The 444,251-nt window shown below is 34.7% G+C and overlaps 12 protein-coding genes and 1 long non-coding RNA gene across 19 annotated transcripts; 7 read left to right on the forward strand and 6 right to left on the reverse strand.

Moving 5' to 3' along the window:
* Window positions 1–5,066: 5,066 nt before the first annotated feature.
* Window positions 5,067–6,587, reverse strand: LOC140745645 (uncharacterized). Its single transcript, XM_073077584.1, has 4 exons — window positions 6,351–6,587; window positions 5,862–5,978; window positions 5,395–5,499; window positions 5,067–5,291 (listed from the first exon to the last, which is right to left on the reverse strand). Exons 1-4 carry the CDS (start codon window positions 6,585–6,587, stop codon window positions 5,067–5,069), a joined length of 684 nt encoding a protein of 227 aa, XP_072933685.1.
* A 631-nt stretch (window positions 6,588–7,218) lies between these two features.
* Gas8 (Growth arrest specific protein 8) lies at window positions 7,219–49,026 on the forward strand. Of its 2 annotated transcripts, XM_073077460.1 has the most exons (8): window positions 7,219–7,358; window positions 7,438–7,477; window positions 7,682–8,374; window positions 8,703–8,890; window positions 9,418–9,648; window positions 10,675–10,817; window positions 11,323–11,409; window positions 48,836–49,026. In XM_073077460.1, the coding sequence occupies exons 1-7, from the start codon at window positions 7,356–7,358 to the stop codon at window positions 11,405–11,407; spliced, it is 1,383 nt and encodes a 460-aa protein (XP_072933561.1). In that variant the 5' UTR covers window positions 7,219–7,355; the 3' UTR covers window positions 11,408–11,409; window positions 48,836–49,026. The 2 variants fall into 2 exon arrangements, with proteins under 2 accessions (XP_072933561.1, XP_072933560.1); XM_073077459.1 differs by lacking the exon at window positions 48,836–49,026 and having other exon boundaries at window positions 7,220–7,358; window positions 11,323–11,503.
* On the reverse strand, window positions 18,297–41,364 carry tipE (temperature-induced paralytic E). Of its 2 annotated transcripts, XM_073077457.1 has the most exons (4): window positions 41,237–41,364; window positions 23,451–24,503; window positions 20,795–20,836; window positions 18,297–18,984 (listed from the first exon to the last, which is right to left on the reverse strand). In XM_073077457.1, the coding sequence occupies exons 2-3, from the start codon at window positions 24,413–24,415 to the stop codon at window positions 20,809–20,811; spliced, it is 993 nt and encodes a 330-aa protein (XP_072933558.1). In that variant the 5' UTR covers window positions 24,416–24,503; window positions 41,237–41,364; the 3' UTR covers window positions 18,297–18,984; window positions 20,795–20,808. The 2 variants fall into 2 exon arrangements, with proteins under 2 accessions (XP_072933558.1, XP_072933559.1); XM_073077458.1 differs by lacking the exon at window positions 20,795–20,836.
* Window positions 49,027–50,408: 1,382 nt separating the features above from the next.
* On the reverse strand, window positions 50,409–55,930 carry Teh2 (tipE homolog 2 phospholipid transfer protein). The gene is made up of 2 exons (XM_073077462.1): window positions 55,164–55,930; window positions 50,409–53,839 (listed from the first exon to the last, which is right to left on the reverse strand). The coding sequence occupies exons 1-2, from the start codon at window positions 55,928–55,930 to the stop codon at window positions 53,788–53,790; spliced, it is 819 nt and encodes a 272-aa protein (XP_072933563.1). The 3' UTR covers window positions 50,409–53,787.
* Window positions 55,931–56,689: 759 nt separating this feature from the next.
* Window positions 56,690–58,358, reverse strand: Teh3 (tipE homolog 3 phospholipid transfer protein). Its single transcript, XM_073077461.1, has one exon. The coding sequence runs from the start codon at window positions 57,992–57,994 to the stop codon at window positions 56,690–56,692; it is 1,305 nt and encodes a 434-aa protein (XP_072933562.1). The 5' UTR covers window positions 57,995–58,358.
* A 14,499-nt stretch (window positions 58,359–72,857) lies between these two features.
* On the forward strand, window positions 72,858–76,151 carry LOC140745544 (B2 protein). Its single transcript, XM_073077463.1, has 4 exons — window positions 72,858–73,018; window positions 73,827–73,937; window positions 75,074–75,188; window positions 75,570–76,151. Exons 1-4 carry the CDS (start codon window positions 72,974–72,976, stop codon window positions 75,698–75,700), a joined length of 402 nt encoding a protein of 133 aa, XP_072933564.1. The 5' UTR covers window positions 72,858–72,973; the 3' UTR covers window positions 75,701–76,151.
* Window positions 76,152–76,766: 615 nt separating this feature from the next.
* LOC140745224 (uncharacterized) lies at window positions 76,767–81,006 on the forward strand. Its single transcript, XM_073076960.1, has 4 exons — window positions 76,767–76,954; window positions 77,948–78,091; window positions 79,145–79,262; window positions 80,516–81,006. Exons 1-4 carry the CDS (start codon window positions 76,892–76,894, stop codon window positions 80,638–80,640), a joined length of 450 nt encoding a protein of 149 aa, XP_072933061.1. The 5' UTR covers window positions 76,767–76,891; the 3' UTR covers window positions 80,641–81,006.
* Window positions 81,007–144,319: 63,313 nt separating this feature from the next.
* Window positions 144,320–289,300, forward strand: ss (aryl hydrocarbon receptor spineless). Of its 2 annotated transcripts, none has more exons than XM_073077466.1 (9): window positions 144,320–144,529; window positions 228,314–228,504; window positions 273,634–273,728; window positions 276,274–276,363; window positions 283,155–283,364; window positions 283,658–283,845; window positions 284,916–285,022; window positions 285,239–285,380; window positions 285,671–289,300. In XM_073077466.1, the coding sequence occupies exons 3-9, from the start codon at window positions 273,639–273,641 to the stop codon at window positions 286,449–286,451; spliced, it is 1,608 nt and encodes a 535-aa protein (XP_072933567.1). In that variant the 5' UTR covers window positions 144,320–144,529; window positions 228,314–228,504; window positions 273,634–273,638; the 3' UTR covers window positions 286,452–289,300. The 2 variants fall into 2 exon arrangements, with proteins under 2 accessions (XP_072933567.1, XP_072933566.1); XM_073077465.1 differs by lacking the exon at window positions 144,320–144,529 and having other exon boundaries at window positions 228,369–228,504; window positions 285,671–286,400; window positions 287,835–289,300.
* Window positions 289,301–292,694: 3,394 nt separating this feature from the next.
* LOC140745546 (uncharacterized) lies at window positions 292,695–304,643 on the forward strand. Its single transcript, XM_073077467.1, has 2 exons — window positions 292,695–292,917; window positions 303,160–304,643. Exons 1-2 carry the CDS (start codon window positions 292,879–292,881, stop codon window positions 304,297–304,299), a joined length of 1,179 nt encoding a protein of 392 aa, XP_072933568.1. The 5' UTR covers window positions 292,695–292,878; the 3' UTR covers window positions 304,300–304,643.
* Window positions 304,644–304,993: 350 nt separating this feature from the next.
* Window positions 304,994–307,965, reverse strand: LOC140745547 (uncharacterized). The gene is made up of 3 exons (XM_073077468.1): window positions 307,564–307,965; window positions 306,100–306,303; window positions 304,994–305,334 (listed from the first exon to the last, which is right to left on the reverse strand). Exons 1-3 carry the CDS (start codon window positions 307,792–307,794, stop codon window positions 305,035–305,037), a joined length of 735 nt encoding a protein of 244 aa, XP_072933569.1. The 5' UTR covers window positions 307,795–307,965; the 3' UTR covers window positions 304,994–305,034.
* Window positions 307,966–308,865: 900 nt separating this feature from the next.
* Window positions 308,866–311,729, forward strand: LOC140745549 (uncharacterized). Its single transcript, XR_012102669.1, has 3 exons — window positions 308,866–309,045; window positions 309,436–310,503; window positions 311,165–311,729. It is a non-coding gene; the product is annotated as an uncharacterized LOC140745549 (long non-coding RNA).
* A 156-nt stretch (window positions 311,730–311,885) lies between these two features.
* Window positions 311,886–376,784, reverse strand: mtg (mind the gap). Of its 4 annotated transcripts, none has more exons than XM_073077470.1 (8): window positions 376,628–376,784; window positions 376,363–376,482; window positions 317,545–317,667; window positions 315,796–315,935; window positions 314,517–315,511; window positions 313,796–313,970; window positions 313,208–313,433; window positions 311,886–313,015 (listed from the first exon to the last, which is right to left on the reverse strand). In XM_073077470.1, the coding sequence occupies exons 2-8, from the start codon at window positions 376,418–376,420 to the stop codon at window positions 312,099–312,101; spliced, it is 2,634 nt and encodes an 877-aa protein (XP_072933571.1). In that variant the 5' UTR covers window positions 376,421–376,482; window positions 376,628–376,784; the 3' UTR covers window positions 311,886–312,098. The 4 variants fall into 4 exon arrangements, with proteins under 4 accessions (XP_072933571.1, XP_072933572.1, XP_072933574.1 ...); XM_073077471.1 differs by having other exon boundaries at window positions 376,623–376,719; XM_073077473.1 differs by having other exon boundaries at window positions 314,517–314,871; window positions 315,178–315,511; window positions 376,363–376,709.
* Window positions 376,785–381,843: 5,059 nt separating this feature from the next.
* LOC140745550 (uncharacterized) lies at window positions 381,844–435,898 on the forward strand. Its single transcript, XM_073077474.1, has 18 exons — window positions 381,844–382,058; window positions 404,253–404,437; window positions 412,758–412,960; window positions 414,704–414,742; window positions 419,546–419,640; window positions 422,395–422,583; window positions 425,547–425,690; window positions 426,785–426,979; window positions 428,502–428,575; window positions 429,161–429,220; window positions 430,566–430,697; window positions 430,969–431,227; window positions 431,643–431,757; window positions 432,060–432,198; window positions 432,651–432,860; window positions 433,561–433,713; window positions 434,482–434,613; window positions 435,092–435,898. The coding sequence occupies exons 1-18, from the start codon at window positions 382,013–382,015 to the stop codon at window positions 435,377–435,379; spliced, it is 2,658 nt and encodes an 885-aa protein (XP_072933575.1). The 5' UTR covers window positions 381,844–382,012; the 3' UTR covers window positions 435,380–435,898.
* The last annotated feature ends 8,353 nt before the right edge of the window (window positions 435,899–444,251 follow it).

Below are 444,251 nucleotides of genomic sequence, written 5' to 3' on the forward strand. Positions count from 1 at the left end.
TAACGTCATCAGACCCCTATCTATTTCAAATCCAATCTTATCAAACAATGCCCAATTAACGTATAATCGGACCACTAATGACCGTATTTAAGAATTCATTCCGTACCAACGCTTTTGATTTTCTATATAGTCACGTGACCAGCACGTGACCTCGGCCGCCATATTGTGCAATACCCAACCTAAGCTAAACTGTACTTTAGCACAGTTTATATAGGAAACTAGGCCAGTGTTATTCGGAAGAGTCAGCCATTATAATAAACGGTTGAATTTTGAATTTGTTAACCAATTTTTGTCCTTCGGGTCTACATACATTTATAAACCTTACTACTTTGGCAATATAGATGCTGTCAGGTGCAATATTAAAAGTGTAAATTTACAAGTAAGTGGGCAATATGAAAGAAGTTGATTTACTTGCGTGGAATGAAACTCGATATAAGTTTGAATATTGTGGGTGGTTATTCGGTGTAATTTCTGTAATTTGTCCATTATTTGGTTAGGAGGCGATTCTTCCGGTATTTATCGGGTGTTGGTGACACGTTTCTGTTTGTATAACTAGCAAATAGGGGAAATAATTACAGGGTTTGGATCTAACGAGTTAAACATTGAAGTAGCAGGAATATATAATTATTGTGTATAATAATCGGTGCACGGGAAATCATAACCTAAGTCATTTTGAAGAGATAACGTAATATGGTTATCGGCCTCCCATTTTGGAGGTCTAAGGTTGAAATACCAGGCTCAGAAATAAATTATAAAAGATTAACCGGTATAGGAAAATAACACAGTTAACCACTGTGATGAGCTATACCATAAGGCTTTCTCAAATGAACAGTAATAAATTGGTGACCATATTGATGTACTTCTACTTATTACAAAAAAAATCAGTACATTAATTGAGCTCGCACTAAGGATTAGTGCGAGCTCAATTAATATACCTATTGATTTTCATCACCAATTATTTTATTTTAAATTTTAATTTTATCAAAAAATAATTAACTTTAAACATTTGAATGTATTATAAGTATTTCAATGACTAAGCAAATGCGTCGGAAAAATAAAATGTTAAAAAAATCAAACGATGAAAGGTTACGATTGAAACGATACAATCCTTTAAAGGTAGAAAAAAACGGATAGACGGACTGCGCGTGTTTACTTCTTTATGTAATACCTAAAAAATAGAGCAATAAAAAACCACAAAACAAGTTAAAACTCGTCGTCAAATATCAATTCATCCCTTCAGTGTAATTTCGGTCCGCAAAAATCATAATCACCGTAACAGCATCCAGACGTGTTAAAAAATAAAAAAGTCAATGACAAGATGGGTCTTGGCGTGTCCAAATTGTTCTGACCCATCAGAATGAACCAATTGCCTCTGGCAATCTTGGCTTTTAAAGAATCAGGGAGGATGGGAAGGTCTTCATAAATTGGGGGAGTAGTATTAATGGTCCTGAAGCGACCGCGACGCGAAATTTAATCTTCCACACAAAAAGTATTGAATCGGATGGACAAAAAGACTTGAGTGATAAATGGTATGGGTCATCCAGGGTGCCTAGGTCTTGATTGTAACTGATTTCTTGCTAGGTATCAGGTTTATTAGGGTAAAGATGAAGTAAATCCTAATAGTAGATATTGTTAGACTTACTGCCGCTTATTATAAAACCGTTGAGTATCTTAGTAAACAAGGATCGTACTTTTGTATACAAGCAAAATTAAAAATAAATAAGTAAAATAGAAGAGATTTACCTACAATTAATTAATATCATCATCATCAAACTATTATTATCATCCCACTGCTGGGCACGGCTTTCCTCTCAGAATGAGAAGGATTAGGCCATAGTCTACCGCGCTGGCCAAGTGCGTATTGGTAAACTTCACATACCTTTGAGATTTTTTTGTATGAATCTCTCAGGTATGCAGGTGATAATTAATTTCTAATACGCACATAATTCTGAAAAATCAGAGGTGCCTGAGATATGCACCTCAGACCCCTCGATCGAGAAGCCGAGTTTCTTAACCACTAGACTATCACGAATTAATTTAATAAATATAATAAGATTCGATTAATTCTTGGGCCTTCAGGCAAACGTTTTGAAGCAGCAGCTGAAGGAATTATAGTTTACTATAAATGTTAATTTAAAATAAGAAGTTCTAATAATCCTGAATTTCGCGTCATGTCTGTAGCGTCTGGAAGAATGATTAACGATAAACCTGACAACAGTGTCAATGGCGGCGAAGTTGTCTAATGAATTCTGTCGAACGGAAACTAGATAAGATTGAAGTATTTTGGCAGCAGTGTTGAAGAAAATAAGAAAACATGAAGCGAAAAAAGAAGTTTAGGTCTTAAATAAAATCTTAAATATTTTTTTAATCATAATAGACATAAATGGCTGCTTTTATATTTCCATCTAAAATTGTAATTACCTATACGAATAACAGAATAATTTTTGAAACGTATGTACTTAATTCTTGAGCACTGATGGAACACAAGGAAATTTAAAACCTACGAAGTAATGTAAATTTTCCATAACGAAGAAAAGACGGAAATACCTATTGGATAAAGTAGAAACAGAGAAGGTTTAGACAATAACTAAATTAGAAAGAATTAATACATAAAACAGTGTGAGTCCGATGAAACTAATCTTGACGAAGTTCTACATGCGCAATAGAATATAACAACAAAAGCGGTGTAAAGATAAAAAACAGAGGGTAACCAACCCTAATAATCTCCACAAAACTCGAAGGCGTGCCATCCATCACAAGTTGAAGCTACACCATAATTACTTGGTGTTCATACCAAGACACGTGACCATTGTTTGGGGCCAAATTATGGGCTTATACCAGTGGTTGGGCTTCAGTCAGTTGGATGCGTATTGATTTTGGGTAACCACGGTTTGACCATGTTTATGTAGTAGGTATGTAAATGATATGTTGTTTTTATAATGACGATTTTATGTATTTTTACATATTTCATGGAAGTGGGTCGAAGTACCGGCAAAAATAAATTTAAATCGTGTATCGGCTAAAAATTTACAATGCACATTTAGTGACGTCATTATACACAATGTAGCAGATGGTCCAATATGGCCAACCAATTTTTTATTCACCTAATTGATATGGATATCAAATAAAAGGATTTCAAAAACAAAATGACATTTCTAAGACTTGTTTTTTTAAATATTTATTGGTCTACTTATCTGTACATACATATGTGTATTTGTGTGTGTGAATTTGGCATCCAAACAAGGATTCTCGTGTAGAGTTGTAATAGATGATTTTTTGTCAAAACTAGTGTAAATTGTACCTAATATATTATCAGGAGGCACGGCAGTGCCTCCGCCATTTCCCTATTTCCCTCGCTACAAATCTGAACTCATTATTCCTGCCTGTCACTTCCCGGGGATTACGGGTCCTTTCATGGGATTATTACGCGTAGCGCTTATTACTATAGCATTACGGATTATTTATGCGCCGCTTACCGCTAATAAGCTGGCCAAATTATTTGTCATCGGTTATTGGTTTGTTTTGCTGTTTTATTAAACAAAGTTTTGAACTACAAATTTGTATGTTAAGTTTATTTCCGAAATGAATAGACAAACCATTTGTAAGTAATTAGTAAATTGACTAAAATTACCGTAGACTTATATCTTTGTTTTGTGTACATTTATTGATAAATTTTACAAGTAGGTACGTTTATATTGTGTCACAATAAAATTATATTTAAAAAAAAAATTCTCACAGTTCGGCACGGGTCTTTTACGCAACTAAAGGACTTCTGAAGCGTGCCCCATGATGGAAGCCGGGTTCAATCTTATTAAATTGAAGTAAACATTTAAGACTTACTCATAAGATTTCCAACTGCTATGCTATGACAAGTACCAGGTACATATGCGGGTACATAAGCACAGAAGTGGGCATATTCCACGACTAATGGTAACCCATCCAATTCCAAACCTTGTCACACACTGTTTAACTTTGCAGATCCTTTACGACCACAATTCTTAAGGCCTTTGCATCATTTAAAAGTTATTACCTGTAAATGCCATGTCACCATCCTGAATACTAAATTTTTAATTACAACGCATCTTATTTGGCACCCTGCTGACACTACTTCAAAGCAAAATATTACCCCATTTTTAATGCAACCCTCAAAAACCATACATCGCATTTGACACCTTATTCCGTTCATCTAAGTATAGATATTGGTAAAAAGATTTTTGTCAAACGAAAAGTTACTGTGGTGTAAGTTGGGGTATTAAATTAATATCCCTCGGATTTGAGCCGCTTATTATGGGCATTTGACACTCAAAGTGAGATATGGAAGAACCTTTGTAGGATTATCAGTCTCCTTAGTGGTGGTATTAGCAAAAATAGAAGTTGGGAAAAATAATTGCAAACATGAAGATTGGTAGGTATACCGGTTTTTGTACTACGTGTTAGAGCGGTCACCATAATGGTCTGACGCACACGGTTCCGGGTTTGACCCCGGTCAAACACATGATCTGAAAGATGAATTTAGATGTATTCTGGGTCTTGGGTTTGTAACGCCGCGGAGTTTTGAGTCGGTAAAAGTCCGAAACACCTTCTCATATCCATAGATCCGCTCCCAAAAAGGGAGCAGATCTATGGGGATTTCTTCGTTATAAAAAGTATGTTATTTTGCCAGTATGCTAGATAAGTAACAATGATTGATTTATGTTCATAAAGCCTTTTGTTTGTAATAAAAATAGAGACATACTAGATACAATAATTTGAAGATAAAATAATGAAGAAACGTAAAATTCATTTATTATAAACCTAACATATTCAGACAAATTACATAACATTTCAGCACAATTTTCAAAACTTCACCGAAATTCTGGACGTAACAACATTTCACATTACGGCACAAAATAATTTTGTAAATTTTATATTTTCAACATTTTCTGTCAAAATTTTTGAACAAAAATCTATTTCTTCATTTATTTATGTACAACTATGTTCAGACTAAAAAAATATTGCTCTTATATCTTTCCAGACCAGTATAGTAGAGCCATTTACATTCAGCGCAGCAGATTTTTCTAATTGTGTTAATCTTCCAAATTACTGACATCTTCTTCAATAACATCCCAAAGATACCGAGATCCAAATTCGACACCCTTTGGATCTTCGAGTTTCTCCTCACTAGGCGGTTCTGTCAGCGATTCCAGTTCATCATCAAGAAGTGACGTCACTGAGAGTAGCGTGGAGTCTGTGATGTTGACGGAGTCTCCTGCATCGCCTCGTTCTGGTTGAGATCTTGTTGTACCCATTGTCTATAAAATAAATAATAAGAAATGTTGGAGAAGTATTATTATAATACTAGGTCTTGTAGCCAATAGATACTTATAAGGCAATAGAATTACAGATGTGACTCACATCAATAATAGCCATGTGTAATATAGGCACTTCGAGCTTTAGAGGTTCTATTTTCTGAGGTTCATCATCTAAATAAGAGTACTCGATGGGCGCTTGGTAATTTAGCTGAAAGAAACAACTTACAATTTTATGAATGAATTTTTAATTCTGCGTTTAGGAAAAACGACCTTGCAGACCCCTGATGTTAAATATTTCTATACGTAGAAACATATAACGGACGCTACATAGAACAGAGTATAAACAACAACAACAAAGTTAAATACAAATGTGATGGTAATTGTTAATCATTACATACTAAGCTTATGAATTTAGTTACGCCTAATGAGTAATGACTACATTGGAACATATCTTGGAAGTGTATCTGCTTTGTGACTCCTCTCAAACAAAAACAATCCTTTAACACTGCTATTATAGAGCAGAATAAGATGATAACTACCCCTTATTTATCTTTGGTAAATGGTATTTACCCGTCTAAGCCGCCACTTTTCGAGGAACTCATTGGTTTGTCGCAACGCTTCCCTGCTTTCTTGTAGGAGATCGTCAATTCTATCTTTAACGCGGACCTGTTTGTATTTTTGTAGAAGCTGTAAAAATAAATTTAGCATTAATAATAACAATTTTTGGATGAAACTTTTATCATAGTGTATGTATCCGTCAGCAGAGTAATGGAATAATTGTGTAGGATATATTTCAGGAAGAAGCATTGGTTAATCCAAGCAAAGATAAATTACCAACCACTCCCTTCACTATAACTACGAGTAGGAATAAGTACGAAATACGAAGACTGTTATCCATTTAACATTATTACGAGCGATGTGTGAACATACGAGTAGCTTTGAAGCACGACGACTTACTAACTACTGACATCCTGCGCACAGCCAAATGATGCTTAACTTTGTCGATCATGACAAAATCCGGGACAATATCCACAGCATGTAACAAATTAATATACTCACTAAAATAGTCAAACCAAGGAACAGTATCTCACTAAAGAGCACCGACATACTGATAGTATTTTCCACTGTGTGCAACTGTTTCGCCTCTTCCCTTATCGTTTTTCTGACAAAACACACGAATTTACAAAAGACCTTCTGAAACATATCGACCAATCCATTGCCTAAGGCGTAGTCGATTATAAACAGGCTGGAGAACAATAATCCGTACATGGCTGCGTTGAATAATTCTGTCAGCATCGTGGTAACACTTACACTTACAATTACAGGAATTTACAGGCAATGGATTAGATTTTACAATAAACTTTACATTGTTGTCATGTACGAAAGAATTTTGATATAAACTATTAACTGAATGCTCTTGATGCGACTGTCTTGCGTCTGTCAGAAGATTGACATCTTTTAATTATCTAAGTTCCTATGGACAGTATTTTCTAAATATTAAGGCCCCATTCATACTAGGTCTGCCTGACAGTTTTACCGTTCGCCGTCTGACTGTTGCTGTTTACCCCAAGCGACAAGACTAGATTTTGATCACATTAAGTCAGACTCTCAAGTTGATTATCATTATAATATAAACGTCAAAATCCGTTAATTCGTTAACGGTAAAATTGACGTGCTGATCTTATTTGAACAGGCCCTAACATTGGTCAATATTGTTTTCGGTAGGAATGACAATTTATCGTAATAATTATCTTTTTTCCATTTGAAAATTTCATAGGTTAGAAAAGCTACATTAGTATAATTCCATTTCCTTATACTTCTCCTGACTATTACAAATCATGATTTTTTGTGTTGTGTGAAAATAGCTAAAGGTGTTTCTTGACGTTTTTTTCGCTAATGGTAAATCCTGGGAAAATCCCCTGTAATCTACGTTACCATGACAACGTTAACATCACGTAGTCGTTACCCATGACAACATTATCAACACTATTGATTTTTACTCCACAACAGTACTTTCAGAAAACAATTTTTGGGTTTTGAAGATATAAAACAGTATTCTTGGAAATGGTGAGAATCGTTTTATGCTGTTGCGTTCATAAATATGATTTTTGGATTAAAATTATATTTTGTAACTTATCGCTTGCAGGCTCCCAAAGGTGGCAAGGGTGGTGGAAAGAAGGCTCCAGGTATGATTAATCATTTATTTTAGTGCTTAGGAATATTAATTATTAAAAAGCCAGTAAGTGAGGAATTTGTATGCAATGCTAAATAATTCATTTTGTGTACATTTCATAAAAAATATTATATTGTTAGCTGTATGTCAATATTCGAGTTTAATACATTACTTATTCTCTTATCTTTACTTACTTCATTTCTTATTTTACTTACAGCCATTGTCATAGATGGTGTGGACACTTCAGAGATGACTCGAGAGAAACTCGAGCAGTTTACACTCAGAGTCAAAGAAGAACTAGACAAGGAAAGAGAAGAACGAAATTACTTTCAGTTAGAAAGAGACAAAATCAGAACATTTTGGGAAATAACTAGACAACAGCTTGAAGAAGCTAAAGCTGAGCTGAGAAACAGAGAAAGAGCCACTGAAGAAGCACAAGAAGAGAATGAAGCGCTTTTAGAAACAGAAAAACAAAAGATAAAGCATTTAAAGTATGAACAGCAAGCAGCTGCAGCCGCTTTAAGAGCTGAAAACTTAGTTGCTTTGAAAGCAGCTAAGGAAGAACACACGGAACAAGAATTAGAACTGCTCAACGATAAACGTATGTTAAGACAGGAAATGAGAGAAAAAGTAATAGCAGCCCAAGATGAATTGAGACGAGCAAAGTTAATTCACGCTGAAGAATTATCAAAAGCAAGGGATGAATATGAGGAGAAGGCTAGACAAATTGAAGATAAAGCTGAAAAAAAACTTCACGAAACTAAAATTGAGCTAACAGTGAAACACAGAACTGAAATTTCAGAGGTCGAAGAGAGGAAAAATAAACAGCTGTCCGAATTGATTTCTCATCATGAACGAGCATTTTCTGATTTGAAGAACTATTACAATGACATAACATTGAATAATTTGGGTAAGATTTTTTTAACTTAGCACTTTATTTCAGGAATAATTTGGTATAAATAATGATTATACTAACCACTATGTAGATGAGTGAAGGATTAAAATTATAACTGAGAACTCTTCTCCAAAAAGAGATAGTTTTTGAAGACAACCATGCATTGGTCCTAGTAGTAAACTAGAAGTTTCAAAAAAGTGGCGAAAAAAAAATCACTATTTTAAGTGACTACTAATTTGTACTAAAAGTAATGAATTTGGTCTAAAATAATGAATTTGGTATTCATTATTGATTTACTTAGAATGTTAAAAAAAATTATAAATATTTTATTTTTTTCTTCCAGGTCTAATAAGTAGTTTGAAGCAACAGATGGAAGATATGCAGAAAGTCAAAGAAAGAGCGGAGAAGATATCCCGGGATGCTGTCGCTGAGACAAAGAGCCTCCGTGAACCTTTAGAAGCAGCGATAATTGATAATAAGGAGTTAAAACGACAGATGTCTAATTATGATCGAGATAAGGCTGCTTTAGCGGTTTGTACATTAAAACTAATTAATGTTTATTTACATAAAGTCTCTAAAGTAAGAGTTGCCAGAAAGTAACAGTTGAACTGGTAAAAAGGTACAACGACTTTTTAAAGTGCGGTTCGTGTCGTATTTGAAAATGACGCAACAGGCTGATAGTTCAATACGACAAAAAATAGATATGTTTATTCTATGGGCGGGTTGCTACTTTAAAAATATTCAGAAGTTGTTGTGACCGCGTGTTCATTGTGAAATGTAATATTTAGCCATGTTGAATAGAAAGGACGATTAATAGTACTCAGCAACTCTTCTTCAAAGCCGCCTTCGTTTTAACTTTAAAATGTTCTGAGGTGTAGTAACCTCTTACCGGCAGGTGACTTAGATCTTCTTTGCTTAACTACCACTAAAACTTTTTATAATGCCTAAATTTGTATATTATGTTTTCATTGATCTCACCAAGGAACACTGCCCCAATAATTCGCACACCTAACAAAACATAAAAAATAGCAGTTATAATGAATAACATAACATTTCAGGCCAAAACAAAACAACTAGCCTCTCTCGAAAAGCAGTTCGAAGTACTCAAATGGGAGTATGAGGTCTTGCAAGTGCGTTTTGACCGGATTCTGGTGGAACGGGACGATTTGAAGGCACGTTTCTCGAGAGCTGTGTTGGAGGTGCAACAGAGGGCAGCACTGAAGGCGGCGCTGCTAGAAGCCAAGTTGAAGAATATGGAGGGTAGAGATATGGGTCCGAGAGAGATACATGTAAGTATAGCAATCTGAAGGTTGTAGAACCCTACTTAGCTCGATTCTCTACCTACCACCACCACTCCTGTTTCTAGAGATAAACGGTATGACATAGATGTTAATTACACAACAAAACAGCAGTATGAAGCACGGCTGTATTCTAATTTGAAGCGTGTGATAAGGGAATATTACTTATCTTGTTTGCCGTGTACTCTTCAGGGAAAGCATGTGAGGTCTGAATTCTGAATGTGTATGGGCAGCACTGACCACTTACATCGGGTTAACTGCATTTCAACTCGTTTGCTAATTCCATATCATAAAAAAACTATATCGATTGCTTTGTATGGTATTATTCCCCTTATTACTATATGGGATTATTAGTACCCTTAGTATGGGATTTATCGTTTTTACAAAAATGACAGTTTGGTATTTCTTTCCGTATTTGTCCATACAATTCCAATCAGCGCCCCTAGCGGATGGTATTAGAACTGATTGGAATAGTATGGGAAATACGTAAACAAAAACAAAAACAGTAATTTTTGTAAAAACTTAAAAACTCATAATAAGGGTACTGAAAGGCAAAACTTACTAAGCGACATTGTGTAAACTTTACGGCTTATACCCGAAATATTAAGAAAAATTAAATGATTTTAACATATTATTTAAACAATATTTTGAATCCAACAATAATCTGAACAGTTAATTGTACTCGTATCAGGCGTTAGTTTGGGGAATCCATGCTAATAAGTTAAGATTAAAACTACTTCGCAAGAATCCGCTACAAATATGATGTACATACATATTGCATGGTTTAAAATATATACCGTCATACATATTTGTAGCGGATTGTTGCGAAGTACTTAGTTTTAATCTTAAATAACACTCTGAATGTATTTATTTCCTTTTTTTTTGGAAATACTTGAAGTTCTAATCACGCTTCTGTAATTTGATAGCAGCGAAACAACCGTTGATTTATAAAATACTCCTTAGTTTGTAGTCACGTAGTAACTTGATATTCTTGTTACTTTATTTTCAAAACTATAGGAACTACTGAAGCTGAAAGACACACAAGTAGAAGACCTTCGTTACGAAGCGGCCCGCTTACGGAAAGCTCATGACGACCTTCTTGCCACTTACGAGGCTAAATTGGCGAAGCTCGGGGTACCGCCCGAAGAACTTGGCTTCAAGTAAGTAACAATTGGTTTTAGCGCCATCTATTGTGTAGTTAAGAAACTACAAAGAACTTGATAGTAACGCCATCTATTAGCTGTTCATGGGACTTTCACTATATGAAGCATGACCAGTAGCTAACAGCGCCATCTGTTTTACACAATGCGAACTATAATGTGTTGTAGTGAACGAAATAGTTGTAATTTTTGCCACCAGAATTTTTCAAATCTAACGCGTTTTACTCGCTAGATGGCGACATAATGGCCATGTAATATGATTCTTAAAATATGAAATGTTTTCCCGTATTTTTTTACTTCGTGAAATTGGTAACTTTTTAATTCAAGTGCAAATACTTAAATCTTAAAATTTCAAATAAATAAAAATAAAATAAATAAAATAAATAAATAATAATAAATAAAATTTAAAATGTCAATTTCTTAAAAGTGTATGAGAAAATTATGCATAATAATATTATAATACATTTCTTATGAAGTTATTATCTTATTATTATTTCTGTTTCAGACCTTTAAAAGCCGTAGCTGTAGCAGGGTTGACCCCCGTTGTTGGACAAGGACCGGCAGGATTAGTTGCCAAAGAACAAATCTGAGTGTGAGCATCTTTTAATATTGTATTTACCTGCCTACATACATACGTATATTCGCCGTTTTATTTCATATAACTTTATAAATAACGAGGGAGAAAATGTGGATAATAGTTACTTTTTATTCGTTTAATAAATATAATTCTGTAAAAATGGTGATTTTTTTTGCATTTGTGTATCTTTTGAAGGAATTAGTTTCATGAGTACTATTTTATAGAGTAGTTTAGATTATGTATGCTAGTAGTTTCATAGTAAAGAGACTGATTCAGAATTAATGTGCGACAATTGACACGCTACCACTTCTGAGGACTGTGGTTGTTTCGTATACCTAAGAAAGCCGGCACCGCCAACCTTACACCCCAACGCAAGAACTGTTTCCCCCCAGAAATAGGTATGTTTATTACATCAGTAATCAATACTAAATAGAATGGGAATTCAGGCTGAGGTCGGCCGGTGTTACTGTTATTAGTGAGAAGTAGAAAAAACTTTTTTTTTTTATAATATAGGAATAGCAGTCGAGTAGGTATGCCTGATGGTAAGTGGCTACTGCTGCCCATGGACATCTGTAATCAACCCCGGATAGGATTAGATATTTCTACCAGAGATCGGGCACATATGCGCGGGTAGTCCTGAGGATTAAGCTGAAACACTGCACTTAACACTGCTTTTATGAGGCAGAAATAGGTGTGGCGGTGATGCCGGCGGAGTCCACCCACAAAGGGTTCTACTATCTTCGAACTTATTGTAAATTTAATACTTTTATGTTATGGTCAGGTTAGAAATAAATACACAGGACATCGAAGCCAATAAATTTATTATATTACTACCTACTAACCTTTTCCGTTATATCTTTATATACAAAACGATCATAAGGCAACAGGTTAAATGAATGAAAATGCTTTTAAGATGAATTCAGAAATTAATAATACTGCATAATTAAATTTATTTGCTTTAAAATATACATTTTAAATGCAAAATAAAATGCCGTAAAATATTTTATTATTGAAAATACTTTAATTTGAATAAAATGTGTATTTGAAATATTAAATAGATTAATAATTTAAAATCAGATTGGTAACTATTACTATAATAAGAGCAATAAATAATTAATTATGAACTAAAACATAATATATATTTTTAAATATACATATTTACCCATTGATGTAACCCAATGTAACCGGAATGAGTGTAATAATAATAATTGCATATTTTATTTTCTCTCTGCACGAAAATAAAACTTATTTTTTACAAAATACTTCTAAGTGGACTTCATTATAATATAATACTATTTTCGAATGTCGTATCTAATTTTAATGCGTTTAATTTATCGGCTTTATTTAACAATTAATGTGAATTATAATAATATATTATTAGGTAGTACGGTTGTTATTAACGTGCTTAACACACAAATTTTGTGTTTTCAGTCAAACGGTATAACAAAAAATTATAATATTTTGTGTCTAAATAAATGTGAGACTAAAGCGTCCATTGAAAAATTAAAATAGATTTATCAAAGCTTAATAATAAGGTAGGTTTTATTTAAAATATAAACTTTAAAGTAGCATAGAATAAATGCCTAGACTGAGCAAAATAAACACTAAAAATAAATGCGTAGAAACAGAAATTTACATATTATGACTACTTTTTGTTAGTATTTCATTTCGTTAAAGTAACAGCGTGTTTCAGCACTCTTCGCAGTTTGAGTTACATTTAATTTACTCTACAGAGTAAAATAGCAATTTATACCATTATGTTTGTAAGACCTTTAATAGCTATAGTTAAAAGTAAACAAAGATACCTCAACACGCATAATATTACCACCAAAAACCTTTGTAAAATTGCTTGTGCCCTTCTACCATCTATATACACTTTATATTTATTACATCCATGAAATTGGTGTTGAAACACTAGGCACGTATCGCAAAGGTGGTGTATCTTAAAATAATTGGCTTGACAATACAGAAAAATAAATCATCAAACAAATCAACTGCAATTATAATAATAAAAATGCATTGATTTTTGATATAAAATCGACAACTATTCATCGCTGAGAAGTAAGTTGAAACGCCTCGTACATTTTACTCCCAATCCCATAATCAGAAAATAGCAACGCTTAAAATTACTATATTATGACGGATAAACTTTATTAGGTATATTATTAATGTGAAACGAGTATGATTAAAAGCCAGTAGGCACTCCCTTAAATCAAAAATACGCAAAATATACATTAAATGGGATAGTGCCTAATTAATAAATAATTAATAATATTTTCAACTGCCTAGTTAATACCCTTACTAATATTTTGGTATCCCCTTACTCAGTACGACATAACCAGATAATTGAATTAATAGGTATTAATAATTGCAGTTGATTTATTTACAAATATTATGAAACATTATGATTAATAAGAGAGCGTTAATATTTAACGATATCAATCATGATTATCGTATAAATAATTGTGGCGGACATTACACAAATATTGGAAAGATTCTTGCTATATATTTAAAATTGTGTTGTGGATAGTCACTGGACAGAGGATTAAAGCGTTGAATACATTATTTTAGGTAAAAGAGTAAATAAATATTAAATACATATGGCAGTGACGTGTGGCAATAATTATGGATAATATTTAAAATGTGACAAAATATAATTATATTTATATTTGTTATACACAATTATTTTAGTGGCGTTTTTCTAAGTCAAAAATAATTTATTATACAATTTTGTTACATTAAAATCTATAATCCAAATATTATTTGCATTTTGGACAAATATCTATAATAATTGGAAATTAATTAACAAAAGAGATAGGTTACACATTGCTGTCGAACAAAACAGTAAAAAATTAAAAACTACCAAAAATATTTTACACAATTTATAAAGTATCTACTTACTCTTTTATCTATATTAGGTAAATGCCTATATTATTTACAATATTATCGTAGCAATTATCACAATTAAGCATATATTAAAATTATTGTTATTAAAATTAAAAATAACCGTACATTAGAAAATAACTTTAAAATGTTATATACAATATAACGAAGCAAAACTTTAATCATAACGGAATTCTAGAAGTAATTTAAGAAGTTTGCTGTATTAGCTAATCTAATTTTAACTTAGCTAAATAAAATGCTGATTACACAACCGAAACTTAGCATTTATAAAAAGAAATTAGTAAAATCATCTAAAATTAATTTGACATGAATTACTATGTGATATTGACCAATTGCTTTTCGTAATTAATCTATATTACATGTTTAATTACCTCAGTGCAGCAAATGCATGATTATTTTGTGCATTTTATTTACGTAACAAACTTTATTAGACAGTTAATTAATATATAAGCAAGGTATAAAAACATTTATTTCTTCACACGACTCAAGCTTTTTCAGCCATATTAAACAATATAGAACGTACTTTGAAATTAGCAAAATATATTTGAAATATACATTCAACACACAACAACGACATTGCGAAGTCTTGTTCAAAAATATTTAATGACACTATAATTATTGAATAATTATTAATATAACGAATTATTATGAAATGACACTCTTATTAAATATTAATCCTCCAAATATTATTTCTACATAAATGTGTGCGTGGGTTATCTTGCCATATCTAATTTCTTAATTTTTCACAGTCTAAGCGATCTTAATTTAATTTTTTATTGAATAAATACATAATTCACCTCTAAGAATCAACATGATTATTATTTAGAATAATTATAACTGTTGTAAATAAAGTTCCGTATAGAAATGATTCAATTAAATAATCTGAAAATAGAAAAAATACAAATATATTTTTTACTTGATTTTTAATAAAGGTTTTCAAAATTTTTATTGCTTTACTAAAGATTTCCATAGATTTTGGATAATTCTACAACTTTTAGGTTGCGAATGATGGTTTTCAAGTAAACGCATATTCATCATGAAATAATTATTTCTTTTTATAATACGATTATTCACTTGTTGATAATATCTTATATATTTTTCTTTTTTGAAATACTATTATAATTTGTATTTATTTAAGAAAAGAGCATTATAAACATTTAAAATAAATTTGAATCGGAAATGAATAGAAAATTGAAGTTATGTTTTTTCGCAGTGCCTCTCATTTTAAATCTAAAGTAGCAATATTCACAAGCCTTCATTGTTAATAATATATATTAGCACGTAAAAAAAAGAAATGTTTAATTTTATCGAACAAACTTTAGTTATATTTCGTTTTTCTTTCACCACAATTAACAAAAAAAACGATATTGCTTTAATTATTTTAATGTTCTCGCACGAATAGAAATGAATAGAAATTATTTTAAAAATGTTGATTTGAAACTTTCATCACGTCATTATTGCCTAATTGGGTTAAGGTTTGTAAATTGTAATTTGCTGTTTTTTTTTAATAATTCTAGCTGTTCATCTCATTGTAATCGACTGACCGAAATAGTTTAGATAATAGGTAGGTACTTGGACTAAGTTTTACCTATCAGTTTAAATTGTAATGATTGTTCTAGACAGACACTAGGAATTAGACCCAATTGTGTCTAAATAGGATATTTCCGTCAAAAAATACTACTCTTTCGGTCACGAGTGTTGAATTTAAAAGTGGGATAGTTTATGTATGTGACATCTTATTAAAGTCTATTTGTTGAAGCTTGTCTCAGTCACCAAGAAATTTTATTAAACTCTTTTGCAATTGTGCGTTGACTATCCCACCCCTGTTTATTACGTAATCTTTTGGTATTCCCTTATTTTAAGATTACATCTTACTTTTAACGTGTTACAATGTGTAATTAATTAATTATAGAAACATAATCAATAGATACTTAATTAATAATTATTTAGTGCTTCAGAAAATGGCGTGAAGGTACGAAATATTCAGATAGACACTAAGTCACTTGTCATGAAAATATCAAATCAGCAATGTATTAAAATCATTATTGTAATTTTAATTAAATGAAGTTTGTACTTTATAAGTGTATGAAAAATAACCAACGCTGCCCAATAATGCCTTTAGAAGTCGTTCTATTTTGATGCTTGCTACTTCGTCTATCATAATTCCTATTGTATCAGGCACTGACGTATAAATCGATGTCGACTGCACACTACAATGCATGACCAACTTTTAGTATTCCATAGACCAGAACACACGTGCTACATTCGGATCAAGGTCGTATTTTATGTATCAATCAATCAATCAATCATCAATCATAATACAAATTCTGTCTCATAACAGTAATGCTTGCGCTATAAGGTGTGGCTTCTCATATTAAGGAGTTATCAGATATACTGCAAAATCAGCTTATATAAAACAGTAACAGTTGTATCGATTACATGTTAGCGTATTTAGTTAGGAAAGTTTTTGAATAAGTCAAGAAATAAGCAACGCAAATATCTTAAATTTAAATTTCACAATCTTAAGAACAAAAATTGTACTTAAGAAACATTACAATTATTTAACATTGTTAAAATTATTTGTCTTTTAAAGTTACGCAATTTCAATTACTTGTATTCGTGTTTCGCAATGTTACGAGTATTACAGATTAAAATTTTGATGAGCATTCGACTTTTAAATTAAATTCGAATCTTTCAATATTGGGAATATTTGAAATATTAAAAAAATGTAAATTTTCAAATTAGAAAATTGCGATTAAAAGTAGCAAGTCTGTTCTGCTCCTAAAAGTTGAGTCACCTGAATATATTCGACTATTTGATGATATCAGTTAGAAAGGAACATTTATTATGATTCACTGACTGCAATGATAAAGTAGCAAATCTGTTCTGATCTTAATATCTGAAAGTCGATTAGATTAATATCATTATGTATATCGAACGTGTACTATTCTGGTTTGCTAGTGATGTCTATTCCAACGCAACGGTTATTGAGTATCGATGAATTTTTAAAAAGTTTAGGCACGGGACGGAAAATCGATACCGACTACAACGGTAAGGCAGGGACGATTTGTTTCAATGTGATTCCGATGCTTGCGTAGTCTAATAGCCTTAATAGTAGATGGACTTAGAGTCAATATACTCGTGATAAATTACCGATTTATCTAACTTGCCTCCATGATATCAGTAATAGACAAATTTTCCAATTCTTTTGCGACACAATATTTATGGGTAATGATTTTCTCATTTTTAAAGCTGCTACATTCAAATAACAGGTTGTTAGAGACTCCATTGTAACCATATATTTCCTCGACAATCTCATAGCTTAGTAAATCCCTTTGATATTTTCAACGTACCATATCACAATTTTCAACGAGTTATAATTCAAAAACGTCATATAATTTATCAAAATATTTGTCAACATATTGTACAGATTGATTAACATCACTGTATTCTCCAAATATACTGGTACTATTTTTGACTCCTTGTAATATAACGGCTCTAATATATTGCTATATTTTTGACTTTGCAATAATCACCAACTCATATAAATCAACTACTCTTACTAATTGAAATGATATCATGACTTGTACTGATGAAGAATTCGCTTTATTTATTTCATTATATTTACTTGACGCACCTAAATATTTTTGTTAATATACTTGTTCATCTAAATTATTTTCCCTATTTCCAAAGGCGATTATAAACTATTGCTTTTTAGCTACACAATAAATAATTTATTCTTTATAATTATTGTAAACAGCTTGCGTTTGCGCTTATACAGTTTACGATATTATAATAGGTATTTAGCGCGTGCAACTTTGATACCATTAGCAAACGAGCGTATTAAAATCTTATGTACCTATACAAGTACGATAGGAGATAAAATTTCTTTCGTTATATCTAGCAGTAGTAGACGTTTCTCGTGACAACATTCTCTATTACAAATATCGTTAAAATCCGCAGATTTGAGCAATATTTTCAACAATTTTAACAAGTTAGGTGCGTTTGAAAAGTCAACATTCGATTTCAAAATATTTCTTTGAACACACGAGCACACACAGATGCATTCAATTGGATGGACGTTTTAAAATATTTAATTTTATATCAATATTCACACAGGAAAATATAGAGTGGACAAGACTTATATACCAAATGATACCGTCTATTAATAATTATTAAAAAATAAATAGTTATAAAAGTAATTATGTTACAGGTAATTTGAAAAAGTTAATTTAAAATATTTTAAATAATGGCTTATAAGCAGGTATCTAACCTGTTTTGTCTATAAGAATAAAATAATTGGAGGCATGTCAATTATAGATTATAATAAACAAAATTATAAAAGGATTCTAAATACAAAACGATACATAATTATTAGTAACTCATTACGCCTACCGAGCAAGGAATCATATTCGTCACTCTACAACATTTAGAAATAGAAAAAATATGTTGTCACGACAAAACTTGCAATATCATTTTTTATTTCACAACACATTATAAAAACATTTCGCTCCTCGAGCCTTGCTTCTCGCCGATTTCTCATTATTCTATAGCTTAATCTATATTTTCACGACCATTTTAAAGCAAAAAGCTTCATAATCAAAATTCCTCTTAAAGGTTCATTTCGTATTTCACCTCATTTCGTGGTGCACTTTGTAACCGACGCCTCTTCAGGAGCCCTGTCATCTGAAAAAGAAAGGACCAATCATTTCGTATCATTATATATTATTAACTTTATCGATTGATATCATAATTATATCACCTATTACACTATCTTGCAAAAAAAACTGAATTAATATTAATATATTTTACGTACCAATATCATAATCGTTAATGTAAAATAATATTTAAAAAATATTTTGGAATAACTTTTTCATAAAAATTGTAATATTATAAATATTACAATAATTTATTAACTATTTATTATAATAACGTAGTGATAAAATGAAATTTTAACATGATAAAATAAAATATTTTTTCTAAAATTTAATTATTTTATGTATGATATTCCCATTACTGTATAAATTACTTAAAAGTAAATAATAGTCTATACATAATATTATATACATAATATTATTTATAGTATATATATAAATAATATCTATACTCATATTATACGTATTTGTTCTTAATTAGGTGCATTAAAGCAAGATTAGTGTGGTGTATTCTACAACTATTAAATATATTTAAGGTAAATAGTGGCGCAAATAGCTTGAAAGCATTACTGTGAGAGGCAGTGAATAATGGCTCTTAGTATTTAGTAGACAAAATGTAAGTGCTTGTATAACCAGAAAAGGATTTATATTTGCAGTGTCAGAAATAAAATCACTTCTCGTAAATAATTAATGAATCTACTCGTACATTAGTAAAATTATTTTCTGATAAACCAACATGTTAATATTTTTATTTATTCGGCACTGTAATGTAATACCTATAATGGTTAGGCTACGTTGTTTTTACGCTTCTAGTTTAATTGGCACCTAATCAAATAAATGTAATACTATAATAAAATAAATGTATAAAGCTGTAATTATTTCCGCTTAAAGGATACCAGCTGTATATTATAATAAAGTTTAAATCAAATCAAATAAGTTATTTTGCTCGATATAGGTAAATACAGCTGTTATTTCCTCAAAATTGTCCTCTATATTCCACCTCTTAGAGGTATGCAAAATTGTAATTAATACCAAATACTAATTATACAGTTTTACCAATTGTCATTAAATAAAATTATAGAAACATAGCATTATTAATAAATTAAATTACTTAATCATGTATATTATATACGTACTTATAATTGTCTTCTTAAAATGTTTTAACTGAACAGAAAAGTCGTAGCACAACTTTTCCAAGAAATTATTGCAGGGATTTAAGCTGGCAATTAGTGTAAGCTGGTAAAAGTACTCGCTCAAGGTAAATAAGGCGATTGTAAGCAATACGGAGTACTTGGAGTATTAGTTATGACACCACATTATTCAAACCTACGCAGCAAATAAAAAAAAAATATTAATTTACATCAATAATTATTCAATAATTTTATCAATATTAAATATTTCAGCTAAACTATTTAATACAATTTTAAATGTATTTAATTTTTAAAATAATAGCAGACACGAAGTAATTTAAAAATAAAAATATATAAGTGATGGTACATAATAAGTTACTATTTAAATGATATAAAATTAAAATTAGAACATAGAAAAATCCTACAAAATAAATCTTAAAATTATAAATAGCAGAATTTAAATATAATTTTCCATGTTATTAAAATGCCTTTCCTGCCAATTTTAAGTTGTAAATAATTTAAAATTTATTTTGTCAATCCGATTCTCACAATAATTTAATTATTTTCATATAACAAAATAAAATTGCCATCAATTTACAAAAATTGTTAATCCAATGTTCATCTTCTTGACAATTATGTTGTGCAAAATATAATTGCACTGCAAAAAGTGTCTTAAGCGCATGGAGAAGCTCAAGCGATTTGCCCACGTACCTCTGCAAGTTTCATTAGGCGTTCACGAAAGATGACTTGGTCCTGTCGAGTTGAAAATGTTTATATAGAATACTAACAACTATATGAGTATATATAATGAGATTGACACTACTGTAGTCGCCATATAGTTCTGCAATGAATTCTGGATATAATTCAAGGATTCTCGTTTCGGGTTCGGGTGTTTGTGTGCTTGACTATATGTGTTTGTGTGTGTACCTACCATCTATAATATAAGAATCCCTGTGTAATGAGAGAATAGAAAAATAAACGAACTTTTATTTGGTGCTACGTAATGTAAGAAACTATTCTAATAAATGGCCCAGTTATTTATATACTACTTACGCCAATATTTTATAATGCTATTTGTGTTATAATTAAATATTAGATAACTTAACATTCATTAACATTTAATTCACTCACAAACTATGTAAATGGACTAAGTCCAGTTTAACTAATAAAGCTAATCAGTAATCACCTATTAATTATGTTATAGTGAATTTGGGCATTCTTGTTAATACATGCTTACCTAAGTCAATATTAAGTGGTTACTATTTCTGGGGAAAATTTCTAAGGGCCTTTTTTCTATTACGAGGGTTTGCGTCCGCGTATCTTATCACATACGAGCGATTTTTTTTTTTTATTTTAACATAATTATATATTTTTCACCTAACTTCTGATAATTCTTTGGCACGTCCTGCAACCCAAATGGCTTTAAGGATTTTAATATATAAGGTTTGTTATGATTTAATTAATTTGGGATGTGATGCAGGCATGGCAGTGACTTTTAAATTATATAATACTTTTCCCGTCACACATGAAACACAAACGCAGGATGCGGAGAGACTGAACAGTTACCTCACACATCTCACCTGCATATATGATTTAACTGACACGCATGTGGACAAAGGTCCTTGCCAATAAAAATCCCTTACTATTAAAATACTACAATATAATTTAATTTAAACTATTTTACATAATATGCCAAGTAGACAACTCTCTGTTAGACATGTATAACTTATAAGAAATGTTAACATTACTTGTTCTAGATTTGCGGGTTGCCATAAAGTTGCCAAAAACATTCTGTTTGCCATAAACTCACTGAGTCAGTTTCAAATCGTTGCCAAGTTTCAAAAGTATGGCTGAATTTACGATATTTTGCATTTTATGTAAAAATCCTTTTTGCATTATGCATTAAATAATTTAAGGTTAGACAGAAGAGACGTAGGACGAGGATATAATAGAAGTTGTAAAGAAAAAAAAGAAAATCAACTGTGGTCTTTGGAATATCATAATGGAGGACTTATACCTATGCTTTTAAAAAAATATTGTAATTTTGCACATCATTTTTATCGATGCCTCAAACTATATGTACCTCGTAATAAACCAAATGAACTGCCTGAATTTAGGCACACTTGCTACACTGGAGGGCCTCCAATATCGTCGGGTTAAAAAAGAGATCTTTTTGCACCTTTTTTGAAAAGCTACATCATAAAAGATCGTGCCACTACATTGCTTAACTTCGTAGATTAAGAAGTTAGTGGCTACTGCCGCCCATGGACATCTGTAATCAACTGGTAGGATGAGAGTACTACCTGAGAACTAAGCCAGTCAAAGATGTAATTACCTTTGAAGATTAAATTGAACACCTTGTGTGCCTAAATTTCGCTTAGTTCCCTTCTTTTGTCAGTACCTTTACTTTTGTTGTAATAAGACATAATTAATGTAACGAATACGTAATAGAGAAGCCTTTGAAATATACTTATTTTTCCGGAAGTTTTCGTACGGGGCTAAGTTCACGGTTATTTAATAATTATACGTTGTAATTGGATCTTAATCCAATAAGTTATGCTAAGTAGATTTTGAGCGTTAACATACTAAATAAGTAATTTGTCCATGTCAATTAGAAAGGTCTCAAATAGATAACTAGAGTAAATAAAAATCGAAATAACGATAAGGTCAAATTTTTAACATTAAATAACCAATTAACCATATTTGATATAGCAGTGATAGCTTAGTGGCTAAGAAACTCCGGGGTCCGAGGAATCCCAGGCACGCACCTCTGATTTTTCAAAGTAATGTGCTTATTATAAATTAATTATCACTTGCTAAACGGTGAAGGAAAACATCGTGAGGAAACCTGCATACCTGAGAGATATATAAAAAAAAAACTCAAAAGTATGTGAAGTCTACCAATACGAACTTGGCCAGCGCGGTGGACTATGGCCTAATCCTTGTCATTATGAGAGGAGACCCGTGCCCAGCAGTGAGACAGTAATGATGATGATGATGATATGATATATTATGTCCTTTAGAAGGAATAGGTCCTTGAATTTACTGTCCATACCGAAGAAACTTTGACTGACATATACCCTCAACAAATTTTAACCGACATAATGACAAACGCTTATGAACCAAAGTTTGTATGTAATGTATGACGCAAATATTATGGGAATAAAGTCACTTTTCGAACATAAAAAAAAAGAATAAGAGTATTCCTATATATATACCTTTGACGTCGGTGATATGTTTGGTGTACCTAAATATTATACTTCCGTTTCATGTAGGTTAGATATAGGTATTACAGATATAGGTCGGTAGGTTAGTGTTCAAGAATAATGTATATTGAAATTAACTAAATTAAATGAGCATTACTTACCCGGACAAAGAAGCAGAATTTGAAATTGGAGGGCTGTTAGACTCGAAACCTTCCTTAGGCTTCTCGTTGGCAAGCTGCATCTTGAGCTGGTGGCCGAAGCACGCCAGGTCTTCTCTGAACGTGTCCGACCCTGGCGTCGTGGGCTTCCCATCGTCTCCAGTGGCCATCGCCTCTGCATCACTCTGCAGCGGAGCCTGCTCGGACTCCTCCTCAGTATTATAAATCTTAAAGTACGCAAATGTCAGATATATGACGGAAATTATAAACGAGGGGATCGGAATCGCCATAGCATAGACCAAGTTGAGCGTGTTCTGCCACATATCCAGATCCGTGATCACCAAGCCAGGGTCCACCCGGCTGTAGTAGCAAGTGTAGTTGGTGCCCAACTCCCTGTACTTTCCGTAGAAGATGGTGCAGTTTAAAATGGGCGGGTAGCCGCAGCCCTTTACGTTCGGGAACAACCTCGCCCCAGTAAAGTACCACTCGGAGTCGTTGCCCTGTAAACCAGTGGGTAGCACGTCTTCTAACTCCTGTTCCTCCATCTCTGGGTCGATTTTGTCGACAGGCGCTTCGTAGTTCTCGTAATCGTAGTCTTTCCGCAGAGACCGCTCCGCCCGGACGAGCGTTTCGTACTCAGTGGCGGTTATATTCGGCAGGTAACCCAGTTTGTAGTTCACACGAATCTGTGTGCATTCGTACAGATCCTTCGTGCAGCCTTCCCTACAGGATGCCCACGTGCAGTTGCTAGCGCCGACCAAGTGCTTCACCTGGGCGGTGACGCATATCGCCCCAACTGGATCGAATTGCATGAATATTGTAGTGAACGCTGGCTCGATGACAAATGGCACTAAGAAGAGGAACGCGAACAGACTGAAGATGGCGAGGAGTACGAACGAAGCTGTTGTATAGAATAGGACTTTCTCGAGAAATGTTGGGGGGATCGGCGGTTTCTCTTCGTCGGCCATGTTGGCAAGCTCTCGCTAGAAGCGACCATATCGCTCGTTTCAGCTCGGCTGGCTCATTTCAAGCTGTTAAGTCTTGCTCTGGCCGGATCTGTGGTCGATTGATGGATTTAATTTGGGGAGTTATTTACATTGTTACCTGCAAATAATACTTCGTGTAAGGCTGGTTTTTGATACTACAACTGCATATATTTTTCTACAGGATTAAATCATGACTATTTCAACGTTTGTCCATCATTTTAAAGCCAAAATTAAACAACAAAACTTATCAGCAACTGGAATGATGATTATTATCAAATTGTAAAACATTATTATTTTGATTAGTAAATCACATTAACGGTTTAATTAAAAAAATATTAATTATTATAGGTATTGATATAATCTTATAAATTTGACAATAAACATTGCAAAAAAGAAATTACAAGGAAGTAAAACAAAACGAAACTTAACCAAAAAAATAAAGATCAAAGATAAAAGGGCCAAAAAAAAAGTTTCCTGACAAAGCACAATTACCTAACAGCTAAAATTCTTTCCGAATCAAAAGATTCTTTGAAACAGCAAGTCACTAACGACCGCTGTGATACATAATGTTAGCCACAAAGTATTTGGCGAAGATCAGAAACTTAATGAATCATATCAGCATAATTTCGAAGATGGATGCTTCATGAGTCAAAAGGACGATGGTCACACTTTTGCCATAGCTTTTTTGGTTTTACAATTGAAGTAGAAAACGAGCATCAACCAGTGGGTACTAACGCCCATGGGTATCTTTAACTTGTGACAAGATTAGAGCCCCATCTGAGGTTAGGCACAAAATATGCGTTTCTACCCGTTAGAAGGTACCTATTGGTTACTGGCCAATGCATATCTGATCTTTTCAAACCGTAAGGCCTTCTACAAGGAATCCTCCGGTTTCCGATGACAAAATCATAACCGTTGAGTTAACATGCTAAATTACATCTTCATCATCATCATCCATCTTTAGCGAATTATCATCGGTCACCCATCCAACTTTCGTGATTGAAAGTACCGGATGTTGCTTTATTTTGCAGATCGCTTGAGATCTACAAAAGCCAAGCCAAAAAAACGCGGTTCAAAAAATCATTTCAAACTATTTATTTACTTAAAATGTCGTAACATTTTCTCCATGATACATCGTTCGAGGTCCTATGCCGATAGCTTTGTATTAAACATGGGAAAATCAATGGCGGTTTACCATATTCATGGCCTCCTATTCCGATGCATGAATAAATGGATTTTGTATTGTCTAAAGGTCTATTTTTATATTTCCTTATCGATGTATAGGATTCAATTATCATGTTGTTGTTTTTTATTAAGGATCAGCTTACCCGGCGAACTTCATTTCGCCTAACTATGAATGTGCAGATGTAGGATTTTAAAATTAATACAAATTATTCACTTATTTTGTTTATTAAATTACAGAAAACAAAAACTTAAAAGTCTATTTGAACTTTAATACCATACCATAAAGTTTAAGTATTAGTAGTGGTTCCAGGAAGGCAAAACAATTGATAGACCCGTGAAGCGCGACATTCGAATAATAATGGTGCTGTTTTGTTTTACGATGTTGGATCTCGCGCGAACAGTGGCTAAAATTATAGACATGAGGAATGTCTTCCCAGTTCTACCGGCATCAAAAGAATAAAAACCACCATTTCCATCATCAACTGCTTTCGTCATTTCAATGCCTTACAATATTGGAAAACTGAGTTCATACGAGTAGGTCCGGTAGCAAGACAGTTGTAGGCTAAACGGATTCAGGATTCATTTTTATATTATAGAAAAAAGATAGCCCTTACATTTACAAGTTCATCTAAGGTGTCACGAAAAATGCACAAAAAATCGTATTGCTACAATAATAATACCATCTCAAATGATCAGGGTACCGTAGAAATGTTTTCGGTCACAACATTAAAACCACCTTGTCATAATACGGCACTGTTCGTGTGGTTTATTTAATGAAAACACACAGATCGAAATACGGTCGTGCATGTGTTTTTAGACGAGAGAACTACCTAACGGAATATTGTGCGCGTTTGAAAACAGATCGACATACAAACGAACAAAAATAGAGACAGATAGACACAGGCTTAAATGCTTTATCATATTATTGTCTTATGTAATAATTATGAGCTTAAAAATGGCAGTTATTTTATAAGCCCATATTAATTTATTCGTATCTTTGGAGATTAATATTTTGGCAGATATAAATTGTTTTGGTCGAGGTTGTTATCCAATTTACTTATTGTGCCAAATTTTAATCCGATCCATTGAAAGCAATATCTAGCAATACTTATATAAAAGTATTATAAACTGCATTCCTAATATTTTATTTCTAAAACAAGTATAACTTAAAAAAATAGGTTATACTTTTTTTGGAGTGCTTGGGAAAAAATATGTTTTTTTTTCTAAAACTGAGAGATAAACATCTCTTATAAGGTTTAATTTTGAAATCATAATTTTCATTCGTAATTGTATTATTTAAAAAGAAAAGTTTATATATGAACAATACTCCAGAAAAAGTGATGTAATTAAGCACGACTAATGACCTCACAATTGAGCGGAAACCATTGAATTAAGATGTATGACAAGTTGGCTACTAGTTGGCATACGTTATGTGTTGCTTTGGACGAAGCTTTATTTGGGTGAAAGCCAAAGGCGTTATCGATTGTTCTCGAAATGTTTTCTTAGTAACCCACTGTTGGGCACGGACCAAAATGAGAATATTATATTTAGATCGTTTAAGTAAGATACGTGAAAAAAAATTTTTTTCTATATACTCGTAATATAGGAGTAGCAGACGAGCATGCAGTCCACCTGATGGTAAATACCTACTGCCGCTCATGCACATCTGTAATCAACAACTCCTGAGGACTAAGCTAAAACGCCTCGGTAAAGTACCTCCCTTATCACAAATGTCTTCCCTTCAAATCAGAACACATCAGCGCTTAACACTGCAGCTGGTATTAGGCAGAAATAGGCGCGAAGGTGGTGTTGCCGGATTCCAAACACAAAAGGTTCTACCACCTTCAAACTTAAATGTCTTACAAGATTCCATTAATAACAGACATTTGCATAGGTAGAAGAAAATAAAAGCTTATAATTACATGTGTGTGTACTATGTTGGTTTAAACAAAGCTTTATTTGTAAGCCAAATACATCGTTTATCTTCAAAATATATTTTTTTCTAATCTACTATTGGATAAAAGGTTTATTTCAGAATTTAAATATTTATATCGTTTAAGATGCATGACAAGATTGTTGACGAAATATGACCATGCGTTGTTTTGAACAAAGCTTTATTTGGGTGAAAGCCAAAGGAATTATCGATTGTCCTAAAAATATTTTCTTGCTAACCCATAACTGGGCATGGAGATCATAACACGATGACAATTTGTATTAATGTACCACTGGACCCATGTTTGGTACATTGGTACTATTAATCACGATTATGTACGCGCTGACCATAATCGAAATGAACCTATTGTCCAATATTCATGTCTCTAATTTAAGTAGTTTAGACTCTGCGATGATTATTGAGTAAATGAATATTTAGCAGCTGATACGGATAGCCAAGAGTCCTAGGTTCAACAAGTAACAACATGTGTATTATACATTAATTATCACTTGCTTTAACGGTAAAGGAAAAGGCCCTGAAACTTCTAACCAATCTACTTGGGCAACGCGGTAGACTATGGCTTAATCCTTCTCATTCTGAGAAGAGACTCGTTCTCAGCTACGGAACAGTTATAGGTTGTTAATGATGATTATGATGATAATGAGTAAATAGTTTTATAAATAGGAGTTTTACATGTACACATAGAATAGGCAGGAAAAAAAAACACGTTAATAAAAACGCTTGGTAAAAGCGTACAAGTAAATGAATTGAACGATAAAAACGTGGGCTCTGAAATAACTCGAACACTTCCTCCATTAACGTATTACTTTATAAAATATTTTTAAAGGGAAATATGTATGTGTTACAGGGATTCTATTTTTAATTTTATACAAATATATTATCAGCTTACGAAGCAGTGGTAACTTATTGACATTAAAAACACAGTTCGCAACGTGGGTCGCGAGTCATTCAGCTCGTTCAGATCAAAAAGATCAAACAATCCATTGAACTGATCTGTGATCCGGTTCATAACTCCGGTTCAACCTTATGACTCCCGACCTGATCTGCAGTTCGCGCGATCTGTTTGAGTTACGAGAATATATATTGTGTAAAGAAACGACGAAAAAGTTAAAGAGAACGAAATAAATAGAAAAGTAAGAGGTATTTGTAAATAAATATTTTCATGTATATATAAATATATATAAATTATCATGATCAATCATCATATTTTCAAAATAAAATTATTGGAAATCAGATAGCAATGGATCGAATTATTAGAAACCAAATAGCAATGGGTGCTGGACGTGCGTTGCTTTGAACAAAGCTTTATTTGGGTGTAAGCCAAAGGAATTATTGATTGTCCTTGAAATGTTTAGTTTCATACGTATATGGTCATGTTCCTATATTTTGTACCGAAAGGTGAAAGTTTCATAAACTTTGCGCTTCGGAAACTTTCAAGCTTCGCTCAGTCAACAATCATTTGTTTAACTTCGAAAAGCGAGGAAGCTTTTTGATGTGATAAGTTTTTACTCTGATCTTGTTTTCGATTTTTTTGTCGTATAAATTAGGGTAATTTATAGGAATAATTTATTATTTGAGTTCCTATCATTAATTGATTAGACGGACACAAATAGTCGTATTTTAGTTATTAGTAAAATTCAAAAAGGTTTTTTATTCCATAACCGCTCTCTTCTTTCACTATATGATGATAGGTCAAGTGGTATTTTGGGTGTTTAAAAGTTTTTAAAGGTATCCGTCTTTATTATTCAAATTACATTCTGTGCAGTAATCTTAATTTTATTTGCTAGTGGTAGAGGAGACATACTTTTCCGTGGCATTCTAGCTTATTTCTCGAGGATAGCGGCGCATTTTTGACCTCAAGTAGGAATCGATTCTTATCACCACCATCAGGTGGATTACAAGCATTGATAGCCTAGTGGTTAAGAAACTCAGCCTCTCGATCGAGGGGTCCGAGTTTCAAATCCCAAGCACCTCTGATTTTTTCAAAGTTATGAGCGTATTAAAAATTAATTATCACTTCCTAAACGGAGAAGGAAAACATCGTGAGGAAACCTGCATACCTGAGAGATTTATAAAAAAAAATCTCAAAGGTATGTGTAGTCTACCAATACGCACTTGGCCAGCGCGGTGGAGTACGGCCTAATCCTACTCATTATGAGAGGAGTCCTGTGCCCAGCAGTGGGACAGTAATGGGTTGTTGATGATGACATGCTCGGCTGCTACTCCTTTATTATAAAATAAACTTATGGTTCTTATCTAAGAACCATAAGTTAACCATAAGTAACGCGATGTGGCTACCTCAGATACTATTCTAAAACGAATATAATGAAACCTTACACGTTAAAGTAAAAAAGCTTATTAAGCCACTTTGATGCCAAAAAAATAAATATAAAACAAATGAATATACAAACAAAATCGGTAATTTTCACACTTCGTCTGTCACAGTGGCATAAAAAGGAGAATCATATAGCCAGTAGAACATTAGTGTTAAAAACAAAAGAATTCTCTGACACAGATTTGCTTCCGAACTACATAGAAATGGGCTACCCGTTTGACGGCAAAGGCTATTTTAATCTGGGTGTTAGCCAAAAGTAATATTCTAAAGCTGCAAAAACTGTGAAGTATAACTGTCCTCGAATTGGTATTGGTATTTCACGGCTTTATTAGAAAACTGTGCCAATGCGTATATTACTTTGTACTGCATGTGCTATGGTACGTAAGGCATGTATTTTGCCAAAGGTCGTTTTTACAGTAGGTACAATTAAAAATATACATAAACACATTTGGCACACATGTGATTTAAAATAACACAATTTGATAATTACATTTGTATGAATGAAACAATTCAGTTTATAAATATTTTCATCCTTAAAATATAGTCAACATTGGCTTTGTTAATCGATAAATTAAAAACTAAAGAAATTGGGATAATAAATTTGCACATTAAGAGACAGATACATATAATATTTTTTTTTATTATTTTTATGTATTTAAAAATAAAATTATGGACAATATATTTACTACTAGTTTATATTAAGAAACAACAATAAACAAGCTATTTTTTCAGCCGCTCAGCTCTCTGGATAATTAAGAGCTCCTTTGTAGCAATTTGGTATTCCATGACGGATATTTTTATAATATAGAGGTAACAGGCGAGCATACAATCCACATGATTACTGCCGCTCATGGAATTATGTAATCAACCCCAGCTAAGATTAGACTCCTAGCTGATATAGACCACAGACACCCCGCTACCCCTGAGGGCTAAGCTCGAATGCCTCGGAAAAGTATCCCTTAAAACGCGACACACCTTTCATACCAGAACACAACTGCGCTTAACAATATTATTATTAGGTACAAGTAGATATAGATAGGTACAGCGATGGTGCCGCTGGACTCGAACACAGTGAGTTCTACCACCTTAGTCTGGAATCGAATCTAGAACCCTATTATCATCATATTTATTCGAGACCCACACATTATACTTTGCTAACCACTATTCAACCGATCACTCAAAGCAGATAATCGGATAGACACCTAATCATGTTATTTTCAACTTAAGCTTAGATAACGGCTCTTGAGCTAAAGCCCCGGGGCTACTTACGAACAATGCCGCTCAGCTCTCGTGCTAATTAAGAGCTTCTTTGTAACGAGTATCTTTGTATTTTGTTTACACGATACTGGGCATAGTTAACGAGCTGGTAAAAATAGCTTAAGAGTTTAAATTGTCAAAAACATTGGGAGTAGACACCTTATTTCTTTTTGTTGACAAGGGGGAAACCTTAAAAAGGTACCCGGTGCCGTGGGAGCGACATAGGCTTACCCCACAAAATCCCCCCCGATGGCCATCCTCAGAGTTACTAAGAGGATTCCGGGATCTCCTACGGAACGCCAGCCCTATTCCGGTCCCGGAGCTACAGGGACAGGGAATATACACCTGCGTTCAAAGTAGGTCGTTGGGTGAATTGAGTGAAAATAAATAATTTATTGTCTTGTTTTATTGTCGTGTTTAGACAAGTAGTAATTCAAAAGTTTATGACATAATTAAAATAAAACCAATTTATTATTTAAACCTGAAGCAACGATATATCTTAGAAAATGTTATTTTACTATGTAACATAGAACGTCGATTGACATTCTAAAGTTATTGTGATTTTTAAAATTAGAAATAATTATTTTTAAAGAAATCCGTTAAATTGTTCTAAATTCATCTCTCAAATATTTTTATCAACTTTACCAGGTACAAAATGATAATAATTTAATTATATCCTGTTTTAACGATTTCAGAAAACATCGAGTGATCTTGAAAGTTTAAAAAAAACTTGTATGAAGATCATAGATAAGTATAGATATCTCACCGCCTTGTAATTGAAGGAATCCTTTAAATGAATTAAACGGCTAACAATTCTGTGAGCCATTTAATGGCTGTCATGGTGTAATTTACGTGGAACAATGCCGACTTGAGCAGTTAAGACACGAAATCGAAGAAAAAGTGCGGAGAAATATTGTTACATTCGTAAATGATCTGAAAACTACATGTTTTAAATATTTTTCAAACACGAAAATAGATGGCAGTGACAATTGTCAAAAGGTTGCATTTTCTTGTTAGGAGCGAGTAATCTTTACTAATCTATGATGGAGATGCGTGATGTCTGTCTATCCGGACTTGATGGACATAACCTAAACGGACCAGAGACTAGAGAGAAGACTCTCAACGACAAGACCCATGCCCAGCAGAGGGACAGTAATAGATCGACGACGATTCTATAACTTAAACCTCGCGCCACAACCCGTCAATTAACTATTTCGAGGCAACTTATCGATAAAATCATTAGTAATACCTATTTCTATTTCCGTCCGATCAATTATTCAGTGCGCTGATCGACATTGATAAGATAAAGGGATTTTATTTATAAGTCATTTTATATAAGCACTGCTTAATGTAGGCTTTGTATAAACCCATTACATAATACCATTGTATTATGTATGTGTATTAAATGAATTGTATTGTAAAAGTTTGAAGATGACGTAAATAGATACGTCACAGATACTTTTTTCAGAATTCGGAGGGTAATGTTTTTTCGAGCGTATCTAACTTTTTTTTTTTTTATAATATAAGAATAACAGACGAGCATGCAGTCCACCTGATGTGGCTACTGCCGCCCATGGACATCTGTAATCAACCCCAGATAGGATTAGATATTCCTACCTGAGGTCGGCCACAGATGCGCCGCTACCCCTGAGGACTAAGCTGGAACGCCTCGGAAAAGTCTGTCTCCCTTACCACACCCTTCAAACCGGAACACAGCAGCGCCTAACACTGCTGTTATTAGGTAGAAATAGGTGTGGCGGTGGTGCCGCCGGAGTCGAACCACAAAGGGTTCTACCACCTTTATCTGTCTATTTATCAGCCTTTAAATTCCAATGCTGGACATAGAACTCCCCTAGTCTGCGCCACTCCGAGCGGTCTTGAGCCATCTGCATCCAGCGGTTACCCGACGTCCGCTTCAGGTCATCAGTCCACCTGGTCGGGGTGCGTCCTGTACTCCTTTTGCCGAGACGTGGTCTCCATTCGAGGACCTTCCTGCCCCACCGATGATCGGTCCTACGAACTACGTGGCCAGCCCATTGCCATTCGAGCGTATGTTTGTATGTATTTATCTCATTCTTTGGCGAGATCTACAGCTCGAACGGCGTGCCGAATTTTCTCATATAAGATGTCGTTTGATTCGTCTAAATTTTGGGAGTGACATAGCCCATATTTTTAGGCAGTCGCATGCAGTCCATCTAATGATAACTGGTGAAAGTGTTGTTTGAGGTTAGCCACAAATGTGTTGCTACCTGACTAAGATAACACATCCCTCTCACATAAAATTAAATGAAAAAAAACGACACTGCATGTTTTCGCAAATCAAATCGCTTCCCGCTATCAAACGCACCACACCCCAATTCCCGACGCCAGTCCGTCTGCCTGGAATTCAGACTATCGATTCAGTCTAGAATTAGCTCTGTGAATAACTTAGACTGCTATGCGAGCTTTTGTTGAAGATGAATATATTCTGAATCTAACCCTATTTTATCTAAGTTACATTTTTTAATCAAGAATATTTTATGTCTAGATTTTTTTTAAAGTTCTTTTTTATGTTTTATTAAAATTGCTGACAAAGTTAGCTCTTTCTAAGATTAGCAAATGTGAAAACACAAACGAAATGAAAGTTAAATTAAAAAAAAATTTTTTTACTTTGATGAAATGAATATGAATGTAAAATAAAATGCACATACAAATTGGGAATAAAATTAATTAAAATGCACATAGAGACGGACGAATAAACATATAAGAACTTATAAGGATTCAAAAAAGTTATGAGCGCTTAATTTTTTTCTTTACATACCTACAGAAATGTAAAATGGTGGATATTTTCACACAATATATATAATTACAAATGAAATGGAAATGCTGCCAGCATCTTGGGTACCTTGCCCAAGGACAGCGATGGTGATATTTTTTTATGGTAGTTTTTATGTTTTTATATTTTTGTATTTCTTTTTTTTGTATATATGTATATTTTGTAAATAAGTTTCTATTAGTGTATAATTTGATATTTTTTTTAGTTTAATTAGTATTTAATTTTATTGTTTTAAATATACTATTATTATAAAAAAAAACACTAAACTTAATGATAATGATGTCCAGTGACTATTTGATGGTGTAATAATACGTGATGCTTTTAATTTTAAGAATACGCGATCGATTGCCGTGATTAGATGTTTAAAAAAAATATAATGCACTTTTAATTTTCATCAAAATTAGTTCTGTCAGCAAATCCTTATAGTTTACCGATACACACATTTGAAAAATTTACCCCGCATACAATGTGAAAAAACAATTTTATTTTACAAATAGTTGCTGCAAGTTCTGCCTACTTCTCTACATCGGTCTTATTTTCAGAACTCTGACAACTTAAGTAACCGAGAGTTCAGCTCTTTAAAAGCAAAGAGAAAAACTTGAAAGGGCTAAAAAGTTGGGAGCAAAGAATGTGTTTCATTGTCGTGTCGTTTGCGAGAAATTGGCTGCAGCTGTATTTTTTATATATATTTTTTAAGAGAAAACTTCTTTAGCGGCATTGTTTACTGTTTGTGATGGGTAAAAATGTTAAACTCGCGCCAGGACACGTCGCCTGATCGAAAATTCGTAAGACGGCAAAGCAAACTGCAAAAGTCAAGATGTCATCCAGTGTTAGCATAGAAAAAATATGTCAAAGGGTGTCAGTTTCATTATTTATTTATTATATTTTATTATTCAGGTAAGGTTTCGAATGTTTTCTGGATTGCAAACCCGTTAATTATTTTGTTTATTTTTTTTATTATTAGTTTTTTCTGAGATTTTCCTCTAGTTTTGAGTCCGAGATAGAGCTATGGTATCCCCTGTCTGTGGCAATAGCGACAAAAAGGGCGCTTTCGTGGTTGCGGACAGCAGAGTAGGAGTTCGAACCGCTCAGCCCCCGGAAACCGTTCCACCTCGGGAAGAACGACGGTATTTTATACGGCCGCATATCGTCGTAAGCTTCTTGAGATAATAGGGAGTTTAAGTTTTTCCCGAACAGAGCCCAAGATCTATTTCAGGATGAAAACGGTGTAAAAATATATGTAGTCCTTTACCAGAAATACTGATTGACAGAATTTACACCAATAATAATTTTTTAAGAACTCTCAGATATGCATGTCTACTTCTTCATATTTTTCATAAAAAATGTGAAAAATGGTATTATAAAAAATATCTAATATACTTAAAAATGAGATTCCCCTAATTTGAATTCCTGACTATTCACGTGAAACATCAGAACTTATTAGACTATCTCTACTATTAAACAAGAAAAATGTTCACGGCGTACATTTTTCCGTCCGTGGTGAGACAAACGCGGGGCTTAATGAGACCCTTAAGCCTAACACTAGCCTTTATACCCCCAGTTTCAAATACAGTAATGTGGTATAAAGCATGTAGTTACGAAAGTAGGTTATATGTTAGCTGTAGGTAAGTTAGAAGTATAATAGTTAAGAATTAATGTGTTTATATAAACAATCTGTTACCTTGTATTAGTGGGTGCTTGAAACAGTCGAAGAATTCGTTATTTTTTAACAAAACAGTACGTTTCGTCGATTTCGAAAAATACTACTCCTCAGTGTTTTTACATACATAATTATATATTTTATACTATACTTCTAATGGGAATGGGAACAGAATAGTTATCTATTAGTTGCAATAATTATTGTAAAGTGGTAAAAACCAGTATCTTTGGATCGGGGAAATGCCACCGCCACACCTATTTCTAGCGTGAAGCAGTTCTGCGTTTAGGTGGAAGGGTAGATGCCGGCTGACTTACATTTTTTTTATTATATAGGAGTAGCAGACGAGAATGCGGTCCACCTGATGGTAAGTGGCTACTGCTACCCATGGACATCTGTAATCAACCTGTACCTGAGGTCGGTCACACGTGCGCCGCTACCCCTGAGGACTAACCTGAAACGCCTCGGAAAAGTATGTCTCCCTTACCACACCCTTCAAACCAGAACACAGCAGCGCTTAACACTGTTGTTATAAGGCAGAAATAGGTGTGGCGGTGGTGTCGCTGGAGTCGAACCACAAAGGGTTCTACCACCTTAACTACCACCTTACATGTTAGGCGATCGTCTTAACCCCCAAGTATGGGAACGCCTCTGTGACCGTTGTGGATAAAACTTGTTATATATGGAACTAGTCATAGATGTTCCTACGACAGTGACCATTTCTATTCAAGTCTTATCAAAAAATTAGAAGTCGCAGCTTACATCGTATATGCGTTTAATATAATATTGTTAACAAATGATTCTTATTAAAACTAAATGAAATGAACTAAACAAATGATTCTTATTAAACATAAATAAATCAAAGTAAAATTAAAATATTTTTTATCTTTCTACGGTCAACACTCTGTTAAGTACTTAACAAAAACATTAATTATCTTTTAAGCTCTGTTTATTTTGGGCGCCTCTGGAAACACACGATATCAATGTTTTGGATTATTTCCTTTGTTCGAGTAAAGTAAAATGTAGACGGATTTTATTTTGTGTGCGAAATTATAAATATTTTCATATTTGTATACCAATCCCAGAACTTTATTAAATGAAAAATATTTACAATTCTAATTAAACTTATAGACAATTAAATATAATAAGATAAACTATAAGTAAATATAAAACAGCTTATTTACAAAATTTACATATATACAAAAATGAAAAACAAAAACACTACCATAAAAAATTGTCACCATCACTGTCTTTGGGCAAGGTTCCCAAGACGCTGGCAGCATTTCCTCTCTGAATTGCTATACCAATTCTTTGAGCAAAATGCATGCTTATTAAATTCTTTATATTTGTTATTTTTTTAATTTTAAGCGCGTTCTGTCAAAATGATAAGAAAAGGGGTGTGTACACACGATGCAATAAAAATTGGCAAGTTGCTTGGGCTCGAATATATGAGTGAAAGTTGACTACGACCGTCGTCTATGGTTGCAGACTGTCTCCAGCGATCGCCGGCGATCGTGTTATCGTCGGCAACTATTGTTAACTATTATTAGCGACAAAACAAATATTAATTGAAAATATTGACTTTACAAAATGTACTTATAACAACAAGTCCGTCTTTTTATTCTTTTTAAAATCATTAAATTAAAGTTATATTTTAATTACATCAGAGATGTATAAACGCTAACGGGCACATATTACTACATGAATATTTTTGTGTTAAGAGTAACCTGTATGAATCGAGACTCTCTGAATTCTCTGAGCGAAAAAATAAATTGCTTTCAAGTAATTTTTACGGTCAAAAAATCCGCAAAATTGTACGAATAATTCATAAAATAATTTTGAATAAAATTTTATTTTATCGCACGTACCTATTGAATTCTTTAAATCAAATAAATTATTTGAATTGAGAACGAAAAAGTAGGTCTCGAGTCTGTAACGCTATTTACTCGCATATGTAATTAAATGTAAGAGGTCACTTGATTTATACTAAATTATAGGGCAGCGGAGGACATTTAATTAGATCGGTTTATGCGGTATTTTTATAAATGTTTTAAATATTAATATTGTCTAAGTATAAATAATTAAATTTAAATGTCTTTCTGTTTGTATGACTAATGATATAGCAACAGCGCATGTATCTTTGTCAGAACTTTCAGGAATTTATAGAAATTTTAAAGAAGTTTTTTTATAGTTAATCTATGTAGAATTGTAGCTTTGAAAAACAGATTTTTAGACAATCTATGTAATCAAAATCATCAGACTTTTTGTGAACATTTTTTAATATTTCAGACTTTCGCGTACATGTATCTCCGTTTATTAAAAAAAAAAACCCTATGTAATATTTATACGGTGATATCCATCTGAGTTAAGGTCTTAATTTAATCTATACTAATATTATAAAGAGGATAACTTTGTTTGTTTGTTTGATTGTAATTAATAGGCTCAAAAACTACTAGACCGATTTTAAAAATTCTTTCACCATTCGAAAGCTACATTATCCACGAGTGACATAGGCTATATTTCATATGAAATATATTTGATCAATAGATTTTGAGGCGGTACAAAATTTGCCGGGTCAGTGCAAGTAATGATCACCGTAATTTTACGCCATTTATTAATTAAATCTATCCATTACTTTGTCTACCAAACATCGAAACAAAATAGTTTCTAGTAGGAAGAAGTCAAATTCCGATTATAAGTACTTGGTTATATTAGTGTATAAGTGTTAGACTATTATAGAACTTTAGTACAAGGTATTTTACTTATATTCGATATTTAATGTATTGTCATTTATTTTCTCTAATTTATCATAGACGCGTTGCTAACTTGTCATCCCTTTGAATTAAAACGCTGTATATAAATAGACCTTCAAGATAAGAAAACACTATGAATATTATGTATGCATTCAAACTACAAAGATTTCCACTTCAACCATAAGAAGTTCTAATTAGGCCAATAAGTAGAGAAATAACACGTTTGCCGCTCGTGAGGAAGTCTATTGTTCACAGCATTGAGACGAGTTGCGAATAGAGTATCTAGAGCGTGTCGTAGAGAGCTTCAACTGCCTGACTTTGAGATGTTTGAAATTGAAATGTGAGATGTGTTAAGGAAATTGTGTTTGAAAGGACTAATTTTAATTAAATTTTAACTTAAAACACACTTAGTTTATATGATATTTCTAACAAATACGTATTTATGTCCTATAAGACGCTTATAAGCTTTATATTAGGAATATAACGAGATAGTTTGAAGGTGGTAGAACCCTTTGTGGTTCGACTCCAGCGGCACCACCGCTACACCTATTTCTGCGTAATAACAGCAGTGTTAGGCGCTGCTGTGTTCCGTTTTGGAGGGTGTGGTAAGGGAGACATACTTTTCCGAGGCGTTCCAGCGCATCTGTGGCCGAGCTCAGGTAGGAATATCTAATCCTATCTATATTGATTACAGATGTCCATGGGCGGCAGTAGCTACTTACCATCAGGTTGACTGCATGCTCGTCTGCTACTCGTATATTATATAACAAAAAAAAACAAAGAAAATATATATAAATAGGACGTACGGTATAAAAATCATCGAATAGTACTATTATGTAGCCAAATAGCCGCGTAGAGCTGCCATATCAATTAAACACACGGGAGTTCCGAGTTCGATCCCAAGCAGACATCTAGATGTCTTTACATTTTTATGGATCTGGGTGTTTATGTACTCTTTGTTTGCTTGTTTTTAACTGCGACACAATAATACGTATTCTGAGGCTTTATAACGTAATAATATTATAAATAATGATTTTAATAATTTATACCTACTCGTTACAATAAATATGTTCAAAAATTAAAAATATATATATTCATAAATAAGCGAAATGACTTATAATTAATAAGCAAAGGCTGAAAAATTGGCCAAACAGTAATTTAATATTTTGTTTAATAGTGAAATGGTTTACAATTGTATTATTTATCGGTCTTATATAGTTACCTACTGTATTACATTGCACGTGCACGATAATGAGAAATAAATACGATAATACTGTCAATAACCGATATTGTTTTAAACTGTTTAGTATACGGGAGTATACAAATGGTAGAAAATGTACATAGAGTATAAATATTATGAAATAGTACAATCTTTAATATATGAATACATATTATATATTTACCTTTACACATATCATATTGTCTCGAAATGATAAGCTATTTTCGTAATTAGAATAAGTTTGAAAGTTAAAAAAATAAGTTTCCATGCACTACTATAAAAACTATTATTTAAATTTAAAATATATATCTTCTTCCTGTTTTTAAATGACATTTTCTTATTGATACACATCTCTAGGAGATTTTTTGTACTTAGCTCGATGTTCGAATCATGAATTAAGTTCATTCAGTTACATAGTATGAAACTGCATTACAGCCGCTACAGAGAAACATCTTATATATAAAATTCTCGTGTCACAATGTTAGTTACCGTACTCCTCCGAAATGGCTTTAACGATTTTCACCAAATTTTATATACATATTCAGTAGGTCTGAGAATCAGCTACTATCTATTTTTCATACCCCTAAGTGATAAGTGTTGTTCACCCTCAACATTTTTTTTTATTTATTATATATGGCAACACTACGTTTGCGGGGTTAGATAGTATTATATTAAGATATAGTGATATACAAGTGCTATGATTTTGTTAATCGACGAACTTCAAGTTATTTGCAACAGATGGCGCATATATCGTTACAGCGCCACACACTAAATGGCTGAGACACAACGTTAAGTTATTTTAAAATAAATCTTATTAATAAGATTTAAACTTAAACAAGCAAAAATCAACCAGTTACGAAACGTATACAAATTATAATGGTCTCTATTAACAAGAATAACACGTAAGAACTACGTTTGTATGATTTGTAAACGAAAAACTTACACTAAGTATTTTAATATCGGATATTATAACGTTTTACCAAATAATTTTGTATTCCACGTTCATTTACTTTGTACACAACAAATACAAAGAGTTTTTAATTCAAAACATTGATAAGTTAAATAAAAATTAAAATATTCTACAAATAAAATTGGACAGGCGTTAATTCAGTGAAAATATGGACAGAGGGAAATATTGAAAAAGCGAAACTAATACCGTCCCATAGCGTTACAATATAACACTATTACATAACCTAACCTCAGTACGAGAACATAGTGACGTCACAGATTAAAAACACCATCGGTAACACCGTATTTGTTCAAAAACATAATGTCAGAAATAGTTATACAATTATACAGACGAGGCAAAAAATAGACAAGCAAACAAAAACAAAAATGTTTATGTAACAACTATTTTTTATGTTATATTATAAAAAATCCATATTTAAAACCAAACAAAGCTTTAATCAACGATTAATCGACTTACGCATTTTGACATAATGCAGTCATGACTTAATATGTGTGACTGGCCCTCAAAAGTTTCGTGTGAAAAATATTCTTAAAATAATTATGCAGTTGTACGTTAAATGGGCTGTTCTAGTGTAGTGTGGACCAGAAATAGACTTTAGTTAAGTTAACCAGCCTTAACGAAGCTTCACAGGTATTTCTATGTAACAATGAAAACACACCGAAACGAAACGTGAATTCCTATACACTTGTGATTGAACACTAGATCATTGTTCTTAACGAAAACGTAAAATTGTTCTTTTGTTCGAACGCCTTTTTTGATGGCACGTCGGCGCGGATTCGCGGCTCAGACACAACTGGGCGCCGTGCGTAGTCGGTCATATTGGCATAGCATTTATGACAATAGCATACAACTTTGATATTAAAGCAATTAAATTGTTCTACAATCCCCAATCTCCCCAATTTAATTTAATTATTGTGCGACTTTAACAGAATTAAATTTGACGCAATTTAGGTTATTTTAACGACATTTTTAATGAGTTCCAAATTCAAATTATTGGAATTAGATTTGATATTTTTTTTTGTTGACGAGTAGGGATGTAAATTAAGTTATTTCGAGAAGGAATATTTTCGAAAATAGTTATTTAAGGCCAACATTAGCACATTTGAGTGCGCGCGTCGGTACGGCCGGTCGATACAGGTCGTGTTGTGTGCCGACGTACTATGGCGACAGACAGTCTTTCTTGTTTTACAATTCTAAGGCCCTACGCCACTCTTTCGGGTTATTTTCCCTTGCATATAATATAACATGTCTACGAGAATGCTACGCCGTAGTCGCCTACGATTTCAACGTAGCATCACTAGTGCTTATGACCATTTTAACTAATGCGTTACCTACGAAATTATTTTTACAATTAATTATGATTATTAATGAGTTGGAAAAAGGCGAAGGTTTTCGAACGATATTTGTAAGTTAAAGTTTAAATTGAATTTTTTCAGTTGGACTGCAGCCAAGGTTACAAAGTTCTGGAAATTCTCACTTATGTAACGTAGCTATCATATTCCATTTTTTCTTTCTTTATGTAAATTGGTAGAATAGTTATCAAAACAAAATTGTAATATAATTTGGGATGGTCCCAGTTTCATAAGTTTATAAATATTTAAGGGCTTACTCATTAAAAAGCGATAATTAATTTCTAGGTACATGTTTTCCTTCGGAGTTCAAAATCATACCATAGCCAGTAGATGGCACTGTTTAACTATTACTGTACGTAATAAATCATTCAGATACCGAAATAGATTTGGACAAGTGCCCCGCGTAAACCTTTTCCGGTCAAACAAGGTTAAAATTTGAAATTGTATATGGAGACAATGAACTCATAAAAGATCAAAAAAATCTAGACATTGTAAAATTTTAAAAAGTTTTCCCCACTATATTATTAGGAAATATGTGATACAACATTGTGCAAATCATAAAATGTATGTTCCTTTTAAGTAATTTATATGGATTTATTATGAATTACCTCAAAATTATACAGTCAGAGCCTCCAGCTGTCACTTTACGATGGTTTTATGTTTATTTTTTGCAGTATGTCTCTTTGTTTTGATAAATTACGTGATATAACTATGTATTTTTTGCATATACTCGTAAATAATATCTAAAGAAGTTGAAGAATTATAAAAAGAAGATCATTATAAATAACTTATAATGTAGCTCAACTTATATTCCATTTTCACGTGGGCCATTAGGTTAATTTTATCACTGTCCCTGTAGTACAGGAACCAGAATTGGGCTACGGTATCCCCTGCCTGTCGTAATAGGCGAGTAAAAGGGGCTTTCGGGGTTGTGGGCGGCAAGAGTGGGAGCTTAAACCGTCAAGCAAGCGACCCCGGAAAGGACAGCGGTTTGTGTGGTCGCATATTGCTGTAATCACCAGGGGATGTGAGAGGAGCGTAAATTGCTCCCCCCAGGGCAGAGCCCAATAGAAGGGCATCGCGTTAGTAGGACTCCGGTTGTGTTGCGTTGGAGATCCCAGAGTTCTCCACCAAATGCCGGGGACGGCCACCGGGGGGGTTTAGTGCGGTAAAAGTCCCACATAACCCGGCGTCACTGCCATGGCGTCGGGTACCTTTTGAAGGTTTCCCCCTCGTCATCAATTTTATCATTATAGATAACATTAACATTATTATTATTTAAAAGATGCATGTTGTAGAGTTTCTTTCGCCGCTTCTTCTCCATAAGGACATCTTGCGATAGATATCATTAAATTGACGGTCAAAAAGGTCTGCAAGGAATCTTCATCATCATCATCATCAACCCATTACGGTCCCACTGCTGGGCACGGGTCTCCTCTCAGAATGAGAAGGATTAGGCCATAGTCCATCGCGCTGGCCAAGTGCGTATTGGTAGACTTCACATACCTTTAAGATTTTTTATAAATCTCTCAGGTATGCAGGTTTCCTCACGATGTTTTCCTTCACCGTTTAAGCAAGTGATAATTAATTTCTAATACGCACATAATTTTGAAAATCAGAGGTGCGTGCCTGGGATTTGAACCTCGGACCCCTCGATCGAGAGGCCGCGTTTCTTAACCACTAGGCTATCACTGCTATTAGCAGGCAAGACAGGCATGCAAGGAATCTAGTTTGAATAAAATATTTTTGAATTACAATTTGAATAATACTACGTTACATTATCATGACGTTGGATAACTTTAATATCATTATTAAAATGACATTAATCTAATAATATAAGTGTAAAATGATTTTCGGACAGCAAAAAGCTTTTACATAGAAAAGACAGAATAGACACGGAGAAGACTTCATTTAAAAAAAACTTATTGTATAAAAAACTCATACTTTTAACATAGCATTTCATTACACTTATTATACAAACATACAGATAAATATATCATGTCCTGATCTAACATAATTTCAACGTGAGTTTATAGCCAAGGGAATGTCGCGAGAGTGGTGTCAATGTACTGTAATCGTATCATAGAGCGACTGGCTTTCAGCTAAACACACTTTAGTGATGGCTCTAATGTATTCCTAATGTATTGTGTCTCACTGTATAGTATGAAACTTCAGTTTGAGTATATACCACAAAGCTTTCCCACCACGTATAGTCATGGTATTTTTAGATTGTCTAAGAAGGTAGGATTTTAGTCCTTAAGATACTAACATCTGTATTTATATTCATAGTAAAAAATATTCCATAAAAATATAATTCATAGTGAAGATTTGACGTATACAAAATATGAAGAATATTTAAAAACTATAAATTGATTTGATTTCCTTCCCCAAGAATAGCAACACACTTTTGTCAATTTGATTAAAATCTTTAAGGATAGTAACACGTTTTTATTGATTTGTTTAGAATCGTCACTTTTATTGATTTGATAAGAATCGTCACGGATAGCAACTTAATTTTATTGATTTGATTGCAATTGTCAAGGATAACAACTAATTTTTATTGATTTGATAAGAGTCGTCAAAAATAGCAACAAATTTTATTTTTTTAATTTTACTCCTCACGGATAGCAACATTAATTTTATTTTGTTTGCAAACACATTTGTGATATTTTAGGATCTTTTAAAGCTTATAATGAAAACTTACAGTAAAAACTTAACATTAGGCGGACTGCTAGAACGTAAAAACTGCATACACTAATTACTTGTCGCAGGCGGTGTTTAGACGGCAATTATTGCCTGACCTATTTACCTATTTTTACAAAATTGTTTTTGATTACCTTTTGAAACTGGTATTAAATGAAGTAAACTGGTATTATACGAGTATATGTTGTTTCAAAATTTTGTGTTTATATTATTCATTCTTCATACAGTTCATATTGTATTTTTTGTTTAATTGTTATAATACTACAAGTATTATTTGTATTAACTAAAAAGTCATAATTGTACTATCTATCATAAATAAAAATAATACAGTTACAATAATTCTTTGTAACAGTAGATAGTGACCGTACTCAAATAAAAACAAAATTTAGGGGTTGAACGACATTGGAGACTACGGAGGAAGCATTAACCATAAGGTGGCCCGTATTCTTTTTGACAAGAAAAACTTGTGTATCAAAAAAAATCTAAACGAACATTCTATAAAAAAATTACTTAAATGTAACTGAAATTATACCCCAGTCGTAAAGCCTTGTCGAAGGTCGGTAGAAACTTCCTATAATTACGCCAGTTGCTATCAATTCGACTTCAATTTACTCGAAGTATTTATTTACTTAAGTATAATTTACATAAAGTAGCGTAGTAAAGTTTATTTATATCACTGACCATGAGGCCACTTTACATCTATTACAACAGTTAATGTAAAGTAATCGTATATTTGCGTAGTAAATGTCATTTATTCAATGCTCGTTTGCATGCAGTCCAACTGATATTAGTTAGTGGTTGAGATATTTGTAATCAACTCCAAAATTATATACTTATATTGTTATCTGAATGGCTACAGATGCGTGGCTACCTCTGATGATTAAGTTGAAAAGCCTCCGATAACTACGTACTACGAGTACTACCTTATCACAAGATTCAAAGCGAAACACAGCAAAACTTAACATTACTGTTATGCCGCAGAAATAGGCGATGATGTCGAACCACAAAGCGTTCTACCAAACCTAGTCTGTCTAATTTCAATGGTGATCTTACATATCATGGAACAATCAAGAGTAAAAGCAAAATTCTGATATACCTCGAAGTTGCTCGGCCTCGAAGGTGGTAGAAATCTTTTCTGTTTGACTCCGGCGGCACCACCGCCATGCCTATTTCTACCTCATAATAGCAGTGTTAAGCGTTGCTGTGTTCTGTTTTGAAGGGTGTGATAATGGAGACATACTTGTCCGAAGCGTTCCAGCTTACTTCTCGGGGGTAGCGGCGCATCTATGACTGACCTCAGGTTGATTCCGGATGTCCATGAGCGGCACTAGCCACTTACCATTAGGTGGACTGCGTGCCCGTCTGCTACTCCTATATTTAAAAAAACCTGCTCGCTGGACAATGAAAACATAAACTTGTTTAAGACTTATAAATTGTTCGTAGTGCCTTTGCATTCGAACCATAAAGGGTCGTACCTTAAAAAGTAGAAGACATAAAAGTAAATTTAGGTCCCAAGAGGGCGGGATAGTACCCATTACACAGAAGGCGTTGTTACTAATTTATACGGCAATGCAGTAGAACGCAATATTCCGTGTAGCGGCCGGTCGTTCAACCCTTTTAAACATTGAGGCATTTGGCTGGGGATATGGTTATAGGCTGAGCGGGTAGCGGAGCGCTACGTACTATTTTGTTAAACAACAAAGGTTGTTTGTTGTTTACTGTTGTAAAGCCCCATTGTTTTCTACAGAAAAATTATATATCAGATTCGGGCAGTGTTAGATAGATAATACTTTTTTTTAAACATTTATTTATTTAACTTCATAAGGTGTGTTACATTAGTAAGTGGCTAGAGCCTCCTTTTGTTCCAGTGCCTATATTAGGAGCCTCCGCTCTTCCGAGAACAATATAAACTTATGAAATACAGTACAAAGATTATTTTAAGCTAATTTATCTAATTTTACAGTAATTAATAACGTAAGTATGTATTCTTCCCTAGTATTGTGAGTGTATGAGTGTGTGTGTGTGTGTGTGTGTGTGTATGTGTGTGTGCGTATGTGTGAGTGTGTTTTATTAATTTTATTATATAATTGAGCTACACGTTTTTTGTATTGCATGCTAGCAAATAAAGTGTTCGTTTGAGGGACTGGGGCAATAACATATTTTCTTCTTCTTTGCAAGTTAGAAGGATCATATGACAGTGTTTTATGTTGTTTTAGTACTATTTGTAGTAGATATGGCTTTCTAACTGTTAGTGAATTGCTAATAGAGTAGAGGTTTTCTGTAGAATACCTTCTTCTTTTAAAATACATAGTTTTAATTAACCCGCATTGTGCACGTTCCAACTGAATGAGTTTCGTTTTAGTTGCACCTCCGTAGATCGATATACAATATGTATGTATACTTCCATCCAATGTGAATTAACATATGAGGCCTCAGACGTATTTATTATTTTGTTAATGTCACTCGATATCTGACAGGGGACACGTCCGCCATTTGTAATGTCTGGAATACATAGAGCTTACAATTATATCTATCAGTGTGACACGCAGAATGCCTGTAGATGTAAATTAAACTTAAGTTATAATATAAGGTTATATAATCTTAAGCACTAATGAACTATTTATTTTTATTTTTATTTTAGATAGGTATTTATTATGTATTATTTAGTATCTTCATTAATAGATGAGCATTTGCCAAAGGGATATCTCCCGCCGGGCTAGGTGATCCTGCCCGGGGAGCGGCCGTGCTCCGACAGTCTCAGTTCGGAGCTTGTACAGATACAAGATGTTTAGAAAATTTCGATAGCGTTATTCAGCGGCGCCATCTCTAGACGAGTAGAGGGAAGTCGCTACAAGCAAATCGAAATTCCAAAAATGTATTTTTGAAACCTTAATCTATTCATCTACTTTTGGAGCTGGCTGTACATGGTGGTTTTGTTCGCGATGTTATGATTAATTAATATCATATTAAATATAGATTACGCTCCGCTTATGACCATCAAACACCTAAAAAGCCCACAATAATTTTATTGCACAGGTAATTACTGTACAAGTATACGCTATTGATTCTATGTATTATAGATGCATATTATTGATATAATGATGTACTTGTAAAATAATGTTATAACAGACATTTGAAGATGGTAGAACCCTTTGTGGTTCGACTCCGGCAGCACCACCGCCACACCTATTTCTGCCTAATAACAGCAGTGTTAGGCGCTGCTGTGTTCCGTTTTGAAGGGTATGATAAGGGAGACAGACTTTTCCGAGGCGTTCCAGGTTAATCCTTACGTGTAGCGGCGCGTTTGTGGCCATATCTAATCCTATCCTATATTCATGGGCGGCAGTAGCAACTTACCATCAGGTGGACTGAATGCTACTCTTATATTATTAAAAAAAAGATTTTTTTAATTACTCTCAGGTATGCAGGTTTCCTCACGATGTTTTCCTTCTCCGTTTTCAGTAAGTGATAATTAATGTCTAATACGCACATAAATTCGAAAAATCGGAGATGCGTGCTCGATCAAGAGGCCGAGTTTCCTAACCACTAGGCTATCACTGACTGACAATCTCAGTCAGTCAGTCACAATTACGACTTATCAAGTAGAATGCATGCTCGGTTGCTACTATTACAAAATAAACAAGACTACAATATTTATCAGATCTTTATAAACTTAAGAGGACAGTCGATCTTGCCTCTTAGCTCAACACAATCGCTTGTTAGCTCCGACGCCTCTTGACAGCTCAACTCAATAGCTCTTAAAGAGTGGCGTTCAACAATGACTTATCTTGAAATCAAAGAGATTAGGGTTAATAAAGTTTTTATTAAATACTCAACGAGCCTATTGAAGCCTTTTATGAAACTAACGTAATGGAGCAGTCAACCTGATGATAAATCTGTCACTTATCGGTACTAATCTACCCTAAATAGGGTCCAAGTTCTGTGTTAGTTCGGCCACAGATACCTCGCTACCTCTGAGGACTTTTGAAGATGATAGGACCCTTTGTAGTTCGACTCCGGCGGCACCACCGCCACACCTATTTCTGCCTCATAACAGCAGTGTTAGGCGCTGCTGTGTTTTGAAGGGTGTGGTAAGGGAGACAGACTTTTCCGAGGCGTTCCAGCTTAGTCCTCAAGGGTAGCGGCGCATCTGAGGCCGACCTCAAGTAGGAATATCTAATCCTATCTGGTGTTGATTACACGTGTCCATGGGCGGGAGTACCCACTTACCATCAAGTGGACTGCATGCTGGTCTGCTACTCCTATATTATAAAAAAAAACTAAGTTGGATTGCCTCGCGTATTGGAAACTACATTAGGAAGAGATCCTTCCTACACTCCATGTAAAAATACGGCAGTTGTTATTTTTCCTTGTTAGTACCACTACATGCCTAGCTAGTACTAATATTGATTAATATTATGTCAATGCGAATTGTAAAATTATTAATAATTTCATTCGAACTCATTTTTTGACCTAGAATTCTTTAGTACAAAATCTGCTTCTGTAGAAATGATTCGTATACTATTGTGAAAAATATATATAAGATTTTTTAAAAGAATTAATTTAAAATATTTAAACGACGACTACTCTTATATTTTTTATATTGTGGAGCTTAGAAATGCAAATGTGGAAAACGCAATAATTAGATTCGATTTGCAGTCAATCAGATATTTAAGACATTTAACTGATGTAGGGGTAGACTTCAGCTCGGTTTTGATGTGATTTGTTCATTGGTTAATATGTTGTTAAAACCGAAAATAGTAGCGTCGTCTCTACAAAGCTTACGTTATGCTACGTTGAATTAGTTAGAGGGTGTGCACATAGATGGCGCTGAATTTAATTTACCTCTAAACTTGCTTTAACGTCCTACGTACCTTTGCAATGAACTTGCCGATAAAATAATTATTTTATTATTTACGGCTGCCTTCTATAAAATACTGCTAAATGCGTTACATGGGTACAAGTTAGCAACGAACAGTTGTTATATATTTTAGTTAAAGTTTTTTCTTATTTTCTCATGTAAGTGAGTTGTGTCTTTCTGAGAATAAATGTCTATAAACTGAAAAGTTGATGACGCTTGATCCAGAATTACGCTTTTAAAATACTCTCCTCCTAAATCCTATTGTTTTCACACCAGCTCGGAATTTAGACTACTAAAGCACAACTCCACAAGCATATAAGCTTACCTAGCAGATATTCCTGGTCAAAACTCATCAAATCCTGGACACTCATCAGATTGTTTTTATAGTATAGCAGGAGCGAATGAGCATACAGTCCACTATATACACGTGTGGTAAGTGATACGTACTTATCCAAGGCATTCCAGGTTAGGCCTCAGGGGCAACAACGCATCTTTAGACGACCTTAGGTAGGAATCTAATCTTAGGCTGCTCTGATTACCATGGGCGGCAGTAGCCATTTATTATCAGGTAGACTGCATGCTCGGCTGCTCATCAGCTGATAATTAGTCCCAACTGAGATCGATTACAATCGTCACTGGCCTTGAGGAATATGTTGGAACACCAAGTTTTAGTATTTCTCCCATACCGCACCCTCCAAACTAAAACGCAGCAGCACTTAACCCTGCTATCATAGGATAGAAATAGATATCGCGGTGGTGTCTGCGGAGTCTAACCAAAGTGGCTTCTGTAACCTATAATTCCATTGTCACCTTAATTCATTCAAAATCAGTACTAGTAGTTACCATTATTAATTCATATTACTAGTTTCAGTCACCTATTCATCATATTATTATTATTATTAAATAAAACATGATTTACAAATAAAAGCTTTATTTTCCATAACGCTGTGTTATTGCCGAAAATGCTTTTAATAATATTTCTCCATATTCGATAATTTAAACTAATTTAAAACATATTATTACATTAAATTCACAGCGATTGATAAAAATATAATAACGATATAATTTCCATTATAATAAATATTTACAAACAAAATTTTAGGCAATACCGCTTCATAAATTATTTTATTGAAAGATAACGAATTATTTTTTTTAGAATATATCGCACTAATATTCGAAATATCTAATATTTGTGTTTCTAGCTCAAACTGTGTTATTTTTATTAGCATGCAAAAAAGAAAATTAAATATATTTTGATTATATAAATACATATTAATAAGTATAATTTTATTACAATATTAAATCTATTGTCCATATTATTTTGTAGTAGGAGTAGCAAACGGGCATGCAGTGGCTACTGCGAACCTGTAACACAGATGCTTTGCTACTCCTAAGCGAGATTATACACAGCGACTTTTTACAGCGATTATGTAATATTTCAATCGCAAAAATATCGGAAAACAATCGCGATGCTATCGTGTCCCTCCACACCACCTGACGTCGCCCGAAACGGTCGTGCGTTAGTAGCGATACAAACGCATTCACAAAACGTGCTATTGAATTGCTTTAAAAAGTCCCCATGTGTAGCCGCAAGGACCAAAGTATGCCTTAAAAGTACCACGCCCTTTAAACCAGAACACAGTAGCGCGAACACTGCTATTATAAGGTAGATACAGGCAGTGGTGACGCTGCAGTCTAACCATCAAGATTTTTCCCTTACCTAAAAGTACTACCTAGACTGTGACAAAACTGTAAGTATTTTCTAATAATTACAAGCTATTCAAATAACATTGGTCTTAAGCTTTAATATTTAATGATATAACGAATATTTTTAACCATTATAAATATAGCTGCTATATATCGGAAACGTAACTAACGTTAAATTGTAACATAAATGGGCTATGCCCAGGACTTGACCCATAATAAACTTATATCTCTTTTTGAATCACATATCCAAGTACCGTATATAATATTGCTTTTCTGTTCTGAATTTGGTGTTCCACCGCTTAAAATAATAACTGTTTCTAGTTTCGTTATTGTTAAGAAATTTGAGGGACTCCGTAAAAATAACTGCGAAGTCTTACATTGCTATTTAAACCCATTCATTCATGGAGAGGGACCCGTATTCAATAATTTGTTTTGTAGCTTTAATGAAACTATATTATTTCAATCGATATTCGTTATATCACTAGCAGTAGTTATAACTAAATTATATTTATCAACTTTAACAGTTTTAGTAACAAAAAATAGCATTCATTCGTTAATATAATTATTAATAGTAAACAGTAAAATACAATAAGCTTTATTATCACAAAATTATGGCAGACGTTGTCCAATACATTTGTTACTTTGAAGGCAAGTTTTAAGATATAAGAACATTTATTATTAATTCTAAGTGAAAAGGTGCGTTTATAAATATGCTGAATGCTTAGCTAACTCACAGGCTTTATTTATACACACACCTATTTCAAGCGATTTTTAGATTGAAAGGTAGCACTTATCTATTTGAAAAGGGAGAAATGAAATGTATTCTAAAAATCTAGTTTTGAGTATTAGGCTTTTTGTGCAGAATTATCCTATTGTTTTCATTATAGTAATAATGTCTTATTGTCGAAATGATATTAACATTTTTTCTTTACAATAAACCATACATGTTACGTATGACTTAAACAATAAACACTTATTTCTATTATTGTTCACAAAAACGGTGCAATATAAAAGTAAATATAGGTAATGATTAATATTATGAATACGTCATAATATAATTATGAGTAGGGAAGAGCCATTGCAATAAAAATCTGTCCTTAGATAATAAAACCTAGATATCAGCTATTTGTTGATAAAAATTTATGAAATCCAAAACTTGGCAAAAATTCATGATAAAAGATGGCGCCACTTGTATATGAAAACTGTAACAATATTGTAACTGTAACGACTGTTACGTTACAAAAGACAAGAGAACTTGGAGACATTTATTTAAAAGCACTTCATAAGTAAAATGAAGTGGAGTATTCTAGTCTAATTTATTAAAATAACGCATAAAGCAGATATGAGAGTCTATATGACGAAATACAATACTAGAAGAATCTGAAACTACAAATATTTCCTATAATAACATCGAATAATAGATTTGTCTTGAGAGTATTTGAGAAGTAAAATACAGCTTACAAAGCTTCTATAGTAGCAAATTATTGTAGTATGGGAAATTGAAATTTGAGATATGCATGAGTTTATTAAAATTGGTCTATTTATTTAATTTGATTAGCACCCGTTAGTAAAATTCAATCTACCAAAATTTTGTCTACTAAAGACCTAAATTTGTCAATTTCTAGTATGAAGTAATTTTCGGATGTTAATGTATGATAGGCAAAACATTGGATAGATTGATTTTTAGTAACGGCCATTATACCTAAACAACTTGAACGTGAACAACTATTATACTTATTTAAATACTATCTGTCCATTACATCGTCAGCGTTGAAAAACTGCATCAAAATCGGTTCAAAAGAGCTTAAGTATATCTACTACAAATGTCTTTGTACTTATTTTGAAGTAGTCTTAACACTTAGCATTTACATTACCTCGTTTTAGGAGTGTCGTTCACAGTTAAATAACCTATTCCGATCTTTTTCAAAAATATCTTCTATGTACAGACAGCTCAATTAATTGTACAATTATTATCTTCAAATCTTTACCTATCTATAACTTACGACTAAAAACAAAAAATTACACGCATTCCGTAATTAACATTTTAAAATAAAATCTTAAAAATATCCGGCCTAGCCCCACATTCGCTTAAGAGACGTAGTAATTTGAATCAATTTTGATTTTGTTTCGCAAAGCTATGCACGTCATCCGTTGAAGTTTATAACAACCCACTACACTCATCCCTCGTAATTTGAATATCAATTAGATTTTTATTCTGATTATCTATTAAAATGTCTTTTTATTCAATATTGTACTTATTTATAAATAGTTTAAATCACAGAGATCCTACATGCTCGTTTGTTCCAACTTAACCTTACCAATCACTTAGTTCGGCCTCACTCATTTCACTTATGATTTAAACGATGTATAAACTTTGATTTATATGAAGCGTTCGATACTTAGCGCAAGCATGCAGAACAAACTCTGTACAGCGATTGTTCAGTCACATCATTGCAATCACTTTACAGTTCTTGTTAGCGTTAGTGTTATCACCGCTTAAACAGCAGTGATAGGGATTTCGGTTCAGAGTTGCGTGTATCCTTCGGTGCGAGGGGACGCGCGTCGGCGGGCTGTGGACGCTCGGCGTCAGAATACGTCATCGCTCGGGTCATCGTCCAACTCGCAGAGGAGTTTGCTGCTGTAATTGGGAAAAATAACGTTATCATTATAACGTTTGAAATAATGAAAAAAGCAATAACGTTATCGTTAGAAATAACGTTACTATACGTTTAATTGTCCATAATCTAGCAGCATCTGGCAGTTAACCATTTGTGGTTATTGATTTTAAAAGTTTTAAAAATCCGATTTACGGGATTAGTAAGATTGACAAAATCTATTTTATTTTTACTAACACAGTTTCATTGAGTTTGGCTAAAATATACTTTTACATTATTATTAATACTTTTACAATTTATATAAATAAAGCAAGCAACCCTTAAGTAAATTTTAGTTTATATTAGTTTTTCGAATATTAAATAGCTTAATAATAGAGACGATTTTATGAACTACGCATTAATTAAGAAGCGCAAAATTTTCTCTTTGCAGAAATAGAACAAAGCCTATGTTTATATTATTATTTTAATTAATACCTTACTATAGTGAAAGCTGAAAATGAAATGAGAGTAAAACATTTCGGTAGTAAAGTGCCTATCTATATACAGTACGAAATATTAAAAAGTTCTAAAATAAGAGACTAAGATATCAGTCTTTATTAGGAAACTGTGCATAGAATTACTATTAAATATGCCAGTGCAACTCAGTGGTCGATTAAGATACTACATTGATCCCGTTTTTTCACATTACAAAAGTCCACAGCATTGACAAATTTCTTAAAAATATATTTGGTTAATATTCGAGTATACTAATAGAAGTATCAGGCGTTGTTTTCCGAAAATCCTTAATGCTTTATTGCCTTGAATAGACTGCTACAAATATTTTATAAAACTACTTTGCACCGCCCTCTCAGGACAAAAAACAAAAGATAAGTTGCCACACGAAATAAAAAAATAATCATCAGGGTAACGTTACTATGCTGGTTATAACGTTTTCGTAGCTTTCAATGTGAAGAAAAGGGATCAATATCTAAGAAATCTTCAGTTATAGCTAAGGTTAGTTCGTACACTCTGCACTGTGCAAATGACCACATAAAACGTACTTGACATTCAAGTCTACTTCCAATACAACTATAGTAGGTACTACAGTGTTCCACCACCAAACTTGATATCGCTACTAGCCCTGCAAGTCCAGTATATAAGAACACAAATGTTACTAAAAACAAAATATAGCTAAATATTACATCTACTTTTACTATCCATGAATATAATAGAAACTATGAATATAATAGTAGAAATTTTTTAAAATATGATAGAAGTTAAGTTTCAAAAAATTAGGTTGCTAAAACGGAATGAATAAATAATTCACTAACACTCTAAGATAAAGAAGATGATTAAGTAAATACTTACTCCTCCTTGCTTGTGTACGATTCGGCGTGCACTCGCCTATTGCAGGCTCTCTCGCAACAGCGGCAGTGCCAATAGGCAAGCACACTTAAACTGAAGACGAATACTGTGGTCGGCAGCACCAGCGCCAAGATCAGACCCCGGATTGTTGAGTCCCATGAGTACCTCGCCACAACAAGGTCTGGTCGTGTCGTACTGTAGTAGCATGGGAAGGTCTTAGGTGCTTTTGGTCCGGCGTAGTCATTGGCGAATACAGAGCAATTTACTCTTGGAGGGTATCCACAACCTTCGGGATTTATGAGGAAACGTAAATCAGTTTCGTCCCATTCGGTGGGCACTGGTGCATTTTCGACGAACGGTCTTCTGGCTAAATTGACTCTGATTTTGTGGCATTTTGTGTGCGCTGTCGTGCAACCCTCTCGACATGAAGCCCAAGTACAATTCGTCAATGTTTCAGCGTGAACGTGTTCCGACACAGAGCATATCCCCGCTACAGGTACGAATTCCGCCAAGATTGTCTGTATCGCTGGTTCCACCACGAACGGGATGAGGAAGAGGAAAGCGAAGACGGCGAGAATAGCAGACGTGCCAAGGCAGAGCGATGTGTAGAACTTGAATCGTTCGTAAAATTGATTCAACAGCTCCTCCCTTGTCGGCTCTAGAGGTTTAAATTCTGGGCTTCCAGGTTCCGCAGATGCGCCCATTGGTAGTGTGGACCTCTCGGATGCTGCTGGTGAGAGGCTCGTACGAGATCTGCTCATAGTCGACATTAAGGGAGCTTTATGCAAAAAGCATCAGAAGCAATTACCAATTAGTCGTCTCTTAGCGAGCTAGCCGGACCCTCGCAGAGGAGGGGAACGCCTGAAATTTGAAAAGAAAATATGTTATTTAAAATATTGACAATAAAAAATTAAAACCGCGTATCATAAGTACCCGGAAGGGTTTAATTTATTTCTACTTTACGATTATTTTATTTTCGAATCCAAGGCCAATAAGGTTAACGCAATTTAGGAAAAGTAAAAAAGAGCAAAAAGGGTTTAATTTAACTACTTATTTAATATATTGTGATATTAAAAAGGTGGTAGAGTTATATAATTGTTATATACAGGTATAAGTAAATCAATACAACCTAACGACCAGTGATAAAAATCGATTCCTAAAAGTAGCCTATAAATTAATAAAGTTAACAATAACGTGTATTTACGGCTTTCAGAACATCATGACTACATTCGTTTTCGTGCCGCTGAAATCAAATATTCACGTCGCTGAAACACACTACAGTCACGACAACCATGTCAAGGTCTAACATTAGACTTTCATTCTTGCTTAAATAAAGAGTCGACGGTATAAAACGGCATTGCGTAATATTCCGCAATTGACGGAAAAGCTCACTTATTCTATTATGAGATGATTCAATAACAAGGTAAATGAATATGACGAATTTAAAAATCATAAAAACGTTCTTTTGTCTAGACAAGTAGAAAATTAAGTACATTACGCTTAAAACAAAATATCTCACGTGACTGGTCTCAGAGGGGAGAAACAGGATCGTTCGGATGCCGTTGCAGCTCAGCCTGACCAGCACCGCAGCCCTTAAACCTCATCTTCGCATCATCACCAACTTCAATAGTCTTTTGACAACACATAAGTGTTATGCAAGATACTACAACAAGAACTGTTGGAATCACTAGCGCCACCAAAAACTGACGGTATGTAGCATCCAAATCGAACCTTGCTACAACTGTGTCAGGGCTGTTCTCCATGTAGAAGCAAGGGAACCTCGCTTTAGCGTTATGATCTGTGCCATCACGACCGTAATCTTTAAGAAACTCCTTGCACTCATCTGCGAGAGTATTGACACAACCTTCCAAATTGATCATTAAACGGCTGTCATTTGCTAATGTTAATTCTACTTCAGATGGCGCGATCAATCGATTACGTGAAGCTCTAGAGGTATATAAATACTGAAGGTATGTGAAATTTGTTAGGTCAGCGATTTCAGTGCGAGGTAACAGAGCAGCGTTAATACAATCGACCGCGACAACTCCCGATGTACCGTTATGTACAGCGTGACAAGATAACATAAGCACTTCTTCCCCAGAGTCAGTCCAAACAACGTCACCACCGTCCTCTTGAGCTAACTTCGAACACCGAGCTAAGAACACTCTGTCCCCACTCAACACAATGACGTTCTTATTACGAGTAGGAATATCAACACACCGCCGATCACAGTTATACGGGGTTCTTATTTTTCTACAAGTACCTCTATTACAAGAAAATAGTCCGTGAACGTCTATACATGTTATTTTCCCTCTTCTACCTGAACACTTTAATGGTGGATCTGTATCTCTGAAAGCACATTCGAAGGCGTCTGTTATATTGATACATTTCCCTTCTGTGCAATTGAACGTGCCGGTTAAGTTCCTGCACTCATCTCGGATGCAGTGGTACTTCTTAGCGTTTTCTTGATCGATGCCGTAACAAGTCTTGTTGGCGGCGCTCCCACATTCTGACAGAAGCAAGGACGATCCGTTCTTCCTAACGTTGACGTAGATCTGAATGCAGGCACCGGAGGTCTTGCTCAAACACCACTCGCCGCAGGATCCCCAGTCACAGTTCTCTTTATTCACGGCCCTTGTTGTTGTACACATAATGGGGGTTGGGTCGATCCCTGAGGCGATTGCGCGAGTGTAAGGCATGTAAATGGCTACCGTGAGGTAGACGATGGCGACCGAACTGAGCACTGCTGTCATTTGACACACACATATAGTCCCACATATTTTTTGGTCCTGTGGTGGGATTATCAGGTCCTCGACAGGCGTCGGCTTAGGCATGACGTAGTGTGGCTTCTACCCGCGCTGGTGGCCCACTGAGGTATGGCGGGGTGAGGGCGCGTGCGCGGTGCCACGATCGATTGAGCGCAGTGCAGGCAACCCTAAGTGTGCTATTTTTTTAATTGATGTCAACGTCCGAGTGAAAGCGATGACATAGACAATTTTATATTTATAGCATATGGTATGGATTTGATCCATTATGAGCATTCGTGTTTATTATCTATGCAAATTTGTATCGCTTTGGCTGATTAAAATTTAATTGGACTTAAGTAGTATGACATTGTTTATTATATAAATGTACAGTGGAAAGTACTTTACAAAATTAGTTTCGGGGGACACTTAAGGTTTTAGTAATTACAGTAAAGTAAATAAGAACAGTTATTGTGTAATTCCTTATAGTTGTAAAGGAAATAAATAACAGACACATGAATTAATTATATAGAATAAAAAAATGTTTATTAATACCTAATATTACCAAATTTGATCTGACTACAATTTTCTTATTGCCTTTATTTTTCTTTCGACAAACACAATCAAAATTTATTTCGTGTCTTTTAAATGTTTTAATCGATTACGCTTTATTTTTAAAAACATGGAAATATAAAGAATTTCGTTTAAGAATATTAAGTCGTGTATCTTTTAAGAACATTCAGTAAGTCTATTAATAACTTCTAGAAGGAAAGAAATCACTTTCGTTACATATGAGGTCATCAAAACAAGATTAATGTTGCTAATGTTCACAGAATAAAACTACTTACGCAATTTTCTTTTCCTCGTTTTAAATTCCTTTTCCTTTCCTTTTTCTTTCCTATTTCTGGTTCACAATGAAAACACTTTTATGATTTACGTTTAAGGTTTTTGGTTTCTCGTTTCAGCAGTGTTTTGCTTGGTACGGAGTGAAGTTGGCGCGGTTGCGCATTGCGGTGTTGCGTACCAGTGTGAAGTTGCTCTACTGCATAAGGGCTGGGTGCGACTGGGGTGGTTGGGATTATGAGAATACCGGTTTATTGGTCAGGTGGGATAAAGTTGATTTCACATTTTTATTACATATTTTTTCAGAGTGAACTCAATTTTATCTCTTATGCGTATCATGTCTTTTTTCAGTATGAGAAAACAAAAAAATATTTTAATTTAATTTCTTGTTAAACTTTTCTACTTAAACTTATTGTTTTATATGTACTTCCACATGACTGTTATACCCATGTAGCACTCGCCACAAAAATAATCTAAGAATATCTGTGTAAGATCGAAAGATAATTGTTGCATATTGTAGACTTTAATTATGTTGTAGTATTAAAGTGGGATTGACTAATTTATATGCTTATTATTTTCCTAGACTTCAAAATTCACTCGGATCCATAATTTTATTCACTCATGTTTTTGAGAAAACAACTTTATTTTATCCATCATATCCACAGTATGCATATGCCACATGTGTGTGATACATAATATTATGACGGTGATGTCATGTGTAACATATCCGTACTACGCACGTCTCACCATAGAATCGGTTAAATATGGAAGGTAGAGCCGGTATGGCTAAACGGGGAGGTACCACCACTACACTCATTCTAGCTTCATATAGTTCAGAATTCGGGAGAAGTGTGTTGATGCCGGGTCACTTACAAAATGAGGAAAGAACCTTAGTCTTCAGTACTGATAATTCATGTGATCGGCTATGATGATTTGATCACAATGGTCACAGATGTTCACGGGCGACGACTATGAGGTGATTAGGCGACTTACTATTACGTGAACCGCTAGCTCATTCGTTACTCCAATCTCATAATTGTGCCTTTATAACATCCACGGTCATTTACATCAACATATTATTCAAAAGTATAAACATACCTGACACCAATCGCAGGTAGTACTGACAGAAAGTGATTTTTCTTTGACGCTAGCTACAGTCACACTTTCACACAGAATTCCCTTCTTACGATACTTCAATTTCATAAATATTAAAACCCTTAACATTAAAGACAACACAAAGAAGGAAAACTATAGAATCAACCTATTTCTCCATAATCTTCTCAGGGATTCGTAAAGTTTTTTAAGTTAACAACCAATCCACAATAACATTAATATAAATTACCACAATAACAATACTTAACCAAAGTGGCCTTAACCCTTAGCAATATTCTATACATTAAGTCAGCATCGAGCTATCTATATTCGTTTACAGCAGATTAAATAAGTAAAAAATACACAGAGCTCATTTAATTCTGCGTAGAGTTGTATGCTTAAACTCATTACAGCATTGCACCAATAGTGTTATCCAAATATAGTAAAGATATCACTTGTACAATAAAGGTTAGCTTTGAAATTACAATAAATTTATTTTTAGAATAATGTTATAAATAGCATTAACTTTTTAAAATTTGAAAAAAGTGTATTTTAACTTTCAATAAAATATTACGAGAATAAAAACTTTTAATGCTAAAATTAAATACATTTAAAATTGACATTTACATTTTTAATAACGTATAAATTTTAACAAAACATTTCTAAAGATAAAAATTGTGAAAAAAACAATTAATAAAAAAATGCTTACCAATTATTTAATCCGAAGCGCATTTTATTTCTAAATTCTAACTCCACTTTGTTATGTTTATCGTCTCTCCTTGTTTAGGGAGGTTTGTTTACATCTCCCTTCTTGCCACACGTGTCTTTTGAAAATATTCTCCTTCTTGTATTTACGTGTGGATGGGAGGTTGTACGCATGCGGGCATCATTGCCAACGTTACGAAATATATAAAAAATTAGGATCTGTCTGTCATGTAGAACTGTTTCTCCTTTGTAATTTTCGACGACCCGCGTGGCGGAGCGGTCACCATACCGGTCTGGCGCGTAAAGGTTTGCGGGTTCGATCCTCGGCCAGACATATTTGAATGAGGAATTAAAATATCTGTTCTGGCTCTGTGTGTTTGTGTATTCGTCTTTGTGTGTGTCCATGGCATTACGATACAGGGAATCCTAATTGAAGGGATGTAACTATAGAAAGTGTAGTAGACCAAATGGTCGTTTCTGTCATGTTTTGTTTCGTTGTGTATCGAAAATATTTGAAACTAGTTTTTTCCCGCGGCTTCGCCCGCGTTTTAAAGAAAATAATAATAAGTAATATGACATAGTAACATACATAAAACTGAAAATTCGTACCTTCATTGGAACGATTGTGGCACCATCTGGCGAAAATTGGTCGTACCAACTCTGGAACCTTCGTGGGCTCATGGACAACAACTTTTCTAAAGATCATCACTTAATCAAATGCATACTTTACGATTCAATCCTTACTAATATCGATTAAAATAATAGATTTTTTTGATCCAAAAGCTCGATTCTCCGATTAATCGATGATCGACGTCATCGGAATCGTCATCCCTAGTTCCCGTGGGAGATCCGGGATAAAAGCTATCCTATGTCCTTTCTCGGGTTTTAGACTATCTTTGTACAAAATTTCATTACAATCGGTTCAGTGGTTTATGCGTGAAGAAGAGACAACCAGACAGACAGACAGACAGAGTTACTTTCGGATTTATAACATTAGTAAGGAAGTAAGGATAAGGATGAATTTAAGGTCGCTTTAACGAGGTTAAAAATTATATTTACAAGAAAGAAAATATTTTGCCAAAAATGTATTTCTACTTACATTTCTAGGGTTTATTTTATTTTGGCGTTTATTATTAAACCTTTTTCTTTTGCAATTTTCACTCGAAAACTTTTTCTCTAGAGTTATTGTCCAACCCCATCGCTTACAGTACTTTTTATCCTAAACGATTGCAGATCCTTCTAAAATAGCCCATCTATTGCCACTTCAACCTGCCTATTCTGTGGGTTCTGTCTGTGGGTCTGTGGATTCTGTAGTAATAAAAGTGGGGATTTAAATATAGCATGCGAGTAGAACCGCAGGTAAAAGCACGTCCCAGTATTTACCGCCATTTGCAACGTTTTCATCGACCTTTGTGTTCTCTTTTGAGGTTCAAGTTGGCATGAGATAGCTCAGGTTTTGGTTATTTTTAAATGATGGAAACTGAATTCATTTAAAAAATAATAAATGTCTTTATCTTTTCAAGTATATTTTTTATATTCTTAAAAATATCTTCTTTTAATATTTATTATTTAAAATTATTCTATTTTATAAATTCTAATTTTAAAACTTAACATTTATTTTCATCTTTTTATTTACAAATATATTTTTTTTATTACAAGAACACAAGAAGCAGTTAATAAACATTAAACAGTTTTAAAATACCAGTATTATTTTATAGTTAATTCGTCCTTGTAACAATAACGCAAGTTGATTTAACATTTTATAAATCCTGTTTCTGAAAGTGATCTCGATGGATCTATTTTTGTAAATACGAGTGCATATACATAAACATTTAAATTATCTGATACCTCGATCTTTAAACGCATATTTTTAATTAATATGAATAAATATAACTTCATTTTATCAAAGGTTACATTGACACACTGACACACTCATTCTGGCTTATGACAGCAGTATTAAGAGCTGCTGTGTTCTGATTTTAAGCGTAGTAAGGTAAGTTGTACGGGAGGCGATCTGATTTAGTTTTCTAAAGAATAAAGTACCTGTAAACAATATATCTAGGACTACATTATTATTTATTTTGTAGGATGTAGTCCATATGCTGGTCCACTGACGCCCACGGATCAAAATCAAGTAAGATTTCAGTCCTACTTGAGGTTAGCTACAGATGCATTGTTACCTCTGACGATATAGGAGTCCCTTACCACAATTTTATTTTATGTTACTGAAATGAACGGATAATCTTACATCACCCGGAAAACTTACCATCAGATTTTCTATATGCTACTGCATTTTTATAAAAAGCGTGCATAAATAAACAACAAACGAACCGTTTTATTGCTCGAATGTTTTTCAAGCGTGTGTATGTATTTGTATGTAAATTTTAGCGCGTTTTACTATTTAAGCGGTTTGATTTTAACGGATAAAACTAGATTCGCCTTTTTAGCACGAGGAAACTGGGTAAATCCAAATTTCAAAATACATAAAAACGCGCAATTCCGCATACTTGCGCAGTCGAATTCCAAGTTTTTGAACACATAATAATGACTTGTTTATGTTTTTTATCTTCTACAAATAAGAGATTACATCGTGGGCATATTCCCACGCGAAAGGGAATTCCTTTACTGTTCAGGAATATGTTCAACAGCGGGACATAAATATAGTTGAAGCAAAAATATATTAAATATAATAAAGCCGTATATAAAATTACTTAGTTATTTTTCTTATGTAAATCTACAAAAATGATACATTCAAACTTACAGACTAATTGAACACAATATAGGAGTTATGTAATTACCAATTTCGAATTCAACTACGTAACAACTGCATCCTGCTCAAAATATTATGTGTCTCGATAAAAAAAGTACCTACTTACTTACTTTATCACATACTATAATTATTTATATATACGTAGTATCTTTAGGTAATAGACAACGAATAATAAACGAAATAAATTGGTGACGGAGTTTTTAAGGTGGTAGAACTCTTTATTCGACTCCGTCACCACCACTATTACAACTATTTCTGCCTAATGACAGCAGTATTAAGCGCTGCTGTGCTCTGGTTTGAAGGGCAAGCCAGCAAGGGAGCAAGATGCTCAGTAAAGGAGACATACTTTTCCAAGGTGGTCCAGCTTAGTCCTCAGGGGTAGTGACGCATTTGTGGTCGACCTCAGATAAGTCTAATCTTATTCGGGGGCAGTAGCCACTTACCATAAGGTGGACTGCATGCTCGTCTGCATCATATATTGTTAAAAAAAAGTTATCTTTATAATAATACCTTTGCCGTTCAAACATTTTTGAACAAGTATACGTCTGAACGATTAATTCAGCTAATTATATATGTGCCCTAAAGTACGAGTACATAGTGTATAGATGCAGAGATCCTTCTCATTCTGAGAAGAGGTCTGTGCCCATTACTGGAACAATAATGGGTTGATGATGATGATGATGATGACGATATCGTAAAAATTGAAACGATCATGCAGTCCACCTGCTCACCTACTCGTGTACGATTGTGTAGATTAGACATTAGAATGAAGAAAAGGTTTTATGATATTTTTCGATTCAGCGGCTGACGATTTGAAAAAAAAATGTATGAGAATGTATGAAGAATAATGTATTTTCCTAAAAATGAGCCTTTTCCTTTAGTTTGTGATGCATCATGACTTCCCAGGGATTCATGCTAATAAGTGAACTATCAGATAACATAATAATACAGGATGTTTTTTTTTTCAAAATGACTTCACTACTTCGACGTAAGGTAATTGGCAGTTTATGTTTCCCGTTTTCTAGCATTATTTCTTTTATATTAAAAATAAAATTTACCACGCTCGAGCATGTCCTGTGATCGATTTTTTTGATTCTGCAAACTCCCTGACATAGAAAGTAGGATACTCTACAGGGTGTAAGGTATCTCCCATATCTTACGAGTAGTCTGACGCGCTCGAGACACTTCCAAAATCCCCTCTTGGGCTCCCCAACTATAGCATCTACGATGATTTCTACGAGAGACCAGAAACAGGTAGTAAATACTTATCATCCGTACTTGAGCATTTAGCTCAAAGGACTGATAATACCAGTTTTAATCGAAGGTAAGGTAACCAGAATTATTCCCTTTGAACCAGTATAACGAACCTTGGAATAATAAGGTCAATCTATATTGGAGTAGGTGGACTCTATACAATTGACGTTGATGAAGGAATTTGTCCTGAGAAGATTGTCCCTTATTAGGTGGATTAGCTTCTATGATGCTTGAGGATAAACTGCAAGAGTAACCTTATTATTAAAATCATACTTAAGTTACTGGCCTTCTGGGTTGGAAATTTTAGTATTATCAGCTCAACTATCTAAAGTAGGCTCCGCTTCCCTGTAGAATCGCTATCGTCCCACTGCTGGGCTAGGCTGACCTCTAAAAGTGAGAGGGATTTGGACAATAGTCTACTACATGAACCAAAATACTATTTTCTAATTGGTAGACTTGATATATTTTAAAAAAAATATGCGTGTTTGGCAAAGGGAGATCTTCCGCCGGGCTAGGTGATCATGCCCGGGGAGCGGCCGTGCTCCAACAGGCTCAGTTCGGAACTTGTATATATGCAGGATGTTTAGAAAACTTCGATAGCGTGATTCAGAATACTCGTGGCGCCATCTCTTGACGTGTAGGTTTTTTTACATATATTCCTTTACCATTATAGAAAGTGTGAATTAATTTCTAATAGATCTTAATTTTTAACATACTTGCGTAAGTTCTGAAACATTAGGGATTGATCCTGGGTTTCGAACCTCGGACTCCCCGAATCAATTGCAGGTCATTTGATGGCAACTAATCAATTGTTCTAGTAAACTATCATATAAAAAATTGAAGTCCTACCTGAGGTCCGTTACAGATGCTACTACTGCGGACTAAGCTGGAACGCATGAAATGTTACTTCATTACACCCTTCAAATCGGAACTCAGGGCTGAAATGCTGCAACTAGCCCATGCACTACATACTTTAAGTGCGTTTTACGAAAAATAATTTGGAATGCCTCATAATTATTTTAATTGTTTACTTTGGTACCTTCAAACCAGAACGCAGCAGTGCTACATACTCCTGCAGAAATTGGGTTCTAAACTCAAACCTCGAATAGTTCTACCTTTCCAATCTCTCCATCTGTTTGATACTCTTTTTCTCGTCTTATTTATTTGCATTTCTTTTTCTAGCCATAGCCCAGTGGTTGAATCTGGACATCTCAATCGAGGGGTTCGAGGGTAAAATCCCAGGCACCTCTGATTTTTCAAAGTTATGTGCATATTAAAAAAATAAGTATCAATTGCTTTTACGGTGAAAGAAAATTGTGAGGAAACCTGCATATCTGAGTGATCTTAAAAAAAAATATTCTCGGAGGTGTGTGAAGTCTACCAATACGCACTTGGCCAACGCGGTGGACTATGGCCTAATCCTTTTCATTTTGAGAGGAGATCCGTGCCCTGCAGTGGAACAGTGATGAGTGGACGACTTCTTCTCTGAGTCTTCACTCCCAAAAAAAAAAAATTTTGTTTTCGATTTCGTTTCAGGATGAGTTGCACCTTAAATCTGCTTGACAATTTTCTACCTCTATCGATTTTTTTCTCATGAAACTTTTCCCTTTGTTATCGTTCTTTGTAAGGTAGGTTAGGCAAAGGACGCAGGGGTCAACGTACAAGAATAAATCAATGATGCGAAGTGGCCGCCAGTTATTGTGTTATGTCGTTAGCGACTGTCGGCAATTTATCAGTTAGGACGTGGTGCGAAACACACTAGGTGATTTCATAAAATAAAAAAAATGATTTATTGATTTACGATTGTGGTTACAAATAGTTGTTAGGGCCCCTATACTGGATATACTATAACTGGATAAAAAGACACCTACAATCACAGCCCTACACTAACATTGCTTGTGCCGGTATCAAGAACACATGCACGAATACACAAACACCCAGACCCAGAACAGAAATCTAAACACATCATTTAGATATATGTATTATTATGCATTGTATATCTTGCCGGAAATCGAATCTGGAACCCTCTACGTACTACGTAACACGTCAGACCGGTTACCACTCCGCCAAGAGGGTCGTCTTAGTTATCGTTAAGTTTTGCCCGATTGCGGAGGTTAATATTTTTCTAGCGTAAATGTATGTATGTCGAATTCTTTGGCGTACTCTGCAGCCTCAACAGCTTGAAGAATTTCATGAGGTGTCTTTGAATGCGTATTTTATATTTTTTTATAATATATAAGTAAGAGTTACTGTGCTCAATCCGGTTCAAAAGGTGTAAGGGATCATCGTCCATGGGCGGTAGCCACTTATTATCTGGTGGACTGCATACTCTTCAAACTAGAACACAGCAGAGCTATACTGCTGGCTATAAAGCAGAAATAGGTGTGATGATGGAGCCTAAAGTCGAACCACAAAGGGCCACTGTTAGCTTTACACTTTTAATATTAATGATTTTCATCGATCGTAAATGAATTCGACGAACAAAACTTTATGGAAACTACTAAATTATAATATTAATCATGTTCTAAAATTATCTTAAGCCTTGTTCGTACTAAATGTTGTGTCGTGCGCATGGTAACACAACTTGGGGATTCAAAAAAGAAACAGGAAAGATAAGATAGTCTGAAGTTCGAAGTGATATCCTAAAAATATATTTTTATCTTTTTGCATTTTTTGGATGCTTACATGTCTGCTTAGTCGAATCTAAGAACTCCAAACAGGAGTCGTCAACATTTGGTAGATAGTTTTTGAAACTGTTAATAGTTTTGTTGAATAGTTTTGAACTGAAAAGGTCATTAACCCTTAATAAGCCATAGGACTATTATTTCCCACCTCAAAGTTGCCCACAAACTTATTTTTCTTTTTTTTATTTCTACAGATATAATTAAATAAATCGAACGTATATTAAGATCGAGAGATAAGTTTTTCTAAGCTTTTTTCTAGCAACACTTCTTTCTAAACGTCAGCTGTCAATGTCAATGGTCATTCAAAGTGAAAAGTTCATTTTAACCATAGATATATTATCCTACTGACGTAGGGTAGATTGGCAATATGAAACGTCAAGCGAGACTAAAAACTGATTGTTTATGTGTGTGTGAAATGCCAAAGTGTGCATCGCTAGTGTTACTGCTAATAATGTATCGATATCGATTAAATAAAGATATCAATAACAAATTTGTTTATTAGTTTGTTCAGTCAGTGACTTAAAAAGGATACAATCGCTAAAGATTATTTATACTGGTGAAGACCTCCAATAAATAAAATAAATAAAAACATCAATGTGCGCATATATGTAGCTATGAAACAAATTACAGTAGTTACTTGCTACCTGTATAATAAATTTTGGCAGGTGTAAGGGGGTTAAAAAACTATGAACGTTACTCATAATATTTTTGAACTTTTTGTTCAATCATAATAAAATATAGCCTATAGCACTTCTGAATAGTGTAACTTTCTGACTGTGAAAGAATTTTCATGATCGGTTCAGTATTTCCGAAAATTAGCCCTAAGAAACAAAAAAAAAATACAAACTTAGGTAAGGTCGTATAAGATTTTATATAAGTTGCACGCAACCTATTTAAACTATATAATTAGAAATATTATTGAATTAGAAATATCGATAATTTTTTATCGATATTGTCAATACGCAACACCAAAAATTTGATAAGAAATAGCAACTATTCACGTATTTATTAATTTTTTTACTTGTATTTCTGTGCATTTCTAGTGGTTATGTGATAAAATTCGAAGATTTTTCCTATCTTTTGGTATATAACACTTTCGTAATAAGTGTAAAATATTGCATTTAAACAGCTAAACAATTAATGTAGTACTTACATGTGAAATGAGTATTTTGTGGGTTTTCTTTCTTGGATGTGTTACATCCAGGTACAGCACACGTAACTATGGCCAAACATTCTTACTAAGCACTGTTTTAACTATTTTTGATTAGAAATCTTTAAAAATAAGCGAGTTTATTTTTACGGTAATAAACGTCAGACTGATACAGGCTGATAGCCTATACGTGAATGGTCTCGCCTGTCTATCTCGCTCTAACACACACATATACTATGCTCTGACTCTTTCGGATTGCCAATCTATTAGTATAATATATCTATGATTTTAACGGTCATTTTCTCCCAAAATTTGAAATAGTTTTTGAAACTACGCCTAGAATAATTCCTCTAAGTATGCAATTGTGTTTATTTCGTAAAGAAGAACATGTATTTTATCTATTACTATAAAGATAACGTACGAAATAAGTTACGTTGGTATATTTTTTCTCATTCGAAAATAGTGGGAATTTATTTACCTATAGCCGTGTATGAAATCTTCAAGTGGGAAATTGTTTCCCTATAACCTATATTAAGGATTACGAAATGTTTTGATTATTTTTAGAATCATAAGTAAATAATACAAAAGAGTTGATTAATTATATTTGTTTAATATTATAATAAATAATTCATTTAATGTTGCATTGTCTATTTTTTCTTAAAAATCGACGAGTAAAGACGCTGACAAAAGTTAGTCAAGTGGTAAATTATCATGTTCATGGCTATAGGGAAATAATTTCCCACAAAATATAACTGTTATAGGTTATAGGGAAATAATTTCCCACTGTAAAAAAAAAACTACTTGTTACCTACTAATTTTTTTTTTAGTATTCAAGTCTTTAATCTCAATATAACCTCGTACTGGTATATTAACCTCCTGGGACCCAGGAAAAAAGTTGTTAGGAATTTAAATTAAATTTATCCTGACCAATACAATAGGTAATAGAATTACAGAAAAAAATGTAATAAAAATTGTAAGTCGGAAAATATGGTTTTTCTCAATGTCATATATATAACACGTGAGTTCCCAATTACAACTGTTATTTGTGTCATAAATATATGATTACATTAATATTATAAATTATGTTTAAGTGTTGTATTAGTTATGCCAGGCTGCTCTGCAAGCCCTTGCTGTAATGTCTATTAGTACATTGATACTATTTATATCATTGGATATAAGTGCAAAAACTATCATTACTTAGAACCTAATAGTAAAAAGTGATAACAGAGTAATTACTCGTAAAACTCTGCCTCTAGTTCCAAGGATCGAATCCTGCGCAAACATCGCTGTTCTGTTTTAAATTATATGGGTATTATTATTATTTAAAAATTAATGATCACCTGCTATCACGGGGAAGGAAACATCGTAAGAAAACATAAACGCATAAAGTTCTGAAAGGTATGTGAATTCTACCAATTTGCTCGTGGCCAGCGCGGTAGACTATCTCACTCGTCTCATTCTGAATGGAAACCCTTATGCTGCAGTGGGACTAAAATGGATTGACGACGATGAGAGTCCATGCTGAGATCTCCAGTTTTCAAAATTGTCTATTGCCAAAAAAATTAACCAAGTGTACAATGTATATGTGGTATTTGTGTGCAGGACCACCACCACCACACCTGCTTCTGCCTTAAGTGCTCGTTTAATCACCTTTTTATTATGTTAAAATAGAAATAGATACGGTAGCAATGCCGACAGACTCAAAGTATTCGACCACCTTCAAATGACTACTTGACATTTAAAGCGGTCTGAAAACTAGTTTGCAACTTTTATTATTAACTTGTGAATACATATTTAATATTTATATACTTTAGCGCTGCCGTCATCAATTGTTATTGTAGTTTAAAGTTTTTTAATAACAAATTGAATAGGAACTTGGGAATAAAACAACATGTATGTATAGTTAACTTTCCTTTTATTGACCATATAAACACTATAAATAGAAGCGTTTCAATATTACAGGGCAATTTTTAAACTTTATTAAAAACATCCAAAGCGTCTCCTACTCTGGCAACACTGCCTTATACAACACTTAAACATAATTTATTATGTTTAATTTATAGCACATTAATCTTATATGTTTATGTAAAAATTTGGTAGTATAAGAAATATATTGTATAAAAACACTGTCTGTATTGTGTACAATGATATCTTAATCTATAATTTTAAACAGTCACACTCAGTTTAAAAAAATAGATTCTCACAATCACATTCAGCAGTAAACTTATCTGTCTGTTGTCTTATATATTTTTTCTAACATATATCACATGCATCAAATAAACTTTAAAACATGTTGTGTGATAGAGTCACAGTAAACAGATTACGAGTATATAAATATTTTTTAGAGTAAAATTATATTTTTAATATTTTTTTTGTAGGTTTTTGTTATGACACAATTGATAACTGAACACAAAATATGGTTACAAAAAGTATAAATTGGTGATAAAGAAAAAAAAAATTTGGTGAATTGTAAGAAAAAAATATGTTTTCTTGAAGTATATATCGCATTTAATACAATTTGCTGTTGTAGTTGCTGTGCATTTTGGTTTTCTGCATATATTTGGAACGTTGGAGTAATGGACTAAATTATGTACTTTATGTTAACGGAAACTTTCGGTTGGCATGAGTTTTATTTTAGCCTTCTATTATATCGTCTTGGTCTTCGAAATTACTGCTAGATTCAGTGTAACCACAGATTCTAGTGTGTTTGTTGTCCAACCACCATGTAAAAACTATTTTTCCTAGCTAATGATTCCGATATAACCGTCGCGTTTTTTCATTAGAAAATTCGCAGGACTTAGCAATTCTGTATTAGTTGAATAGTTATCGTTATATGAAAACCTCCTTTCAAAAAGTCTTCAAATTTTGTATTGATGAAATAATGAACACAATAAAAATGTTGACCTGATATAAGTATTTCGCAAATTTTGCGGACTGCTGAATCACCCAAAGTAAATCCCTAAGGCCCTAGGATGCCCCCTTCCAGTAGTTATAATTGAGGACCCGATACAAATATCAAAACCTCGACAACTTTCTACTTCAATATCCGAAGAATTCTAAGAACCAGAATACGAGTGATTGTTGCCGTCATGACATTGTAATGGTACGTCTTTTAGGTCATCTTCATCAGTTAAGTCTAGCTTTGAGTAGTCTAGCATAGTCTAGGATATTTCGTTATCGTGTAAACTCGTAATAACAAACAAAAATAACATTAAAATATTAAGTCCGAGAAGGAAAAATGTTTATGTCATATAAGTATTACACTGGGACTCTTCCATACACAGTAGTATTTGGGAACTCATTGGGTTTATTATAAACAATAAAAATACATATTTTTTCTTAAAACATCGATATTGGAACAAAAATCTCAAAATTACTACGTGTTTTCGACCAATGCCATAAAATAGTATCATCCAGTCAGCCAATCACAGTTTAAAATGGCGAACCAACATCCTATCTATTGAATAAAAGTAAAAGATCTCGCAAATATCAACAGATGGTACTGTTACATTTTTTTCTTTTCTATGTAATATATATATGACAAATGATCCCAGGAGGTTAAAATCAACTTGTTTGAAGCCATGGCCGATTAAGGTTAAAGTTTTTTATTTAATATTTTTTTTTGTTTTTAAATATTTTTATTGCATAGTAATAAATTTAAGTATTTTAATTGGTATATAATGGTATATATTTCCGATTAGTATTTGAAGCTAACGCTGTAATTTTTTAAACTTTTGTGGGCTTTTTTGTTGTTATTTATTCAGAATAAATAAATGTTAGTAAATACTTTAAATGACATATTATTCCTAAATAGGTTTTTGTGAGAGCTGTAATTTTTATATTGTTGAATTTCAGGTATAAATAATTACATGAAACCTTTGAAACATCCAAGACCATCCCATGAAAATAATGGAATAATGGAAAGAATAAAACACATGATTTTTCAAAATCACCTAATGTGATCACAATTACGCACTGAAAGAAGAGTAACATAAGCCACATAGGCCCAGAAAGATCCAGAGCAGCCCACGTTACCCACGACAGGGGTCATAAACCATTTAGGTTGTTTAAGAATATCTAACTATCAAAATATTCCATTGGCCCAATTATTACACACAAAAGTACCCCTGATTTAAAAATAAGTACTGTTGTAATCTGGTGTAGATAGGCAGAGACATTTACGATCACATGAGGCGTTCCAGCTTAGTCCGCAGAAATAGCAATTATTAAAATGTAACCATATTAGGTGTCGGTGACAATAGACAGCATTGACCTCTTACTTTATAAAATTTCGTCCAAATCGATATATCCATAATATACAAGAATGACTAGTTTAAAATTACAAGGCATAAACCAGTAAAACAAGTGTAGTTCTTAAGAAACTTGCAGTCGTAAATGTAAACAACAATAAAAACTCCATCGATTATATAAATTGAGATTTTCAAAATTCTTGGCTTACCAAAGGTTGGCTACACCTGACGCGATCCATCAGATTATCCATAGTCAGTCAGGTTCGTGGTATATAAGAAGCGGTGGTCACTGTGACCACCAGTCTTGGACAAGTTTGCACCATGAAGACTTTTATTGTGCTTGCTATCTGCTTCGTTGCCGCTCAGGTGAATACTTTTGTCTACTTACGTATTAATAATAGATCTATCCGTACGCATTGTCAAATGTCGATCTTTGCCAAAACATCGGATAGACCGGTTCTATAAATTACAGATTCTATAATTACCATTCATCCATATCCATGATATTTTATGTCCTAATTTTAATAAATTAATTAGGAATACCACATATAGGTATTTTAAAGTAATTATCCGCGCATAAACGGTCAAAATGGTTTATATGGCAAAAAGTAATTTTAAACACCGCCGTCACCTATACATAGTAAGGGAGACATACCTATTTGAGGCTTAGTCCTTACAATCCTCATAATTTATAGATTAAGAATTGACAGTGACTAGGAATGTCTAGAACATGACAATCTTCTCAAAATTATTTTATTCTTCGACAAGTTGTTTTAAAAGTGCAGGGACAAGTATTATATACTTGTTATATAATAAGGTATTCAAACGTAATGCTCAAAAGTGGTCTTCAATTTAAGACTTTCATTTTTGTCTCATATGACCATATTTGTGACAAAAGCTATAGCAGGTCAACAGTGGAACGTGATATCGATAAGACCTGTTTCTTCTCATATAATGGTCATAATTTGTAATTTATTAAGTATAAAGCAATAAGTAACTTAAAATAGGTCGTTTTAAAATATACAACTTTGACTGAACAGGGACGCCTGATGCGTGCCGGAATTTGAACTTCAAAAAGGTTCTTCTCTACTTTCTACCTCTAGGCTATCAGTGCTTCCACCATGTGACTCTTCGCTTATTAATTGTTTTTCTTAATAATTGTTTTTGTATGCAGGCCCTTACTGATGAGCAGAAGGAAAAGCTGAAGAAACATCGCAGCGAATGCCTCACGGAGACCAAGGCTGATGAGCAGCTCGTTAACAAGCTGAAGACTGGCGATTTCAAGGTCAGTAACTGATCGGCATGTAATAGACATAACGATTTTCTCTCTTGTTACTTATTCATCATCATCATCATCAACCCATTATTGTCCCACTGCTGGGCATGAGTCTCCTCTCAGAATAAGAAGGATTAGGCCATAGTCCACCGCGCTGACCAAGTGCGTATTGGTAGACTTCACGAACCTTTGAGATTTTTTTTTATAGATCTCTCAGGTATGCAGGTTTCCTCGCGATGTTTTCCTTCACCGTTTTAGCAAGTGATAATTAATTTCTAATAAGCACATAATTTAAAAAAATCAGAGGTGCATGCCTGGGATTTGAACCTTGGATTGATTGAGAGGCCGGGTCTCTTAACCACTAGGCTATCACTGCTTGTTACTTATTATAACGTGTTAACTTTTGTCTTCCCATATAGTAGTAGTTTTATAAGACGTAATAAGTCTCAGTTTCATAACTGTTTCAACATTGTAATTTTGTTTCATAATGTTCCTAAAAATGGATATATGGGTTAGAGATTTTTTTTAATTTTGCAATTTACACGATTGAAGAACCCTTTACGTTAAAAAAAAGAATTTATTGAGAAATTAAACGAAAATTGTTTTATAACAAATTAAAGGAATTAACGGCAGCCCTACAGCAGACAAACAGCAGATAGGGTTACTGTTCTGATGTACTTAAACATGCAAGTGGATGTAATATACATTTGTATTAATCTAAAGTGATCGAGTACTTTTGAAGGTGGTAGAACCCTTTGTGGTTCGACTCCGGCGGCAGCACCGTCACACCTATTTCTGCCTAATAACAGCAATGTAAAGCGCTGCTGTGCTCTGATTTGAAGGGTGTGTCAAGGGAGACATACTTTTCCGAGGCGTTCCAGCTAAGTCCTCAGGGGTAGTGGCGCATCTGTCGCCGACCTTAGGTAGAAATATCTAACCCTATCTGGGGTTGATTACAGATGTCCATGGACGGCAGTAGCCACTTACCATTAGGTGGACTGCATGCTCGTCTGCTACCCCTATATTATAAAAAAAGAGTACTCCTTAGTACTTGTACCTCTCTCCACCAATCCGATATGGGACGATATAATGATTGTGTAAAAACTTGGTTAACCTGTCGATTTTAACGGAAGATCTTCTTTTAGACCGAAAATGAACCCTTGAAGAAGTACGCTCTTTGCATGCTGACCAAGTCGGAGCTGATGACCAAGGACGGTAAATTCAAGAAGGACGTCGCGCTGGCCAAAGTACCTAACGCAGGTATGTTTCTATAATTGTCTCGATAAAAAAGTAAAAAGATTTTACTCGCGGCTTTGCACGTGGACAGAGATCGATGACAATAGTTGTTTCCGTTTTTCGTTAAAAAGTCGAAAAGTTGCAAACAAAAGTGGTCTTGAATCTGCAAGACCTCTAAAAATGAACAAATTGAATTGTTTAATGATATATTCAGATTGTTCACCTCAGCAGCAGTATTCACCATTATGTATATAGAATAGTATCGTGAAGCTGTGTGTATGCTCTTGCTGTTCTGGTTGTGTAAACGTTGTAAGTGGTAGCCACATAAAATCAGGTGAACTGCGAGCTGGTCTGCTACTTCATTATATAAAAAAGCGGAAACTCACATGTTTTATTATCCCACAGCCGACAAGCCAACCGTGGAAAAGCTGATTGACAGCTGCCTGGCCAACAAAGGCAACTCACCACACCAAACTGCTTGGAACTACGTCAAGTGCTACCACGAGAAGGATCCTAAACACGCCATCTTCATGTAAAGATGAACAAATAATAGAAGACGAAACATTCATTAGATCAACCCATTTTGCTGAGATTTAATAAGAAATGCGTCATCTTTATTATGAAGATATATTTCACACACTCACAAAATTATTGACAATCCATTTTCAACAGGAAATGATTGTCCATTTTCCATATAATTTTTGATGTCATGAAACTCATCGTCAGTATTATTGTCAGTATAATTTAGTCATCTATTTTATAACTGTAAAACCTGACTTGGACAAATTGTTCTTTGAATTTTATCATTAAAATCAAGCTTCAAGTCATTATTCTAACTTAATTCAAATGTTTTATCATTTCTGTAATAGTAAATTCATTCGTAGATTAGACCAATCATTAATTGTTTAAAAGACTTATTTGAAGATTCAATGCTGCCAATAACGAATTTATTTTTGTGTAGATCATCAATAAACTTTTGATTCGGAATTGTGTATCTTTTTCCAATCCTAATTGAAATTACTCGTAAGACTTTAGGGATATGTAAAAATGTTTTGGTTTATTACGTCATTCGTTTCCAAATTTGTCAACACATAATCTCTCTTTTGATGTAAAGAAATGTTTTTCTGTTTCCTGAAAAGTAGCGCTATTTCGTATACGCTCATATGTGTTGAAGACCAGAATTCAAAAATATATTTTAGAACCCATAGGGTATCACTACAAATTTGAGGGGAGCATATCTAAGAGGCTGACCTCTCAGATAAAAAATACCTTAGTTACACCGTAAGTGACACCGTTTTTTGAAATACCGATCGTTTTATGATTGTATTTTTCTAATTCAGGCCTTCTTAAACGTTGGAAAATAATTCTTTTTATACATGGTTGAAAAGCAATCATACTTGGAAATTAGACTCTATTCGAGAAAAGGAATGCAAAACTACATTCAGACCAAAGAGACTGAATATTTTATAAATTTATATTTGAATGTTCAAACTGAAATAACGAAAATCAGAATCTGGCAGTCCTTTGTGAATTCAAAAGATTTTACTTATTCCGCGATTATGAATTTTCGTAAACAGCTATACGTAAACACGTAATCGAGAACCTTTGTTTACGTGTTTGAAAGGGCAATGTTTACAATTTTCGCCTATTGACGGAAAATTAAAACGAGAAAATAAAAGTGTATTGATTGAAGGAAAATTGACATTTGACTATCGGACGTGAAGAGAATGAGGTTAACGAAAATTATGGTGTTATTTGTGATTATTGGTTGTGCTTGTGGTTTGAGTCAGGTAAAAGTGGAACAAAAATAGCTTATTTAAACTAAATTAGCTAGTTTTTAAATATCTTTTCAAAAAAGCTAACGTTCGACGGACCATTTCCTGTCACGTGCGCCTGCATACGTGTCCCAACCGCACGCGTGAATTATAAATTACTGCAGTCGCATACACGTGATGCCCGTGACATGAAAAAGGTGTATGAAACGATAGGATTCAATTGATAAGCAAGCGGTCTAAATTGGCCAAACAAGCGTGACAGGAGAAAGGCCCTACGTTTTTTATAATTTCTGTAACAAAAGACACTTCGGTGTGATTTTCTAAATCAAAATAGTTTAGGCAGTGAATCACCCATTTAAAAATGAAATGTAGCTATCCGGTATTCAGAATTTTTTGACTTCGTCTTCGTTCCATTGGTTTTTATTCGACGGGTTTTAATACAAATATGCATATTTTATGATATGTACTGCATACTAAGGTTTTTTGTTACTTCAGAAAATACCTAATCATAAACGTTTCTATACTTATAAATCACACTAAACCTCCTCGAGTGTTATGGAACCCAAGACGAGTACAAATAGCATAAATCACTATAGTGTGATATATAAGTATATAGTAAAATTTAAGGCCATATAGTCTTCAACCCATTACTTTCCCACTTTTGGGCCCGGGTCTCTTCTCAGTACGAGATGGATTACACCAGTGTTAGGCGCTGCTGTGTTCCGTTTTGAAGGGTGAGGTAAAGGAGAAATACTTTTCCGAGGCGTCCCAGCTTAGTCCTCAGGGGTAGCGGCGCATCTGTGGTCGACCTCAGGTATGAATATCTAATCCTATTTGGAGTTGATTACAGATGTCCATGGGCGGCAGTAGACACTTACCATCGTGGACTGCACGCTCGTCTGCTACTCCTTTATTATATAAAGAAAAGAAAAAAAATCAAAAATGATTACTGCTAAGGACCCTAAATCAAAAAGCATTAATTTCTTTAAAAATTCAAATCATTTTCAGACTATACCACAGATTAATGTAACTATGGACAACACTGAAATCAGAAATCAGATAATGAGAAAAAATATGGCAAATTGTACAGAAGAGTCTAAGGTCAATCCTGATGTAGTAATGAAGTTCCGGACTGGGAAATGGAAACGGATTGTTAGTATTAATTTATTTTAGTTTTAAATACATTATTCGTCGTCATTTCATTATTGTCTTAATGGGAACAGGTCTCTTCTGAGTGTGAGAGGGTTTTAGCCATAATCCACCTGGTCAAGTGGAAATTGGTAGACTTCTCTACCACTTTTGATGACATTACCGAAGAGCAACTTAATAAACTTCAGCGCCTTCAAAATTTATGTATACGGTTCATATTTGGTCTTCGTAAATATGACCACATTTCAGAATACCGTACTAAACTCAAGTGGTTCTCCATTCATCTTCGTCGGATTGCTCATATTCGGTCACTTCTCTACTGCGTGCTATTTGATCAGCATTCTCCTCCTTACCCTAAAAGTCGATTCAATTACCTCCACTTAACCCATGACCGCTCCTTACGTTCTACAAATAACCTTGTCCTCAGCACTCCTTTCCACTCCTCCTCCTTCTAAAAAATCCTTTACTGTTGTTGCTGTCCGCCTTTGGAATTCCCTTCCTAAATCTATCCGTCTATCCAGGGCCTTGTATATTTTAAGAACCAAGTCAAGGCTCATTACTTGCAGCTTTGACTTGGTTTCCTTCTTCCTTTTATCCCTTCTTCCTCACAACATATTTCCTTCTTACCTATGTTACGCCATTGACACAGGACTCACTTCACTATGTATTTATGTATATACTTTCTTACTGTATGTTAACACCCTACCTTCTTACGATCTCATACTTCTTTTACTCCATCCCAAAGGTTGTCTGGAAGAAATCGCTTTTAAGCGATAAGGCCGTCTCATTTATTGTTTTATATGTATCTTATATGGTGTACAACTAAAGAGTATTTGTTGTTGTTGTTGTTTTGATATTTTTTTTAATCTTCTCGGGAGAATATATTTCACGATGTTTTCCTTCACCGTTATAGCAAGTGATAATTATTTTTTAACATAGCCAAAGACAATTTAAAAATTGAAAGGCCCCATTTTAACCACTAAGTGACTAGGCTATTATTACTTAAGTTATTTTTTTATTGATACAAGTTATACTTATCTAAATACTTTTTTACAGGGAAAGGAACCGTTATCTTTAAAAAAATGGGCGTTATGCATTTTAGTTAAGGCAGACATGATGTCACAAGAGGGTGTCTTGAAACAAGATGTGGTTCTAGCTTCGATTCCGGAAAAAGGTACTAAAAATAAATAAGTTATAAAGGTTGCAGAATCTTTAGTTTAATCGGTTTTTTTTTTAATATATAATATAGGAGTAGCAGACGAGCATGCAGTCCACCTGTTGGTAACTGGCTACTGCCGCCCATGGATATCCGTAATCAACCCCAGAAAGGATTAGATTTTACTATCTGAGGTCAGCTACAGATGCGCCACTACCCCTGAGGACTAAGCTGGAACGCCTCGGAAACGTATGTCTCCCCTACCACACCCTTCGAAATGGAACACAGCAGCACATAACACTGCTGTTATGAGGCAGAAATAGGTATGGGGGTGGTGCCGCCGGACCACAAAGGGTTCTACCAAGTTCAAAATAATTACTTTCGCCACATCCATTTGTAGCATGAAACAGTTCTTGCGTTTCAGCGAAAGGCCGAAGATATTTGGATACCGGCTGACTTACATATGTGACCATCTTCGTTTCGAGGAGTGGCAACATATCTATAGAACACTACCTGACCTGGCACGCGTTGTGTTGCCATATAAATAAAAAAATGTTAAGGGTGAACAACCCTTATCACTTAGGGGTATAAAAAATAGATAGTAGCCGATTCTCAGACCTACTGAATATGCATATTAAATTTGGTGAAAATCGGTAAAGTTGTTTCGGAGGAGTACGGTAACTAACATTGTGCCACGAGAATTTTATATATAAGATGGTGTTAGGTAGAATTCCTGTTTTACATAGAGTTACAGATGTCCATGGCACTAACTACTTACCATCAGGTGGGCTGTAATGATGACGTTAATTTGCGTTGTATAGTCCGCGTAAAACTACTAGTCCGCTCTGAATATAGAAATGAATTCCAACGCCATAGTACATTGTATGACTACACTTGCTCGCAACAACTTCAGAGCGGACTAGCAGTTTGGCGATAACTATAACATAATAAGCTAAAAGTAAGGTATGATAGAGTCTTGTTGTAAAGGGAAAATAATGTATAGTAGAGTCGTGTGCTTCAACAGCGGCAGTAGGTACCTACTATGAACCGGCTTCTATCGGAAACAAAAAGTGCTATGGCTTAAAAATTATACCTTATTATAATTTCCGGATTGTCCTCGAATACCGTTCAAACTAGAACAAATCTAGGTAATCCAGGTTATCGTTTTAGACTTAGTCCTTACCACAGTATGATTATTTTTATCTTTCAATATTTATGCCTAAAAATGTTGCTACAAAATTATTCAGTACATATTTTCTTTTATTTTTCAGATCGAGATAAAGCAGAGCGAGTCATTGATAAATGTCTTTATAAGAAACGACACTCAGCTATAGACATCGCATGGCATTATATCAGATGTTTCCGAAACAGACTACCAAAATATTCTATTATTTAAGAATTCAAGCGATAATTCAAAGATTCAATAAACAAGTAATTTAATTTAAAATCAAAAACCCGAGGTACTAAAAAGGTTGAAGAAGAATTTCCATAAACGGTGAATTAGGCGTTTCATTATTTTTATCCAGAAAGCCAAATACAAAATTTTATATTTTGTGCTTCAAAACTGACGGTTGGTCAAATGAACTTTCAACTCTTATTTTACCCTCTTAGGGATAGAATTTCTAAAAGGTCTTTATTAGTACTTATTTACGCTATATAAAGAATTTATGTAAGGTCCATGGTTTCAGCTGTACGTTGATTTCTGAAAAATGAATTAGTCGTTTTTAAGTAGTATTTTTATAATCTCCGTTTAATTTTCTTTCATTTGATACTCAATACTTCAATAGGTTCGTTTATCTTTTCTTTTTAATGTTTTACTATTTCGCGCCAAAAATCCGCCATTTTGATTTTTTTCTAACACCTATCTAAGGATACTCGGGTCATTGAGACAAATATAATGACATCTTAACTGTTGAAATTCATCCAGCCGTTTGTTAGATCCTATCGAATAAAGAAAGACAAACATACAAGATACGCGCGAAAAACATAACCCTTCCTTGGCAGTCGGTAAAAAATTGTACTAAAGAAATTTTACATGAATAATAAAATTATACTGGAGTGGAAAAAACAGTGTAAATAACGCCATCTATACTACAACTCGGGTAATATCCAAAGTATGGCACAGAAGTTTCTTCAGTACTGCCATCTACATTCCATTGATAGAAACATGTGGTCTGCTATACTTCTCACAGGTTCTATGTTATTCCCATAGATAGCACTACTAGTCTACTAATATCAATCCTTTTATCAGCAAAATAATTATAATTATGTAAATAGTTGTTTGAAATAAAATAAAAACATTATTTAATATATGTCTTTTATTGAATTGTATTGTATAAATTATAATATTAGCTGTTAGATTTTTCCGTAAGCACACAATATTTCAAAACGTGTCAAGACTAATAACTATAACATTATAAACTCTCTTTTTATTTCAATTTAAATACTAATAATACATTAAAATTGTTGAGAAGAAATATCACAAATTATCATCTAAATTAAATTATTGAATCAGGAATAAAAAGTCTGTAGTTATGCGTATAATCATAGATCGCACTGATGCTTTAAAATGTTGGATTTTACGGGAAACTATTAATAGATAAGTATAATTTTATAAAAACACTAGCTGACCCGGCAAACTTTGTACCGCCTTCAAAATGTATTTATCAAATATATTTCATATGGAATATAGCCTATGTTACTCGTAGATAATGTAGTTTCGAATGGTGAAAGAATTTTTAAAATCGGTCTAGTAGTTTTTGAGCCAATTCATTACAACCATACAAACAAACAAAGTTTTCCTCTATATAATATTAGTGTAGATAAAACGATGAATAGGTTTATACACCTTAATGTACCTACCTACTTTATTTCAAGGAAAGATAAGATAAATAATTACATAATAAACAGATAAGATTAGATAATAGGATTACAAAAATCCGCCCATTTGATTTTTTTCTCTAACACCTATCTAAGGACACGCGGTTCATTCAGACAAATATAATGACACGTTTACCGGTGAAATTAATCCAGCCGTTTGTTAAATCCGATCGAATAAAGAAAGACAAACATACAAGATACGCGCGAAAAATATAACCCTTCCTTGGCAGTCGGATAAAAACAAGTTGAATTATCACAAAGAAAATCTTAATATAAATTTCGTAACATAAAGAATCATCGCTTATCAATTATGTGACGAAATTATTACGAATAAAATTCCTAAACACTTTGATTCGAGGCTCTTTAAAAAAGACGCAAAATAGGTATTATTACCAGTGGTAGTATTTATTTCCAGTGTGGATATCGGCTGACATACCTACGAGTAAAATAGTGACTATGATCGGCTTCAGGTACCTCCTCTAATTTTTCACTTTTTTTTAATAATTTTAGGAGAATCAAACGAGTAAGCAGTCAATCGAGATAAGTGGCTAGTACTGCGCCCATGGACATCTGTAATCAAACTCTAATAACATTAGATTCTCACTTAAGATCGACCACAGATGCATCTCTACCAATGAGGACTAAGCTATAATACCTCGGAAACGTCTGCTTGTTCTATACGAAGTTAGTAATATTTATGAGCGACAGTTGCCATCAATCATAGACAAAGCGACCTCTTTGGATTACATTTTTGTTATTATATAGGAGCAGCAGACGAGCATGTAGTCCACCTGATGGTAAGTGGCTACTGCCGCCCATGGACATCTGTAATCAACCCCATATAGAATTAGATATTCCTACCTGAAGTCGGCCACAGATGCGCCGCTATCCCTGAGGACTAAGCTGGAACGCCTCGGAAAAGTATGTCTCCCTTGCCACACCCTTCAAAACGGAATACAGCAGCGCCTAACACTGCTGTTATTAGGCAGAAATAGGTGTGGCAGTGGTGCCGCCGTAGTCAAAATTATTTATTGGATCATTATTATCTACTTTTATTATTGATACATCAAATTATACCTCCTTTTATATTATGATGGCACCTACCAATCAATTACGTTCATGTTTATTAAACACATTTCAAAATTAATTATGAAGGACATAAGTAGGTATCTCACATATTAACTCAAGGTTTCTTTTACCAACCTAATAATTATGTACTATGTATAAAACTTATTACAGTAATTCATATAATTTGTATTTAATTGCACTGCAAATTTGATCGACAAGTAGTTGTAACTTATAATATAGAGCAGTGATACTCAAAGTGGTTTATATTGACTCCCAAGTGTTGACGACCACCTATAATGGAGCTATTTAAGTGAAAAAAGTATTAGGGGTCGGTGAGATAGGAACAGTGTTCTACGATAGATGATGTCATTTTAGTAGACTGTGAATTTATTGCACAAAATGTTACCAATGGGAATTAGTGCGATAAAATCATGGTACTTTTTTAAAATACTTTACATCGTCACCAAAAAAGGTCACCTGGTGTCTCTCCTAAGAGATTGTGGTACCGTTTAAGTTATTTAACCATGTCGTCTAGATCTCCTAAGGTAATAGTCTAAGGCGGTCAACCCAATATAAAAAGGTAAATCCTTTATTTACCTACTAAAAAGTATATCATCTGGTTATCCTAAGGCAAAAAGGGGTCTACCCATAAACCGAAAAATATAGCAAGGTCTTCGAGACAAAAAGTTTGAGGACCGCTGATATAGACTAAGGTAATAAATTATGATTTTACACGTATTTATATAACTTCTAACGTTGGTAATTGTAATTGTAGGGTATAAAACACCCGTCTATATTTATGGCCTATGACCTACAGTAATAGTGATGCTTTTTAATATAAAGGGGTTAAAAAGTAGAATATTTTTTCTATATCTAACAATACAGTATTACGTAATACTTTAGTCTGCTATAATGGTTAATGGTGGTAATAAATAGACAGAAGCTTGTGTTTAAGGTGGTAGTAGAAAACTATGGGTAGAGGAAGGTACCGCTGCACTTATGTAGCGCCAAACAGTTTTTCTGCTTCGGTGTAAATTCCGTCTTACATATGATATCTACTTAGTCCTTAAGTCTGGCAACGCATTTGTGTGTTTCAGGCAGAACACATTGAGTTCGTTACAGATTTTGGTTCTAATATAGCATGCAGTTCAATTGATGGTAGCTTTACTTACTGTCCCTGTAGTTCCGAGACTAGAATAGGGCTACGGTATCTCCTGCCTGTCGTAAGAGGCGATTAAAAGGGGGCTTCCGGGGTTCCGGGTAGCAAGAGTGAGAGCTCGAACCGTGCAGTAAGTGACCCTGGAAAGGACAGAGGTATGTGTGGTCGCATACCGTCGAGAACACCTGAAGTTGTGGGAGGAGAGAAAACTGCTTTCCCAGGGCAGAGCCCGATCGGGGCATCGCGCTTGGAGTACTCCGTTTGCGTTCCGTCGAGTCGCGAGTTCTCCAACAAGCGTTGAGGACGGCCACCGGGGGCTTTTTAGTTCGGTAAAAATCCCACATAACCCGGCGTCGCTCCCATGTCCGTCGGGTATCTTTTGAAGGTTTTACCCTCGCTAAGAAACAAAAGATTATGAGGTAATGAGTTACTACTACAGATTTGGATGCTAGAATCATTGTGATTAGAAAATCGTCACACCTATTTCTTACTAATAGCATCCGTTTCAGACCCTACTCTGTTCTGTTTCGAAGGGTGTGGTGAGACATTTATCCATAGCGTTCCAAATTATTCCTTAGGGGTAGCGATACATCGGTTGCCGACCTCAGGTATCTTATCCAGGATCATTGGTGGTGAGACATTTATCCATAGCGTTCCAAATTATTCCTTAGGGGTAGCGATACATCGGTTGCCGACCTCAGGTATCTTATCCAGGATTAGTTATTGGTATCCATTGGCGGCTGTAGCCACTTGCCATCAGATAGACTGCATTGTCGTTTGCTACTACATAATACACTAAAATAGGTAGTGTAGTCACGCCAGGGTAGATGTAGATGGCACAGATTATATAATTACACTGACCTAGTTAGTTAACTACTTAACCACCGACCTACAATAGAAATAAATAAAATAGCTTCTATTTACTGAAACATGAAAATTACTTCGATGTAAGGTTAAATATTACACAAATACTAGCTGACCCGGCAAACGTTGTATTGCCATATAAATAAAAAAATGTTAAGGGTGAACTACCCTTATTACTTAGGGGTATGCAAAATAGATAGTACCCGATTCAGACCTACTGAATATGCATATAAAATTTGGTGAAAATCGGTAAAGCCGGAGGAGTACGGTAACTAACATTGTGACACGAGAATTTCATATATAAGATGCAAATTCTGTTAGAATATAGTTGTTCACACAATGCCTATACAAAAAATAAATAAATTTCATTTCATTTCTAACTCTATTTGGGTTTTATTACATGTATCCGTGGGCGGCAGTTGTTACTGCCTAAAATTACTTATTATTACTGCCTAAAACCGCCGTGTTAAGCCCCGCTGTGTTCAGATTTTGAGGGTCTGGTAAAAAATATATACTTGAGGCATTCCAGCTTAGTCCCCGGGGGTAACCGCGCATCTGTGGTCGACATTACGTGGGCATCAAATCTTGATTGGAGTTGATTACCGATATCCATAGGCGGCAGGCGACACTTACTGTGTGACTGTATGTTTGTCGGCTTCTCCTATATTATTAGAGAATGTTAACTACGAGTATTCCGATGTGGAGAATATTATGAAAATAGTTCAAACTTTTTGAGCGGAGTCTACAGCCATTTGTGTCACTGATGACAGTTACCATTCCATATCAGATGGACTGCAAGCCCATTTTTAACACAAAAATGTTAACGAGCTGGATGCAATTATACAATCGGCTCGATCTAAGCACCATCCATTGCCGTGTTGGATGGTAATTGTTATCGCACAGTAATAGCAGTAAATAGTGTGTTTAACGTAATGATTTCAAATAGGCTTCATTTTATTGTTGGGTGAGTACTCTGGTGTTCTGTAAGTACTTACCCTTACCAGGAGTTTTTACGTTTCGACAAATATGACTGTTTTGGTATTTGTTTACGTATTTGCCCATACAAATTCCAATCAGTGCCCCTAGCGGATTGTGTCAGAACTAGGAAATCGTATGGGCCAATACTTGTAAAAACGTAAAAACTCCTGGTAAGGGTACTGGATTGAAAATATTCTGGGCAAACTGACAAACTACTATGAAAACGCTCAGGATCAACATTTACAATAATATATCTTTATTCACTTATTTATCACATCTCCATTATAAACGATATTCCAAAAATCAGTTGACAATTCATAACTCAAAGCGATTGAACATTCCAAAACTATAAAATAAGTATTTTAAAGTTAAATAAATTATCAACAAGCCGCAATTATGTGGTCGATGCATGAATCAGTGTGTGTGTGTGACTGTAAAACTACCTTCTCGAGGCTACATAATGAATCGATAGGTTTCATTTTTTTTATAAGATTGAAGTAGAAGACGCGTATACAGTCCGCCTTATGCTGAGTGGTCTCTACCATACACAAACATCCAATCAGTACCCTTACCATGAGTTTTTACGTTTTGACAAATATGACTGTTTTGGTATTTGTTTACGTATTGGGCCATACAATTTGCAAGTTCTGACACAATGCGCTAGGGTCGCTTATATGGGCAAATACGTAAACAAATACCAAAACAGTCATATTTGTCAAAACGTAAAAACTCATGGTAAGGGTACAGTTCCATACGAATAGAGTTTCTTCTTAAAGCGAATCACGGACGTGTTGTCCTTCGTAAGTACCTACTAAGGTGGTCGGCTCACATGTGCCCTTTTTTCTGTACGATGCCTGATAGAGCATGAATACCTACGATTTGCACACCTTTCAAAATAGCAGCCGAGGGACAAAAGTTGCAACCCCCTTTGACATCCAGGACGCAAAATTGCGACCTCTGACTTTTGCACGCTAAGGACCAAAGTGGTTTCATTTCAATGGACTAAAATACATATTATAAAAAATCTACACTCTACATTTCTCAAAAGTTACCAAAAAGTTTGACATAAATATTTTACTTAGACCGTAGGCTTTTTACTTTTGATCAAAATGTTGGTCTGATTTAAAAAAATGTCAGATTTATTTTTAAATCATATTAATGTGTAGAGACTATTTCAAACTATATAGAGAGCATTTTATATTAGGTGAAAGCCAAGGTAAGTTAAAAATCAATATTATTTCCTATTTATCTTTTGTTAGGGCGGTAGGTATGCCATAGAGTCATGTAAGATTGTATCTGTGGACAGATAACAAATATCTACACGACAGTAATGTAAATGTACGGCGATTCGTCCAATTTTGTATTATCTGTGGTATTTTCGATACAATCGCGATCGAACGTTGTCCGGACCAATTTGAAAGTTCGAATTTCGAAGCTATTCCTATAAAGCCTTCCGGTGCCCCGCCCACATCTGCCCCCGGATTGGCTACCGGCTGTAACTTAAACGCAACTAACTTACGATATCTATCCCTTTCACTCTTATATAAAAACAGTTGTATAGTATCTCTATCTCGTTTCCTCACATAGATTATTACGATTGAGATTACAGAAAGTTAAGCTAATGCGGTTTTTCTACGTATTTTCGTAGTTAATTTTGAAGGGTTTTACTGCTGCGCTCTACCACTCTACAAACGACTCTACCGTATGGCCGCAGCGTTCAAATTAGCTCTAATACGTAAGTTATATATAACCTTTTATAATGATAAGTTAAAGTATAATTTTTTAACTGACTTTTTTCACCAAATGCCATAATAGCTAGTAAGCCGGTATAATGGCGGATATTTTTTAGTTTTAAATTCTGAAAACGTTTGGTCGCGCCGGGTGTTCGCAATTACCTCCATATCTAGATTTTAGATAGCGCTCTTTACATAGTTCATTGGGATATGTCCTTCCGGTGTGTATTTAATATTCTAAGGTGTTTTTGCTTTTAGAACAATCAACGCAGGCTTTTCTTACTAACATTGTCATACATGAAGAACGTACATAAAAATAAAAACTTCGTCAATATTTAAGTGTATTCTTTATTACAGGTTTCTGCTTTATAAGAGTAATGTAGGGTTTCTGTTTTAGTCCTATTTTAAGGATGTTGTGAGTGAAAACGTACAAGGCATTCCCATTTAGCCCTCTGTTTTATAACGGTGATGTAGCGATACCGTCTTCTAGTCTAAAGGTATGAGAGACACGCACGAGGCATTCCAGCTTAGACCTCAAGGCAGCAACGCATAGGCCCACTTAAATCCTAATTGAATTATATAAGTTCATGGGCGGCAATGGTCACTTCCCAAGAGGTAGATTGAGCGATCGCTCGCTACTCCAAGTTTGTAAGATGTATCATGGAATGCAGGAATTCTACCTTATAATATGGTAGTCACTCAATATGCTATGAATAAGTCATGACCCCTATTTAAAGAAATATTTATTCAGTATTTGTTATTCTATTTTAAAAATATTTATGTGGGACTCTTACGTCTAGTTAAAAAACATTTTAAGCTTCCATAGCTCAGAAGTTATTTTTTAACACGCTTTTATGGATACGCATTTTGGTACGCTTTGGTTGTATCTATGTATGTATGTAACGGAATCTTTGAACTCAATTTTCACCAATTTAACAACTCTGATTAATGTGAAACTTTACACTCGTATCAAGAACCGATGACAATGTAAAAATTTGACACCAGTTTCCCATTATCCGTATTAGATTAATTTATTCCCCAATCTAAAGTTTGTTAAATTAAAACTAAAAATATGTACTTAACTAATCGACGGTTACTTTATATCTTTCCATATTAACATACTTCAATTATGTAATATTGTATATAATTTCTATAAAATTATGTCAACTCATATATTGTGTATTTGGAATGTGTCTATTGGTAACCTCCTATTCATAAAATGTTGAGCTTTTGTACTCTCGATATATTATGTTGTATTTAGGGAAAAACACTATACTACTTGAAATAAGATAATCATCATCATCAACCCATTACTGTGCCACTGCTGGGCACGGGTCTCCTCTCAGAATGAGAAGGACTAGGTCATAGTCCACTGCGCTGGCCAAGTGCGTATTGGTGGACTTCACATACCTTTGAGATTTTTTTATAAATCTCTCGGGTGTGGCGGTTTCCTTCCGATGTTTTCCTTCGCCGTTTAAGCTAGTGATAATTAATTTCTAATACGAAAAATAATAGAAATAAGATAAATCCCATCGTAATGTACCTTTATTTTTATCCGCCTACTTAGATTTAGTGGCTATCACTATCACTAACAAAACATTAAAATGTAGAGTTCATATTTACTTTGTTGCGATTCAAAACATTTGCTCCAGGTTTAATTTCTTAATTTTAAAGACTTATCAAACACCCGGAAATACTTTTATGTATTTTTGTACATTTAAGCATTGAGTTCTTGATTAAGTATATATAAAATTTATTAAAGAAAAGTGACCAATAACTTTTACATTTTTTTTTTAGTTTGTCTAACACTATAACATAATTCGAATATTTAGAATATACTATCAATAACATACATACAAAATAAAGTACCAAAGCAGCATGACCTACAGCAATAAATAAGCGAAGAAGTTGGGTAAAAAGTACTCAGAGGATTTCTTTAGTCAACTCCAAAATAAAATTCGTTTCCTACTTTAGGTTGCCCACAGATGCACCGCAATGATGAGAACTAGGCAGGAACGCCTCAGAAAAGTATGTCTTCTTTAGCACACACTTTAAACACACAGCAGCGTTTAACGATGCTGTTATTAAGCAGAAATAGGCGTGGCATTGGTCCCGTAGGAGTCGAACCTCAAAGGATTCTATCATCTTTTAATATACAACAGACAGAGAACCCAAGACCAGTAATAAAATCAATGGTAAGTGCTACTATCCGCTTAGTCCTCAAAGGTAGCAATGCATCTGTGAACAAACTCAAGTAGGAATCTATTCATATAATTGATTACAAATGTCCAGGTGCAGTAACCAATTTCTATCAGATAAACTGCATATTTGCTACTTCTACCAAATCAAATCAAATCATTTATTTGCTAGAACATTTTATTTTACAAGGATCTTAAATTTATAACAAGTACCTTATTATACTCGTATGTTCTACCATATTTGGCGCGCAAAATTTATGTATTTTGTTCATTATTACATCCTTCATTAACTACTCTACAATCTACATGGCAAAGTCAAATATATATGATATATATTTGACTTTGCCATACAGGAGTCGTAAAAATTACATAATTTAACAAATGTCATTAAATTAAATTTCTATTTTATAATATTTCTGATAACATTGCCAGCACAGTGATCTAATCCAGCCCTTTTTATTTTTCTCAAATTAATTTCTAACACATATACAAATAAAAATCGAACCCAAGACCATCAATACAAGAATTGAAAACTGTCATAGCAACATAACATTCAATACATACAACAACATACATAACGTTAGAAATGTGAAGAAACTGCAAATTGCCAGTGAGCATGCATGATTAACATTGCTGCTTATACGAGCAATGTTTTCATTCCTTAAATGGTTATGTACTTGGAAATCGGGTAAGAACATGCCCGTTTTTATACGCGGGTTCCGCATCTTATTACGTTAAACATTGTTTAATTAGTTATTAATTAACGATGTCTATAGAACGCCTAGTGATATGAATTTTGGTTCACGTTGAAAGGATGCGTACATAACTTTAAAAAAATCTTTAATTTTTTAAAGTTATTAAAAAATCTTTAATTTTTTAAAGTTATGTACGCATTAATAATTAATTATCTCATTTTTTTGTTGCAGCAAACTATCGCGAGAAAAACATTTTTGAGGAATTTCTGAAGTTTTAAGAAAAAATGTACCTATGTGAAGTCTATCACTACCTAATTCAAGTTTTAGGTCTAATTCATCTTATTTTGAAATAAAATAGTAGTTTATTTTTCCTCGCCTTCAGCAAATTCTCTTTAAGCTAAGTCACTTCAATTCAGCTCAGCGTTAATGTGATATAAAAAATCAGATAATTTAAATAATGCTTTCATTTTGAAGTTCCCTCCAAACAAGTACGTCTGCCATGGGAGCTGTTGACTTACAAAGTCTAACAAAATACCCAGACCCAGCAATAACACATAAATTTATCATTTAGAATCCTGTCTGATCGGGAATCGAACTCGGAACCGGCCTGTCGTTATGTCAGGCCGTGACCGCTGCGACATACAAGTCATAAATTCATCAACACCGTCCCATTGTTTGTGTTGGAAATAGAAAACGATGCAGTCCAACTAATTAAGTGGTTTTACCTTCCATGGTCTTCTGTAATGGATTACAAATACAAAGTCGTAAGGTCGTTGTAAATAACACAGAAATAATATCGATCACCTATGCATTTCACCCGTTAGGACAAATTGGAATGTCATATTATCTCTACTTTTGTACTTTTGTATCCTTCAAAATAGATTGCACATTTGCTACCCTGTTTAAGGCTAAAAATTATTAAAAAGCACGATGTTTCATAACAGTCTAAGATGTAGGTAATAAAATGGAAACGCAAAAACATATGACACGTTGCGCAGATAAATAATTGATAATTGAAATTATGTTACACTATAAATGATTGGAAGTGACGTGAAAAACATTTATTACAAATCACAATAACTTTGGATATTCGCTTCTCATTTTTCGTTTAAATTATTTTCTACTGTTTAATCGGGTATAAATACGGTGTTACCTATTTTATTTAGGTTCTAATTTTTCCTTGAGTAGTTATTTTATGGCTTTTTAGTCTTCAGATTGTATTTCTATAGATGATTCTTACATTTTTTTCATCAAGCTCTTCAGAAAGTTACAAAATACCTACATTAAAAAAATCACCCCGACAGGACAGGTTAATTAAAACATTGCAAAAGTCATCTATTGCACTAACTTCAAAATTCCGGAAATAGAGCTAATATATACACTCTTGAAGTCATGGAAAATATCTACTTTATAGTATTTATAATTTTACAAATGCAAAACGTTGATGCATGAATAATCTTTCCAGTTTACGAGGTCGTTAATAAATAATACATGATATTATAATTATCATAGTACATCAATTAATCATAATTATTCATTTTGCTTTATCCGTTCATGGACATTTGTATTCATCGCGGTTTCTGTACTAAATCGATTGAAAAAATTATACGGTACATTGCATTCTGAACAGGCTTCTGGTGGGATGGGTGGTAAAAAATATTGAACTGCTGTCATAGAAATAATGTTTTTTTGGATACTGTGTCGGTGTATATGTGTTTTCTAAAATGGTTGGCCTGAGAAGGATTTTTTTATATAATATAGGAATAGCAGACGAGCATGCAGTCCACCAGATGGTAAGTAGCTACTGCCGGCCATGGACATTTGTAATCAGATAGGATTAGATATTCCTACCTGAGGCCGGCCACAGATGCGCCCAAGCCAGACCCCTGATGACTAAGCTGGAACGCCTTGGAAAAGTATGTCTCCCTTACCACACCCTTCAGAACGGAATATAGCAGCGCCTAACACTGCTGTTATTAGGCAGAAATAGGTGTGGTGGTGGTGCCACCGGAGTTGAACCACAAATGGTTCTACCACCTTGATATGATCTGGGTTGAGAAGGAATAAAAAAAATTAAAGTTAAATTAAAAAAATAGTTAGTTAAAAATTTAAAAGTTTAAAAATTTCGGTCAACTTCAAAAGTTATTTAAAACGAGAATAAAAACTTATGAGATTTTTTTTTTAAATCCACTGATTTGATTTATTTCCCTTAATTTTAAATCATAAAACATAATTATTTGAAACGTAATGAAACAAGAATCTTTGACTTACAAATCATATAACTATCGCTTAGTCCAAGTATACAGAATTTGTGTATGTATCACACGTATTAAGGACATAGATATATTTTGAGTTCTCCAAAAATATTAATAGGATTCGACATTACTTTTTTTTTTCTTTGAATGGTGCGCTTCATCATCTACGAGTATTTTGGCCACCGATCCTTAGAATGAAAAGAATTTTGGTCATCGTCAATAACTCAGAAATCTCATACTTTAATATAACTAAAACAATCAACAAATAAGGTTTTCTAATAATCAGAAAAGCTATGGAACCCAACAACAAACGTCATAACACAGTCGATGCTTGAACGATCGAAGATTTTCTCCACAAAAAAATTAGCACAGTACTCAGAACATTCATAATTATAACTCCGCTTTGCATACAACGATAATTAGTTGTAATTGTAGAATTATCGAAAAACACCGTTCAATTAAACCGTTATTAACAATGTTATAATTAGGTTGCGTATGCCGTTCTGTTATTTGTAATTAATAAGAATAAGTTTGTGCATTTGTTTGCATATGATGCTGAATATCCGCATAATTCAAATCCGCATGTTATGTTCTAGAATTATATGGTTATGTTCGAATTTATAATTACTGTAATACGATTTTCAGCGTATACTTTAAAGTGGGTTAACTGCATTTGTTAAAGAATTCTGCGGTTTCCCTTTTTGTTACGTTACAAGGTAGCAAAACCCTTTGTGGTTCTTCTGAGTTATTGTAAGGGGTGTATTCAATACTGCCGTATTGCTCTTGATAGGGTGCGATAAGGGGGACATTCTTATTTGAAGCAATCCAATATAGTCCTGAAGAGTAGTAAGGTACCTGTGGTCAACCTTAGGTATAAATCTAGCTGAGTTTGATTACAGATGTATATGTCCATCAATGATCACGTATTATCGAATGTACTGCAATTTGTTTACTTACAAAATTAAAAAAGGAATTGAAGTAATTATGCTGTACCAATACTTAACTTTGAGTACCTAGGCGATGGCAGCTGTGACTACTTAACATCAAATAAAGTCTATGGTTATTTAAATAAAATCCTTTAATTATTACATTCGAAAAAATAGTATTGTTGTTCCTCTACTTTCGATCACACTACAGATCGGTATCTATCGATCTATCTATATCATTGTTTATTATGTAGATACCCACTGTAGTTCGGCTTATGCTATGCTATGCTTAAATATTGTATCATAAATGTTGTAATGTGCATTTTTAGCGAGTATTGCGGCTTTATTCAGTATTTGATGAAATATCGACTTAGTTATTTAAACTCAGAATGGAATTAATATCGATAAATATCTTAATAACTGAACCAATCTCTTAATAACATCGCTTCATCATTGTAACGCAATTAAATGCATGGAAATTATTAATTACTTAAAAATATACATCATAAAGAAAGTTGTTAAGGTTACAGTAATGTTTATTGTTATAACTTGGTATTTCGACAAAAACACATTTAATTGCAGGAATGAACAACATTTATTACGAGTGACATATTAGTACAAAAGTAAATCAATATACCCACACTACATCAATTAATCACTACCAACATACATAACACCTTCCCCTTAAGTATAAACAATAATCATTTAAATTATAAATTAACATCCAATTATATCTGGCCATTCCTCTGGAGGTGGAATAACAATAACAGTATCATCCTGTTCATGGCTGCTTCCTGCAGGTGATCGGGTTTTATGAAGCTGATCTACATGCCTCCGATGTAATGTACCATCCTGGGCCCGCACTTCATATAATGCTGGTGCCACATTTCGTGTTATTACTCCACGCTGCCATTTTACATTCATGTTGTACATTCTTAATAAAACATGGTCTCCTATTTCAAAGTGCTTTTTCCTTACTTCTCTTCTACCTTCTTCCCCCGTTATTTCTAGTTCTGTGCTTGTATCTAAGTCCGGATGTAACAGTGTCAATGCTGTTCTGTACTTCCTGCCATTCAACATCTCGGCAGGGGTCTTTCCCGTCACAGTACTTGGAGCAGTACGCATATGAAATAGCATTTTCGCTACTCGCTCTGCCCAAGGCATATCTATCTGCTTCTTTAGTCTTAGCTTAATTGACTGTATCATCCGTTCCACCTGCCCATTTGTGGCAGGATGATATGGGGCACCTGTAATGTGCTTAATGTTATTTTTGGTTACAAATTCCTGAAACTCTTGTCCGGTAAATGCAAGTCCATTATCTGATATCACAAACTCAGGCAACCCATGATCTGCACAAGCCTTCCTAAGCACAGTAACTACACTTTTACTGGACATTGATGGCATAATTTCAATAATAGGCCATTTACTGTATGCATCTACTAATATTAGAAAGGTTTTACCCATGAATGGACCCATAAAATCCATATGCACTCTTGACCAAGGTTTTGTAGCATCTGGCCAACGATGTTCAGTACATGGAGGGTTATTTCTGTTTAACTGGCATAAGTCACAGCTCGCTACCATGTTCTCTATATCACTGTCTAATGAAGGAAACCAAAGATATGCTCTTGCCATCATTTTCATTTGTACGATTCCATTATGCCCCTCGTGCAGTATATTCAAAATCTCTTTTTGCATCACTTTTGGTATAATAACTCTATTTGCCCATAGAATACACTCTTTATTTAGCGATAGGCTTTCTCTTTTTCTGTAATATGGCAATAGTTGATCTTCGACAACTGTTGGCCATCCATGTAGCAAAAAAAACTTTACTTTTTTTAAAACTTGATCATTTCCTGTCTCTTTAGCAATTTCCTTTGAATTAATGCTACTAATGTCCAACTGTTCAAATAAAAATATGTCTTCTTCCTTTTCACAATCATTAGGATTACATTGAGTAGGCCACCTACTCAGGCTATCCACATTTCCCATTTCCTTGCCAGGGCGATAACACAGTGTATAGTTAAAGGTATTAAGTGTGAGCGCCCATCTCAGCATTCTTGCTGATACAAGATCAGGTATAGGCTTTTCTGGACCAAATATGCCTAATAGGGGCTTATGATCTGTATATATGGTAAATTTACGACCTAACAGATATTGTCTAAATTTCTTTAGGCCAAACATTATAGCTAATGCTTCCTTATCAATTTGAGCATAGCGACATTCATGATCTTGCAATGTCCTCGAACTCATAATAACTGGTCTCTCTGTACCATCAGACATTTTATGTACTAACATTGCTCCCAGCCCATAGTCACTGGAATCACATAACATTATTAACTCCCTCTCTAAATTGTAATGGACCAGGGTCAAATCTGATGTTAATTGTGATTTTGCTTTTTGAAAAGCTTCTTGTTCTTCTTTTCCCCAATGCCATTTAACCCTGTCTTTTAATAATTTGTATAACGGTTGCATCAATGATGCTTTGTTCATCATAAATCTTTCATAAAAATTATACAAGCCTAAGAAAGCTTTTAATTCTGTTTTATTTCTAGGATTCGACTTTTCTTTGATCTCTTTAACCTTTTCTTTTGAGGGATGAATACCCTCACTGTCAATTTCATAACCCAAAAAGGCCACCCGGTTCACTGCAAACATGCACTTCTTAATGTTGAGCCGCAGTCCAACCTCATTAAGTCTTTGACAAACATTCAGGACACGTTGATCATGTTCTTCCATATTAGTGCCAGATATTACAATGTCATCTAACAAGCATGCAACTCCCTCTATGTCAACTAGTAAAGAGCTCATTAACCGTTGAAATATTGCTGTAGCTGCATTCACCCCATATGCCAGACGATTCATCCTCATTAACCCTAAAGGTGTATTTAAAGTAAGTAGTTCCGCCGTCTCTTCATCAACTTTTAACTGGTTGTAAGCATGTTTAAGGTCAATTTTTGTGAAATATTTCGCACCTGAAAGTTGAAAAAAAGCTTCGTTTGCCGTGGGCAAGGGATAACTATCTGCTATACATGCTATATTAACTGTGCTTCTGTAATCCCCGCATAATCATAACGTTCCGTCGGCCTTGGGCACAATTCTCAAGGGTGTTGCCCAACGTGAGTGTTTCACCGGTGTGATAATACCATCTCTGATCATCCTCTTTAACTCGTCAGCCACTTTAGTTCTCAATGGAAATGGCACTGGACGAACCCGCTGAAACACTGGACGCACTTCAGGTCTTACATCTATGTGCACTGTCGGACCACTGTACTCATCCATCTTGTTATCAAATAATTGAGGAAATTTATTGTTAACAACACTAACAATTTCTTTATCACATATTGCATTAATTCCCTGTAGTGATATTCCCAAATCCTCAAACCATGTGCGTCCTAGTAGGGCTGGTCCCTTACCGCAGCTTACTAGCAGAGGTAACTTAACTTTTTTTTATTAAACTCAACGACAACCATTATTTCCCCCTTAATATTTAACTTTTCATTAGTCCAGGTTACCAAGTTACTCTTACATGGTATTAAATTATCAGGAAACATCTCTACATGTCTCAAATAAACACTATATGGTAGAATGGAATGTGCTGACCCGGAGTCTACTTCCATAGCAATCTGTACTCCGTTAACTGTCACATCTACCATATATGGCTTCGACCTCACAGTATTACAATAAACTGCTGTACATGTCCCATCATTCATACCACTGGTATCCTCTTTTGGCTCCTCTAACAAATATTCCATTGCTGTGCCACCTCTTCTATTCTATATTTGTCCACCTGCATCTTTGATTTTCCGGTACTACAGGCCGCCTTAATGTGGCCTCTCTTATTACATTTATGACAGATAGCATTTAAAAAACGACATTTCCTGTCTCCATGACGCTTCGCACAGTGTGGACATATTTTGGTACTAATTGCATTTACATCCATTGGCTCATTTTCATTCCGTGCAATACTCTGGAATGTGTCTTGGTGCACCACAGTATTTCCCATACATTTATTTAACTGCATAGATTCAAAATTCAAAGCCTGTTGCACTACTCGGTCATAAGTTAATTCATCTAATTTAATTTTCAATAGTTCTTTCTTTAAGCTTTCGTCATTTACTCCAAGAATTAACTGTTCTAATATGCGCCGTCTTATATCTTCGAATTTGCATTTGGAACTTATCTCATGTAAAGATGCCAAAAAACTAGTAATTGATTCGCTTGTTTTTTGTTTTCTTGCATAAAATTTCTCAGTTTCTAATATCGGATGCGGTGTAGGTACAAAAAACTTGTTCAGTAATTGAATAATTTCTTCAAACGAAACTTCACTCGGTTTTCTTGGTGATAACAGCGATACAATTAACGAAAAGGTTTCTTTTCCACATTGGGACAAAAATAGGGCCCTTTTCTGCACGCTCTCTAAGCTTCCCGCCGCTTCCAATGCGAAAAATAGTTGCTCGCGATAGTTCTCCCAATTGTCCTTCTGGGCGTCAAACTTTCCGGGCAAAACAATATTCGCAACATTTACGACGGACATTTCGCGAAATTTACTCGTCACCACTGTTATAACTTGGTATTTCGACAAAAACACATTTAATTGCAGGAATGAACAACATTTATTACGAGTGACATATTAGTACAAAAGTAAATCAATATACCCACACTACATCAATTAATCACTACCAACATACATAACATTTATAATTCAAGTAAGTTTTACACGTGACTTCGTTCAAGGAACTGATTGTGTGCTTTTGAAACACTTCCACTTTCTTTCTTTTCTTTCTATATTGAAAATGGATTGTCTAAAAAATTTCAGTCCAGAATATATATTTTTTTCTTAAACAATTCAATGGTTTCTTCCAACGGCAACATGCGTTGCTGTGTTTTGTGTCAAAACTCACGGGGGTATATCTGACTTCAGGTAGGACCCCAATCTTAATTGGACTGAGTGAGCTAAATCAGTGTGCGGTATCATTCTCAAATGTAAACAGTTTAAAGTTATGTCTAACAAAGGGAATTTGTTAGATGGAATTGTGAGATACTGGTAGCATCTTTTATGGTTCAATTTCGAGGGCAATTCCGTCTTACTTATTTCTGCCTATAACACCAAAAGCGGGCATCGCATCTGTGGCCGATCTTAGGTAAGAATCTAATCTTATCTGGGGTTATTACGAACATTCATGGGCGGCAGTTGCCACTTATCATCACGTGTACCGCATGCTCATTTTGCTACTACTATATATAAAAAAAGATTTTGCACATATTGCGTTCAGTAATATAAAATTGCATCTCATATACAGACAGAAGTCCTCCTTTTATGTAAAGACTAGGTATTATTGTTAATTTGTTATTTACTACTGAGGTAGGTATTAATTAATGTTTCACATTAATAGTAGAATAAAACTATTATTGTAATGAAAGTACTTTAAAGATACTATTAAAAAGTAAATTAATACCAAAACTAAAGTTATTGTTGTACTAATAACTCATTTGGATAAAGGTCAGTGGTTTTTTGATATCCATGCATTTGGAACAATGTGTTACACTTTGTTTGTGTGTTACATACGACGCGTTCTAGCTTTCTTTGAATCTACATGAGTAGCAACGTATTTATAGCTGACTTCAGATAGATAACTCCATTCTGGGTTTGATAATGGATATTAATATTGTCCATGGCAGCGCATGGCATGGCAATGGCTACTATCAGGTGGACTGTATTCCCGTTTGCCTCAATTTTACGGTATCATACGGGTACGGTATAATACGGTATAAAACGGGTTTAATATATATTTATGCTACTGTACACATATTATTATCAATAGAATGCACTGATAACTTACTGGTTGAAACTAGGCCTCTCAATCAAGGGGTCAGGGGGTCAAACTCAAGGACACACCTCTGATTTTTCGAAGTAATGTGCGTATTATAATTAATAATTATCACTCGCTATAATGGTAAAGAAAAAAATCATAAAACATTATACACACCTGAGTTCTTAAAAAAGTTCTCAAAGGTGTGTGAAGTCTACCATGACCAAGCCCTTTACACTCTGAGGAGACCCGTGCCCTGCAGTGAGACAGTAAAAGATAGACAACGTGCGCATTACAAGACTATGTTTTTTTTTATATAATATTGAAGTAGCAGACGAGCATGCAGTCCACCTGATGGTAAGTGGCTACTGCCGCCTATGGACATCTGTAATCAACCTCAGCTAGAATTAGATATTCCTACCTGAGGTCGGCCACAGATGCGCCGCTACTCCTGAGGACTAAGCTGGAACGCCTCGGAAAAGTATTTCTCCCTTACCACACCCTTCAAACCGGAACACAGCAGCGCCTAACACTGCCGTTATTAGACAGAAATAGGTGTGGCGGTGGTGCCGCCGGAGTCGATCCACAAAGGGTTCTTCAAAAATGTTTAAAACAAACTTTTATCTTCCAAAGAAGACTTACAAAATTAAACGTACCTACATATAAATATGTAAGGCGGTAGGCTCGTTTACAATAAAAATGTACTTAGCAGCTAATGACATAATTAGTCGGTATATCTTTGACTATTTGACTCACGATGCGCCGCGGTGGCCTGCCAATTTGTTAGATCCCTGGTAATTCGAGGAATTCCGTTTTTACGCGTATGCATGAGAATAAGGTATGTGTTAAATGTAAGTTATATACGGACTCTAATTAATTGTTTTAAAGAAGGTTTTTTATGTGGTAGTGACGTAGGTATGTTTGATAGCGATATAGTGTAATTTGCATACGTTCATGATGATGATTTATTGATTGCAATCAAAATGCATGCACAGGTTATTGACATATTTTTATATATTTTTTGTTTTTACTTGTGTCATATTAAAAAAATAATATTTCAAGCAAATTTTTTAGCAAGAATTAGAAATAAATCTAAATATAGGTTGCTTTTTCTTTTAAAAATATAACTAATGCTCATAACATTTTCTACTTAAATATAATCCATTTATTTCAATTCTAATTGTAGGCCTTTTACTTACTGCGGAGGGTAATGTATTTTTAAGAGTAAACGGACAAGCCTATAAAGATAAAATACATGCAAAAATGGTTTTATAATGCCATGTTATCATATCTATAAAGATATAGAAAACATTAATACCTTAATACAACGTTCTAAAATGGAGACCAGTACCTTTGAAAAGGGCCATAATGGAATCACTTGCCTGTATGTACAGACATCGTACGTATCAGACACGGGTCGTGGCAGACAAAACAATTCTATACAATTTGTATGAACGTATTCACATCGTCCGTAACTCGACTGGACTCGATCGTGCCTGTCAAAGAACAATAAGATTCTGTCTGACACGATACGTTGAGTGTCTGTAGATAAATTGGGCCTTAGTACTTACTATCCCTATACTATTTAGGGTTGAGACTTATACATAGTTCTGCCATTAAAATAACAGAGCCTAACGACCCTTTCAAATACTTTATAGTAAAAATTCTTGGAGATACATTATCAATGTTTTATCAAGAACAAAGTAACAAACAGATCATGTTACGATGGTTAGTTTGTCGGTTAGTTAATATTACTAAATAGGCGAGACGAATCGTTCAGTGCGGCGCCTTTGATGTGTACGCGGCGACTACAGAGGGTAATTGGCGTATTGTTTTTTGGGTTCCGTTTCGTGTGAAGAGGGTTCTGTATCATTAATATGGAATTTAATTCGTCTGTTGAAGGTAGGTAAAACTATTTTGTGGAATATTTTTTTTACATAAATAAGGGTTGACGACGTACCTATGGAGTATATGTGTTTATTTGTCAAAATGTTGTTCAAAAATACGTAGATTACATTTTTCAAAATTAAATTAGTATCAACGAAAATAAAGTCTCAAAATAAAATGGTGGAATAATTCAAATCTTGACAAAGAAACACATTGACTGAATATTAAATGAAATATACATAAGTGTTAAAACATCTTACAGATGGACATGAGCCTTACCACAACTGTGTCCGAATATGTGTTGATTTAAATAAATCACTAATCACTTGATCAGAATCAGCTAAGTTCTTCCCTTATTATTAGTAATTCTAAGTAACAAAACAAAAAAATATCAGTCACATCGAAACTAGTAAAATCAAATATTGCGAGGCCACCAACAAAGTAACCAGTATTACCTACAACCACTTCAAAAGACCCGTAGATATAATACCAAGATAGTCCGCTAACAGCTACAAAAACGCAATATTAAACGCATATTGATAAAATCTTCCCATTGCAAATGTTTACAATCGCAAAAACCCACGACGGAATTAAAAACGCCTTGTTAGGTCATAATTAGTTTTTCTGTATGAAATTATGTTAATATCCCGCGAAAAATGCTTTGTTTTGTGGCGATCAACTGTCATTGTAACCAATTTAACGTTTCTTTAGCGGTGTGGTCGCCAGGGGGCGCTTTGATCGCGGAGAAAGTATACGTTTATAATATATGATAATGTATACAAAGAAATAATTGACTCCTCAAAAAAGGTGCAAAACGAGGTCTTTTCAAAGCCGGCGATGCTTTGGCGACTTCTCTGGCGAATGTCAGTAGGTGGTGACTAGTTTCCATCTGGTAGGCCGTCTGCCATATTGCTGGGTTTAATTATAAAAACAAATTAAAGCACCTATAAGTGAGTTCATAAATTACAATTTTATATACTGTATGATAGGTATTACTATGATCGTATGATTAATTAAAATCATAATCAAATCTTTTGTCCTCTCTGAGCAAACGTATGTGAAAGAGAAGTGTAATGATTAAATGTCTATTAAACAGGGTTAAAATTGTGTGTGTAAAAAAAAGAAAAAACAGTTTTCAAAGGTTACTAATACTCGGCCAGCACGGTGGACTATAGCCTAATCCTTCTCATTCTGAGACACAGTAGTGGGACAATGATGGATTGATGATAGAAATTGTGTGTTATGTTGCCGTAATGCGAATTTCTGATATAATGTTTGTTAATAATTTTAAAGTATCAAACGAGCTTGCAGTTCATCTGATGGTAAGTGGTGAATGCCGCCAATTAATATAACCAACTAACCAACTAACTAACTAACCAACTCCTACAGAAGAGGGATTCTAATGAAGTCGATTACAGATGTGTTGCCACTTCTGAGGTCAAAAATGATAACCTCATAAGTCAGCCAGCATCCACACCCTTCTAAAACGCAAGATTTCTATCACGCTAAAAATAGATGTGGCACTGGTAACATCTCGGCTCAACTTGTCCTAGTACCTATCAAGTGTACCTTCGAATTAGAAACGGTAACCTATGTCCTACCTTTAAAGCTACATAATTCGTCAGCACACAGCGTGCCACAACACTATAAAGAGTCAACGGTCATTGCATAACATGATATCTGCAATCAAACATCGGTCACCAGCTGACAATGCTCGGTAACCTTTGAATTAATTCAGAAAACGCATTCATTTTAACGCAACAACGAAGAGGCGGTCTCTACCATAGAGTCAATGAAATAAAATTGCGTTTTGCTTATTGGAAGTATTGGCTTAGCTAGAAATCCTTTTTGATTCCAGAATTGATTCCAAATTCAAATTCTTTTTAATTGTACGGTCAAAGGAGTATAATCAAAATGTATATAAAAGTATTTAAGGTTTGCAAAGTTCCATCTGTTGATTAAATATCGTCGTAAAACAATTCACTAAATAAGCGGTAACTTTTCTGATATACATACGAGTATATAACTCAAAGGTGACTGACTGACGTAGTGATCTATCAATGCACAGCCCAAACCACTGAACGGATCGGGCTGAAATTTGACATGCAGGTAGATGTTATGACGTAGACATCCGCTAAGATAGGATATTGATCAATTCCCTCAAGGGGATAAAATAGGAGATGAAAGTTTGTATAAATCTTCTTAGTTAATAATATTACTTCGTAACGCGAGCGAAGCCGCGGGTAAAAGTTCGTATTAAATAAAAAGATATAAAAAAAAACAAGAAACGCGACTGCTATATCTTTACTGACTATACTAGACCGCTATAGTGTTTGTCAAATAGAAATGACTAATACAATTACAAAGAATAGGCTTACATTCGTATCTACAACACAACTCGAACAACACCTTTCTTTAAATTTCGGGTTATCAACAGGAGATACGAAGAACTTTTCTACTGACCTGTCTATTTGATAATAACTCTGTGGTCTCGTTATATAATATTTACTATTGACAGCTACATTTCAACTGCTATTGAAGTTTTTGTTACTGTTGTAGAGAAATTTGTGTTGTTATACCTATATAAATATTTTCAACGCTATTATATAAAGATGTTATCTTATATTTTATTGCAAGAGGCTTATTGAATAGGAAAGATGTAAAAGACATGTATGTTGCAGCCCTTATAAGTGATACTTCTGGGCTATGTCTTCGTAGAAATAAAGGTCTGGAGTTTTCCTAACGTTTCTTATATATATATCTATTGACAATGAGCCAGTGTGCCAGACACATTATGTAGTAGTAAAAAATAGTAATAATAAAAATCCTCAGTATCAACCGATATATAGATACAGATAATTCTGGATATAGACCATTACAGTTGATCGAGTTAAACAGATAGAAAATTAAAATAATCCTGACAATACCTACGGAGATCCCATCTGAGATTGTGTCTACCTGTATGGAATTATGTGTACTAAGCTATACTACTTAAGAAAATAACATTGTCAGTCTTGTATAACATATAGTTCTGTTGGTTTTTTTTGTTTTAATATAGGAGTAGCAGACGAGCATGCAGTCCACCTGATGGTAGTAGCTACTGCCGCCCATGGACATTCCTTATCAAGCCCAGATAAGATTAGATATTCCTACCTGAGGTCGGCCACAGATGTGCCGCTACCCCTGAGGACTAAGCTGGAACGCCGCGGAAAAGTATATCACCGTTACCACACCGTTCAAACCGGAACACAGCAGCGCCTAACACTGCTGTTATTAGGCAGAAATAGGTGTGGCGGTGGTGCCGCCGGAGTTGAACCACAAAGGGTTCTACCTTAAACCTGGTAACCTTAACAAATAAATAAAAAGAAATAATCGAAATCAGTAAGCCGTTTAGAAAAAAAAAACAAAAAGTTTATATAAAGATGGCATATAAAATGATATTCGTTTAATTACCCGCTAAAGGTTCACTAACCGGAATCGACAAATTCAAGATGCGATCTCAACAGCTGTTTTAACTTTAGCGTGTTGTCGACGTGTTATTAACGATTGAATCGATACACAGCCAGTCGTTAAAGATCGGTCATTACACACGGAAGCTCCGAAATTATTGAGCTTATCGAGCTTTGATGGAATTAGCGCTTAAACATCGCCAACTTGCGAAAGGACGTTGGTAATGATTGGAGGGGTTGCAAAACAAATGTGAAATGGAAAAGAAATTGAAATTAAAATTGTTTGTTTCTTTTACTTTTAACTTTAAGTTCGAACTGGTCAGAACTTTAATTGGTTCGTCTGGTATTAAATAAATTCAAATTGAATAAAAACTTAACTGAGATGAATTAAAAATTATATAAATTAGAAAAATAATAAATTGTAAAGTAAATAAAATGTACCTAATTTGAAATAACTATAAATTTGAAATAAAATAACCTATCATTGGTATATTAATTTGTGATTTTCTTTAGATCAATAATGTAATGGAAGAATTAATCAGCTTTAAAAGATTTTAAAATAAAATTTATATAAAAGTTACCAAAACTGTAATATTTACGTGAAATAATCACACCAGAAAGCCCAAATTAAATCAAATTACTTACCTACACTCAAATGTAGTGCAATGTATCGATAACTTAATACTTTTCTTTATTAATGTCTGATATTATAAATTTTAAAACAAACATTAATAAACTTACAAAACAATATATAATTTATTTGCGAAAATAAATGCTATAAATGCTTTCTTCGTATATTCATTGACAAGAAAGGTCAAAATAATAATAATATTTTGCTGACTGTACACTAAACAGTGGAATTGTTGCAAAACCGGCCGATTTCCTGCGCAACGCCAACATTGGATCGCTTTATGCAATAAGTTACAACTCAATAAACATTATTCCAACTATTACGTTGCAGTAACTATTTATAACTCGTGAATTATACAACCAGAATTAATGCTTGATTATCATAAAAGTTTCAAATTACCCGCTTATGTATCAGATATCGTCTTATGTTTTATTGGTGCTCAAATAAAATTATAGCGTCTCTGCCCTTATTTTATGTTGAGAATGAAGTTTTAAGGATTATAATTATAGTAAAGTATGTTAAACGCATGATTCTTATTTAAAATAGGCGATAGAATTAAATGTTGATTTGGTTTCGTTTTAAATGAGAAGATTTCTATTCGTCATCTGAGGGTAATGTTTTTTGGGCATATTACGTATGAACGTATGCCTCATTTTTTAATACGACCTTGACCAATCTGCTTGACAGATTTTAGGTGTCATTGGATTCGTCTAGATTGTAGGAGTACCTATGTTGGTTATATTTATTAAGAGGTCATGTTTTAAGTGATTATAATAATTCGTCTGGTTATTTACCAGTTTAAAATGTTTTACCGCTTACAACATTTTTATTAGCATTAATAGTAAGTGCTTTTATTTTAACTGCTTCCCTCTTGGATTATTATAAAATTAAAACGCAAAACAAAACAGCTTGACCACGGCATTCAATAACGGTCGGCGATATCTATCACTATCTCTGACCTACACCTTTGAAATAATCAAGCTTAGATTTGAAATACGATGCTTAACACTTAATTAAACACTTTGAAGGTAGAACTTTGTGTGGTTCGACTGAAGGGGCACCACCGCCTTATCTTTTTAAGCTATTGCATAGCTTTTATCGCGGGCTTTGAGCGCGGCGACCGAATCGAGAAATTCCGTAACGAAAATAAGTAACACCTTTCAACAACTCGGTTGCCTGGAGACTTGATATCCAACTATCAAGTCTCCAGGCAACCGAGTTGTTGACTGTCAATAGAAAAATATGGATATAATTGAATAAAGTATTATTTTACATTCCTTATTATTTTATTTTATATTGGCGACGAGATGTCGAATGAACTAAAAAACAATAAGGAAATACGAGCCACATTACGTAGGTTAATGAAACGAACCGAAAATTACATTTCGGGAATAGAAAAAATTGACATTGAAGAAATAAATATACGACTGAATTCTTTACAAGAAAATTTGAACAAATTCTACGCGATTCAAGAAAAAATTGAATGGCTTACAGAAGAAGAAAATTTAGAAGAGGAAATAAAATACAGGTACGAATTTGAAGAAATATATACAAAGCTAAAATTTAAATTTTTGAATGTACAAAAAGAAAATTATCGGCTAATACCTGAATGTTCTTTTATATCCGCAAGAGCGGAAGTTTATTTGATAAACTGTTAACTGTCAAGGCACGCTTGAGACGTACACCTAATACAAAAGAGTTATCACCTTATCAGTTAATGTTCGGCAGAGAGGTAAGAACCTATATGCATGCCTTATTTAAGAAATCCGCCCCACTATCCAGATTACATTACAATGCACCGCCAACGCAGGAGTTCGGACAAGGTGATAAGGTACAAGTTCGCAGTTACACCAACCCAAGAGTTAAATGGGAGTTCGGAGTCGTCATCCGAAGATTAGGTGGGACTCCATTATGAAGTCAGAACTGAAAATGGCATACTGGTGCGCCGTCACCTTGACCAAATGCTGCCGGCGCCCCTGGTGGTGTAAGTGAAAATAGCGGTGGAGGACTGTTGGATATCAAGTCTCCAGGCAACCGAGTTGTTGACTGTCAATAGAAAAATATGGATATAATTGAATAAAGTATTATTTTACATTCCTTATTATTTTATTTGATAACCTTAATTCGTCAACTTGAACACAGATGGCAGTAATACACATTTTTTTATAATCCGTGCAGAAATCTTAAAATTGCGTGAAGTATATTTTATATTCCCATTATAAAATTCAAAATTATATTACCATATTATCCAAATAATATGTTTTATCAACATAAGCTATGTTGAATTCTGGATTGATAAAATAACGTAAAAGAGTGTTTGTTATTTTTAAACGTACAATTACAACTGACCGACTTGACAGCACAAAATCAAAACGCCATTACGATTTATGGTACAAATAATTTGTGTACAAAGTGTGAAGTGTGAAAAATGCGATGTACCTGTAACATTCGGCCAAATGTCACAGGCACATCGCATTGATCCATTTATATTGCTGGTTGTTAATACTTTATGTCACTTATTAAATACTTTTCTATTTTATATTTTAGAATGTTCAGTCTTGCTTGGAGTTATGAAATGTCAGCTGATATTTGCAATGTCTTATATAATGGAGATATGATAAAATAGTGGATAAAGATGTATTAATGTAAATGTTGATGATTATGGAAGAATATATTGTATTTCTGGAATTCCTTCTGAGCGTTTTCATAGCATAAAAAATGCTATGCAATAGCTTTACCGCGGCAGTCTCCGAGTGCCACACGTATTTTTTGTTCTGTTATAACAGCAGTGGTAAGCGGTGTTCAAGTATGAAGAATATGGTAAGGTAGATTGTAGAGACACTATCATAAAATGGTGGTAGGACCCTTTATGGTTCTGACCACCACGTTCTGCCTAATAACAGCAGTGTTAAACGCTGCTGTGTTCTGGTTTAAAGGGTGTAGTAAGGGAGACATACTTTTTCTAGGCATTCCAGCTTCATTCTCAGGGGTAGTAGTGCATCTGTGGCCGACTACAATGTTAAAAGCTGCTGTGTTCTTGTTTAAAGGGTGTGGTAAGGGGCATATTCGAGGAATTTCAGCTTTCTCAAGGGTAGCAGCGCATCTGCGGGCGAGCTACTCGTAAAGTAGGAATCTAATCTTACCTGGGGTTGATTAAAGATGTCCATGGGTGGCAGTAGCATCAGGTGGCCTACATGCTCGTTTATCACTTGTAACTAGTATAACCCTTTTAGTATTCATAAGACGTCAATTTGTAAGTTATCCTTAAACAACTTTTTAAGGCTTGATACATCGTGGAACGGGTTTCGACTAAATTATTATTTACGTTAATGAGGAACCTGTTTCACCAGAAACATTGGTGTATTAATACCGACACGTTATGCAATATTTGGGCATATGTTTACATTAAGAAAAAACCTCATTTACCTACATATGAAGCGATCATACTGCTACTGCTGTGGACTAGCTTGAAGGTGGTAGACCCTTTGTGGTTCGACTCCGGTGGCACCACCGCCATACCTATTTCTTCTTAATTACAGCAGTGTTAAGCGCTGCTGTGTTCCGTTTTGAAGGGTGTGGTAAGGGGGACATACTTTTCCGAAGCGTTCCAGCTGAGTCCTCAGGGGTAGCGGCGCACTGTAGCCGACCTCAGGTACTAATATCTAATCCTATCTGGAGTTTATTACAGATGTCCATGGGCGGCAGTAGCCACTTACCATTAGGTGGACTGCATACTAGTCTACTATTCATAAAAAAAACTTGTAAAATAAACATGTGATTCAAAACTCCTTCTTGTGGTATAATGCTCAGAACGTTGACAGCGTGACGTCATTGAAAAAAATATTTATCTTCTGTAAAACATAAATGTCGTCAAATATGGATGTAAAGAATGTCTTTTTGTGACATTTATTTGTGACAAAAGAACAGATATTGATACCTAATAATTATAAAAACCGTTGCTTACCGACCTTTTGTCACAAAACTGTAACAATGTGAACATAACTCTTCCTTTAAAATAACTTTCCTCGTTGTTTATTTGCGCGATAAACAATTTGCTCCTACAAGTAACATGACGTCATTTGCATAATTATTTTAGTCACGTTAGAAAACAAAAATATATGCATTATACAAAGTTTTAAGTATGCTATCTAAAATATGTTAATTTAATTATGCTTTCTGTGAACGTCGGTTTTTGAAAATCGCTTCTATTATATTTGTAGAGCTTTTTTTTCGAAATAGTGTTTAATGAATTTTGTTACAAAAATGTTTGTTAAATATAACACATTTTTAATAACAAATACTTACAAATATATATTTACACATGAGGCATAGGCATTGCTCTGACACAAAGTCTCTAACCTCAATATCTGCGTAGCCGGTAATCAAACCTAGAACTCTGTATATATCAGACTAGTCCGCTGCTCTATAACGCTTTTATAATCAATGCAGTCAGCAACAAAAAAACTATAACAAAAGAAAAAAATGTGTGCAATAAATTGTCGTCTTTAATTCAATATTTTTTACTATAAGTAGATGCATCACTAACATTTGTAAGCAAGTATTAAATTTTTTTGAATTTTCAAATGCAAAATAATTATCCTGCTTAGACACATAATTCCTACAAAATGGCGATGAAATATTCAAGGATATTAAAAAAGATAATTACATTCAGACCTGTCATTGCATCACATTACCATGAAACAACAATTTAAATGCAACTAAAATCAGATACGGTAACAAACTTACACGTTATAATGTTAGAACTCCACAGATAATAAAAGAAATATGGCGGACATTGGCTGAATGCTTACAGTTTGTTTTACGCGTTAAACTGACAAGCGGCGCGTGCGCAGATGTACCCTTCGGAATTAGTAAATTTTAGTGACTTTCAAACCTAAGTAATTATCCTGCTTTAGACGCATAATTCCTACAAAATGGTGATGAAATATTAAATGATATTAAAAAAGGTAATTACATTCTGACTTGTCATTGCATTACATTACCATGAAACAACAATTTAAATGCAACTAAAATCAGATACGGTAACAAACTTACACGTTATAATGTTAGAACTCCACAGATAATAAAGGAAATATGGCGGACATTGGCTGAATGCTTACAGTTTGTTTTACGCGTCAAACTGACAAGCGGCGCGTGCGCAGATGCATCCTTCGGAATTTAAACTCCATTTTTGAATTAACGACATTAAGGCGCTTAGTTTTACTTTTTTCTTCTTTTTTCAATATTTTTAATTAAAAATGATGCATCACGCGTCGGCTTTAAAGGGACATTAATTGGTAGACAGCCGATGTAATAAATATTGGTTTTTACAATTGCTACCTTGTGGCTAGTTTGTGTCTATTTTAGGAGGGACCAGGTTCGAGTTTGTTTAAAATATTATGTGTATAGCTATTTTTTTTTGGAATGAGGGGCAAGCTGTCTTGGCTCGGTAATATTGGACCACAGTCATATGTGTTACATTAATAAACCTATGTTGTTTTGAAAATTGCGTTTATATAATATTAAAATAGCTAACGAGCATGAAGTTCACCTGAAGGTATGCCACTGGCGCTCATAGACACCTGTACCCTTACTATGAGTTTTCAAAACATCCCACAATTTTACGTTACGTTTACTCAATCCATTATTCTGTTCCGTTTGCTTCAGTAGACTGAGTAAATGTAACAATAAGTAAGTGCTCAAGTGACGATAAACTTTTTGTCTCCCTCACATGTTCGCAAAAAAGAGAGACAAAACATAAAGCACCATTTTGTCAATTTAGACATTTAATGTTACGTTACTGACACTATAGTTCTGATACTGCATCTGCCATAAATGCTTTTCTACCCCTGAGAACTAAGTTGGAGTCTACCGTTCAAACCAGAACACAGCAATGCTGAACACTGCCATTCTTTCAATTTGTCATCTAGCATTTAATTTGGACCAGAAATTTCTTTGTAAGTAGCTATTTTGAACGAAAAACAGGCTACTTACTCGTAAGTTTCTGTTACAATTAAATGACTGATATGTGGATTAATCGGATTTTATTGGATTGCTTTGAAAATCTTTACATTCACTTTACAATGTTCCGCAGAGTAGAGAGAATAGACAAGTGTCACAGATCATGAAAAAAAAACATTAGATGGAAGGCACGAAATTTTTTTAATTGTACAGATAATATATTTTAATATTTTAACACTTCCTTCAAATGAGAGCCTTCCTTCAAACACAAAATTAATTTTAAAAAATATATATTAAGTTTCTATATTTAACATACCAATGTTACCTCTTAACAACTTAAATCTATCTCGAGGTAATGCTTTTGTAAAAATATCAGCAAACTGATGATCTGTGCTTACATACTTTAAAGAAATAATTTTTTCATTATACTTTTCTTTCACAAAGTTATACTTAATGTCTATATGCTTGCATCTTTTGTGAAATTCACTGTTTTTAATTACATTTATAGCACTTAGATTGTCAATATGTAGGCACACAGAGTTTTGTTTATACTCTCCTAAATCACTTAATAAGTATTTCAACCACATTGTTTCTTTGGTGGCTGCACAGGCAGCCATAAATTCAGCCTCAGTGGTTGATAAGGCTATAGTTTGCTGGCGTTGACTGGACCAAGTTATTGCAGCTCCATTTTTTATAAAGACATATCCTGTCATAGATCGCCTTGTTGTTATATCATTGGCATAATCCGCATCACAATAGCCAACTAGATCTGAAGACAGTGGCTTACACTGATAACTTAAACCCAGGTCAATGGTCCCTCGTAAATACTTCAATATTTTCTTTACAGCACTCCAGTGAGACTCATTATAATTGTGCAAGAACTGACTTACCAGACTAACTGCATACATAATGTCAGGTCTGCTCACAGTCGCTAGGTGTATAAGTGATCCAACTGCTTCTCTGTATGGTAGATTGTTGTCGGGTACCGTCTCACTTTTCTGGAGCTTCACATGAGGATCTGCTGGAATACTGTTGGGATTAGCACAGCTCATGTTAAACTTTTCTAATAATTTTTCAATGTATTTACTTTGATGAATAAAAATGTGTCTTTTATTTCTATATATTTGCATGCCCACAAAATTAGAAGGAATACAAGTCTTTATGTCAAAGCTTGTTTTCAATTCATCAATTACTTCTTTCAAGACTAACTTTTCTTTTGACATTAGAAGGCCATCATCTACATAAAGGCATAAATAACATTTAATTCCTTTAACTTGACCAACATAGACACACTGATCAGCCAAGCTTTTGACAAAACCGAACTTTTGTAACACTGTGTTAAATGTATCATTCCAGCACCTGGGGGCTTGTTTCAGACCATAGATTGATTTATTAAGCTTACACACAGTATTAGGTGGACATTCTAAGCCCTCAGGTGGAACCATGAATATATGTTCTTTCAATTCTCCATAGAGAAAAGCTGTCTTTACATCAAATTGAATTATTTCAAGGTTTTGTTCAGCAGCTATAGATAAAAGTAAACGTACAGAGTCATACCTGACCGTAGGTGAGAAGGTTTCATCATAGTCGATTCCTTTGGTTTGTGCATATCCCTTAGCACACAGACGGGACTTGTATCTTGGACCTGTTGGTTCATCTTTCACTTTGAATACCCATTTGCATCCAATCACTTTGGCATTTTCTGGTTCCTTGACCAATGTCCATGTATTATTTTGACTATGTGATTGTAGTTCTTCACCTATTGACATTTTCCATTTCTCTGCATTGGCCGATTTCATTGCGTCTTTGTAGGTCAGAGGTACATCTAGACTTCCTTCATTGTAGCATAGATATGTTTCAAAATCTTCAGTTTTAGATTGTAGTTGTTTGTTTCTTGGCCTTAATGTGACATTAGAGACTGGTAGGTTGTCAATTTTCCTGTCTGGTACATAGATGCTGCTGTTTGGTGATGAATCATAAGATTCATACTCTTCACAACTACTGGAGGAGTTTGTGGAACTTAATTGTTGACTGTCACACGATAATTCTTCATTTACAGACTCCTTCTTTGATTCAGTTAAGTCCACCGGAACATAGTTTCTTACAACAGTTGATTCTAGAAAAACTGCATCTCTGCTTTTCACAATTAATCCAGAGGTAGGAATTATGAACCTGTAGCCTTTGGTGTCACTACAGTAACCAATGAATATGGCTTTCCTTGCTTTTGGATCCCATTTCTTTGTTTTCTCTTTTGGTAAGTGCACCATGGCTTCACAACCAAACACACGCAGGTGACTAACACTTGGTTTTGTTCCAGACCACATCTCCTCAGGAGTTTTATATGACAATGATTTTGTTGGTATTCTGTTTAATAGATAAGCAGCAGTTTGAATGGCTTCTGCCCAATACTGTTTAGATAATTTTGCATTAAGTAACATACTTTTGGCTTTTTCTATTAAAGTTCTATTTAATCGTTCAGCAACTCCATTTTGCTGCGGTGTATAAGGCACTGTGGTTTGATGTACAATTCCATTACTTTTTAGTAGCTCAGAGACACTGTTGTTAATGAACTCGAGGCCATTATCAGTTCGAAGGCACTTGATTTTACATTCTGTTTGATTTTCTACATATCTTTTAAATTCTTTCAATTTCTCGATTACTTCTGATTTCTTTCGTAGGAAATAAACAAATATCTTCTTTGAAAAATCATCGGTAAAGGTTAGGAAATACTTTGCTCCGCCAAGAGATTCTGTCTCCATTGGACCACACACATCGGAATGCACTAGTTCAAGGAGTTTTGAGGCACGTGTACCTTTGTTTTTGAAGGGCAATCGTGCCTGTTTTGCTTCTAGGCATGTTATGCATGTTAAATTGTTATCCTGTTTCTTTAGTACTTTCATACCTTCAGTATTTTCAATCATTTTATTTAAGTCATTGAAATTCAGATGGCCCATTCGCTGGTGCCATAAATATGCATCATTTTCTACAACATCAGATATGTAAGCATGTTCGTTATACATATTTAGTCGATACATATTGTTCACTAAATCTGCTGTTCCCACTATAGTGTTATATTTGTTCAGAATAACACATCCTTTGCTATTGAATTTAACTTGGCCACCATTTCTAATTATTTGGCTAACAGATAATAAATTAGTAGCCAGCTCTGGCACAAAAAGCACATTCTGAAGTAAAACTTTACTGCACTGACCTGTTTCATCACAAACATCTAGACTCAATTGCCCCGAACATTTCACTGGTAAACATTTTTCATTGGCAACCTTGATTGTTTTGATTACTGATTCTTTCTGATGTGACAATAAGTCACAGTGTCTGGTCATGTGTGCAGAGGCTCCGGAGTCAACATACCAAGCATCACTGCTGTTATTAGAAGCAATGAATGCAGCAGCATAACTTGAGCTTTCTGCTTTATTTTTCTTCTTGGACTTACATTCCGTGCTGATATGTCCATACTTGTTACAGGAATAGCACCGAGGTCCTTTTGGAATAAACTTTTTATTTCCTTTCCTTATGAAGTTCGTCTTAGTTGCAAATGCTGAAGTTTGACTTTCACTCATTTTAACATCTTGTAGAATTTTCGATTTAACAGAATCTGAACTTATTTTGAGTCCTGAACTTTCAATTGCAATTATCATGGGTTGATATGACTCGGGTAGACCGGAGAGCAATAAGGTTCCTAACCACTCATCGTCTACTTTAAACCCAATATTTCTCAGTTTGTGTGCTGTCGTCATAATTTTACTGACGTACTCCTCTACATTTTGGCAACCTGTCAGTGTGGTTGTGCACAGTTCCCGAAGCAATCCAACACGGCGTGTCAGCCCTGAGTCATCGAAGGCTTTGGCAAGATTGTCCCATACTTCCTTCGCGCTTTCAGCCTCTTGTATGTGAACGTAATTAGTGGAGTCAACCAACAATATTATTTTTGACTTCGCTTTGGTATCGCGTTTGGAGTCAGTACAGCCTTTCTCAACGCAATCCCAGAGTTCCTCGTGCTGTAAATATGTTTTCACAGCAAATCTCCACGTTGAGTAATTGTCTCGGCCGCTTAGTTTTTCTATTAATGTTAACGGATTGCTGGAAGACATCTTGTACGCGTGAATACTTTTAGGTTAAGTATTTGCCGGCTTGCCGAAATCACACTTTTACAGATTACTAATCTTTTATGATCACTCGGGCTATTCTGGGCCCTTAACCTGTTACAATTAAATGACTGATATGTGGATTAATCGGATTTTATTGGATTGCTTTGAAAATCTTTACATTCACTTTACAATGTTCCGCAGAGTAGAGAGAATAGACAAGTGTCACAGATCATGAAAAAAAAACATTAGATGGAAGGCACGAAATTTTTTTAATTGTACAGATAATATATTTTAATATTTTAACAGTTTCAACTACTACATTACAAATCTATATTTATAATTTTATTAATATTAACATCTGTGTATTTTTTATAGATTTTCTAATTAAAAGTAGATTCCTGTTATACTAAAACATTAATAACGATAAAAGTACATTTTATTTCTCCACATGTTTGTAGCAGTTTATATTAGAAACATTTGAACACACGCAACAAGCTTTTCAATAACAAGGTTCATTGAAGGTGGCAGAACCCTTTGTGATTCGACTCCGGCGGCACCACCACCACACCTATGTCTGCCTCATAACAGCAGTGTTAGGCGCTGCTGTGTTCCAGTTTGAAGGGTGTGGTAAGGGAGATAGACTTTTCCGAGGCGTTCCAGCTTAGTCCACAGGGGTAGCGGCGCATCTGTGGCCGACCTCACGTAGGAATATCTAATCCTATCTGAGGTTGATTACAGATGTCCATGGGCGGCAGTAGCCACTTACCATCAGGTGGCTTGCATGCTCGTCTGCTACTCCTATATTAAGAAAAAGTGATTTTACCTCCTCCTATTTCGAAGTCGGCAAAAGGCAAAACATCAAAAGCTTTGAAAAATCTATGATTCCCACCCGTTAAAGTTAAAACTCTAGATAATAGTACCTTACCCTTAAGATACAGCACAGTACCTAGATACATAGAAGCTCGTTAAAATAATATAAGGTCTCAATAAAATAAACGTTAAGTCAATAAAACATATAAAAGATTATTCTACACCGGTTAACTAATGACAATTTTACTACAAGTAATAAATAGACCACACTTATTATTGTCAGTTCAAATGACCGGTGTTTAGCCATAAGAATTCTCCATTTATAATCTTCATACATAACTAAGATATAAAATAAATGAAATACTAATCTAAATTCTAAAATAAATGAAATACTAAAAAAATCTAATTAATGACACGAACATAAAAAATAACAGATACAAAGTTAATTTCAACAGTAGAAAGTAAATAAAATAGGAGATATCGACAAAAACTTGACCTCCGTAATAGGACTTACGGTATTTTCAAAATAAATACGCTCTATATTTATTTAATGAACCCATTTTTACGGAATTTCCTACAAGAACAACTTACGCATGAATAAATTTGTCAAAAGGTATGTATGTTCGTTTTGCAAAATTATTAAAATTTTTCGATGTAGACACAGACATCCAGGACTACGTTCCACTTAGCAGAACGAATAACACAAAAAAATATATATTTTTCAATGACAGATTTGTCTAGGTTACACTTAAAGGATAATTCCTAATGACATTAATTTCCTAATTCCTAATGATAATTGACAATTAATTTGCCGCATTCATTAATATGAATGCGGCAAATTAATTGTCAATCTATGAATATAAAGAAGACAAGCAGTGATAGCCTAATGGTTAAGAAACTCGGCCTCTCGTATGAGGGGTCCGAGGTTCAAATCCCAGGCACACACCTCTGATTTTTCAAAGTTATGTGCGTATTAGAAATTAATTATCACTTGTTTAAAACGGCGAAGGAAAACATTTATTTAAAAAAAATCTCAAAGGTATGTGAGTCTACCAACACGCACTTGGCCAGCGCGGTGGACTATGGCCTAATCCTTCTCATTGCGAGAGGAGACCCGAGCCCAGCAGTGTGACATTAATGGGTTGATGACGAATATGAAAAAATCCTTACATCAATTGGAAAAAAAACAATATTGTAATGGGTAATGGTAATCTAATCTAATCTGGGGTTGATTACAGATATCCATAGCAGCAGCCTTTTGCCATCAGGTTGTCTGCATGCTTATCTAGTACTACTATACAAAACAAAGAAAAAAGTAAAAAAATACACGACTGAAGTCAGAAGCAGACACTAGCAAATGGACATAAAATAAGAAAAATTACTACAATTATATTAAGAGCGCGTTATTGGTAGAGGTAATTGCACTATTTTATTACGTACATAATCGTAAACATGCAAAGTGATTAATTTAGGACATATTAAATAATACCAGGACATGTGACCTTTCGTGTATCGAATTATGGTCTCATAATGACCACCTAATGTGTTCATGGGTCTTTCGTGCTGGTGTATTCATAAATCCTTATAAATAAATACAAAATAAGCCGGTATTGGCCTATATTAAGAAATGAGCTATTGGCATTTTTAAGGATAACTCTTCGTGGTTTGACTATGGACGCTACACAAATATAATTATTTTATTTCTGCCTTTAGCAGCAGTGTTAAGCGTTGTTGTTTTCGGGTTTGAAGGTTTTGGTAAGGTAAAACTACATGACACATTGAAATATTATTCTCAAGGGTTTCTTTCACCCACTTGGCAATGGATCTTTATGGAAAATGTAGGTACTTGGGTAATGGTATTAGAAATGATTAATTATCCTGCTTTACAATAAAATTAGTGAACGAGTGCAGTCCACCTGGTTTTATGTCATCGCCCATAGACATTGACAATCAACTGCAAATAGACCAATTCTATTTGAAATCCTACCAGAGGTCGGCTGTATCTATCTTTGTCACCTCCTAAGCCTAATTCAGCGCGAATTAAATGTTATTTAATATATCATAAACAGGGTGTTCAATATACATATCAATTCCGGCGGCTCTACCATCAAAGGGCATGCATGACCCAAGCGTTCCAACTTAGTCCTCAGGGGTAACAATGCATCTGCGACTGACCTCAAGTAGGTCTAATCTAATCTAATCTTATCTCGGGTTCATTACAGATGTCTACGAAGGCAGTAGCTACTTACCGTCAGTACCCTTACCATGAGTTTTCAAAACATCCCACAATTTTACGTTACGTTTACTCAATCCATTATTCTATTCCGATTGCTTCAGTAGACTGAGTAAACGTAAGTAAGTGCTCAAGTCGTTTTGTCTGCCTCACATGTTCGCAAAAAAGAGAGACAAAACATAAAGCGCCATTTTGTCAATTTAGACATTTAATATTACCTTACTGACACTATAATTCTGATGCAATCCACAAGGCGCGCTGATTGGAATTTGTATGGACAAATATGTAAACAAATACCAAAACAATCATATTTGTCAAAACGTAAAAACTCATGGTAAAGGTACAGGTAAACTGCATGCTCGTATGCTGCTGCGTGATAAGGAGTGGTCTTTACAATATTCTGAATCACACTTCAGTACGATCTCATATACGTTTTCAGGTTTTCCAAAATGAGATCTTCGGTCATCCGAGCCCCTCATTTTGAAAAATGCTCAGCGGCGGGACAGCAATTGATCGATTATTAGAATACTACAGTAATTAACTATTACGTTGAATTAAAACGTTTGAACATTTGAACATCTTACTTATGTAGCATGTTTGCATGCGAAGTTGCATATGTTTGTTGACGAGCGGTCGGTTCAAATATGAATATAAATAAATTATCTACACTATCTGGATTCTGTGTCTTTGTATCTTTATTTTATAGGCATATTAAAATAAATAATTTGTACAACCATTATAATTCTACAAGTAAATTAAATTTACAAATATGTTTATAATATCTAAGTATAGAATGTCTCAAATTATTGCCATCAAGTTGAATTTTCACTGATAATTACTTCATAATTTTAGATGAATCCATACATCTTATAAGATTAGAGAAGATCTCCTGCGGGGTCTACTAATATGCACAATATTGCTAAAGAACCCTATAAAACCTTTCTTTTAACTTAAGAAGTGTCTACTACTTATCATAGCGCGTACAGATAGACAGTGTTGTGAACTCGGGCCGGAGTCCTGCAAAAAAATTTTAACATCCGCGCCACCTATACAGTCCAAAAGTATGTTTGAAGATGTACCTAACCAATCCATGCTGAGAATTTTTTGCCAATAATAATATAGTAGGTACCTACGTATCTTTATTTTAATTATTATTATAATAATTAAAGTAATATACAAAAGAGAATGAAATAATATAACCATATTTTAAATTAAATATAAAAAGCTAAATTGCTAAATTGCTGTCCCTGGGATGAGTTCCCAGAATGCTGGCAACATTCCCTCGTTGGATAGCGAGCTAAATTCGCTGTCCGAGGTATGTGCCAGCTCTCTGGTCATTCGTTGACTCTATCAACCATTTGGACAGATGCTTAAAAATAATCTAGCATTGGAACCCCACGCCCCCAATGTTTCAACACCAAATGGCAGAAATATGTAGTCCTCAATAAGATTTGTGTATATAATGGTGTGTATTGCTAGATAGATTATTAATGTCAGAAACCTTTTCGGGAGTATACTCAACAATTCCCTGCAGCTTTATGTAAAACGGATAAATAGTCTAATATTGAAAAAAGGACAAACAGACAGACATACAAAAAATAATTTCTATACATTTAGACAGAAACAATGGTATAGGTTAGTTTCATATTATCAACATTTATTAATTACAGGTCAATCAATAAATCAATAATAATATAATTTGAAGGTGGTAGAACCCTTTGTGGTTGAACTCCGGCGGCACCACCGCCACACCTATTTCTACCTAATAACAGCAGTGTTAGGCGCTGCTGTGTTCCGGTTTGAAGGGTGTGGTAAGGGAGACAGACTTTTCTGAGGCGTTCCAGCTTAGTCCTCAGGGGTAGCGGCGCATCTGTGGCCGACCTCAGGTAGGAATATCTAATCCTGTCTGGGGTTGATTACAAATGTCCATGGGCGGCAGTAGCCACTTACCATCAGGTGGACTGCATGCTCGTCTGCTACTCCTATATTATAAAAAAAAATAAAAAAATATATATTTATTTAGTAATAACAAACGCACAGTCCAATTATATTTATTGTACGGATAATTACTGTAATATGGAGCGGAACACGAGTGGTAGAAAAGAAACAAGTAAATGTTAAAAGTATATGAACGCATTAATTGTTATTCCGTTAATTAATCAATGTGGAACGTTGAGAAATTATGTTTACATTAAAATACATTTTTTTATTTGTTGTCCGTATACCAAGCACCTGCGTAATACTGCGTACGCTATAACTTGTATAGTGTAAAATAAAAGCATTTAAAATATATTTCTTTGTAAATTAAGTAAGAATATAACAGTTTTCATTTCGGTTCGACTGTGTATACGTTTCTGCTTCGTACTGTGTTGTGCTGCTGTGTTATTAAAATGTCTGAACTGTTAGTTCCACGCCTAGATACCTCGTTTTGTTATATTATGAGGTAGAAATAGGTAAGGCGGTGCCTCCGCCGAGGTCGAACCACAAAGAGTTCTAACATCTTCAAATACTATAATAATAACTGCAATCAACACTAAGTCGTCGAGGGTTAACGTGACCTCCGAATATGAAGCCACTAGCGGTCTCCCATCCAACGTTAACCGCGGCTGACGTTGCATACCTTTAGATCAGTTACAACGATCAGTCATGAAGTTAGGCGCGCTTCAATGGGCATAAGGGTACTTTTCCACCAAAGATTTGCGAAGTAGCAGTGAGTACAAAGCTAAGCTACGAAATTATTTGCCCGTTTCCAAAGCTAATTAGGTAGGAAGCGATGATCTCATTTCTAAGTGCTAAGCTGATCTAAGCAATCAAGCTTTTATACTATTTAAGTAGCGGGCACTCCGTCCACCTGATTGTAGATGCCACTGCTGCCCATGGATATCTGTAATCAACCCCCAATGAGAATACATATCTATCCGAGATTCGCAACTGATGCCTTGCTACCCCTGAAGATTAAGATTTAACGCTTCCCTTACCAGAACCCTTAAACTACGCAGTAGCGCTTTACTTGCTGTTATTAGACAGAAATAGGTATGACGGTGGTGACGCCGGAGTCGAACCATAGAGGATGTACTACTTTCATAATTCCTATTGCAACACCTCGCCGCGCTACCTCGCACATTTCTGAACACACGCCTTAATGACAGTAGAAAAACAATAGACATATAAATAGAAACTCCAACATAAAAATGTAAATGCTCTTTAGAAAACAGTTAACAGACAGGAAATTCAAATTTATTTATTTGTTTAAATCATCAAGACATTTTATATAGAAACCTAAAAATAAATTAAAATGAACGTAGCGTATCGATATCAAGGGGCAATTTATTTAAAAGTTTCATAAACAAAGGTGCCGGTAACATATTTAAAGCCAAGTTTGGTGATGCGAGTGTCGATAAATAAACGGACCCACTAACATACTTAACTAAGATGTCAGCCACTGATAGTTGAACAACAGGGCCATAAAACTTATATAATTGTAGTCGCATGCGATTCGCGGCTACGGCCTGCGACACTAAAATCTATATAAATGGATATGCTAGTGTTAGGTGCTTTGTTCTAGGTTGTGTTGTAAGAAAACGCGATCAAAAAAGTCAAAAACGGACAATTGAATACAAGAGGTTTAAGTAAATGCGTATTGTCATCAACACTGCCGCTCAGAGTTGAACATAGTAGACTGCATGAAAATTTACTACGATAAAAAATAACTTCGATAAAAAATACATTAAAAAAGGTCTAAAATTTGTTGCTGTATCGTCCAAAAGTAGCGATCGACATTCAAATGTGTACGGGGTGTAGGATATGGTTGTTACCTGTAGCCTCCGAAAAGCAGCTTAAGTTTGAAGCTGGTAGAACACTTTCTTTTTCCAATCCGGAGCCACCCCCGTAACACCTATTTCTGCCTAATAACAGCTTCGTTAAGCGTTACCGTATTCCGCTTTAATTTTTTTTTTTTTTTTATAATATAGGAGTAGCAGACGAGCATGCAGTCCACCTGATGGTAAGCGGCTACTGCCGCCCATAGACATCTGTAATCAACCCCAGATAGGATTAGATATTCCTACCTAAGGTCGGCCACAGATGCGCTGCTACCCCTGAGGACTAAGCTGGAACGCCTCGGAAAAGTCTGTCTCCCTTACCACACCCTTCAAACCGGAACACAGCAGCGCTTAACACTGCTGTTATTAGGTAGAAATAGGTGTGGCGGTGGTGCCGCCGGAGAAAATGTGGTATGGAAGACATACTTATCCGAAGCGTTAGAAATTAGTCTTCAGGGGTATCAACGTAACTGTACTCGACTTCAAATAGGACTCTTAACTAGAATATCCATGGGCGGCAGTGTTCACTTACCATCAGGTAGAATGCATGGTCGTTTACTACTTCTATATTTTAAACATGAGTAGATTCTACTACGTACCCGTCATTAGACTCTTATCGCTAACGCATGCCGCAGTCGCAATCGCAAACCGCATCCCTAACATTACATGTCCATACTTGCTACCCATTGTCACCACATTGCATACCATCAATAAATAGTCATAACTCCAAACACAAATGCAAATGCCGCCCGATGGGAATCGCAAGTGAAATTACAATTGCAATACGGCTACTGACCAGTTTTTGTTAAACTGCAAACAAATCTATATTGCCAGACCCTTTGCAAAATGTTTGACGGGAAAGGAGTATGTGGGCAGTTAATTAGTATCGTTTTCTAGTTTCTTTAATTATCTTTATTTTGTATTATGTGTTCTTTCTATTGTGTGGTCTGCGGATAGCCTTAATAATTTGAGTTGAAAGGCTAATTCTCGTCGTCGACTCATTATTGTCCCACTGCGGGGCATTGGTCTCATCTCAGATTAAAAGGGTTCTAGGCTATTGTTTACCACCTAGTGCGAATTGGTACCTTTGAGATATTTTTTAAATAATTCATCAGGGTTTGTCATTTCCTTCGCCGTCAAAGTAAGATTTGACGAACAGACGAATTTGAAAATCAGAGATTCGTGCCTGGGAGACCTGGGAACCTCGGACTTCCAGACACTAAACTTCAACTACTAATCTTAGTTAGTTAAAACTAGGCGTAAAGACCGATAGAAGATCAGTGCCTAGTAGCTAGATAATAATGTTTTGATGATGATGAAATTAAAATGATATTATTCTGATTCCATTCCGGTGACAATTTAATCTTATCTTTGGTTCATTACAGATACCCATAGGTGGCAGTGGCAACCTACCATCAAATGTACTGCATACTTGTTTGCTACTCCGAAAAAAGGGTAACATTTTACAAAATATTTTGGCGTTAATGACTTCAATACAAATGATTTATTACAATACAATTGATATCCTATACTGCGTAGAGTCACAGTATGTCAGGAAGCCATAACTTCTTGGACGTTGCAATTTAACTGTTTTTTTTACTCAAACGTAAAGGTTAGTGTTTATTACTTTTATATGCACTAACCACGTAAATGGATCTTTAGGAATATAAACTGGCCAAGTACGAGTCGAACTCGCACATGGAGGATTCCGTACCACTACTATTTTACTTATTTTTATAAAATATCCATATTAAAATATGTTTTGTTGTTCTTATTTGTATTTATTATAATATCAGTTATAGTTGTTAACGGATTGTAAAAATTTCAACTGACTTCCTAGTGCGGTTTAACAGTTAGATCGAATAATGCCGATAAATACCCTCTTTAATATTCAACTTTATTTTATTTTTAGTATTTGTTGTTATAGCGGCTACTGTTATGCATCCTCTGAAAAAAAGTGTCTATCTATTACGGTTCCAGAGATAGAGCCCCGAGAAGACGAACAGACAGACAGACCGACAACCGGACAGACGAACAGATGGACAGATGGACAGACGGACAGACGGACAGACGGACAGACGGACAGGCGGACAGACGGACAGACGGACAGACGGACAGAAGGACAGACGAACAGACGGACAGACGGACAGACGGACAGACGGACAGACGGACAGATGGACAAACGGACAGATGAACAGACGGACAAACGGACAGACGGACAAACAGCGAAGTCTTAGTAATAGGGTTCCGTTTTTACCCTTTGGGTACGGAACCCTAACTAAATTATGGTACAACAGGCCACACATATTGATAAGTCGGTGGTACATTTTATTGTGTACTTAAATGTATGAAGTGGATAATTTCTTGTTTTAGTAGTATTATTGGTAAGAGCCTGATAAGCGGATCGATGCTTGATGGCTTTTTGTTATTAGGGTTCCGTAAGAAAAAAAACAGAACCCTTAGGATTTGTGTGTCTGTCCGCCCTGTCTGTCTGTCACATCAAATTTCCTCTAAAACTACTAACTTGGATGTTTGTCTGACCGGGGATCGAACCCAGAATTGTCTGTATTAGACTGTGTTATAGTGAGCACTTCGCGAGGATCGTTCGATCGAGGAAGGATCGAGTGACGGGTATACTACCCGTTACTTACCAATACCCCTAATTTCGTTAACGAACACTACGATTCTCAGGTTCAAATCCAGATACATATAAAATTTTAGGCATACAAATACATTATAAATACTTGCCCACATAATGACTTTTGAATCAATCATTTATGCGTAACGATTTCAAAATCTCCCATCTTTTTCCCTAACCTGCCTTAAGAAGGCTTAAGACTTTAAAAACTTGTGCAATAATATCAACCATTATCAGTATTTATTCAAAAACCCTTCATTTTCTATATCTACATCGTACTTGCATTAATTATTCAATTAAGCGTGTCTGCGCTTGTTTTTCGATCAAAGATTCATGAAAGAAAAGCATAAATACTTTCTTATCATGACATTATCGCAAATATATCATATTTTATTAAAAACTGTTATCTAACCTCTATTAATATTTAATTTTGTTTATTCTTATATGTGCATGTTTATATGTTACTTATGACACCCCTTTTATAAGTAAAACTGACGTATTTTTTGAGAGGAATAGCAGACGTGCGTGCAGTCCACCTGGTAACCCGTCCATGGACATCAATAATTAACCCTCGATAAGATTATATTCCTATTTGAGGACGGCCGTAGACACGCCGCTACCCGTGAGGACTACCCCTTACCCTTCAAACAAGAACATAGCTACCCTTAACACTGCTTTTATTAGGCAGAAATAGTTGTGGCGGTGATGCCGTCGAAGTCGAACCACAGAGGGATCTACCACCTTCAATATAGTATACGGGGGTCGAATAGCTACTATACAGGGTGAATTTTTCAAATGGGCCTTCAGGGCCAAGTCCGAAACTATTAGGATTAGCGAAAAATGCTGAAAGGAGTTACGAGGCCAATTTTGATAAAAACTAAAACTGCATCATTCGATTTTTTTCAAATCTATTTCCCTAGCCGCGAATCGAACGAGTTCATTTTTTTCAAAAAAACCCGTAATTATTTTTTAAAACTGTATTCGAACCTGGACTCTCATACCTAAGACTGCCACTGAGTTACATTATAGCAAAAGCATCAAGCATTAAGTCTTATTAGTTTAATTAGTTAGTTCCAGAAAGTCAAAACGGAAGTTTCGCTATTTCTGTTAACTCGTATTATTTACAAAGGTTACACTATATCCTTAGTACAGGGCTATCGGTCATTCGTATCTATGCCGCCGACAAACAGATAAACATTACTTTGACCAACAATTAATTGTCATTAACGGAACGCCGGCATAACTTTTGTTGGCGGCCGAATTAGGCTCTGTTCGCACTTGCGCAGAGTCATTTAAATTAGTTTTAAAGAAAGAAAATATTTATTTCGGTAAAATACAAAAGCCGCAACTAATGATAACGATCAAGATACTGTGTTATGTAATGAATGCATCATCATTTAATATTCAAATATTTATTATATTTTCATTTTTTTGAGTGAGCGTTAAAACAACTATAACGACTTTATAAGTCACAAATGTTACTTGAAAATATTTATCACGCTTTTTAGAAAAAAATAAAAATACCGTAATTTATCTACTGAATGTTATTTTAATACGTAGGTTCACAGGGTTTTATGGTGGGTGACCTATCTATACATTACCCTTGTAAGTCAACAACGTCAGTTTTCAAATATTAGAAATTCTTTTTATTTTATAGTTGCGTTATAGAATATAAACACAACCGTGCAAAATTTCATGTCACCGCAGCTTAAGCTGTACGTAGTCTAGTACTTAGTATATTGAAATTGAAAACCGTGAATACATAATCGAATTAGAGGATAAGTTGACTGGATTAGTCGTTAATGTGGACAGGCCCTAACCCTTGATATCAATAACTGGCGTATGAGGAATACGACGAATCAGCTGGTCAGTCGTCCATCTTTTTTTGTTTGCAGTTCCATTAAAAATTCGCACTGCGTTTCTCGCACCTGCGCTTGCGCACAATTATGCGCAATCAATATCTTAATTATATCCATTTTTATCACACAACGAATGATCGTGCGCGCAAGTGAAATATAAATTAAATAGTACAGTAGTGGTTTGTGAATTTACGATTAAAACTTTGTTGTTAAGTTCAAAGTCAGTTTTACTTTTGGTTAAAATGTGGTAGCGGCTTTTACTGCTACACTGTATTAGTTCTAGCAATTATTAAAATAGCCATGCTTAAAAGAGCACAAGAGAGGTTTCAATTTAGGATAGTAAATAAGAATGCCCTTTGAGCCAGTAGATATGATTTGTCCTAACTAATAGTAAGGCCAAAGCTTAGAAAATTATATAACATTTGACAAAGAATAATGTCTCAGTGTCGCATACCGGCCGTTCTAACTTAGTCTACCCCTTTTTTTTGTTTACGAGAGGGAAACCTTCAAAAGGTGCCCGGTGCCGCGGGAGCGACGCAGGGTGATGTGGGATTCTTATCGCACTATATTCCCTCCGGTGGCCGTCCTCGGCGCTGCGTTGAGTGCTCCGGGGTCTCCAACGAAACGCAACCGGAGTCCTCTTAGTGCGTTGCCCCGTCGGGCTTCACCCAGGTGAGCTTGACACTCGCCACACCGTCTGGTGCGTACGACGGTATGCGACCACACATACCGCCGTCCACGCCGGGGGCGCTGGCGGGACGGTTCGAGATCCCACTCTTGCCGCCCGCAACCACGAAAGCCCCCTTTTAATTGCCTCTTACGACAGGCAGGGGATACCGTAGCCCTATTCTGATCCCGAAATTACAGGGACAAACTTAGTCTACCCCTAGATCACTCGATTGTCTTGAAATATAAATGTCACTTTAAAATAATATAACTATTTAGGTATATGTACCCACTTGAAGTAACATAGTGTAAAATAACTGACTGCGAGTTTGTTTGGTTTTCATTATCATAAAATACAGAAAGGGGTGAGTTGAGCTAATGTTTCTTTTACTACACTCTTAAATCCAGCACATAGCAACGCTTAACAGCTATCACTAAGCCGAAACGTGTGTGACGGAGGAGTCGAACTACAAAAGGTTCTACCTTCAAATATGGACTGTAATTAAAATTGCTCCATAGCATATATAACCTTCTAAGGTTCACGTCATTGCAATCCACACGCGGATCTCTAAACACTGTATGTAGAATTCACTTACAATTTCGCGTGCACAGTAGTAGGTGGTTTGTCAAAATTTGTAGTCGGTAAAAGTGAAATTTATTATCGCCCGAAGGCGCTATTAATTGCAGCGGCCTCCTCAAAGCTGTCGCTATTAGTCCGCTGTGCATATATTAGGCACTTAATAAAAGCAAAGGAAAATAATGAGCGAGTATACAGCGCGACAACTTTTACTATGAAAGGTTAAATAGTTTATACGTTAGTCTATTTAAATGGGAACAGCGACATCTGTTATGGGTTGAAGATAGTTGAGTCTAGCGATTGTTTTTGAAGACGATTAATTTATTAGTTGAGTTGATTGGCTGCAGTCCTTTTGATATGTCACTTAAGGCATGGGGTATCTTTCTACTACTTAATATGGATTAAAAAATGACAGAACCCATAGGTTCTGAGCTTGCCTGCCTGTCATATTCGAATAGGCAATGATTACATACGCGTAATGATATTAACCTATAAAAGACTGAGGAGAGGCAAAAGGAAGAAACGGTTAAGGAGAACAAAATCACACACAAAAGGGAATGAAAGAGGGTTAAATTGAGAGAAGAACGTGCTTAAGTTTTTAGTGAGGACGTAATTTTATAACATTGATCACAAGTGGATTTTGGTTACGGTCTAAAATAGTCCCATCATATATAAGCCAGCCAGAATTCATAAATTGACCTCAGTTACCTATTTCCTTAAGGCCTGGGGCCCTACCACCATCTTCTAAAAACAATCATAGTTCAGGAAAGATTTATTTCCATATTGCATCAACATTATTTAGCTCCTTAAAACAGTTTTGTTTTATTCCTGCCGAGCGATGTAAACTAAAATCCTTATTCATTTTTCGCTTATCCATTGTATAAACCAACTGAAATTGTCATATTTCGCTTAAAAAAATAAACTTACTGCCAAAAAAAAGAATGAATAATTTCGACCAACATCATACAAAATTGCTTATTATAATATTACGTGCTACGAAATTTCAATGTATGATTAAACTTATATTGTTTTAAGAGATGGTAGTAGGCCCCCAGATTCCAAGTGGTAAAATTAAATATCAAAAGCATTAAAAACAATGAAATAAATTTATTTCACATAAGCCTACAGGGTCATTTATTTTGTAAAAACTTATAAGTAGGAACTTACAACTATGTAATATTAATGTCATAGTATCATGATAAGCAATAGAAAGTCAGACCTCATAACACTTGAAGTATTGCTTAATACGAATTTCTAAATGGCATAATAATATTGTTTAAACAATGCAGCTAAATACCGTTCAGTATTTATTGGATACAATAATTCAACTTTCTTCCACTAATATATAAACATGATCTTTTTATGACAGTGTAGTTCTACAAGCGATGAACGATGGACGATAAAAAGAATGATGATGATTTCTTGGAGAAATATGCTATTTAATGTAGTTATTATTATTATTATTATTTTATTTAACCTAACGACTAGGCAGACGTGCTACCTGATGAAAAGTAGTCAAGGCCGCCTATGGACATTTGCAACATCAGAGGTGTCGCCAATGCATCGCCGGCTTTGTATGAGAGCTCTTTGTACACCTTTTTTGAAGAAAAGATTATTACCTATCTTATCGGGTTGGTATAAAAAACTCATTTATATACGAATTTTGAACAAGATTTTTCGATGGCAAATCAAGTTAAGTAATACCTAATAAGAAAAAAAAATAAACAGCTCAGTTCCATACCTAGCTTTATCAATAAAATTTGTCGACATTTAAATTATTCATAAAAAAACACAAATCACCGAGAGAGACTTTTATTGCGTAACAGAAATATCGCAAAAGAAACTTAAAGTGATTATTTACATTAAGGTCACACTTGATCTCAAGTGTGCACACTTAATCGCTTAATCGCTTGGCTCGTTACTCATACGACGCCTTTATTCCGAAACATAAAAATAATAATAAAATTCGTAAACAAAAAGTGACAGGACGTGATAAACAGTACAAGTGACCTAAATGTATTGAATAATAAACATAAACATTAACATGATCGTAAACATTTAAGGAGCCGATCGTCGTTCACAAAAAATGATGTTCATATTTGGAGGATACTTACAAATTTAATGATAATTATTTTGCAAGTGATATGAATGTACAATGAATAACAAGGAATAATAATGAACGAAAAATCAATAAGAAATGATAAAACATTAACAAGCTGTGCCTGCTACTTTGTTCGCGTGAATTCAGAATATAATTTCAATTGTACAGCGCGATCTATTAAGCTCAAAAAGCACCGGTAAACTGAAGTTCACCGCTCAGCATACACGCCACACAATATTAGAAAAATGACTTTGATTTTTAATTTTAATATCTTTTCATAGATCGGTTTATAAAAAATATACACTTAATTTTATGTCAAGATACGAACTATAAATTTATTTTAATTATGTTAGTTGAATTAAATAGTTATGACGTGATGCAATGTCAAACACACAAACAAACAAATAGACATAATTTTTAAAAATGTTAGAAATTGCTATTTTTGTTCATTCTAAGTTCTTTGACTATTTTGTTTGCAAATAAATTCGATGTACAGACACGTAATGCTTACATTGTTATTATATATGTATAGGTGAATTGAGTAGCAAGCATGCAGTCCACATGATGCGAATTGGACAATGGACATCTGTAATACGCCGAAAACAGGATTCCTACTCGTGGTTGCCCCAGATGCTACTCTGATACATTATTTATATACTTGTGAACAATCATCAGAATGGTCGCCATGTCGGCCCGACACGCCGTGGGTTTCGGGTTCGATCCCCGGAGAGCCAAAATCAAAATTATGTATTCGTATTTCGTTTTCTATTCTGTCTGAGTGTATGTGTATTCGTCTTTGTGTGTCCAGTGCACCCACGTCACTGAGAATTGGTTGGTATCGGTGTTAAAAGCGTTATATCTTGTACGGACGAGTCATTTGCCGAACAATCACGAGTAAGCAAACCTTTGTTTCATACTGATAAACCTATTGTCGAGCATCAAAGCGAGTAACGAGTACACTCAAGTACGTTATTTACATAATCGTACTCTGTCTATTTGTCTTTACTCGGAGAGTATCTAAATGCTACATAACAATGTAATGTCTCGCATATTTCTCCATTACCACACTCTTCCAGAACCAGAATACAGTAGCTCTACACTTTAATATAAGGTAGAAATAGGTGAAACAACAGTGCATTCGGAGTCGAATCACAAAGAGAAGATTTGTATCATCTTAAAAGGACTGACTGATACAAAATTAATCCTTGTCACATTATATTATGACGATGTAACTACTTAAGTAGTAGATAAAGGATATATTAATATAAAATTAATATTTTTATTTTATTCATAACGATACGATAGTAAATTACACATTTTAATAGCGAGTTTTTGTTCATCCGGCTTTAAAATGAAATAAATAAGTTGGTAGAGCACTTAATTCTTTATTGATATTTTGTTATAATGACATGCATGTAATTACAGAACCCTTAGTATGAGTTTTTACGTTATTACTAAAATAACTGTTTTTGTTTTTGTTTACGTAATACCCATACTATTCCAATCAGTTCTGATACAACCCGCTAGGGGCACTAGGGGGAAATGTATAGGCAAATACGTAAACAAATACCAAAACAGTCATTTTTGTAAAAAACAAGGTGGTGGTGGAAGGTGACATGAGACTTAAAAGTACATGTTGTATAAAATATACTTATACTAACTCTTCTTGAGTACTTAGTTTTGAAGGTGGTAGCGGCAGTATGGTTCCACAGGGAAGGTCACCGCAACACCTATATCTATCGTGAAGCAGTTCTGTACATATAAGGCGACAATTGTAATCCTCAGAAATGGCGACGGATATATGAGCGGATTCAAATAGAACCTGTTATATATAGAGTTAGTTACGGATGTCTATTGGTGGTAGCGATCACTTACCATCGAACGAACTGTGGCGTAAGCTTTGTGGTACGACTCCGGAGGTACCACAAGTATTTCTGCATCGTTTTGCTCGCTTTTAAGTGCTATGGTTTTAAGAATTAAAGGAAGACATACTTATCCAAGGCATTCCAAGGCAACAGCACATCTGTCTGTAATCGACGTCAGGTAAGAATCTAATCTTATCTAAGGTTAATTAAAAATATCTATTGGCAATAGGTAACTGGCCGTACCATCAGATAAACTGCACGTTCATTTTCTATATCAATATCATAAAATAAATAAATATTTAATCATCACTTCTGTTACATGTAAGTAAGTAAGCTACTAACAGAATCTTGTAAATTGAACATTACATTGTACAAAACATTTACACAAGTATTTAGAAAAAAGTAAACAAAGAATGTATGTTCTAAAACTTACGAATGAACATAAATCATTGGTTTCATGTAAATGTCGTACCGGCTTCGAATATTAAATTATTAATTGCGTGCTCTGCACTGATCTTTATGTTGCAGGGAGGTTTTAAATTCGGTATTAACGTTTCTCTATTATACATCAATGATGTTACAATACTGGTCTACAGGCAAAAGGTTTCGGTTCATTCCAGAGGCAATACATATAAATGAAGAAGTTAATCCAACTGTACTGTTTTTTTTTTCACGTCTATTATTCACGAACGAGTAGTAGAACTGAGTTGGAAGTCCTCGGTTGGAATGTCCCCTTAACACACATTTTCTGTCTGTTTGAATATTAGTATTTGTGTATTTCTATATGCATATATAACAATGCAGAGAATCTTAGCGGACTATGACAGTGGATAACACCACTTTTACAGCATGGTGTGCGGTATGTTGTGCGAATATTACCAATTTCGTCTGTACCGTGGCTACCTTAGAAAGAGATTATGTGGCGAAGGTGTGCAGCATCAAATTTAATGCCGTGACTATGACAATCCCACTCTTATTAAATAACCACCTTAGAGGTATTTCTCTAGAGTATCATCCATTCAACCAGATATATGAAAAAAAAAACAGATAACGGTAATTAGAAATTTCTTGATCTGTCAGTTTCAACGAACGCCCGCAACATCGGTTTCATTTTTCAAGACAACTTTCATAAAAGTAAGTGCTTCGTAATTAAACGCATTACTGGTCTTTAATTGTTTATCGTTTGTTACGATATTTCTTTTTAGTACCAGAGATCAAGTAACTGAATAGAATCCTGATGAGCGCTAATTTTTATAAAGATAAACTTGTCAATTCACTGACAAATGTTAGAGGAATGCCAGCTGGATGAACGTGCGATTTTAATAATAGAATCGGATGTTTTCAAATGAACCGTTTGGAAATTAAAATGTTTGTGAATTTTGTGATATAATAAATATGCATTTTAGTAGAAAGCAGCAGAGGAATAGGGCTGTGGATTGGAACATAAAATAAAGGGTTGCAGCCAATCATTCCCATAAAAAAACGTACTTATTTTCATCCGTTAAGCTGTAGGTTTAATTATTTCTGCTTTATCCATCAGGTACGTAATACTTACGCACACAAAATAACGGGATTGTGATTCGAACCGCGGACCTCCTAATTGAGAGGCCGTATTTCTAACAAATAGACTATCACTGTTTTTACTTGGCTTTCTCCTTTCGGTTACAGATATTAACTCAAACGGATTTATAGTGATTTTTGACAGTATTTAAATGTGATTAATTTTACTTGTGTATTCCCAGAAAATGTCATTAGCGTTAGTAGTCTATTGGTCACATCCTCATTGTTCGATAATTCCAATTTACGTATAAAATAATTCGTATAGACAATAATTTATTGCTTAGATAGTGTGAGTAATGATTTGTTTTATTGTTCCTAATTTGTGGGTATTGCTAATACTAAGTGAGATTTCAAGCAAGAAATGGTACCAAATTCCTTACTTTACTGCTTTATCGATTGGTTGATTTCAGCAGTAATTTAAAACTCATATTCTTCCAGCTCTACATAACTGATGTATATAACTTAGTAAAACAGAATTATTCTTAAACTTCAATAAGGTTCTGCTACGCCTTTTTATTTAGTTTGTTATACTATACAACTAGCACATGAGCATCAGCCGACACCGTAACCGTAAGTAAAGAAGGTAGAACTCTCAGTGGTTCGACTCTGGCGGCACCACCGCTACACCTATTTCTGCCTAATAACAGCGGTGTCACTGTGCCCGTCAAACCATAAGTTTGACGGGCGTGGTATGGGAGGGGGAGTGGTACTTTTTTAACTATTACAGCTTTGTCCTCAGGGGTAACGGCGTATTTGTGGGCGAACTCAGATAGAAATCTAATCTTATCTGGGATTGATTACAGATGTCCATGGCTGACAGTAGCCGACTCATCGGATTCTCTTATATTATAAAAGATCCCTCACATAAGATTAGAGTGTTATGGACAGCCACAGATGTCTAACCACAAAGAGTTCTACCTCCAGGTTCAAATTTATTTAAAATCTAGAAGCGCAGGGGAATATAAATATACTCGTATTAGTAAAAATTTGTACTTAGAGGTAGTGTAGTAGGAAGTATGAATCATACAATTCCGTAACTGAGTAAGTACGGTGTAGTATGAATCATACAATTCCGTAACAGAATAAGTACGGTGTAGTATGAAGAATGAATCGTACAATTCCGTAAGTACGGATGTAATCGGAATTCGTTCGTTCGGAGATCGCGTGACGAATGTCGGCCTCTCGTCAATTTACTTATTTAGCCTGATTAGTTTCACGGAACCAAATCCGTCCGGTGGCTGCCCAGAATCAGGACAGGGGTGGAGTGGAGTAGGTGTTCAATGAAAAAATACGAATTTAAAAAAAATACGTGAAGACCTTACATCTAGAAACCGTTCGAAATATTGTCCTGGGATCTAAATATTTTAGGTTTAAGAATATCCTTGAGGTGAAAGTAATGTAAAGTGAAATTATTTCAGATGTTTGCAATATCTTAATAAGTAGCTGTAACTGTACCTAATTGACTTCACAAAGAACTTTTATCCCATAATATGTTAGCTCTAAATTTCTGCTTGGCATGATACGTGAAATAAAAAGACGAAGACTTGGAACAATCTAAGCAATAATTGAATAAAATATGGGATTACCAACCTATATCAAAACAGTATAATATATACCTTACAATTCACAATTTAGACGAACACCTAAAACTTATAGGTATCTGATTTATTTGTCAAAAAAAATTAGAACTAATGTTTGTTACTCCATTATATTTTGTTTTGACAGCTTCATTCACGATTTTGATCAAAAACTTTACATATTTGATTCCGATCAACAACATTTTTATACAACCGCCTCTCCACGCATCTCTGAGCAATCCCGTCGGTACAATATTTCGGTCTCATTACCGTGTCAATAGAAGATTAGGGGATAAATCCAATTTTACAAAAAAAGCAAAGCCGAAAATAATTTGAGCGTTTTTTACGTCGCCCGCCTAGCCTGGACGCAATTACCGCCGCGGGACATACGCAATTACACCTAAATATTGCGAGTGAGAAGATAAATTTATGCAAGGTTCCGTATAAGAAAAGTGTAAGATATTAAATTATTTTGAGCCGTTTGAAAAAAAAATGTTTCCTACAAATTTAGCATTTATATTTCTAGAATGAAACCTGTATTACATAGAGTTTCCAAAAATAGAGACTATATTATGATACATGACGACAAACAATCATTCTTCCTCTAGAAATCCCTCAGAGCCATTGCCTAACCCCAAGAAGGAGGGTTGTAGCTAGTCTGACTTACACGGGCCATAATGAAAAGTAATTAGGTACTACCGTGTAAATTGATGCGCAATACCAAAAGAGTTGCCAGCAGTCGGTAGAAGAAGAGATCTTAGAAGTAAATTTTCGAATGACTTATTTTACAAATAAGTTGTTTTAGTAATATACCTACATGTATGTATTTAATAGTATACTAAGCAACCTAACAAAACATAACATTTTAACCTTTAGAAATATTGCCCATACCCGATATTAAACATTAACGTATAGCCAATAATTTGTTTTTTTTTTTATTAAATTTTGTGGTCAAAAAACTATTGCAATTATACGACCCATCTCTAAAGTCGATGCCGATGTCGAAATTCGAAGGTCTTTAATGATTACAATACCCTTAATAATAATATGCAACAAAGTTTGATTGACAGATCTTTTCGGTTGAACCACCGGCGCCATTTGCAATTCGGAAAAAAATCGAACGAGCTCTCGATTAAACCGAATCGTATCGAATTAGCCGACGATTATGGGCGAAATTTTACGTGGCATATGTTTAAAATTAACGAATAAATTTAATTCGAAATTGTTCTTTGGAATTTAAATTTGGAACGGTTTGGTGTTGCTCGAAAAATTCAAATAAGAATGATGTTCATTTAAATTAACAATGGTTTGACGAATTTGAATATTGAAAGCTGTTTAACATGGTAAGGTGGTAGAACCCTTTGTGGTTCGACTCCGGCGGCACCACACTTATTTCTGCCTAATAACAGCAGTGTAAAGCGCTGCTGTGTTTCGTTTTGAAGGGTGTGGTAAGGAGTCTTCAGGGGTAGCGGTGCATCTGTGGCCGACCTCAGGTAGGAATATCTAATACTATCTGGGGTTGATTACAGATGTCCATGGGCGGCAGTAGCCACTTACCATCAGGTGGACTGCATGCTCGCCTGCTACTGCTATATTATAAACAAAAATATTAAAAAAGGATCATTTTGTTAACGTTTATGGGCCTGTTTATTTAGGTAGATTGTTGACTTTTAAGGTAGTTTGTTGACTTTCAAAAAGTATTCTACATGAATCAATTTTGAATAAATGAGATTTGAATTTGAATTTGATATTTTTTGGTTGAATACAATTCTGTAAGTATGATACGATTTAGTCACATTTCTTTACAAGTAGAGAAATTCTCAAGTTTTTTTTGTCTTCATGCACTTTAGCAAGTATTCTACTTTGGGCAAGTGAAGATTAACAAACTACATACTTTTAAGAAACAGTATAGTTCCTTTTATCGCCATATTTTCTTTCGTCTCAAAAGCACCTAAACGATATTAATAAAATAATAATAAAAAATAATAATGTACAATTTGAGCAATGACAGCCTAGTGGTTAAGAAATTCGGCCTCTCGATCGATCTGGTCCGAGGTTCAAATCCCAGGCACCTCTGATTTTTCAAAATTATGTGCGTTTTAGAAATTAATATCACTTGCTTAAAAGGTGAAGGAAAACATTGTGATGAAAACTGTATACTTGAGAAATTTATAAAAAAAATACCTCAAAGGTATGTGAAGTCAACCAATACGCACTTGGCCAGCGCGATGGACTATGGCCTAGACCATCTCATTATGAGAGGAGGCCCGTGCCCAGCAGTGGGACAATAATAGGTTGATGATGACATCTACAATTTGAACGTGCAATTCTTAGGACTCGAATTAAATCCTGAATTCCTAACTGGAACGCGTACAATAGTCATATAAAAAAGTCTTACTTTGGAGGGCATATTAAGCCTTCTATCTCGGTTGTCATAACTAGTTAGCAATACAAGTATGTTACATTTATAGAGGCAAAATATCTGTCATGAGGTGGCTATTCATTTAAAATTTTCTCAATAAATCGCATTGGAGCAGCGTGGTAGGGCATGCCCCAGCCTACCCGAATTAGAGGTAGAGACTCGGGCCCAGCAATGGCCGCACAAAGTTGCAACTAATATAAAACTTATGAGAGGTTGGACCTTTAGAAACTCTACCTTTAGGATATTAAAAATAATCTTTCAAGTACCTACATAAAACTTGTGAGAGGTTGGACCTTTAGAAACTCTACCTTTAGGATATTAAAAATAATCTTTCAAGTACCTACATAAAACTTGTGAGAGGTTGGATCTTTAGGAACTCTACCTTTAGGATATTAAAAATACTCTTTCAAGTAGGTACCTACGTGTATTCTTTATAAATATCTACCATTCCTTAAATACATCCAGTTTTTTAAGAAAGTAGCTTTATCAAAGCTTACCGAAAGCTCAACACAGGTATTGATTTTTAACAAAAGCGAGAGCTTTACCGTCCTTTGTTAGGTCGTAAAGTCCACTTGAACTTAGTACACGCTTTTGCCTCTAGATGTCGTTACAAGCTTGAAGCTCCGCAAATTGTAAAACTTTCACCGATGGGTGCGTAAGAAATAGCTTATGAGGTTTTTTGCTTATTGTAAGTATTTTAATAATTTTAATTAGTTAATCATAAGTTTTTAAGTTCTTATACCTAATTTTATACCATCAAAGACTAAGAAATAGATAATTTACAAGCATTACATATCTACCTTCCAATCTATTACACTATAATAACGGCGGTATCTATTTAAAATTATATTATTAAAGATTATTATTATATAAATACAATAAGGTATGACATTATAATAAAAAAAAGGTTTCAGAAAATACCTAACACTTGATTTAGCTAGACATTAGTTTTAAATAAAAAAAACCCGATTGCTGAAAAATACAGCCAGTGTCACAATTACAATTTAGATAAATCTTATAGACTTATTAGACAGCTCATATATTAAAAACCGTCAAGCCGTTTGGAGGACGGGCCATGCTAAAGAATGAAACATTATCCGTCACATTCGGGTGAAAAGCTACCTATATCATGTATTATTATTTATTTATTAAATCATATTCACTAACATTAATACATAAAACAGAAAATAATCAAATAAATATTAAAAATTAAAATTAAATTAAATGTTTTTCGCAATAGCCGGGTATACTCGTATTTTACGTCAAGCATTCTAACGTAGATATGAACGATAGGAAAGCAACTGTGATCGATATTAAATAGTTCTAGGTTTGATTTCCAGTGGAAAAGGATACCTACAATCTACATACATACCTGACTTTATTGACTATGTTTTAGGCAATTTGATTGTATAGTCAATCCACACAAATATTATTCCAATTAACACCAAAAATAATAATAAAAAATAAAAGAACAATAAACACTAAAATTTATTTAACATTAAGAAGTAGGTGGGTAGTCGGATAAATATCAAAAGTAGGTAGTTAGCACCGTATTTGCTTAATTAAGGGCTTGCCCAAAAATATCACCTCTCACAAATTAAAAAACCACATAACAGTCGTATAATACGGCTAAATTTTTTTATTAAAAAATTGTGACTTCATACGCTAACTAGAAATAATTTTTATGCGACATTCAAACAATAAAACAAAAATAATACAGCTTTTATGGACACTTGTCCCTAAAATTTTACTACGCATTGTGTGCCCCGAGTTAAGCACTGTAGCGATTACAATGTTATGCTCTCTTGCTTCTAAAAGCATCGTCATAATAAACTTAACTCATCATCATCATCAACAGCTCATTATTGTACCACTAATAAGCATTGATCTCTATTCAAAACCTCGAACAATCGATTGAGATGCTGAATTATGACACGAAATTAATACTGCTTACATTTTTAATAAGCTATTATTAATATGCTTAAAAGTTATGACTTTATTCCATTGACTAGGTACTTCCAAAAATCAAGTTCGTCTTTATCTTACCATTGAAAGTAAAATGGAGCAGCACTGAAAAAACTTGTTTATAAATAAGTAGCTAATCCTAGCACGTTTTGCTGTCGACCATTCCGATATTTTACGGAATAATTTTGGAATATACCTAATGCATGTACCTATTGTATACAAATACCTATTATACAAATATGAAAGTTTGTGTTTAAAAAATCAAATCAAATGACTGACCGTTTTTTCTGACATTCATCCAATATTTCTGCATATACTTTATTAACAAAAAAAACACTGCTATTGAGTGTAATAGGTACTATAGCCACCCCGTAGTCGTGCGACAGCAGTTTGAGTTAAATAATCTAGTTTCAGAGAGCCTTTATATTTTTCTAGAGTTCTGGTCTCTACATAGGAGCCTATATATATTTTCTGTTGAAATCGCTCCGGCCTCTCCCTTGTACCAAGCACACAATCAGAGTAGACATTCGTAATATGCGTGAGTTTGGGCAATTCGTTTGTGATTTACGGGGGGGATGCCCGTGGGGTGGGGTATAAATCATAACGTTTATAGTGCACTACCTTGACAACCTGTCTTTGCTCGCTCTGTCATGGTTGACACAGGTAACGTACCGCAGAGGTGCGGGAAAAGTCCAGAAGTAGTCAAATATAGTAAAATTATAATAACGAAATAGGCATTTTAACTTAGTCTGAGTTTGCAAAAGAACTATATTCTAGCTGTGAGTTAAGTATAAACTTTAATATAAATCAACATGCGAACTCTAGTATATACTACAATCTGAGGTACCTAAGTTAGGGATTTACTACAAATAGATGCTGTAGACTAAGTTGTAACGTGTCATAATTTATTTCTTTATTACTAGGAGCTCAGGATTTACTGCGCTGAAATATTCTTAATTGGTAGAGTAGGTACATCATGCTTTCATAAGAACTTTTTGTAAGAACTCCATGATTTGGACGTTTCCTCACATTGTTTTCCTTAATCACTTAAATTAACTAGAAAGTTATTATCGCTTAAAGTTATAATACGCATATAATTTAAAAAGTTAGGGGTTCGTATAACATAAAATATTTTGAAAAATCAGAGCTTTCCAGGGATTCGTATCGCACACCTCCGATGGACAAGCCTTTCGAAGTACTAAGATTTTTGAGACATTTTTGCTTACTTCAGGTTTTAAGTTTTTGTATGGTACACCATAATTATAGTCGGAATACCTATATTAAGTATTTCCTCACATATACACTATAATCTAGATACACCATTAGTAGAATCTAATTGAAAACTTTGTAACAAAACAAAAAATGTAAGAGATAAATTATTTAATTTAACTGTGAAAAAACCTAAGGTGGACAGGCAATTATTCCACGTTATAATTACACTAATTAATTACATAGGCAAGTCTTGACTGCTACAACATTGCTTATTAAACGGTAATAGATAGATAGGTATCTATTTATATTTATTGTACATACCTAAGTATAGGTAGGTAGGTTCCTAAGCAAGTCTGTTTTAGGTATCTGCTTGAAAAAATATTGAGAATTGTATCTAGAATTATAATCAATATTGTAAAAAAAGTTATTAATAAAAACAACTCATTCTATAGTAGAGTCAATAACAAATTTGTAAAGAGCCTTAGGTCATGGCTAAGTAGGAGTACCTCACGTCGGTACTTAGGTAGGTTTATAGTTGCAGTCACTGTAAATGTAGTTCTAACTCTATCATCTTAATAGTTATGAATTGGTAGGTACTTTTTATTATATTTCTTTAATTTAGATACAGTCAGATAGGTTAATTGACCCGAGTAATTAGTTACTAACTAAATATAAAAAGTGACTGAGGTGCTTGAAACATAAGTAGATACCTACTTAGTAATATCAACATACCTTCATAAGCAATACGTAGGTAAGATGTAAACCTACCAGAAGTAGGTATCTCATAATTAAATCGTCCATAAAAGCAACAATTTCGATAACTAACAAATATTTTCATCCTGAGTTACATCCCCTAAATACTAAAAACGACTAAGGTAGATACTTAAAAGATACTAAATACCTATTAAACCAGTAATATCATGATAAACAACCGAAATATCATACACAAGGGGTAGCTACGGAATACGAGGGGTAGCTCCGTCCATCTGTGTTGGTGGTTGAGGGGAAAATGCGAAAACTCTCCCTCGCCCGGCGGCCATGTTGTGACGTCACCATGAATGACGAGGGACGGACTCGGGGAGAAAGTTTTTGTTTGATTTTTTTTCTTAACTTTTTTTTTGTTTTTGTAATTATTTTTAGTGGTAATTAAAATAATACAAATTCTTTAAAAGTATGCCATTAAGATAGGTAAATAGAAAATAAAACTTTTCCAATTTTCCTTTTGATTTCATTATAAAATTAAAATAATATAAGTTGAACACGTTGGTAACATACCTAGTAGATACACTCAGAAACATAATATTGTAACTAAATTTGAATTTTGGAATCATCGATCGACGATTTTTAAAAATATAATGTATCTAGAATGGGTAATAGCAAATTTCGTACTATGGCCACTTCCATTTTCTTTTTAAAATATAACTAAATATGTATAGCTATAAAAACTATTTTTTATAGCTATAAAAGTACGTTCCAACAATTTAAGCAAACATTTAGTACTCAATCAAAAACCAAAGAAACAAATCAAACAACAACGCAAAACAGTTAACAAAGTCACGTTAATGCCGACTCAAAAAAATAAGAAACGTCTTACTTGAAATTATTAATTCCCGAACGTCAACCTTGCAACTGGAATTTCAGAAGCTAAATAAAAGCGATACAATTCTCTACAAAAAAAATCAACAACTAAAAACAAAAAGCGCAAAAGAAATCGCGCAATTGTTTCGGAAAATAAAAATATACGTCACTCAGTACGTCCCAGATGCGCTTTGATCGCACCGGAGGGTCCTGATTGGTTGGTTTTAAGCGAGGGGCGTGGTGGAAACAAGCCCCGCCTTCTCTCTTTGGGGTCTTTGTAGGCAAGCCGCCAAACCACTCCGCGCGCTTGACAGTGGCGCCGCATGCTCCAAGTCCAACCTAACCTCAAAGCAACACGTGAATAAAAAATAAACGCCGAATGTGTTGTATTGACTGAGTGTGTTTTTGTGAAAAGATACTCGGGTTCCACCTAAGTGTTAGTGTTGAACCAAAAAAAATAGTGATTTTTTCGTGAACAGTGCTGTGACTAAGCGGAGTGAAAACATTGACTATATTTCAGTGAAAATCGTGTATTGTACAGTTAGTTTAATAATCATCTTCCATAGATTGTAAATAAATTAAAAAATAAACTGGCTCAAGTGTTTCTTCCAAAAATATAATAAATTTATCAACGTCCAATAATAAAATAAATATTAAGTGTTTTCGTTAATTTTGTTGGATGCTGTGATTATTTAAGTGGGAGAAAAATTATACGTCTATTTATATTATTAAAAAACGAAGGACAACAAAACAGTTAGTGAATAATCAAACGGAAGACTTGAAAAACTATATAAAAATAATAAAAGTGTACCTAATATGCAATGCAATATATTTATACATAATTAAAATTAAATATGATAAAGGTAATCCAAATGCAGTAATAGAAAAATCTGTTTTATTGGCGGTGGAAGTGTTAATTGCAGAACATATAATTATTGCAGCAATAAACATTTAATTACGAGAACAAAAACATCAAAATCGAGGTCGCAATTGCGTTTTCCAAATTAATGAACACCTGTAATTAACACATTATTCTCAACTAATAAATCATCTCATCGAAAACGATTTTAATTGCGCCGATAATTGCTTTCGAAGTAAATTTATCGCTAAAAATTAAGAACCGTTGAAAATATAATCTACCTATTCCGTATCGCAATTTGGAGAAAATATAGGGCAGAAAATATAAAAAAGAGCACTCAGTTTTATAATGTCAATTATTATTATTTAAAATAATACTACCATAAAATTTCCAAGTGTTGTGTTTCCATTTCACTTCCAACCTAATCTAAACGTTGACGTTAGAGCTGCGTGGATTAAAAAAGATTTAAGTGTGTTTTCAACTTATACCTTCGAATAAAGTGACTTACAATCAGATCTGCAAGAAACCAACAAACATGCTTACAATAGAATTATTAGGCTGATAACTCGATGAAGTGTTGTCTAAACGTAAACAGTATAAATAAAACATTCGCAACAATGTTCGTATTCCAACAAAACTCGAATGTTTCAAATCTGACGTCCACGCGTAAACTCGAGTAACTTTACAACGATGACGTTTAGCCCTCGGCGGTACGAGTTGCGTGTAACCGAGTTCGTTTCCGGTTGAAAGAGACTTAGTGACGTCACGGGGTGGCGACGCCGTCAAGATAGCCACAGAATCGAAACTGCTGTGCGGCTGGGGTCAGGCTGGGTACACACTGGAGAGCGTGGATCCAAGCTTGCTCCGGCCGCCGCAGCCGCACGCGAGCCAGCTAGGCACCGTGTACGCTACGAAACGACGCCGGAGGAATGGGAAGAGGTTAGTGTTTTTTTTGTGTAAAGTGACTCAGGTTTATTGGTACATTATTAATAATATTACGTTTTAAAGAGGGAATTAATACAAACAGTGTTTAAGTGCTATGAAATTAAATATGGTTTATTTAATATTGTATTGAAGTAATAAGTTATTTTTTTTAATTCAGTGAATTAAAATGATAGATTAGCCATAATATTTGTAATGTACCTAATGAACTCAATTTAGCTTTCTTTATTTATTTAGTAGAGATATTATACCTATTAGCTAGGTAATTTTACTTCAGTGAAGTTATGATTAAATAAATGATTACAAATTTAGGCTTGAGATATATTTATTTGATAGAAAAAGAGGCATATTCTTTTTTAATCAATTTGAAATAAATAAACTGGAGAATGAATGAATGAAGGAATCAATTTCATGTTTTGGACTGTACAAAAATCGAATCCTTTTTTTTAAATCCTACGGGTTTGTGTTGAAATTAATGAATTGTGACGGACAATGTTAAACAAAATACTTTAATTAAATATCAAAGTACACTCACTCAGTTAGCTAATTATAATCGCTTCATTAAATATAGGAAGTTAGTCTCTTTTTATGTATCTGTGGTATTCTGGGTTCCACTGAAATGTATGAATAAATACGTCGAATTATAAATTGCTACTAATATAAGTAGAGTCACAGGTAAATTGTAACTCTACTAGTTACATAGGTATATCGGATATTTTTTTACAATATTTTTAACGGATTTCTATTGTATGAACTAGTGTGTAAATAGTTTAAACACTCTTAAATAATAAAAATTCTTAAGTAGGTATACCAACTTCAAAAATTATCTATAGATAATAGGTACTCGTAATTTATGTACTAATATAAATAATATACCTACCTAATCGTAAATAGCTGGCACTTTCCTATATTACCTAATATTTCATACAATATCATTTACACGGGAAAAATAGACATCAATCAAGACCATAATAATTGAGAATTGTATCTAATCGATTTTCTACAAGAGAAGGCATAAAACATCAAATTCTGTATAAAATTGTTACCATGGAATCATTTTACAAATATGAACTCTACCTTTTAATGGTAAGATGCAAAATTATTTTTTATCTATGTATCTAATAAATATATACGCACTTACTTATGGTGTTTACTGGAAGTGGTATATTAAAAAGTGCTTGTGTTATTTAAAACTTATTTTATACAAGAACAAATTACCTATTTCATTTTATAACAGCGATAATTTATTTAAGAGCTTCTTTTTTCTTTTAAATTTTACCAGATCTTAAATGTGTTTTTCACTATAATTATTATAATCTGTATCCTCGTAAGTGGCTGTCATGTCACTTATAGGACTTACCGTGTTCATATAGTATATTACCTATTTGCCACATACTCGTACCTATGCACAATTATTTTCCTAAGCATATCATAGTAAATGGGTACGTTATCCGTCGATCCTTGCTATTGCTGGAAGTCTTATAAACTTTAAAAAATATGCTAGATTAGCTTGATGCACTAGCACTCTAGGCCAGTAGGACTCTAGGCCTCCCTTATTGTGGTTAAAAGCCGCATCGAGTACAGGCTTAAAAATTAAAAGCCACTAAGAAGCTCAATCTTAGATATTACAGTACCATTTCATGTCAGTTATAGATGCCTGTAGATTACAAGAAGCGCACAGGTGTCCATTAGTCAGTTACCGGCTCCTGTGAAACAAAAAAATAATAAAAAGTATCATTTATTAAACTTTATGCTTATGCCGCGGATAGTTCATCTCAGTATTCCAATTATGGGGACAGTTAATAAGAAGTATCGACAGTAGTTAATATATTTTTAATCGCATTTGTATCTCATGAAATAAAGGTCATCTTCGAGTTGGAATTAAAATAAACACTTTTTATGTTTGGATATTATTCAACTTGAGAACCAGAACTGTTTTTTGGAATTGTAGTTGTAAATGAGCGTGTAATTTATCTGTTGGTACCGTCACTGTCGATGGACATCTGTAATTAAGCCGAAATAAATTAAGGTCCAAGAGAAGTCGCTCATAGACGTTTTGGTACTCTCAATAAATAAGTGAGAAAGATGACACCAAAATTTGTAAAAAAAAAAAAAAAACAAACTAATACCTACCTAAAAGGTTGAAATTCCCACTGAGACTGTTAGTATTTTATAGTAATGTCTATTTTTAATCATATTTATCCTTTGACTATACTAATATTTTGTGTTAAATAATTCCCAATTTAATTGATTTTTTAATAAAAGATATTGTACTTGTTTGATAAACTCTAGTAGCCATAAAATAGTGACGTTTTTAAATTATATTCATTCAATTTAATAGTTATACAAACTATTAAGTAAATTGTTATGGGTTGAAAATGATGACATATGAAGACAACCATTGCTTTAATCATAAACAAAAATATATTCTATGTTTATTTATAAATATTTGCATCTAATGCAAAATATTACACTACCGTATATTATTCTCACATACTTACCTACTTCTTACACTTAATACCTTAACATTCTTTAATTATAACATTAAGTTGACTAAATATAATGTCAATTACCTCCAATTAACTTGTCACATCTAGTTTCTCTAATTCCATGAAACCAAGAGCGTCACTAAAGGTGCGTTCAAAAATTAGTGACGGCCTATTACATTGATTCGATTAGTTATTTATGGGGTGAGTAATCGTGTTCCGACACAGTGGAATCGATTTGTGAATTCGTGATTGATAAACGAATAACGGTCTGGGTTTTGGTTCTTGGTTTAATTGTTATTCTATGTAGGCATAATGTGTTTTGGTTTAAATTTAGTTTTTTCTGTAGGTATGTTGTTTACAGTACTGATAAATGTGTTGCAAAATAAGTAAATACAAATATACACAAATACAATAGTACCTACTCTGGATTTTTTAAGCAAAAAATACCTTTTCGTTGTAAAGAGAAGTATAGTAAAATTCTCTACCATCACATAAAAATCATATCACAATCGGTCCAGCCATTAAAAAAATTGTCTATATACAGACTGAAAATTTTAAAGGTTAATAATTGTGATAATAAGTTATCGATGAAATCAATTCCTCAAAACATTGATTTCTTCCATAAATATAAATATTTTTGTATTCATAAATTTACAGTTAATTTTAAAACATTAAAAACAATTTATTTTTAAATTACGTCATAAAAAAATACTATGTTAAAAAAACACAAAATTATCTTTTTTTAAATAGGTATATAGAGTAATATATAGAGTATATTTTAAAAAGGTACTCAATAACTCTTTTTTATACATTGTTTTTTACTCAATATTATTGGTTAAATAACTTCATGGCCAGTCATAATCTATGGAAAAGGCATTCCACCAACACCATAATAGCTAAAACGACCACTTACACTGACAGTGTTCAAACGGCCATGGCGTGGTGTGTAATTTAATCGACCAGCCACCATATGACAGTGATTGTACGTATTTTGTCCGTCTGTACGACCTTTGACGCCTTGTCAATTGGCACGGGTCTCCTCTCATAATGAAAAGGATTAGGCCATAGTCCACCGCGCTGGCCAAGTACGTATTGGTAGACTTCACATACCTTTGAGATTTTCTTTTTTTTTTATAAATTCTCAGGTATGCAGGTTTCCTCACGATGTTTTCCTTCACCGTTTAGCAAGTGATAATTAATTTCTAATATGCACATAACTTTGATATATCAGAGGTGCCTGCCTAGGATTTACACTCATGAACAGCTGTAATCAACCCCATATAGATCCTTTCAAACTTCAGCGAGTAATGCGTTAATACGCTTGAAGACTAAGTTATAACGCCTCGTATAAGTGTGTCATTCATTAACCCTTTGAACCAGAACTTTTAAAATCTTAACACTATGGTTAAGCAGAACAATGCGTGATGGTGTCTCCGGAATACAACCATGAAGGGTTCTACCAACTTTATTGCGCTTTAATTTCATAGATACATACTTGATCTATCTTAATTAATGTTGGACGCGGCGCGTCCCCATTGCCGCCTATATAATATTAGGCTCTAGCGCTACTTTGTTACTTTGAAGGGTAAATCATATAGGAGATCTTCATCAATTTCTTAACACTTTCTAACTAAGTACATACAGCTATAGAGCGAACATTGAAACAAAAACTTTTATCCTTCGTCACACTGACATCACTTCGGATTGGTTGACGTTTGATCAGGAGGCACGGCAGTGCCTCCGCCAAGTCGAGCCAAAAATATATATTTCCAAATCATTATCAATTATTAGTAAGTCGTAGATGATCCCACGTCCGTTCTATTATTACCGTATAGTAAAATGACTGATAAAAAAATCTAAAAATCTTTTTTTACCATATACCGCTAAGCATTAACCGCCTCAATTACTTTTTTTTATTTTTTATAATATAGGAGTAGCAGACGAGCATGCAGTCCACCTGATGGTAAGCGGCTGCTGCCGCCCATGGACATCTGTAGTCAACCCCAGATAGGATTAGATATTTACCTGAGGTCGGCCACAGATGCGCCGCTACCCCTGAGGACTAAGCTGGAACTCCTCGGAAAAGTCAGTCTCCCTTATCACACCCTTCAAACCAGAACATAGCATCGCTTAACACTGCTACTATAAGGCAGAAAAGGTGTGGCGGTGGTCCCGCGGAGTCGAACCACAAAGGGTTCTACCACCTTCAAACCTTATTATTACATCTTAAGAACACATTGTTAGCGACCCTACGCACTATAGATTGACGTTCTGTGACATAATCGTATAATTACACACAAAGGGCAGTACATGTCATTGGTAACAACTTTATAAGGTAGTTTAGATCACCTGTCTCACTATCCACGAGAGAACTATAAGCGAACTTATGCTTCACTCAATAACTATTTTTAACACGCGTCCTTTAATCTATACCTAAGTCATAAAACAATAATTCAAATGTCGTTTTCGTCCAATGTCTATTATGTATGCAGGTGCTGCTATCTGCTTAAAATTCAATTAAAATACAACTAACGCCGTCTATTGAAAGAGGAAAATCATCAAAAGTGCCTTCAGTTTTCTGTGGTATTTGCATTTTCTGAATCACTGTTTAAATATTTTAATTATATTAAGATGACGATAGTAGCCTTCGGTGTTTCCATCTTTCGGACGATTTGATATCGTTACAATTAAAACATTTTATTTTATTATCAAGCGTCAAGCGTAGAGGAGAGGTCCGTAGACCGTCGAGGGTTCCATCTTGCTTCGGTCGTGACAGTAGCATATTTGTCTAAGCCCTTACTTATTCCGTTTTAAAACAGCTTGCCTATCTTCATTTGTTTTTATTCTCTACTCGCTTCTCGCTTTTGGTGAACCAAGTACCTAACTCACAATAATAATTAGTAACCGTGAAATCCTGACGCCTAAGGTTTCTTTAGGGTAAGGGCTCCAGGGTAGGGTTGACATATGTTCGATAGTGAAGGGATGATTGGGGATCATATTAAAATGATATTGTTACTGGCGTAAGTTGGTAAATTAGGGTGAACGTTACCGATTACCAATGGTTCAAAATGGCGCTAACTGCGATGTGAATGAGATACTAAGTTTAGTAAGCTAGTTAGGTACATTATGAGCTATTTCAAAGTAGTTTTTACGGCATACCTCTATATTTGGACCAAAGAAAGGAATATATGTATGTACTAAGTTTTAACTTAATGGGTCCAGCAGTTATACCTACAGTAGAAAATTGATTGTGACGACAGACAGACACACGAGTGACATCATATGGTCGGAACCCTATGATATATATAGATAAATGATATGCCTCCACATTTCTCCCGCATAGATTGCAAGTTGGTTAACCATTTTTCATTTTTACGGACTTGTGTGCCATGATTCCACTATAATCTGACAGTTTGAATGCGATCTAGGATGAAACACGTGTACCAACGCCCGTTATTTATAATCTATCCATTTTTACCTACCAAACATCGAATTTAGACTTTATATTTAGTATGAAGAATTTTTGAAATGGAGGTAGTTATGCAAAATGGGTCCAATTTTTAATATACCAATTTTACTAACAACCCTATTTTCTCAAAAGCTAGTTTTAGTGGCTGGATCTATTTTGCATAACTGCGTCCAAATGTCGATCTTAGGTAAGAAAGACAATGGATAAGTTGATAATTAATAAAGGGCGCTAGAAGATGTGTTTATTATTTTTTACCTTAAACAGTACCCTTAGTATGAGCTTTTACGTCTTTACAAAAGTTTGTTTACGTATTTGCCCATACATTTCCAATAAGTGCCCCTAGCGGATTGTATCAGAAGTGACTGGAATAGTATGGGAAATACTTAAACAACAAGAAAACCAGACGTATTTGTAAAAACGTAAAAACTCATAGGTACTAAGGGATGTTTCGTTCACCTCTGAATAAAAATAACAGTTATGCAGATGGTACATATAAACAAGGATCATTTTCTCCCAATTTAATTAAGCTCGGTATAATATGGTCACAATATGAATACCAATACAATATGGATATGGAAATTCATTTCAATATGTCAGTAGTTACAACCAGCCGGTTGGACATCGAAATAATTAAAAACAGGATTTTGTTTGGGTGCAAGAAAGTTAAAATATGCAAATAAATTCCAATATTTCTAGAATAAATCCAGTTTGTAGCGTAGAGCTTATGTAGAGCTAATGGATTGACCTCTTACCTAATTTTAAGGTAGAGTTCTCTATTGTTCGACTCCTTTTTAGGGTTCCGTACCCAGAGGGTACAAACGGAACCCTATTACTAAGCCTCTGCTGTCTGTCACAGGGCTCTATCTTCTGAACCGTAACAAATAGACACTTAAATTTTTTACAGAGTATGTATAATGGCGGCGGCCATTACAACAAATACTAAAAATAAAAATAAATGGCAGTCGCGATATTAGAAATCCTTTTTTTCGACGTTTTTCACTTTATCTATATAGTTCATATTTTCACAGTACCAGTTCACATGTACTTCATTGGCTGCCATAATAACATTAGAATATTAAAATTTACAAATAAATAAAATTGGATATGTTTATGGTACGGAATCCTCTGTGGGCTAATTCCACTTGTAGCTATAGTCCGCGCCAAACTTCTAGCCCGCTCGCAAGTGGTCACTGCCTACCATAGACTTCTATAAGTAACTCCATATAAAATAAATTCTACCTGAGGCTAATCACAGATGTGTTGCTCCCTCCTGCCGCTCCTGAGGAATATGATGGGAGCCTTATATGTAAGACAGCCTACATCTATACCCTTCAATTGAAACGCAGACACGCAACAAACGTAGATACGAAAAACAAACAAATTAATAACCTCTATTTGGGTAGTTGAACTTGACAAAATACCTCAGTACACACACGTACATATAACATATGAACGTACGTTCTGTGCAAGTCACCTGTCGACCGCAGCTGTTTTCGAGTAACGAGCATTTGAACCTTGTAGGGCTGATAGGTAATCGGGAATTTTCAAAAATATGATGCAAAATATCGTTTAATATTTGTTTTTTCTTTGCGCGGAATCGAGGCACCGTTTGGTGTTTGTTCATTTATCTTTTGTGTAAATTACAAATATAGCTTCCTCTAAGAACTAAATTATACCGCCTCGGCTAACTATATTGCCTTTATTTTAATTTTAGTTAAAAGGGGATTATCTTAATTAATAAAATCGAAAGAAAAAGAAACTTTTTAAAAACAAGCTTAACAAAGCAAACAAGTCAAAAATATTTTAAACCTGATGTATTAAGTATTTGCGTTTTTATATATAAAATAAAAACTTGTAAAGTAGCTTTATACATATTTTTTAAAGATATGGTTAGTATTAGGAACTTTAAGCAGTGATAGCCTAGTGGTTAAGAAACTCGGCCTCTCGATCGAGGGGTCCGAGGTTCAAATCCCAGGCACGCACCTCTGATTTTTCAAAGTTATGTGCGTATTAGAAATGTGTTATCACTTGCTAAACGATGAAGGAAAACATCGTGAGATATGCAGATACCTAAGAAATTTATAAAAAAAATCTCAAAGGTATGTGAAGTCTACCAAATCGCACTTGGCGCGGTGGACTGTGGCCTAATCCTTCTCATTAAGAGAGGAGACCCGTGCCCAGCAGTGGGACAGTAATGGGTTGTTGATGAGGATGAATTAATAATATTTGTTTTTGAAATAGAGTAGTATATTGAATAGTAAACCAGCATGCAGTAAACCTGATAGTTTTAGTCAATGCTACCCATATTAGTAAAGTCCCAATAGTAGTCCCAATAACATTAAAGTTTTATTTGAAGTCCGCTACGACGAAGTAGGCCTACAGATACATAATTACCCCGGAAGGCTCTAAGTTTCAATGCTTTGTGTAAAATTCTCTTTTTAATCACACCCTTAGAAGCAGATGACATCAAAGTGGAGGTACATGGCACTATAAGGCAGAACTAACCATAAAGGACTCACATTCCTTAATAACTTCTTATAACTTAAAACCTGACATTCTTAATTCTTGTATGACAAAATAAATTACCATGTACTAATAGAAATTAATTTTAAGTTGTATTATGACATTAATTAAATTTAAAAGTTATGCATCTGACTAATTATTTAAAATTTAAAAACTACACATGCTAACTTAATTGATAATGTTTGAAATTCTCATTAAGTCGTAAAATTACTTGAACATAAAACTATGAGTAGAGCCTCGTAAAGATAAAGGGAACACAGTACCCTCAGTATGAATTTTTACGTTTTTACAAAAGTGACTGTTTTGGTATTTGTTTACGTATTTGCCCATACATTTCTAATCAGCGCCCCTAGTGGATTTTATCAGAACTGGTTGGAATAGTATGGGAAATACGTAAACAAAAACGGTCATGGTTTTAAAAACGTAAAAACTCATACTAAGGGTACAGATGCAGTTTGTACTACGTAAATGCATTGTCAAAGATATTAGGTTCATAAGAACAGTAGTCTTAATTCTGAGCTTGTATTTTCGTTTTTCATTATGAAAGTTAAGTATAAAAAAATAGTGATCATTCCGCATATGGACTCTTAATGGTTTCTTTAATCAACACTTCTGCCTTTTGGTTTGAAGGTTGAGATAAGGGATACTTTTTCGAGGCGTTCCATCTTAATCTTTAAGGGTAACGCACCTGTAGAGTATCTTAGGAATGTAATTGTACCTAGTGTTGATTGGAAATGTCCATAGGAGCAGTAGGTATTTATTATCAGGTTGACTATTTACGCTATATAATAAAAAAAAACCCTCAGCAAGGAGCCCTACTTGAAACTATCTTATATATTTCTGCTATATAAAATAGACGCCTCGTATAGTATAAGCAACAGTAATATTATTGTTACAGTCAATAGCCGGTTCCAGAAAGGAATAGGATCATAAGATATACCTAGCTATATAAACAGACCCCATATAAGGGGTTGTTTTCAAGGTGGTAGAACCCTTTGTGGTTCGACTCCGGCGACACCACCGCCACACCTATTTCTGCCTTATAGCAGCAGTGTTAAGCGCTGCTGTGTTCTGGTTTGAAGGGTGTGGTAAGGGAGACAGACTTTTCCGAGGAGTTCTGGCTTAGTCCTCAGGCTTAGCGGCGCATCTGTGGCCGACCTCAGGTAGGAATATCTAATCCTATCTGGGGTTGATTACAGATGTCCATGGGCGGCAGTAGCCGCTTACCATCAGGTGGACTGCATGCTCGTCTGCTACTCCTATATTAAAAAAAAAAACGTGTAGTGGCACCATTGGATGGATTGTACACTTCTTTGCTATTCGAAGTTCAAAAAAATAAATAAAAAAATATGTGAGAATTGTGGAGCTAAATCTTGTCCATTGACAGAAACATACTCCAAAGATCATTAAATAAAACAAGTAGCAGTTTCGCAAATATTTACAACGTACTATTAAAGTTCAATATTTCAACGCTATCGCAGCATCGGTATCTACATTGAGTTTGTTAATTAACTCCACTTTCTTTAGACAGCCGCCATTTTAAAAATTAATTTTATCGCAGCCAGCAGTGTCACGCACGTATGACGTATGACGTTCTAAATGAGGTCCAGCGTTCGATTATCGGTTGTGTCAACATTAATGTTGTACCTTAGGAGATGTTGGTTATAATCTTATGATATAAAAGAACACGCAACCCTTTTTTTCAACTGGACATGGGTACTCGAAGGTGGTAGAACCCTTTGTGGTTCAACTCCGGCGGCACCACCGCCACACCTATTTCTGCCTCTTAATAGCAGTGTTAAGCGTTTCTGTGTTCTGGTTTAAAGGGTGTGGTAAAGGAGACACACTTTCTGAAGTGTTTCAGCTTAGTCCTTAGGGGTAGCGGCGCATCTGTGGCAACCTCAGGTAGGAATATCTACTCCTATCTGATGTTGATTACAGATGTCTATGGGCGGCAGTAGTCACTTACCATCTGGTGGACTGCATGTTCGTCTACTCCTATATTATAACAAACTAGAATGGCCTGACATACTCTACTTCGCTCCGTCAATACAGATTAAACAATGGCCACCCGCTCGTGTCGACTATTTTCGAATTTAATGTACCCTCCAGGGAGCGAAATTGCGAATATAACCTAGCGGTCACCCATCCAACTCTTGACCGCGTCTAAGGTTGCTTAATTTTAACTATCGGTAATGACACTTTTTATCATACTAGAATTAAGTCTTAGTTGTTTATATTCTGTATGTTATATAAGATCTAACTTCACCGATATCACCGATCATCGTTTGATCCTCATTAATAATAGACAGATCGCATCGATATTTCGAACGCGTTTCCGATGATCAATAATCAATTACTATAATAACACACGTGATATCGCGTTAAAACGAGCCAGATCGTTTGATCATCGGTCGATAATGGTCGGTCGCCGCGAGCGTGATCGTGTCGTGTGCGCTTAATTGTTTCAAGAGTGGCGTTTAAATTTTATCGATTCCTTAAGAAACTATAACTTTGTGGATATTATAAGTATTTATGGAAATTAGTGCAAATAGGTTAGCTGTTACGTAATTAGAAGAAGTCAACATTTGCTGCATATTTTACTATGGTCTGTTTGTAAAAATATTTATTACTTTTCCTTGAGTCATGTATGTAAGTTTACTCTAACATTGCCTTTTGTGTAGTGATAGATGAATTGATGTTTTTTATGCGTAAATATATCAATAAGCGATTAAGTGACTGTGACTGTCATATTTTCAACAGTCGCAAATATATTTCATTATGAACCCAATTCTACTTATAAATTAAATTTATTTAATTATTAGTTATTACATTTAATTCATAACACATACGATCATAACAGCAAAGCAAATCTATTACCAAGGATTCCTAAGAATATATATTTTTCAATAATTGATGATATATTTTTAATAATCATGATCGACCAATAATCAATCACAATAACACGCGTGATTACGCGTTAAAACGAGCAAGATCGTATGATCATCGATCGATAATGATCGGTCGCCGCGAGCTTGATCGTGTCGTGTGCGCTTAATTGTTTTAGGACAGTTGCGTATTTTTGTCGATTCCATAAAAATATTGAAATTGGATGTAAGAAATAAAAAGAAATAATCATAGTTTATTATTTTACTTATAGGTACGAAGGTTTGCTATGCATTGAAGTAATTTGTTCTTTTTTTTTATTTTGAAATTTTAGTGGTTAAGAATTAATTTAACTACAAAATCAGGGCTAAAAATAAAATCTTTAAACCCTTTAAAATCCGCTATGTATCTGTAACTTGAAAAACATATTGAAAAAAATATAAGGGTACACAATCAGTCTAAAACTGTTAAACTTTCATTACAAATAGTTTTTAGGTTAAGAATTTTAAAAATATACGAATTTTAAAAATATAGGAAAGTATTTATATAAAAAAAATTGAAAATAAAACAACTGTTCTCATATTTCTAAAAAATACAGTAGAAAAACTACGGTAAAATTACAGTAGAACACTTAGTGTAAAAATACGATATTGGTATGAAAGCGAAAAAAAATCGCCTTTAGAAATACCGATATAAACTTAACTATTTAATAGAATTTGACCTTACGCACAAAACTGGTTATCGTATGCAATTTTTGAACCCCGACCTTTTATTCGTAAGCCGGCGATACTAATCACACAACCACAGCTGCTTTGAATGGTGACAAGTACGACAAGAGAATGAAATTGTGTGCATTTATATTGTATTTTCATTCTTTTATGCAAATGTTTCGGTATTTCAATTTAAAATAATATTTATTTTACCTAACATTGGGTCCATCTTTATTATAACGACACGACACGGCACCGATACTGTCAGAACTTTTGTCAGTACTGTCAATGCTGTCCGTGCTAGCCATAGACACAAATGTAAACTATCCATTCTCCTTAGCATTATCCTTATGAAAGCGTGCCAGTTGTTTTACGTACTGAGATGAATAAAAATGTTATAGTCATTCTCCTTCCGAGCAAACCTATTAGAAGAAAGGATATCTAAGGTAAAATTATTTGATATTCATTGAAAATCGATTTTATGATGAAAATAAATCAATGGCTTAATTCCTTATAAAATCCAGCGTGCCAGTTGTTTAAACTAAGACGACACAAGGACGCTATAATGATTCTCTCTGCGAGCGAATCTATTAGAAGAAGGCATATCTAAGGTAAATGATAATTGAAGAATCAATTTTAGGACGAAAACATCGATGACTTTTATTGATAATAAGCAAACGATCTAGCGAATAATTCACTCACATAGTTACAAAAGTTGCTTAAAACTATAACGAACAGTACAACATGTTATCTATAAGTGAATGATATATCTATAAGGGCTTTGCTCTCCCTTTTGATACACGAAGTACGTATCACCCTCGTGTACAAAACGTGGTGAAATGAAGAAGAGCCAATAGAGTTATTGGAACGACACCGGCACAACAACAGCAACCACATCAGTGGATACATCATTCTATAAAATTGAACTGCACGCACCGGTATGCCATTGCCAGCACCGGCCGTCGTCGATAGCAAAACAGCGTGTCGGTGACGTGTTGTCATCTATGAAAATGTGTGCGCACGCATGATTCCATGTGTGAGGATATTAATTGACATAATATCCTTAATCCATTCATTATGTGAACTTAATAAATTAATTAAAATAAATTAATTTTCCGTCACTTAATTAATATGTAAAATAATGAACGGACTAAACTCTGTCGTGTCGTGAGGTGTCATTAGCGATCAAAAAAAAAGCTGCGGTGTCGCCTGTACCTGTACCATCAAGTGTAGTAAAAATACAGAATATGCAGTATATTCTTATAAATGACAAAAATTGACTACGTAAGTAAAAATACGATTTTACATTGTCTTTATTTATTGATGGTCAAATGGTTAAAATATAAATGTTTTATTACTTGTGTCAAAGGAGAATGCCCATTCTTGGTACTGATTTTTCTCATGCGTCAAAATGAAAGTAATATTAAAATTATATTTTGATTTTTTTACATAATTTGTCGATCAGAATAGTTTCTTTGAACGGGGGATTCCATTTAAGATAAAATAAGACGAAATGTTGATTGTTGTTCTTAAAAATTAAAATGGCGGAATTTTATACTCGGAATTCAATAAGATCTATTAGTGTTTTGATTAATGATTTTTCTCATGCATCAAAATGAAAGTAATATTAAAATTATTTTTTGATTTTTTTACATAGTTTGTCGATGAGAATAGTTTCTTTGAACAAGGGGATTCCTTTTAAGAAAAAATAAGACGAAATGTTGATTGTTGTTCTTAAAAATTAAAATGGCGGTATTTTATACTCGGAATTCATTATTTTAGGTTTTTAGGATTATTTTAGGTTTACCTTTAAAAGTAAATGGAATATGTTAGTCGAACTACATTATAGATACCTACTATCAGTTAAAACCGACCATCAATCTATCGTCGGATATTTTCGATTTTGAGGTTATGTAACATTTCGGTAAATAACTTCAGAACCCGGGTGCTGATCTAAAAAATAATTATTGGTGGTAGTATTTGGTTAATTATACATCGTCCACAACAAGTTTCAATTTGATGCAACTCTGGACGGCGGTCCATACTTTCATGGGCATTGTCCTTTAATAATGGCAGTGAATACATTTCAAACATCTTCTTGCTAAGCAACATCTCATTTTGACATCTTTTCAGGAATTTTGTAATAGCTTGTTTTGCTATATCAATGTTATTCGACAACATTTTTTCCTTATGAATCTCCAATAATCTAAACCTATCGATCGACTTTAAGAGGACTTCAACTTCAGTCCTTTCGAATTTACAATTTAGTATCCAATCTTTTTCATGATATACACATTCGCAAAATATTATCACTAATTTTTCGAATACGAAATTCATCTCATAACTACTACTAACTTTATTCCTTAAGATTTCCTACATCCCTATGTCCTTAGTTATTTATCACACTAACGAATTGCGTGATCGCTTGCCACTTCATAAAGAAGAGGAAAAAATTAATTTACACTTTGTATCGGAACATTTCTGTTACATTTCTTATTACATAAAGGTCAAAGGTAAATAGAATAATATACAACTAGAATGTCAATTATAGAATTCAATTTTTTGTCAATAAGTTTCTATATCGTACTTCATTTGTACACGGTTGTTTTATTTTCTATGTCTAAAACTAGCATTTTTATACTTAAACCTAACGATAAGGTAGATGGTTTTTTGCCAACCCATTACTGTCCCAGTGCTGGGCACGGATCTCCTCAGAATGAAAATTATCATTGTTCATTGCGCTGGTTAATTTCTTAGGTAATTCCTTCACCCTTAAAGCAACTGATAATTAATTGAAGAAGAATCAGAGCCTGGCATTCGAACCTGGGACTCTACGATCAAGAGGTCAACTTTCAACCACTAGGCTACGACCGATTCAGGCAAATGGTCTATGACGGTAAGTAGTCACCGTCACCCATGGACAGCAAATTAGCCGCCAATGTATCACTGGCTTTGGAGGAGAGTTCTTTTAGAGTTTTAACGCTCGGGAATACCTCAGTATGTTTTTAAGTGTTACATTTTAGTTGTTTTTAGGGCAGTAAGTAACTTAGTACAGTATTAGAATCTGCTATTTCTAATGAAAGCCATGTTAAAACTGATTCACATTGTTTAATGTAAATTTTTACAGAATTACCTTTTAACTTGTTGTTTTACAGAATTATCTTAGAGCGTCAATAACCTTCGCCGCTTCGCAAGGTGTTTATAGTACGGAAGCTGCGAACAACGTTGTTAAGCCATAATTGTCATGTTATTAATTATTTTTTGTATGCAAAAACATTTGCAACTCATCCTAGATAAGATTAGAGTCCTGTTTGGAGTCGGCCACGTGGGTGAGGTACTACTCCTAAGGTCTAAGTTCAAACACTTTGGAGAAGTATGTCTTCCATGCCACACCCTTCAAAACAGAACATAGCGCTTAGCACTGCTGTTATAAGACACATTAGGTATGTGATGCCTCCATGAAAGGTTCTACCTACCTACATGAAAGGATCTATCCTCAGCACTAGGATGATAATGGCGAAATTTTTATCATGTTATTTGTTTTAGAAGTTGGTACCTATGTAGGTATATCTTTTAAATTATCTCAGAATCTGCTAGTTATTTTATACAGAGTAAGAATAAAAGTCAGAAGTTGTAATGTAATTTCATATGTTTTTACCTTTTCACTACTTACTAAACACTAAAAAGCTAATAAAAGTATACAATGTAGCACCAAAGTTTGTACCTAAGCCTAATCGCCCCACAAGGTGTAACTTAACTACCGCACTTAACCGTACACTCAACCGACGATTATCTGGCACAATTAAAACAACCCTTTAATAAATTTTCAACGAAAAACGACCGTTTTAAAGATTTTTATACCGTAACGAAGATGTTTATATGAGCAGATGCGCCGAGCGACCCCGTTTGAACTGGCAAGCTACTTGCGCGAGCATAATTGCAATGACAGTGTGGCTTTGATGAATTGTATCCGACGTTTCCTTTAATAACGTAATTAATTCTCTTAATACTTCGTAGAACTTTTATGACATGTCTTTATATGTACTTAAAATCACTTGTCAATGTGTATTTACATGCTGATGTTATTGCTAATTCGGTTTTAATAAAATTTGTGAGTTTGGTCTTAACGTCAAACATATGGATATGATAGAGAACACTGTTGACTTGATAGTTTACACAACGTTACATTTCTGTATGAGATTGTTTGTATTGTTATCCAAATTAACTATTGGCATACATAATGTGTATTTTACGTATGTAATCGTACTTAAAATTACGCAAATATACACACATTATTTTGTTTTCAGTAGAATAAAACCATTTTTAAATGAATTAATATGCCAATATTATTCTTATTATTTATTTTGACCATTGATTCATCTCTGACTAACCACGATCACTAAGCCGTTAGAACGTAGCATACGTTTTTGCGGCGCGTGCGCACGTGACCGTCATGTTGATCGTCCTAATTAGATCAAAGGTGAGCCGACGGATCCACAGTCGGACTACCCGCTACCGGAATTATGTTTTTTTTAAATATTTTATCTTTTAATTTTATTTTTACTTTGTAATATAAATATTGTCGTGGTTTAAAGGTGGGCATTATATTTACAAGCAGAGGGTTCCAGGTTCAAACTCTGGTCTGAGAAACTAAATGATGAATTTGGATTTCTATTCCAGGCCTGGATATTTTATGCTAGTATTTGTTTTCATAACTCACAAGATGAAATTGCATTTATCAATCCGTTTTTGACCAGCAAAGACTGTAGCAGTAAATGCGGTATCGTTCTGGAAGGGACACGTGCCGCCCAGTGTATTTACTTCAGAAATACTCAGTCGAACCGTATAAAGACCTACTACTAATGATAATATTAATACAAAAATTGTAATTGTAATAGAACAAAGTAACAAACTATGATCCGCTACAGTTCCATTGCTGCTGACGACTAAATTGGAATACCATGCGTTACCGTACCATACTCTTCACACAATACAGCAGCCTCGACTCTATTTTAAGGCAGAAGTAGGAAACAGTTTTACACACTCACAGTTGTACCTAATTATTTAGCTATTTCAATAGCGTTCAATAGTGACATTAGCGGCCGATGTTGCGCGACAATGAGGCACAAAAAAGTGACAAGTGCCCGATCTGCGCGGCAATAGGGCACAAAAACTGACATTACTGCCGATCTTTGCGATAATGGGGCACAAAAAGTGTGACGTGTCTCTGTCGGAACACATCGCCTCGCGCCCGGGGTGACGGCAATCAATGGGAATTTATATTTTAATGGGAATTTCGTTACAGTTTTTATTCCTCTTTTTGTAGCATCTGGTTTGTAGCATCCACTAGGAATTATATTTAATTAACTGGAATAATTGTAATTTAATTAAATTGTTATGTTTTTAACATAAACACTTAATACCAGTGTTTTAATAACTGTATTCGTTTTTCTGTCGTAAGTCTTAGTAATACAAGTAAATAGTCTGTAGTAGTATGGAATAGGATAAAACGGCCGTCTAAACGGGGGTGCGAGGTTCAAGTCCCAAGTACACAATTCAAATTTATTTGCGTATTAGAAATTAATAATTACTTTCTTAAACGGCGAAGGAAAACATTGTAAGTCTAAACGTCTAAGAGTTTTCGGAATTCGCACATGGCCAGCGCGCTGCACTTATGGCCTAAATACCTCTCATTTTGAGATTCATCTCCCATCCATGCCCAGCAGTGGCACAGTATTACCAACACTATAAGGAGTTATAAAAAGTGCAAATGAAGAATACTGTGAAGGCTTTTGTTTTCTCAATAATTACTAGTTAACCACGTAGTTAAATGGGTATCATTTTGTGGTTTTTGGTTTCGCCCCACCGTTTATCGCGGTTTTATGTTGGTGACACCTTACGCAGTAGAATCCACTCATAATTATGTATTATACACTGTTCCAGTAATGACAAAAGAAAACATTTAGAAGAAATCAATATACCTACGCATACACTACATATTTACAGATAGAAACTAATAAATTGATTACATTGCAGCATAAGTGCTTAGAAACAACTGGCCAAGTGCGCGTCGAACTCGCACACGAAAGATTCCGTAGCACCAAATTTTTCTTTATTTTTTATTCGTTATATAAAAAAAAGAAAATTTTGGAAGAAAATTGCCATAGCATCCATATAAATAAATGCATAGCGAAACTATGAAGTGTCTACCAAATACGGTACAATGGTTAAATTACCGCATTTTTGTATTTCGATCCCTATTGACAATGCCCAGTCTTACCTAGCTCAGTCACAGATGCGCCATTACCCCGGCTGGAAACTGAGCTGAATTATCTCGGAAAAGTATGGAGACGTATTGCCTGCCCTACCTGCATACCATAAAAATAGGTGAAGTGGTTCCGGAGTCGCACCACAAAGGGTTCTACCATCTTCAAAAATTACATAACATAAATGTTCGTCAAAAAATAAGAAGAATTAACGTTTCGTACGATTAAACAAATCAAAGAATTAGACACTTTTTACTTAAAACTGTCACCTTACCATCATAAAGTACATACATAAGCACAAAAACATACGCCACAAACGGTTAGAGCACCCAGCTAGATGCAGTTGTATAAATGAATTAATTTTCTGCAATTTTCACCGCAACCATCGGTCACGGTGGCTGCGCTCACTCTAAATGGTCATGGATCGGTCACTGACCAAACGTGTCTGGTTGGGCATGAACTGTTTAGCGAACACCGTTTTATTTTATGGTTTATTAATTTTCCTATGAGAATATTGGAGAAGGAGAGAGAAGGAGGAGAAGATTTAGTAAGATGTAAAGGACACGTCAGAGAGTTATTTGGAAAAGGATATTATAGGTATTAAAGTTTGTCAATGCACTTGGGAAGTGTGTTTTTTTATAATATAAGAGACGAGCATGCAGCCCACCTGACGCTCATGTCCGCGCTGCTACTGCCACCCATGGGCATCTATAATCAACCCTAGATAGGATTAGATATACCTTTTGTTTTTCTCGAGGTGGAATCCTTCAAAAGGTATCCGACGACGTGGAAGCGACGCCGGGTTATGTGGGATTTTTACCGCACTAAAACCCCCCGGTGGCCGTCCTCAACGCTTGTTGGAGAACTCCGGGATCTCCGACGGAACACAACCGGAGCCCTCTAAGCGTGATGCCCAACGGGCTCCACCCTGGGGGAACAGTTTTCGCTCCTCCCACACCATGTAGTGTTTACGACGGTATGTGTGGTCGCATCCTTCCCGGGGTCGCTTGCTGGACGGTTCGACCTCCTACGACAGGCAGGGGATACCGTAGCCCTATTCTAGTCCCGGAACTACAAGGACAAGGATTAGATATACCTACCCGAGTTCGGCCACAGATGCGCCGCTACCCCTGAGGACTAAGCTGGAACGTCTCAATATTACGATTGACCTCGTCCAACGTTGCCTAACTTTGTTGATTATATTTAAGCGCACGGTAGCGCGTTGGACAAATATTATACAAAAGCCTATAGGCTATGCGCCTTAATTAAAGCTTTACATTAATATTCTTCAGATACATTACAAACGTAGAATCAACAGCTAAACCGTCAACTGATACCGATACATAAATCTAACAATTTGTCAGAATGCACAGACATACACGCGACTTGGTTTATATTTCTGTATGAAATATTACACGCACTTTTGTTATTTATGCACGATTTTCGTGCATATGCCATGCGAAATGCAGGAAAAACAAACATAGATCTTGTTTGCCGACTTTGTTTACTTTGATGTTTCATAGATGGCGTGATTTCCACTTTCTTAATTGCTACTGAATATTAATTCTGGAAATCAATTGTACAAGTATCTCAAGGAACGCAATGACGAATGGGCGATGGTAGATGAATGGAATTAATTACATATTCTTTGTTGTTTATTGTCTTACAGAACTGTATGTAAGATTACTCCGTTCAAAGTTAGTTACAACTTGTTCTAAATCTACTTGAAAGAATACAAAGAAAGTTCAAATTTGATGTTTATACAAAGTTTAGTAACCACATGATATAAGTATAACGGAAATAAATGAATTCATGTTGGAGGGAGGATTTTTTTTAAACTCAAGACTTGGTCAATGTGAATGTGATTACTTTCATATGTTTAAAATTTGTAAAATGCATATTGTATAGTCTAAAGTCGACTACTCACCCTTTCGTTTTTTCAAGAGTCTTAGGATCCGGTATTAAAAATAATCAATCTATTCTGTATATCTATCCAATGGTTTGCCCAGTTAAGATCGATATTTGACAATTTCTGACAAAGATATTTGACAATTTCTGCATACTAGAAATTGTCAAATTCTGGTAGCAAAAAATGGATATATCGATTATTAATAATAACGGACGTCAGACTAAAATTTGAATAAAGGGCCCAGTTCTATATAAAACCTAAACTACTTCTACACACAACGTAAACCAAAATCCCGAACTATTAAATTCTCATAGCTGTTTTCGCTAGCCACGCGCAGTACCCTGTTGCAATTCCAAATACCTACCTATAAGAATTGCTTCAGAACGGCAAAACAAAGGCTTTGTAATAAAATATCTGATTCAAAATTACATTATTTCAAATCTATATTTGAAATGAACACGCGAAGCAATAAATCAAATAATTGGACTGAATCCACGAATGAGAACACTGCCGCCCACCGCTCATACATATCTGATTATTGACAGTTTTCCGCTAATTGACATTTATGACAGTAATTTGACAGGTGCGATGTAATTACCTGTATTGAACTTGATTTTACAATAATTGGCTTTTGGATATCTCGATTGGGTGCGATACTGTGGATGGTTTTGTTGTTTTAAACTCACGCGCATTTGTAGAGCACAGATTCTTCAGTTGGTATCCGTTTACAAAGAGAAAGTTAAAAAAAATAAACTTGAAAGCCTGGTGTAATCCACTAAAATAATAATTAATTATGTAAGGATTTTTTTAAAACACATTATATTTTTATAACAGAAATGAATTAAAAATAATTCGTAATTTTAACCGTTTCTTAAACTTATTTTATGTCTACGTTATTAGAGTGAAAATATCATAACCTACTTTAGTTATTACGGTTTTATTGCAGGAAGTTCATAAAAATATTCTAACTATCGCACTGTTATTTAAAGATTTCATAAGCCTATTTCAACTATTACTTTGTTAATGGAGAATTTCAGTAGCCTATTTTACTATGAAGCTACAATTAGCAAGAATTACACAAAGCGATTGCAAATTGTTATTATGGGAATTTCATGAATTTACGCTATTATTTTAAGAAGTTACTAAAGCTTTTAAAGTGTAGTACATTATTATAAAAATAATGGCAATTTTTTAATACCAACCCTCGTACCATACAAAGTATAACGTATGCAACAAGTACAGGGGCTACGCATTTATAAAAATACACTTACGTAACATAAACTTTCTAGTACCCGCAATAACAATATTTCCTATCGCACGCAACACTGTGTTATATGCAAATCCGCTAACCATGCACACAATTAATGGGTCACGCTTCTGAGTTGCACAGATTGACACTAAGTGTGGCTTAACGCTGGGATTCTTTATATCTGTTCGTGATGTATCGGTTTACTTATAAGATTGAAATCGTCAACTTGTTACTGTACCACTGTTGAGCATAAGTCTCCTCTCAGAGTGAGAGGGATTGAGGCAGGCCATAGTTCGCCGCGCTGGTTGTGAGGTGAAACTTCACACACCCTTGAGTTTTTTTTTAAGAACAGAACTCAAAAATTAAGTTGCTTATCGAAAGTAAAGTTCCTAAAGACGACCAATCTGTATTGGGGCAAAATAATCGAGTGTGCTCCAAAGCTACCCTTTCAATAGAAAGAGACATGTGCCCAGCAATGGTAATATAATTTTTTAAGCATAGGCCGTAGTCACAACAAAGCCATAAACATCAGTATTCCGTCCCAAATGTGATTATGAAGCCCTACAGATGCGTTGTTACTAAAAACTAAGTTGGAACGCTGAATGTACGTATCACTATATCAAGACACTATCAAAAGAACGCAGCAGCGCTTCAAAATTGTCATAAAGTCCTATTTTAATGCCCTACAATTGACATATCAAAAACATCACATGCATATCAGTCTATTTGTTTTCTAAACATAAGCAATTGTAATAAAAACGTCCATTTAAGACACGCCTTATCTCCCGAAGCAAACCGAAACACGTTTGACAAATGTTGAGACACCCTTAGCTGGCATTCGCAACATTTTTTTCACATTTTATACGCGCAATAAATTGGCACTATCAAGCCAGAAACGCATTAGTTGGCGTCTCACTTTAATTTATACTGTATTGTGCGTTAATAATATCTTTGTCTCTATTGCGTTTGTGAAAAAATTATACTCATTTTACTGTGTACTTGTTGTAATATATAGTCGACGGGAAAATTGTTTAGGCTACATTAGTAAGAATGTGTGAATTATTGTCGAAGTCTGCGGCTTCTCGTGAGTTTTAATTTGGATTTTCCTCGCGATTAAAGTAGATTCAATACTAATAACTGAAATAAAAAGAACAAAAGAAATTGTTCGATATAAGTATTTTCAGTTATTTGTGGCCAACCCAAAAAGGGTTATAAGTCCTATGACTGCGTGTTGACATACTTTACATCAGAGTATCTATTTTCAAGAAAAGAAATTTGTTTTTAAATCTTAACCATATTTGTTTAAATCTCATCAGCTGTTTGTAAAGCACTTTTCCAAGATGATGTAGGGTTTTATTCGCCCAATTAATAATTATTACCATTTTAATAACATTAATCTTATGGACCTAAAAACGTACAATAACATAACAGTGTCACGCTTAAAAACGTACACAAAGACAGACTTAAACACTATTTATTTGTATATATCTTTGAAATAATAAAATAGCACAGTATGCATTAACAGTGTTGGAAAGAGTTAGAGAAACATATAAATAACAAGGCTCTTTATAAAAACAATTTTATTGCCGCCACAATATGTTTTTTATAACTTCTATTACTGTTGATATATGTGTTTCTTTTACGGTATAAACAAAGTAATAAAGTTTAATAAAACATAGGTATTGTGTGTTACCTTTGTAATGTATACTAGTTGTACCCGGGGCTTGGGTCGCGTGAATTTCAAAGACTTGCATGTAGAGCTATAATTCTAGCGTTTTTAATGATCAAAGGTGGTAGAATTCTCCGGAGGCACCACCGCCACACCTTTTTTTTTTTTTTTTTTTGTTGAAGAGGTGGAAACCTTCAAAAGGTACCCGACGCCATGGGAGTGACGCCGGGTTATGTGGGATTTTTACCACACTAAAACCCCCCGGTGGCCGTCCTCAGCGTTTGGTGGAGAACTCCGGGATCTCCAACGGAACACGACCGGAGTCCTCCTAACGCGATGCCCTTTTATCGGGCTCTGCCCTGGGGGGAGCAATTTACGCTCCTCTCACATCCCCTGGTGATTACAGCGATATGCGACCACACAAACCGCTGTCCTTCCCGGGGTCGCTTGCTGGACGGTTTGAGCTCCCACTCTTGCCGCCTGCAACCCCGGAAGCCCCTTTTAGTCGCCTCTTACGACAGGCAAGGGTTACCGTAGCCCTATTCTGGTCCCGGTACTACAGGGACAACCACCGCCACACCTATCCCTGTTGTTCTTCCCAACAACAACAGAGTTAAGCGCTGCTGTGTTCTGGTTTGAATGGTGTTGTAAGGGAAACATACTTATCTGAGGCGTTCCACCTTAGTCGTCAGGTGTAGCGGCGCATCTGTGGCCGACCTCAGGTAGGAATATCTAATCCTGGGGTTGATTACGGATGTCCATGGGCGGCAGTAGCCACTTACCATTAGGCGGACTGCATGCTCGTCTGCTTCTCCTATATTAAAAAAGACAGTTAATCTGTCTTTGAAAAGAAATAAACATCTTCGTAACTTATTCGTTTCCGTCTGTCGGTTTTATTAAAACAGTTAAGTCGGTACAGATATTTCATTAATTTATATTAACTTAAACATTGATTTTCTTACATCCAGCTCACATTTCATTCGTCAGCCATTGATTTAAAAAATAAAGGCTATTTATTCTTGCTAAGATTACAAAAACTAAAAGTTTTTTCGACTAGCGAAGGAACGTCGTAAACTGAACTCAGTCATAACTTAAACCCAATGCCGTTAAACTTTTTATGATTTATAATACTAAGTGCATTTACTTGAGTAAACTTTCCTATCTGATAAAGAATATAATTGACTGAACTATTTTCTATATTTTACTAGAATCTTATTTGTACCCTTACCATGAGTTTTTACGTTTGACAAATATGACTGTTTTGGTATTTGTTTACGTTTTACCCCTACAAATTCCAATCAGCGCCCCTAGCGGATTGTATCAGAACTATAGTGTCAGTAACGTAACATTAAATGTCTAAATTGACAAAATGGCGCTTTATGTTTTGTCTCTCTTTTGCGAACATGTGAGGAAGACAAGAAGACTTGAGCACTTACGTATTGTTACGTTACTCAGTCTACTGAAGCAAACGGAACAGAATAATGGATTGAGTAAACGTAACGTAAAATTGTGGGATGTTTTGAAAACTCATGGTAAGGGTAAGTACCGTTGGTAAGGTTAAAAAACTACAGCAATGATAAGGCGAATCTAGTATTTTAATCGTGATAGAAATCTTGATTTATTTTATATTGAGGTTGTTGGTAAATAGCTTGGCTTTTTCACTTGAAATAGGTATATATAATAGAATGTATGTGTTTGTTTTTTACAATATTTTATTTAATATTTTTATACATTTTAAATACGTCCTTATTGTCAGTAATACCTATGATGTAAGTGATTAAATAATTAAATTATTATTTCATAAGTTCCCACATGTATCGCTGCAACGGTTTTTGCAAATAAATGAACTGATTACGATGAAACTTTCATGCAACTATTTTTTTTTTAATTTACGGTTACTAAATGGAGAAATTTAAGACGCGCGTATACAAAGTCGCACTCACAAAGTAAGACGAAATCGAAATTAAAAAGCCAAAAATAGAACCAATGAACAAATCACCAACATTTCACAAGAAATCCACTTAGAATCTTGAAAATTACTTCTAAGAATAGCGATGAAAGTCCCGTCCGAAACAGTACCAGTTTAAGCCGGTAATAACCGGAAATAACCGGTTCACTCCGACCTAAACGACTAGATCGAAACAAAAAGCGTCGGTATTACATGAAGTCGCAGCCTCGTGGGAGACGCAATTATTTTCCAATTTTAATCAAAAATATCGCCTTTCACTTCCACTTAACCATTTAAATGTCAATCTCGGCTTGTGGGAGCTTCGCCTTAAGAAATCTACGAAATCACGGAACTATGATCCTTATATCCTAGCACAAAAGGCTTATATTACGATCTACCTAAAATTGAAATTTAACAATTTAGTTTCGTATGATTAATGCATGTTAGGCTATTCTCTAGCAACGTTCTGATTTAGATCTGCCATTCCAATTTGAGCTATTTTCACCGAAAAATAAACGCCATTTTCAAATTACACACGTAAAAAATCCTTAAGTCGGTTAGAAAGCAATAGAGTTGATAGAATAACATAAGATTGCAATTCTTACGATATACCTACATAATATTAATAGGAAACTGAGTTTTTCTCTCGTGTGAAGATTATTAGAGATAATCAGTCAATGTCATAGAACAATGGGTGTGTTTATGAAGATTTTACAGTTACTCACACATATATCTTGTGTACGTTGATGTTAGTACGCGTGATTCCTGTTTGTTTTATGCATGTATTCACACATACATACTAAGATAAAAAAATCTGTATAATACCATTTTCTCTTTTTTTTTGGGTGGATAATTTTAGTGCTATCAATTCAAAAACATATTTCTACCTAATAACAGCAGTGTAAGGCGCTGCTGTGTTCCATTTTGAAGGGTGTGGTAAGGGAGACAGACTTTTCCTAGGCGTTCCAGCTTAGTCCTGAGGCATCAGGCAGTTAGCGGCGCATTTGTGGCCGACCTCACGTAGGAATATTTAATCCTATCTGGGGTTGATTACAGTTGTCTATGGGCGGCAGTAGCCACTTACCATCAGGTGGACTGCATGCTCGTCTGCTACTCCTATATTATAAAAAATGGGAAATTTCTGATTTAGTGGTAGTGAATATTGAATTTAGAATTCTATTATGGTCGCACCCTTGATAAAGGAAGGATGTTTGTATAAGCTCTTCGCGGTCTAACTCTACCACTTTGAAGGTTGTAGAGAATTCCCTAAGTGTAGAACCCTTTGTGCTTTGACTCCGGTAGCACCACCGCCAGACCTATTTCTCATAACGGTATGCTAAGCGCTTCTGTGTTCTGTTTTGAAGGGTGTGGTAAGTAAGGATGATGATTTTGCGAAGCGTTCTAACGTAGACCTGATTTTCTGAAGCATTCTAACTTAGTGTTCAGGGGTAGCAGCGCATCTGTAGCCGACTGTAGGAACGCTCGTTATATAGTAAAATTTCATGTTTCAATAATTATGAATATATTATTCATATACACCCTATTGTAGAGACAGAGGGGAGATCCCGCCATTTTGCATCCCAATATTTACTGAACCAAGTGATTACTTCTAAGAACCCATAAAAACAAACAACACACACCCACGGCTACCCATCTTAGTCCCGGACGATTACGTGGGTATCAGAATTTCCTCGCATCACGGCGCATGTCCATCAATTATCCATTAATTACCATAACAGTACAACTGAGATAAAAATAGCTAAGACTATTAAGCTGGACCCCCCGCGATTCGCAAAAACTATAACAGTTAGTATGCAGAAGTGCATACGTGGATGTAGCACATTGTTTACTTTACACGAAGCATGACAGTTCTAGGTTTTAATTAAGTGTAAAGCAAACAATTGCGGCTACTTTGACAGTACTATGCAAACATATTTGAAATTGAACCACATGTCTTCCTTATAATAACTTTGCAGACCTGTAACATCACTACAAAGCTTAGCAAGCAAACGCTTAAGAGAAAATCGTAAGGGAGCCAGGTAGAGATCTTCATGATGTTTTCAATGATGTACATCGCACTCGGCCAGCAAGAGAAACTATAGTAAGCTATACTTTAAAAATAATATTATTAATATATAAAATAAAGTTCAGAAGATTCCACACATAACAACAATAAAGTAAAGGTTCTTGATGGTGACAACTGTATTCTTTACAAACAATAAGTGTGAAACACATGTACATATTTAACAGAATACAAGCGACTAACAAAAGGTGGTAAGGTGGTATCACCAGAAAGATATGTAGAAGAAATACTTAAATGTCAAAAGGCCTTAATTCAATTACTGAACTATCGAAATTTTAAGTTTATGCGCGCACAAACAAAAGACAATAAAATGACTATTTATTTACATTATGTTATCGTGTTAATCATCGTGAGATAAGAAAATGGCAGTTACATATATTTAAATAAGACAGACTTCAGTTTTATTTTCGTATAGATTAAAGCATAAACATGCACGGAAAGGTGCAATTCAATTTGTTGGAATTTATTTGTCAGAGCGTTCGCGCGAATTGACAGATGTTCAACGTCAATTGTTTAAACTGACAGCACGGACAAAACTGTCGATTGTTCAAAGTGTTGAGTGTGCGTCTATCTTTACGAAGACTTTTATGGAGTATTTTATGCACCTATCATTTGCATGCATATAAAGATGCGTTTCGATGTATTGGGGGAATGTAACGCCAGGTGGGCAATATGTTAGAGATTCTAGTGTCATTACATTAGTAGCCATTACTGCCTTTACTGTCGATTTGTGAATTTATTACTTGTTTTATGGCATTTGTCATCGCGCTACGGTAGCGAATATGCATTTTATTATGAACTGAATGTTTCACATACCGACAACTTGGTAATAAACTGTGGAATGTTTTTTTGTTATTATGTGTAGTATAGTAACGTATAATGTAAAAGTTCAGATCCCAAGTGCATAGACCATATCAACGGTTAAGCTCAGAGATTGTACTTGTATGCTTCAAAATGAATTGAAAAACAGATCATATTATTTTGACACAGAAAGACAAAAAGACAAACTACCGGAATTCTCTTTTGATAATCTCCTTTGAGGATATGTTCGGATACAGTATAAGGTATCGGTAGCAGTATAAGTAAAATTAATAAATACCCCTATCGTACACAATTTTATTTCTATTACTAGATATTGGGATATCTTAAATAGGAACAATTACTAGCGCACTCACTATCTACATTAAAATATGTATAATCATTTAGATCTTCCAAGTCAGGATATAGAAGAAAGAAGATGATGTTGCTCATGAGGCTTTTCTCATCAAATATTTTACTTTGAAAATTTGTTTTCCTGGAGTTATCATTTTACTGATAATTCAACTTCTACAACCAAATATTAACAAAAATCAAACAACAGAGAAGATAATCAGACAAGGAAAAACGCAAAGAAATTCTTCATTAAAAACACAAACATAGTCCATACAAAACACTGATTATTTTAAGAGCATGCCAACGACGATTGAATTCTTCTTAGTATCGAAAGCTCTTCATTAACTGGTAACCACCGATACCGTTGGCCACACGCTTCACTGAGCGTCGAATAAAAACGGCGATTTTAATAGTAAATAAGTTTGCTGTTTACCACCATTAATAATTCTTGTAGATACATATCGTGGATTGAGGAATATCGTTGTGGGTAATGTAATTAGGATTTGTGGAGATTTATCTTGTAGGTGCAATGTTATTTTGTGTTCAGTGGTCACGGGCCACAGCCGCATAAAGGATTTACATTACTGTCCCACTGCTTGATACAAGTCTCCTCTCAACCCAAAACTTCTGTCACTCTGATGACAGAAGTTTTGGGTTGAGAGGAGTTTATGGTAATCTACCACGCTGGTGCTAAGTGAATAGGGAAACATCAAACATTTTTTAACAAAGTTTTCCTTCAACGTCAAAGCAAATAACTATTAATACGACCTTACTTCAGAACCGCAAATGTAACGAATATTTCAAATGGGCCTTCAGGACCAAAACCAAAACTTTATGGAATAACGAAAACTATTTTGTAGTTGAAAAGTGACAACAGCTAGCCAAATTTAGTCAGACTAGATTGGTCTTTACTTTTCAGAATAGAACATACTTGGGCATTGAACTAATACAATTAACCGTCAACTCAACAAATTCGTGGTCAAACCATCATTCTAACATCTATAAATTTCTTTATTCTATTTAAAACACAAACTTTGTCTGCCAGTCAGCCAGTACATTTGACATTTACGCACCACATCTGCCCGTAATCAGTTAAGTTAAAGTATTTTTGCATTTTATACCGCGTTGGGTGGTCTGTCTATCTGTATGTTGATTGAACAATAATGTTGCAATTTAAGTTCTAGGACGAAGTGTATGGAGGATGTATGGCAGTTGGCGGTTTGCAAAATTAAAAATGATTACAACAATCATGGGGCTTTAAATTACATCATGAAGCTAGCGAGCTTAATTATAACGATGTTGGAGTTAAAATTGTAATCAATAGAGGTAATTAATATTTAAAAAGTGAAATTATTTTCAGTTTTTAACTTTTAAATTGTTTTTGATGGCTATAAAACATGAATGTATGTGACCTTTCTTGTCCATAGGCAATTTAGTCTTTTTTTATAAATAGGAGTAGCAGACGAGCATACAGTCCACCTGATGGTAAGTGGATTAGATATTCCTACGTGAGGTCGGCCACAATGCGCCGCTACCCCTGAGGACTAAGCCGAAACACTTCGAAAAAGTATGTCTTCCTTACCACACTGTCTATCCAGATAGGATTGGAGTAGATTTCATTGTCTATGGACGTTCTACGTAAGATCGGTCACAGGTGCGTTGCTATCCCTACAGCCTAACTCGGCATGGCTTGTATAAATGGCTCTCCCTTCCAAGATCCTTAAAGACCTATAGCTGCGGTTAATATCACTGTTATTAAGCATGAATGGGTGTGGCGATGATGCCTCGTAAGTCAAACAAGGAATAGTTCTATCTTTAAACAATATGAACGATATAACTGTTTTTGTCCTGGAGTTGCTTACAAGATTATTTTCTTAAACATCACTTGATGCATGTAAGTGATATTAATATTGTAATACGCACACACTTTTAGGGTTCCGTTAGAAATCCTTAAAAGATCTGTAACTTATTTGTATGAATTTTAAATTATATACAATTTAATTGGGATTGTAAAAGTACAGTGATACACTCGCGGTATCCATACTGGCTCTACCATCTGTCGACAAAGACTGTTAACTAATGTAAGAAAAAGAAAGAAAGAAAATAATTTATTCGGCGAAAAATATACAATAAACACAAATAGAAAATTGCATACAAAAATATTATAATTTTTTTCTGACCGAAAAAATCTCCACTCAGCTTTAATGTAATGGATTTAATGTTTCAGCTTTAATGTTTCAGGTTTCTAAAACATATGTAGATACACGATGATCACTATATACTATGATCTATTTTGTACTATGGCTTAAGTCATTACCCCACTCACTCAAAATATAAATAATTACACTATAATATGTAAATATACAAAACATACACAAACGTAGTAGACGTAACTTTTTCATAATTGAGTCTTATTATGCCACATCAGACAAATGCTACGGAATTCTTTCCACGAAATCTATAGTACTGTCGGCAAATAACCTTTATTCACTTTGTAATGGCGCCGATTATTCGTTATTATTTCAAAATGCTGTGTTGTTTTCGGAAGGTTGGACTCATTATCGCTAATCGGGAAAAATATTAGTGAATTTTATTGTGTTATTTTAAATTTGAAAGCACTACGGTTAAATGATTTATAGGTATCAAAATATAAATTGGTTATTAAGATTATCGTTATTAATTTAAAAAGAATTTATATAAATGGTCACTGCAGTCCGTGGACGTTTAGAATTATAGCAGTTATCCCAAAAAGGACAAGATTGTTTCTTAAATACAATTAGATGCATCTTATTTCTAGGGTCTAAGGTGAAATATTAGGTACGGTTTACCTAAAGTTAACAGCCGCTAAGGACACAAAAATATCCTCCGCGTGTTGGATTGATACGGTGATCGGTATGCAACGCATGACGGCATACCACATTGACCGGTGTGCCACGCAGGTCATCTAAATGCTACACTCCAAATGTTACAGCGTTGCGTTTTCTCTAATTTCCTGAATAGACAGAATACATCTGTGGCTCACTTCAGGCAAGACTTCTATCTTACTTAAGTTATACAGATTGTCTATGGGCTATCATCCCCTTGAACTGCATGCTCATTTGCAATTCAATAATATAAAATGTCATCTATCAAGTATTACTTTCATAATGGCAGTGATAGCCTAGTGGTTAAGAAACTCTGTCTCTCGATCGAGGGGTCCGACGTTCTAATCCCAGGCATGCACCTCTGATTTTTCAGTTATGTGCGTATTAGAAATTAATTACCACTTGGTAAACGGTGAAGGAAAACATCGTGAGGAAACCTGCATACCTGAGAGATTTGTAAAAAAATCTCAAAGGTATGTGAAGTCTACCAATACGCACTTGACCGACACGGTGGACTATGGCCTAATCCTTCTCATTATGAGAGGAGACCCGTGCCCAGTAGTGAGACAATAATGGGTTGATGATGATGATGATGAAGTATTACTTTCATACTGAGGACTAAAATCTTATAGTATAGCCCTTATAAACATAGATCCCTATCCGGTTTAATCCGGTTTTACTCTCAAACTTTCTTGCACACCGTACCGTACTACACCCGCACCGCAGGCAACGTTTAAATGACTTATCATTATGTAATTACTATCATTGTCTTCACACAGACGCAATGTGAGGGAGAACACAAACATAAACACGCACACTATGCCCCACAAGTGTCAGTTTTTGTTAAAATGTTTTTGGTTTTTTTTGTGTAATAACGCTTTATTTGGTGTGTGCGCTATGTTCGCCAATACTCGACCATATGTACTCGTAGGTATTTATTCGTTGCAGGTAATATTGGGAAATAAGGCATTTGTTATAAACAAATATACTTTTAAGCCCATCTTTCATCCATCATTCCCATCTAGTCACCTTGTAAAATAATAATTAATTATTATAAATGTTGAATAACAGAATACAAACACTTAGATTTTTATACGTACAAGTACTCGTACCTTTTCCATTCAAATTTAAATGATATTTACTTAGTTCACTGTTAATACATGTATTTAATTATGAATCATTAGCTCGATTTCTTAATCTTATGACTCTGGGATTTGCCTTAGATCGATTTATCACACCAAAAAATCATCCTACAAAAAATATTACATACAGTTAAACATAGTACCTCCGCTTTTTCGTAGTGGGTAATAATAACTAATCTTGCTAATTTAGATTAATTTAAGTGTTGATATTATTATCGCATGTAATTATTTTGCAATACTTTTTGCATTACAAGCGAAAGAATCTTTGATCAAACTGAACAATTATTTTGCTTTGAGTTGCATTAAAATTCTTCGAATCGTTTTATAGTATTAATTATTCAAATACAGTGAAATAATAGCTACATTTCAGTTGAGTGTCAGCGTTTCCATCGCGCTCATTGCACAAAGGGCCGCTTCGTAGAACCCCGTGATTCAGCCGCTTAATCAAACGAATTGGCTCTTTCTAGTACTGCGGGTTGTTGACTGAAGGTTATTTTATACGATGACAATTTTATCTTTTTATATAACAATAAGTTATTCTAAAAAAAAAAAAAAAGAAAAAATAGTACATATATTTATTTATTTATAATACAAAACCTGTTTTATATATAACAGTGTTTTCATCGCGCTCATTCCACAAAGTCCCGCTTCGTAGAACCCCGTGATTCAGCCGCTTAATCAAACGAATTGGCTCTTTCCAGTACTGCGGGTTGTTGACTGAAGGTTATTTTCTACGATGAGATTTTTTTACAATCTAATGGTCTTATTATTTACAATTTGTTCAATTATCTATTTGTGTGGCAAAAATAATAATTTGTAATAAAATAGTGGTTTTAGTTGTGAGAGTGTTTCCATCGCCTTCATTGCACACAGGGCTTCGTAGAACTCCGCGATTCAGCTGCTTAATAAAACGAATTGGCTCTTTCCAGTACTGCGGGTTGTTGACTAAAAGTTATTTATTAATTTCATGATTTTGTTTACAGTTTAATCATCGCATTATTTAGCATAATACTGTTATAGTTGTGAATGGTCATACATATGTAAGTGATTGTTTCAATATTTCCAACATAAACTACTTATACATGTTATTATATTCATATTCAAGTTACTGAAATATTTTTTAATAGCAGTGTAACGTATATCCTCGACCTTTAAGGATAGTTTGCCCAGCCTTGCCCAGCAGTGGGCTCCATTGCAACATTCCAAGGTATACTTTTAATGGTCCGAAATAAATATCGCGAAACTCATTACCCGTATTGGCGCAGTCGGTTAATTTAATTGGATAAGTATTGTACGTGTTATCTCTCGACGGTTCTTATCTTCACGTCGGGGAACAGGGAGAGAAGTGGAGAGGTGTAGTTTTGAAAAAAATATGATTTATTCAGTCATGTGACTCATATTTTATAAATTGTTAAAGTCATTTTTTCAGACATATTTTTGACATATATAAACAATTTAGCAGTTAGTGCAGCTATCTGTTTTACAATTACGTTGTTGTATCTCTATATTTTTGTAATGTTATTTTCAAAAAACTTTCTACTTTACTGTAAGAAGAAAAACCTAATTATTTTTGTGATTATGAACGCTATATTTATGAAGAATATCACACCTTTTTGTTCCTATATTTTATCTATTATATACTTTATCTAATACTTTCATTCCAACACATTCAATACTAATCAATATACATGAACTTTTTTTTTCAACTAAAAAAAATCCTTAAAAAAGAACAGCCTGTATTATTTGATGCTTCATTTTTGTTTAAACGCCGATGTCCAACTCCATAGCATTCTTTGTGCTATGCAGTGAACGCTACGCGCGAGCTCCGAGGCTTTGACGTACGATGAAGGAGCCTCAATAAGGCTTAGTGTACACCGCAGTTGAAATATTATTGAATTATATACAGCATGTTTTTTTTAAATATAGTTGAAGTGCATGCAGTCAACCTGATCGCAAGTGCCTGCTACCGCCCATAGGCACCAGTAGTCAATCCCAGATAAGAAGAGACTCCTACCTGAGGTGGGACAGAGATGTGTTGCTGCCGTCAAGGCAGTAGTATAATGGCAGCATTTTTATTTCCCTCTCATTCCTTCCCTGTATTACATGTGAAAACAAACAAAACTCTCCATTTTCGAATACATACTTTGTTGACACCAATTATAAATTATTCTTCATTACACCCACAAAAAAACTATTATTGTTCTGCGATTACACCCACCAATGCTATGATGTATGAGATGAAACAATAGTCGCCATTTTGGATTACATACTATATTGACACAAATCATAATTAATTTCGCATTACATCCAGTGTGCACACATCCTAATATACTGCGGCGCTACTCTGATTGTAGCCAAACGATATTTATGGTGCAGAGAGCAGTTGTGCTGCTACTGGAATATTTCCCTTAAAACAGTGATTAGGGAAAAATTATGTTTTGTTCTTACATTTATTTATTTTTAGTTTTGTTTTTTATGTGATTTAGTAGCTTGTGAGTCAAGGGTTATTGACCTTTAGGTTTAGAACGAATACTTCTTTAATGAAATTGTAAACAAAAATGCATATCTGATGGTAAGTGTCGATTGCCGCTCATGGATATTCGTAATCAATCCCAGATAGACTTAGAATCCTGCTTAACCTCGGCATCAGGAGCATTGCTACCTTGGAGTCAGCAACAGATGCGTTTCTACCACTAAGGACTAAGCTATAATGCTTCATGTAAGTCCTCCGTTACCACAACCCTCAAACCAGAACACCAACCAGCCAGAACACAGTAGCGCTTAATACTGCAGTTATTAATCAGAATTAGGGGCAACAGTAGTGTCACCGAAGTCGATGACCACTAAGGGTTCTACCACCTTAAAATGTGACTGTCCCAAGGGCACTTTATGGGATATAGTATAGGTTGTATAGACCAAGTAGCATCACAGCACTCACGTTATAAACGGCCCTTTCAACAAAAAATGTATAGCGAAGGAAAAAATGCATAAATAATTTTTGCCCTTTAAAACCTCTAAAATCACACCGTTCGTCTCTTAAAACGGTCAAATGCGACTTGACGTACAGATGTTAAATGTTTAATGATATGGAAAACACGCCGAGTTTAGTAATCCTATACTGTCTGTATACCACACACCACTTCACAGTATTATACCCTTTATCACCTAGTAAATAAGGGTCGGATTTCCGTGCGTGTTACGCGAGTTTGCCGTAAAGGAGTTTTCGACTCTGTCGTTCTTTGATAAGGTCATCTATCCTGTGATGTTTAACTGATATTTAAGTAGGGTAACGCCGTTTAGTGTCAGTTTACGTATATGCTGAGTTTCGATGTCCAAAATTCGTTTCTTGGTCAGCTAAGCTTGTTGTATTCGGAGAAAACACTTTGTATGTAGTGGTTTGTTTTTGCCGTTTTGATTAATTCGTTGCTATATAAAAATTAGATCAGTTATCGGTTTTGAGAAGTCGTAGTTGTTTTAGTCATTTTATTTTTATAGCAATAATATTTTGTACTCTAAATTATTTTTTCCCTGACTGTACGTTTGTACGATGATTTTGTATAAGACGGTTTTTTAACCTCATAGCTCTATGTAGGCCTGTAGGGTGTTGCATATAGGCAATTAGGCAGGCAAATAAAATATTTATTCTTTATTAATCTCCCATATATTGCAGTAACGTTGTAGTAATGCCGTTTATAAAATCCTGTCGTACCTACTTTGATGACATATGTTCAAGTTACAATCCCTTCTTTTTTATAAGACTAACGGATATAAAGTCACATAAGCCAATTACTTACCAATAAGTCACAATTCTGACAATCGCCCAATAATTTATGGAATTGCAACTAAATATTAATATAAAATATGGCGATGCAATAAAATCTAACGTTCAGAAAGCATCCCACTGCGCAAGAACCGCACCAGATAATTAAGACATATATTATATCGAGTACTGGTCGCCTGGCAAAAGGTTGCAACCCACAGAACGTAATAATTACATAATAATTACAGGCGAAGTAATTGTTAAGTTTAGTTACAGATGGTCAAGAGCAGGGATCACTCAACTTCAAGTTAATTGTATGCTTGTGTGCTATTTTAATTACAAAAAAGATATTATATGCATTAACTTTATGAGATTATTTAACAATGTATATAAAAATAACTATCACGTAATATCATAAGTATGATTAAAACTATTATTATCATTTCTACAGTTATAGTCCTACATTAGTTTTATTTTCCTGTATCATAGGTGCCATAGACATATACAAAAACGAATACACAGACACCCAGAAACAAAACAGAATTCTAAATTTATCAGTAAGATGTTTGGGCTGGGATGGAACCTCGACCGTTATGATGACCGCTTCACCACGCGGATCATCGAACTATTCACTTATCTTTTAATTTCTTGTCCCTTATATATTAAAATAATAATTTTCGCGAAACACAAGGTGCTTCCAAATAATCCATTCCAATAAAGGAAATAATTACAAAAATAATTGCAATTTCTCACTTATTACCTTCGCTCGTTCCAGCTTATGACCACGTCATTCCTAAATTAAAACCGGTAAGGAAGCAAAAACAACGAGTGAATAAACATATTATAGCAAATAAATAAATCACATATAAGTGAAAGAACAACTAATTATTTCTTCGATTGTAATGAGAAACTATTTTCATGTTCCCAGTATGGGAGGAGAAATTATTTTCAACAAGAGAAATCATTTATTTATTTAAGTACCTTTATAACAGTTAAACAATATTTGATTAAAATGGTTTCAAAAACAACACATTATATATATGAGTACTTACCTTCGAAATGTTAGGCGTTCCAACTTAGTCCTCAGGGGTAACAGCACATCTGAGGCCGACTTAAGGTAGGACTCTTATCTGGGATTTATTATAAATGTCCATGGGTGGTATTAACCACTCCATCATCATCATCAGTTCGACTGCAATATGACGTAATTAGTTCAGTTAGCGCCATTTTTTCACTAGTTCTGTTAGAAGCTAACGAACAATGGAGCGGGAAATTGGGGATCTAGTTCGCGTAGTTCATCTGTGAACTCTTCCGAACTAGTTCGTTCGCGAACTACACAAGACTATTATCTATTTCTGAGTACCCAAAATTAATTAGTTGGTTCAATGGTCAATCAAATGGTTAAAAACACTTGCCTTACACGTCAACAACAAAGCAACGAAACATTTCAACCACATCAGAAAGCATAACATTGCTAATTTTCAAGAACCCCTCATTACTGTGGCCATCGATCCTCTTACGGCCATATAAAGCCAAAAATTGCCGGTCACAACTAACAATGAGATATGCAAATGCCCTCCCCGGGATCGAACAGGCTACCATTAGGTGATCTGCCTTAGACACCGAGCATTTGCGCTTATTATAGACTTTAGCCGATTTGAATTTTTGATTGCGGGATCAAATTTTGAACCATAAACGAAGAGCTACTTGATTTTTATGATCGTAGCTAGTTGTGTTTTGGAGTTTCTTACTTGTGGCGTAAAGAGAACCAAGAAATACTTTATATAATACGGTCTTCATAATATTTATTTTTACAATATTTAGTCGTTGTGGTTTTAGGCCAAAAGGCTAAATCTCTCACACCTATTTTTAGTATAATAATCAATAAATACACGCTTTCTGCACTCACAACCCCACACTAGGATTCCCTGTATGGTGGGTGCCATGGACACACACAAAGACGAATATACAAACACCCAGATCCAGAAATAGACATCTAAATTCATCATTTAGATATTTGTCTGACCGGGGATCGAACACGGGACCCACTGCGCGTCAGACCGCTATGATGCCCGCTCCGCCACGCGGGTCATCAATCAAGTATGAATCAGTTCTTGTATTTCGGTGGAAGTGGCATTACAGATGCCAGTTGCCAGATGGCAATAAGACAGCCATATTAGTCCTTAAGAATGGTAGAACCCTTTTCTACACGAAGTTGGTTTAAATGTCCATGGGTGGCAGTAACCACTTTCAAGTGGACTCATTTACTACTTAAAACTTTTAAAAAAGTCACATATATTTCCGCTTAATAGAAGCAATTTATCGCTGTTGTGTTTTGGCCTGAAAAGTACAGTAAAACAGCTACTTCATCAAAACGTTCCAACTTTGTCCTTAAATGAAGCGCATCTGTGGCTGATTTTGGCAAATTTAACCTATTTGAGATTGACTAAAGCGATACTGTCCACTTATCATCAGTTGGACTGCATACCCATTTGCTACAATTTCTAAAAAAAGTAATATGCGTACATAGTTATTACCTCCATGCGTTCCTAATTACGCCGCTTTCAACGGAAAATGGCTGAATTATAAGGTTTGAGGTAAAGTAGTGTAATTACGGACTCTAGTGGCATTTACCAAGCCCAGATAACGTCCGCAAGAACGTTTTATTTAAGACCTGATCTGTAAAACCTTAGAGGTGACAAGATGTATACCTACTAAGATTTTTTTGTGCCAGCTTCTGGCCAAAATTCAGGCATGCTTGGGATTCTCACACAGACCGAGCTTAGACTACAGCTATGCCAATCTGGCCATAAGCATAACGCGTGTATCAATGGCTTATGATTCGAATCTAAGAGCCCGTACTCTAAGACTTTATAAGGTGCTAGAACTCTTTGTGGTTCGACTCCGGTTACACCACCGCTACACATATTTCTACCCCATAACCGCAGTGTTAAACGCAATGTGTTCTGGTTTGATGGGTGTGGTTAGGGAGACATACTTATCCGAAGCGTTCCAGCTTAGTCCTCAGGGGTAGCGGCGCATCTGTGGCCGACCTCAGGTAGGAATATCTAATCCTATCTGTGGGTGATTATTGATGTCCATGGGCGACAGTAGCCACTTACCATGGACTGCATGCTCGTCTGCTTCTCCTATATTATAAAAAAAAACTCTAAGACGATTCTACAGCTGTATAGTCCGCGCCAAACTAGTCCGCTCTGAATATAGCAATCGCGTCGCATAGCGTCGCATAGCGAGCGGACTAGCAGTTTGGCGGACTATAGGTCATAGTAATAGCGTGAGCACCAAAAGCTCGGCCACGCACTAAGCTCGCTGCGTGCGTCGCGTGCTCTCCTTGCGTGTACCGCTCATATAACCGCTAGACCACGTGGTGGTAACACGCGAATGACGTGATAGTACTGTGTCAATGAATGGCGTGATCTTGCTGATTTTTAATCATGGCTCCGTTGCGTGCTGTCGAGGGCCGGATTGCGGAAGGTCGATTGCATAGATCTTTTGAAGACTTTCGTCTGACCGGTCCTCGACGGTTACGGCACCACCGCCACATCTATTTTTGCCTAACAGCAATGTAAGCGCTTCTGTGTTCTGGTTTAAAGGGTGTGGTAATGGAGACATACTTTTCCAAGGCGTTCCACCTTAGTCCTCAGGGGTAGCGGCGCAGATATTGATGGGCGGCAGTAATAGTAATCACTTACCATCAAGTGGACTGCATGCTCGTCCATAATATAAAAAAAAAAACAAAAGCGTTTGCTGCGTGCAAGATGTGGAATGAACCTCTAGATATGGCATGGGGATCTTCAGGAAGCAAAAAGAGTTTTCCTCCAAAGCCAGTGTAGCATTGGCAACTCCTCTGATGTTCCAAAAATTCAAAGACGATAACGACTTCACGCAGCTCGTCTATCTTATCGTTACACCCAGACCCTGAAGACAAATCTTATCGTTACATTCGTGACGAATCAGTTCTGATACAGTCCGCTGGGGGCGCTGATTGGATATGTGTGGGAAATACGTAAACAAATATAAAAACAGACATTTTTGTAAAAAATTAAATACTCATACTAAGGGTATAGTAATCGTACTAGGAACTCTGTTTTTCAAATCAAATCAAAAAAAAGAGGAGGACTTTTACACTCATATATGTGTTTTACACTGATATATATTAACCTATTGTAATTTTAATACTCTAGAACCTATACTAAAAATAAAATTACATCTTATCTTCAACGTATTTGAATGTAGTTCAAAAAAACTTGTAGTCTTGAAAATGCTTATAATCCAAACTTACGGTTTATTGTCCTGTATTAATAATAATTATAATCAATACCAAGCATTTCTTGTGACGTCACATTCAAACCACAAGAGTTTTTCATATAAAAAATATATCAAAAATCTACCTCTTTTCAAACAACATAACTGTATGTAGAGCTTGTTTAGCGAATGCCGGTATTAAATAGATATCATAATAATTATTAAAGTATGTTTTATCTGTAACAAGGGATCAAACCCTAGCCTCAGCTGACGCCGCGCCAAGCGTACCATGACGCTATATCTGCAGGCTAACGAGCGAACTCTATCAAAATAAGGTAGAACTCTGTGTAGAGTTAGAAGGTTTTTTTTTATTTTTGAAGCGAGGTGTATACCACATATACGAGTATATTACTTTCCAGTTTTAATTTATTTTAATAAGGATAAATATAAAGACGTTTTAGCCCAAAGTCGATAAAACAAATATAACTTTTAATTTGCAATTAATTATAAGATGAAATTTGTGAAATCAGCCGTTTTTACGTAAAATTAAGACTAGTACTAAGTAGTTCTACGAGTAGTAACTGCATGAAGAGGGTTCAGGTACAATTGAATTAGGATGTCTTTAAATTAATTTCCATAAAATGATTACTTAGTAAGTACCTATTCATCTCCCATACATATAAAGGACTCTTGTACAAAATTCTATATATTAGTAGAAATGTATTTTTCAGCTATACATTGTTTGTTATAGTATTGAAGTTTTAAGTCGTAGAATATTATAAATAAGTTCTTAATCTTGTGTCTGTCAAAAGCAAAAGCTAGAATATGTGTGTGTATCTGTGTAGAAATGATTAATTATTATACTTTTATTAAATTTTATTTATTTATTTAAAAACCTACTTTATTCTTTTATTTAAACAAAAGGTCCTTTATACTTATATTAAAACACACAAACCATTTAAACAAGCAGTTAACAACCCTCGTAGGGGTGAACACCCCTTTCATTATTATTAGCCCGGAATCGAACCCTGGCCTCAGCTGACGCCAACCGTACCGTGACGTTCGTGACAACAGCGCATTTGCTACAAATGTAGTCCATACTCTACACTATGTAGAGAACTTGCGTGATAGTCTCAACAAGCTTAAAGCTCTATGACCCAAGTGGAGGTCAATTCCAACTTAAGACAGTCTTATGAAAGCTTACTAGATATCTTGGTTTGTTACTTTGTATTGAATAACTAATTTTCAAAGTAAATATCTATTGAATAATAGAATTTTGAATTTTATGAGGAAACGAAAAATATCTTAAATATGATAGCGTGATAAGGAGTACATGCTCATTCATTAAATATGTTGCACTGATCTATAGTGTACATTTTTATGAAATTTTGCTAGAAATCTGCAACAAAATATAGCTAATCATATAGTACATAATATAATATCATAAAGGACCGTTTGTCTATTATTTTGAGAATGCTAATTTCGTATAGTCCATCTTAACACTAAACATGATAAGAAATTATTTAAAAACATAAAAAATCTCAATAGTATCAAATCTTTATGGTTATGTGATCCCCATTTCTATGGTATGGGTATCACGTTAGATTAAGAAGTTTAAGCCATATTCCACAGCTAATTTCTAATTTCACTTGAAAATATGGCGAAAAGACGACCCGCGTAGCGGAGCGGTCACCATACTGGTCTGACGCGCGAAGGGTCCCGGGTTCGATCCCCGGCCAGACAGATATCTAAATGATGAATTTAGATTTCTGTTTCTGGGTCTGGTTGTTTGTGTATTTGTCTATGTGTGTCCATGGCACCCACGACACAGGGAATCCTAGTGTGGGGCTGTGAGTGTAGAAAGCGTTTATTAAGCGTTTATTATATCAAACACTTAAGCCTAGGTTTTGAAGTTCAATATTCCAAAAAATCTCAAATCCGAAACAATGGGTTCAAAAATCTACCTTGTTCCTACATGAATATGTTTGTCCTTGAACTGACCTCAATTAACTTCTTCGATTACTCATATAGTTTATTCACATATAAATACTAAGCATGGAACAAAAAATATTGTACTAATATCAATATATCTACCATAATTCGCCCAAACGAAAGTATACAACAAAAACCAGATAGAAACGCAGATGTATAAATATTATAGACTCCACCGTACTGCGGCGTCGACGAAAAATCGAACGAAGCTATCCTGAAAACAGAATGAGATGGCGATACACTTCCGAAGGTTAGAAAGAGATGCAATCTCGTAACCACGCCTTTCTTCTGAGGCCAATTCTCTTGGGGTGGTATAGATTATATAAATACAACGAGGTGAATGTACAGGCTCTATGCGGCATTGTGTAATGTTGGTTTGTGTATTGAGCGAGCTTTACTCTGTAAAAGTAAGTGAGTAACCTTGTGAGTACGTGTACCTATGTGATAATAGCTTGGTAAAATACGTACTTATAGATAAAAGTGAGTTACAAAGATAAAAAAAGATTGTGATTGACATTTTTAAGTATACATTTACCATTTCTAAAGATTTTCTGTGAAGGAGTCCACCTGATAAGTCCTTCCTCAGACCGGTCTCAGAGACACTTTTGCCTCTAAAGTCTGCGTTATGATTCTAAGAAAGAAAGAAAGCGTTTTATCTTACCGTAAACTTCAAACTAAAACACAGCAACGCTAGACTGTTATAAGACAAAAATAAGAGTGGCGATATTGCCTCCAGAGTTCACCACTAAAGATTCTATAACTTTAAAAATCGTAGGTCCTATACTACCAGGAAAAGTAAAAATACTATCAAGTATTTGAAAGGCGTATTAAATAGGCTTAAGGGATAGTAAAATAATATTATATTTTACATAGTTGAAGCCTTTGAATTACTCACATATTTTTTGGAATTGATTACAAATTTCGATATTCAAAAGTGACTGCCAACAAACTTTTGCACGCAATATTCGTTTGCTACAAGTTTCTTAAAAAATATTCGAATTATGAAATCAGAAATCAAAAACTAACACTTCAAAAAATCCAAATAATAAAACAGAACTGTTCACCACTCAAAACTGACCAAGCCACTTGCAAGTTTAATTTTATTTTCCAAAACAACCCCTAGTCGTCCACCCCACTTCTGAATGGACAGGGTTGCGTGTCCAGTAATTATCTGGGCATCACGTGAACGGTGAAACGTATTCGGCTAAAGGCCACACGTCGGGGGTTGATTTGAAAAAAGTTGCCGAAATTTTCTCGGAATAGGGTGAGTCATTTAAAATAAGTTGCGATTAGCTGCATTACATATCACTAATTAGGATTTTTTATTATTCCGATTGATGTGGTAGCCTAGTGGTTGAACGACGCCTGTCGGGGGGTTGGAGGTTCTAATCTTAAGCCCACACCTCCGATTTTTCAAATTTATGTGCTTTTTAGAAATTAATTATCACTTGCTTTAACGGTAAAGGAAAACATGGTATGAAACCTGCTAGCTTAAGAGATCTTAAAAAAAGGACAGTTCTCGAAGGTATGTGAAGTTCACCAACACGCACTTAGCCAGCGCGGTGGTCCATAGCCTAATCCTTATCATTCTGAAAGAAGACCCGTAAATGACCTAGTAAGTGAGCCCATAGAAGCGACAACACAAATTCTCTTCAGGACTCATCTATTAATCTGGATTAAAAAGTTCATGCCGCGCATGGACATCATTAATCAATCTATATAGGAATAGATATTCCTACCTGAGATCCGCCCCAGACGTACCGCTATCCCTGAGGATTAAGCTGGAACGCCTAGGAAAAGTATATCTCCCTTACCACACCCCTCAAACCTGAACACAGCAACGCTTAATACTGGTATTATGAGGCAGAAATATGTGTCGCGGTGGTGCCGCCGGAGTGGAACCACAAGGGGTTCTACCACCTTCAACATAAGTACGAATATTGATTATCTGTCAGCTCATAAACATGTAAAACTTTTTCCGCCATCATAATAGGTATTCTCATTGTTATTTAAACGTTTTCACATAATTGACACCTCTCTCACAGCCATTGTTAGTTGCAAACGTCGCTTCTAGTGCGAAATAAATCTAACGAAGATAGTATAATTAAGCTAGGTATGCGCCTCCCGGATTTCAACGTTTAGTTTTCTTTAAATATATTCGTAACACTAGAGGAATGCTATAAACGCATAACTCGACTGCATAAAATCTAGCCTACATTACTCCCAAAATTCAAATGAATCCTACGTCACCTCATATGTTAAAATCTGTCAACTGTCTAGTCGCTTAGGCTGCAGGGCGCGTCAAAGTATGAGACGCACAAAAGTTCGAACATTACCCTCCTCAGTCGGATATAAAACTCAAAATCAAAGTAAGTATTTTTTTTAGATTATTTACCTCTTTTTGAACGGTGTTTCGTTATAGAGAAGAAGCGGCGAAAGAAACTCCATAACAGAAATATTTTCCATGAGAAATTCATTATACAATTTTAATCTTAATCTGACTAATTGAGCAAGTGGAGCTGGAGTTCCTTCAAAGCACACATTTTTATCATTTAAGAATTCACTGGTTTTATTATAAGGTTTTTACCCGACTGCCAAGGAAGGGTTATGTTTTTACAAAGTTTTTACGTCCTTTAATGATTTTTTAAACAGTATTTTTGAAGACTTGTGATATGATGTATTTTATAGTAATAAAGAATACAGTAGCAGCAGGTACCTTAACAAAGTTAATATATAAACAAGGCTGAACTGTAAAATGGACAATTGGACATAGTAAATAATTTTTTGCAAAAACTTTAATCTCGCTTTACACTAACACTATCTAGGACTGATTTTGGATCAATTTACTACTCCTAATTATTACTTTTCGTACTCTAACTCACGTATAAGCATCTGTCTACATCTAGCGGAATTTTATGCATTTTCTACTCATACTATTTCAAAGAAAATATCATCTAAGCACAACATGAAAACTCATACGATCGCCCACATTAACGGTTTTTCCTGATCAGTGTAACTCAAGATATTATACCGTATACACTTTTTACATGAACACAAAGTAAAAAAACCTAAGTATGTAGGTAGTCTTTACCGCAACGTGGTCAGTAATTAGGCGATAGGCATCAAGTAAGCCGATATCATGCTTACACACCATAAAACGCAAACCAATACGAATCGTCTAATAATTATAAATGAACATTTCCAAGTTCGGAATCCACTTTCTATCTGTCTATTGAAAAACATAAAGTCAATCCCACACTGTTATTACAGTGACGGCGGTTTTTTCACATTAATTAGTTTATTAATTATGCAAATTTGTATGCGAATCCACGATGCTTTATTGCGTTTAATCGGATCGAGATCGTTGGTACGATAATGCGATTGGCGCAAGATGAGAGCGATTAGCGGTTTATTAAATGTCTTTTTGACAAATGAGTATGTGGTACCACGTTGTAAATGAGATTTGTAATGCAACTCCATTGATTAAGAGATTGATCATTTTCAAATTACAAAATATGTTGTATAAATTTAACCCTAGTATGCATTTGGACACGTAGTTGTTCTTAAAGTACGACTGAAAATTTATAGATTTAACAATATAATTATGTACCTACGATAAGTCGTATTAATTTCGTTATTAGTAGCGTTAATTTCTTTTAATTTATACTGGAACACAGGGCTCTACATGAAACAAACAAATTGAAAATAGAAATAGAAACACTTTATTACAAATGGCTAGAGGGCATTAGCTGGCCTAATTTTAAATAAATAACATTTTAACTCATACTCCCTGTGTCGTGAATTTTCTGAATGCTATTACACATGCTCATCCAAAAATCGTACACACCTATACCCAGCATCAAAATCTTAAGTCACCATTTAAACGTACCTGCGTATCTCGGAGTCGGGCAGTTGTTGACCACAGTGCCACGCGGGTCATTCCTAGCCGTCAGACGCCTATAACTTACACCACACCCAATCATTGTTTGCGTCTACAGCCGATTATTACATTGGGGTGGATTCAGTGAGTTATTCAGTACTTTCCGTGTTACTAAGCCGACGTGATTAATTATACAGTGTACTAGGGATGGCGATTCTTTCCAAAAAAAGAACGATTCTTGAATCAATTCGAATCGAAGTGTAATAAATCGATTCACAAAAAATTGAAGCCTACAGAAATTATTTTCCAAAAATCGATCTTCGATCTTTTCGAGCTAAGAAGGACGAAGGTAGCAAAAAAAGTTTATCAGGACCTAACAAGAACTGAAATACGTATCCGTCAGCAAAAGATGTCTATAACACATTAAACCAACGAAAAGATCGGCTTTCGATTTTATAGTATAAAAAATCGATTCATTGAATCGATCCATTACTGAATATCGATTCAACATTTTTTAGCCAAAAAGATCGATTCCTCGATTAATCGATCTCCGATCGCCATCCCTACATACCTCTTTAACTTTTCCTTGGACAGACCGACTTTTTGCTTGTTGGAATACGAGATCTATTTCGATATGTCGTGTTACAGTCGCGAATGCTTCGCTGGTTATCAATGTTGTTATCATGATAGAATTACTTATGCGATGAGAGTTGTATAATCCTATAATTATAGCAGTGACAGCCGTATAGTGTTATGTAGGTAATGGGCGGTTATTTTTAAAACAAGAAATCATGCAGTTTTTAAACTACTTCGTTGATTTATTGCTTAATTCTTTAGAAATGTGGTCGACAATCAAATATTTATTATGTTGGCATTTTATAAGACCATGGCTTAGATGTTGAGATTTCTTCAATATGACTTTACTGTAAAAGTACATAACGGGCACAAATAACTTCGATTTATAGAAGATAGGTACGTTTTCTTAATATTTTCAAAGTAGACTCGAAAACTACTAGAGGAACGTGGGATAACGATATTTTCAGATCTAATAACCATAGACTGAGTATACATTTTTGACATCCACTTATTAGTGTACCACTGTCTGTCCCATTGTCTACTATCTTATTGTCTACTGTCCCACTGTCTAATGTCCTACTCTACCGCACTGGTTAAGTGCGAATTGGTAGACTTCGTACAACTTTTAAATCTCTCTTTTTTTAAAATAATTTTCTGGTGTATAGTTCAGTTGTCCTTAGGATGTTAAAAAATTGCTTGTGACGTAATTCTTTTATCCCAGTAGGACATTTATAGGTTGAAGGTAACATAGGCACGTACTCATTGCGAATATTGTTTAATTTTAGCGCATTTTTTGTAAATCTAAACAAAGGTATTATTGTAAGACAGAGCAACTGTGTCAGTAATTAACATGATTGGAGGATGAGGTGTGGTCACAGTGCGAGCGTTTGCATAGGCGTATTGTATATGCGATTTGGTAACTAAAATAATGAGAAAAATTAGATGTAATGTTACGTGAAAAAATTTAACTAAGACATATACGGTACTGTAAATTAAATAAGGCAGAACTACGAATAATTAAAGTGCAAAAATAACACCGCCACTTATTTTACTTTTGGTTTGAAATAATAGTGTTACGCGCTAATTATCATATTATTATATTTTGATTTGAAGGATCTAAGGAGTCAATATATTATATAACATATCTGTAATAATGTATCTCCAATCGTATCTTGAATTGATTACAAATGTATGGGTGTCAATCCTATCTGGAGCTTATTAAAGATTTCCACAGGCGGAAGTTACTTACCTTCTACTTAAATTTCATAATATAATAGGTGGAGTTTCATCATCACATCACCAACACATTGGGCACGGATCTCCCACAGGATGAGAAAGAATAGGTTAGATAGTCCACCGCGCCGGCTACGTGCCTATTGGTAGTCTTCACATACCTTTGAACACTTTTTTTGAAGTGGAACTCATTTATTTTAAACTTTAATAGTATCTACCGCCGTAAATAAATAGTGCTATGTCATTCATATAGCAGTGATAGCCTAGTGGTTAAGAAACGCGGCCTCTCGATCGAGGGGTCCGAGGTTCAAATCCCGGGCACGCACCTCTGATTTTCAAATTTTAGTGCGTCTTAAAATTAATTATCACTTGCTTAAACGGTGAAAGAAAACATCGTGAGGAAACCTGCATACCTGAGAGATTTATAAAAAAAAATCTTAAAGGTATGTGAAGTCTACCAATATGCACTTGGCCAGCGCGGTGGACTAAGGCCTAATCCTTCTCATTCTGAGAGGAGACCCGTGCCCAGCAGTGGGACAGTAATGGGTTGATGATGATGTCATTCATAGAAATATTTATTTACGGAGGTCATTTAAGCCCTTTATAAAGAACTTATTTTTAATCCGCTCACACTACGCCCTTACAAGTTGGCGATTATGAATTATGTAAATTATTGATGTTGTACCATCTAAAGAGGTTGTTGTTTGAAAAAACTCCATGCTTCGTCGGCACTCATTAAAATAATTACTCTCTCTAACTGGCACGAATATACATTGCATTCAGTTGTATAGCTATGTAATTTTCGTAGTAAATAGATACGTTATGTACTTCTGTAAGTAGATGCTGGTATTCGATGGGTGACTCTTATGACTGTCGGATTGAATAAGACTTAACTGGGTTATATCAAAATTTTGTCATGGGTAGCATCGCATCTTCAATCCAGTACTATTATTCTACATGAAATTGGTTACAGATGTCCATGGGCGGCAGTGACCATTTTTTATAATATAGAAGTAGCGAAGTATGATGGTAAGTGGTCACAACCGTCCATGGATATCTGTAACCAGCTTCATATACAGGGTGAATTTTTAAAAGGGGCCTTCAGGGCCAAATCCGAAACTATAAGGATTAGCGAAAAATGCTGAAAGGAGTTACGAGGCCGATTTTGATAAAAACTAAAACTGCATCATTAGTTTTTTAAAATATTTTTTTCCTTAGCCGGGAATCGAACGAGTTCATTTTGAAAAAAATGACACCTCTATATTATTCCACTATCTGATAGTGTCGCTTATAAGGATCAAATTCTGGGAAGTAATGTTATGTGACAAATTAAAGGAAAAGGAAAATTTTGAAGAAAATACGTATTTTTCCATACATTGGCATACTAATCCTTAAGGATTATACATAACAAATGATTTATGTATAATTCATTAGAAACAGACATAAGTCATACCATTGAAGAATTTGTTGGTTAATCAACTAATTATTCGATGTTATGACTATGATATACGGCTTAGTATGAGAAAGTAATAGTTTGGCAAATAAGTTACCGCCGTTTTTAGGATTGATAGTAAATTCTTATTGTTTGTTGATTACAACTTCGTTTCAACGTTAAATATGATTTTCTATATCTCTTTTTTTAGTAATCACTTGGATTTGACTCTAAAAGGTAATTCTCGCGAATTGTCAACTTTACATCTGTATTAAACGATACTCCGCCCATAGCAAGTAAATCTATTTTAATGGTCTTAAAAATAACTAAATAAATTATTGGAAAACAAAACGTCCATTTCGAATGATTAGAAACATTGAGCCAAAAAAAATGATAATACACGAAATGTTTAAATTGATGAATGGCGGGAACTTAACTGCCAAATTAATATGAAAAAATATGTATTTTCTTAAAATTGAGGCTTTTCTTTTAGTTTGTCATTTATCATTACTTCCCAGATTTTGATCCTTATAAGCAACACTATCAGTTAGTGGAATAATATAGAGGGTGCATTTTTTTTTCAAAATGAACTCGTTCGATTCCCGGCTAGGGAAAAAGTTATTTTAAAAAAGTAATAATGCAGTTTTAGTTTTTATCAAAATCGGCCTCGTAACTCCTTTCAGCATTTTTCGCTAATCCTTATAGTTTCCGATTTGGCCCTGAAGGCCCGTTTTAAAAATTCACCCTGTATAACAAGTATTCTACAGAAAATCCGTTGCCACTCCTTAGGTTAACTCATATGTAAGCCAGTTGGCATCCACACTAGTCCACCGAAATGCAAGAACTGCTTTACGCTAGAAATAAGTACGACAGTGGTCAAACCATATTACTTAATTTTATCAGTTAACATCTGGTGGAAATCCTATTATAAAAATAATTAGAAGCATCAGTAAACAATGGAGCAACGTGGTAGAATCTGCTCCAAGCCTTTAGTTTTGGGGAGAAAGGGCCAACTGTATTTGTTTTTTTCACGTTGCAAAATACCCCACTGCTGGGCACAAGTCTCCCCACAATTTGAAGATTTATGTTTATGGTATGATATGGTATTTTATGTCGTGTTTATTTAAGTTGTGGTTTTATTACCTCATAATAACTTAACTAAACAGTAAATCCCATAAAATAAAATGTAAGTTTCAATTATTTATAAGCATAGTCTACTACACTTTATAAGAGTCGTCCTAGTTTAAACCTTGTAAAAATAAATAACCAACAATTCCTTGTAAAGTAATAAACTATTTAAATTTTATTCTCTACCACTAATTAATTAACTTCTCATCACTTCTCTACAATGAACCACTGTTTCTGTTATTGTTATTAATCAAAAATAGTTTGTCATTACTAAATTTATTTTTTAGGCCAGAAAATAAAATAAAATAGAGAGCTTGTATGTCTATTGCATAAAACATGTATAAAATCTGTTAACTCTACCTTAAGCTACGTTAACAGGATGTCACAAAACTCTAGTAACATGGTATTCTGCATGATATTATTAAATTAGCACTAATTGAGATTAGTCTCTACATCGTCTCTACATTCAATTAGCAGTAATCAAACCCTGTGACCGCTTAATCCTTCGAGCCGGTGCGTTCACCTTAATTCAATCAACTGCATTTACTAATCGAATAAGCCGTATTTAACTCTGTGGGGAAAGGATTGGCCGCAACGCACACTGAGTGGAAAAAACGCAGAGGTTTATTGTGAGGCATTTCTGTTATACGACTGCTTTAATGGAATTTTCTGAAGCTATTTTAATGTCATTTTCATAGCTTACTCAATGTTATTAAAAAAAATAAGTAATGTTTAACTATTGTATTACCCATAAAGTTTTACAGGAACTGTTTTATAAAAATACATTTTCGTTTCACATAACTTCGTACAGAATGTCCATAAAAATCACATTCATTCCCTTGAACTGTAATTAAACTTAACTCTCTAAATTACATCGAAATCACATTTAACTTGAAACATGGCCGTTAAAATAATCTTACATAGTAGATTGGAATAAGTTCAGTCTTTTGAGTGCCGGTACGCCTGTAATTTTTTATAACCTGGAAGTAGCAAACGAGCATGTCGTCTAGCTGATTAGTGGTAAGTGCCACCCATGGATATCTGTAGTCGACCCTAAACAAGATTAAAGTTCTGAACCACCAGTTGAAATGCCCCGGATAAGTATGTTTCCTTCCTCTCTTCATATCAGAACACAGCAGCGCTTAATACTGCTGTTAGATATTAACCAAAAATACGTGTGTAAATGGTGCCTCCGGAATCGACCAATCTTAAGAACTCTGTAACAAAGTGATGGACTCCGTTTCTGCTCCTTTGATTATAAATTTAAAAAAAATATATGTAACCCACTAATGTCCATGACTCCTTATAGAAGATACTAAACCCTTGAGAATATTGCGCTTTAAAATCTTGATTGTTTTGCATTACTGGTTATGATAAGCATGACTCATCGGATAGATATAATTTAGAGACAAAAGATAAAAAGTACATAAATCGTAAAGTAAAACTACGTTATCTATAATACCACGGGTGCTTGGTACCTAGTAGGTCTAGTCATTGACGTCTGACCAAATTACGTTGAGAAAACAATCGAATAAGGGAACAAGTGACAATTGGCTTAAATTACATGTGAGCCTTCCCGCCTTCAACGAATACGTTACGACTTGAATATCAGCATTAAAATCTGCATCTTCTGTTGCGGATGCAGATGCTGATATTAAAACAACAGCTGATAAAATCAGCGGATGCTGATGCTGATGCCGATATTCGCAACAACCCTAGTACCTACTACGTAACCTGATACATCGTTTGCGTTGAAAAATCACGACACATCTACATATGTACTAATCAGTTTATGCAAAATATCAGTTACCATAAGTCAAACCGGTACATTAACATTTTCCAACCGGTTTTGATGTGACCAACCGAATAAAAATGTCACAACACAAAAGAAAACACGATTTCTTAGTAACATTTCCAACGTTTTCCCCGTCTCGTGTGCGCCTCGCCTAACCGAAACAAAATGCACCGACCGCGTGCCGCCGCGAATCCAATAGGTTTTCATTTAATAAAACCCTTTTATTGGTTTAACGGATTTACCTAGCTTTGTTGTCGCTTGCTTAGTCCCTGTGGTCAAACTTACTTGTATCAACATTTATTAATTACGAATATTTGACATGTGGTATTAAGAAATAATTTGAATGGAATGATGGAAGGAATTTGATCAAAACTTTGTACTTTTAGTAAATATGTTAGTAAAATTGCGTTTTTATGAATCATTTTTATTATTAAAGATTGGAATTGTATTATTTACGTGTTAATGCAGCTACAAACCTATAGACACGACACGCGGCGTCGTGCGGCAAACGCACTCAGTCAGTTGTATGGTACCACGCGCGGATTTGATATTACAAAACAACATATCAACATTTTATATATCCAAACACACCAATCACGTTCCGATACGCTAATTTACATAAAATAAATGCGTAAATCGCCCGATGTTTTTCCGCCTTATATACCCCGTACCCATTTTCCATTCATTCCTAGACCATCCTAATACCACCTCGGCAAGTCCCATTGGTCGTAAGGCGTGGTCCAAACAGATTTCAGAATGATTCTAATGAGATAAACTGAGCTTCACTAAAAGTCACGCCTCCACAAATTATTGTGTGGTAAGGCGATAAATCGGCAAATCTTGTTAAGAGCCACACCTACAGGGGTCAAATAGAGCGATTTGATAGTGGCGAATTAGTTAGATAGTGGCGTCGTCTTGGAAACGGCGGCTACGCCCCAAGAAGAGCCATTATGATAGCAAAACCTACGATTTTACGAAGGAAATCACGTCAACATTGTATGGACGATCATTTTGAGTGTTTATATCAATCGCCGCGCGTTTAAAAACGATGCTACGCGAGCGCGCAGCTTTGCAGGCCCAAAAAAACGTCTCTGAGACGCGGGAAAGGTATCTGTCTATTAGTTTTCTAATACACTGTATCGTAATAATGATAAATAGTATTAGTTGAAGTGTTCCGACTCCGTTTTTTCGAAATTTTCACGAAATTGTGCGTCAATGTCAGGTCGCATGCCGCCCCATATAACGGTAATAAAGGTATAAAATTACGTGTTTTAGACATAATTTGGCATACAAATTGCTGTGGAGATTTAGAAAAAGTAATTTTGAGACGAAAAACGATTGAAAAGTTAGAATTAATTCCACACAAATGGCATGAGCGATCTTGTTACGAAGGGTGGTATCGTATTTAAATTGAAATGGTAAATTTAGCTCACATGGTCAGTTTAATGGGTAATTAGACATAAAATAGTACAGTACAGTGTATTATTAAGTTAAAATTTCGAAAAAATTGCGAGTTTTTGCGATTTTTCCAAGATCTTAGAAGCGTATATCTAAATCCTACCAAGCGTCGCCGTTCTTTATATGCTGCGATGAAAGATATTGCAAATTTTGTATTTTTTACTTAAAACTAATCAAATTCACTGTCTAAATTATATAATGGTATTGAGTTTCAGGAAGTTATACTTTATTTCAAAGATATCGTAACCAATTTTCTCAAAACTAGAAAAATATCGTATTAAAGGTTTTTATTCTGTTACATTCAGCGTACTGCAAATATGCCGGTTTTTTTAGCTGGAATAAACGAAAGATGAAGAATGCTGAGTTACTTTTTCTTATAGCTTTTATTCATTAGCATAAGTTATATTTCGTTTGTGTGATATTTTTTTTCAAGCAGAATCTAATATTTACACAAACTTAATTAAATGTGAAATGTTTATACTATTTTTATTTTAAGTTGAAACTAACGTGTTTCAATGTTGAAGAAAAATATGCTGAATTAAACCTGCATATCCATTTCACTATAATGATTTTTTTACACAATTTTGTGTAAGAAATAGTATTAGTATTACATATTAGTACTACTATAACCCTTCAAACAAAAACACAACAGCGTGTTAGTAGTAAAATGAAAACCATTAAGATTTCTTCCACTTTTACTTAAATTAAATATACTTATGAACGTTTAAGTTTAATGTATCAACCTGATTAATTATGACCTAAACTCTTGTCAATCTAAATCTGATAGGAGACGTGTCTAAGTATGGAACAAAAATAAGTCTATTGATCAAAAATAACGCTTTCCACACATAGCAACACACTAACAATCTGTTTTGTGGGTGTTAGAAGTCTGATCTAACCAAATTAAAACGATAAAACAGATGATATTTTTTTAAGTATACCTAACGATAAAGTAGACGGGTTACCTGGTAGAAAGCAGTCACCGTCGCCTATGACATTTGCAACACCAAAGGAGTCGCCAATGCCCGATGCATTGGCGACTTTGAAGGAGAGCTCTTTTTGCACCTTTCTTGAAGAGCCCCATGTCCTAGCGCTCAGGGAATACCTCAAGAGGAAGTTCAATTCACCTTTTTATTTACATCTAGATTTACATACTTACCGTACCGTACGGTTTACAGTATATATCCGTAAACCGTACATATCATAAAAATAAATTCCTTTTAAAATATAAACGGATGTGGTCGAGTGAAGTTATCATTTCCTTTAATGAAGCCAAATGGGTTATTTTCTTACTTTCTCGAGTTATTCCACGTGAAGTGATCCGTGTAGTGCTTTTTACGGATTTACTAGAATAGTTACCATATTGTTGTAAATTTACTTTTGTGTTGCGTGGTGGAGTCGTTGGAGTTATAACGCTCGTATATTGTAACTAGACATTGTATTTTAAATTTATTACGAACAACAAGATAGGTAGGACGAGTATGAGTATCGGTAGTTACCAAACTATTTCTAGCATGAGACATTTCATGTATTTCTCTGGTAGGATGGGGTAGCTGACTTACATATTAGGCGACCATTTTAGTCCTTAAGAATGGCAACGTACCTGTGATCAACTTTAGTTAAAACCTCTGTTCTATATGGAGCTGGTTTATCTGGTGCTCCTAAGTCCTCAGGGTTAGCGACGCATCTGTGGCCGACCTCAGGTAGGAATATCTAATCCTATCTGGGATTGATTACAGATGTCCATGGGCGGCAGTAGCCACTTACCATCAGGTGGACTGCATGCTCGTCTGCTACTTCTCTATTATAAAAAAAAAGTTGCTTACAAACACAGACCTACATGTCTGTGGTTACAAATGTTCATGGACGGCATTGACACTTACTGCAACTTCAGATAAGATTAGATTCCTACCTGAAGTCGACCACCGATGCACCGCTACAACTGAGAACTAAGCTGCAATGCCTCGGTAAAGCATTTCTCCCTTGCCTTCTATCAGAATACAACAGCGCTTACCACTGCTGTTAGTAGGCAGAAATAGGTGTGGCAATGTCGAAGCCACCTTCTAAATTTCTATAGTAAAAAGTGGCACATGATAAAAATTGCAGCCAAGTAACTAAAGTTGTATCATAAATCCTAGTGTTATCCAAAAAACCGCATACCGTTTAGTGGTCAGGTCCGTCACAGACCGCATCGGTCGTGATTTAATACGAAGGGTTCAGCCGCGCGTGCCTTCATGGAATCTCAACAATGCTTGTTAGGGACCCTTTACATTCCAATAGGGATAATCAGGGACCTAAATGCAAAATCAATAAAAAACTATATTATACGCATAGCCCCAAGTATATAAAAATATTTTTTTACGTTTTTATGAAAGGTATTTTTAATAAATTAGTAAATATTCACTGATGATAATTCATACATTGAAACTATAATGCGTTTAAAAAAACGCTTATAATTTATTTTTTACTTTTTTTATATAAAAAGAACTTTTTTTAGAAGAGGGATTGTAGAGATATATTTTTGCTTTAAAGAAATGTGATATTTTAGTTAGGCAAAAATTTTCCATTTTTAAATAATGATAAACAAGAATTAGTTAAGATTGATTATTACTAATAGGCGTTAATAATTCAGTCACACTGAAAATAATAAAACGCAATCACGACCAAACTTCAATAAACCTGTCGTTTCCTGTAACGTCGTTGATATTCACTTTTTAAATGAAATATCCCTACATTATTCCAACATAGCATTCAGGATTAAACTCTTGTTCAAATCTAGTTCAAAAACTCAACCCAGTGTGCAATCTCCCCAAGCCATCGTATCGAGTTTCACCATTTGAACTACTGTTTCGCCCGGGCGCCGCTCGCTTGCCTTTTGTTTTTATTTTCGCCCGTGGTCGTATCTCAAATCGAGCGTTGCAAACCCTTTACCTTTTGTGTCTGTTTGGCGTCGGAGGAATTAATTAAGAAGTGCTGGTTAGTGCGGTTTGGTAGATAATTTAAATATACGAAAATATAAAAAAAATACATAGAAAAATCTCAATATTCTAAGTTTTTTTAACGTTAGGAACGTATCACGTAACAAGTTCGTAACAAGGATTGGTTGATGAGGTATATTCCATATTTCTGCAGTCACTGCCGCCCATGCATATCTATAATTAACCTTAGTTAGGATCTCTATCTCTATCTCTATCTTTAATTCTACTAGTAGTCGGCTACATATGCGCTACTACCCCAAACAACTAACTTGGAACATGTCGTGTATCTTACGAGTAAGTACTCCTTACTAAACCTCTCAAATCAGACTGCAGCAGCGCTTAATACTGCTATAATTAGGCAGAAGTATGTGAAGCATTGCTACTCCAAAGTCACCACAAAACTTTCACTTCATAGTACAATTCTTATAATACACCTTCGTTATAACGATAAAAATAAACATTTCTTTAACACTAACTAAACCAGGTTATTTATGGCGTTCTAGTCTACCCTTCGACGCGAAACACAGCTGTGCGCTCGATAAATCATAAAGATATCGTCTAGTGGATGTATTTTCGCTATTATTGTCAATGAACGCGTTTTAGTTCATATTTACGACTGGTTTTAAGTGGTAAAGAAACAATGTATATTGTATTACAGAGCTTCTGATTAAAATACGCGTGTATTTTTGATAATTTTAAAATAGCACAGAAGGAGTCCACCTGACGGTGAGTGGTTAGTGCCGCCCATGGACATCTGCAATGAAGATTGTAGACCACACAGTAAGTGATGACTGCAAGATTATAGTCCTATTTGTGTTCGGTCACAGATACATTGCCTGAAGACTAAATTGGAACGCAGTAGAGGACTAAATTGGCACGCTAAACAGGAATACAGCAGCGTTGTCCACTGCTGTTTTTAGGCAGAAACAGGTGTGGCGTAGGTGGCTCCTGAGTAGAATCACAAATAATTCTACCATCTTCTACATACTAAATATACTGTGGAAATTATTACTTACTTTTGGTTATTCATACCGTTTGTATTTGTCGCTATAAATTGTAACTAGAACTATTTATTACACATGTATCCCACGATAATACAAAAAATTATTACAGTTAAGAAATGATAATATCGGAGTTTGTTGATAAAGTGGAAAGTCGGTTTTGATATACAAAAACCGACAAAACTTTACAATTTTATTACAAATCAACCCATTTGATATTATTATCAGACTTGATACAAGTTATACCTATCGGAGCTTGATAATAAAAAAGAAAGTGCGCTTTTGATATTTAAAAACAATAAAATATGTAATTTACACTTTTTATTAAACTTAAACTCATTAAAAATAACATTTATAATAGCGTAATAATTCTAGTATCTTTCAGAACTTATACCGTTACTTCTAAAGGTCCTACCAAATATTGTAAATATCAAAAATGATTTCAAGAATTCGTTATCAATGTTACAGAATATGATTACTTTGTATGCAATTATCGTAAGTTAATACAACTGCACAAACATGTTTCATACTTACAGTTTAATTGTAAATTGAAATGAACTAGGATAAGGTGTGAAGGTGGATATACAAGTCTAGTTTTATTACTTTCTTATCTCCTAGATATGAGGCTAATTAGGAAATAATGCATTCGGGGTTACCAGCCCGTGCGATGTTTTTTCCCAGTATTGCCTGTAAAATGTATTTTATAATTTATCAGGCTTGGTAGAATATTTATGGGATACTACTAATAAGGCTTAACCTAAAATAACTTTTTAATTTTAAGCGGTTTTTTATAGACGATAACTCTTAAGTAAATTGTGATTCACAGAGCGTTTTTCTATTGTTTATTACTTTGTTTTTTCACTTCTTACTATAATAGAGAGGTTGTATGAAAAATGTACTGTTAAATTTAATTATACTAAGTATGTTGTCTGAAAGTGTTGAGCTTATAGAAATGAAACAATTATTTTGAAAATGCCCTTAACATAAAGTTGCAGCCTTGAAATAGTCATCAACTAAATTCATATTGCACTGATGCCCCGCGTGGTATTACGGTCTACATAGGTTACGGGTTTGATCCTTAGCGAGGTAAACATCAGCATATCATTAGATCTGGAGGTGGTGGAACCATTTGTGGTGCGACTCCGGCGGCATCACCGCCACACCTATTTCTGCCTCATAACAGCAGGGTTAAGCGCTGCTGTGTTCTGGTTTGATGGGTGTGGAAAAGGTAGACATACTTTTCCGAGGTATTCCAGCTTAGTCTTCAGGGGTAGCGGCGCATTTGGAGCCGATCTCAGGTAGGAATATCTAATCCTATCTGGGTTTGATTACAGATGTCCATGGCCGGCAGTAGCCATCAGGTGGACTGCATGCTCGTCTGCTTCTCCTATATTATAAAAAAAGATATTTGTGTTCATAAATTATACCAGACTCCGGAAGGTAATGTTTTTAGTGTATTCATTGGCACGCCTTGCAGCCGAAACGGTTTACGGATTTTAACATAATTATGAGAAGTGACATAGGCTATTAAAGCTGTCGTTATTTTAAATCACCATAACCACGAACTTAACTAGGAGAACGAAAATCAATACTAATTTATCAACAACTTAATACTGAAATAAAACTACAAAAATATCACTTAAAACTGCATCAAAAGAGTGAATATCACATTTTATTACCTTCTTTAATCATTAGCGTTGTCCATAAATTTTTTGTTCCACGATTTCTAAGAAATCTCTTATCTCTGCAAATTGTTATCACGAAGATCAACTCCGTTACAGATAAGACAGTAATAAAACGACTATAAATATTTAATGCTTCTGAAAACTTTCAACGGATCTTAGAAAAAAGTGTATTTAGATTGCGCTATTTAATGGATGAAATGTGTTATATTTTGAACTGCTATTATATACATTAATACTATTTCGGATTGACTACAGATGTCCATGGTAGGGGCTACTAAGTTTCAGGGGGAATGCTCATTTAATTATTTTTTTTATTGACATTCATAATTAATTTCAATTGATTAACTAAATAATTTAACTAGCCTACGAAAGTTAGGGCTCCTAGTGGTGTTTAGCTGTTAAATTCAAGTCTACAAATATTACAGCATTATATTTTTATTGGAGTAGAAAAGAAGCATGTAGTCCCCACATACGAATAGATTTCTACCTCAGGACGGGCACAGATGCATTGCTACCCCTTAGGACTTAGTCAGAACGCTTTAAATCGGAATTCAATTGCATTGTGGAACAGAAATAGGTCTGGCAATGGTGTCCCTTTAATACCCTTTTTAATGTTCAAATTGTCAATTAAAAGAACGCTAAAACAGCATCCTAAAACAGCGACACAATTTTTAACGAAGGCGGCGTCTACACATTTGCTTCTAAGCAACAAACAACTGAACATGATACCAGTAGCCGTAAAATCATCGAACAATTAAGTAAATTAACTAATTAAAACGCCAATCGTAGTGTTCCCACACAGTGTTACTGAAAATTGGGACAAGGACAGAAAAAAATGGCGGGTTTTAAATACAATCGTAAAGTTTTTGCGCCAAAGAATCATTGAAGACGAACAATGATCGATCATTTGTGTTTCAAATGATCCGCACAAACTTGGTAAAAACACTTGAAATTTACTGTTTAAAAATACCGCCGTTCGTTGTATTAATGTTATTACTAGGTACGATTATATATTAGTTGCAAAATTCGGTTTCGTATAGAAATTAATTAATGACTTGCTTTAATGGTGATGAAACATATCATGAGCGACATTCCTGGCTGATAGAGCCTGAGAGTTCTGGACAAAAGTTCTTAAAGGTGTATGCAGTCTGCCAATCTGGAGGCACGGCAGTGCCTCCGCCAAGTCGAGCCAAAGCCAAAAAAAGCGGCACGGCCGTAGCATACTTTTCTCGAAGCAATTCGGCCCATTTTCGACCCCCTGTAACTTCGTTGCATATGAAGCTAGAAGCTTGAATTTTCAGGAGCCAAGCAAGCATTGTGTAGACACGGTATATTTCAAATTTCATTAAATTTGAACCAGTAGTTTAAGAATTACAAGTAGTCAAAGTTCGTAATTTTGTCACTCACTCACTGACTGACTGACCGATCATCAAAACTTTAAGGCACTTCTAGCAGACATAGAAGGTTGAAATTGAGAATACAATTAGTGTTTAGTATATAACTCATGGGAAAACTAAAATATTTTGCAATTTCTGTCCAGTTATCTAGATACACCAACTACATTAAATAACTTTGTATCCTATATAAGTTATATAGGATGACAAAGTTACATTTGCCGTTAATGAATCTGTGTTTCTGTCCGCGAAATGTAAGAGTAGTAGGGGAGCCGATGATGTTAAATGGGTAGAAACTCGAGCGCCGATAGGTCCTATACGATTGTGTAGATTACACGTTAGAGTGAAGAAAAGGTTGTGTGATATTTTTCGATTCACCGTGGGAATAGTGTCTAGATGATTCGAAAGATGTTAAAAGCAGAGTCAGACATACTCAAGGCGCGGCAGGTTAGTGATAGAGTATATATCTCTGATGCCGGAAATATGTTTATCTGCTGGTTTGGGATAGTCATACGAGAGGTAAAAATGGAAAAAAAAGTAACCAGCGCATTAGATTTTCAAAGGGGATATGAAGCTACCTCAGATGAGTCGCCCATTCGAAAAACTGACGATTCGATTCGAAAGACTGTCAGTGACTCTTCGAAGATTATTATACAGGATAAGATTATTATACAGGAAATTCCAACTGATGTTTTACTTATCATAACCCTTCATCTGACGATTTAGTGGAGGGGTTTTCTATACTGACGATTTGAAAAAAAAATAGAATGAGAATGTATGAAGAATAATGTATTTTCCATAAAATTTGCCTTTTCCTTTAGTTTGTTATACACCATTACTTTCCAGGGATCCAAGCTAATAAATGGCGCTATCAGATAGTGCATATTTTCTAGCATTATTTCCTTTATATTAAAAAAATTACCGCACTCGAGTATGTCCAGGTATAGATTTTTTTGCAACCTTATTACTCCCTAACGCCGCCCTCAAATCATCAGATTATAAATTTATTGTTTTCAGAATGTAATTAAGCTACTATAGATAATACATTTTTTTATTAATAGTCTGATGGACTTCCCTGGTTGAACCCCCCAAATGGATAGTTTAAGATACTCTATAGGATGTAAGGTATCTCCCATATCTTAATCTGCCGCGTTCGAGTCACTCTCGAAATCCCGTCTTGGGCTCCCCTACTATTATAGGCGACGTCAATTGTTTTTATTCTCGAGACAAAAGACGTTTTCAATTCCAACTTCAATTTAAATTCAATTCAAATAATGGGTGAAGTGCGAATCGAACTCGTACACTGAGGGTTCCGTACCACAAAAACATTTGTTTATTTTATTTTTATTTTTACTAATTGATATTATAGCAGCCATATAATGCATTGTGAACATTTCAACTGTAACATCTATTACGGTTCAATAGATAAAATGAAAAACGCCAAAAAATAGCAGGTCCTTATATATTTGTCCCTGTAGTTCCTGGACTAAAAAAGGGCTTCGATATCCCGTGCCTGTCGTAAAAAGCGACTAAAAGGGGGCTTCCGGAGTTGGGAGTGGCAAGAGGGAGCTCGAACCGTCCAATAAGTGTCCGCGGGAAGGACGGCGGTATGTGTAGTCGCATACCGTCGTGAACAAAGTGTTTGAAGGTGATAGAACCCTTTGTGGTTCGACTCCGGTGGCACCAACGCCACACCTATTTCTACCTAATAACAGCAGTGTTAGGAGTTGCTGTGTTCCGGTTGAAGGGTGTGGTAAGGGAGACAGACTTTTCCGAGGCGTTTCAGCTTAGTCCTCAGGGGTAGCGGCGCATCCGTGGCCGACCTCAGGTAGGAATATTTTATCTTATCTGGGGTTGATTACAGATGTCCATGGGCGGCAGTAGCCACTTACCATCAGGTGGACTGCATGCTCGTCTGCTACTCTTACATTATAAAAAAAAAAAAAACACCGGATAGTTTAGGAGGAGCGAAAACTGTTCTCCCAACGCAGAGCTCGATCGAGGCATCGCGCTTAGAGGACTTCGGTTGCGTTCAGTCGGAGATCCCGGAGTTCTCCGACAAACGTTGAGGACGGCCACCGAAGGATTTTAGTGCGGCTAAAGTCCCACATAACCCGGCGTCACTCCCACGTCGTTGAGTACCTTTTGAAGGTTTCCTCCTCTTCATAAAGAAAAAGAAGGTCTTTGTATGGCAACTCTCCTTTATTTGAAAGTTTTTCTTTTTACTTTTATTACTTGTTGTTAAAGCGGCCACCATTATAAATATGCCGTAAAAAAATTTAAGTTTCTATCTATTAAGGATCCAGAAATAGAGCTCTATGTCAGACAGACAAACGGACAGCTTAGAAATAGGGTTCCGTTTTTACTCTTTGGGTATGGAACCCTAAAAAGTTATATAATATCAAAAACATTCCGAATTTCTGACAAATGTCATAAGAAGAAAACTAGATGTTACGGCTAATGTGCCTAAATCAGTTAAAACGCAGATTAGCTTGTCCATTACCTAAAGTACAAAACGAAGATTGTATCAATTTTTACCCCTTGACGTCGACCCATGCATGCTATGATGCGTCGTCGTGTCATGAATTTACGACAAACTTTGTATATTTTCACGAAACAATATCGCTTTGCGGCACGATGTCGCTATGTATCACACTACGTCGTCGTGTCGTAAAAAGGCATGTGTTTTAGTCCTAAGAACAAGTCTGAAAAGATGTTTCAAATTTTAACTACATAGTTAATCTGCATATTTTCTAGCTAATCTTAAGACTGCCTAGTTAATGTGTATGCTAACGTATTCTACAATCTAACGGCAACATACACAAAATACAATAACTGTCGTGAGGTAAAGCAACTGTCACCGTATTATAAAATAATAATAAGTTTGTTTCCAAGGAAACAAGTGTTTAGGCAAATTTCGGCCTTATTGCGCATAAATAAATGTCTATGAAAATAAGCTTACATATAAAAATTTACAATGTTCACAATGGAAAATCCCTAATAACTTCTAAAAGGATTACCCTAATTACACAATTCCTTTTGCCCTATCCGTTTTAGACCTAAACCTACCAAATGGCATTAAAGACAAACCAATATATATACGAACAAAAAATCATGTTTTCAACTTACGTAATATTAGGTACCTAACATTTCAACGCAATATTACAAAAATTTAGTTATATTCATTTCAAGTGATTCGAAATAGGAAACTGTTATATAAATCGAGCTTAGATAGCCACTTTATAACATATTCTTGCCATGATCACCAAAAATATCAGCTCCTAGTGGCTTGATAATTGATAGCTATAAAAAAAACGAAAATCCACAGTTTAATGTTGAATTTAAACAACCGTCCATTGCACAATTAGGGTATTTTTTTGCTCCATTGCTTGCACAAAACAGTTACAAATGCGTGTAAAAATGAACTGACGAGTCGAGTCGAGTCCCCCCGAGATAACTAGTCGGTAAGTGGTGTCTATGTGTGCGTTACTCCAGCCCACTTTGTATGAAGATTGACTTCTGTTAGTTTTTATTTTGTGGTAATACCTACCCGGAAAAAACGTGGAAACTATTATAAGAAACCTTTTTAATATAAATTATTTGTAATCTATAATAGCTATATATAAAATTATATTGTACGGTGAGTTAAGTTTTAAATAGAAGTGAATAAAAATATAGTCTAGCTGAAAATATGTATTATTAATATACTCTGCAAATAATAATTCTAAAAATAACTACAGTTGAATGCAAAAGACAAATGCAGACTAATAATTTTAGTATGAATTTGTTAGCGGTGAGTAAACTTATTGAAAAAGGATTTACTGTTAATTTCTTGAAAAACGGTTGCACTATTAGTAACTCTATGGATAACATCATCGCAACTGGCCACAACGTACATGGTATATATAAATTTAAACAATTTGTCAAATCACCGATATGATATTTGACAATGTCAAATAAATATTGGCATAGAAGACTAGCCCATATTAATCCGGAATATAAGAATATTATGACCGGGCTTGATGATGTGAACATTACGACGGATATGACGACTAGTAAGAAACCATTTCCAAACCTCTGAACGCGAACGAACGATATACTGGAGATCGTACATACAGATTCATGTGGTCCCATGGAAGCTACTTCACTCAACGGTTCAAGGTACATGTTATTATTTATCGACTATTATTCACGAATGACACATGTTTATTTTCTCAAATATAAGAGTGAGTATTTACGAAATTTCAAAAATATAAAGTGTTGAAATGGGAACTAGCAAGTCGAACAAATGTAGGTATGAGATCAGATGGATGAACGAAATTTTGTAATAGAGCTTTCAATATTTTCTTATCAACAAATGGAATTCTACATCAGAAGGCGATGCTATATACCCCTAAACAAATTGTTGTGGTTGAAACAGCTAACAGAACTATTATTGTAAATGCGAGAAGTTTAAAACGAATGTTATCATTATTAAATAAACATTTCATTTAATTTCATTTCAGAAGTCAGAAGTATATTATAAATTGAACCGAATTTGAGCAAGAGCAGTAAATACTGTGGTTTATATAAAAAACCGGAGTCCGACGAAGTCAGTGAAAGATTACCAATGATTTTTGTCGGATATTCAGAAGAAAGTAAGGGATGTCGATTATTTAATACGAAGACACGTTAAATCACTATAAATAAATAAATAAATAAATCACAATCAGTAGAGATGTTTTTTCCTGAGGACAATGGGAATAATTTCAGTTGTCAAAATAGTAACTTTTTTTGATTTAATTTATTGTCATGTTCGAATGAAAGTGATGATGAATGGCAAGATTATTTACATAACTACAAAGACTAACTACAAAAATTTAATTGGCTTTAAAAAATCTGTTGTTGAGATTCAACTAGTAGAAGGTACCGGAAAGGAAAAGAGTAGAAATATCTACAAAAAGGAATGAGATGCCATCAAAAACAATGCTTGTAAAAAGATCCAAGTCTCGCCATTCAGTTCTTCTACCGTAAAAAGTTTTGAGATCTATGTAAAACCAAGCCGGTAAATGTATGCAGTCCCTACTTAAGGGACCTTCTGTCTTAAGGTATTATCTCACTATCTAACCTAACAACATCTCATGGGACCATACCAATATTAAAAATCTTTTATGTTCTAAATAAATCGACGTGGCAATCGTACTAATGTTACCTGTGTGATGCGATATGATAAGATGAAAACACAATGTGACTTGCAGTACGATTGCCACGTTAATTTATTTAGAACATAAAAGATTTTTAATATTGGTATGGTCCCATGAGATGTTGTTAGGTTAGATAGTGAGATAATACCTTAAGACAGAAGGTCCCTTAAGTAGGGACTGCATACATTTACCGGCTTGGTTTTACATAGATCTCAAAACTTTTTACGGTAGAAGAACTGAATGGCGAGACTTGGATCTTTTTACAAGCATTGTTTTTGATGGCATTAGTACTTAGTCTGCGTAGTGGACTATTGCCTAAACTTGAAGCTTTATTTCTCTGAGCCCTAAACCCTTCTTATTATAGCGGTAGGAGAAAGATCTTACATATAGATCGTGTCGAATGTAAGCGTACGTAATAGGACTTATTAAACCTTCTGGCTTCTATTATAACACACCAGGACACTATCGGATATCAAAAATAAAAAATATATCCGTAACCGTAAGCGAATTCATATAAGAGTTTCGAATAATTTGAATAAGGGCGGAGTTTGGGACCTTTTGAAAAATTCCATATGTATATCTGAAACCAATATAATATTTAAAAATCCGTATCCATCTGAAATTTTATGTTCATAACATTTGTGCGTGTGTTTGTATACATTCATTATGGATGTATATAATCGCACTCGATATATGCAATGTTACCATTTATGAAAGAATATACCGTTTATACGGTCTATTTTTAGCGAATATCCAACAAAAACCTAATGATGGAAATGAGACAGTGAAGAGAGAAATTACTTGTAAGAACTCATCTTGTTATTGAAACTCGAATTATTCTGTCGTACGCTTGTAAAAAATGTCGAAAACTATCATATTGTGTAGTACCTAGATGAATTATGAATTGTATCCATAGTGCATCTATCTATGCCATTCTTCTCGTGGAAAAAGGAGCTAAGTAAGCAATTTTAGCATAGTGAAAAGTTGCACTCTATCTAATAATGTTTAGTAGTGTTAACTTAGTAAGAATTTCGACTTACAGGGAATTTTAGGTGCAAATACCAAGCACTTTTGAGTTTTTAAATTATGTATGTGAATATGCTATACGAATTATCTCGTATTTTAAGCGTGGAGGAAATAAACATGGGGAAATCTAAAACAAATACAGGTCTGTGCCTACATGAGTGAGTATTTTAAAAAAGTTCTCTATTATTTATAAAGTACATGTATACAAATGTATTTTAATTTTGATAATTCGAGTAGGCATAAATTCTAAAATTTAAATTTTTGATACAGAAATGCTGAGATAGGTTTATTGTTAATAGGGTTCATTATTTAACCATTACAAATAGTAGAAGCATATTTCAAGTCTAAAATAAAACTGTACGCCGTACCTAACACAATACACCAACAAAACTTTAAAAATAAATTCCCTAACACTAAACTACCCCAAACATTACCGGATCATTAAGGGATATACCAAAATCGCTAACGATTAATGTTAACCCCCCAAGCCCCGTAAAGCGCGTTAGATACGCTCGTGCGGTCACACCGACCCCACAATGGGACAATGGTACCTGTAATCGATAGTTGGGGTTGGATTTTGTAAGTATTGTAATGTTGCTATTGTTGGGCTGGCTATTGTGCTTATTGCAATTTGTATTAAAATTAATAATGTATTTTTTTGTTTGAATAGTTGACCAAAAATAGTAAATCAATATATAAATATATATTATTTGTAACAGTCAAATTCTACTTCAATTTCAATATTAGCTTTCCTTCATATTGTTAAATTTTAAAACTATGATGAAATACATTTGAAAAAATAGTTACAGACACCTATGCCCTTTTTCACATTTGCTCAACTTGGCGGGAACACTACCGTGCGCCCAGATAATTTTAAGGATATTAGAACATTACTGACAAGAACCTACATACGGTATTATAATATTGACCAGTAAATTATAATAAAATATTCGCCTACTATGTTGCTACCTTGTTTTTTCTGTTCCATGATTGCTACAGAATTTTCTATTGCACAAAATACTATAAATTTACCGCAAACAAATACTTGAGCATTGAGAAACGTTACAACAAATGCTTATTAATAATAATCCAATGTATGCATAAAAAAAATCGAAAATTGTCAATTTTTGCCTTTTAAAATTTTAATCTTCTCTGGGGTTGATAACACATACTCATGGGCAGTAGCGGCCACTTATCTACAGTTGGACTATATACCTGTTTGCTACTAGTACTTTTATAAAAAAATCAACCCATCCACCACCAGACCTCATCCAATTCGACGTTACCTCGTAGATAAATACAAAAATAAAAACCCAGTAAGCATTTCGAAGCCTTACCAAGATCGTTCCATCGCTATTAAAACAGTATTAAGAGTGCTCGGGGCATCATCCGTAATGACAAGTCGTAAGCCAAATCACTACATGTATGTCTATTATTTAAATTTAAAACTAGTGTTTTGACAGGCCCGCCTCGGGGTACCGGGTTCAATTTTAATATAATGTTGGTATTGTTTTGGCAGCTCTGTATTATAACGCTTTCTATACTGATAACCTCACAAGAACGAAAGAAGCTTTGTGGTTTAGACGAATAGAATTTCGTACCTGATGGTAAGTGGTTACTGCCGCCCGTGGATGTCTATCATCAATCTTGCGCACGAATACAGTTTCGTACTCATATACCGAAACCCAGAACAAAAAGAAATATAATGCCTAGCCGGAATCAAACTTGGGACTCTGCATAATGACCTGTGCTTTTTATAATATTGTATAAGCAAACAAGCATGCATTCCACCTGATGGTAAGCAGCTACTGGGCATTTATCAACCCCTGATAAGAGTCCTATCTGAGGTAGGCTACGGATGCGTTGCTATACCTAAGGACTTAATTAAAAAGTTTAATTTTAATTTAAAAGTAAATAAAGATACCAATACACTCTAATAGAAATGTTTATTCATATTACTTATTTTCAAATTCAATTACCTGTTATGTATAGTAAACACAACGGTCTTACCCTCACAAACAAAAAACCTTTCCAATTATACCATAGTCTACATTATTACCCTTCAATAATATTAAATACCTCATAAATACCTCGAGATAATCCGATTTTCATGCCCTGAAACGATAGCCATTTGCTATGCCCCATCAGTTCAACCCTCGTATCGCTGTCGGGGTACAAAAGGACCCCGCTTTGTGTTTTGACAGGAGTTAATATTGCTATGGGGTCTGATGTCTCTACCTGTCTGGTGACCTGTCAGGACAATGGGTACAATGGACCCCCTGTGGCTGGCGTGTGCATTGCATTTATTTAATGTAAGTGCACTTGTTAATTTTGGGGTGGCTTAAATTTATTTATTAGGTTTTGCGCTTTATGGGATAGCGGGTATTCTAATGTATACATATGTTGGAGAAATTATCTTCCATTAAGAATTAATCGTCAGAACAAATTGTGTTTTCATACTAAATGGTCTCGTGGTTGTGGTTTCGTACTTGTCATATATAAAAAACATCATTATAAACATTTAAATTAACCAAATTATAAATGAATTTCCAGTTATTTAAAAAAAATATCGGCGTCGTCGGTGTACAAAAAAAACAAGAACAAAAAATACTTTACATAATCTTATTTGCTTACCCGGGAGTCGAACCTCATACGTCATCATCAATTTAAAAAAGACATTAATTTTCTTGATCAATGTAGATTTTGCGATTTTCCCCTCAGAATAAAAATATTTTTCGAAGCAGTAGTAACGTATTATTATACATCTTATAAACTCTATTTAATTGGGAGGTCCATATAGAATTAAAAGAATATTTTCAATATTATATTTACACGAGTACAATTTTATATTTATATATTTATGTACTCCTTCCCTCTACTTCTTCATCAAACTGAGCTATTAACTTAATCTTAAGCCCACGAACGGTTCTAATTTAAGCACGTCGATACGTAATAGGCAAGTCCGGTTGCAAATACTCTTTACTATTTGCATAAACATCCAACAAATAAGCCGTAATAACGGAGATCGGTCGCCAGTTACCCGGCAATCAACTTGTGGGCAATTTGTGGACAATTGCAATCATTTATGGCAATCACAATACTGTTACGCTATTGTGATGGGTCAGTGTAAACAGACGGCGGTGATAGGGTTAACCTTTCACGGTATTTTTAGACTTAAATATTGGAATAAGTGTTTGATCAATGCGGTATTATGATGGTTGGTTGGACTATTGAAAGTTGTTTTTTTTATAATATTTCCCTCGGAGTTGCAGAGGTTTCTTTAATATATGTAAGGTATGTGTTTTTCTACATCCCATAGCCGAGTCTTACACAATAAAACATACTCCACCCTATATGGATGTTAGAGGAGAAAGAGAAGTTGATTAGTTAACCATTTTTGAATGATTTTAACCCGCTCATAAGGTCTTCATCGAAATTCAAAATCTTGTGTATGTTAAAAAAAGGTTATGTTTTTTATATAAGATCGACATTTAACAAGATAATAAAATAAGAAAATAGATATTGTCAAATTGCGATCACTGGTAGGCAAAAACTGGAAAGTTATAGTTGATTATCTGGGGTTGATTGCAACTTCCACAATAAAAATTAGATATTGCATTAAAGTGACGCTTCGAGTATATCAAGTTCTCGTTAACTTCCCAAGAATAGCTAAGTTACCAGCTCTAGAGGCCTTGACTGAAATAGAAATAGGCGTCGATTATAACGTCGATTATAAAAAATCGTCGGAAAACATCAAAAAGTCTATGCCAAGATTTAACTTTTGTTTTTATAAAAAGATATTATGTTTCTAAATAAGGTCGACAATTAATTTTTGTGACAAATAGAAATTGTCAAATATCGATCTTCGACAAATATTGGATAGATTGATAAAAGATAGTAGATCTGGAGTTAATTGCAACTTCGACAACGTGGAACATCAGAAATGATTGCCTAAGAGTGATGCTATATCAAGTTCTCGTAAACTTCTAAAGAATAGCTAAGTTACCAGCTCCAGAGGCCTTGACTGAAATAGAAATGGGCGTCGATTATAACAGAAAAATCGTCGGAAAACGGTTATTCCGTCGAAGGCTAAGCGCAATCAAGCGCGAATACTTATGATATTGGCATACTTTATTCTGCTTGGCACACATGCTCATCGATGTATGAACATAATTGCTTGCTACTAGCCAAAACTGCACTTAGACTTCCGGATTAAAACTCAATTTCGCCTATCCACTATACGTTGTATACGACTTTTTGTTTGAAAGATTTTTTTCAACGCTGCAGTGTGTGTTGATCCATGCTGTGCGATTATACACCTTATATACAGCAATTACGGTGTTATTTACGTTGTGTTCAGGTATAATTCGGTTGGTTTAGTGTCTTCGTCCTAAATCAACGTACTCGATTATTCAATTACGGCTGCGACGAAGGTTACACATCCATTGTTTGAGTTTTTCCAACTTTTACGATCTATTATGTTGGACCTAGACCCTAGAACCTAGAAATCTAGCACCAATGTGACATGGAGTTGATAAAAAATTAATAATACGTAATGCTTAGGTATAAGTCTGTTAAGCTTGTCTTGAACAAATATTAGACAAAATATGGATTACAGTCGCAAGCATCGCAAATGCATGTTTTGTTTGCCAAACAATCACATATGCAAATGTGTGGATTGAACGTTTGACTTGGTTTGCGTAGGTTTGCAAGCGTTTGTATATATAGAGCGCTTTTGATAAAGCCAAACGTTTGTAGAGGCTTTAAGGCGGCTATCAACCCAGCGCTTAAAAATATAAGCGCAGTGCGCTGCAGTACCAACTCTACTGCAGTTGTTTTCAGAGGACAACACAGTTATTTTGAGGCAGAAATAAACTGGGGATAGTGCTGCCTCACTCAAATTACAAAAAAAAATTAACCCCTTCAAGGTGCGTGGTATCTAGGAGTAACTACATACCTACACACTTTTAAGCTAATATTGTTACACGAAACGTAGAACCACTCCAGCGCCCCTAGCGGTCTGATAAGAACTGATTGGAAATGTATAGGAAATACGTAAAAAAATACAAAAACAGTCATTTTTGTAAAAACTCATACTAAGGGTACAGTCCTTACCTATCAGTTCCATCCCTAATTCTAAAAAAATGCAATTAACAAGTCGGCATCTATTCTCTGAAACAAAGAAGTTTCTTAGCAACGATTATAATTAATCGCCAATTATAATTATAATTAGACGATTGCAAAAAATGCGCATTCTTACGTGTTTATTAAAGAAGTATTATTGTACTGTAATTGTCGGGTCCTTGTACTAAACATTGTTATATGGCAACTACTTGTAAGATTTTACATTTGTAGGTACTCATTAATCGTAATCGTAGAACAACGCCATCTATTATATCATTCAAAAAACAATTGACGAACAAATTAATGATAATAATAAAGTTATGTTATGTTAAGTTTGTGATAGTAAATAGACATTGTTTTTAGTGAGTATTTTTTAGCCTCTGAGAAATTCGACACGGTTTAACGAATCGCCATGAAAGTAGGGTCATCTAATAAGGTTTTTTCATGGTGAATATTTATATTTGTTATCCGATTTGCTGTAATTTACCCCTAGACGGCATTGTAATGTAGACGGTTTGTATCTAATATCGGAAACATATTATTCGTGTCCAAATACTGTGCATACCAATTTTCATTATTTTAATGTCTAGTAGTCGGCAGTTTTCTTATACCTGTAATGCGTCGATGCGTACATGCATTTTATACACAATATGTATATTTTACTGTAAAACTTAGTGAATCCTTTTATTTTTTTCTGATGGGGCATTTATGGGGCATTTTACCTAAATTGGCCAAACGATCTCTTACTGTATTCAAAATATAAAATTATCGCGAAGTCCCGAGCGGAAGGTACTCGTAATAAACAACTATAATAACTAACCTTATTATTTGTTCAGATAAATATTAATACTTCACAATCATCTTACAAAAAAACCTAATTCCATTTCTCTGTAGAGATGAAAATAATCAACCGTTACGTCACCCGCAGCCTATGTTTACTAGGCGATGTGTGCGGTATAATTATAAACATATTAGTGGGGTCGACGCTCGAAGGGTTAAGGCCGTGCTTTTGTTTTTGGGACTACAGGTCACTTTACTAACTGAATGTTCCGGAAAGAAACATTCTTGTTTTATATCTGAGAATGATGGTCCGTTTTTAACCCGGTACTGTACAGTTTCTGCCTTAAAATATCTGAGAATGATGGTCCGTTTTTAACCCGGTACTGTACAGTACCGGGTTAAAAACGGATCATCATTCTCAGATATAAAACAAGAATGTTACATATGATGTGCTTGCTATGTATAAGTATATATATTTCCAAATAATCAGATTATATAATAACTCAGACACACTTTAGGGAGAGTTCAGTTGCCTATATTACAGGTTTTTTTACCCAGTTTAGGCAGCTGACGATACTTAATTATGTTAAATAAATTACTATTATATAAAGATTACCTCAAAAATATCCAAATATACCTCTGTAATGCTTCATGAAATAAATAAATTTATTATTATATTATTATTACATATTTTCTTTTATAACATCGATGTAGCAAACTATGCAGTATGAAGCCCAGGTGTTAGTTTTAATAATATTAGAAAAGCAGACGAGCATGCAGCCCACCTGATGGTAATTGACTGCCGTCCATGGATATCTGTAATCAACCCCAGTTAATATCAGAGTCCTACACGAGGTTAACCACTAATGCACCGCTACCCCTGAGGACTAAGCTGGAATACCTCGAAAAAGTATGTCTCCCTTATCACACCAGGTTGTGGTAAGTGGCCAATGCTAGTAACAAACTAAAGAAAAGAGGTTCGACTTGAAGCGGATTATAGATCCTTCACTACTCTCCTGACGACTATCTTTTTCCCAGAAGTAAGACGTTCTCATCTCAGTTATATATCTAGGCAAGAACCCCAATACGGAGCGTGCTATGTTAAGGGTGCCATTTCACTAGAAATTTACATGATAGCTAATCTATTGATGTGTGTTAAATCCATTATTTATTTAAACAAAATTTCATTGAATAAAAATCAACCTAATCTATTAGTGGATTTGACACACCATCGATCCATAGCTTTGCTACCTTGCATATCTCTAGTAGAAAGAGACCCTTATCGTTAGAGGCACCGCATCAACATCGGCTCGAACTCCTATTTAGGATTACAGGTGTCCATGGGCAGCACTACCCACAACATTACAAACCCGTTCGTTTACTCATCATATACATAAAACAGCATGCTCGCAAAAATAACGAAACAATCAACATATCGTCAAGATCTTAATAACTCGTAGGTACTTCTGTCACACGATTTTATCTGCCAATTAATTCCGTATGCATACAGTATTTGCATAGAAATTGACTTTTAATTATAGTTGACGTTCATCTGCGGCTATCTGTCGGTCTGTCTGTCTATCTGTCTGCGGCATAACTCAAAAACAATTAAGGTAACTAGATAACGGTGATTGATTAGGCATAAGGGATAAGAACTTTAGTAGCGGTTATTGATGAAGAAATAAATAGAGGTATCGAAAAGGTTAAATAAAAATGTAAACATGTAATTAGTTTATTGTATAACTAGCTGACCCGGCAAACGTTGTGTTGCCATATAAATAAAAAAAATGTTAAAGGTGAACAACCCTTATCACTTAGAGGTATGAAAAATAGATAGCCGATTCTTAGACCTACTGAATATGCATATAAAATTTGGTGAAAATCGGTAAAGCCATTTCGGAGGAGTACGGTAACTAACATTGTGACACGAGAATTTTATATATAAGATGAAACACTACTTGTGCCTTGCGGTTTTGCCCGCGTTTTAGAACAGCAGTAATGCAATGAACAACACTAACTCTGTGTAATCTATGCTAAAATTCCTACAAATTCAACAAGATGTTTTCAAATATGAAATATGAATTGCAAACGGTTTGAGTCTGAATAATGGCGACCCGCGTCACCATACCCGTCTGACGCGCAGAGGGTTTTGGGCTAAAAAGGCCAGAGAGATATCCGAATGATTATGATCTGGATAGATAGGTAATCCTCGTGTGAGTTTGTGAGTATGAAACACATGTCTCCTTTTACACCTTCAAACCAAAACACAGAAGTTTAACACTACTGTTGAAGAACAGAAATCGTTGAAGCGGTGGTGCCGCCGGAGTCGAACCACCAATTCTTTAAACTCCGAACATACGAGTACGTCTCTTCCCAACGCTTCCGTAAACATGACTTTGTGACTGAAGTGTGTGTACGCCTTAGGCCACGTCACGTAGCAATGACAGTCATTGAGGAATCCGGTGGCGTGTCAACATGCGAGGCGGGTGCACGCGCGCGAAAACGAATCTTGTGGCACGGCACTCTTATCAGCTCACGTGACTGCAGGTGAACTACAACTGTTGCTGGGCTTGGTTTGTTTTGATTTCGCTTTTAGTTGGTGGTTTGGAATTTGATTAAGCTGTGGTCGAAGGTTTGGATTCCGGACACCAGATTTTTTTATAATATAGGAGAAACAGACAAGCAATCAGTCCACAAGGTAAGTAGCTTTTGTCCGTGAACATCTGTAGTCGACCACAGATAAGATTAGATACCAACCTGAGGTCGGCCACAGATGTGCCGCTACCCCTGAGGACTAAACTGGAATGCCTCGGAAAAGTTTGTCTCCCTTACTAACTTAAAACCGAACACAGCAGCGCTTAACATTGTTATTTGACAGAAATACGTGTCGCGGTGGTGCCGCCGGAGTCAACTACAGAGAGCTCTACTAATATCCATGGGCGGCAGTAGCCACTAACCACTTACCATTCGGTGAACTCCATGCTCTTCTGCTACTCCAATATTATACGAAATTTTTTATACAGTATATATATAAGTTAGTACATAAATACAGACTTACTAATCATGATAAAAAATATTGTAATCGACAATTTTAGGTGCGTCCATCGGCTGATACGAAATAAATACGTTACATTTCTACCACTTTCAGAGTAAAATCGTAACAACTGACCTATTCACATTTTTTGTCGATACCGTTAGCTCGAAATAAGATTAAATCGCACCGATTAAATGTTCATCAGGGAGTAGAAATTACATATAAATGTGAGAAATTTCCTTACGCCACTTTTGTTGGTTCCCATTGGGCTAATAGTTTCGTTTTAAAAGCGTTTAGGGCCGTTTTCGACTTCTTAGTAACGCGCTTTCTTGCTTGTTGAAATTTCGTAGTCAGAAAACAAAACTATGTTTACTAAAACATGGATAATTTTTCTGGGTGCCATAGTTATTTTTTTTAGAATTGAATTAGGAAAGAAGCATGCAGTCCATCTGATGATAAGTGGTCACTGCTAATGGATATCTGTAACCAACTTGTTATCCAACAGGAGTTCTACTACAAAAGCGTTTCCACTCCTGAGGACTGAGATGATCAACTCAAATATTAGTCAGCATCCACACATTTCCACCAAAACTGTTTTAAGCTAAAACTAGGATTTATTGAACTAGAATAGCAGTGATAGCCTAGTGGTTAAGAAACTCGGCCACTTGATCGAGGGATCCGTGCTTCAAATCCCAGGCATACACCTCTGATTTATCAGTTAAGTGCGTATTAAAAATGAATTATCCCTAGCTTAAACAGTGAAGGAAATCATATTGGAGGAAACATGCCTACCTGAAAAATCTTAAAAAAAAATCAATGGTATGTGAAGTCTACCAATTCGCACTTGGCCAACGCGGTGGACTATGGCCTAATCCTTCTCATTTTGAGAGGAGATCCGTGCCCAGCTGTGAGACAGCAATGGCTTGATGATGATGATGAACTAGAAGAAATTAATTTATTTCCAAAAGACACTGTGACTCCCGCTACTCGTCAAGAGATGGCGCCACGAGTATTATGAATCACGCTATCGAAGCATTCTAAATATCCTGCATATTATTATATACAAGTTCCGAATTGAGACTGTCGGAGCACGGCCGCTCCCCGGGCACGATCACCTAGCCCGGCGGGAGATCTCCCTTTGCCAAAGTGGTGACCCCGACGTGATCCGATGATTGGTTCGTCCTCACATCTCGACTCACCGCAGACAGAGGGCGTTCCGAGACGCTTGCGACCTGGACGAAGACTTCACGGACCACAACGGATCTCGACATCCGGTACTTCACGGACGGCTTGAGTAGCCATTACTCGCCATCCACACTTCGCTCCAACCTCAAGGCCTTGGTTCTCCCTCACATCTCGACTCACCGCAGACAGAGGGCGTTCCGGGGCGCTTGTAAGCTAGGCGAAGATTACTGAAGTACGGAACACTGAAGATATCGACCTCCGGTCTGAGCAGGGGGTGATGTGGCGACCTCCCGCTACTCGTCAAGAGATGGCGCCACGAGTATTCTGAATCACGCTATCAAATTATTCTAAATATCCTGCATATATACAAGTTCCGAATTGAGACTGTTGGAGCACGGCCGCTCCCGGGGCACGATCACCTAGCCCGGCGGGAGATCTCCCTTTGCCAAAACACTAACTACGTTTATGCGTTAAATGTAATATTTGCTATGACGAAAGTTCTTTATAAGATAGCCCAGTTTTATTAAAAACTATTTCACGGTACAATTATAGCTTTAGATTGTATTAATCAAAGTCCAGTTTCCAATTTGGGATCTTTTACGACATTTCAATTACTGCAAAGGTGTGAAATATAAACCGTTACATTTTAAGGTATGTAACAGTCTATTTTAATGGAAACGCCAAAAGAGTAATTCATAATTTTATATTCTTGTTTGGTATAAGTAAAGAACAACATATTTATAATACTCGTACTAGCTGCCCGGCAAATGTTGTGTTGCCATTTAAATAAAAAAATGTTAAGGGTGAACAATGCATATAAAATTTGCTAAAATTGGTAAAGCTGTTTCGGATGAGTACGGTAACTAACATTGTGACACGAGAATTTTATATATAAGATAAGGGGGTACAAAACATGTGAATACAAACTGAGCATATACTTTACCAACAAACTGTATGTACAGTTTGGCAAGTTTATGTGTACCAAACTTGTGATTAAAAAAATAAAAAAATGTAACGGCAAATTACTATTTTATAAGCTGATTGAAATAATCAAATTAATTTAGGCCCCAAAATAGTCCTATTTATATAAAATAGTGAAACATTTCGTAGGTATTTTTAGGGTTTAGGGCTTAACACGAACCTAGTGATTGCCTAGTTAGTTATTAGACTTGTGTCAACGATAAAGTGATTAGGGCCTATTTTAGGTAACGCTACGGCACTTGTTGGAACAGTTTAGGTATGTAAATGTCGCAAAGAGAGACTAAGGGATGTAAATTTCATAATGCTAATAGACCTAAAGGTGAAAGTAGTAGAACCCTTTGTGGCTCAACTCCGTCGGCACCACCGCCACAACAATTTCAAAATAAGAACAGCCGTGTTAAGCGCTACTGTATTCTGGTTTGAAGAGTGTGGTATGGGAGACGTACTGTTCCGAGGCATTCCTGCTTTGTCCTCAAGGGCAGCGGCGCATCTGTGGCTGACCTCAGGAATATACCTCTATATATAAAAAACACAAAAGATGATTTAAAACTGAAAAATGCGGGCGTTCAACTATAAAATATAGCATAAACGTAATAGAACTAATACGAAAAACAAAAAAAAAAAGTGTAATATATCAACAAATTTAATACTTCTATGTGTCACAGTGTTTTGTACGTGCACTTGGGCATAAATGCTTCACATGTTTTATATATTGTAACTTTATATATGCGCAAAAATTATACATACAACTTATACAATTTACCTATTCATAGTCTTTTAATGGCATAGCGATAGCGTTCAATAGCACAAACCTAGAGTAATTGGTATTTAAACAGTCCCGTTATGTTCTATAAATAAAAAGGATCATTATTCACTGAGTCAATTGTGGCATAAAGTATGTTAATTTGCAAAAGTACTACTTCGTACAATATTCGCCATAACACAATTGTAAGCTCTATCTTCTTAAATGTAGACGCGAAATTTGCATAAAATCCTTATATAGTTGAACCTATCTCAAGCGGCCATCGATTATAACTTAATCGAGTTACAATTTATAGAAATAATCGGTCATTGATTTATTGATATCTCGGTTCGTTTAAAACCAAACTCTATTTAAAATAAACTAAAGTCTTACTTCATCTATTTCGGTAAAGAACAAGAGTACAATTGAGTCGCGGCTTTGTGTTTGAGCCATAAGGTTTGGTTTTATGTGTGATCGGGTTTTGTATGAATACAATTTGTATCGGAAAGGTATCAAAGTGGTTCGTTTGATACTCACCATTGAATAAATCAACAAAAACGACGGGCGGCAATGAGTAATGCCCGAATGTATGCAGTAATTTCTAACGAAGAAAGCTTTAGAGTCGTGTTGGTGATACAAAGTTATTTAAATACCAATTATTTCAAATGAAATAATTTTGTAGACGAAAATTTGTTGAATGTTTTAATGGAATTCAAAATAGAACATTCTGTATTGGACTTATAAGTAAATTTAAATATATGTTTGTGTATCTGTTATTTTCTGAAAAAATTTGATTCGATTTCGATAGGGTTTTCGTTATTTCTTTCATTTTAAAATTTCATTTCTCTATCCTGCGGTTTAGGTAATTAAACATGATCATCGACTACGTACCTACCTATATACTGTTTTTTTTTTGCTACTGATAGGACATTTTTAGAAGATAATATTAAAGATCATTTAAGAGAATTAATTATATTAATTACTATTAGCATACAAGAAACAAAAATACAATTTTCAGGTTTAACTAAAAATATATTATAATGCAAACGTATTATAAGTAAGTTACAATCGATTTTATAACAAAGATTAAAAATAAAATATTTTTAAACCTAAATTAATAATAGTCTCTATGCCTTCCTTTGTCCAATAACTAATTTAAAGTAAGCTATGCAAGCGAGATGAAAACAAATTAACAAAAACAAACACATTACCTATACGTATACTTAAATTGTAATTTAGACAAATGATAATTAAAACGAATCGTGTAGACGATTTTTCATAATAATTTAATAACCTGTTAACTTGCTTGTCAATCTTACTGTGATTTTAATAGAGTTAATTCAAGTTAAATTATGATTTAAGGTGGTTTAACAGGCTCCTTTCCGAGTGCGATCGAAGTATAATAGTGTCTGTTTGACCAGTTTTAAATATATCGGCTTGACTTCTAACCTTTTGTTACGTAACTAGGTACTATATTAAATGCAGTAGTAACCCTAGTGGTTGTAAGTCGACCTCTCAAGTCAAATCAAACATTTTTTTTTAAATTCAAAGTAGGTTCTTTACAGGGATCTTTTTGAATGTACAATGAACAACTACCGCCACTTCACAAAGTGTTTCGTTATGGAGAAGAATCGGCGAAAGAAACTCCATAACACACATCTTTAAAAAAAATGTTTTTTACAATGTCAAACTTAACCTAATGGTACATGTCAACTACTGCAGACCACACTGTTGTGTCAGTCAAATAATCGCTTACTTTATAGTACGCTTTTTTACATAGCGTTTGTTTAACGACATGTTTGAACTTTTTTTTCTGTGAGATTCACAAGTTCGGGTATTTGTCTCGATGTGAATCGAATCCCAGGCACGCCTAATTTTTCAAAGTTATTTGCGTATTAAAAACATATAATAATATCATCTTAAAGAAGCTTAAGGCGTATACAACATAGAAACGTATATGTAGTAAAGCGGTAACCCATCCGATTTATAACCGCGCTCAACGTTGATTTACAGATCACTTATGGTCTACGCAAGCTGCAATACTGTGTATTGTTTTAACTAAATATACTGTAGGAGTGTGTTGCTTATTTCATGTAAGTTGTCTAACGCGCGCTATTAGTAATCAATCTATTTTACCTATCGAAGATCGAAATTTTTTAATTTGTTAGTGGTGCCCGCGGCTTGGCCCGCATTTTAAAGAAATAATATGACATACATAAAACGGAAATGACAGTTGTGCCATCTGTCGAAAATTGGTCTTACCAACTCCCAAACCCTCGTGGGCTCTTGGACAACAACTTTGCTAAAGATCATCACTTGATCAAATGCATAGTTTCCGATTCTATAACTACTTACGAATTAAAAAACCTTTTCCCACGGATTAAATTGTGAATCTAAACCATTCTCAAGTCCCCTTGAACACACACAACAAATTTCATCAAAATCAGTCCAGTCGTTTAGGAGGAGTTCAGTGACATACACACGCACATAAGAAATATATATATAAAGATAGCATGTAGAAAATGTCAAATGCCGGTACTTGGTAGGCAAATTCGATAGATCGATTATAATGGATGTAAATACTTCAAGTTATTAAGTAAATGTGAATTCTAAATTAATTTCAGATAGGACTTAGTCTAAGTTCCGACTGTATAATTCCTACATCCGTCTGTTTTTAATTAAACACATTTACTAATTACTCATAGCTAATTATTAATAGAGGCATACATTGCCTACCGGATTGAATACCGGATAGCGTATCAATGTGGCTATATTTTACGTTATCTATAATAAATTTATTTCAATTATAAAGCAGAAGGACGTAGAAATCAAGCCGGAGCTCGTACTGTACTCTATATGGAGTTATATATCTTTTACCATTAGTTAAACCGCGCTCCATTCATGCGGTTTTCATTTAAAAGTAAAACATAAAATTGTAAAGAAGTTCATTTAGAACGAAAGAAAGAAAGAAAATACTTTATTCAGGTACATTTCAACACACAGTACAATTGACAAAATGAATAAACAAACTGCACGGTTATAAAACTAGTTAATAATAATAATATTTATGACTTAAATAGTAATTTTTCTATTAGTTTACTTGATTTTTATAATTGTTACGTACATCGAATTATAGATACTTTAATTAGGTACTAAATTTAATTATACAAGTTATTAGGCAACGGTTTTAAACTTGCCTTTTTACAATTAAATTTTTAGTTTTTTAAACTTAAAGCTATCATCTTAAATAAATTTGGCGAAATTTACCATATGTATGGTAGGGCAAAACTATGGTAGGTGAACATTGAAATTTGTCAATTTATCTACGTAATAATGGTCAAATTTTGAACTCGAGTAGGCAAAACTTGTTACTAAGCACGAGAGACTAAGGGACTAGAAGCAGAAGAATATTTCTTTACCATAGACCACTAAAACGCATTGCTAGCGAAGTAGCGAAACCCTTCTTTTAACCGACTTCGAAAAGGAGGCGGTTTGTATTCGACTGTATGTATTTTTAGTGGAAGTATTCAATAATCTTTAAACATTAATCAAATCAAATCAAATCATTTTTTTTGATTCAAAAAAGGTTCTTTACAGAGCACTTTTTGAATGTCAATACAACTACCACCACTTCACAAGGTGTTTCGCTATGGAGAAGAATCGGCGAAAGAAACTCCATAACACACATATTTTAAAAAAATGTTTTACAATGTTAAACTTAACCTAATGGTACATGTTGAGCTGGAAATACTTCAGACCACACCGCTTCGTCAGTCAAATAATCACTTTGTTTATAGTACGCTTTTTTACATAGCGTTTGTTTAACGACATGTTTGAACTTTTTTTCTGTGAGATTCAAGTGATCATGACAATAATATATTAAGGAAAAAAAAATACACACACATACCTATGTCCACTGGACTAACGTGGGCTGAAAATGATGATTAAAGTTTTACTCCTGACCTAACCCACCTCTTAACGGATAGCAATAACAGTTAATAGTCGGTTCTAATTAACCAGCTACCGTCCGATTCGTAATTCAGTTAACCCATTACGATTCCTTCATATTTTCTAATCCCCATCGCACTTCATAAACGGTATGCTATAATCTATCCTGTCATCGGACCAGATGTATGTAAATTGAACTTGCCTTCTGAAATTGATATTCAGTTTCACGAGTAGTCTAGACAGCTCTAACACGCAGTGTCCCGGGTTCGATGTGTGTCGATTTTGTGTCACAAACGTTGTTAAGTTCTACTGTGATCTGGTTAGAAAAGTAAGCGAGTAATACTCAAGAATTTTTTTAAGGTGTACCAACGCATGCGTTGCTGACCTCAGTTAGGCATAAGGACTAAGCTGGAATGCCTCGGATAAGGAGTTATCACACCCTTCAAACCAGGACACAGTAGCGCTTCACACTGCTGTTATCAGGCAGAAATAGGTAGCGCTACCAGAGTCGAACCACAGAGGGTTCTACCACTATTAATAGTACACTCTGTTTAAAACCTAATATTTATTATGAAAAATAAATAATGTAATTACGGTAACTTGTCAAATTGTATATGTAAATGCAAGTTAGTTTCAAGATATTTTAATATTTCTAATTGTTTGTTTAGTTTCGCTCCTGACTGTAAATATTTTCTATAGAATATAGTGTGTTGTGTAAATTATTTCGGACTATTCTTTTAAATTACGCACCACAACCATTCTATACATTCAAAAATCAAATGTTAACAAAAAATATTTATTGTTACAAAAGTTCCCGAATAACCTCATAATCTTGTTCCAGCATCAAGCCTCCATCCAAGGACGGGGTAACGAAGAGTAACCCAAGCAAACGTCACCGTGAGCGCTTGAACGCTGAGCTGGACACCCTGGCGTCGCTGCTGCCCTTCGAGCAGAACATCCTGAGCAAGCTGGACCGCCTCTCCATCCTCCGGTTGTCTGTCAGCTACCTGAGGACGAAGAGCTACTTTCAAGGTTAGTGTTTGCTTATTATAAGTCAGTATTAAGTTATTTTGTAGTAAGCAGCTTTTATATAAGCTATTTTTAACTAAGCAAGCAATGTTAAAGTAGACTTTAACCCTATACTTGGCAGAGAATTTTATCCTAAAAAAATTATACTTTTGCTACTTCCCTGCGTTAATTGGGTTATAAGGATATTAGGAAAAATAAAATAAAAAATCTCTGAATTTCAGTTTTCAGAATATAGTATGTGTCTTTAAGTGCACACTGCCAGGTTCACGAGAAAAAAATATGTGTCTTTAAATGCACACCGCCAAGTACTCACTAAACTAAGAAATAATTAAAAAATATCATACATTTTGAAAATACTAAAGATATAAGTCTCGGAAGTTATGACATGTCAACAAGTGTTGAGATATTTTAGTTGAGTTGAGAGATTAGAAGACCTCCTCCCAAAAAAAACAGTTCCCACATAAAGCGACTCGAAACTTTTTGAGTGGCAATAATTTTTATTTACCGCTGTTCCCATGACGAAACAGCAAACAGGAATTACAAACGAAGATGTCCAGGATCTGTGAGGACAATACTAACAATGGCCTATAATATATATATAAATTTGAGCATATGATTGGACTTTATTCCACTTGTTTGAAGGATGTGGTATGAAGATATACTTTTCTGAGGCATTCTAGTTTAGTCTTCAGGGCTAGTGGCGCATCTATAGCCGACCTCAAGTGGGAATTTGGTTTTATCTGGGATTGATATTGCAGATGTTCTGGAATCATCATTATTGGAGATGTTTACATTTTTGACAGAAGACGCTATTGATTGGACAGAACTTGAGTTCAGGGACGTCTTTATGAGACCTAGACATCTGGAATTCATCTTTATAGGGATTTGCTGGATTCTACATCCGATTTAATTACGCAATTTAGATACCAAAGCTAGAATTTTTCGGCCTCCAGTCATCTGAAAAAAATATTGCAAGCTAAGGACTGGGAATTTAGTGGAAACGGGGAAATATTAATTTCAGTCATGAATTATAAAAAAAAAAACTCTGTCTGAACTTTGTTCACCCAACCCCCTACCTTGTGTGCAGAACCTTAGTATATAGTAGCAAAGTTGGCAGTGTGCATTTAAAGACACAATATTGACAAACAGTAATATTGTATGTCGTTGGCAGTGTGCATTTTAATGCACACATAACAAAAGTCATGAATTACTATATATTCAAAACATTATATCTCAAAAAAATATCACCAAAACATTGCATAAAGCTTGCAGAAAGTAAGATTATATAAATTTCGTACATATAACTTAATTTCTTTCAGATAAAATAAGATTCTTAGAGAGCGTTGCGCAGACGCTGAATGACGGCTCGCTATTTTGTTTACCATTTAAAATGTGTAAACGAGATAGATATTGATTTCATTTTCTGACATAAAGAAACGTTTGCTAATTCGCTTTCAGTTATTATTAGTAAGATTCGATGTCGCATTATCCGAAAAAAAAAATCTGATTCTAATGTGCATTTAAGTGCACAATGTCAAGTATAGGGTTAAGAACTTTTTTTTATGTGAGTGACTTTTTAGTGAGCCACTGGTTAATTTATTAATGTTACTTCAAAAGTGGAAACGATGGTAGAAAAAAAAATATTTCAAGTAGGTAAATAAGCTAAAACTTAGTAGATTAAGTAGTTTCTAGAAATTTGTTTGAGGTTAGAGAAAAATAGCAAAATTTAGAGTATATTTCTAGCAAACAGAAAATTTTATTACCGCAACTTTTGAAATCATTAAGTTAATATTTGATCATATCCAGCCAGCAAAATATTTTACTCAATCAATTATTTAAATAAGTTTTAAACGTCAAATAATCTATGCTACTCTAATTAACGTCAAAAATCAACTAACCCCAACCTTCAAATCAGCAAATACAAAACGAAAACGAGCTTAGAGCATACCGAATACGAATACCGATGTATCGATTACTTATAAACGCGATTCGAGATACGTATTTAATTCTGTCAAACGATTTTATTACATCTACACCCTGTATTAATAAATGAGGTGGTTCGGTCTCGTTCGAGTTTCTGCTAACGTAATCGATACTCGGTTGCGCGCTTAGATTTTCTTATCGTTACTTTACCGAGTTGAATAGGCGTAGCGCTTTGGCCCTCGTAAATTGTGTAGCGAATCTATTGTCAGTAATTGTAATGCTTAGCTTTTATTTGAATTTAATTTTGTAATCACAGTTCTTAGTACGTAATTTGCATTTGTATAATGCGATTCTATATAGCGATCTACCATAACATTGTCTATTGAGTATACTTATACTTTTAACCCTTTCGTCCTATAATTTATGTTGTATTTAAAAAAAAAAACCCTTCTTAAAAATGAATTATTATAGGATAAATAATATAATGAATGGTCTTTTTCTCTATTTTCTCCAATAGATTTGCAAATATAAGATCGTTAACGTGACATATATATTTAAACTTAATCTTAACTATAATTATTGTAAGATCCAATCAAAATTCCTAATCATTTCGTATTAAATCAAGCAAAATATAGACTTATAAAGAGAAAATTTACTGAAATCTCCCAATCACTACCAATTCTCATATTTCATACGAAACAGTAGCTAATTGGGTATTTCTAGTCGAAGATAACTGTAATTTATTGTTGGTTTACGATCTAATCGATATTGTCTATGCATATCTTAAGGTAATTTCAAGGTAAGGGAATCTTTGTGTTTTTCAAAATTCGATTTATTTGTTTCTTCGAATTCATGACTTTGTGCATTTGTGAATTCGATTTTCTTTATTTATTTTCAGACTAATATAGTAGCAGGGACTTTTTACTTAATGCAAAGCAATGCTAAGTAAAGGTGGTTTTCTCTACCAACACATTAGTAATGCTTAACAGTATGTTACAAAGTAGAAACATTTGGTGCATAAATCCTAAAGTGCTAGAGTCGAAATAAAAAGGATATAACAAGATTTACTTTATACAAATAGTTTTTTAAGTGTAAACAATACTTACATGGTGCCGAATACATATCTAATAACTGATTTAAAAACTACACAATGTAATAACTGACATGCCCTAATTATGTTTCCAGTAACCGTCTCATACAGCAGCCAGATGACACAATTTATTATTTAATTTTAAAATTATTTTTACATTTATTAAAGAGCTCCTTGTCGTTCGTCCTCAGGAAATACCCCATCTCATAAGAATGTACTTTACAAAATTACGGTCAAACCCAAAAACCTCAAAATCATCTTAAACAAACACATCCCAAAAACAAATGCCTACACCATCGGATCGATAATTGGAAGCGTAAATCTATACTTACTTTGCATACTCGAGTAGTGCATATATCACTTAGTGAGTGAGTTATTAATGCCCTTTATAATTTTATTCGGAACGAGATCCGAATATAAAAATCAGTGGGGGGGAACTGGTATATGCTTTATTGGAAGCACCGACGACGGCGACTGTATGTTAGTGATAGTGTACTGGCGTTAAGAAAAGTGTTTAATGGTTTTAATTTCTTCGAATACGTCCTACATATTTAATAATTAGTAAAATTACACAAAAGATATAAAAATAATTTATTTAATTTTATTTAAAAAATTGAAGCTTGGCGGTACTTTCATTTTATATTGTTTATATCATTACTTGTCAGTTTCTGTATTTTAATTAATAAATGTGTATTTTTTATTAAAATATTAATTGTATTTTTAAAATAAAATACACTTTAAATATTTTTAAACCTAATAATTTCAAATAATCTGAAGCTAGGAATTTTAATAAATAAAAAATGCATTTCGTGATTCAATCAATTAAAACTTATTTACTATAATGTGTCGAAAGACGAATTATTAGTTACCGGTTACCGACCTGTCATTACAAAATTAACGAGAAAATAAAACAGCTTTAATCACTTCTTTAATTACCTTCATTGTATTGTCTAAGCTTGGAAATTATATAACAACTGTTTATTAATGAATTTTATGAGCGTGATAAGTTGCTTGAAACATAATAAGAATCAATTCTATTGAATACAAGTAGAAATCAATTTTGATAAATGAAGTGGGCGTGAAATTCAGTAAAATATTGTTTTAATCCACGTATTGTATATTGTAAAAAATCCGCTTATTCAATAACAATAGTACATAAATGCGTCTTGTAAAGAAGAATGATTAAACAGTCGTGTATTGAAGTTCTTATCATTACTGATAGAAGAACTTAAAGCAACGTATTAATTTTTTTCAAAATAATATAATTATGTGTTACTTGGATTTAAATGGCACAAATAGTTATTCAAATTATTATTATAATTTGAATAACTATTTGTTATAATAATAATTTGAATAACAAATAGTTATTCAAATTATTATTATAATTTGAATAACTATTTGTGCCATTTAAATTAATTAGACGGACATATTTTTATGTTTCAGAATTATTTTTGTATCAATGCAATCTTCAATTAGAAGCACTATTTAAATAATAAGTTTAATTCAAATGTAAAATAAAACAAATCAGAGAATTATAATAAAAACAAGAAACCCGACTGCTTTCAAATGCAATATTTTGTGGCACTCGCAAAATTTATACAAATCCAACACTAACTCTTATATTAAAATCCTATTGTAAAATAATAATCCAACCACTTAAGCACATGTCTGTACATTAAAAAATATCGATAATTCTAATTAAATCGATTGTTGAAGCATCGATTACAGTGACTCACGATTCGTAAAGTTTTCGCCGCGGCGCAGCGGGGCGCTGAATAGTTCGGGTACCAAAAAACAAAAAATCGGCACCGAGTACCAGTAGCCGGTAAATTATCGGACGTTTCTTAGAAGTTGTGCTCATCGCTGATAAATGAAGTGAAAATGTTCCGAGCAACGGTTATCGAGTTACGGTGCTACCGGGCGATGTAATACGGTACTAATTAAAACAAAATTACAGAACATTTGCTTTGACTTTTTTTTAAGGTCTTAGATGTCAATGGACAAAGGATTTGAAGTAGCCTTTTTAAGTGCCTAGTGGTTTCAAATTCGGTGTCTCATAACGGGAGTCTCGTACGGGGGTCTGGGGTTCAAATCTTCGTTTTGATTTGTCGAAGATATCTGCGTATTAGTAATAACACTTTAGCCACAAAGGAAAATATCGTGAAGAAAGCTTCATCTCTGAAGAAATATACATCGCTTTTTACAGAATTACATAAATATACACAGAATTAAACATAAGCACACGAAACATATTATATAACATTAAATATACTACTGCGCTTGACATTGCTTTAATAAGGTATATCTGTCCTTCACCAGTTCGCAGTGGTCCAGGATCCAGGCCTAGATCCAGTGGACCTAGGTTGGATTTGACACGAAAAGGTCCAAGGTTGATCTTGGGGCAACAACATCCAAATACTGAATTTAGCTTGTACTGAGTATTTATTTAAATCTCCATCATCCTTGCGTCCACGACATAAATTTAAACCATATTTTTACAATCACAAAAGTACGCTACGAATCGACTTTTACAACTACAACCGTAGTCTGAAGTTTTACGAACTTACCCTTCATAGTACCAACCCCGTGCCACCCCGTAGCCAGCACCGCCGGAAGAGAGCTATCGATTGCATGCTAATTCGATGGTTACTCAGATTTATCGATGCGTACCTGAAACGTAGGTAAATAGGAAAGAAATGGATTTGTTTTGTATGGGTGTACGGAAGTAGTTACCAATTGGGTTGCAATACTTTTTGAAAGCAATGATAGCCTAGTGGTTGAAACTTGAACAAGGGGTCCAAAGTTCGAATCCTACACCTCTGATTTCTCTAAGTTATGGTCGTATTATAAATTAATTTTCACATGCTTTAATAGTGAAGGAAAACATTGTAAGGAAACCTGCATACCTGAGAGAATTAAAAAATATATAATTCTCAAATATATGTGAAGTCTACCAATACGCACTTGGCCAGCGCTATGGACTTTTGTCTAATCCTTCTCATTTTGAGAGGAGACTCGCACCCAGCAGTGGGCCAGGAACACGTTGATTGCAACGATACATTTCTTATACTACTCGTACTACCGAATCATAATAAAACCTGATGAAACCTTGACCTTTTTACTTTAACGGTAGATAGGTACTTTAATAAACTTAATGATTGTAGGAAGTTTGGTTTAACTGACTTATTCGAGGTAAATAGATTTATACGGTATTTCATATACCATATAATGTAACAAATCAATAAGAACATTAATTCCGCTTTTTCCGTCCCGTTACCAAAGATTTTTGAAAAGTAGTACTGCGATTGCTGGCTACAGACCAACTCTATTCCCTCTGCTGGGTACAAATCTCAAAGTTAAATTACGGCTAAGTATACGTCAACAAGCAGTGCCAATGCTAATTGAAAAGGTGATTTGCGATGATTTGTCTTTTTTATATCTGATGGTAAGTGGTCACTACTTACACCAGTAATTCCATATAGAAAAGAATGTCTACTTGAAGCCAACTACAAGTGCTTTAACACGGCTAAGGACTAAATAAAGGCGCAAAAACTGCTACTCGCTAGAAACGCGAGTTCCACCCTATATATCTTCACTTCTAAAGGTGAAATGATGTTAAGCTTTGTTCACTTTAATTCCTCTGCAGCCATTTTGAATAAAGATTACGCAATTAAAAAGGCAGCGGAAGGCGCAAATCGATAACACATTTACCCTTGCGACCCCAAGAAATTAATTCCCTTATCAGATTCCCTTTTTTCGAATTTCGAAAACAATTACGCTGTGCCCGATAAGTAAGCTTTCGATACGACAAATTGGTAGTTTTTCCTTCAGTAAGGTTCGTGAAACAATAATCTTTGATAAGCGGAGTAATCCATCATAGACTGAGCAAGAAAAAAGGTTTCGCTCTACTGCGCTTAATTCGACGTGTTATTAAATTCTGGGGCAGCGGTTCTGAACATGTAGATTGTGTAGCTCTGGATCCTTCAGGATTTACATAGAGAAGTAAATTATAGGTTTTTGTGTAATAAGGCAAAGTTTAGAACTGGGTAGATATAACAAAGAAACTATTAAGGACTCAGGTCTTCGCGAAGTCAAATACATACTAAGGTTCAGCGAAAATCTAAAGATCTAATATGTACCACATCCAACGCGGCAATAATTCGGTCACCAATTAAAAAAATATATTGTAGAGGTGTGAATAAATGTAAAGAATACTCTTGATTCGATTTCAATCAATTGAATGCCAGATTCAGGCAGAACACTTCTTTGAACAGTGAATACTAGCTGAACCGGCAACACAACGTTTGCCGGTTCAGCTAGTATTAATATAGTTTTTAGTAATATACATACGTAACAAACATCAACTGAAGCCAAGTAGCCATAACTGACCATGATATCTGTAATCGAAGCTAGTTAGGGTCTGAGGTTGACTACAGATGCGTTGCTACTTCTAGGAACTAAATTAAATTCCCCGTATAAGAACAAACCGCAACATCTATTATAAAGCAAAATCAAATTATAAACCAAAATCGTCCGCGCCAAATTTCTAGATTGCTCTGAAGTGGTTGCGAGCAGTTGTAGTCATACAATTTGCTATGGCGACGCGATTCATTTTTATATGCAGAGCGGACTAGCAGTTTTACGCAGACTATACCTATTGGTGGTGCTGAGTCAAGGATTCTAACATTAAAATCCCATCCATAAATGTTGACTACCCCTGCATACATGAGACACGCCCTGACTTCACTCGCGTCATTACGGCTTCAGGGAAAATTACTTATTTTTTATCAACTGTGTGGCTAATTGAAAGATGCAAACAAAACGTTATGGTGTTGATGTACAACGCTAATCGTTCTGTCTAACAATTACTTGCTAAACAAACATATGTAATGAATCATTCTTTTACATGTAGGTAATAAAGTACATCAGCTACAGTTGGTGTAGATCTCAGCCGATATACAAAGTGGGATGGGTGTCCGTTAGTGGCTAAATTTTGTAGCGTTAATTTTTTTCAAAAGCCTTTTCGAAAATATCCAACATTGTTTGAAAGTATTGCAGCAGTTTGCTGGGCTTCGCTTCAGGTTTCCCCTAATATAGAGTAACTTACCACACCCTTCAAACCGGAACACAGCCGTGCTTAACACTGCTGTTATGAGGCAGAAATAGGTGTGGCGGTGGTGCCGCCGGAGTCGAACCACAACGGGTTCTACCACCTTTAAATGTTTATATGATTATATTCTAGAAGCGTTAATACCATAACAATTTTTGTCTAATTACTATAGTTTTAACCATTACTGTGTTCTTGTTTGAAAGAAGAGTCACTTATACGAGGCGTTCCAAATTAGTCCCCAGGGTAACAATGTATTAATTTGTCTCTAACCTCATGTAGGACTCCAAACCTACCTGGGGTTGATAGCCGATGTCCATAGCGGCTGTTCATAGCACTTATCATCAGGTGAACTGCATGCTCGTTTCCTACTTCATAAAAAGTATACGGCGTAGAAGTTTGACGACCCGCGTGGCGGAGCGGCCACCATACCGGTCTGACGCGCCGAGGGTCCCAGGTTTGATCCCCGGCCAAACAGATAATCTAAATGATGAATTTAGGTTTCTGTTTCTGGGTCTGGTGTTTATGTATTTGTCTGTGTGTGTCCATAGCACCCACGATACAGGGAATCCTGATGTGGGGTTGTGAGTGTAGAAAGCGGTTCTTTTTTATTTTTATATCTAGTTGCAGTCTATTCTTTTTTATTTTTATATCCTTTTTATATTCTTTTTAATTTTTATTTCCAACGAACTTTTAAATTTGGCCACTTAATAAAAATAAATCAGCGATATCGAAGGAACAAAAATACATAAAATGATAAAAAGTGAAATGGTGTTCTATTAAAAGTATTATCTTCACGGGTCAAAGTAACTTTCACCTTAAGCGAGTAGGTACGGGAATAACTAACTTGTTTCACTGTCATATGGTGAGCGATAAGCGATGGATTATTTTGTTAAAAGAAACTGATATAATTTTGTAAGAATAATGAACGGCATTATTTGTGTAAATACAAGACTCAGAAATGTTTGGTATTCACTCTTCTAATCAAAATACTGTATTGAAACTGGGCACTGATATAATTCAACTACAGAATTTCTACAAAACCAAAAAACCTGGACTCCTATGAAATATAGTCAGTATCACTCGCATAGATTGAACGAATCCAACGACCTCATTATGATAAAATCTGTAAAGCCACTTGGGCGGTAGAGTAATGTATGAATTTGTGCTACCTTCGCAGTCAGGAAGGATTCGCCCATCTTAAAACGGCCCCGTCATCTTAAAATAATTAAAAGTATCAATAACATAAGAATATCTCTGTTATCTCGCTACTAGCTACTCGCTGACGATCCCACAATGTCTTAAAGATCGTTGAATTACCACAAACAGTGAACCTTGTAAAAAAATCGAATAAAACTAAAAGGTGTTTTAAGTTGGACGTTTATCAGATCAATTATATATTCGTCGTCGCCTCGGCTGACTCAGGCCAAATTGGCTTTTAATAGCTTTTTTATAAGCGCGAGAATGGCCTGCAATGTTTATTTACTGTTGTGCCTTGAATTTCAGCGAGGCTTTCACGATAGGCTTAAGTTTGACCGTTCAATCTTTGTACTGCTAAGTGCTTATTCGAGTGTGGTTAGAGGCGGTCGAATGGAAACTGAGTAGTGCAAATGCAAAGGGCTGGTAAAATATAAGCTGAGTATTTCAAATGATATTAGGTGGACGGCGCCCGGTAGGTATTTGTTTTTCAAACGTTTCGGGAGAAGTGTATGATTTTGATTTCATTATAAAGTTTTCAAAAGTGTGTCACTCCACGACGCCATACCGTGATTTTTTACGCGCTACGTAGATTTCCAAGACGAATATTGGAGTTTCTGTTCTGCATTATTATTTCTGAAAGTAATTAACGTTACTCACAGTAAAATAAAATGGTTCTAAAAGTTACTGCATTTTACATGCAGTATACAACGAATCTGTATATGACATTATGACGTTCCACTTTGCGACACCGGGTCGTGTTTTTTTTGCGAAAGACTACGTAGATTTCCACGACGCCACACTATACAACGTCACAAGATTCCACGTCATACGATGCCGTATCGTGATTTTTTTACACACGACCCGACATCAAACCATCACACGACACGACACAACACGTATCAAGTCCTTTAGTCAACAAACGTATCTATGAAATATAACATTGGCAATATGCAAAATGTCGATTAACAGTTATAAGAACCTATTCAAGAATATTCATATTTTAGTACCTACTCATAAACTAGTTCCCGTTTATAATAGCATCAGTTGGGGCTTTATGTCAAAACAAATTGAACTAAGCCGACTCCCGTGTAACTTATATTGATATAACTGTTACTAAATTACTGCAGTATCTAGTTTGACAGCTACGAGGCTACTAAGTTTTAACAACGAAGAGAGTTGACAAAATTTAGAGTTAAGTTTTAACGACGAGAGTTGGTAGAACTTACAGACCTTCAGGCCACGTTAATCCAATGTTGGACATAGGCTTTTCAAAAGGCACGTCTATCATATCTTAGGCTACTGCTGCCAATGACGAACTTAACGAATTCTTCTTACGCAGTCAAAGATGTTAGCCACGAGCAGTCACCCGTCAATAAATCATTAACGGTTACACAAACTACAGCTGCGCTAATACTACTGCGCTTCAGACTTCACGCTACCAACTCACTACTATCCCACTACTAGGCATGGGTCTTCTTTCAGCGCGAGAGGGGCCTGATTATCGTCCACCGCACTCGCCAAGTGCCATTTAGTAGACATAAAATACCCTTCATATCTTTTTTCAGAATTTAGTTTGCAGATTTCCTATAGCAAAGGCTAAAATGTAAGTGTAAGCTACATAACTAACAAAAAGGTATCAGAGACTTGATCCTCGGACCTCCCGAATAAAAGGACAAGTATCAAACCTAACTTAATGCATTATTCCTCAAACACAAAGCCCCGTGCGATATATAGGGTGTACAAGTTACGTTAACAAAAGCCTATTTATATTTTATAAGTGCGAAGCGCATGGCGGGCGGGCGCCGTCACCGCCCCACTCATACAGGGTGATGGTTAATTAAACAAGAAATAGGATAGAAATTATTTTACAACTCAATTATAACTCAGATGTGTTGGTTGGAGTTTGTCGGATAAACTGACAGGTTTGAAAAGGTTACGACGTAAAACTTATGAAGTATAACGGGCATTATTATTAAAGAAGTTGACATTCTAATTCTTGAAAGACTTTACCTATACCTAAATGTGTTCATTAGATTTTCTTACCTATCTTAAGTCTATCACAGATGTATTGTCAACTCATTATTGTCCCATTGATGGGCACGGGAGTCTTCTCAGAGAATGATTTCGACCATAATTCACCGCCCTGGCTAAGTACGCATTGGTAGATTTCACATATCTTCAAGATTTTTTCATAATGAAATCTCATGCGTGTACATGATATTTTCCTTCGCTATTATTGCAAATGATAATTAGTATAACAACGATAAACACACATATCTTTGACAAATTCGACTTGCATGTCTGATTCAAACCTTGGACCCCGGATAAAGAGACCGAGTTTTAACTCGTAGGCTATAACTGCATTCGATGATAAAGTAGATAGAATTTTTAATCTTGGGTACATAAGCATATAGCGACTCTATACAATTACACTACACGCGTATTACTAGCCACATCGTTTGTAACTTCATAATTATTCAAAACTTTGTTGCATATGTAACACCCTGTATGTACTCAGTCAATACACACGATAGTGTGCGCAGTGGGCCTACAAGCTTTATACTGGCTAACTAGTGCCATAGACTTAGTGGTAAACAAGTTTTAACTATATCTTTGTTTACTGTTGTTTTTTTTAATATTTTTAACACGTTTCTTTGATATACTCGTAACTAAGTACTAAGTAACAACTTTTAAGACTAAGTTGGAACGTCTTGGATACATTGGATCTCCCTTGCCACACTCTTAAAATCAGAATACAACAGACTTAACTCTGTTATAAGGCAGAAATACGTGTGACGATGGTGCCTTCGGAAACTATCCTCAAAGGTTCTACCACTGTTTATAATCGTATTCCTAATATGAACTCAATAACACAGACATACAATAAAAACGCTTCGTAATATTACGAAATAACAAATTTAAAAGACAGACAGACTTTATATTTATTATATAGATCGAGTATTATACATTACAAAAACAAAAATATGTAAATTTAACAATTTCGTTATGAAAAATCACTGCCATAAAACTGCATATCGTAAAAATATCCTTTGAAAGCTGAACAACCAATGAGACGCATAAAAAACTACCCTCTATGTATAGGGGCAACGAAATTACGTGGGGTAGTTTGTAAAATTCGCCTGCTCCTTGGAGGGGAGGGGGTGAAACAACACTTAATGGGGGAATCGCGTGACAGAATTTCGGCAGTGACCGAACTTTCCCTATGAAAGTGAAAATATTTGTATAGAGTTGCGAATACCCCCTCGAATCAAACGAATTATTCTCCACCAATTCACATTGGAGCGGTGGAGAGTACTATGAATCTGCCCTGCAGAGAGAAATTAAAGTAATCTGCAATCATCTATTTATTTATTTATTTATTTTTAATTAATTTAAAATTGACAGTGGAGAAATAAAAAATATGGCTTGTCTTAAAATTATATATTTCTTTGAGGAAATTTTAACAAAATAGAGTTATTTAATGTGTGTTATGTAAAATTCGTTTTATAAAACTTAATTCTTCGTAACTTATAACTACAAAAAAATACTATTTTTTCTACTGCTACTAATTCTAGGCATAGTTAATTAAGTTTTAAATGAAAAAGAAACTGCTCTCCGCCCGATATTAAGTGTTAACTGACGATCATAACTGACTACTATGTATTTAATGAGGTAAAAGAAAATATCGGCATTGTTTCAACAATGTTGCTAAAACGACCTGTGCAAATAAATTAATGACTGTGTTATAACTATACTTAATTGTACTAAGATACTTGCTTGTCAGGGTAGTTATAAAAGTGGTATGCCTTAGACAGTGGGTAACTTTATTACCCTTTGTTAAACCGAATCAAGGGTTAATTATTTTAATGTTTTCTAATAAATGAGTCATGCCCTATATTTTTTATTTTGTAAACATTGTATTAAACCTATTTTTTACTGCTTAACATTAGTTAGTAATTTCTTTTTAGTAATATATCTCTTTAACGTTTAAATTTTTCCCATAGGAATGTTCTTTAATAAACACACTCACATAAGCAATGAAACATTAAAAAAGGTAAATAATAACCCTGTAAATAACACTAAAAATCACAGCGAAGAAAGTATCGGTACAAATCGCGGTGTTATTAACAACTCTATACAAATCCACGGCGCTCTGACGTACCACGAAAATTTTATTATAACCAAATTGTGAGCAATATTTTCGTAAATATTTTGGAATGGAACTTGTTTGTGTAGCGCTACGTTTCACAAACTGACATAAACATCGACTCTACTATAGATACTCGTATATAAACAATTTTCGCATTGAATTATGGCCAGAGCTTTCGTCTGAGTAACGATGGATTAACATAGAGTAAATGAATCAGTAAGTCTATAGTATAAAAGGAAGATAGTGAATAGTGATGTCTGTAGATTTTACTAGCTAATCCAGCTAGACTGTGGATGTCAGTGACAGAGTAGATGAAAACATTCAAGTTCATCTCATGTATCAATCTTACAACACAACACAGAGAAAATGATTTTAATCCAATTGCGATGCCATACGCACATTGCCGTGTATAGAGAATATCTTCATATATTTATGGCTCCTTTGGAAGATATCACTTCGTCACCTGGTCAAAGAAGACATTGCATAAATGAAAAATATTTTCGTCCAGTCGCATAGCTGTGCGTCTACCAATTTCAGGTTTAAATTATTTTGTCCATATGCACTAAAAATGGCAAATAAAGTCTACTTTGTTTATATTACGAAAAAAGTTTTCAAATTGACTTTATGTCAATAAAAAAATTTGAAAACTTACGATAATTTTATTTACATTTTTCAGGGCGATATAAATGCGTCGACAGTAGCTTATTTCGTTACGTACAAAAAAGCCTTAATTACAACCTGGTATTACCTTTCAACCCTTATTCGTATTTGTTCTATCTCGTCATAAACTAACCCCATGAATATCATATCTATACGACATAACATATTTTATGCGACATATTAAAGTTATTTATGTAAGGTGGACGCTTAATGAGTTTATGCTAATGAGTAAAGCTACACCTACCTACGACCATTATTATTACATTAGATGCGTTACAAATTCGCACTTTGACGTTATATCCTAACACAATATAAGTTTACTTCCTTTTTATGTACTTTTTATGTGCCAAAGGACCAAGCCTGATGTTAAGTGGTTATTGCTGCTTATGGACATCTGTAATCAATCCTATATAGAACTGGAGTTCTGTCGAAGGTCGCAGATGCATTACTATAGAGGAGTAAGTTACAATGTCACTTGTGATTGTCGGTTTTTATGCTTTAACCTCATATATTATGTATGTCGATGCAATGCTGTTGTACGTGTTTCTAGAAAGAGCGCAAACGTCAAATCTTGCCAGGAGCGCCGACGACTTTTATTACGAATTTGCGTTGATGAAAATAATACACACAAATTTAGGAAAGCTTAGAAAAGCTTAAATTCAACACTCAAATGTATACCTAACCGGGAATCTAATCCGGAGCTACGAGCGTGTGTTCTTAAAAACAGATAATGGTGCCTGCAAAATTAAATTACGAATAATTATATTTTTAAAGCAAACATACTATTTAAAAGATGCATAGGTACATTGTATTTACTCTTATTTAAATAAATTATCAGATGTAAGGATTTAGATAAAACTTTGTACATAAAAACTTAATTTTCAAATCTATTTTGACAGGTTTAGTTGGTTGGTTTTTGACATATTCAGAAAAAATAATTAATTCAATTCAGTAATTCGGGACACACTATTTCTTTAAAATATTCCTATATCATGTTTTGGAACTGAAACTACTGTACTAACTAATTAAGTTAAAAGCACGGAAATAAAATATGGTTGTTTTATGTTAAACATGACATTCATTTATGTGGTCTAGGATATAATTAAATCATCAGGCAACGACCCGTGGCAAGTGTTGTTAAAAAGCGAGACAAATTCACTTTTTTATACTTAAATAAAATTAATTTTCTGTTTGCTAATTATTCGTTACGGTAATTAGGATGTACCTACGATGTACATTAATTTTAGTAAGAATCGCGCGTAATTCAGGCTGATATAGATTGAAAATTGATCTCCAAAATCAAGCAATATCGGGTGCTATGACTAGTTAGATGTGTGATGTTAATTCATTCTGTCTTACTGAAGGGTACGGTTCTCCTCTTAAGTCAGAGGGATTTAGGCCATAATCCATCACGCTGGCCAAGTGTGAACTGACTTCACATACCTTCGAAAACTTTTAAGATCTCCCAGGTACGCAGGTTTCTCCAAGATCTTTTAGTTCTCCGTTAAACCAATTGATTAACTATGGCCAAATTCTTCTCATTCTCAGAGTAGACCTTTTCCCAGCAGTGAGACAATGGCAAGGGTGGCAATAGGCAAGGTTGATAATGATAAATACTTTTGTAAACTCATTAATTAATCAATGAATTATCATAACGATCACTTATATAATTTTAAACATAATTTTCGCACACGCTCCAATGAACATGTTTATACATTTCACTGCACTCTCTATTAAAAAAGACAACCGTTAATTTTATAATTATCGATATGTTGTAATTATATATAGACATTTCATGCCTATCACTGTCAGTGAAGATAAAAGCAATTTCGTTTAAGACTCTACAACTCTATATAATTATCCTGTATTCGGTACACTCTAATTATTATGAGTTATTATAGAAATTGTATTTTAACGCGTCTAATGGAATGGTTATAGTCAGTGGTTCTAAAAGTGTACTCCGGGGATACGCCATATAATCGTAAGGGGTACGCGTAACGTAAGGTTTATGTAATGTTAGCTTAGCTAAATATAAGAAAAAAATAATCAATAAATACAAAAGAAACAAGCCCGACGAATTTATTTAATAATAATTATGTTTTACTTCTTTTTAATACTTCTTTTATAATTCTATTTTATTTTTATCTATAATCAGAGTAATAAAGAAATTCGCCTTTGTTTTAAAATGTAATAATGATACATGGAAAAAGATTGAGAATCCCTGGTTTATAGAAATTGTTGATGTTACAAGACAATGCAATTAATTAGGTCAACTTTGTTTTGTTTTTAATTAATTATAATTAACTGGTGTGAAATATCAATTTCATAGCACCTGCGTATTTATTCGTTTGTACGACGCCTACGGGAATTGTTTTGAACTGGTTCTATTATAATTTCCAACTTGCGTAGGAATTTATGTGTGGCCAGCCTACGTTTGATGACGTCACTCTGGAATCATTTACTGTCGCAAACATTAAGTAGTCGTAGTATGTTTATTTTGGCCTAATAATAGCAGTGAAGGTGGTAGAACCCTTTGTGGTTCGACTCCGGCGGCACGACCGCCACACCTATTTCTACAATAATAGCAGCAGTGTTAGGCGCTGCTGTATTCCGGTTTGAAGGGTGTGGTAATGGAGGCTTACTTTTCCGAGGCGTTCCAGCTTAGTCCTCAGGGGTGGCGGCGCATCTGTGGCCGACCTCAGGTAGGAATATCTAACCCTATCTGAGGTTGATTACAGATGTCCATGGGCGGCAGTAGCCACTTACCTTTAGGTGGATTGCATGCTCGTCTGCTACTCCTATATTATATAAAAAAAAGTGTTAAGTGCTGGTGAGTTCTGGTTTGAAGGGAATGGTAGACATACTTTTCTAAGGTGTTCCAACTTAGTCCTCAGGGGTAGCGGCGCATCTGTGTCCCACCTTAGGTAGGAGTATTTAATCCTATCTAAGGTTTACTACAGGGTGTGGTACGGAAGACATACATTTTTAAGACGTTCCAACTTAGTCCTTAGTAGTAACCCATCTATGACCAACTTCAAGTTACATTATAATATTATCTGGGGTTTACTACAGATGTCCATGACCAGCAGCAACCACTTATCAGCTGGACAACATGCTCGTTTATTTATAAAAAATGCCCTTAAACCGACCGATTTAATTTAATGACCCGAGCGGGATATTCGAAAAATCCAGTAAAAACCGGAATTCCCGTACATTATTACCACGTGACATTTACCAGCGCGATACTTGCCAAGAATCTCAAGCTGCGCGGTAATTGCATAATTGTGTGTATGATACTGTAGATGTTGCATTGGTCGCATTCTGTTTTCTCTCGGTGCATGCTTTCTAGTGTAATTGCTAGAACTGCCGCTGTGGCCATCTCTCGAGGTTTTAGTGGACATTGTCCTTTGTTCCTTCAAGTTATTAGGCCACTTTTTGGTTTTTACCCGACTGCGTACATACACAGACTTAATGTTTGTCTAGCGTATATAGTGTATATGTACGAATATATGTATGAATGTGTGTAAGTATGTATGTATGCGTGCATGTTTATATTCATTTAAAATCCGTCTTATCTACAGATATCTGTGGACTACAGATGGACTGCATCCTCCTTTGCTAGCTAATAAAGTTGTATTGGTCGCATTCTGCTTTCGTGGCCCTTGTGCTTTGTTTTCAACCTTCTGGACAGGGTTGTAGTAGTATTCTTCTTTTGGTAATAATTTCTATACAAATGACAGCGTAATGGCTTGAAACATGGCTTCTCAATCAGAAGTCTAAGCTTTAAATTCCGGACATGCACCTTTGATGTTACAAGGTAATTGTCATTTGTTTCAATGGTTCAGGAAGAATTCGTGAGGAAAACTCGTCTGAGAGTTCATTATAAATCTCAAAGGTATGTGAAAGCTACCAATTCGCATATGGTTCGCATGATGGACCATGGCCAGCACAGTGTACCTTTTTTCAAAAGTAATACAGGAATAATTCATCTATTAAGTTAATCTCAATAATTTAGTGATCTTTAAAGATCTTATGAATATTTTTGTAAATTAACGAGAGTAATAATAAAATAGATATCAAACCACGAATGCTTCACACACATTTGCTAAATTATATTAGGACTCTATCTTATTGCCTCCCTACTACTCTAGATGTACGATTGCTATACTTGTGGAAAAAATGAAAGTAGCCGAGAAAAACTATCCAATTACACGATGGTTTGCTATGGAATTATTGGACAGTAATTACTATTGCGGCATCCGTCGTAATTAAACGTCACTTCAATATCTGACACTTTACGTCCAAAATTGTATTTATTAAGTATAAACGTCAATTAGTTAACGATTAACGTTTTTTTCTAAAGCGTTAAGTGGTTTATTTATCTCATATTATATCTTTTATAACTTTAAAAATATCTTAAAACAATTTGTAGTATTTTTTGTGAAGTTGAGCAAACACGAGCATGCAGCCCTCGTGATGGTGAGTAGTGAATACCGCCTATGATAGGTCATTTATAAGAGGCTAAAAAGAATTGTAATTTAATATAAACCTATAAATCTATAGATGCATTATTTACCCTATGAACTAAAATGAAACACTACTTGTAATATTGCTAATGAACATTCAGCCTTTGTGATTTCAATCGATAAAATAAACTTATCTTGAAATATTACTGTTCGCCCTATATCGGATACTGTTAATGTTCTAACTTGAGCCCAATGCTTTTTTATACTTTATTTATTACGTATTTATACTTTATAGTTATTCTGAGCTCAGAACACATCAACGCTATACTACTGTTATGAGGAAAACATTTTTTTCTAATATAGACGTAACAAACGAGCTTGCAGTCCACCTAATGGTAAGTATCTTTAGTCAACTCCAGGTGAGATTAAAATCCTGACTCAAGTCGGTCACAGATGCGTTGCTATTCAAGAGGACTAAGCTGGAACACCTCAAATAAATATGTCTACCATTGAAAAAAGAACACAACAGCGCTTAACACTGTTATTATGTTATAAGCTCCGGGGTCGAACCACAAAACATTCTCCCTCTTTCAAAAGTATTTTACCACGCTGATATTCACAAACCAAACGGTTATTATAGATAACGCTACGTCTAATATAATAAACGTAGAGAGGAGTAATTAAACAACATAATAGCACACTTTCCTTGCGAGACCAAGCGGCGGCGTACCGTGCAACCCACTAGCTCAGATAGATCTACACGGCACTGATAACGTTTTCACTTCCAACTTACGATGGTTCACGGATGTTACTTCCATCTTCTGTTGAAGTCCACTGTTGTGCATAGACTTAATGTGATTTAACAGTAAGACAGATTTGACAGACAGAGTGAGACCATCTCTCTATGGTAGGTATATGGCCTATGGCCAAAATCTTTAGCCTAAAATCCATCGCACTTCATCGTCAACCCATGACTGTCCCACTGCTGGGCACGGGTCTCCTCTCATAATGAGAAGGATTAGGCCATAGTCCACCGCGCTGACCAAGTGCGCATTGGTAGACTTCACATAACTTTGAGATTTTTTTTTTATAAATCTCTCAGGTATGCAGGTTTAAAATTCTCGTGTCACAATGTTAGTTACCGTACAACTCCGAAACGGCTTTACCGATTTTCACCAAATTTTATATGCATATTCAGTAGGTCTAAGAATAGGTATGAAGGGTGTGGTAAGGGAGACAGACTTTTCCGAGGCGTTCCAGCTTAGTCCTCAGGGGTAGCGGCGCATCTGTGGCCGACGTCAGGTGGGAATATCTAATCCTATCTGGGGTTGATTACAGATGTCCATGGGCGGCAGTAGCCACTTACCATCAAGTGGACTGCATGCTCGTCTGCTACTCTTATATTATAAAAAAAAAATCGTTGGGGCGTATCCTATCACACATGACGTACACATAGAAGAAAACAGTGCTTTGAAACTATTATCATACCTGTTTCTTTAAAACTACAATTATACAATGCATGTATAATTGTATATGTTTAATATGTATAAGTATGTATGGTGTGAGTTATACAGAAGTCGTTTAAACGCGAGACGCGGCGCATCGATCACAATCGGTCGCATTCAAATGAGGCCGAATTTATCACTCTCGGGATGAGTGAGACATACATAATGCTATAGAGTTGTGATTGGATAGAAATGGCAGTTTAATAGATTTTTATATGACACATTTTTTGATAAGACATAACATGTTCTATGTGTAAGTCTGCCGGCGTAAACACCTTTCTACCGAAATTTAAAACTGCTTCATTTTAAAAATAGCTGTGGCAGTGAAAAGTATTTTCCCCACAACCATACTGTTTTCACAACTATATGGTTAAAAAAAACTGGAGTTTTTTTTATATTTCTATTATCTCACTTTAAAAAGGATTTATGACCGTTTGTACACACACATACATATTTTACAAAGTTTGACGTATAGGTACAACTTTTAAACATTTGTAGTCTGCCAACACCAGAACTGACTTATTAATAACATATCACACACTTATTTCCCTTAAACTAAAACTCTATAAACGCACATCTTCCTACCACACAACTAAATAAAAATATTATGTATCTTTTCCCCTGCCATGTCTATACACCAAGAAGTCTATGACCCGTCCGCATCCCATATTACCAGGTAGCCGAGCAATGTCTCTGATAACAGGCATTAAGCGTGCCCGCGTGCCGCTCTGCCGTTATGCACCACGTTCCACTGACGTTAAACGGCTTCGTTTTATAACTTCAGGCGTTAAAGATATTCTATTTGACGTTTTTTAACGTCAAGCTGGCTTCAAATATTTTATTAATATGTGCTAACTGTAATTTAGTTAAGCAGTGGTGTGTTAACCTAGTGGTTAAGAAACTCGGCTTCTTGATTGAGGGGTCCGAGGTTCAAATCCCAGGCACGCACCTCTAATTTTCCAGAATTATGTGCGTATTAGAAATTAATTATCACTTGCCTGACCGGTGAAGGAAAACATCGTGTGGAAAGCTGCATACCTGAGAGATTTATATAAAAAAATAAAAATCTCAAAGGTATTTGAAATCTACCAATACGCACTTGGCCAGCGCGGTGGACTACGGTCTAAACCTTCTCATTCTGAGAGGAGACCCGTGCCCAGCAGTGGGACAAGAATTGGTTGGTGATGAACTGTAGTTTGAGGCTGAGACAATCCATTAATTGAATGGTTAAAAATAATGGTGAAGGGTATATTCGATCGAGAAGGTAACACGGTTACAGTTATTTCTAGAGTGAAGGAATTGCGTTCGATGGATGGGTGTGGATGTCGGCAATTTTATTTGACGCGACCATATTAGTGTTCAGGAGTACGAATATATCAATGATCGGGTTCAAATAGAACCCCTTTCCTATATTGAGTCGGTGCGCAGCAGTGATTAAGTATCAGGTGGACTGAATGCCCTTTTACTGCAACATACTCGTACATACATATATAACTAGAATTTTCCTTGAAACCAATTATAATAGTTTCGTTGCTACTCCTGAAAACTAAGATGGTTCCCTCATAAATGAAAGTATGTAACATTCACATCCATCCACAGAAATACAAGAACTGCTTCACACTAAAAATAGGTGTGGTGGTTACATTCCCGATCTAACAATACATATTCTATCATTCAAATACAATAAAATCCTCTAACGATGCTACATTTCTCTTTAAAATAAGCATACCGCATTCCAATAACACCTTATAAACCGGTGTTGTGATCCCAAAAGCGAATCGGAGATACATTACGAAGGGATTCGCAAAACAAAAACGAGTGAGAACAACTCAAGTCACGACTGGCGCGATATTGGTGACAAAATGTTTTTACGCCTCGCCTACCGCTCGTTTTTGTTTTTAGGGTTCCGTGAGTGGCATTTCGTACATTTCATTCCGCGCATTTCGTACTTGTTGTATAATTCAACGACAAAAATATGTTGGACGAACAAGTGACTGTTGTTCACTGAGAAGTTGGTATTGTGGCTTGAAGATTCAAAACTGTACCATTACTATAAGTTTTTACTTTTTTACAATAATGGCTGTTTTTATATTTGTACGTATTTGCCCATACATTTCCAATCAGCACCCCTAGCGGACTGTATCAGAAGTGATTGGAAATGTATGGGAAATACGTAAACAAATACACAAACAGTCATTTTTGTAAAAACGTAAAAACTCATACTAAGAGTACTATTCGCGAATGTTTCTTTACTTTTTCTGAAGACGTTGAAATAATGGTAAAAATAGGAGCAGTAGAGTATGTATCTCGTCGGAGGAACTACTACAAAATGTTTGCCTAGAAATAGTGTTAAGCGTTACTATTCTGAACCGGAGAATACTAACTAAGACCTTAAAGATAACATATGCATGGCCTACTTCAGATAAACTCTAATCTTATTTGTAGTTACGGATGTCTATAGGCGGAAGTGACTACTTATCATGGACTGTATGCTCGTTGACTACCTCAATATAATAAAACAAAAGCACTTGACGAGTCTACGTCATAAACATTTCAATTATCATAATAAAATTGTACGAAAGACAATGTGTGTGGAGAATATATTTTATAGCAATATATTTTTATGAGTAAATAATTGCATAGATTTAATTATCGTTCCATAAACAAACATGAAAATATTTTTACTCAAAAATATTAGACACATACGATTACCTCTCTTACATCCATAAGGAAAAAATCATAAGATTTAATATTTTACACGAGAAAACAGATTTTTTTGAAAATCCTACAGAACCCTGCGTAATCCAACAACATGCTTCACGGTGCTCTTTCCGCTCGCCTCTGTTTTCACTTTTTGTTTCGTTTTTGTTTTTTCTTTTACAACGTTATGGAGTTTTAATTAAGTTTTAATTTTATCTCACCGCTCCTGTTGTTTAATTGAGAGGATTCGGTCCAAATCTAACCGATCGAATGTCAACGGAGAAATATAGTTGTTTAAAATACAATTTTAAATTGTAAATAAATAAAGGACAGTAATGATAAAGGTTACGAACTCGGAAACGTTAATTAGCTTCTCTGAATGCATTTAATTACGTTTGTGTTTGTTACGTCTTAATTATAAATGAGTTATTTTCAGTCTTTTTAAGTGCGTACGTGTGTTATTAAGTATAAACTTTCCACGTACATAGTTTTGACTTCATATGTCTTTAACAAGTTTACAGGAATTTCTTTGAAGTATATGATCCGGTAGTACCCACAACTGTCAATTTGTTATTGTACTTATTGTCCTCATTCGCCTTAAATATAAAATGATAATACCATTATTTCTCTACATTTTCCTTCAATTTTTTTAATATTAAAGCAAAATGATAGATACTTAATTCCTCTTAAGCATTTAGAAATTCTTCGGGATAATGATATTTCGAGACCCGGATTTACCATCTTTCTATTTTTTGAGGAAATTATAGGTATTTATATATGATGTATCTTAAACTAAAAAATAACATGATGTAACAAATGTTTTTCAATGGAGATTATTGCAACTAAAATCAGTTGTAATAACCCTTTTTAGCCATTTTTTATGATGCCTTAATTTTTATTTAATAGGTATTGTTGAAACTAAAATCAGTTGTTGTTAGTACAACCCTATTTAGCAATTTATTAGGGAAACGGTTACAATTTCTTCACTACTTATGTTTTTAACTGTATCAATTACAATTATCTTAACCACGTACCGTAATACAACTGAATCCGTCGGTATAAAGGCGTTTATCGTGATATCAGCAGAAAAAACGAAATTACGTAGAATTTCAGTGATGATTAGAGAGATATGTGGTAATTGCTGATATTTTATACTGTAATCGATACCAAGAACTGCTAATTGTACGAAACGTATTTGAAAAGTGAAACTGGTTAATTTACAATACTTTTCCTTTGCTTAGGCTTAATTGATAATGCATCATTTTGACTGATAGAAAGTCGGTAATGACAAGATATTTATTGGGCTATGATTTCAAAAACAATTAAAAGAAGTAGCGAGCATGCCGTTCACCTGGTGGTAAGTGTTAACTGTTGTTCATGGACGCTTAACAGTATAAGGTAACAACAAGGGTGGCGGTTGTACCTTCGAAGTCGAACCACGAAGTGTTCTACAAACTATAACCATATATAAAATTGAGATTTTGATGGAATTAGGTCAATGGCTAAATTTTATATGCGCTTCCGTGCTTTGAAGGTTACATTAAACCATAAATCAGAAGCTTTCAGAGACTAGTGGACTTTTTTTCACTAACATCGACTACGCCACTGCTTTAGGACTCCCCTTCAAAGCTAGATCTACGCTTATATAACTAGGTTCTGTGTATTTATTTTATAGAAGCATCCTACCGTGGTGCTTTAGCGGTGAAGAAAACTATAATGCGTAAACATATCCCTATTTTTCAATATTCTACTCTAAAAGAATGTTTATTGGCTGTAACAATTCTGAGAGAAGGCCCGTATCATCTGCTCTGGAGCACTACACTAATGATAATTACGATAAAAACGTGTCAAATTTACCATAAACGGCATTTAATTAACCGCTACATATACGACATTATCATAAAATGCAAGATGATACTCAAAAATAAAACGCAAACAGATTATTAAGCACAATATTAAGGTAATATATTACTAAAAACAAGACACAAGGACCACAAAAGGGGAGTTTAAAATGAAACACTAAATAAGAAATAAAAAGCAATGCTAAGGAGCAACTATGAACAATTGTGGAACAAATGACGTATAAATCGATAAAGTATGGAAATATAACGTCCCAACACTATTAAGACCAAATACGAATATAGAGCGTCTCGATTACGCGCAGTAAAAAGTGAATATCTCATGCCATTGTGCTGTCTATTACATATATATAACACCTATTATCGCGTGCAGTGTAAGTGGCAATGGTGTGAACTATTTCGACGTGGGTACGCAAAGAAATCGAGGAATGCAACGCGATTGTTAATAACTATTTCTATGAAACACCTAGTCAATTCAGTGCGTAAGAAGTGGAAATGTTTTAGATCAGGTGTCGGGAACTGTTGGAGCGTTAGTTTTTATGCAAGATTTTTTATTTAGAAATATATCTCGGAATCCTATTACTGCCGGTAACGGGTTTCCTTATATGAGTAAGAAGGGTTTTAGGGCCTAAACCACCGAACTAGACAAATGCGGATTGGTAGACTTCACATCTCTGGGAAAACTGTTTTTTTAGTGTTTTGAAGAAAAGACAAAATTTAAAGATAAGTTAACTTAGGAAAATCAGAGGTCTAGGGTTTTAATCTTAGATCCCTAGATTGAATAGCCAAATTTTAAACAATTAGGCGAACACTGCTTTATAAATATACGTATTGTAGTAACTGAATAAGTCATAATTATAAATACGAAATGACATTAATGTTTTGTTATCTTGTACCTAAACATTATTACAGTCTCATAAAGATGATACAACCTTACGTGTTTTGCACTACCTTTGGTATCTACGCTTTCATTTCACTATCTCATTTACTCTTCAGATTTCGTATATAAATACTTCCAAAAAAATCAAAACTTATTTCTCTGAAAAAAGCGTGTTAAAAAATAAAAATGTTTTCAATTCCTGTTCTAAGCGGCCATCTTTTCCTAACACCTTTGCATCATGAATATAATCTAAATAATTATATTCATGTCATACATCCTACTGTTAATGAGTAGCGAGTAGAGAAAATGGCATAGAGTTTATGACTCCATTGAACAGTCAGAGGCAGTTAGTGTGATGTAGAGTTAGATGCCTTAGTACTTAAATATTATTTTCTAAGTGAGAATCATTTACATTATGTTAACGATATAAAAATGTATGTGAATCTTGTTAGTGATGTGAACATAATGTTATTTCTTGGTTTTGAATGCGTTAGTGTTGTGCAGTTTTGTAATATCGATAAATATGTCACAGAGAAATATTTATACAATGTTGTACTAATATCCATGTAAAAAGAATTTATTAAAAAATGGCCTTTAAGCTTTGTACAATGTGCATTAAAGATTTAACAATAGTAAGGTATTTTATTTAATGGGTAATAGAACATGGTAAAGTAATGTCGAATATGTTATGAATAGATATACCATGGACATCTGTAAAGTCCATATGAATCAGGAACGATATTTAAATATGATCACAGATCTTATTACTTCTTAGGACTGAGTTCGCCACAAAAAGTAAGGCTAGTTCCAACATTCAAAAGGTTTTTGGTTCTATTCCCGGCCATAGGTACATTATCTAATATATAAAATTCTCGTGTCACAATGTTAGTTACCGTACTCATCCGAAACGGCATTACCGATTTTCACCGAATTTTATTTGCATATTCAGTAGGTCTGAGAATCGGCTACTATCTATTTTTCATACCCCTAAGTGATAAGGGTTGATCACCCTTAACATTTTTTTATTTATATGACAACACAACGTTTGCCGGGTCAGCTAGTAATATTTAAAATACACCTTCTACAGTCACAGCCGCACGCTAGGATTCCCTGGGTCGTGGGTGACATGGACAAACACAAAGACGAATACACAAACACCCAGACCCAGGACAAATATCCAAATTCATCATTCAGATGTATGTCTGCCCAGAAACCAGCAAAGAGTGTAATTGTTACATTCAAGACATTAAATTATGCAACATTTGTTGTTATTTAGTTATCAAAAGTATTTACATAATTATAACGTCAACATTTAAGAACATACCAACGATGTAAATGCAAATGACTCTTTACTCGAAATTCGATTTAATCTCGCTAATTTTTGCGTTGATATTCCGAGATCGCAGATTGGCATTTCCTAAATGGTTCTTAATTTGAAAAATAAGGGCAGCTGGCAATGTAAAAAAGGAAATTTTAAAGGGGCAATAATTAAAATTAGTAATTAGGATTTCACCGGCTGCATTCAACTGAATTGATAGTGAAAAACCGGTTTCAACCGGAAACAGGCGGACTAGTTATGAAGTGGAATTAATGGCGGCGAATTAACACAAAATGGCCGCTGATAATCATATGACAAACGTCTTGTTGTACAATTTAGATTTGTTATTTGATTATTTCTGAAATAATTGCAAGTTAACGTTATTTTACAGTAGTGTGCTATTATCGAAAGGGTATTTCGATATTTCGTAGGATATTGCTACATACGAGCCTCTTATTTAAGTATTTTTAAACAACCTTTAAATATTCGCCAAGTACAGACGAATAGATGCGAGTATAATCTACGCGGGTGTATTCGATATTTGTCATTATGCTTATCCGTTCTCCACGGGTTGAAGGTTTTTCAGTGCGAGAACTCAAGTAGAACTCTGATTTGAGGTACACGAGCATGAACTGTACCCTTACCATGAGTTTTTACGTTTTGACAAATATCAGTCATATTTGTTATTTGCTTACGTATTTGCCCATACAAATTCCAATCAGCGCCCCTAGCGGTTTGTATCAGAACTATAGTGTCAATAACGTAACATTAAATGTCTAAATTGTCAAAATGGCGCTTTATGCCTTGTCTCTCTTTTTTGCGAACATGTGAGGCAGACAAAAAGACTTGAGCACTTACTTATTGTTACGTTTACTCAGTCTACTGAAGCAAACGGAACAGAATAATGTATTGAGTAAACATAACGTAAAATTGTAAGATGTTTTGAAAACTCGTGGTAAGGGTACTGACCCGAGACGTTACAAGTTAGTCATTAGGAGAAGCAATGTGGCTTTAATTCTATTTCTAATAGATTTACTACGCACCTTGCTACTACTACCTTGCTAACCAAATTTCCCATAAAGATAATCACATTCATTTAAAATCAAATCTCGTCTGCTTCGAATATATCAGACTAGCTGCAAACAAGGCGAACGCCCGCAGGTACAGTCAGCTACATAAATAACCGGCAGCGGTATGAAGATGTCTGACTGTAATGAAACGTCACAATATCTCGCTCATTGATTGCGAACACCTCAAGGGGGCTTGTTTTACGTGCGTGATTGTACTTGTTTATGTATGGCATGGTTGTTTATATCGCTGTACTGACTGTACCTGTGACTTCACTTGGATCTTGCGCTGGCAATTGTTATTTATCTTCTCTCTGAGTTATAAACAGCACTTACCCTCGTTCCTTATTTTGGCTCCGTCCTTTAAAAAACATAATATTTTGCAAAATCAAGTAACATCGGACGCAGTCGAGAGCTAGGCGATTACTAGTGGCAAACATATGCCTTTCCGTGCTTTCAAGGGTATGTCTAGTTTTCCAACGCGGTTATTATTTTTGATAGAAGATTGAAGTAGTTACGTTTCATTGGAGGCCTTATGGGTAATTCTGTAATATATTTTTATATCTGACATGGCTGAACCACAAAGGAAGGTAACCTACGAGGGATGGTAAGCCGCCGACAGTCACTAGTACTCTATTACTGTCGCTCACGCGTTGGAGCAGTATAGTTAAGAGTATATCCAAAGCCTTTCAGGCAAGTTGTAAGTAAATATCCGTGTCCAGCAGTGGGACATAAAACACATTAATATCGCAAAAACGGTACCAGCAAGGTGTGAACTTAATAACAAAGTTGACTATTAAAAAAATCGCTCAAGACAATGATATTCGGAGCAATATCAGCTGGTCTCGCGTCATTATCGATTACAATCGGTAAATCGATTTCATTCGTAATTGATTGGCCGCACGAGCCGTTTTTCAATACGATATCAACGAAAATAAAAACGGTTTACAACCTAAAACGAAGAAGCTATGCCTTACCTTATTAACAACAAAATAGAGTATAAAATAGCGTATATCGTCACACTGTTACAATCTTTACGATCTGATCATTAAGATTTTGTTCCAAACATTCGAAAATATATCTTATCGTTATTAAAATATCGTTTTAAACCGATAACAGCGTAAACGGTTACAGTTTTTATTACATTTACAATGAGCCCGAATTCGAATCATTTCGGATTTTAACAATCGATTTTAATAGCCGAAAGTTGTGATTGTAATTGTAACCGTATCGCAGTAAAAACGGCTAATCGATTATTTTCTATGATTGTCGTTTATTTTAATTGTCAACGAGTTAATTATTCTTTATGATGGATATTCGGGGAAAAACGTATCGTTTTTCATTTAACCTTTGGTTCTAGATTATAACCGTTGAAATTTTCAACGAACTGGAGCAATAGCGAAAGTTATTTTTATTACCGATAAATATAGAAATCTTAAATTTTACTCCGATTTACATTTTAGAGCTAAAATGTTGAATGTGGTGACGCCATTTTTGGCTCCCAAACCATAGATTTCTTGAGAATATTGCTACATGCAGAGCATGGTTTAAGCTTCTGTCATCAATACAGGAATTTGGGGTTTAAATTCCGGATCTGATATTAGAAGGTACGGCGTATTAATATTAATTTTCACATGCTCTATGGTAAAGGAAGAGGTGATGGAGGAGGAAACATCTTGAAATTGTTATAAAAAAACAAATATTTCTCCGAGATGTATGAAACTTGGCCGTCGTGGTCAACTATGGCCTAATCTCTCCCAATTTAAGAGCAAATTCGTGCCCAGCAGTGATATAGTAAGAGATTCACGATAATAGAGAATTTTTTTATAAGGGGCTATTAAATTTATTGTATAAGAATATTGCTATATGTTACAGCTCTATCTTGAGTAGGTAGAGATTAAGTACATAAGTTTTTTGGCCTTTGACTATTTTTTTATTTGACTACAAAAAATGCTAAACCCAATATACAAATCTGCAATCCCTTATAGTTATTATCCACTTGAGAAAAATCAAAATGTGAATCAAAACTACTTTTCTTATTAAAAGATTTATTACCTAAATTTCATCTTAAACAACAGTGCAATAAAACATTGAAATCCCCCAACCTACGCCCAGTTTCCGCCTAATCTGACCTTAACGAGAATCGAACCTGGGCCCGCTAATAAACCATCCCATAATGGGACCAATGATTCACGCTCAGAAATAAACGGTTGACAAAGTTTCGATGTATCTTCACAGTGTTGTTGTACTTAAAGAGGTATGCGGTAAAAGATACTTCGCTTAATACCGAGTTTATTATAATTTGAATTTTCACACTTATAGATATGAGTCAAATTAGCTACAAATTACTGGGAATCAATGTGAAAAAGAATTATTTTTATGTCAGCGCAATTATAAGGCAAATTGTTATTATTTTGTAAATTGACTACCATACAGACAAGCGTTAGCATAAACTTTATACTTACTTAATGTTGCTTAATTAATGTTAAAGAAAATATTTAAAAGAGGTTAATCCAAATTAGATGACGACTAGATACCATGCCACTGAGTGAACCTTATACTTGTACTAGCTGATCCGGCATACGTTGTATTGCCATATAAATAAAAAAATATTAAAGGTTGACAACCCTTATCACTTAGGGGTATGAAAAATAGATAGTAGCCAATTCTCATACCTACTGAATATGCATATAAACTTTGGTGAAAATCGGTAAAGCGGTGCGGAGGAGTACGGTAACTAACATTGTGACACGAGATTTTTTTATATAAGATAGTAACATACCAACTTAGAGCGATAGGTCTTTATAGGTACGAAAAGAAATCCCGAAAATTTATTTAACGTCGCAAGCTATAAAATCGTTACTCGCCACCCAATCGTGATAAGACCAGCGCCTAAAATAGCTCTTTTTCAACCTTTTTTCGAAGGGATGTGCTACCTTCTGTACCAGGAGTTCATCAGATAGTAAAGGGTTTTAATTGAGCTACACTGGTGTTTCTGATTTATGAGGTGGCCCCGCCAAAAGTTATTTTCATTTCGCGTTCGATACTTGTGATGTACGGACGAGGGAATGACGAGCAAATTAAAAATATACACTATTTTATTGTATTATCTTTTAATTTCAGGCATACGTATAATACGGTCGTTTTTTAATATGTTAGTAACGTCATATGGGTCGTTACAAATTGAAATAATGAAACTAAATGTTTATTCTAGGTTTCATAGGGTTTATATAAAATTACAATATCTTATATCTCTATGTGAATGTTACGCACATAACAAAATAATATAATTTTGGCTGTGAGTATATTTTCATAGAGTCCATAAGAATTCATATATGCAGAAGTACATTTTAGATGGTCAATATATTTTGAAAGATAAATTAACAGATGATATTTAAAGGTTGACTAATGACACTATGATTGTTATGTTACAGTTAACATTCACTACGTATAAATCAAAATAGTAAAATATTTTTTACAACGACATCTATTAGATACATGGGCGGAGTCCGACGGGGCAACGCGCTCCAGTTGCGTTCCTTCGGAGACCCCGGAGTCCTCATCGCAGTGCCGAGGGTGGCCACCGGGGGTTTTTAGTACGCTACATAACCCCGTGACGCTCCCACGACATCCGGTACATTTCGAAGGTTTTCAAAAAAATCTAAACTTCATCTTACTTGAAAGTAGCAACGAATGCTATATATTCTTAAGAGCCGTGTGTATCACCCAGATCTTCACAGCTGATACAAGGCTGGCATCCATACCTTACAGTTTGTTTTATGTTCCATTTTAATGTCCCGATGCATGCTGCATCTTGATTAATTCTCATCACCTTGGCTTAGATTGTTGACATGTGTAAGTATGTTCAGTTTTTGTGTGGTGGTAAACGAAAATCTTATGTTAAATGGTAATGTCATTGGGAGTCTATCTTCTTTACTAGCTCTTAGGACCTACCACTAACCTAATGGGATGCTTTGAAATATAAGTTTTACGAAAAGTTAACTAATTTATTTTCGTATTAATTTTGTTATGTACTCTCTGAAGCTTAGAATATTGAAAAAACCTAGGATTTGCAATGTTGATGTTACCTTTCATATATTTTACCCATTAGACACTATAGGGCACAAAGAAAAAAAATAGGCAGTTTGGTAAAATGTAGTTATTGATCTCGTTATGACAATCTCTTTATTATGCAATTTGCCATATATCTTCCTCACCCTTAGAAAGCAATAATAACTCATTACTAAATCAAAAAATTAAACGCTACATTAAGAAAGTGCACCACAAATTAATAATTTATTCAAGTCCAAACCACCATTAAACAGAAACTTATATTATTTCTTCCTTTAAAAGTAAAGAAATGATGCTCTGAACTAAAACCGCCGGAACTTATACTACTACCTACTACCCTTAAATTATTCATAACCATTTTCATTAACATACTGTCCCATTGCTGGGCACGGGTCTCCTCTCAGAATGCCAAGGATTAGGCCATAGTCCACCGCACTGGCCAAGTGCGTATTGGTAGACTTGTAGGGATATGTTCTTTGAAAACCTTTTTTTAAGATTTCTCAGGTATGCAGGTTTCCGTTTCCGTACGATGTTTTCCTTCGCCTTTTAAGCAAGAGATAATTAATTAATTTCTTATGCGCACATACGAGTAGTATTGAAAAATCAGAGGTGCCTGTGATTTGAACCTCCGACCCCTCGATCAAGCGGCAGAGTTTCTTAACCACTAGGCTATCAATGCTTTAAACATAAACATTCATAGATATAATATTAATGTTCCCAGCACAGAAATCAGTGCAGAGGCTGTATACAAAGCAGCCTCTTAAAGTTTAACTTGTGTTAATACTGTCCTTTTTTACTAAGAGCGCGGCGTGACCCGACCGAGACTTCTGTGCTTTTTGCTGGGTTTACATGGCGTTAGGATATTAGTGATGATGAAACAGCAGCGAGTGCGACATCAAATTATCACTTGATGTCACTCTTTATGAGATCGAGTTACGTTTCCCAGGTACTAGGGTACCTGTTTTTGAAGGTGGTAGAACCCTTTATGGTGCAACTGCGGCGGCACCAACGCCACACCTATTTCTGCCTAATAGCAACGTTAAGCACTGCTGTGTTCTGGTTTAAATGTGTTTTAAGGAATACATACTTTTATGAGACGTTCCAGCTTAGTCCTCAAGTGTAGCAGCGCGTCTGTGGCCGACTATAGGTAGGAGTATTTAATCCTATCTGGTTATTTGATTTCCATGAGCAGCAGTAGCCACTTACCATCAGGTGGACTGCTGCTGTTCTCGTCTGCTACTGCTATATTTTAAAAAGCATCCCCACTTAATTGTTTAATTTATGTTTAATTAAACTATTTCGTATTTAAATTAATTATTAAGACCACTTCGTTGATCTCTGTTCCGATAATCCACTGTTTGCTTTAAGGCTTCAGCCTATCTGGATAGAGCTGCTCTTCAGTATCGATTCCGCCTGCGCATTCAAAACTTTGTTAATAACTTTCATTTGTCTGTAGATCTCGATCATTACATTATCGTTGTCATGACGTATCGACATTACCTAACAGGAATTTTCTTTATAATGTAAAATAACTAACACGACTAGAAATAAACAAGCCATTACGATTGAAGAGCGTACGCAACCTTGAGCTTACAGGTAAGGTTAAAACAGCTTACCAGAATATAGAGGGAGCCACAATCGCCACCATGTAAGCCTACCGCCGAGTACGTACGGTGTGAAATCAGTATTGTGATAAGCTAACGACCGTTTCTTTACTCGGATTCCTCTCCTCCGCGCGTCGCCTCCTATCAATTAAATGGCCGACGCAATCTCGCCGAGCGAAATATTTCTTTCTCGCTGACTTTTTTAATTAATGACTACTAACTTACATCTTCGGTTTGGTGTCAAAGACCGTATTGGCAGCGTTGATATATGAATTGGATGTTTGGTATGGGTTAGATGTGTATGCTGATTTCGTAGGAACCAAGCCCAGGTCAGGTTGGTTGTTTGAGAATTTTGAAAGACGTACATTGTAAAATTAGTTTACGTTTTGAAAATCGTACAAAAGACTGGAGTTTAATTTAGACATTTTTATAAGATTTCAGTAACAAACAAGCTTAAAGTCAACCTCATGGTAAGTTGTCTCTGAAAATTAAGGACATCTGTATCCAACCCCATAGAGAACAAATGCTTTGCCTCTCCTGAAGACTAAGATGGTATTTCCATGTGTAAATCAGCATCCCAATCTGATACGCAAGATTCCAACCTGACCCCAACTTGATCCCATACTGAAACGCAAGCATTGTAAAATACTAGAAACACATGTGGCAGTGGTACCCAGTATAATGAACTAGTTAAACCAAATTCGTAATTAAGCAATTATATCGTAGTTTATTTTAGTTTGAACAAAACGTAATTTATGTCCCATGATTATTTTGCTTTTGTAAATGCCAATGCATTCCCACGGGATATCGTTTCTGTGTATGTGTGCAGTGTGTGAACTGCTGCTGTATATATTTTGGAAATTCGACCTTAATTTCGGTTAAATAGTACTAGCATTATGTAGTATAAACAAGACCTTTTTATTACGAAGAAAGTTTATCGATGAAGCTCTGCATGTTCTAATATAAATAAAAAATATTAATATAACACTTATTGCAGTGATAGGTGATACCATGGACGCAAAGGGTAATACAATCATCCAGACCTAGAAGAAAAAATCTAAATTCATCATTTCCATATTTGATTAGGCTCTGAAACCACTGTCGTCGAATGTTATAGTACTTTTTAAATCTACTTAATGATATAAATAGGAATGTATGCATAAATATACATTTATACTTAATGTATTTTTCATTTTACATGTTATAAAGATAATTTAGAAAGTCGTTTTCTAATCCTCTTGTTGCTTTACCGCAAAAAATGTCCACGTACACATCAAGATCATATCTTTGCGATTGCAGATAAAACACATATTTAACATCGTAATTAACTTTAAAATAAAGATGTCCATGTTATGATCGTTAAATGAATTATCGATAAGACGACATTGACATATTATCTATGGATTTCAATCACAGATGCGATCTGGAACCGAAAATCCGTCATATGATATGACGTTTAGGTAATTAAGAAATTATGTTGTCATTTTACTCATATTTCTGTAAAAAAACAGCACGTACTATTAAAATTGGGAAAATATTCGGAATTTACGATTTCAGTGAAGATAATCATTAATTAAATATTATAAGGTACCATTTAATTCAATGATAACATTAATTGCACGCTAGTGTTTGTTACTTAGTTTAAACAACCGAATATCAAACACAGCTTAATATAATTTTGTTATGTATGAGTAATAATAAGAACGCTTGCCATAATTCCATAACAATAAAAAGTTAGACGATTTTAAATGATCAAAACTGTACGCTTACAAATGCTATCAAATATCGTTATTATAAAACAGCGAAGCCAATTAAAAGCAAAAGTAGAGCTGTAACATCAAATTAACGTCTAATGCGCTCCCCACGTCCGCACGCCGTGACAGCCGCGTATCGACTGAGCCATCGCGATCTGCGCTCCGTTACACGCAACTGACGCTCGGCTGACAGTTGGCAATAGATAATCTGTTTTGACGAACGTAACGACGTGTGTGTAACTGTGTATGTCACTGTCAATGTGACACATGCGGCCAAGTATGAGTGTAACTTTGTTTTTTTTTTATGAAATTGCAATAGCATGGATGTCACCTGTTGATAGCCGCTTATGAGCATCTGGAATCAATACCAGAAAGGATTAGAATTGTACTAATATCGGTCACAAATGTGTTGGTGCCGTTGGGGGCTAAGATGGAATGTCTTGTGAAAGTATTTTTTTCTTACACCCTTCAAAGTAGATTACAGCCACCCTTACTCTGTTGTTAAATAACATAAAAAATATGTGTGGCGATAGAGCCTCTGGAGTCGAATGACAAAGAGTTCTACTACCTTATGTTGTATTGTAAATTTATACATTTTACAATTAAAAAGAATGTAGTAAAACGGGATGTTTTTATTCAACTTTTAACGAAATATATTTATTTTGTATTACTGATCTATTTACAATTTGACAGTTATAACATTCTTTCTTCAACTACCGAATCGGAGCATGACTTCATCTCATATTTGTACTGGTTACATTAATATTTGAATTCTCTAGAAAGTGTCAACTTATTATATCATTAAATACTTAACATTTTTTAAACATCTGTTATGTTGTTTTGGTCATAAATATTGTCTTGATGACAATAAAATTGGGACATTCCCTGAGGCAGTCTTTACATTTCTTGAATTAGCAGTTATTTACAACTTTTGTTAACAACATAATAGTGTTGTCTTGTCAATTCTTTTCTTTTCTTTCTGTCGGTTTGTCACTATGTTTTATTACACATGCATTAAATACTATTTTTTAGAACTCGGCATGTAAATTAATGAAAGGGAACATGTTATTTGGGGTTAGATTGTGGAAATGACATGCTTGCCATACTGCCGTAAAGATTGATAGACTTTATTTATACGGAAATGTCATCTTTCATAGTTATTTGTGGGTTTTGTGATACTTAACTTTAAAAATGAGATTGACATTGATTGATTGAAAATCCAAAATTTTAATCATGATTGTATTTTGTTTTTTTACTGTTGGAATAACAACTGATCACAGATGCGCTGTCACTCAAAGGACTAAGACAGAACATTTCTCATAAACGTTCCTCCAATGTTTGATATTGTAACAAAACGGACGTCATTATAATACTTTAAGCGTACATCATATTTAGAAAAGAATTGGTTATAACAGTATTTACCCAATCATTACACATCAAAAGCTGGTAGTCTACAACTTTTATACAACAAATACGTTATTAACTTACGAATGGATAATCTCATATATTAAGCTAAGAAGCACTGATTTGTTATAAGCTAACCAGCCGGTAATAACAGACACTTCCACATTTTTCCAAATTCAAATAAGCCCCAGAGACCGATACGAGTTTAAAATATTCGAAACGTTCACAAAATTGTAATTGTAAATTTAGAATAAAGGGTCCTATAACTCTCGAGGATTCCCACAGGGAGCGTTGACAGCCAATGATTTAGAGTCTATCCGCTCCTTAATTAATACGAAACGTGAAAATCTCTTCATCTCTTTCCGTCGTACGTTTGTTAAGTATACATAAGTATCCCTGTCTCTGTTGCGCCGACCGTAAAATGACTACAGAGTATTGAGACGTCTTCCTTTACCACTGATTTATAGGAGTCGTCGGGAAATTTTATCGATTTGTTTACTTTAGGAATTAGTGATAACTACACTGGCTCTACCGATTTATGTCGTCTCGGTAATTCGATATGTAAATCATAGTTGTATTATACTTACATGTTTTATAAGATTATGAGTTGTTGGAGCGTTGTTAGAAGCACCGCTACGATGTAACAAGTCCTTTGAAGAGGAAATTTTACCGAAATGTTTGTTTACAGTTAGGTAGTGTATTGAAACATTTTCTGAGTGTTAAAATAGACATCAGTATTATTGACTGAAATTACGATAGGCGTATCTAATAAGCACAGAATAATATACGCTTTTTACACTAATGTCATAATGATTTTAGATTCGCCTAGGAAAAGAAGACCAAATTCTTAATTTACCTTCGTGTTTGCTTCGCCGAAACTGAACTCGGAACTGCGTGTCGGTCCGGTATGATAATATGGAAAAATGATATGGTGTTTCGTTTGAACTTAGTCAGATTCTTTTAAATAAAGCTTTCGTATTTAGTCACTAGGGCTTAACACATCTGAAACACGGAGAGACTATTTTTTTGTTATAGATGCTCACTTGCATATCCAATTATTGCTGGGTAGAGGTAGGGTAGGTAGTTGCTGGTAGGGTACCTCACTGCTGGGCATGGAGCGGTCACCGTAGGTACCGGTTTTACGCTCAGAGGGTCCTGGGTTCAATCCCCGGCCAGACAGATATTTAAATGACAAATTTAGGTTTCTGTTTCTGGGTCTAGGTGTTTGTTTATTTGTCTCTGTGTGTGTCCATTGCGACCACGATACAGGGTATCCTAGTGAGTGTAGAAAGCGTGAATTATCCTTGCAACTGAGGATATCTACAGTATGCTCCACCCCGCTGCCCGAATACTGTAAAGTGTAAACTCTATATGAATAGTAACTAAAGCCTAAAATTGCCCCAATGCTGTAAAGTGCATATTCTATATTAAAAACACCTAAAGCCTAAAAAACATGCTAAAATTCATTTAACTAACATCTTTGTTATATGGCACTGGAGCAGCGTGGTGGAACATGACCCCACGATCAGTAATGTTACACGATTAATTAGTCGGTACGTGGAGGTGTTAAGCGATGTTGACACCGCGTCGCGTGTCGTGACGTAGATTAGACGTGGTCACGACGGATCCCGCGAGCTTACAATGGTTTTGTTCGATATTTTTATACGGTTGTTTCATTCGGATCGGTCTTATCGTATTGACGAAGGTGTAATGTAAATATCTAATTTATTGTTTTTTTATATGGTTTTTTTCTTATCTGGGGTTTGTTTACAGATGCCAATAGGCGGCAGTAGCCACTTTCGAGCAGATGAACTGCATGCTCGTCTGCTACTTCTATATTATAAAAATATGTTTCATGGAACTGGAGCAGCGTGGTGGAATATAACCCTACGATCGGTAATGTTACACGATTAATTAGTCGGTACGAGGAGGTGTTATGCGATGTTGACACCGCGTCGCGTGTCGTGACGTAGATTAGACGTAGTCACGACGGATCCCGCGAGCTTACAACGGTTTTGTTCGATATTTTTATACGGTTATTTCGTTTGGATCGGTTTTATCACATTGACATACTATATGAAGGTCTGTTATAACCGTTTATTGATTTCATTATTTTGTTTATTCGTTCATTATTCTGATCATACTGTATTTCATATGAGATTATTATGAACACTATGATTTTTTATTTTTGTATACAATTACATATCTTTTGTTTTTTATATACGAAGATTAATTTCTTCGTTTATTCTTAATTTCTTCGCCTTTATTTAATATTTTAGACATAAAGTACATTTTTCTTTACTGTAAAAGAAGTTTTCTTTTAATCTTGTATTTTATTATTTCGCCTGTCTAGTCTTTTAGATAAATTATCAAAATAAGCTTCAAAAATATTTTGACAAGAATTTAAAGCAGTTTTGTTTTTTTTTTTTTTTTTAATTTAGAACTAACATTATTGTCCAATTTGAAATTTTAAAGTTTTCGTAAAAGTCTATTGACCCTTTATTAGGTTTGTGCGCAATGTCGATACCACATTGTCAATTAATGTCCCGACTTACCTACTAGTACAAATCTAATAGTCACTATGATTGTCCAGATATACTAAAACAGTTCTAATTTGATTTAATTTTTCAAATAGCCATATTCTATGTATGATAGAAAGGTTAAATTGTAAAAAAATAGTTAAAGACGAATTAGTCAAAACATCATTAGGTGTGAAGCAATATTGACACCACGATTTAATGTCGTGACGTGCTCGTATATTGTAAATGGTCACGATATTTGTCTTGAGAATAATATGCAGCAGTGCATTATTTTTAATTTATTGAGAATTATTTTGTCGCTTATATAATTGCACCAAGCCCCAATTGTACAATGTATCAATTTAAATGTAGGTTAAAAAAATAATTAAAATATTACAATTATTCTCAACTGAAACAATTTTACAAAACAATAATTCTACTTTGTGTAACTTTTACATTTCATATACTAAAATTATTCAACGCAAATAATTTTACAAAACAAAACGCTATTTTGTGCAATCCCTAAACAACTATAACTAACCATAAAACTATAAAGCATTCATCTCAGCACATTCCTGAACGGTCACCCCCCGTTCCGGTCGGTAGGGTGGTCACGGTGATATACCACGCGTGCCATATTGCCTGACCGTTGCAACATCTGGTCCCGAATTCGTTTTTAATTGTTTTAGTGAAATATTGGCTCCATTGTTTTTGTGGGCCGTTTTTATGTTGCCACCTTTTGGGTTAGATGCTAATGATGTGTGGGGCTTTACTGTTTGTAGTATACGTTTTAGTAAGGAATAGTGAGTAAGGATTGTTTACAAAGGTAGAAATATGTATTTAGGCTACAGCATCGTAATTATTAGTTTCTTCCTTTAATGAAATATTTCATAGAAAACTTTGCGATTACCCAATACAGAGGGCATAATTAAGTAATTTAGACCTCTCGAACTTAAGATCAGGATTCGAAAACAAATATTGTTCTTAGTAATGAGAAGATTTAAACTCATACTTTGTGTGTTGAACTAAGAAATAATGTTTGTCAAATAATATTATCACGCCTACTTATAACGATTCAAGAGATATGGCGCTGTGACAGACGAACAGGTGGACAGGAGGCTTAGTTATACAGTCCCGTTTTGACCCTTCGCTCACAAAAAAAATCAAATTTATAGTATTCAAACTACGACTTACCAAATCAGCTCCTCTATAAAAGACCCTAAGCTTAAAAGTAGCATACCTAGCGAAAAATAATAATACACTTATGGAACTCGCTAAACAAGGCTTGTTTGTGAACTAACCAACATGTTCAAACATTGTGTTCGTGACCGCTTACCATAAAACAGGACCTAACCGTGTTTAAAGATTGCACTTATAAGTACAGTAAATTTGCCTAATCTTTAAACCTTTGTTTTAAGGTTTTTATGAAGTGGCACTGCGATACATTTTTAATAAATATTTAAATTTTTGCATATAAATAAAATTAAAGTGTAGGTGTAAAGGTGTCTCTCTACATTATAGTATTTCATTTGTGTTGCAATTATCCGAATAAATGTTTCTTTCTTTCTTCTTTCTTTCTTTCTAAATGTTATTTTAACGTTTGCATTTTAAATTGAATGATTTCAATTTTAATAATATTAGGGAAATATATCCCGAATATGTGTTTTCTTAAATACAAAATGACATAAATATCGCTCTACACCAAATAATCCCTACAAGATTCTGTAATTGATTCCAACTAGGAGAAAGTGATACTTGAGTCCATTTTGATTACTGACCCGAAAGAATTAAATTGACTTGTCTCTTCTTAGTACCTACCTATCTCTGTCTTACCATTGTTGTAAAACCAGACCACAACATTTTTACAACGCCGTTAAAAATCAACACGTAGTTTGGCAATGGCACTACCGCGTTTGAACTACGAAAAATTCTTTAAAAAAAAAAACCAGAGGCAGACGCGGTCACAAGGCTACTATTTTACACATTAATTAACAATAATTGTCCACTATCGTGTTAAACTTATTTATTTCAGCCACTAACACGCTACGCATTTCGACATATTTATGAAATTATTTATCGGAGAATTATTTATTGTAAAATTATTTCACGCAAAATTATTTATCGCGAAATTAATGCAAGCGATCCAAGGACCACCTTGTAGCAATTTATGCACTATTACTGTGTTTGGTATTCAAAAGTCGTATTGGTGCACACATTTTCAATCATTATAATTACTTTTGTGTACTAAATGAAGCGTAACCGTTTTATAGTAGTTGGTAATCATTTTCGATATATGGCTCTCAACCACGTAATGTCCCTTACACCTAATTGGCCACAGTTTCACTTTGAGGCTAAAAATATCAATTATTTTTTTTCTTTAGGAAGGTTCTTAAAGAATATTACCTTACAATAAATATAGCCACGCTTATTTCTTGTTTAAAAATGTTTATTGTATTAAATATATTCAGCAAAGGATCGTAAGTACAGTTCACCATGTAAATGATAATTGCCTCCCATAAACCTACCTTACCTTATCTTACCTTATCTATTTCTATCTAAAACGCATAGGACTAATTTCCTGAAGTTAGCCTCGTATATGTTAGCACACCTGAAGGTTAAATACTTACCTGCGTACTTAATGCCTCTCTCTGGCGACGCCTTTTAAACTAGAACTCAACAACCATTGCTATTACTGTTACAAAAAATAAGTATAGCATTGCGGTGCTCAGATTTTAACCGCAAAAGATTCTTCCAACATTTAATATAGAAGAAGCAAACGAGTATGTAGTCTACCTGAAGACGCTACTGTCGTCGTCATATTTATAATCAACACCAAACAACATTCGATCCTAAGGTTGGCTACAGATGAGATCTGTAAGGTTTAAGGAACGCTTCGGATAAATATATCTCCGTAATCTTACCCTACAAACCGGAACACAGTACCGCTTAACACTGCTGTTATAAGGCAGAAATAGGTTGGACGGTGGCGCCTCTGCAGTCGAACCACAAAAGCTTCTAGCACCTGCATATCATAATATTTATTTTTATGTGATCCATGCATGCCTACCTACCCTAAACAATGTAAGTTATGGTGCAAAAAGTTAAAACAATTCTAACATTGCTTTCACATTACATTTACATGCCTTGAATATAATTACCTGTAATTACCTTTGATCGTTAATGATTTTTCCACTAATTCCTAGTAATAGTCATGGACGTACGACATCGTATTAATGAGCAATTAAAATTTAAATGATCATTTATATGACACGCGATGCGTCTTGCAATATTTCTTTAGTAATCGATCACTAGTTATCATAATATTAGTAATAGACGGATTTATGAAATAGAAATAGTAATGGCGGTCAGGTAAAGTGGTAGAAGCCTTTGTGGGTCGATTCTGGAGACAGTATTAAGCGCTGCTGTGTTCTGGTTTGAAGGGTGTGGTACAGGTTCTCCCTTACCAATGGAATGCCTTTGATAAGTAGATACTTATCAGAGGCATTCCGAATAAATCCTCAGAGGCAACATCTTAGGGCTGACTCCAGGTAGGTAGACTTTTTGTATAAATATGCATAACTAATTGTGTACTGAATAATAAATATCACCTTATGAACATAATTTATGAGAATATAAGAATTTTAAGAAAATTATTACTTATTACGTTTTCAGAGCGGCATTTTATTAACTTTTTATACATTCTAAATGTTAACAATGAACTTACTATTATTTATGTCCCATTTAATGTTTAAATAAAATCTAGATAATTTTAATACTGCAGTAAAAACAAAACCTCAATAGGCGGTAATAACGATCATACGATAAACCCACCGCCTTCGATTAGTGACGTATCAGGAGGCATTATCGATAAATCGACTCGATAATCGATAATCTTGATCGAGCCACAATCGCAAAATAATAAATCGATACTTTAAAATGGCAAATACAGATCCATTTTCGCAGATAGCAATGTATCGACATATTTTTATTTATTTACGCTAGCACTAAAGTATTTGAGCTTAAACTATTTTAATAAGTATAATTTCATAGTAGCTACTTAGGCTAAGTTGGAATTTCAATTGTTATGCCAGTAATATCTCAACTTACCATCACAATTATATCCTTTAAAAGTTACAATAATTTATTATAGAATAATATTACGAATTAATCCTATGTAGCAGAGATGAATTGCGAATAGAATTGTGAATTTAGTCTATTTAGAGTTCCCGGTTTTATCCTCGATTCGGCAAGTAATGAATAAATGCACATTAAATGTGTGTTTTATTAAACTAAACAGTGTAGTTAGTATATCATGGATTAATATAACTTTCTTATATGATAATGTACGAGTAGTAGACGACGATGCAGTCCACCTAATGTGGCTCCTGTAAGTTGCTACTGCCGCCCATGGACATCTGTAATCCACCCCAGATAGGACTAATCCTATCCTAGGAACCTAATTTCCTACCTGAGTTCGGCCACACGTGCGCTGCTACCCCTGAGGACTAAGCTGGAACGCCTCAGAAAAGTATATCCTTTAAACCATAACACAGTCGCATTAACACTGCTGTTATTAGGTAGAAATAGGATTACAATTCTAATTGGGTGAAACTTCAGAAATGCACGAGAGGCCACTTACCGTTGTTCATTTGACAATATGCAGATTGGTCGAATACAATAGCGGGTCGATTAGGCTGTTTTCAATAAACAGTCCCCAGTTTCGAAAAACAATTATCCGATATCTATATTAACATCTGTGGTTGCCACATGGTGCGTCCCACGATCTAATGGGGTAGAGTTCGCAGTTCAAAGCCGCGGGCTAATGATTAACACTAGTGTGGTACTGTGGGCTTACCTGCATATTTGATTGACTTGAAAAATGAAAAAAATAGTGATATGCCTTGATTAGTAATGTGGTTTGGGAGGTGTAAAGAACGGATATGAGTAGTTTTAACGCATCTGATCAATCTTAAGTACAACCCCAATTTTATATGGGGTTGATTACAGAGGTGAGTGATGTAAGGGAGACATACTTTTCCGAAACATTCCAGTTTAGTCCTCGTGGGTTAGGACGTGTCTGTAGCCGGCTTCAGGTGGGGATCTACTCAAATCTGGGGTGGCTTACAGATGTTCATTGGCAGCTGTAACCTTAAGTGGCTATGGTAAGCCATCAGGTAGACTGCATGGTCGTCTGATATGGTACTCCTATATTATAAAAAAAAACTCTCTCGAATTCCCACTCGTAAAGTATGATAAATTCTCTGTATGTACATAGACGTCATGTTAAGATTATATCATAGGGGTGAATCACATAAAAAGCTATGCAATGGGAGGCGGGGTTTCCGCGACAAATCACATCTCGTTACAATTAGGGATGCTGGAGGGTGCATGAAGTAGCCAAAATATATTATACATAAGGGTACTATGGTATGTTTCTGCTTATCATACGAGTAAGATGAATCTAATAAAAGTTGTATATAAATGACAATACTGTTATTAATGTGTTCTTATGTATGAATGTCTTTAATAACCCTGTATGTGTTACAGCGTAAATCGACCTGTATATTTAAAGAGGTTATTAATGAGGTCATTACTGACGGATTTGACTGTGTAATATGATAACCAAAACTTTTTGTTTTTGAGGTAATTGACTTTTGGGATTTATTTATTTAACTAGTTACATAACAGCTTAACATAGCTTTTATTAGGTAAAAATAGATATGAATACTTCTGGGGATTAATGACGAAGGATTCTACCACCTTTAAAATAAATTTAATAGTTATTGAAGGGTTTTTTTTAATTTAGCATTTGTACTGTTATGAATTCATCCAACTTTTATTTTCTCTTGTTCCAGTCGTGATGCATAAGGAGAAGGAGGAGCTGCACTCGCACCGGCGGGACCACTCCCACTACGAACATATCATGCCTGATGGAGAAATGTTTCTACAGGTAATCCAAAATCCTTTCATTAGTCTAGATAAATTATTTTCCTTTCGAAAACTCCCGGAAGGTCATGGAACTGTTTCTCAAAAAAAGGTGCAAAAACTCTTTGCTTATAAAATATAAAAAAAATATATGCATTTTACCCGATGTTATAAGGTGACCGCCGCCCAAGGAAATCTGCAAATTAATACAACTCTATACATATGCGTTGCCACTGTTGAGGACAAATTCTCCCACTCAAACGCATAACTGTGTTTTCTAGAAATAGATGTGACAGTTGTATGTCCCCGGTCAAACCAGACCGGCTCTACCTTTCAAATTACTATTGATTATTATATTTATAATGTACATTTACGTTATTACATTCCTATTTCTGCCTATTAAGAGTAATGTTAAACGCTGCTGTGTTCTGGTTGCAAGAGTATGGTAAGGGAGATATACTTTTCCGAGGCGTTCCAGTTTAGTCCTCAGGGGTAGCGGCGCATCTGTGGCCGACCTCAGGAAATAATATCTGTACAGTAGCCACTTACCATCAGGTGGTCTGCATGCTCGTCTACTACTCCTATATTATAAAAAAATGTAATGCATATTTAACTACATAATGTATACATTTTAAACATCTGAGCTCATTATTCAGCTATGCCCAGAAGCGACTAAAGTAGAAAACAACTATATTTCCAGAGACGTCATTGCAATGAATACACAAATTGCAGCGAATTGCTCCACAATAAATCAAATAGGACTGCTCAAGCTATAAATAAGCTCAACCTCGAGCCTGTGCCTTATATTTTACGTTTTCGAAGTTGTTGTTGGATGTTTCCATGGTACGGTTTTGGTGTCATCCGATTTTTTTTTATTTGTGATTTTTGTCCATAATTGTATTGCATTTTTTTAATTGAAGTACTGTCAATTGAATTAAACTAAAACCTAAAGTAGTAATTAAACTACAAACCTCTGTCATAAGTGCTCACTACCAATCATGAATATCGATAATTAATCTAAATAAGGTTGAAGTCCGTTCGGTCATATATGCGTTCCAAAAACATAGGACTAAGTAACAACGTCTTCTGTTAGTGCCTCTCTCTTACTACACCTTACCTACCCTTTAAACCAGGATACAGCAGTTTTAAACACTGTTCTAAGTCAGAAATAGGCAGTCTGTCTTATTGTTGGATTAAGACAAAAAAAGGTGTAGCAGTGATGGTTGAAGACAAACCACAAATCATTCTTCCATCTTAAAAACTTTTATTCCGCCTAACCTCCATAAGTAGCAGGGACCAATTACCATCACATAGACTGCATGCTTGTTTTCCACTTTACAAAATGACGTTGACGTGGCTAGATTGGAAACAAACTCCCAAGTTCGGTTGCTTCGCTCGTAAGTAAGGCGCGTCGCCCGAGGAAATTACCGACTTGCCAAAACTTACCCATTTTATTGCTGTTTTAATCACAATAAGAACTTGGACTATTTTAAAGGAATGTAATGTGATTTGTTGAGTCATCTACTATTGATAAAACGAAATACAATCGCGAAGCTTATTTCTGGGCCATAATATGCTGCTGATTTATAAGGTACTAACTTTTACCCGCGACTTCGCTCGCCATTAGAGGTCAATAGTTGTTTTTATCTATCCCTCGATAACAACACTTTATTGGGATAAAAGTTACTCTATATACTTTTCTGGGCCTCTAACAACGTAACAATTGTTTTGGTAGTTAAGGCGTGAATGCGTAGCAAACAAACAAACAATCTGCCCTTTAGTATTTATAATTTTAGTTTGGATAGTAAAGCAAAGATGTGGAGATAAGTAAAACCTGAGGCATTTGAAAAATAGTACCAACGCATTTGTGACCAATGTTAGATTAGACTCCAATGCTACTCGAGGCTGGACCATCAGGTGGTCAAATTATTTACATATTGAAGTGTTTATTTATATTTGGATTATTGGAGAAATGTCCTGGAAGATCTTGAATAAGAATGTCTTATAAAATACTAGTTTTTGCCCGCGGCTTCGCCCGCGTTTAAAAGAAAATAATATGACATACTAACATACATAAAACTGAAAATTCGCACCTTCATTGGAACGACAGTGCCGCCATCTGGCGAAAATTGGTCGTATCAACTCTGGAACCTTCGTGGGCTTATGGACAACAACTTTGCTAAAGATCATCACTTGATCAAATGCATAGTTTACGATTCAATCCTTACTAATATCGATAAAAATAATCGATACTTTGGTCCAAAAAGATCGATTCTCCGATTAATCGATCTTAGATCGCCATCCCTAGTTCCCATGGGATTTCCGGGATAAAAACTATCCTATGTCCTTTCTCGGGTCTCAGACTATCTTTGTACAAAATTTCATTAAAATCGGTTCAGTGGTTTAGGCGTGAAGAAGAGACAACCAGACAGACAGACAGACAGACAGAGTTACTTTCGAATGTATAATATTAGTAAGGATTCATAGTAAAACTGTTATAATTGACAGGTACATTCAAGAGGTACGAAGCGTATATTTGCCAGATGACAAGTTACTTTTGTTATTTACAGGCCCTGAATGGCTTTCTGATGATCCTCACGTGTGAAGGAGAGGTCTTCTTCGCGACACACAGCATCGAGAGCTACTTAGGCTTCCACCAGGTTGGTAAAACTATATCATAGGTACCATAGATAAGTATAGATATTTCACCATTCTGTCACAATTCTGTCAGCCGTTTAATGGCTGTCATGGTGTAATTTACGCGGAACAATTATATTTAATTATTATTTTGAAGGAACTAACTTTAAAGACTAATTTCATTAACTCGAGGTAATTCTAATTAAATATCCCATCTCGTTTTGTTGTGTGATCTTGCTGTTGTCACACAAAGGGTATTTGATTCGACACCCCGGTTAGGTAAACGTCTAAATGATTTAATTAGTTCTGCTCTGTTCTCTTAATGTGTTTAAACATTGTAAGCAATCCTAAGGCCACTATAGCGCACACAAAGAAGTAACAGTATCGTGTAACTAAACCATTTACGTATATAATGTGTGTACCTTAACAAAATTCATTCAGTAAGCCACATAATAAATTTCTTATTACCGTAATGACATCACAAAACGTAACGCCACAACGTAAAAATAATTAATATTTCCCTCCAAACTTTCGCGTAAATGCATCGGCACCCCTTTGCACCCCCTAATTAAATTACCATGCCGAAAAAAGTGTCCTAATTTTTAAAACAACACTTTCCTATTATTAATCATCAAGAAATATGTTATATAGTTGACTTCTGGGACAAAATTTTATAACCACGTAAAAATATTAATTATAGCGATAACTGAACCGAAAAAAGGCTTTAACTTTTATTAAACTACCCTCGTTTTATCGTTAAACCGCCATAACGGAGTGAACGGGGGTAAAAAAATATTAATAGTTAGCCACTTTTTTCACTACCGGCGAGAAACGGTTCACGAAAAAGTTCTATATTTTAAAATAAATAGCAAACTAGTTTCTAAAGTCAGAGTTCTCTCAAATGTTCTCAAAAACTTAGCCATAACATACTTGGCCAGTTTAGGAGAGCCTTACTCGCTCTCATACTTGCAGTGTTTTATCATAAATAAATCGGAATTTCCGTATGCCATTGGTGTATATAATCCATATGCACAATATATTGGTAATACTAGGACTCAACTAAAAATACGAATTGCGATATCAATTGTCTAATATACTGAAGGCTTTTAATATTTGCAACCTTAATAATTTCAGGCAGTTTTGTTTACAAGTAGATTTATTTTTATACATCTTATAAGACAAAAAGTTTCAAGATTTAAATTAATTTTTTTTAAACAACACGCTACGCTTATTTTCGCTGAGATAATTATAGCTTTGCAAAAGTAATTTCTTACTTCCAAATTTGTTTTTATCCTTTATTTTTTCTTAGTATATACAGTCATGAATAATTTTATAATAAGCGAGTAAATCGCTTACCAGTCAGTACTGCGACAGCAGGTTAACGAAGTAAACGGCTGTAAAAAAAATATTAACGCTAATGTTCTTGGGTTCAGAGTTTCGTGACTGAGCTAAATAATAATTAGAATAATGTCTTATTAAAAGTTTCGCATTCGTAATCTTTAGGAAGTAACTAACGAGAACGTTAGTCAACTAACGATTAACTGCCAATGCCGGACTAATTAGCACTAAAAGTAGGTATTAAACTAAATAACGTATTTAATTATAAGTGTTAAAATGCATAGCCTGAGATCTTTTAAAAAAGTTTTTAAATGTATGTGAAATAGCAATATGCACTTGGCCAGCGCGGTGGACTATGACCTAATCTTTGTCATTCTGAGAGGAGACCCGTGTCCAGCAGTGGGACAGTAATGGGTTGACTACGTTAAAATTGATTAATACTTATACTGTTGAGGATAAGTGCAATTATTGTGCTAAAGAATTGTTAGAAAAACATAAACCCGAATTTAAAAATACAACCCATGTCATATATATTTGTATAATCACCGCTGTATCTTATGTGCGTAGTAAAAAAAAAGAAAAGTAAATGTTACTCACAAAGTTTAGACAAATCCAACGACATCTCATATTTAAACCTCCGTCAAGCTCTTTGGGTAGCAAACCTAAGATCTAGGTATGTGCCGTTTTCGTGTGATGCAAAATAAAAATATTTTATTATTTGAAATAAAAATTTCATAACATTCGTTGCAACTATTTTTTCATTTATTTTTCTTCAATACTTTAGATATTATATACATTACTATGTATGTTTTTCAATGTACAAGGTACTTTCCACTTACTCTAGGTATTTCTATATAATTTTACCCGTGAGCACTAATCTGGAATGCTTCATATAAGTGTGTCTAAACCTCCTCCAATACAAAATACAGCCGCGCTTAAAAACACTGCAATTGTATAGGTTTGGAGGTATTGTATTCGGAGTAACACCACAAAGGATTGTACCACCTTCATAATCACATATTTCGAACTATAACCCAATCTCTGTCTCCAAAATATCGTGACACAAAACTTCCGCGCATACATTAAGCTCGCCCATTTATAAATACCCTTCGTATTACAGCTAATAAAGTCACAATGAGTTATTGCTATCAGCCTATACCCCCAATTTCACCTCAATCGGCCCCTGCCATAAAACTTTCAGCCGAACAATCGTATATAAATTCTGTATTTTAACTCCCTCTGTTGGCTACCGAGTTGAATTATTCTGTTGACGAGAAACTAAGATCATAGATTATGTAGAAGTGCAAGTTGATGTAATAGTCACGACATTTTATTACTTTATTGCAAAAACAAATCATTATATTCCTTTGTATCTAAAGGAAAACTTTCAGTTCCACACCTCGTCTCACGATAGTGGACTACGTTCTTCCAGAATTTTGAAAGTCAGTATTCCTCCACATAACAGTGGCTTCTTCCTATATTCCTTCACAGTACAGGCAATACTGCTTTAGAACGCCCTACCTGAAAACATCAGAAAAACTGCAAGCAGGAGCGCGTTCAAGAAATTGGTTCGGGAACTGTTCTTACGACAACCGTCCAGCATTTGAGTCTTTCTTTTAAACTTTTTATATATAATGATTATTCTTTGTGTATTTATATATTTATTAGTATTATGTTAAATATATATATATATTTGTTAAATATATATATATATTTTTGTATGTATAATATGTCTCAATTTATTCAGTCTCAGCTTATTTTACTTTTGTGTAAATGCCTACCACATACTGTCGCCATCGAATACATACACATAATCATATACATACAGAGAATAAGAGAAAGACTCTCTCTTTATCTTGTTCTCTGTATTGTTGAGGCAAATAGACTGAGAAAGACAGAGAGACGTAGAATAATATAAGGGGAAGTAACGCACATACTTTTACTATGAAATAAAAAAATGATTTCATTTCGGAATCATTTTTTAGGCATTATAGACCTAACCTAAAGTTTGATCTACGCATCCAATAATTGTATTATCTAAAAGGTGCTTAATCGTTCATTTTTTTCTACAATGTTATTATCACGTATTCAGTTTTTATTTCTTGTACTCGATAATATTTATGAGCGCTCAAATTATGAATAAATATAGTACAATTAAGTATTCATATTTTAATGATCAATTTAAAATGTATTTAAATAATAGATAAAATATAAACAATATTTAATTATGATAATGACATGATATAATAGAATGATAGTGACACCGGAACAAGACGGTAATGACAGTGAAAACCATTCCATCTTTTTCTGATAAGTAAATAATATCGCGTTAAATACCATCAAAGGCAAAAAAGCGTATGATAGACACTGTTTAATATTTATCGATACGCATATTAGAACCTTATATAAAAATAAAGCGGCTTATATAATGTGATATCGCGCGTGTCACTATTTATATTTTCTTCAAATGCTATCTTCGTTAAATTATTTTCTTGTCCAATTAACTTCCCTCTTGACATTTATATCTACATGAGACAGTAACTGTTGTCTGTGCGTAAATTAGTATTTCTAATTTTAAATGCGAATTTATTATCACCATTTTTAATTTATCTGTGGTTGTTATTTGTTTCCGGTGCGACAATAATAAATATCTAATCCATGACATATTGCCGAGAGCTAGACTTAAACGACATTTTAATTTGCACAATTCGTATTGATACGATAGCGTTTTAATAGTTAATAATAAAATACATTATCATAAAGAAGGCAGACACCATGCAGACACATTCATTTGCACCTCGTTTCTAAAACATTGGAATAAGAAATTTATAGTCAGATATTGTATACCAGCTTGTAGGTAATAGATTATTAGAATATATTGGTTGAATGCTCAAATTTACATTCCAACATTATAATAAGCATATTTTTATATGTCTGGGTTAGTGAGATTAAATGGCTAAATTACAGACATATCATAAAAAGAAAAAAATACTGCCTTAAAAATAGCCCACAATTTAAACGAATCGAATGACACCTCATAATTTAAAAACCGTGAATCCATTTGGGCTGTATGTCGCACCAAATAAAGAGACACACATACGCTTAAAAAAATTCTTCTGAGTCAGATAAATACTGAATAAAAACTGATCATAAGTAAATAAAGACATACTGAAATTTCTCACCATAAAGCTTTTAACTCTGTAAACTTAAAATCTTGCAAAGGAATTATACATTCTTGAGCATAATAAATTGGAATTTGATAATTTTACAAATTCTGTATTTAAAAAAATATTTTAATTTTTAATGAAAGCCTCTTAGGGAATCATATAAATGATTAAAAAATGACGAGTAGAACCTATGTTTAGTACTAGTAAGTAAACAAAGAAAGCTTTACCTACTTTCACGTCTGTGTGCCTACATAAACTTTGAACTTAAAGCTTACGGCGAGGGTGGGTTGCGATTAAAACAAATCGATTTTGAAACCATTAAATCGGCCCCCATTTCCTGGCACGTGCCTGCAGATGAGATTTTGACCGTGAACCGTATAAAGGTGAGGCTAGTTTATATCGGTTTCGACTGAATTCTATCGAATAGACAAAGGAAATATACTATATTACTAAATTACACTGTGCTAAAGGTGAAATGGATACACAAAGACGGGTACCGAAACATCCAGATCTAAACGTAAGTTCGTCAAACAGATGTTTGTGTGGTTGGGTGTCGAACCTGGAACGCTGTCGATATAGTGTCGATCACGAAAATAAATATCATCGAAAATAAATATAATAATCATTAAATCCGTCATCTTTGTTTGATATTATCAGTTCATTCATTCTTATATTTAACAATTGTTACCTTAAGTTCCTTTCTTTATTTCCAAATTTTATCACTATCTTGTGTAGTTCATTTTCATAATACTAAGTCATGTCACGTCATAATACTAAGTCATGTTTTCATAATACTAAGTAATACTAAGTCATACATAAATTATCAAATATATTACTGTTTTCTTTATTAAGTTCATCACCTTATTCTTTTACATCATTAGATTCGTAACTTAAAATAAAATCGGTTTCCACAGCACTCAATTTACTAATAATAATAATTGTTATAATAAAAAATTAAAACTGGTTTGCCTTCCACGTTCGTATTTTAATCTTTTTTCTTTTCCTAAATCCATCAAAATTTAAAGTCCGTTTACCGTCAGTATACCGTTCCTGCTAATAATTCACCAAATCGAAAATTACTATCATTCAACGAGGGTGAGTTCCAAGGGGCAAGTTAGTTGTGCCAGTAGATTAACTTGAAGCTTTCGCACCAGGTGGTTCCACATCGATCCGTTGGCTAATGGTCGAGGGTTATAATGTAGTCGTTATGGCGTCTCACGTGGAAATAATTAAATTATAATCTGATTACAGTAATGTAAGCTGGATTAAAGTCAGAAGGCGACGTGTTTATAAAATAAAATTTAATGTACAGCCCGAATGGAAAATATAATTGTAATGTTAGGCTCGGCTAAACTTATTGCCTTAAACCTGAACAACAGTAACTTAATCTATTATAATGGCAAGGCTAAGAATTTTATAAATAACTAGTAATTTATAGTGCTGCGAAATGGTAAAAAAGTTTAATTTACTTACGCTTATCTATAAATAAAAATTCGTAACAGTGTAACGCGGTACCATCAATCATAAAAAACATCGGATTGCAGGAAGGCTATTGCCAAAACAATAGCATATCAACAAAACGGTACGGCTCGCCATAGCAACGATGCTCCCCCGGACGCAGAACAAAAAGCAATTACCAAACAAATCATCCTCTGACATTTAATGCCATCGCAATATGTTCGAGCCCACATCAACCCAAACCCCATTTCTATCTACATAAAACTTCGTATTTTTGTGCGCGCATGATTCATTTACATGTCAGTTGTAAAGGGGGCCTAGTGTTGCGCCTTGTACAACCCCCATTGATTATCAATTAGTTTTGTACTTGCATCATTTGTTGTCCGCATTATCCACACTATTTATACGATACTTTGTTATACGATGTGTTAAAATCCGTCATAATCCATTTCCATACAATTATGAACTCTGCCACGGTGCAAGAGAGTATTGAATGGTTTATTTAAAACCGAAATTAACATGTCCGTCTTCGTTACAGATGATTCTTTAATGATGGGGCTCGAATCGATTTTTAGGGTCATCGATGGTTTATTGATTTACGGTTCACTTGTGACTTGCTATTTTTACGATTATGATTTGTTTTGCTGTACGTTATCAAGCGTTTATCTCGTTATCTGAGTTAATTGATTAGAAATAGGTTATATATATTTTTTATTTCTCACAAAAAATATTAAATTTCTTACCAATTAGTTTTTCTTTGAATCAAAGTATAAACTACTACTACTCGTACTATTTATATATTTTCTATATTATGTATATTGTTGTTAATGTATTTATTATTTCTTTTTCAGTCAGACATAGTTCACCAATCGGTCTACGAGTTAGTCCACTCAGAAGACCGGGAAGAACTTCAGAGGCAACTGCTCTGGAACTCCTTCCTACCTCAAGAAGTCAACAATTTAACTCTACAAGACGTTCTGCCGCCGGAACGAGCTCATCTCTTAGAAAGAAGTTTTACTGTTAGATTTAGATGTTTGTTGGACAATACTTCAGGATTTCTTGTAAGTTCTTAGTTTAATCCTTTACTTCCTTTACAATATGACTCGTTGACAAATGACAAAAATCTACTTATACTTAACATAAATCTATGCTAAAGCCAATTTTTAAGCAATTCTTTTTAAAAATAAAAAAAAAATTATATTTAATATAGCTTGACCTTATAATTTCGTTATTTGTAATAACCTTCAATTAGTACACCTCACACATGATTTGATGTACTCTGACTACTTCTTAATTATTAAGTACACATTTAACTTTATTTCAATCCGTAATTTTTGTTTTCTTTCATCCACAGAGGTTAGATATTCGAGGCCGAATTAAGGTGCTTCACGGTCAAAACAAAAAAACTGAAGAGCCACCCTTAGCCCTATTTGCAATATGTGCACCCTTTGGTCCGCCTAGTCTTCTGGAGATACCGCAGAAAGAAGTCATGTTTAAGAGCAAACACAAACTTGATCTGTCTCTAGTCTCGATGGACCAAAGGTGAGTATTAGTATTATTATATTATATTTTAGCTATAACTACAGTTAATTCACCAGTATGTATGTGGCGAAGAAATAAATATAACAAAACTAAAACTACAAAAAACCACTAATTATTATTACCTTATTATATTCAGTATACCAGGTGTAAATGAAACTCGAACACATGAGCTAACAAGTATAGTAACAATGTTATTGAACCAAAGAAAGCGAATAAAGTTTTGTAAGTTATAGATTACCCAATAAATTATTTATTATTAGTATTTTTAATGAAATGAATATAACAAAATGAGAATGTATAAGACGTACTACAACGGCGTTTAAGGTCCAGTATTTTTTTCAAGTACCTATAATATAATGATTTAAAACATGTTTGAGGATATCATCTACATTTATATAACTTTATCACAATTCAGTGTAATAAACTTATATCGAAGTTATATCGAAAGTTCGATCAAAAGCCTAAATATCTACCACGATTCTAAAAGCATCGGCCCGTACAAAGAAACAATGCGGAACTATAAAGGAACCGTGGAGATCCGAAAAATCCAACAACCCGTAAAAAATGTATAATTGGTAAACATAGCGAAGCAGAACCAATTGATTTGTTGGTTTGTGGTGTAATGGGAATTCGTTTAACTGGAAACAAGTGTGATCGAGTAGATTTTGTTAAGGTTGAAGATGGTTACAGGTAGAATAGGATAACAATGTAGATTAATAATAGAAGTCTTCAATATAAGAATGAAATTACATTCACTTTTCTCAACTAGCTAATTCAGGATCGATCAAAATCTTTGAATAAAAGGAACATACATTAGGAAATTATTTAAGTTTGAATAAACAAATTTAAGCAAAAATTTTAAAGTTTTACAATATTATGCTGTGTTATACTATTCATATAGTCAAAAAACTTTCTTATTTTTAAGTCTTGTATCGTTTGTTAAGGCGATTCTGTCCATTTAAGTTTGGTATTCTTTACGTCGAAGAATAGTTCTCTATTAAGGTCTCCGTGTATTTATTAATAATATTAGGTGTAACTTGAACTACATACTAAATTTTATATCTTTTCAGGGGGAAGATGCTGCTAGGTTACACTGATGCTGAACTAGCCAATATGGGTGGTTACGACTTAGTTCATTACGATGATTTGGCGTACGTTGCTAGTGCTCACCAAGAATGTAAGTACTTCATAGTTTCACAAAAACTTTCAACTTAATTTAACTTTAATGATTAAATGATTAACCAAATTGTTCATATGATCATGAGTAATGATATTATAATTTCATAAATATATTCAACTTACTCAATAATAACGCAGTTTACATTTGCAGTAAGCTTTCTACTCGTAGTAATTGATGTAATCTAATCTTCATATATCTTTACCTACTTTTCAGTATTAAAAACCGGTGCATCAGGCATGATCGCATATCGCTTCCAGACGAAGGACGGCCAGTGGCAGTGGCTGCAGACCTCTTCGCGCCTAGTTTATAAGAACTCCAAACCTGATTTTGTTATTAGCACCCATCGACCACTGATGTAAGTAATATTTATCTTATGTAAAATGTTTATATAGAACAAAAATTCCGCTTATTAGTATTAAATTTACGTCATTAAATCAGCTCAATTGTATTTAGAAGAGTGTAATTCATTCATACATTTTAATTGGTTTATCGAAATTGTATTATATTTATACTTTATAGAATTATTTTGTAAAATCACGTACTTCATATTTTTATAATTAAGAATAAAATAATTAAGAATAACTGAGTAGTTACATCAGGTACATACAATGTATTTTTATATCTTCAAAATAAATATGTTTACAGGGAAGAAGAAGGCCGCGACTTGCTTGGAAAACGCACAATGGACTTTAAAGTGAGCTACTTAGACACAGGCTTAACTAGTTTGTACTTTTCCGAAACGGAGCAGTTATCTGGTTGTGAATCTACCGTGACCACGCCTCCGAGAGCAGCGAGACGATATAAGACTCAATTGAGAGACTTTTTATCAACTTGTCGAAATAAGAGACGAGTGCCTGCTACCCCAGCACCACCTCCGGTAGACTATCTAGCAGCTGATGCGGTAGCTGCAGCGTATACCAATCTCAACGGAGCGTACACAGCTCCCTACGGAGAATATCCTCCGGCGCCAGCATTACATTACGCTCCTCCGCCGTTAGACGACAGATTCCTCACAGCAGACAACCTCTTCCATCAATACAAGCCTCTCTCTTATCATTATACTCCGTACGCACCAAACGGCTTCCTCGAACCGGCGCCTCCGCCTGGTTACGAAGTTGCACCAACGTATCATAGGCCACCTTCCAGAGAGTACACATATGTGGACAGTAGTGGAAGATATATGAGTCCTGTAACAGGACAGGAAAGACGATCGCCAAGTGTTGTAGCTGGACCCAGCCCTGGAGGGTCCAGTGGGTCTACGGAGCAGGAAAGGATGCAGCAGACCCAAGCCTCAGAGATGCCAAGGCAGACGGTACTCATGTGGGGGGCAGGAGGCACGGCCCAGGAGGTTCCCGTGGAGTACTCCCCACCACAGGTTTGGCGTTACCATCCATCGCATTACCACACCGCTGAAGCAACTCAGTGAATTTAGCTCTAGCTTTCTATGTGCAATCACTCGAATAAGAAACTATGTTGTCCATTCGTCTTTTAAATTATTCACAACCACATTACAATTTATTTTGTTTCCTTTTTTTGACAAATTTGTGCAAACGCCAAAGAAAATTCATACATCAAATATTTTCTTTCAAAAACGTTTTTCTTTTTACATTCCAAACAATACCTCGCTCAATCATTCTCCATGCTCATTCATATTATAATTTGCTTGATGGAAGTGTAACGTGTCGTCACAAGTTCCATTAACTAGGTCCTTTACTAAACAGGGTCTCTCCATTATCGAACTATCTTTGTAGATAAATTTCCTATTGTATATTTAGGACGACGATTCGAATTATATCCAAATATGATTTTAGTGAAATATAGTCGATTTTTAGTTATATACTTATATTATCATCACGCGATGCAATTACACATTTAGTATAAAAGTTTGTAAATATTGACTTAATTAAAGCTTCAGGATTGTTTTGAGGTTTAGATGGTTAGTGAGTGTTCGCTTATTATGAACAGTATTTATTTTAAAACAATATAGGAAGCTAAGCGAAGACAGAAATCATAAATATTATTCTTAAAATTGGAAAAATATTTTGATTTAATTTAAAGTCTAGTATGTATTAAGATCATATTATGACCACTTAGTTGATGTTGATCGGAATAACTAAGTACCTTTATTTTCTTGGCCAGTCGGTTTGAAATAATATAATCATTCTGATTTTATCTACAAAATATTACAAGTAAAGATTTTTGTTGTTTTCAACTAGAATGCCTATCTTCGCTTCGCCTCAGCCCTAAATCGAATAATTTCAAGCATAAAGAGTGAACATATCAATAATTGTACTCGCACGCAAATATTATATTAATCACCAATCTATTGCATAGATGTCCCTATAATATTACATTATCTCTAAAACAAAAATATGGTCTCAATATTAGCGAATTTGGTATTAATGAACTAAAACTAACGAAATTTGGATTCAATCTCAACCGAGTTAAAGCTTTCATCTGTCATCAAAGACCCATCATTTTACAAAAAAAAATCTTATATATGTTTATTTAGTTTTTACTTCACCTTCTGGTCGATTTACCTCAGCTCTTTATTTTGAAAAGAGACTAGACACCGAAACGGTTTATTAAATTAATTGAAAGATATCGGTGATAATCCAGGAATATATTTTTTCACGGAACAGTTTTTTTTAAGCTGATCTCTAAATCAATTTGTGACTTCATTATGTATAGGGGCATCTATGAACCCACACTGCCATGCCAACGTAAGCAATTCAGCACTTTCTGTAAATACACATTGCGTGCCTTTCATCTAGACTAACCTTTGACTAATGTATCGTTCGTTGTGCAGTGATCGGCGTTGGCAGGGCAAGAACGTCGGTAACCATTACCTTCTGACGTCGTAGATTTAATGTAGCTTAGGATTCTGTGTCATAAATAACATTATTGTTATCGTCGTTAAGATTAATATGTCTATAGATCATATCAGCAACATTCTGTTCATCAGTTACTATACCTATTTTTTTTATAATTATATTTATTTCAATTTTTATTTTTAAAATCTGAAGGCATTCAGCTTTGGTGACTATTACTATTTATGATTATTCTTATTACCTTCAAATTTTGAATAATTTTAATTCTATCAAGCGTCGAATAATGTTCTTTATGACACAAGACTCAAAATATTTGGTCTTCTCACTGTATGTATATTAATAATTAAGAAAAATTGTATTGTCCATACGGGTTAACCGAGTTTTTTATAATTATTCAAGTCATTAAGAAACTATCTTCCATTACGTGAGTTCCAATCGAAGTATAATTTAAGGTAAAGAAATTAATCTGTAAATTTGCACAACTTTTGTAATAAGAATTTTAACACGTTTACTCAAAATAATTCTGTAATTATCATAATCATATCTTCCAAAAATTTGTACAATATACTAATTTATTGTTTCGAGAAAAATTTGTTCGAGTCATTATTATTTATTTATTTTATATTGTAAGATGTTGTCCCTAAATTATATTCATGGATTAAAAAAATATATGTTATTGGCAATTATACATTTATATTTAAAAAGGAAATTCAATTACAGTCTTTACTTAGAATCTAAGTAATAAAATTTATTTTAGTCAAATGTTAAACTTAAAGTTTCTTTCTTTAAAAAAACAACTAATTGAAGAACGATGGTGGAACATCAAATTATTATGTATCATTTGTTACATTTACGAGATGTTTTGAACATTATTGGACTGCAGTGATTCCTGTTCCTGCAGTGATTCCTTGAAATTTCACTTTACAAGATGGCATTCCTCGCCTTCTAAGTATATACCTACATCATAAAATGAGTATTTTGTGACATAAAATATTTATTGTATCTACGAAATTAAACTAGCATACTATGGGATAAGACAAACTTATTGACCACCCAGCCTATGTACGTCCATTGCTGGTCATAGGCTCTTAATTGGCTTCACTTCTATTACTCCTATTGCCGCCAAAATACCTTCCATAATAAATCTATGTGTGCTGAAATACAAACATTTAATAACAATAAAAACTTATCATTTCTAAATTTTCTCGATACACAATTCTCAACATTTTTGAATATCAAATTTTGCTCTAAATATTAATTAAAATGTAAATAAATAATTAGGTTACGCTTTAATTTTATAATTACCTATGTATTATTGATTGTTTATTCATAATTATTTAAATGAACATATAATTAAGATGAAGATAAACAACTTCTGTATTTATTTTAGTATAGCGTAATAATGTAATTAAAAGAAAATCAAATAAATTTTTCATGCCACTGATTATTTTGTTTATTTTGTTCTTAAAGATCCTAACTCAATTTTTAAAATAAATGAAGTGCATTTTATAATAAAAACATTTAATTTAAACAAAAATTAATGTTATTATTTAATAATAGAAAGTATAAGAAATTGTATTTATTTAACTGGGTCAGAGCGCCATCTATTAACAACACTAAAACTACATGACACTTAGCTAATGTGTGTACCATGTAGTAGCAATTGGTGCCGACAGATGGCAGTGATCGGCATAGAGGCTAGCACGGTGATTATGATTTTAGGTTTTAATCATACATATATTATCCTACTGACGTAGGGTTTTAATATTAACTCTACGATGACATATTTTAACACGCAGTTTTTTATTTATACAACTTTTAATGAAGTTACAAGATTAATTATTATATGGAATCTATACTAGTATTTTTTCGTACCATCATCGCTAGATGTCACTAATCAGCAGTAATGTCACAGACCTGTATTTGTTTTGTTTAGATATAGGTCTGTGGGTAATGTAGAGACAGAGAGATATTTTATACCTACATATCGTCACTGGAATGGTTAAAAGTCACATGTTAGATACTTAGCCTTTCCTATATGTACCTAATTTTTCAAATCGTTTAAGAAGTTTTCAGCACAGCTGTTTTCAGATGAAAATGTTATTTTTTTTATTCGAACCATAAAGATACCACTTTGTAAATATTTAAAGATCTATACACAATTAATGAGTCAATTAGCTTCGACAAAAAAAAATGGACTGGCAGTGTATTATTTACACGAACTTCTTCGATATTTTTTAGTAGATAGATATTGTAAATGGATACTTGTTCCTTTTATCGTTCGAAACTATTTTGATATACGTGCCTAAATAACATTCATCGAGTGAATTAGCCTCCGAAGTTATTATAACGGTAGACTGTTACAGCACATACCTATGTACTGTAACTTACACTTTTCCTCGTTAATGTGGAATTTAGCGGAACTAATCGACATGGGAAAGTGCCAACTCGCAACAAGTGGGTTGGCATTACTTACTTACGAAAACTGTGTTATCGAATTAGCGATATAATGTATATTAAGTAAATACATTTTTAATAAGTATGGATGTGTTATGAATAGATGTTTAATAATTATTACATATGTTTGAAGGTGGTAGAACCCATTGTGTTTCGACTCCGGCGGCACCACCGTCACATCTATTTCTGCTTATTAAGAGCAGCGTTAAGCGCTGCTGTGTTCTAGTTTGAAAGGGAGATATACTTTTCCGAGGCGTTCCAGCTTAGCCCTCAGAGGTAACGGCGCATCTGTGGCCGACCTCAGGTAGGAATATCTGGGTTGTTTACAGATGTCCATAGCCACTTACCATCCGGTGGACTGCATGCTCCTGTATTATAAAAAAGGTATCAGAGAGAGAGATCCTATCCTATAATGCCGTAGGACGGAGGCTAATAAATTCTGAGAAAAAATCCTCCTCAACCCATTACTGTACCACTGCTGGGCGAGGGTTTCCTCGATAGCAGAGCATGAAAATACAACGACCAGTGTGCAATACGACTAGTCGACTTGTCAACTAAAGTCGTCTAACTTTATAATAATAAACGTTATTATTATTATTAAGTTGATAGCGCCCTAAGTACAGATAGACATGCTTACTACGCTAAGAACATGCTACGCTAGAACGCGTGTACAAATTTGTCGAATTTTTGCCTACTAGAATTGTCGAATTTCAGTCTTAGTTACACAAAACATTGGATAGATTGTATATTAATAACAGCCATTAAAGTCATAAAAACGTCTGCCTTTGTCGAAATAGATTCGAGTTTGCATTCAAACAGTTAATCCGAAAGCACTCGACCGGAACGGCGATTAAGGCGAATTAACCAAAAATCTCTAATTAATGGAAATCTCGATCCAAGTGTATTCAACACGTGAAATTAATTACACGAATTCGGAACCCGTTCCTCACTTTTACTCTCAACCTAAAAAACAAGTCAGCGAGAACTATGGTATTTTCTAAAATATCAATATTTTGGGTAAAACTTTACTTTCTTTGTGATGTGTTAGATCATACATACGAGTACGTATATAAAATTATTTTATTGGTTGTGTCTTAAACTGCGTATATAAGCTGGTTATATCTCTATGATAAAGCTATAACTGGATGGGTAATCACTAGTGCCCAAATTCTACACCATTATTGAAGTGGCATGTATGGAATTATAAATAGAATTAAATAAAAACTACCATGTGTTGTGGTAAAAATGGTTGTTATACAGATTCCCTGTTACCGACGCTTAGCAGTAGTTCCATACCTCTGTAATAAGGTAGAAATAGATAAAGTGGCGCTGCTGTTATATTAATAAAGAATTGACATATTTTTAGGTATGTTTTCATCATCAGTCGATTATTTTCAAATACTCGTAGCTAGGTACAAATAGAGACCCCACGCAAAATGAAAAGAGTTTAGTTTAAAATCAACCCTGTTGCCAAAGCGCGAATGGGGACATTTCGCATTTTTAATATTTTTTTATAATTATCAGACATGTAGGTTTCTTCACGATGTATTTCTTCGCTATTAAATCAAGTAAAAAATTATTCCCTGCGCAAATAATTCACAAAGTATATAACTAAAACAAACTTCCAACCACCATCATACGTAGGCGCAACTCTACCCCTCATACAAATGTCTTAATACTGTCAACAGAATCTTATGTAATCTTGACATGTCTTTTAAGTGTATGACCTAACAAAAGACAAATGAATTAACTTGATAGCATCCGAGCGAGATCGAGACGCGTATTGTTTGTATGAATAACGAGGCGATTAGTGATGTGAGAGTTACTGCACGCGTTTGAGCTTGGGATTCATATAGAGCTGTTATTACCATTAAAAAATAAGAAAAATAACGAAAGTAGCACTGTTACCATAATAAAACTAGCTATCTATGGTACGAGTAGCTTGATGTTTTGGAAATCTTAAATCGTTAGTACAAATTTGTTTTTTTTTTTCAATTTTCCAACGAGCTTTGAATCTGAAAATAAAATAACAACAGATCACTATCTACATAAAAAAGTAAAATAGGAATGACTGAGCCCATTTATGACAAATACATTTAAAATGTAACAAAACTTGAGTAATTTTAAAACAAAAAATTTAAAAATTACTTCGTACATACGAGTAGCTTTACACATAGCGCACTCATACGAGCATCCTTATTTCTTTGGTCTAGTTTAAAGAATATTAAAAGACTTAACCTTATTTTTTTTGGTTAAACTATCAGTGACTTAAAGGATTAACATAGCCTAATATGTAAGTCAGTAAGTACTAAAAATGTGGTAAAAACAGCTCTACATAGAGTTGTCACAGTCGAATACACACCAGCTATCCCAAGACACGCACCGCATTATCTTTACAACTTTCGAGCGAGACATACGTCTTAAAAAATATTAATTAATTAATTTTCACATTAATTTTATTTTAAACTTTTTCTGAACTCTTTTTGCTATGTAAAAAGGTCTTTCAGTATTTCGTGTTTCGTTATCCAGTTATTTAATTTTTGATAGAATTTTGGTGTTGTGAAAATGCAGCTAACGGATATATTTTGTTACTTGGTTTTAATGGTGAGTAAAAATGTAATTTCTAAATAAAATTTTACTTATATATGCATATTAAAAAGGTTATTTACTTATTACTACAGTTGACTTATCTATTTTCACCATACGTAAAGTGAGACACATTTTTGTAATTTTAACTACGTGTATGTTGGTCTGTATAAAGTAATCATGGAAATAAATCGACGTTTCCTCTTATATCTTACATATAAACACTTTTTATCTCAATTAGAGACTTACTGTTAGAAACAGATAGATATTTTTTTTATAATTAGCGTATAAGATTCCTGAATAAATAACTGTTATCGCCAGAAAACAAAATTTCGATAACATTTAGTTTTTCCTAATAATTCTATAAGGTGTGGATAAACTATAATATTTCGTCATTTTGAAAATGATTAAACCTACTTTATTTTTTACTATGCATTATTTCTCACATTTTGTGTTGATCAATAACATAACATCAATAACAATAACATCTACAACTAAATTTACAATTTTTTGGTAAATAAAATTAGACAGATTGATTATTGATAACGGGCAGTAATCGCTAATAAAGCTACCAATTTCTCAATTATAGTAGCCAATGAGCCAGAAGCCAATAGCCTTAATAGTGATTTGTAGAGTAAGGCAAGTGCGCGTAGAAATAAATAAGAATTTCTCTCTACAAACTCTTTCGTGTAATACGAAGCAATCAGTTTTGACGTAAATTGCAATTCGTGATTGCTTGTTTGATTTTTCTCTTAGAAATGAAGTCTACTATACAGTATTTTTTATTTAAATAATATAGTAGAAATCGAGCATGCAATGCATTTGTTAGTATGTAGTCATTACTGCCCATGATTCTCTGAAATGAACAGTAAGTAGGATTAGAATAGTGATGTTGAAAACAGTGTTAGACTAGTGTTAAGCACTAGGGTTAAGAAACTCGGCCTCTCGATCGAGGGGTCCGAGGTTCAAAACCCAGGCACGCACCTCTGATTTTTCAAAGTTACGTGCTTATTAGAAATTAATTATCATTTACCAAACGGTGAAGGAAAACCTCGTGAGGAAACCTGCATTCCTGAAAGATTTATATAAAAAAATCTCAAAGGTATGTGAAGTCTACCAATACGCACTTGGCCAGCGCGGTGGACTATGACTTAATCCTTCTCATTATGAGAGGAGACCCGTGCCCAGCAGTGGGACAATAATGGGTTGTAGATGTGAAGTAATACTGCCGTCGAAGTTGGAAAATTAATTTAAGTTTTGCCCTACTTCAGTAGGGATGTCTAACTAACCCTTACATTTTTTTAACCTTACACATTTTGATCTTTGAGTGGTACTAAAGATGTATGTGATGTGATGACATGAGTGTACCTAGTACTTATCATAAAAAATGCATGTATTTTTTAGATACAAAATATATTTTATAATTTTGTGTAAGGTCGACATGATAATGCTCCTACATGATAATGCTCTTTACGTTAATATTATTATTATGAACAATATATACATCATTTCTCAATCATCTTATATATAAAATTCTCGTGTCACAATGTTAGTTACCGTACTCCTCCGAAACGGCTTTACCGATTTTCACCAAATTTTATATGTATATTCAGTAGGTGTGAGAATCAGCTATTTTCTATTTTTCATACCCCTAAGTGATAAGGGTTGTTCACCCTTAACATTTTTTTATTTATATGGCACACAACGTTTGCCGGGTCAGCTAGTAATTATATATATTTTCGTCATTACTATAAAGCTTTTGTACACAAAAATTAACTCCCACATTGTTTTTTAGTTCCTATTACTAAAAATCTTTTCAACACAAAAATCAATTCACACATAGTTAATACTTATATAAAAATAACATCTCCCAAAAACATTGTAGTGTGAAAACCACATATTGTAAATCAAACACTCATTCTTCAATACGATAACGCTGTTAAAATACGATTTATTGCAAGATAACGCAAAAATTACAGCAATTAATTTACACCTTACGCTCACAGCATAACTAATTATCATAAGAAAGTCTATGCGTAACTCTCCATATATAGTTCACTCTAGAGGGAAGGCTTATACGTGCGTTATAAGGAATTCCGAGTGGCGTCCTTGGGGAGTTTAGTCCTTTGGGAATTACGTATAACAGGAAGAGGTTTAATTTATGTCCTATAGTTCTAACTTATCTACTTATCATATTAGTCACTAGGTGTGCTATTCAGAAATATTGAATGTTAGTCAGACAATTCAAAGATCTCTATAAAGTTCAACGCTTAGTTACTCAATTCAAATGTAGAACTCTATAAGGTTTGAGACGATAATATTTTTTCTCGTAATAGAGTTCTGGTTTGGGGCCTTTGGCAATGAATGTACATGCGAATTTCAATTATGTCATCAAGAGTAACATCATCTTCAACCCATTATTGTCTCACTACTGCGCTCGGATCACCTCTCAGAGTAACAAGGGCTTAAGCCATAGTCTAACAATCAGGCCAAGTGCGAATAGGTTGACTACACACACCTTTGAACACATTTTTTAAAGCACTCTCAGGTGTGTACTAGTAGGTTTCCTTACGATGTTTTCCTCGTTATAGCAAGGAAAAAATAACGAATATTTAAGTAACTTGGAAATAATACACTAATACATCACTCACATACTGTTATCTTTGAAAATCACCAAAAATTTACATCACATCGCATCTATATCCAGCCTAATTTTTAATCCGTCATCATGATTAAAAATAAATTACCGATAACTGTCTACAATTTGAATAATATTACAGATGATATACTGAGTTTATAGTTTCGAGTTTTACACCAAATTTTCTCCGAAAGAAAGCGGTTAAGCTTCCTTGTAAGTATGTGGTTACGTTACCCTTTTCTGCATAAAAAATATGAATTAGAAATCGCATAATATTTTGGATACAATACGAGTCGTTTGTATTAAAATGAGAGAAACCTTGCGGTAAATGCCCGAATTTAGGTCGTGTAATATGGTTTTGACGTAAATTGTTTATGAACTCCAACAAGATACACAAAAATGTGGTTTGAACTGCATTTGAACTCTGCCTCTCAATCTGGGGCTTGAGATTTGAATTGCAGACTAGTCATATTAATAATTTATTTTAGTTTATAATAGTTATGTGTGTATTAAACATTATTTCTTTTTACAATATGGAGTAACAGACGAGCATGCAGTCCACCTGATGGTAAGTGGCTACTGTGTGGCGCAGATAAGATAAGATATTCGTACCTGAGGTCGGCCACAGATGCGCCGCTACCCCTGAGGACTAAGCTGGAACAACAACACAGTAGCGCTTAACACTGCTGTTATAAGGCAGAAATAGGTGTAGCGGTAGTGCTGCCGGAGTCAAACCACGAAGGGTTCTACCACCCTCAAAATATACTTATTATAAGATAACCTTTTTATAAGATGAAAGTATCAAACAAGCTTGCATTCCACCCTAATATCCATAAATGACCACTATCTCCCGTGAATATGCTTCAAATTGGCTTAACATAGAAAGTTTTTTTTTTGTGTTCTTAAAAATATGTATACTATAGCCTAAATTCTATACATAGGAGAAACACATACCTACCAAATTGTTGCACAGTAAGCAGCATTTTCACAATTAATAAAACTTCACGTACCGACACTTAAACTCAAAAATGTTTAAAATATTTGAAAGCAAGTCACGTTGTCTAAGTTAAAATTAGATTAACACACTTTTTTAACTCTTACAATTTATTTACAGCTATTTTCACAGTTTTACCTAGTTATAATATATTTTCTCCACTCTATGAATTATGAACTAAATAACAGCTAACTAGGCTTCTTGTTTTAAATTAAACAATACTAAGTAAAACATCATTTATAAAAACGTCACTAGTATTTTATAATGGGATTTATAATCATATAAAATTTACACATGAAGGAAAATATTGTAGAAAGAATGAAAGGAAAATAAACATTTATTTCGCGAAAACTAATAAACTATAGTAATTATATTCAGATAGATAAATGTAATAACAATTTAAATAATTAATAGTGAAACATCGATTAATATTTCAATCATAGACGACCCGCGTGGCGGAGTGGTTACCACACTCTCATATTGAAAATGTCCTGGGTTCAAATCTAAGAACTATTTTTTTGTCTATTCTCCGTGTGGGTTTTTGTCTATTTGTTTTTAAGTGTCTACTGTCTATGAAACTTATGGCATAATGCATGGAGCATGCATAGTATGGAGTTTTAAGAATCGTCACTGTTAATAAATATTTCACTAACGTTAAAAATCAGAAGCACATACCAGGATTCCAACCCCAGACACCTATACAGTTAGGCATGTCATTGCTTGGTTCTAGAGAATAAAAACCTTGTACAAGTTTATATAAGTGCGTTGCTTCCGTGAACTCTACATAGAGCTTCAAGTTTAACTAACAATTCCAGTTATTCCTACGGTTCCAGAGGAACTAATCATTCCCTATAAGAACTTATCGAGTATTACTTATAGAATGAAAAAGTTATTCTAACCAGTTTAAGCGGATACCTAAGTAGACACTAGATATACTAGAACATTGTTATCTAGACATAGACGTTAATTTTACCTAAGCACTAAGTATTAGTATGAAAATATCCTATCAATATTATTGATAGAAACTTTCTATAGACGTTTCCAGTCGTTTATTTTCTTTAAGAGGTTGTTTTATTATAAAGGCTTACAGGTTATTGAATGTTTATAGCTGAACTGCATTGTCAACGCAGCTATGTCTATTTATGCCGGAAAAAATAATTACAATGTGTTTCGTACTTAATATAAGTTTTTTTTATATTTGTAACAAACTTTCGTAAAACAGGCTTTCAATTTGAAGCTAATCATATCATCATCATCCTTCTGATCGTTCCTGAAGCCTAAGATAGCCCTCCCATATATAACTCAGCCGATATGTACACATTTCCTCCAGAATGCAAGAATTGCTTGATACTAGAAATAGATATATTATCCAGTCGAATCATATTGGGTATATCATATTGGGTATCATTTGTAATTTTAAAACATATGTTTCACATATACCTTTAAGGTCTATGTGAAACATATGTTTTAAAATTACAAAATACCTAAGTGGCGTCTACCACCCATGGACTTGGACGTTTAATTAATCTCAGATAAGATTAGATTTCTACATGAGGTTGGCCACACGTGCATCGCTACCCCTGGGGACTAAGCTAGAATGCCTCGAAAAAGTATGTCTCCCTACCACACCCTTCAAACTAGAACACAACAGCGTTTAACACTGCTGTTATGCGGCAGAAATAGGTGTGGCGGTGGTGCTGCCGGAGTCGAACCACGAAAGGTTCTATCACCTTCAAATGAAAATGAAATTGTTATTACTCTTGTATGAAATTAAAGAATAAAGGTTATACATGTAACTTGAGAAACCCAACAAATCTCTCTTGTAACGTAATATTTGCTACTGGTGGAGGAAAATTGTGCTTGTACTGTAAACTGATCTTTGAAACCACTAACAATAACGCAGATTAGTAGCGTGTAGACATTTTGATCTTTTGCTTTACTTATATTACCTACAGTTACGTTTTTTATTTCCTTCGACAAAGTTTATAAAAGTTATAGGATGACTTATAAAAGGGCAGTGACTGAGTCTATTGATATATGTATACAATATTAAAGGCACATAAAAACATTATGCTAAATTATGAGTCTTATTTTTTCGTTTAATTATCTATGCCTTCTACTACTACTACGATTTTATTTATTTATCTTGTTTATTATAAAATTTAACAGATTTAAGCCATCGGAGTTTCACATGTATAACATTAAAATAGCACTTTTCTAGTTTTCCTAGCTTATGGGAGGTTACAATGAAGAAGTGATTATCGAATTATTATTAAAGCAAAAAACCCGAGAGCTTAAAAATGTCACTCGACAGACTCGAGAGACATCAAACGGCATCTCATATATTAAAAAAGGTAAAAGTGAAAAATCTGACGTGTTATTTAGACCGTGCCTAATAATGAGACAGTACCCTCTACGGTCTCACATGTTCTATGCAACTATAAAACCCTTTGTGGTTCGACTCATTCGGCACCACCGCCACACCTACTTTTACCTAAGAACAGCAGCGTTAGGCGCCGCTATGTTCCGGTTTACAGGGTGTGGTAAGGGAGACAGACCTTAGGGGAGTCCTCAGGGGTAGCAGCGCATCTGTGACCAACCTCAGGTAGGAATATCTAATCCTATCTGGGGTTGATTACAGATGTCCATGGGCGGCAGTAGCCACTTACCATCAGGTGGACTGTACGCTCGTCTGCTACTCCAATATTATAAAAAAGAAATCGAAAATAAAAGATATCGCTTATCATCAGATGAACTACACGCCTATTTGCTACTTCTAATATTGAATACATAATGTTTTTCCAAAAGACACTTGAAATCTCAGTGAAAATACAGCGTATACATATCACATATCGCTCATAATCACAGGCTACGATGTATAATCAGTTTTCACTTTCAAGTCAGCTGGCCTCTAATATATGTAAGAACGCTGTAATTACGGTAAGTTGCTATGGGTGTTGGAGAAACTGACAGGAAAAGCTGGTTGGATTTTTCTGATGACCTCCGTGGCGGAGCGGTCACCATACCGGACTGCCGCGAGAACGGCCTTGGGTTCGTTTCCCGGCTAGACAGATAGCTGAATGTATTTTGATTTCTGTACTGGGTCTGGATGTTTCTGTATTCGTTTATGTATCATCATCATCATCAACCCATTATTGTCCCACTGCTGAGCACTCCTCTCAGAATGAGAAGAATTAGCCCATAGTCCACCGCGCTGGCCAAGTGGTAGACTTCACACACCTTTGAGTTTATTTTTTATAAAATCTCTCAGGTGTGCAGATTTCCTCACGATGTTTTCCTTCACCGTATAGCAAGTGATAATTAATTTCTAATACGCACGTAACTTTGAAAAGGCTATCCCTGGTTTTATGTATACATCTATGTATGTGCTTCACATATAAGTCACCCGGTATCCATACCCTTTAACTGCCACCGTTATCTGCAATCAACCCCAGTTAACATGAGACTAGCTAAGTCGGTTACAGATGCGTTTCTGCCCCTGAGGACTTAATTGGAACGCCCAGGGAAGTATCTTTACTACATGCTTCAATCCAGACCAACGCAACGCTTAACACTGCTATTTTTAGACAGAAAAAAGCGGTTACATTAGCAGTGTTAGATTAGGCGATGGTGCCGCTCGGGTCAAACCACAAGGGATTCTACCACCATCAAAATGTATTATTGATGTTAAGAAACTACCGCAAGTACTTAATAATTCTAACAATTGTTACAATTAGTTACGAAACAACAAAAAGCGTGCCAATTAGAAAACAACAATCTTGTACCGCTATTCCCATGTCGTTGTAATCGGTTACCAGTTTTTACGCCTTTTTCTTTAATTGTGGGATAATACTCATTTAACACTTTCACTTAGTTTAAACGAATGTTAAGTCAGGGCTGTGTAATGATTTTTGTGTTAAGTTTACAAAAAAATACTTGGTAAGTCAACGAGTCTAGAACAGTAAAATTCTCCACAGGAGGTTTTTATCCGTACAGTATTTAGTAGTTTGCCAAAGATCGTAATAAAATTTGGTAAAAAATATAGGGAATATAGAGCCTCACAATCAAAACGCAAATCTAGACGAAAATCCTAAATCATTAATTATTTTTAACAAAAGTACTCTTTATTTAAGGCAATCAGACTGACTTTTACAATCGAATTGATATGTTCTACCTTCACAATCGTCAAAACTTTACCAACACAAAGTTTTAAAAGTTGTACCGTAAGATATTTATTCCAACATTTGAAGGCCTAGAGTAGACAAAAAAACTCAACAAAGGTCGATTATGAGTTGAGGAACCTTTACTCTCCGATACCAAAAAAGGTTTCCCCCACTATTATAGAGATTTATACCTAATATCTATCAAATAGAAATTCTCCACAAGGAAAATATTGACGACGTCGGTACCTTTGACTGCGTATTAATTTAACGGTTATCTTGCGGTCGCTGAGTCATTGAACTCCGCATTAATCTGAAGAGGAACTAACTTCCTCATTTTAACCTCGACAAGTGACATCTGGTAACATTTACAATATTTATTTACTTATCACTTATTTTGCATATTTCATTTATACACTCATATATACATCAATATAAGTTAATTTATGATACTTTCATATGTACCTTGACTCTATCAAAATTTGCTTTTCAGTAAACCAAAAATAAACTTACATAAAAAACCCGTAATTTTCAACCTGTTATAAAGACCTATGTCCTGTCCCGTGCATGTGGGTCTGGTCTACAAAGGTCTATACCCTATCGTCCTATAGTTACTTTTCTATTCACACATATGTGGGTCGAGAATGCAGCGAATTAATACTCGTACATGTGTCCATGTGATAGGAAAAAGGCACTCATAAAGAATATATTCTTATTTGTATATAGTAATTATTTTACGTTACTTTATTGTGGTACACGAATTTCAAAAAGTAAAAGTAAAAAATTAAGTCTGTTTCACCAAAAAATAAAGGAAATACTTAATTACTTGTGGGTTATTGCTCCTAATTAATATTTCCTTTGACTTTGAGTCACCTCATTAATAGTATCGAGAAAGTAAAGGCCTTTTTCAAAAGTAACTAATTGCCGGGTTTAATCTAAGTAATTAAGCTTTAAATGTATGATTTGAACAGCTTAAATCAAAAATATGCAAATATTGTAAGATATTTTTCAAATTCTTAAAAAAATCATGTTTATAATTGTTGAAAATGTTATTATTTTAAATGGAAAAGGTTTAATTTGTAAAAAGTTAAGTTGTGGATATTTTACAACTCTTTTACTCAGTTTTACAATTTACGATTCGTCAGTCTTTATTCATAAATGAATGTAAATTTATACCATTTATGATACATTAGAAGATGAATATATTTCGAAACGATCACTTTCTATTCCATTTTCATAAAGATAATTAAGTATTTATTAAATAATTCATACTTGATATTATTTTAAGAGATTTGTTTTGTATTTCTTTCATATTTATATTTATTTTCATAAAGAAGTATTACTATGAAAATAAGTATTTAGGATAATCTTAAAACATAATGAAGTATCTTTAAAGATCATTAAATATCAAGGGCAAGTCTTTGCTAATTACAAAGTAAATAATTACGAAAATTCCCCAATTTATATAAGTTGTACACAATATAGGCTATAAACTTATTTGTATGATATAATTACTAGCTGACCAGGCAAAAGTTGTGTTGCCATATAAATAAAAAAAATGTTAAGGATGAACAACCCTTATCACTTAGGGGTATGAAAAATAGATAGTAGCCGATTGTCAGACCTACTGAATATGCATATAAAATATTTGGTGAAAATCAGTAAAGCCATTTCGGAGGAGTACGGTAACTAACATTGTGACATGAGAATTTTATATACTCGTATAAGATTATGTGTGTATGTGTTATGATAACACAATTTCACAGAGCTATGAGCTCATTGTAACACCGAACTGAAATATACTTCAGAAAATCAAATAAATCCTAAGAAATAAGATCAGCAAAAAATATGGCGACTTTCAACAATTAACGGCACGAGAAATGCATTTTTTACACTCGCTGCGTCTATCAGTGGTTTAAAAAACATTAGAAAATATCGTAGTCTACTGAAACACTGAATATAATTTACAGCTATTAATATATCTCTCTAATTCACGTTGAAAATAGAAGATGAATTTTATTATTGGGCAACACAAAAAATAATTACAGTATAAATAATTTTAAAGAAAGAAATAAGAAAGTGTTTAGTAAGGTAGTCCAAGTAAAACTAATTGTATATAAAGTAATTACAGAATATATACGAGTATAAGCTTCAACTTACGAGGCATAATATAAATGGGTATAACTAATTTTAACGTTATTAAAATCATCGCTTGTCTTAGTAATGAAAAAATAAGACAAAATTATGTGTCAAGTCTATTGATGTTTGCAATAGGTTAAGATTCAACAGTCTCATGGGTGGAAAAAGTTAGAGTAAAAAAGGAGTCTATGACTAAATTGCAAAAAGTGTGAGATGTGCCTACGTTGAGGTACTACTATTCATATGAATTATATTTACCAGACCACGTGCATTACAACTGATGAATAAATACATACAATTAATATTAAAATTTGACTCTCTCTTTCCAGATAACAGTAACGACATCATGCGTGCAAGCAGACGAACATAAAAAAGAGTTGTCAGTGAGAAACACTGAAAAACGAATCACCAAACGAGACGCGACTATCTTCATCGACAGCTATCCCGTCGAACCAATTTATAAACACAGGCCTCACGTAATCTACAGGAGAATATCAAGCCCAAGGTATATGAGTCCGAAGCCAAAGTATGGCCCGCCAAGAACCAAGTATCGGTCAGCAAAGCCAAGCAGAGCTCCACCAAAGAAATATAAAAAACACAATCCACACAAATATGGACCTCCGAAATACAAGAAACGCCCTCCAAAACCAAGGTATGGACCTCCAAAACCCGCAAGCCATAAACCCGTTTACGGACCGCCTAAAAAGAAGCCACATTACTCATACTACCCACCAGAACCCGCTGGCTTCGGAGAACCACCACCAGATTATATAACGGACTACCAATCCCCGAAATCGACTTATGGGGAACCTCCTGTTGATTCTTATGGAGCTCCACTTAAACACGCATCGAATGACTTATATCCACCCTTGAAGAATTATCCAGAAACGACCGCAAGTTATGACAATCAGGATTACGGTTTTGGCCAAGAATATAAATACTGGCAAAGTTATCAAAACGACCAACAACTGGACAATAATTTCGCGTATTCTAAGAAACGCCCCACGTACGTTAAGCCAGAGCCAGAAGAAGTTTTTGATACCATATCATCACCAGATGAAGATTTCAATCTAAATTCATATACAGATGTTTACAAATATAGAGAAAACTTAAGAGACACTGACTTTGAACCGTATGAGAGGCAGAGGAAACCTACTTATCGAGAAACCCCGAAGAAATTAAAAAAACAGTGGAAAGTGGCACGTGTTACTCCTGAGCCTGATGATGATGACGATGATGATCAAGTAGTAGTTGGAGGGCAGTATGCTGAGCCCCCAGCAAGATATGTTCCAAAGTTTCAACCGAGTGCTCCAATGTATACGAGAGATGAAGACTTTACTCCCAAAGGCTTTGGTGACTCCGAAGTTGCTGCTTCAGCAACTATATCCCCTTATGTTAACTATAAAAACGGAAATATAGCATTTAGTCCTCAAAACCTGAACGATGCTTTCAGTATAGTTGATAAATAAGATTTATTTATTACATTTTTGTAGGTTCTTTAAAATTTTGGTTGGTAAAGGTGTAATGCAAATAATGTGAATAATTCTAAAAGTACAGCTCCGATCTCATATTTTGAATTTCATTAGAATGGTAAAACAAATATTTCATTATTATCTGTATTTTTCTGGGAATCTTTATATTATTGTGGATTGTGTAGTTAACAAAATTATATTTATTCTGTAACAATATTTATAGAACATGCACGTTCACCTTTATATTGTATCAAATAATATGAATAAGACTGTTGTATCATAGACATTAATATTTTTATACTAAAATGTCATTAAATATTGTAGTCGTTGGTACGATTTTATTTCGCCTATTTAGTTGTAATAAATCAAACAACTGAATAATATCACGATCTAACAAATTATATTTATTTATCAGAAGCTTAACAAAGGAATTCTATCAAAAGCTTATCAACAAATTAATAATCTATTCTGAAATTACAGTACATAGCATTTGTCTAAAACGTTGACAATATTTCTTATTCCACTCAAATCTTTTAACAGTTACAATAATAATTAGCAAGTGTAGTGTGTTATTAGTGAAATTAACTTCAAATTGTAATAAGAATTCAATAAAATCAAAAGTGTTATGATTTGATGCAATCACACAACAATAACGTAAGATATCTCAGATAGATAGATAGATATATAATCATATAATATAAATACACGGGAACTTACATCCATACATCAAAATCATCGCCCTGGCTTAGATTCCTTATGGACTAGCGCATTTCTCTCATCAGCGTGTTTCTTTCTTCGAGCGTTTCCACAAGCAGCTCTGGCTGCTTCGCACGCAGCATGTGCTGCTTGCTTAGTCGCAGAACATTCCGCGCAAGCACATTGCAATTTGTGCTGGAGATGAGCTAATCTAGCTCTCGCTTCCGATAAGTTGTGACACTTCTCCTGAAGACCAAACTTAGTCTTGTCTAGAACGCAATGCGCTGCTTTTTCTAATTGAGCTGCTAGTTGGACCGCTTGCATCATCAACTTGTGCTGTCAGGGTCAAATATATTATTTTTTGCATTTAGAACTTCTGAGATAGAAGATAATAATTTAGATATTAACTTAATCGATTTGCAATGATAAAAAAATATAGTTTAAAAGTTTACAGAGTAAAATACATGAGGAGCAACCAAATGTTTAGGAAAATAATAGTACCCAAATAAGAGACAATTTTTTATTGCACTCACAGTTTCACACAAAATTTTAACTCTTATCCACCAGTCTACACAGGACAACTACATTACCTATTTTTTCTTTCCAGTACAAAAACATGTTATAATGCCTTCATTACAAAGAATTTTCAAACACCCTGGAAGACAAGATAAAGCAGTGGCTCCTACTATAAGCGTACATAGAGACATACAGATCATTTTGACTTTGCAGTATCTTCCTTAGTAATTATCAATATTCGTTGTAACTTCTCCGGTTCATCGTCAACTCTAGCAACCACGGACCCTTCGGAAAAAATAAAGCAAAGTCTTACGAAGTGAATATTGCTGTTATTTTGTTCTTCAACAATTGTTACCATTTAACTTATTACTCCGGAAAACAGCTTCGTAAAACTTTGATATTCTCTCCAAGTCTGATCTGGTAGAAATTGTTGAAGATGAATGAGAAGGAATAAAGAAGGTTAAGAAATATAATAAACAGAATTGGTTTGATCAAATTAGGAGAATCATCTTTACCTAAATAGACTTGACATAAAACTATTGTCATGGAGTCAAAATGCTGAAAATAAGTAAAGGTAATAATTACCTGGGCAGTAGCTTGCTGTGCAGCTTGTATCGCAGCGTTTACTGTGCCTTGTTGTTGGTGCACAGCGGCTGTGTTCTCCGCCACCACAGCCTCAGCCTCCTTCACTTCCTGTTGTAACTGTTCCACTACAGCTTGTTTGCCAGCAAGTGCAGCCTCTGCTGCTTTTGCCGCTTGAAGCGCCTTTTCTGCTAGTTGAGTTTTTACCTGAAATGATTATAATTTGTGAAAATTATTTCAAATGTTCCACATTTTTGTCGACAAACTTATTAAACATTAACTTGATTTTCGTTTTCTTAATTCTCAAAATAAGCCACTCAAAGATATTGTAAAAACAGAAGTTGCTGAATAGGTGAGAGAAAAAGGTTTATTGTTACTTTACATAGTTAGTTAGTTAGTGGGATAGCGCGAGGACCCAAAATGAGTCTTGGCCTCCGAAAATAAGAGCCTCCATTTCGGTCTGTCCTGCGCCATCTCCCGCCAATCGTCCACGCGGAGGTCGCACAGGTCCTTCACCACTTCTTCTTTCCAGCGATACTTGGGGCGGCCAACCGGACGGCCCACTTGGCAGACCCAAGTACGCTCGCTTTACAGCACGATCCTCTCCCATCCTTTCAACTTGGCCGAGCCAGCGGAGTCTGTGTGCTTTTATCTCACCGATGATGTTCGGCTCGGCCACTAGATCTTCCAACTCCTTATTCTTTCTTCTTCTCCATATTCCTTCTTGTGTTTGTGTGGGCCCTAGGATTTTCCTTAGGATCTTACGTTCTGTCACCAGAAGTTTGTTTTCCTCTTTTAGTGTGAGTGTGCAGGCTTCACATCCATACAACAGTATAGGTCGTATTACTGTTTTGTAAATGCGGAGTTTAGTGCGTTTACTGAGAAGCTTGGACACGAGCACCTTGTGGAGTGCAGCACTACAACGAAGTGTATTTTGGATTCTGGTGTCTATTTCCTCTTCCCTGGTGTTAGTGTCCGTTATAATGCTGCCCAAATATTTAAATTTACTCACACCTTTGTATGTGACAGCACCAACTTTTAAGTTTGTCCTTGGTCTCCTGGTGTTTTTGTGCCGGCGTATATGTATATATTCGGTCTTGTCGTGGTTAATCCTAAGGCCCACCTTCATTGCCTCTTTCTCTAGTACTTGAGCTGCTTGCACTACTTCTTCCTTCCTCTGTCCTAGTACCGCATGGTCGTCTGCGTAGCCAATCACCTTATGTTGACCATTGAGCGTTACTCCACCATCGAGCGCTAGCACTTGTCTGATGATGTGCTCTAGTGTCAGGTTAAACAACATAGGTGCTAAGGCGTCCCCTTGTTTAAGACCGGTAAGTACTTCGAACATGTCCGTCAACTCTGCCCCAACTCGAACTGCAGCCCTACTTTCCTGTGTTACTATTTCGATCATCCTGATGAACTTGGATGGATGCTTTACATATAACACTACTAATTTATGATACAAACCATATGAGCAGCTTGAGCTCCTGCTGCATTTTGGGCCGCCTGCGCAGCTTTAGCTTCAGCGGCAGCTTTCTGGGCTATACTTGTAGCACATTTTCCCTTACAGTCTCTAGCAGTCTCTCTCACTTTGTTCTCTTTCCTTTGTAACTGTTGCGGCACCTCCCTCTCTGCTATTCTTCTTTCCGGAAACCCCCACACGGAAACCAGACAAAGAAATAAAACCCAAATCCTCATTTGTACCCTTTGTTACCCGTTTTCCGTTTACGGGCAATCCCAAAATTGCGATTCCAAAAGCCTACATATGCATTTGTCATTCATAGAGTGGTGGATAAGAAATATTTTCTGAAATTGTGAAATTTGCAACACAAACAAATCACTATCAGGCTGTTTGTCATCTTGACTTCGATCAATTTTCTAAATTAGAAAAAAATATATATAAGTATATTTACGTAAGTATTTACTTCAAGTTACGCTCAGCGAATCACAAGAAAAATGTTAATTTTAATAAGTCCTATATGTACGTTCGAATTAAAAATACGTACGTACCAAGAATGTTTTAAACTTCTTAAAGTTTTTAACGTAAACATCTGAACAAATAACCTGAGTGATTTTTTAACGTTGAGACCTTTCAGACCAAGAGATCAAGTCGAGTTGAGACCTAGTCTATTATAGTACTGTATTAGCATTAGAACGCACCTTTCTTATACATATATCATTCTTAAATTCCAGTACCGTCGACTTTCATGCAAAACTAGATTTTTGCATAATAAATATCACAACATTCTTCATCATTCCATTCATTTACATTCTTTGAAATTCTCCAAACATTATCTGCTATGGCACAAGGGTACAAAATAATTTAATTCCTCATATTTATTTATTGCTTACGAAACGAAAAATTAATTTAACATTATAAGAACTTGAACTAAATTAATAAACTAACTAATATCATAAATAATATATATAAATGAGTCAGATCGCTGCCCCGCGGTAGTGTACCCAAGACACTAGCAGCATTACCTCGCCAATACAGCCAAACTTATTTGTTGACCGAGGTAAGCTCCAGCTCTTGGGTCACCAGAGGTCTCAATAAACCGCAAAGACGTATACCTCAAGAAACACAATGTAATATGAATATAATACCTATTCGTAGTTTAATACATGAACTGAACTAAATAATAATAAATAGTAATCACCTAAAAGGATAAGTAAAACTATTAAAGTAAATTAAAGTAAAGTAAAGTAAAGTAAATTGTAATAATAAATTAATTAAACTCAAACGAACTCTTCTCGCCGAAGAAGAAAATAATTTGAATGTGACAGAAAAAACCGTGACATTAATGTCATGTCTTTCTGCAATAATTGAAATTAAATCGTATTTATTAAATTCTTTTAAATTATGTGATCGAGTGTAATTATATTTATACACGGAGGCATAAAGTTCTTCCTCTGTGTAATAAAATTTTAACCGTATAAAGACATCAGGTAAGTTATGTAAATGTTGTCTTATTTTATAGTCCACGGATCTAATCAAGGATTAATAAATTGACCTTTGCTTGGTGCTTCAGTGGAAACTGATTATTATCATCATCAGTGATAATTTTAAAGGCCGCAAGTTTAATAGGTATTACCCAATAAACAATAATATTATTCCATTATGAAATCACTAAATCAAAACTGCATGTGGAGCAATCGCTCCCAAATATTTATGATGTAAAAGTCACCCCGCTATGTCACAAAGCTCTAGCTCTAGCGAAGAAACATCTTCTTATCCTCGTATTGTCTATTATTTCATTTATATTTCCTGCTAAGTTACTTCTCATACCACGACATAGTGTCCAGTTGTCTATTCAGTACATGCCTATTTTCTTTCAGGAGCTGAACAAATTTGGAATAATCAGATCGTGGAACTAACCTGGAATGTAAACTGACCTGAATTAAGGCTTCCGAAATGATTTGCCTCTCCCTGTATGCCCTGATTGCATCAGCTACAGTACTCGCTTGTGTGCCCGTCTGCTACAGGCAGTTTGAGATGAACAAGTTCATTAAGTGCTTAAAGAAATAGAGGTTTTCTACAGATATGATAATTTGTTTAACCTATTTGACGGCGATGGTCGCAGTTGGGTGTATATCTTGTGCGCCGATCCTCTTGGAAACTTTCTGGCCCTTAAAGAAGAGCTGCAAGGAACCGCCGAGCTGCAAGGAGCCACCACCGCCACCGCCACCGCCACAGCCAGCTACACCATGTAGAAGTAAATGTTGTACCAAGCGTTCAAACATCAGTACCACATAATTGAGTCTTGTAATGTAAATAGGTCTAATAAAAGTTTTGAATAATGAATGTTTCCTTGTTCTAGTAACGAAAATAACTAATATCGTAATGACGCTTGTTGATTATGTATCAATTGAATAAGTTCTGCATTTAATCCACTCATATTACATCACAGACGTTATACGCAGGCCACATCTATTTTAACCTTAACCATTCAAACGAGATCACAGTAGTGGCTAACGATGCTCTTGTATACAAATAAGGTTATAGTACATCGGCAATAGAATCATGTGAGGGTATATATTCTTAAGGTCCAATTAAATAGGAAAGGTATTTTGCTTATCAACTGGTCAAATTATTAATAGCCTACGTCTTTCGTATAATAATTGCCCACATACTGTTTGAACCATAGGCAAGAACAATAAGTAAATTACTTTCATAAAATACTATATGCACTACTCACATACAAGCATAAAAAAGAAACATTTTAAATTTCGAAACTTCTGGCTGATCTGTCAGCTGTCAATCAATGAACGATTTTGAACAATATGAGTATAAAATTATTGTGGAATTGTGCTAGAATAATATTGATTTCAGGATTGTCGTTCAGCATTTGAGATTATACTGATGTATTGAATAAAATAACCTAAACTAATGAGGCTTGGTGGCATGTAAGTACTGTACATGTTAATTTATTTTTGAAAAATAAACAAAGCACATTATCTTGTGTAATTGGCCCAAGCTTGACAGGCACATAATAGTTTTCTTCTAAGACTTTCAAAATTTTTCAAATAGCTTTTATTTGGCATATTTTGTGGCTTCTGACCATCTTCCCAATGTACTTCGTTTTTTGTTTCAGAATCAACTTCTAAAGCATAGAGTGCTTCGTCAGTTTGTTTAGAAGTCATTATGCCAACGTCTTCTATTTTATACGGTTTCTGATAGACATATAACGTTATAGGTCCTTCTTTATAAATACGTGTTTATCTTTATTGAATTTGATTCTTGTAACAAAATGATTTGTATGAGCCTGTCTTGCTTGCTTTTGGCTGTTGGTGCAATGTTGATGGGGCCTGTCGTTTGTGATAAAATGATTCAATGCATGAAAAAACGGTTAATTCTATTACATTATTTTTCCTACAGTTACATGCTATTTCGATTTTCATTCAATCCGTTATTATATTTTTTATTATTAATTCACGAATATTTAATTACATTTTTAATCAATCACCTAAACTTAACCTTACGTCATCGTTTCTTCATACCTCACTTAAAGTTAAAATTGCCATCTATATCTAATATCGTAATTGTTAAACCTTTCTTTTGTTTCAGGCCCCGTAAATAAAGTTCTCAGGTACAGAGAACTCGTATGATTTGCGTGTCTCTGATGAGCCTCGTCAGTGCTGCGACTATATTGATTTGTATTCCCTTCTGTACCCGAGGTCTGTTTAATCGCAAGTGTGCTTGTCCCACCACTCTTATTTGTCCTGATTGTGGAATGCCATACTAGCCTCAAAGAAAAAGACGAACTTAAAATTTAAAAAGTACTTTTTTCTTTTATAAACTATTTGACAATTATTATATTGACTTCATAAGTTTTGACCTTCAGAGCTTCAAAACTTCAGCTCTTATTAAGTATATTTTACTGTGTCTTTATTATTAATATGTAATTTTAGATAATCTTCATTATATACATTAACATTTATTAATATTTAAAAATGATTTGTATGAGTATTGCCACAGCTATAGCGACCATGAGCTTAATTGCTTGTGGTCCAATTTTATGTGATAAATTGTTACGTTGTTTCTTGAAATCTAGTAAACGGTAATGCCTTTATTTGTAAAATATTAAATTGTATTCGAGCATTTAGAATGTAATAAATCGCATATTAAAATACTACTATTTTTAATTGAGTTTTAAATTAACTTACTATTTATAAAGTACACATGAAACTTATAACAATAAACTAATGCAAAAACTAATTTTAATTTATCCTATGTGTAATAATAATATAGTAATTTTAAGGTAAAATTGAGAATTTAAAAAACAGAGTAGGAAACAACACATTTATTCTAAACATCTAACATACACCGTAATATCACTTGACTGAATTCTTCAACTAGACTAAGGCGTAAAAATTGAGCAAATACGTAATCAACAGTACAGGATTGTCTAAAGCTTACGTATCTGGAACAAAATAAATAAGTTAACAAGAGGTTTATATGACACTTAACAATTAGTTATTGACTAAGATTATTATTTGGACTACGTTCGTTCTCTATTCGTTGGACTTCGATAAGTTTCGTGTCTATGAGGTGTCACTATCGCGATAGTTTGTTTTTTCACTCTTGAAGTAGACCTGCCTAATACGGCTTCGTCTAATTTAGCTATGACTGCTGACGGCGTGGGAAATTCCCCTACAAGTTGCGCCTTATTTGTAGGTCTTACAATCTGCACTTGCTCATTATTTATCATTTCTATTTCCTTTTCTTCTTTACTAGTTCCTCTTTCAGCACTAGATCTGTAAAATCTTCTTACTGGCGCTAAACTTTCAGCCTCCTTCAAAATTGACGAGTCTATTTTCTCTAAATTTTCTATTCCGTCAGTTAACGTCTCTTGTTTTGCATCTGATGGACCAAAATATTCTATTGGTGGTATTTCTTGTTTAACTATCTCTACTAAGGGGGATGGTGCTTGGACGGGCTTGGCAGTAGTTGTAGTAGTAGTTGTAATACTGGAAGATTTAGACGTAGACGAATTACCATTATTTTTCAGCACCATTCTTCGTCTATATCTCTTTTCAGTCGAGGTTTCTGCTGATGTTTCTTTTGAATCATCTGTAGGCTTTGATTCTTTAGTGGCATTATTATTGAAATTTAAATCTGCGTTGACAGTAACTAATCTAAATTCTGATCCTTGAGCTTCTATAGACTTTTGAGGTGGATTTCTTCTTACATTTCTCCTGCTTGTTGAATTGGTATAATCCCTATTGCCGCGATATACGGGTGAGGTAATATTTGTATATTCCGCCTTATGATTATTCCTTTCATCAATTATAACGGGTTGAGGGGTTACAATCTGCAGTTGTTCAGTCTTTTGTTGAGCAGGACTTCTATCTTGGTTTTCTAAAATAGTTATTGCTTCTTTTATACCTTCAACATCTTCCGGGTTCATAGGTTGACCTGTAAATTATAAAATGAAACAGCTTATTTTCAAAAATAATTACATGACAATAAACAAAAGAAAACTTTAATAATTTCTCAGTCCAATCGCATTTAAAAAGCCAACGCTTTGAAAAACTTAGGATTTTGACCAGAACAGTTAAGAGATCAAGACAAAACATTCAATCAATGATGTACTTAAAACTTGCTTACCATCTTCCATTTCCTTCTTATACGAAGAGAAGAAAGTCAAGGCCTTCATCAACTGGTAGCTCTTTGACACTGGTATGTTGGTGTCGTACAACTTGACAGTGTTCTTGCAGTCTACATAGAACCACCAGTTGCATTTTAGGATAGTTTGATCGAAGAGCGTAGATTCAGGACAGAGGAAAGATTTCATGACGAGACCGTCGTCTGTCAGCGCGCATACATGGAAAACCTGTAAAATATAATAAGAACGCGATTACAATTAATGTAAAAATTGCACACAGACAAAATTGCAACCGTTGTCGACGTTTACAAATAATATTATATTTTAAATTTGACACAAGAGTTAATACAGAGTACTTGTTATATTCACAGGTTTATATTAGAAGTCCTAGTGTCGCATAAAGATACAACAACTTTTAAAGAAAAGAAGATCTAGAATATAATACTAATTGATAATTGTGAGCAATTGAATTAATTTACAGTAGTATCTAGGGACATTTTTTTGTGAATGTTAATGATTGGAATTATGGTTTTACGCGTATACTGTTTTTAACTATTCAGTTAATCGAATTCTTTAGTGTTATATCTCACCATGCATCCGAGGCTCTCATCTCCGTATAGTCCAGGGAAGTATTTCTGGTCACCGCAATGGAAGGCAGTGTCTGGGAGGTCCACTTTAGATTGGAAGTGGTCATCGAAGTTTTTCTCGTAGCCGACAGGATAATACTCACGAGGGGCGTTCATTACCTTGCCCGTAGTTGGATTTCTGTACATTAGACATACATAATAATATATTAGCTTAGTTTTGAAGGTGGTTTTTACCACCTTTCTTCTTCTTCCGTGGCAGTAGTTGTCATTCGTTGTCTAAATTACTTTAAATAAAATAGTAGTATTTAAGTAGTGTAAATAAATAGTATGAAAAAACGTCTTACGAAAATTCACTCATAGTTAGATGTTTGATCATCCACTTTTCCATATATATATTTACTACTCGTGGTGCCCACGGCTTCGCCCGCAATCCAATGAGAAACATTCCAAAATCAGCAACTACTTACGAATTAAAAATTAATTAAAAAAATCTTTCCCCACGGACTAAATTGTGAATCTAAACCATTTTAAAATCCCCTTGAACACACACAACAAATTTCATCAAAATCAGTCCAGTCGTTTAGGAGGAGTTCAGTGACATACACACGCACATAAGAAATATATATATAAAGATATGACCACTCTATACGAACTCCAGAATCTTTATTATTACAGTTGAAAAAAGTTACTAGACCTTAATTATATACATAGTTTCTTGTGTTACCTCTTTGGTTTCTGTGGAACTGGCGCAGCAACTACTGGCTCAGGATCAATTTCGAACACCACTGGTGGCGCCTCCGTGGTTGTCGAAGTGGTGGTGGTCGAAGTAGTAGGTACAGGGATGTTAGCGTATTTGCTCAGCAACTGTTGCTGTCTTAACGCTATAGCTGCTTCAACTGCTTCCATCGAGATGTTTCCAGCTTTAGCTATTTCCGCTATTTTGGCATTGATATCTTCTTTATTGAACTTGAGAGTGGTATCGTCTCCGTAACCACTTATGCTGTTGAAGTCGTCTACTTTCTTCGTATTATAGGTGGGGTACATACTGGCCAGGTCGTGAACTTGGTGAGGAACAGGGTCTACAAAGTTAGAAAGAGGATTGGTTTTGTGGAAAGACATTGTGTTTTGTGATACAGAGTTGGTATATGGAGGTGTGTACATTTCTTTGAAAGCTGGTGCGGGTATGATTGATATGGCTTGTGGTGGAGATGCGATGGGCATGGGAACGAATGGATTCATGGTTGTGGATACTGTATATATTCTTGGCGTGTTTACTATGATTGGTGTCGGTGTGAACCGCATTCTTTGCGGTTGGTATTGCACGGCTGTCATTTGTGAGACCATTTTTGATACGTTGTCATGTGATACGAATGGGTTATGCTCACTTGTGTAAGCTAGTCCAGGGCCCTTCGATTGAGGTACTTGGAGGGGCGAGTACTTCGGTGATGACGCTATGGGGACAACTCTGAGCGTGTCTTCTTTGGGTGGTAGCGGCCTGAAGGGTGGGACGCCCATCGGCATAGGCTTCGCCATTGTGACGGTCGGTTGTATCCTGCTGAATGTGCTGGGTGCTTCTACTGTGGGTCCAGGGACGATGATCGGCTTCATGGTGGAGGTCCCCTGCCGGTGCAAGCTTGACAGCTTACTCATCGCAGCTGGGTTCGGACGAGCGACTGGCGCCATAGGTCTCATCATTATTCGGTTCTGTTTACCCCGTTTCTGGAACAGTACACATTACGAAATTGTAATATAAAATTTCGTCATATATTCAAGTAATTAAAATTTTGAAATATTTACAATATAATAGAATTTGAAGTGCAATCGCTTTCAATGGAATCGTTCTTAATAACATTATAGAAGTACACTTTTATTACAAAAAAGTCCGTGTGGTCGATTTGCTAAAAGTCTTAATCATTCCCAAATATAAAGATTTTTTTTCATACACGCAGAAAGAGAACAGCTGGAGCTTTTGCAGTTCCTTACTTGTTTAAAATGTTTCTTACCTCCTGCTTAACCGCGGGTCGTGTAGAACTGTCAACGATGACGTTTGGCGCTCCATTTTTAAGGTTTACTGATCTTCGCCTGCTCGTGTCCAAGTTGGTCAGGGATTGCTCAAAGCCTAACTCGTCTCCAAGACTGAAACCTGGAAATGCAGATAAGGAAACTTTACAGTACAGTTAAATAGCAAACTAACATGCTGCCCACCTGAAGACCACTGCCGTGTATAGGCAACTGTAATCAATCCTAAACAAAGTTACTATTCCACCTGAGTCAGACTAAGTTACAATGTCTCGCATAAGTATCCCTTATCATACTCTTTTAACAAAATACAGCTGTGCTTTACACTACTACTATTAGGCAGAAATGAGACTTTGTTACCTCCAGAGTCGAACGTACTACCTTCATGATAAAATGACCAAATCAAAACAAAAAGTGATAAAAAGACGTCTAATCTATCCAATCTATCAAATCTATTAATCCACCAACTCGCTACATACTAACCTAGAAACCGATCGTTTGTATGTGAAATCGTGAGTCACGGAGTTGCTGATTTGCTTTTAAAGCTTCTGCAATTGGCAGCCATTAGTAAGCAGGAGGTCAGGTGTTTTGAGGACGGTGCAAGTCATTTTTTTGGACAAATGTTCATTCATTTTCGATTCACTTAGGCTCAATGAGTGGTCTCCTACTTTCGACTCTGATTGAGTGGTCTACCAATGACAGTATAAACAAATTGCCTGTTAATTGCATGACATGTCAAAAATTGCGTTTTTTAATCTCTTATAGTTCAACACCACTTCCATTTCATAATGTTGGTCTTATTATATTATTATATTTTGATACTCTTGCTAGACGTACTTCTAATAAATATTTAAAATTATAACTAACTAAGAATCTATTTAATCACCTTGTTTGACTCTATGTGTATTGGCCTATCAGCAATATGAACTAATCTATGAATAGCATGTGTCTCTAAAATTGCAAATTTTGGAAACATTAGTCTTCTACAAAACTTGTCATATGCAAATTTTATGCACACGTTCCATGACTATCTAAGGACATTCAACGTACCAGAACATAGCTATATTTCCTGCTGCTATAAATAACTTAGTGGTATCACCGTCGTACACTACCCCGAAACTCATATTTCAATCTGAACACGAAGCAAAGAAAAAAATAACAAGCTAACGAATTAATGATCCGTGACCAATCGGCGTTGTGACGCAACAAAACGGCGATACCAACTGATCCCGTTAGTTCCACTAGCTTTCCGTGAAATCGGAAGGTGCTGTTCCGTATGCTTGGTGTGAATCCTACAAAGGCACGGTCTAATAGAAAAATGATAAATTATTCTATATCGCATATGTCGTATGATACAAGAACGAGTGCATTATCAGGACTGTGGACAGAAATATTATCACCATTCCAATATGTTTTCTCCAAAATAAGTCCCTCTTCGCTACGTATACCTATATCTCGCACGACACAGCAAACCAGTTTGTCTCATGCAGGGCTTACCAGGGAAATTCTATTCCTCGTTTTGTACTCGAAAGTATAAATTTCATGTGTAAGAAAATTTTATAACATTATTACTAAGTATCCATATCTTAGTTTCATTGTAAAAATTATGTAGAATCCACCGATCTGCATTTGGTCGAGGTAGCATGAGGCCTTTGATATCTCATTACCGGCTTATCTTCTTCCAAAACACAATGTATCTTATGAATTGAAATAAAAAAAATACGAAAACTCACCTACACTAGCGTGGGCTTTGATTCCCCCGAGATTTCTCACCCTGAACAGGCCGGCTTTCTTGAACGCGCAGTTTATTTTGAACCCAAAATCTGATTCCAGGACGCATAATGGCTTCACAGTATCTGAAACAAATAAACAAATATATGAGGTATCTATACATATGACTACCAACGTTCCTAAGTAGGTAGACATAGGTTTTTCCTCATTATTGGAAATAGTCAATGGTTCAATGCTCATTTATGGCCAGAGCTACCGGTTAGTGACCAATGCGTCTCAAATGTTTATAAGCCCGTAAAGCCTACGACAAAATTGGTATAATTTTCCCTCGAAAGCATGTTTACCTGATCCGACGCGCACAGCGTTCCGGGTACGATACCCAGCTAGACAGAAATATAAATGATGAATTTAAATTTTGTTTCTACGTCTGGGTGTTGTTATATTTGTTTATGTGTGTGTCCATAGCACCCGCAATAGGTACCCCATCCTACGAACATGTGGCCAGCAGTAGGACTGTAATTGATTGACGACAGAATAATTAAATGAACCATTAGGGTAGATACCCTACTGGTTGTTTCTTTGACAAATAGATCCATTTTAGCGAATTTCTAAAAGGGAACCTCTGTAGTCTAAATGCTTTAATTGGATAATACTTTCTGCTCACTGACCGACTTCATATTGTTCAATTGCATTTCAATCAGCATTTCCGTTAAGTAACGATGTGCGACGTGACTCGCTCAGGATAGCTGACTCGACCTAGATTTCACTCTATCCGTACATTATCATTGGACATTGAATTAACACATTTATAAGTTATTGTATAAATAGCCATGTTTTTGCCTGTTGTAAATAGATGTTATTTAGTAACTGTTTTAAAGTTGCAATAAGTATGTTTAGAGCTTGAAGGAATTGTAAAATTGACTTCTCGTCTAACGTAACGTAAATTTAATTGACCAGTGATACCCTAAATAACCTTTACCGATCTAAGGTGGAAGACAACCTGAAAGAGGGTCAATATGAGTGATGATAGAAATTGGGAATCGATGAGCTGGATACGGGGGTCTACAATAATGGCTTTCTTTTCAGGTTTAATCATTAAGAAGGCCGCCATAGGGGTTTTAGTACGGTAAAAAAATCCTGTAACCCGATGCTTCTTACAAAACAACTTAGAATCTTTTAAAATCTAGCATGAACACTCAGTGTCGCTCTCAAGTCGCGAAAAGCAACGAAAAGGCGAAAAATATAGCAAGACAAAAAAGGATTAAATATATAAATTCATACATATTTTGTCTTATTTTCTTCATATTAAATTATCAATTAGATCTAAGCTAAGAATCAAACATGAATCTCGCAGACGAGCGTTGCAACACTTCGCTAACGTAGTTAGGGACACACATTTTGTAACTGTAATAGTTAATAAAAATTACTCATTAAGTCTCCTTAGTTTTATTATTAGCATCAACTTTTGTGGTATTATAAATGCATTTGCGGTGGCTACGAGATTACACTTTAACTAATTACGTACGAGTTACTTAACGTACATATAATTTGATTTTCTTAAGTAATTAACCTAATGAGAAGCAAAAAATATATGAGTAGTCAGCTGTCAACTAAAGTGCCAAATAAAGTAAAGCAGTAAACTTCATAGAAAATAGTCAACTGGATTATTCCCAACCGGAGTCACGAAGGGACCATAACCGACTTTCACCTATTTTACACCTTTTATCTAGAGCCCCATATTATAACATTAATAACGTACTATTTATTCATTATAATTATAAAAAACTGCTATTGTGCTAATAAAATGACTTTTATAGTAAAATACTTTTAATCAAAATTCAGAAAAGTCATTATCCCAAATATCCTTATTAAATTCTTGACCCACCCAAATTTTTGCAATTATTCTAAATGTCAAAAGCTAAAGAGTTCATTATCATTTCTGCAAAAAATGCAAAGAAATGAGAAGGTAAGGGCAGCAAGATCATTTTAACTTTTATTATTATCCTTGGGTATTATTCTACTAGGCTTTGTTCATCTCTCATTTCATATTCCAATATGACACAATGGCCAACTTCGAATTGATCAAATTCATATAATTTTAAAAATTAATATTAAATCATATAACTTTTTATAGGAAAAAATAGAAAGTTCAGGTTTCTCAGTCAGGTACTTCCTCCATGAATACATGTTTGTTATATCCTACGTTAGTTGACAGTGTTTTTTTACTTTATATATGGCATGGGTTACTAAAAAGTCATAATTATGTTACTTTCCTGCCTAAAATAATGAAATATTCTAAGTACATTATAATACTTTGAGCAAAAGATAGAAACAAGCATGTATATTTGCACTTCAGTAAAAATATTTGTTAGGAAATATTATATTTTCCTTATTTCTCATTATTTGTCTACCTTTTCTGTTGACAGTACCGTAAGTAAGCCAACCTTTCTCCAGCATCCGGCTGACTCATATGATATTCGGATCCTCTGACGGACGGGTCGTTGACCAGTGAAAGTGGACAGATGGACGATGTGTTTTTATATATTTATGAGGTAGTCAAGTTTGCTAAGAATGTTTAATAGCGATGGTCACGCGATGTCAAAGATTCATTCATACATTGTTTCTTTTATAATGTTTAAGTAACAGACGAGTATGCAATCCACCTGATGGTAAGTGGCTATTACCGTTTTTGGGCGTCTGTGCTCAAACCCGAAATTTAAGTATTGCTTTTTGGGAATTTTGCATTTATTAGACAAGACGAACTGTACTCGAGAAGTGTGTGATAGAAATTCATTGTCGTCAAACCATTAATGTCGGACTGCTGGGCAGGAGTATCAAAGCGAGAGAGGTATAGGCCATAGTCCACCGCGCTAAAAAGGTTCGAAATGGTAGACTTCACACACCTTTAACATTTTTTAAAGAACTTTCAGCTGTGTTAATTACCTTACCATGTTTTCTTCACCCTTTAAGCAAGCGATAACAAATTATTACATGCTTTAAAAAATCAGCGGTACGTGCCTGATTCGAACCTGTGCCTCCCATTGAGACACCAATTTTCTAACCACGCTATCAATACTAATGTTAATCGTAATACTTAAATAAGTAAAACTCTATAAAATATTTTCACAAAAGGGGACCACTGCCTTTTTTTATACTTACTCGTATTTACCACTTCGAACTAGAAAATAATTCGCTAGGGTGCGGTAAAAAAAAGCCCTACCATCTTCACAAATTTCTAAAATGATTCACTCAAACATGTTCCTCCAAACAGGATTTGATATTGCATCAAAAACGTAGTTTACGCAAATTGCGCAACGTAAAATCCGCGTTAGTCACAGCTAAGTAACGTAACAAGAAAGTGTTAACTTTGATGGTAATAGTAGCCACAAGATTATATTTAATTGCATAAACAACTTTTTAAACAAATTGGTTATTATTATAGTAGTTTCTATAGGTACATAATTGTTGTAATATTAGGCTTAGAGTAAAGCTGAAGACAGACGCTGGCTAAGTACAAATTTGTAGGAGTATTTAAAAAAAACTTCACATCCGAGATGAAATTTTCCTGGGCATTTTTCCTTCAATGTCTGGAATTGGAACCATGGCTGTTCCAATGGAGAGGCCGAGTTCCAACGAGTAGGCTATCACTATAATGAGCACACATTAAAGCACACGTTAAAGCACGTATCAATTATTTTTCAAATAAATAGGAATACCTTACTATTTACTAATATTGCAGCAAAAGCACATATTTTGTTAACTGACACACACGCAACCGCGCATCAGTTGCCAAATTGGCGTAAAATCACCGGGCTATTGTCCACCATTCTCGTAAGCCAATTGCCGTAAAAGTGACCCGTTATGACGAAAAATGGCGGAACGTATGTTTTGAGACATTCTTTCTTCCTGTTTATACATCAATCATTTTAGTTTTAGTAATTTCTATTCTAAATTAAACGTAAAATGTAAATCCATTTTTGGTTATTACGCTGTGGATTTCGATTCAACAATGTTTTAAATTTCACTAAAAATCTTAGCCAACCAAAGAAGAGTGATAAAATCTATCAGCACTGTAAACCTGTTTCCTTATAACCGTACCTAAAGCTGTATAACTAGGAACCATTAACCATTATGGTGATGGTTTTTAAATGTTCCTTGCTACATTCACATAATTCTTTTTCTTTGAAGTTGTTATGGTAGTTTTATGGTCAATTTTGACTGTTATTTTCATATGTTCTTCTAATGGTCTCTTAATACTAATGGAAATAGTAAACGTGTTACTACCAATTCAATACTTTATAGCAGCAATACAAAATTAAAAAATAAAAAGTAAAAATGCTGTTCACTAAGTAGAAATTATTTAATTTTACAGAATAACAAGAATACTATGTTTTATATAAAATGAAAACGATTTTAGGGTCCGTTAAGTTAAATGATTGTTACCAGCCTATATGTGGCCAAGCCCTCTGAAAGCTACATTCAGTTGCCTCATATAAGCTACAATACATAATGGGTAACAGGAAGTATGTTAAAATAACCACGCTTGTCACAGGGGCGGGGGGTGGTCTTAGGTTTTCGCCACGTAGTTAATGAGAAACAAATGGGAATAAAAGAAAATAATACTTCTACTCTGGTAAATTTACCACAAAACGTAGAACTTAATTAAGTTTCTGAATGAGCAAAAATATATCACCAGGGTGGATGGGTTTAAAAATTGTACATTCCCTATATTGTAATGTATGTAACAGTTCTTGTAAGGCGACTGCTCAAAATATAGCCTATGTCACTTACAATTCAAACAAATCCAACGACATCCCATATGTTAAAATCCGTAAAGCGATCAAGTTTAGGCTCTACCTACATCTGTACACTTCATGTTAAATTGTAATACCATTTGTTGATAAATTTATCTTATTTCTTTATTTATCTCACTGTTCTGGTTCTATTCAGATTGCACATTTTAACTTCTAATCGGTAGGTACTCTAACATAAGCCTTGACCGTAACCTTTGCGGTAACAACTGGATACCTAGTGAGAGGTGATTGTAAGATTGATTGATACTTTGAGATCATTAAACTAATGAAAAAAGTCGAATCAATCAGAATGTAATTGTATGAACAGGTACTTTGTAACTATAACTGGATTCAATCAAAATTGCAATTCGTATTCGATACACCAATTTCTGCTCTATAACAGTGTTAGGTAAGTGATGTCCTGTCCCTGTAGTCCCGGGACAAGAATACGTTGCGGTATCCCCTGCCTGTCGTAAGAGGTGACTGAAAGGGGGCTTTCGGAGTCGCAGGCAGCACGAGTGGAAGCTCGAACCGTCCAACAAGCAACCCCGGGAAGGAAGACGGTATGTGTGGTCGCAACCCGTCGTAAACACCAGATGGTATGAGAGGAGGACGAGGGAGGTTTTAAAGGTGGTAGAACCCTTTGTGGTTCGACTCCAGCGGCACCACCGCCACACCTATTTCTGCCTCATAATATAATAGTAGTGTTAAGCCCTGCTTAATTCTTACTTAAAGGATGTGGTAAGGGAGACATACTTTTCCAAGGCATTCCAGCTTAGTCCTCAGGGGTAGCGGCGCATCTGTGGCTGACCTCAGGTAGGAATATGTAATCCTATCTGGGATTGATGTCCATGGATGACAGCAGCCACTTACCATCAGGTTGACTGCATGTTCGTTAGCTACTTCTTAAATATATATACCTAAAAGGTGACTGACTGACGTAGTGATCTATCAACGCACAGCCCAAACCACTGGACGGATCGGGCTGAAATTTGGCATGTAGGTAGATGTTATGATGTAGGCATCCGCTAAGAAAGGATTTTGATCAATTCTACCCCTAAGGGGATGAAATAGGGGATGAAAATATTACTTCGTAACACGAGCGAAGCCGCGTGCAAAAGCTCGTTTATAATATAAAGAAATAAAAAACGAGAATTTTAATTATGTTTACCTCTCCCACATTATAGAGGATGAGCAAGAGAGAAATATAAATACCCAATTTTGGATTAATGGCACTATTGAATCAAGTTATATTGATCCTTTTATGAAGGAGAGGTAATATTTTGTACATGATTAAACTCGCTATATTTGTTGTTATAAAATTAATTATACAATGAATTAATAGATTAGTCAGTTACTTCCTCGTTCAGTTAGTTGTTTTGTCCGTTTAACTGTATTTTATCCGACTTAGCAACCGTTAAAATAGATTAATATCCCACTTATACTAGTAATATTTATCAAAAAAAAAACCGATTGCTTAAAAAATAACTGAAAATGTAGTCTATGTCACTCCTACAATCTAGATGAATGAAACACCAGTTCAAATGTTAAAATCCGGTGAGCCATTTGAGCTGTAGGACGTGCAAATGAATAAGACATACTACCATACGTTTATGTGGTAGGTACCGCAAACACGTAAAAATATATTATATTCTAAAATATTTTTTTTTTCTAATTGTATATCCCTTCACGTTTTTTTATAATATTTCTCTGAGAGAGATTAGACTGATAACGTGTATGACGTTATCTCTTGACGTTAAGGTCCGGACTTTCCCGTGAAATCGAAAGTGACCCATGCGGACCTGTTTAAAGATGACTTACTAGTCGGAAAGTCCACTAATAGAATGCTAATGTGAAAAGAATTTAAAGGTGTTAATGGTCTTTGTTCGACCTCGACTAATATTTGCTTTGCATGTTTGCTTATTATCTGTAATAACTATATGTTATACATGATTTTACAAATATTTAAAGAATTTTATATATACAACACATAGATTAGTAAAGATTACTCACTCCTAACAAGAAAATGTGCCCAGTTTTAAGAATTGAAATAGTTGCGTATAACAGTTTTGCCACGTCTCCGTGCTAAAATGTCCCTAAAATAATTGAAATAATTATTTATTTATTATATAAATTACGCAGTATTAGTTATTTATTCGTAAATTTTCTCTAATAATGTTTTTATTTGTCAAGAATTCAAAAAAAGAACTTACTAATAAGCCGTTTTTGGCTTCATTCAATTTCAAGGCGGCGAGGTATCTTTACTAATCTATGATAGAACAAGGAATTTTATATGAAGTACCGCGTTGTCCTGTGGGGCCTATGAAAAACAAAGTAGATTATTATCATCTGATGATATACTTGTATGCTATTAAATCTCATCCTATATCACCTACTGCAGTACCCCTATAATTAGCAGTGTTTAGCGCTGGTGTATTCTAGTTTGAGTGTGGTTAGAGGAGACATACTTTTTCAACGCACGTCAGTTTACTCCTCAGGGACAGCGGTGCATCTGTTACCGACCTCGGGTAAAAATTTAATCTTTTCTGCGGTTGATTACAGATGTATATGGGCGGCATTAGCCACTTACCATCAAGTGGACTGCTTGTTCGTCTGCTTCTATATTATAAAAAAATGTATATAAAAATTTGCAAAGCCCGCAAAATCGATTCAGTCTCAACTATTATGAAAAAATACACAGTTACTAATGCTTATGTACATTGACCCCATTTTCTAAGCGCAAAGAAATCTAATTGTAAGCCACATTGCGTGCTAGTAATAATACGGTATTCTTCATGAGGATTTTGTGTAAAATATATTGTATATTTCATTGCCAAACTCCTATTGCATGACTGCAATCACTTATGAGATTTTAGGGTTCCTTAATCTAAGGGAAAATCCTGAGAGCGAAGGCTTAGTAATAGAGTCCCTATTATTAAGCCTTTGCTATTGTTGTTATAGGGCGTCGTTGTGCGGTTGTCATAGGGCTCAAGTTTTGAACTGAAATAGATAAAAAACTGAACATTTTGCAGTGTGTAGTATGTCTGCTGTAACAAAAACTATTAAAAATTTAAAAAGAAAGAAGAATAACTGTACAAGAACGTGGCGTCTTTACGATTATGTATTTAAACGTAATAGTAGTAGGTATAAAGTAGTGTAGGCTATTTAATAGCTAATGATCACAAACACTAAAACAATGAATTTGATGGTACGGAACCCTCCGTTTGTGATGGCGACTCGCTCTTGGCCAATTAATATTTTATTCTATGATGGTAAAGGTCAGTAAATTTGGCGATGATTAAAGAATATTGTATTGGAATTACAACACTTTTGGGTGATTGTGACGAATAATGAGTATTATATTACGACAAGTTTTTGTGTTACATCACTCATTTGTAATGCGATGTTAAAACGTCTTTATTGTTGGGATGGCGATCTGAGATCGATTCGATCGATCGAAAATACGATGTTAGCGGCCAAAAATCGATTATTTTAATCGATCTCCAGTAATGGATCAATTCAGTGAATCGACCAATTATCCTAGAAAATCGAAGATCTTTTCGAAGTTGGTTGAATGTGTTATAGACATATTTTGCTGACGTAGTTGGTCCTGATGAGTTTTTTCGCATCTTCTCATATTCGCCCTTTTTTAACTGAAAAAAGATCGAAGATCGATTCTTTGGGCCTCGATTCTTTTGAATTTGAATCGATTTATTTCACGTATATTCCAATCGATTCAAGAATCGATCTTTTTCGAATACAATCGCAATCCCTACTTTATTCATAGTACTTGCTTGACTAACAAAATATGTTTCTTAACTCTAACGTAAGGTAAACAAATGAAGCCGCAGCATATGACCTCTTATTTTTAATTCTATTAATAATGTGTGTCAAAAATGGTCTTCTACATTACAGCATCGCAGTGAATAAAATTGCAAGTTATTGTATTTAATACATAGATTATTAATAGGTCTCCGGTCAAAATCATTTATTTATAATATGGGACAATAACGAACAAATAAATGTTAATGAAGTGGAATAGATTTAAATCACAGATAATCTACAGTTAAAGAGCGTTTCAGACCCGTGGCGTGGCAGACTAAGTGTTAGTATCCAAATACCTAACGACAATAATTAGTCCGGTTAATCGAGGTACTACTGTATATAAAACGTGGTAAATAATATGAAAATGTCTGCCACGGCAAGTTCATTGTCTGATACAATGCGTTGAGACTGTTAAAATTTTTGCAACGCACAGCTATGCGTTTTGATGAACCTAGAATGACGAACAAATTAGAGCTTGAAGAATTGCATAGATTTAAATCAAAGACGCTCCTTAAAAGTGAAAGTGCCGTGACATTGAACGTAATGGAATAATAATGTTCACTATTTTCCTTCTGATGAATAGCAACACTGCTTATAATAGTTTTTATTGATCATAGTTAATAAATTTCGCTACGATTTAGATATAAGATTATTTATAAAAGTTCATATGAGGAATTAAAAAAAATGTATTCAAAATATTTACTCAATTCATTTTATCTCATCAAAAAAATTAGATAAGAGATGATCTTATCTCATTTTTTTAATTATAAGTACATTTGATTGTCTTGTATCATTTTTTTTTAATTATTTTAAATATTCATAATTCTTGATGAAATATCGCATTATGCATCGCGTAAATATTCTGTACACCTAAGTTTTCAATTATAAATACTTACAATTGATTGAACAGCCGTGATAACCTAATGGTTAAGAAACTCGGCCTCTCGATCGAGGGGTCCGAGGGTCAAATTCCAGGCACCTCTGAATTTTCAAAGTTATGTGCGTTTTAGAAATTAATTATCACTTGCTAAACGGTGGAGGAAAACATCGTGAGGGAACCTGCATACCTGAGAGATTTATAAAAAAAATGTCAAAGGTATGTGTAGTCTACCAATACGCACTTGGCCAGGATGGTGGACTATGGCCTAATCCTTCTCATTCTGAGAGGAAACCCGTACCCAGCAGTGGGACAGTAATGGGTTGTCGATGATGATAATGATGATGACAATTGATTGCCTTTAATTTTTTAATATCCACTTAGTTTTTTTCAATAAAACTCTACTAAGTTATCCAACTAAACACTACCCAACATAACATTTATCACAATAAAACATGAATGTAGAGTTGCATCACAGTTGTCACAAGCATTACGCTACCATTGACGCGGCCTACTGATCTAATGACCATAATGACTGCGCTTATATCAAAACAGGAGATATAAGATTAACTTAACCTCGTACAAGTTAGAGTAATAATCTATTACTATTTTTGACTAGTGATAAAAAGTGCCACTTATAATGTTGTATATCTGTTTAAGTAACATAATAAACGTAAATAAATGACTGTATCCCGCTTTCAACTGCTAAGCAAGGTTGAACGGTGGTAGAACCTGTATTGTTGGACCACTTCCTTACCCATATCTAACGCGAAGCAGTTCTGCATGTCGGTGGTATAGTGTAATGCCGACTAACTTAATACATATGAGGCAACCATCTATATCTTCAGGAGCGGCAGCATATCTGAGATCGGCTTGAAATATAACCCTATTCTATAAGTTATAGGTGTCCATGTAAGGCAATGACCACCATAACCGCCTGTTATAAATAACAATGTCCACCAAAAATCAAATAAAACAATGTCTAGTACGCAAATAATGACAAATTTAATCTTTAATATAAAAACAATGGATAGATCGATTATTAACAACGGACTTAGGACTGTATGTTATTACTTCACTGATATTCAAACAAAAGTATCATACGATAACTGTAAAACCACCAAAATATATACATATTTTTGGTCGTAAATACATAAATTTTCTTTAAAAAATGACCAAACCAACGAAACGCCCATCGCGTCTAGTATTGCACGCGAGGTTTTCGCAAGCTCTTTGTAATATTTAAATATGCCATTGACTCGTAACCTTGGTTCGTACAGGTTATGCAACTTGTCACACATTACTTCCTAACCCACCGTTTATCAATATATGGTTTTATACAACACTAGCTTATCCCCTTAACTCGGTCTATTTACAAAATTTTCTATTAACATCACCAGCATTGATTATATTATTATCAGCATTAATTTACCATAAGAGTTTATCTAGTGACCTATTTATATCAATGTCTTATATATTCTTATGGGATTTAGTGTAAAACTACTCCTTTATATGTCAATATAGTTCTCATCTACATATTTGATACAGAAAATTCTAGACCAGAGCTATTAGAGTTGAGCCTTCATCCCTTCCGTGCTGTGAATAGGGTAGAAGGCAACTGAGGAATGAATCCAGGTAAGGGTACTGTACCCTTACCAGGAGTTTTTACGTTTTGACAAATATGACTGTTTTGGTATTTGTTTACGTATTTGCCCATACAAATTCCAATCAGCGCCCCTAGCGGATTGTGTTGGAACTTGGAAATAGTATGGGCCAAAACGTAAACAAATACCAAAACAGTCATATTTGTCAAAACGTAAAAACTCATGGTAGGGGTATAGAAGATACTGAGCATTATTTCCTGCAAAGTTATTCATCTACTACGGTCTCATACACACAACACCGTGACTTTAACAAAATAATCTTCGTAGTCTTCGCATACAAAATTTACACACGATTCATCACTCGTTAAAAAAACTCGCACAATAGACTACCGACAGTTACGCTGACTTTCTTCGAAGCTACTCTGTAATTTGTATTCATTATCCACCTAACCATTAATCAGAGGCTGTAAAATAACAATAAAAGCGCCATCTTTTGTTGCTTAATGTTTGAGTAAAGGCAACCGCTCGATGAATTTTGGAAGATCATGGCCGACTGAGGAAAACGTATTCAAATATGCATTTTAACCCACTTAAAGATCGATTTCACTCGCAGATAATTTTGGAGGAACTTTCACTTGTAAACTGGACCTGGACTTTATGTGATTTATGTCCCGAATTGTCGGAAAGTTATCTTCGACAGCTTCGAATTCTTCTACTTCTTCTCTTCTGATGTACTTATGTCATGGAAGAAAATTGTAGGATTAATTTCCAGAGAAAGACATTCATATATTGTTCTTATTTGTATTTATTATAATAGCAGTTATAATAGTAAACGGATTGTAAAAATTTCAACTGTCTTCCTAGTACGGTTTATCAGTTAGATGCCCAAAAATACCGGTTTGTTATATGTTGTAAGGGGGTCTCCCTTTGATATTCAACTTTACTTTATTTTTAGTATTTGTTGTTATAGCAGCCACCGTTATGCGTCAACTGTAAAATATCAAGTGTATATCTATTACGGTTCCAGAGACAGAGCCCTGTAGCAGACGGACATACAGTGACGTCTTAGTAATAGGGTGCCGTTTTTACCCTTTGGGTACGGTATAGTATAGAAAATATTTCTAAATGCACAAATAATTATTTATACTGCGAACCATGATTCTGTTATAGTGTGAACTGTTGGAATAGAGTTATTGCAGTTACTTGTTTGCAGTACAAGCCTGAAGGCTTCCATTGAGGCCGTTAACACTGTCTGTTTTCCTTCTTATTTAAACTTCCTGCTTAAGTTTGGTATTTCACGTGATAAAATTCTGAGCGAGATCTGAAGACAAACGAAAATGACTGATATGTCTCTTGGAACTGAAGAAGCAATGTAGAAGATTACAGTAGAATTTGCAACTTCTAGAAAGAAAGACCACTGATTGATTACTAGGTCAAAGGGAAAGAAGTATACGATATAGGCACAAGTTATCAGTTAGACTAACCTGATCAAGACAATAGGACACAATTAATTCTAGAGAAAATAAGACCGTTTTGAGTGGCCCTATAAAAACGCTATATCATGTTAGAAATAGCTTATGATCGAATGTCTTCAATAAATCATGGTTGGATTTCCTCTTTTGATAATTTAATTAAATTATATAACCACTTAGTGGAATGTGTCTTAATTCATCTTTAATATTCACATAATTGAGCAAGGCCACTGAACTTTCGATCAGATGAGTTACGTTTGCAAAACTCCATTAAATACTGTTGGTCAATCTGGTATAGCACGTGACTATAAAATTTAATGGATTTTATGGGCGGATGGAATCTTATGGGGTTCCCACGTTCAAGAGCCATATTAGAAGCCAATGTTCATAATATTTGAGTTTTCGATTTATGTGCCTAGCTGCAATTTTTTTTTTTTTTTTGGCGCCCAGATGTAGGTGGAAAAAGGGCTGACCCTCTACGGAGAGGGAGGAGCAAAAAATGCGTCCAAGCACTTACAGGCCGCGACGGCCGTTGCCTGCGTCGTGTGGGGCTGACTGAAAGGTCCTCCTGAAGGGAGGACCATCCCACTAAAAACTCCTTTAAGGCATTCGTCCAAGGGGACCGTACAGCCGACATCGGATAGCGACCTCTCGTTTGCGGAGCGAGAGGCGCTAGCGGCGCTCCCTAGAGAGCTACCGCTGGATAGATGACACTGAAGGTGTCAACGTATCATGAATAAGATTAGAATCGTCGGGAAGACGATTCTCTATGGAGAGTTGTACGCCCCTGTGGGCGGCCAGAAGATTCTCCACATCGGTGGAGAGTTTGTTAGGAGCGTCGGTCAAGATATTTCTTGGCCGACGGCAATTGTAACGGGTAGGAAGAGGGGCAGCATAGTCCGCTGCACCCTTGATTAAGGGGTTGGAATGGTTTTCTGAGCGGTCAAAGAACGCTTCAGAGAATTGTCTGAGGACTTGTTGTATTGGAGCGAGCTCCAGGTCGCGGTGGAGGTCAGCGTTTCTGACATACCAGGGGGCATTAAGTGCCCGACGACAAAAGAGATTTTGTATGACCTGGAGTTTGTCTAGGATGGTGGGATTCGCGTGAGCGAAGACTGGGGAGGCGTATGTTAACACCGGTCGAATGCAAACCTTATACAGCGTTCGCTTATTCCTGGCTGACAACTTGCTGTGTCTGCCAATCATGGCGTTGAGGCGGCTCATGTAAGAGCGGGCGGTATGGGTGACCTTAGAGACGTGGGGTCTAAAGGTGAGGCCCGGGTCAAGGGTAACTCCTAGGTATTTTACTGTGGGCCTCCATGGAATGGGGGCCCCAAGTAATTTGACGGAGGGCAGGTTGTTTAAGCGCCTGCGTTTGTGGTCGAAGCGCATTGCGGAGCTTTTCTCCGCATTGACTTCGATGCGCCATTTCCTAAACCAATCTCCTAACTCGTTGACCGAGCGTTGGAGTTTGGCGAGGACAGATGACTCCTTTTGCCCTTGGATGTAAAGGGCGGTGTCATCGGCGAAGAGTGAGAGCTGCACCCCATTTTTGGGGATAGGAATATCGTTGGAGTACGATATGAATAATGTAGGAGCGAGCACTGAGCCTTGAGGGACTCCGGCTGTTACGGGGCGTGGGGGAGAGAGGATACCTTCGTGCCTGTAGCGGAAGGTTCTGTCCTGAAGGCAGGAAGCCACGATGCGGACTAGGCGATCAGGGAGACCAGAATGGTATAGCTTGTATACCAGTCCTCCATGCCAGACTTTGTCAAAAGCCTTGGCGACGTCGAAGAAGACTGCTAGTGTCTTGTTACGTCTTGGATAAAACCCGCTTGTGATGTACTCGACAATGCGGTGGACTTGTTGGGGGCACGAGTGCTGGAGGCGAAAGCCAAATTGGTGAGGAATGATGAGTGGGGGAGCATCTATTGGGAAGAGGTGCCCTCTTATGTGAACGAGGATCACCCGTTCGAAAACCTTGCCCATTGCATTGAGGAGGCTAATGGGGCGGTGGTTGGAGGGAATATGTTTCGGTTTCCCAGGCTTGGGAATACCGATAACTGTTGCTGTCTTCCAGGCTGTTGGAAAGAAGCTGAGATCGAGGCAGGCATTGAAGATAATGACCAGAAGGGTCAGTGCCTGCTCGGGGAAGTGTTTGAGCGCCAGGTTGGAGATACCATCCGGACCTGGGGCTTTACGAGGTTTCAAACCGCGGATGACGGTCCGGACCTCGTCTGTAGTGATTTTAATGGGAGCAGAGGTGACAGGGAGAGAGATCTTTTTAAGGACCTCCTCCTCCACCTTGTGAATGTGGATAGGGTCGCACGGTTGAGTGCTGGGGGAGCACTGCGCAGCGATGCTATCTGCGAAGCACTCGGCCTTTTCATCGTCTTCGAAGGCTATGCTGCCGTCGGGACGCGTGAGAGGGGGAGTGCTTGAGAAGGCTTCGGTACGAAATCGTCTAGCGATTTTGTAGAATGCCTTATGAGAAGGTTGGATATCCTCCATGAGAGAGTTCCAGTTGGAGTCCCTCAGTTCGGCTAGCCGGGATCTGACTTTCCTTTGGAGGGCGTTAGCGCGCCTCCTAAGGACAGGGGTGGGATACTTGGCGGCCCATCTGAGGGCTGCGTTTTTAGTTTGGATTAGCTTCCTGACCTCGCGAGGTAGTTTGCGGTTCGGGACCTCTACCACCTTCGCGTTGTCATGAAGCGAAGTCTGAACTAGCTGGGTGAATGAGTTCACCGTACTGTCTATTTTCTCCGAGCTCCCTAGCTGCAAGGTTGTAGGTCCCACTTATGGTAATGTGCTCCCCACATATGGAGAAAGCCTAGAACTTAATGTACCACTCTGCCCCAGGCAAGATTAGAAGATTGTTTCATAACTACTAACCTTATACCTTCAATAATATTTAATATCTCCAATACAAAAATAATAACAAAAACCGAAGGTTTAAAATGCGTCTTCGAAGCACGAGACGTGCATGTGAAATTTTAGTAATTAGTGGCCACCCATTCTAGTTTTAAGGGTACCCGACATTGCTTAACTTTGTAGATTAATCATGACCTGCATAAGACGCTGGGTTCCACACGTTTCATATTAAACTATTATATTCAAATTAATTATCATTCATTTTAATTTTTAATCATTTTGTTTATGCGAAATAAATTTATGAAATATCGTACTTATTAATGATAATTTAGCCATTACCAAGGTTGCATTTTATTTCATATGAAAGGGTCAATTTGAATTTAATACGCAATCGTTGAAAACTTGTAAAATAAAAGTTACTGTCCGTGACCCAAACTCCATATTAATGTAGTTTTTAGGCACATTTCTACGCTACTTTAATTCAATATAATAGTAAATTTGGAAGCGATTTTATCAAAATTTTGCAGGGAAAGAAAAAGCAACAAAAATGTATAGAGCATACGGGAGCAAAGTCCAAATGAATTAAACCAGAACAAATAAAATAATAAAAAAGAAAGCAGGAATATGAAAAAGATTTTTACAATATTCATAACAATAATTTATTACAGATGTGTTGTGACTTCTGAGGACTAATTTTGAACCTTATTCAGACCAGCCTTTTCTGGCTAAAATCAGCAGCACATTGGTAATGGCTAATATAATAAATATAGGACAAAATATAATTCAAAATTAAAAAAAAGACTTATTTAGAATTATTAACCGACTTAAAAAAGGAGGTGGTTATCAATTCGGCCGGTATCATTTTTTTTATGTATGTACAAGAATTACTCCGCCGTTAGTGGACCGATTTTAATAATTCTTTTTTTAAGAGACGAGCTGGAAGTTGGTCCCATTTAAATATGGTTAGGATCCATCGATGGGTTCTGGAGAAAATGAGGGGAATTGCTCCACCTATGTAAATATAATAGCCATAACTTCGCCGTTTATGAACCTATTTTAATGCCTTTAATTTCGTGTGTGTATAATTGCTACAAATTGATCCCATTTAAATATGATGAGGATCGGAGCGGGTTCTGGAGACAAAATATGTAACTCCTCAACCGATGGGAATAATTGAGTTGTGTTTGAAGATATTTGGTGTAGGTTTAATGAAATTACAAAGCCAGTTCCTCATTGAGTATTTAAGGGTCTGATAATGTGGCTCGGAGTCAAAATATGTAACTCCTCCAACCGATGGGAATAATTGAGTTGTGTTTGAAGATATTTGGTGTAGGTTCTAATGAAATTGCAAAAAGCCAGTTCATCATTGACTATTTAAGGGTCTGATAATGTGGCTCGGAGTCAAAATATGTAACTCCTCAACCGATGGGAATAATTGAGTTGTGTTTGAAGATATTTGGTGAAGGTTCTAATGAAATTACAAAGCCAGTTCATCATTGACTATTTAAGGGTCTGATAATGTGGATCAGAGACAAAATATGTAACTCCTCAACCGTTGGGAATAATTGAGTTGTGTTTGAAGATATTTGGTGTAGGTTCTAATGAAATTGCAAAGCCAGTTCATCATTGACTATTTAGTTAGGTTAGGTTGGAACATATAAGACAATATAAAACTAAGCGAGCAGGGCGCGGCAGCGCCCTGCGAGCGGGCGGTTCCAATCAATGTAACTTCAGACCTTACCTTCATTAATGATCACGTTTATACAATTTTATATAGTATTAATATAAAAGTTAGTATGTCATCACTAAAAAGGGTGAAATAAAATTTTTAACAAAAAAATACGACCGACTTCTATGTCACTACAAAGTAAAAAATAATTGAAATAAATGTTGGTTTAGTACATATTTCTGAAGTCGGCGTTCATATTAGACACGCTGTTTACATCGTTATCCAACGAAATATATTGAGCGCCGACTTCAGAAATATGTACTAAACCAACATTTATTTCAATTATTTTTTACTTTGTAGTGACATAGAAGTCGGTTGTATTTTTTTGTTAAAAATTTTATTTTCAAGTGTTTCAATTCAGTATTTGTATCAATTTAGAATCAAGACATTTAAGAAACAATAGAGGTTTTGAATTTCGACAATCAATTGAATTTCAAAATCATGCCGCGATCTAAATTTAGATCGCGGCTTTTTTTAGGATTTTGAAACGTCTCTCTTGCAATGTATGTACCATCAGAGCTAAATATAACAAAGAATGAATGTTAACCACAAACTAAATCTAGATTAGAGGAAAAATCCATTCACACTAATAAAAATTTGATCTGACAAAATAATAATTGCGTGTGAAACAATTTTATAGCTGTTTCTGTAGATATAACAAAATTGTTACTTTTTATGTGAACAGCGCCATCTATCTAGAGAAAATTGAAGGTTGTAAGAGTGAATGGTTTGTTTGATTCATTGTCAGTGTTACTATCAAACTATTAGTGGTAAAACAGTTAATGTTAGGTTTTATAATAACTTTAGCTCCTACCACAGTAATAGAAATGTTGGAAGGCTCAAGTGTAGCCAAAAATCAATGGCACCGATTTCAATAAAAAATAGTATTGTCAAGTAGAGATTTAAATGACATAAGTTCTTACTTTTCGGTGCAAATGTGTGGATGCCGACTATTTTGCATGCAAGCCAACCATTATAGTCACCATCATGAATTATAACGTATCTGGGATCGGCTTCAGGTAGAACTCATGTTCTATATAAAGTTACTTGCAGATGCATATGGGCGACGTTGAACACTCACCATAAGATAAACTGCATACTTTGCTACCTTTATAGTAAAAAACGCATACCGTTTTATATAAACAAATGACGTCAATTGTACGGTCATTGACATTAAAAACCGAAACGTCACAATAAAATGTAAAGGCACTCACGACCTGCATCGGTCCGTTCCGTTCCTCCGAATGTCCGTTTCGTACCCCAAATATAACAGTTACGCAATCAATAAGCACGTAGTGCGTTATAGTCCGCGTAAAATTGCTAGTCCGCTCTGAATATACAATTGAATCGCGTCGCCATAGCAAATTGTATGACTACACCTGCTCGCAACATCATTAGAGCGGATTAGCAGTTTGGCGCGGACTATACCAAAATTTCGGCAATGTACGCAGTACAGTATATATTTTTTTATAATATAGCAGTAACAGACGAGCATGCAGTCCACCTGATGGTAGGCTACCGCCGCCCACGGACATCTGTAATCACCCCCAGATAGGATTATATTCGGCTACAGATGCGCCGCTATCTTTGATGACTAAGCTGGAACGCCTCGGAGAAGTATGTCTCCCTTACACCCTTCAAACCAGAACACAGTAGCGCTTAACACTGCTGTTATTAGGTAGAAATATAATATAAAACGTTTTCACCACACGACGTGGCGGCATACTGGTTGAGAAGCGGTTTCCTTAAATAGGATACCTTGAAACCGAATCACCTTAATACGTATTTTGCATTCACCATTTATAATATTTTGATTATTATAGATGGAAGTATTTTACGTGCTATAGAAAAGTACGGTGAAGATTATCCTTTGTAATGCAAAGCTGTTATTAAGGCTAAGGGTATCTCATTGCTCTCGTAAATAATTATGTCTTTTTTAATACAAACAAGCATGCAATTCACCTGATGTTAAGTAATTACTGACCGTGAACATTTATAATCAACCCCAGATAAGATTAGAGACCTGACGTCGGCCACAGATGCTGCCCGCTCCGTGAGTACTAAGTTGAAACGCCTCGGATAAGTATGTGCCCTTGCCACATCTTTCACACCGGAACACAGCAGGACTAACATTGCTGTTATAGGCAGAAATCATTGTGGCGATGATGCCTTCTTTGCCAAACCGCAAAGGGCAGAACCCTTTGCGGTTTCAACTTATATTAGTAATTATTAATTACCGAATAATAGCAATAAATGAATTTTTAGAACGCTTTCTTCACTTACAGCCCCACACTAGGATTTCCTATATCGTGGGTGCTAGGGACACACACAGAGATAAAAACATAAACACCCAAACCCAAAAACAAAAACCTAGGTTCATCATTTAGATATCTGTCTGGCCGGGGATCGAACCCCGGACCCTCTGCGCATCAGACCGGACGTCGAAATTGTATAAATTGTACACACAATCTATAACGAAGTTTTCAAAGGTATGTGAAGTATACCAATACGCACTTGGCCAGCGCGATGGACTATGGCCTAATCCTTCTCATTCTGAGAGGAGACCCGTGCCCAGGAGTGGGACAGTAATGGGTTGATGATGATGACATACAACACAGAAATCCGTGTGACGCATAAAACTGCCACTTTAAGGTATTTAAAAGCCTTTGGAGAAAGAATGCTATCGAGTAACGGTCGACCTGATTTCTTTCCTTTTACCTGATCACTTCCAATTATATTGCTTTTGACATAAAAACTTTCGATACGAGTACAATTTCTAAAATATTTGCAACAAAAGGTTTTTTTTTTAAGTAATGTAGGAAACGAGTACTGAGCCTGATATTAAATAGTTATTGTCATCAATGGGCAGTATGCAGTTTTTTTTTTATATTTGCCTAAGTATTCAACGACATAAAGACTTCGCCACACGTGTCTTTCTGTCTGTCTCAAACTAAGTTATCCAAGTTAGTTAGCAACGCATCTGTAACCAAGACAGGTAGAACTTCACTTTTATTTGGGTTGAAAAAAACGATTTTTGATAAGTAATTCTGATCGCTTACCATTAGGTGAACTGTATGGTAGTTTGCAACTTGAGTTATTAAAAAAATACCCTTTTTTCTTTTGGCAAGATTATTAATTATCTGTCTCCAGTATGCAACTTTATTAATCGAAACTAAAAAAAACTTCCTAAAGCATTACTTTCATAACTTCTTTATAGATGTCTTAATGCAATACAAACTCAATGTTTAATGTACACTTCTCACATTAACAGCTCAATACCGTCGTATCACTAGTTGAGACAGCCGGACTTCTCATTGGAGGCAGTGGTTCAATGGGCTAATGTAGCAAAAACGATGGCCGACATTACCGCGGTAGTGGCCAGTTAGCTGTCAATCAATACGTCGTTGACATGATGTGGGGTTGACGTCCTTTTGAAAAGGAGAGTGTGTTTGTTTGAAATGGGAAATGTGAAAATTTTATTTGGGTTTCAAATCTGCGCTAGGGTAAAAAGGCCTTTGGAGCGCCGTTGTCGAAGTACCGACATGTAAACGACACGTAGTCCATCTGATGGGAAATCTCCTATTAGGAATCCTAATTTAGGAAATATGAATCCTAATTCACACTAATTTATTAAAACTATATAACTTAGACGTACATACATATTATAACAATTGATTATCGGTATAAGGCAACACTTATTATATTGGTATAATACTTATTATAATTATGTATATTGGTATATGTATTATGTCGAAGATGGTACTAAATATGAGGATCAATGTACTTTAATAAACTTATACTTTACTACGCGCTCTGCTACGTTTATGTATTACCTGTGAATAAGAAAAAAAGTAGGTTAAACATTTATATGTGAGATTTTTAAATAATACATAATATTATGCACCATCACCAATATGATATAATTAACTTTAAATAAGCAGTTCTGGCATTTCGTATATATGTAAAGGTTTTTGACAAACGGCTATGATTGGATAATTTTTATACAAATAATGCTTAGATTCGCAGTAAATTTAGAATTAGATTATTTCCACAGCGACAATTGAAACTTTATCTTGTTATCGTCTCATATAATATCAAGGCACACCACGTAAAAATGGCACTATTAGTGTAATATGCATGTAAGCTTAGTAAATGAAATCTGCCTAATGATGCCCAGCGCGAAGCTCGACCTTATTTATCGACTCGAGCTCTACTCGACTCTAGCTCGACTTATACATAACTTATCTCAATAAGAAATTTAATGCGAACTGATTATGTTATTTTCATTCATACACTACACAAAAAGTGAGAGACAAGTAGAATTGCCACCATTTTAGATTCCAATCTTAATTGATACAAGTTATGCTATTAGTTTTAACGCGAAACGGAAATCCGGTAAAAATTAATATAACATTAAGACACACAGTAATCTTTAGTAAAAATACAAAACCAAAGTGCTTATTACGATTTCGTCGTAACAACAGCCTTTGATTCTAAGTGCATCTCGTTAGATTGATAAATGGATGTATATAATGGATATATTTTGACTTTCGTTTCCTGCATAGGTATGTAGTTAATTTACTTTTTTTTTAAATATGTGCTTGGACTTAGACTAAGCATTCTACTAAGACTTCCGGTGTAATGAATATATAACTCACACAAAGACATTACACGGACAAAAACACACTTAAGAGTTAGTAGAACAATCTAAACTTATTAGGTCGTCTGTCTGACCAGGCATCGAATCCGGAACCCTTTACATGCCAGACCGGTGCGGTAACGACCGCTATACCAAAACGAGTCATCAAAACATTAAAGTACTTTATTTACATATCGAGTTATGAAAAAAGATGAAAATAAAAGAAAAAAATAACTGAATAGAAAAATCAAAGAAGCAGTCTATTTGATTATAACTTTAAAAAACGTAGAAAACACTATATGTATGTTTATCTTCAAATGCTGACCATTTGTAGTATTTCAGACTTGGGCAGCAAGTTGTATGCACATTTGCAGACGGATGCCCGAAGCGGAATTCGAAGCCAAGAGTGAAAGTGGACGTTGATGTACGAAGGATTTTAAAGGCGGTATGTATGTTATAGAGCGTATAGGTCACAAACAGAGATCAATCACTTGAATAAAATAGTGGAAACAGGTATAAAAATGGGGTGATGCTAATTTCATGATGCACTATATACAAAATTGAATATAATTATTTCAATACTTCATATTTTATGGTCTGTATGCAGAAAATTATCTAAAGGTACTCTCATAGATTTTCTTAAATTCTTTTTAATTATACCCGACTGCCGAGGGTAATGTTTTTGGAGCTATATATATGAATAGATATGTAGGTATGTATGTCATACTTTGGCACGGCCCAACCCCTTGACGAATTTAACATAATTATGAGGTGTTTTTGGAATCGTTTATCAACCGATTTTTTTACAATCAATTTCTAGTTATGCTTATTAAAAATGTTAATAAGTTATTAAACATATATTTTTTGTTTTATAATATAGGAGTAACAGACGAGCATGCAGTCCACCTGATGGTAAATGGCTACTGCCGCCCATGGACATCTGTGATCAACCCCGGATAGGGTTAGATATTCCTACCTGAGGTCGGCCACAGATGCGCCGCTACCCCTGAGGACTATGCTGGAACGCCTCGGAAAAGTATGTCTCCCTTACCACACCCTTCAAAATGGAACACAGCAGCGCTTAACACTGCTGTTATTAGGCAGAAATAGGTGTGGCGGTGGTGCCACCGGAGTCGAACCACAAAGGGTTCTACCACCTTCATTACCACCACATATTGATTAGTGTCAATAGATAATACGATTTATTAAACTTATTCGGTTATATAAATGTTAACCAAAATAGTATTCGTATAATTAATAGTTATGTACCAATAATAAAGCAAAAAGTGAACCTTGTAATTTATAACTTAATTACACATAACATATACGATTTTTGTAATTTGAATAAATATTTAAATTTTGAATAATTTATTAATAAATTTATGTTTAATCATTGAATATGCAGTTGGCGAAATTCGTCATTAAATTAATATAATCGTATAAATTTTATTAAAAGTAATGAAATGATTTATTGTTTGTATATTAATATAAATAATATGCGTAATTCACCATCATCTGCTTAATTATACATTTAATAATTTACCTTTTTTTTGAGTGCAACTTATTTAACTTACATCCCTATTCAAGTACAAGTCATTTTCCTAAAACCTCAAAATAACACAATAAAATAATCTCATATGTAAAGAGATCTTATATTCAAAAACATAAAATATGTACGTAATAACGTAACATTGATAATGATTTATTATTTTAATAACCAATCAAGTATTCTTCCAACTTATATACAAAACCATTGGCACTTATTTTGACTTATTAAATATGTAAGGATCGATCGAATGTAAGAAAATGCCGCATCCAAAATGATGTCTTTAAGACATCGGCGGTGACATCTGCTATCGATCACTAGAAAGACAGTCTTCTCGGTCAAGGCTGTTTGAACTTTACATCTGCGAAGACCGAGGTATTACTTATTCGTTAGATATTTATATCATTTTATGAGGCTAGTATATGAAGGCTTTATGCGAAAATACACTTAAAAATTAAGATTAAACAATTTCGCAACAACTTGCGACAAACATGTAAGATAAATTATCTTCCGGCTTAATATAACTACCATTAACTCATACATAACAAATAGTTTAAGTTTAATAAGTTAACAGAAGCATATTTTTATTTTTTATCATGTAACGTCCTGTACTTTTTTTAACGTATGAGGCTTCTAATCCACTGAGGGCCTAAACAGGCAATAACTATATTGTACCTAATTACGTTGTTTCCGCCGTGAAGTAACTTCTTCATCATCATCATCAACATCAACCCATTACTGTCCCACTGCTGGGCACGGGTCTCCTCTCATAATGAGAAGGATTAGGCCATAGTCAACCGTGCTGGCCAAGTGCGTATTGGTAGACTTCACATACCTATGAGATTTTTTATATTTTTTTCGGATATGCAGGTTCCCTCACGATGTTTTCCTTCACCGTTTTGCAAGTGATCATTAATTTCTAATACGCACATAAATTTGAAAAATCAGAGGTGCCTGGAATTTGAACCTCGGATCCCTCGATCGAGAGGCCGAATTTATTAATGACTAGGCTATCACTGCATCGTTGAAGTAACTTGGAATGCTTGAAATACCACACCATTTTAACTTAATATTTGCCACTTCACCATATAATTAATAATATTTGCTGACACCGATTTATTCTCATTTGAAAGTGTGATATTCGTACGAGATGGTAAAACATATAACATAAAATATAAATATTATATAAGTGATTACAAATGTAGTGTAAATTTATTCAAAGTCATTTAATCCTCGTCTTTAAGTTCACTTACAAGTTAAGTTAGAAATACTTGCATAGTAGTAATGTAGAAAATTTAAATATTATTGTAGAGTTTAGATAAATTAAAAATATTTATGGAGAGAGGCTCTCTGTAAATATATTTAGAAGTGACTTCATAATATTCCATGCATATGCATGCTAAGTGTAGAGCTTACAGTGAAAGTAGTCATACACTACCAATATTCCTTGCATATTTTCCTAATGCACCAATGCTATATTTGGTAATCTTTCAAGTTTTTAATAGAAACAAATTTTCTTTACACGGATCACATCCGTTTTCTATTTCTATGACCTTTTGTTTACCCTATAAGACTACCTACTTCATACCTACTTCTTGTAAAGTCATCTAGATTTGTGTCAAACCTAATCCAAAATAGTTTAGTTCACTTTCCAAACTAACCCAAAAAACAGTGTCCTGTTTCTTGGGTTAACAGGAAAACTTTTTGAAACAAACTTTTATTTCGTATCGTAAGTGTAAGCTTAAGAGCTTAGAAAGTTGTTGTTATTAAGACATTACAGTCATACATGGCAATTAAATTACTTTTAGATAAGACTAGAGAAAGTACAACCTTAATATTTTACGCATTTCTAATCGTTGCAAGAAAAACTTAAAATGTCTAAAGTACCTAAACATACGACTAATAATTTACGAAAACACTGGTACCACTGGATACGTACCACCGTCATACCTTTTTCGAATTCATTTTCTTTATTTCAAATTCTAATTCTTTATTTGCTAGAACACAGTAATTACACAGATATTATGTACATATTACAGTCCAGTGTGTTCTACCTGTATGAGGTTTGCAAAAAATTCAACAAAATTATATAAAACATAAATTAAAATTTGTTACTAATTGAATTATAATACCTGAATGGCATTAGTCGATTAATAATAATGATAACATAATTTCTAACGTGATGCAGTTCTTACGATTCGGTAGAATAGTGTATGTCAACTTAAATGTTGGGCGACTATTTAACTCTTCAGGAATAGCAAGGTACCGTGATTGGCTTCAGATAGAACCACTGCTCTGTATAAAGTCGCAGATGTTTATGGACGGCAGTACCCACTTACAATCACGCACATTGAATTCTTCTTTCGGAAACTCGGCCTCTCGATCGAGGGGTCCGAGGTTCAAATCCCAGGCCACCTCTGATTTTTCAAAATTATGTGTGTATTAGAAATTAATTATCACTTGCTTAAACGGTGAAGGAAAACATCGTGAGGAAACCTGCATACCTGAGAGATTTATAAAAAAAACTCAAAGGTATGTGAAATTCACCAATACGCCACTTGGCCAGCGCGGTGGACTATGGCCAAATCCTTCTCAATCTGAGAGGAGACCCGTGCGCAGCAGTGGGACAGTAATGGGTTGATGATGATGATGATTATTTCTTTTTTGCTACTTAAATATTCAAAATAATCCACACCAATCAAACCGCGGGCGAAGCTAGTTTATCCGAGGTCACGCGTAACCCACACTTTGCCTTCACGGCGTAAAATCCTAAATATCGTTACTCAAACTCGATCAATTTACGTCAACAAGGAAGATTTATGTGATGGCGCAAACTGACCACTCCACCACCGCCGAGGTCGTGTTTATGCAATATGTGCACAAATTAACTGCCCATTAGAAGGTACTCATTTTAATTTTTTGTTCACTTACTTTGACCTCAAGTAGGCCTGCAATAGAAGTAAATGACCAAGCAAAAATGGTAATTTTAATTTCGGCTAGTTACGCTGAATGTAGGGTTCGAATGCCAGGAATGACTTTTCGAAGTATGTGTTTATTATAAATTTCTTAGCGAAAACATTGCAAATCTACATGCCTAATCCTCACCCCTATTAAAAGATAATAGTTAAAAAGATTTCGAATAAGGTATGATACTTTTACGAGGGGTTCTTAATCCTCAGGCGTAAAAATGTAACCAAAATCGATCTTAGTTACAAACCTTATCTTATCTGAGATTGATTACAAATGTTTATAAATAGCAGTGGCCTCTATCCATCAGTTAGACTACATACTTTATTAATAAGATTACCACAGGTTCCAAAAATTATTAATCGAACGTTCCAAGTCCTTTCCAAATTAATAATGAATAGAAGTTAACATTTACCAAATTCAGTAAATTATTAACGAGAAAATTAGTTATTGATTGATAGACTTGGGTAACATTTGAAATGTCACGTCAAGATATAAATTAAGGTTAAGGACCTTGATCGAAAATATAAATTAAGGTGAATTTACCCAAAATTGCAAGTTAATTTTGTGATACTATATCCTAAAACTATTATTATTATTATAAGCTATTAAAATGTAATAGTGTATATGAATATTATTTATAGAACTAAATGCAATATCCTCTCCCGACTGGACTCAATTTAGTTTCATATGAAAATGCTTTTCTAAATAGTACATTACGATACGCGTGGCCAAAGTAGCCTATTTTTGCACGGCGTTAAGTTAGCGCCCGAGCGCAGCGAGGGTGCTAAACGCCGTGCAGATAATAGGCTACTTTTGTCACAAGTATCGTATACTATTTTATAGCTCGTGTGACATAAACCCGCTTATACTTGTGAAGAAATATGAAAAAATATGATACCTAATTATTTTGAAACTTATAAATGATTGAAACTAAAAATTATGAACTAAAAAAGCAATAAAAATGTGACACAACCAAAACCATTGAAATTTAGAAAATTTAGTAATTATTCTGCTCTTGTGATAAAGACAAATCTAACACCACACGTACGTCGAAATCTATCAAGCCATTTAGGCTACATACAGGCGTCTAGACCAATGACTTATAATGGGAACTCCACCTAAACGTATTAAAGAAACATATGATAAGCAATCTCATAATGTACTAATACATAACTAATACTAGTGATACAGTAGAAAATCGATAATCCGGACCTAGTTATAAATATTCACGATTATTCGGATTGTGAAACGTGAACAAGTAACTTTGTAATAACCCTTACAGATCAGCCATATTTTGTGTGACATGTGCATTTAAATTCCGGAAAGTCGCCAAATCGCAACAAAATAGTTATTATAAAAAAACAAAAACCCGATTGCTAAAAATATAACCTATGTTATCGCCACAATTAAGACGAATCCAACGACACATCATGTATCAAAATTAATGAAGTCGTTTGAGTTTGCCAAAGAATGAAAAATACATACGTAACAAACATATATTCGAAAACATCACCTTCCTAAATCGGTTTAAATAGCTTTTCTTCATAAACTCAATTATCCAAGTTTCCGATAATCCGAATGCAACAAATAGGTCGCTTAGTCGAGATTCTACTGGAGTAGTATTATGGCTAATTTTGATAATGAACACAGTCAAAACAAACAATAAAATTCGATAAAGCCCAATAGTTAGTCTTATAGTGATGCTATTGCTTAGTATGTACACAATTGCAAAAACATTTATAAATACGTCCAAAATAAAATATTAAAATAATTATAGCTTTAAACAAAATACTCATTACTCACTTTTAATAGGTATTTAAATGGCATTTAAAAGTATGAAACGTTCATAGCTATGTTTATTTTTTACAACTGTGAGGGTAGTGTATTAATATTCGTATGGTGTAAAAATCGGCTACTTTGGACACAGAAATGCGTAGCTAAAATGCGGGTTTAGGTCACAGAGTGCTATAAAATATTTTTTACCATCACTTAGAGCGTAATCGCTTGTTGGCCAATGCTAATATTGGCCATCCTGAACGGAGCGGTAGCCATATCGATCTGACGTGCAGGATCCAGATTCGATAAATGATTAATATAGATTTTCTGGATATAAGTGTTCCTCTGCTTCCCTTAATGTAAAGTTTTCTTTGCCTAATCATCATCATCATCAACAACCCATTACTGTCCCACTGCTGGGCTCGAGTCTCCTCTCATAATAAGAAGGATTAGGCCATAGTCCACAGTTTGAGATTTTTTTTTTAATCTCTCAGGTATGCAGGTTTCCTCACGATGATTTCCTTTTCCGTTTAGCAAGTGATAATTAATTTCTAATACACACATAACTTTGAAATATCAGAGGTATCAGAGGATTTGAACCTCGGACCTCTCGATCGAGAGGCCGAGTTTCTTAACCACTAGGCTATCACTGTTTTTTTCTTTGCCTAATATTTGATATTAATGTTTTGCATTCCACAACGAGCTACGAAACTAGAAAGCATCAAAATTATAAATAATTAAGTGATACCTACTCATTAATTTTCTTGACAAACATTACAAAATCTGCAAGGCCAATTTTACCATAACCCCCAAGGTAAGATGTACCTTGAAAGTACACGATTAGAATAATTACTACACTTGAAGATTTTTATGTTTCCTAATTGACTTTAACACACATAATTTCAAAATATCTGGAACTACCTCATTTAGCAACTTCGAGATATGAAAATAAAGATTTTCCAAGATTGAAGGTGGTATAACCCTTTGTGGTTCGACTCCGGCGGCACCACCGCCACACCTATTTCTACCTAATAAGAGCAGTGTTAGGCGCTGCTGTGTTCCGGTTTGAAGGGTGGGGTAAGGGAGACAGACTTTTCCGAGGCGTTCCAGCTTAGTCCTCAGGGGTAGCGGCGCATCTGTGGCCGACGTCAGGTAGGAATATTTAATCCTATCTGGGGTTGATTACAGATGTCCATGGGCGGCAGTAGCCACTTACCATCAGGTGGACTGCATGCTCGTCTGCTAGTCTTATATTATAAAAAAAAAAAATCCATAACAACTGGATGTGTTTGCTAAAAATGTTATGGCTACATTGGTCGCGCTTCTTAGCCTGTATCTGTAGCTCCAATTCTTAGCTTACATCCGTTATAAAAAATTCTTAGGCACCAGAACTAAACTAAGCTAAGCGAGTAACATGCTATTAAAATGCTATACCTAACCGGTCGCGATCCTTAGCTCGCATCCGTAGCCCCAATATTTAACTCGCTTCTCTTCATATAGTAACAACTTAGTTACCTTAGCTCTGGTAACTAAAGCTCTGGTAGCTAAGCAAGATCAAACAATCCTATTGGTGTACCTGACACACAATCATAGCTCAATTATCTCGCTAATCGCAATTTTAAAATTCTAGATTATTATTAAGTATCGCTTTAGTATTTTAAATATCGCTGTTGGAATACATAAAAATAATAGTTGCAAAATTATGTACATAGTAAAAAGTTACAGTAATAATTATAATTACTAATTATAAAACGGACGCACGAAGCTCCGCGGCTAATATGAGTATCTACATAGTAACTAATCTAAAATGTTAAGCAACGCCGAGCGAGGGCGGCAGTTGGATGGGCAACCGCTAGTGGCTATATTTCTGATTCGCCTTAATTATAGATTGCTATTATTTCAGAATTATTTATGGATTATAAACTTATATTAAAACTAGGCGTATGACTTTTCAACGCAGACAAAGTCAAAGTGCGTAGCTAGTTTTGCAATAAAGCAGATATTGCAAAAGTTTTAATAGATAATGTCTCAAAAATAATGACAAATATTTCTATAACTCCTTTAATGACACAATAAAGTACCTACTATATAAATTTATTACCATGTATCAACTCCTAAAGAATTTATGTGTGGCACTAAAATTTTGAAAGAGTAATAAAACACTGAAGGTCCTGGTACAAAGTATTATAATTACTCTCATCTTTTCGATGTAGTAAATTAAATTGACTATTGGCGTTTAGACTGCGACGGTAATACCATCATTAATTTATTTCTGCCTAATAACAGAGATGTTAGGCACTGCTCTGGTTTTAAGGGTATGGAAAAGGACACATACTTAAGTCTTCAGGCGTCTAAGCATCTGTGATTGACCTTACGTAGTACCCGTTATCAGTACCCTTAGTATGAGTTTTTACGTTTGCTCGAAAACGTTCAACGTTTACGTATTCGCTCATACAGCGCTCCCGTGGACATCAGAACTAAAATTTCGCATTATGAGTTGTAAAAAACTGAATAGTCAATTGTAACGACATTTTATTTTACAAATATAAATAGAATGTATTTATTTTTATATATTTAATTTAATTTTGATAGCGTTATAGTTCCGTTTTTTAAATTTTTACTGCGGAATTTTAGTTCTGATACGATCCACGGGAACGCTGTAGGAGCGAATTCGTAAACGTTGAACGTTTTTGAGCATACGTTAAAACTCGTACTAAGGGTACTGGACTTGATTACAGATGTCCATGCATTAATAGCCACTTACCTAACCATCAGCTGAACTGCATGCTCATTTGATTGAAAAATCGAATGATCAAAAAATTACAATATCTAATGAAGTACCTTGTCAAAAGTCGATCTTTGCGAAACAAAACATTGCATAGATTAATTATTAATAAATAACGCTAACGATAACAACCTGTACGAACGCCTAACACGCTCTCGGCAGTTCCCATTTTCATCATTTTCCTCAAAAAGATACATAACATGTAATCTGAAATTACGCACATTTAAAAACTGTCGATAACTGAATTACAGTAAAAACACACCACTAATTATAATCCCATCGTTAACGTCAAAACAATAGACACACGGATATATATTAGCCAGAAGAGACATTTAGAGAGTGATTTCCAAAGCATTGTTTGTTAAGATTTCCCAACGGCGTTTCCCTATTCAGCGGTAAATATTGACTACTTATTATCATAGAGAGTAAACTTACAAGTCTTGCGTGCTAGTAAAAGTGACTGGTATGAATCTTAGATGAGTAAAATACATAGATTGATCACTGCTAAGAAAGTGTAACCAGTTTTGAGAATTGAAATTGTTGCGTCAATAAAGTTTTGCCACGTCTCCGTTCTATAACGTCCCAACATTTTTGAAATACCTATTTAGTAGTATTAGTTATTCATACGTAATGTTTCTCCAAAAATATTTTTATTTTTCAAGAATAAAAAAACGATAAAATCATCGTTTTGACTCGTTCGTGGGAAAAAATGAAATTTGTACTGTATCTTGATCTGTTATTGTGTTGTATTGTGCTTTTAAATGGTGTTTTTTTTTTTTATAATATAGAAGTAGCAGACGAGCATGCAGTCCACCTGATGGTAAGTGGCTACTGCCGCCCATGGACATCCGTAATCAACCCCAGATAGAATTATATATTCCTACCTGAGGTCGGCCAAAGATGCGCCGCTACCGCTGAGGACTAAGCTGGATCGCCTCGGAAATAATCTGTCTCCCTTACTACACCCTTCAAACCGGAACACAGCAGCGCTTAACACTGCTGTTATTAGGTAGAAATAGCTGTGGTGGTGGTGCCGCCGGAATCGAACCACAAAGGGTTCTACCACCTTTGAAATTATAATATATTATTATTGTTACATACTTATTACAAAGTGCATTTAATATATATGTTTTGTTTGATTACAAATAAAACTTCGTTTTAAAAATGTTTTTAATAATTATTTAAATTCTGTGTTTCTGTAGTTTCGAATACACACTAACTACATCTGTAGTTTCGAAAACTAATTACATAAAATTATACACCTTATTATATAAGTCATTTGAATAAAGTATGTTATTTGAATAATTCAAAAAAAGTCGCTTATGAAATTTTTAAACCTTACTTAACATAAATAATATTTTTTAAAAATTAAAACCTTCAAACCTGCAATTCATGCCGATAACCATCTAACACCATCGCATGTGACGACCGTAAGCGTGTTTTAATGATAAATAATGATACAACAAATGTCATTAATCTGCACGTAATGATATTCGAGTCGTTAGTTTAACGACACGGGCTTATTCAATTGTGATTCACTGCGTATCGTTGCTCTAATGCAATTATTGTCGCTTATTTTTAATCATTGTGGTTTATGTTCGATTTTGGTTTTAGTGACTCATTTAGACATGTAACTTATATAAAATTAAGGGATTTTTTATAACATTTAGTTAATAAACGATTACCTAGACCGTCCAATGGTAAGAGGTACATCTCCTATCCGTAGAATCAATCCTAAATAGGTTTGGAATCTTAAGGATTCAGGTCTTACGTCAGATGGCTCACATCGTTGTTAGTCCTAAGATTACTAGCTCTAAGGCTGACCGCTCATTGACTACTATGTTAGTTTCGCATATCATCTTGTCGTCTACTCAAAAATTGATAGAGCTACTGCTGCCCAGCATCGAATTTGTTGTTTGAGCGACAACCAGTATATTTATATCGAAAACCTATGGTCTACGCGTACGAATTGCGTTAGCCACTACCAAATCGCTATATCTACCATAGGCGGGTTATTCTAAGGACTTAGAACGCATCCTATGATTCTCTGCATTACCGCGCCCTTAAAACATCTAACATATTAGCGCCACACTGGTTATACAGAAATAGGTGTGTCGATATAATTATACCTTAAAACATATTATGAAACAAAAGGTACATTTAGAAAAGCATAATTATTCAAACGTAAATTATGTAATTATGCAAATCAATTACATAAGTTTTCAAACCATAAGTAACCATTTTCATAACCATTACATTACATTGTCCTGTCCTTTCTTGACGAAAAACATTACACAACAAGGAAATGCAGTAACGTTACATAATTCACGTTGAATATTCAGTATTTTACTCAGAAAATTTATTGTTGTTGTAGTAACATACATTATGGTACGTTACTAAGATGTTCTTAGCATAATTTCTAGGTTACACTAATCTAATTACTTCCTCTTTTTAGTACGTTTTTCGGAACAGATTATTAAATTAATGTTTATCTCTTTTACGAGATCGCGTTACATTATTATGAAAATATGACCGTAACGAGAAGCTTGGCCGATGTAATATATCAAAATTAATTTAACGACCCGCGTGGTGTAGCGGTCACCGTTCTCACACGAAGAAGGTTTCAGATACGATCCCTGGCTAGGCAGAATCTATAATAAATTGAATTTAAATGTGTATTCTGGCCTGGATGACTTTGTATCCCGCTTTGTGAATATTCATGACGTCCAAAGCATAGGGAATCCTAGTGTGGGATTACGCGTGTAGAGAGCACCTAGAAAAAAAAAATATGCTCCAAGACATCCACGACTGAGAAGAGAAATCTAATACTAAAATTATTTGAAATGATTAAAGTTATTTTACTTTTCGATTCTATTTGATTCCAGTATTGTATTTTCGGTAATATGTGAAGATACTGAGTTTATGTAAATTATTGATATCACTGTTATATAAGGGCATTTACATATGAAGGTACAATATTTCGAAATAAGTCACACGTTGCATAGACGTACATTCTAAGTACAAAATTGAATAATTATGTGTTACATAACATTGCCGTAATGTAAAGAATACAGTTATTTTTTATTCGCCCCAAATTTGATGGTGAAATTTTTAATGTGTTGACTAATTGATAGATTAGGTCATGATTATGTTTTTTTTATAGTTTAACCTCACGATTAGGCAGACGTGCTACCTGATGGAAAGTAGTCAATGCCACCTATGGACATTTGCAACACCAGAGGAGTCGCCAATGCATCGCCGGCTTTGTATGAGAGCTCTTTTTGCACCTTTGTTGAAGAGCCCCATGTCATAGCGTTCAAGGAATACCTCAAGAGGAAGCTCATTCCACATCTTACACGACCGGAGCAAGAACGCCGTGCAAACCGAACTGTGGAGGACCGCCACGAGTTCAGTTGGTGTGGATGGAACTTGATCCTTCGGCGAGTGGTGCGATGGAGGAATGGTGACGTAGGCACCAGGTCAAATAGTTCCTTGGAACACCCACCATTGTAAATCCGGTAGAACACATAGAGGGAACCTATGTCCCTCCGCAAACTCAAAGGTTCTAACCGATCGGAGATCACCGGATGTGTTGATCACTTAGCTAACTTTATAGTAAAATTATATTAATTTTGTTTATAGTAATTATTGTTTTCATTCTTTATGCTTCTTCTTTTTTGTATATATGTACATATTTATAGTTGTCATATATGTTTGTTTGCTTTATATATGTTTTTATATTAATAATGTAATAAAAATATAATAAGCCAAAATAAAAAAATACTGCAATGTAATCTTTTTTCCCTGCAATATTTAAATAATTTTAAAGTATTTTTTTAAATTGTAACGTTATCGCATTGTTATAGAGTATATTTCTGAGTTTATTCATCAGTCCGTCTGTCCCTTTTGGCGAGAATATACAGTCACGAAAAATGAAATGAAATACCTTATACAAAGTTGTGAATCAATTACCAATATACGGATTTCCTGTTTACTTGTGTATAGGTTTAATCACCTTGTTTATATAAAAAAATCTATAAATATCCATTACTACTTGGTACCTACATAATATACAAAATATATTTTTGTAAGCCCGTACTAATAAGTTAATTATATAATTTAATAAGAATGTATGTACCTGGTTAAAAATAGCAGTAAGAGGAACATAACCAACTCGTCAGGTCTGAGGCCCTATTCGGCATAAGTCGTCAGTGAAAAACGGTGTCATAGTAACAACACCGTTGCTCAATACTTAAAAAACTTCACGTCAAGCCTGGGATTTGAACCTCGGACCCATCGATCGAAAGGCCGAGTTTCACTCACTAAGCTATCACTGCCTTCGGGCCATGCGTAATCTAAATTTACGTGAAATGAATTAACTTAAATTACAAAATGAGTTTTTTAAAAAATCTTAACGCAATACGGATCTACGAGTAGTTAGATGTGGAATATGATAAATATAGTAATTGTAGGCAACGCCAGGTGACTGCACAGACATTATTAAATAATTAGACACGCTTACTTGTGCAATGACAGATGATATAGATTATGGAATAGTACCCTTACTATGAGCTTTTACGTTTTAACAAAAATGACTGTTTTTGTATTTGTTTACGTATTTCCCATACATTTCCAATCAGCGCCCCTAGCGAACTGTATCCGAACTGATTAAAAATGTATAGGAAATACGTAAACGAATACAAAAACAGTCATTTTTGTTAAAACGTAAAAACTCATACTAAGGGTACATACAACATAATTATATTTAGGACAAAAACTGCAATGAAGCATGCAATCTATAATTCTTACTACAAACAATTGACACTTGTGTGACGTGCGTTAGTTGGGCAGTTTCCTTTTGCAAACGGAGGTACTGGTAATAAATAAAATCCCAAAAATATTATTTTATCTTAAAGAGGTAGAAATAGTTACGGCATTGGTGCCGCAGAAGAACGCCAAAGAGTTTATACTTTTATTTATCTCTTTTTAAATCTACACTCAAGATATGGGTATTTCTGTTCTTATGTCTGTCTATCAATAATTAATTTAATTTAAATGTATATAGAATATAAGTATAGAAACTTTATTTATTTTATTTTGAGCGTTCCTACGTATATATGTATAATGCATAGATTTTCCAAGTTTACCTAGAAACGGGGAAAACAATTTAGCAATACAATACGCTTGCGTCTTGCGTTTCCATTTATGTAAATGCTCACGGCCACACCGATATTGCGACTGGATTGCAACCGTTTTTGGGTGTCCATAAATATTAGTTTGCTAATCGCCACGGATTATGATAACATTAACATTTTAATGGTATAACTGCAATTTGAAGGTGTATCCAAGCGGTACATTAAAGTATTTTGCCGCGTCCACACACTTGCTTCAAATTCAAACCTGTGTTTGCAAGCGCTTGCAGCACAGCTTTTCATTCAGCCAACCGTTTTTATAAGTTTGAAGTTTTCGGCTGACGCCAAGCATGTGGATACGGTATATGATTTTAATATGATAACAGAAAAATCACTTACTTGAATGAAAACCAAATTCGTATCCAAAACTATCGGCCTCATAAATTGCTGAGAACACTTCGTGCTACTAATTAGACTAAATTAATTTGTGATTGTTTAACTATAATATATAATAGCTACCTGTAATATTTTTAAACCTTCCCGGCTTATTCCGAGTAGATTTAAAAAATAAGTCGTTAAAAGTCGAATAAATATAACAGCAGAGCTATTATTTAAAATAACACTTATACACGAACATATCGTTAATCATTATAATTTATACGTGGCGATTTGTCAACGTCTCATCTATCTATCACGCAAGTACAGCTAGAAAATATCTAGGAAATACGAAACTAGAATTATCTAAGAAGAGCGCGTGAAATCTTTGCCCAATAAAAATGAGTCAAGACTAGCAATAACACACTACACAAACATTAAGACAATTACAGTACATTGTTTTAACACAAACTCTCACAGTTTACCTACATACCATTAAATCGTTTTTACACCTGTCAAGATGTCTCCAACGCTAATTATATGTGGATCACACATTTCGTGAGAATTGTTCAATGTTATTCATTGTTTTAAAGTGAAAGGAAGTGGAAGAGAAAGGCTCTATTATGCATCTTTTGCATTTACAAATTAATGAATGTAGGTCGTCGGTAGGTATTTGACACTTCCGTTTTTTAAATAGATACTAAACAAGAAATTTTAAAGGTGGTAAATCCCTTTTACCATACTTTTATTTAATGATTATATTTGTTAAACTAGAAAAGAACAGTATACTGTATATATACTCGTATATAACTGTTATTAGGTAATAGGGGCAGCGTTGATGCCAAAGTCGAAAAAAATTGATGTATCGGATCGGATTGGCATCCAAGGATTTATTTGTTTTTATTATTTTTATTAAATAGAAATAGAAAACGAACCTAAAGTCCAACATGGACATCTGTAAACAACCCCAGATTAGAATCTACCTAAGCTCAGTCCACTTAACACGTTCCCTGCGGCACAGATTTTTCTGTACTTTCCATTACTGCGTTACGAGTTATTTTAAACCTCGTCCTATATCCGACATTGTGGCGGCACGAGGCGTGTTAAATCCCACCGCCCGAAGGAGACTAAAATCCTTTTTTTGGCGCCAAATAAGACAAAATCGACGGCTTTTGTCTTGATTATTATTAACAATGAGTTGATTAACCTAAAACTGCCGCCGCCCTTGATTAAATTCGTTACTTTAGATTCTATGGGTAAAATAAAACGTGGGTCTAATGCACCTCGGACCGCACTGAAAAATGGCAGGTTTCCATATAATTTAGAGATGGGAAAATAAATATCGATTTTATTTTATTGTTTTTATTTATCAACGTTATGGACAGAATGAATACAAAAAGGGGAAAAGTTATGGATGTTTTTCATTGAAACATTTCAGACAATAAGGTTTTTTGCAAACAGTGCATTCCGTGAGATTTTTTTTTTGGTTTTTTTGTTTACCTCACGACATGTCAAGAATGTGCGGAGTTTTTCGTAGCATCCGACACATCTCTTCTTCTTTGGACCCTTATCGAGATGATGTGCTTTCTTTGCAGTGGATTCTGAAAAGTAGGAGCGAGTAGATTAGGGTAAAGAGTAATCGGAATACTCGGTAACGATTTTGCCTACGTTTCCTATATCAATAATGTAGCTACTTAACTTTTGTTTGAACCATAACAGGAAACGTAATTATCTATAATGTAATTTCTTACTATACGGATATACGCCTAGCCTGCCAAGTCTCACTACTGGACTTTCACCTAGACAGAGTATATTTGTGACTTACCTGTTTTTGAAATATCTTCCTGTATTCTGATTCTGGCTCAGATTTTTCAACCGGTTTTTCTTCATCTTCCTCCATGATCAACTTTTTTCGGCAACGTTTCGACATGATAATTTTCAACATAAAGACAGCGGTCCTACTTCGTCGCTACGCAGCCTCGACTGCGTTGCACAACACTAACCACGTGAAGCTAGCGTGGGGTGCGGTACGAGGTGCGTGGGGAAACGAGGCGTTCCCAACCTCGTTCCGCACTGTGTTAGCATTATTATTTGTTCAGTGCGGTACGAGGTCTAACAAACCCGACATTAGGTTGGTGTACCATAGAACTAGGAATCAGTAGCACATCACAAACATATAGTTATCACTCTCCTACACTGAACCAGACGGAAGTTATGCCTCTCGCACCACAGAGAAGTTAAAGTTTTTTCTTACCGCTATAACGACCAGACATGGACGAGGTGTTTTAAGCCGCGTTCCGCAGCTAACGTGTTAAGGTCCGCCAGAGACGCGTTACTTCCCTTGGGATTCAGCTAAAACGGATAAATAAGTCTCCTTTTACCACACCCTTCAAAGCGAAACAAAGCAGCAGAAATAGACAGAGCGGTCATGCCGCCAAAGTCGACTCACTAAGTGTTCTAGCTTCAAATTCGAACTTATTTTTTATTTAAATCGGTCACTTATCAAAATGTATGCGTAATAGTCATGTGTACTTTACTCAACCGTCTAAATTTTTCTGTTTTAATGTTAAAAAGTAATTAACGACTAACAATACAATACTCAATGTGACAAACAGATGATTTCACACACAATTTCACCGTGTCGCTCCAATAAGCCAATCCATTTCTCCATAATGATATCCACATACGGAAGTCGCCAATGGGGTCTTTATCGAAAGTTTTTATTTACCAAAACTGCTTAAAGACCGTAACATATGGGTTAAACGCATATAATATTTTGAGCGCTTTTTAGTTTTTTTTGGTTGTGTGAAATTTGTGTTAATGGGCTGAATCAACGCAATATTTACTAATACTAATAAATTATGTTTAAATGTATGTGTGTAATTTTGAAATAATTCTTTGCAACTTTTAAAATATAATACTCTTTGCTAATATTCGAAATAGAACTTTTTAAATATAATACTCTTTGCTAATATTCGAAATAGCTGATTGCAGTGATCAAGTTCAAGTCGGTTGTTGTTGTTTTTTAAAGTTGGTTATAATTATATCAGTCAAAATCAAATCTGTACTCTTAGTGTGAGATTTTACGTTTTGACAAAATACTGTTTTGTATTTGTATGTATAGAGCAGGCTCTATACGTGGACCTTTTTCATTGACTATAGGACAACATGAGATAAATAATAATAGATAGAATGCAAGATCATTGCCATTTTATCAATATTAAAAAATATGGCATTGAAATTTAATTTCCTTAGCGACCAAAATCATATAACATTGTAAGCAAGACTTTTAAATAAAATTATAGTTGTTTATAATTCCTTCTATTGTAAAAAATATTTTATCACATACCCATGAACCGTGTGGTATTTACAACGCTAAAGCCTTACAAGGCGATAAATAATATGCAACACAAGGAATTACTGAAACCGCTCAAATCACAATGTCACGCAATTCACACATTCGACATGTGAAGTGTATGGACTTTCTCAATGTGTTTGTGGGTTAAACACATTTGTAAACAATGGTGGCATTGACTTTCGTTTTTAAGATGAATATTGACAATGTCTGTGTTTAAGTTTCCAATCATAGACGAATTATCGAATCTCGAACTGCAAAGAAAATGAGCATTTTACACAACCACGGCAATTAAGGTTTTTCATGCGCGTCAAATTCTTGAGCACGTCTTAGGGCGCAAATTGTTTGACAGTTAAACATTTGAGATTTCGTTGAATTCTAAATTATGAGACTGAATTCCAGTCTACATGATCCTTTACAGTTAATTATTTTTATGTAGAAGATATATTCCAACAAAGTCAATTAGATACCAAAGACATATAATTGATGCAATGTAAAAAATAATCCAAAAAATGTAATGTTTGCGACACCTAACGTTTTATTGGTTTGTTAACTGGTTAAATATGTGGCACTGAACAACCCAATTAAAATGCATTTTGTCAAATTATTTATTCGCAGTTTATTTGGTCATTTAAATTCTTAGGGAGTTTACACACGAACGATAGTAAGTTACAACAGCGGCAATTCACGGCAGTCAAAAAAGACGGCACGCGACAATTTGCTACTGTCGGTGACGGTAGCTCGGGCGATCGCTTGTATGTTATCTTCCTAAATATTTGAAACACTCTATTTTTTTTTGTATAGAGACACAGGTCCTAGCCCCTTCTAAAAATAAATAAGGAAATAATTTAACTTTTTTTCATTTTTTATTTATTGGTAATTAGAACTAAGCTGTGCGTTAGTCAGTATACCACTGTAAGGCTGAGTACGTACTGCGATTAATCGGCCTAAGATAACTCAAACAAAAACTTTAGGTCTCAGTTGATTCTGGCAACAGACCAATCAAATGAATACCAATGAATACTAATGCCTCGTGTGGACATGCAAGTTGTCAACTCTCATGCTTTACGACCTATACAAATTTTATCAAACACAATATTAAATTAAATTAAATAAGGCAGTGATAGCCTGGTGGTTAAGAAACTCGGCCTCTCGATCGAGGGGTCCGAGGTTCAAAGTCCGAGGCACGTACCTCTGATTTTTCGAAATTATGTGCGTATTAAAATTAATTATCACTTGCTAAAACCGTTAAAGGAAAACATCGTGAGGAAACCTGCATACCTGAGAGATTTATTAAAAAAAATGTCAAAGGTATGTGAAGTCTACCAATTCGCACTTGGTCAGCGCGGTGGACTATGGCCTAATCCTTCTCATTCTGAGAGGAGACCCGTTCCCAGCAGTGGAACAATAATGGATTGATGAAGATGATATTAACAGAACATTGTTGTAAAGGTTAATTATTCATTTTTTGCAACGCATTACCCGTGTAATACGAGAAGTACGCATCAACGCGTCGTAATTAAGTAACTGAGTTAATTGCTATTGAATTATTAATGTCTTCGCCGGAAGCGATTGGTAATTTTGGAGTTTACGCATATTTTAGGAATGAGTAGGTTGTTGTGTTTGAATGCAACGCAGAATTGTTTTGAAGTTGAACTTGATGAAGTAAAAAAGCATATAGAGCACTGAAGGTAATGAAGAACCCTCTGTGGTTCGACTCCAGCGGCACCACCACCACAGATATGTTTGTCTAGAAAAGTGTGCAGTGTTAGGTACTTCTGTGTTATGTGTGGTTTGAAGCGTGTGGTAAGGGAAACATAGTTTTCCGAGGTCTCCCAACTTAGTCCTCACAAGTAGCGACGCATCTGTAGCCGACATCAGGTAGGAGTCTAATCTTATTTGGGGTTAATTGCAGATGTTCATGGACGGCAGTGGAGATACACACAGGTAGATTGCTTGCTTATTTGCCACTTCCATATTGAAAAACACTGGACTATCATCGCTCATTCTATTATATCTATATCAAACAAATCATTACTGTCATTATTACATCGTAGAAACCTATTACTGATTTTCGCACCTGTACGATGTCGACAGATAGTGATAAATATATGGTTTACCTAACCTCGTGTCTTTCGCCACCGATGGAAGATTGACCAACGATTTCGTTGTTTTGAAACTATAGCCGATGACATTTTTGTGCACGAGAAATGCCAAAAGAGGCTCTAATCGACACTTGAGGCTTGTTTATTATTGAGCAAGTATTGTGAAGTTGAGTTATAATATTAAGCGCAAGTGAACGCTAAACACTTGCTCAAAGATGTGATGAGACGTGTGGCGCAATGGTGTCAGGTCTGACGCAGGAGATCCGGGTTCGATCCCCTATTGTGTAATGTGACTTCGGATTTGTGTTGGTGGTTTGTTCTGGGTTATATCTATTATTAAGAATATCATAATTAAGATTTTACTAGGGTTCTATTTTTTCTTTCTAATAGCTTTATTTTTTTCCGAGTAAGTACCTTAAAGTTGATGTGTTTTACCTACTCATACTATATCATTATCTACTTTTGTTATTGTATATTTATGTAACAAACACAAAGAGAAAAGAAATAGTTCGTGATATTAACCCGAGCTGGATATCAGTAACGAAGCCAAGACCAGTTTGAATTTCTCATGCGCTTTCACATACCTTCCTGCCATTCATAGCTACAATATTTTTGCAGTATGCATATCTTTAGCATCTTTTACAAATAAATCATTCCACGCCTTTATACGCATAACCTCGTTCTAATAAACTATATAGTGAGGTCTCGGTCGAAGCCTAGTCTCAACGAAAATGAAACCTTAGTATTATAAAATAGAGTCGTTTAAATTGTTTAAATTGGTGCTTAGATTTCAGTATGTCCTAATACATGAGTCAAATACATTATGTTAATTTTCTTTTGCCCACAAAACCGTGGGATTCTGTCGCAAGAATGGTTCTTAATGTGGGGAACCCCTCACCTTGGCTGCGTTGGCTATTTGCATGTTAAATGATTTATCATTGAAAATTACTTTATTGGTTAACGTGTACTACAAATTGTCATACGTTCATTCTTCATTGGTCTTTGTTAGAACAATATTTAATTTTGCGAATAGTTTGTATTGCTTTATAACTCATCTTGCAAGGGAGGCGTACAATTAATGTAATAATGTAATATCATTTCTATTTACTCCATAAGCCCAAAAAAATCTATTTATTGCAATATCGGTTTTTAAAAATATTAAAAATTCTTATCTCTGTTATTAGAAACTCATTTATCTTAAAATGTGAGACGGATATGAAATATTGACCGATTACGCCATTTGAATACATACCGTTAAAGTTTTTTTTTTAAATAGGTCATGAGCATTTACTTCACCTAATTATTGAACTTGTACCTAACTGTAATTGTTATTTTGTAATATAAAAAAAAACATGGCCAGTACCGAGCATATATGTAGGAAATTCCTAATAGAATCGAGGTCCTACACAAATTCGTTTCTACCTCTATCGGTAGAGTTGAAATTATCACTGCAATATCAAGTCGTAAGCAGTAAAAAATATTTTTATCTAAATACAAAAATTATATCACCATTAAATATGATATTACACGGACTAAAAGTCCTCAAAATATAATGATAAAGCATTAATGGCAGGAAACAAACAATTCCACAATCTTAACGTATCATTATGGTTTCTGCAGGTTCAATGGTACAACAACCTTGTTTTGACGTCACATCTAATATATTACATAAATTGCTTCCCATTACAACATATAAGAGGCCTTTGCGGTTCATATCAAGGTTAAATAAACACATTACAAGTTTATGTGTGCTAACATGTATAATTGTTTTGCTAAATAGATTGCACTAGTTTTGCACCGGATAAAACTAAATTATGATTAATTATCATCATTGAAATAGTTAACAGAAGTATTGCGAAAGATTGTCGTATAAAAAACATATGAAAGCTTTACTGTAGTTATGTATGTATATAATTTATGATATATGAATTTGAAGGTGGCAGAACTCTTCGTGGTTCGACTCCGGCGGTACCAAGCCACACACATCACTGCCTAATAACAGTAGTGCTAACCACTGCCGTGTTCTGTTTTGAAGGGCGTGGTAAAGGATGCATACTTTTCCGAGGTGTTTCAGCTTAGTCGTCAGAGAGGGTCGTATCTGTGGCCGATCTCAGGTAAAAAGAATATGTAATCATATCTGGGGTTGATTATAGATGTCCATGGGCCACAGTAGCCACTTACCATCACGTGGAATGCATGCGCGTCTGCTCCTCCTATATTATAAAACGGGCTACCACTTGTTTAAATTAAGAGCAATGCCTTGGTTAAAATTGAAATATAAATAAAATAATAATAATTACAAAAAGAATCTACACATTTCTGTGTATTACTATTACTACAAGTAATGTTTTTTAAACCAGTATATAACAAGACAAGATTTACCTATAATGTATTATTATACATATTATAAAATGTTATTCTCAAATTATTTTGTGCTACGAGTATAAATGCGTTGATGTCTTTTGTATGAACGATGTTGCCGCTACGGTCGGTTAGTAATTCGTTGTTCAAACAAACTTCTTTCACAATTGTTATATATTACATATAAGTATAGTAAAACTGGAATGCCTTATGTAGAAACAGCACTATCAGCGTCAACCACTGTGGCGCAAGTTACAATACCGGTCTGACACGTAAAAGGTTCCTGGTTCGATCTCTGACCAAGCAGACTGGTGGATTTAAATTACTATTCCGGGTCTGGGAATTTATCTTCTGCCCTGTCTATGATAATATTGTCCCGTTTGAAACAAGTATCAGACTGAATCAGTCCTGATTAGAAATATATGGGAAATACATAAACAAATACAAAAACAGTCATTTTTGTAAAAACGTAAAAACTCATACTAAGGGTACTGATTACACTCTTCGCAGTCGAGTAAAAATACGTTAGTAGAAACAAGACTATTAGCTGTACAATAGCCAGTTTAATAAACGGAATACAAATGACAGTAATTTATATTCGAATGAAAATTTTTGTGGACGCACCAAAAATATATGGTAATGAATACGCGACGAAAATAGAAAAACTTTCTTTTGGCAGGGAAAGTGACTATACGACGACCAAACTTATAAATGAGCTACAAAACGTTATTAATATGTGTAAAATTGAAATTTTGTCAAATGTAACTTTTATTCGAGCTTTAACAGACTAATGCAATTATAAGAAGTAGACGTCCCAAGAGTCCAGAAAAGGATATAAGGTACATTTTATCCCCAAAAAAACTACTGTTCCCGATAGGTAAATAAAAACAACTATTATAATTGACCTCGGACCGGGAACGGAGCCACGGGTTTTTTTTATAATATAGGAGTAGCAGACGAGCATGCAGTCCACCTGATGGTAAATGGCTACTGCAGCCCATGGACATCTGTAATCGACCCCAGATAGGATTAGATATTCCTACCTGAGGTTAGCCACAGATGCGCCGCTACCCCTGAGGACTATGCTGGAATGCCTTGGAAAAGTACGTCTCCCTTATCACACCCTTCAAATCAGAACACAGCAGCGCTTAACACTGCTGTTATTAGGCAGAAATAGGTATGGCGGTGGTGCCGCCGGAGTCGAACCACAAAGGGTTCTACCACCATCAAAAAGCTAGTACCTAATAATACGAGGATAATTAGGCGATAAGACCCAAACGTTATAATAATAGTTCACAAAATCACCATGTACTAACTTTGTAATAATAAGAAAGTATGTTCCAATAAACGTGAAATATGATATGTGTGCGTTCCGGTCACCGGCAAACGTTGTCATAACAACTTAATAAGTTAATAACTTGTTATGACTACGTTTCGCTAAATTAAATTAAGCCCAAACTTATTATATCCTATCATCAAACGTTGCTCATTTTGTTAAATACGCTTATCAAATACAAGATTTAAGACATTATTGACAAATCGATAACATACGAGTACATGTACTTTTTTCCCCGTGATTTTTATCATCGTCAATCAGTTCATCTGATGGTAAGGAATCACTATCAACCATGCCGTCTTTTATCGCGGTGGAATTTCTCGTCATTAATCAGACTATCTGATAGTAAAGAATATTATCACCTCTGACTATCTGTCAACCTCAAGTAAGTCCTATCCTAGATCGATTATGAAAGCATTTCTGTTTGTCAAGACTAGTTTGAAATGCTTCATATTTTACAATTGTCACTGGCTTACCATCATTATTTTCACCTTTCGAACCAAAACACAACCCTGTTCAACACCAATGTTGATATGAAGAATGGTAATTTATCCATTATTATTAATTTAGGAGAAGCTAGAACAAAGATAATTATATAAGTCGATAAACCATTAAGGGATTGAAGCATGCAATGTAATCCTTCAGTTGCTGTAAGAGGTTACGTAGCCTATTGACTTCAGTTCAGAGGTTACTAACATGACCCCATAAGACATGTGAAATGGCTTTGTGTATATCACTAGTTATAAAAGCGACAATATCTTCAGTTTCCTAATCACCTATTACGAAAGATGTATGTTTTGATAATCGTTAAGAAATTATCACCTGTTTGTTAGAATTTGATGTACGAAATATGAAACGATTAAACTTAATAATAGTGGCCGTTAGACTTTTATGTAGGAACCTTAAAATGTTTTAAGTATACTGTTAAAGTTAGCGTATCCTTTTTAAAATCAATTATTTCAGACCTTTACGAAACAAGACTAAGTATATAAATTTAAAAGTAATTTTTTTCGTTTAATATATTTTTTTATCCCACAATTAACGATCTCCTTACATTTACTTTAAGTTATAAATATTTCGTCCTCATTTATTTTTATGCTTAATTTAAATGATTCATCTTTTGCAGTAAATTATGTCAGCTTGACCATAACATCTAACAAAGAACTGCTTTAACCACCAATGTTTATAACCACATACCTCTTTAGTTTAAGGTTAACCGCGATATACCGCTATCTGTTCATATTGTTTATACAGCCTTTACTTTTTATGTGCTGATAACAACTTTGTTCTAATTATTTTAAAAGTTGGAGCTGAATTGACTTCTTATAGACGATACTGCTGTTTTAATTTTGATTTAATGAAAGACAAAATGTTTAATTAGAAGTAGTGACGGCTGCATATTGTCCTTAACGCAAGATTGATTTTAAAAATATAAAACTTTTATAAAAAGATGCGTGTGTGATATTTAAAGCTTTTTTGCCATAAAACAAAAGCTACGCGAAGCAGTGGTATGTTATTTCCGTGCCAAATTATTCTTTAAATGTACTTTCAAAATATATTAATTTTTAATATTTAAAGAATAGTCTATAAATGTACATTTATTGGAAGTGTGATCTTGTAGGATCACACCACGGCATTTTGTTACTACTATTATAAGTAGTGGTAAGCTAATTCTATTAAATGAAGCGATGCTATGTTCTGATTCGAAGGGTATTGTGAGGTATTTGGCATGAGGCATTCCAAGTTAGTCCGCGGGGTCAACATCTTTAAGCTCCCACCGTATTTCGATTAGGTGACAAGCGGGTTGCCTTTATAAACAGTAGGCTGTATATCCGTTTGCGCCTACGTATAAATTCATTTAAAAATACTAGTTTTAAAATATACAGTATTTACTGTTACATTGAAGTTGATGTAAACAGTCTTGATATCAGTGCCCTTAGATTCCTCACGATGTTTTCCTTTACCGTTTAGCAAGTGCTAATTATTAATAATTGAAAAATCAGAGGTGCGTGCCTGGGATTTTGAACCTCGGACCCCTCGATCGAGAGGCCGAGTTTCTTAACCACTAGGCTATCACTGCTTAATACGTAAACAAATACAAAAACAGTCATTTTTGTAATAACGTAAAAACTCATACTAAGGGTACAGGCCACCGTACATTCAAATAACTTCACGAGAACAAAATGCAAAAAATATGCATGTCTACACTGCTGTAATTATATATTGACACATGTGTAGCAACTCGAACGAGTATAACGGGTAACGACCACGTTTTGAGTGGAATCGATGTCATTACATATGTACAGTTAATGGTAAACCTGTTCAAGAAATTCTGAGTATAAAGCTAATAATATTCAAGTTAAAAGGATCGCCAGGTTTTACCATGTAGTGCACAGATTGTATTATGACTGTCCCATTCTAAAAAACAATAATGTGTATGTAAACTTTGTATGTATACAAGATTAGTAAAGATTAATCACTTCTAACAAGAAAATGTAGCCAGTTTTGACAATTGAAATTGTCACTGTCATTTATTATCGTGTTTGAAAAATATTAAAAAAATGTTGTTTTTAGATAATTTATAAATGAAACGATATTTCTCCGCACTTTTTCTTCGATTTTGTGTTTTGCACCACTTAACTGCGCATGTCGGCATTGTTCCGCGTAATTACACCATGACAGCTATTAAATGGCTGACAGAATTGTCAGGCGTTTAAGCCATTTAATGGCTTCCTTCAATTACAAGGCGGTGAGATATCTATACTTATCTATGTTTGTATGATACAGTTTTCTTGTTTATTGGTTTTTGCAACTATGCGGAAAATTCAGACTTATTACAATTTATATGCAGATCAATAACTGTTATGTAATCTGGTAGAATTCCTTTCTACTAACCCACAGAAAGATTGCAGCTTGCAGCTTTATAGTTTGAAGGTCTTTGTGGTCCAGAGACACCACCGCATCTCTTATCTCTGCCGGAGTCATATGCTGCATGCTCGTTTGCTACGTATATTTTTTTAGAAAAGTCTAAATGCCTCATCAATCAAGGGAGAACCCTTATCGAAGCAATGTAACACTTAGGGTACGAATACATAAGGCGTTCTAAAGTAGTTTAGTCCAATAAATACATAAAATATGTATAAAATATACAAGACACCGCTTATTGATCGTCAGATATTGTCACTCGTTACCATAGATTAATAAAGATTACTCACTCCTAACAAGAAAATGTACCCAGTTTTGAGAATAGAAATAGTTGCGTAAAAAAGTTTTGCCACGTCTCCGGGCTAAAATGTCCCTGAAATATTTGAAATAATTATTTATTTATTACGTAATTACTACGTTAATTAGTTATTTATTCGTAAATTTTCTCTAAAAATGTTTTTATTTGTCTAGGATTCAAAAAAAGAGCTTACTAAAATAAGCAGTTTGTGGCTTCATTCAATTTCAAGGCGGCGAAGTATCTTTACTAATCTATGCTCGTTACCTAAAACTTACGTTAGCGTACGTTAAACAAAATATCTGTTTAGTCACGCACAAGACAATTTTACGAAAGTCCGCTTAGACTCCCAACACATACTTTACGCAATTTTATAGCACAGGTCATTTACATTACACAAGACAAGTCTATGAAGTCATTTTGCTTTGTTGTTGTTTATTGCTATCCTAAAATTTACGAGCGAAAGTGACAAGTGAACCGGATTTTACATACGTTGTGTGTTAGCAATGTACATAGACACGTGAGTTTAATATTTTGCATAAATTGTCTATGGTTTCTATTGCATATTGTCTATCATCATAACGGAACCATAATGAATATTTCCTTATAAGACTGAAGCAGCAAACGAGCGTTGAGAGCATTTGATGGTATGCCGCCTACGGACATCTGTAATCAACCCCAGACAAGAGACATGGTATAACACTTCGTGGTTTGACTCTTTGTGGTTATGCTACACATATTTCTGCTTAACATAATACTTTTATCGCTGCTGCCTTCTGTTTTGAAGATTGTGGTTAAGGAGACATACGAGGCTTTTTATGTTAATCCTCAGGGGTAGCAAAGCATTTGTGGCCGTACTTAAGGAGCTATCTAGCCCAATGTTATTTATAAATATCCATGGGTGACAATTGCAATATACCATTAAGTAGACTGCATACTCGTTTTTTTACTTCCAAAAGAAGTATAATAATAAACATTACTTAATATTAAGCGTCTAGTGTCATGTTTTAGATCGTAAACCCGTACCTGAACTACAAAATTAGGTAATATTGGGCCCGGTATTGAGTAGGATGTGGCTAAAATTAGTATGCGCTTCCGTACTTAAAAGGGTCTAGAGTTTACACTGAACCGGTTTTAAGTAACTGTGACATTATTTATCAAATAAATATTACTGTTTAGTGTCAGTGTTTCTAAATAAATATTTTCCTTAATTGCTTAAAGAATTTACAGCGCAGTAAGTAAAATTTATAATTAGAAATATAAATAAAATTCTTTAAAATATTCATAATTATATTGCTATCAATATTTAAGTATTAAGTTATTTCACAAACGTATTCGAAGGCCGTAAATATAATTAGTTCTTTTAATTTATTAATTTTGTTGGGTTGGAATCTATTATATAGTAATTTTAATGCAAAGTTTTTAAATCTTTATTTCCTTACTTTATGCAGTAATGAAATATTTTAGTATTGAAAAGTAAAGCCGTGAATGGTTTATCAATAAATCTTCTACTCTACCTTACGTAAGATGTAGCGATCTTTAGGCTAAGTCAAGTCAGGTCAGGTTGTTAGGTTAACTCTCTCAACTCTACAATGAGTTTAAAAGGCCAACGATTGTTATTGTTGATAGCTTACAAAACTTTCACAAAAATAGGTTTTCACTAGACTACGGAAGGTAATGTTTTTCGAATGTATGTTTGATTCTTTATACGCCCAGAGCTCTAACAGATAGACGGGTTTTAAAAATTAGAAGGCGGTAAAACCCTTTGTGGTCCGACTCCGGCGGCACTGCCGCCACACCTATTTCTGCCTTATAACAGCAGTGTTAAACGCTGCTGTGTTCTGTTTTGAAGGGTGTGGTAAGGGATACATACTTTTCCGCAGCGTTCCAGCTTAGTCCTCAGGGGTAGCGGCGCATTTGTGGCCAACTTCAAGTAGGAATATCTAATCCTATCCGAGGTTTTTACTGATTTCCATGCGCGGCAGTAGCCACTTACCATCAGGTGGACTACATGCTCGTCTACTACTCCTATATAATAAAAAATATAATAATAAAGGTGTAATCAAAAACTTAGACACTTAACTTTTGAAATAGTAGTTGTAAGTTTATTTACAACATTGACCTATATACATTAACATAGCAAGCTTACAAATAGTTACAATCAAAAGGTTATGAGTTTGAACAATAGAATCGCAAATTCATTATTACTAAGAAATTTCAATTTGCAACTAAAACTACTACCGTTTAAGTTTGTATTCGCATAACTGACACTTAGAACAATTGTTACAAGGACGCAAGTAAATCAGCTGATTCTATATATAAATGTATAAACTATGAACGCTCTTGAATTATACTCGTATCACGTTTTGATTTTACACTAGCGTACTAAACAGTATATTTATAAAACTATTTGTTCGATGCTGAAGCTTATGAGACGCCGTATTTTTTTTACAAAAAGTAGTACACGAAGTATAGACTAACCAAGCAGTTCACCTTACTTCACTATCAGTGGCTGCTGCCACCCGTAATCATCTGTAACCTTTAATAAGACTAGAGTTGGAGACATATTGATTAAGGATTAAATTGTAACGCTCTTTAAGACTAAATTATGTCTCTCTTACCACACTCTTAAAAAAGCAACACAGTTGCACCTAACACTGCTGTTTTTTAGCGTAAATATGTGCGAAGGGTAATATAAAACCTTTTTTTTTATTTTTTAGTAATTTTCAGCCAATGGTTTGCTGAAATGACGACAAATGACTGATGTGAAAATTAAGTTGTATGTTGCATTTTTATGAAAATGTTCATAGTACAAATAGCACAACAAACTTTAATTACAATGTAAAGTTAAATCAATAATATGAAGAAATCATAAACATACTCGTATCTTCACTGAAGGCACTCGATAATGTAACAATGCAAGTGTCGGCCTAAGGCCGTGTGTCAAGTGTGTCACGTCAGGTGCACTGGAGCGTGGCTCACCGTTAGCGGTCGCCTATCTACCACTCGGTTGATTCATGTGGTTATAGACTTACCTATAATAAGTGGTTTGGATTGGAAATGCGGCTTCCGTGATCTAAGTGCGAATCGCACGATTTTTTGAATTTTGGTGTGAAATCAAAGGAATGAGGATTTCTTCATTTCGAGTTGACCTATAGAGTACTCTAAAAACTTGTTCTAATATGGATTTGGGGCATTAAAAAATAATCAAATAATGTATTGCTTAAACAGTGACGGAAAATAGAATGTTAGAATTTAATACGGAACTTTTTCTAAATAAAAAATACTTCAACTGTCTTATGATGAGATAGACTAATGATAGTATAGTCTACAGAAAAGAGCAGGTAAAAGTGTAAAGTTCCCATAAAATAGTGATATTACCTACATTCTCACGCTTCAGCTTAATATCCGGCCTGCGGCAAATTTTAGGAGGCCGCAAAATATCATATACGTAAGCAAAATTGGAAAATATTTTTTCTGTGACTTATTTCCTAGCCGACAAAATTCAATTCAAGGGGGTATCTTGTAGGCGTTTAACGAATATTTCCCTTTAAGTACATTAATGTCTACTACTGCTTTATAATCCTTAAATACGAGTATGACCTGTAAATACTCTAATGAGTATCACGATTTCCTGACTTTTATAACATATATAACTATTAACAAGTATTCACTTAAGTGACATGATGTAAATCTAAATTCCACCCACACGTTATCCAAAATCATTTCCAAGGCGCCCATTATTATAATTGTCACATTATTGTGAAATTTATCCATTAAATAAGTGTAATGATCGTGTTAAAATATCAACGACCTTCCGGCCGACATTGGAAGACAACTTCATAAGTAACTGGGTTTCAATTTGTACCCACTAAATTGTCTGTGTAATTTCATCTCACGAAGGCACGGTATATATTCCTTATGTGTTATAATATAAGATTGTATTCTGATTGAAGTAGGGTCATCTTAAATATGTGTTACATTTGATCTCGTTATTGACTGTTGATTGGTTTGGTAATGAGTTGAAATATGCGCACTATTCGACCTGTTTAACTTGTATTGTTACACTTTTTAAATAATTCATATCAAGTATTTTACAGTCATATGTCCTCGAATCATTTGTTGTAAAAAGTGCAAGTAGATTTGCCATCTTATTTAAAAATATATATGAAATTGTCCTTTTTTACTTTTTAAACGAGGGGGAAACCTTCAAAAGCTACCCGACGACGTGGGAGCGACGTCGAGTTATGTGGGATTTTTACCGCACTAAAACTCCCCCGGTGGCCGTCCTCATCGCACGTTGAAGAACTCTGGGATCTCCGACGGAACAAAACCGGAGTCCTCCAAGCGCGATGCCCCGATCGGGCTCTGCCCTGGGAGAGCAGTTTTCGCTCCTCCCAAACCATCTGGTGTTCACGACGGTATGCGATCACACATACCGCCGTCCTTTCCGGGGTCGCTTACTGGACGGTTCGAGCTCTCTTGCCGCCCGCACCCCAGGAAGCCCCCTTTTAGTCGCCTCTTGCGACAGGCAGGGGATACCGTAGCCCTAATTAACAAACATAACGGTAAATACAATACACGTGATGTAATACGTCCTATTTGAAATCATCCACAAAAGTGTAGCTACTGAGATCTAAGTGGGATTCTCTAAAGGTCCAATTTTATTTAGGGTTAATTACAAATGTCCATAGGCGGTAGACACTACTTACAATCAAGTGGACAGAATTCTTGTTTACTAATGCCCATTAATTATGATTGATCTATCCGATTTCTGTCAACCAAAGTTTATAATTTGTTCACTTTGCCTACCTAAATTATCAAATTGTAAACTTTGGCAGGCAAAAATTGGTTAAGATTGATTCTGTGCTTATCAAATTGAAAAAATAAAAAGGTAATGAAGTTGTTGATATAGGAGCAAAATCGGTCAAATTACAATTAATACCATTACAATTATTAATACAATTTAGTTATCTTTAACTGTAAGTTGTTTTGCACTTAACCCGACTTGTCCTTAATTCGTGAATGCGACTTACTTTGACCCTATATCTGCCGCCAATCAGGTTTCATAAACATTTTTTACTTTGTGAGCAATCTGGTTTTTATTTTAGTTTAAATATTTATTATCATAAAAATACATTTTTTTATTACCTGCTTTCAACATTCCTGTATATTATAAATAAATAGCCTCATTTTGCAAAATCTTATTTTTTTGTGATTTAGCAAAGTATTCTATTTAGATTAAAATATAACTTTACTTAAATAAAAACTGGGTCATTTGTGGGAGCCAAATTTTCGAAAAGTCCTAATTCCTACTGTCCTCCTCCTTACGTTATCACTCTATATTGATCAATCAATATTATACAATTTTGTATGATAAAATTCGAAATTTGTTTATTTTTCTACAAAATAATTAACACACTTAAAACTGTTGTAATTAAATAGGTAACATTCATAATTTATTACTAATAGTTTTATCAATACTCGAATCGCCCATGGCCTTTCTGAGACGCGATGACTCTGTCAGTGATAACCGGAGTCAATTTATGATAACTGGAAGCGTTACTTTCTCCACGTGAAAGTATAACGATTGATATTAACATATTTCAATAATAATTCGCATGATGGTATGTTTCTGACCCTTTTAAAGTGAGTTATGAGACTTGTTAGTCGATTTTTTGTCAACTTCGTCCGTTGACATATTTTTAAAATGCCACGTATTTATAAGACTTACTAACGAAGAAAAATAATTGGTTAACTGCAAGTCTAACTTGGACATGGAGGGCACATGACGTCCACCGTTATACATACTCTGCAAAAATTATAGTGTCTATTTATTACGGTTCAGAAAATAGGGTCCTGTGACTGACGGTCAGACGGACAGACAGCGGAGACTTAGTAATTCTAGGACTTCGTTTTTACCCTTTGGGTACGGAACCCCAATTGTTAAAAATTAAAATCTTGTCAAATTGCTTGTACGTCAGGTGGTCATTTTTACAAAAGTGCAGAAATTAAATTCTGCTTGACTGTCAAGTTAATAAATATTATCTTTATTTGAACATGCAGTCTGTACATAATAAGGCTCTGCATACTAAAGGGTACTATCAAATATTTTAAGTCGTTCTTCTTACTATGGGACCTTTAGAACTCTTAAACCTAAAACAAAGTCTAATGCCGATAGCAAATACGAAAGAAAGCATACTTAAAGTCGATCATACTGTTTTCCTCCCCCTGCGCCCTAAGCTCGAATCGAATCAGTATTTCTGCCTTAAAAGTTGCGACATCCTTCAAACCAAAACATAAACTTTGATTTCATGAGTAATCAAAAGACAGAAATAAATCTATTTAATATGTAGATTACTTGAAGATATAATATTATAATTGCAATTTAGCTTTATCTAAATACTTAATTATATAGTTCTTATATTACAATCTGTATCCGCAGGCTACATTTCGAATGATGTCCGAACACGTTGAAAATAAACGATCAAAGTTAATATGGTTATAAATCATTTGTAGCAATGGTGACTAAACGCTTACCCTATATTTTTCAGGTAACAACCATCAAATGCCAAGTGTCATATATAAACAAAATAAGGCAAGGTCAGTATTCGTAATCTTAGTTAACTATCTAACACATTCCATTCATATCATGTTAAAAAATGTAGTAGTCGCTCTACAATTTACTAATATGATTCGCTAAACAAATTAACTCTACCGAGTTGATTGCTGCTATAGTACCACGTTAGCTGTAACACCACGTAATCGGCCCTTTAAGGGATCACAAAATAATTATAATCACGGAACTAAGTCTTTAAGGGTCAAAGAAATTGTGCTATTACGATAAATCAAAAAGTTGTCACTTAATGGTTCGACTCGGAAGCTATCACCGCTACACGTACGTTTTAATAACAATAGCAAGTGCTTCCGTGGGCTGGTCTTATGGGTGAGGTAACACATAGATCATTACATAAAGAATTCCATGAAGTTTTACCCCATGAGGAATTTTGATGAATTCGGGCATATCCTCCCCGATGCCCCCGCGGCTGCGAGAAACCCATGCAGAAGGTAGTCCTCACAAATAGCATCTACATACGTGAGACTTCAACATTATTTGTGATTGATTACAGATCATTGGCAGCAGAGACTACTCGTCAAGTGGTCCGTTCCTTTCCCACTTGAAATTTCAAAAACCTCAAAACATACCAGTTGGTAGTCCATCATCAACCCATTATTGTCCAACTGCTGGGCACGAGTCTCCTCTCCGAGCGAGAAAGATTAGGTCACAGCCGTCACAAGCTACCGCGCTGGCCAAGTGCGTACCTATTGGTAGACTTCGCATACTTTTGAATTATTTTTTAATAAATTTATCAGGTGTGCAGATTTCCTTACTATGTTTTCCTTCACCGTTTAACTACTTTACTTACTACTACTCCGGTGGCTCGCTGACCCGAAGTGAGTCTTGGCCTCCGATACGAGAAGTCGCCATTTCTCCCGATCCTGTGCAATTTCTTGCCAGTTGTGTTGTTCTAGCTCCCTGAGGTCCCTGACTGCTTCATCTTTCCAGCGGTATTTAGGCCGTCCAACTGGTCTTCGCCCGTCAGGAACACCTAGGTATGCGCGCTTCGGGGCTCGATCTTCTCCCATTCTCTCTACGTGTCCGAGCCATCGGAGCCTACTTGATTTCGTTTCTCCTATGACGTTAGGCTCGGAGACCAGATGTTTTATCTCGCGATTCTTACGTTTTCTCCAACGGCCATCCTCTCCTCTTGTTGGGCCAAGAATAACTCTGAGTATCTTCCTCTCTGCTCTTAGGAGCTTATTCTCTTCTTTCTGCGTAAGTGTCCAAGTTTCGCAGCCATATGTCAAGACCGGACGAATAACCGTTTTATAGATTTGGATCTTGGTTTTCCTGCTGAGAAGCTTGGACGCCAAGACTTTATGGAGTGCAGCACTACACTTAAGGGCATTTTGTATCCTTGAATCAATTTCTTCCCTTGAGTGTGTGTCTGTGATGGTGCATCCAAGGTCCGACTTCCGACTCTCTCGTGTGTTTTTATACCGTTTCATATGAAGGTACTCAGTCTTGTTCTTGTTTATTCGGAGCCCAACCTTTTTAGCCTCTCGCTCTAGAGTTTCGGCTGCTGCTTGGATTTCCCGCTCTGTTTGCCCAAGAATTGCTATATCATCAGCATACCCAGTCACTTTGTGCTCTTCACCTAGATTAATCCCATATTTCATCATTAATAAGTTGCGGATGATATATTCTAGTACTAGGTTGAATAGCACCGGCGACATTCCTCACGGGCCCTGCGCTGGCCCTCACGGCGTAAGGGAGCGTCCCCCGGGTGGCGGATGGGGGAGTGGTCGACAGTACGGATTATCCAGCTGATCGGCTAGGTCCGATGGACCCGTTGACCAAAGTAGGGTGTGGTCCTCCAGCAATATGGGGGTTGTGCGGCGGGTTAACACCCCGTCCACGTAAAAATTTTCTGTTACGAAACTGATACGAGAAATAAAACGATCCGATCCCAAAACCTTCACCGTTTAAGCAAGTGATAATTAATTTCTAATACGCATATAACTTTGAAAACTCAGAGCTGTGAGCCTGAGATTTGAACCTCGGGTCCCTCGATCGTGAGGTTGAGTTTCTTAACCACTAGGCTATCACTGCTTGCAGTCCATATATAAAATAAATTTGCATTCAAACGAATCCACAGCAAAGTCTTGTTTGTACATGAGTTGTGAAACAGAAGATAATTTATGTAAAGCACTATGTTTATCCTGATGTCAAGAAACTTTCGCTTTTGCTATTATGAATGAGCTTTAATTAGCGAACTGGATTCAAACAGGGTCATTAAACATTAATTTATGGCTTGATGACTTATATTCCCGTAATGCTCAAACAAATTTAAACATAGTTTTATATCTAATTTGGAGCTTGATTCGGGCTAATAAAATGAAAATTGTATCGAATGGGTCGTAGATTATAGGTTCGTAGCTGTGTTAGTGTTAGGCCGTTGGCTCTACGAATTTTATGATTATGTGTTACGAAACTTTTAAGCAAATTTAAACCCTTTTTGTGTCCTACTTCTAGCTGGTGTTACAAGGTTTGTTCTTTATAAGTAAATTTGCATAAATTTGCGATTCACTTCAAAAGTAGTTTTTTGACGTCACAATAGCCACGCACTTATAAAAATTTAGTGTATAAAACTGTATTATCGTACAGTATAGGTATATCTACCACTTACTGAAATACATTGTTAACTTTCAGTTCAACTAAACCTAATACTGAGATATTTATTTAATTTAATATCTCCTTAATCGTTGTTCACTTCCCTCCCACATACCTTATTTATTATTTTACTAACTTATTTAGAACTTTATTAGATACTCAATGAAATGGAGCAGGATTAATAAATATACATCAAAGCTTTCGCAATTATTTAAATATTGTGTGCCATAAAATTAAATCAGAGATTAATAAGTCCTAACAGATCAACATCTATGATAACTTAATTAAATCAAGTATAAGTTTCTATCATTAACGCTTAGGAACTCATATCGACCTTTTAAAATAATTAATTTGTTATTTTAATAGCATCCATATCCTGTACTCAATAAATATATAATACACATACCTAGGTATAGTAAAATAGTTGATATTAAAACTAATTTTCTAAGATTGATCAATAACTACCAAAACAAGGAAGGAAAATCGCTTTACAGAAGAGGAAATTGTACATAATGTTTTGTCTTAGTTAAATTTATAATTGTATAAGTATCGAATATAGGACGTTGTGATTATATATTAATTGAAAGCATTTATGTCGGATTATGGATACATAATCAATTAAGAATCAGGTAGAGTCTTAAGTGTTTAAGTAATGTTTTAATAATATTATTTTATTTAATTAACAGGCTAAAACGTAGTGTTTTAAGTGTGTTTTTAACTCAATTCTAGTATTTGGCTTTTAAATCAAATATTTTTTATTATATGTAGTTGTTTGATGTATACCATTAACAATATTAATATTTTAAAGACATACCTGTCAATAGCGTCAACAATAAAACGAAGCCACCAAACAAATAACCCATTGGCTTCATTTTGAGGTGAAAAAATCCAAATTCTTCCGCACTTTCACTCAAAACACTATCTCATTACGATCCTGGAAACAATTAAACAACAAATGTTCAACATATCACGTTGGAAAATACGCAAAGTATATTCATTTTAATTTCCACACATAATTTTTCCACTGAAACACGTTAAAAATATAAATAGTTGTCAAACTGATAAGAATCGAACTTTACGGGCGGAACAGATTATTTTGACAGCTCGTTCCCGCGTTTACGTTCGAAAGTCAAACGCGTACTGCGCCTCGGCCGGCCAACGTCAGGTGTGCCCGAGTGAGCCTGTAACTCGACCGATTTGAAAATGCTTTTAATTATTGCGTGCTTTCACTAATTCGATTGACGTCTGCATTCACACGGTTAGCACGTTTCACGCGTGTAGGTGTGCGTGACTGCATTCGACCATGCCAGTCGGATTGGAAATCGGTGGGTTATACCATGTATACGAATTAACATTGAACTCACGTTACTGATTGGTCTGGTAACGGGTGAATGACAAGCGATGAACTATTTCGCTACAGGCGATTATTAAAATCAGTGCAGTCATTGTGATTGTAAACGCAGAAAGATATATAAAAGTTTACCATGAAAATATTCGGAGTTTAAATGAATAGTATAGGTTACAAATTGTAGAACAAGTAATATAAATGTTAAAAAGCTTTGCGAAAGCTCTCCTATGTTTTGTTTCCAACTTGTCAAATTAAGATTGACTTATCGAAATATATATAGTTTCCAAGATGATCCTCTATATAGACAAAACAAACCATGTAGTTTATGATTGAGCTACATTATAAATCTATTTTTTATGTCTGGCTCTATTTAAGCATTGTGACCCTATAGACCCTCTTATTTTTATGAGTACTCTTTACCTTTTTAAAAATAGACATTTTATAACATTAATTAATTAAAAAATAATCGAACACCAATTTAATTAAGGTTATACTAAATTTATAAGAAAAACTTTTTCCATTTTAAATCAGATAATTAAAACTAACGTACAACAAAAACACTTATTTCTTATTCATTCTTATTACGTATTTCATTTATTTGTGTACATAACATAAAAGAAACATCTTGTACTCGCTTTGTGCTCGCTTGTCGTTCTTTGCCAATAGTGTAGCAAGTCCCACATCGCGGTATTTCGTGCGATACCACGTAATTTATCACGAACGGCTACTGTTTACGGTGGTTGATCTCTTTTCTTTTTGCCTATTACAACGATCTGACGCGTAAATTGTAAACAGTTCGACGGAATAATCATCAACTGTACTATCGATCGATCTTTAATAAGAATCGGTAGACAATGAACGCAATTACGTACAATAATATGATCATCATGTTCAAGTCGATGCAGATGTTATCATTAGTTGATGATAAACTAAAAATACAGATGTTTTTGTTTCTTTGTTTTATATACATAGATGGCATACATAGACAAAATACTCATACCATACAACATAACCCTTACATTATACTTGTATAAAAGAATAATTATGTTAAATAATAGGTAGTTAATAACACGATATTTTCCATTAACAATAGATGATAGAATTATACGCAAGCACCTTAGAGGACTATGTCATAAATCCACCCTTTTGTTTCGTGGAGACTTGGAGAGCCATGCACGGACTCCTATCCTAAGCTCCTCTCACTTTGGGTAGACTCGTACCCAGTAGTATAGTTCGCACCAATCTGCTAGTCAGCTCTGGCGTTGTTGCGAGCAGGTGTAGTCATACAATTTGCTATAGCGACGCGATCTATTTCTATTTTCAGAGCGGACTAGCAGTTTTACGAGGACTAGAGTAAACAATTGAAGATGGCGAATATTCTTAATCTGCAATTTTTTTTATCATGGTAGAGCTCTCTGTGGTTCGATTGCGGTGGAAGCATCACCACAGCGGTCTACGTGATGATAGCGACGTAGTTGCAGTGTTTTCATTAAAACAGTTAAATAAGTTGGAGATCTAAAATAATAGTGTTCCAACTTATCCTTAAAAAGTGGCACTCTAGCAGTAAAATGTGACTAATTTCCAAAGACTGGTACCCAGCTGTGAATCTGTAGGTAAGGGGCTGATAATGCCGATAAACCCTTTTAATAGTATGAAATTAGTTTATCATGATAAAATAAAAACATAAATTCTTCTAACCCTAAGTGAAATTCTTGTTAAAATCATTATCAGCCAAACGAGAAAATTCAAAGCTGTTATCAGATGTCAATGACCGTTATTAAAGAACTTAGAATAAATTTTCTTAAAGTAGATGTAAAGATAAAATCTGACGACAAATAATGATAGAGTCATAAGATTAAAATCTGATCAAGAGATTAAACAATGACTCTACCAACTTATTTATTATTAGCAAAAGTTTGTAAATATTGGTATTAAATTTAGTGGGATGAAAATACAATATTTGTCAACATTTTCTTAAATATTTATTATAGACATTTTGAGACTTTTCATTGATACTACTAATGCTCTTCGATAAACACGAAACAAGAAAAATAGTAGCGATTGATAAAAAGGAAAAAGTATTATTTAATTAAAAAAGAATTAGGTACTAAGTTAATTCATACTTTGGCAGCATCTCAATCAACTTACAGATGGCCGTTGTCGTTGTGTACGTTGGGGGTAGTCGAAAGTTTTATTAGCGACCGAATCGTTAATATTCCAATTTTATCTATTTCTGGTTTGAATTAACTGCTGTGAGACAGATACCTCAAACACATGGTTTATGAATTTAAAAATTGCTTTGTCATTAGATTCATCTTCAGCCCACGATAATCCACTGCTAGACAAAGGCTCACCCAAGGCACGCCACTGCCTGTAAGATGAACAAACGTGGCTAAAATTTTAACTCCAGCTCTACGTATTTTCACGAATAAAAAATTAGCGAAATGTGTGCTAAAAACTTAAAATATCTGAGATAAATTCTCACTTATACCAATAGAAATAGAAAGTAAAAGTAAGAGTAACATAGCTGGTTTTGAATCGCAATAGTGTAAATAACAGAGATTATTTCTAGATAACTCGGAATCGACCGATTGGAAACTTGAGCGCAGTTAAATATCATAAGAAATAAAATAGAGCATAAACAAAAAGATTGGCTATGTTAACGAGCCAGTTAGTTGGTTTGGTTTGTTTTTTGTCTAATGGAAACGAGCATGCAGCCCACCTGCTGTTAAGTGTTTACTGCCACCCATGGACTTCTTTTATCGTCAATGCATTATTGTTTCGCTGCTGGGCACGGGTTTCCTCTCAGAGTGAGAAGTTCTTAGGCATTAGACCAACGTGCTAGCCAAGTACGAATTGGTGAACTTCGCCTTTTAGGAGCATTTTTAAAGAAGTCTCTAGCGTATAAATTTAGTCATGAAGTTTTCCTTCAACGTTAAAATTAGTAACATCATCAGAGCGCCTGGGATTCGAACCTCGGACCCCTCAATCGAGAGACCGAGTTTCAAACATTAGACGATCACTGCGGCCTAACACTGCGACCAACCGCAAATAACACAGGTCTTACCAAAGACCGATCACAGGTGCGTTACTAAAGTCTTACAAAAATTATATTCCATCGTTTAAGTAGAATCATTAAGTAGAACGGGTATAATTCGACATGGCACAAAAACTTCAGTCGCAACATTCTTTAAATCTACTGTGGAGCTGAGTCATTCACACAAGTGCAAGTTATTCTTATCTATATTTTTCTTTTTCTGAGGTTCCAGCATAAATATGGGACAAAGAATTTTGGTTTATGTTTGATTTAATAATAATAGCAAAAAATCTAATAGGTAGGTACACATGATGTACCATATGTATCTATATAGATATGTAGTGTGTAATAAACAAAATTTGAAAATCTCCTTAAAGTAATATTTCCAGTGTCGAATCTTCTATTAGCCCCAACAGAAAAAATACCCAATCATCCCATACCAAACCAGATGATTGATTATTGCGCCTGGCGGGGGATAGAGACTGCGTGTGGCCACTTAACCATTTGAGTCATCAAATTTAATGTCTAAATATATTACCAATTCCCACGCCTAAAGTAGCATTAAGTAATTCGCCTAAAGTATCTAGCTACCTGTATTTTTGTCCAACGAATGCACTTTAAGCTAAATGTGCTAATAATACTATTATTATGCAAATTATACATTATTACTACATCCATCACAATCAATAAATAGAGCGTAGAACAAAAACATTGGCCTAATAACGGATGTTTCCATCCTGGAAGTAATCCAGGATGCTCACGAAGGTTCTCAAGAGATTTCTCCTGTAATTATCTACTAGTTATTTCAATTAAATATCTATTAACTTTATCTGGAAATTATATAATTAGGTATATAAAAGTGATGATTGATTCATCATCGCAAACCCTGTTAAACTCAAAACAAAAAAGAACAATGGGTTTTTATGACAAAAACATTTTTTTTTCTTTTTTATATTTCACCCCTACAAAGATAAATAGAAGGTCGGATTTTTTTTTTAACAATTTCTGTTATTTTCATGCAGATTTTATTAGGTAACTTTCTATCCATGCTTCTGGTCAAATATTATAATAGGGATCCCAGGGGGAGGGAAAGCGGACGAAATTCTAAAATTTTCCAAAATTATGAGCTTATCTGACATACTTTAAACCGAAAACCGGTTAATACTAGATTATTTCCCTAAATAAACAATTATTTCGCCATCTTTGATAATTTTAATATTGTACTTACTTACATATGTAAAACTAAAATATGTTTATGAACTTATTTATTCGATTTTTATTTTCACCATACTCGCACGAATATAGTTTTGAAATGTTATAAATAACATTTTTTTTTATAATACCACTAACTAGTGAACAAATAATAGTGCCATCTAGTATGAATACTAAACTAAACGGGCGTAACATACTTCCTTACAAAGTGTTGCATGTTGAATGACAAAATATTTCGCATATCTGCCACAAGGTGGCGTCTAGTCTTTGAGTATCAAACTTAGAAACAACTCTGTTATTACATTTAATACTGCATAAAATGACTAATATATCAAAAATTATATCAATCAAACAATAATAATGTAGAAAAAAATTAAGTTATAAGAAAAATAAATACTGCGCATAGCGCCCTCTCTATTTACAGTTTGTTATCAATACTTATTTGCTTACAAGAAGATGGCGGTAGCATCGTATTAATGTGTTTTTATTGCACAGATTATTAAGTACGTTTGACATTTGTTCTTTTTTCATTTCGAAGAAAGTTTTTGGTTTGTATTATACTACTTTAAAAAACATTTACATTGTAATATTTTATAACTTGTAATTAAATAATTAAAATTATTTCAGCAAGGAGTGATATTGTGATACATTATTAATTTTAAACTGTAATAAAAAGTTTTTATTGACGCCATCTTTATTTTACGAGGATTGTTCGCCAATCGCCGTACGTCGTTGGCAGTGAACGGAACGAAGCGCTGTCGTATAGATCGCTGGCTGGCCGTCTGGCTGAAAATAGTGAACGAAGTATGAGTTTTCGAAATATGTTCGAATAAAAAAGTGAACAGTGAGTGACTGTCATCGAGCAAGATGGTTGATGACGTGAAAGATATTACGGAAAACGCTGAAAGTAAAGGTATTATGTGCATTTAAAATCGATATGTGCCGTTTTAGTGTGAAATGTGATTGAAATCGTCTAACCCCAAACCGCGTCGTGGGGCCCCACGTAGTGGGTTCGTGTACAGCTTTCGAAAACGCCTGCAGTGGTTTGTGGTCGACGCAATGCAATGTTTTGTTTTTCATCTGCATTTGGACGTCTTTTTGACGTCGCGGTATGCTTCTATAATTAGCAAAACGCCAGCCAGACGGTAAGAAGTGCGCAGGAATGTGCCACAAATGCCCCGTTTGGACCTCCTGTCATTTTGGCCGTGGATGGTTAGTTTAGCCGGATAGCTGCATAGATACCGTTATTTCGGTCTGTATTTTTGTTTTTTCATCGCCAACACGCCCCGAAATCGTTGGATGTGGCCATTTATTCACGGTATGATGTGTTTCTTGACTCATAACTTACATTATCATTTAATGCTCTGACGTAAGTAAGTCTGAGCGTACATCTGTGTGCAGTGTACAGAATTTCGCGAGCACAACACATTAGCACTGTCGCTCACTTTCTAGTTATCTTATCAGCTCCTTTATCTACTTTTCATGTGCAAACTGCAGTGGTTGAACAAGACTATCTGACATGGAAATTGCATATAAAATTTATCGTTGATAACGCACGAAATGAGTGTTACATTAATAACCTAATCTACCCTAATATCTAGATAACTAAGCTATTGAAAGACTTGATAGTTTCTATGAAAATGTAATAGTTGGTGCTGTGGTGGATGTTTAATGAATAGCATAAATATTTTTTATCTTCATTTAAAATTTTATCTTTTATCCATATCTACACATATCTGGTATACAAAAGAAAGTGCTCCAGATAAAAATAACACATTTTATGTATATTGTCTAGGTATGTACTTGTCATATAAAGATGACTTTACATATTTATAAACAATGTAAGGAAAAAATATACATAGTTACCAAAAATCCGATATTACCTACAATCCGTACGTAGATTGACATGGAGAAACAATCACCACACCTATTTCAAGAACAAACAGTTTTACAGTTTGTTGGAAGGATGTTTATATAGGCTCAATTACATATGGGCCAGACTTTGTCCACAGAGGTGGTAGTTCACCTGTATTGACCTCAGTACCCCTGTTCTATATAGAATTGGTTATGAATGTAGATAGTAGTAAATTTTAACTTAAGGTAGATTTTCCATCCCATAGCTAGTAGTGCTTATCAAAAACAATTAACTACATGCTTGATTAATAGATAACTACTAGCTGACCGGGCAAACGTTGTGTAGCCATATAAAAAAAATGTTAAGGTTGAACAACCCTTATCACTTAGGGGTATGAAAAATAGATAGTAGCCGTTTCTCAGACTTACTGAATATGCATATAAAATTTGGTGAAAATCGGTAAAGACTTTTCGGAGGAGTACGGTAACTAACATTGTGACACGAGATTTTATATATAAGATAGTAATAACCAGTAATTGTTCTCATATAAATTGAAATTGAAATCTTAAACTAATTTTATCACAGAAGGAAGTTTTTGTGTAAATACTTCAAATTACATGATGTAATCTTTGTTAATGTTTTGGACAACATTTTCTGTATAGTATTACATAATATGATAAATGTGTTTGTGTATCCATTTTTCCATTCCATTAGATTCATAATGAAATATTTCAATTACTATCTTCATGACTTTTACACCTAATATTTAACTTTAATAGTTAGTAACCTATTGTGTGCTCGTAATAAACTAAATTTAAGGAACAGCTTTTTTATAATAATAATATGATGAAGACATGTCAAAATTTCTTTAGAGCTAGTTAGTTAGCTTATTTATATAGCTATCAAGAAGCATTTCCATACCTTAATTCGCAAATCAGCAAACTCCACTTTTTGTCAAAATGTTTTTTTTTTTATTTTGATTTCATTCAACGCCATTTACTATCAATATCGATTTGTATAACATACTAAAGTAGAGATTGTAAATTATCTATTTTTTATAAAATCAAAGAAGCTAACGAGTATGCAGTAGACCTGATGGTATGTACACTGCCACCCATATATTTATAACCAACTTCATATAGAACAGGGATGCTACCTGAACCTGATCACAGCTGTATTACTCGTACCTGACGACTTAGATGATTGTCTAATATGTAAGTCCAGTAGTTCTAACCAACTACACCAAAATGCAAACTTCTTTATATTAGAAATTAGAGTGGAAGTACCTTCTCAGTCACACCATACTGATAGTAGCAATTTTAAATAAAGTTGAATAATGTTTACTTCACTTTGGTATCAATTTTGATATGGCCTGTCATTACTTTTGTCACAATTATCATGGTAATCTGATAATAATTCTTGTGATAAATATTATAATATGATTATAATTGATGATAATCAGTTATTTAATAATATTTCAAAATATAAAGATTATAATAAATTCTAGATTAAAATCTAGTCAAAGAAAAATATCAAAATTATATACAAATTAATTAAAAATACTGGTAACCAATATGCAATACATAAGTAAAAACATTAATGGTATATGCTTTATACATTTTTTTATGTTTAACAAGATAATTATCAAACTCAAGCTGGTGCTACAACCAGTATGGTTCAACCGGGGAGGTACTACCGTCACACCTATAACTAGCATAAGTTCCTGCATTTTGGTAAAAATGTCTTAACGTTAGGAGTCGTAACACATCTGTGATGGGCTTTAAATAGAATCCCTATTTCTATATGGAGTTTGTGATTACTCCATGGTCCATGGGTGACAGTGACATTAGGTGACTGCCACCTTACAATAAAATTGAATCTACAACCAACATGATGTTAAATCTTACTAATTGTTTATACTGGAGTCAGTAGCATAGTCAGATTCATCATTTTTACTTGCATAACATTATATTCATGAATCATAAATGGCTGTGAGGAAATTATATTATGACTGTGTTTTAGGGCGCTGACAATAGGAATTAACTACGTAAATAAGTTTACCCCAAAATACACTTTGTCGCCTTAATTATTTTACCTGTTTAAATTGTGAAGTAACATATGTTCAGATAATTAATTTTACATCATAGTTCATAGGTACTTAAAATATCACATGCTTTTTTAAAATTAAATCATAATTTAATATTATTTTTTTAGTAAAACATATTGTTAGGTATGGTCTCCTAGGATAAGAAAGGTTGATAGTCTCCGGCTTACTTATGAAGGTACTTTTAGGTAAAATATATCACTGTTAATGTACCTATGTAGGTACATAGTTTATACTATCATTATAAAGAAACTAACTAACTGAACTATTCATTCAAATTTCAGACCCAGGTGAATAAAACCCAGTGTCACATATTGCCACCTCAAATTACCAAGCTTAAATGACTCACAGGTCATTACAAAACAAAACACCATACTGTGATATGATTTGATGGCCAGATTATATTATAGAAATGGAAGCACAATTGTTTTCAAGACTTAGTATTTGTTTGTATATTTTTCTTTATATTTGCAACCATCCCATAGTATTTGAAACTCGGCTTCTCAATCGAAAGATCCTAGGTTTGAATCCAAGAAACACATTGTTTTCTAAGCTATGTGCATTTTAGAAATCAATTATCACTTGCTATAACTATGAAGGAAAACATCCCAATAACCTACACATACTGACAGTTCTTTTAAAAAGAAATTCTCAAATGTTTGAGAAGTTTATCAATTCATACTTGACCAGCGCGGTGGACTGTGGTTTAAACCCTTCTCAGTCTGAGAATAGACCCGTCCCAGCAGTGGGATAATAATGAGTTGTTGACAAGATGGTCTCATTTTACTGAGAATTACACGTTTAGCCTAACTTTAATATTAATGCACTGTTCAATTGTCTCAACTATAAACTGAACTACTTGTTATAATATCTACACAGCTACTTTGCTGAGTTTCATATATTAATTAGATTGCATAGTAAACTATATTCAATACAATCTTAGTGTTGTTATTATGGCTTATTAAGGTCATTAAAATGTTGTTTAGTTTGAGTATTTTATGATAATTGAACAACTTTAAACTTTTTAAAAGCAAAAATATTATGTGTGAATAAAAATTACATACAAAAAAGAAACAGAGGTAAATCAACAAAAGTTGTTTTAATTTTAAATTCAGATTTTGATTTTAACAACGTAACATATGATGTAAGGGATATTAAATTAGTACTGGTATAAAAAAACGGGCAATATGGTCACTATTCGAGTTTAGAAAAGGTTTTATACACTTATTTTGAAACATAAAAGATATTCCTAAAAATATTTGTATTAAATTGCTTCTGAAATTATGCCGATAAATGGCGAAATACTTTTCTCTATTTAGATATATGTACACAAGACTGGTGATAACCAAATTGGTCTATATCGCACCACAGCGTTCAACGACGACATAGAAATCTATTTAGAAATCAAGCAATTTGAATTTGAAAGTGATGAATTTGCAAAATACAATATAATAAATGCTTGGTAGAGGTACTCAAAACCGAAAAATACACCAAGTGGTCTACGAAAGAAAAAGTTTAGGATAGTTATTTGACAATTTTTTTATCAACCTCCAACCGTGATTTGCACATTATCTAGATAAAATACGCGCACAATTACAATATATTGATCGTTCGCTATGATTATCGTATCGGAGTGATTGAAAAGCGGTCTCGATGTCGCGATGCAAGTGCACTGACCGTCCGCAACGGTAACCAACCGCACCTGTCCCACCTCACCACAAATAGTGGAAATTGCAACTGTACCACCACTCACTAAAGCATGAGTATTGACCTATTGATAAAGGATTTGTCGACGAGGAAACATACTAGCAAACAAAAAACTTATCCGGCCGTGAAGAGTAATGTTTTTTGAGCGTAAGCAGGTCTTATTATTCAACACGCCCTGCAGCCCAACCTCCTTGATGGACTTTATATGAAGTTTCGTTACATTTCTAAATTGTGGAAAAAGGTTATACTTTAAGCGGTCGGTTTTTTTTTAATATTTCGCTACTTAGTGTATTTTTTCTCTAATAAAATAATGTCGTGTTAATTAAAGATGCATTATTTAAGTTTACAATTATACAAGAATTAATTAAAAAGTAACTTAAAATATTCATTTCAAATAGTCTTAAAACATTCGATTTCGTACGTAGCCAATTTTTTTGTCTGCCAGTGTAGTTAGTAGGTAGATGTATTATTGATTTTAGTTTTTATTCCTTTCGGGGTGACATACGTACGTACGGTGACCAACCGCACCCCACCTCAACACAAATAGTTGAAATTGTAATTGCAGTCACTGCTACCTGAAGCATATTGAGTATTGTCTAGTCATTTGATTTTAATAAATCTATGATCACGACCGCGACGAAGGAATGGAATCCTCGATTAAATTTTTAATCCCCCGTCCGACCTCTTACGGATAAAATTCCTGAAAATCCGGATGATTACGTCACAAAAAGCAATGACTGTCCAAATTTTATGTCCTATAGTGTTGCTCCATATTACAAATCCAGACGCGTTTAGAAGAGTTATTTTGCCTTCACATATCTATACTATAAAATAATAAAATACCCATATTCAGTAACTCGTGACAAAACAACCAGTCTTACGTCTTTAGTTGACATAAAGTATATACTAGTATATAAAGCTTCGTTAAAATGGTCGTGAATCTTTAGCAGACGCGTTCCGCTCTGTCGCCCTTACTCGTAAACTTCGTAGGCTGTCATTTACGATTATATTATTTTTAACCAATTGTCTGGCAAGTGTCCTTCAATATTGGAAATATGGATTCAAATGATTCATAGAATTTATGATTTTTTTATCATATTCTATGTCATTGTCGTTATAATCGTTCGTTTGTGAACGATTTGTGTGCCTTACTCACAGGCTGACCTAGACCTTGGTCGTACCTACTGTTAGAAAAATAAACATTTCGTCACATTAAATATGTTGTGTATTAGTTATTATATTAGTCTTTGGTCTTTTTCATTTATTTTCCGCCTTCCATTGAACGTATTACACGTTTCCAACAATTTTCCAAGCCTAAAAGGATCTTAACGCCTACTTTTATGTTTTTTTTTTAAATCCCAGTCTGTATTCTTAATTACGTCTGATTCTAAATATACCTACGTACTTAATATACTTTTTCTTACTTCAGGTAAAAAATCAATTTATTGAAGGGTGTTTGCGTGTTTTACTTAATTTATTTAATAAAATTCTTGTACGGAAATTATAAACAAACAAAGCTTTGAAACAGCCGTTTAATATGCAAAGAACATTCTATTCGTGCCACTAATGTCATTTGATTATAAATAAAGCTGAACACCCAAGAATGCCTTATGTAAAGATGTGATTCATTCGTGTAGGTGATCATGTTCACGCTATAGCAATTTGGGCGAACAGCAAGAGTAAAGTTGGAAACATAATATATAATATCTTCAGGCTATGTTTTAACAAGGATCATGATATGTAGGCGAGAATTGGTGCCGATGGGTAGCTCAAATGTATGTACAATAATATTTGTTGGTAAACTTAGACAAGTTAAACAGCAACTAATAAAATATATGTATGTTCAGTTGGTACTTTACAATTTGAGGTAACTCACTGTAGGAAATAATGTAATGTATGGATATAGTTACATTTTATTGAATATTACCAAATTCATAGGACTAGGAGAGCGCCAATACTTTTTATACACGTGTGTAGGTGGTAAAACAAATATTAGTCGGAAAATATCCAAAATCTCGCACACAAAGGTCCAAAGAGTTATAAACTCTTGATTGCATACGGCTATCTTTAATCATTCGAATCAATCATCAATTCGATTTATTAAAAGGTCTATCGCATCTAATAAAGAACCAAGTTTTCCATTGACCAATGAAGTCTAATCTTATCCGATGTGATAAGAACTTATCCATAGCGGTGCATTTTCAATCTCTTAACAATAACCACAGAGCAACAGTGAAACAAAACCTTTTTTGTTTTCTAGACCAGAGGGACTTCCATTAACGAAATTGTCAAAAATATAAAAGGGCCTTATCTCTGGATCCTCATGATTATTTAACATATATCCAAGTAACACACCCCGAGAGTTGTATATCGCCAGTTAGTTCTAGTGTTTTGTGTTGCGACCCTAAATTGAAAAGAGCGGTACACCACCACGACGCTAGTTTTTAGCTTATGATAAATATTTAGTATCAACCTTCTTTCTGTAACGCCACCCGCGTCTCAATTTTTAATACCCCTAAATATTTTCGGAGAGAAAGTAGTCTCTAGAGGCGGTAAAGTACTGAGTCATCAGAATATACCTTAATGTAAACGTAGTATGAAACCTTAAAGTTACCATTACAACGAATGACCGAACCGCAATATATCAATGTAAGGGTTACTAATAGGGGGCTTTCGCACTGGCATTTTTCCAGCGGACATTGAACGTAGGACTGCGCAAATTCTACACAAACGCGACGTATAGATACGCTACGTAGAATTTACATTATCCAATTCAATATCATTTCCAAATCTAATCTGCATGTATAGCAAATAACGTATATTCAAATTATCAGGATAATAACATCGTTATGTAGAATACTAGCTTATCTCGTGCCCGATCGATTGGACTGGTTTATGTAAAGAGCTTCTAACCCTTGTATGTTCAATGTGTAGGGAACATTATTAACTACGTGTTTAAAAAGAAAATAGGTGCTTGTCGTATTTAGCGAAGAATACGATTCACATCGACCGATTGCAAAAACATTGAGGTCCCAGAACAGCTCTTTGAATCTTACCATCTTTTGGTATATTTTAATTTTTAAACCGGAACCAAGGACTGGGGGCCAGACTACGCCTACCTCGGCTTAGGATCTGGGCTGCTATAAGTTTTGGGGGCGACAAAATTTTGTATTAGAAACGTACATTTTGGCGACAAGGTTTTGTCAACCTATTTTCAGAGGGCAGCTTGGACACTGCCCGTTACCTAATATTCTTAAATTACACCAGCAATATTTACAAAAATACTACTAGCCTTAGGCACCCTTTGGACGCAAGTCCAATAATGCTGTTAAACGTTTACCTATTAGATATAGGACATTATAACGCCAAAGAATTTTACCGTTCTTATGTTATCATTCTACATAAATCAAGAGCAACGCTTCTAAAAATCACAATTAGAAATTAGCATTCGTTTTCCTCACAAAATAAATGTTTAACATATTTTTAATGAATTCGCTTTAACATGACTGAATTCACACGAACACAATACGAAATGAGTACATGCAGGTATGAAGGAATGTATCTACAAAAACAACATTTGTTTTATAGTCCATACAAAAACATTCGCGTGAAAAATGTTTTTATTATACAGTGTTTATCAAATGATAACATCGCTTTCGAGATATGGTTGATAAGCGATACGATACGAACAAGAAGCAAAATGAATGTTTTATAGATGTAACTGTTTAGCGATAACGTCGAAATCATCTTGGACGGGGTTTCTAGTTTTTGTATACATATCAGTTTTGTATTTTTGTTGAATATCGATATTGATACGATATCTATTAGTTTAGTATATTTTAAAACAGCTAACATCAACATTAACATCTTAGTAGTCATAGTCAGAGTAGTAGTCATAAATCTTTCTTATATTTGATTATTATAGATTTATGAGTAGTCATAAATCTTTCTTATATTTGAAAAACCATAAAATTCCTACGAATTTTAAGGTTTTTGTATCACAGTGTCTGATTAATCAATTTCCACATGTTCAGTTTCCATTTAAAAGTAAATACATAGTTCGACTTAAGTAATTAGAAGTGGCCAGTGTTATCAATCTTTCCGCCATTGCTCCCTACTTCTTTTATGATGCAGATTTCCCCTATGTATACCAGACAGTCTATTAAGTCTTATTAGCTGATGTGGAAACGACAAAAATAAATTATCTATCGGTTGAAGCAACTTATTTTTTCATAAAAGATCAAAATATTTTAAAAAGAGATAATTTAAACCAATTTCATTTACCCAATATATATATTTAATATTAATTAATTATATTTCTTTGCTCCTATTTTGATAGTTGGCAGGAAAAGCATTTAAAAATACACTTTTGTAACCGAAGCAAATTTCTATATCGTTATAAAAAGATCTCTCGAGAAATAGTGAGCATTTTCTCTTCGAAAGCGATGTTGACTTTGCAATGCATAAATAATAATGTATTACGTACGACATGAGTGTATTGAGGTGGGCATGAGTTGTTACTTGTTTAATTAATCAGAAGGATTAACGCCCACCACTAAAAGCCTTCGTCTCAATTTTGACAGGCACCGACGAGCGTTAAATCTGTGATTGATGACAAGTTTGGTAGGTAATTTTAATTTTTGGAAGTTGTAGGAGTAGAAAATCCGTTCGTGTAAAATTTACCCTAATGCTCTAATATTCTGGGGTACGGCTCGCAAGTTTTCTCAAAATTATAATCTTAAAGGTACTCCCTTAATTATTACTTGTAATGTCTGCCTCTAAAGTGTATCTTTGTGTATGTCTTCTTCAATTCAAGTTTGCAAATCATCTTCGAGCACATGCTCGAATAAACATTAACGAAGATAGCAGTCATCGGACAGGATGATGAGGACATCATTATCATCGTACATGCCGTACCTAAAGTGATCCACTAACATTTTTAGGCTTGAATTTTGTCATACAGTACTGAAATAACATATATGACATGTTATTTCAGTACTTATTTAGGGATCACTGACTATCCATTGACCGTAAACAACTAATTTGTCCTTTAAATATCTCCTTTAATCTTACTTGCGTCAATTTCGTATGGAGCAATAAAGGATCCAGACGGATAGTTCTCTACCCAACATCGGACAAGGTTAAAACGCCTACGACTAACCTTTGAAACATTGACATGCATAATACGACAATCTGCTTGTTGAGACAGTCGTATTCATTAAGACCATAGAATAAAATAATTAAGCGATTGAATTAATTTGAGAGTAGTATTGATTTTTCTTGATGAAGACTTACGCTTGCGTTTGTGGTGAATGGCGTGTGAAACTTATCGAGTTTCGAGTTTCCGTGCGCGATTCGCCCTAATGCACCCCGGACGTGACGTTTTTATTTTTGAGCAAAAGTCCCAGGTATTTTAAGGGTGAAAAGTAGCATGTTTCACCTTATCTCTGCGTGGAAATTTCGTCAAAATCAGCTTAGTTGTTTCCAGTAATAAGAAACAAATACAAAGGAGTTTTATGTTATGAAAGAAATAAAAAATGAGGTAAAAAAAATACTAACTATATATCGAAGATAAATATTAATCGTGTCAGCAGTCGTGTAAGGTACATGACTGCATTCGAGGTTAGACCCGCATCTCGTATCCAATGTCGTATAATATACAACAGACTTACAGACTCAGATTAGTACTCAATCATATAATTTCCGCGTAAATGTTGACCCTAACCGCATAAGGCTAACACAGGCATGTGTTCGTCATTATTCATAAAAGCAGGAATATCAGAATTTTCCTTTTACTGTTGCCCTTGATACAAAGCGAATCCCGAGCACAAGTGGAATCTTATAGACTTATTATAGAATCTTGGAAATTTGAGTTAAAGTCACCATACCCATTCACGGTCCCGTACTAATAACTTTCACATAAAGTGAAAATTAAATACATATGATTCAATTACTATTATTAAAAATAAAACCAAGACACGTCGAGCTATGCTTATCCGAGATGCGATAGTAGGGCTCTCAACTTAAAATCCTTATTAAAATTACGCTACTATTGATTTGAGATATTAACTATGTATAATGTGTTCCTAACGTGTCTTTGTCCCTTTGAGGTCAGCAAGTTCATCCCTTGAACTCAGAGTCCCTGACCGCGGCCCCTACGCCCAGCCCCTAAGGTGCTTCGGATTAAGTTAACATATAGCGATATGAAGATTAAATTTTCTCAAAGAAATATTTTATACCTCTAGAACTGTCTCGTATGTACTCACGTATGACGCAATCAGGATTCAGTTATATAATAAATGTACATTGAATATCTGAATATCAAGGTCATCTATATTTATACTTATTGTTGATCACCAGCATGTGCCTTATCCTATGCGGGATTGATTACAGATGTCCACGGTCAGCAATTTACATTTAGCAGGTGGACTGCTTGCTAGTTTGCTACTTCTATAAACTGTCCATGTAAACATGTCAGTATATTTTAATACTCAATCAATAATTTATTAGAAGAGGATGTCCATTTATAGCACATTGACCTTTGTGTCTATACCCGTAAAAGCTAGAATGACGCATCGTCCTTTCAACGCTATAGGTATCATCAATTTCCTTAATAAAAGTGACATAATTTTCAAGTATATACCGTATCGTCGTTGCCAAAATGTGATATATCGTTATTTGTTAAGTGAATAGACCCAAGGTTGAATTATATAATCACTAAATGTTAATAATGTAAAAGAAATTAATTTACATAGACGTATAGAACGTAATAAAATTAAAAAACTTTATTGAACAAAACAAATCTCGAAACACAATTCCTTCTCTCCGTGCAATTAAATAAAACATTATTATAATAATCTTTTTTGTTAGCTAAAATTCAACTTTTTGTAGTTTTAACTACTACAACGTAATCAGAAACCAAGTAGACATGGTAATTGTTTTACGTCTTTACATTTGACCATTAAAGTGACTTCAGTTTAATGTTTAGCCTGATCCATTTGAACTGTGCTACTTATGTGTTGTGCTGAATTCGATTGGGATAAACTTCCGTAAAGCGCATACCACCGATCAATCTGAAATTTGGTAGACTAATGTATTTTGACGAAAATTGGCGCAAACGCCATTTTGAATAAGGAAAACGAAGGAGAACCTCTTTTCGTTCGGTGTGCATGATCGCGATTCCTAACCGATTTAAACTATTTTTTTAGCTTTCCCCAGAAAGCGTGTGTGTGTGTGTGTGTTTTAGGTCGATCGGCGGTATGCGCTTTTCGGAAGTACACCCTTGGATTGAAACATTTTGCAGATTTCTTTTCTATTCTACTGACATCCAATGTTACCAAAAACCAAATTGTAATTGTCAATTTATTTGTGACCGGTACGCTCATACGAAACATGTCGAATTCAGTTACCGTTCCTCTGATAGTTGTCTGACCTTTTTGGGTTAAATTGCTATTATCCAAGGGACCCTTTCAGGGCACGTGTAGCTGAAGACGTGCGATGTCTCGCTCAATAAACAATATTACTTCTACTTACCTACTATCTACCTCAAAGTATCTATATCTAGATAGATACTGCTGACCTGCTATTATTATAAAAACGCTGATATAAAACTACTAGCGTAGCGAGGCGACAATGTCTTTACAGAGAAGCAATTCTGCAAAGTTGATTTCCTTTAAACGGAAAGAGGAAATGTATAAATCCTAAAATGTGTGTTGTCTTGACATTGTTATGCGCTATGTCTCTTGATCTGTTATTCCTTCTAATGCAACATTAAATAATGTTTCATCGTACCATGTTAAAAGGCATACCTAATTCCAATTTAGTCCGATTTCATGTCCATAGAGATCTTCCAACTGTATCTTGTCAAAGTTCAACAAAACCATTCTGTTTATATTTTGTACATCAGTTTCAAAGTTCATGAATAATAGGGATCTGTCTTGAAAGTTCAGCAATTAATATTGTAAACAATCATCCACTGTTTTAGCTATTCTCTTGGAAACCCTTCTTCAAAATTTAGTTGAACTGAACTGAATAATTACACAGTAAAATGTATCGTAGAAGAATATTGCTCCTAAATTTTCTCTAAGCAAGTACATTAATTAATAAATATTGTATCCTGCTCATTTCCCCAAAAAAGATATGACAGAATCGAAGTCAGTGGGTATACCAAAATAAACTATGTTATTTAGAAGTATTGCTTCTTGATTGACTCAAAGCATTTTTTCTGCAACATGATTGCGGTCAGGCGAAGCAAGCTTGTTAGTTTTACGTCTGGCCAGTCAGGAAAACATCAGAAGAGTATGTATATCGGGTGCCAAAACTTTTGACCATTAATCACCGAATGAAGTATGTCGGTTTGTCTTATCGTTTACAAATTTGAACATTCCTAGATTATAACAAACATTATGCAAATATGTTTTTCAGTACAATGACTCTGTAATAAAATCTTTGCCGTATTAAATGACGGCTTCTTGTTAGGAAACTCGGCCTTGTGGGTTCAGTCAACTGGACACATCCGGAGAGAAAAAAGACTTTATTGATCATAACAGTATGGTCCAAGTTGCTCTACGTCATCCGGTAATGATAGATGAAATTGGTGTTTATCGCCTCGCAATAAGAATGGTAATGCGGCGTGGGCGTCGCTTAGGTATTCGGACTTAACCTTAAACCTACGGATCAGGTGGAGAAATGTCTTGCATACTGATTCAGGCCCACGATTTTTCCGAAGCCGTGAGTTGAATGTTGTACCTATAAAGTGTCGTTTTCGTTAATAATATAATGACCAGTGTTATTCCACTCAATTCCAGTTTTGACATATTCCTCTGATATAATTTAACTACATGGTTTACCTTATTATCATGGTCTCTTTTATCAAATAAATACGAATATTTACAGGACTGGACGTTAGTATATTATCATTTTTTCGATCATTTATTATTCTGTTTACGATAGTAATGGACATAATTATAGGTATATTATTAAGTGTAAGGTCAAAAGGAAAGTTCTTTTGGTTTTGGCTCCCAAAATACTCATCGTAATTTAACAAATGAGGTAATTTTATAAGTTAAAAATGGACCTATTTTTGCCGTTCTTATTTGTGTCAACATGTGACCTCTATGATATGATTTTTTCAAGAATTCTTACTCAAAACTCTTTAAAAAATCATTCAACGGCACTTAAAACTCTCAGTCAGAACATTAACGTGGAATAAGTTAATCCCATTACATTGTCTTCACGATTTGCAATTGCACAATTGCTGCAATATTTTGCATCACCTTATTCTTATACGAGTCGAGACAAATCGTAAGTGACATTTACATAATATACATAAGTAACTATTATTTACGAAGAGTATACGGTTATTCCGATCACATAATGTATATATCACGAGGTTTATTTCTACGTATCTGCGAGTCTCCGCGTATATTCCCATATGCAGTTTCCCTGCCTGTGCAAAAATCACTAATTAATATTCAAAGAAAAATAACATGGTCAACTAACGCAAAACTCATATAAACATGTACGCCAAATTCATTTCAAAAATTAGAATTGAAGTAATAACATAAAAAAACGACATCCATTTTGAAATCAAAATATTTTTATGTATACATATAACTATGTATTACCATTATAGCGGCTGGACCTTGAAATAAATTCTAGATCTAGGCTATGGAATGCGTGTATTTACAACAGCGTAAATTTTACAAAGCTGAATATTGATGGCATTCCATTCCATCTTACTTATCTGATTGATGTTATCTATAGTTGCACAGACCTACTTATTTATCTTAATTCTTCTCAATGGGATGTTCAATAAAATTCTGCCTTTAAAATGACTAATCAATCATGTTAACAAAATAACAATAGAACACCTTAACTGAAAGAAAAGGAATTTAGAATATTTTTCAAACTTCAAAAATTTGTTAACTGGGCAGCCTACTTTTAAAGTAAATAACTTTGGTCCAATAGACTAGTATTTCTTAGTTTCTTAATTTAATTTAAACTGAAAACGAGGCCAAAGCAAGTCTAAAGGCAAAAGTGAAGTAGAAAAATTTACACAAGGCAAAGTAAGTACTTTATGTACAGGAATTTTAATTTATGTTCATACGCCGGTTGAGATGAACGTCCCTTGATTAAGCACCCCCATATGCTCGGTAACAATGACACCGGCTACAGACCAGCTGCCGTGCGAGAAAAACAATATGTTCCCGGTCCTTTTGTTGCTTTACCAGACTTGGGTTAATGTGTAAGCGGCTGGCATATAACATATACAAATACAAATAAGCGTACCGTTTCTAACACGGGAATAGAAAATATCATGTTTTATCTAGAGCAAACTGTTATCGTTCATCTTTGGTGTACCGTTCTCTAGTGAATCTCAGCCGTAAAACAATAAACAAGTGTTGGGGTTGTATTACATGATGAACATTCATGTAATACAACCCCAACACCAACATTAAAATTTGACTCTTTTACTTAAAAGTACTTTTCGTTAAAGAAATTACAGTTCGGGATATCTCAAGGCATTTACAAAGTGTACGACCGTTATTTTCTACTTTCATGCATTGTTTACGATGTCACAACATTTTCTCATTATGAAAACTGCATAAGAACTGTACACTAATTACGACTTAATATGTTCTTTTAAAAATAGCTTGCCGTGACAAAAACATAGTCAATGCACGCAGCTGTACGTAAAATTGATATAGGCTCGTGCTTTGCAGTTTTTGTGGTCAGTGTCGTTGCAAATCAAATAAAACGAGGTAAAATGGAGACTTCGCTTGCCCAGAAGGTGCCGGTTTTTACACTATGCTATACGCTAGTCATCGTGAAGGTGATGAATTGCGTTGGTTGAAGCGAAGGCTTGATTGACTTGACTAACATTGGCAGGCCTATCTAGAGCCGTCTGCGTCATTTAATTAATATTGGCATTCACGGCTCATAAATTTATAAAGATCTTCCTGTACTTTGATTTTAAGGATAGACCCATTCCTTTTCAAAAGTTTATGGAGGATTTCTAACACGCCAGGACTTTGATCATCTTCGTCATATCGAACCGTCACAAGCTTCACTATACCTTTATTATAATGCCTCATTTTTTTAATATATAAATGTAGCCTTTATGAAGTTTTTGTCCGTGTAATAAACTTCCGCCGTTGTCTCACTTTGCCGCACTGGCGACGCCGACATTAACCAGTGCAACACACAAAAACTACAACATTGTTGTTCAGTGAAAAGTCGATCGCGTCATGCTAGAAACTAACCTTGATCTGAATTTTCATTTGACACATTATCTGCTCGGAATCATTGCCAGATTCCGTGAAACTGGAATAGTGTTTAGTATTTCCTAGTTTTAGATTTGCTGGCACATATGTCGCTGTCTGATGTACACATAGCTTCATTGATATAATGTTGTACCTATGTACTAGAGATAAAACATATGTTCTCGTATAAATTATTTAAATACGACTAGATAACTTTGACACGGGTAAAAGAACTGACCAGAATCTGTATGTGATTCCACGAGAATAAATTCAGGAAGCAACTTTGGGAGTCCAATGTCTATTCTAATTTAATTATGTAAGCTTATCTTGAATCATCTATCTACTCAATTTATAATTGATGCCATCAGGTCAGCATTATATTATAGAGATAAATTTAATAAGAAAGATAACATTAAACCATTTATTGAGGGATTGTAATCAATATTAACACTAATGGTTCAATAAATCTTAATTAACTATTACGTTATTTCACATCCTAAGACGAATTCCATTGGATAGGAATTCATTCTATGTAATATAAGGTACAGCGAACTTAGAAAAGTCAATGCCTTTGGGTTTACCATTCAAAAATACGGATTCTCTATTTGTCAATGTTAGAATTTTATTAAAGGGATGTGACCTTAAACTTTATATCTAATAGTCGTTTAACACGCTAATAAATAAATGACTGTTATAATTTTTTATGTGGTTTGCTATTGAATTTGTTTTTATTCTTTGTAATCTGCTATAATAGACATTAATCATAAATATTAAATTTGGTGGTGGTGAAACTTTGTGGGTGCCCCGTTAAACCTATTTTTGTCGTATAGGGGTGGTGGTGGGGTAGTGAATATTTATTTATATTACTATCAAGTGAACCCACTGATAAGAAGCATTCAATTTAGCTCTTATATGCAGCATTGCATCTATGATCGTCTTCTTGTCATCGGGAAATGTAATGTAATGTAATCTCGAATCGGCTATAGAAGTGAAATAATGATAACAGATCTGAGCGAAAATGTAAACTTATCAAGTAGAATATATTGTCGTCGTCTTTAGATATGCTCTGTTCCTATTTTTCTGTTTCTATTCATGATTTTTTTAACAGTTTAATAGTATAATTGTTTTACTTGTGGTATGCAAAATGGTCTTGCAAGATTTCTCCCAATGCAGTTATTTCGCTTGCATGCGGATCCGGTACCGCCTAACTATGAAAGTTATAAATAGGTTCAGCTAGGCAGTAGTGGCCGACATTCCATCGTTGTGACCCTACATTGTTTACCAACTGCGTGTAGAACGTCTATTGATCGTCGCGTTCAATGAATTGTGTCGGCATTCCTCCATTCACTGGTTATTGATTGACGACATGTTCATCTTCAAGCAGGTGTCAGTGTTTGTACAGGTTTTTGTGGGATTTCATCTGTCTTCGTTATTGTGTCTTTTATGTGTTTCTTGAAGCACTGACATTATGGGGTTTGCTCTTTCAATACCTTGTTTGTTTTGCGTAACTGTTATAAACGGTTTCTGTTCGTTTCATCGTATTCAGATGTCTTAAGAAATCATTTTACATGTTTGTAGGTGCCAATGAGTATTACTATGATCGATTTATTTTACAAACATAAAGATTAAACATAAAGGTCAAAAGTTAGGAAAGAAATCGGTTATGCTTGTACTCGGACTGTAAATGGAATGTATTTTGCGTATTTACAATAACACCGCCCGCATCTATTATCATTGTAACAAAATTATGACATCATACACATTTAAGTACATTTGTTCACGGGCGCTTTAAACAAACTATACGGCGTTCCCATTAGTGTTTCGGCAGATATAATCTGACCTCTGTATTGTGTAGGTGATGTGTGGGAAAATAATTGGGTCATCTGATAGTTGAAGGCCCACCAACTCTAGTACGATGGTTTATCGTTTATTGCCCCACCCATTGAGCCCATCATCTTAAAACTTGAACCGTAGAAACCTTATAATCCATGTGTAATGGATCGCTAGTAGAAATGTCTGTGGCTCACGCAAGTCTTAAACTGTCGAATATATAGAATGATATATTGAAGGAGAGATCCTTTAGGAATTTGTTTGGATTTATCATCGAAACTTCTACGATAGTTTTTCGATACTTTAAATCTTTTCGCGAGTATTTGTTGCTGTTTTATTTTATGGTTTACATTCAGATTATTCAAATTCGGATTTGGATTTAAAAAATCGTATTATTCTTAAGTCAGTTATTTCAGTATTTTCTTGTGTTATTTTTATACGATTTTTTAATCGAATCTTAATAGAGCAAGATCCCAGGGCCACCAGACGTCACGTATTTTCTGACGAAGGAAATGTGGACGATTGAGTAGTGTTAGTATGTACTAAGAACGCATGCCTACCTGCTAGCTTGCTCAGACGGCCAATTTTCAGGTATCAGGTAATCAAGGTACATAAAAACTTTACTTACCTCACGTAAATTCTCCAAGCTGATTTTTACGTATATTTTAGGCAATATCCTTAAAAATAAGTCGCCAATACTCCCAGACACTTTCCGTCGGCCGTATTGCTTTGCAGACGCTTTAAAGCTCCCAAAATAATTACTTAACTTCACGTAAATTCTGATGCTCCATTTTTATATATGTCTACCAGACAACTATTTTAAAATCTTTTACAAGAAGACAGACCGATCCAAGGGGCCAATCATCCCCTAAGCTCAATTTTAATGCCTCTGTGGGTAGGAGCGCGAGGGCATTATCCACGCGCATGAGACTGAGTGAGACATGTATTAGGATATATTGACCTCTCTCTCTCTCTCACTCCGTTACAATTTACTCATATAACTTAATTATTAATATTAAAAAAAATCAGCTAAAAAATAAAAAATCAGGTAAACAATTGAAAATTAACTTGTAAAAAAATGCTCATTTGACTACAATAATTCTAGAATTTTATCCTACAAGCTGTTTTGATAAATTCGAAAAAACTTCAATTTTTTTTTTAAGCAATATCAAATACTCGATAGTGTTAACGAATTCATTGAATAACAGCAATTTTTTTTAAATTATTTATTTATTGGGAATTAATCATAAGTAAAATACAAAGTAGAAAAATATTAATCTCTCAAAATTTCTGAGTAGTGCCTCTAATCTTCATTATCATCGTCATTGAAATTAGACAATTCATCATCCAGCCAATCTTGATATTGAATATCTAAATCGTCATTGTCGCTATCAACATTGTCCTCATTTCCTTCCACTGTAAAAAAAAAAATCAAACAATGAAGATCTGAAAAAACTAAACTGACACAAAAAATATGAAAAACGAAAATAAATTACCTGATTGTTCTTCTAGCGACTCACTGACAAAACCCGGTAATTCATCTCCGTCGAACCAATGAAAATCATATGTTCCATCTTTTAATGTCCAGCCATTATTTTCGGGTTTGAAAATATTTATCATCTTCATAGTTGCATTGTTCCAAAACTAGCAATATAGTTAGCTCGTCGGAACTGTTGCCAAAGCTCACTTTTGCAAGGTGGTAAGCTGCTAGCATCGAAGTTTTTCAAATTTTTCCGATTGAATTCTTCATTAATGTCAGAAACCATATAATTGTTAATAAACAGTTAATAACATATATAGTTATAGTTGTTAATTAACAGTTGTTGTATTCAACATAATACAAAAATTTATCTGTGATGTATACAACGTTCCTGGAATAATTGATGTAGATGCTGCCAGACTCCAACTGTTTATTAACAATTATATGGTTTCTGACATTAATGAAGAATTCAATCGGAAAAATTTGAAAAACTTCGATGCTAGCAGCTTACTACCTTGCAAAAGTGAGCTTTGGCAACAGTTCCGACGAGCTAACTATATTGCTAGTCTTTGGAACAATGCAACTATGAAGATGATAAATATTTTCAAACCCGAAAATAATGGCTGGACATTAAAAGATGGAACATATGATTTTCATTGGTTCGACGGAGATGAATTACCGGGTTTTGTCAGTGAGTCGCTAGAAGAACAATCAGGTAATTTATTTTCGTTTCTCATATTTTTTGTGTCAGTTTAGTTTTTTCAGATCTTCATTGTTTGAATTTTTTTTTTTACAGTGGAAGGAAATGAGGACAATGTTGATAGCGACAATGACGATTTAGATATTCAATATCAAGATTGGCTGGATGATGAATTGTCTAATTTCAATGACGATGATAATGAAGATTAGAGGCACTACTCAGAAATTTTGAGAGATTAATATTTTTCTACTTTGTATTTTACTTATGATTAATTCCCAATAAATAAATAATTAAAAAAAATTGCTGTTATTCAATGAATTCGTTAACACTATCGAGTATTTGATATTGCTTAAAAAAAAATTGAAGTTTTTTCGAATTTATCAAATCAGCTTGTAGGATAAAATTCTAGAATTATTGTAGTCAAATGAGCATTTTTTTACAAGTTAATTTTTAATTGTTTACCTGATTTTTTATTTTTTAGCTGATTTTTTTTAATATTAATAATTAAGTTAAGTATATGAGTAAATTGTAACGGAGTGAGAGAGAGAGAGAGGTCAATATATCCTAATACATGTCTCACTCAGTCTCATGCGCGTGGATAATGCCCTCGCGCTCCTACCCACAGAGGCATTAAAATTGAGCTTAGGGGATGATTGGCCCCTTGGATCGGTCTGTCTTCTTGTAAAAGATTTTAAAATAGTTGTCTGGTAGACATATATAAAAATGGAGCATCAGAATTTACGTGAAGTTAAGTAATTATTTTGGGAGCTTTAAAGCGTCTGCAAAGCAATACGGCCGACGGAAAGTGTCTGGGAGTATTGGCGACTTATTTTTAAGGATATTGCCTAAAATATACGTAAAAATCAGCTTGGAGAATTTACGTGAGGTAAGTAAAGTTTTTATGTACCTTGATTACCTGATACCTGAAAATTGGCCGTCTGAGCAAGCTAGCAGGTAGGCATGCGTTCTTAGTACATACTAACACTACTCAATCGTCCACATTTCCTTCGTCAGAAAATACGTGACGTCTGGTGGCCCTGGGATCTTGGACTATAATTGGTATGGAGAAATTTCAATACTACTGATTCTTTCAGTTCTAGACAAATTTATGATCGTTTGATACATTTTGCGTTACGTGATAGTGCCAAACATTTTCCGCATCTGGACTGTAATCAAATTACTGCACTTTCACTAACATGCCAAGCTTCAATCAACCGAATATCGTCTGATAGTTTACGGCTAATAAAATCAGTTGTATAGAATGGTCCGAAACGAAACGCATCAAGACTATGGATTTAATATCATTCGAAAGAGAAATTAGATCGTTGTCTTTCTGCAGGGCATTTTCTATGAATGTGATTGTCTAATAGTCTTCATTATGAACAGTCCAATTACTGTTTATGAACGAGGTTGGTAGAAAGCCTAATGACATGTTATGTAAAGCAGTTTTGCTGCAACCTAACGTATCTTTCTATTTGCAATGTCTAGCAAATCATGTATTTTACAGTTGTTTCGAATATTTAATATAATGTATGATTTAAGACTGAAATTATCGCGGAATTGAGGCATTTTATTATGTACCGGGTATGCGATATGCGTTTTTTTATTGCCGATATTTCGACCCAGTTGCATGGATCGTGGTCACGGCGAAACTGAGGTTGAGAGGAGAAACCGTTGACAAGTACTAGTGGTAGATTAATCTATCTACCCTACGTCTAGTTCGTTTTTCTTTTCTAGGTTTCATATCACAAGGATTAAATATAATGTTTCAAATGCAGCTGAAAATCTAAATTAGTAACTAGAAAGAATTACATACTCAGACTTAAAGACTGCTTCCGGTACTGACTCATTTCTGGCAATGAACTGTAAGCTATATTTGTATTAGGTGCAATAGTTGCGTTTGTTTCCGCTTTTTAAGTGGGTGTTAATTGTAGAGAAGTACCGAACGGGTTATGTAATAATATTTGTATGATGATTTGTATAATCATGATGGATAATAATTGCTATTCAATATCCACATAAAAGTCCCTGAGGACTATTACTGCTATGTGACAATTTTCTTGAAAACTAAGTTAAACTTAACGAATTTGAATTTAGAAAATGTATTATCGTAAGTTCTGTTGTATAAAGTTAATGATAGTTACTAAAACTGAATATTTAATTCCAGTGTCGGCAGAAGCCCTAGACCGAGCAAGACTGGCGCGCGAAAGACGAGAAGCGGAACAAAGGAAGAGGCTGGACGAGCTACGCGCACACGCCGCCGCGGCGCAAGCGCAGCGCGAGAAGAGGGACGAGGACCGCCGCCGCAGGCAGGCCGAGCAGCGAGCGAAGGATGATGACAGACGGCAGCAGGTAGGTTGGATAAAGACTGAACGGACACATGGCTATTTTAGGGTGTTGAAGTAGCAAACGAGCTTGTGGACTGTCGCGTATGTATATATGTAATCAACTCCTGATAATGTTAGATTCCTACCTGAGGACGGCAACGGATTCGTTGCTACCGCTGAGGACTAAGTTGAAACGCCTTGGATACTTACCGTACCCTTCAACCAGCGGTCGAAAGTTCAAGCAGAAACAAAATCTGACGGTCACAAAGGGTTATACCACCTTTTGCACACAGAGAAAAATAAAATATAAAATCTAAATAACTATTCACAGAACACAACACCGATACAAAAAAGTTAAATGAGAATATAGATAAGTGATATAAAAACGAATAGGCACGCAAAAAAGCGTCAAATCTATTAGAAATCTTATTGCTAACCTAAATGTAAAATAATAGCTTAATCTTAAAAAAAGAAATGCAGTATAAAGCGATACGGAGCGGAGTCAGTGAAAGCCGCAGATCACGGCACTGATTTTAAGTCAGTTTTATTGTATTCAAAACATGATGTTGATGGTGTGAGGAAGGCGCTTATGAACATTTACTCTTCTAGAAAACTTGCATGTATATCTGTCTAATATTAAAAAGAATTTTGAAATATTTTTAGCCGTAATTTAAAGTTAAAATAGCTGCTATTTTCAATTCAAACTGCATGTTAAAGTGACTACGATATCTACTATACAAATGGGCGAAATTAGTGAGCTATATTTAACTATGTAAGATGTAGTTAGGTACTATGCTGGGAGCCAATCTCCCAGCATAGTACCGGTAATTGTTTAAAACAGTAAAATAACTATTAAATTACATTGTTAATCAAGAAACCATACATTTTGATTCAAAACCAATTATGTAATTGAAGCAAGGGGGATAACACAAGACGGACGAACGCCCGCCATCTGTGACGGCGCTCTCAGTAACACACGGTACTTTCTCTACACCAGTAAATAATAGTTACGTTTACGTACGATAGTGAAAATTAGAAAATGCGAAGGAGAAATGACTTCAATTGGACAATGACCAGATATTTACGATTTGGGTTTGCATGCTCCAAGTGCATTTGTATGTTGGAATTTTCGTTTTGACTCATGAGGTAAACATGATGTTGGAGAAATTTTTCCTTATTAACTGTCATGGCTTGACGGAGCCAAGCCAGTTATTTTTGTTAAGTTTTCGTCGCAGACTCTTAATGTTTTTCAATTTTACACCAATCAGCGATTCTTTATCTTAAGATTACCTTTATTCAATATCTAAAGCCTTTTTAAAACAAACAAAAACGTATCTTTCTGGACTATTTAACCGTCAATAGGATGTCAATCCATAGCACTGTAACATTAATTTAAAGTATTATACATTTATTACTGACAGCGACTAGAAAATTCACTCAGCTGCGATATCGTACTGAGATCAAAGTACAACTATCGTGTCGTAGGAATTCCCGACCTAAGATATGCGACGAGATATCTGCAAACATCGCTCGATCGATATTCAGTAAGAATGTTGAGGTGTCTCACAGGGCACGTTGGTGTTGCTACTTTCTAGGACGGATTCAAAGACATTGCAAGGATATATAAATAGCATATATTATGCAAGGATACGTTTAAATGGCTTTTTAAACTAAAACGCATTAGGGGTCAGAAATAGATATTAAAATTGGTACCAAAAAATATGTGCAATCAATTTGGAATAATAGAGAAACATGTGCATAGGTGCTGAGTTCTGACCTACGCACGTATTTATTTTCTTTATTATTTTAACTTTAGTTAATTCTGTATTTATTTATTTTTTCTGTAATAGAACAAGGTAACGTTTTTGCACTAAAGGGTAATTTGACCATAAAATGTGTTAGCCATGACTAAACATGGAAATAAAGTAATGTAACTCAGTGGCATACGTGACAAACTGGGCATTCTGTTTTAATCATTATCTGTCGTGAGATTTGCATACGAGGTTCGATATTTTGATTCGAAGCGATAAATCATCTTAGATAGAATTTATTTAATCCACGCAAGATATTTTTATCTCTAAGGTGCCTTTAAATATATTGATTATTATATATTTCTGCTGTATTTGCTTTTCAGTCCTAACGTATTACCATCATATGTATGACTACATTCGTTATCATATTCCTTTATTCTCTATTCTTAGTATTGCAGTGTAGGTTTTGAAACTGCATAAAGGCGAAGTCTGCGGGTTCAATTTGAGCTTCTCGATTACGTTCACCAATTAGCACGTTTTACTGGTCTTGCAAATAACGCTAAATGCCTCGATCCGTTCCTTTTACTTCAATACATGTACCAACGCATGTGTTTTATATCGTTATTGTTACGATTTCCTATGGCTTATCTTCAAGAGTTATAGGTGGATCTTGCAAATTATAAAGTGCTATATAATATCTTTTGCCAACGTTCGCCATCCGTCAGAGCATACAAGACTTGTATTTGCGTAGTCATTACTATCAATATATTTTGCTTTGTTAGGTCTAAGTAGACCTGAGAAAACAATTTCGTTCTTCATTGTAAGATAGTTGTGTCTCACATAACACGCTCATTTATAATCAACAAATCATTTTGACAAAGATTATAATCTTATAAAGTTGTCCTTAATTTTCATTAAAAAATAAGTAAATGCTATATTAAATAGTTATTTATTTATTTATTTATTCTACTTATCGTAAGTGTTCGGCGAAAATATTATAATCTATGCGACGTGTAATCAATTTCTTTTTTGTTTTTTGTATAGCCAAAATGTTACGTGCGTGCTTAATATTAAGACGTTCATAATTAATAATAATTGTCTTAATTTCGAATTCTTTAACATTTTAATGATTAAAAAGTCTGTTTGTCTCTCTGTTACAAAAGAGTGAATCTAAACGTAGGAATAGTCTCTAGCTCTATAACTTAGATTAGAAAATCTTGATTTCAAAAAAGTTTAAGAGATATAATGAGTTTCAATTAGATATTTGAAGAACGTGGAAACGGCTGTGTTTATGTCTTACACGACATTCTAGCAATTCCGCCGGCCTACGTAGGTATGCATTGCATAACATTGACGTCCTTGCGAGGTGATGTCATTGGCTCTTACGCTGTGTTGATTACTCGATCTTTAACGGCATAATAAGGTTTATTAATAACCTGTTTGGTATAATGGTCACAACGCCAGCCGGTCATTTTAAGGGTTTGGACATCTTAATCACTAGCGTCAATCTTAATCTGGTTGTCACTGAAATTTCTTGTTTCTATAACACCCACGCGAAATTTTTACGGTACCAATTGTTTATTAAATTGTTTACTTTTATTTACTCTTACTGAAATTTACTTACTGAAAATTACTAAACCTTGACAGCGTGAAACCGCTAATCCAAAATGTTACTTTATTGAATTCTTTACATTGTGATAATAAATTTGTCGAGTCTAATAATTTTAAGAAAAACAACTGATTATATTGTTTACACACATTAATCTTGTAGATAGTAAATCTGTCTAAATTCTATATAGCAGACATAAATTCTGGTGTTTAAGTAAAATTTAAATGGATTCATACTTCATCGCACTTTCACAATTAAATATTTGACATTATCAGTTCACTGCATATTGTAATGTGAGGAACGCAAATAAAATTTCTTCAATCTGTTCGCTCCATTGAATGAGCAATCACTGGGTAAATGCTTGAAAGGTTGTGGCCTTTTGTATACGTTCGAACTTAAGGCAATTTGCGCATTATTGTATTGTTTGTTAAAATTGTATAATTTGCACGTTATTGCATTGTTCATTGATGTAGTGTTACATAATTTTGGCGTTTATCCCTATTAGAGTAAGACAGAAAATATTTTTCCAGCTACTCTGCTATTGTAGAGTACCTAACGTGATATTGATGCCGTCGCAATCGTCTACGTTTATTTCTACTATCCTGAAAACTGCAACTGCGCTGTCAATTTACTTGTATTTAAGGTATTAAAGTATGATAAATCAATGTCGAACACAATCTGATTGATGGTTATCGAGATTAGCGGCTTCAGATAGACATTCCCGTTGAAAAAATATTTTTATTCTACACATTGATCAGGAAACAGGTGATTACAAAGAAAACATTACTTGTGAAATTGACCTTGACAAATTTACAGTTGAATTCCATTAAATTTCATTTATTCAACGATTAAGGGACCCGGTCAGTACTTACATAACGTATTCAGTCAATTATGAGGTCACGCGCAATGAAACTGTACTACTTGACGTGCGCAAGCGACGAGCGGTACTAGAACTTGGGTCTAGCGCAGACTGCATACTATTGGCTGTGACGTTCAATTATTTGCTTGTAAACTAATAATTTTTTACCGTATGAACATAAAATAGTAAATGATGATGAAGATTTGAAGTTACTTATTTACTTCTGTTATCATTGATTCATGCGATATCAATGATGAAAATAGACTGAACTCACATGAAAACAATTGTAGGTAATGAACGTAATAGTGCAGTGGTAAAGATAGATTAATTATAGCTGGCGATGCATCATTTGATAAAGGTTCTAATCGACCAGTAAACTGAGTTGACTGTAATAGACCTTAAATGATACAATCGCTTAGAATTCAATAAGAAGTTTTGTCCCCTGAATTGAGGAAACTTTTTTGTTTCCTTGTCTTCACCAAGTTCTATTGTTACCATGGCAAAATACGATGCAGAATGTTGATGTCGCGATCGATCGACAGCCGATACTTGCCAAAATGTGATGCAACAGTAATTCGATTGCAGAAACGACGCTGATGCTAAAAGTAACGAGTGTGCATCGGACGTTAGAATAGGTATATTGCGAATTTCTGCGCACATTGCTCTTAAATGATAGAGTTAATTTTAGACGGCAACTACGCACCTTATGCTTGCAACAAAGATAATCGTTGCGAACTATTCCTCCCAAAGTGCAACTTCATAAAGACAACCTTGATTGGATTTATGAACAAAGAAAAATCTGGCAATACTACGTTCATACGATCGGATAGTCTGCAAGCGATGACTTGTGTTTTTGGTTTTTGGGTGGATTCCACAAAGTATGACAATTATGTTTTTTGTTCTTAATTTGTAATGCGTACCTATATTGGATGCACTACGTTGACTTCAATAAAATCTCAAGAAGCTTACTGCGGTCAAGAGCCGTAACAACGATTTCCATCTGTAATTTCAGCTGGCGATAAACGAATACGAACGTGAACTGCGGCTAGCGCTATACCAATTTCGAGTTGTCTAAACATCGGACACATTCGTGCTTTAATGGCTCGTACGGAAATACTCTTGCCGTTGTAGTGCATCAAAAATATATTTAAAATTAACTCCTGCCACGCGTTAAGGAGCCGCGACAAAAATAACGGCACTCACTTCCTTCAGGATCGCCGCATTCCCGGATGAAACACGCCATCTTGTCTATCTATACTGAATCTAATAATGAGTTCGCTCCAAATACCTATTCGTCTATGAATTCCGACGTCCTAGATAGTTTCCCGTACACACGAAGTGGATTTTATTCTTTTATAGATTATGATGTATTGTTATTTCGTATTGCTGGATGACTATTGTTAGCCGTTTTTAAGATAAGCCATAGCCAGTACGATAAGAAAGAGGGATGGATGAAATTAAAAAGAAACGGATCTTTGTGTTTATTCCTTTATCTTACCAATAAGCAGCACATCTGTAGAAATTGTGTACAATAGTAACAATACCTGTAGTTTAGAAATCACAGACAATATTTATGTAGAATGAAGAAACTTTCAAAATATTATTCTCTACCAATAGTAACCCTTTTTTATTCATAATGGGAGAAGGAAATAAAGTAAACACTTAAGTTTCTACCTCATTACATTTTACTAAACAACGGTATCAATAGTAAATATAAAACATTTATTTTGCTTAGTCAATGCGAACCATGCTATGGACTTAGTTTTATGTATATAGTAACTACTTAATAAACTATGATAATACTTGACGTGACGAATACCACGTAGGTGTAACCTACAAAAGGCGATTTCCGTGATCCTAAGTAGATCTTTACGTACACAATCTGAGTGTTAGCCAGAGTTATTATAACTAATTATTCAAATCCAATGCAGATATTCCGACGCATTCACTCGGCATTCTTTTGCAATGCAAATGTTTGTTCCAAGCGAATGGAAGTAAACTTCCTATACATCGCCTCGTGTGGTGACCACCCACATTTCGATGTAGACATAGCTTCTGCTTTCGATTTGCTAATTTAACACTGTGTACGTCTGACTTTATACATTAGGTACATATTGTTCCCGGTTAAGGTCACGAGTATTTTCCTGTGGGTATATGCAAAAGTTTCCCCGTGTACAATTTACGGGTTTTGAATACCGAATACAGAATTCAAGAGTGGTAGAACCCCTCTCTGGTTCCACTCCGGATATCTTCTTCTTCTATTTCTGCCTATTAACAGCAGAATTAAGCGCTGCTGTATTCCACTTTGAAGGAAGGGGTAGCAACGCATCTATGCCAACCTCAGGTAGAAATCTAATCTTATCTGGTATCTTTGTAAGTTTTGGAAAATTCTTCAGAACCACTTGGTGAGATACCACGTGATGTTTTTCACTGTTCAATCAAACAAAAAGTACACAGTTGGGATTCAAACCTTGGAGAACCAACTCTATATCTGGTTAAAATCTAAATGTAGATAGTGTTTTATATAATAAGCTGGGAAGAGGCTTTAATTCAGCACAAAACGTTCATAAGTGGTCATTAAACTTGACCCGCTTGGAACGTCCCCAAACGAGCCCTTGGCATGAGCATAATTGAGTCTTTAAACGCTAGATAATATTATATGGGATATTTGTCATTTTACTTGGGTTTTGTCACTTTTCTATGATAAATTGGTGTGGGTAATAGGATTGCTTGTTTTTGGCCAGGGAAAGAAAGAATGAAGATGATTTATCTTGATGTTTATTCATTGGTTTCTGAACCTCGATAGCGTTTTCCCTGATCGTTAGTGTCACTGCTGCCTAAAAGCATTGGGACTCAATATTGTTAGTAATAATTGAGGTCCCGCGTGACGGAGCAGTCACCATGCCGGGGTACGCGCAGAGGGTTCCAGATTCGATCCCCGGACAGACAAATAAGTAAATGATGAATTTAGATATTATTTCTTGGTCTGCGTGTTTGTGCATTCCTCTATAAATGTGACCATGGAACCCACGACATAGGGAATCTCAATGTTAGAGTGAAGAGCATGGTTTCTCTACATAGGTATATCAATATATTTGTTTGCACTCAACATGACCCAACGTCTAATCCTTATAATAAAAATAACGGTACAAATGACCATATAAATGAGGCGCATGAACGTTGAACGCTTGGAAACTCCTAATTAGATGATAACAATCGTCTTCGTCATTACGGTCACAGTACCTATCCGTTTATTGAAGACTGACTCGATCTATTCATTGAGGGAAGGATGTGATTCTTAGTCTTGTTAGACTGGTTGTTAAATTAAGTCTTGACGACCCGCCGGTGGAGCGGTCACGGTGCCGGTCTGACAAGCAGTAAGTTTCGAATTCGTTCCCTGGTCAGACAGATATATGTTGAATTTAAATTTCTGATCTCGGTCTGGGTGTTTGTGTATTTGTAGTTTTACGTGTCCTAGTGTGTGTAGAGGTCTTAATTTTTTTTAAGTTATAAGCTGTAACTGTAAGTGTGAGATGTGAACCACTGACAAAGTTATAATATTCTTCAAACTTCTAAGTCTATAACTATACATAGACCTCCCGTAGTAAATGTTTTGGCGTCCACAGCGCGCTTAGTTCTAAATACTGATGGAAACGTGTGCCTATATTTCATCCTTTAGGATTTTATAAAGGCATATGACATGAATGCGAGGAACTTTATTCACGAAACGAAACGGGAACTTCATGTGAAGTTGTGCTATTCTCAACAACAGTACACGACGGCTATGTAAAATAAACAAAGTTTAATGTGAAAAGTAACGCCAATACCGCAGTGATTATAGCATTCAGTTTGTTTATTATGTTGATAGTTTATTTGTTGAAATGTATTTATGTATATTCGGGTCAATATCCTCAACCGATTCAGATGAAATTTAGCAGATACGTTTAGTTTGGACGACAATGAATGGTTAACTAAGTGATGTCATTCTAAATCCAATATAGCAGACGGCCTAAGAATACGAATAACAAATTAATGACGTTACTAAAAGCTTGTTTCAAATAACTTTTTTTAAAAAGTTTCTTTTTTACACGCAGGTGTTAACAGTTAAAAGTTTTCCCTTCCACAGGTGGAGGAGCGAAAGCGCGCGATATGGGAGGCCTCGGTCTCCCGGCGCGAGGCCTTGCTGCAGCGCGAGCGCGACCGCACGGAGCGGCTCGAGCGGGCCCGCGCGGCCCGCTCGGCGCCCCGCCCGGCGTTCGCCTTCGGATCGTCCACGCCACGGCTGCTCGAGCCCATAGACTCGGCGGGATTCTTCTGGGCCGCGCGCAGGTACGTTGGGACCGCTACTCTTCTATCTACATAACTTATATGCTATAGGATAAGTAGGATGCTCTTTTATTGTAAAGGATTATGTTCATGACGAATAAATTGTCGAAAACGCAGTAGCAACCATATTTGATCTGGAATAAGACAATTAAGAAAAAAATAAGGTCACGATTAAGGTTAAGGTTACGATTACGCAGACATCAGTAATTGGAAAGAATTCCGGTGAACAAAGCAAAAAGGAAGACAAAATTACAAGCAGTCTACATAATCATGTTAAATAGTCCATACAGTAAGAGGCTCACTTTGACACCATATGATGTATATAGCAAAGGCACGCTCGTCCTATTAAGCGACGTTTCACGCTAGCCGACGACGGCCCGTTGGCAACATTTCAACAAGCCTCTCAGAAACGTCTGCTTGTCGCAAAGTTTACGCCTCAGACACACTGTCACCCAGTTTACTGCTAATCAGGGCTATATCACATGTGTCACTTTCAGTGTTGCGATTTATCGATTCAAAAAATTAACAATAATGAAAAGATTCATGTTTTTCTGTTGAATAGTGTCTTCAGATTCTGATCGTATCTTATCGTAAACTCTACTTTCGATATTGTTATTTCGAGAAATATGAGTGTTATCGGTAAAGCCCTTTTATCATTAAATTCCCCCAATGTGTGTAGTTCTGCTAAATGTTATTCATTTATTATTTGTATTATCATTTACCTCTAAATTTTAAATAACAAAAATCACAGTAAGAAATTGTTCAATAATACTATTATGAGTAAATCATTTGAGATATATGAATCTATTTTAAATTACATTACATCAAATCGCAACAAGGGAAGTGGCAAGTGTACATGCGCCTCTACCAATAAATCTAGTAAGGCACTGATAATCTTTACTTGTATTTATCTTGATGGCAAGTCACAAGTTATTGTCAAGTAAACTCGTTGTAAAACAAGTTAAGACGCGGTAAACGTCAATTATAATGTACTGGTACTAGTTATTAAATGTACCTGCCCAGGTACCGTAACTTTCTACCTGCTTCAACAATAGCGCGTTATATGAATTGAAGCTTACGAATAAGTCGTAGTAGTTTCATCGCCAGTGTAAGTATCGGTTTTCAGTTTATTTTGACAAATAACGTCGACGTCAAAAAGCAATATCTGTAAATGTACCACCTGTTGAGTAACGGGACTTTTCAGTTCTGACTTAGAATATACATGTTGAAGCACTTTTTTTAAGTGTTTTTTCATATCCATTACTTTTGTAGCTTTACATTCTGTTATTCACTTTTTATCGGCTTTTTCTTTGAAAGCTTTTTCTGCATCGAGTAGGTTTCAGTTCTCAATTATATCTTTGTAATTTAAGTTTTAAAATACTATTTTGTCACATTCAGCAATATTTCGCTTAAAGTTAATAAGATATTACTTACAGTATTTTATATGGTACCTTGTGTAGAAGGATATTTTTTATCTTTGTTCATTAGAACTGTCACACAATTATTAGATTTTTTAGTATAATATGCACTGTTACACATACATCTTTACATCTTTTAGTACAGTTTAGACTATATGATTACCGTATCTTTATTATTTTATTTATTATACAATTAGCTTGGTTTCCAACTTTCCATATTCCAGGTGACGGGTTTTTACCATTCCCTAAGTAAATAACATTATTATTTCCTTGTTTACCGTTTTATTTTTATTTACGCATTAATTTATTTTTGTTTTCTCCCCACCAGTACCAACCCTATAGATCAGATGAACTTTTTTGAGTCGCTGTAAGCAGATTTTTCCGTTTTTATTTTCGGTTATGTTTATATTAATTCCTAATTTTACTAATATGTATTTTAGTTTGTTCTTAGTATGTACTTACCTTTATAATTTTATTAATAATTCCGTATGTAGATTGATGAAATACTTAGGCGATTAATATGTACAATTATTTTGCTATGTACACAAAGTTTTTACATTATTTAGCTTTTTAAGTGCATTGTAGATAGTTAAGCATGACCAGAACGATTATTTATATGTTACTAATTGTGCTGTATAGAAAATATTCATTGCTTGCTTTGACCATAGAGGAATGCATCTTAAACAACTTATATGACTGTGAAGAATCCAGAGTTTTTACGAGAAAGTTTACCATAATGTTAGTGACTACGATGGTATTATGGCCTAGATTCTGAGAGGAGATTACATAGCCTCTACTACCCTGCTTTTATCTGTACCAGCATGCATAAGGCATAAGTGAATATGATAGAGGAGTGTGAAGCAGCTGTCACCATACCAGTCCGACACGTAGTAGTTTCCACATTATATGTTCTGCTGGATCGAAATGATTAATTTAAATTTAATTATTGTCCTGACCTGAGTGTGCTTAATCGGAGTCTATACAGATATGGACATATTTCCGTAATAGGTACAAGATAGACAAATCCTAGTGTGGTCCACGAGAGTAATTTATTTGTTTTGTTTTTATATAGAAACGTCACTACCGCCACGTTCATTTCACTCTTTTCCAGACATTTTTGAATTTAACTACCACTAATAAAAATATCACTCAATCAAGTGATAGAGAGGCAATACTTAAAGTAACACAAATAGCGGCGTTTAAATATGAAAATTCAAAATCATGAAATAAAAATCTAAAATCACGAAAAAGACATCTCTTAACGATATTAAGCTATTTAACGTTAATTTAAGACGGCGACACTCGAGTCTCTAGCTTAAAGGTAAAGCTAACCCTTATATTCGCCACAGTACGTGATACGCCGAGACCGTACATTAATTACGCTAAAAGCTGTTCTAACTTGTGGGTGTTAGGGTGGTTTTACGTTGACGTATGAGGGTAATTTAAATTTCATTAAGTTTCGCTTTTTCCGGGCACCACCGGTCTTAGTCATTGCCACAGAGTAACAACGAAGTAGAGGTGTCGGTATGTATCTTTTTACATAATATACCTACCTGTGTTTAGGCATAAATACCAAAGGTTAAGTTGACGATAGGTTTTTTTTATTGAAATTCTCGTGAATAAAATAATATAATTTAAATATGTATAAATTAATGTTCATCTATGTAAAATTCAGAAATCAGATCATATTGTAAACATTTTAGTCATCATTGGATTTTTCCTAACAATACAGCACTCAGAAAACTGGTTTTTAGATAATAAGTACCTTCATTGATTAAATCCAACATATAAAACGCAACAGCATTATGCACTTCAATCTAAAATAAATTTGGAGTTACTACGGACGTGTCTATTACTTACAAAAATAGTTTTTACAGTTCATTTACTCTATGACCAACGCAGGACATCATAAACTGCTGGGCTTACGGGTGCGGAATACTCAATAGCGTGTTTCAAATAGCCCACTGACTAATACTATCTACATGGCCAAACGTGGACATTCATTTACATACGAGTAAATTGGGTTCGTCCATTTGTCGAATTACAACTGGGATGTAGATTAAAATGGGAACATCTAACTCAATGTCACTACTATCCCCTTAAATGTCGTACAACAACGATATCCATTTAATTAAAGTAACAGTTGTATTTACTATATCCGCATTATATTTTTCAGTAGTTCAACAAAAATCTCGCATTTTTACAATCCAAATGATGTCCAAAATGTTCTTGCCGTGATAGCTAACGTTACACGATATTGTCACATCGAGTCATATTAGAACATAGAATTCTCGTAATTTAATCCATCATTTATTTTTCATAAGTTTGTAACGGTGACCTACCTGAAGCAACTAACAATCAGGTACCCATCTAAAACAGATTAGATAAATAGAAGATGGTAGAAAAAAATACCTATGTGTGGTTAATTTTAGGAATATTTCCGTTGTGTTATCATGCAAGGTATATAGGTATCAGAAATCATAGACAACCAATACGACTTTTGTGCAGGTTTCTGTTTTAATCTAGCACTTTCTAAACTGTATAATACGATCATCTTGTTCAAGGCTGGCATCTAGGCATCGCCCAGAAGCTATATCATTTAATTTGTAGTTGGCCGGGAGCCGCATTGCAGTGGTTCCCGGTACGGGAGTTTGGCTATGCGCGCTTTACTTCATCTGGTATTACTTGAATTTTAACTGAATTTACGAGTTATGTTGGGATATGTCGTACTAATAATTTATAGGGTAAAAATTATACATCGTAAAACTTAATAAGTTTATGTGTTTAATGAATATTTTTATCCCCTTATGACAAAGATTAAAACAGTTGTGATTAATTTTCATACTTTTTGTCTGTACGTTATAGCTGCTAATTCTTTCAATACTAGGCAATAGCTAGCAATAGCACAATAGGATTCCTTGCGACGTATGTGCTACTCCTTTATAAAATATAGTTACCACCGATAGACCACAATTATATCAGACGGTGCCACTTTATGAGGACCACTGATGGGTTCGTCTAGTTGCTTGACTTGACCACTTGTGGTCGCACTTAGTGGCAGCCACTGGTGATTGATCTGTGGCCTTTGCTAGTGGCCACATAATATGTACTACCACTACCATTTGCCACAAAACGTATCGCTATACACTTTAGTTCCCGTATCGAAATTTTCCGTCTATAAACAATAAGTTTCTGTCGATAGCCTATCTAATCGGCCTCCAGCGCTATTCAGTGGATTACTTACGTTAAAAATAAATACTTGTTATCTTTCGTATTCATTGTTACATTCCTTTTAACAATACCGGTTTCTGTTTATCGTTTCTTTATGTAAAAATTCAGCAGCTGTTCTATAGGAAATAGCTAAATGTTTTCTCACTTAAATGTTTAATTAAATAGGTGTCTAAACCTGCGTTAGACCTTAGTAAGGTTAGGTATTTCTTATTAGATTTTTATAATTTTAAATTATCCAATTTACCTGCTGGTGACCTGGAAAACATCAGATGTGATAGAAGACCCGGGTTCGAATTTTAGTAGAGCCCTCACCTAGTTCCATTTACATATCATTTTTAGTTGTAATGGCGTGTCTTTTCTGACATTACCATTAAATACAATTTTTAGCAAAAAAAATGGAACTTAGATGTTTTTCCCATTACTACCTCAATTAAGATTTACGCCGAACAATTTATACAAATGTTTTTCAAAGCCACACAAACTTTATATAAAATTAAGTAAATTAATAATTGTAAGAGTTGTTGTCCAACAAATTTTCCCATATAAATACAATCGAAAAGTTGATAAATTTTGAAACAATGCCAAGTTGGTATTACATAAATCGTCCAAAGGGCAACAGCCGGTGACGTCACCTTCCTTCCTATACATAATGTCCATGACCACCAGCCATTGTTGCCATAAAACAATACCTTAATTCGACGTGGCGGATTTGTCAATGGTGTTGCGTTGGCGAGTTTTGCAACCCGAAATTGTACGAGAAAGCTGGTGCATTTTGAAATAACTTTTTGGGAATTTTGTGGGTAGGTCGCCGTGGGTCGACTGTGTAATTACCACCGCCACTCGTATGAATACCTTAAAACAACACTGTTAAGCGCTGTAAAGTATACTTTTTACAAAATAAACAAAATAGTCGTTGACTAAATTACCTATTTATTATAGGACATACGCCTATTTTAGTGCATTTAGGAGATGAATTTTCGAAAAATATTTGTAGTCATAATATTCGTCACAGCAATTATAAAAAATGCGTAAAAATCAGTTAGCGTTTAAGGTTTATTAAGTAGACTTATTGGATGCTATTACATTGGATGTTAAAAATGCAAGAAGAGTAGGTACTATGTACATATGTATGTAATATCATCATATAATAGTCACGCATGCACTTTGCACATGTGTTACCTCAAATGTTGATTGAACGTGGCTTCAACTATGTAATATTAAGATTGTAAAAACAATGTCTTATGAAGAAATTGTGCATGTTTTGTCATATATTTTTACCTTAATTTGTATGTAAATTGTGCGTTATATGTATGTGTTGTTTATGTTTTAGCATGTAATTTGTAGAAAGATAGTACTCGTAGCCCTAATAACCGAATGTATAATATAATAGTATTTTGAGCAAAACGTATGTTCACAAAATTGTATATTATTATTTTCAATACTAGCATGTTTAATGCCATTTAGGGCGCTGACACAAAATGCAACATTCTATTTCAATTGCCGGGAAACACGTCTATGTAAATGTTTATATAAAATTGGGTTCTTTTTAGAAACTTAGCAAATGCCTTTAAGTGTATTTTGTACAAACACATTTTTTAAATGTACAACAAAACCTTTGGTTGTAACTGTCTTATGTAAAACTTTAGCCAAAGAGTCAATTGGTAAAAAAATATTAAGGACATATCCCACTGGGCATGAGTCTGTTCCCAAAATTAGAAGAGACTAATTTACATCAAAATGGCTTCCACTTAAATTTAAACCGCACTATTATTTTTACTGGCAAAGCCAAAGCCGCCCGATTTTGATAACATTAGACATGTAATTTGTGCCTTCGCTCTTTGTAATCCTCATAATAGTTATGTTGCAATGTTCTACTAACGTCAAATTACTCGCTATACATAATTAATTGTACTAATTTGTCCGTACGTCGATTTTCCAGGGCGGCATCAACTACAAATGTGATGTTCGCGTCTGCGCCGCTCACGAGGCGCGCTTCCGCATTGCAGTTGGACTCGTCGGACACTGACAATAAAGGTAATATTCGTAATATACAATATATTTATGTATTTACAATGTGAAAAATGTGTATGGGGATAAATAAATAATAAGTGAATAAAACGGCGATTAATTGCTATATGCGCATATTTATTGCTTGATGTTAACGTGCATCTTGTGTAACCGGCCTAATTTTTATGCATTTTCCGCTGTAGTTAAATTTAACCTATCATTTAATTTACGGTCATTAAAAAGGAATTGCTAATTAGATTTTCGAATGTGAACATTTCAAAAATGTATAAAAGACTTTGTAATTTGTTTTATAATATTTATTTTGTTTCATTTACATAACTTAAATTAAGTTATAAGATGTGTAGATACAAATGGATATATTTAGGTGTACTTGACAGTCTACCTAACTTTTCATAAAACAAAATTTAATTAAAGTTGAGATTGAAGTTCCTTGCTTTATGCTTACATATACAGAGCTGAAGACAAGTAAATTAGATTTGTTGGAATGGAGGCAATTTTTGTTATATTATCCTGCGTATCTTATTATTACCTCTTTTGGGATTTATAAACTTTCTTTGTTCATGCTGCCAAGGAATGTTGATGTTCTCAAGTTTCTGTAAGTGTAAACTTTATAATATTCTATGTTTCTTTTTGTGTGTTCTATGTAAGATATCATTTTGTTTTCTGAGGACTGTCCATCTTTTTACAATATTAAAATAGCAATTGAGCGTGTAGCCCATGCGATGGTAAGTGGCTATTGATGTCTATGGACATATGTAATCAACTCCGGAAACAGATGCGTGGCTACTTCTAAGGACTAAGTTGGAAGGCCCCGGATAAGCATGTGTTCTTTACCACACCCTTCTAAAGGGAAAACGGCAACACTGAATATTGCAGTTATTAGGTAGAAATAGGTATGGTACCCTCTAAGTCATATTTGAGGTAGATCACAGACATGGCGCTACCACTGAAAACAACATTTAAATGGTTCGTATGAGAACGTCTTTGTGAAACAAACTGTGATAAACCAGCTGATTATACATTGGAGTCAAAGGCCTTCAGATAGGTCATATAATAGTTTATCAGATTAGGCGATATTCGGCGCAGATATCTGATTCGTCTATATCGAATTTGTGCGACGTAGACTATTATCATAGATAGAATTGAAAGATTAGAAATGAAATCTAACGTGTAGATTGGTTGGTTATAGTTGAAATTAATTGAGCACGTATATGAAATAGTATAATTAATAAAAGGATAGTCTGGGTTTTTAAATTTTACGTGTCTGTCTGTCTAATCTCGAAAAGGCTACAGGTAGTATAATATTACGGGATGTAATATAACGTTACGTGGCGTCACGTAACGTAAAATGATGTATACAATTTTTCATCTCGAAAATATTTAGGGAAATATATAAGCATTGGAAAATCCGCGTAAGCCGGTAACAAACTTAATTTATATTCATGTACCTATTGAGTTTTTGTAAATTACATCATGTTAGTCATGTACTTACGACATATTGTTCAAACATTTGAAGGTTAGTTAAATAATGTAAGTATTTGGGTATTATGTAAAAGGCCGAATGCAGTCATTTTATAATTATACATTATTGGAATTTCTTTGCAATGCTAAAACAATATTTGCATAAGCAATGTTTGTAGGTGGTGGACCGTCACCATCACGTTTTTCGGCTTATTTGTTTTATAAGCAAATTACATGAGGCGTCGCAACTTGTCTTGGGGGTAGCGATGCCTGTGTGTCTCTCACATCAGGAAGAAAATCAATCCCTCCAATCAATTCATCAATGAAGTCCCATTTGAAAGTCATGAAGGTCATGGAATTGGTGGCAGTGACCACCCACTATTACATGAACTTCATATTCGGGGATCAATTCGTGGATTATTTTTATTAAAAAATACTCTAAAATTTTCCCCGTGACTTTTCTTTACACGTAGTATGTAGGACGTATGTATTTGGGTGTTAATCGGTCGCACGACCTTGTTGAAGATGAACGGATTATGCATAATGCTGGCCTCTTTAAACTGTCGTTTGTTCGGCAAACCGAGTTACTAACGACTTGTCCAATTTTATGTTTTTAAACATCGTAGTTTTAACCGATACAAAATGAAATTGTCGCAATAATAAGAGTAGTTTTTTTTAGTTAACTTCGATTTCTGGCTAAGCAAATAGATTTTTTTAATCATATATGTACTTAATACAATTTAACTTTTATCAAAAGCGGTTCCGTAACTTCTTTCGCTATTCCTTATAATTTAGAAGTTTGCCTTCCTCATACAGTAAAAAAAATCACCCTTTTTAATAGATAATACTAATAAACTTAAGTCTTAGGACTTGAACGAAACGTCTACAAATATAAATTATACCTAGAAAGTCATGACAAGTTGACACATTTTTTATGATAACTGCTAGAAATAAGTTTTCGCTGAATAAAATCGCAGTCCAATTTGAATGAAGTAGATGTTGGTTACCATAAAGTAAGCCACACCTAAGCTATATCAATTTATAAATAATAAATGCTACTATAATTTAAAATCCTTTATGAGCGATAAAAATAAGTAATCCAATTTGTTATCAAGTCATATTGAATTGTTAGAATAGGCAGAATAAGCGACTATGTAACAAAAATGTGTAACAACTAACAATTACCTTATTCACAAATAAACTGATTTGATTTTTTTTTTATGTGATTAAGGCAGAAAAGGATGTCACGTGATTAATCATGATTATTATTTTTTAATCTCTACATAACGTGTCCGCCAGACGAACCGGACCGTTCGCCGCAGCCGCAGGCGTGGTCGTCGGTAGCGCGGCGGCGCACGGACCTGGTGCCGACGGTGCCGGCCCCGCGCGCGCCAGGTAGGGCGTACTCGATGACGCGCCTCGACAGGATCCCCGCGCAACGCCCGCTGCACTCGGCGTCGCCGTCGATGCACCATCTGAACAGGAGCCGTATGTATTGTGTTGGTGGTGCTCGGACTCGAGTGTGGACGCTTCGCTGCCGAGCTGTGTTTGGTTGGTTGGGGTTTGTGGGTGGAATCTGGTGCGCTGTCGGAAAGTAGGGGTAGGAAAATTTAGATGTAGAGCTGTTTACGATTTAAAGGCTTAGAGACAGAAAGGGGAGTCACGTGATAGGGAAGGGAAAATGAAACGAGAAAATTTATAATGTAATATTAAGGTATATTATTCTTGGAAATTATGTTCTTGATAATAATGTAACTATAAAAACAGCTGGAGTGGGAATGAGGGTAGACAGCGTGGACTCTTTTTTAATTTAATTTAAAATGCTGTAAAATATTGTTTAACAATGTTAACTCATAAAGAATACCTAGAATAACTAAAAATAGGAATATATTTTTTAAATTAAAAATCAGGTGAACACAAATTCTGAATCGAATCATTTTTAAATAGTCGAAATCTCCATGATTCCACTCACAAACAGCCTTGGAGCGGGTTTGCGAGACTGCTTACGGTTGCCGATTGAAGCGTCACTAATGCGGTAGGTACTGACTGGTCGTATGACCAGCCAATCAGAGTTCAGATAATTCTCGAGCGCTGCTTGGCTGGCCAATGGCGTGCCTCTAAATCTTCGACGCATATTCGTGCTAAGCTGTGGGACGCTTTATGCTTACTCTGTGACCATTAATATAGTACTATAATGTATATTCTACATGATTTAAGTATAATAAAATGCAAATAAAGCCATAAAATGAAGTAAATAATATCACAATATTCCAATCATAATTTTCCTTCTAATTAAGGACCATAATATTTAAAAAAAACAGATTTCATTTCTATTTATAGCCCATCATGCCATTACTGGATATGAGAATACTATATGAAGTTGCAATTGTGAGGTCCACTCATCTACGGCTGAATTTTATTTCCCAAAAGATGTTTTCTGTTTATTGTACATTTGCTTCCATAGCGTATTTAAACATCATGTTCACTATCATGATTTTTTTTATTTGGATTTAATACATGGTTTTTTTTTTGCAAAATAATTCATGATGTACATTTTATTCTGACCCCGTAGGACATGCAAATTTGATTTAGTATTTAGTTTATTTCATTGTATGGCTAAATGTAATGTTAATAATACAAATAGTACTTAAAATGGTTACACGAATGTAAAGAAACCATGGTTCCGTATTAAACTGCAACCCTGTGCTTACAATGTCATTTTTATTTTCACATTTCATTTTTATTTTTGTTCGCTTTGTGTGGCCTCATTTTATATAGTTTTTCACATGTTAAATGTATTTTGCAAAAGATTTTGATGCTTGAATGATTGAAGTGTGTTTGCGTGGTGAATGTAGAATTAAATTAATTAGGCTTAAGTATTTTGAAAATTTTGAAAATACATAGTTATAATAATCAGTTCAATGAAAATTCAGATTTTTTTGAAAAATTGATATTATTCTGGTGTTATTAGTTTTGTCAGGAAGTTAATCTTAGGATTGATTAAGGTTTGATTCGTACATGGGCTCTCTATACAAAATTGCTTAAAATTAGCAATTATACAAAATATACTTAATATCGTTCAATGAAGTGTTCTTCATAGTAGAGAGGTAAGTGTTTTAAAAATATATACTGCGTAATCCAAAGAACCTCGCAACATTTTCAATTTCTTTCTCCATATTCCATCATCTATTCTATGGTTTACTACCTCTATCGTTTATGTTCTATCTTCAAAAGGGCACTGGTTTTTCTTATCTATGGGGCGTATGAAGGTATTTATAAATTATATACTATTTTTGCGCATTATTTACGAGTTATACAATGATACAAAATAAAATAGAAATTCCATAATTCAAATCGTAAATGATGCGCTATATTAAAGTCTTAGTAAATTATGTCAAAATATTCGTAAAAAATTATCGTTAAAACTAAGTTTTGACATATTTTACATAGATAAATCTAATTGGCTCAAGGGTTGTATGTAAGGTAAGTGTGACTAAATTATATTTTAATCAAAAACTGCACATTATCTAATGGATACTAAGTATACCACACTAACTAACGTTGCACTCCAAATAATTATAAATAAACAATACTTTATAATAATAATGAGAAAAATCTATGCTACTTTCTAATCACACACACTGATGACATTCTGTACACGTTACAAATACATTGACACTTTCAAACAAACACTACCACATTTAAACTACTGAGACAGTCATTGTACGCAAATATGGGAGGCGGCGCAAATATGGATACAATTGTTTAGATGTATGCGACAACCTACTGCCCATCAATACACCAGGCAACAATCACAAAATTTAAACATAACCATACATTTTACCGTTATTTTTTAACTGACCAGCACAATATAACAATCAAACCATTTAACATATGTCTCCTTGAGACACGGTGAAGCGACACGACATAAGCAGAGGAGGCTGTGCAACACATACATTGCTGATTTCATACCATCGACCATCGCAATATAACGAACAAAACACTCGACGTACACAGGGACGCGGTCAGACGACACGACGCCCGGCTCGCGGCCTGGCAGCGCCATGTCAAACGCGACGGCGTTGGTGCGACGTGCTATATCCTCGCCTCACTTATAACAATACACTGAAACATAACAATACATAATAGCATCACATACATTACTGCCTTTATTCCACCGAGCACTAAATTATAACGAACAAAACACTCAACACAGAGACGCGGTCAGGCGACACGACGCCCGGCTCCCGTCCCGGCAGCGCGATGTCGAACGCGACGGGCGTGGTGCGGCGCGCGACGTCAACGCCCCATCACACGTTGCCAAAACAATCATTTGTTGTCGATTCCCTATATACTTATAAACGCACACTATACAACAAACAACACATACATTACTGCTTTTTTACTACCAAGCACCACAATATAACGAACAAAACACTGAACGTACGCAGAGACGCGGTCAGGCGACACGACGCCCGGCTCCCGTCCCGGCAGCGCGATGTCGAACGCGACGGGCGTGGTGCGGCGCGCGACGTCGGCGCCGCGCAAGCCGCGGCCAGCGTCTATTGCCGGTACGGGCGTTAACACGCCGAGAGGTAGGATCTTGTTGTGTACGCTACTAGGATGGAGTTACGAGGTTTGCGTTTGGCACTTGAGTATTTCAAACTAATTTGTTGTTATTATAACAAAAGATGTTTTTGAAGTAATACGTGGAATGGAGTTTACAATGGTTTTTGGATTGTTTAATAGTGTACTAATTGCAATTCTTGTAGAGTATTTTAATAGTATCATAGTGAAATAATAATAACTTAGGTGTGGTTTCCAAATTAATCATTGTAAGAAAAAATATAGTTTGTAGTATTTTTATATCTATATTGTACACACTTTTAAATGTGTAAATATTTGTAAAGACCTGATTGATATAATGCTGTCATAACATGTGCCTATAACGTATTTTTATATCATTAATCATTTAATAATAATTCAAATGCTTTATTCAATAACATAGATGTGTTTGTAAAATAATATTCATACCATGAAATGATTGAAAAAAATTAGTTTGTGTGTGTGAATTTTTTTATTTGTTATGTGTCGTAATCGTTGGCTGTGAACTATGCTATTTAACAGTTTTCTTTTAATTATTGTTTTGTTTCTGTTTTGAACAAGAACATTAAGTGTATTATTTTACGTGTCACTGTAAATAACAGTCATAAAATACATTCCTTAACTCTATAATGACTAATTATTGTTGCAAACTTAAAACTTACACTAAGTAACATTTTGATCAAAGTACGTAGGCTTTTTGAAATTGCCCACATAGCTATTCGTTGAATAATGTGTAATGGATAAATAATTGGTTCACTTACGTCCGTTATTAACGATTAATCTATTAATATTTTGCATAGCAAAGATCTTCATTTGACAATTTTGATCTTTGGTAGGCAAACATTAAATATATTTATTATTAACATCCGGCGTTCGTAATGCGAGCAATAAAAAACATCTTTGAAAATTTTAATTAGGAAATAATAAATACTCGGTTTACATAAACATAAATACAATAAAGTCTGTAGTCGAAGTACTAAAATTATTTGTCAACATTTTTTTTAATACGAAGTTTTTAAGTTTGCCTCAACATATTCCATGTCACCGCGACGTGATTTTACGTTTGACGCCCAACATAACGCAGGTGGCGCGGACACTGGCGCTAGCAGCGTCGCGAGCACGCCGTCGGTGTCGCGCGACGCGAGCACCGTGGCCGGCGAGCCGCCGCGCCGCGCCGCCGGCACGCCGCGCCGCCCGCGCCCGCTCTCGCTGCACGCCACCGCGCGACCATGTACGTTCCTCAGCTTTGAGTGGCGCCGCGGCGACCCGACACCGACCGGTTTGTATGCGACGACGCGCGGCCGACGGGGGAGCTTGTGCGTGTTGAAAGGCGCTTGTATACGTTAACGCTTGTGTACGTAAGTAGATGTAACCACAGGCGCGGTTTGCGGCAGTTCCGAGGAACTGCTTTAGATGTAACCCCAGTTTGTAGGGACGCGGTGTGCGACGGTGACGAGTAACAGCTTCGGGCTTTATATGTTGACGTTTGTTGGTGTTATTACATCATTGCGCGACCATATACGTTTTTCAGCTTAGAGTGGCGACGTCTGCTCCGTAATGGTTGGTATGCGACGTGCGACCGACGCGGATGCTTGTGTGCGTTACCCCTATGCTTGTGTGCGTAAGTAGATGTGTAACGTTGAGTCGGAGTAACGCGGTGTGCGACGGGGACGAGTAACCGCTTCGGGCTTTGTACGTTGACGCTTGTGGTGTTATTACGTCATCGCGCGACCATGTACGTTCCTCAGCTTTGAGTGGCGCCGCGGCGACCCGACACCGACCGGTTTATATGCGACGCGCGACTGACGGGGAAGCTTGTGCGTGTTGAAAGGCGCTTGTATACGTTAACGCTTATATACGTAAGTGTAACCTTGGGGAGGAGTAACGCGGTGTTCGACGGGGACGAGTCGGGCTTTGTACGTTGACGCTTGTGGTGTTACCCACTGGATTGTCGAAGGGTGATTTCTTCGGACATAGAGGGCGCCACTGATTTGTATGTTAGATCTAGCGCTGGTCATAGAATTTTCGTACGTGGGTATGTAACTTTTTTTTAAATTGTAAGTGTAAATTATTTACACTTTAGGTCTATAATTTACTTGGAGAGTAGTTAACGAAGCAATAAGTCGTTGTAAGTATATTATGTAAATATAGATCATAAAGTAATATTATTTTGTAATATGTAGTTTTTTTAACAAACATAATATATATTTTTGGTCGTATAGTTTGATTGGGATCCGGTATAACGGGCATTAATATTGGAGCTTCTTGTATTGTTCAGTGCTATGCTTTGCAAGGTGCTGTAAAACTTATACTGTGATTCGTATAAATATTTTAAATAATGAAATGTAATAAAAAAAGAACCCGACTGCTTAAAAATAGCCTATGTCAAAATATTACAATCTGTTGAGCCGTATAGGCTTTAGAATATGTCAAGGAACACATACATACGCTAAAAAAACATTACCCTCCGCAATCGGGTAAAAAGATAATATTATGAAAACAAAGAACCCGACTGCTTAAAATTGTCTATGTCTAATTTTAACATCTGTCAAGCCGTATGGACTGTATATTGTGTCAAAGAATGAGACAAACATACATACGCTCGAAAAACATTACCCTCCACAATCGGCAAAAAAGATAATATTATATTATTAAGAATAATAAGATTGTATGTAACTTTAAATTCGAATACGTCAACTACATATAACATAAATTGTTGAATATAAATATTTTATACTTTGTGGTGTAAATAGTTAAAGTTTTCATTTCAAATGGTAATGTGTATTATTATACTATTACAGCTCCAACAGCCGCTCCGGGAGAAGGCAAGCCGCCTCTCCACAGAAAACCAAAGCCCTCCAAAGATCACGATAAGGTAATATAAAATTTAAAATACATATAACTACATTTCGTATGAGGTTTTATGGAAATGGGGCATGTTACTCGGTCGAGTTCTTCATTGTAGCTATGAATAATTCATTCCATGAAAACAAATTAAGAAATATTGACATATGTTTTTTTTTTAAGTACCATCAAAATACGTGAATTTAAAATTTAACAGTAATTTTTCCCACTTTCAATATTAATAGAAGAAATTTCAAATTATTAGTTTCAAAATTAAGTTGAATTTTTTTGCGTGTTTTTTTTTTATAATATAGGAGTATCAGACGAAGAAGCAAGTAGTGGCACCTCTTAAGTGGCTTATTTCCGACCATGGACATCCGTTATCAACCCCAGATAAGAAAATTCCTATGTAAGGTTACCCACCAATGCGCCGCTGAGGACTAAGCTGGATTACCTCGGAAGAGTTTCTCTCTCGTTTCCCTTCAAACCAAAACACAGCACCGCTTCACACTGATGTAATTAGCGAGAAATAGACATGGCAGTGGTGTCGCCAGAGCCATCTAAAATTGATTATTTAATTAGATAATAAAATTTTACCAATAATGTAATTCCGCAGTCGGCGCGCGGCAAGTCGCAGTCAGCGTCGCCGCCGACCGGCGTCGCGGATGGACCACAGGTAAATATTAGTATACAGGGTGAATTTTTCAAACGGGCCTTCAGGGCCAAATCCGAAACTATAAGGATTAGTTAAAAATGCTGAAAGGAGTTACGAGGCCGATTATGATAAAAACTAAAACTGCATCATTAGTTTTTTAAAATATCTTTTTCCTTAGCCGGGAATCGAACGAGTTCATTTTGAAAAAAAATACACCCTCTATATTATTCCACTATCTGATAGTGTCGCTTATAAGGATCAAATTCTGGGAAGTAATGTTATGTGACAAACTAAAGGAAAAGCCTCAGTTTTAAGAAAATACATATTTTTTCATAATTTTTTTTTTTTCAAAATGAACTCGTTCGATTCCCGGCTAGGGAAAAGTTATTTTAAAAAAATAATGATGCAGTTTTAGTTTTTATCAAAATCGGCCTCGTAACTCTTTTCAGCATTTTTCGCTAATCCTTATAGTTTCGGATGTGGCCCTGGAGGCCCGTTTGAAAAATTCACCCTGTATACTAGGTGTGCTCCGCGGTTTCACCCCTGTTAAAAAGAAATAACGCTGTTGAAACCGCGGAGGATAGCTAGTTCTAAAATATAATTAAGTCTAAGTTACTCCTTATTACATCAGCTACGTGCCAATAAAAGTCCCGTCAGATTTTGACGGGTTCAGCCATTTCAGAGATTAGCCAGAACAAACAGACAGACAGACAGACAGACAAAAATTTTAAAATTGTTATTTTGGTGAATGTACCGTATGTATTTTCATATGCATGTAGTAAAAAGCGGTTATTTCAATATTAAAAACAGACACTCCAATTTTATTTCTATGTATAGATATCTGATATAGTCCGCGTAAAACTTCTAGTCTGCTCTAAATATAGAAATGAATCGCGTCGCCATAGCAAATTGTATGACGACACTTGCTCGCAACAACTTCAGAGCGGACTAACAATTTGGCGCGGACTATACCAACTATTATATTCCATTCAAATGAATCTGAGACGTTTATAGTGCCCATATATAATGCTTTTCATACCTTTCATATTATGCACATATTCTCTGACACTTTACGTCGTGTACATTTGTTGTATTTATTGACCAAAATAAACTATACAACTATGACACATTTAATGATATGATGTCTCTTCGACACATTTTCGTGCTGGTTCCAGTAGTTTTGTTTGTGTCCAAATGTATGTAAAAAAGGAAGTTTTCAGACACACTGTTATTTACCTACAGCATTCTTCTGATGAATTTGACATAATAATTTGATTTTAATACCTTGAAAAGATCACTATTATCTTTATAGCAGTTTTCTTAGTGTATTGGTAATATTAAACTCGATGTAAAAACTTTGTTCCAGCCACAATTAATGTCCACAAGCATGACGGACAAAAGTCAAGTGAGCGCAGTGGAAGTGACGCAGAAGCTAGAGGCGTTGCAGATCGAAGGCACCAACGACGCAACTACACTGCAACTGATGCAAGTCGATAAGGTAACATTATTTGATATAAAGAAATATCTCTATGTGTAGTTCGAATGTGGCAATACATATTTCTGTCTTTTAGAAATAGAATAAAGAGTTAAAAGTACATACATAAATTTATTTCATTTGTATTAAATAGGTATTGAAAGATTAATATATTTATCACGCTGACCAAGTTAAAGTAAATTTATCTTTCAAAGTTGATATAAAGTTTTAATATGTGAGTGTCATGTGACCTAGAAACTATTTATATTTGCATTGCTAAAATTTTATTCAACAGGTAAACGAAAACAAAGAGAACATAGAAATAAATCAAGAAACGAAATCCGAACATAAGCAAGAAGAGATCGTAGCAGTAGAGAAGCCCATAGAAGTACAGAAGCCTGTCGAGAAGATTGAGAAAGTTGAGAAGGTAGAGAAGAAGGAGGAGAAAGTCGAGAAGAAAGAAGACAAAATTGAGAAGAAAGAAGAAAGGTTCGAGAAGAGAGAGGAGAGGAAGGAGACCTCGCAAGAGAAGACTGAAGAGAATGAAATGACAGGTTGATTTGTGTTTTGTATTTTATTTTTTCTTTTGCTATTACAGATTTATGTACATAAATGTGGATTATGGCATATTATATATACGATAACTCCTAATGTATACGCAAATGTGATGCGAAATAGGAATATATTCATTATAGATAACATTTGTGTGTGTCTCTTTTTTCTTGGTTTTTTTTTTAAATTAGCTTTATGGAAATTCTGTTGGGCCTAAATGCATCATGTAATTAATTGTATTTGTGGAGCTTCGAGATATTTGTAAGGAATAGGAGGGTTCCTTTCTTTATTTTTTTTTTTACGTTCAGTTTATGCTTATTACGAAGAATACCTTTCTCTTCCTTAAAATAGTTGATGTCAGAACAATGCAGCAGATATTCGAATTTTAAAATAAAATGTAATATGATAATATTGCAGCGTCAATGACCGGGCGGCGCATTACGACCGAGGAGGAGGCGAAGGCGGCTCTCGCGGAGCGCCGGCGCCGCGCGCGCGAGGAGCTCGAGAGGCAGGCCGAGCTCGAGAGGCAGAGGTGGCTCTTGGATTTTGTTTGCTCTTTTAATTATTATGAGCTCTGGGTGTTGTATTGATGTGAGAGGTGTCGTATGAATGTAACACGACATGAGCTGAGTATGAATGTAACATGTGAATATTTCAAAAATATGAGAGTGAATGTTTAATGTGGTTATTGAACTGAATTTTGTTGTGTATTTCAATGACACTCAAGAGCGTAGAAAGCGTTACAAGCGTCCCCTTCGTGACGCGCTTAAACCAATATTTACTTTAAAAGAATCATGAATATAGGGTCATTGGTAAAGAGTGTTATGTGTGCAGGTTGCAGCGCGAGGCGGAGGAGGAGGCGGCCCGGCAGCGCGCGGAGGAGGAGCGGCAGCGGCGCGACGAGGAGGAGGCGCGCGAGCTGGCCGCGCTGCAGCGCCGCGAGCAGGAGGAGAAGCTGCGCCGCGCCATCGAGGTAACCTCGCGTGTACACACACACTGTCCCGCGCGGAGGAGGAGGCGCGCGAGCTGTAAAACAAAGTTACGAATACGGTGTGAGCAAGTTAAACATGTCTTGCATGAGGAGTAAGAAGGTCTTATAATAATATTGTACTTGATTACGTCAAATATACAATTTAAGAAAAAAGGGAAAAAATTACAAAATAAAAACAAACAAAAATTGTAGAGGCAAAAGGAGATGGCTCAGCGTTTGCTGACACAGAACCAGGATTCCGTGCAGCGTTGTTTTTCAGCCACATCCTTGTCTCTCAGTTGTTAAGCGGGAATAAGAGACCGCCACCTTTTACAATACAGTTTTCACACAATTTGCATTACAATTTCTATTTATTTTCAATTTAATGTCATCTTAATAAATGTAATAATTTTAATCCATTCATTCACTTATAATTTTGTGTATTAACATTGCAGGCGCAACAGCAGCTGGAGCGCGACGAGGCGGAGCGTCGCGTGCGCGAGGAGGAGGAGCGGCGGGCGCGCGCGCGCGAGGACGAGGAGCGGCGGCGCGCGGCCGACGAGGCGGAGCGGCTGCGGCGCGAGGAGGCCGAGCGCGAGGAGCGCGAGCGCCTCGCCAGGAAGCAGCGCGTCGAGGCGATCATGGCGAGGACGAGGCTCAAGAAGGTTGGTACAATGGGACCGGGTGTAGAAATCTATTGAACAATATTGTAGAGCCCGCGCCAATATACGTCCGCTCCTAATATAGAAATGAATCTCGTCGTCATAGCAAATTGTATAACAACTTCAGAGCGGACTAGAAGTTTGGCGCGACTATACAAATGTATTGTGTATATTTTTGACGAATGTGGTTTTATAGATATTTAGGTAATTAGGTAATAAGCATTTAATAAATATTTTGCGAATTGGGTTGAGGAATCTATGGAATACAATATAGCGTAAATAGGTGTGTTCGGTTTTGAGAAATGTTTTATTGATATTACTTGTTATTAATATACGTGTCTTGGCAAATTTGGTTAAGAGTTGGTTTAGGAACGTTGTTGTAAAGTTATACTATTGTTCCTAATATAAACGATAAAAAGTAATGTGAGGAAATTTACATGCTAAAGGATACTCATTCGCAATATGCGAGTATGTATGATGTGTATATGAAGTCTAACAATTGACACTTGGCTAGCCTGGTACACAATGTTCTAATTCTTACCATTCTGAGAGGACACCTATGACGAGCACTGTGACAGACATAGTGACAAACTTCGATTTCGAACTTCCGACCTTACGATTGATAAGCCAAGTTGACTAAACAAGTGCATACACAAAATTGTGTGCAAACATTAACAAAAATCAAATATTTACACATTACCAGCAAGCGGAAGAAGACAAGAAGAAGCAAGAGAGCCAGCCCGCGGCCGCGGCGGAAGCCCCCGCCGCGCCTGCCCCCACTCCCGCGGCGGCCGCGCCCGACAACGGCAACGGGAACGCGCTCGCCGGGGACCTCATGCAGCTAGCCACTAGTCAGGTTAGTAGCACTACGTGGAGAGAAGGAATGTACGAAAGGGGGGAAGAGGGAGAAAGGTAGGTACGGATATCAAGGAACGCAAGAAATATGTCTTTTATAAGGTCAAATACACGGTCATTTTTTTTAAACAGATTTTAGTAGGGAACATGTATGCAGTCCATGTGATGGTAAGTGGTCACTGTTGCCCATGGACATTTCTGTCAACTTAATAAAGAGGGAGCTAACTGATAGCTAGGACACCGTCCCATACGTAGATCAGCATGCATCAAATAACAGGAACGCGCCCGCCGGGGACCTCATGTAACTAGCTACTAGTCAGCTTAGTGGCACAACGTGGAAGGAAGGAAAGGAAGGGGAGGGAAAGTTAGCCAGAGATTAAAGAACGAAAGGAACATGTTTTTGTTTACATGTTCCATTTTTTTTATTAGATTTAAATAGGAAACGAACAGTCCAACTGAAGGTAAAAAATGGTCACTATTGCGAATGTACATCTGTCAACTTAATAAAGAAAAAGAAGCTAATTGGTTACTAAGATACCGTTCCATATGTAGATTAGTATGTATCTACTCTCATCTACTGTAACGCAGAATTGCTTGCTAGAGATATTTGTGACGATGGTACCTTATTTCATAATGCCCAACAGTGGTACATAGACAATATTCTCGAATTAGCAAAATATATTGAGTATATTTTGGCTATCTAACCATCATCGTCGTGGCGTGATTTCGATTTATACAGTACTAATATTATAGTTATTTTTTCCAATAGCCCGAAGAAACGAAAGCGGTAGAAGAAACGCCCGTTAAAACGAACACGGTCGAGCCGAGCGCGGACTCGAACCCCACACCCAACAACGGTAACGTCACTGCCGACCTATTGGGACTGTCCGAGACAAATGATGTAAGTTGTTGTTTTAATCAAATATTTGTATGACACTTAATGTTTTATCATACATTGATGATTCTAATTTGCATGGAAGGTTATTGATGAAATTAATTATGTTTGGAACTTACGTCAAAATTAGAATTATAAAGTCAAAACTACACATGTACCAGTACGCAATGCGCTGATTGGAAATGTATAGGCAAATACGTAAACAAATACCAAAACAGTCATTTTTTGTAAAAACTCCTACTAAGTGTACAGATCAACATTAGTAATATCCATTCTTAGATATGATGGAACAATTTCTTTTATAACTAGTTTAAAACTAATATATCACATTAAAATTAAAATAATATAAATCTATTAAAACTATTTTCACAGTAAATTGGTTCCTGCAATTTTTCTTATTTTCAAAAAATGTAGTGCTGGTGTACATACATACACAATTAACGATTCTTAATTGTATAACCGTCTTTAACTTCTTGTATTTCAGAGTGAGGACAAAACAGCCGAGCAGACGTCCACAGCGACGAAACAGAACGACAACGCCAACACGAACAACACACAACAACAACAACAAATAATCGAGACCAACAACGGCAACCTGCATCCGTTGCCGACGTCAAACGTTGGCCACATATCGGCCAACTTCATCCAAACGGAGCGTATGTCTTCCGAACACCAAACTAAAATGGCAGAGAAACTCATCGACGACGATTTCACAACGCACAACGGTCACGGTACGCTGAACCATCCGCTCACGTTGCAAAACGCTATCTAATACCGACAGGTAAGGTAGAGATCGATCGGTGAGCTCTCGATACGTGCATATTGGCTGGCCGTGGTTGCTCCGATGTAAGAATGGAAGTGAGTGAGTTTAAGGCGAGAGTCGAGATTATATATCAATATAATCGCTGAATTAGTTTGGTTTTGTAGTAGAGACTAGACTCTTCAAAGCGGGTGAACATTAAAGAGAAAAGGCTCTTTAAAACATAATGTGTCAAGATTATGTGCTTGGGAAATTATAACTTCTTTTATGGCAATAATCGTTTAATCAAACTTTAATTCGATTGCTTTTTAGAAGTTAATCTCTTATTGAAATATATCAAAATTATGTTGAAAAAACAAAATTAGAAGAAATAAAAGTGTGTTAGGAATACGCCATTTTATGTAGCTGTATTTAAGTGAAGTAGTGGTAAAATAAAACGCACTTTATTGTAGAATGACACTAGCTTCTGTCCGTTCCACCAAAGCAAAACATTAAACTATTTTTTTTCTATCGCAATACGTGTTATACGCATTTTTTGCACTTTAAGGTACATCCAATTTATTATAACATTGCTTGAAATTGGATGTATAAATAATAAGGTTCGACCAAGACACTAGCAAACAACGCAGTGTAAGCGACCTTAAATTTTGAGATTAACAAAAAGTTTTTTATTGTTTTTTTTTCCTAAATTCAATACTGAACCCAATATCCATTTTCTAATAAGTCTATGGTCAAAAATGGTTTTTATCTAATGCGACTTTATAGACCTAACTGACATTCTACTTTTACCATCGGCAATTTACATCAATGCTGCATCACGCTTTGTTGATTTGTTGTATTTGGTCGCAGTATGCGTTTGTCGCAATAAGCGTTTCAATACTGCATTGCGTTTTTGCGTTCAGTTGCACCAATCAGCCAATTGTAGCTGCGATCAGCGCTTAAACGTGTACGTGTGTAGCTACATGTAGCTAAAACGAATATCGATCGCCGATGCTAAATGTACCAAATTTGCTGGGCCCTTAAAAATAGTATTACTATTACATACATTTCTCGCTGGAACGGCCAATGCACATATACCTAGTTTGTTTTAAATGAGGTGCCTTCAATAGCAATATCTATTGATATATTTCACTGGTGCTAAGTGTGTAAGTTTTTTTAAAGTTTTCTTTGACGCTTTTCGATTTTGGATTTCGCCGTAGACTTCGATTAGGATATGCTATATGAAATTTTAAAGTAAGCCGAATTTGTTTCGTGGTTAATTTGTGTGAATGTGAAACGTAGCCAATATGTATGCATTGAGAATGGTATGTTGAGTCCACAATATATGTTATTTTACATTACGAAGGTATAATATTTTTATGTAACATGAATTGGATTTCCATAATAACTAGTAGTATAATAAAAACAATCCAATTTATATAATGTTATAATACATATTTAGTTATCCTTTGTACTGTAAAATACATATATCGAGAGAGTTGTGTTAATACAAGTATAGCTTCATTTACATTTATAGACACTAAATGTCCAAGCTTTGTACCACGGACACGAAGATCAATACATTGTTTTAAAGTTTAAAAGTAAATTGACAATAGTTGGAAACGTACACGTGTCTGATTTTGTACGGAGTTTATTATTGTGTCTGTTAAAGTATGTGTCTGGGATCTGTGTTTGTGCCTATAAATGTAAATGATGTTTTATGGTTATGTAATTAATTAATGCATTTATATCGCAAATCCACGGTTCTCTTTAAGATTGTAAGCGTTATCAAGCTTTTTTTGTTTCGCTAAACGTAAGCAAAAGTTAATATAACCGATTAACCGTCATTATAACCGCTTAACGTTCCTCGTGTTACGAAAACCGAAAAAAAATATTTTCATACTGTTAAAAAATTTAATGATAATAATTATAACAATTCTCCTCGACTGTAGTAGTTAGCTGTACGTGAAAATATCAGTGACGGGAACGAAAGAATTTTTAAAATAACGTCATTAAATAATAATGATTCATTGATTTTTTTTCTTTTGCTAAAATGTAATCGTACGTTTGTTGGTATCATTATTAGGTTGTGTATAGGAGCACTGGTAATACAGTGTGTATTACAATAATTAATTTTTGTGTAAATTATAAGTTTTATTTATTGTGATTTTTTTTATTATTATTATTAAAAAATGTAATAATAATGATGATGATAATTCGGCTGTAGAACCACACGGCGTGTGTGGTGTGATAGGAAAATAAATTTACATGATGTGACGTTACCGATCCTATAGTAAATTGATGGGTAAAATTTATGAAAGTGACTATCATTTGAAGACACAATAAAAATGTGTCGAAAGCAATACGATCTCGCTTATAACTATACGCGATAATACTCGCAAAGTTTCTAAAACGCGTCGATTTTAAGCAATACATTTTTGTAGCTTTAATCTGTTTTTTATTTTTTAAAAGGTCCTTATTGCATTACAATTGTCAGTTGAACTATATGACATCTTTGTAACAAAAGCTGACTTTGTGTTTTCTATAGAGATGGTTAGAAATATTATTTATACGTGAAGTAAATTCTCAGGTACTTATTAATGCCAAAATGGTAAAATGTTTGCTTTTCTATGTCTTTACTTATCATGTCATCTAAAAGCGGCACATACACGTGTCTGAAAATGTAAAACCAATTGGTAACCAAGAGAAAACGATTATCGACGCGTTTTAGAAATTAAATGAGAACTTATATGAATATGGAATATAATCAGTACACAATGGCAATGTTCCAACTGTTTTTAATACTATTGGTAAGAAATTGTGACAAATAAATATACAATTTAGTAATCTGTTTCAAGTTGTCCTAAATTATCTACTTTTAATTTAATTTGGTAAATTATTATTAGCGTTGAATGTTTCTAATAAAAAAATAATGCTTTTATGATAACAATATGTGTTAGATATTTCTTAAATTGATGTTTTGCATTTCACAATTCTTATTATATTCATGACTTGTGACATTTAAATGTAACGATAAACTTCCTACTTAAAATATTAAATTATATGTCTTATCAATAAAAAAATGTTTGAAACCACAACTAAACTAATGGAAATCTAAGTAGATGATGTTATATTAAATAAAAACATGTCACTATTCAACATTTTGCATTGTATTGTAAATATATGCAACATCTCATTGTAGAAAATTTCAATTAACACAATTTAAACAATTTATTCTCATTACAAATTATTATTACAATTGAGCTTCATATGTTGAGAATGTTTTAAATCACTGGATATGACATTGCATAGATTAAAAGGTGTTTGTAAGGGAAGCAGATTTTAGAACTGCCTACAATACCTAGTCATTCTGGAAACGTGAAAGTATCAAAACTATTCATGATATTAAATAGTGTTAGGACCAGAGAACTTTTTTATGATGAAATTCCTATTTAAATTAGATCAGACAGAGCAATAATCTAACGAAAAGTTACTATACTCATTACAATATTTTTTTTTTAACCCTAGACTGATTTGATAATATTGTCAAAAGTCATGAGAACAAGGGAACTTTGGAATGAATAAATCTGCTCTCCTTATAAACATACCCTAAGGAAAGTGAAACGAAATATTGGGTCATTAAATTTTTGTAGAAAGTGGGGATAAAAATAATAAATTGCATACATAAATATTTTTATCGCGAACTAACACATGCAAAATTAATTTTAATTTAATCAATGACTATGATGACCCAAAATCTTACCTAATTACGACTTAAACATAAACAATAAAGATATTAAACGTACCTAGATTACATGCGGCGGTACCAAGAATAGGCGAAAATATACTGGACTTTTATCAACGTGTGCGTAATAGATGATGTGCACGTACACTATAATGGCATCTCTGTGTGTGGACTTATGGGCACACACACACGTACAGAATGTATGATTGTCTGCGTTTGGTAACATTGTCCCCTTTACTTTAGGTACGTATAATAACTTTATAAACAGCTATAATTTAAACAAAATACAATATTATTAAATAATAAGTTATTTAAACGACATGCATAAACAATTTTTGTATAATAAGTAGTTAGCGTTTATATAATGTAATAATCTATATCTGTTTCACCTTTTTTTTTTTCGATATAATGTTGCCTCCTTATAATTTCTTCGCGATTTTTTTTTAGATTGGTATTCCTTGTGATTCCGATTCGTGGCTTTTGGATCTAATGTTTATCAAAATTGCTTTATCAAAAAATAGTCCTCATCGCTTACGGAATTATGTATACATTGGTACATACAATTTTGATAGATGTTATAATTCTAGTTTATTAATACAATTTTTCATTGATTAAGTAGTTATGATAACAAATTACTATTAATAATTAACACTGGGAACGTTTTCTTCCCCAAAGTTGTATATTCCGTATTATTTTATCTTTAAGGTTTTTTTTTCTCAACGAAAGTTATGTTAATACAGTCGCAGAAGAAAACGTAATGCTCGTTTTGTATTGTTTTGTATGAGTTTTAATTTTGATAAATTCTTCACATGTTTTCTTTAATTTTCACCATTAAATAGGATAAATAATATTTTGATTTGAAAAGTATTATTATTTTGACGCAAAAATTTGCTATATTTTCTTTTGCGACTGTGTTCATTTTTACATTGTATCAGTAGGTACTGCTAATCTATTATTTTCGCATTTTATAAATATTACAATCATTTTCGAAAGTAAAATTGATGGCCAAAGTGTATCAAAGGCCACAACTATTTCTGACTTATGACAGGAGGACTGGCCTGAAGTATGGGCCATCTTACATGAGGCATTCCAACTAAGTTCTCAGGGGTAGCGACGCATTTGTGTTCGACTCAGATGGGATGCTCTTCGATCTGGTGTAGTCATTTCACATCTGCTTTGCTACTTGTAAAAAAATTGCCACTTTCCTTTAGAATGTATAAAATTGTCATGGAATGGACTGGAATCTAAGTCAGTAAGAATTTATGTACGTCTTGATGATGTTAAGAAATGTACTTGATTTAATGCATTAAAATTATTCGTATTTTCCATAATTATTTATTTATAGCATGTTCCTAAATCAGATTAGCGCATAAAGACTTGTTCTGCCAAACTATTAAATATTTTTTACTAAAACTAATTTTTAAATTATAATTTAGAGTCATGACTTTTAGACAATTTGCGTCTCTTTCTAAATGAAACAAAATTAATTTTAAGATTTATTTAGAGTCTGTAAAATGAAAACAGCGGGTCGGTCTAAAATTGCATTGTAGTAATTTTTTTATTCAACATTTTTCCGCGAAAGATACCAAAGCAATTTTTCGGAGAACTTTGTTTTTATGGGAAATAGATAATGCAATATGAACATGTATACTTAAAACTAACGATAAAACGTAGGCTGAAGAATGCACAAGGTTTTTTAGGTATTTTATTGTACATAGCCTCAAATGATAGCTTTAGCCTGTACACGAGTTTTGATAAATTCAAATGGGTGGGTTCGCTGTCGCCGGTGACACTGCCTCTACGATAATGAACTGCAGACTTATATACGCTAATTAGAAAAGATACGACATGATCATACTGTGACATAGCATTACAAACCATTGATTTACCATGTTATGGCCGTTAAAAATAATCAATCTATCCAGTGATCGACCCTGCCAAAGATCAACAAACGATTCTGCTTGCAAAAATTGTTTAACTTTCGGCATAATTAAAATATCAAAACTGTTTTAAAATGAAAAGTTCTGGTTGGCAATTTAAGCACCGAATCGTGGTTGAATAATCATGTATCTACATCTGTCGGTGGAGAGAGATTCGTTACTCAGTAGAGGACAATGTTCATTATTGAGTTGCAAGATTTTTAACCTAATCTAACCTAACCTAACCTAACCAAGTTGTCATGTCGGTCTTTTTATATTACTGTACTGGGGTCTGTTTGATGTCTCAAAATATATAGATTAATTTTTGCCGGCGATAGCTGTAAATGAGTTGTTTGCTAGAAAATTATTTTGAGATTCAGTCCATTCTATGTTTTAATACTTTACGTGTGTTTAGTGCGCTTGAGTGTAATATATCAAATATATGTTGTAAATTGATAGAAATCAATTTTTTTGTTAACAAATAACTTTTGTGCACTTTACTTTCAAGTATCACGTGTTAATCTGTTGTTAATGAAGGTATGCCTCGATCTAAAACTTTAGATTTATTAATTTCTGTGTCAATACAATTTCCATTCTTGTAGATGATATTTACAATTTTTGCTAATCGTCCATTTTTTAAATGTTTTCCTTCAAAAATCATGTATTCGTATACTGCAACGGCCTTATAATAAATAATTTTAATAGCTATTTTTTTCTTATTGTTTCGTATGAATGGTGCTTTGTAATGCTGAATGCATTACAAAAATAATGTGACTGACCGCTATTTTGGGGTGTAATAGTACAAATATAATTTTTCAAAGTTGTTTAGATTTTCAAATCAAGGTATTAATTATTCAAAGTTAGATGAGTACAAAAAATAATTGTCATGATGTTACAAAATGGAGCGAAATATTAACTAATTATTCTGACATGTGGTAGCCATTTTGAAAATCGTTTTGAACAAAATGGCGGTCTGTCACGATGTATGGGTCGCGTGATCGTGTGTGTGCGTACCCCTGTACGATTGTAGCTGTCATTACGATTAACATTGTATGTATTTATGTATATCACACATTGAGACATGGCTTCTATGTACGTTCTATTCTATATTATGTTAGCAATCGATGGATTTATAAGAAGAAAGTTTTAATAAAAAATATTATGAAATTTATATATGTGTTTGATTTACAAGAACCTTTTCTCATGGTCATTCCCATTATCGTCCCACTGCAAGAGCCAGATATTGCTATTTCTGAATTTCGCTATCAATATGATTCATTACTATAAGTTCATTCTAATATTTTTTTTTATTTCCTGAGGAATCTTTGTGTTTTAAATTTATAGCCTCTAATAAGTAATTACTCTTAAACAAACTTTCTATTTTCCGTGGTGTCTTGGAATTCGGGAACTTGAGTTTTTTTTAATATTATTTAATATTGAATTAGTAAAGAAACAGACAGTCCACCTGCTAGTAAATAAATAGTGGGTACTGCCGCCCATGGATATCTGTAATCACCCGTAGATAAGTTTAGATTCCTACTTGAGGTCGACCACAGATACGCCGCCACCCTTGAGGACTAATCTGGAATGCCTCTGAAAAGTATGTCTCCCTAACCACATCCTTCAAATAACACAGCAACGCTGAACGCTGCTGTTATTAGGTAGAAAAACGAGTGGCGGTGGTTCCTCCAGAGTCAAACCACAAAAGGTTAACCCAACTTAATGAGAACTATATCTATATATAAAAATCAATTGCTGTTAGTTAGTCTCGCAAAACACGGCTGAACCGATTTGGCTAATTTTAGTTTACAATAATTTGTGGAAGTCCAGGGAGGGTTTAAAAATAGATTCTGAGGCGGTACAAAGCTAGCCGGGTCAGCTAGTAAGTTATAACATACATACTACTTTATTGTTTTTAATCGCGGCCATAGTCATAGCGCGAGGTTATTATATTTTTTACAGATAAAAGGTTACGCCGCAGGCCGGCCGTGCCCAATGACGCGATGTAAGCCATTAATAGGCAATCTAACTTTAAACATAACTTTCGTTTCGCCCATATTGTTGATTTTGTACTCAAATCGTTTCTGAGGTAAGAATGGTGGGTATGAACCTTGATCTTTAGTTTTATTTGAACTATTAAAATGGTTCAGCTTTTGTTACAAGCGGAGGTAATGTTACCTCAGTAGATACATATAGGTACATAAGTGCACGGAACAGGAAAAACAATATAAGTGTGTGTTACTTTACTTGGAAGTTATTTAGGTGGGTAGTCTCAAGCTTGCTATGAAAAAAATGTCGTTTCGTTCAGGATTTAAATTATAACGAAGTTGGTGTTAAGCTGTTCTGTTCTCATTTACTTAGTAAGATAAGAAGTGTGCCAATTTCTAATAATCCAGATAGACCATAATATTACGAAGGCATATAGTGGGTGTGTGTGTGCGTGTGGGGGGTAGCTATCGATATCAAATGGACAGGAGTCATGTATTTGTTGCAGTATCAAGTGGTAAGTAGGTACATTTTTAGTATATAGGTACTTAATTTCTTATTCCCAAAATAGGTACCTTCTAATGTTAGTTGGATGCTCAGTGTTAATATTCCACGTATTTTTCTTGTAAGCAGATGCTTGATTGGTAGGAGGGACGTTATAATAAAAAGAAATATAAAATTGACAACTGCATTTAATAATCTTTAGTATTTATAATACTTACATCTGTTACATTTTGCCAGCCTCACAAAATGCATGGAAATAGGTTATTTAACATCGAGATAGGTTCTTAAACATTAGTTAGATATGAATTCTTATATACGTCTACCTAAAGTTAATTTGAAAAATACAGGTTACTATAGTTTATAAGTTATAACAATTCTCATATAGGTAATATTTAATTAAAACAGTAGGTATAAGTAGGTTTATAATTTTCAACATTTCTAAACAGTTACTTTGACACATCTAGAATATGTTTATGTTTTATAGAAATTCAATTGTAAGAAATAAATATCTTAAAAATACAGCGGCATACACATGGTAATTTTAAGATAGCTAAATGCGAGCTGATGCGGGGGTGGTGAAATAATATTAAAATAATAAAATATTATTAAATAGAATCTAACAACATTTTTCTGTTTCTATTATAATTAGTTACTCTTCATAATAAAAAAAGGATATACAATAATACATTAGAAATATATTTTATATCTTGTAATAAAATATAAACTTATTTTTGTGCTACAATTCATAGGG

The sequence above is a fragment of the Epargyreus clarus genome, unplaced genomic scaffold (assembly GCF_041222505.1).
Source record: "Epargyreus clarus isolate Ecla_fem2 unplaced genomic scaffold, WU_Ecla_fem_2.2 ptg000010l, whole genome shotgun sequence".
In the NCBI taxonomy this organism is placed as follows: Eukaryota; Metazoa; Arthropoda; class Insecta; order Lepidoptera; family Hesperiidae; genus Epargyreus; species Epargyreus clarus.

Coding starts and splice junctions, on each gene's coding strand:
- LOC140745645 (XM_073077584.1), bottom strand. CDS start 6,587: ATGCTGACAGAATTATTCAACGCAGCCATGTACGGATTATTGTTCTCC. Junction 5,500..5,861: donor AAAAGTGGCGGCTTAGACGG/GTAAATACCATT, acceptor TGTTTCTTTCAG/CTAAATTACCAAGCGCCCAT. Junction 5,292..5,394: donor TACACATGGCTATTATTGAT/GTGAGTCACATC, acceptor TTTATTTTATAG/ACAATGGGTACAACAAGATC.
- Gas8 (XM_073077460.1), top strand. Junction 7,478..7,681: donor TGGTGGAAAGAAGGCTCCAG/GTATGATTAATC, acceptor TTTTACTTACAG/CCATTGTCATAGATGGTGTG. Junction 8,891..9,417: donor GAGATAAGGCTGCTTTAGCG/GTTTGTACATTA, acceptor ATAACATTTCAG/GCCAAAACAAAACAACTAGC.
- tipE (XM_073077457.1), bottom strand. CDS start 24,415: ATGGCCGACGAAGAGAAACCGCCGATCCCCCCAACATTTCTCGAGAAA. Junction 20,837..23,450: donor AATTCTGCTTCTTTGTCCGG/GTAAGTAATGCT, acceptor TCAACTCGACAG/GACCAAGTCATCTTTCGTGA.
- Teh2 (XM_073077462.1), bottom strand. CDS start 55,930: ATGTCGACTATGAGCAGATCTCGTACGAGCCTCTCACCAGCAGCATCC. Junction 53,840..55,163: donor TCGTACACAAGCAAGGAGGA/GTAAGTATTTAC, acceptor TCCCAATTACAG/CAGCAAACTCCTCTGCGAGT.
- Teh3 (XM_073077461.1), bottom strand. CDS start 57,994: ATGCCTAAGCCGACGCCTGTCGAGGACCTGATAATCCCACCACAGGAC.
- LOC140745544 (XM_073077463.1), top strand. CDS start 72,974: ATGAAGACTTTTATTGTGCTTGCTATCTGCTTCGTTGCCGCTCAG. Junction 73,019..73,826: donor TCTGCTTCGTTGCCGCTCAG/GTGAATACTTTT, acceptor TTTTGTATGCAG/GCCCTTACTGATGAGCAGAA. Junction 75,189..75,569: donor GGCCAAAGTACCTAACGCAG/GTATGTTTCTAT, acceptor ATTATCCCACAG/CCGACAAGCCAACCGTGGAA.
- LOC140745224 (XM_073076960.1), top strand. CDS start 76,892: ATGAGGTTAACGAAAATTATGGTGTTATTTGTGATTATTGGTTGTGCT. Junction 76,955..77,947: donor GTGCTTGTGGTTTGAGTCAG/GTAAAAGTGGAA, acceptor AATCATTTTCAG/ACTATACCACAGATTAATGT. Junction 79,263..80,515: donor AGCTTCGATTCCGGAAAAAG/GTACTAAAAATA, acceptor TTTATTTTTCAG/ATCGAGATAAAGCAGAGCGA.
- ss (XM_073077466.1), top strand. CDS start 273,639: ATGCATAAGGAGAAGGAGGAGCTGCACTCGCACCGGCGGGACCACTCC. Junction 273,729..276,273: donor ATGGAGAAATGTTTCTACAG/GTAATCCAAAAT, acceptor TGTTATTTACAG/GCCCTGAATGGCTTTCTGAT. Junction 283,365..283,657: donor ACAATACTTCAGGATTTCTT/GTAAGTTCTTAG, acceptor TTTCATCCACAG/AGGTTAGATATTCGAGGCCG.
- LOC140745546 (XM_073077467.1), top strand. CDS start 292,879: ATGCAGCTAACGGATATATTTTGTTACTTGGTTTTAATG. Junction 292,918..303,159: donor TTTGTTACTTGGTTTTAATG/GTGAGTAAAAAT, acceptor CTCTCTTTCCAG/ATAACAGTAACGACATCATG.
- LOC140745547 (XM_073077468.1), bottom strand. CDS start 307,794: ATGAGGATTTGGGTTTTATTTCTTTGTCTGGTTTCCGTGTGGGGGTTT. Junction 306,304..307,563: donor GAGCTCAAGCTGCTCATATG/GTTTGTATCATA, acceptor TAATCATTTCAG/GTAAAAACTCAACTAGCAGA. Junction 305,335..306,099: donor CACAGCAAGCTACTGCCCAG/GTAATTATTACC, acceptor TGACCCTGACAG/CACAAGTTGATGATGCAAGC.
- mtg (XM_073077470.1), bottom strand. CDS start 376,420: ATGAAGCCAATGGGTTATTTGTTTGGTGGCTTCGTTTTATTGTTGACG. Junction 313,434..313,795: donor ATGAGAGCCTCGGATGCATG/GTGAGATATAAC, acceptor TATATTTTACAG/GTTTTCCATGTATGCGCGCT. Junction 313,016..313,207: donor TAAGAAGGAAATGGAAGATG/GTAAGCAAGTTT, acceptor TATAATTTACAG/GTCAACCTATGAACCCGGAA.
- LOC140745550 (XM_073077474.1), top strand. CDS start 382,013: ATGGTTGATGACGTGAAAGATATTACGGAAAACGCTGAAAGTAAAG. Junction 404,438..412,757: donor ATGATGACAGACGGCAGCAG/GTAGGTTGGATA, acceptor TCCCTTCCACAG/GTGGAGGAGCGAAAGCGCGC. Junction 430,698..430,968: donor AACTGATGCAAGTCGATAAG/GTAACATTATTT, acceptor TTTATTCAACAG/GTAAACGAAAACAAAGAGAA.